Source organism: Opisthocomus hoazin, chromosome 4 (assembly GCF_030867145.1).
Source record: "Opisthocomus hoazin isolate bOpiHoa1 chromosome 4, bOpiHoa1.hap1, whole genome shotgun sequence".
Taxonomy (NCBI): Eukaryota; Metazoa; Chordata; class Aves; order Opisthocomiformes; family Opisthocomidae; genus Opisthocomus; species Opisthocomus hoazin.
The window spans coordinates 56,084,962-56,661,677 of NC_134417.1; the positions used below are offsets into that span (position 1 = coordinate 56,084,962).

Sequence of the window (576,716 nt, forward strand, 5' to 3'; positions counted from 1 at the left end):
GAAGGCGTGAAGGATCCGGCCCGGAGCCCACCCTGCGGCGGGGAGGGCCCACTGCCCCCGAGGCCTGGCCGGCCGCAGGGCGCGCAGGTGCCGCGGGCCTCTGCCTGGTCGGCGGGCAGGTGAGGGCTGGGTCTGGCGGCCTCGACTCCCCTCGGGGTTCGCCACCTCGCTCAGGGCGGGTCACTCACCCCCGCTGCGGCGGAGCGGACGGCTGCCTTAAGAACCGACTGCCGGGAGAGCCCCCCAGGAGCGGGCCCACCTTCCCGGCTCCGGCTCCGGCTCCGCTCCCCTCGCCCCGCCGGCTGCTCCCGCAGCCCCCGGCCCTGCCTGCCGAAAGGCTGAGGGGGAAAGTTAGCGGCAGGGCGCGCCCTCCTCCCCTCCCCACGCCCGCTCGGAGCCGGACGGTGGCTTCCGCCGCCCCCGCGACCAGGAGGCGCGGGTGTCCCCCGGCGGCGGGCGCGGAGGGCGGCCCCGGTGCCCTCCTCCTCCTCCCGCTGCCGCCGGGGCAGCACAGCTGTTACAGAGCCGCGCTGGTCCCTCCTCCCAGCTGCGGCTGCCTCATCTCCCCCCACCCAGCCCGTCCCTCCCCTCCGCCGCTCCCGACGCTGCCGCCGCCGCCACCTCCTCCTCCTCCCCACCCCCACCCGCGCTCGGTCTCTCGCTCCCCATCTCTCGCTCTCTCCGTCCCGTTCCCCCCGGCCCCCGCCTCTCCCCGCCCTGCCGCCGCCGGCCCTGGCAGAGCAGGCACCGCCGGGGGATCTCGATGTAAAACCATGACAGGCATCGCCGCCGCCTCCTTCTTCTCCAACGCCTGCAGGTTCGGGGGCTGCGGGCTCCACTTCCCAACCCTGGCGGAGCTCATCGAGCACATCGAGGACAACCACATCGGTGAGTGCCCCGCAGGGCCGGGGCCGCGGGCGACGGCGGGGCAGGGCGGGCGCGGGGGGCGTGGGGGCCGCGTGTGCGGCGGCGGGATGGGGGGGGGCACAAGGTGCAGCGGGGGCCGGGGCGCGGCGGCAGCCGGCGGGGGAGGGAGGGAGGGAGGTCGGCTGGGGAGGAGTGGCGGGGGGGTCCTGCGGGCGACGTGGAGGGCTCCTGGGGGAGGCGGCGTGTGGCGCGGCGGCGGCGGCATGGGTGGGTGCGGGGGAGGCGCGCAGCCCGCCGGCCCTGGCGTGGGGGAGTTAGTTTGCATTGGCAGGAGGGAGCGCAGGAGCCCGGCGGAGGAGGAGGAGGGAGGAGGACGGGCACAGCACGCCGCCTGCTGCTTCCGCCCCGGCTCTGGCTGTCAGGGCTCCGGGGAGGGAGGGAGGGAGGGAGGCAGGGAGGGAGCTGCTGCCGCCGCCGCCGCCGCGGCAGCCATTCCGCTTCCTCCTCCTCCTCCTCCTCCTCCTCCTCCTCCCGCCGCCGCCGCTGCGTCCTGTCAGCGCTGTTGCTAGGTGTGGTGGGGGAGGACGGGTCGCGCTCCGGCCGCCGCAGCGCGGCGGGCGGCCCTCGGCCGAGGGGACGGCGTGAGGGAGGCCGGGGCCGCCGGCGCGGTGGGCGTGGAGGGCGGGCCCGGCGGCTGCGGCGGCGGGCCCGCCGGTTCAGCCCCTGGGGCCGGCTGGGACCCGCTGCCGTTAGCCGCCGGAGCCCGGGCCGGGCCGCGGAGGGATCATCACCTGCGGGCTGCCCCGTCGGCCGCCGCTCCCCGCGCCCCTCGGCCGCCCGTCCCGCCAGGGCCGCGGGGGCGGGGACGCCGCCGGGCCTGCGGGGCGATGACTCGTCAGTGCCTTCCCGGCGAGGGCGCCTCGCGGGCGGGAGCGTGCGCAGGGGCCGCCGGGGCCGCCCCTCGGCAGCGCAGGCGGCGCCCGGGGGAGGAGGGGGCGGCGCGGCTCCCGGCCGGCCGCGGGCGCCAACTTTCCCTCTCCCCGCTGCGGCGGGACTGGCCTGCCCGCGCCCGGCCGGGCCCTAGGCGTGGAGGGGCCGGCCCCGGCTCCCGGCGAAGCATCGCGGCCCCGGCCGGGCGCGGCCCCGCCGCCGCCCCGCACCTCCGCTGCGCTGCCTGGGCAGGTGTGCCGCCCGGGCTGGCGGGCCGCTGCCCCCCGAAACTTCTCGACTCTCTCTTTTTGCAAATAAAATGCAGCGTTTGAACTGTCAAAAGCTGAGGCAGTTCTTTGAAGCGGACCGAGTTTGAAAATCTGGGGACACGGCAGAGGTTTTAAGCACCCAGGGGCCGGGGGCTCGCGTGTTTCATGGCAAGCGTGAGGAAACGGCGTGCTGCTACGAAACGCTGAACCCACAGTGATGAACCCACGGTGCGTCTCGGTTTGTGAAGTTCTCACAGGCCCGAGTACCTGAAAAAAGGGGCCGGAGTTTTAACTGCAAGTGTAACATTAGGTTAACGCGATGTTACAGGCCAGTGAGATGAAAGGTGTGGTTCTCATAATGATCACGATGCCTAGCGTGAGGTAGCAAAACCACATACCGCGAAACTGTGTTAATTTATGACTCGACGTGGTGCAGGCGTACTGTTGTGATATTGTTGGGGTTTTTTGTTGGTGGTTTTTTTTTAATCTCAGATTCCTAGCTTTTCCTACACCATGCGTCACGTTTTCCCCTAAGCTTTTATGGTGTGCAGTTTCCCAAAATGAGAGTTCGCAAGCCACCCTGTGCGTCCCTCAAGTGGATTATCAGCCCTGAGGTGCCGCAGCCCAGAGGGTGTCGGAAAAGATAGAGCCCAGCTCATATGGTCTGTGTGTTGCTCTTTAATCAGCCATTCTTAGACTTTACCCAGAGAAGAGAACTATATGCTGAAATACTGTCATTTTGTAATAGCTTTATATTTAATTCCATAACCAGTATTCATTACTTTTTTCCTATCTTAAAATTACAGATTCGGTGCGTACGTACCGAACGAATGTGTCATTTGTCAGCACTTGGTGGGACACAGAACTGAAACTTTGCCCGTACGATGTCACGCGCGCCGCTGACGGAGTACAAACTGGTGGAGAATGACGTGGGGTTGCTCGTGCTTCATCTTTAACGTTTCGCCTCAGCGTGATGGTGGGTTAAACTTGACCTGCTTGAGAAGGCAAGGTGCGGGCACATTGTGTTGCTCACCTCTGTCGAACACTGGAAGAGTCAGTAGGGAGTTGCACCAGTGGCACCGACTGTGGATACCAGCTCGCACGTGGAGGCTCAGCCGTACAATTTGGTGCGAGTGAGGGGCTCCTGGCGCAGCCTGGAGGGTGAGAGTCTGTGAAAGCTCGCCAGATAAGCATTCTGCTGAAAAGTGATTAACCTTTCTGAAGGCAGCTGGGAAAGAAAGGAGTAAATGCCTGAATAGCAGCTTATGTTGGAATTATTTTCCCAGTACGTCTGACGCGAACAGCGTCCAATTTTTGCTGTCACACAGGTCTAGAAATGTGCCCTGAAATTTGTTGCATTAAAAATTGACTGTAGTTTTTGGCATGTAGAGCAAAGAGTAATGTGGTGTCTGACAAATACGTTGCTTTGGGCCTTCTGTGCGTGCTGCAGGAAGAAAGAAAACTTGATTGAGTTATTTTCCATTATTAGTTTAAACTGAAGTGGGTGATTGCTGGGCAGACGGTGTTACAGCGCAGATAACAAACTTGATGCTGCAAACAGCTCTGTGTGGGGAGGGGTTTATGGCCTGGGCTCTTGGCGGGCTGGCTGCTGCAATGCTGCTGCTCTGCCACATCGCACAGGGCGGGTTAAGCATCTTTCGCATCATCAGTGGAGAGCTGGTAAGGATTTGGGCTTTTTTCAGAGCTGTATTATGTCTCTGAAGAAGTGGGAACAAATACTTATCAAGGGATCTTTTTTTGGTCAACCTTGCAAATACAGCTTGATTTAGTAGAAGGAAACAACGGTTGCGGCATTCTGGGGACAGAATGTGGTTGGTTTCCGAGGGCTTCTGTAGTAGGTTTCCTTACTCATAACACAACGTAAATGAATAATCATATGTTAATGAAACAATCATATGGTAATTAAATCATTCAGTGTACAGAGGTTTGGGTTTTTTTCTACTATGCCTTAGGGGCCACCTGATAAATGGCCAGTTACTTGAAAAAGTGCCAGTGCAGATAACCTGTGAGAGTTGTGCCAGTTGGATGAGATACTCAACTCTGAGATGGTTCCATGTGCCTGTCAGCATATCTGCTGCCTGCTGGGGTTTGCGTTTATGTATTGAAGACTCCTGAAGAGTTAGGCTAGCGCAGGAGCACTGCTCTGGGGGCTTTTGGAAGGCCCTGCCAGTGCTCCTGCAGCAAGACCACGTTTTGCAGGAGGAACTCTTAAATTTGTAGCAGTGCTATCAAACAGACCGTATTCACGTTTTCTGTGGCTCGCAGCTGAAAAACAGACATTGATTTAAAACTGCTGGTTAGTAACTGCTTCTCTGTGAGCTCTTCCTACCAGCATGGTGTCTGAGCAACCTGAAGTGCTGTTACCTTCTCTGCAAGTGTGCCGAGAAGAGGGGGCTTTTAGTCTGCCTTGTCAGGCTGTCGCCCTGCCTCTTGGTTTTGGCTGCTCTGGTCCTCTGCAGTTAGACCAGCTGACTCTTCTGATGTCCCCACTCTGGGAGCAAAAGGCGTAATTTACTGCTGTTTGCCACATTCACACTGTAGAATGGAATGTACTTAAACCACTCAATTCCCCACAGTACTGTCAAGAGGGGAGAAAATAAAAAAAACAACCCCTATCAGCTGAGTATTCAGTTGTGGCAACGTGGCAAATTTTGTTGCGTTTCTGCAGTCCTGGTAGTGTGTTTGGCTGTGATGTTGGGAATGGCACCTCTGGTTCCACAGAGCGTTTCTGAAATTACCTTGATTTCTTAACTTAGTAAAAAGTAATCTTCTGGGGCATTTTCAGCTGTTCATGGAAGTCGAGGGCCACACCCTTTGGTTTCTGGATTTTTTCTTTTTCTGCTCCCCCTCCCCTTTGATGCTTCCTCAGTCTACCCACAGCTGGACTGCATCCTTCAGAATGGGGGGGGTCAAGTAGCTCCTTAAAGCTAGCTGCTAATGTAAAGTTTATTCTGGTGCTGAAGAGGCAGTATTTCAGCTGAAGCTCTTAAATTTGGACAACTTCACTTTATTTTTTAATTTTTGCTTGGCATTTATAGTTGAAGAGTTTTTTAATCATGTGTATGGATGAGATTGTTGCTTGGGTGAGCCACTATATGTTTGCTTAGTTCATGATGAGTACCGACATGCTGTATGCACCTGTGTCGCTGTATGCATGGTCTGAGCAGTTCTGTTTCTCCTGAGACTCATCGAACATTGAGGAGACGTATGAGAGTGAAATGAGTGTCTCAACATACAGTGGTGAGCCCAAAGAGGTGGAGGGGTGAGTAGGAAGAGATACAAAAGATGAATCTCAAGACACTTTTACCTTAGTGGGAATAGAGTTTAATTGTATTGCACTGAAACTGCTAGAAGAATTTGAAGGGAAAAAATAAGAGCCATCTGTGTATATAGTAATTGCACAAACTAAGATGATCTGCTGTCACTGAACGTTTCATCACGACTTTGTAAGAAGTCCCAGTGTTGGATAGCTTCCAGGGAGGTACTTGTGTAGCATTGCTGTCGGAACTGGGAGCTACGATGCTTCTCATCAGGGTTGACCGATTCCGAACTATTAGGATGGGACCTGCAACAGAACAGTACTTGCTGTAGGAGCAGAGGCAGCTGCTTTCCTAAGTGATAGGATTAGTGGGAAAAATAAAACTTCTTCAATAAAAGAATAGTTGTAGAAGACAGACCAGAATCTTCTATGTAAAATACCGTGTATCTGGAACGTTCAGGTTTTTTGAAGGGGGATGAGGCTTATGAGAGATTCCATGTGTGGTGGTGAACTTTGGCATCTGCTACCTTCAGTGACTTCAATTCTTATTTAATAAGAGGCAGTCAAGGGAACAGATTCCACAGTAAAGAGAAGTGGCTGAATAATCCATTGGCTGAATGCATGCAGCTTACCTAAAGTTGGCCCTTGCAATATTTTCTCAGAAGTGCTGATAAAGATTGAGCTATGTCCTCACTTTCGTAGTAGAAGGTGTTGGATTACAAGTTGGCTGTGAGCATGTGCAAGGATGGCATTTGGTATCACTAAAATGTTTGCTTCGCTCTCTTCTCTTGTGTTGTCCAGACTTCCATCAGCGAATTGGGTTAAGTGCAGTGTGACATAGATGGCAGCTTCTGTGTTGGAGCTCACAGTGTATCATGTAAAACAAGCATAAAAAGATGCGACCCTTTTACATCGCTAGTGATGAGGACGAGGGGCTACACGCTTCAGCATTTATGGAAGGCCTGCCAAACTTAAGTCTGGATGAAAGATTTTGTTCGCCTAAAGCTGAGCTCTTCAGAAGAATGTGAACATCGTCTAAGTGGTTACTGCCATGTAGCTCTTTTTCAGCATTTTGCTCAATGTGTAAATTCATGTTTGGAGTTGAGACGAGCTGTTTTGAAGAGGTCGATCTTATCCTAAGGCTCTTCACACTGAGAGTGATGTGGCAACGAAATATATGGGATGTTCTGTTAATCCAAGGACAGACCTAGGCTCAGTTGCCATGCTATGTAATGCGCGTAAACCTGTAGCCTGGCAAAATAAATGAACAATTACATGCATTTACCTCAGCAGCAGTGCTAATTACTGTTCATGGAAAGGAACTAGAAAAACCTAATTGTGACTGTGTTGATTTTAAGTTCATTCTCTGCCCAGTACTTCTACAGCTGTAATTTTTGTTATTTATGGAAAATTCATTTCAGTGATGTGGAAGGGTATCTGTTCCAAGGATGTTGCTCATTTACTTTCCAAGTTGTTGTGGTGAGGAAAGCTCTCCTTCTGGAAAACTTTTCTATCAAACATAATCTCTTTTGACTAACAGGTCTGATCAGCAGTTTTTTCCCCTACTCATAATCTTGAGCAGGGCAGAGATTTGGATTATTTTCCAGTTTCAGGTCTGATTTCCTTTGCTCTTTGGGTTTGAATCTAAATAATGATAAGCGCAACTTTTGTAAAAATTTCAGGTTGTATTAACCATATGGAGGTAAATAGAATTGCCAGTAAACTTTAACTAAAACATGATTTTCGGTACTTCTGTGATGTGAAATATCTTCTTGTTCTGAGGTTGCCAAGTACACTAAGGCTAAAGCATGAGGTGTTTTAATGGTGTAAAGTTCGAATGGTGTATTTCCTAGGAAGAAAGGGCTGAAAACAAACATCCGTGAACATGCTGCAAACTGATTTTTTGTTTCTGAGATTGAAGGCCTCACTTAAAGCCAGTAGGGATCTTTCCTTTTTTCTCTGCTGGCTTGAGTGGCTTTGGGTGAGACTCATTGCAGAGCTGTGTCCCTACTGTCAGCAAGACTTGCCCCTCTTGTACCCTAGCAGACCTAAACAAATGCGAGTCAGAAAATGAAAAACTGAAGGAACATCAGGTAACTTGTAGCAGTTGTGTTATATTTCACTTGGGTAGGACATACTTACCTTCAGGGGAAAATTTATAATGATTATCACTTCTGCTCTTCAGAAAATGAGAGGATGGTTTCATAGATAACCTGCAGTCCTTACAGGAATTGTAAAATAATCAGGTGGATGCCGGTCATATTGTCGTCTTTTCACTATATCATTTTCTTGAGGAGTGTGAAGAGACTGGGATGTATGCAATAAAAAATAATTTGAGGAAGAGGTGATGCTGAAAGATGAAGAAACGTGTTTGATCTGGAGACAATCTTACCTACAATTCCTTCCTGGTATACAACAGAAAGCAAATACAAACAAGTAATCAGAAATATTTTGTGTCAAGCTGCAGAATACTTTAATGAAAAAGAAATAAGCACTGGAGGCCAGCTGCTTCCAGTGTACTTCTGATATTGCTTCTGAATGTACTTTTTTTTTTCTTTATTTATAATTCTTGAATAAGCTGTATTTCACTGAGAATTAATTTTATTTGTCTCTAGTAAGCACCAGCAATTCAAAATTTAGGTGATAAGCATCTAAGGAGCAGCTATATACACTTGAAGAAAGGCAAAGATTTTAATGTTAATTTGAAATGGCAGCTGTTAGAGAATTGATTTGATAAATCAGCTGTATTTAACAAAAAACAGTCCCTGGTTTTAAGGGACTGTCTTTATGAATAATTTCACAATTAAAATTAAACAACTGATTCCTGTTATTCAGTGTCTAATTCTAACCTGAGACTTCTGGAAATACTTTGGGGGAGTACGTGTGGTTTATTAACCTTTCCTTTAGTTACAAGAGGCTGGAGCGACATTCTGATCTGTGCAATAGAAATAGTCCAGTGTATGGTTCAATGATTTTTCTTTGCTACTAATTTTTGCATTTTTCGCCCTGAGTTCTTAGGAGGCTGCTTCTTAACTTTGTGCCGTGATAAACAAGGGGAAAGGATTTCCTCACCAGAGATGCTGGTGACACCACGGTGCTGTTTGTGTCTCTGATCAGTGCCCAGGGCGGAGTATATTAGTACTGTGCAGTTTAATTGAAGATACTGGAGTAAGCTGCAAATGTTTCTGTTTGTTCCGGAAATACATTTTTTTTCCCAGCGTATTCTGACAGGTAGTAAATATTTGTTGAATAATAATAGAACTGCTGAATATCCAAGTATGCTGTGGAAAGGAGAAATAAATGTAAAATATCCCGTATTTTTTCAGCGGTGTGTAATGTAGTCACCATCTTACTTTCTGGGAATTGTCCCAGTAGAAGCAAGTGGAGCTGTAACCCAGAAACTGGGAGGAAGTACATTTTAGACCCAGGAGGTCCAATTTCACTGCTGTATGAGATTAGCATGGGTACATGAATGTGAACTTGGCCCCTGATATGGTAGATGACTGTGGCATTCAGTGAAGACAACACCACTATGTCATTATTTCAGTCGTTTATTTTGATGTCATCCTTCTGTGTAGCTTTGTCAGACTGTATGCGTTAGCATTACGGGAGTGACCTGAAAATTCGTTGAAAGGCTTGGTGTAGACTTCAGCTGCGTGCCTGCTTGCAGGTGAGAGCTGCATACCACATTACTGACCTCTGCCCTTGCTTCCTTTGTCTTCAGGTGAAAGGGCTGACACTGATCCAAGTAAAGCTGGTGACTGACTTGCGGGGAAACCCTGGAAGTTTACGTGTTTTTCTAGCAATCTGTTGGAGAAGCGCTGCGACTTGTCTAACTTGCTGTTGAGTAGAGGGGTGTCTGCTGCCTTGTAGGCATCGTTGATGGTTGTACTGGGTTAGCTGGGTGAGGTGAGAGTTGTTAAAGTCCCAGTTTTGATGCAAAAAATAATGGTGAGCCACTTACATACTTGTCGCTCTTTTAGTTTGGGGCCAGGGAGCTTTTCTTCCTGTTTATCCTGTTAAGCTCTTGGGATGCCTGCAGAACCTTCCTTCCAAGGCGTCAGGTCTGCAGTATCTGATTGCCTTTTTTTTTTTTTTTTTTTTTTTGCATAGAATAGAGGGAGGGGAAAGATACGTGCAGTTCTAAGGAAACCCCCAAATAACTGCTTTTCCCCATGTATTTGTTTGGGCTGTATTGCAAGAGCTTCCTGACTCACTTAAGGAGTATGCTAATGCGAAAAAGGTGGATTTGTGGAACGGGAGCGAAAAACCTCTGCGGCAGTGATGGCACAGAAAGGTGAAGAGGCTCAGGCTTATGCCGCTTTGTGCGCTCAGGCTGGGGGTTATTTGTCCAAATGCAGAATACCATGGATGTGGCAGGGTGGAACAGGCAGTTGGCAGCTTCATTGACAGGAACAAATTCAATAAAAATTACTTAGTACTGCTGTGATATTTGTAGGGAGAAGGATAGCTTATAAGATGTTTAAAATAAAATCCCGTAGTTGCATAACCTTCCAGGGAGGAACTAGGATGGTCTGGGGTCCTCTAGTGTAGTTACAAGAGCTCTGTGCTCCTGGGAAGACATGGAGAAAGGTAATGGTGTAGTTGTGGAGGGTGGGAAGATAATGTTATGGGGTTTGGATTTTTTTTGTATGCACTTCATTTCACAGGCCTGCGCTAGGGAGTCTTCGTTTTCCCAGGCTCAGTGTAAGCACTTGCTATACTTTAGGGTTTCTAGCTCGGCTGTAGGACTGCTTCCACACATTCCTAGCATTGGTAATAACTGCATTTTCCTTACACCTCAGAAAATCTCTTACATTGACTAAATACTCCTGAACTATGTAAATGCTTTTTATAGATGGGAAATGCTGACACTGTAGCTGTATTGGTCCTGGTGCTTAATCTTCAGCAGCGTGCTTAACAGTGATTCCAGATCTTGATCTCTGTCCTAGGGCATCTATCGGGAGCTACCTATACGTAATGTCTTATTCTTATTTCAGCTATGCAGAGTAACCCCTTTCTCGCTGGCAAGTTTTTTGTGAGATTCTGAAGAGCTTGTCTTCAGAACAGAGCAAATACCCTGTCTTTGCTGACACTTACCTTGGGGCAATTACCCAGGGCTCGCTTCAGACCAGATTCAGTGAGGAGATAAAGTCTGTGTTGGACACCATGATCTGGAACATGGTTATATGCCAGGGAGCATTAGTGGCTTGCTTAACCTGCTTCCATAGCCGGGGTAAATATCAAGAGGTTGTTCAGGTATGCGACAATAATTGGATGTCCAGGATGGGGAAAAGGTATTTGTTGCTGTTACCTTCTGTGGATATTTTTGGTTGCATTCTTGTATTTTAATATTAAGTGGTTGGATTTTAAAAATAAAAAAAACACATTTGAACAGCCTGTACTTGATGAATTTTAGTTCTGTAGCAATTTTTGTATCTCTGAGTTAGAAATCATCATAAAAGAGATGGGTGAGAAATTCTCTATCGGTTCTTGCTATACCTGAAGTGTACTTAACGGTCTCAAATACATTTCAGATACAGAAACAGATATAATAAAACTCAGCTGCAGTTCTTTTCTCTCAATGGTGACCTGAGTTTTTCTTTTCTTCCTTTTTTAAATAAAAAGTGCAGTTCCTGTAGCAGTGTCACCTGAATTCTATGTTATTCCAGTGACCTCTGAAATGTGGTGAGTGTACAGCTTGTGACCCCTTTTTTTTTTTTGCAAACACCATAGGATTGCTTACTGCCACTAAGTATTCTGGAAACGAAGGAATGCCTCGTCTCTGACCGTGCCTGTACGGAATTCACAGCAGTTGCATTTGGAAACCAAATCCCCTTGCTCTCCTCACCCTCCTCAAACCTCAACCCCTTAATATTTGAAAGGAGTGGAGTTTTGCCTGCAATGGTTTAAGTGGCTGCTAAAGATACTTGGTATGAATTCAAGATTGAGCCCAAACACGTAATTTTGCAATTTCTTGTTCTGTAGTAGCAGGTGTGCATAAATATTGAAGGCATGTTAGTATTTGTTTATAATTTCTAGTGGTGGTGTGTGGCTTGAACCATGACATGGAATTGAGTATACAGTTTTCTAGAAAGTATTGTTATGTGGTGTGATAATTTTAAATTTATTATGTAGTCATTGTATTCCATTAGACTTGTTGTATCAATAATTAGGGATAATAATTCATGCTGATCTTTCTGCATGTGTAATTTTAAAATATTAATTATAACTGAAGACCAAGTAAACGTTTCTTGCAGAAGCCTGCAGAGAGTCAGGTGGTTAGGATAAAAAGTGAGAAATGAATAGAGGTGGTTAGGAGGAGCCCACATATTTAGTTTTCTTTTGGCAAATTGACACAAAATAGTAAACTGCAGTGCTAAGAAGAAAAAAAACCTTCCAGTACCTGTATTTTGGGAAGATAGTTGTGTGGGATTAGTCATCCTTTCATGACTGAAAAAACCAACATACATACCAAGGGATGGAATTTAAAAAAAAAAACACCTTTTTTTTTCTCATCTGTGTTGACCTGTGAAACAAAAATGGACCTTTACATCTATCTTTCTTCTGTTCTTTCCTAGCTTTGCTTCCTAAACCAGGAAGTTTCAACTTCCCTCATCCCCTGCCACTTCTTATCTGCCAAGCCCTGGCTGGTGGTGGAAGCAAGGGGATTATGAATTCCATACCTGCCTGTTACTCTCTGTGGAGGAAAGTGCTCGGGCAGTGTTTAACTTCTGATCAGCAGTTACATTGAGCAGAGCATTCTGCTACGCGTACACGCAGTCCACAGGCTTTGGTTCTGAGTGCCCCACAGTGGTTTGCCCTTTGCATAGTAAGTATCCATCTAGAAAGGCATTCCGTGTGCATTCCGTGGTAGTGTTGGTGGGTACCTGGTTTAGGGTTTTAAGCAAATCAGAAATTGCCTACTGTTCTGTTACTGCTTTCAAAAAAGAAAAAAAAAAATCTGCAACTGGTGTCTGTGCTCAGCTATAGATGATCCTTCTGACTGTTCGTTCTGTTCTCTGCTCCTGTTGCTCCACTGACGGGTGGTTTATTGGTGCCTTTATCACGGCTGCTGCTGCTGTTCCTCTGCCCTGGAACCACTGAACCACTTCATCCTGTGAAATCTCAAAGCCGCATTTTCTTGTGAATGCCGATTGTTCCAATTTATTTATCTTTGATGCTCTGTAGGGCAGGTGTGGCTCAGGAACAGGACACTTACACAGGCATAACAGTATGATACACTGTACTTGTATTGTTTAGGCCCCTGCGTTAGGACTTTAACCCAATAAACACAGAAGGTGCCTTTCTCATCTTCACCACGTGTGTGATGTCCGCCTTTCAAACTGAAGAATTAAGGCTGAAACACCAGGTTTTTGGGGTCCAGGAGACTCCAATCTGTACATACTGGCTCCATTGTTTACTGATGTCTGATATCTTTTTCCTAATTTTCACTCTTCCTTCTAGAGAAAACAAGGAAGCAGAGTATAGCAAGGAGTAAAGATGAAGAAATCTGAAGTTGAAGCAAGGAAGGAAAGGAGTTTGTGAAAGACAAAGGAGTTTGCTTTTTTAAATAATCTTTTTAACAGGAGGTTTGGTTGGGGGTTTTGAATCTCTAAAACTGAACAGAGTTACCTGCCTGAATAAAAACCATGTTCTTTTTCTTGCTAGTCAGAGACATCCCTAATTCAGGAGCAAGTGTACAGGGCACCTGCTTTCCCCTGACTCACTTTGGGGTTGGATGCTGGAGGTTGTTCATGCAGCCTGCTTGAGACTCATACTTCAGTGAGATTCAGAGCTCTTAACAGATGCCAAAAGTATCCTCAGTGTACTGCCCTCAAAGTCCTTATCTAATTTATCTTGAAAACCCCACTTGTCCATATTACTAAACACTTCCTCATATTAGATCATTTCTGCAGGTTATGCTAGCTATGTTTTCAAGCTGTCTGAATTCCTCTTAGTATTTTTAATTTCCCTCCTCTGCAGGTGACCTGTCATGGTGCTTTTTTTTTTAATTCATTCTATGTAGATCGCACTCCTTAAGAGCAACATTAATGATCTGGGCATTTATTACTCCTCTCCGTATTTTCACTTTGAAGCAGAACTTTACATACCTGAGACTTGAAATTTTCTACTTCGCTTTGCTGCTCAGGATGCTGAGCGCCAAATACTCAATCCAGAGGACAGGGTTCAAAACACTGGTTCTCAACTACTGACTGTTTATGTTATGTAGCACTCTTGGTGAAGAAATAAGCAACCTCCTTCTCAGATATGACATATCCTCTTCCTGTTCTTCCAAGAGTATGGTAGACTTTCTCTTAAGGTCAGTTTTAAAGCCATCCTGTTAGAGTACTTGGATTTGTTAAACGTTGGGCTCGTGGCCCATCCCCCCTAAGCAAACATTGTTTTGTTGCTGTCCTAGCGGAACTTCCCTTCTAGGTACCCTTTGGTTGCTTTCTACCTTGTTTTCATGGGTAGGTGGCTTAGTAGAACAGGTCTCTTAATAGTAGATTCTCTGACAGGCAGTTTGCTGCTAATTTTGAGATTATTTTTTTGTGGATCTCCTCTGCTGACCTGTACACCGATTTACTCACCATGAGCCCATTGCAGCTTCCTACCTTTGAACTGCTGGAGTTAAGCAATCGCACATCTTGTGTGGCAGCAGTTTTTAGAGTCCAGTAGGCAGGACTAATGACAAGCACTCTGGAAAGCAATTATTGGTTTTGTTGGGTTTTTTTTGACTTTTTACTAAGAGCAGAGCATAAGCACAAAGACCATTACCAGAAGGTTTCACTTTTGTGTTTGGGTAGATATGAATCTGATCTGAATTCTTTTCCAAGACAAGACTTCTATCTCACAAGCATATGAGACAGCAAATTGGCTGTCCCCCATTTTAAAACAATGCATCAAGTTGAACTGCTCTGTGTTGTGTATTTCGAGCCCCAAAGTGTCTTGCAGCGTGGCAGAGGAGATCTGTGTTCAGTGTGGGTGTCCTTGCTGCACAGTGGAGTGTCATATGTTGTTGATTGTTAGGTACACGAAGCTGAAGTCTCACAGTCCTCCTGTCTCCTTGCTCTCTACTAGTTGGTGCTGTGGTGTCATGGCTGCAGTGGAAAAGGATTCCTACAAACAAAACAGCTAGCAAGCAATCGTGTCCTAAGCAGTAGGAGTTTACCTGGGCCGAACAGCGTGCTGCCACTTCTAGTTGAGCGCATATCCATGCGAGTTCAGCAAAACAGGAGCTTGCCTGTGTGGTATCTCATAGAATGTCACGTGCTGGCTCATGCTGAGACACGTGGTCTGATGCTGCATAGGTGGTAGCTGGGCTGAGCATCTCGGAGAAGAGCACAACTGTGGTATTGCTCTGTTTGTAGCACTTTAACTGTCATATATCCATAGAAGCACTCTGAGTTTTCTTTACTTTGAGAGGGGAGAACTAATGATTTGGGGGATGACAACACGTATCCTAGTTTTTCCACGATCAGCATAAGATACTTTTGTAGAGGGGTTGATACTTAGGAAGTGCCGAGCTCCTCACCCTCTGAAAACGGATGGTCTTTTGTGGTGTATCCTTTTGGTACTGAGTGATTTTTAAAATTGACGTATATGGTTTAGTTAAACAAAGCTGATTGATTGTTACATGGAAAACCTGTGTTACTTCACTGACTAAACCGAGCTTGGCAGCTCTTCTATCTGACGGCCTGAGGGAAGAGAAGACGTAGAAGCAAGAGGTAGATCTGTGTGGAGGCAGCTCCATCCTCCCTTCGCGGGTGCTGTTTCTGGAGATGGTGCAGGGGGAGCACAGAGCAGCTTCTGTGCAATCAAATTTCTCAGTGTTCTCAAATCACCACAGATATGAGAACATTGCATTTCTAGTGGTTTGATGGACTTGTTAATATAGTAGGAACTTGTTTAGTCGTAATTTTGTTTCTGTTGCTTGGGATGTGTTGCAATATGAAAGACATGCAGTAACGATGACGTGACCTTACAAGAATGGCTCAAATAATACATTGGCTGGCTGGGGAGATGCAGACTTTTTAGCAGATATCTTGGTTGGAGGAGAACAGAGAAAAGCCTGTATGTTTGCCTGCCACAAAAATGTAGTAATAATGAGATATGTTGCTAAGTGCATGTTCGTCAGTTTTGTTCAAGTGCTCAGATAACTGCAGTGATGGTCACAGTTCAAGGAGTTAGATAAACGGCGTAGTGGCTTGCGGTATTTTAATGTTTGTTCGGGGCTTGCATTTGAGGATGGATTGTGGGCATTTCCTGAGAAGGAGCAAGTTCTTACATGTTTTGTGATCTGCGGGTCTCACGCTGCGTGAGCTCGTGTGTGTGGTTCGCTGATTTTTATCAGCTCCAGTGTCGAGGGAGCAGCTTATACAGAGGTCTTCTGATGAGGAGTAAAGATTTTTAGATAAATACAGTCTTTTCCTGCTGATCTCCACTTGTGGTGTCAACTTGATGGTACTGTTCTGAACTGGATATAGTAAAATAAACACAGTGCTCCTTGTTTCCTGAGTGTGGGCTACCAGCACTGCACTCCATAGCTAGCTGTGAATACAAGGTGTCGGGATTAAGTTTTCCTTTTCAGCATATATCTGGTGTTTCCAAAGAACTGAATGTGCCAAAGATCACTTCTAAAAATCACCAAGGCCTTGCCACTATGTAGGGATTTCTGTGTTGTTTGTGACTTTCATCATTTCTTCTCTGCCCTCAGCTTTAAAGTTAGTTGATATGGACTGAGGATGTGGAGTCCTGTATTTTTCTTTGCCATTTCTCACTGCTTGAGATGACTGTAGGTGAACACATAAAGCCTTGCCTGTAAGAGATAGCCAACGCTTTTCTGAGTCTATATGGACCACAGAGGAAATGAATGTGTTTATTAAATACAGTGTGGAAGTGGAATTTGCATGGTTTTATCTTTATGTAATGGTGAAGCAGCATTACTGGTGCAGATTCTGTCTAGTGGGGGTGAGGGAAGTTGGAAGGCGCTTTGCAAAGCAGGTTGGAATAAGATCCAAACTACTTTTGCCTACACAGTGCTAATAGGTCTGGGGTTTCATAAGATTTGCATTACTTGCTTTGCCATCTGATCTCCTCCTTCATGGCTATTCCATTTGGTGTAATAGATCTTGAACGTTCACTTCAGCAATAGTATAGTAAAAGAGAAAAGAACAAAATGCTAACTCTGTCTGGTGGTGTTGGGTGTTGTGTTTGGGGGTGTGGAGGGGTGTTTTTGGTTGGTTGGTATTTTGAAAGCTCTGCCACCTTCGCCTTTTTCGCAAAGTTTTTCAATCGATCTTAAAACTGGTGAAAATCATAATTCTCAGGTTTCCTGTGTTTGGCCATGTCACTGTAGAAGTGAAAATGTTCCAGATCTTGGTCTGATTCGTGAGTGTTCACCTTGATTTAGGTAGGAGAAGGCAGGGAGTACTTTATTATGAAAGAAAATGTTTCAGCTCCTCAGTAATAAAGTAAACATACCTTGCACTTAAGCAGGAAAAGTGTTGGTGGATAACAATGGTAGAATTACAGTTCAATTGATTGACTGTAATAATAAACGCTAATGTTTGGCAGTGTGTCTTTTCCATTTAGAAGGGACTGCAAGGATGACATGGCTCAACAAACCACGGAGGAGGAGAACCAACCCGGGGAGGTGGAACCAGTCCTGGGCTGGTGGCAGGGCTGGGTCCTCCCCTCCTTACAGGAACTGTGCGATGCAGGGGAGGTGTGTGGGCAGGAAGGATTTGTGCACTTAGGACGTAAAGAGATAATTTGCACCTCTCAAAAGCAAAACCTGTGACTGATCCCTGACACTTTTGGATTGCACATGGATGATTGCGGAAAAGATCCCTATGAGCATGTCGGGAGATGTAGACTCGTAAATAAGCTCATACATAAATATATAAAAATGAACATATACATAAATGAAGGATGTTTACACTTCCTTTGTCTAAGTGTAAATATGTTATGTGTAATAGATGCTTTGGATTTTGTTTTGGGTTTTGTTTGAAATCCAGTTTCCCTTTCAAGGAGGTGGCATCACAGAATTCAAAATGAGTTTTGCTTTAGAGAGTGTAGATAAATACTTCCTGATTGCCATATTTTTTTAAACAGATGTTTACAATAACTATACTCTTACCATTGTTTTTCTCTATTACACAAATTGTGCTGCAGAGGCTTTGATAACTATCTCCTCTCAGTTGGTTGTGAAGGAGAAAATCTTAAATGGTCCAAATATGTGAGCAGGTGAGGTGAATCATAAATATTTATCCCAGCAGTCAAGTATTTTAACTTCTAAGCTTTGTGTTGTGTCTGTGAGCTTTAATTTCAGAACAATGTCTGTGAGTGAGACCATTTCTAAATCCAAGGTTTATTAAGTGCTCCAAGGACTTACTATTTTTATTAGTTGCTGTATTTATTTCTTGTTGTCTTTTGAATTTTCCATTTTAGTGTTTCTTTTTTTGATGATTTTGTTTTTCTTTGCTTTTTGATCTTTGCCTTTTTCAAACTTTTGAAAGTTTATCTGGTTAGAGCTTTTGGTGTGGCAAATGTTGAACAACTTTACATCATCTCACTACAGTAGCCAGTGCACAGCCAGTAAAGCTGCTGAGGCTGGCGGAGTAGGCAGGGGTGCACTGGAGGCAGCAATGCACGTTTTCAAGGGGGATGGTGGGCTCTGAGGAGCACAAAAGTGGCAGTGAGCTACAAGTTGGCAAAGGGAGACTGCCTCTCTCTCTGCCTCAGTTTTTCCTTCAGTGAAGTGGTGGAGTTGCGTTTCTGTTGTGTGCTTGGACCAGAAGGCTGGCAAAAATAGCCCTGGGAAGGAGAGGGAGAGATGGAGGCCCTAGATGGGTAACAAGGTGCTGTTTCTTACTCTGTTACTGGAGTTTTAGCTGTTGGAGGAGTACTTTATCTCTTTTTTCAGTGGTCTGGGACTGTATTTGACTCTGTATTGATTAACAAAAATATGGTGCTGCTAGAGAAGGAGAAAATGAAAGAAGGAGGAATTGACGAATAAAGTGTAAGCAGTGGTTGGATTAAGACTGTAGAAGGAATGCTCTTTCCTGCAGTTAGAAAACCTTCCTCTCTTCTATTTTATTTTTCATGCCTCAGGTATCCTCTCTGTTCTTTCTAAACTTCAAGAATTCCACTAAATGGAGTCTTTGATCCTGGGGTGAAGGAGTACATTTGTTAGTAAGAACAGATTAGCTAGCTCTTTTAAAACAGCTGTATTAAAAGATTCCCTAATGATTGCTTTTTCACACAGGAGGCAGTGTTGTGAAGTCACCCAGGATCAAAGTGGGTGCTGATGAGCACCTTGTCCCCTAATGCCACATGCTTACCCTCTCTTAGCATGCTGATCCTGCATGTGCCTTTCTGAGGATGTGGTTGTTTTTCTCCAGTGTTGCTTGTGCAGTTGTGCGTAGTGCTACTGTAGTGCCAGTGACAGGGTAGCTGCAAAGGAGCATGCCTGTGACACTCGGTTAATTTAAAGATGCTTGCTGAAGCTGCCTATTCTTAAATCAGGTAGTTTATCTACTGCCCATAAAAGAAGCTATGGCAGAAGTCACAGGCTATGGACGTACCGTAGTTTCTATGAATCAAAACCATATTGTGGTTTGGCCTAAGGCTGACTTGTGGAGCCTGATGCTGCCATGAAGGCGGCTCATATTTATTTTCTCTTCCGCCTTCCCCTTGCCCCACACGCTCCCGCCTTCTGTTGGAGGCATGAATGGTGACTGTCTGAGGTCTCCTCCGTCACGAGGCACAGCAATGTTTGTAGGTCACCACGCTGTTCTCAAATCGCACATACATTCACAGGTGCATGTTTTTTGTTTTGGTTTGTTTTTTTAAAATTCTTTTAAATCTAGAGAGGTTTGCCTACAAGAGAAAAGATTAAAGTGCTTGCAAGGGTAATAAACTGTGTGTGGTTATAACCATTTTTTATATAAACTCCAGCCCTGCTTATCCTCAATCCATGTTACTTGTTCCACGTGAACGCTAATAGCTGAAGACCGGAAGAGGGTTTTCTGTTGTCTCGTGGGTCTTGTTAAAGGTAAGCATTGCCCCTGGTGTTAGAGGGCTAGACTGAGACTTGCGTTGCCTTGACCATATTTACCTCCCAGATGAGAATAGGGTTTTGGTTTGTTTCTGTTTGTTTTGTGCTTGCAAAGGAACTGTTTTCTCTTATAATTTACTTGGAGAGTTAGGAACTTGCATTAGTATTTTGCAGTCATTTGTTTTATTTTTCCTTCAGTCTGTTTTCCTCTCTCCTCTTGTGTTTGCTGCTCCCCACCCTTACCTGCTGTGGCATTGGTCTGTCCTTAATCCTTTTGTGTCTCGGATTGTGCCTTATCCTGCACAGGATGGAATGAGGTTTTCTGGATTATCAAAGTGCATGGGCAATTGTGTATCGTAATCCTGTTTGTAAGCGTTTTGGCTTCTGTTTTAAAACGCATACTGTTATGGCCTGCCATTACGAATACAAAGTGTTAAAAACTAATTTTCTGGGATGTGTACTAATCTTGTTCGTATTTCCTGTCTAAATCTGGGCTAGTTCTTCATGTCTGTCTTTTTATAGTTTACCTCTTTCCTATTTCAGCGTACAGCTTACTAAATTTTTCACTCTGTTGCATATGAAACTCAAGGAGGGACATTTAACTTCACCTGCTCTGCTCTTCAAGAGTGTGATGAGTGGTAATAAAACCTTTTTCAAATGAACTGATTTATTGTTATTGTTGAAAGTATACTGAATTGAATGCTGGCACTAAGCACATATGAGAGGCTATGGACTTCAGGTGTGGTTTATTCAGAATAAAACTCTTTTTTATTTTTGATTCTGTAAAAGTTGAGCTACTGGTTCATTTAAGGAATTTTAATTTTCTCTAAAATGGGGACCCTAGTGCATTTTGTGGAGTTTGAATAATTGTACACTCAATCTATAGGAGTCCCTGCAGCACTACACCTAAGGCTCAGCAATTCCTTTGAGGCTGTGAGACTGCTTCTTTCTATTAAGGTCTCTGTACAGAAGCAGTGGTTGGTTGTTGGTACCCTGTCTGCATTCAGTCAATTTCTGGTGATAAAAAAGTTTCAGTTGTTTAAAATCTTCATTTCTAACTTTCTTGGCAGTGATAGCCCATATGGGGTATGATAAGTTTTTGTGCATGTCTTACTTTTCTTTTGTTTACATAGTTTTGTTCTGTAGCAAATGTTTCTTATGTTATTTGTAAATGTGCCTTTTCTCTAGGAACTCCGTACGCTGCAGAAGAGTCATTTATTTTAATTCCCAACTGCAAATGTCCTGCTGGTTCAACACCTACTGCTTTATCTCTTTCAGTCACTGTCGTGGGTATGAGCTCCCGACCCGTTGTGTCATGGTCTTGAGGTGAGAGTCCAGTTAGCCACTAAGTCACACGCTAATGATCTTTCAATGCACAGCTGTCCTACCATGTTCACTGATGATATATATTTAATTGTAAATCATGCAGTCAATGATGCAGGTCTTTCAGATTTTTTTTCTTTGGGGTTCCAACTGAAAACATAGTTTAGAAAAATCTGGTTGTTAGCCATATATTGAGGCAAAGTCATAAGATCGAAGATCTTATTCCTGTGTGTTTAATTCTAGTACCATATGGTCAAATAAAGCTACTTTTTCAGTGCAGTGGATGGTTGGAACCCAGTGTGACTGTCCTTTGCTTTCAGACTGTAGAAGTCACTTGAAAAAATGTGTTAATAAGGAGAGAATAGTATTAATTTTCATGTTTATCTACCATACCATACTAAAAGGATTTCTGAAAAATTTCCAAACAAAAATAAAATTGAGTATCTCAAGATTTTCACAAAAGTCTGCATTGCTTTCCTCGTTTCTCTTTCGAGAAGCTAGATTTGGATGGAGCAGCAAATGTGCAGCATAAGGGTGGAGGATCAGTGAAGTAAGGTCTAGAGCTCCTGCTGCTTCAGGCTTTGCTGAAGAAGACCAGCTTGTATGTGGTCAGGATGCATCTCCAGACATCGGCTATATCTTTGAAACTGGGCTCTGGCTAATCCTTGTCTAGCACAGAAAAGAAGTTTGTGAGCCCGGGGGGGGGGAGCAGGCAGGAGCTGGCACAGGAGGATGAAGTATGGTTGTGTGTATCATCCTGGGTTTCTCTCCCTTCCCAGCTCCTGGTCAAGCCCAAAACTTACTTTCAGCTCTGTTCCAGACCCATGGTTTTGAAGTGGGATTGGCTTTTTGGGAAGGGGATTACTTGTGCTTAATACAAATGTAAACATTTTTACTGATTGTGCCTTCGCAGTACTCGTCTTGTTGTGCTCATCTGTTTGTTAGAAAGTCTTTGGCTTCAGCTTTTAGGATCTGACATCGCTAAAGTTTGCAGCCTAGGGCTGTGAAGGGAGGGAATTATGTCCTGTCTAAAACACTTGAAGTAGCGACTCTGATCTGGGATAGAAAAGATGATCCGCAACAGGCTTGTGATAACTATATTAAAAAACTGTGCAGTGGAGGAAGAAAGTGCTTCTCCTTTTCTTTAAAAACGTAGCACCATAAAACAATAGAAGATGATGGATGTATACTAAATTACCCACTTTGCACTGATGTAGCTGATGCCATGCAGATCCTGATCTCGTGAATGTGTTGGACTGGCACATGTGTGTCACAGTGAGCTATCAAGGTACTTGCCTGCAATCAGTATGAAAAATAAAATCTCACCCTGTTGCCGAGCACAAGTCTGCATAATGCCTGTAGATGTAAATCTGGTGGTTTAGCCTAGTGTCCTTCTTGAGAGGATTAAGAAGGAAGGGTGGTGTTTTCTACTAGAAAAGATTCTCAGCTGAAGAGGTTAATTCTGAGTACTTTGTGCTGAAGGTACAGCGCATCTATTCGCAGCTTCCTGTTGCCTTCTAAGTGTCGGTAAATCAGCGTAATGTAATGCAAATGTTGTGGAACAATGTATTTTAAGGTCCTTATTGTGGAATGCTGCAACAAGAAGAAATGTTTTAACAGCCCCTTTGAAACATCTTCTATATGTTTTATGCAGAAGTAATCTGGCCCTGAGTGAATACATACCTGGCTAAGGTGTTTGAATCCCAGAGTTGATTAACTGTGCAAAGCACAAACTGTTAGACTTCGGGAGTAATGTATATTCATTTCCTCCTGTATCTGGTGGTGTTTCTTTCATGCAGCAATTGCAGCTGAAGGAGGCAAGAAAACTTGCAAGCTGTCAATGGCTACATGGTGTTACAAGGTTTACAGTCTCCCCTGTGCTGTATGTATTTCCTATAATTACCAAGTTTTGTGACTGAGAAATAAACCAGAATTTTTCACGCCATTGTATTTGCTAACAACACAAGGTATGGCATTCAGATACAGCTCATGCGTTGCACTTCTAAACTGTTGGAATTTTACATGCAATCTAAAAGGCTTTATATTTTTGTCTTATTTTGCTCTTAAACAAAGCAGGAAGGAAGGAGACGATGGAGAAGGTGATTCTCTATCCAATTTCCATTTCCTTCTGTCTTCAGAAGGTTTGTAATAATGTTGCTGTGTACATGCAAATGATGTTAATCAGGAGATTTTCGTATCAGCTTTGTCAACGTTTACATTCACTTTACACATTGGATTTGCATTTGAAAAGGGCTGTTATAATCAACATTTAAGGGATAACATAGTCAAATTTACATTTGATTGAGTAGAAATGTTAAGTAATTTTAGCTGAGCTGTTGCTAGGAAACAAGCCAATGTTTTTGTATTTTTTTTTTTTTTCTTAATCCATACTGTCTTTCTATTTAAATGGCAATTCATCTGGTAGTACAAGAACACCAGCACTCAAACAGTATAACTAATGTCTTTGCTACATTTCTAGATGCATAGTTTTCCTACTTGTCAGAACTTAAGGTGAAGTTTTGGAGAAATATGCTTGCAAATGGTCTAATAGTCACCATGACTACTTTTTGTGTGTGATTGTGGGTAAGATCAGCTGTTTTGACTTGTTTCAATAAATTCTGGATGTTTTTATGATAAGCTATGTTTTTGGAGGTATACTAATGCATTTTCTTTTTTCGTGGTTGGCATATATAATGTTAGTCACATTCAAAGAACATCACGCAGCTGCCCAAGAATTCGGCTGAGTTTTATGTATGGCTCATCAGGGTTTGTGTAATGCACTGTTTTTGTCCTAATCCCGGGTGATCATTTTGATAATTGCGTTATTTTCATTCAAGGGGGTAAACTGCATCGTAGCTGCAAAAAGGAATCTTCTGATTTCGGGTATGCCCTGGCCGTCGGGTGTGTATCTCTTGGAACTTGCAGGAGGACTCCACAGCTTGGCACTTCGCAGCAGTGTTCATCTGGCAAAAATGCTAATTAAAGGGAAGAATAGTTCCTATTCATATCAGTCCCAAAGCATTTCAAGTGCATTATCTGTGTGGCGCATATAAATGTGGCTGTCCCCTGAAACTTGGTACAAGGCAGCTGAAGGAATGTGACTCCTTACAAGGCCAAACAGAGCCTCTCTTGCCTCCTCACCCCACCGAACCAGGCAGAATACAGTTTTGCTGTAGATGCGCTGTCCTTCTCGCTTCGTGTATCCCACAGCTTTTTACAGGGCTGTTAGTCAGAGGCTGGTGGTATGGTGAATCTGTGGGCAAAGGTAGTAGCTGCTACTCACATCGATAGCTCACGAGCATCCCTGGGCATCGGAGCTTCTGCAAGCCCAGGAAGAGGGCTGGCTCGATATTATCCCTTTTTAATCCCTTCCGAAAGCAGCGGTGGTTCTTATCTTGCCACCTTTCATGGTCAAGTGAAGTGGGCAGATGGGCTTCTACCTTGCATGGAGAACTAAAAAGATTCGAATCTCGGTGTGACGTGTAAACCTCGCATCTTTCTGGCCGGGGCTAGGAGTGCCACTGGCTTTAATCATATTTACAGTAGTTTTGGGACTACTATTATTGTAACGCTGTGTAAACAGTACAGGCATTCCAGATCCACACTGCAGGAAAGACTGCGGGAAAGACTGTGGATTCCTTATATTTTTATGGTCTCCCAACAGTATAGGCTGCATTCCTCGGATTCTGAGCAATCCGTGCATGTCCAAAATATGTATTATAAAATCTGATCTGGCAGGGCCTACCATTGCAGTGGAGCTGATGTGGGTTTCCTTCTGCTCTTAGCACCTGTTGCATTCCTTAGTGGAAAATACTGGTTAAAGTTGCTTTTCCTCACTACTCTTTTTGTCTTTAAAAAAAAAAAAAAAAAAAAATTGGCCCCTGTGGTGTAATGTGGTTGGAACGAAAGCTCAGGCAGCAAATTCTCATTTGCATGTACTTAATTTTAACGCATTGGTAGCTGTGAACATGCAGTTATTCAGCGGCTTTTGGAGTCTCTGACCCTGGGAAGAAAGGTGTACAAGCTGTGTAGCTTGAGCCCACGACAGAGCAACTGAGAGCTGCAGTTATGGAGGGAACATGGATTAACTTGGTGGAAGAAGGTGGAGAAAGAACAAAGGAGGAGTATATCTGCACATCAGCGTAACAAAGTTCTTGTTCTTCCTGTTCCTGTTGTATGAACAAAACCCCATGCTTATGTGTAGTGAATCCTAGTAACTTTAAATAGCTGGGAGAATTCAGATGCTCTACCCCGCTTTTTGAACACTTAGCCTTGTAATGTGCTCAGGCTGAGTACAGGAAACTGACAGAGCAAATTCGAACAGAGTATTGAGGACTTCAGTGTGGAGGCTGGGGTGTAGTGCGTTTGGGAGTTTGTGTGTCTCCCTCGTTCCTCCTCTCTCCTCGAGACATAATTTCATTTAGCTTTGTCAGTATGAAATCTTGGTGGAGACAGAATGCACTTACTGAGTCAACTGCGTCTATGTAACACTTCATGTAAATGGCCATCTTCATGTAGAAATTACCTTTTCTTAAGGTAACACTGAAGCGTTACAGCCTTAGGGTATGGACAGGGTCTCAGGTAGGATGTATAACAAAATACAGGAGCTGTCACTTAGCAAAGCGGTCTAGTAGTACTGTTTAAATATTGCTTTAAGTAACTTGTTTCCCAAGAAACTTTGATACCTTCCACTTCTCCCATGTTCAATGTGAAATGTTCAAATAGTGTATGTGGTTGTCTTTTGCGACACTGGCCATTGATACTACATTTGTATTACATAGTTGCAAGATCACTGTGTACTGCTAGTCTGTGCTAGCTAACTGGATGCCTACAACTCCTTTACAGCTTGTTAACCACTTTTGGGTTTTTTGCCCTGGAACAGGGACTGTGGTACAGAACAGGTGTGGGGTTTCGTTTTGTTCTTTCCTAGACGGTATTGTACTAGAGATTGAAACACTGTCTGATGTTACAGGCGTGAAGATGCACAAAAAATGTTGTTACCTGATTAATTCTGTATGCTGAACTGTTATTCTGGGTGCTGGATTGAAATTTTTGTCATGCCTGAGTTTGTCTGTTGCCCACCCCTTTTCTGGGAAAGGATAGGATAACCTAAAGATGGATGCACAAATGCAGCTTGTGTTATACTCTTCTATAGAAAGGTTTCTTGACCTAGCGGAGTGCCTTTAAGTAGGTGAACTTACTTGTTCACCTCTTAATTTTCATTATTAGTAGTAATAAAATATCCCTGTTCTATATATATATATATTTTTTTTTTTTTTTTTTTTTTTTTAAAGTTGATCTCGGTACCATCTATGAACCACTTTATAGTTCTTTTCCTGGGTCTGTAGCAGTGCATATTCACTCAGGCATTCACTGTGTTTTATCTTCATCTCCAGGAAGGAAGCCCAGGACTTGGTACGTGTTGTTAGTTGTGCTGATCTGTCAGTGGTTTACTGGCTGTATATTACTGTATGCTTGTAGAGCCATTCATTTTATTATTTACTGCTTTATTTTAGCTTCAAATAACTCTCCTTGTTATTTCCCTATCTTACCAATTAGCTTCCATTGCTGTAGTTATTACTGAGGTTGCTTACTGTCAAGTGATGCTGCTGGATTTACTTTCTCCTTGTGCTTACTGTATAGTTGGCTTCATTGTGTTAAAGTTGCAGGTGTTTCTAAGTACCTCCTTCATGAGAGTTTCCAGTGATGGTACTGCTGCTAGCTGCTGGCAGGTGGAAGTTTAGATGGTTTTAGTAAGGCTAATTTCTTCTTCTTAGGTTTCGTTCCACAGCACGAATAAAAACATAGCAGCAGTGGACAGCCAAAGGGGACTCCTAATACAATTGAAAAAATGACCTAGAGTCTTGAATGTTTACTGTAGCAGTCAGGTTTTTAAGAGTAATGAGTAATGACCTGCTGGATTTATTATAACAGTACTTTAAATGTGGGGGAAGCAAATACTTTTTTTTTTTGGGGGAGGGGAGTATGCAATCTCTGTGTCTCGTCAGTGTATTCCTTTGTGTTAGGCCTCTTCACAGGAGGTAAGCATGGTTGCGTAGCCCTAAAAGGTGATATTCATCCTTCTTGGTGATCGCTTAATTAATTTTTAACCGCAATTTAAATATATCATGGAACTGTGTACAGCTTGAGATATCCAGCATATTTTGTTTGAATGGCTGCAACATAGGGAGGTATGGTTTAATATGAAAGTAGAAGCATTTCCAACCTCCTTCCCCATAAAATATTGCCGCTTAATGGGTATAAAAGGCATAGTCTACCTGTCCGAACTCTGATGCGGCAGCATCAATATTTCTGTTTGAAATAGAAGTCTGTAAAATTCAGATCCATGGGTACTTCAGAGTGCACAGAAAGGAAAGAAAAAGCTTTGAATCTCAATAAAGCCTGTTGCTGATTCTTGGTCAGGTGTGACCTCTCCAAAGCTCTCATGTATACTATTAATACTACAGGCAGGTTGTGTTTGACCAAGGTCTGCGATTTAGGGAAGAGGAGAAGGGCTGATTGTTGAAGGCAGGTGTATTACCTCCATTATAACGATGAAATTCCACGTGTGGATGAGATGAGAAGCAAAATTGTGTCTGTTCTGGTGATGTTCAGTTGATAGTTTTTAATAATCTGCTTGGGCTGCTTGCGACTCTGCAGCTTCTTCGTCAGAAGGCAGCACAATTTCTTGAAATGGTTGATAATTTGTCAGTGGGTACTTTCTCAAAAAAGGAGGGAGAAGAGAACAGAAAGAGGACTTTTTTTGTTCTGTCATTCCTCTTTTCACGAACATCACAAAATACTGCTCGTCAGGTGTTTGCTGTATTCAAACATTGATGTATATTTGGTACTGGCTCCCTAAGGTATTATGCAAAAGTTAGTTTTTCCAGCTTCATTCAAAAGCATGTTTTTTTACCTTATGTCTCAATGCATAGACGTGTGTGTGTGTGTGTGTTATGATATAACTTTGTGCTGTCAGCATCATTATGTTTGTTTCTTTTTAGGAGCTCTAATTATAATCTGAACTCCTTTTATTAGAGCAACGAAGAGGTTGAGCTGGTTACTGAACTTGATTTTGCTGAATCATTACTTATGTCACTGTCTTGCCGTGTTGCCAAGGGAGTGATTTTGGCACCCTGATATGAAAATCATTATTTAACAGTATTTTTATATCCAGTTTCTGTATGAGGCTGTCTGAAGGCATGCTGTAAAGGTGAAACACTCTATGGTGTATGTGTCCGAGACAGAATCGTGTTTTTGTACACTTGTAGCAGAAAAGGCAGCCTTTTCAATTACCTTCTGGTTTGGGAGCTCTGGCTGCTCTCACACATGGAGGGCTGCTGCCTCCGGCCCCTCTGCCTCGGTGGAGAGGGACAGTTCCCCAGTCAAGCTCTCCAGCCTTCTGCATTGTTTTTTCTGGGCCCAGCACTAAACGATGTTACGTATATCGAACCACCTACTTGTGTTGTTTGCCTCTTGCATGAACTAGACAAGAGAGGGTAACTGAAATAGTTTGCCTTGGAGCTGACGCAGCTCTGATGTCAATGAAATTTCTGCTGCTCAGTTGGCCAGACTCCTTGCACCTCCAGCCCAGCAGGAAAACTCAAACGATCATCCCCCCTGCAGTGTAATTCTCACATATGTGAACATGTGGGAGAGCTTGATCTCAGATATGCATGTATCTTCTGAATGGGCACCATCACTTTCAGGCTCTCAATTAACCACATAAACTCCTCCCTGCTTGGGTTCGTTTTCAAATGTTTAAGCAGAGTATCAGCTAAACTGCCAGCTGTGCCATGCGTATGAACTCCCCATGAAACAGAGCTAGCTGGGGCATCAAGCTTCAAAGACAGTAACAGTCCTGTCAAAGTATCCCCTCTTGTGCTCGATGGTGTTTACTTCTGGACTAACTCTCAAAAAATTCTGCTTCAGCCCAGGAAAAAAGCCACCAGTCCATTCTAGAAGATCAGCCAGGTACCCCAAAGTGGTGCTTAGGCCACTGAGTGTCCCTGGGAAGCTGGTGGTGGAGTGTGCTAGTCTGCATCCTCTCTTCTGACCTGAGTTCCTGCACCTTCTCTGGGCCAGACCTCTGTAACCTTCGAGTCTTTGGCACAGATACCACTTCTAGCCCCTTCAAGGCTGATTGCATCCAAGGTTTCAGAGCCAGGATGACATCTCCCGAGGTTGCTCGCTGCCTCTGGGAAACAGCTTCTGGATCTTCTGAAGGCAAGAAAAGTATCTGCTAAGCTGGTATGGCTTCCCGGACTGTGCTGTGGCTGGAAAGGGACACTGAAGCCCTAAGGCACTTGGGCAGCTGGGAACCTGTGAGGATTGGCTGTATGCCCTGTTGTCTGATGCTGACGAACTACATCGGCTGCCTCTCCTTTGAGCTGTCCCCCCTCAGTTGTCATAGGTTATTAAGATTGCTCAGTCCTTCAGGTTGGAAGGGACCTTAGGAACTCATGTAATCCAGCTTCCTCAAAGTTAACACTGAGTTCAGGCGAGGTAATTATGGTAGTATCCAAACTTAAGTGGCTGTCTAGATTCGCTGAGATCTTTTTTAGTGTATTGTCTCTCTTGCCTTTGAATCTTATTCCTCAGTCCTCTCGGTGTGTGCACATGGGGCTACCTTTTGCTGCTGATTCTGAATGCAGAAGCAAAATCCCAGAGCCTAGGAGTTCCCATGCTTTGAAACCAGCTTGTCAGCTCTTGTGCTAAACAGCAGTGTTCTTCAAACTGGTGGTAGCCTGGCACAAAATGTACTGCCTGCTTGCTCAAGCAAATAAAGTTAATGTAGTACAGCAGCACCTGCAGCTCCTTAAGGATTGCTTACTTGAACAGGTTTTACAGTTGGACTGAGAGATTTCTTCCTGGCTTCATTCTGGCAGTACTCTCCCATGCCTGGTGTCTACATTTTGATTTTTTGAAGTGGATCTTAGTTTTGTCAATGTCCGCCGTACCCATAGCAGTCCCAAAAGCAGCGAGAAGTGCAGTGCCCTCTCCAGTGCCCATCGCACCTGCAGGCTGCGGGTTATGGAGGTGACATGTCATCTGTGGTGTCTCTGCTTCCTCACTCGGGCTGTTCACCTGTTGACCTGAGTTGCTCTGCTGCTGAGCAGCAAGCATTACCTGGTAGCACAGGCTTGTCAATAAAACACTGCCCTGCAATGAGGAATCCTCAGTAATTAAATGCCACAGATAGCAAAGGGAATATAGATTTTAGGTTTTTTTTATATGAATAGAGCCAAAAGACTTCACTTGTGGATTATTGCTCTGGTTCATTCAAATGTCCAGTAACACACAAAGCCAACTGGTGGGTCAGTTTTGCTGCCACTCGTGTAGAGCAGGAACGATAAGAAGAGCTGCCAGACCACGCAAGTGGGCTGGAGCGAAGTGAACTGCAGGGGATTCAGCAGTGCTCTGACTTCGTTGCTACTTTTATTCTGATCTTTCTGCACTCATCTGAGTTGTCGTTGAGAAAGGTCACTGCAGATTGCACCTAGAACATCAAAGCTCTGCTTTCCAGTGTGGCTTCCAACACCATATATGGGTTTTTTTGTTGGGGGTGATGGTAATGTTGTTTTGTTTGGTTGTGGTTTTGTGTGAGGGTTTTTTTTTTAATCAGCAGAGTATTGCCAGTAGAAATTTGTTAAAGGGAACTGTAGGAACAAGAAAAAAATTTCCTAAATTTAAAAGCTAGGAAATCCCCCTACTACTTTCTGTGGCTTGCTGGCTGCCTGGACTGTTGGTCACGTTGCAGATGCCCAGTAAAGTAAGCGTGAGGCATCCACTGTAACCCAGTTACTGAGGGAGAGCTGGCTTGGCCCTTTCCAGGGTTATGATGACACTACTGGAAAGTGAGGAACTTCTTCAAATTATGTCGGGGTCTGAAGCCTAGTCAGGCTGTTTTCTCCATTCTGTTCTTATTACTTTCCATTGTTTTCTTCTGACGCTCTGTGCCCAGTGGGTAGCATGGAAAGCCGTGAGTCCAGCTGTGCTGGAAAGAACATTTCAGTGCAGTTGTGGCATTCTTTATTCCTAGATGGGGAAAAGATGAAGGTCCCCTTCAACCTGAGGAGGTGAAGAGTCTGCCTTCCTGCGTCAGTACCCACCCTCTTTGTCAGCAAGATGTTTCAGGCAGGAAGACATGTATTTTGTGTCTTTTAAGTACGATATAACACGAACTCTTTCTTCTTTGCAGCTTATGTTATTTAGCCTGTACTGGTCATAACAGTGTTCTCTCCCTGCAGCATGTGGTGCCAAAGCTGCCATTACACTTCATTGGCAACATCTGAACTTCTTTTGGGAGGTGAGGAAGGGAATGGAGATGAAGCCTCTTGACAGCAAAACATGCTTAAAGCAGATTGCTTTATGGGGGGAGAAGCTAGCCGTCCAGTGTCTGCTTCTGACGTAAGTGGTTGACACCATGACTTGGTAGTGCACTGAACTATAATGCTGTGACAGCAAGCTGATGTTCTTCAGCCAAGGAAACCTTGTGGTTGGTGACTACTACAGACTACCTGATCAAGAGGAGCCTACTGACGGAGCCTTCTTCCTCCAGCTGCAGGTGGCTTCATGCTCGCAGGCTCTTGTCCTGCTGGGGGGCTTCAGCCACCCCAGCATCTGCTGGAAAAGTAGCATGGCGAGCTGTAGGCAATCCAGGAAACTCCTGGAGTGTGTGGAGGATAACTTCTTAAGCCAGGTAGTAGACAGCCCTACCAGAGGGGATGTGCTACTGGACCTGTTGGTCACCAACACAGGTGAGCTGATCGGTGACATCAAGGTTGGAGGCAGCCTGGGCTGCAGTGATCACGCATTGGTGGTGTTCGCAGTCCTGAGGGGTATGGGTCAGGTCAAGAGTAAAGTCAGGACCCTGAATTTTAGGAAGGCAAAATTCCAGCTCTTCAAGGAGTTAGTCAGTAGGACCCCCTGGGAAAGTGCCCTCAGGGACAAGGGAGCAAAACAGAGCTGGCACATCTGTAAGGACGCTTTCCATAAGAGCGCAAGAGCTCTCGATCCCCAGGGATGAGAAGTCAGGAAAGGAAGGTAGGAGATCGGCATGGCTGACCTGCTGGTCAAACTAAAGGGCAAGAAGGAAATGCACAGGCATGGGAAGCAGGGACACAGGTATCCTGGGAAGAGTACAGGGACACTGCCTGGTTGTGCAGGGATGGCGCCAGCAAGGCCAAGGCGTGGCTGGAGCTGAACTTGGCAAGGGATGCAAAGAATAGTAAGAAGGGCTTCTACAGGAGTGTCAGCCAGAAGAGGAAGGTCAAAGAAAGAGTACCCCCCAGGATGGGCAAGAATGGCAAACTGTTAGCAATGGATGAGGAGAAGGCAGAGGTACTCAACAACTTTTTTGCCTCAGTCTTCACTGGCAGCCTCTCTTCCCACACCTCGAGTGGATGGATCACAAGACAGGGACTGGGGGAACAAGTCCCTCTGACTGTAAGATATCAAGTTCGTGACCACCTGAGGAACCTGAACATACAGAAGTCTGTGGGACCTGGTGAGATGCATCCCAGAGGAAATTGGCTGATGTAGTTGCCAAGCCACTCTGGCCAGCTGTATCCTGGGCTGCATCAACAGTAGTGTGGCCAGCAGGTTGAGGGAGATGATTCTGCCCTTCTGCTCCGCTCTGGTGAGACCTCACCTGGAGTCCTGCATCCAGCTCTGGAGCCCTCAGCACAGGAAAGACATGGACCTCTTGGAGCGGGTCCAGAGGAGGCCACAAAAATGATCAGGGGGCTGGAACACCTCTGCTGTGAGGAAAGGCTGAGAGAGTTGGGGCTGTTCATCCTGGAGAAGAGAAGGCTCCAGGGAGACCTTACTGTGGCCTTTCAGTACTTAAAGGAAGCTTAGAAGAAAGATGGGAACAGGCTTTTTAGCAGGGCCTGTTGCAACAGGACAAGGGGTAATGGTTTTAAACTAAGAGAGGGTAGATTTAGACTGGATATGGGGAAGAAGTATTTTACAGTGAGGGTGGTGAAAGACTGGCAGGGGCTGCCTAGAGAGGTGGTAGCTGCCCCATCCCTGGAAACATTCAAGGCCAGGTTGGATGGGGCTCTGAGCAACCTGATCTAGCGGAAGGTGTCCCTGCTCATTGCAGGGGGGTTGGGCTAGATGACCTCTGAAGCGCCCTTCCCACCCAAACTATTCTTATGGTGCTGTGATTCTTGTGGACAAGATCTTCATGTTCGGTTTGCTCTGGCGCGGCATGGAGCGGTCTCCCCCCTGGACCCTGCCCGTGCCCACGTGCATCACTCTGCCCAGCTGCCCCTTACTTTCCAGAGATGAAGCTGGACAGTTTTTCATCAGAAGTACCTGGGTACGGTCTCTCTTGTTTGATTTGATGCATTACTACTTTTCAACCTAGGTTGTGGAATTCCCGCCCCCCCGCTGCCGAAGCCCAAATCTCGCAGGGTGTTTTGAGGAGAAGAGCCGCCAGCTGGCAGCGAGGGCCTCGCCGCTTGGCTTGAGCCCCGTAGGCTGTGCTGGTCCGCCACGGCCGCTTTCCTCGCCAGCAGCAGCAGCGGTGCGAGCGCTGCTCCTAACGGAACCGCGGGAACGGTCCGGCCGCGTGCCGGCCCGCCCGGTGAAACCGCCCGCCGCGGTCACCGTGCGCCCCTCCCCCGCCTGCCCGCGGGCGGCGGGCGCGCGCGGGGAGCGGCGGGCGGCGGGCGCCCCCGCGTGGCGGCGGCGGCCGGCTGCGCCGGCGGCCGCACGGCCCGGCCGCGGTCGGGCTCCCGCTCCGCGCGAGGGGGGCGGGGTGTCGGCAACCCCGCGCTTGGCTGCTGCGGGTGGTGATTCGTTTTTCTGGTTCTCTGTCTCCCGGCTTCGTGCTTCGTGGCGCGGCAGGTGGGGAAAAACGTGGCTGAGGCGCTGGGAGGTTGGTTCCCTTCGCTCTGCGAACGGAGCGGTGCCACGGAGCGAGGGCGCCTCGCTCCTTCCCTTCAGAGCGCTCGCTGCCTTCTGCCTGCGTCTGATTTATTGCGGCGCCTGTGCTAGGTATAAATATTAAAACAATTTATCATAACCGGAGTGTTGTGAAGCCAACATCTGGTTTAGATAAGGGGTTTTTCTGAGGCTAAATTTTCACTTTGTTGCGTACAGTTCATTAACTGCACACGGGTCTTAAATCCCTTGCTTTAAACCCGGGTCTTTCGTTCTGCTGTTGAGAGGACTGACGCTTGCAGTATTTATTGGAGTGTTTGTATTCTCCGTCGTGGCTTTTAATGTGCGTTTTTGGAGCGGAAATGTTGAAATTCCCCACCTGGCGGGTGCGGGGTGAGGGTGCGCTTCGCCCTGGGGCTGCTTTCCGCCTGCCGCGGCCGTGACGGGGAGCGTCGCTCGGTCGGGTTTGCCTTGGTGCTGCCGTCCCCCCCTACCCCCCAGTTCTTCAATTGCGCTGATCACATCCTACGGAGACAGGCGTTGTGCCGTTCTCCGTTTACATGTTGTGAACCTGTTCAGTACCTCAAAAAAAGAAGCGAAGGCTCTGCTTTCCCGTCTCTTCTTCACAGGAAGGACTGGGCAGCTGGATCGACAGCTCGGTGAGCTGTGATGGGCTCTTCCCCAGATCTGAGCTTCTGTAACAGAACAAGTGTTTCTGTCGTACGCCGTAAGCCTGCCCTCTCATGGGAGATCCTGAGAAACCTCAGAAATGGCAGATCAAAATGGTAAACCACAAAGCGTCAACCCCGATGCAGCCCTGGGGCAAACCTCTGTCTGCTGAACCGCGTGGCACGACGGAGATGGTAGAATAAAAGAGCGTTTTGCCTGGGAGGGGTTTTCCCTTCCTTTTTCCAAGCCAGTTGTAGTATTTACAGTATCTCTGTTCTCTGCGGATTTAATTGAGGCAATTAAGATTCTTAGGCTCAGTTCCCCCAGGTGCAGGTTAAAAGTTTCTCTGTTGGGTTTTTTTTTCCCTGCCCCCTCCTCCTTACCAGCTGCTGCTGCTTGTTCTTGCCTGGGTATAGAGGAAGCAGCTAGCTGGGGTTTTGGTGCAGTTTGAAAAGCTCCCTCGATTGCAGCAAGGTGATCTGCTGTGCGTGCAAACGTGAATAATGCCTGACTTCATTTGCCTTTGTTTCTGCTGCCTTTTCTGCCCTTGACAGCGTTTCAGTTCTTTGAGCTGTATTTTCCGAGGTTTTTTTTCTACATAGGGAACAATCTCAGTGTTTGTCATTAGTCTTGTCACCGTAAGTAGTTGCTGATTTCTTATGCCTTGGTGCAAGAACTGGCTTTGTGCCTGTGTGTGTGTCGGCCTTTCCCATACTCACTTCAGCTCCTTATTAACACCGTTACCAAAGAGCGAAGTTGGTAAATTCATGCGACTGTTGGTGACCGTTGATATTGAAGCCACAGACCTTTCTCAGGTCTGTATTTTGTAGGCCATGTCGTCCTCTTAGATACTTCTGTCCTCTGTTAGCAATGTGGCCTCTCTTGCGTCTTCCCTGGTTTCTTGCTTTGCTTTTGGGCTTACTGGAAGTACCCAGGCACACACGCTGACTGTGTTTTCTTGCGCGTTTGGGCGTGTGCCGGGCTCCTGTTGAAGTGTAGCTGTCAAAGGTTTCAGTTTAGTTACTTTGAGGATGTTTGGTTGGCATCCATGTCTTGTACATCAGATGGGATGCTACCAGTGAGCATTTTGGAAGCCCAGGGTGAGAAGTGTCGTGACTGTGGGTGCCAGGAACGTTTATACTTCAGGCACGCAAAAAAGCACTTTCTCTTCTCCAAGATCAGTCTTCTTTGTTTGGCACAAAGAACAACGTTGTTCTTGGTGTTGTACTTTGCACGTGACTTGGATTCTTGTATTTGAACAATTATTTTATACCAGTCGTGATACTTCAGATATATGTTCTCAGAACTCCATGGTCACTTGTTTGGGGAAAAAACAAATCCAGGTGTGGTTTTCAAGAAGGTAACTGCTCTAGGTATTGATTTTTATTTGGATTACCTAAACTGATTGTCGATATGCCAAATATAGCTGGCAATAATGTAACTTTAAAGGAATATTGTTGGGAGTCTGTCATGGCTTTAATCCCAAGAAGAGTGTCTTAAAGCAAAGCTTGGTGGTGGTCTTAGTTTATCCAGCAGGTCCAGGCAATAGTAAAAAGTCTGTTCTTGGAGCCTTGTTGCAGAGGCCAAGTTTTCTGTTACGCTGTCTTTGGCTAAAGTTTTGGCAACGGTTCGCTCCTAAATTTCTCACATAGGCAAGATCACCAAAGATACCTGGTAAGTTTGGCACTGAATTGGCAAGAGGAGTGGATGATAACTGTGCTCCGAACAGGAACAGGGAAAGAGCCAGTGCCCAGAAGATCCCTGGATGTGGTGGCAGTTTGTGTGAAGACTCCAGATTTGCCATGGTCTGACTTGGAGAGGTCTTCTGTACCAACGTTAGCTAGTCCTCAGACTTTGCTAGGGATTAGATGCTGCTTTGGGACTTTCCTTGTGTCTGTAATTTCCGTGGGATGGAAATCAGCGAGGTTTCCATCTCCGGCTTCTACGCTGTTGAGTAGTGTAATAAATGACAGCTGTCAAAACAAGCTAGCAAAGGTATATCTGTGGTGGACTTCTCCTGTTTAATGGTTTGGGTTTTTCACTGTGACAAAACTGAGCTGCTAGCAGTATTTTCCCCCCGCTTAAATGAAGATTGGCAAAGCTTTACAGGATATTAAAAAAAACAAAACCAAACACCCACCCGATTTTGAGCAAATGATAGGCTTGAGTGTCTTCATGTGCATATCAGGCAGCAACATCTGTTACGTTCTGTCTAGAGCTTTAATGTCTCTCAAAGGATCAAATTCGAGGGAGTGAGGTGACTTCTGAGGAAGGAAAAGAGAGGTATGAACATGATGCAGATCGCTCGTGCATTCGCACATATACCCGATCTGAAAGATAAATATTTGTGATGGGTTTTAGTCCCAGTCAGGCACTTGCTCTCTTGTGTGCAGATATTCACGTGTCATCAGTGACAGAGGAAGGGTCCAGAAGCGTGGTGAGGTTGGGTGGGTTTGGCCTGCGTGGGGTGAGGGAGGAAGAGGTTTGTGCCTGTGCGGTGTGGGTTCTTCTGACTGTTTCTGTTGTGGTCCTGTCTTGCATCAAGGCAAAAATATTGCATGTTGCAGCTGGTAGACAAGTAATATTGTGCTGTTTAGTGGGATTCCCCAGTCTGTCAGTTTGCTTTAAAATGGCAACTTCTTTATTTATTTATTTATTGGGTTTGGGTTCCTGTTGCATAAGGGAAGTCTCAGCTTTTCCAGGGCTGACCCCGTGCTCCAGAGAAATGAGTTGTGGGCTAGGAATTTCCTGGGCTTGATAGTGCGTTTGAGCAGCAGGAGTTTTAGCTCTGTTCGACGTGCTTCTGTAGATAATCCTGGCTCAGAGGCAGAGATAAAAGTGACTGTGTACAACTGTGATTTATGTTTAGGCTTTGGAGTGGAGTATCAGCCAGCTGCCTGTTCTTCTCCTGGGTGCAGCGGCTGTTTCAAGTTTGAAATTCTTATTTTGGAAAAACCCAACTGAATCCTGCTACCCAAATTGGGTTTGCCAACCAGGAAACTTGACTGTTGATCCGCTGGGACCCTCTTGCACAGTACTGATTACAGGACTTCCTTGCCCTAATGCTTTTCTGAAAGCATGTATCCTCTGATCTTGAGCTTAACATTTCTAGTATCCAGTCATCTTAAGACTTGGTAAGCTCTTCTAGTGGTTTATTTTCACTATTAAAAATGTGTACTTTATTAGGAATTTGTACTTCTGTGAATTAAAATTTGAAATTGTGCTACTACAGCCTTCCTACCTCACTGCCCAGTTGGTATCCACCTTGATTGCTTAGTCTTACCAAAACAAATGTTTCCTAGACAGACATCTCCTCTCCACCATGCCACTAATGCTGCAGGCATTCTCGAGGTGACTTCTGACACACAGGCCAGTTTTGGTTCCTTTCATCCTGTTTCCCATCAGCAATGTTCTGCATTTTCTCTCTGCCATCACAGGATTTGTATCCTCGGCAAAAGTGTTAGTAGTAACTTGCTTAATAACATAAACTTTAAGATGTTGCATAGTAAGGGTCTAAGAACTCTGTTTGAAAAATTATGCAGTACCATAGTGGGATGTTGGCTGAGTAACCAGCATCCCCAAATGTTAGGGGGGGAGAGAAGTATTAAGATTTCATGATGGGCTGTTAGAGGGGGGGGGGGCGGTCGTCGAGGGAGATGTGTGATTGAGAGAGAGGGAGAATGAAGAATGACACACTGATACCAGCACAGGTGAAGCAGGTGTTTTTAGCATCTTACTTCTGGTCAATAGAGAAATAATGTGGTTTCAGTTCCTCACCCAAGAAGGGCTCTGTTCCCCTTCCCTCCATGCTGGTGTGTGGAACAGAGCCCTCAGTGGCTGTGTCCTGCCCTGGCGGCGGCCAGGAGCTTGTGGCTGTGTTGGATGGCTGTGTCTGCTTGGCTATGATAAGTCGAGGAGGCAGGAGGCAGGTGGAGTCCTCAGCCCCTTGGCTCAGGTTGTCCATCCCTGCTTTAGCTGGCGCCAAGGAGAGCAGCCACAGTGCTTCATGCACAAGAAGGGGATCGGTGAGCCCGGTCTCATGGGCTCCCCGTACAAATGAAGTACACTCTGTCCCCCACCCCGTGGTATGGAGGGGACACACAAATTGTAGCTGTGGAAAAGAAAAAAAGGTATTTGGCATTCAGGCACTTGCCCAGCAGGGGACTGCGTTCTGGTGGTGCTAGGCTTGTGCAGGCTGTTTTGGCACTACTTGTATGGAGGAAGGCTTTATTTTGGCTGCTGTAATGCTCAGTATGTCTGGCTTGGGGCAATCGCTGTCCCACCAGATCTTCACTTCTGTTTGCCTAGGCAGAGCGCTGTGGGGGATGTGCTCCTTTCCATCTGCAGCCTTTAGGGCCAAGGCTGTGTTGAAGGATATTCTTTTGGGGTTGCTAGTTTTCTTTTTGTCCTCCCTTTCCGCTACTCTTGTGCATCTCTGCATATCAGCAGAAGAACCTGCTGTGGAGTTTCGTTTGTGGCTGAAATGCTACCGACTTCATCAACAAGGAGTTTAACTTTGTCAGACCAATGAGAACGCTGTTCAGTAGTTAGACTTGATCTCTTTCTGTAAGTCTATAGTGATTGGCATTAATTGTATTTTCTCTTCCTTTATATCTTTACATACAGAACACTGCTTTAGTCACTGTCAGTGTCAGGTTAATGCGTTAATTACATGTGTTGCCCTTCTTTAGGTGTTTTCTTTCAAATTTTCTGCAACTTTTGTCTATGTTCTTTAACTTGTTGAAAATAAGTTGCAATGGCAGTGTGAAGACTTTTTACAATTTTTTTTACATTGTTTTTTTAAAAACAGTGAAGAAGAGCTGTTAGCAGCTAAGAAGTGTTTGAAATTTTGTGAGCAGACATTGAAAAAAGGCTTGAGATGCTGCTGCAGTCTTATTCATTCCATGCTTCCAATGAATTCAGCTGCCGCATCAGCAGCAATTAGGAGTTTCCAAAAGAAGTTTCCCAAAGACTGCATTGGAGAAGAGTATATCCAAAATGAGTTTCCATAGCTTTCAGCAGGGTTTCCACCCCACCATCTCTTGCCCATACTCACACATGTTGATAGGACAGGAGAAGACTCTCAGTTGGGTCAGGGGCCGTGTGGGGTGGTCTCTCTGCTCCCTGACTTCATGTTTAATGCCTGGCGCACTGTGGCATGCTGTCTTGAACAGGAATCGGCAGCCGCTCTGCGGCCCGTGCGCTTCTGCGTGTGCTCACCGCTTTCTCTCTAACGTGAATGGAATCCCACTTCCTCACTTTGTATTGCTGATGAAGAAGACGAATGCTTCGCAATGTTTTGTGTGCAGCGTGGGGTGCCAAAGAGAACTATCATTGTGTCTGAGAGCTTTAAGAAGACACGATTTTAAAATTGGCTCATGTTTCTAAATGCAGAGTGAAGAGCAGCCATGTGTCCTGTTGGCAAAATCTTACTGTAGCTGTGGAAATTAAGCAGGTAGTCAAAAACTTTCTCCTTGACCTGACAGAGGGAGTAAAGGTTCTGTACAGTGACGTAGGTCTCTTCTGTAGCCCCAGACAGACAGGTACTAACAACTTTCTGAAAATACTTGAAGATTGTTTATTGTTCAACTAAATCAGGATGAATGTCTCTTTTTACTAACAGATGTCATGCATACGTAAGACCTGTGAAATGGCTTGGCTAGTCCTAACGTTATGTTTAAAAAAGAAACTTCAAAATACCATCCATAATGGAATTTTATTACTAATAGTAAGACTAATTTCTGTGTCACTGTTAAATGGTCTTAATCCTTAAGAAACTGACATGCATTCTTAAAAAAAAAAAAAAAACACAAAACAAACAACCAACCAAAACCCAAATAACTTTGCCCCAGAAGACCAGCAGATGCTTGGTTTTGCCTTATTGATTATAAAGATTTAAAATTTTACTGCTTTCTTTTAAAACTTATATTTGAGGGATTTATAGTTCTAATTAAAAAAAATAAATCCTGTGAACACATATGGGGAATATTCTTTTACCTCAGCAGCAAAATAAAAGAAAGGCTATGAGAGTTAAAAAATGGTGGGTTTTCTCTTTTTTCTTTTTTTTCATTCTGTCTCGCCTAGTTTCAATATGTGATTAGTTGCTGCTGTTTTGATAATGATGAAGTGTTGTGAAAGGCTTATGATGTTTTAACAGATAGAAGCTTATTTGAATTGCCACGCTACCTCTTTACCTTCTTCCCCTGTCTCTGCCTCCCCATTTTCTATGACTTCCTTGGGATATTTTTTCCCATCATTTTGCTCCTGTATACTGTCAAAGTAGGTGCTCGGCTGCAGATAAATACAAACCTGTAATGGGACTGTGACAGTACAAGTAGATCCAACTCCTGAATTTACACTTACAAGTAGAAAAAAAAATCCTGGTTTTCAGTTGGAGAGTTGAATGCAATGAAAAGCCTTTCCTTTTTCAACAGCTTCAACTGCAGTCTGATGGCTGTGGATTCCAAGTCCATCTCAATGCAATACTTAATTTTTATGCTGTAGAGCACAGAGTGCCCTGTTCTTACAGCTTAGGACATGAAGGTCAGGTAGGTCATTACAGATGTGCCTGCCCGGGGAGGAGAAGCTCTGCAGGTAGTTAAGGTGTTTCAAAGCAGGTGAAGAATCAGTGCTCTGCCTCCTCCATTTGTGTGTTTGTTTTTTAGGGCAGTGTGTGGTAAGAAAGATTTCCATTTTCCTCCTAAACACTGTAGAAAAAGTGTCTTAGATAAAATTGTACCGTGTTTAGACTTTAGAGTGCTCTCTGTATACTTCCAGTTAGTCTTCAAACAGCTTCATTGCCAAAGGCAAAACTTTTCTGTTCTGCAGGAGTGGGGGAACTACCCTGCAATATACAGTTTTTGGTGGTGAAATAAGGCGCATCTGTGTTTGGGTCCACTTGGTGTGAATTAGTGCAGTTTCAAAATGCACTGCATTTGTTTTTATATTTTTTTTAAATAAATTATTTTAAATGAAACATAATGCTGGTTTTATTTTTGCTCTTATTCCATTGCACTTAATTCTCTTTGTAGCAAAGTTAGAGCAACTTTGAGGACAGAGAGGAAAAGACCCTTGGTGGTAAAGCGTTGCAGTCCAGCCGTATGGCTGTCTTTGAATGACTTCTTCCGTGAGTTGCAGGCTGGTGTACTTAGAATTAAGAGTGAGAAACTTCTTGCGTGCTGTGGGTTTGGGGTGGTTTTTTTTGGCGGGGTGGAGTGGCGTGGATGTTGGTTTGTTTGCTTTTTTTTTAAAATTATTTATAAACTTGAGAGGACTGCTTCTAAGTTACTGCCGTCTTAAAGAAAAAGAGATAAAAAGTTAAACTCTTCCCCAAATAACTTAGCAGTAACCTCTCTGAGTAGAGTAAAAGGTGGGATAGGAAAATGCTGATGCCAAAGAACAGATAGTCATGAAAGTCCAAGTATTCGGCGGTCTTTCTGGTAGCCATCCCCTGAGCGATGGAGAATAATCAGTCAGTTCTCAGCTTTTTTATTTCAAGCTGCAGTTAGTCATGGGGATTTATTCTAATTAAATTCCTACTCTAATGGTTGTGGTTATCATAGCATTGGTTTTATTTGCTTAAACATTTAAGAACGCTGCTTGCAACTCCTACTTTGGAGATGGTTATTTTTCATGTGTAGTGTTGTACCGTCTTCATGTGTAGCTTATAGCCTCAGCTTTATGGGAAAGAAGAGAAGGAATTGTTGTGCAGGGCAGCTTTCCCACATTGATGATTCTCTGGGGAAGATGCAGAAGAATCTCTTCCTGCACTTCTTAGGAGAATGTGTTTTGGTGGAGTATGGCTACGTCTCTTCGATCATTGCCTTCCTCTCCAGGCTGTTGCTCTGCTTAGCCTGGGTTGGTGGCCCCCACCAGTAAGCTGGATGTTGGGTCTTGTTGCTTGGAAGGGGAACTTTTTGCACAGTTCTCCAAAGTGACATCTTAAAAACACGCATTTTAGTGCCTGGTGTGTTAAAATGTGTGCACTCTGCCACATAAATGATGGACTCTTGTATTTTACTAGTTTTTGTTTCTTTTCAGCGACCCACCAAAGTTAACAGCATTCTTTACAATTCATTAACGATCATTTTTGAAAGTGATCCTTTTTTGGTTGGGTTTTTTTCATTGCATTATTGAACTGTCTGGATGTTCACAGTTATAAAATTCAAATACAGTGACTGCAACTTCCCTGACATTGCTAGCAGTTTTACTGTCTGTTTTACAAAGATGCTGTCATGTTTTTGCTGTCTGGAATTCTGAAGAAACACTGAAATAATGCAATTGAAAAGAATTATTGTAAGAGGAAGAAACGTTATTTGCAAATACTGGAACATCTTTTGCTGAAGTGGAAGAGGCATTTAATGGAAGTACTTATGGTGGTAATGGAAAGACGTGTCTCATGTTTCACTAGATGCATACAGCTTAGGAAAGGAGAGGCGGTACTTTATTGTTCAGTATAGGAAGAGAACTAATATTAAGTGATAACTTAATAATTTCAGTTCAAGTTGAGCAGTTTTATTATTCCCAAAACTTTAAATACCTGTGCGTGCCACTGCTTGCAGCTTCAAGTGCATAGTTTGTGATGTGAGAATCTTTTCTCTGAAATGTCTGAAATTTAGAAATACTATTCTTTTTATTTAAATGCTTGTTCAGCGCAATAAGCTTAGCCTTCTGAAGTCACCTCTAACAACGATTAATGACTAGTGGCTAACATTTCTGCTACAGCACTGGTAGCAAAACTTGGCTCAATGTTGAAAAAAATACATGACCTTCCCATGTAGCTGCAGATAACTTGAGATATACAGGAAGAAAGCTGTATTAGGCCTTTTTTTTTTTCTGAATAGTTGCTTTGAATCTTCATAGAATCTTGGGTTGGAAAATACCTTTAAGATCATCGAGTCCAACTGTAAACCTAACATTGCCAAGTCTACCACTAAACCACATCTCTTAAGTGCCGCATCTACATGCCTTTTAGATCCCTCCAGGGATGGTGACTCCACCACTACCCTGGGCAGCCTGTTTCCGTGCTTGACAGCCCTTTCTGTGAAGAAATTCTTCCTAATATCCAATCTGAACCTCCCGTGGCACAACTTAAGACTGTTTCCTCTCATCCTATCACCTGTTACTTGGGCGAAGAGACCAACCCCCACCTCACTACAACCGCCTTTCAGGTAGTTGTAGAGAGCAATAAGGTCTCCCTTTGTTAGTGAGGGGCCCAAAATATTCTTGACATTCCCTGCTTGTTGAGGGGGGTGGAGGAGATTCCCAGTAGCAATCCTGAGCCATAACTTTGGCTGGCTAGATGTGTTGTCATGAGCATCTGGCTGAGATGGATTGTACAGCTCGGCATCCTCATGCTAGTGACAGCGTTGCCATTGACTTCAAGGGCTGAAGCACCAGTGCTGGCTGGTCCCAAGTTTGACGGTGGAGGTGCTTGCCTTAGCGTAGGCAGCCTCGCTGGCAGCGGGGCTCAACTGGTGCCTGCCTCCTGGGGAGCTGGAGGGGCTTCTGTGGGTGAAACGGGCACCTGGAGCTGCTGTGCCATGTCTGGATTTTTACCTCGAGACGTGGCGTGTGCCCGCGGAGTGAAAAGGCAAAGCGAACGGAACCGAGATCACCCCGTGGGGGGGGGGGGGGGGGAAGCAGGCGGCTTAATCGGGTCTTCCCAAACCACTCTGAAGGGCCTTCGGGAGAGGGAGCTTTGATGATGTTGTTAATTTGGAGCTAAGTGCAGTTTCTTACTGCCCCTTCGTGTCGTTTCAAAAGCATCTCTTTGCATTTGGAGAGTATCCCATTGAAAGCATCCATCTGTCTGTATTGCTCATTTAGGGTTTTTGGAAAAAAAAAAAAAAGGCAACATGACTGGCGTTGAACTAAGGCATTCCTGAATTTCTGTGGTTATGGTGGTGGGCGTTTGTTAACTCTTGGCTAGGAAGAAGGGCATTATGTTCTTTGTAGCGTCCAAAATCTAAGAGAAATACAGGATCTGGAGTATTGTGAACAGGTGGAAATACAATGCTGACCTTCCCTCGTTGTGTATGTTTATATTCTGGGATAATTTGCTGGATGCTCCTTTTTCAGGGAACAGTTGTGTCGTGGGTTCGTATTTCCTCGTGGGATTTTGTTCCAGTGACGCAGTTCAGTGCTTTTCCCACAGTTACGCTCTTTGTATTCAACATGCGCCTTTGCGTTTATGCAGAGCGTTGGCGGGAATCTGGCGGGGAGGGGGGCGGGGAGGGGTTCGACACCCGCGTTGCGTTCCCTCGCCCGCAGCCGCCGGGACGGGCAGCTCCGCTTCCGCGCCGGCACCACCAGAGGGCGCTGCGGGGCCGCGGCTCGCGCTCCCTCAGCCGCCGCCTGCGGCCGCCGGCGCTGCCGTTAGTTGGCCGTTATAACGCTGGTGGCCGCCCTCTGCCTTCAGTGCCTGAACTCCCTCCTCGAAACTGCAAGTCGGTTTCAGCGCTGGTGCGAGATTTCAAAGTTTTGTGAAGCTTCATAAAATAATTTGTACTTAGTAAAAAAAGCCACTTGTTTACAGTCCGATTTTATGTTGCCACCTCAGAATGCTGTCCTGAGGTCACTGACTGGTTGGGAAGGACAGACCGGGCAGTTATGACAGCGATGCCGTATTAAAAGCCTTGAAAACACTGTTTCCAGTTTTATTTATGAGCAGAGCAAATGTGTGGTGAGTTTGTCTGCAATCTCCCTTTCCCTAAGCATTGTAACCACTCTGGAGAGGCTTTGTAACTGGGAGCCAGGCTCCTTCCTGTGAGGGGTAAGGCAGCAGGACTGAACTGGAGATTTAGGTAATTGAGAAGGCTGTCCAGAAACTGATAGTTTTTTTTGTGTATATACATATATAATTTTAAACTTGATTTATTTTCGTGAAATTTACTTACCAAGTCTGACTGAGCAATTGGGTTTTAAAATGTGCAGAGCTCTGAGGGGAGCATTTTGGGGATCGCATGTATTTCCACTTGTGTTACCTAACTGACTTACTGAAAACTAAACACAGTTGTTTTAATATTGGATGCCATTTAAAAATAGGTCTGTTTTTGCAGATTTTGAAAATTGTTCCTATTTTACTTGTGTAGTCAGTATTAAATGAACTGTTTCTTAAACCTCTTGATTCAGTTAAGCATGTTTAAAACCAGACTGGCAACACTTTCAAATGAAGAAACCCTGAGATATTACAGATACTAAGGCTTTGTTCCTGCTGATACTCATGCAAGCAAAGGCTTTGGCATTTTTAGTGAGCTTTGGTTTAATATCCTGCTGTCTTTCTACCTACGTTTTATGATCATACTTGACTGTGTGTGTGGTACTTCACTAATCCCTTGAAAGGCGAGGCAGTTTTAGCCAAGAATGTGATTCGGAGCAGTTTTCTGTGTATTGAAATATGTGCCTGCATGCTGCCCTCCTCAGGGCACTGCTCGCCTGTGGGAAAGCCAAGCAGGTAATGTTCTGTGAGCTCCTTGCACGCTCGTATCTGTGTGCTGCACACTACGATTTAATTTTGCGTGCAGAATAATGCCTTCAAAAAAGTAAATGTATGCTGTGTTTAATTTCAGGTTATAGAGTCACAGGAATTAGTGATGGCTTTTTAAATTGGCACATAGGATTATACTTTTGTTGTGGTTTCAAAAATCAATGTGTGTGGTTTTTTTTTTTTCTGCCCCCGTAGGCTCAAATCTGTGCAGAAGCTACAGAACGAGCAGAGGTTGCAGTTAGGTTCTGGCTGCATTCTATCCGTTTCAGTGGTGCTTTCCCGCTAATGCTGGTGGACCTTCGTAGATTTCCTAAGTGAAACTTCTGACTGGGGCTGGAAGAGAGCTCAGAGTACAAATCTGTTTATTGAAGAGTCTGTTGGGCTGGACTTGGGGCATTGGGGAGGAAGAGAATGTGTCTCTACAGTCACCCACCCACGGGTGCGATGTGTTCTTGGCATGGCCGCTTTGCTGTGAGCTTCCATGCGTTAGTGGCTAGAGTCAGTCAGGCCTGAGGTCCCTGTTAAGCAGTGTTTTGGCACAGGCTTCACTGAGGATGCCTTTCTGGGCAGTAGGAACGGGGGAAGCTTGTGTTGATCCTGCTGGAGAACATTCTCCCAATCACCTGCAGATCGTGGCTCAAGGCCTTCCTGAGCCAAGGTGACATCTCTGTATGGTTTAGAAGCAGAAAACAACAATTTTCAAACGCTTCTTTGTGAGCACCTAAAAAGAATCCATGTGTCTGGTTTCCATTTTCTTGAAGTAAAGCCTCATGTGAGAGAATGACTTTATAGTGCAGTGGAGAAGCTCAGGGCTGTACAAGGCCTCAGGACTCATCTGTGGGGAACAGGACAGCTCTTCTGTCCTTGAGCTCATCAGGTCTCTGGTGGTAGCTTTGCTTTCTGAGAAGATTCTGGTGAGAAGCGTTGGAAGTTTCCTGATACCTCTGGCCGTCACAGGCTGTGTGATGCTCTCCGTGCTCGACTTCAGGCTGTGCTGGAGTAAGATTTACACATGAAAACGTGTGTGAGGGCAAGTGGGCAGGAAGGAGTACGCAAGTATGCATGTGTACACGTGCAGAAGACTCTTGCAGGCTGATTGCAGTGATGTCACTTCAGAAAGCTCCTATGACCTAAACCACAGGCATTGGCAGCACTTTGCACATGCTACATGCACTTCAATAAAAACATGGCTTTTAAAATCAGTATAAATTGTGTTAGTCAGCTTCATTTAAAAAAAAAAAAGTTTTCAGGTGATTTTAACATGTTATGGAAAGCACATTCACAGCAATCTGGACTTTGAGAGGAATGGAGAGAGGTAGGATGACATGGTTGCATTTCACTTCTTATTCTGCATTTATATAGAGATAAAGACTTTGAAAATCAACCCAGATTTTCTCTTTTCAGACAAGTTTCGCTCAAGCCCAGCTAACCCTGTGACTGAATTGAAAACTCTTTCTTCAGACTTCTGCAGTAGTTTCTTACTGTTCCTATTGTGCTGCTCTGATAAGTTGAAAAATAAATAGACATTGGGTCCTGTGAGTGAGAGTGTGTGCAAGTGTGTGTGTGGGAAATCTAAGCAGGTTATCAGTCAGTAATAGACCATGGAACAGCTGAAAACATGGAAACAATTTCCTCCCTAATTTGGGCAGATTGGAATGCATCCCCAAAATCCAAACGGAAATAGTAAAATTTAAAAACTTTTTATTAGTACCTAACCGAGCTGCACCTGGCCGGCCTAATTGCCTTCAACTTGGTCATTACTCAAAGGCATGAAGTTTAGCCACCAACAGCACTTATTAATGTATAATAGGAATTTACTTGTAAAACAGAATTATTGGAACGGTGTGATATCATAAAGACTGAGGTGCTGACATTTTAGATTGTTTTATATAGGGATGTTGAGTCATAATTTAGGAGTTGGATATTCTTTGGGTGATTAATCATTCTGAGGTATAATTTTAAATGTCTGGTGGATACACGTAGAATTAATGTTTGTAATGACCAGTTCATGAAGCATACTTATGTGAATAAGGTCGCATTTGGTTTCTGGGCAATCTACTTTTCTAGCATTTTGCGAAAGGTTGGTGCAAAACCTAAAAATGCTGAGGCAGCAGATTAATGAAATGTTTCAGCAAGACAGCCCCTCACTGATTTCTGTAAAGATGTCAAAGCCTAAGCCCATAAAAGTGCCTGCAAATTCTCCCCTTCATATCGATGGTGTGAGAAACTGAATACATTAATTCTGCTGGACCTCAAACTTAGAATCTGTCAATATGATTCCAGTGATTGATGGTTACAGACTTTTACCTACCTCATAAATATAATGTGCCTTGATTACAGAGGCACTGCTAGTGCTGCTATAGTTAGTTATGTCAGCACTTCCATTGTAAACCCTGTTTCTTTAGGGGTTTATAACTCCATCATAAAAATTCACTCTGGGATGAAATTTATACCAGAGGCTTCTAGACTGTAAGCATGTCATTTAAAATACAGATATACCAAGGAAAAAAAAAAAAAATCAGTTGAACAAAGGCAAAATCCCCAGACTTGCTATTTTTTTGTCTATACATGTTTTTTCTGTAGCTGAGAAATGGCTTTGGTTTTGAGATGAAAGGTTATTAGCTTTTGCTCCCTTGTGGAAGTTAGGCTCTGTGTGGGTGTCTGTATGTAGACACATACATAGATGTATATACTTCTGCCATAAATATTTTTAAAGCATGGTATGTGTGCAATAATTAAAAAAAAAAAAAAAATCTTATAGTGTAATACCTTGAAGTTTTTATCCGTAACATAAACCAACACTAAACACCAATTTATAGTTAAAAAATAATTGCTGCAATGGAGTGTGAAGGTCAGGGGGAAAAGCATTAAAAACATATTCAGTTAAATACAGGGATTTGGGTGTGATCCTCACCTGGGCTAAGTTAACTTCAGTAAATGTATGTAGACTTCTACTAGCAAAATATCACTGGCCCCATGTGTGGTCTTTTTTTAAAGGGTTAATTTTTTAAAGAGCTTATTTTAAACAGGCCTTAATGTATTATCTTAAAAACACATCTTAAAAAAAATTTAATACTTCATGGTTGCCTGCTGAAGGTTTTACTTTAGTAATGTTTTGTGTTTCTTTTGTGTAATGCATTAGAACAGTCCTGGAGAGGTGTGTGCTGTTGGTGGAGACAGCACTGTAAGAAGTGAATTCTCTTAAATTCTAGTAGAGTTTTAAATGCTTTTAAATGGTCTTTCTTAGTCATTAATTCAATATTAAATGGCTTTTTGTGTTTTGACTTTTTTTAAAATATGCATTTGTGATATGGGGTTGGTTGTTTTTTTTTTTTTGCTTTTACACGTTGTAAAACTAGTGTTTGGATTTCAAAGAAAACTGAAAACAGTATATGTAACATACCAGAATGGTGTTTCCATGTTCAAACCTGGTGATATGGTAAGTAGTGATTGAACTGTAGTACGTGACACGCCTTCCCAATGGGGATGTATTTACAAGCAGTGTAAAATTGGCCAATTACCATATAATTAGTTAATGTGTCTTAAGTTTTAATAATTTTTTTTTTATTGTGCATGTAACTGCTTTTCAAAGATTACTGAAAAAGAGACGGAAAACTTCATTACTCTTTCCTCCATTCTTTCCCATTGCTGGTTAAAACAAGATCAAGATGTCTAGCTAGCTATCACTTTCATGAATTACAGATACAAGTAGCTGAGGAGCAATCCATTAAAACATATTTCTTTCTCCAAGTATCTAAATACCTTTAAAAAAATCTGGGTGAGTCTGAGATGGTGGTTGTTTTCATTACTAAAAGTCCTGCTGCTTCGAAATACCACAGCTTTTGATAAAGAATTGAGCTTAGCCTTGTTACAGCTACAAGTTAACCTCAGACAAGTACCTTCCTTTCTCTTACTGACATTAGCTCTCCAGTTTGTTCGCTGTTGGGTTTTTGGCATATGATTTCTAGCATGACCATGATTTTCAGGAGTCTACAATTTTTCCATTTGTAATACGAATTGAAGCTGTGCAGCCTCTCTCTCCCTCCCTCCTCCCTCTACCCCCGCCCTATCTGCAAATAAAAAGACCAGTCCTCCCAAAAAGCAGCTTGCATATATCAAAGAAGTAACCTGGAATCTTAAATAACTTCATTTATGAAAGAAGAGGGAGTGGGTAGTGGGATGCTAGCACTAAACCTTTTGAGGGTGGGCATCCGGCTCTCCCAGTTTACTTGGCTGGTTCGGTATCTTTGAAAGCCTTAATTTAAAAGTCATCTTACAATCCTTTTAATTGGCTCCAAAGTAAGTAGTTGAACATTTGTTCTGATAAGGAGGTCTTTGGCTCTATGTGTGCCATAAAATCAGCAAAAAGAGGGATCTGTTTAATACACCAATGATGCTGGGCTTTTTTGTTTCTCGAGTTTGCCCTAAACAGGATTTACCCCTTAAGGCAGCAGTAGCACACCATAAAAAGGCCATTCTTTTACTCCACAGCACCAAGGCTTTAACTTTCTGGTTTTCAGATTTCTTTTTTTAATAGGCAGCAATAACAAGACTTCCATAGGGTGGTTGCTGTAAGTACTGTATGTGGTGTCTAAGATTAGAATGCTTTGCCTACAATGTTTTATTGTTTTTGGTTTATAAAGGCCTGGGAAAGAGCATCTAACAAACTTCAAGGTTCAGCTTGTGTTTCTGGAAACTTTTCTGGGTGGGGAAATCTTGTAGATGGAATAAAGTCAACCCGGTTTTGCTGACTTACATTATTGCTTCAGAGTTCTCAAATCTGTGTACTCCCAAACCCTGATGAATATCCTAAGTAAGTTTGCATTGTAACCAAAAAAACAAACAATGAAAGCCAGAAATTTTAATTGAATATGTGGAATTAAGTACTTCCACGCACCATTAACTCCGTTGTTATAGAAATGTCAGCCTTTCTTTGTTCCCACATCTCTGTTTATTAAGTAGAAGTGTTTTTTATCTGAAGATTTGTTCCTGCTTCCCCAGGAACTCGAAATCTAGTTTATAGCTGTGGAGAGTATTTATTTGGAGGAGCTGGTTACTTTGTACCACCCTCTCAGTTCCTTTTATCATCTGTATTTTCACAAGGTTTTAAAAGTCTCCTCCTGACTAAGCTGTCGGCGGTCTGCTTTGACAGGTAGTGTGTACAGCAGACACACAGACACATACGCACCACTGTCTAGTTCATGTGTTCAGTGTGCGTGATGTGAAATTTCATGGAAGTCCTATGGTGTTACGATTTGCTTGTTTCCATGAAAAGATTGTTTTGTGTTGCTTGTCCAGCAGGTTGGTCACGATTGTTCTTTACCTGTTCATTAAAATTCCATTGGTAAGCTTTGTCTAACATTAACATTGTGAATTGTATGGCTGTGAGAAGTCTGACTTCTCTGGAATTTCATGTTTTTCTAACACTGTTTTAGTGCAGTGAGCATCCTGTAATGTTGGTGCTAGTCAGATGAACTGCCTTCAAATGCTGCTGAAGGATGTTTGAAGGTGCAGCCATGCACCTGAGGATAGGGAAATTTTTTCCTCTCCTGCCATGTAAGCCCGTGGTCCTTAGTGCTTATGGTGCACCAGATAATGCTGATAACAAGACAGTTTCAAAGGGAGAAGGGGCATGCATTAGAAAGCAGTTCTGACCCTGCTTTTCCAGTTGCTGAGTAATTCTTAGAAATATTTCAGTTTTCTGGAATTTACCAGGAACTCCTTTTATTGAAAATTGTTCTTGGCTATCCCTGTGAAGTCAAAGCTGTATGAGCTCCTGTCTTTTGAAGCTTGTTTGCTCATTCATGCCCAGTTTCTCCTGGTTTTCATTTGTACTGATTGATTCAGAAAATGCGGCACACCTTTTCTGATGGTTTGAACTGGGTCATCTTAGTGCCATGAAGTTCTTTGGAAAGGAAAGACTAGCCAGTCAAAAGAAGAACACTCAGACTGGTACAAATGAAGCAATGCGTCTTTCACCTTCTCCAGAAAAAATGGGTCCCATGACCCTCCCTCCTGTCTCCCCTAACCCTCTTAAAAGAACTAGTGTGTCTGCTTTCTTTGCGCCTAGAGGCACAGTGGGCTTGCAAGAGGAAGTGGTTATATTCATTCTGGCAATGTGAGCTATCTTGGAGCACTATGTGGTGTGTCCTGTTTTTTGCTCGTGTGATGGGGTGTAAGCTGAGCCTGCTCCTCAGAAGACGAGATTATTCAGTGGTCATATGCCAAGGTATGCGTGGGGTCTGGGAAGATGTAGCAGTCTGCGTTCATTGAAACTGGTCGCTTTGAGAAAAGCTGCCCTGTTTGAGAACCTAAGTGGTACTTAAGACTGGGGCACAGCCCTCTAATGCAGCCCATGCTGCGTATTTTCTCCAGCTATGCCGATCTCTTTAAAGTGCCCTAGGTAACTGAGGATGGCAGGAGCCTCGAGCTGTGGCCTTCCCTTCTTCCATTAGGCTCTGTGTATATGCTGACGACTGTGCAAGATACCAGAAGTAGTGGTGTACCTGACTAGGGATTAGATGCTTTTTCTCTCAGTCCCTCACCACCAGCGTAATGTAATTCTGTTGCTGTATCTAGCAACAAAATGGCCTGTCAAAAATGTCTTCTGCTGACACTTAACTTCAAAAATTTTGATGACATTTGGCATGCAGTGTTAACAGAGAGAACGTGGAAGAACATATCCAAAAGGTCATTTTGATATATAAGAACAATGTGTCAGAATGTAATGATCTTTCAGATGATTGTGAGGGGCTCAGATAGTCCGTAGGAAGGTAATCTGGGTGCTAATGAACTTTACAAACTGTCCAGTTCTGCAGAGGTTGCTTTAGTGCCCCAGTTAACCGGCGCATTTCTGTTAATGCTGAAGTGTGGATGTCACTTCAATGCTGACAAAATACGGGGGAGAACTTTGGTGCCTTTTGAGGCTTTTCTTTATTCTTTCTGTGAAATTAGGGACCTTTTTTATAGCAGGTAACTCCTTCATTAGCTTGATGGACTAGTCTGACATTCTTAACTTGAGAATAACTGTGTCCTTTTCCCCTCTCAAAAACTGTCCATATGCATTAGATTCACCATGACTTTTCAAACTAGGTGTTGGTTTTTTTTTTGAAGGCTTTGGGATGTGGAATTCTTGAGGTGGTGAAAGAATTACATAATTACCGTCTGTCCTTTAAAAGGAGTGAGAATGTTTGTGTGTTTATGTATGTACATGTGTGCATACACCCAGTCTTCAATACAAAAACTGACTTTTGTATCATTTAGGATATGGAAAATACTTATTTGGTGACTGTAAAGTGCATATAAAAATTCTAAAGCTTCTGTTACAGAATCACAGAATGGTTAAGGTTGGAAAGGACCTCTGCAGGTCATCTGCTCCAACCCCCCTGCTCAAGCAGTGTCACCTAGAGCAGGCTGCCCAGGACCATGTCTAATGTCCAGGCTTTTGAGTATCTGCAAGAGTGGAGACTTCACAACCTCCCTGGGCAACCTGTGCCAGTGTTTGGTCACCCTCACAGTGAAAAAGTGTTCCTGAAGTTCAGACAGAGCCTCCTGTATTTCATTTTTGTGCCCATTGCCTCTTGTCATGTCACTGGGCATCACTGAAAAGAGCCTGGCTCTGTCCTCTTGGCACCCTCCCTTCAGCTATTTATACACATTGATGAGACCCTCCTGAGCTTTCACATCTCCAGGCTGAACAGTCCCAGCTCTCTGAGCCTTTCCTCGTAGGAGAGACGCTCCAATCCCTGCATCACCTTAGTGGCCTTTTCTGCACTCTCTCCGGTATGTCCATGTCTCTCTTGTACTGGGGAGCCCAGAACTGGACAGAGTACTCCAGGTGTGGCCTCACCGGTGCTGAGTAGAGGGGAAGGACCTCTACTCAGCACTGCTGGCAATACTTTATCTAATGCAGCCCAGGATACCTTTGCCTTCTTTTACCACTAGGGCACATTGCTGGTTTGTGTTCAACTTGGTGCCCACCAGGACCCTTTAGGTCCCTTTCTGCCAAGCTGCTTTTCAGCTGAGTTGCCCGCAGTCATTCTTCCCCAGGCTCAGGACTTTGCACTTCTCCTTGTTGGACTTCATGAGGTTAAGGATTCTGTGAACGTCCTATATAAGTTTCATAAGCTGAAAATAATTTCCAGGCTCGGCTATAAAGCATGCTCTGTTTGGCTTCACTTTAGTATATCCAAATGTTAAACCAGTTGAAATTCTTCATTTTATCTGGGGAGTGAAGGCATGAACTTTTTCTTTGTTAGCTAGCGCTGTTATGAAAGTTTTTAGCAATGCAGAAATGTATACTGTATTTTTTTTTTTCTCGTGAGCAGTCTATACAAAAATAAATCCCTAGGATCTGGCCATAAACAGTTGCTTTTAAACTAATACAGCTTAATACTTTCAAGCAGAGTAGACATACTGTTGTGACTGTGTTACCTTCAGGTTTCAGTGTTTTTCTAACAGCAGGTAGCTGCTGATAAATTAACCTACTATGCTTAGTCACACAGAAGTAAATGAGATATTAGTCATTCACATCTTTGAATGTTCTTCATATTGCCTTTATTTTGTACCATGGCTACTGGTGTTTTTGAAGTCTGAATTTTCTAAAAGCTGTGGCTAGTGAGAAATTTTATTCATAGGTCAGACTGTGAGGATCAGAATAGTCTTTTATTTTCTTCCCCTGCTGCTCCTCCTGAAAAAGGAGGAAGGAATTCAGTTCGATAAACTGAAAGTATTTAGAAGGCTTCTAGATGCCACAGTAAAATTTGCTGTGTGTTCCCAAATGAATAGACAGAGTTTTGCAGGGTTTGTCATACTGTGGTGTCAAAGGGGTCAATATGCCAAACAAGGAAAAAAAGTTAAAGTTGGAGAAGTTTTGTTAATACTCCTCTAGATATAAGTGCTTTACCTTTGAGGCCAGTGTTGGATTTTATCCTGTAGTCATCATTCACAGGATGATGGCAAGCATCTTGCAAGTAGCTTATGGTCCAAAGATCTGCTCAGAACTTAGGCTGAGTAGGACAAGGTGGAACTGCTGAAGCTGGAGGTGAAAATGTGGCATGCGTGCTTTTTTCCTAAAAAAGACAGATGCTTTTTAAAAATACAGAAGATGGAACACTTCTTTAAAAACGCATCAAACATGTAGGTATTATATTGCAGGAATTTGTTAATGTGTTTTTTTCAGGTACTGTGGCCCATACAAATGTTCATTGCAGTTCTGAAGCGCATTACTGTTCATGGCACTTTTAAGAGTCAAACATACTAGCTACTTTAATCGGGATAATAATTTAGAGTGTCAAAAGGGTAGTGTACCTTCTCTCAGCATTTCCATTTGGTATTATTTTACTTCTTTAATAGTACTTTACAGTTCCCAACCTTACCTCAATTAGCAGTACTGACAGATGCTAGTTCAGCATTTTACCTCTAGCCAGTAGGGCTTTCTTTAAAATAAATGTCAGTAATTTTATGTTGCTAATTTGAGGTGATATACCTACATGTAAAATTACATTTTAACTTTCTTGTTATACTTGCAGTGAGAGATGGCAGCATAAAGAAATATAAGTGAATGTGTCTGAGAGAGAGGTCAGGACTAGAAGGTTCATTATGGAACTTTTATAGCTCATTTTGAGGTGTACTGCAGTTTTTGTTAACTCCTTCTTCCACTATCCATCTATGTCTCCTGACGTGTCTTCACTCTTTCCTCATGAGATATTTTGTTTTAAAAACTGTTTATTTCATTAGAGGCTTTGGGGAAAAGTGGGGCTGGGATTTGGATTGTTAAAGATCTTTAAAGCCTGTTACATGCCTCTTCTTGATAATAATCATTGCATGTTTAATGAAAAGAAGACATTTACTAGTACACTAAAATTTTCTATCTGAAAAATATCAGTATAAGCTTTACATAAGTAAAATAAGGAAACGTGATGTTTCTTAAAGCCAGGCTGTTCCTGAGAAGTACCTTAAGGAAGCTTGTCCCAGTTAATAGGAAGCAAGCAGAAGGAAAATATTTCTGAGAAGTATGCTGCTGATCAAGCACAATAGTCATGACAATGCTAATAATCGGTATCGGCAGATGCCTGCAGGAAAAGTCTGTGCTTGGGCATTGTTCTCTAATTCACCATGCAGAATAGAGGGGAAATTGCATGAGAAGGCAGAGCTGCAGTTTAAGATTACAAGAAACTGCAGTATTAACTGTTCTGTAAGTTGCTTGGGATTCATTTTTAAAGATGGTATATTTTTCCCTGTATAGTTAGTTATGTAATTCAGTCTTTCTTGAATGAGGTCTTTTTTTTTTTTTTTTACTGGTTTAGATTGCACTGTAGATTTTCTCAGTCTCTCAGTCAGTTACTAAATTACACATTTTATCTATTTGGTAAAGCAAAACATCACATGTGTGCATGCTGATAACTTAATATAGGCAGCAAAGCTGGCCATACATACTGATTGGAAAGTAAGCCGGTAATTGCCAAGTTAGGAGGAAATAGATGCTTCTTCTGCAGTACAAAAGCCAGTATACTGATTAAATAATTTACTTTCTCTTTTTCTGTATATTCTTATAGCTAAATAGAAGTAGCCAAGGTGTAGAACTCAGGTCTGTATTATAGTATGGAATTGTTAATGTAGACTAACTTGTTTCTTGTTTTTGCAACACCCGTTTAATTCCTACTTTAGTTCCTAAATGCAGTTATCTATAAAGAATTAAATGACACTTCCTATGTCATTGCATAGTTGTGAGTTTTTCTGTAGTCTTTGGTTTACTGCGTGCATATGTATCGATTACTGTGAAGCAATGTCAGTGTTTCAATTAAAAAAAATAATAGCTTAGTGCACGGTCTAATCTTCAGTCATTCTGTACATGAGAAATCTTCTATAAATTTACGTAATGACTATAATTTTAATTTAGTTGCAGCTGCAGAAATAAACTTCGCCTAATTTTGAGTTGAACAAGAGTGTCACCTGTTCATAAAGGTTTGATTAGAAATAGCAATGGTGTTTTTCAAAGAAATTAAGAAACATTATTAAAGCCTCTTTATAATAAATTCCTCAATTACTCACTCATCTCTCACTACTGATCTGAAGATTTTATAATACTAGCCTGTGTGCATCTCCCCTTTCCCCTCCAGTTAGATTTTTAGCATTGGAGTGGGCGGAGGGTCAGAAACCAGGCAATTTAACATAAAAAGTAGAAAAATTTTCCGTTCGTATCACTTGTTATTCTGCTAAAGCTGAAATGTGCCACCACTTTTGCGTAGAATGAGTGGTACTACTTGTAGTCATCTAACATAGGATGACATTAAATATGTCATTTTTAGTAAAAGGTCAGCATTTCGTTCAAAAAGTTGTAGAGACTTTTTTTTTGCTCTTCTAAGCTAGCTACACAGATTTCTTTTCTCTGCCTTGAACTTTTGGCCTTGCCCTCAAGAATATGGGTGGTATATGTTTTTAAATTGATATATTAATGTTGAATTTTTATTGTCACCATTTCTGTTCGTGCGCCTTTCAAATCCTTCATTTGTTTGTTTCTGAACTTTGGACGTATCGTAAAAATGTCACCATTGTGGCTGAACATTAAGCACCTTCCCATTTTGCTCTGGGCCGTTGAAATAAATTTGGACCAGGTGCTCCTCTCATAACAGAAGTCCTTGATGTGCCCTGATAGCGAGCGGGAGAGCGGAAGCTGTCAGCCTTCAGCTGGGTGGAAGAATGCAATTAGAGCAGTTTTAATACTGTTGAGGGACCCCATCCAATCAAAGCTGTTTGAGTTAAGCCAAGTCTAGGATCCTAAATATGTACTTTAAACACGTCAACTTTGTCTTTTAGTCAGAGCGGATCTGTCATTCCCACACATTATGTGAGGGTGGGCTTATTGGGGTTTTTTTTTTAATATATGAGGAGAGATAATCCCATTCCTTACCAGTTCGCCATTATTTTATCTGTTGGCTTTGTCTTTATGGCATTGTTAATACTCATGGTTCAAAGCATTTATTGTCAAATTAAAGCTTAAAATGCATTTTTAAATGTCAAAAGTGCCTATGCCTTTACATAAACCCTAGATTAGGCAAATTCATAAGCCGTTCATCACTAGCTTTTCCAGATTTGGCTGGTGAAAGAAAAGGGAACATCAGTACAGATAAGAATGCTTGAAGTATGTAGAAAAAAACCTAGAGAGCAGGCAGTATTACAATAATGCACTGTTTTTACTGAAGACTTAGCTTGAGTTAATTTCAAAACTGGTTGTGATTCATTGATACTAAAAGCAAAGGGCTGGAAAACTCACAGACTCATCCTTTTTTTTTTTTTTTTTTTTTCTTTCTTTCCCTGCTCCCTTGTTTAATTAGGATTTTGAAGTTTGCTTGTTGCTTCCTCCCATTGCTCAGTGTTAGGGTTGACTTCACTGGAATTAATGCTTCCCTGGGGGCTACTCCTCAGCTGGATGTTTCATTTGTTTCCTGGCTTTTCCTTTATTGGTGAATTTGTGGCTCAGTTGCCTGTTTTGAGCCTCGCTAGTTTGCAAAGTAGATAACAAAAGTAGATAATGAAAAGAGTTTTTTGGTAAATTCTATATATTAGGGTTATTTTTTTCATTGGTTGGGTTTTGGGGTGAATGGGATGGTCTTTTGCATAGATCTATCTTTTAAGATCTATCTAGAAGAACAAAAATGTAACAACTACCTGCTCTGATGCCTCCCCAGGTAAATTACAGTTTTTCAAATGAAGATGGGGAAGAGAGTAGAAACTGAATGTGCTGCTTTGTGTTGCGATTTGATAGACCAAACTGTGTTTTGCTATATCATTGATTAAATCAATGGCATTAGTGGCTTAAAAATATATGACTGTCATCTTATGAGTTATGATTGCTTAGTATGAAAACTCTTTACTTGTGTTCATAATTTGCTGCATAAAGACATTTCCAGGTCTTGGTTCTTTATGTCGTGAGTTGGAAAATGAAGTATTTTGTGCTTTCTAAGTAACCATCATCTGTTTCAGGAATTCTTATATATGTATATGGAAACTAGAAAAAAGCCTAACTTACTGCCTACCTCTTAAAAGGCTGAAAGGAGGAATTACAGACCGGTTATCTTAATTTTGATTCCTCGGAAGATACTGGGACAAATCATTGGATAACAGAGAAAGTAACAATGAACCATTGTGTTTCTTCTTGGCTAATATCTGCTGCTTCTCTGCAGGGAGCATCTCTTCCTTCTCCCTTGTCTTGTCCATGCTAAGCCTGTTCACACAGCTTTGTATGAGAGCGCGGTGGTGTAGACAAACGTACTGTAAGAGGAATGCCAGACTAGAAGGGAATTGGCTCCAAGCAGACAGTGATGGGCAGACTGGAGAGCTTGGTTCTGGACCAAATGCTTATGCTGTGCTTTCGTTTTCAATGCTGCAGGCAATGTGATTTGGTACAGGGAGCAAATCAATACACTTCTCTCTGCCATTGGTTCCTACTGCCGCCTTTCCTACTGCTGGTGACTAATTCTGGACAATTTCCAGTGGCTTTTCCCCCTCAGTCTGAAATACAGAGCAGAGCCTGTGTTTCACTGCTGTTAGTGGTGCTGGGAAGGCCAGAACTGAAGTGGTGAAGTCCAGTTTTGAGTCAACAGAAGAAGTGGGCCAGCAGAGCCTAGTCCCAGCTCCTAGAAGAGTGCTCAGTGGGTTGGACCTGATGCTTTGTAAGACCCAGGGAGAAATTTGTGTCCTTTTGACCCCACCAAATGCATGTTTGGACAAAAAGTGACCACCTGAATTTGCAGTAAGAAAGATTTGGGTGTGACGTAAATAGTTTGAGACTGGTATCTCCATTTCTAGAGGATATTCAAGCAAATGCTGGGAATGATGTACCTGATCCTTTTGGCAGATGAGTGGACTAGTTAACCACCTGAGGTCCCCTCACATTTTGTTGCTGGTCTCATCTTTTTGCCATTTGTAACCAAGTTTATCGTTGGGATGAAGATGTCAGAGTGGTGGTGTTCCTGTTAAATTTTCTGGAGAAAGACTCCTTTTATGCCCTCAGATGATGGAAAGGCTGTGCGGTGACCTGTCGCCTTTGTCATCCGGCGTGATGGAGAGGTGAGGAGTGCTGTAAGCACGGGGGAGTATTCAGGAGGAATTAATGCAGTGTTAAGTATCAAAGACTGGACTTACCAAGCAATGTTTCTCTCCATTACTGATCCTCTGGAGTTGATTCACGTTTTCATCTCAGTCAGAATTTCTTCTGCCACTGGACATGAGTTCTTGGGAAGTTTTTGAGCCTCAGTGGATCTCATGAAGCATGGCTTATTTGCTTTTCGTTGCAGAGAGCCCGTCCTTTGCAAGAACTGTGTGTCAGGCTGTACCACAGGATTGTGTTTAACCAGTGCTGTGAGCCTAGCTTGGGCAAGACTATAAGTGAAGTCAATAGCCCATTTTTAGTTCTTCTGGATAAGGCATTGTCTGGCACAGTGCCTAACAGGGGGCTGTAGTAGCTGAAGAATTGTTGAAGCCAGCACATTGCCCACAGGCACAGTGCCTAGATCGAAAAAGTGCTATCAATCTCCCATTTAAAAAAAAAAAAAGAGAAAGAATAAAAGAGTATGTATTAAAAGTTTATTACATCTCCCTAAAGCAATTATTTTTTAAAAGTGTAGGAGTCAGACTTTTTTTTTAAGACTAATATCATTTAAACAAATATTAAATTAAAGGATTTTTAGACAAGGGTAATATTAAATCTGTTTCATTTCTGTGGAAGAAAAAAATTACTTGCTGCGTTTGACTCGACTTCCTTCACTCCAGTAATTACCGAGTATTTTGAATATTGAAGAGCGATGTCCCATCTGTAGTTACAATTATTTGCTTTCCTGATGCACTGAGAATGGTGAAGGTAATGATTCTACTGCAAATTTAAAGCAGGTTCTGCTCATAAATTATTTTGCTTCTCTGTTGCAGATCTATCCTTGCAAGCCATCTGCCATTTGAGCATATTTTTGTCATCACTTGCAAACACTTTAATAAGCCCTAAGTGCTGTTACTGTGGATTAGAATATTTGCAGTACAGGAGGGCACAAAAAGAGGAAAGGAATTGCAGCAAAAATATTTGGAAGCAGCAGAGAAGTAGAAGCAGCTTTAACATATCACGTTGTCAGTTCTTCCACACTCCAAAGCAGATAAAGTGTTGGAGCTCTGCAGAGAAATATACTTAGATGCTGCTGTTGTAACTCTCTCTCAGCAGAAACTATAGCAGAGAGGTGGTTGCCAAACTGCTGCTTGTCTGATGCAGGGATGGGATGTTTTCCTGAGTGGCAGAAAGGAGGAGGGAGTTGGAGGAGGCAGTCCTCTGTGCCTTTTATAGCAAGTTAAGACAGGGAAACAGAAAGTCCCTTCCTTGCTGAGTATAATGTATGGCTTAGGGTAGTTGTTTGCCTACTATGAGTCAGGAGGTGATGAATGCTGGTACAGGGTTTTACTCTCATACTAGGGATGGCTCCTGTCTGACAAGCATGCCTGCATGTGAAATAGTGGACTGTCCTCTCTTTAATCCCTTTGCTGAACTTGACGGCAGTTAATACGGTCTAAGCAATAGCTATATTTTATGGAGGATATATAGGGAATAGCTTTATGTAACAGTTAACATTGCCTTTTCTGCAGTAGCAGAAAATCTGACTGTGCCTTATGCTTTGTGCACAACAGTGCTCGGTAATTCTGTGCTCCTGCTGTCATATAGCTTGTGACCATCTGCACAAGCACTAGTGACTTAGCATTTGCAAGGCAGCCAGACCTTGATGAAATGCGCAAGCCCTTCTGCTTAATACTATTGTGAGTTATAGCTCTGAAGCTGGAGCATCTAATGTGTTGACCTTCCTCCACACGTGTACCTACACAGTGTTTGAACTGCAAGTTCAATTTTATGATACCTCTACAAAAGCTGGAAGTTACTGAAATACTAAAGACAGAAATCCTCAGTCTGTGTTTTTGAAGGTTCCACATTTACATTATGACCTTTGTTCAGCTCCCTGTGCCACGGGAATGCTATATCCTGATGCCTAAAATGCCATCTGAATTCATAGAATCATAGAATGCTTTGAGAGTGCCTGCAGTTCTCCTAATGGTGTCCTGAAAACATGAGGCTTATGGGGTGGTCATTTATCTATGGACAAATGTGTGCATGCATGTGTAGATGTGTGTAAATATATCTATATATCTTGTCTGTCTGTGTGTGCCTATATATACACAAATGCATTGTATGTGTGCGTATGTATGTATACATACACACAGAGCATTTGCTACCTAGTCAAGAGACAATATGATATTCAGTGTTTTATATCTACCTGTATATATGGCATACTGAGACAGAGAATACAGCCAGGGTAGGATGTAAGAATATGATTATGTGAGATCACACTAGAAGCCTTTTTTGCTTGTTGACTGCATAAACAAGGAGCTTACTTCATTCATCAATGCAAGTAGAACACAATGCCCATAGGCTTAATTCGGTGTCTCAAAAGCTCGACTAATCTCCTTCAGCTACGATATACCGTGCACAACAAACCCAAATTAAGTCTGTCGCTGTGTTCAGCAAGCTGAAGTATAGACTGTGCCTGAGTATAGGTTGTACATTGAAGGCAACTGCTGGTGTGCATAAGGGGTTTATTTCTGTGTTGGTTTTTTCTTCCCTACCTCTGATAAATGATAGTTGGCAACTTAGTAGCTGCCTGAACATGGAATGAGTCTTTAGTTCCCGGATTTCTGAAGTAACCGCTTCAGAAACCTCTTTAAATGGTAAGAATTCAGGACTCGGAGGGTTTCAACCTGTTGAAACCCTCCGAGTCTTGAATTCGTATCATTTAAACTGTGGAATCATGTCCTCTCCCTGATAATACTTTAAAATTCGCCTGACTTAAGCTTAGCAAAGATTTCTGCATAGTGTCAATGAGTGTTCACTCTTAGAATAAGTACCCTTAATTTACTGTTCAGAAGAAGCTAAGAATAAAAAATCACAACCTACTTGTGGAATAGTGGTAAGTGAATGAGATTTTTCTGTAAGAACTTGTAGCAAGGTCTGTAGTTATGTTTGGCTTAGCCGTTGCTGTTACTTTGAGACTCAGTTTTACCACAAGAGTAATCTGATCAGCTATCAAAATAAAGTTGTATAAATCGGGAGACCAGGCATGTATTCTTATCAGTAGTAAACCAGTAAGAGAATTAAATTAGGTGAATAAAAATAAATAGATAATAAAAATAAGATCAGTACAAGTCTAAGAAACAAAACAAAACCCTAAATCCAGCAGCTGTAACATTTAGCAGACTGTTAAAACATAACGTTGTGGTTCTTATTCTATTATTTAAAACACTAAATGCAGGAGTCCCACAGGGAAATACTGCCATCAGTGTTACTCTTATAAAAAAGCATAACAGGGTTATTATGCTTTATAATCTACAGATTGAGGGTTGTTGTGGTTTTTGTTGTGTGTGTTTTGTTTTTTTTGTTTTTTTTCCCAGGGTCTACCCTAGAGTGAGTGTCTTTAGTTTTAATTTTAGCAAAGATGTTAAAGAAGTCTTTCAAATTCTGGATTGATAGTGTGTTGTTGCATGCAACCTTTTCATGCTCATCTGCCTCAGGGGTAGTGTATGCATCTGTATTTGTGAAGAGACAGTCTATCAGTCATATTGACCCTTTAAGACTAATGTGGGCTTCAAAACGTAGGGGAGCATCCCTGTTTTTGTGCCTGTAGGTGGCTGCAAATACTAATCTTTATGGTAGGAAAAGTTCCTATTGGAACATGTATAGATGGTTCAGTGTGGCTTATTAAGGTCCCTCAAGCATTTCTATTTAGAGAGTTTCAATGTTTATCTTCATTTCCTCTCTGAACAGAGGAAGAGGAGGTTTGTGTTGTGTACCTTTGCCACGTGTCTTGCATGAGCACGTGGAGCTCCGCTCCACTGGATGATAGCTGACCTTTTTAGGTGTAAAATGCTCCTCTGGATTGAAAGAGAAGCAGCCTGACTGTAGGGCATGCAGAGAAGCTTGTGAGTTACAGGGGGGAGGAAGCTTGGAAGGTAGTAGTAGACATATGCTGATATTTGCAAGCAAAGACCCATATTCAAGTTAAAGACATGACCAGCTTCACAGTTACTTTGTGTAAGATGCCAGGGATCAAAACCAAGGTATCGCTGAACAGGATCAGTTAATAAACCAAGTAATAAAGCTTAAAGTCAGATAAGCTTAGGTGTATAATGTTTTCCTTTTTACCCAGCATCTCGAATTGGTAGGGAGGCTGTTAGCAAGAACATGAGATGATCTATTTTTTTATTTACTTTCTTGTCATGTTGCATGCTAGAGGAGAATTAACGCTACTATCAGTAAACTGGGCAGGATCAGACGGAATTAGGAGAAGTGGTAGTTTAGAGGATGCCTCACCGGAAACAATGTTTGATAGCTGAGATGGGTCAAAGACTTTCTGGAAAATGTTTTTCTTGGCAGCTCTTTTTAAAATTTCAAGAGGAACTCAGGTAATGATGTCAAATAATGGCTTTTCTGCAGGAAGGTACCGAAACAGTATCAATCAGTGCCTAGCAGTCTCCTATTTGAAAGACCAGAGTGTTTCAAGGTAAACTTCAAGCTAGAATAAGTAATGAAAATATTAGCAGAAATACGTACAGTAGGCAGATTAAAAAAAAGATATATTGGGATGTTGGCAATGTGTTTATGTTAAGGAGATGTGTGGTGTTGATAGATGTCACTCAAAAAGTTTAAGGCATTCATTTTGTGAAAACTGTTATGAAACCAGTTTGAAAATTAGAGTGCAGAGAAGTACATTATTCATAACAAAGTTTATTCCCGTTACCAAAGGATAGATAGACATTAATTAAAGACATGCTTCTTTGTTAGTTGTTACAAAAATCTCTCAACTGGAGTCTTCAAACTCTGGAGTTATTTCAAAATATCAGGAAGTAGCAGGCTTGCCAAGATTCATTAAAGTGATAAAGACACTTGAAAGAAATTCAGAAGGAAAGCTAACCTTCAAGGCAATAAAAAGCATGCACATTGGTGTAACTCCTAAAATAGATTGTATGGAGATAAATATGTATACGGTCTTTCACAAACGTGTGCGGGCGTGTGCTTTTGTGGAAGAGCATTGGTATGTAATCTAGAAGCGATTACTCCAGATCGGTGCGAAATACAATTTGCCCTTTGTGAGAACTTTTGGTAAACATACTAGCAGAAAATGAAATGAAAAAAGGAAAAGAAAAGAAGTACTGTAATCTCTTGTGCAGCATTTACTGGTAGCGTTTACTTTGGGAGAAAGTTCTCTGATGGAAAAGATGTTTTTAAATTACGAATCCTTCACTAAAAAGATGGGTACTTGCTGTCATAATTTGTCTGTATTATAAAAACATTTATTTATATATTAATTTGAAAAATACTCCTGGGAGGATACATAGGTCATCAGGTGCTTGGGTTTTCTTCTGTGGAGTGTGTACAGCATCCTGAACATAGCACTTCACTAAGAAAGCACCCTCCTGTTTAACTGCTTGATTGTTACTTCACTACATCATGCCTCTTTTGGACAAAAATAAACTGTGACAGCCTTTTTTTTTTTTTTTTTTAATCTTTAAATAGTAAGAGTATGTATATCAGCTGACTTTGCTTTGGAATAGCTGGCTTCTTCCTTGGTTTAATCCATTCACTTCACGTCTTCAGACAGGAAGAAAGATACAGTGGTGACTATGGATAGGAGGTTTCTGCTTCTTTTAAGAAGGTGTATTTATTGATGTGAAATTATAAGACTGCTCAGAATTTTGTATTAAATTGTGTGTGGATGCGTGTGGTGTTGGTTGATTTTAGTATTTCACAGCTGGTTAGCTCTTAAACATTGCCTACATTGTATTGCAGTATCTGAATCTATTGTTCTCTCTGGTAGTACTCCTGAAAACATTGATACTTCTAAGGAATCATCTTTTACCCTTAAACTACAATTTCAAAGCTGTGACATCGCTTTGAAGTTTCCTGTTCATATATTATCATGGGGGAAGCTGCCATGCTGTTTGACAGGGACTGTGGGGTGAAGGACTCGGGGTCGGGGGGCTGCTTTTTCTCTGGATGCAGTTTTCCACCTCAAATGAACATTCTTTTCCTGATTACTTTTGGGGCACTTCTTTGAGAGCAATTCTTAGTAGGCATAAAATTTCAACATAGGCTGTTTAAAATGCTGCTTTTATTCTTGCCTGTTAACTCTCACAATTGAAACCCTAAGGAATATACGGAAAGTGCTGGTCACAATTTTGCAGGTAATAGGATCATAAATAAACATCTGTATGCAGATAAGGACTTAACAGAAATCTGTCCCTTGAAGAAGAGCCTACTTTGCAGCTCTAAATTGCAGGATTTATCTTAGTAACATGCAAAGTACTACAAAATACATGCAACGCCGCCTAAACAGTTACAGGCATCGATCCTGTTGTGGTGGGATTTAGGACTGGAAAGCTGAGGTTAGATTGACTAGATATTATGGAGGAGGGGGTATCTTAAGAATGTGTTACACTTGGAGTGATTTTTTTTCTTTTCCTTGAGGGGACAAGTACCTGCAGTTCCCATTGAATTTCCTTGTAAGAATCCCTCTAACCAAAGTACTACTAGACTTACACAGACCCCTCCAGGAAAAAAAGAAGTTAAAGCTTTGCGTAAATTTCAACTCTGGTGTAGTTTGATCATATTAACATGTAGATAAGTGTAAACTTTCACGTACACATGTGGACAAATAGATAGCAAAAAAACTAACATTTTGTTCTAAACCATATGCTGACGACAAAGGGGAAAAAAACCTGAGTGGGCTGTGAGAAACAAGAGACAATAGAAGTTCATTTGAACCCACTGGAGAAAGATAACTAATGGGAGAAATAAATGTACAATGTTGCGGGGGTTTTTTGCCAGGTTTTGCATGGAGAAGTTGGTAAATTTTGGCTTGACTCAGCTCTGACAAAAATGAGCACCATGATTACTGATGCCTTATTTAACCAAAATATGGATCCAAAATTAATCTGACAAGCACCAATGTGCCAGTTATTTTGTGCAGAAGAAATTAATCGCTCCTAACGGGGTGGGGGGGGTGGGGAGATGATGAAGGAGGAGTTGGTCAAGGTAGCTGTGCTTCACAGTGTGGTTTATGCCTAAAGAGAAGGGGCAGTGCAGTGCGTTGGTGGTTTTTTTGCGTGAGAGTCTCAAAAAGATCATAAAAAGCTAAAGAAGGTAGAAGATGAAGGGGAGAAGGTCTTGGGTTTTTACTGTTGTTCCACTTTAAAATACTAAAATATTGTTAATTTTTATATTGCTTCTCGTCTGCTGAGAAATAAATCTGTGTTCATGATTTTTTTTTTTTTTCTTTTCCTGACAAAATCACCGTGGTAAAGACTAAATTTTAGTTACTGAGTGCATGAGTTGATAGTGATACTGGACTTACTTGTGAACTCTCATAGAGACCAGTAACGTTTTCAAAAACATGTAAATAGAATTTCAAGGCCATCCTTCTGTTACAGGTATTTCTTACTTGGTGCTTGGTATTTTGTATCTCAGCAGTGCTCGGTGGTGTAAATGCTGGGGTAATGTAACAGCCATAAAAAAAGAAGGTGCTCATTTACGGAAAATGAACCAAATACAGTTTAACAAGTGCCACTGAAAGAAAGTTGTGATTTGAATTTGTAGGGAGCAAAGTGAGGCTGCTGTAAAATCTGTCTTCGGTTGTTCACACAAAAGTAATAGCAGAAATTACTGTTGCTCAGATTTTTTGCTAAATATTTAGAAACTGTTTGCATCACTGAAATTCCAGATGTATTTTCCTTGTGTTTTTAAAAAATGCATTTTAGATAGATAGATAGTATAAAATTATACATATGTATATAAAATGTATCTATGGGTTGGTGGGGGTTTTCCTTTGTTTTCCTGCTAGCAGAAGGTGTACTTGTTCTTTTATATATAGCCAGCCAGCCCAAAGTAAATGTACTTTAAGTAGCTAAAACACACACGGATATTTGTGAACAATTATTAATTAAAAGCTTTCCTTGACTTTATTTGGTGAATGTATTTTGGGTATTTCTTTTTCTCTGTTTGTGTGTGCTTGTTTTGTATGTGTTATTTCATACACCACCTAAACTTAATCCTGTTACTATTTTATATATGAATCTCTTTCCACTTGTAGTGTACTTCCACTTGTGCTATCTTGAGAAGAGGAATTTTCGCCTCTCATTCTGTTTGCCTGAAAGCCAAAAATTTAGCAGCATTGGCACCCTTTTTGCATGAATAAAGACCTCTGTAATTTGTAGGTTGATGGTTCTTTTGCGATTTCACTTGTTTTTGAAGTATTACAGCAAAATCTTGTGTAACATGTCTAAAACAATTGTAACTTCTGTGTACATTAGATACCTAATGTTCCAACCTGTAATACTGTTGTAATCCTTAGTACTTCTGATGTTTCTCTGGAACATAAATATTTACTTGAAATATTACCTTTAATTTTAACAATGTAAGTACAAAGCGAGTTCTTGCAGGTTTCTTCCTCTGTGCAGCCACTGCACCTGAGCTATATAATACTATTTATATATAATACTATTTTTATTCTCTTGTTTTGCCGCTCTTTTGAGCAGAGACTGCCAAATAGTTCAAATTCCTCCTGTGTGTGACTGTGTCTGTCAATGCAGTGCAACTGCTCCTAGCTTACTGCACTCTAGCCCTAGAAGGAAATTCCCTCCCTTCCTGCCCTCTCCTGGATACTGTCAGTACATGGATAACTGTAATATTTGAAATACCAAGCAAATCCATCCGCTGTTACAGGCTGGAGTGATGGGAACTGTGATGGTCTTTCAAGACAGGATATCCCATGCCCTTCTTTAGTAGCTGATCTGTGTTGTAAGAGGTAAAAACAGTGATCCCTTACATGAATCCTAAGATCTGCCTTCTAACTATCATTAATTAACAGCTATTGTAAGTCTGTAGACAGTAATACCAGTGCTAACATCTCCAGTAGGGGAGGGTGTGGAACTCTGTATTACAGTAATACTTCATTAGAAGTTTCTTAGCTACACTTTGTGGCTTTCTAGTATGCAGCATTAAAGTGGGGAGACGGGAAGCATTAAACATGTCTGCACTTGTGATTTAGGGCAAGTTTTGCCCCAGATAAATAAAGCATGCATGTCTTGGGATAATTCTCCTACTCACAAGAAGGAGCATATTCCCTCCTGGTAGAACACCTCCTTTAGTCATACGATGCTATTTTCAACTGAACCCTCTGGGTTGGCTGGTTGGAATCTCTCTTCTTAATGCTTTGGAGGAAAATTAGACCTGAAATCAGAGAAAATACTCTTTAATACTTCATAATACTTCACTGTTGTGCTTATAGGTATTTAGCAAACACAACATAGTTTCTTGCTCTTCGTAGTGTAACTTAGTAACACTTACTGTTTGTGTCTGTACTAAATTTGAGCAGGATTTCCAAAATCTAATTATTGCTAGGTTTTTCAATTGTTTCAGTAACCCCTTCATGCCTGTTTGCTCAATGTCCGTATTGCTGAGATTTTCCCAACTAAGAGTTGTTCTTGCAGTCTTGCAAAATAAAGTCTCCACTACTTCTGAAGAGGAAAAAATGGAATTAGAAGTTGAATCAGTTTATTTACCTTTAAATCACAGTGTATACTAATAACATACTCTGAACATACTAAGAGTGATACTCCACATGTTTGGGTTTTATTTTATGTATGGTGGATGACCCAATGATTTAAGTACAAATAGAGTAATGTTCTGATACTTTTCTAATGTTCCGATTTTTATATACTGAGTAGTTTATTTCTTGTTCCACTGCAGTTACTGGGACTATTTTGAGGCATTGATACACTGATCAGAGGGAAGAGAAGCAATTTAAAACCTGAGCTGTCACATAAGTAGGAGAGTCCCCGCTAGAACAGCCCCTCTGTTTTTACCCAATACAGTTAACATACAAGGGGTAAATTTCTGCTGCTGCTGAAGGCAGCAGGACTTTACTAGGACAATGTTTCATTACCCAGAGAGGTAGTAGATGCCTCATCCCTAGAAACATTCAAGATCAGGTTGGATGGGGCTCTGAGCAACCTGGTCTACTTGATGATGTCATTGCAGGGGGGTTGGACGTAGATGATCCTTAAAGGTCCCTTCCAACCCAATGCATTCTATCATTCTGTGTTTCAGCCACGTTACTTAAAATAAGATTTCTTTTTTTTTAATTGCTGTTTCTGATATGCCATGTGTGATCTGAGATTAAATAAGTGTTAATTCTTTCATTTTTAAGATTTTCTTCTTTGCTCTGAAATTGTCAGCAATATTTTAATGGAGCATTAACATTTATTACTTTTTTTTAAATGGTAAGTCTATTTACATTATGTACTTTACTCATGCTATTTTCTGCATTCAAAGAAAACTGAATGTTTCTATACAATACTTTATTCTAAAAAGTATGTTTCTAACTGGTGAAATCTCCCTTTTCCCCATAGGAACTGTAAAACTCCTACACTGTGTATAATTGTCCAACACTGAGTAGTCATTGTATGTTTGACGTCAACAACTGTTGGCCATTTTCATATTATTACAGCTGCTCCGATTTCAGATGCTGTTTTTTTTTTAAATTCACTTTTTAAATAAAATTCATAATGAAATATGTTTCCTTTTGATTTCAAGGAGTGTTCTTACTGCATCCTGGTGAGGTGTGTGTGTAGAAACGTATGTTTAACTTATGTTGTATTCCTTATGTCCTCATCTCAGTTTCTTCTTTGTTTGACTCTCTGTATGTTACACAGTAACAAAATTAGACAATTACATCACAAATTGCACTAAGTTCTTGTTTGCTTGTGGTTTTTTAGTATATGGAAAGTCAAACAGTAGAAATGCTAAAGTTTTAGAACTGCTATGGCAGAAAAATACCTTTCTGCGATCAACATATTTAAGTTGGTAAGGCATTTCCATCCAATTCTATGATTTTTTTGTAATTTGCTGTCTAACCAAGCTTATTAAAAATACTTGCTAAAAAGCTGTGTTTGAATCTTTAATAGATGAACCTTTTAAATTTTTTTAAGTATCTCCAGTATTTTATGATTTGCAGTAACAGCAATCTTTTACGAACAGTGTGCAAAATATAAAAATTTTTCATCCATCATGGAATGAAAGTTTCAATTATGGCAACAACATTGGTAGCTAATTAATGCTATATTGAATTGGTGGTAATACTGTAAGTTACTATCTTTCCCAAGTTGACATTGTGATGGATGACTATTTTTGAGATATACATGGTAGCTAAATGTCAATTCCTGTTGATTTTATTGAGTCTTTGGAATTTAATTAGTTTTGTGCCCTTGAAAATGTCCATAACAAACACTCCCAGTTCTGTGCACGCTTTGCAAAGGAATGTACAGTAGCAGTTACACACAGTAAGGCAATCCCATGTATAAGAATGGGGCACGTTTAATACCGAAGTAATGATGTCTTTCTAAATTCAGCAACCTTATTCACGATACACATTTTGGCATTGTTGATACTAGAATTGGAATAATTGTCAAATGGTCCACATTTTTTACAGCACTGATAGAGGAAAGTCAATTTTTATATTAAAATACAATGTTTCTGGAGATAACAGACCAGTCTTTCTAGGATTGTGTGCCAAACAAAGCTTTTATGATTATTGTAGGTTTGTAATAAATTCAATATGTCTGTATTTGCATACATTTGTAAGAAGTCAGGGACTTCGGGGGGGGGAGGGGGGAGGATACAACTGCTGTGTTTGTTCAGCAGTGACTTCCAGCATGAAGTCTAACCAGCTAGACTCTGTATATAAATAACATCTTAGTTTTGCTGCTGGAGTTACTGCTGGGAAAACATGGTTATTTTTTGTCAGACTGAATTCCCTACACAGCTACCCATAGACCTACCTGAGCATGTAAGGCAGACATCTCCATGTGGGAGGAGGAGGTGGTATAAGATACCTACATGCTATAAATTCACAGCTAATGTAGTGCAATGGCTTGGAAAATCTCAAGACTCTTATCTTTTACTTCCATGGAAACGATCACAGATTCTCTTCTTGAATCAATTAAGACCTTAGATTTCCAGACCATAAGGAAATGCGTTATTGGTATTCTGTCGGCAGAAGCATTTATAGGACTGTTGTCTAGGGCTGAAGTGATCGTAGGTGCTATTATTTAACTTCACAGCTCCTGGTTTGTGGTTTGTTTTTTTTATTTTTTTAATGTATCAGAAGAAATAAAGAGCACAGCATTACGTAAAGTCTAAAGGTTTGATGGAACTAACTTGAATGTGAATTTGGAATAATATAAATTTCCAAGGCTTGTAATATGGGACCATTGTTAATCACGCTAGCAAGCTAGCCATCTTTCAATGGTGACATGATTTACAGTATTGGTATTAAGCTTTGCACTATACCAAAGGTAAAGGTGATTTACCAGCTTCCAGTCGGGATGTTTCTTCTGATTATGCAAGAAATATTTCATATTCTATGACAGATGAGGGTGAATCATATTTATCATTAGCAAATATTTCTTTCTTAAGAGAAAGAGAAGACCGGTAGTACCAGGAAAGAAACTCTGGCAAAACAGTGTAAGTGGAAGATGGGATATAATCCAAGATTCAAGGGAAATATTGGTAATTAAAGATTGATGTAAATCACCATATCCAAATATGGGTTCCTTATCCATAAACTGTATTGGTGCTCTGAACAAAATTAAGCGAGTCTAATAATGGAATTAGCTGTTTAGCAAGCTGTTTTTTGATATTAAACTACTCTTCCCTTTCTCATCACTTCTCCTGAAGGTAAAATTTAAAAAGGTTGAATGTTTTCGTTTATGAACAGCTAAATTACCATAGATTACTATTAAGGTTTGATATCAGGCCAAGATTCATTTTTACCTGATGTCTAGTGTTTAAGAACAAGAGATGTCTGATGGGGTACCCACTCTTTCTTGAGAGCCTGCCAAATCTTGTATGTCAGCATTCCCTCTGATCTTTTAATGGGGGTTAAAAGGAGAAAACCAAGGTTTTTATTGCAAGTGGAAAGTTTGCAATATTTAGTTTTCTTCTAGTTATTGTAGTGATGGTAGTGTATCAAATACCATTTTATTTTTATAGGAGATTTTTTTTTTCCCTTTTTTTTTTAACTCTGAAATGTGGTAGACAGTAGGAAGAGAGAAACCGCTCAGAATTTTTGTTAGATAATGAAATGCTTTCAAAATATACTTTGAAGTTCACAAATGAATGCTGGACTGAGCTTCACAGTTGTTTTGGGATATCATGAAAGGCAACAGTTTGGCCCCTTTTTAAGATACCTTTGTTAGCACTGGGGATGCGTTGTCTGGTATCTGCGCCCACCATGGCAACGGGAGCTGACACCCTCAGTGGAATGTGCTGGGAAGCAGCCAATGAATTGCAGTGCAGATCTCTGTGGCTTTTTCCTCTGTGCTTTCTGGTATGGAAAAGTCCTGGGCAAATGAACAGGGCATAAATGTACTTACTGAAAAATTATGCCATCTTTTTCTACAGTACTGAATTGAGACTATAATCCCCTCAAGGATTTAGTATCTTTTTTAATCTATTAATACTATTTTCTGTTCTATTACATTCTGCTTCTGAACAATATTGCTGTTTCATCTGAATTAAATCCTTCAGGTCTGGGTGGTTTTGGTTGGTTTCCCCCCTGCCTAATTTTGAGAATTCAGATCTGTCTTCAATTGTACGATCCTGTCTGTCTTCACTTACCTTTACAGCTGTCTCAGCTGTAGCACTAACAGTGCCACCAGGAAGAAAAGCAGACTGCAAGCCTGCAGCTCTTCCTGGGAGCTATGGAAATCCGTAATCTCTTTCTCTGACCAAATGGCCTGAAATCCGAGAGCTGAAGTGGCTTCTGCAAGTGTGTTTTTCTGTGCAGTATAATGGCTGTTCTATGTCAATTCAAAATCCACCTTTTCAGGCAAAAACATGGGTTTTTTAGACTACCAGTGAACAGTGGTTGAGAGTTCACTATGTGCTCTCAAAAAACAATTGCAGCATCAGAATTTATGTAGAGTAAGTCAAACAGCAGCAGTTGTCAAAATTGCAACTAAAAAAAAAAAACAAACCCAAAAAAACAACACAAGACTCCAAACCTATGTTTAATCTCAGGAAAATAATTTAGTTTCCCATAGGTGGGTGAATGATGGAATCACCCACACAGATTCCATCCACAATTTTTTTCGTTATTCGCTTTCTCATTTCTTTTCAGATGAGGTAGGAAAAAACCAACCTGGAAGTGCTGTGTTTCCTAAAACTGCATATGTATATTCCCCATTCTGGTCTATTTGGCCTGAGAATAAGCGTGGCAGGTTTCTGAGAATTTTCGTGAGGATTTTGCTGTACCTTATTGATTGAACTACTAATGCTGTAGAACACAGTTCAGATAACGCCATCTCTGGTTAAGCAGTTCAAACTATCCTTTCTATAAAATCTATGTATTTAAGAGGACTGTACCCTTCATAAGGAACCTGTTCGAAAATCCATTGGTAGGATCCATTAATCCTAGTGATGACTTTGGTGCATCTTGTGAGTTCATGGGGTTTTAATACCCATGCGCTAAAATAATTCTACCTAAATCTCAAGACCCTACTTATTCCCATAAATATGCAGTGTAACTTGTAATACAAAATAACATGGAATGCTGTTGGTGCTGCTGTTTGATTTCAAGGAGTAGAGGGGTTGTCAAGAAGTTGGAAGCCAACACATTGAATAAAACCTTGGAAATTCCTGTGGGGGGCAGCAGTGATTCAGTTCATTCAGGAATGGGGCTGTAACTCCCCCAAGGACTGCCTTTTTGTCTAGCCAGAGTTTGCAGAAAGCACCTTAATTTGAAGAGGGGGGGGGGAAGGCAGAATGAAGAGCCAAGCAACATTGAGATGTTTTGGCTCTTGGGAAACCTCGTCTTTTCTCTTGGGCTCCCTAGCTGCTGCTGTTGGGCTCCCTAACTGCTGCTGTGCCCTGGCCCGAGCAAGCAGGACTTGGGCATTCTTTGCATTTGCCTCCAAGAAGCTGCTGGAATAGCTGCTGTGCTGCCTTTCCTGCAGCTCTGGTGAGGAGCGAGTGATTTTATTTTCAGCAGCAGCTGGACTGCTTGAATATGTTCTGCTGTCACTGGGCTTGTATGTCTCCCTTTGTTGGTAGACAGCTAGGCAAGAGTAATTTGTGTGGATGGAGAAAAAGACAGAAGCTGTATAAAGTACACATGATGTAATGTGGGTCAAACCCCTGCAGAAAGAGGTGTCAGAGATGTAATGTTGATTTTATGTGCCATAGGTTTTTCTTCTTTGGATGCAGTTCCCATTGTACAAAGTTGGGAGGAGGAGATGCCTAATTTTTAATATGAGCAGTTTACAACCATTCACAGTTAAACAGTTTATAGGATTCTTGGTAACAAAAGGTGGTCTAATTATAGAGGAAAGGAAAACAATATAGTGAGGATATTTACAATGTGTGACCTATTTGAATTATGATCTTGTTAACTATGCAAAAATGACAAAAAACAGAACCATCCCAGTGAATTTAATGTTTAGCCTTTCATTAATGAACTTTTTTAATATAGAAGATATGGAGGAGGTTAATTTTTTTCCCTTTAACATCAAAAGAAGCTTGCACTTTGGGTGAACCTGTGCTTTCTTAAGATTCAGTGCACTAGACTTCAAACTGGAAAAAAAAATGACAATATTTTTTCTTTACAACTAGCCCACACTAGAGTGTTTAGTTTCTGCCAGTAAATCACATGCCAGGGTTTCTACTGCCCTTTTAAATCAGTTGAAGGTGTGACTCCTTTCCCTGTGATTTTTGTTTAACTTCCCTTTTGTAGTTGATCTTAATTGTTCCTATTTGCAGGCTTTAAATGTTGATGGTCTGTGTCATTTATAACCCTTTTTCATTGCACAGTGACCTTCATAGGGAAACTTCATACGTGTTTTCATTGGGCTTTGGTGGCATTTCTAGTTTACGCATGTAAGTGAAACTGGCAATAAAAATTAGTACGCAGAAGTATGGCTTTCTGAGTAAAGCAACATTATAAAAAAGATCTTGTTGTACTATAGGTAGAAACACTTCAAAATGTTTTGCAAACCTGTGCTAACACACAGATTGCCAAACGTAATGTCCCCAGTGAATGAAATTTTGGGGGTTTTCCTGGACAAAAGCAACCAACTGTGAATTTTGCGCCTAAACCAACACTTCACGTAATCTCAGTTGCAGTACTTCTACCCATTGCACCTTCTTGTTCCTGTCCTTGGTGGGAGGAGTCATACCCTGTACAAACTGAGGTGCCAAGAAACCACATGTCCTCTGTTAGAGGATTTATTGGTCACCCTGTGAAGATAAATTGAGTTTGACCCAAGATGTCCTGGCTCTGCCATGAAGCTGCTGCTGAACTAACCAGGCAGCAGGGGTGTGAAGAGGTGATGGAGAAAGAGGAATGATGTTTGCTACAGAGCAGTGATAGCAGTGTGTAATAAAGTTAAGGTAGCTTTAGATGTGCTCAGCTCAAGTGTAGTAACAACAGCGTACCCATGTCAGCGTGTGGCTGGGCATAGGCTACAGAAATGTGTAGAACAAAGAAAAGTACATTAGACTTAACCTCCAGGGTAGTCACAACCATCTTCACACTGGCTCTTAGTTTAAATTAGATGTGGAAGTCCAGAACTAATGGTTCGTTCTGATTATTTTCAGTAGCAGTGATCAAAAAGACCACTTTTGTATGTTCTTGTTTATTTGCCTTAGACAAAGTTAATCTGCCCTTTTTGAAAGGATACAAGATAGGTAAGCACGACAGTCCCGGGGGGGGCGGGGCAGGTCAGGCATCCACCCCATGAAATTTTTGAATCCCAGGCTTTCTGTCATATAAGGTGGATCACGTGAAAGCTTTAGGAGTTGGACTGGGATGTTGTAACTAGTGCAAATTTGCCTCCTTGCTGAAGGTTGATAACATCAGCAACTCCTTTCTGGGAACAAGATGACCCTCTTCCACTTTTGGAAAGATGCAGCTCAACAGTTTGAAGTTAGAAAAATATGAACTAATTTGGATTTAGCTAATTTACAGCTGTACAAGCACAGAACTTTCTCATCTTAGTCCTTCTTCACTGTACTTTTGAGAACTCTGTTCCAACCTTTTTTTCCCATTTTGGCCAGGTTGACATTAGCTGACTGTTTGTGTTCTCTTGGTTTTGTTTGTTTTCTGTTTTTTAGGAAGCAAGGCAAACCACATGCTTTATCACTCCTTTTTCTCCCTCCACTTCCAACTTTTAAATACATTGGCTGGCTTCAACCAACCCTGATCCAAGAGTAGAAACACCAGAAATGTATCATTCCCTTAAGTTCAATTCTAAAATCTACATTAAAAAAAAAAGGGGGCGGGGGGTCGAATAAAGGCAGAGATGCAGGTGTTTCTACAGAAGAGACTGTAGGAGAAAGGCAAGGCTAGTGGCATAAGCCTAATTGTATACCAGAGAATCCGAGGGGAGAAAAGCCCCTGTGATGTAAAGGAATTGAGGATTCTTCTTTTACTTCTAGTGTTCACAAAAGTCCTTGAGCTTTGCATTTGTATTTTCCTCATGGCTGCTGTTACAGCTCTAGTATGAGCAATGTCTTCTGGGTGGCAGCTCCAAATAAAATCCTCACCAGTTTCTCTTTGAGGAAGTTCTTTGCACTGCCTGAGAAGAAATCGGATTGTAAAGATTATGCTTTTGATGCTGGATTTCACGTAAGAGTATCATTGGTTGCAGAAGTCCAGTACAAAAAAGAAGAAATGGACTATTTAAGCTGCACATTACGAACAACTGTTTCTGTCTCGCTACTAAAAGGGATGGCTGGTTTCTCATGTATTAAACAGAAACTTCTGACAGTGATTTGGAAGAATATATCCAAAAGTGATAGAGATGTGTTCTTTGGCGCTATGTGAGCTGAGCGGTGAAGAGGCTGCAGTGTTTTGTGTTGGGTATGAATGCTGTCAGTAGTGCTGAGAGAGTGAGCTTTTTTTAGGTAGCAAAATACTGTTTCAGTGCCTATTACTGCACTCTGACATGCAGAAGTTAGTCTATTTTTATTGTATTAATGAACAGAGCTTTGTCCTCCTATGGCTGTTGGTGCTGCTTCTAAACTTAATCTGAAGAATATCCTTTAGGTCTAAAGGGGAAATTAAGGATATGTGTGCTGCTGATGCTTAAACTGGTATTGCATTTCCTGTTGAATAATCTCCAGGTTTATCTGTGTTTTACAGGAAAAATGCTAGCCTGCAGTTCTGTCACAGAGCAAGTTAGAGGGCAATGTGAGCAAACTTCATTTGATCTCTCTGCTCCCCAGATTCTCACTATTCAGTAGCTTTGCTGTATCCTGTTGTTCTCCCTTTTCCTGAGGGAAAATGTGAGCAAGTTATGTATGAAAATACTATGCTCTGGAGATACAGCCAGTAGTGCCAGCAGTTCAGCAAAGTTGAACTAACATGTTTGGCTTATAACAGCATTTTCTTCTATAATACGGGCTCACCACCCTCCCGTAAGTTAAGCTAGTTTTGAATGGGGTAGATGTCATTAGGACCGTTTTGATGTAGGGCAAATACAAGATGTTTGTCCTAGCTGTTTAGAACCGGCAGATTAAGGTTGAACGATGGTCTTCTAATTTCCACACCTGTCCTATCTCACTGGATGGTCTTTTTCGTATCTAACTTGTACTGTTGCACTTTCTTTCATGCTGACTTAATTGACCAGACACGGAAATGGCCATTAGTCTTTGTCCTAAACAGATTTTCCTATACCACAAGGCTGGATTTTGTTTGATAGTAACCAAAACCGTAAAGGTTTAGACTATGGGAGTCAGATTTGTTCTGAATAGTTCATTTAAAAAAAACACTTAAAACTGTAGTACACGTTGTAGATCTTGAAGTACTGAGTGTTAAAGAAACAACTGAACATAGTTCTAAGTGTTCCCTGCCTTAGGTTCTTAAATTAGAACATAAAGGAGTTTGCCTTAAGAGTTAGGTGGAAGAATTAGCCTTCCAGGTAATTTTATTTTTAATTGAATTGCCTTTGCAGCCTCATATGTGGCTGGTGGTATGATATTATGTAAAGTCCTAATGGAAAACCTTTTATGGGACTCAAATTTTTACTGTGAGGTCTTGTACTTAACCTCAGGATCTGAATTGTTGAACCATTAACACAATTGCTTTAGCAAAATGTTCATTAGGTATTAGATTTGGAAAGAAGAAGAAAGCAGTGAAACAGAGCTTAATTATAATTCACTCTGCTGCCTCTTCATATTGCAGTTTCATTGTTTCACTAGTTCTTTGTCACTGTGGTCTGCTAGAATAGGCAAGACCTGAATTTTAAAATTTGAGTCATGAACCCTATTCTCCCACACCTTTTATAATCTTTTTACGGATGTGAAAAAGTGATTGGTATTTTTTCCTTAGTGTATTGCTCCTAAAGCTGAAGTGTTAAGCAAGAGAAGCGAGATGGAAAATACCTGCTATGACTTGTAGCATAAATACCCTTTAACCTTTTACACAGTCTAGGTGTTCAGCTTCCCCCTTTCCCCAAGTCTGTTTTGAAATTGCTCTTTGTTTGGCATCTTGGTAACAATCTGGTGGCTTCCCGTGTCATTCTCTAACCTAGCATAGCTGGAAGCGTGCCAGGGCTATTGGTAATCATATCCAGCTTCATAGTCTTGGCTGTGTTTCAAGATTGTCCCCCATCAGCAGTTTCACATTCCAGCACCAAAAGGCTGAATTATTACAAATTATTTGCAACAAGTAGCAGTTTTGTCATTAGATATTTGTCATGTAATTGTAGGAAGTAGATTGAGTATTTTCATTTAGTATGGTTGAACATTCTGTTCTGTTTGCCTTTAAAAACAGGCAGGGTGATCTTCTGCATTTGTACAAAGAATGAAACGCTGCTGCGCGTGCACTCCTAGCAGTGGAGGCTTTCACTGTACAGCAAACATACTGAAAAGCATCCCCAGGATGGGCAGTCATGCCTCTGCAGAGATGCTTAGGAAATCGGAGGCTGCCACAGAATCACAGAATCACAGAATAGTGATCTGTCACTGCCAGAGCAGGCTGTTGCTGGTTTTAAGGTTTTGAGTGTTGCTTCTTTTGTCTTTATAGTTATGCTGCAATAGGTCATGGGGGAGTAGAAGAGGAGAAGCCACATCAGGGTCAAGTCACCATTGCTTCTGCATTCTTTGCAAAGCTTATGGCTAGAGGAATTAGTAAAACATGGAGGTGGTAACATGCTAAGCAATTTTTTTTTTCCTTGTATTTTTTTAAATAAAATGTATGCACACATTTGATTATAGTAGGTCTTACACAGTCCTTTCTGGAAGATGACAGCAGTTGGTTAATTTCTCACATTCACTAAGAGTGAAAGTTAAAGACCACGGTATCTCCTTCTGATAGCTTTTGAACGTGCTGGCAGGTGTATGCTGCAATTCAGCTGTGGGGTTGAAGTCTTGAAGGTAATAGGTTTCCAGAAACTTTGTGCAGACTTTGGGGGTGGGGGATATTACTGCCTCTGCAGAGTAAGTGACAGGGAGAGCTGTCGAGTTTCTGTTTATCTGGCAGTCGGTGTGCACGGAGCTCAGACAGAGCTGTTTCTGCCTGCCCATCAACAGGCACAGGGCTGCCCATTTAAAGTAGTGGGATGTCTTGAGGATCTCTGTGGAAGCTGAAGATATCACATGTGGGATTTAGAGGGCATGCGTTGGCACTGGCAGGGAAGAGTCTGAGGACAGTAGAGGTACTACTCTAGAAGGTGGAGAGGCCACTGAAGTGGAAAGAGAAGGTATAAATGGCATACAACAAATCCAGTGGAAACTGTTTTGGTTTTTCCTCATGTTCATAAAACAGTCAATGTTCTAAGCTGAGTTTTGGGATAAAGTCATGTGAATTCAGGTCAGAGAAGTTTTATTCTAGAAAGACCAGTCTAGAAGGAGCTGTGGAGGTGCTTTTGAGATGTAACGATGAGCGAATGCCTAATTTGGTCTCTGAAGCAAAAAGTGGGGGACATATTAGTGAATTTAAAGTGCTATGCGATTCTACTATTGAGGTATACAACTATGCTGCTCAGATTTGGCACAGTACTTGGAAACGAATCATGGTGCTCGAATCATGGTGCTCTTCCCATACAGTTGCTGGAGGTCTGCAAAGTGAGATTATTGGTTACAGTATTTCTTAATAGAGCTACTGCTTTTTGATTTACAGTTCCCTGGTTCAAATTCTTACAGAATTAGATATCACATCCTCTAAAACGTTCCTAGGTTACAAGTAAATTGCTAGGTTGGTGCTGTTTCAATTATTTTTGTATAAGAGAATTTGCAAAATGGTCTCTTGAGGGCTGCTAGAGTATGGTCACAGAAGAGCTGAATCGATTCAGTTTAGCCTCGGTTTATGAGAGTTCATGGGGGTGAGGAGCAGTTGTTACTATGAATGCATCTGTCAACTTCATAAAGTTTGCAATTACAACTGGCATTTCTTAGTCTGTTGATATCTGAAAAGAGATATTATTTGTGACGCTTGTAGTTGGAGAGTTCAGGGTAGGGGAATGTAAACCATTTGATTAAAACATGCTATGCTAGTTGTTTTACTTTTGGGGAAAAATACATTAATGTTTTACTCAGAAATGTTTCCTTTAAAAATGTTAACTTTCAGAGGAATGTTGGATGACTTTAAATAAATAAATAAAGCTGTGTGGTGATAATTACATCTTCTCTTTGGCTCTTGAGCGCATGTATTTCAGTTTAAAATGGCTACAGATTGAACCTGAGCAGCCTCTGGCTTTGCTTATGGTAATAACTGCATCTTATTCCTTCATAACTTTTATGCAGCTGGTTTAAATAAAATAAATGCAGGTTTTCTTTAATAGCCTCCCAGTGTATTTAATTACTATTAGACTTTTCTGAGGCTTCTTGATGTGAAGTTCCCTCGCACCATCATTAATACAATTGCAACAGAGAATTACTATATTTAGTGCTCCCTAAATTGTTTTAATAACTTTGGAGTAGGTGTTTGTTCTTCTTGAAACTCCATTTGAATTTCTGACTTCCTTGGGCACCTGAAGAGAGACTTAATAACTGTGTAAGTCTTCTCATGCAAACACTGATACAAACACGCTTGCTGACTGAGTTTCAAACCAGACTGCTGTGAGAGAGTTCATTTTTTTTAGCTGATAGTTTTGCTGGCATTTTTATGTGTGTCATGATAACAGGTATGAGATTACTTAGACTGGAAACAGAGACATTACTCATCTGTTATCATAGTTTTACTTCTGTAACAACTTATCTTGGAAATAAATGTTTTTATTATTCTATTCTATGTCACGTAATACATCAGAATAAAATATATACATTTACCTCGTAGTGTAATGGTTGTCTTGAGTCTGTTACAACTCAACCTGAAAACATGAAGTACCATAATGCTAGTGGACAAGGAGAGGGGACTGAACAAAGGGATCTGGGGGTGAAAGAAGTTTTTGTTGTTGTCTCTGTGGCTTGTACGGCAGATGTCTAATTTGATTTCTCCTTTGTCTTTCTTACCTTGTGTCCCTTTAATAATTGTCCACTCTGATCCTGTTTGGAGTCTTGAGCTCTGATGTGATTTCTTTTTGAAAGAAATGCTGGCAAGAAAGTTACAGATCTTTGTCTGAGAATGTGATTACTTTGGAAATTGAGATAATTTTAACCTTGGGCACCATATAATGTATTTATGTAACTATATTCTTTTCTCAGAGATTAGATCATAGTTCCTTTATGCACGTACTGAGAAGCATCATGTTGTGTCTGTGATGTGGCTCCTAGCTCCATTAAATTACAGCTATATGGCTTATAATGTGCATTTCTCTGTAATATGCGTAGAAGAGATTATTTGGCTCCCCCTAAGAATATCTTGTACAGATGGTGAGTTATCTTTACATCATTGTTCTTAAAAATGAAGTCTGTTGAGCATCTTAAAAGGTGTTCTTATTCCTAAGAAGGAGAGCGGATGGTCTTTGTAGAACTGGTTGTGTTTGCTCATTGCTAAATTCTCCAAACCGGGTATTTAAGGTATTCATCTTAAAAGAAACCCCACATAAAAAAGAAAAATTATTTCATGTGGTATTACCTCTAGATGACTGTGGAGAAGGGTTAATGAAGCTCTTTTGAATGTAAAATATCGTAAGTTATGAAGAACTACAGTTAAATTTTTTTTCTCAACAGTCTTTTGCATTATACTGGAATTCAGAGTTTTGACTATAATTTTGAGACTTCTCTAGGGGCTTAGCATGTGAACTGTAAAAGAAAACTAAAAGCTAGGAATATATATGGGGAAGGTAGGGGGAAGAGTGTGAAAATAAAATCCAGAAAAAAAGACTAGCTGCATAGAGTAGTATCTGACATTTTCTGTTAACACAACTCGGAATGTTGTCACTTATCCCTGAAACATTACATTTTCCTAAAGAAGATACCTTTGGGAGGTACTCTGGCATCTCTAGGTCTGTATCATTCATAGATCTGCCTTCTGAAATGTAACAAAGAAAAGTGGCTGATCACTTGAACAGTCTTCATCTCATTTTGCTCTGTTCATTAAAACATTTTTTTGCTCCAAAGCGTTAAACTCAATGTTTCAAAAGCTGATTAACAAAGCACCTAAGTGCTTATGTTGTCACAACATCATAACTAGATTCCATTGCTAATCCTGTGAAAAACTAGAAGTGCATTGTTCTGGAGCTTCGCAGCTACTCTGGTTGAAAACGCTTTGTATCAGTTGGATTCATATTGACTTAGTACTGTCCTGTTAGTATGTACTTTTAAAGGCAGTAAAAATCATTGAAATATCTCATTGCTGTCTCCCTATCTTGATGATGTATTTCTCTTCATCCTTCTTCTAAAACACTATGCAGTCATCATGTTTAACACATCTAAAACATGCTGTCACCATGAAGCTATCCTTGTTAGTGGTCTGTGAGGAGTGCTGCTGCATCAGTGCTCTCCAGTCTCCCAAACAACGTCTGGTGCAAACAGAGATTGCTGGAACATACCCATTTGCAGTATGCTCATAAAGAAAACAAGCTGAAATTAGGTATTGTTTATAGATGGTATTTTTTGGCTGTGTCATGTGGATGTGGAGCGGGACATACATAGCAAGATGTCTAATGGAAGTCAGATCAGTGCCCCTAGTAGTGAAAATTCCAGTAATGAACGTTTCTGAAAAGAACATGAGCAATCACAGTGAAAACACTTTATTCATCTAGGGTGTGTGGTCTTGTGACTTCCACAGCTGCTTGTTTTCTGAGCCACTGGTAAAGCAACGCAAAGTGGGACCACTCCGGATACATCTGTCCTCTGGTTTTACGTGAAACAGTTGCTGTCTGATTGTTTGCTGACAGCAGGTATTTCCATCTTTGCAATGATTCATGAAACCCTGCAGTTCTCTACTGAGAACACTTAAGACAAACCATTTAAACTCAAAAATGCTTTGCTGAAAGGTGTCATAATCCTGTGAGGTGTAAGGCCGTGGCAGTTTAGGCAGCTGTGGCGTGCTCTTGTGAACCACATGCAGCGGTTGAATATATGGACTTCCTTACTTCCACAGAAGGGGTTCTGTTGATCAAACCTAGGAAGTGAAAGATGGATGGAAAGTATGAAAGTGGGACAAAATCTAACAATCAGTGCAAAAATCAAGGTTGTGATAGCTGATGAGCTCACAAGATTTATGGATATACTTACATATCTCAGTGCTTGTATTAGCCCGCTGTTGCCCCTGATGATCATTTCCTTGACCTTATTTTTTGGGCTACTGATTTCCTGTACCTTAATAATGACGTGCTCTCATTTTCTTGTAAGTTCTCATCTGCATTACCTTTCTCTGTGCAATCACTTAGCACAAATGTAAGCAGACATAAAAATTTTAACTTTCATCCTCGTTGAAACTTTGAGTGAATTCTGACTCGGAAGCTTGTTCTCGGAGGTGCTGCCACACTTGTCCTCTCTTAGCCATGATGTATTATGTATCAGAGGTCTTGTTTTTGCCTCATGAACTTTTCACAGAGCAAATTGCCATTTATCTGAGGCTTTGTAGGGTACAGTTCCTGCATGCTTCATTTTATCCTGGCTGATAAACTCAGTAATGACAAATTAATTGCTTCCATTTTTGACTGCTTCGCTGGAGAGGTCTGACCCCAGAGTCCTTCTGCATGACAGCAGTTATATTTTGAAGAGTAAAATCTCTGCTGCGTTTCTGTAGCTGTGGTCCAATGCAGTCTACCTATTTTTGCACTATGGCAGCTATTTCAAGAGCTGAACTTTTATTACACCAATATGCTAGGGTGCTGCCTGGCTTGCAGTTTGTGGAAGGCGGTACCTAATTTCACAGGGCAGCCTATGTCTGTGTGCCACTGCTGCCATGATTATTTGCGAGCGTAGGAGCATCTGATAAGAGCATTCTCTAACTTCATCTTCTGTGTTCTGCTGCCAGTGCAGTCATCATGGCTTGACAGCCCAAAAGATGAATGTAATGCATCACAAGAATTCTAAAAACAAGTGTCTTCAGTCCTATTTGCACCTCGTTCTTAACCAGTTAGATTCAGTTCTTCTAATACTATTTTCACTTTGGTATCTGTTTATCTGAGTTATTTGATCCCAGGGCCTCCATTGTTTACCCTCTTATCATGGATGTTACTCCTCAAAGGCAGCGAGATTAAGCTGTGTGAAGAAAGGTTGCAGCATCAAGCCATTTGTTCCTCTAAGCTTATGCCAGAGTCTACAGCATATAAAACAAATCCACCTTAATAACTATCAAAACTACCTGCAAAATTTTCTGAGTTAATTTTGGTTTTGAATAGTATTGTTTACTCTTTCACATCCTAAGAAGGAAACAGCAACAAAGACTGAAACAGTTTTCCATGTGACATGCACAAATTTATCACTATATATATAGCATGCTGTAAATTGAATTTTCATGGGTCCTTTCTTCCCAAACTTATGACGGGGAAAGTGTCAAAGTACAAACAGTTTTTCCATAATTTGTTTTGCAATTTTCAGTTTATATGATTCATTCTGTGATTTTCAGATGTCATGGGAAATGAGGGATAAAATCTTATGCTCAGCTTCACATTACTTACTTTTATGAGTTAAATCTGGCTTTGCAAAATTATTAAATTCACAAAGTCTTTTTTTCCCTGTTTGCATTCTTATCGTAGGCTCCAGCTCTTCCACACTGTTACTGTACCTTTTGTTCCTGTGCAGCATTTTGTCTGGTTTATCTCTGAGGTCTCAAAAGACTGGTTGCTCATCTAAACAGGCAAGCTGCTCTTTGTCCTGCTAGTATTTGAGAGTTCAAATGTCTGGCTTGTCTTTTGGTGACAGCATCTGTTTATTTGGCAGGTCAAGTACAGACCTGAGTTTTAGTTTTGGAGACCATTTTTTCTTGGTCTTCAGATTTTTTTTGAAGTTAAAAAATTGCTGTATAGCTGCTGTAAGCAGGTTGGAGGGGGGTGAAAGAGAGAGAGAGCACATTAGAGTGGGTAAAATAAATAAGAGTTATAGCAGTTCTCACACAGAGCAGTATTTTCTACTTGAGCTCGGAGCCAAATGCCAGTAGCTCGTCTGGTGCATGAAGTTCCAGGCATAGCAAGACTGCAGTAACCACGCTGAACGTACCAATGCCTGAAACTGGGAGTCCTCCCAGAAACAGTTGTGAGATGTGGCGAGGGGCAGGGGGGAAGAAATGCTGCTGCTTATCCAATGGAGTGACAAGTTGCTTACGGCCCAACATTGCTGAGAACATGGGAGAACAGCTTCAGTGCTACTCACCATGATGAGTGTTGACGAATTTACCTCCACCTAGAAGATGCAACAGTCTTCTGAGACTGGTGTTTTCAGGAGTTCTGTTTCTTTTCATCAGGCTGACACTCCTAGCTTAAAATTGATGCTTTTGAGCTAGTTATAGAAGTGCTTGATGCTTTTGAGCTAGTTATTGAAGTGTATGCATTTTTAGGATTTCTTTTTTGTGTGATCAAAATATGCAAATAAATAAGCTGTTAAAATACACAACCAAAGTAACTGTTACAAGAATGCTTTTTTTAGTTGAAGCAATGATTTTTGCAAAAACAAAAACCTGTTTGCTACTGATTTCTGACTGGCTGACTTCAGTGGTGTATTGGAGTTAAGTACTTTTCTGAAGAATGTGCCATAATTTTGGAATTGCAGATACAGTCTAGTTCCTAGCTAAATCTCTAAATATAGCCAGAAACTTTTCAAAATAATCCTTCCATATTGGCCTGATTTTTATTTTCTTTCTGCGTTTTCTTTTGTTACTTTCATTTCAGTTATCCTTCTCATATATAGGTGGATGGTGGTAAATTCTGTTCCATGGCAAATTATTTGGGAAGCTTTAAAAATAGCAGGAGTTGTATTAAAAGTCGTTCAGTTGATCCTGTTATTGCAGAAGTAGTAGTGCAGCTGATTGTGATGACAAAATAAGCATCAAGTGAGATCAGAAAACACGTGTATGTAAGAACTTGCTGTCCTTTTCGTCTGAATTTATTCCCTGTGTTTACTCTGTACTTCGAAGTATGTTTTAGATTATGAGTATGGAGGTAGCTGAAATTACAGGTTTTGCAAAAAACAAACTCAGGGAGCCATCAAAGAGTTGAAGGAAATTTGGAAAAACAGAACAAGAAATAAACACTGATGGTGCCAGAGGCTGGGGAAATCTGAACTGGGAAGGGTTTAGTTTTCTCTTTCAGAGAGTGGCTTCTATTAAATAGATAAGGTGCAAAGTTATCTGGCAGGTTTTTCTCTCCACTCGTGTTTCAAAGTCAAGGAGAGACATTAAAGAAATACTTAGAAGAGCAGAAGGAAGAAAGGTTCTGCTAGATAGTATCTCCTCCTGTGTTCATGCTGTCAAGATCCTCTTGTTTTGTCAGTATGGCTATTTGTTTATTACAGTTCCTTGTTCTGTACCTGTTCAACAGAGAACTTAAAATACCGAGCCACCTGAGATCTGTAAAAAAATTGTGCTAAGACCTCTCAATGAACTTCCATTTTCCACTTCAAAAATGTTTTTAATTATATCCTTTCCACATCTATACCATTTGGCCTGACATTTCTGTGTTCCATGTTTGCTTTTGGATGTTTTTTTTGTTTGTAGTTTTTAGCAAAAAGTTTCATGTGATTTTTAAAGAAAATTAGGAAAAAATGCATTTTCCTGATGCTAAAGAAAGGGCACCTGTTTCATTCAGTGATCCTTATCTCTGTTTTGGAACAAGTTTTAGATTTTAACAGAGAGTAAAGAGGACTTTTTTAAATGAAAACTGTTCAAATTTGGCCAGGTTACGAGTCTATGAAAATTGATCGCTGTTTTAACATGGTAGGTGTTTTTTAGGGATTGTAAAGAAGCAAAAGTTTCTAAAAATTGAAGTTGTCAAAGGCTGTTTGAAGAGTCTGAAAGATGACTTCCTTTCAACTCCTCTTGTAGGCTGCTGGAAGCCTCTTGGGCTCCAAGTATTCGCAGAGGTAACAGGCGGCTTTCTCTTGTGTCTCTGTTTTCATCCGACCAAAACACACACATAAGCACAAACTACCTTAATGGGCTGCTGACAGGTGAGGACTGAAGGAGAGGAGGAAAAGTTTTTCAAGCTTTGGTTTAGAGGAGAATGGAGGTCCAAGGAAACAGGCCAAGATTTTAATTTATTACAGTGCTTTTCAAATCATCATCTTTGAGCTTCGTAAGCCAATAGCTTCCAAAGTATACAAAGTCTTGATAAGTCAAACTTGTGAAGTTGGCTTCACTGGGATAAAAATCTAGGAACCTGATTTTTCACTTGACTGATATCCAGACCTGGCAAGCTGGGGTCAATATTTATTTTTATTATTATTACCTAAATAGGACAAAGAAAGTGGTGGTTTTCATTTAAAAATGCAAAACACATAAACCAACTTTTTCTGGAGCTGTCAGATTTAGTTGTCTAGTAACTGTGAGTTTTCTTACTGAAATTAAAATTTACTCAAAAAAAGCCAAACCAAACAAAAAAAGACCAACCAACAAAACCACACAGCTGGTTCCAGATGTGTATCTTACATCACTGGGTGTCAATACCAAAACTGATTTAATCTCATAGTTGATTCTTCTGGTGCTTACAGTTTTTCCTCCTATCTTTTATTCATACAAAGGAAAATGTATAGAATGTGGTGGTATTTCTAGCTTGTGTGTGGCTCATGTAGTAACTGTGAGGTCATCAATGATGGCTTTTTTCCCCCCTGTATAGCATCAGTCACTAGAAAAACAGATCTCAGCATAAGAGGTCAGTTGGCAGAAGGAACACAAAAATGAGTTGTATATCTGTTTTGTCATGAAAACTATTCGTTTAACTGTGTGTACTCAGTGGGATACAGCTTATATTCATTGCTTATCAAAGAATAGTTCTTAAACTTCTGAGCAGTACATAAATTGATTAAAATAACAATCAGCAGTACCTTTTTTTACATTCTTCTAAATTTCATCATATTTGATTCGTCTGGTTTCACATTGAACTCATCGCTAGAAGGTATTTTTTCAGTCACACAATGTAAGAACACTTCAGGATTTTGTGGCAGACAAAGTTTAGAACATAAACCATAAATCTCTACACCCACACCCTCCAATACAAAATAAATGAAAAGTGAAGGTTAGATGCAATAACACCCATTACTTATGCAGACATATCCATAACAACTAGTACTTACCTCAGTACTTTCTGCTCAAGGATGATGAGCCCATATATACACTGGTTTTTCTCATCAAGGCGTACTGTATCCCCTGTGTTTTCATAAAGCATTTTAATTGGAAATAGTCTGACAGAAGCTTTCCAAGTCTTCATCTTGGCAATGAATCTGACTGCAAAGGGATTCTAGTTGTATCAAGCATTTGAAACTGTTTATCTCTCACTGCTGGTATTCATTGATTTGTTTGTATTTCTTCAGTGTCTCCTCTAGGCCCATAAAATTCTCTGCAGTGCTTCAGCAGACATTTTGCCAGGAACATGACAGTGAACTCAAACTGAGTGCTTCTTTTTGATTTTCATGGTGGTAGTGGTGGTTTTGGGTGCCATCATCCCCAGCCACCCTGATCACTCTGGTTTTGGTGGCTCCAAGTACTTGTAGATCATTGAATGTCCGGATGCAAGACAGTGACTAGTGTTACATAAATTGAAAGGACAGAATCTCTTTTCTCCTCAGCATTGTACCTTATGGCTTGAGTTCTTTGTGTCTTTATTTACAGTGGTACGCTGTAATGTATGATTGTCTGAATACTGCTGGTAATCGTGCAGGCAAATGGCATTTCGGTTCTGTTGGAACTGTGAAAAGAAGTGTGTTTATGGCAAGATTTTAAAGTACAGTTATGCTCGCATCTCACTGTCTGTAGATACTTAGTTGTGCCAGCAAATATCATGTAGCATAAGGAATCTCATTTTATCCACAGCAAACAATAAGAGTTGAGGCATTTGGGGGGTGAAAAAAAGTGTGAGTTGAGCAAAGAAATTTAGTTTGTCAGGACTGTTAAGCAGTCTGTGGCTGAGCTGGAAATGAAACTTGTGGCCTTTGATCCTAGCCAGTGCAGAACATTCACTCTGTTATTTAACATTTGGACCAAAATTAACTTTGGAACTTAATAATTTTCTTTAAGATAAGCTTTACCATTAGTGATGGTGGGCTAAAACAATACTTTGTGTGTAATGTTTTCCCAGTTGCCTCATGACCGTTCTTTTTCATCTTTACTCTAAACCTGGAGGAATGAAGCTGCTCCTTGTTGTATGAAGATCTTTATACCTGGACAGAAGACAAGATCTAGAATGTCTTGGTTATGCTGGAGACCAGGACTGTGTCCAGACTTGCTGTAAGAAGCAGAAGAGTATATGATACTCTGTGTTATCTCCTAATCTGTTCAACAGAGTCTATGAAACTCTCACATCTGCTTCACTTCTTAGGGGTGTTGTCTAAGAGATCTGTGGCATAGATGGTTACTGCCTCAGTGTTCACCATTCCAGACAATATGCTAGCTAGTAGGCTCCTGTCTTGGTTCATGTTGAGCATAACTAGACTTAAAGAAAAGTAACTGTGGTTCTTACGGCATCCATTCAGATTTTGTAACATGCTCTTCTCATGTTCAGAGTCCAAGCCTCAGTGAAAGCACTGAGTAGTAGTTGCAGCTATTGATCATCATTAGCCAGAGAATTCAAGGATCCTTTAATGGTCATCACAGATACCACCATGTTCCTTTCCCTTTTCACTCCAAACCTGCTCTTAAATAACCAGGTCTGGTGTACGGCAGAGATGCAGTTTGCATAGGTAACATGTGAGGGGAACTACAAATGCTGTTGAGTTGTAAAAAAAAAAAAAAAAAAAAGTCTTACTTTCCTTTTTGGTAAATTAAGTGATCAGCTGGAGATTAGGAGCCATTTGACTTCACATGAGAAAAGAAACTGATGAGCAATGACCCTTTTCATGCCTTTGTGAGGAAGAGCTAGTGCATGGATTCCCCAGACCTCTAGTTATATGCCAATCCTTTTGACAAATGCCTCAAACTGTATCCCCACTGTGAACCTGACATGCATTAATAGCAGTGGGGACATGAGATCTGGAGATGTTCTTCAGCTCAGGGTTTTTTCTTAATTCAATTCTAAAACATGAAATAGAATATAAAATGTAATCTTTTTAAGAAATAGATTTAAAACCTTTTGTTAAGAGCTGATTTTTTTTCCTCGTGAGTCTTAACTGGCTTGATCTGTTAATCTAATAGTTCATACAGGTCTTTCCCATCTCCTGTTATAGAAACTAAATTTAAAGCAGCTATTTTACAGCTGTCTAACATTCTCAGGAAAACCTCGCCACTGCCTGATGCTGTTCAAAGGTACATTGAAAAGAATTTATAATCTTGGTTCCTTTGCAGCTGGAGTGGCTTTTAATATTGCAAAACATGCTGATGTATAATCTTAGCTGGTAGCTGCAGAAAGAAGGCCATTTATTGCGTGGACATGGAGAATGGACTATTGTCTCCCCAGCAGACACTACCTCAGGCTGCATCATGGCCGTAGTGCAGTCTGCCTCCTGCCATCCACCTCTGTTCTAGTCCGCTGATGATTTAGATTGAGGGATGTTAGAGCATGTTGCACCTTCCTGTGCCTGCCTTCCACAGCCCACTCCACCAGATTTATTTCTGTTGAAGTCAGATTGCAATGGGTTGTTGGAGTACCTGGGTGTCATCCTGTATTGGAATGATATGCCAGTACATGCCTTCAGGCTTGGAAGCTGGAAAGCATTTACGCAAGTGATAAAACAATAGAAAACTCAGATTTTGACTGCTCGTACTGAAATTCTGCTTACCAAGGCAATACAGAAGGCATTTTTTTACAGCTGTTGGTCTGGCACATTTAGTTGTTACTAAACTTAGTGAAGTGTTTCCAAGTATATAAAGGAGAAAAAGGTAGATCTAATTAGGAAAAGATGTAAGCAAGGCTAATTACCGCATCAAATCGGCAAGCTTGGCTTCTGAGCTGATGCAGTGGAGAGCCTCTGGTAAGGAGTGTCTGCAGCTTTTTAGGATTCAGCCAAGTTGTAGGACTGTGTTAGCCCTTTCAAAACAAAAACAAGAAACCTTCAACCCCAGCATTTTACATTAGCACTTGGCATGGACAGATAGGAGTAAAAGCAATCATCTTTAGATACTTTTGTTTGTTTGTTTTGATTTCAACTCCCTTCTCCTCCCCAGAAAGAAGAAAAGCAAAAGAAAAGTTATTAATGTTTCTGGCTTCAGGAGTGATGCTGACATGGGAACCCTCAAACAATACGCGGCTTTTTCTTTGTTATGGGGCTTTTCTAAGCATCTTGTCTGTAGTTCTTTGGCAGACAGACAATGTCAGTCTCCCACTGAAGTTGTTTGTTTAAGGTGTTTATTTCCATACTCTAATTCATGCCACCTTCCCCACAGTTTTCTGTCATAGAAGATGTCTTCATTTTAACTAGGCTATTGGGTAGTCTACTGACTATAGTGAAAAGCTTTAGAGCTAGAATAAATTGCAGAGGAGTTACTAGGCATTTCTCTGCTGCTCACTGCAAATCAATACCATTCTGTAGAGCAAGAGGTGAGCACACCGACACTGCATTAAGGAATGAATATTAAAAGCTGCTAAAATTCAAACTGAATGGAGAGGGAGATAACTTCACTTAGCCTTAGTGGATGTATTTAGAAAGAGGAGTAGAGAAAGGGCTTGTTGGGAGGGGCGGAGAAAATGCTTTGGGGGAGGGGAGTATTCTTGCTAATGGACTTAATTTCTCTTGTAATCCAGCTAACACACTTATTTACTCCATGTTAGTCCTGAATACAAAGAGTTCAAAGCTACTTTAGCTAAATATCATGAACTAATCCCCTCAGGAATGCAGTTACATTGTCTTGATGCTGAGATGCAGGTGTCTATTGAACCTGGAGAGAGATTTTGTTGCCAGTGGGATTCTTTTATTGGTTTAGAAACAGTAAACCAAACAAGCTCTTCCTCTGAACAAGTACCCTTTTAATATGCCATACCTTTTAAAATAAGTGTTCGATGGACATGTTTTAAAGAATTTGGTTAAACTTTTAAAGCTATTTCTTGAGAAGACAGAAACAGACTAGAAATGGGAAACCATCTGCTGTTGCATGTAGTAACATACTTGGAAAAGGGATGTAATTTTTGTAATGTTGTGTGCAATTACATTTGTAAGATCATTATTGAAAAAGAATTATTATTTTGAAAGTTGAAAGTGTCTTTCTATAGACCGATAGTCTTTTTTGGCCAAACCATTTAATGCTTTTTAGGAAATTTTTAAAAATGGTGTTTGAAAATAACAGAGTAAGTAATAGCATAGCTGAGCAAACATTGAGTCAAATTCACCAGAGTTTAAATTTGGCATCAGAACCTTTGTCTACCAAGCGTCTCCATGTTATTGTATCCCTTAAATAAGTTTAATAAATGTGTGCATTTTATTTCATAATCAGCTGCTGATCAGAGGAGGAACAGCACAGAATAAAAAGAATATTTATTACTGTAATAATGGATAATGCTAGCAACTTCTAACAGTTAATTATTGTTTAGTAGAAACAATACTAGAATTTAGAAGGCACTAAACCATCACTTTAGAAAGTAATTTTTTTTTGGCAGCAATTAAATATAAAATTAGCAGCTGGATTTTTAGAGGAACGTGAATCTTTTCTTTCAGGTAACCAGGAAAGGTGTGTATATATGGCAGATATTCATGTATAATGATCTGACAAGGCCTTGCTTGAGTTTTCAACATCGCTAATGTTCTCCTTTCCCCCCCTACCTGTTTCCAAGTTCTTCTCGATTCTAATTACTTATAATACATAAGAACAGCAAAAAACCTGATGTTTTGGTGATTCTGAATAATTCCTTTTTCAAATGGCTGCAGAACTGTAAATACAATTAACAGTCTTTTGAAACAGAGCGGTACTACCTTTTGAAGGTGTACTGGGCTAGGAGTGAGGCATTGCTTGTCTGCATGCTTACAAGATATCAGAAATACACAACATAGCAAGCTCACATGCAAAAATGAGTGAACGTATTTTCTTCATACACAAGTCAGTGCAAGGAGGAATTTTACTGTTTGTAGGAAATTTTCTCTTTTGTATCTTTCCTCTTACCCTAACTTAATTAAAACAGATTTTTGACATATCAGTACATTTATTAGATTGCTTGATCCTCTTAGGTGTTCCTGAGCAGAAAATGAGCTTTCTCTGCTGAGATGCCTTCCTGAGCTTGACTTGTATGAACCTGGAGCACCACTTTCACCTGCCAAAAGTGCAGTGCCCTTCTGTTGCTTCCTATTACATCAAACATTAAGGAAGTACGGACGCTTCAGCTTACATGAATGTCAGGCAAATCTGTGGAAGCCGAATAATATAATGTAATGGTTTGTGAGCTTTTTTAGTAAAGTCTTCCTGTTGTCTTAATTGTAAATACCTTTTTTTTTATTATGGTAAGCTAACTTTTTGTTCATTGGTGTGACTATTTGATTAATATTTCTATATTCAAATTCTATGTGAGAGCAAAGAGAGTATTAGAATTTTAAAGGAATTGGCAACTTACTGCATTTCCTTTGTGTTCACACTGGGGAATTCATTTTTATTTGTTGAACACAGCATGTTTTTGAGTGAGATAGTAAAGTAAAAATAGAATGTGTAAGAACATGCCTTGGCCTTAAGACATCATTGATTATTAAGGTCATGATTTCCTTAAATCTCTACTTAATGCCAACATTTTTAGGCTTATCTGAATTTATTTTCTATTTTAAACTGATCATTCTTCTTCCCTTTCTCCCCCCTCCCTCTCCCTCCAAGTTTTGTCTTTCAGAGACACTGAGGCTTAGCTTAATTCCATCTGATTTGGGTTTTCTCTACATCACAACTGTTGGAAGCAGAACCTTTCTGTTTTGAAGAAAAGACTGAAAAGAAATAGCTAAAGAGGAGTGACACACTTACTATTTAATCAGTGGATAATATTGTTAAGTTCTAACAGGAATGTTTTGATGGCACTGAGTGGCGATACAGGCCGAGGCTGCTGCACGCCCCCCTCTTCTGTGGAGGGGAACCAGCGTTACCTGCCGCGTTTATCAGGGATGCCGTTTTGCGTGCCCCGTTTCAGAGCACAGCGGCCCGCAGTTGCGGAGCCAGGGCCTCCATGTTGCACTCGCAGTGCCCCGTGTTTCCGTGGCAGGTTGTCACGCTCGGGTTTCCTCTCCGTCACTTGCTCTGACTGACCACTCCGGCTTCCTCTGACGGGAACAGATTATTATTGTTTTATTATTATCATCATCATCATCATTATAATTGTTACTGTTACTACATAGGGTACCTCCCTACCATCTTTCCCGCCACCGCTGGGGTAGCACACCTGTGCCTGCCAGAAACGACCGGGAAAACACCGCGCCTGCCGCCGCTGCCTTGCGAGGAGGAAACTCGGTGCGTGCGAAGCGGCTGGGAAACCCCTCCCGTTGCGGGCGGTGCAGTAAGGTCCGCCGAGCCGCTCCCCTCAGCGGCGCCCAGGACGGGAAATGGCGGCGAGCGGGCGGCTCTGGCGGCCGGGGCCGCGCTCTCGGCGCCGCCACCAGGGGTCGCGGCGGGCCCGGCTCTGCCCGGGGCGGCGGCCTCCCTCGTCGGCGGAGGCCGGCGCGCCGGGGGCTCTGCTGGCCGGGCGGGCTGCGAGCGGGTCCGTGCTGGGGCTCGTCCCTGCGTGCGACCGCACGGGACGTTTGCAGAGACTGTGGTAAATCCAGCGCAAACTGACCCTCGTCTCCTTAACGACCCGCCCCCGGTGGTGTGTCTGTCCACACCAGAGCTGAACGTCTCGTTTATCTTTAATCTCCCACGAAGAACTCGTGCCAGGCGTTTCTTCGAGCTTGTGGCTCCCCGTGAAGGAGCAGCCGCCGCTGCCCGTTGTGGGGAGGGTGTTTCCTTTCCCTAGCTGGTCGGGTTAGGAGTTAAAAGTGGCTCTGTCAGTGAGTTAGGGCTCTGCTCCCCTCCTGCCCCTGCCGATGACAGGCCAGGGTCAGTCAGCCCACGGAAACTGGCACTGGGCTTCACGGTGAGGAAAAAGTCATTTTGCCGCGCTGAAAACTTGAAGTTTTCTCACCAAAGGAAGCTGGCACAGCATTCCCCAGGGCAGAAAATGTCTCCTCTCATCCCTCCACAAGCCTCAGTGGTTGGGTGAGGGTAAAACCTCAGTTCTATCTTTGTTTTGTGTCAGTTCAGAGCCACAAGGCTGAGACCACAAATCGCAGGAGCCAGTTTCAATTCTGAAGCTGTGAGACTTCGCCTCTTCCCTACTCTGCCAACTCTTGTCCTCCTGGACCGAGGTGGCCAGATGTCGCTAGGTGGAGGGCACCAAACTGCTTACCATTCTCAGCTTCCAGTGGCTGGAGGTACTGGAGCTGAGGTGGTAACTCTAGTGCGTGAAATCATCTGTTTCACCTTGCTGTTTCTCAAGAGAAGAGCATTTGAAATGCTCTTTCAAGAACAGATATCAAAGATACAAAGCGCAGAGGATCTGCTCCACTGTTAGTACTGAAGGGCAAACAAAAATAGGTTGCCTGAGGTTGATGGTTAACAGCACTTCAAAAATTTTTTCCATACCAATCCTTATTATCCCAGTGACCGAGTGTTAGGCTTTCAAAAGGTGCTGTTTGGAATACCTATTTTTATTTAAGTTTATTGTCAATTTGTTTGCAGAAAAGTAGATTTTTCATCTTATGGTAGTGCACAAATGCGAACCTGATATTTTCAGTGATTATGTCTTCCTCTTAGAGAGAGGGACACCCCACCTCCCCTGCTCCCTGCAAGAAATGTAGTGGTCTATGATATGCGCGTGTTTCTTGTTCCTGCTGGGTGGGCTTGTTGCTGGAAGTTTTATGTGTAGCACTGGTGACAAACGTGGAGTTGCTCATAGTCTTGGATAAGGTGCAATGGTGGCGAAATTATTTCCAACGAAATAAAGTAATAAAGTTGTGTAAGACACAGTATGTTCAAATGAGTTTCAGAAAAGACATTTCAGGACATAAAGGTTATCTGGATGCCTGGCATTCTTAGGCAGCTGGTTCCCGTCCTTGCTCCACCAGCCTCTGCCTCTGCCAAGCAAGGTTGCTATCTTTTGAAGGGAGCTTCTCTTGAGTAACTCTTAAGTAATGATGCCATTTCCTTCTTCCTTACAAGAAGTTGCTTAGTTTTGTGCACTCCCTGTTCCTGTCAGCAGGAAGTGAAGATGAGGGATCTAATCTGTCTCCTACAAGACTGTTCAGAGTAGTAACCCAGAAGATAAGTGTCTTACAGCAGTTTTAGTGACTCACAGGAAAAATATGTATTATTTCCTTCTAATACAACCCTCACTCAAAAAATAAACAAAAAAAAAGTGCAACCACTGCAGACAAGTGAAGACACAGTAAATAACTTACAGTAAAAAAATTTCATTTTGATTCCAGATAAAGATGAAAAGGTTTAATTTGTGAAATACTAACTGTGCTAGCTGTAGTGGTTCATTTTAGTGTTTCCAGCCCAAATTAGAAGTGGCCTGTCTTCAGTGACGCTTGAAAATTTAGTGCTATGTTGATAGTCTGAAATGGAGATCTTCTGCCATTGCAAATGGAATATGTGCCGCTGCAGTTCAGCTGTGGTTTAGCTGGCCATGGAGTTGGGATATAATCATATTATTTTAACTCCTGGAGATCATTACTACTTTGGGAAATAAAGCCCTCAAGCATCAGAACTGTCAAGATATATATTTTGAACTTTTATTTAAAGTAATACTAGGTTTTATTTATTTTGGAATGTTTAGCCAGGTTTTCATTATTAAAACTACATGAGAACAAGGGTTTGAGTATGAGTAATAATAATAAAAAGGCAAAACACAAACCTATAAATTTTCATTTTTTTTTTAAATAAGAAAACTAGCTGTTTTGAAATAAATGCTTGCTTTATGCAAAACTGTTTATCCTAGAATATGGATTTAAGCAGGTACTCACTTCACGTGCTTGATTTGAAAAAGCACAGACTTGAGGTTTTATCTTCTACTACTAGTTAGCAGGCTTTACCCAAAAAAGGCCGAACCTCCCAGTGGATTTGCCCAGGCGAGGCCTGGGTTCTCATAGAAACCCACTAAACTCAACCCTCTATCAATCCATTGCCAACTCCAAAAATTATTTCCTCGTAGTTTTGGCAAAATGCTGAACGCAAGATGAATGCTCCTAATTTTTCTTTTTTATCAGCTTCCAAATGTAATGGGTAATGATGTGTATGAACTTAGAGAGTGGAGAAATATGAGAATTTTGGAAACAGGTTTTTGACTGAACACCTAGAAAACCTGTGTGCAGGGCTGAGTCTGCGTCAGAAAGCACCCTCCCAGCCCTCTTCCTCCTGCTCTCCAGTCTGTCAGCACAGGGAACGAAAAACACTTTCCCTGACAGACATCCCCATACCAGCTCGCCTCCTGGGGGTCCACAGCTATGCAGGCAGCGAGTTTTTGTTGGCCTCGTGTGTCATCTGGGGAGGTGACACGACTATGTCAATGACAGAAGTCGTTTTGATGTGCTCTTGCTGTGTCCCCTTTAGAGCATTTTGCCAACGGAGCTGCGGGCACCCAGAGTAGTTGGGGCCTGCGAAGGTGATTAAAGAGAGCGTCATGCTGGGGTGTGCATTTGGGGAGGGTGCTCCGTGCCACGAATGTGGTTTTGTTGTTGTTTCAGAGTAGAATAATACCCCTAAATTACAGACATAATTTTTAAAATTAATTTTGGGGAGCTTCTGATTCAGTTGAATTAAAGGTGAGTGCCTTTCCACACATTATTAAAATGGAATAATTTTAGAGATTACTAGTAATATATGTTATGTCCTGTGTGCCTGACTTAAGTGTGAATGGACCTTTTATTTTAACACTCTCCAGTGGCACCTCATGAGATTATTTGACTTGAATTAAATATTGGAAAACTGTGAAAATGGTATTCTAATTTTCCTCTATTTCAGCCTCATTAAGTATATTTGCCCTTCGAAGTTGCAAGCAAGATCTTAACATTTCAAATGCTTAAAAATTCAATACATCTCACAATTTAAAAAGTAAAATAAAATAAAGTAGCAGCAGACTTTCTTTTTCTTCTCTAAGGGACCTTTCCAGCACACTGCTGATCTCCTGTTGATTTGATTAATGAATATTTTACCTATTAAAAGTAACCATTAATTATTGCATTTGGTTGCAGCAATAATTGTATGTTTTAAGTAAAAACTAATTAGCATAATAAGTGGAAAAGTGTCACAGCACATGAAGCGTGCTTGCAGTTCACTACATCTGAAAGATCACAAGACGCCTTTTTGACATTTGTCGCTCTGCAGCTAGTTACCAGCAATTACGTTCCATCTGAACAGAAATGAAGTATCTGATTTACAGCATTTATATTCTGAGACATGAGCTACAGAGAATATTATGAGGATGTCTGCAGTCACATTGCACTGTAATATTCTCTTGATGAATTATGGTCATACTGCCCTACACAGCTCCCTGCTTTGTAGTTGCTGGTGGAGCTTTGGTTGGATTTTTGGAGGAGGGGGCATATGGGAGATGGCTTAAAAGCTGGTTGATCAGGTGCCGTCCCTTCTGCCAGAGGCAGCCACAGGCAGTAGACGGGTGACTGGTGTTTAGCTGTGCCGGAGGTCTGAGGAGGCCCACGTGGACTGGGCTATACCTCTGATAGCACCGCTTCTGGTGGGACTGGGAAAGGCCACGGCTTGAATTTCTCTGTTGAGGGAGGATGCTATTTGTGCTCACCAGCTGGAGCGAGGTGGTTCAGGAAAGCGATGAGAATGCAGGATGGTACCCAGAGAGCTTGCACACCTGTAAGGATGGGAAGGGAGCTGTGGTGTTCCTCACAGGCTGCATATGACCTCCAAGCTTCCCACTGAGAACGCTTGCAGTATGTGATCCTTTTTTTCTCTTTTTTAATCTTTTGAATAAAGAATTTCACAAATTCTGCACTTGGTTTACAGTACTGCAAATCGGTGTAAAGCAAGAAAGCAAATCTTAGAGCAACCTCAGGCCAGACTGCCCCACTGAGAAACAAAGGAATGGATCAGTTGCTTGGATCTGTCCACTACCTTACGGTTATCCTAGCACGTTTGATACCATCCAACTTCAGTTAATGCAAGTTGTTTTGGGGATAGAGGAATGGAAAACTCTTAATATTTGGCAAGGGAAAAATCTTCTTAAGGCATTAGATTGTCTGTAATGAGGGCCACGCGAGTAGCAAAGTAATATATTTTCAAACAAACAGATGAAGGCATGATTAAGTTGATCAAGTGTTTGGGTTGAGAACTTCTGTGCTGTTCTTATTTGTGTGTTGTGTTATTTATATATAATATATGGCACTGTAAAGTTATGCACACTCTCATTTTTCACTTTAATTGCCTATTTTGAAGACAGCATGACAGATCCAAAGGTTGCTTTCAACAGTGGAGGAGCACTGTGGTCACTTACTAGTGTGCAATAATTAACTTAATTGTAGAAGTTAGAACGTTTTAAAGATTCAGGATCCATGGCTGGACTCCGTGCATTCTTTCTTTTTTCTGTTGTCCATATCTGAAATACCTTTTTCTTACAAGTGGTGATATCACAAATATGTTTGTTTTTTTAATGAAAGATACTTTTCAGAAGACTTTGCAATGCTATTGGATGTTTACATTAAAACTGAAAATGTCAAATGATCTATTCAATTGTGTTGCTGAGCTACCATTTTAACCTGAAATCCTTTTAGTAATTATGCATTAAGTTTGTACCTACAGTGGGAGGTAAGGGGTGGCCATTACTTCAAAGAGTTAACAGTCTCAATTAAATAGTAGCAGCTTACAAGGATGAAACAGGATTGCTCAGTAATAGTGTTACATAAAAAATGTTCTGCTCTTTTGTTTGCTTATATAAAAAAATGTTCTACTCTTCTCTTTGCTGTAAGACCAAAGCACAGATTTTCTTTGTAGGTTATCTGAAATACCATATATTACGTTATCAGCCAGCAAGATACTGTTTTCTCATACAGCAAAGCTCTGAGTTCTTATGTCTTACAGAGTTTGTGTTATAAAATGGAGTTTCACGTGTGCTGGCCTGCAGCAGTGAATGGACGCTGTCGGCTGTGGTGTTCTTGGAGGTTTTTGTGCTTTAATTTTCAGCAGGCTGCTTCTGAACTTCTGTGCCCTCCTTTTTTATATGGTCACTCTTGCAGCGATCTCCACTGACTGCTGCTTACAGGTTCTGCAGTCATAACACTCAGCGAAGGTAAAATGCTGGAGTGGTGTCCCTGGGATCAAGGTGCATATCCTATGAAGAGGCTTTTACAAATTCCCATTTTCTGCAGGAACTTCCATGAAGACTGCCTGGCTTCCTTGTGAGGGGGCACCTTTGTGAAGAGGCTAGTGCATGCTAAACCAGGGTGTTCAGTCAGCAGATGCTGATTTCCATGCCTTCCAGCTGCCTGTTTGTGTGTTCCCAGTATGTGCTTGTTGGCTTTTTTTTCCTGAGGCAGCCTGCATTTAAATAAACCTCTGTTTGATATTTATTTTTGCTAACTACTTGCCTACATGAGTAATACGTAATTTGCCGTTGTTGAGATTAATGCTAACTTTTTTGAGCTTGCACGCTGTCAGAGAAGTCCACAGTAATTTAAACTTTGGATTGTGACCTATGATGCTTTACTTTGGCTTTGGACTCCGTTATCCTTCTGCAGTGATTGCAGTCAGTCAGTTGCTGAGTGGAAAGTACACAGGCTTGATTTGAGCAGCAGCAGAATGTCAGTAGAGTCCTGTCAATGCAACAGAACTGTTTCCCAGCAGGCCAAAAAGACTGCAGTTTCATGACCTTGTTGTCATATTTATGTGGCCTGTGTCTTTCAGGGTTTTCTTCCATGGCTTTATGCACTTATGAGAAATTTGATGGGCAAAAGAAACTGTTTGCAGCTAACTGAGAAATTTTTGCAACTCTGGGATAGACCAAGCAGGGAGAATTTTGTACTAAAAAAAATATCCTGAAGCCTTTAGTGTTCACTGAAATTGTGAAAGTTGAAATAAATGCAATGTTTTCCTGTTTGTACTTGACTGAATGTAGCTTTCTTAGTCATCTATTCAACGAGAGCTTAATCTTGAGATGTGGAGGAGTTTGGTATCTAGTCTGTTTCATGCAATTTGGTAAGTCCATCTCTGTGGTATTTATCACCTTGGATATTAGAAAGAACTTAAACTTGTGTGTAAATATGAAAGGTGTTCTTGAAGTCAGGTGGGTTTAAAACTCTTGCAGAATCATGGTTTTTATCCTCCAGTGTTCTGCCTTTGAATTGTAGAGCATCATCTCCTATTTGGAGATGAGGGGAAAAAACTTTTTCTGTTAAAGATATAATTAGAGGACCATGTTAAATGTCTGTAAAATCATAGTTGTCTGAGATCTTATTCTTTAAATTTGTAAGAAGGCCTGAATAACACTGCATTTGGAATTGAAACTGTGAAATTCATAATGGCTTCCTTGTAATAGAGGTTTTGAATGGGGAATAGTTTCCAGTAACACTGAATTTATCTGTTTCTGGCTTTTGAAGCTCCATCCATGTAAGAACAATTGCGGACTTTTGAGGAAGCCAACAGAAATGTTTGCCTTGGCATCATTAGTGAAGCAAGCTAGTTTCAGGGGAAGTGTAGGTTTTAATTAACTAGCTGAGCAGACTTATATCAGCCAGTTTCAAGGCCAAGTGAAATACAAGATGCACACTTCTGCAAACCTGGTGGTGGGCGAGCGGAATGTGTGTATTCTGACAAAGCCGGTTGTGAGTCTGGGGGATCTCTGTGTTGGCAGTTCTCTCCAGTGTGATCTTGCACAAAAAAGTGAGATTATCTTAAACATCTCTGAGTGACTTGGGAGACAGATCATACTGTAAGTCCTTGATCCTTATAACTAAGAAGTCTAGTGCTTTTAAAATCCTTTGCAGGGCCATTATTTTTGTGACATGTGAGACGTTTTGTTATTCTCTTTGAGATTAAACAGAAACAGAGAAAACACCCTTGGGTTGGCAAGGGGAGTTTTGTCTTTTGTTACAGCTATTTGGCTTAAGTAGTGGCATGGCTAATAGGAGACATGTTTTTCAAACCTAAGTCTTTTTAAGATATGGACACATCCTTTACTCCCCCTGAATGTAATATCTACATCTGTGAAATCTGGTGGACGATTACAGCTATCAAAAAACCTTTAAAATCCAGTCACTTCATTTTTATGTGACGAGGGATTCATATGTCCTTCTTTAGATACCTGGACTCTTGTCAATCTTGACCTCAGCTTCTGTCTGTTAAGTGGTGGCACAGTAGGGTAAAAGCCACTTCATATTCAAGGCATTGAAGGGTAGTGTAAATTTTACCTCCTTTAAGTAATTGTTTTTTCTTCTGAGACTATCTTTACCGTTTTGCTAGTGGTAGTGACCTTTCCTAGTCCCTGTAAGAAGAAAGCTTGAGGCTGTAAAATAATGCCACTGAAATTTGTTAGCACTTTTCTCTGTGCCCTTTATAAGGTGAAAAGTGATTTTTTTTTTTTTTTCAGTCATTTAAATGCAGGGTCTTTGTGAAAGTGAAGTTCTCATGTGAAGTTGCTTATGATAACTTTCTTGTATCTTTTAGGGCAAAACTTACGGCTCCATTATGTAATAACAAAGATGTGGCATGTGTTTTTGTACAGAAACACTCATGTAGAACAAAGTTGTGTAATTGATTAAGACTGTACTTACACAGGATGGCTATCCCTTCTTTGTTATATGCTTTCTGTAAAATACTTCACCAGGTTAGGACTTTGCAGTGTTTTCAAGCTGCAAGTTATTTCTGCATAGAGTGAGGTGAAATAGTAATAGTAGCTTGGTTCGGTAGTCAGTGATTCATTTTGTTAGAACACGCTCCACAGAGGATGCCTGTCTGAGCAGTTCAAAGATGGTGCAGTGCAATTTATGGTCTTAGCCTTAATTACACACTCATACTGCTTGTCTGGTTACCCAGTATGAAACAGGTTGTGGATGTGAGAAATTGGAGGTGTCTAATCCCGTAGATGATTAGTTGAGTAACTCTCTCTCATGGGTGTTAGCACCCACACTTCAGTCTTTTAATCGTGAGGTGGTGGGACCCAGAACAAAACCCTGGGGTGGTTCGTATGAAATCAGGATTTCATTTTAATAGCATTTCATTAAAGAAAAATAGAAAAAACACAAGGTTTCCAAAATCTAACACCATAGTAAAAGAAGAGGACTTGGCTAAACGCCCCCCCCAGCGTTACAGAAAGTATATAGTGCTTTGCTGTTTCTCGCTGTGGAAAGAAATCAGTGGAACGTAACGCTTTTATGAGAAGAGACAAATAATGAAGGTAGCTAATGTACAGCGGGTGGCAATTTGTTCTACTAGATTTAAGGTGTTACAGCAAAAACTAATGAAGTACTGAGTCTTCAATAGCCCATGTTAATTCAAGAAGCAAGGGAACTAGTTAAAGTAATGCTAATCAACCAGTCCCTTCAAAATCCGTAGTTGTTTTGGAGTGTGCGCTATCTGGATATTTTTCTTGTAAGAAGGGGAGCTCGGATCAGTCCTAGGTTGTACTGCTTAAGTACTTTTCGAGAATAAGATTTGTCATCTGTTTAATCCATTATAGGTGTCTGTTTGGTAACTATTTAGGCTACTTTTGGCTGACTTTGACTAGCCTATGTGTGTTTGAAGAAACTTTGACAAAACATGTAACATTATACAGGGCCATTTTGTGAGATTTCACAATGGATTTTTGCCTCCCCTGTTCCTCATCCCTGACTCAGTTGAGAGTGTTGGCTCATACATAAGATCCTGGTCAGTGGGGTGACACGCATTCGGGGGCTGTGGCTTTGGGCAGCCTGTGCGGTGTTAGGAGACGGTGCTAATGCCTGTAGAAATGAGCTTAGGTGTGAGAGAAGCACAGCACTGCTAGTCTAGGTTTGAAGGTTCAGCATCAGGGAATACTACTACTTAATTTCACTGTAGCTGTGCTTGCTGTCTTTAAAAAAAAAAAAAAAAAAGAGGAAGGGAAAAAAGCTAATTATGTCTGGTTTTTTTGTAAGCAAGCCTGGGATGGTTGTGGTCTTTTTGTAGTTGTTAGCAATAATGTATATTCACCTTGTGCTCAGAAGCGTGCTAACTCAATCAAGAAAGTCGAGACTGTCCAAATTGGAAATAAAATACAATTGAGGGGGGAGGAGGCAAGTTAGGGGCTGCAGGGAAGAGAGCAGTACAAGGAGAGAACTGTACGAATGTTCAGTCCTGTGGTACAAGAGTGAACAAGTGGTTGTAGGCATCTCTATGTGATTTTTAACTTGTTTGTATGTTGGGGTGTTTTGAAGGGAGAGGAGCAGGCAGCATGAGGGCAGTAAGGGAGGCAGGATGAGTAGCAAGAACCAGAGTTAGGAAGGGGCAGGAGAGAAGAAAGGTGCTGGCTGAGGTCGGGCAGAGGATGACAAGGAGGGAAGGAATGGACCAGTGGCATTTTAAGACAGTGAGAGAGAAGCTGGCAGTGGCGAGCAAAGTGTGTGCACACTGTGGATAGCAAGGCCGTGCAGGTTTTAGGTGAGTGCGGTGGGGCTGCCGGCACAGCCTTCATGCCCCTCTGTCCTGGGAATGGCTGTGCTGGGACCGGTGGCTGCTGGCCCGGTCTCTGCTCTTCTCTGAGGGACACGCGGTGGCCCCAGCACAAGAATCCTTCTCTCTGGTTTCTGCGCTTTCTTTTTGTCTTCTGTTATTATAGCTGGGGAAGAGAAATAATACCCAACAGTGTTACGTATAGCTCCTGCTACAGTGCAGAAGTGAACTCAATGTTCTCATGACTGACAACCCTGCAGCCAGTTACATGAGGAAGAAAAATGTGTCAAGCATTTTGAGTGCCAAGTTAATACAAGAGTTTCTTGACCATCTCCTGGATTATTTTTTGGTGGAATTGGGATATACAACACAATCGACTTGAAATACATGTGAAGTCTGATAGGTGGAGAGGGAAGGGGTAGATAAACTGAATAGAGACTGTGCAGCGCGTTCCTTGTGTGCCAGGCAGCACCTGCTGAGAGACAGCACTCTGCTTTGTGCGGGTGCCAGCAGACGAATTTCTCTGTGGTTTGATAACATGCTCCTACAAAAGTTATGGGGCTTTTGGTTTTTGACTTTGCATTTTCATCTTCAGCTGATGTTATGGTGAGCCGCTGGCGAGTTGCGGAAGGGTGGTAGACTCTTCATTAGAGCTTTCCCTTGTCCTATCCCACGGATACTTGAAGCACTCTGATGTAAACCAGCCCCATTTTTGTCTCCTTCAGTCACAGAAACTGTTGTTTATGGATGGAGGTTAATCCCATTTAAGAACTGGATTAGCAGAGACGTAGTCATTTAACCACAGATGCCTAAACTTGGGTTGATGCAGTTCTCTCAGATAGTCCTGGGTGGGATTAATGCTCTGCAGACATTTTATATCGAGACAGTTTCATGGCAGGCAATGCACTGCCGAAGTGTAAATTAACAGTTTACCATGACAGCAGTTGTATGCTTGGCCTGCTAAATGACTACGGGTTTTGTAGAAACAAAGGCAAGTAAAAGATCTTTGTGTTGCATGAACCTAACTTCATCAGAGAAGTAAATTATAGAGATAGCACAGAAGATAGCTAATGCTTTGCTGTCTTTGGTTAGCTTAATATAGAGCGTGGTACTTCTGCTGGTAATTACTGCAGAATTTTCCCAGGCACCAGCAAGATCGGCTCCTTTTAAGGATAACAGGCCGGGGGTTGCTGGTTGGATTGGCGCTTGTGCTTTTATCCCTCTTCTCTGACCTTCCTTAAAGGCATTTATTTATTTACGGGCGTATCGATAAGGCACGTTAGCAAATCCTGGAGCCTGAGCTTTGCAGGAGCAAATGTAGGAAGAAAGATTAGAAGCAGTCTGAGCTTTGAGGGGGTGGGACAGGGGATTCCCCGCTCACTGGATAAAGACATTATCTGCTTCGGGCAGTGGTGTGACGAATGCAGCTACCTCAAGCACAGTCCCCATTCAGTTCAGTTAAAAATCTTCCTTAAGGCAGAGCAGCAGGGACAGGTTTCAAAATAATTGTATCATGTTTTTTAAAAACAAAAGAAAACCCCTGATGCTTCTCAGAAATAAAAGACAAATAGTAGCTGTGCTATGGGGAGCCATTTAGTAAAAGCAGTTTGTATTCTTTATAGTTAAACCGCAGAAGTTGCACCCAGAATTGCTTTTAAAGTAACGCATAAAATATGTCGTTAATGACTATGTATTAATCTGCACAGGCATGATGCGCATTTTCCATTGGGAACTTTTGAAGACTGTTTATGCTCCGCTCCTAAAGGTGCATTTCTACAATGTAGGGCAAGGCTGTATTTGAAACCTCAATTTAATCCTATTTTTTTGTATAAGAAAACAATGTAAACTATGAGCATACTTCTTTTGGTTTGGTTTCAGAAACTTAAAGCAAGACTGCTTCTTTGTTAGATAAAAGCAAAACTTAACTGAAAAGAACAATGAAAACAGTGATTGAAAACATATTCTTTTGTTTGAGTGAGAAAGTTAGCACTCGAGGGAACTGGATGGTGTTTGCTTCAGGGCTTTTGGTGGGCAATGCTCTGCCTGGCAAGCGTTTTGCTTCAAGTGCATTTTTGTATGATTTATCTGATTGAGAGCTTTAGAAAAGAAATTGTAGAGAAGGGAGAAAGCAAAACTCGAGATGCAGAAGAAGAGTATGAAGTCCAAACTGAAGAGATCTAATCACTCTTGAAGCATCTCAAAATGTGTCAACCATGTTTAGAAATACCGACATTAAAAAAGAAGAAAGCTTGATCCTTTTAACACCGTAAATCATGGAAAGCAATGAAAACTAATATTTATGAGGGAGATTGTGAAAACTTTTGTAACAGTTGGAAATTACATCACTGTTGATGTTTGAAATTCTTGTGTAAAGTAATGCAATACTGTGTTTATGAATGAATGAACAAAAGATTGTGCTGTGCTAAGCAGACTGTATGGATAAACTGGGTTGAGCTATTTTATATCTCATGTCTTCACTTAAGTTACTTTGCAGTATACAGTCCGATATGTTTCATTGTAAATATGGAAAACTCAATTCAGTGTATGTATTTTTTATTCTAGATACAGACCCACGTGTATTAGAGAAACAAGAACTTCAACAGCCAACCTATGTTGCTCTAAGTTACATTAACAGGTAAGCGTGATTATATTTCAGAGATAACTGATCTTGGTTTACACAATAGGTGTATATATGCATATGCCAAAATGGTATGCTTATGTTACATACTGTTTCATGTTATATGTATCTATGATAACACCTGTCTTGGAAAGATAGTTGAATTAAAATTTAACTAAATTTTTATTGCTTCTGCATAGGGCACAAGTTAGCCCTTCAGCTATACTGCTGACATACTTAGGGGATGAGGGTTTAGCCTTTTGTGTTTAAGCTAAATCTTGTGCTAAACAAGATAATCTGTCTTTACTTATTTTTGTGCTTCCTTGTACTCCATGCAAGTGGAGAAAGATGATTTTTTTTTTTTTTTTACAATCGAAGTAACTGATAATAATCCAGTATGTAACAGAATTTTTTACAGTACTTCATAAGTTTTTCGACTACAGTGTGTACCTTTAACAATCTTGCTTACCAGCCCTATATAACTTAAGACTTGAAATCAATTTAAGAAATTAAACCGATTTTTAAAGCACTTACCTAAATAACAGAGCCTTGGCTTTTCTATTATTGACTGATGGCAAAACTGAAACCTCTAGAGTACTCCAGCATGGAGGAATAGAAGGGCTGCTTATGCTTTCAGCCATTTTATGGTAAGGTACAGCCCGAGTGCAGCTCCTTATTTTCCCTCTCACCTAAGCACATTGCAGAATTCAATGGAGGTAGCTCAGATTACTTTTCGTTTTGGAGAAGAGTGACCGATGGAGCATGCTGCATTGGAAGGGAAGGATGGTGAGGTTTTGGGGAGCTGCAGTGCCCCTTTTTCAGCATGTTTGCCAAACTGTCTCCTAATCCTAAATGAACACTGTACAGGAAGTGTAATTCCTCATCTAAAACCCCCTTTCCTGTTCTAGGTGAATGAACATGCTGCTGTTCTGGGATTGTTTTGCCTTCCTTTACGTCATACTGTGTTTTTTTATCAGGTGTACTGTGGTTGAAAGTTCCAGTTAGTTGCATTTGGGAAATGCACTTCTCAGAAAGTATTCTGTATGAGATTATTGGCTTTTATACGTTGGACACCTGTTTCCTTTCATAGCTGTCTAGAGGATGAAATACAAACTCACGAGCCTGGAAGATTAACGCAAAATTTCATTCAGGATAGACTGAGTTGATTGAAACTCTTATGGGTCATACAGAAAGATTTTTCATTCTAATTCTACTTCATGTTAAAATGAAGAAAAAAACCCACTTTTTCAAACACAGAATCTACGGTTTGGCTTTGTATAATACTTGCTGTAGAGAAAGAATGCTGGGGGGAGGCAGGGGAAGAAAGCTTTGAGGTATGAAAGTAAGAAGTGGTGTTCACTTGGTGAAGTGACTAAATTTTCTGCGCGAGAGGATGATGATTAAGAATAGCTGGTATTGACATGATTTCCCACTTGGTGAGTAAATACTGTTCTTCCTGGAGACAGTCCTACCCTTCAAAGCCTATTTTGAAATTAACCATGACTCTTTTTAACTCTTATTTCTGTTGATCTTAAGTAATGTTTAAAACTTTTTTTTTTCCCCCCAATATGTAGGCTTGGTATATTGTTGTGTATGTTGGTATGTTTCCCTCTTTCCGTTATATACTTGGGCATTTTCTCTTGTTGCTTTTGTAGTTATTTTACCTAATGTGAGGGAGAGGGAATTTTTTTTTTTTTTTTTTAAATTAGGGAAAAGCTGTTTTAAGACCACAAAAAGTGCCACAGGACTTGCTTATCTGATTTGGAATCAGACTACTTTTAAAGTAGTTCGGAAGTGATACCTCATCTAGATTTCATGATTTTGGTACCCTTTTAAACAGAGTTCTGTGTGACTAAGACAGTTTTAGTTACTTATTATATATTTTGTCCAAACTTTCTTACCCTTTCAATTCTGAGAAAGAATTCCACAGAACTGAATTGAGTTGTTCTTACGGTCTGAATTGACTCTTACTCAAACCAGCTGCTATTTAATTGCTCTTTTAATTGTATTTTAATTTTTTCCAAAGTGCTGATGTCTTGCGTTGAACCACCTGCTCTGTGCAGCTAAAGCTCTTGAGGGAGCAGCAATATCCATTACACTGTGAGACATGCCTTTCTATTTCCCACTACATATGCCAGAGCTGAGTTCTGCTTTGTTGTCCCAGGCTATGAACTCAGATTTTGTAGGCTAATACATGTCATAAACATGTTGCATACTGTTAGATATCAAACACCAGATACTGCTGCACTTTTTTAAACCCATGCTTTTATGGCTTCCAAGTGGAACTGAACTTAGCTTGGTTCCTGCTGAGAGTTCCAGACCTTAAAACAATCTTCCTCTGCAGGTTTGTATATTCAGTATGTTCTGTGTGGGCCATACGCTCTCGTGGAGCCTGGGAAAATAGGGACTTGAGATCCTCAGGGACTGTCAGAATTGTATGATAAGATGTACACTTAATATATGTTGTGGTAGAAAGATTAGGTGGCTGTGCTTTATAGTCTGCCCATTGCCCTGTTGTATGGTGGCCATTATAAGCTAAAACAAAACAAAACATAAATCTAGGTTGTCTGGTTTGGTAGCTGGGAGGATAAAGTATCAGTAAAGCAGATAGTAGAGACAGAAGGGTACAGAAGTCATTTTTCCAACCTGAAACATACTCTTGTTTCCAGTTCTCTGCTACCCCTGCTTATTTTCTCAGGCATCATAATATGGCAATATTGTACATGCTCTTAAGTTCTGAAACAGCCTTCAGGTTGTGGATGTCTGAACCTATACGGCTCCGTCTCTTTCTCTGTTGGAGATTTACTGCCATTACAGCCTTCAGTAACTACACACAGATGCAGCTTCCACAGTGTGTGATCCTCATGTAGACAGATAACATTCCTTTTAAAACTGGTGGAAGAAATATAAATTATAGGTCATAATGGTTTGTTATCGCTACATCAAACGCTTGCACCAGGCACTGACTGAACTGCCACAAATCCTCTTCTCAGACGAAGTTTAGTGTAGCCTTAATGCACTCCCCAGTATTGATGATTGTTCGCTACTGACTTTTAGTTTGCTTTCTTAGAAGTCAAAATTGGAGCCAGTAAAGCAACTACTGCTAAAGCAGATGCAGATCATCTGCTTCCGTCCTATAAATACAGGAGTGGTTTGTCTGCAAGGAGCTCAGTGGCGCTACTTACAGGCATGGCATGCTGGCTGTGATCTGTCAGGAGTAGTTGCAAATGAGCACTTGGGCCAACATCCTCCAGTACTTCCTAGAGGTATTTCCTTTGTATATGGGTCAAGACACCTTTGTATTTTGTATTGCATTGAAATGCAGTGATTAGTGGCAATAATTAACATTGCTTATACTATTACTTAGATACAGTATTTATAGCTTTAATTAACATGATTATGAATTTTACTTGGTGTTTATTGGAACCTGCATAGTGCTGTTTGTTCCTCTGAGTCTGTCGGTCTGGGACTTTGGCGGCTATGGTTCTCGAGCACTACCGTAGAACGTGAAGCCCTGGTGTTGCAGCATACTGTCGAGGCTTTTAGGCTTAGTCTGATGGAGGAGAGACTCCTCAGTATTTGCATATTCTAAAATTTGTTTAATATGGATAGTGCTGGTTATCTGTTAAGAGATGAAAGCAGCTGTTGTGGGAACAGGTGGGGTCTTTGTGAAAACAAAACATCCTAGCATTATTAGTGCAAGTGAGAAGACAACAGAGGCATACAAATAATTCCTCTGGCTAAAAAGGTAATACTAAAAAAATGCTTAAAATGAAAAGCTTTGATTCCAAAACTCAGTGAATGAGAAATCCTTTACAATTAAGTTTTAAAGGAGTATTTCAACTTTGAGATGGTAGGTACCAGAAATTGGAACAAAGCATAATTTATTGGAGTAAATTCCTTTCACCTTGAAAATGGAAATTGAGAAGTGCCGTAGTTACTTGTGTTACTGGAAGCATATGCCTTAAACAGAACAACAAAATGTGCATTTAATATTGTTTCTATGAAATACATTTTCCTTAGATACAGAAATTGCTTTGACTAAAAAATTTTCATCACGGTGAGGAAAAAAGGAAACTAGAATGCACCTACAACTGAAACTAAGCTACCTTAATTATATAGTGTTTCTGATGGACATCGTGTAATAGCTATATTAGAGAGATGTTGAAAGCAAGGACTTGTAATCTTAAAATCTTTAGAAAGCTACCAAAATACTTTCAATTACAGTAATACTAGGTTCTTTTTTAATAGTGGCTTTCTATTGATAATTGAGATCATCCAGGAAAGATTATATAATAAAATAGATTTTAAGCATCGATCCTGGAAGCAGTTACAGTACATTGGGGTGAACATTTTAAGTGTTGCCCATGGGCAGTCTGTTGAGTGAGGCTGTCAAATGTCTATAAAGTTTATTCTTGTGCACAACTGGGAGCACAAATCAAGCCTGTGATCAAAACTAGATGGCGTTCTTGCATGAATAGTCCAAAATTGTGCTTGCACATCTCTGAGCCAGCCCTAACATTTTTGCTCCTCCCTCCAGATTTTAATTTTAACAAGCGAGATTTGCCTTGCTATTGCTATGATAAATTCCTGTAGGCTCCAGGCTTCTCCCACCATTTCCCTTTCCTCTCAGTGGTTATTCACTTCTCAAGAACAAATTTCCCAACTCTGCTTCCTTTTTGGTATCAGTAGAAGCAAAATCAATCATTTCTCTGAGCACATGCATTTGTGAAAGGAATTCATTGCGTGTAAAGTTCTAACCACTGTAAACTGTCCCTGTGTCTTGTCCAGCTCACTAGTTCTAGTTCTGCTGCTATTACGTACTTTTTCTGGGAGTCAAGTTAACAGCCAACACCATAGGATTTAATGATCATTTGAATGTTATTTTTAAAAGTGGTAAGTCTTTAGGTAGTGATGTATTTAGTATGTATGATGTTATTAATGTAATAACAAGAAGAATGCTTTGGATTTAATGGCGATGCCCTTTGAATACATCCGTATGGTTTCTTAGCAGAGAATCCAAGCTGCATGATACTGGTCCTTTATTTCTTTGGCCTTAACTTTTTTTTAAGGTGCTACGCTCGGTGTTGGATAGACATTTAAAGTGTTCTTACTCCTTTCTGTATAGGAGGTTCACTCTTACCGTTGGCCTCTTCCATTCATATCCATTCTTTATCAGTGAGGACCTGTTCTGTGTGTGTTTAGTGAGTTTCCTCTGACAGTTGGTTCTGTGTATGCGTTTAGTTGTAACAGTTAAACATGCCTTCAGTAAGTATAGTGATTTATTATGTTAAAGCTACCTAGCAGCATCCACAGCTTTTGCAACACACTGCAATGTTGCCTGTGGTTCTATGATAGATTTTCCAGGGGTTGAACTATCAGCAGTAGTTAAATAAGAAGCCAATGAAAGACTAGCCTCTCAGAGGTCATGCCCAATAACTGCATGTGCCACCAAAAAGCTCTGTGGAACGTTTTCTCAGCAGCGGTGCAAATCCTGTTGCTTCCTTTTTTCCAACAGTGTGAGGGTGAAGTTGTTTGTAATGTGGAAGACCAAGATGCAGTTTCCTCCTCTTGGATCCTTTACGAATGTTTTAATCATAAGACTATTGACTGGTTTGGATTAGGACATCATTTCTCCTCTTGATATTTCTTCTCTTTGCTTCTTGCTTTCTGTGTACTGTCATTGGAATATCTGTTGGGGCACAGTTTAGAATCGAAGTTATGAGGCTGCAGAGAACTGAGTTTGTTTCTCCTTGCTTGCTTGCTTAATGGATGCCTTTTCAGAAGGTGTGTGCAAAATAGAACAGTTCTGAAACAGTGCACATCATCCTCTAGAAAAAGTATTTGCTTCAGCATTTACCTGGTAAGCAGAAGGTCAGACTTCAAGTCTTTCTAATTCAGACCTGAGATTTCAACTTTGAAGTTGTATTACTGGTGATACATTATAGATTAATTGAGGCATGCTACAAAGAGTCATATAAAAACCCTTTAAAACTGATTTTTAATCTCAAAATAGTTAATTTCATTTTTTGAATGAAAAAGCAAATTTTTTTTTAAAGTAACTAAAATAAAACTACCCTAACTTTTTTTCAGTATAGCATGCACTCTTAAATTCTCATGTCATGATTCAGAAGCAAAAGGATAGTGACAAGAACGACTTTTCCATTTTAGGAATCCTGCTGGAAATCAGTTTTTCTGCACAAGAAAATCCAAGCCAGTGAATTGATAAACTATTCCTGTGGTGCCTGTTCAGACTTGCTACATTTTATAGTGCCTAGTACCACAGCTCTTTGTCTTAAAACTTACTTTTCCTTTCTGTAACATGATACTGTCTTGTTTGAATTGAATGTCACGGCTCTGTGAAAGTGCAGCGATGCCCTCAGACTATTCATTCTCATGACATTGAAGGTGCATGCCAATGCTTCCAGTAGCTGCTGGATTGAACGCGTGTGACAGAGTACAGAAACGAAGGGATCAAAGTAACATGTCAATTGCCAGATAATATTTTTCTGTCTCAGCTTATTTTTAGGTTTGCAGTGACCAAGTAGATCATGTGTTTTTATTCATGTAGCCATATCTTTATGCTCTGCTATTTGACTTGTTCTGGAGATGGAACAAGACAAACTTCAGATGATAATTCAAACAAGATGTGCAGAAATGTTAGTTAGGGTAAGGGGAATGCCTTTTGGTTTGGAAGGATTTACGTAGTTGGCTTTGTTTTCTCTTTCTCTTTTTATCAGTTTCAAGCTAAGCAAACCTGAAGATTTATGTAATGTACAGCTCATTTATTTCATGTCAGCAGTAAAGATCAAAAAGCAGATTGGCATTTTAAGGAAAAGCCCTAATGCCATGCCCTGAAATAAAAATTACATGATGAATTAAAACATATAGAACACTGGAAGAATGTGGTTTAGTTGTGGGGTTGGTCTTTTGTTTTTAATTGAGAGGTAATTAGCTTTCTTCTGGCAATGCTCATATGGAAGTCTCAGGGACAGAAAAAATTCCATCTCGTGAATCTCAAGTAAAAGAAGTGTTGCCAAGTCAGCCTCGTTCCTTGTGAGTGTGTATGTACACACCTCTGTGTGCGTGGTTTTGTTAGCAAACACTTGAGCAGTCAGTACAAATCCTCAGGACTTGCAGGATTCTTGTCTTTATCGGTGTTTCTTTGTCTTTTGTCAATGTGACATGCCAAAATTGGTGAAAAAATCATCTTGTCTTTCTGGCACTGGTTTTTGTCTTGGCCAGTCCTGTTTCAGTTCCCAGCTTTCTGTGTATATTTTCCATTTACTCTTGCCCAGGTCACTTCATTTTGGGAAGGGAGACAATTTTCAGTTTCCTTTGCTTTAAAAAGGAGGCCATTTCGTTTCTGTGGTGCTTAAATTTGATCATAAGAAGTGTTAGTGCTTTCAGAAGGACTGTGTGTCTGCTGTATGAAAAAATTGTTTGTGGATATTTCACTTTCAGCTATGTAGGGTAACGGCTCAGTATCTATTTCTGTGTATGATAGCACGATGAGGCCCTTATTCTTCTTAGACTCTGGTAATAAGACACATTCATTCTTTATGTTACAGTTATTTAACATACTCAACAAAGCTATTTGAAAAACACACTAATGTGTCAGTTTCATATCGTCTGCAGAAATAAGAATTTGTGTAAACTCCGTTATGCTTTGATTTCAGAGTGAACGATGAGCAAAAATTTTACATTTGTGCATGAAGTTTCTTTCAAGTACAGTCTGAGATAAAATGGCTGAAAACAGCGGCTGTTCTTTCTGTCTTTACCACTCACAGAAATGGCTCCTGTATACAGCTAGTTACCTCCGATGCTGATATGTTTTTTTTCTTTAAAGCTCCATCAGCAACAGCAACAAAACACTACATGCACAAGAGAAGATTACAGGCCGGGTAGGTAACTTTATAGGAAAGGGCATTGCTGTCCAGTGTTTTGCTAAAAGCTTGTTGTGACCATGTGAGCTACATGGGATGACTGACAGATTAGCAAATTTACTATCCCTGGAATCCTGAGGTGGTCCAGGCCATCTACTGGTAATATTTGTTGACTGTGGCCTGACTTTTTTTTGGAGCTAAAGGTTACTTATCACTGGTCTTTTGTAGAAGAGTAGTTGTGCTTCGTTTTCTAACTTCACTGATTTTTTAAAAAGTAACATTATTTCATAGAATCATAGAATCATAGAAAGTTTTGGGTCGGAAGGGACCCCTAGAGGTCATCTAGTCCAACCCCATGCTACCCATTTAGATTTGTTGCAAAAAACCATGCATAGGATTAATTTACAGTAAGACTAAAATGAGATTTTCAAACAAATTTAGTAGTTAAAAATGCAAATTATTGCATTACTTTTTTTCCTGTATTCCTATATTAGCTTTTAGATATGTTAGTACGTTGCATTTTCTTAGACTTCTTTCAGTAATGAATATCCCACTAATTTGTAACAGACCATTCTGGAATAATTTCTGAAGTGTCTGTGAGCACTTGACGTTTCCCTCCCTTCTCCTTCGTTCTCATTTTTGCATATAGCACTTCCAGGTAAGGGTTCTCATGCATCATTTGTAAAGTCTTGCTAGTATTGGAACAGGCTGCCCAGGGAGGTGATTGAGTCACCAACCCTGGAGGTGTTTAAAAAACGTGTAGATGTGGCACTTTGGGATATGATTTAGTAGGCATGGTGGTGTTGGGCCAATGGTTGGACTTGATGATCTTAGAGGTCTTTTCCAACCTATGATTCAATGAAGGACAGGTACTGTGAGCATGAAGGCCACGTAACATAATACAGTTGCAGCACAAAGTATGTCTTTATATCTTGCTGTAGACATTCAGAAGTAGGGCTGCAGCATGGAGGTTGCATACCAAGGCTGTCTGGGTCATGCTGTAGGATAGCCTATAGCCTAGTCTAGAGATTAAGTGCAGATGAGAAAGTATTCTTAGTACTGCAAGATTTGGCTCGTGAGAAAAGAATATTGATGTCATCTTCTGCTACAAAAAAATCTCTTCCAAGGTGTTAGTCTCGGCCTTAATTTTCATTAAAAAATTTTGTGGTTGGGTTGACCTCTCGATTTGATTTTGAGCCAGAGAGAAAGTTTGTGTCTGCAGCAAGGATGCATTCATTATCCCACCACTTCCTCTGTAGTCCTCCAGTGTCCCAAGAAATGGAGACCAGGTGGAGAGCTTGATGGAGCTGGCTGCTTCCCTTATGTTCCTAATGAGGCCGGGGGGTGCGTTCAGAAGGCTGACAAGGGAGTTTTGCTGTCTGTCAGCAGAATGATCTTGGAAGATGGTTCTCTGCAATCCATGACTAAAATAACACAGGTTATAACAGTCACCGAGCACTTCCAGTGCAGAGCTGGCAGGAACCTGTGTGGTGCACTGGCATGCTAACGAGGCTTCGTGTTGTGGAAACACAAAACAAAATTAAGGTTAAAACTGAAGTCAATTGAAAGCAACAGGTGGATACAAATCATAGACAGTAAAAGAGCAGTGATAATACATGTTATGCCAAGGAATTAGTGAAGCTTGTCTGCCTTGATTGTGAGCAGGTATTATGTAGTAAAGGAACTTTTAATATAATCAAAACAGAAGTAAGGAAAACAAGGTTCCTGCGTAACTGAATTTTACTTGGCTTTTGATTTTGCTTTGGAGCTGCTCTCATAAATTTGCAAAGCGCTGTTAGTGCTAAGAGGAGGAAGCCCTGGCACTTCATCTGTGAATTTTTTTTTTATCCAGTTACTTTGGCTAAGATAGTATGGCATCACATAATCAGAAAATAATTTTTCAACAGAGTAGAGACATATGCAAAATCATTGGGCTACCTTTTTTTGTTGTTATGAATGCAAAAGCAGAGGATAGATTGCTCTGATCTTGCCCCTGGATTTTTCTGAAACTTTTTGTCCCTACATCAGGAAGTGAAGACAATTTGCAAGGCTGTATAAGTGGTAATCTGCACAATGAAGTAGAAGTAATGCCCTGAAGCTGATGCACTTCCATGGGCTTCTTCTGTTATACAGCTGTGGAACGTGTTTGTGAATACAGGTGGACAGTTACGTACCTTTGACTTCTGAACGTCTAGCTCTAAAGTCTAATTCAATGCATTTCAGCAATAGTTGTTGTGTATGTTTGCATTACACATTGTTTAAGCGACCTATGTTGGATTAAGGTGGCCTGAAACAGTTAGTCAAAAAGCTTGCTTGGTTCGGTGAGCAAACGCTATTGAAGGGAGGCTTTATTCAATTAATTTGGTTTGGTTATAGTACAATTAGTCAGGCTGATGTAATACTTTCCGAGTGTTGGTTTCCCTGAAGCAAGAAGTTTGCAGACATTAGATTTTGTGTTCTAATTTTCCAGAGAACTGAGAAAGGTTTTCTTTCTTTGTTATCATTGGGGTTTTGTTTGTTTGTTTTTAAATCAAGCACATTTTTTTTTTCCCCAAGTGGTGTATGAGAATACCGGCAGAGATGGAAAGAATTACAATAGTAATTCCATCTACAGGTGTAGATGGTCCACAGGGGTAGATGCTCTGATTGTCCTTGATTTGCAGAGGAATTGTTGTGGGTTTGCCTGGCATGGCTGTTTAATATCTAGTCATTTCTAATCAGAATAGCTTGTGTAATGTATATGAAAGACACCGTAACAGAGAGGGAAGTAGCTGTGGATTGTGATATGTGCTCTACAGCCTTGGCACTACTGCCTGTACCAACAGAGAGTTGTTTCAGTGAGACTTAGCCTCATCATCTGGAGGTGGCACGACAGCCCACGTTAAACTGTCTCTCCTATAACAGCGTGACCTTTCTTTTTCAACATACCGTTATTTCTTTGGTGTCTGCTGCTGTGGTATACGACAGGGAATAGTGAAGACTGGAGTAATTTTCCTCTGACTTTTTTAATGCTGTTAGACTGAGATTACTATATCTTGGGGTTTTGGTGTGTTTTTTGCTGCTATTCTTCCAGCTGCTTCTCCATATAATCTTTTCCTTAGCCTTTATTAATGTGTCAGGTGTGTTAATCTGTATTTCTAATGAAATGTCATAATGAGGCCTGCAGCCTCAATGATCACTACCACTTTGTAGCTGACTTTTGCTCTAACTTTCTTCTCCGCTCTTCCTGCTGCCCCCAGCCTCCTGAGGCTTCTGGCACTGTCTCTTATGTCCCTCTCTGTTGCTGGTCAGGCGTTGCTAGCAGTGTATTGGCCTTGAGGAGAGCATATAATCTTAGTGCATACTTACAAGCTGATGAAGGGGCACTCGGGATGGAGGTGCAGAAGAGGCAGGCTGTTCCACAGTTGCATGTGAGTAACATTTCATGTTTGCGATCATCAGTGTTGGGGACTACGTGCCTTGAATCAGTGACTTTTCACAAGAACTCTTGAGCTGGGAATAGGTTGGTTTTATTATTTGCTTTTGTAGTGTAGATAACAAGACTACTGCTGTTAACACCCATTTCACCCGTAGCTCCTGTGGTGGTGGTGTGTTCCTTGACAATTTGTGGTAGTAAGTTCCCCTGCTGCTACACACAATGTAAAGTAATTTCAACAAAACCAGAGCGTTTGTTGAAAGCAGTTTCCTTCCCTGCACTAACTTCCAATGTGAAACACTCTTAACAAAGGGTTAAAGAACAAAAAAAACCCAAAACACAAAACATCCCTCTGTTCAAGGTGAGTCTATGCATTTATGTCTGACTTCCTTTTCTACTATTTATGTCATTTGCTCACATGTCATTTCTAAAAGGTCGGTATTTACCAAACTTGTTAAGCATTTTAAACCAGGTCAGTTGGGCAATGCTATTTGCAAGAGGTAGCTGAACAGTTTCTGTCCTTTATGTAGAGGATTATCAGGGTTGGTGCTGACTTTATAACCACAGAGCTTAAATAGAAGAGCCTGTTTTGAATATTTCCAGTGCTGAAACTTTGAGCTTATGCTTTTAATGTGATCTTTGGGATCTGACCAACTACAGAAATACTATCTGTTAACCTGTGTTGAGATCCTAGAAATTCCCTGAATTTGCACCCAATGCTCTATAGCAACTCTTTAATGAAAAGAAAACCAAGAGCGTTACCATATTTGGTAATGAAAAGAATACCTCTTGCTAAATGTAATTCTCATAATCTGCTACATCTACTGTAAAAATGACATTTTATGGGGGATTTCACATACATGCAGGGAAGTACTTAGGCTTCCTGTTCCCATTAATTTTGCCATGTAAAACATACCCCTTTATGTTTTATAGTTTTTCTACTGATTTCTCTTTTACAGTACTCTAGTCATTATGCACCCAGAGGTTGCCCTTTTTTAAATTGTTACTGTTAGTCTTTTAATGCAGAAAACTGGAAGAAGAAACCTGTAGTGCAGTTATATAAAACTGATGTATTCTTCTTTGTGCTAGTAGCAGAAACATACAGTCAATAGGTAACAACTCCTAATTCTTCTTTTAATGCTCAATGTAGTGCAACCTCGTTTATTCTTACTGGCACCTAAGATCCTGTGCACTAAATTGACCGTTTGCATTGTACATTTTAAGGACCTGTGAAATGTTGCTGGTAGTTTTGATTTTGTCCATCTGGTTCAGTTAAAGCAGTGTAACTCTGCATAGCTAGGCTGGAAATTGTAGGCAGTGCCACTGCTCTACTGGAAACCAGCATACTTCCCTTTCAGTCTATAGCCATTTCCTTATGGACTTAGGGCCAGTCCAGTAATCACCCTTAACTGGAATGGTACATTGACTTCAGGTGTATCCACCTCTAAACCTCCTGTCACAGTTTCTAATTGACTTCTTTTACAAATCACATTTGCATAAGTGAGGACTAACTTCAGTCATCTCGGCAGCATGTTGTTTGTGAGAGATCAGACTTCACTATCTTCCTGTATGGTTTGGTCTATTAATATTATGAAGCTTATTTTTTCTTTAACATTTTTTTTTTTGTGCAAGGATTACATCATTCCCAAAACTGAATATAAAACGGATTTAGTTTTGATTCCAAGACTACAAGATATACAAGATTTTGCTTACATGATATGCAATATAAAATAACAACCTACATCCTTTCCCGAAAGTATAGTAAGTCTAGGGATTTTTTTATTTTAATTATTGTTTTAATAGGATTGAGAAGTAAAGAAACATTACAAGCTTTACAAGAAAAGTTGTCATATGTTCAATGAGCTATGCAATTAAGTGCAATTTTGGCTTTGTATTCATGTGATCCGTAAAAGACATTCAGTTTCCTTGTTTTTCCTTTAAAGCCCTTTGCTACCTCAGTGATGGTATGTGTAGGTAGAAAATACTGCCTCAGTAAAGTTTCGGCTTAGTTATTTCACATGCCGAACATCTGAAAATCACGCTGGGGGTTTTGTGCATGTGTTGTGATGAAAAGACTTACAGTTTTAGTAAAGGGTTATGATGGGAAAATAGAAGAACTATGGCACAGAGGTACTCCATCCACATTTCATGAAAATAGTTTCTTGGCAAAAATTGTAATAAAGTCCATTAACCATCAACAATTTTTGATTTGTAACAACAGTAATTGTATGCATACTGCTTGTCAGTGCATGTTCTCACATATGGTATCAAACTAAAACATTGCTATCTGAAGAGTTCTTCGTTTTTGCTGATGTCCTCATTTTGTTTGAGACATCGTTTATTGGGACAACATATAGGGCACAGTGAAGCTTTCACGATGAAACCTGAAACTGGATGAAACAAACCTGAAGGCTGGATCAAGTTCACAAGAACATTTACTGAGGTTTGTAAGTCTGGGTTGAATCTGCAGCCAATCTGTGCTCACTTACTATGTGTTGAAAGAACCACAAGAAATGTATTGATTTCATATGGTTTCCGCCTTCAGTCACTTCACACTGCTGGTGACTTCAGTAAAAAACTGGACATTGCTTGCTCAAACTCCAGGGAAAGTAAACTGAGGCCTGTGTAAATTGATTTTAAGAGTCAGATGCGGTAAGTGGTTTGACAATATCATCAGGTAGGAAGGATGCAGAAAGCAAGAAATTTTTGTGCTCCCAAAAGCACGAAGAGGAAAGGCAGGTGTAGGCAGCATCTCCCATCGCACCTGAGAAGCTCCCACGTGGTCACTGCTGGTGTCAGGATTGGACCGTGCATGCACGGTGGGGTTTTTGTTGACAGGGAAAGGCTGATGAGCAAAAGCGACGATAGCTTCCCCTTGCGGGTACAAACATGGGAGTTTTGTGGAGGAGTTTTTCTAGTCGGGGGAAGACAAGGGAGAGATTTGAATTGTGGGAGAAGGCTGTTTGGGGGGAATAAAAGACTGGATCAGCTGATTTATAGGATGATTGAAACATGTAAAGAAAGGAGAAATCAAGGAAGGGGATACACAAACTGAGTCCAGGAGGAGTCCTTCACAGAATCACACAGAATCACAGAATAGTAGCGGTTGGAAGGGACCTCTGTGGGTCATCTAGTCCAACCCTCCTGCCGAAGCAGGGTCACCTACAGCAAGCTGCACAGGACCTTGTCCAGGCGGGTCTTGAATATCTCCAGAGAAGGAGACTCCACAACCTCCCTGCACAGCCTGTTCCAGTGCTCCGTCACCCTCAGAGGGAAGTTCTTCCTCATGTTCAAACGGAACTTCCTGTGCTTCAGTTTGTGCCCATTGCCCCTTGTCCTGTCACTGGGCACCACTGAAAAGAGCTTGGCCCCATCCTCCTGACACCCACCCTTCAGATATTTATAAGCATTTATTAGGTCCCTTCGCAGCCTTCTCTTCTTCAGGCTGAACAAGCCCAGCTCCCTCAGCCTCTCCTCGTAGGGGAGATGTTCCAGTCCCCTCACCATCCTTGTAGCCCTCCGCTGGACTTTCTCCAGTAGCTCTTCATCTTTCTTGAACTGGGGAGCCCAGAACTGGACAGAGTACTCCAGATGAGGCCTCACCAGGGCAGTGTAGAGGGGAAGGAGAACCTCCCTCCTCCTGCTGGCCACACTCTTCTTGATGCACCCCAGGATCCCATTGGCTTTCTTGGCAGCCAGGGCACACTGCTGGCTCATGGTTAACCTGTCGTCCACCAGGACACCCAGGTCCCTCTCCGCAGAGCTGCTCTCCAGCAGGTCCACCCCAAGCCTGTACTGGTGCATGGGGTTGTTCCTCCCCAGGTGCAGGACCCTGCATTTGCCTTTGTTAAATGTTAAATGTTCAGCATGATGGGTGGGGACTGGTATCTGATCTTGGCAGTTAGATGAAGGGAAGCTCTAAATTTCTCATTGAAGGATTACTTCTGGGTCCTGATGTAAAAGGAAAGCTTTCTGTTTCGAATCATCTGTAGTAAGTGTTATCTTCTCGCGCTGGGTGTCACTTAAAACATTTGTGTCCTCATTCTCAGAAGATATGTGCTGATATTTGTGCTTTCAGCTCTCCCTTGTGAGCACTGTGTCACAGGAGAAGTCATATGGACGCATGTTTGAATATCTAGGACTTGGTATCATTCTTGTTTAACATCCTTATCAATGATCTGGATGAGGGATTGGGTGCTCCCTCAGTAAATTTGCACATTACACCAAGCTGGACGGAATTGTCGATCTGCTTGAGGGTAGGAAGGCTCTGCAGAGGGATCTGGACAGGCTGGATCGATGGGCTGAGGCCAACTGTATGAGTTTCAGCAAGGCCAAATGCTGGGTCCTGCACTTCAGTCACAACCACCCCATGCAATGCTACAGGCCTGGGGAAGAGTGGCTGGAAAGCTGCCTGTCAGAAAAAGATCTTGAGGTGTTGGTCAACAGCCAGCTGAACATGAGCCAGCAGCGTGCCCAGGTGGCCAAGAAGGCCAACGGCATCCTGGCTTGTATCAGGAATAGTGTGGCCAGCAGGAGTAGGGAGGTGATCCTGCCCCTGTACTTGGCACTGGTGAGGCCGCACCTCGAGCACTGTGTTCATGGGCCCCTCACTACAAGAAAGACATTGAGTTGCTGGAGCGTGTCCAGAGAAGGACAAAGAGGCTGGTGAAGGGTCTGGAGAACAAGTCTTATGAGGGAACTGGGGCTGTTTAGCCTGGAGAAGAGGAGGCTGAGGGGATACCTTCTCGCTCTCTAGAACTACCTGAAAGGAGGGTGTAGTGAGGCAGGTGTTGGTCTGTTCTCCCAGGTAACTAGCAATAGGACCAGAGGCAATGGCCTCAAGTTGCGCCAGGGGAGGTTTAGATTGGATATTAGGAAAAATTTCTTTACTGAGAGAGTGGTCAGGCATTGGAACAGGCTGCCCAGCGAGGTGGTGGAGTCACCGTCCCTGCAGGTGTTCAAAAAACATGCAGATGTGGCACTTCAGGTTGTGGTTTAGCAGGCATGGTGGTGTTGGGTTGACACTTGGACTTGATGATCGTAGACGTCTTTTTCAACCTATGATGCTGTGATTCTGGGGTAATGCCGCTAGCAAATAGTTCCCTTTTTATTTATCTGTCCACAATGGTGAAATCAAATCAGCTAGCACTTGAAGCTGCTGAACGTTGGTTTTAGTTCCAAAGTATGTGGAAATGTATTTGGCAAAAGAAAATTCAATATTAAATAAAAAGTGATCTCCCAAAACATATGTAGGAAGCCTAGTTTCTGGGAACCCACCATTCTTCATGCCAGTCAGAGTTGTAGAACCTGCTGGCCATTTTTTACTAAGCTGAACAGTAGGGTAGAGGTCTTAAAAGTTAGATAAATTAATCTAATCTTCCTCTAATAAGTTGTTGGCTGGTCAAGAAAGACCGAAATGAATGCTCTGGATACTGAGGGAAAGGACTCAGCTGCTAAATTCTGTCTGGCAGTGCAGCCCTGGAGTAGCCTTGGCACGTAGGAGTTTTGAGAAAGCAGGTTTCTGTTATTTTTGCTGTTCGTAGGCAATTTGTTTTCTGTCCATATCATCTAATGGAAAACTCTCTACGGCCTTCTCTTTGGCACTCTAACATTTCTCGAAGTACTTCCCAGAACTACCGGTTAGTCCTCGGGGAATTCACTAAGAATCTGTGAGAAATTAAGTACCTTACTGTAATGCTGGCTTCGGATCAGAGAGTTGTAAAGAACAGTGTAAGGTAGAAGTGGTTCTAGGAGGAAATTATAAGAGTAGTCGCCAAAATATGTCTCTTTGGCACCTGTCTTCCTGAAGATACTGTGTGCTGCAGACAAAGGCAGGCAAAGTCTGTGGAACTGAAACTGGGACTGGGGATCCCACGGTAGCCATGACAGAGAACAGTATTTAAAGGGACAAATGCTATCGGTCTTGAACAGTGGGTCTTCAGATGGGTCTGTGTGCTTATTCCTTTTGTAGCCAAAAGTTTTCTACTAACTTTCAGCAACTAGTCCACAGTATCTGAGCTATAACCCCAGTTTTCAAGTGACAGATGCTAAAGATTTGGCTAGATAATTACATTAACATTTACTTTTGGGTATCGAGCCTAAAACCTGTACACACAGATAGGGGGCATACTGACAAGACTTTTGCATGAGAGCAACAGTTCAGAGAAAGTAGCATTTTTGTGATCATGTCTGTGATACAGCTTTGGGGACAAGAAAACTGGATAGTCCCTGATGAGCAGCTCAGCCAAAGAGGCTCAGAGTTGTAAGAACTGGCCACCATGAGCCTTGTAGCTCTAGCTGCATGACTGCGTGTTTGTACTCTTTTTTTATTTTTCCTTCCTGATTTCCTGTGACAATGAAATTCATGCAACTCAGACTGCACCTCTGTGGTGGTGGTTTTTTTTTCCTCTGAATACCTTCAGAGCATTTCTGGTTCTCAGTGCATTGAAGCAATAGGGACAGACCTGATGATTTAGATTTGACTTGGTGAGATGCTGTGTGACTTAAGAAGTGTCATGTAGGTTAAGAGATGGTGACAGGATGTCAAAGACTCATTGCTGTGAGGAGGAGCATGGGATCTCACTGGATGGGAAAGAAGAGTGAAAGGAGCAGAGAGTGGCATCAGCAAGGAGGCCATATTGACTCTTTAACCCTGTTCATGCACTATAACTTTGAGAAGTTGTGGGAAATGTTTTCTATGGAAATCAGAGGATGAGTATAATAAATATTCCCAGTAGCATCTGAAATACCTAAATGTATTTTTCCTCAAATACTGTATCTGTTGATGTAGCACAAGTTACAAACTGCTCTTTCCTTGCATCATTTGATTTTTGGGAAAGCTGTTAGCAAAGGTATGAAACTGTGTGTCAAGATGCAGGGACTCTGTTCCCTGTCCCGTAAATTACCTGCTTCGTGATAAGAAGCAAGTAATTTTTCTGCCCCTGCATCACTTCGTAATCTGTCTGATGCTTTGGCTGAATGTTGACAGATCCCTCCATGTCTATGATAAAAAGTACTTCAGACAGGTGGTGTTGTCAACTGCATCTCTAGTTGGTGACTGTTCCTGCAGCATATTGAGAATTACAGTTAATAAGCTAATCAAATTGAAGTATGTTAATTTAATTTCAGTGAAACAGATGTTACTTTAAATTCCATAATAAGTAACATAGAGATTAGTTTTTCAAAACTGGACAAGATGGGCAGTTTAGTGTGAATTAAATGCAGAAATGTCCACTAACATAAATGGAGACTGCTGTGGTTTATAAAGGTTTGGTTAGTTTTTCTGCCCTCAACTGTTCATTTTCCTAAAAATTTCTTCTGCTTTGGTAGTCTGGTTTAAACAGGAAACAAAACTATCAAGGTGCTCTGTCAAGGGTTGCTTTCTAGTTACAGCCTGCACAGAAACATGCAGTACTGACAGCTGTGTGAAAATGTATATGCTGGGAGACTCCTTTCAAATTTCAGATTCTTTGTGCTTGGCAGTTATATAATAGCTTAGATCTGTTGGCTCCCTGAACTTGCCATTTGTTGGCAAATGGGCATTTATGAACTTGAATATATGGTATGTATACAATACAACTAAAATTAGGCTATGTAAGCTTCAAAAATTACATTCCAAGAAAATGGCAAAATTAGTTTGTAGTCCATTCTCATATTTTAATTTCTTTTTTTTAATGGTAATTGTTAAAAAGCCCACACCTCAAAGTATCATTGTCCACACTTAATATATTGTCCCTGGTTCTGTAGAATTAGTGGGCTTGAAATCCTACTGGCAGGAGAATATTTTAGTCCAGATGGCCTCAGCTTTGTGTAATTTACCTTTTAATGTGTGGTTTGCCAGCTGGGACAACTTTGTGTTGGGTGAAATTTGCATAGCCATCAGATATTTGTTACATGCCTGGAAAGAAAAGTGGGAGCAAGTTCTGACTTACGCTAATACTTTGCTATCGCCACATGCTACCACTACAGCAGCAAAAAAGAATTACACTTTTCATTTGTTCTCAGGAGTTAAATTTTGAGTCTCTGCCTTATAAAGGTTAGATATTTTTCCATGAGCTCTTTAGTACTGATGAAGCAGGCAGTGCTTTAATCGTGAAATTGTTTCACCTTGTTAAAATACTGCCGTTCTTGTTGAACAAATAAAGTTATGAAATATTGAGTACGTGCACCAGGCATTTCCAGACTTGAAATAAATTTTCAGACGAAACAAACTAAAACATTATGAGAATTCACTTTTTAATACTGGTTTTTATTCTAGTTCTATTTTTGTTACAGTAGTTAAAAAAGATTAGACATTACTGGTTCTAAAATAGTGCCACGCTATTCTTGTAAATGTCCCAATAACAACAGTAATTAATAACCCCACATTTGCATTTTAAGCTACTCCATTTCCCTGGTCATCTATTACTTGGATGTAAAAAAATCATTTCTAGTCAAAGCTTGGCACAAAATACCTAAATTCCATACTTTTTACCAGATGTAAAAATAAAAGTGAACAAATTAATCTTTTTTTTCCCCCTAATTAAAGAGTTCAATAAAGTATGAGTTAAATTTTGTCCTTGTTTTGATAAATTGTATTCATTTTTGAAAGTTCAGAATAGCAATGATTAAAAAAAAAAAAGAAGAATAAAAAATTGAAGAGAGGCGATAGAAAGGCAGGAGGCGAGGAAGGAGGATCTGCCTCACAACTGTTAATAACATGAAAACCGCTGCCTCCTGGTGTGCCGAACAGCCTCAGCTGCCTGGTGATTTCAGAGGAGCACTTGCTTTGTACAACGGAGTGCCATAAGAAAACAGTCACTGTCTCCATTTGGCCACCATTTAGATGGGTTTGGGCATAGGCTGTGGTAGAGCGCTGATCTCATCTGTCTTGAAATACTTCCGTGTAGATGCTTCAGAATAATATGTGTCCTTGTCTTCCCTGAGAAAGTTTATAAACGTTTTTCACCTGCATCCAGTTTTGCCCAAACCAAAACTTACTACAAAAGCTTGTAGTTTCCTGTTGAACCTTCTGGAAGGAAACTTCTTGAGCCCAGGGTGAAATTTCTGGATGTTGAGAGAGACCCATTGAGTGGTGGATTTAAAGTCATACTTGATGAGATGCAAGTTTGATTCTGTTTTCACTGTTCTAATTTTAGTTTTCATTGGGGGAAAAAGTTGAGAAATTTTGAGAATCTCCAGAAAATGGCAGAAGTGTTTCCTGCTTTGGGTTAGTGGCCGCACAAAGCCCAACAGTATGCCGGCCAGAGCCCTACCCTGTGACACTGGGAGTGGGTGGGTGGTTGTTTCATGCAGAGCTGAGGGGTGGTTTTCCTGCTGGGTTGTTAAAAGTCTGTTGCAATAGTACTGGTTTTATACCAATGAATCATCTCTAGTTAGTTAGAAAAACTTTCTCTTCAGGCCTTACTTCAGTTCACGTAAATGTCCCAACTGTGTCTCCCATCAGAGGAATTGCTCAGTTGTGGCAGATTTCTGTCCAGAAGTGCTAGCTTGCCCAGGGCATAGGTGTGAAAGCTGCGCATAACTCAAGTACGTGATTTTCTCTTAATGTGCATTGCCACCACCTGAGGAGACTAGGACGAACAGTGGTATGTAATGACCAGAGCAGGTCTGAAGCCTGCTGTCAATTCCTGTTCTTTTTACCAGCATGGATTTTTGTAACATTTTGGCTTTGTTCCAAATTGAGTTGAGGTGTCAGGACTATCTTTGAAAGTGGTATCTTTTGAAAGCCATAGATGTGTGGATGCACCCTTGTGCATCTGCAGAAGAAGGAGCAGGGAGGGAAGGGAACAGTGTCAACCCGTGTCACTGGAAGCACGTTCTCTCCTTGAAGTGCAAGGCGTTCTGCCGTTCAATTCCCCACTGCCTGCCTTGACAGAGGACAAGATGCTTGGCCTCGATGGCTGGTCCACTTTATGCCTTGCTTGAAGGAGGGCACAGGTCTACTAAGGCTGTGTTACGTTGACAGTCTTGGCAAGCATAAGATACCCATTAATTTAAGTGGATGAGGAGTTAGGCTGATATCGAGCCTGAAGAAGAAGAAAAAAAAAAAACACATAAAAGCAAAACCAACCCACGGTTGCCCTAAATACGTAAATATTGGCATACAGAAATAGACATTTAAAATTTATTGCAGAAGTGAGAGTACTTTGCAAGGCGGTGCCTCGTCAGAGTGACAAAAGAACAGTCATGTTTTGTAACTTGAAACTCAGGATTCCTTCCCATTTCTGTCTCTAGTGGTTAGAGTTCTTCACTCTTGCTAGATTACAAGTCCACAGGGACTTTTAAAACTACTTATTCAGACTTTACTGTTTTGGATGTACAAGAGTTAGTTGCATTAAGCTGTAGCTTGGAAAAAAAAAACTTAAACCATTTTTATAGCATTTTTAAAATAACTTTATGGAAGGATAGCATAAAAAAATCACAGTTTCTCTATTTTTACAGCTCTGCTTTGAAAAGATAATAAAGCTACTACACAGGACATGTATTAGGCTTGGTGATTAATGTGTGTGTGTTAAAACTCTGAATACTCTGAAACGTACTTTATACTGGAATGAATGAAAATGTCACATAATGAAACTGCAGAGGAGTACAGTGCTAAGAAAATAATGTACACTAGTCTCTCAATAGGTAACATTTTACATGTAGCAGTGGGCTAAACTTTTTTTGCCTTTTACATGGGGATCTTAAAGTACTTAATATCCAAGAGGAGCCCTGTTTTGATAAAGTAATTGATAAAACCTGGGTAATGCTATTACCCAGACCTTACTAGGAAGCTGGGGCTCTTGACTTACTGAAGAATACAGTGGAAGTTCTAAAGCAGTATTTTCTAGGACTACTGTTTAATGGCAGATCTGTATTTCAGGCACTTGGTTTTAAGATGAGATCCAGCATAGCATATCTGAATAAATGTTACTGGGAGGGAGATGCTAAGGCAATCTCTTTTTCCTCTAGGGAAGGAAGGATATCTGTCCTCTTTTAGACACTGAATAATTTAGACTGGAAAGGATGCGGAGAGGTTTTATAGTCCAGCCCCTTGTTCCAAGTACGATTAACCTCAAAGTTAGACGAGGTTGATCAAGATCTTGTCTCTTTGTACACCCTTTTCCAGTGCCAAGGTTCTTTTGTGAAATCTGTTTTCTTTACATAAAATTGAATTTTTTTATATTTTGCTAAAACTTCTGTCCGTTTTCGGTCCACTTTTGTGCTTTTGATGTGCACACAGCTCTGAGGAGAGCTTGGTTCAACCTCCTAGATAGACAAAACCAGCCAGCGTGCTCAGCTTCTTCACGTCTTGCATGTTCCAGCCTCGACCATCTTAGCGCATCATAGCGAGTGCTTTGTAGAGGGGAGTAATGGCTTCACTCAGCCTGCTGGCTGCCATCGTCCTAAATGCAACGCAAGCCCTGACTAGCCTTCATTGCTGCCGTGATGCACTGCTGGCCCCTTTTCAGCTCTTTGACCACCAGAATCCTCAGCATCCTCTTCTTTCTGAAGGGCTGCTGTTCGTCCAGTTACTCCATAATCTGTACCTCAGCATAGGGTTGTTCTGTCCCGCATGCAAGACTTGCAGCGGTTGTTGCCACTAAAGACACTGGGATCAGTGGGAGGGGCAGTCTCTTTTAGAAGAAAGTACACCCTTTAGTGGAAGCCAAGGTTAGGATTGTTTGGGAGTGTTTGATACAGATTTATTAAAAGTACCCAAGCTCTGGAGCTGCTGCAGAGGGACTACACCAGCTGTGGATTTTTCCAGATCTCCAGGGAAATGCTGCAGACAGCAGAACATTGTGAAAGGAAAGCTGTGGCTTTATCAGCGGTCAGTGGGAGAAATTCAGTGCCCTCCTGCAATTCGCAAGATGATGTCCTGTACTTAAGAGCCATAAAGACCGTGTGTGAGAGCTGGAGATTACAGCTGTCGTTATTTTCTTTGAAAGGAGGAGAATGTTGTCACTTGCAGAGAGCTAAGATGCTTCTCTTCCATCCCCAGTTCTTTGCTGGGAGGTAGCATTTCCTAAGACCTCACTCGCTGCAATGATCTGTAGTGCCAGTGCTGTATCTCAAAGAAAAAAAAAAAAGAGAGAGAGAGAGCTCGGACAGGTATAAATGACTAGCTGTCAGTTGCATGTGGCTGGCTGCTGTTAAACACCAGAAGCTGGAGTATCAGTCACCAAATACTCAGTTGCCGACTAACCCAAGTTCGTGTGAGGAATTTTTCTTTGGGTAGTGTGCCTCTGAGAGTTTGCTGTAAGAACAGCTGGGGTAACCTAGTCAGCTTATGTCTTCAGTGGAATTTATCTGAGCTGCAGATATAACCACTAAGTGTTCCAAGAAGTATATCACTAATAGTTTAAAAAAACATGAAGGATTAAGGGCCATATGTTCTCCCAGGCATGCAAACTTAACAAATGCAGCGTTTTGCTATAATGTCTTTTTTTTTTTTTATGCAGCCACTCCATCCCTTGATAGAAGCATGATTCCATACAGCAGATCCACAGGCTGCAGGCAAGGGTGTGTGGTCTTACAGCAGCATGGGAGGAGTTGGGTCAAAGGCAAACTTTTATATATGCGGTGTGCTACCACGGGGAAAGGAAGCAGTAAACCAGAAGGGACTGCCTTCCTTCAGTACTGGCTTTTTTGGTTTCCCTTTGTGCAGCTGAGAAATCTCCTCCCTTCTCTGCTTCTCACGTCAGAGCACAGATGCAGTATTAGAGAGCCAGTGGAGCTGTGCTAATAGGGTTGAAGTCTAAATGAAGAGCCCATCCTGCAGAGCTGACACTGTAGATTTTGTTGCCCGAGATGCATTATGTGGAATACAAACCATGTTGGACGTATGCAGTGTATTGTATATGAAAAATAAATCAAGCAGCGACAGGAACAGCATGGTATTTTCTGGACAGATCCGCACTTCTGGATGCCAAACTTGGTTACAGTAATCTCATATTTAAGGAGTACAAATTCAAACCTGATTTGAGCATAGCCTGACATAGAAGTATTTTAATAGACGCAGCTACAGTTTGCTGCAAAAATCCTGCTCTTCTCTGTGTGTGGATGTGAATCAAGAGCATTTCCATTATTCTTCTTGACTATGTGTAAGCACAAAAGAGAACGGTGTAGTATGTTTAGTCTGATCTTTGATGCTAAATTGCCAGATTGATACACTTGCAACGATAGTTGTGAAAGATGCCTAGTTACTTGACTTTCATATTCCTTTCATACTGAATGGTTTTATACTATCTGATATTCTTGGGTCAGCTATACTGGAGTATATGGAAGTTCTGTAGTATTCTTTATTCTGTAGTATTATTTATCACACTCACTAGCTCAGTTTCCAAAGAACAAAGAGAAATTTGGTTGTTAAGTCAGAGGGCAAAATGGTGTGGATCTTCCAGTCCATATTCAGCTGCATCTGTTTGAAGTGTGATGGTTGTGCTTGCACACCTCTAAAGCTACAGAAAACACCTAGTAGATCAGCAAAGGAGACAATTAGACAAAAGACGTTAAAGAGCATACAAGAACATTTTTCTTTATAGGGAAACAAAGATTACTTTTAAAGGATTATCGCTAAAAGTTAAGTGTGGCCTGAAAGAAAATCAGGCAATGTAGAACTTGTGAAATATTTGGTTTCGATATTTGCTGTACTAATTTGACATACTATTGGCACAAAGATGAGGTCATTACACTGAACTCACTTATGAAAGGAAAAATAATGCCATTCTGAAATACCTTCTTTCAAAGCTTTTTATTTTTTTTTTTTTTTTTCAAAGTTCTTGGAGTTACTTCGTTCCATTTGCAGCTGGGATTGCAATCTCCTTGCTTCACTTCAGAGAACCATCGGTATGAACCAAATATTCCTCTCTGCTGTGGGACGGTTTCAGAAGATACGTTATTGCAAGAATGTTATGCAACTTGATACAGACATTTGAATCTGTTCCATCTTCTTGATTTATAAACTGACACAATCTTCACAAGTTTTTCATATATAGTGAGATAGACTCATTTCTCAGCATTTGGAATCATTTAGCTGAGTGGAGAACTTAACCTATAAAATAGTGTGCAAGACTGGGCGGTATTTTAGTTTGCCTTGTGGGTATGAATGTTGGTTGTCAGTCCATTATGGTGTTTAATCTTGCATTTCCTGGTACTTGTGTTTTGTAAGCTCAAAATTGAACAATGAAAGAACAGCCCAGACAGAGAACACAGTTGCATTAATGAGAACTACCTTGGACACAGTGACCATCACAAATATGGCTATGGACAAAAATGTAGCAAAAGGCTTTTTTTGTATGTCAGGCTTTTTTCTTAAGCCCAGATCTCAGTTGAAGTATTCGGTGTCCACCTTTTGGCTATCTATTTTTTCTAACGTGCTTCATAGGTTTCCTGTCTGTCATGTAAGCTTTCCTTTTCTCTTGCTTGCTTCTGTTCGTGGTAAGAAAATACATCATAGTTTACCTCTTTCTCAATTCACTTTGAAATCAGTCTAAAGAATTCATCAATCTTTCGTTTTCTTCAAGAAGATGCCAGTTTTATCCAATTCAGAGTAACAAATGCATATTGGGAATTGATTGAACTGAAATATTTTTTTTTTCCTCTTAGTTTTTTCTTCTCCATGGTGCAGACACATCTTCTGCAGGAGGTGATGACATGGGAGTGCCGGTTGTCAGAGTCACATAAGAATATCTTCCCAAAATGCAACACATCATCATAGTTTAGTTCTTTCTCATACTGTTTAAACAGCCATATCCTTGGTAACAAGACTGTAGGAGTTGTGGCTCAGTGTGTGCTCTCCAAATACCTCATTGCATGCAATGGAGAAAATCCCAAGTAATTTTAGTGGCCAAGTTGTGCTTTCAGAAATAAACTGTGTTGCACAGCAAATATGCATCGGCTTCTTAAATGAGAGGGTTTTGACTGATACCATGTCCTGCAGAGCCTGATGCTTTTATCAACTGCAGCAAGCCAGAAGGTATCTGGAATGGAGTGACTAGCGCCAAAATCAGAGCAGACTTTTTCAATTTGAAATCTCCATAGTGGAACATCTGGGGGTGTGTTGTAAACTTCATGGTTGATATTCTGGTGTAGGAGTCCCTGGAAAGCTCTGAGGCAGCAGGAAAGTTGAACTGTGCTGAACAGTTTTCAGCTTGTTTCTCTTTCTGCCTTACTTGTTAGCGTTACATGTGTATAACATTTTAATGGAGGCACTGCAAGATGTTGTGAGTTTGCAGGATGGTTCTGGAAACTGAGCCATGTTTATCTACAAAATGCCTGTATGCGCGGGCAGAAGTGTTTTGCAGAATCCTAATCCTTTCAGATAATCTTCGTGGGTGAAAGGGTTATTTGGTTTTCATGTTTCTGGTACTTGCCTGCGTTCTTTTTGTTTGCCTCAATAAGTTGCCAAGGATGGATGTCCTGGAGCCTGCATCCAGTTCTCACCTGAAAGGTTTCAGTTCTGATCAAAGTTTACAGTATGGTGAGGCAATGGGAGGGAGTTCTGTGGTGTTTTGATCTGATTGATGCTCATCTGCAAAGACTATCTCAGTTTTGTAACTTCTTGAAGCAAATAATTTTTTGCCAACGCTTAGGTTTATACGTATATATAAAAAATATTTAATCAGTCTTTTTTAAAAACAAATTAAGCGCATCCTACTGAAGAGGAAAAACAAAGATGGAAACTCTCCTCCTGTGGATCTAAATTACATTGCTGTCCCCTTCTGATGTGAAATAAACGCCTAACCCTATTGGTTCAGATGACCTGTAGGGTCCATTAGCAGGGGAAGTCAATAAAATGCATCACAATTAACAATGCCTTGTTGATCTCCCACGGACTGGAACTGTAGTGGGTAATTGTCTGGTAGTGGGAGTTTTGCCATGACTAGCTTTATCATTTTGTCAGTTTGCTAATAAAAGGTCACCAAGGGTACAGAGCATCTGAGATTTACATATGGCAGATAAGAAAACGTTCTGGGGAGCCTGCTTCGGAGAGGAGCCTGGGCATTTGTTGCAATTGACACCCATGCTGTGATTCCAGAATTGACAAGAAATGCTATTACTAAGCGGATCTGCCGAGATAATTAGGATCCAGGGTTGCATTTTTAATCTGACTTGAGTCAGATAATTTATCACAGCAGTAGCAAGCTGTCAGGGTCACACAATAAATACTGATTACAGAAGAATAAAGATTAAGTGCGGCCTTGCAAAAAAATTAGGCCAAGTAGTACTTAAGAAACAGTTTATTTCAATATTTACCATGCTAATTTCATGTAGTATTGGCAAAAAGATAATGTCTCTAAAATGAGCTTATTTATGAAAGAAGATAATGCTGTGCAGGAGTGTCTGTACTCAGTATCTGTTTAACTTTTAAATTTCACTCCTAATTGATTGCAAAGAAATATTAATTTTGAAAAGCTGATTTAGCATGACTGTTCCATTCCTATCACCACCATAATAATTTGACACATTAAAGAGAGAAATACTCTACCCTGAAGGCAGACCTAATTTGTTAGCATTAGTAAGATACTGCACTTTTAATTTAACACAGCTTCTGTTTTTGATTCACACATGGACAGTTTATAGCGCTTTAATTGAATTAAAGAAGCCCACTTATTAAAATATGCAACTTTGAAAAATGTTTTTGAAAGCCATTTACAAACCAGCATATTAAGGATTCAGCACTTCCATATTCACCTGTAGCTTTTTAAGGATGCAAAGTCAAATGAGGACATAGCATTTAGGAACATAGTATGTTTTCTTGAAAAAAGCTAGTGCAAAGGTGAGTAATTAATAGATGTGTGTTGTATTCAAACATAAATTTCCAGAGATGGTGAAATGCAGGAGCTACTTATAAAATATGGTTTCCCAATTGGGCATCTTGTACCTCGTAGCAGTACAAAGCACCTTTAGCAGCCATGTTTAGGTGATGTGTGCTGTTCATTGTATTGCTTTACTTTTCTTCTCTAAGATCTTAACTTACTCTTTGTCTCTGTAAGAACTCATTTATTTAAATAAGTAGTTTGTTATTACTGAAATGTCTACAACTTAATACTGTCAACTCTGCTCAGCTGAAAAAAAATGTATTTTGAGATTAGCAGCCTTGCATTTTAGAGTCCTTTTTGATTTGCTTTGTGGCATTGAATATTTCATGGAGAGTGGCTGGTGTTTCCACTTTTCTGTTGGCAGCATTTGTGGTTAACTCATTATTTTGGTTCTGCAAACAGAGTTTGTGGTCCTTTTTTATAATGACAGGATTCTAGTAATCATCTGGTTAAGAAGAGCACTAATTACTGTGAAATTCCCTCAGGTAGAAGTGAGAGAATGAAGCGTGAATGAATGATACTTTAAAAAGCAGTCTGTTATCAATTCATAGGAATATATACTTTTAAAGGGTAACTGTAGGAAATGTAAAATATGTTGAAGTATTATTTCAGTTCTAAAAAGTAAGTAGGTAATTTTCGATTATTGAAATTCTTTAATAATCTTTGAGGGTAGGTTGTCTTCTAAATGGGCTGTGTGACTTTTTTCAAGAGATACTCTGCCTTTGTCTTGAGAGAGAGCAAAGGGGGGGTGTTTGTGTTACTGTGTGAGAACACAGCTTTTGGATCAGGAAACTGCAAAAATCCCTCACTATTGACTCTAAGGCATAGTTAGAAAACTTTTCCCCTTAAAATTAGGAAAATGATGAATTTTGGGAGATACATCAATAATGAAGTATCTTGTTTGTGAATAAAGCACTGGAATCTCTCATTTGTCGTGCAGGTGTCTCTCATGGCAGGCACTAGAAATAAAACTTCTATGCCACTGACTCTTCTGCTATACCCAGAGAAAGCCTTAGTCTTTAATATTTTGAAATATTGGATTGTAACCAGTGAACAACTTAACCCTTTTGTGTTATTTGTATGACTTCCAGAAAGATGTTACAATAGAAATAATAATAAATTATTGTTATTATTATTAAAGATTATTTTCTTGGTAATGAAGGGACCTTCTACCCCACTTGAGTAGCAAGGAGCAGAAGTATGTATCACTATAGCATTCAGCCTTTTGCTTGTGGGAACGACACACTCTGTATGAGACTCTAATGCTTCGGCCACAGGGTATTAAAGCCAAAATCGAAACCAGTGGGTAGAGCAGAGCACTAGTGTTGACCACAGCATGTAAATAGTTTGTTACTACTGCCATCAGGCAAGAAGTACTGAGGACCACTAACCTAAGATACAGCCTTTATGGACCCAACAGTCTACCCTGCCCAAGTCTGAAGTAGAGTTTTCAAATTAACATTGTTAATGTATTGTTAATTTTCTGTTGATAATGTAAACAAATCCTGGGAAGGTGTGAGCTTAAATCCTGCACAGTGAAAGAGCTGTGTTTGTAGGCAGGATGGGAATCACATCAGCTCAGAGGGCATTATTTCAGAATTTGGTTTCAAATAGTTTCTTTCATAGTACAAGGGACAGTGGCTGGAGTTGTGCCTGGAATAAAATAGGAAAAAGAAGGGACGCCACTCCTTGGAAGCCTTGGCAGCTCTGCGCCGTGCAAAACCTCTGTTTCCTAGGTGTGTATCTGTCAAGTAAGAGTAAAGGGAGGCAGGCAGAGAGGGGTGCTGAGTGCCCAGACAATGAAGAGAGCATACTACGTCAGGCTTCCTTGGTCTAAATGCCTGTTTCTTGGGCACCTCTTTAAAGAGCCCTCTCCCCATCCCCACAACCCCTAGAGCTGTCGTCTGCTCCGTGTGGCCGGTAACTCACGTGGCAGCATGTTAAGTGTACCTACCTTGGCTGTGGTGTGGACAGATGCCCTCAGTGACTTTGCTTTCTGCATACAGCCATCTTCTTTGCAAGAGCTGTTTTGACAATGTGAGGCTGACAAGCTGAGCGACACTGATAACCTCTCCTGTACAAATATTGGCAGAATATGTGGTATCAACCTTCCTTTTCATTATGATTATCTATTAATAATACAACTATTACATTAGCAGAACACTGTGAAACCGGTTACATCATTTACATGCATGTTTGTCAGAAAGGTTGCTTGGTTTTGGTAGTGTTGTGTTAATTTACAGACAAGGAGAGAGAAAGGTCAGAGGAAGAGAGATTTGTCTGTCTTCTGTAGTGGTCTTGCACCAATTAATTGATGAAGTCGTAAACTTACCTGTTACCATATGTTATGACAAATTAATTCCTTATAAAATAATAGGAGAATAAAATAAAAAGTGACTTGAGTATGCTTGTGTTCCTCACTAGAAACAGACTTTAATCATATCACTGAACACTATTCAGTCATTCTACAGTATAGCAATTGATGTAAATGTGCCAAGTCATAAGAGACCGAATGTGATGTGTTGGAAGAGTTATTTCCAGTGGAGGTAAGGTGAGACCAGTGCTGTTGTAGTGAGCGTTGGGACTCATTTAGGGTGCGGTGTAGGATGGCAAAGTAGAGCGAAGGGAATAAAGTCATGTGTAAGAGAAGGTTAGATTTCCTTTACTGGCTACTCAAGGCTGGGAGAGAACAACTCAGAATTTTATGGAATGTTACATGAAGAGTAACCAAGCAGATGAGAGAACTGTCTGTTGTAAAGGATCATGCAGCTAGCAGAACAAATCGTTATGAATTTGTTTGTGGATCTACTGAGGCTGGAAACTGGAAGAAAGTTCTTCACTTGAAGAGTTGTACTGACCTTGATACTTTGGTTACTTTAGAAAATAGAAATTCTGCATCTAGGGGAACTTGTGTGCTCCAGATTTTCACCACCGATAACTAGGCCAGATGATTTGTCACAATAGTGTAAAATGCTTTAAAAAATTCTCTTGCCTATGATGTGTTTGAAGTACAATATCACTTAATTTCAGGGTGGAAAAATCAGGAGTATAAATGTATTTAGCAGCTGAACCCACGCCCTTTGATTCATACAGTACTGTGAGCTGTATGGAAATCTAAATGTGAATAAATACATATCAGGATTTGGCTAGCCAACACTCAAGCCATGAAGAAATACCATGCTACAATTTTATAATGCATGTTACAGCTGTATAAATACGAGTAAGGAATCTAACATCTCCGATGACTTTTTGCACTATTTTAGATGGGCCTTAGGTGGTGCTGTTGCATTTTTTTGCTTTTGACTGTTGTTGGTTTTAGAGCTTCAATCATTTTTATTCTGCTTTGCTTTCTAGATCATACTGGGAAACTAAGAATAGTTGGCTTCATCAACATTTATAAAATTTACCAAGGTGGAACACTAAAATGTAACCACTTGTAGGGTGCGTTTCGTTTCCTAATTTGAAATACTTTAGCACTTTTATATAAGAACTAAGTAATGCTGAACTGTACTCATAGCATAAGCTGTGTCTTGTTCTACGTGTGTCAAATGGTGTATAAATGTGGGTCTAAAAATAAATTAAGGACAAAGATTGAGTAAAACCTCTCAGAAATTAAGCTCAACATGTGGGATTGATGCTGTAAGTTCGCAAGTCTTTCAACTTTCCATATGGCTAATTAAAAAAAAAAAAGTGGCTGAATTTTAGAAAAGAAATGTGTATGTCACATTGGCAACTTGCAGAGTGCCTCCTCTGTTAAAGGACCTATGCACAAGTTTTACATCCAATTTCCTGCCCTTATCTTCCGTATGCCAGCTCACAGTGTGGTTCATTGGGAAACAGTTTGCCTTTTTTTTCCCTTTTCTTTTTTCACAACATAAAAAAAATTCCCATGAAGGTTTTTTCCACTACAACTGCCTACCCTTTATGTTCTGCAGTCTGCCAAGCTTGCCAAAACTCAGCAGGTAGCCCACATGGTATGCATGTCTGTGTGAGAACGCTCCCCTGATGTGGACAAGATGTTGGTTGTAAAATGAAGCCAACATCTTGTCCACAAGTGTGCAAAAAAATATCCTCAGTCTGGACAGATGTGTTTTTGTAGGCTGAATGCATTGACTGTACTAATTCAAAGACTAAACCTTTTAAAACCAGGGAAAAATAATTATATAGTTACAGTACCAATAACGCTATCAGTAGTAGTAAGCTGCAGACATTTGTTAGTATGAGACCATTTGGTTAGACTTTTACTGCCCCTGTTTTTACAGCAATTCTTTTGGCATCTGTAACTTCAGGGGGTTTATCGCTCCTATTTTAGTCTCTACAATCTGGGTAACTAATGTAACCCCAAGATTGTGGGCTAGCAGGAATTAAGAGGAGAGATGCTGTCGGTTCAGTCTGTGGTTAGCCCAGAACTATCTTCGAGGTGGATGTTTTTACTTTGTACTTACGCTGTGTGGGTTGCTTATGAGGACCGAGGGAAAGAGAAATGTATAGACAGGGAAGGATAGCAGTGACAGATAATCCTAAATCAGCCTCCCTTACTCCAAACTCTGACATAAACGCTTGAGGCAAAGTTGGTTGCATAACCAGAACAAAAAAGCCCTGCAGGGTTATTCCCTGGAACTGTGTATGCCTCATATTTTCCAAACTAAAATTGTCAAAATGTTCTGATTAGTTTAAAACTTGGAAGGATTAAAGTTAGGGTTTTTTCTGGGAGCAAACTGAAAAATTGACACAAACTTTAAGGCTACACTTTGGTGTTTTCACTTATTTAGGCTGCAGTATGGAAAAGGACAAAATTTGGTTTAGTTTTCACTCTGATCTTCTCAGTTTAGGTTTGTGGTTTAAACTTTTTTAAACGATCAGATTTTGAGTGCTTTTATAAGTTGAATGTGTTCTGAATAGCCTAGGTCTGTCTAAAACTGTAGGTTTTCTCCGATCCATGTTACGGATTTTTCTACCTTTTTTTTGTCAGAAATTGAATACATCACACTATGACGTTACACCTGAGGGTGGGTGCCCATAGTGACTAAGGAAATCCACACTTTACCTCAAGACCACAACTCCTGCTGATCCACGCAGCTCACCTGCTGCGCCCATTAGGGTGGAAAACCAGGATTCGCTCTTCGCTTTACAGGATTTCTTTCCATACGACCTGATAGTATACGATTAGCTTAACTGCTTCTGTTTCTCTCGTCTGCCCTCCCAGCGTGCGTGTTAGCACGTGGGACACCTGGACTCCAGAGGATTTCCTGCACTGGTGTGGGTGCTCTGCAGAGGTAACCTTGGAGCTGCAGTTGCTTCTTCTAGATTCCCACTTGAAGTTAGTGGAATATGGGGACACTTAGCATACCTGGACATTTCCAGTAATACAGACGCAGGGCACTTAACGGCATTTCATTTGGGTTTTTCTTTTGATGTCTTTTTTCCTTTTTTTTTGTTTTTATTTAAATAGAAATTCTTTGCTTTTTACCTGGCACAGTACATATTGCGTATTCTCCATTTGCTTGCATTATTCAGTAAAAGCCCGTGAAAGTTTAGGCTTTCTAAATGCATTTACCTAGCATGTGCACACATCTTTTTTTGTAGACATAATGTTTAACAGCTTTGAAAGAATGTTCAGCTGTTTCAAATTTGCAAATAAATATCTAGTGAATGTTCGGGCGTGTTCTTCCACACAATGCGTTTCATACCTAGATCATCAAGGTGCATGGTTGGTGTGTGCCTGGTTTAGATAGCTTCTGGTGTTGTCTTGATTTTTGTTTGAAATTTTATGTTATACAAGATTTAAAAATTGAACTTCAGCATAGCTTTCTAATGGAAAGACAAGATTAGGGGGAATTTTTATGATGAAGCCTTTTATAGGTATGGGGATTTTCTTATGAATAGTTCATGCTCTGTTTCAGGGAGGGTAATTTTTTTCATTCCTTTAAGAGATCTTTCTTGATGCACTAATATACGTGACTATCTTGAAAAATTACTGCATGCTGGTGTTCAGTATGCAGGAAAAAAACTATGGTGTGTGTAAAACTCCTTCTTGATCGTGCATGACATTGCCCAGTTTATGAGATCCTGTGACTAAAGAGTAATCTATTTTTAAACATATAATTGGTTTTGGCAGGCGGGTATTTCAAAATACACAACTTAAACTTTCTTCTGTTCTGAGTCTGCTGCAGACTGTGTGCTATGCCCATTCTTATGGTGGAAAGGACTTTTTCATTTTTCTTCATAAATGTCAATGTTGAAGTTTCATTTCGGTTTATTACAGATGAACATAGCTCATAATTTATGTCTTACACTGACAGACTACAAATAATAATGTCTCGTGGAAGAGCAAGTCAGAAAATCACCCAGCATATTAATTACAGTTGTCAAGCAATGACTGGTCATAAAATTAATATCAAAGACCCAGACTTCTTAAGAAAGCATCTTAAATGCTCCATTAAAAAATTTGCCCTTGAAATTGCACATTAGATAGTATGTATTAAAATGTAACAGCAATTTTTTATTATTATTCACACCACCACCACCCTGGAAGCATCCTTTCAAATAACAAATCAGTAGGAAAGTTGTGGGGTTTTTAATCACTCTGTTATATAACCAGTACGAGAATTCTGTACCCACACTTCAATAAGAATCCATCATTAAAGTTAGTTGCTGAGTTTGGTTATTTAATACCACTTCAGAAGCACTTGAAAAGCCTAACAAGGCAGAGAAAAGCACAGCATCCTCCATAACACCTCTGTGCCCACGTGTCTGTATTTGCAGCCTGTAAGCGGCACGTTTTTGAAGAGCGGCACATGTGCCCTGCTAGAGGGGCGGTAGATGCTCGGTTATGCAACAGATCTGTTTGGCTTCAAGGCCATACAAGGGCAGCTTCTTCAAAGAAAGTCCAGTTGGATTTTCCTGTCCAGCGTAGACCATTTGATTTTGCAAACAGTGGCAGTACGTGGTAGGGGATTCAGGCGTGGTATGTCTCAGCCACCTCACCCATGCCTTGTAGGTGCGTCACACTCAAGTTCTGCATGTGAAAGTTGCACAGGTTTAGGCTCTTCCCTCCCTGCCATGGGTTGGAAGTTGCCTGCTGCCTTACCTGCACCATTTGCTACTGGGATGAGAGCCGAGGTCTGGCTTGAGTGCAAACCCCAGCCCATCCTCAGAAGGTTTCCTGGGGGTACTGGCTGAGATGGGTGGGAGTTTGGTGCTCAATGCCAAGAGACAGGAGTTCACATGAGGATTTCTAAGTGACTAGCAGTTTCATGGACCCAACGGTAGATGCGTTTGCATGGGCCTCATTTTCAGAGAATATTGTAGCTATTGAAGTCAGTGGGATACAGTGAATATTTACAGATTTGTCTGAGGTTCCAGTTGTGGTTGAAACAGCTATAAACACTGCGAGAGAGGATCTGGGCCTGAATGTGGAGGGAAATGGGTCACAGAGGAAAATGAAGATGAGAGGAGGGAATTGCAGAAGACACAGAAAGGAGCTGGCGTTTATTGCAGTAGGAAGTTGAAGGAAGTGGTTTGCATGTCCTTAGGAAATCTAGCTTCATTAATTCTGTTCTTTACATGACTTTTTAATTTAAGCTGGGTGGGTAGTGGACTCACCATTGGGGAATGACGTCATGACAAATAGCTTTTAGGTTTTTGCACAGTTGAAGTCCTTTGCTTTTTTCCAGTGTATCACAGAAATCATTCCCATGGTGTATTTCCAGCCTGATGTCTGGATTAGTGTATGGGAACAGGCAGTGGAAAGGCTTGTCATGCAAAAAAATTTATTTGAGGAATATTTGGAGAGAGTCCGTGATGAGACAAGTCAGTCTGAAGTTGTCATCGCTTTTGTTTGGCGTAAGTTGGTGCTGCTGCGGAAAGGGATGATTGCCTCTCCCTGCTCGAGACGCCTGTTGCCTTTGTGCGCTGTCTCTGTGCATCTGATCTGGTTTTGGTTGGGTTAGCTTTCACTTGGACCAGGTCCATGTTCCAGCTTGCCCACAAGTGTGCAAACACTTCTGCTGGGAAGAGACAGCGATGAGAACAGGCAGGTTGGTGTGGAAAGAAAGGTGGAACCGTCTGCCTCGCCTGACAGCAGCAGGGAGTTACGCCAGGCAGGGGGATTGCAAAACCGTCACCTCCACAGGGGCAGTGGGAGAGTCGGAGGCTGCGTCTGGGGAGGTTTGGTAAAGAGTGATATCAGCAGTAATGTTTTTAAGGACTTCTCAGAATCATTAGAATAACATGTTGTGTCACTGAAATTATTTATTTTTCAATAATTATTTTTACATAATTATTCAGCAATTACAGTGTCACTGACTTCTGGCAATACTGAGAACATAATACTGGGCCTTTTTTTTTTCCTCTCTCTCTTTCTTTTTACTTTTTTTCTTTTTCCTCTCTCTCTTTCTTTTTACTTTTTTTCTTTTTTTACTGGGTCCCATTAGAGAACTCCTTTAAGATTTAGGACCATTGCACTTGAGGGTACAAGTCTATATTAAAAGACATTCCCTGCCCTGGGAACTGAGTGCCCCGTGTAAACCACAGTGCTGAGGGGGATGAGGGAGCTGGATAAAAGACACTTGGAACATCCGTATAGGCTTACCAGCAGGCGTTAGACGCAGACTTATTTTAGTTTTTACTGAGGTTAACTAGTTTGAAATAGGTGGTGTCCAGGAAAAATAAGTAATATCTGCAGATGTACTCTCTCACCTGGATCCAAGGCATACTTGACAACGAGGCTGACTTTTCAGAAAAGATAAACATACTAAATTCAGCATTAGCTTTGACGTGCAGGCAAGCAGACTTAGCTTCGTCATATTTGGAATCCCAAACACATTATGGAGAAGTGCTCCGTGGTTTTTAATGTCACTAACCAAAATACAAAGACGGAATTGCGGTAAAACAAGATACTAACAGAACACTTACTTCAGTTAGTGTTACCCATTCTGTATTTCCACAGCCATTCAAGATGCCTGGTCATGGTACAGACGTCTGTCTGCCACTCCAAAATACCGATTATCTCGAGGCGTTGGTCGATAACAAAGATGCTGAAAAATGAAAAAACAGTAAAACTAACACAGTTCATTAAAGTAGCTTGGTTTGATCTGTTGTTTTTTAGATTTACCCCTGAAACTGCATAAAGGCTACTTAGACTGTCTGAGAGCTGAGGGGTCATTACGTGGTTTTAAGATGCTCTTGAGAGATGAAAATGGGGAGGACAGAAACGGCCTGAGGCTTTTACCTTTCCTGTGTTGCTTCCCCATATGCACTGGCTGAGAGAGTTGTTTACGTGAGGAATGTGTAACTTGTCCTGTAAAGCTGCTTCTCCTTGTTTTCCCTAGAAGTAGCCTGGGAATTTTTACAGATAAATATTTTTTGTTTTTTTTAAATCAGATTGGTTTAGCCAGCCCAATTGCCTGGGCAGTGGTGAGAGCCCTGCCCTGCTTCTGGGTTAGTGGAGGACCATGTGAACAAGTGAAGAAGGAACTTTGGACCTGAAAATGGATATGCTGTTGCCTAGTTCCAGATGCGATTTCTAACATATGAGAATAATCAAGGCCTGAAAGGGTAAAAGTAGAACAGGAGGTCCCCTTGCATTCTTTAAAGAAATCTGTAGTTAGTGTGGTCTTTTGCGTGTAAATAGCAGAGGGGTTCTAGAGGGGAAGCTCAATACTTAAAAGCCAAATAAAATCTGTTGTAGCGGATTAGGCTAAAATGTAACAAGAGCAGCCCCTGTTAGAATTACATTTTATTTCTCATTAGAGTGTAAATTGAAAAGGATTGTCAGCAATAAATTTGGAGTTAGTTTGATAAAAGACATCTACAACTTGTGAAATCTAATAAAATTCATTAATATGCCATGATACAACATTTCTATAAAGGTTAACAAAAGTATAGCTAAACCTAAATAAAATATTAATTGTGCGTTTATTCTAGATTTAAGCCACGTTAGCAATTATATTTTCACTTCATTATTCAGCAGCTGCAAATGTACCAAAAAATATTGGCAGAAGATTGTTCCTTAAATGAAAACAGATAGCCTTAAACTTATGAAAGACCTGAAGAAAAGCTATTTAACTGTTAAATATAAAAATAATTCCATTAACATTAGGAAGAGCAATCAAGTTATTCTTTTCAGATTCTGTTAGGACCTTGCAATAAAATGCATGGTTTTAAGCACTGCAGAAACTGTTTGTACAATGCAAGTTGTGACTTGAAGGCCAAGGAATTTGCTGAAAGAGCTTGTTATTTGGGTACTAAGCTTGTTGCCATTGAAGGTATTGAGTTGTTTGGTGTCGACTTTGTCGTCTTGGCTTTTAGGAGTGAATAGCAGTGGGTTTCTAGGTAAGAAGTGCTCGACTGAGGTGCCAGAGGAAGCACAGAACTGTATAAACAAACGAGGAAAATGCAATTGGTTTTATGAAGGGAATACAAAAGTACACAAGGGTGCATGTCTGGCTAGCAGCCACGCCCAAAAATTCAACGGAACGGGTCATTACTGAAAAAAATGAATGAAATAGTGGGCAGGTCATCCCAGAAGTTGGTTGGGGCTGCGTGTTTTATTGTGGTGTTGCCTTCCCCTGCCGTGTTTCTACAGCACAGTTGGAGAGCATTCCCCAGTTGAGTTCGACAGGTAGGAAGAGAGATTTAGATGCTTTCTTGTATTGCAGTTTTGCCTGTAAGTAAATAAAATAGAAACTAATTTTGTTTGAAATATCAGCAGAGGTTTCCTCCAGCAAGCATGAAGTTAGTTGCTTCTTTCTGTGAACTGGCACCTCTCACGCTGTAAGAGGTGTACCCCTGTTTCACTGGTGTATGTGAGGAGAATTTCCTAGATTCAGCGTCACCTTTATATCAAAATTTCACACTAGTCCTTTTTTACCACCTCCCCACTTCACTCATCAGAGTCCTACATGTCGTGTTTTTAATTATTTAATGTTTTTTTTATTTTTAAAGAAGACAGTGAGATAGTATCTTATGAACCCAGAGGTGATGATTATCCCAACAAGAGAAAGCAGTTGTGGGCTCTTTCTCAGTTCCTGGAGAATGATGATAGGGGAATGGGAAAAGTACATTCCGATTCAGCTGTTTATTCCCACATGTAGTTACTAGTTTCTTAGTGATGTTCGTTTCCTTGACTAAGAATTGCAAAACCAAGAACAACAGTGGTGAAGTAGCCAGAATATTTGAAAGCACTTTATTCCAAAGTGGAAATAAGACATGTAGAGAGCTAAGTCTTTATGGTTCTACATACTGATTGTCTTGATTATCCCCAAGTTTTTGATTAAAAAAGAATAAAAGTGAAACAAAACCACCACAGAAGCAACTACTGTTCGTGTTTCTTAAAAGGCTAATTTTTGTACATCAAAACATCTCTTTTGTTTACCTGTTAGTCAGACTAAGTTCTTATGATGACAACAGACAACCACCCTGTGAAGACAACTGTAGTATTGATGTTAAACATCTTCTATGCTCTGTAATTTAGCATTTTGAAATGAAAAGTCTTACTGTATGTCTTCTGTGCTAGGGGAAGCTCTCTGAAATTTGCCCAGAGTGCAAATATGTGGCCTGCCTTGTCTTTTTACAGTTACAGAAATACTTTTTCCTAAGTATGTGGTAGCAGGAGAAGGTAATTTTTACTTGTGGCCTCACAGGATAAGCTGTATTCAAGCAACATAGTTTAGAGGCCAACTGTGTAGCCTCTTAAGAGTGGTGACAGTCACTGCTTGTCTTATGTATACTTTACCTGAAAAATCATTTGGGAGTTTCAGGTTTCTCTTTCCTACCTTACCTCTTCTGTGTAATTCCCCTGGGAAACTGACTCAGAGTTTTTAAATAAAAACTGGGGGGAAGAAACCTCTGCTAATATAATGGGTAAAATGACTGTAATATGAAAGATCACTGATCCGGTACCTTCTTGATCAGTATCTGGTAGTTGACATTGCGAAGGTGTTCACAGAATCTAGGGATTAGACTCCCCAGGGAAGACTGAACTGCCTCCCTCGTCAATCAATGGAGAAGAGAGATGCTTCTCAAGGAGATGGTTCAGACTAGACAATTTAAGCCCTTCTCACTGAAGTGGAGTAAGCGAGCAAGATGAGGTGAGTAAAGTACAGTGGACTGGAGAGGTAGCCTAGAGGTAGATTATTGCATGGAGATGAGTTGGTGGGGACTTCGAAAAATTAACTTGATCTCAGTAGCTAATGGAAGGAGGTTCTTCCTAACTACACAACAGTGGTTTCCTGCTCATCTCATGAAGGAGTAGTGAGAATGGCTCTAGAGAGATACTCACAGATGCAAGTTGTGATCAGGCCCCTGATCAATCATCTGTATCAAGGTTTACAAAGCTTTTGACAGTACAGGGTGGGTCCTTATGGTTACCTAGCTTTACTTCAGGTGTAACACCGGCAAGGAAGTTCCCTCACCACTTCTGCAAAGGAGTTGTACTCTTTTGTGGCATCAGTGAGTATAGCCCAAAAGCTGTAACTTGTGATTTGAAGTAAAACATACGTTTTAGGAAAACATCCACTATTGGTTTAAAGCCAAATGACAAACTTTGTTTCACTTGGTGAATTTTCCTTACTGTTAACTAGGTGTTGGGTTTTTTTTCAGTTTGAAGTCAGAATGTTTCCAACTCCTGTCCATTAGATAATATTATCCCTTTGTTTATTTAAATGTGAGGGCCTGTATGTATGTTTATAATCCACAGTGAACAGATCGTTAAGTTATTCTTTGAAAAGTTAAGGGCTTTTAAGATGCTCATTTAAAATGAATTTTCATACTTTGTTCTGTGGCTGTTGTGGTGTTTGTGTGCTCTGGAGAAGACTCCTTTTTTTTTAATGGGTAAAAATTATGAAGAGTTATTTTCCAATTTCTAACTTGCTCTGATAGCCAAAGGCTTAAGAAGACAAGTCAACCACTGCATCAGCTCTTGGAAAGGAAATCAGCAGAACATGTCTATCTGGTTTAGCACCAGATTTTGGCAGAGAGGCGGCATTCTCAGTAGTAAACTGATTAATATGGATAATAATGTTTAGCTTCTATAGATCGTTTTTTAGAGTTGTTTTATGACTATCAGCTAATGATAGTCATTAATCCATTGGTAAAGTGAGTCTTGAGCTTTCTGTTCTCATCTCTATTTTTGTTTTATTTACTTGAATGGATTTTTAATGTGATAATGGCCAGATTGTGTTTGATAGCCTGATGTCATTGGCTGATGGAACTGTTCTGTTTCTTCCATTAGCTCTCGTCTGCTCATCACTGCCAATATTACTGCAAGTAGCTTCCCTCCTCCCCTCCTACATCAGTCGTGTCGGCTGGGGGACAGGAGGGATAGTGTTCAGGGGATTTGGTTATTTTCTGTCAGAGCTTGCTTTAAATTTCACGCTTTTCTGTTCATGTTTCTGCCATTAAATCATGACAATACCGTGTGGTTTTCCTCTGCTATGCTGAAGATACTCAAATTTTATTTTCTCTTAATCCTCATCACATTCCTCTCCCATATTCTGAATGAGGAAAGCACTGGCCCAGAAGAGTTAAGCAGCATTAGCCCTGTGAGGATGGGGGAGCTGTCTGTAGATGGTGCTGGGACTTTAACCCCATAGACTGTGCCAGCTTTTGTGAAGCTCCCATGCTTGGCAGTCCGGTACGCCGAGGCATGTGGTGTGCTGAAGTGCTTCTCCAGTTGTGCAATGTCAGATCAGACTAAGGTGATGCTCCCCTCCAGATGGGAAGTTACTGGGAGAGTTGGATCATGATCTAGAGAGAGTTTTCTCAGTGGTTTCCTTCCACTGCGTGCAGGATTCGAGCAGAGCTAAAGCTTGCTGGTGTTTGTATTTGATTTTACAAGTTGCTGAATACCTCATGCAGGTGTTTTCAGTCCAGTGTTAGTGGCAGATAAGAATAAAAATGGTGCTGAGCAGCTCCAGCAAGTTCCTGCTGCGTCGCCCCTGAAAATAGATCAGCCTATATCACTGTGAGTTTATTACCTAAGAGGGAAGGATTACATTGGTGAGGGATAACTTCTGGTGCTGTCGAAGTTTTTACCGCAAATACACAGGTCTCAATTTTTTTTACTTTTCATTTTGGTAGACTACAGTGCTTTACAAGTATCTGTTTAGTCTTTTGATGCTGCTGGGGTAAAGAACCAGCTTAGGAATATGTTCAGCAATATCCAACTTAATTCTGATACATTTAATCTGAAAATCTCATTTATGGTTATCAAAGTAAGGTCAAGTGTTTGACAGCTTTTCACTAATTACTCCACAGCTATTGGAAAATTCACCAAATCTGTTTGGTTTTAAGGGACAAATAGGGCTTTTACACAATACCAAAATCAATCTAAGATGGGGTTTTTTGCATTTAAATTAATAACTTTGATTACTCTTATTTTCATAGTTTTCATTAAAATTCATGTTTTTATTCAATTCATATGTTGCCTTTAAAAAACCAGACCTTTATGAACCTTCCTTTTAAAAAAGGTATGGACTTCGCATGTACGATTTTGTTACTCTTTCCTCTCAATTATGCAGCACAACAGACATGATTTATTATGGGGGCAGAGAGTAGTTTAAGCATTGTAGTTGATCATATGTGAGCACTCACATACAACTCATATAGGAAAATACTATAAAGGCAGTCTCAGAATTCTTCCCTTTATAGAACGAGATCTGCCACAAGGGTCAGGTCTACCTAAGTGATCCAGAAAATCCCAGGAGCTTCGAAAGTTCTTGAGTAAAACTTGTTGCAAAGAACTGTTCCTATATTGTTCAGTCGTGCTGAGAGTTTTATTACAGAGACGTGGCAGTTCAAGTAAGAATTGGCTTCCGTGAATGAAAAACTGTTTTATAAAATTGGTTTGGACAGAAAAAAGGACACTAGCATTGAAGAAAAAAGAGAATGATTAAGGGAAGACAGTTCATCACACAACTTTTGCATTTGCAGGTGTTAAAAAAAATCCTTCTTGTTTGAAATGTTTCTTTGTCCTTCTCTACTTACAAAAGACTGATTAGAGCTGTCTTTCAGAGTTTCTAGGAAGTCAGCTCCAAGAAAAATTATGAAATATTTATTATCATGGTATTTCATAATTTCTGTAGAGAAAATCCATTCTGAATCATGATCTAAGCTCTATGTTGATCCTATTAATAGAACAGTCTTTAGAGTTTCTTTGATTGATAAATACAGAAATGGGGGGAAAAAAAAATCCATTTTAAGGAGGTGGCCTTAGAAACAGCTAAAACATTTTTGAGGACTTGGGTTAAATCATCTGAAGATTAAAAGCTCTTGCTTAAAGATTTGCAAGAAGCAAAGCGGTTTGTGTCAGTGCACTACACTAAAAGTGTTAAGGTTTTTACTGTAGATGTTGATCGATGAATGCAGAGCATTAGGGGTAGCTATTATTGACCTATTGACATCAGTCCATAGGTTGTTTTCTAGGCCTGTAGGTTATGAAATGACTCCTCTGCTGCTTGACATAGGTTTTGGGGAAAAAAAGAAAAGGACATGTATCTCTCCAGTCTCTCTGTATTTGGTGGGTAGTTTATGTGGTAGGAATATGCCAAAGCACTTGGAAGCTGGACAGAGCAGGAAGAGGAGTGGGGAGGCTTAACAGATTTTTAGCCCCAGCGAATGAATTTATATACGAAAATCAAGATCCTAAAGATGTTAAAAGAAAGTTCTCCCGTCTCCAAAGAGAGTACTGTGTTAATATGTAAAGCAAAGTTTGTGAAATACTTGTGACAAGCAAGCAACAAAGAGCTATTTCATTGTCAGCCTTTGAACTCTCTCCACATGATGTTGCTGACGTGAGAGGACTGCCCCTCACCGAGGGGCCGCCTGGCCCAGGTTGGGGATTTAGGTGCGACGAGCAGCTGGGACATGCCCTTGCGGAGGTTCATGTATGATGCTGGGGCAGAAGCGGGAGCAAACCCTGGCCCTGTGCCTTTCGACCAGTGGTTCTCCAGTGTAGCTGTTCAGCAGACCAGAGTCAGCGCTCAGTATTTCCTCAGACCATAATGCACCAGATGTTACCCTCTGGCTTCTAATGAACTGCTGTTTAATGTGATTTTGTAGACCATCAAGGAACCACTAAGCATACGCTTGTGGGAACCACTGTGCTAGCTGAGAGGGCCAGAGGTTGCAAGTCCCTGCAGTTGGTCAGGTCAGCTATTAAACATGGCTAATGTTTGCACAGAGGTTGTTGGTGTGGTTTGGGATCTACATAGGATGAGCAGAAATTTGCATTTAAAGCATTTTATTAGACTAGCTTCTTGCGGGTAGTTGAAATAAAACAGGAATGTGAATGTGCACTGGAAGATGCCATGGCGTAACAGCTTAGGCACTGACTGAAGAATGGAAATAGTGGTAGCGGTGTTTTTGAGGCTGTTCCTGAATTTTCTCTGCCACGTTCCCTCTGTTTGCCAGCCTTTCTGGAAGCAGAAAGGGATGCAGGGGAATGTTTTGCATGCATGGTATCGTGTCTTGTTATTGACAACCTCAGAAATTCAAAAATCATGTCAGACCTGATCACAGTTTATTACGGTATTTCATTATTTGGGTAATAGTGAAGTTTCTCTTTTTGTCTTTCTGGTTTGTGAGCTTTTAAGATGTTCTCAAAGTATATTTGCAGATTTCTCTAGAGTTTAAGCCACGTTAAAAAAAATCTAAAACTACAAGGGTTAGAACATTTCCCTTCTTTATATAAATGCTGTGGTCCTCTTCCCAAAACAGATTCTTTCATCAAGGCTTACCTTAGAGAACCATCAGGAATCACACAAACATAATTCTGTTGTGTGCTGAATTGTGCTAGGTATGTGCTACATGAGTAAGAGCTCTCCAAAAGCCCTTTTATCTTGGCCACAGATTTTTTAAACATCATCATTTAATTATTTTGGCCCTTAAAAGCAGTGATTTCATTTGGCTATTAAAATGAAAAAAGAATGTACATACATGTTTAATATAAATACTTACATTTAATTCATATGTATGCATATAATAGTGTGTATGCGTATACATGTATGTGTGCGTGCATGTGTATGTATATATGAACACTGTACAAGCAACGATACAGCGCTCCTTAAATTCAGGACACTGGTTCATAATCAGGCAGAAGACCTAAACCAGAGCAGAGATGTGAAACGGAGAGGGCTGAGATCAAAAGGACCCTAAGTCACAAGGAGTGGTGGAATGATATTGATAACGCATAGAGTATGCACGTCACTCGGGTGTAGCGAAGCTGTTGGAGAACAAGGCAGAAATGCAAGCATGGATTGATAACATATGTAAATACAACTGGAGTGTAAAGAAAGAAGGTAGAGCTCTGATCTTTTCCAGAGAGTGGTAAGTGGAAATGATGACGGTAAATCTACCAAAAAAGCTGTGGATATTCGTTAGAGAAAGCTCTCTGTTTAATTGTCTTCCCTTCACATATTCATACGGCATCAAAAACTGCGCAGAGATCAAGGAAGCAGATGAAGTTACACGACTTGGCACGTGAATCAACTTAAAAACGATGTAGAATGTATCAGTCCCTGGATACCGGCTGGAGTCTGAGCTGATGTAGATACCGCTTTAGGCAGCACCATGTGCGCGTGCCATGTGTGCGTCTGTATTTTATACACGGACATTGTAGGAAGACGTACTTTGTGTTGTTGAAAATAAAAAGCGAATGCCGGTGCTTTTGGATCCCTCTGGACGATGTAGGAGGTTGGACGTTTTTGCCGTTCCCTTTGTGACGGGTGCTGCCAGTGATCTTTCTGAACATAAAGTAGGTGAAGATGTTCAGTTTTGTTCCTCATTGCTGTTACTGACACAGAGTTTCACATTTATGGAGGCCAAATTATCTAAAGCATCCTTGGGGCGTCCAGCTCTCCCGTGGTTACTTTGACGGCATGCAGGCAGATCGCAGTTAGGAGCCATGGCGCGAGCGGCCTGCCGGGGATCTCCTGGGCCACCATGTCCCCTTTCCTCGCGTGGGCTGGCTTCGACGCGGCGAGACCTTCGGGGCGCCTCGAACTGGCTGAGGCGGGCTTTCCGCCTTCCCCTCGCCAGTGCTTTCCCGCCTTGCGTGGCCTGCACCCTTCTGAGGCGGGCCGGCGGCGGCGAGGCGAGGCGAGGCGGGCCGGTGACGGTGGTGAGGCGAGGCGGGGCGGCGGCCGCCTGCAGAGGGCTCTGCGAGACCGCGTTTCCCTGTCAAAGGGCAGGCGGCGGCGGGAGCGGGGGAAGGGAGCGCGGGGGTGACGCTTCCAACAGTCTGGTCTTAGTCTGGTAAACAGAGCGGGGATTGTGGGCTGAGTCCTTTTCCTCAGGCTTTGCACCGAGGCTGAGATCAGATGACTCAGTCCGGACTCATTATTTTAATAGCCTACAGCTAGTTCACATAGCAGCGGGAGTCCGCAAAAAAAGGCATTTAATTGTTGAAACTCAAACTGGTACATTGTAACTGCAGATTATAGTATTCAGATTTAAGTGATTCAAGTAATTTATAAAGCTTTTGGACAAGCAAACTGAAAGTTAAAATGCTGATATTGTAATAAAAAGTAAGTAAAACATACTTTTGTACATTAAGACCTAATTAAAGAGCATGATTTCATTTATCAAACTTAAAACAGGCAGGTGATATTTGCCAACATTACTACAGCTGTGTTTTACATTAGGAAATTAATTAAAATAGTCATTTATACTTTTTTCCACTTGCAAGTCTTAGGCCTTTCTGGATTACACCATCTATTTTCTCTTCAGTGGCTGTGTTACGGTGCATTTGTAATCTCACTTAGCCGGCTGCGTCGCAACGTCGGGGTTTTTTTCTTACCTAATGAAAAACCGGCTTTCCGCAATAACGCCGGCGAAGCAGATCAAACAGCGCTGAAGGAACTTCCCTGCTGTCTGCCTGAGAGGCAGCGCATTGTTAGTTATTCAGATGTCAGTCCTTCCCTTCCGCATCCTAGCAGGGTTTCACTGGTTTCATCAGATCACTGCGAGCTGGAGGTGGGAGGGCGGCTGCCGGCGAGGGAATGGTTTCTGTTAGGCCGGGCGAAGCTGGGGGATTTACTGCTCTCACATACGTGCCTGGGTCTGGCACAACAGCACACCCCGAGACTGACGGGGACGAAATTTCAACATGCAAATCAGTGTTCTGCTTTTATACCTCACAGCTGAATAATGGGACCTTGGGAGTTATTCTTGATTCTTAGGTACTTTTTTTTGTCCCCCACCTGAGCTACTAATACAGTGATTATGCAATGAACTGTTAACTCTGTTCCTCCAGGCAAATCAGCCTGAAGTGCAGAAAGGTGCATTTTTAAAATAGCATGTAGTTATGGAAACAGGTGCTTGTTTTTCCTTTCGTATGAGAGAGGAAAAACACATGATGGTTATCTGCTTCCTTTTCCACTTTCCCTTGTCTACCTTCGCCTGAACTTTCTTGCCTTTCAGGAGGAATCTTTTGTATCGGCTATTTTACGGATGTGTGACTCATTGCAGCGGAGTCTGAGGGATTGGGAATGTTCAGCTTCTCATTTTAGAGGGGCTGGGTTGTTTGTAAGTTGCTATCGTCCTTCCAAACAACTCATGATGCCTGAAAATTTGGTTTATTAAGACCAGACATTTCACATTCCTAATGTTAAGATTGCTGCAATTTTCCATTATAAGCTTTGCTCCACCCAATCCTCTGAATATGGATTCATAAATCAGTTTAAAAAAATGCTTCTCTATCTAAATCTTTACATATATTTTAAGCTTGGGAGAGCGTCTTTTGAGCTGAATGCTTTTTCTCAATGGGAGGATCATAGTCTGTATCAGTGTTCTCCCAAACAGATTTAGTGTCTCTTTGAAAATAAACAGTGAATGCATTGCAAGTGTCTTCGGCGTCTTTGTATTTGAAGGAAAATCAACATCTATAGGTTTTAAGAGTTAATTTATTATGTAGCTTGTTAACACAGTTTCTTTTTACCATGTTGTTGTTGAATGGGTATTCTGGATTGTTTACTGTGTCGATGCTGCTGGACAAGCCACTGCAGACGGTATGTGATGCCTTTCTGAAAGACTGAAAAATGTGTTGGTTAATGTGTTTAACTACTACTGTGTAAAATACTGAAGATTGGCTTATTTGTGCAGATTGATATTAGGCATCATTATAGCTAATAAGCAATGCTTTGTGATAATACCTATTTTTAAATGCTTGCTTGGTGAATCTGTTGTTGGGCGTTGGCTTGAATTCTCAGAAGAACTCGGTATGAAATGACACAAGAATATTCAGACATAAACGGAACATTACAGGAATAAAGTATCTGACATTTCGGCTCCCTGCTTCTTAAAGCTAAAACTCCTTGAGGCATCAATAAAACTAAACCAAGTCCAAGAGTAAAAGTGCGTGTCATGCGTACAGTGATCTATTTCTAAGTAGGGCTGACTGAAAGAAATTGTTTTTACATAAACAGTTATAATAAGCTCTTCAAGAAGGAAAGAGGGTGGACCAGTAATGGAAAAAAATGCGATATTTTAGTTTAAGCACATGTGAAAGTAAAATGTCCTACTGGAACTAGGCAATTTGACAATACTGGAGCCTGTGCAGAGAGCCAGAGCAGGGCTGGTACACTACTTAGTCCCACATAAGAACTATTTTGAGATTGGAGTTGAACTTAGGAGATACAGACCCCTTATTTTTATTCTATGAGCAGCTTAATTCCATCTTCTCCAAAGAGATTGGAAATTTATTAAAGTTTACAATTTCTACAATAAAAAGGCAAATACTGTTTAACTCCCCCACACTTTCCTGCAATTAAAAGTTAAATTTTTACTCTGCCTTCAAGAATTTTGCACTTCATTCACGTGAAAGTACAGAGTAGTCTGAGAAGTCACAAAATGAGAAATAACAGTATTTAAAATAATTAAATTGAATAACTGATACATATAAGTTAGAGTGTTACTGAAAATGTACCAGCAGTACTTTTTCATGTGAGACTGTCTTTAGTCATTATAGTAGCTTCATATTAAAAAAAATAATTTGGGCATATTGTATATGTGATACAAATTTAAAAACTGTCAGTGTGCATTTTTTAAATCACGTATTTTAAAAAATACTTTTAATATATGAATACTCCTTTGTGTTTCACATTATTGATGTGATTCTCATTTTGGTCTCTGTAACATTTTATGGCTGTGTGACGTTACATTATTCTTGTATATTAACACTGATATGAACTGAAATGTAAGTATCTGTGGAGTTATATTCAGCAATTAATTAAGCAATAATCCATAAAGTATCTGTTGTTAGCAGCAGGCGATGACTGGTTTGTTCGTTAATGGCCGTAAGCAAAGCCAAGGCTGATGAATGTCCTAATAAGCCTATTAGTGAATGCAGGGAGGATGGTTTCTGAAATGACAACTGCTACGTTATGCTAAAGGCAGGGGTTTGCTGCAGCATTCTGAAAATCTGTCCCAACTATGCACCATCCAAATGCTCCTTTTTTGCCAGTGGCAAAACTCTGGAATTAGTTTGATAAGAAATAAGCTGATGTCGAGGCAGAGCACAGCATAGTGAGCACCTCAATCGGATGTGCTTGAGAGGGTTGGCACAAATTCTTAAACTTGTATTTATTTGTAGCAGAGATGACAGTATCATGCAAAACAGCAATTGCCTTCCTGCTGGTTACCTCCTTGAAGTATCTCTCTTGCTTAACTACTGCCTCTGACTCCACGGAAATTACAGAATTTTGAAGTTGCAGATAAGTTACAGTTCCTTTCTGAAACTCACTCATTTACTTCAAAATGGAAAAAACTGGAGGAGGAGTGGGAGGGGAAAGGAAGAGAACTAACAGTATGTTTCTAAAGTTTTGGAAATTACTGTTGCTCTCTAAAGTTGATTTTGGTGAGCTCTGATTTTGTTCCTTATAAACACGAAAATGTCATTTGTTTATTTTAACAACGGCAGAAAGACGTTGTGGGCTTCTCCGCAAGTCCCCATCATCAGTCTAGGGGATAAGTAATGAGTTTTCATTATGAATGAAATACCTAAAACAAGACTGCATCTGTCCTGGTTACATTACTGTTCTAATGTTATCTATCCAGTGTGCATTTTTTCTGTCAATTAAAAAAAAAGTATATATATAAAATGCAGACCTGGATTTTGTATTTGCTGCATGACATATGCAAATTCAAAAAAGAAAAAATACTATGTTGTTTAACAACCAAACAAAAACCTGAAAAAAAATAAATCCTTTGAAAGATTCAGATTCATTTCTAAGTAAACAGCTGGTTTTGTGGTACATTACAACACTGATTTAGTTTTTTAAAATGTTTTTAGTTTCAAATTAAAGATTACTTTGGTGGACCGTGAAAAGTAGATGTAGTACAATAAGCGTAAGCATGGTACTAACAGAATAAAAGAGAAAAAAAACCCCAAAACATAGACGAACTCTTTCCGAAACAGAAAATATTAAAATAAATACATTAAATACATAAGAAATATATAAAAACTAAATGGGAAGCTAGGGCTTATGTCCCGTGTTTGGGATTTATGTTAAACTAAATGTGAAAATTAATTCATGCTGGCATTTGGTCTGTATATTCCTGAAATCAAGAGAGATACTAAATTCCTTTCCAGTACTTTTAATGCTGCTTGTATTGATCAACAGTGAATAAACACATATGTTTTACTGTAGGCAAGTATATGGTTTGGGATGGTTAAGTAATTGCTGCTTTATTCCATTTGAGTGATAATAGATTATTTGGCCTATCACCATCCATTAGCTCCATTTACATATGTTTAAACATCAAATTACTCAATCTCCTGAATCAATTTTTCATGCTAGAAGCACAAAATGTCTACCTGGTGGATATTTTTTTATGTCTTACTGTATCTTTCAAGTATGTGTGAAGAGCAGGCACTTAAAGTAAACCCACTGAACTCTCACTCATATTGAACAGATTTCCTAAGGTTGCAGCCTTGAGTCTACTGACAGCAGTATGAGTATGACTGCTTCTTGTATTCGAGTCTTTTCAATGATGAAGCAGAAATGCAATGTGAAGTCTGCTTTTGACTTTTTTTTTCAGGTACGTGTGCAATCTCTTCTACATCTGTTGAAGATGCACATATTCGGAAAAATGTATATTAGACTATAGCTGATTTTGTGATGATGATATTTTTCCATCTTGAGAAAACAGACTGAATAATGGAAATGAAAGAATTGTACCAGCAATAAATTATTCCTAGGACTAATAATAAAAAGAAATCTGATTTTGTCCTGTCTCTCTAAGATGCTCATCAGTTTGTGATAAGTATTCCTTACTGAGGACATACGGAAAGCTTTCAGTAGATGAGTCTGAGTACAACTGGTACTGAGAGTGAACACTGAATTCCTTTGTAAAACCTCAGATGAATGTGCATGTGATACAGGTTTGGGGAATAACTAGAGAGGGGATTATTGTTTTGTGCTGTTTCTTCCCCATTTTTGACATTTTCTGTGAAACCAGAAAAAAACAAAGCAAAGGGGATTTTTATATAAATCATATTCTTTCGCGCTGTGCAAATACTCTAAATAGTGTGGAGGCATGTGTGTGATTATGCACATATTTTAATGTGGATTTTTCACACGGACATTTTTTAGAATTTTGTTAAAATTGTAATGGAAGATCTCTACAGAAAAAAATGGCTGATAGCTTCTGTGAAGCAAGAGAGGTTTGTGCAGAGCTGCAGAATACTTCTGTTTCCCCCACACTACAAAGAATGGCATGTGAAAGTGCTCAAAGGTGTTCATCAAATAGTTTAATGGGCGGTGTGAAACTTGCTCGTATATTTCTTTCCTCATTATCACATAAGTGGTGTGACACGGCATTGCTGGGGACATCGCAACTGAGAAAAACCTTTCATCCTTCCCAGGAGACAAGACAGGCTACTGATGAGCTCCCGCCATTTAGATTTCACCAGATTTCTTCTTAACCCGGTAACAGTTCAAGGTAACAGTTGCCTCCTCTTCGCAGTGTTGGCTGAACTAAACCACGCTGCTTTGTCTTTGCTTGTAAAGGCAGCAGAGAGTGCGGAGGACAGACTTGTTTAAGGGGTTCACTAGTGCATTTCAGGGTCCACAGAGTCCCACCCTACTGAAATGGGTTCCTGCCTTACAAGGTGGATCCTTCTAATCCCTCTTCGAAGTAGATGTCTCCTGAAGTTTTAAAATACTGTGCAACTAGAGGTGCTTTCCAACCCAGCCCTTTTTTCCCCTGAACACTGCTAATTTGATGAGGAAGACTGGGAGCTAAAATTACCATCCCCACCTCTGTGTTTCTCTTGGTCTTTGTCTCTGACAAAAATTGCATAAACATCTTGGCATAAAAGGAGGAAAAGATTGAGGGGGAAAGCAGATATAACCAGCACTTTGCTCTGATGGGGTGTAAGGAGTAGGAGGAGAATTAAATGTGGGGTTTTCAGTATGTAGTTAAGCTAGCATGTGCCCCATCTGTCAAGTAAGTTTGACTACTTTTGATGTAAATATAATACAACCAGAAGGTAGCACAAATCTGCTATAAAGCACCATGGATGTTTTTTCTCGTTTCCAGTCAATCTTGAAGTTGACCTTGAGTTAAGGAGCAGTCTGCTGAAATACGAGAGGTGGAAGCTTATAGCAGCATGATTTCTCATGTTCTGGGAAAGGTGACAGGCTTTTCCCAGTACAGGTTAGCCAAATTACGCAGACATGAATATGAGCTGAATGTTGCTATCAATGTTTTTCCATAGTTTTCTGTGTGATAATGAAAAAAGGTCAGAACTAATTCTGTCCTGCTATCTTTTGCTGTTGTGGTTTAGTGCAGTTTGTCAGTGGGTAGGCACAGGACCAGGTATATATGTTATTGCCAGGTAGTGCTGTCATTTTTTTTAAGCTGTTGTGCAACTGAACAGTGTTGTGGAGCAGTCCTGGGCTTGAGCATCTCCACAGTGTAATCTGCTTGTTTTGCAAGCTCAGAATAATCCCCCTCCCTTCTCTAGTGTACATATGCAGTAACTGGAGAATGATAGACTTGTGATTGCATCATCTCCTCTGTTTGCGTATGCTTTAGAGACTAGATCATGAAGAAACCAAATGTAGCAAATGAATATTCAGATCCCACAAGGTATCTGTGATGCACCTTTTTCACCGTCTGTTAAATGTCTGTGGACGTAGAAAGAGATCTGGTTCAAGCAGAACTAACTTCCTGCATCAGCAAGCTGTAGCGGCGAGGAAAAGGAGGAAAGGGTGCCCCGTACCCTTTATGACCATTATGAAAAAGATATATTCTGAAGGGCAACCTGTTTGGTTTCTCCACTCTCAAGAGCTCAAGTAAAAATTTTCAGTTTACTTGCAACTTGCTTTTATAACTACCCTTACCCTCAGTCTGGGTGTATGCGTCCAGAGCTCTTAAACTATCTTAGAATTGTGGGTAGTAAGAGTTTTATGATAAACTGACTCTGACATCATCATGTGAGTCATACTGGGGCATGATCGTAAAACGGTTGGTACGTGCTAATAGCTCAAGGAAATTCTGGGAGGGTGTTCTGCTTCTGTTCATTCTTGATTACAAAGCTTTCGGGGGCAATGGTACTTAGACAAATGGCAAAAGTTTGATTTGAAAATGCTTTTTTTTAGTTTGTGTATCGCCTTTGCTTTTTTTGTGATTTTTTTTTTTTTTTTATGTTGGTAACAACAGCTAATGCTGTTTGTATTATATTGCCACCTATATGAAAGGTTGTGCAACACTTTCCATTATAAGAATGTTTCAGTTGTTTATTATGTTGCCAACATTCAGCTGTTTGGGCTGAAATTTTCCATGCTGGGTGTCTCCTTCAGGCTGAATTTCTTGGGAAAGTTTCAATAAAAATACTTGGACCATTCCAGGGAATGAGAGGAGGGGGAAATAGTATATTTTGCTCAAGTTTATTGAAGTTACTGCAAGCACTTGATTCAGAAATCATTGCACCTATGTGTTTTGGAGCAGGGAGTTGAATTATTAGGAAGGTAAAAGGGCAAGGAAAGAAAAAATCAGGGTAAAGGGATTTCTTTCAAAGCAGTGGGCTCCTCCCTGACATTATGAACGATCTGCAAGAAAGCACACAAAACCCCATGCTTGTCAAAACAGGGTCAGTGAATGGCCAAGAGATGAATGATTCTCCTTGTTCCTCTGTGACTGTGATATATTGGATTTGGAGAGAGAGGCTTGTGAGGGGTAAACACAGTCCTATGCAGCAGGGAAGATGACTAAAATCTGCATAGTGACGGAACTAGAGGGGCCGGGCCGTGGAGTTAAGAAGAAGTTGCGAGTAGCAGACGTAGATTTGCTCAGCAAGGAGATGGATCTGAAGATGGTGACAGAGACTGTTGAGCAAGGAGCTGGGATTTAACCTAAGTGGTCTTACAGCAGCCTTTGTTAGTTACAATTCATTTTCTGGTTCCTGTACATCTTTTGCATTTAAATGAGGCAAGGAAAATTGTATGCAGTTGTGCAATTTAGAGACCAGTATTCAACCTTAATTCTGGCCTGTTTCATTTCTGAGCACTTGATGTTGCAACCATAATGTACTTTCAACATGAAAATTAAAGCCTTAGCTGGAAATGTCATTCTATACCCATCATTAAAATGCTTATATTGTAAGCTTTCAAGAACATCACCATAGTTCTGCACAGGTCTAATACTGCATTTCAGTTAACATATTGAAAAATGTTTTATTTTAATCCATTTAGACAAGTTTTCTTTTCAGAATCATAGCACTGCCAGTGGGACTGTTTGGATCTGAAGAGGTTAATGCCATACTTTAGATATCAAGAACTGAACTTCTTGACAGATTCTGCCTTCCATTTCTCTTAGGTTCACAGTGTGGAAAACAAATGACGTTTTGGAATATACCCAACATGCTTAGCCCAAATGGGAGCGAGTTAACAGGACAGGGAGAAGTTTCAGCAGTAACTTCATTTTTTCCTGATTTTTATGGACTTCAACCAGACTGGTTATACCTCAATATTATTTTAATATTGTTATTTGTGGCTGAGTTTATTAAATAGCACCGTTCCTGCTGCTGCTTTTAATATCTCACACTTGAGGTTATCTTCCAAATTTTCAAGGATTTATAATGTTGCCATAATATTTTCTTAAGGAATAAGGCTTCCCATCCAGAAGCAAGCATACATCATGGTACGAATTCCAAAAAACAGTGAATTAGACGTTTCCTAGTTAGAGGAAAGCAAATGTGTACTAAATGCACGTTGTATTAAGATCCTTTTACTTCTTTTTTCCTTGAACAAAATTTATACTTCTATTTGGGGACTGTTTTGTCAATAATATCTGCACCCTTGTTTAGAGGAGAGAAATTTAAAACTGAACTGTTACTATGGATATCTGCTTTTAAAATGGTAACTTCATAAAAATGTCATAGCTAGGTTTGACATGATATATTGTCTGTTCAAAAAAGATAAGCTGTCATGTCACATACCTGTTTATTAATGTCTGCACATTATGTGTTGATGTTACGTATCATGGCAGAGATCCGATTATTAATGCCTTCATGGTATGGATGGACAGGATACATCTTTATTGCTCTAATGGTACTTAAAATTTTATGCCACAGGGTTTTGAGGTTGTGTTAAAGTACACAAACCTCTTTTGGAAAAGAGCTGGTGTTTTGATGTCTAGGCCAAATTTTTCTTTTCTGTTTGGCACAAATGCCTAAAAGACCTTTTTTTGATTTCTCCCCTGCCTTTCCTTATGCACCCCTTACTGTTCCGCACGAGCTGTTTCTTCTCAGAGGTCTCCATAAGCACAGTCAGGTCTGGACTCACAGCCAGTAGAATCTACCCAACTCCCACCCAGACAGCCCATGTGTTGTCACAAAATCTTGGGTTTCTGTGGAGCCTAAATGAATATGGGGATTCATATTAATTTAGACTGTTGGTTGAGGCACAGAGAAGAAGGTGGACTGTCCTACAGCACCATGTTGCAGATGCTGTGGCAGATACTTTGTATTGCGGTGAGACCCAGTGTGACCTGATGGCCATTGCAATTGTGGGATTGTGATCTGCAGAATCAGCTTGTCCAGCCAGCCTGTGGCCTGATCCCTCATACGATATGAGGATATAAACTGTGAACCAGATGACTGCTGCGGCAGTATTTCTGCCTCTCTCTCCTCAGGGCCTGCTGCACTTTCTCAGGACCTAAAGGTGGATTTCCCAGTCCTCTGTTGGATTCTGGACATACGTGAGGGGTTGCTTCCATGTCTTCTCGTATGATAAGGAACATCGAGTCACATGACATGGGGGAACCCCAGTCCTTTCAAGTGAGGGCTAATCCAGGTGCCAGCAGTGATGCTTTGAATGTCAGCGTAATGTGGTATCAGGTGTTCAGGTGTGACTTTGTGTAGGCACTTGGAATAAAAGTGGTCTTTTTCACTTCAGTTGTTCTGAGAAATCAGAATAAAAGTGAAAAAAGCTATTTTTTATTCCAGGTGAGAGATCCCATGCAAAAAGTTGCACTGCTGGAATTACTGCACTGTGGGTGCACACCTTGCATCATGCTGTTGGAATTCCCTCTCGGCATCCCACAGAGATGATGCTGAGTTGCATTAGACCTTCAGCAGCATGTACCAAAGCTCTGCAGAGAGACCTCATTTGTTTTTCAAGAGTTGGGAACTCTGGTTTGAGAAACTCAAATTTAATTGGACATCTTGTATGTCAGGCAACATTGTCTAAAACCTTTAGAGAAAGGATGTGTTATCCTAAGTTGGAAATGATGTATCTACACAATCTGATTCATACTATCCCTTTAACCTTCAGATTCAATACATTTGCCCCTAACATTTTTCTCCATTATAGCTATTCACCTACTTTTTCACAGAAGAATTGAGTGTAGTTATTGTAAAGGATCCGGTATAGTTATTATAATATTGTGTTCGATGCTGATCTCTGGTTGGAGTTTAAAAAAAGTGTGTGTTTGCACGATGCAAATGTCTAATGTAAGTTCTGTCAAAATCAGAAGCAAATGGCCCAGATATTGAACACTGGAATAATGTTGTTGATGGAGAAGTTTGTATACTTGAAATCTGTGTATTGCAGAGGAACTTCTCATGGCTGAGTTTGAAGCTCCATTTGGTGACTGAGGGCGAAAAATACTTACGATCTTTACTTAAAGCTTGCTTGCGGACAGTGTTTCAAGCCTCTCATCCTCATGATTGTCCTTGTTCTAGATTTATGACTGATGCAGCTCGACGTGAGCAGGAGTCTTTGAAGAAAAAGATTCAGCCAAAACTCTCTTTGACTTTGTCAAGCACAGTGTCCCGTGGGAATGTGTCTACTCCACCTCGCCACAGCAGTGGAAGCCTTACTCCTCCAGTCACCCCTCCAATCACTCCCTCCTCTTCGTTTCGCAGTAGTACTCCTACAGGTAAGCACCTACTGTTTCGTTTATCCCAAATAAACTAGCAATTTTGCTACATGGCATTTGGAGAACGGTAGATGTACTGAGGCATTGGGAAAAACCCCTAAAAATACACAAAAGCTTTGAGGTGTTTTATTTGCATTTGGTTTGCAATCTCTAAAATGTGTTTGGGTGTTTGTTTCCAAACTCTTTTGGTAAAGCAGAGAAGGACATTAACTTTAAAAATCACAGCTGAAATTATTACACAAAGAAACTGACCTTACCAGAAACAACAAATGTGCAACAGACCCCTTACGTATCAGTAGGAGAGCTCTGCACATGGTACAGTCACAGTTTAAGATACAAGTAAAAGTGGTCGGGATCTTCCACATAATGTTCAGCTGCTGTCATAATGTAGGCATGACTTTCATTAGGAAACTGTGTTCAAAGAAAGTGATGTATGAAAGAAGTGATGTGCATTTTCTTCAAAAAGAAGTATGCCAGTGGTTTTCCCAGGTGTAAAATTCCTGGGAATTTTTTTGTACTGATTAGGGAAGCTGAACATTACTTGCTGTGCTGAACCAGATCTCTTGGCCCAAGTCAGTCTGGTTTACATTAGGTAGAGATCTTGTCAGATAATTCTGGTAACGATTCAGAATGAATACCAGTATTGCCTTCTAAAAAGCTGAATGTATATAATACACCCGTTCTGTTCTGGAATAAATAGGCTTGACATACTCTTCTTAAAAGGAAATCACATGAGCATCCCTGCTTTGATAAACTGCTATGCCATGTGTTTTATATAAGCTATTTAATGGTTTAGTATTAAAGATTAAATGGAAAAGTTATAGTGGTCCTTGCAACACTCTGGGAAGTTCTGAAGTGAATTGGTTGTTCAGTGTGTCCTTGGATATGAAAAAGGGAAGGAATTTGAGAACAGCTAAATGATAAATTCCTAATGTAATACTGAAAATTTTAGAATTAAGTATTTTCTTAATTATCTCCTATTTGAAACAAACTGATACATTTCCTTGACATCCTACAGATGTAAAGGAATTTCTGCTTTCTTTTGTTTTATTTTTTGTACAGCTCCTCCTGGAAAGGCTAATTCATGGTGTGGTCAGGTAGTATGACTTTGCGTATCTGTTAGGAACACTGGTTAGCTATGTACTCTTTGAAACATGTTCCATCAAATACTAAAGAAAAAAATCCAATATCTGTCTCCTGAAATACTTATTTATATATTTTTCAAACTTTTCAAGTTACTCAGAATGTTGTTTTACCTGTAGCTAGGAGAATCAGCTTGTTTTGGCTGAGTTTCTGGGAGTCTTGCCTGCTAGGTTATAAATAATTCCAGCTTCCACTTTCTGCACCCTCTGTTCCAAGTTCCTCATTGGAGCCCCGTTCCAAGGTTAGGGTTTGTAGCAAAAAATCGTATATTCTTTCTGAAGATTTTTTTATTATTATCAGCTATCAGCTGAGTTGCATTTCAGCAGCCTCACTCCAGAATTTATGTTTTTATCATCTTAAAGGTTTTTCTGGATCCAAAATAAGCATTGAGATTTTTCTGATAACTACAGAATTTTTTCACAGTGTTTGCTTGGCACAGGATTTTGTTCTGCATTATAGGTGTAACTTTCATAGATGAGGTGCTCCGAATCCTGCCGCGGGTGAGTTTCTGTTGGTGCAGTGCCTGCAGAGGGAGCTCAGGAAGACCAGCAGACTAATTTCAGATAGGCAGCTCACATGTCTGTTACTGGCTGATGTAAATCTTTTTCCCTGAAGAGCAAGTATATATGGCAGTCAGCTAGCAAGGTGATAAAACCAAGGCTAGTTAGCCAAGATCTGTTTCAGGGAAACAATTTAGAGCATGTAAATCATCCTGCATTTCAGCCTCGCGGTGCCTACCCACCTTTCAAGCCCTACAGGCATACCCTCCACTGCATCCAGTGAGAATGAAGAATATTGCTGTGTATTCCTTCTGTGCGATCCTGTTTGATTTGTACTCCGAGCAAACTCTTGTTAACCCATCTTTGAATACAGGTAAACATGTATGTTGTGGTAACTTCAGAAAAAAAAGCAGCTGTTTTTCCTTAGGTTGTCCGAAAGGGCGTCATCTGGGTTGATGTTAAGTATTTGTTGCATCCAAATATAATCATTGTCCTCATCATCCTTTAGACCCATACTTTGCCAAAAATAAAATGGGATTTCTTTGACCCAGTTTATTAATGAAACATTCAGAATGGCAGTTTCTCTTTTATTATTTCCCATCTCACTTGTTTGATACTTTGTTAGGGTACCAGACTTCAGCAGTGTGCCTGGCATTACTGTTACTGCACAAGGTGTAACTCCAAGATGGTGCCACTTCAGATGCCAGAGAGAAAGCATGCCTTACAGGCTGGTGAGATGGCATACAAATATGCATGTCCCTCAGCAGAGACTGTCTGTCCTATATGGCTGTTTGCCATTCTTGTTTAAGGTAGAAAGCAGGAACCTCAGTAGGCTTTGAGTCCCATTTTCCATGCAATATCCTTCCTTTAGGTATGCTGCTTGTCTTGTCTTTGCTAGGTGTGATAAGTCTTATCTCGGGTGAAGCCAGCAGCTGCCTGAATCCCAGTCACCTCTCCGCATGTCCTTACAGCTAAGTCCCGCCATTTCCTGATGCTGTTAAGCTACTGTTGCCATTTTCCAGCAAACCGTAATTTCATATGATTATCTCTCATCCATGTATTGACCAGGCTGGAACCCACTTAGCTTGTGAAATTTGATAAGGAACAGTTCAAGGTGGTTTGGCTGCAGAGAATGTTTGTTAAGTTTTGCAGTAAAAATCCATGCCAAAAGACTGTGGGCCAAATTCACAGACAGAGCTGAGCAGCTTCCAAGCTGACACACATACATGCTGCAAATGTTGCATGTGTATGTATAGCACCTTCTTCTGCATAAACGAGATTATTCATGTAGAAGCAGAAATACTCAGCAAAGAAGTGTGCTCTTTAAGGCTCTTCTCAGGTAATGAGGTAGACATGTATTTATCTGCAGACTCTGTATGTGTTAGTCTTCTGAAACGGCCCATTTGTGGCTTTGGTGGGAACCAGAAATGCAGCAGTTATTTTCGGTACCTCCCCTCTGTTCCCTCAGGGTGACTGGCATGTGCTCTCTGCTTACATTTGGCTTTTTGTTCCCTCTCCTATAACGAGTTTTCTCTTCTGCTTAAGACCTGCATCCTCTAATGATTGCAGAAAGTTCACTTTAAAAATTTGTTCCAGTTTTGGTTTTAACAATAGTGTCTCCCAGGAGACTTTGTTTAGTAGGCTGAAATGCCCTTGTTAGAGTTCACAGGCAGGATTTAGCAGAAGAAATGGCTTCCATCAGCAATACAGACTCCTTAGGGTGATAGGGAAATATAGCTAAGTAGCACCAGCACATAGCTTATTTTGGAAAGATGTTAACAGTCTGCAAACATTGAAATATCTCTTTATTTAAGGAGCAGTCAATTAAGTCACAAAAACTTGTGTTGCCTTTATTTTTAAATGTCAATTTTAAACCCACAAAACTAATGAAGTCTAGTTACGGATAAAAACGGGGCTGACATTGCATCTTTAACATACGCTGTTAATTTTTTAAATGTTTTCATACATCTGTGTGGCTCACAGATGAAATTTCCACCCCTGACTTCCTGGCTTTTGAGTGTAAGTCAGAGCATTGACATTCCTTTGAAAACTATATCTCTTCATACTGAAAAGCTTTAAAAATGATTCAGTGATAGTAACATTGGTAATTCATTATTAAAATAACCTGGTCCCAATTTTAGTTTACAAAGTAATTCATATTAATAAGTCTCAGACTTCAAAAAAAGCGCGCCACTTTTGCATTGAAGGAGTGCCAAAAATCATCTGAAACCACTGTTTTGTGTGTGTTTGTTTTTTCTTCCGTATTTATGACAACTCCCCCCCCCCCCCCCCCCCTTTTTTTTTTTACCCCCTCCAAAAAATGATTCCAGGCCTGGGATAGTAGATTTCAGCCTGGAGTGAATTTTTGGCCACCTTATAAATCCTGAAGCAAGAGCTTAATACTACCAACTGGCTTTTTAATGGCTTGCCCACCCCTCTAAAAAAGCTGGAATATGTGAAAACCTCATAATTAGCATTACATTTTGCTCTGAAGAAACTGGCTCTCAGAACTCCTTTCCTGTTTATTTTGATGTTAATAGATTACAAGTTATAACATTTATGCTGTTTTAATAGGTTTATAGACCCACTTACTGCCTGATCGTGTTGGGCAGTGGATGGCAGCCAGTCCTGGCAGCAAGCATTGAGGAGGCTATGGTTGGTTGGAATAGTTGCGGCTGTCTGTCAGTCCTTCCACTTGTAAAGGAGATGAAAGAGTGAAGTTTTCATGGGTGGTCGTAGCTGACCCCATGAGGGAATTGGCAAGTCCCATTTTGATTTGCAGCTGTCATTTAAGTAGGTGACTAAGTATTGGTTTATCTTATTAATTAGAATGAATGCCTTTCTGGGGAGTCATATTTGTGCAGTCATTTTTGATTGTCTGCATTTGAAAGATTTTACCTTTCCTTAATATGACAGACTTCTTTGAAATTTCCACTAGTCCGATCTCAGTATTTACTGAAGTAACCCTATTTTCAGCCCACAGAAAATACCCAGCCTTTCAATCTCTTTTTTTTTTCTTTGTAGTAAAACATGAAAGTAATGATTAATTTGGAGTAAAAAATAATTTGTAGGATTTGCCTTAACCTTTAAGGAATCTAAGATCTAAACAGTGATGTTGTAATATAACGTGCTTAGAAATTCAGTACAGCAATATTTTAAGACTTTAAAAAAACCCTGTGACTGAGGCTTTCAAGTTAGTATTATTGATGCAGAAACCATTACATTTACCATCTGAGGACATTATTTGAATGACTATTTAGTAGATCTATAGTAGCTGAGTAGTTTTTTAGATATATGGAGCATATTCTTAAACTGAAATCAAGACCGCTTTGTAGCTGTGTCAGTAATTCTAAAACTGCGCTGTTTCAGCCAGTTAGAACATATAAAGTGAAGTGGGCCAATTTTTTTCTAATAAGTCATAATAGTGGTGAACCATGACTTTATATAATGTGATTTAAAGACAGAAAGTGAAATTCAATATATTTTCAATAAAAAAAAAAATCAGTGTTCACTTAGTGTGTATTTTCACACCCTGGTGTAATTAGAAGAACTTTTGATACCTAGCATGCCTGCATTCTTAAATATATACAATGATTTTAAATATATTTGTTTGTTGGAAGTTTACTTAAACTAAATTAAAGAGAATCTTGTCGCTTTTACATCATTAGGGAATATCTTCTAAGATTAAAATAGTGTATATATAAACATTCAATAAAATTAATAGATTCTTATAACTCAGCCTGTTAATCTCTTCTCTAATTCAGATGGATTTTGTTCAGTATTCAAATGCAACTACTGGGAAAACAGTGACCAAAAAATTGAGCTTCCTTCATGTGTTAACAAGAATTCTTGCTACTGGTGAAATAATTTTGAGCTTCATTGTTGCCTCTATGGGGACTAATTTACAGGGGAGAAAAGTATGTGTATTACAGCTAAAGATCTCCTTTCTGCTCCTGCCAAAGCAGTTGGGATTCAGAAATGAATCTGTAAGGATCCACCTTGCTTCTGGTCCATTAAGGACTTGTCTGTTGAGGGAGCTTTGGTTTTGGGAAGCAAAGCACTGTGTGGCAGTTTATGAGTTTTCCCAATAAACCTTGTTATCTCAAATAATGTTATCTTAATGACATGAGATATCGTTCCTATAATTCTGTTGTACAGCATTTGCCTCCATGGTTAACTCATAAAGGAATCCCAAGGGTCTTCTCTTGAATTTATTCCCTTTTCTTTTCCAAGAATGCAAAAGTTGAAAGAAAACCACCCATTGTTTGCTGGTAATAGCAATCAAAAACACAAATAGTAACCAGTCATTGGAAATAGGCTTTGAAATAGAGTAACAAGCGTGCCGGAAACTTAATATGGTTTAGATTCTAAATATGTGTTTAATTTTTGTTACTTTAAGTTGTTTAAAAAATGCATTGTCTTGTTGTAATGCAAAAGCTCATTCCTCTTCATAGGTATCAAAGCAGCTGACGTTTCGGTACAGTTTCCATACGTTAGGCTTTTAACAATGAAGTAATCATATGGTACAGACAGCTGTTACACAGAGTGCTAGAACAGCACATTAAACAGAATCCAGCAAGAAAAAGAGATCTGCTCAGCTAAGATGCTTCATAAATTTCAAATGGACAGTAGAAATGTAAAATAACAGGGGTCCCCCCAAATGAACTGAGGACTGAGAGGAGGAGTTAGGTGCTCACACTTCTTTTGTTTATGGATGTGCTATTAATACGTAGCCAAATGAATCTGAATTTGTAGCAGAGCTGCTGTTTCTATCAGAGTCTTTTTGGCTTTTGTTAGCAGGTGGCATTTCTGAACCCCGTGTTAGGTTGAATCAGAGTAGACTGTGAACCATTAAATCCACTACTCATTTGAGAATCTGCAACGGCCTTTTCTTTGGGCAGTGCAGATTGGCTCGATACTACTACGGCTAGAGAGAGCTTGCTCTTTTGTGGCAGGCTTCTTTTTTTTGGGATAGTGCACTGCAAAACACTCTTCGATTAAGATTTTAAAGGTGCTTGAAATTAGACTTGGGAGTTGGAACAAGTCAGTGGAAATAAGTACACGTTGATGGCTTTTTGAAAATCATGCCACAAATTCAGGCCTGACTTTCAACGCTTAAGAAGCATTCTGTCAGAATGGAATGAAGTATTCTGCACTTGTAGACTTGCAAGCTCCAGTATTTATGTATGCCCAAAAGCCTAACTTTAGCCATTCACTTGAAAAACTCTTCACCTGTGTTAGTGCGTTTTAAATGCTCAGGTTCAATTATTACACCTTATGTTAACGTAGCGTACTGTCATGCAGATGTAATTGAAATAATAATGAAAAGTAGAAATAGGAGATCAAATCCCAGGGCTTTTTTATTAAATTGTTGCTGAGAAGTGGGCTGAGTGCGGTACATTTTTGTATGTTTGCCATACAGGCTGTCTAGCGGAGTAAAGGATGAACCAACCAACTTCTTATGCAGCTTGAAAAAACACACTTTCAGATGTCTGAGGAACCATCTCATTAGTTGTTCAGATTGACAGAAGTTTCTACTTGCTTAATTGCCTGTTCAGAGACTGAAGAACTTGTATGCTATGTTTTTATTAAAAATCAGATATATAGACCCACACTTGTATAAACAGTATGGGCAAATAACTGAGCCATACTTCACAAAATGAAGACCAAATTCTGTACTCCAACATAATGAAAGTTTGTCTGAATGCATTCAGTATTTCAGGCCTACAAGGTCCGATAAAATCTATGATAAAATACCTTCAGGCAACTGTATTGTGGTCTGTAGCAGAACTTCCCTCTGAGGGATTTCACTGGTGCCAGGATTTCACATTTCTGTGCAGATGACGAAAGTGAACTTTCTTCATAATTACTGGAGCCAAAATGGTTCCATCTAATTGCAGGTTTGGGGGCCTATGTTAATCCTGCATGCTAATTAATACATACATATGTTTGCCCAGCATTTAGCAGTCTGAGGCACCTATTCTAGCAGAGCCTTGCGGGTGTTCTTGTAAAAAATAAATACATATATAATAATTAAAAAAATAATGAATGGCATTGTGCAAAACAGTTGATCAACATGTGAGTTAACTATAATATGTGTGTGCTTAGACATGGAATGAGATTTTAGCATGAGCTTTTGGCTGAGGTTGTGACTGAGCATGAATAATAAGTAAAATCTGTGGTAGTTTCTAGTTTCTGCCTTAAGGAATAAAGCTATAGTAGGGGGTTTCCAATAACAATGAAAAATGGTAAGTAGAAGTGCAATTATTTCCTATAGGGGTTTTCTTAGCACAGGTTGGATTTGATCCCAGCAACAGCTAAAAGATCTTGTTTTTTCAGAGCAAGATACATTCACCTTCTAGGGGTCCAGGCGCTAACTTCATACATATTCAGCTCTTTCTTCCAGTAATTCAGAGTGAAAAATGCTCAAGTGCTTGTCACTGTGCTTGGTTAAGTACTTCAGAAATTGATCTTTTTTTTTCTAGCAGTCATCTTCTGTCAGATTGCCATCCAGGTTCCTTAGAGAGGCAGGAGTATGTGTTATATTGGTTACTCACTGACAAAACCAAACCAAAAGAATTACATTCCCAGAACATACTGAAACTTAAGTTTGAAAGATCTTTGGAGCAAAGATGATCTTGAATTGCATGCACAGCAACAGTGCTGTTGTCATATTTCAGCCGTGACTGCATGGCAAATAATAATCACTAACTTATAGCCCCTAATCTAACAGCTTGAAATTATCATGAAGAAGTTCATTATGCATGAATTTGTGGCTCAGTGATTTCCAAGTAGATTGTATGGAAGTAACTGTATCCTGATGTCCCGAAGCAGCTGGAAGTCTCTTCTGCCGAGAGACCACCAGCAGACTGCTTGTAACTCTTGTTGCTCCTGTTTTCTTGACCAGTTTTTGTAGAATTTCGTGGAATTCTGATAAAGTGGTGGCAATAAGTAAAAGTAACTTCCAGTGACGGATTAGTTTCTCTTACTTACTGTTGGAGATAAACAGTAACGTCCTGTAGGAGTGTGGAGTGGGCTCTAGCACCAAGGTGTTCCGGAGGGTCAAGAGTCAGGAGGGGAAGTGGATTAGGTGTGCAGAAAGTAAAAGGGAGAGAGATTTTGCCGAAGAAATCTAAACAGGACAAGTGTTTATAAACAGAACTTTTCTATTGTTATTTCATTTTTATCTTTCAACTGCCAAAGCGTATCTTGATTTTTCTCCTTTGTACCATTTCGTTACATGCCATTTATTGAAATCTAGCTGCGTGATTACCTGGGTACCTGCTCTGCAGCTTGGCTGGACCCGAAGAGCAGGATGAGTTGGCCCAGGCTTGATGACTGTTTCTCTTAAAAGGGAGTCCATGGTGTCCTTTTTTGTTTCTTTTTTTGTCTCCTAGGCTAAACTGTAGTCTTTGAGGACTTTGTAACCCCCAGCTCCCCTTTGCCTTATGGGAATTGTCTGTTTTGTTTCACAGTGGGTTTGGGACTCCCTAAAGGCCACCTCTTCCAATGCGGATGGAGCGTGTGAGAGAGGAGTGTCGGTTACGTGTTTGCGAAGAGCATAGGGCCCCAGGCGCCTGACTTCGGTTCTTTCAAAGTCCTGTAGCTTGGGGGTACGGATCCTGGAGTATTTCTGCAGGGCTGTGCTAGATAAGCCAGCATAACCCATGAGCATCTCACTTCTTCAGAGGTTTGGGATTGCCATTGATCCAAGGCCATAACCTTGTAAAGATGGAGCAAAATGATGGGGATTCTCCCGTGATTAACTTCTTCTATGGTTTTCACAAGGACACATACCATGATAACCTCCCCTACGTAGTCCTTTTTTTAAGTCCATCCTAAACTAACTTGTAACCTAAGTACAAAAAGGCCTATACTGCCTTCACAAAATGAAATTATTTTAAAGTCATGCTTATAAAAATTGAAATTATTTTTAAAGTTAAAAGGCCATTTGTAAGTCTATATAGAGGACTAAGACTAAGGTAGAAATAGCTGATGGGGAAGAACAGGGCTGTGCTGTGAGGGGAAAATATGCAAAGGTGAGGTTTTTTTGGTCACAATTCTTCTCATAGCTTTCTTCTGCATTTTCTGTTTTTCTTCCTTTTCCTGCTTTATGGGTGCATTTCCCTTATAATTCTCTTTAAATTTCTCATTTGCTCTTTAACTTGGCAGTAAAAATGTGTTGAGCCCAGTTTGCTATAAAAATATGTTCTGGGAAGATTGACTCAGTTGCCAGATTTTGTGCTTTCCTGTAGAACTCTGAATCTTGCCAGAGGAGAATGTACAACAAAAATTTAGAATTGCATCTTATTTATCTCATCTCGCTCACTATAGGTAGCTTTACATGTAAACTCGTGTTTGTTGTACTTCATCTTCCCAGCCCCTGCAGCGCATTCTTGTTGCATAGAGACGTAAATTGCACCAGCAATTGTAAAGCTACTGTGCTGTAGAATTGTATTTTAGTTGCACATACCTGTAATTAATTGTATGGGAATTTTCACAGTACTCTCCCCAGGGAACAATTTCATTCAAAACTAACCAAGTTGTCTAGACTATAACAACTCATAAAATCATCACTAGTTTTGGTTTTTGAGCTACAAAGCAGCAATAGAAACATGGCTTGTAGATTTAAAGTACTTCCAAGCACAGGAACTGTTTTATAATCCCCATCGTAGTAGTCTAACCTGGCAAATTGTTTTTAACAGGATTGAGCACAGAAAATGTACAATAAGCTTAAAGTAAAGCTTATCTCTGTGTTAATTTGTGATGGGATTTTTTGGTGTAGAAGTGCACCCACTGTACATGGACCTTTCTTCCTCCGAATGTGTAAAAAATACACTTTGTGTGGAAAGCACATTGTGCCTGCCTTTTACAGCTTGTGGCATAACTGGTTTAGAGTAGGAATAGCTTGACACTCAGAAAAGGAACTTCAGTAGTCTGGGTAACAATGACGGCATTTGTGTTTGTGTGTTTATACTGCAAGGGCCAATTTGTGCAAGGATTTGGTTTTTTTTATAAGTTATCTGCTAATTACCTTGAAATTACTAACTGAAAGCACAAATGTTTTTCAGAAAGTTGAGAACTGTAGTTAGGCACATGGAACTTCTAGGTGCTTATTTAAATCATGCCTATGTATATGCACATATATATACATATATGTATAAAATATTACACTGCAAGTTGGAATGGGATTTGTTTGTACCATTGCAGTGCCTCGAGAACTGAAAAAAATAGCTCTAGCTATACTAGTGCTGTATGTCTGCATACTGAAAGCAGTTACGGTTTTCAAGGAGTTTTTACACTGCCTAGCAGGAAAAAAAGCATACTTATTTAGGGCAGCACTTCAGTGTGCTGAAGATGGTGAAACTTCAGCAAATGTTTGAGTTTGCCTTGCACTGTAGCCAAAGCAAATCGGAGGCAGAAAAAAGCAAGGACTAACATACCATTTCACACTCAATGACTTAAAACACAGACAGATTTATTTCACAGGGGAAATGGTGTATTATGAGTTGATGTTAGCCAGTATGTGATCATGAAAATGATGTAAAATTCTAGGAGAAACAGGGTGGTTTGTAGCTCTAGTGTATTACCAGCTGAGCTAAAGGCTAGGAAACATTTGATGACCCCAAAACTACTTTCTTGCCTCTTTAGCGCTTGTGACCTGGCAGGTGAAAGACACCGGCCTAATTCTTGCTGGAGATGAAGCCTGGTGCTTTGTCCATGCTAGCTTAGGCTCCTTCTTGAAGGTTTTTCCATAGATAGTCAGACAGCATCATTCATGGCAGTTTCTGAACATTTCTGCCTCTAACGCCAACAGATACAAGAAGCCAAGGAGCAATGGAAAATAACAACTTGAAAAATACTTTCATTTCAACTTCAGCCCAGTGATACATCTGAAACAACTCACGCCTGTTAACATAGGTTTTCTACACCTAATTGAAACAGTGATAGCTGTAAAGAAAGGTTTGTGGCAGCACACCAGGCATAGTGCAGATTTTATTTTATCAGAATTTTGTTTTTAAGAGAGAGGAGACATGAGTCCTCACTTAATGTGCTCTTACCAGGTGTTAAAAATGCATTTCTTTCTCAGAAACATGATGTAGGATTAATTAAAAAACATAACAGATCTTTCCTGTAGATTTTGTGCCTAGGCAGGATGACAAAAGCCTTGATTCTGGCTCAGTAATCAATAGACTTTTTAGTCCTTACTGGTAATTCTGAGTGTCGTCATTAGGGCTGTCTTTCAGGTTACACTGATGGAGTTTCTTAAATGGTCAGAGCATTTAAAAGCAGGTACAGAGAAGCGTTAAGTATATTTTCGTGCAAAATAAATCGTCCTGCCCTTCAGTGCATTGAAGTGGAGAATCTGCCATTGCCCATTGCCTCCCTCGTTGCTGGTCAGGGATTTGTAACCCTCATGGGGCTCGTAAGCATGAAATTCCCTCTGCCTGGAGCTGCTGAAAGAGCGCTGAGCTGCCCCGGGTCTCTGCAGCTCTGCCGCACCCTGGTCGTCCATGGGCAGCCTGCCGTGGGATCCCTTGGGCGTGATACAGCCCGTTCACTCATCAGGGTCCAAAGTCCGGCCCAGAAGCATCTTGGAAATCCCCAGGTAGCTGAATTCTGCTGAAATCAGCGGTGCTCCTCGTGTAGTGAGAGTGTTACCTGCACGATAGCAGCGATTCCTTGGATTGGAGCCTGGTCGTAGCTCGGTGCATCCTTGCTGGGTTTGTGCACTGATGGAGGCGAAGCGCACAGCAGTCGGGGTGGGTAAGGACTGTGTGCATTAGCAGTTTTATGGCCTGTACTGTAAGTGGCTGAATGGCTTTTGTACAGCTGTAAAGCATGTTTAACCCAATGTTATAAAACACGTCTCAAATGTATTTTCATAGCTTCATAAACTGTAGTTCATTTATGTAGGTCCTTTTTATTGTAATCCTTTATCTTAAACATGAAACTGTTTCCTGATACCGTTTCTACTTTTTTCTTCTTTTTTATGAAAAAAGGGGAAAGAAAAACTACCTTTTTGTTACATGCATCAGGAGAGTCCTTAAGTACAGTAATAGTGCCCTTTACTTGTATTTTGTATTTCTAACCTCAGAATGCAGGCCTAGCAACTAAAAAGCCAAAATAACATTAATTATGACTGTTCTTCACTGTGGTTTTTGGAGTATAAGTTTGAACAGATGTTTGGGGGGAGAGGAAGGGGGAGGAAGGATGGATTGTTGCTTAGCCCCAACTGGTTTTAATTCTTTCTTGAACATTTTGAGAATATCTTTAAACATTTGCCAGAGTTCAATTAACATCCCGTGACTAAAGGTGGAAAATGTCCTACTTTGTTTTTCTTCAAACATATACCTGCTCTTGCTGCTCATGCCAAAACCAGAGAAAGAAAGGATTCCAGCTGGCACAGGTTTTATTACTGTTACATTAATTTGCAGGGTAAGCCTCAAGTAGTTGGGAGGGGTCTGCTGGATGGATTTATTTATTTACTCTTTTTATTTTCATTATTTTAAAAAGTGCCATGTAAAACACTGCCATTTAATTACAGGAAGGTTATGCTCTTTTTTGGTGAGCTTTTAACAGCTTATTCTCATTTATATGAAGTTGTAGAAATCTAGTTTTAAAATATGTTTAAAGTAGAGATTGTGTTCTTGGCTTTGTCGTGTTTTTCCTGTACTGTGTATAAACAGAAGATTGTACATTATTGAAAGCCCTTTTTTGTGGCAAACAGGGTCGGGGAAAAAAGTTTATGTAAGAATGCAAAATAACTTCCCGAGACTATTGGCGCAGTGTGACCATAAAACCTCAACAGCACATTGTGCAGTGACATTACAACAATTTGCTTTAGCACCTCTGCAGCGTTCTCAGAAAGTCCTGTTCTACAAAACACATGCCGTGGTATCAGTTGACTGTGTTTTCCAGAATCAGTTCTTTACATGCATGTTTTTGTGATTAGTTGCCGTTTTGCAAGTAATTGGAAGCGGAGAATTTTTTTTTTCTTATTTAGCTTATTACGTATGTGTTTTATTTGCATACATTTATACATTCAATAAGCTGTAACATATCTGCTTATATGGGTGTGCAAGTTCCTTTTAGTGGATTTATAATCTCTGGAATGGAATTTTTTGTGTTTTAAGGACTATTCTTTGATAGACAGGTATCAAGATACAGCTATTTCAAGATACAAAATGGCACACAATTGCTCCTGAGGCCAGATAGAGTACAGCTGCTCCACCAAGCCTTTTATTTGCTCTGGAGGACTATTTTTTTTAACCTGGGTGTTATTAGTTCTGTTTCACTTGTAGCCCAAAATGGTGAGCAGATCTCATGTGTAATAGTTCTCAGTTTTACTGATAGTGAATAAGAATGTGTAATACTAATGTCATACTAATAATACTTTAAATAAAAACCTTTATTTTTTTACCTTTATCATTTTAGCTACAGGAATTTGGGGTTATTTCCCGTATAGGCTAGCTCAGCTGGAACCATTCTATACCAAAATACAGTATATTTGGTTCTGTGTTTTACCTGTAGGATGTTAAGTGTATGCGTGCTTTCCAAAGGGGATTCAAACCTTGTAATGGAATACGTCTTCAGTCACTTAAAATTCAGCGTGAGTTTACACTGAGCATTTAAACGAAAACTAAAGTGCTTTGAAATATTGGAATTGACTTATCTAACATTTCATTTAAAACACTGAGGTCATCTGTGGGTTGGGTGCATAACTACTTGTGGCTTCATCCTGTTTGAGGTATCACTCTCCAGAATAGCTGTGGAAAATGTCTTCAGACTGTCTCTGTGACTGTCCAGCTTACAGTTGCCGTTTCTGTGGCTGCTGTGAGAGAGGGTAGAGGATGCCCGGAAACGTCCACCTGTATCCGCTCTTCTGCTCCGCTCTGGTGAGACCCCACCGGGAGTCCTTCGTCCAGCTCTGGAGCCCTCAACACGGGAAAGACACGGACCTGTTAGAGAGGGTCCAGAGGAGGCCACAAAAATGACCAGAGGGCCGGAACACCTCTCCTGTGAGGAAAGGCTGAGAGACTTGGGGCTGTTCAGCCTGGAGAAAAGAAGGCTCCAGGGGGAGACCTTATTGCAGCCTTTCAGTACCTGAAGGGGCCTCCAAGAAAGCTGGAGAGGGACTTTGGACAAGGGCATGTAGTGATGGAACAAGGGGTGATGGCTTTGAACTGAAAGAGCATAGATTTAGATTAAATACGAAAACCAAATCATTTACTCTGAGGGTGGTGAGGCACTGGCACAGGTCACCCAGAGAAGCTGTGGATACCCCCTCCCTGGCAGTGTTCAAGGCCAGGTTGGGTAAGGCTTTGAGCGACCTGTCTAGTGGGAAGGTGTCCCTGCCACGGCAGGGGCGTTGGAACTAGGTGATCTGTAAGGTCCCTTCCAGCCCAAACCATTCTGTGATTCTGTTATATCCTTGCTTGCTTAGAGGTTCTCTCCTTCAGCAGACCCTACTGGCTGAAAGCTACTGTTTAAATAATGCAAACAAACAAAAAACCGTTTTTTTGTCTAACTTATTTTCTCTAGTACCTTGTGCATAATAATGTCAAGAACCGTGTTGCACTTTGTATTTGGATCTGTATTCACATCATTATATGAGGTACATTTTTTAAATTCTCATGGTGCTTGTTCACTAACTGAGCCTTGCTGCAGCCAGAGACAATAGAAAATTAGTTCTTCTGAGTAGCAGTCGTTCCTAAACAGCTTATTATTTAGCGCTTGACACTTGATCTGAGCTAGGAGAGAACTAGAAGGATGGGCGGTTTCTCCAGAAGACATTTTTCTGGCCAAATCCTGCTCTGACTAGTGTCATGAGGAAGAGCAGGATGCTGGCAGCGGCGACAGCTGCAGTGCGAGACGAGGGACATGCTCCTGGCGCGAGCGTGTGTGAGAGCGGCCCGGCAGCGAGCGCCGCAGACCACACAGCCTACGGGACCCGCCCGGCCCCAGGCCAACTCAGTAATAAGTTGTAATTGTTATTTTGATGGCTCTTTTGTGATCATGCAGAGGGATGGAGGTCTCTGCCAGCCTTGGCAAGTGCCCGTTTGACAAACCATAAGCATCTCAAGCAGCTCCCTCGAGTGACAGCTGAGCTGCCAAGCATGCAGTTGGCTTTGAGAACAGATTTGCCTCTCCTTTCCAGGAGCGCGGTTCAGAGAGGTTTCCTGGGATAAGAGAGAAAACTTTGAACTGTGTGTCCCTGCGTGCATTGGCTGAAGAAAGGCTCCAGCCTTCACCATCGTGAACCTAGGGCTCACTTGACGTAGATGCATAATCCAGACCCCAGGGTTGTGCTTGCAGTCGAAAATACCAGTGGCTGTAGTGCAACACAGTGCTCTGTTTAAACTACCTGGGCGGGTTCAGTTGTATCACATACACATTTACATCATCTTCATGGACGTGAATGATAGAAGTATTTTTGAAAATATGAGGAATTAATCTGAATAGACCTTTCACAGAGGTTATTAACTGTTTTGTATTTCATTGCCCCTAGCATTTATTTCCTGTGTTTTATATAAAGGAAGACTATTTAATTTCGAATGACTTGACGTGTCTTGGGATCAGCGGTGACTATCAGCTGTGGGAACGTTCTCCCTGCTGGTGATTGTGGAGGAGACTGTGCATCCGTGGGCACAGAGGGAAGAGGTTTCACAAATCCATAAATGCGCTTTAGTGGTAATCCCAAATTCACATAATATTAATAATTCACCTCTTTTATCAAGGAAGCTGTCACAGTATATGGGAATGCAAACTTCTTAACATAAGAAGTGTTCTCATAAAACTGTTTCTGTGTAATACAAACTGCAAGTCGCGCACGGGACAAGTGTGAAGCTGCATTTTTATGAGAGATCACTGAAATTACCATGAACTTTCAGTGACACTAGTGATGTTGGTTCCTGCTGCAGTGAGCTATTTGCTCGTAGTTAGTCATTGTATACTTAAACATATGCTTTCTGGTCACAAAAATAATTGGCAAGGATGTTCTGGGTTTGTTTTCTTTCATGGGAGGAGAAAGGAAGAACTCGTAATGTTCTTGATCAGAGGTCAAGATAGATCGTATTCTTTGTAATGGCACACACAGCTTGTGCTGGTTTTAATCAGCTTTGTCTTTTTTATATTTCAAGGCACAGTACAGAAGTCCTTAGAGCTAAAAAGTGAAATAATTACAAATGATGTGCACCTGCTAGAACCAAGGTCCATTTATTGTAAATCTCGTGGTGGAATGAATTTGCTCACTCAAAAGGCAGAATTTATCTTGGCTACAGTGGTGTGAATGCCAGATAAACCCCACAAAGAAAAGATAAGGCTTCAGATTTTCAGCAGTGCAGCTGGGATGTTGCCTGTTCCAGAATGTCAGATGATTAAGTCTCTGCAAAACGTTTGAGCTATTTAAATTACTGACTTCATCTGCAGTAGATGGGCATTCAAGAGGTGAGATCTTTGCAGTAGGATTAAGTGATGTTCTCGCTGACTTCAGTAACAAAACTGACTGGAAGAAGAGGTAGGGCAAGTCTTTATGATGCAGCTTTACTTCTCATCACACTACAAAGACTTCTCATCACGCGGGCAGTAGTCATGACCCCTTTTCGTGCATGTGTTTATTTTTGACAGATAAACTGCTGTGATGCAGACAGCCTTCTCTGTTGTGATGGATTTGTGTTTAAACACGGCATAAAAATTAAAAGAGAAATAACTTCCTGGAATACTTTATGACCCTGTATGTTTTCTGTCTTCTTATAACTCGCAGTTTTATGTAATACCTGGCTCTGATATGGCATACTATGCCAGCTGTGCCTACTGGTGTCCACCTCAAGTCCATGGCCACTTCAAGTCCCTCCACCAGTGGAGTCCACCTCCTCTTTGAGGAGCCCTGGCATTGTCTCAGCATGGAAAATTCCAGGAAAAAAACCCCGAAACTAGCATTCTTTCCTTGCCTTTGTTTTTGTTTTGTTTCATTTTTTAATATGCTGGGGGCAGCACAGATGAAGTGAGCCTTTTGACAGGACCACTGGCGTGAGGAGAGAAGAAATGGCTTTGTGGGCCAGGACTGAGGGAATAGTGCATGCAAGGGTGGGGGCAATATTAGGAAGATGTTTCTGAGTCATTTGGACGATAAAACATTGGTTTTAGGTTAGACTGAGGTAGAACTATGTAGGGTCTCTGAATGAAAGCCAGATGATGAAACTGGATATGGTGAAAAGCAACAAGCTAGGAAGGAGCCTCAGAAAAAGCATTGCCAGAGGAGAGAGGTGAAGACAGTTTTCTTGCTATTGTAGAACTAGTATTTAGTTACAGTAATAATGATGTGTATTTGTACATCACCTTGCTGAAGGCATGTGCTTCTCTATCACCCTTTCCCCTCCAGATATTTAGACACTTCCTCTTAAAGAAATGTGTGTTGTTGACTTTTGGGGGAGTTTTTTGCTATTCAGACATCTGAAGCCTAATTCCGATATTTTTCCTTTGAGTACTGCATGAGGAGAAATGGTAAGGGCATTAGCACGCGTGCTACAGGAACAGCGCTGCTCGGTCCCCCAGAAGGTCAGCATGCCCCAGCAGAGCGTCCTGTTTCCCATGTGCAGGGCAGCGTCCAAGCGGAGATCAGCGAGCCAGCTCTCTTGCAGCTCTCTGAAGAGTTATTGCAGACACTTGGCCAAGTCACACAGTTGTTACACCCTGGAACAGGCCACAGGTTAGATGCAAAGGTGCTTAATTTTTTTTTTCCCTTATAAAAAGTAAATATTTATAATTATTGTTGTGAAACACCAACCAACTTTTAAAAAAAAGAAAGCAAGCAAGCTATATCTTGATCAAAGTGCACTGCTGTGCTGGCGGTACCCCGGCAAGCTGCCGGCGGCTTGGCTTGCAGTTTGTACACCTGACGTGGAGCCGAGGGCCAGGGACTCCTGCTCAGCGTGGGAATGGCTTCGCAAAGCCTGGGCCTTACAGTACTTAATTAAAATACCTCATCTAGGGGCTGTTTATTATGGCAGCGCCAACCTGTGTGTTGTGCTTTTCATTTTTTTCTCCTTTTTTTTTCCTGCCCTCCTCTCTGATGTGTTGCACGCAATCAGTGAGGCACCGCATGGGTTGCTGCTCTTAGACACTGACAACTGAGGAAATTAAATTCTGAGGCAGAATCAGTTAAAAGCCTGACTAAATCAGTGTTGTTTTTCTCTAGCAACTGAAACAACAATTATTTAAAGGATAAATTTTTATTGCTAATGAATTTTTTTCAAGACAGTAAGGTTTGTGCATTTTGTTTATACCAGGAACCTCTTAAATACATTTTGGGATTTTAGGTTTGTTTTTTTTTTTTTTGAAGAGAGTACAAGCAATTGAGTTCAGTAGGACACTGTTAGATAAAAGCAGTGATAGACTGCAGTTCCAGCTTTGTATAAAGTAGTATGCCTTTCAGGTACTTGGCACCGTTAGCACTACTGCTTTGTGCAAGAAGAAATAGATATTTATATGGTTATTCATACTTGCAAAAGCTCACCATACTTGTAAAATTCATAGTGACAAGCCTGGATTTTAAAACTTAAGACAAGGGAGCATTTGCTTATACTGTTTAAACAACTCTTGACTATGCTAGACAAAATCTTGCATTTTGGTTCAGGTCAGCTAATTAAAAGAAAACCAGAAGGATGGTCTTATGGTCTTAAACCAATGCTTACACACATATTTTGGTTTTTTCCGCCTCTCTCTTTCAATGTGTCCACCTATAAGTGAAATGTAGCCAAAGTTGTTACAGAACTGGGTCTTACTGTACAAAGTTACTAGAAAAATTAAAAGGGTGCCCTGAAAGTACAGGAAAACCTATGGAAATGCATAATTGCAATGATTGCTTCTTTTCCCCCCCTGTTCTGTGTATCCTTTCCCTTATATAGCATATTGCATATTAAGTTTTGTAAGCCACTGATTGTTGTTTTATAAAAGCTTACTCCTTGTTATCATCAAAAGTAGTGATATCCTTAGTAGATGTTGTACAGTCTCGAAGGATGTTTTCTTTGGGAGGACAAAATATTATTTGGGGGGAAATCACCCACTCTTAAGGGGGCTTACAAGAGGGGTGATTGTAATGGCAAAAATTGTTGGTGTCAGTATTTAGAATTGTATATTTTCTCGTCCTGTGAGTGCATACGTGTATTTACAATAGGGTATTGTGTTGCATTTGCTTAAAAAAAATCCCCACTGAGCTAAAAAGTTTGAAAGGAACAGCTTGAGGATTTTTTTCCATCAAGATACAATCAGGGGCAGGAAATCGTAGAAGCAGAGTTGTGGTTTTGCCTCCATTTTTTTATTAGTTAATTAAACTATAACAACTCTTAACTTCATTTCAGGTTAACTGTTCCTAGAGTTCAGAAATATTTTAAGAGGTCAATAATGCTTTCTTTGGCTTTGGCTCGTTCGGTGTGGGAGAAGGAGCCACAGTCAGCAGGGCAGAGGTTTCCAGATGTGCTGCAGAGCGTGTGTGCGTGCGCTCATGTCGACGGTTGTTGGTGGTGGGAAACCGTCCGTCTTTCCTCATCTGCGCACCACCCTGTGCAGATGGAAACCACAGGAAAGAAACGTGGATAGCCTGACATCTGTAAACGGGCTTACAGTATCTGATTAAAGCCCCGGAGCCCTGAGTGCTTGCAGCTACCAGTTGACATGTGATTTTACTCAGCGATGGGGAGGTGCCGAGTCTGAGTGAGAGTCCTGGGGGAGGGGGAATCCAGAGGGAAAAGATGGAAACCATAGGTGTATGTTTAGTTTCGCCAGAAGCAAAAAAAACATCCCAAAGACCCCGTTGCAGCATGGGTTTTCTCTGGGAAGTCGGGATGTTTCTTTTTTCAAGTGCTGGGAGGCATCTGTCTGCGTTTTCTTCTCGGTGGGTAGAGCTGCTTAGGGGCGTGCACTGAAAGGGCATATGAGGGAAGCAAGCAGAGCCATGCAAGTGTCACATCACTGTCTTTAATAACGGGAGCTATTCCAGCACTCGGAGCCAAATCATCTTTCAGCACAAAGGATAAAATTTAGCAGAGCTGGGAAAGAGAAAGAAGAAAGGGGAGGTGAAACACAGCACCACCTCCTGCTGACACCACAGAAGTTTTCCCTCAGCTTTCCCTCTCTCCCTCTGTGCATATATTTTCTTTTTAATCAGCTGGGGCTCTTTCCTCCCTTCCTTTTTTTTTTTTTTAGCTGTATTTTTATAGTTGGAATTCTGCTTTCCTAATTTCTCTTGTTTCATATCTAACTTCTTCAGAGAATTTCATTAATAGTTATTGCAATTAAAAATAATAAATATACTCAGGATCAGCTGCTCAGATGGCTGTCGTAGCATATCTGGAACATAATGCGGTCTGTTCAGGGCAGCCACACAATGCAATTTATCCCCACACCTGAGGGAATGAATTTCACAACCATAATTGCTACAATATAATTCTTATTAATGTTGTGCTATAATTCCTATTAATTCCAAAGGGCTAGTAAATGCATTAGGACTTGTCAACATATTATTTTACACTGTTTATGATCTGTAGAATTACGCTCTTCAGTATTGTATTGCATAAAGAAAAGCCTTAAAATCAGCTTTAATTGCAGGGGAAGGAAAAAACCACATTTTCTATTTGGGCAGTAGGAGAGAAGGAAAGATCCTGGTGTTTGAGGAGTAATGAAACTGCATTTTAAAATCAGTCATTTAAACCTTCTGTGCCATGCAGTTAACACTTTATGAAGATATATTAATAATGCCTGTCCTGGTTATTAGAAAAAGAACCACTGGTGTCTTTATGAAGGAATAAATAACTATAAGAAAGATAGGTTTATGAAATTAAAAATAACTGTCTTCCAGCAAAGACAAAAGTAGGGAAATTACAAGTCATTGCAACTGATGTAATAAATGCAGAACGTGTTATCAGGCTGTGCTCTTATTTATTCTTGTTTTATCTCACTGCCCGGCTTTTCTAGGTAGTGAATATGATGAGGAGGAAGTAGACTATGAAGAATCAGACAGTGATGAGTCCTGGACTACAGAAAGTGCTATCAGCTCTGAAGCTATCCTTAGTTCAATGTGCATGAATGGAGGGGATGAGAAACCTTTTGCCTGTCCTGTTCCTGGATGTAAAAAAAGATACAAGGTAAGCAGTAGTGCAGACCTACCTTATTTCCCTTACTTGCGGAAGGGGCAGGGAGGAAAGCCTCTAAAATCAATTTGTACCTTTCTCATTTAATGGACTTTTCACGTTTATTTTTGTGGTATTTTAGCAGAGTGCATATTTTACTCCCTTCTCAAGCACAGCCAAGTTACTGGTTTTACAAAGGATGTAGCCTTTTGCGTCCCTGTCTGTCAAGAGAGATTACATACAGTGACTGCTGTGCTTTACACATTTTAACTAGCTTTCTATTGTTCAGACAAATTAACCACAGAATGCAGGAGGTACTACCAGCAAAATAATCTCTTGGGTCCCTTTCAGAGACACTAAATAAAAGGCTTCTGCCCATCAGTTCCAGAATGAATTCCTTCTGCTTAACTGCTAGAGATACTGCCTCTTCTTTAGTGAGACTGTGCCCAGGGTGCTTTTCCAGGTAAAGGTGATGTGTGGAAGGTGGTGGTTAAAGTTTTGCAAGTCAGAGGTCACCTCAAGAAGGCAGAAGCAGAGCCTTGCAGAAGTTCTGTCCTCGTTCTGTCCTGGGTCCGAGTTCCCATGACCCGTCTGCACAGCCGTCAGCGCGTGCAGGGCTTGCATCCCTCTGCGTGAAGTTCTGGGAAACAATTCCCCCCACACCCCTTTTTGATTAGTCTCCATCATGAAAAATATTTGTCAGTTTATGGGAGTGAAACATCTTTAACTTTGAACCTTGAGCTGGCTGGTATGGAATATGCGGTGATACTGTATGAGGACAGGAGTATTGCTTTACGTGAACCACAGCAGGGACAGATGAAATTGTATTGAACAGCTTGGACTTCAGTATGATATTCTGTACTCATTGACGTTTGGGAGCAGAAATAGCATGTTGGCATAGTTCTTCTAAATAATTTTCTGAAGTTTTTGCATGAAGTACTGGAAAGTGCAACCACTGACCTATACCCTAGAAAAAGCAGTGGTGGTTGGGTTGTTTTTATACTAGTTTTATTTTAGGGCTTCTCCTTTAAATAACTGAAAAACGGGGACTTAGAACAGAAATATGAAAGAGAAATAGGAAGAGCAGTAACATTTGAGATAAAACAGTTGTGACAAGAATGAATAAACTGTGCATGAAACAGTGTAGTGGACGAAAACGTGTCTCGGTGATGCTGCAGCTGTTCTGGACCACGACAGCTCCCACAGCAGCAAATCACAAGGCTCCGATTCGTATACAGATCCGTTAATACTGACAATTCTTACTTAAAACATGAGCAAGAAAGCAGTACGCTCGTTTCTGAGTGACATACAAGTCTGTTTTGCAGAGATTAGCCTGAACTGTGTAATGGTTACTCTCCTCTTCAGTTACAGGAAAAACTGAACACCATCTCCAGGGGCAGGGCAGAGGGAAACATGTTTTCAGACTATTTGCAAGTATTACTTTGCAGATGTACCCACGTTATGCAAGATTAATACTTTTCTCGCGTGTGGTAGAAGCTGTGCCAGATGAAGGGTATGGAACAAAAGCTAAATCCCCAGCTCAGGAAGCAAACAAGCCATGGTGATTGTTAGAAGTCACTGTGCCCACAGGGCATCTATGCATTGCAGAAAACACTCACTTAATGGCAAAGGCTAGAAGGAGAACCCTGTAATTTGCTACATCCTGTCTGTTCTCTGTTTGACTGCCAGCCCTCTGCCTTTTTATTGCCCAAATAAGCAAGCTGTTTCTGCCTGCTTCTGCTATCTTACTACCTTCATCTCAAACGCATGAGGACTGTCTAAGGGATATCTCGTACACCATTAATGTTAGAACAGTCGGACAGGGAACAAATTAACGACCCTAAGAGAGGCTGACAGACAGAGAGCAGCACCAGATAAAAATTACCATATTTTCCTAAGAGACTCACCTCTGTTTAGTCCTGATAGGAAAACACGTTTCCTTAAACTCTGCCTCACCTCGTTTCTCTTTTCTGTGGGCTCTGTTTCCTCCCTTTCTTCTTTTCAGCCTAATTCTTTTCTTTTCACGTTTTTATCTTTGTTTCCTTCCTTTTAGCTTTGTGTCAGCTGTGTTTCTTGTTTCCTCTTCATCCTCCTTCTGCTTAACCCCCTTCTCTGATGAATTATTTGCAGAGCCTGGGTAGGGAGTCCTGTGATCAAAGCACTGGGATTTTCTGGTGGGTACTGGATAATCACAGTCAGGGCTGTAAAACAATTACAGAGCTCCAAACAGGAACACGGGCATGCACATACAGTAATTGCCAGGCTCACTTTACGGCTGAGAAAGGATGCATTCCTTTAGGGACCGAGGAGGAAAGGAGGATATACACAGTTTTCTTTTGTCTGGCCTTAGGTGACGTACGTTTGAGAAGCAGAAAAGTTATTCTTAGATGTGTTATTTGTATTACCATACTGCTTAAAGGACCCGGTAGGGATGGGGCTCCTGTCTGCAAACAATGTACAAGGATAAAAGATGGCCTCTGCACTGAAAAGTCATTATGGAAAGGTAAATAAGACAAGAATGAGTACAACAAATACTTCCAAGGAATGGGCTGGGGCGGACAATGGAAACTGTAATGAGAACATGTTTATACACAAGCCCAGATGAGTATCAGAAGACCCTGCTGGACTCCTGCCCAGCTGCTATCTCTTGGCCGTTTCCTATAGGCAGTGCAAGAAGTGAGTCATAAGCATTAGTTGTTCTTCAGGAACTTTATTTTTTTTAAGAAATAAAATTGCTTGCTTGTGATATGTATTGGTACTCTATACAGCGTGGCACAGATTTTCTTAATGATAGGTAAATTTGTTTGTGGGGTAGTCAGAAACAGCTAAATGAGTCTGGAGCACACTGACTTCTAGATGCTTAAAACACAAGCCTCTGAACTAATTTCTGAAGCTTGCTTTCTTCTTCTCTAGTTATGGTTACTGACCTAGAGAATATATTGTAAGTATTCTATAGTTTACCTTTTATGGATATTTTCTTTCTTCATATGATTTTTATTTGATGCTTTAAATTTGATTTTTAGAAAATCATCTGCACGATTCAAAGGAACCTTTGGGTAACCCAAAGAGGTTAGCCTTATTTCTGTGGAGTTCACCCTCACCAGATTTTGAATTTACAGCTAGATTTAGATGCCCTGTCCAGAAGTGTGAGGGTATTGAGTAGTTAAAGTGCTTTGCAAAATACAACCTGTAGGAGCCAAAGTGTGGATTTATGAAGATGGCAATTAGTTTTCCCATTATTCAGTACCACCTGTGTGTGCCAGTTACTTGGTCTCTCGCTCTGAAGAAAGACATTAAAAATGTGTGTATGATGTAGATAAACTTATTCAGGCAACTTCCAAAGAGCAAATGAAGTTAGGTATGTAATAGATACAAAAAACCCCGCAAATAATGCATATACACTGTTACAGAGAAAACTGTGGAGTGTTTGTCATAATTCTTCTAGTTTGTGCAAATGCAATTATAAAAGAATAATAGATATCCATGCATAGAAAATGTAGGTTATATGCATGACTGCTTTTTGGCCTTGGGCAAGAGGAGAAGTGGTACCTTGCAAGAATGCCGAGGCATTGGGCTGGTCGCTCTGGCAGATAATGGGACGAGGGTCCTAGGTCTGTCAGGTGGGTCAAACCCCTGGGAAGGCTGATCTAAGAGCAGTGAGACTTGGCAGAGCTGTGGGAGGGAGAATATTGAAGTGAGAGAGGGAAAGAAGGGAGGTTACGTGAAAGAAAAGAGCAAACCAGAGCTTGCAAGTTGAGCAAAGAGGAACTGGACCCACAAAGAAAACTTCAGGAGGAACAGCCAGAAGATGCAAAAACAAACATGAATGTCTAAGTCTGAAACAAGAAATCCTCCCAAACCATCCTTGACATCTCTTTTCCTGCTTGAAGTGGGTGGTGAGCTCTCTGCAGCGTAGTGGCTGCATGAGTATGGCCGTGCAAGGGGCCCTGCCTGGCAAGTGTCCTTGTGTCCGTGCGAACCAGGTAGTGCCAGTCTGAACTTCTCTATCTCCTCCTGATCTGGTCCCAGGTTAATAATTGTCTCCTTCTGTTTAAGGTTTTAGAGTGCCCTTCTATACTGCCATCTTCTTCCTCAATCATTTGTGAGAGTAAATAACAAGCAACCTAAGTAACCAGAGCAATAAAAGTGATGAATGCGTTTGGCAGTGGGCTTTGCCATAGCGCAGCAAACTCAGCCCAGACATACAACAAAGTGTTTACATTACAGCAGTGGAAAAAGTGCTGAGCAGTCGACTGTAATTCTAACAACACTTTTCTTTTAGACAGGAGTACAGGTCAAATTTCATGTTAGACTAGCTCCTCGTACTCTGCGTGGAGTAGTACTTTTCAAGCCTTCCATGGCACAATTCATTCCACGTAGGTTTCTGCTATAGCATGTCCTTAAATTTTTCTGCCTGAAAGTACTTTCCCCCTTCATCAAAGCACGTGGTGTACCTGAGGCTGAGCGGATCCTTAAAAAATCTGGGTCGGGAGAAGAGTACCATTGGCAGGGAATAGCGAGGACATTCGTGATTGCAGATTTATGGCATCTGTAGCAATTGATAACTAGTTTAAAGGTATCTTAAAGTGATTTCTTACAAAAATGAGAAGTCTAAACAGGTTTCTGTAGTTTCTAAAATGTATATGGGGTTTGGGCATAGCTTTGTTTTTAACATTTCCCTGCAGTAGCAGCAGTTTAGCAGGTCACCCACAGATTTTCTTGTCTTCGAAGGCGCAGGTCCTTAGCGGTACTTAGGTGCTGACAGATGCCTTGCGCCAGTCCTCATCCCACCCAGTAACACTCCTGGCCCCCTCACCCCAGTGGGTGCTGGAGGTTGTAACGGTGTCCGAAACCACCTAAAAGCTGCCTCAGGATCTCCAGTAACATGCAGGGAATTCACTTGACTGCTCCTGAAGATGATCTGTAGCTTTGATGTGCTCTTGTCTGTCTTGGTGCAGCATTCTGCCGCCTCTGAATACTCGTCACCCCGAAACGACCTGCACAGAAGGCTTGTATTCGTGTACCTGGCTCAGACTGGAGACGGGCGATTCTCGTCTCCCACGTCTTAGGTGACAGCTCAGCTGGAGTTCTCCAGTGTTTTTGAGGGTGTAAAGGACAATCTGGGGGCTGGGTTTGCAACTTGAAGTGGGGATTCAGTGCCTGGATGCTCTAGGGGAGAGAAGCATGGATTTGTGGGCAGAGCAGTTGCTCGCAGTCTTGCACCATACCCTTTTTCCAGGGTGGATATTTTAGGCTAAATTTTTCTTTCGAAAGGATTGCCCCAAATCAACCTCCCCAGACGCACAGGTTGCCCTGAAATGCCACCTCAGTGGTACGGACTCCACTGGGCGTTACAAGTTCTGAGGAGAACAGCACCTCGCTCAACTTGATCGGAACTGGAGAACTGGTTTTGCTTAAAGATTAAAAATACCTTGCCATCGTGGCACAGTTCACGTGTAATGGACAAGGACCAGCATTTTGCGGTGTAAGATGAGATAACCGTAGCTGTCTGGGAGCCTGGGTGGTTTCTCCTGCCATCGCACTCCTCGCTGCTTTCCTGATGGCAGCTGTAAGTTCCTCGAACTTCTCCCACTTGCTGTTGGAGCAGGGCAGCACACAGGGGGACCGTCTGCCTCGGGAGTGGGACGTGACGCCAGAGATTCTGACTCCGAATTGGCTGGGTGAGGAGGTGAGGAAGGAGAACGGGAGATGTTGGCAGGAGAGTGGTATTGAAAGCGTTAACCTTGTGCCTTCCTAGGGTTTGCTTTCTGATGCAGAGAGTCTTCTGAAGTTTCAGGCGTTGTAGCTCTCTTCTGTTTACTGAAGGCTTTTTCTTTTTCATTTCTTTAAACAAATTGTCCAACTTGTCTAATTGCTGCGAGTTCCAAGCTGGAGCTTCCACTTAGCATAAGCTGCACGTTAGTAAAACTGAACTTGCTGCTTAAAAAGAGCCAAAGGGACGTGTAACACCAGGCAGTGGTTCAGCAGAGACAAAATCCCTGGAAGCGTTAATTTAGTGTGTTAATTAATAGCCATGCTGTTAATTGGTTTTGGTGGGTTTTTTTAATAATTGAAAAACCCCTGAGATACGTATCTGGAAACTCCAGAGCAGACACAGTAGAGCCTCGGCGCTGTATCCTGTCTTGGCATCGTTTTTCTTCCTGAGAGAAGCTTTAATAAAAGACAGTTTGCCTTTCCTTATTTATCCGAAAATCCAAGCTCTTCTACTGGAAGCAGATAAGCGAGACCCCGGTAAGGCGAATCCTACATAAAGCGGCATCGCATCCCAGTGAGACCGCAACAGCTTCTCCCACTGTGGGCAGCAAGGTGTGGCAAGGAGGAGAGTGGTACAGTTCTGACTGAAGTTCAGTAAGGTTCTTGGTTGATCTAGCAAAAGTGCTGCCTCCTTCCTGACCTCTCCAGCGTAACGGTAGCGTGGTGTGCTGCTGGCTTTTGTTGCTTCTCTCCGAACTACAGTGGAGATCAGCTCTCTTAGTTGTAGCTGTAGAATATTCCCAAACAATAGCTGTCTTGAAGGCAGCTTCTCTGGATTATTTTCTAAGTGCGTGCCCTGTGTAACTCTTGAAGTTAAGCATTCTCTGCGGTTCATTCTTCGCAGACAATGGGAAAACTGTCAGGATTTGCTGGTGCCTAAAGACACATCTAGAAACAATGACACAACACAGCATGAACACGCCATGGGGGGAGCTTCAGCTTTTTGAAGAAGTGTGACTCGAGTCTTCATGCCAATTCTTTGTTTGCTTGTAAACGAACCTCTGAATCAAATTTGTCAACGCTATACGAAAAAACGTCCGGAAGCAAAGAACATCCATGTGTGAGCCCCTTAAACGGTGGGTTTTGGAAAGTGCCCTACCTTGGGAGATAAAAATCAGGATTACTGCGGAGATTATTCTCCACCTTGTCCCACCTCGTATCGGGAAGGCACAACAGACGCGCGACACCGAGCAGCAGTTCCTAGCAGTTCGTGTGGCTTTGCCCGTAACGTTGATCAGTTTGCCACTAACGTTTTGCTTTCTCCCTGACAGAATGTGAACGGTATAAAGTACCACGCCAAGAACGGCCACAGAACGCAAATCCGTGTACGCAAACCCTTCAAGTGTCGCTGTGGAAAGAGTTACAAGACAGCTCAGGGCCTGCGGCACCACACAATCAACTTCCACCCCCCCGTGTCTGCTGAGATTATCAGGAAGATGCAGCAATAACATGCTGGTCACAAATGTGCCAAGAAACCCTCACCAGCAGTTGCTGATTTTGAGAACAGCCACCTTTTTCAGGGGAAGCATTCAGCAACCCTTTAAAAAAGTTAAATGCATGCTTTAAAATTTTCTGTAATTTTGGAATGATGTTATCTTTGTAGAGTTAATGATTTTGTACATTTGCACATGTAATCATCGTACCCATGTTCATTACTTTGAGATAAGGTGCTATAAAAGCTATAGGTTCTTCAGAACATTTTTCTCCAAAACAAAAATAACTGGGGGGGTAGGGGGGTGGGGTTGTTGCGTATTTAGTTGTACTGAAGCATTGGGACAGGAGTGAGAGGAGGAGAGCTTGGCACTGACATCCTTTTGAGATTGTAACGTGATGAAGACTTCCACTGCGTCTGTCAATGTGCGTGCAAAACCAAAACAATCCCGCCCTCGTCAAACTAGCATTAACATGCCTTACGTAACGGAGTTACCGGTGGAGTAGCAAGTCTTTTAGGTAATGGAAATATAAATAAGAAAGAATGTTTAACATAATATGCTAAAAATATTTTCATACTTAAATAACATACGTAAAAAGGTGTGCTTGCTGTATTTTATATTATCTTGCAAATCTTTCTTTTCCCCTCTTGAAATGCTGAAAATCTTGCCATTCAAACTAGTAAACAATCACTTTAGTGTTAGAAATTACTACTTTTTTTTTTGTACAAGGTGTCATATTATGTTCATGCCCATCAAACTTTTGAGGACCAATATCCCAGTCCCACTGAATATTTGCCCCTGAACTATCTGTTAGAAAGACACTTGGAAATACTTAAGTGCAAATTTATGTGTGTGTGAGAAACAATTATCTTCATCTCCGATGAAGTTTTAAAGCACTTTGTAGTTCTCTATTGCCAACAGATTTAATGTTTTATGTGTTGCCAATTCTTGCAACTACGGTACGAGCATTTGCCTGTGGTTGCAAATAAAAAGTAAAAATTCTACGCCTGGTTTAAGGAGGTCCCTTCTTCGTGCTAAGGGAGCTTCTAATGCCTCTCCCTCATGTTCGTTGTATTTTGAGGTTCTCTGTGTGCATTTTTTGCTTCTCATTGCAGGTCACCGCGTTCCGTTTGGAAGCGTCTGTTTAGCTTTACAATTAATTTTGCTGAAATGAGACATAATGAGCCTTACCGAAGATTAAGTGCTTCTTGCAGCAGGTGGTCAGAGACTGACTGACACCACGAGCCACCGCGTCTGGGCCTTGCCCGAGCGCCTGTCGCCTGCTGCCTCGCGCTTCTCCCACCAGTGAGTGCTGCTCCCGGCGTGGGGCTGGCCCCAGGGGAGGGAGGTGGCACCCCCTGCCCTGCCCCACCCGGGAGGGGCGAGGGAGGAACGCGCTGAACACAGGCATTGCCTTCGCTGAGTTCCTGGGAGGTGCAAAAGAAAGCTCAACTGAAGGAGGAACGAGCTTTCCCTCTGCTTTTTTTCCCAAAGCTTTAAAGGAAAACTTTCTAAGGCTGACACTTACCTGTTCTCCAGCAGAGTAAAGGTCTCATTAGAACACTTCGCAGTCACCCTCAGTGAATTAGCGCGTTGAAGGAAACAGGACTTTTTCAGATCCTGGAGAGGTGACGGCGCTTGCGCTGTGCAGCGCTGTTGGCTGGGTTTGAGGGTGATCCAGAGATGAGGGCTGCCAGGGCCCACCTCCCCTGGTTTGGGGAACGGCTGTGGCCCCCAGCCACCTTTTGGCTCTGCTTCTAGTGCAAGGAACTACAGGCTGGGTAAGTTCGTTCAACAGCTAAACAGTTGTAAAAGGTCATTGTTGCATGTTAAGTCCTTTCAACTATAAAAATTAAATTCCAGTTTCTATTTACCTATTCATTGTGACAGTATTATTAAACAGGTAAAGATGGGACTATTTTGTTATACTGTGTATAGTGAATGTATTGTACTGTGTCTGTGAAAAGTGTGCTTTAAATTATATTTTCATATGTTTTGTTGGGGACAAAGTACTTCAAGTTTGAAAGTGACAGAGGTTTGTTTTAGAACTGAAGGCAACTTAAAGAATTCCTGTCAAGAAAGCTGCTTATAAATGTAAATCAAATCACATTTAAAATAAACTGCCTCTGACCTAAGAAGCCTGCTCTCTCCTCGTTACTGACCCTGAAGAGTTAAGTTCCTGGGCTGTACCTACTCTTTTATTTGTGTATTTTACTTTGGCATCATCAAACTCTATTATATTCAATAAACACCTGAAGCAATTTGGGCACTACACCGTTAATGCACAAAATTACTCAGAACGCTGCAGCCCGGGGAGGGGAATGCGTATTTTGATGTCATCAGTCAAAAGGACTTCAGCTCTCCCCAGCTGTTTCCTTCCAGCACCCCCAGCAGGGCGCAGGCAGCTGGACAGAGTTTGTGCTGGTGCTGCAGGGGTAGGACCGAAGGTCTCCAGAAAGGCAGCGGCTATCGCTACAACAGGAGAAACCGGGACCATTTTAATCGGGTGAGGCTGCAGCAGAGGTGCTTGGCTTCTGTCAGCCCCTCAAGCCGCGGGGGCAGGCTGGGCCAGGCCACAGCACCGGCCCCTGCAGGCACCCAGCCACAAGGCATCTCTACCTTGGCACAGCCAGGATCTGCGGTTGCCCTGCTTGCGCAGGACACCAGTCCCTGAGATTTCCTAAATCCTTAATAATACAATAACTAGTAGTATTTTGGGTTTATAGCCAGTTCTAACTGTTTTCATATGCTGTTGAGTTACTGTAAGAAAAAGAACAGACAAAATACTCTTTCAGTACCTCCATGCCCTACCTCAGACCATCTCTTGACACGAAGTTCACACAAAATAATAATCTGAGATTTAAAAATGGAACGCAGAGGACTGCTGGAGTAGCTGCTACCCCTGACACTGCAATTCGTTCCTTCAGCGTTTCATAAATCCTGCGTCGAAGGGGATACTGCACGCATTCACAAGAGACCAGCAGACAGGAGAAGCTCCTCAAAACCTTAACCCCAAGTCTCTCTCCCAAACAACACAGAGAGCAATGGTTTTGTTGTCACACGAAGCTGAAACATCATTTACTGAAAGTATGTAAAGCCTCCATGCTGGTTTGTTTCGCAACGAGCAGCAGGAAAAAAGGACCACTGACTCCGTGAATAATTTTGCTTTTAATGTAACGAGACTACTGTACAAGTGGAAAGCCAATTGACTTAATACAGTTAAAGTAAATATAAAATGTTTAGCTATACACACTGGAAAGAAATACATAAAGTTAAAAAGCAGAAGGTTTTAAAAGCCCTACGCCAAAAGGAACACAATTCACTGTTGTGAAAATAGAACAATATTTTCTACTGACTGCAATTGCAACCTACTGGCAAGGATTTGTTTGAATGGTTACTTTTAGGCATTTAAGCACAGCAGTGTCTTTCAACTCAAAAATGCCGCCTGAAGGTGTAACGCACTGAATTTAACCTTGTCCCTCAAGGCAAACGTTCTGTACGTGAAACTGAAGTATTTGCCATTACTTTTGTCGCAAGCATGTCATCTCGCAGTACGTGCATCTACATTTCAGAAGTGTACTAGAAAACTGTATTTTCATAGGGCAAGTCATGTAACTTTCTGATTTAAGTGTTACTCAAAGAAAAAGACTCAAAGAAAAATCTGCTAGGAGAAACATCTGTCTACGACGTTTTCAGTTACCACGGTCAGGAGAAACCACAGGTGTTCTGGTGGCTTTTTTATGTAGCTGGAGAGCATCACGAAGCTGGCCTCATTTTTTTCCGAGGCCGAGTCATTCCTGTGTCCTTACAGATTCCACCGAGCAGGGGAATGAATGGCTACACACACAAGGCAGCGGGGAGCTGTGGGGTGTTCTTTAGTATAAGGTTGGGGGGGAGAGAGAGAGAAGGTAACCCAGCAGCAGTTTACAGCCACGACCCGTCATGGCTCCCGTTAGAGTACACGCGCTTTTAATCGGCAGTTTGCACTGTTAGAGAAAAGCTGCGCTCGTTTTGTTCCGCAGGCGGACTACTCAGATTTGGGCTTTTCAAGCTACACTGCAAAACAAAAGTATTTAATCAAAATTTAATACGTTCTGATCAAAGTGCGTCTGGACGTGCCTCTCAAACCCTTGCTGGTCATAGTCGGGCGGGAACTGCTCACTGCACATGGGGCACACCTTCCAGTGGCTCTCCACGTGCTCCTCAAACTTGCTCTGGTCGTAGTTGGGTGGAAACATCACGTCGCAGAGAGGGCACTTCTTGTGCACGTCAAAGCTTCGCAGGGAGGTGGAGGGAAAGAAAACAGGAAACAGTCATTTAATCTGTTTGTTAGGGCAAAATCAAAGGTAAAAGCAGGATGCTGCTGCCACCGACGCCGAGAGCTTTCCTACGAACCGCAGTTTCAGCAGACTCGGTATCTAAGCAAGTGCCGCACCGTTCATTTACACGTCTTTGCAAAAAGTGCTCGATACGGGTACAGTAGCTTTACAGAGGAGTTCCAGAATAACCTGGCATTTTAAAAGCGACAGGATTTTGACAGAATTCCAGCTACCACCGAATACAAATCGATTGTGTGTCTTTAACGGCCAGGCAGTTTCATGGGAAACCACTCTCTCCACTCATAAACGCTTGCTCCTAGCAAACGTCACACTTTATAAAAGCTCTGAACTTTGGTTCACAATTAGGTTGGAAAGAGAGGGGGAAAATACAAAAGTTATTCATTCATTTACTAAAAAAATTGTCCAAATTCCGTCCACATAAGGTACAGCACGAATAGCCCACCCAGTCTCACCGCGTGTTCCCTGACAGTTAACTGTAAACCAGATAGTCACTGAGAATGCGTAGGAGTTCTTCACCTCCACCCCTGCCTTGTGTAAAAGAGCCCAGGAGTATGGAAACCCGTCCGTGCCACTCAAGGCCAGTAAGAGGTAACATTTACCTGGAATCAAAGCAGAAACCTGTTCCACGTTCATGCAAGAGAAGACTTGGAGGATCAGGAGCAGAAGGTGCAGTGTTGTCATCATCCTGTTAAAAAAAGGAGGTGTTTTAAATAATGCCCACTAGAAACGGGGATTCTTCTCCCCTCCTCCAAATGCATTTCTGTTACCGAGCACAAACATGGATGAGCTCTACCTTTCGTTTTACAGTCCCTGCAGCACAAGCTTTTACTGCAGTGGACAAAAGGGGGAGGTGGTTCACGAACAAGGAAAGCTGCCCGCAGGCTGCCTGCTGACCCGGCACCCAGAGCAGACCCTGGTGCCTGCACTGCTAGGCTGTACGCAGCGCCGAAGGGAACAGGGCTCACCTCGGTCTTAACACCTGGGGGCTACATCACAGACCCCGTGCCACGCTCAACGCAGGGCACCGCGCCACTAACCCTAACAGCATTTTATCAAGAGCTAAAGCCCAGACAGATTCCAGCCAGCAGGGTGTCACGACTTTTAAAATGTGTCGATGTGAATTTCAGCAGGGAAGAAAGCCACTGACGCCAACCCACGCGCTTGCCTCCCCGTCCACCGGTCAGTTCCGAGTGACCGGCCTGTGCTGCTCCCGCCAGCCCCGCGTGTCCCGCCTTGGGCTGCCTCCCGGTGCCAGCCCTGCTCGCCCTTCGCGGCGACCAACAGCGCGTGCGCCGCCGCGGCAGGCTCCGATGAGGACGGACCAGCGGGTTTCCCTCGGAGCCTCTATGGGGCTGGGGAGGCCGGTCCCCACGCGCTGCTCCCCACATCCCACAGAGGACGAAAGACGCCTGCCTGCAGCGGGAAATGCTCGAGCGGAAAAAGGAAGAACCCCTACAGCGACCGCATTCTGAGAGTTCCCTTCTGCCAAGCAAGGGGTCAGAGCGCTGAGGCTTTGCAGGGGTTTGGGTGATGACATTATTACAAATTACGATTTAAATAAGCAGAGTGATGTAAGCAAACACAATTAGGGGAAGAAAACAGCACAAAAAGAAAATAAATTGAAGGGGGAGGAAGAGAATCAGAACTATGTGTGTAAACCCATTCTTTATGCAGCATCAAGTGATTTATTATACAGCATCTTGGTTCTGTTCTGCAGTTGGGTAACGCAGCACAATCCCTACTTCTTTCAAGGGGGGAATGCAGGTGAATTCAGCAAGATTTTTGAAACTCCAAGTCCTAAACCATTTTCCTTCTCATCTCAAAGATGCCCTACGTGCAAGAATGACGAATTATTTAGTTGATCTCCAGAAACAGATGCGCAAGGGGCCCCACACGACGGCACACCTGCTGACTGTTTTACACAGACAACTAATACGCATCTTCATAGTTCATTTTTAGGCTCACGTACTTTGTCCTTATGACGAGTTAACGGAAACAGGCTGGGATGGGAAGATTCCCTCAATATTTCTCTTCTCCTGACAACAGCTGCTTCATTTCAACCATTTAACACTCCCATTAAGCAGCCAGCGGGGCTTGCTGCGGCAGATGCTGGCAACAGACATACTTTCCTGTCTGACTTGCCTGCTTTGCACCTGCAGCAAAAAGGGCACATGGGTTTGAAAACCCTCTGTTGTTCCTTTTGTCACAAAAGGGGTAGGACGTATGTATTAACGAAGAACAACTATGCGAAGTACTCCTGTGCTGCAACGCCACAGCTTCTACAGCGCCAAAAACACGACAGACCTGCTGAATGCCAGACTGTGAGGAGAGCGGGGGCTCATCTGAGGGAACAATGTGCATCTGCCTTCGAAAAACCAGTTCCACTGCAAACACAGGCCTAATTAGCATCAAAGTCCTTTAGGAAAGACTTTCTTATGATTCTTTACTGTTTGTCACTCAGTTACTTCTTGAACACAGGGCGTTTTTGTCACAGCGCTTATTAATACTTGGTTACAAATGACAAGGTGGAGGCGGCAGGTACTGCTCTGGTGAAAGGGCTCAAATTCACAGAACCATAGAACCATTAAGGTTGGAAGAGACCTCTCAGATCATCGAGTCCACCTGCCAAATTCCCTCAGTAAGCTTTGTTTAGGACAGATTCGCAGACCCAGTGACAAATGCATAGGTGATTCATTATATTAAGGGTTATTAGTGTTAGTTGAGTAAGCAGTCAAGATTTACCAATGCTAAATATTAGCTTGGTATAGAAGGGCATTAACCTCAATTATGCGGCTGGCACGATACAGATCGGTCTCTTTTTCCCTTCAAAATTATTAATGCATTCCACAAAACCCCGCTTCCAGAAAGGGTCTTCACACAGACCCAAAAGACACCGCTGAGCTGAAAGCCCAGCTGTAACAGAACACAGAACTAAACACTCCTCTGGTAATCCCGCTTCCACACAAACGCGGGGATACCACAGAAATTTCAGTTTCCCTACCAGGACAGGAAACCTCTCGGTCTTGACGCACGCCTTACACAAAAGGTTAAACCGCACGGAGCAGCAAATGAAACACGTTCACGTAACACGTTGTTCACGGAGAAGCGCTCTTCCCAGTGCCCTCCATCCCTGTGTTTAGCTGTGTCAGCACAAGCAGACTGCTGCAGCACCGGCTTCCCCACACACGCACTTCTGCTCTGCTACCACAGTCCGTGGGAAACCAAAGATTTTAATTTGAATCAACAAAACGCAAACCGATTTATACGAAGGTTTGCCATTTAAAAAATTTATTTTAAAAGAATCAGCACTGTCTGCCCACCTTCTATAAAGCTTTAATAGGTTAATAGGTTGGGGGGGGGGGGGGGGTAGTTTGTTTTGGGTAGGCTTTTCACGTTATTTACTCTAGTCATTTACTTTTTCAGTATTTTGCCCCCTCCTTTTTTTTTAAAAAAAAAAAACATTTTGGTTAATGCTACTTGGTAAGATAAAATTTTCTTACTTCTTTTGTCCTTTCTTTCCGCTTCTGGCAACTGTGATACCGTCCCACGTACAAATGTAACATTCCTCCTCACTCCTTCATGAAAAATTCATTTGAAAGAGAGTGTGATGCTTTCTTCTGCGTGGCCACACGTGCACTATTCTGCACTGCGGCCTTGTAGGCACTAGCTTCAACACAAGGCAAGGGCAAGTTATTAGCAGTTCTACAAACAGGCTTTTCTGATTTCAGAGCAACGTTAAGTCTGGTATGTCCTAAGGATATAGCTTTCTCCTGGCCCAGTTCAATTACCTGTAACAATCATACCGTGTGTTCCTCATAGTAGCTTCTGACCCGTGCACCATCTACGAATGACAACACTGAACAGGTATGGATATGGCGCTGTGAAGGTATGGAAAGTCTTTCTCTTCAGTGTACTTTTGCTCTTGGCCAAGTCTATAAAGCTCACTCTGCTCTTAACCTTTTGTTATGTTTAACCCAAACAAGCAGAAAGCAAATCTATACTGAGCACACCACTCATTACAGAGATTACTGTGTAATTACGGAATGGTCAGACAGTAACGATGAGAACTTTATCTTGGTCTGAGAGTACTTCACAGCTGCTCTAATTACAGGTTATGCTAAACAGCAGACAGTCACCGATAACTAAAAGTTCTCATGCACTGCCCTGGGGTAACTTGGAACTCCTGGAAAATGTCCCATTGTATTGGACCCCGACAGCTGTCTATTTCTGTCACTTCAAATGGACAAAACTCCTGAAGTGCACCCTTTAAAGCAGAGAACTATACGCAGGGGGGACGGATCTTACTCATCTTGGTTCACCATCACTTCGCGCCCGGTTTCTTCCAGCTAGTATAACTAACAACGCACTCTTTATTCTTATAAATGATGTTACACATGCTTTTCCTCTCTCCCAGGGTAAAGCAAGCCATCCCCTGAAGACTCAAAAGCCGAAACGAGAAGGCTGCTTTAAGCTGTTTTACAGAAAGAGTTTGACGATAACTGCTGGGAGGCCAGGCCTCAATGATTCGGCCTATGCTGCATTTCAAGCGCAGGCATCAGCTCGCTTTCAAGACCCCATGGTCAAGTCCTGAAAATCATCTGGACAGAAGCCCACACTCCATATTTTGAGGAGGCGACAGCTTAATCTGCCCTTTGTGTAGCCCCAGAGCCAGCTTTCGTGCACTGCAGACTGATGACCAGGGTGGCTGCATATACTTCACCAGGACCTCCGCAGTGCCCAGCAGTGATGTAACGCCATTGGTACGTGGCCTCACACGAAAAGGGTCTGGTATCACATGAGAAGTCTGGTACCCGGTACCCACAGGCTGGCACTGTGCTTATGTAAGAGTAAGAAATGCCAGGTTTGGATAATTAGGTTAACGAATTAATAAAGGATGCCTTTAACATCATGACTTAACTATTATCACTGGACTGTAACTCTTTCAAATTGCCACAGAAGCCCCACAGATTACACGGATCAAAGATAAATGCAGCATTGCACAATAAAGCATGGTAAAACAGAGGAAGTTTGCCACTAGAAGAGGAAGAAGGGAAAGCTAGGCATTAACTCTCAGAGATAAACACAACTCACCTAGTTTTACCAAAACTAACCAGTTTCCTCTCAGGTGCTGCCTTCACGGTGACAACTGGCATCAGTTCCAAGACTGCCAAACAGGAATGAGGAACAAAGCCGCGTGACACTGTACAACACCTGCAGACTTGACCAATCCCCACCTCTGACTTCTACAGACCACATTAACACGCAGCAGTAAGCGAAGCGATTCCCATCTCAAGCTTTAAACAGCAAATGAACCCCCACACCGCCAACACATAGCACAGGTACACTGGCAAGAAGAGGACATCCATTTTCCTTCTGCGATTAAGCTCTGTTGAAGTCAAATCAAACAAAAAAAAAAAACAACCCCTTTTAAGTCTCTCCACCTCTCTGCAAGTAGTCTGGTCTCCCAAGAAGTACCCGGGCACCGACTGCTCCTTTCATGTCTGTCCTATGCAAAAGATAGGAATTGGCTGCCAGGGTAAGGTCAGGCTAACAGCGTGCGGTGGGGTTCTTTGCTAGAAGAAAGGCCATTTTTGGATTCATCTCAAAAAATACCCTGACCTGGTTGTCAGTTGTCAAAAGTGACACCCCCACCCCACCCCCCAATTTACTGTGACTAACAACATTGTTTAAGAGTCTCAGGACAGTTATTCTGGGCTTGCTGCCAACTGTAATCAGGACTACGTTTCTAAGACTCATACTTTAGTATTTTAAATATATATATATGCATTTTTTATGGCTCTCTCCTGTACATACTTGTAGGTATTTTAGAAATTATTTGCTCCAAATGATTACATTTTGGTCAATTATGGGAGCATGAGCAAATAGAAAGTTAGTGCTGAGTAGACGATGGTGGCAAGTCAACTATTCTACACAAAATCACCACTGTGCATGTGCTCATCTGGCACGATTAACACAGACCAGCTTACCCCGCTCAGAAATCACGGTTTAATTGGCCTAAGAGTTCCAAAAGCCGAATCTATGAAAGTCTTCGAGTCACATAGAACTGATGTTTTTTCACATCAACCAAATACATGTAAGTGCTCAATCCCAAGGAACAAAGTTTTGGGAGAAAGAAAAATCGAACACAATGGCAACGTTAAACCAAAATTCTGATGCATCTGCAGATGCATCCTTACTTAGTCTACAACTCAGAGTAACCGAGGCCAGTAAAAACACCTTAAGTTTCAGTACAGCAGGAGCATCACCATCACCTGCTTTTATATTGCTACTCAAGATAACGGCCAGTAACTAAAAAGTCTTCACCGAGAAGTAGAGAGGGAAGCCTCCTACACCTGGGGTAAAAGCAAACAGCGTTCTCCTTAGGAATATGGAAACCAAGTTCAGGTCACATTAGGAGTAAATGCCTCAGCAGAAGGATCATCTCAATCATGAGCTTGAGAATTTTGTAACGTACCAGCAGGAAGGCCAAAATGACTTTATAGGGGGTTACAAAGGTAGTAGCTGTACTCCACAGAACTGAAGATCAAATCATTAGCTGCAGTACAGAAGCATCCACAGGAAAATAATTCATATGCAACTTTAGCATGAAAACAATCCTCTTGGAGTGAGCTTAGGGCATCTGGGATGTCTCTCCGTCCATGACTGCGAACAGTACATACCGTAGCACCCATCCAGTACTACAGGGCTGTGGAAAAATCCTGCCTCACTCTTGTGAAGTCTACAGAACTTTTCACAGTGGAATGAGAAAGAAGCAGTGAGTGAACAGAGACCAAGCTGGCACCCTTCTTCCCCATCGCCAACCAAAAGGACAGTTACTAGCTCGTGCCACACCTCTAGTCTATTAACAGAACTGAAAGACTCACATTTCCTCCTTGGGACAGGCTGAAAGATCGACCGAGGCTGTCTCACTGACGATTTTTAAGAGGTGCATTGCTAAAAAGTACATGTGATGGCCACTGCATTAGCTCAACAGGCTGACAGTTCTTCATTGGGAAGGGAAAAGGAGGAGAATCTTTCTGTTGATGCAGAAAACTATGGCTGATCCATAATAGCAAGCAATTTACAATTCTAATGACACAGAATAGAAACATCATCTTTTTCATATACTGCAGACAAGGTACCATGAGTTGGATCTTTTTCAGTACAAGACAAAAAGCATATAAATGGATCTTTACCCAGGAACACAAGATTCCTTTAGGCAAAAGTGCACTCAGCACCTCAAACAAGTCTGTTACGAGACTGACAAAGAAGCAGGTTGCATTAAAAACAAACTAAACAAATAACGAACAAAAACACCGCATGAAGACTTTTCAAAAATAAGGAGACACCCAGGATTCCTGTACAGAAGGTTCGCATCAGTTTGGACAGGTCCAAGGTATTCCACTAAAAAGGACAATTTCAGTTCAAGGAAGAGAATCAAGTTTTACCACAAAAAAGAGAACTAAGGAGTCCTGACTGTCTCCAGATTTGTCTTGCATTCCCCCTAACACTTCTCCCCCCACACTGTCTCATGTTTTCTTCCTGTTTAGTTGGATTGGTGACCAGTTTGCAGCCATACTCAGGATTATTAGCCAGCCGTTGGCTACCTGCTAGAACAAGAATTTATTAAGGTCTCTCTTCCCCCAAGCAATTCTCAAAAAAACTGTGAGAAGTCAGTACCTAACACCTCTACCACATGTCAAACATGTTTGAAGTTAGCAGAAAAAAGCAAAAACAATATCCAGAAAGAAATAAAAAATGGGAGCAAGAAGGCAAAATGAAAGTCTGAACAAACTGGAAGAGAATTCTGTCTCGAGTAAACGTCAGAGTACAGACGACCAGAAAGCAGGTACTCCACTTACGCCAATTCACAGCACAAATACCGCTGTATGAGCTGCTGAAGTGCCGAACGGTCCAACGAAGGCAAAGCCTTTAAAACTGGAGGGCTACCAACATGCAGAGTGGAAACGTGCAAATGGACAAATGCGCAAAGACAAATTCCAGATTCTTCCCCCGGTGCAAAGGAAGACACATCACATTTGGAAATCGAGTAACTCAACATTTACAGTGAAAGAAGGTCAAGGTAGTAACAGTTGCCGAGATTTGGTCTGTAGGTTTGAAGCAATTCTACCTAATTCCTTGTCTAGAAAAACATTTCTGGGAGAAACATTCAAGTTTTCTCCTCCATCACCCAGATCGTTTATGAAGTTACTCAACTGCACAGGAATGTGAACAGCAACTACAGCAGGTAAGTTTGACTTGCTAGACCCCTCATTGTTTGCTGACCTATTCCCTAGGCTAGACTGAACACCCTAAATGAAAGGAGGTCCCATTTCTGGCTTTCCCTCTGCAGCAGTAAGTTGCAAAGTTTCTCTCACACATGCACATACACACTTCCCTACTCTCACCTTATAGACTGAAGAAAGCCTATTTTAGTCATATCTGAAAAGTCCATTTTCAGTTGTGTGTATACATCTACTTCATTCTCCTACATATCATAATATTGGCTCAAGGTCTCAAAGATCTGTCATCTTAGATAAATACTGTAGACATGTTCATCATCATAGGCAAACCGCCACCAAAACAGCCATGATGTGGTGGAAGTGACTACAACATCCTCGAGTTCTTAAACTAATACAACATGTAGTAATAGGAACATGGAGAGGAAGACGACAGAAGTCCATACAATGGTAATATTTTAAACAAAGCAGCAAGTTTACCAGTCCTTTTCTTCCAAGAGGGAATCCTCCTCCAACAAAAGGACCAGCTTAAAAATGCACAGAATTACATCCTAAACAGCTTATTTTAAATAACAGTACAACAAATGGTAATCTCTTCGTATTTACAGTTTCATATTTGCTGTTTCTTCTGCACAAATAACAGGCTCTCCTTTATAATGAATCACTTACATATATGGAAGTTTTCCCTGGTTATTTCTTTAAGTACTGCACTACAACTGTTTTATCTTTGGCATATTACTATGTCTCTCTAGAAAGATTCTTGCAACTACTCACTTCCATGTAAATTTATACACTACATACACAGTCTATTTTTGAGAAGACCAAGCAACTGATTCTCATTTGAAAGTAAAAAAATAAAGACATAAATTATTTTATTTAAGGCAACTTTTCTCAAGCTGAACTTTATTTAAGCCTATTATATTCCATCTCATTACAGAAATCCAAGCTGTGTCAGCAAATGAGCACAAGACTCTAGCACTGTTTCTCTTCGGTTTGCAAGAGGGCAAAGCACATAGATCAGAAAGAACACCCTGCTAATTAAACAGAAGCAGATGACTAAAGAAGAGAAGAGCTTGTCATCTGTAATATCTACGTCAAGAATGATCAGATTAAATATGCAAAATGTGAAGTAAAGGTGGGCAACAGCATTAAGCTCACATTCCAGATCTTGAACAGGCTGCAAAAGTTCTGACAGTTCCTCTAATTATTCACAGTAATGGACACTGGGGGCAAAAGGTAGGAGGAAGAAATACATTTTTCTCCATTATAGGTGCTGAGCACCAGGGCTAAAATCATGCCTGTCTGAACACTGCTCAGTTTCTGCAAAGGTTAATAGCAATTAAATGTGGCAAACTAGACTAAATGAGAAACAGGTCATGATACCACTGTACTTGCAAAGAGCACAATACTTTGCAGAAAGGTATTTCTTGTTTAATATTTCTGAAGGTGCAAGAGCACTTAGAATAAGAAAGAGTAGTAAGTCTGTTCCTGTTCAAGTGAAGGCATATGGCCCAGTTTATTACAGAAGCCAATTTACCAAAACCTTTTTTTATACCAGAGTGTGCAAGTTAACTGTATTAAAAAGAAAAGCTAACCAGTTTCTACTCAGAACATACAAAGCCCTAAAAAAGGAATCGGTGAGAAGCTGTCACTTTCAGTTTAATCAGCTTCAGATAACAGTCAATTAGCTCTTCCAAATATGTGTCTAACAGCATAAAACATCCAAAATGGAAATTAATAAATGCGAAAGACACAACAAGAGATTAAGTATCTAATACGATACACCTTTTCATTCAGCATTTAACTGAAAATACTAGTATCAGAATCCTTTAAATTTCTATCTGTTCTGTTACAATTTAGTACCTACATACAAATTATAAAACCAGTAAGACATGGCTACCTTTTGAGCCCTCATTCTACCACACAGGAGACAAAAAAACAAATCAGCTGAGATTGCCTGGGGTTTTCTACTTTAGTATTTAAAAAGATTCAGAAGATACAGTCCTAATACCAAAACAAGCCTCTCAGTAACTCAAGAGACTGGGGGAACAAGTACACTGGGGGAACGACTATATTATAATGAATTGATGTGCAGAGTTTTCTCCTTGAAAGCAAGCAAAACTTGCTTAAAACATTGTTCAGGGAAAAGAAAAATCAATTCCAGATTTACACAACAATAAATCAGGCTTATCAGATACTGAAAATCTACGTGCAACTCTTGCTTACTCATTAGTAGACATATCAAGGAAGAAAAAATAATAAAAAGGTAACTTGCATTGCTATCTTCAGGATCTTCTAAACCGTCAGGCCGACTAAGATTGCGTGAAGGCTGACTACACACTACATCATCTTCCAGCTCCCAAAATGAAGTTCTAACAGGCGGTCTTTGGATCTCATCAGGATTAAAAGCGCCATCTGCTCCATCTGAAGAAAAATTAATCAGAGCATCTTTGTTCAGTAGAGTTTGTATTTTGAGATTACCGATGTGCTACCTCACATTTAAATATCAAGACTTTCAAACATTTTTTGTTTAGATAAAACAAAAGAAGAGAAATCACCTTTTTCAAAAGGTGTCTCTAAAACTGTGTTTACCTTATTGATTCTCATCAGTAAAATAAAGGCACATTATTGATTCTCATCAATCAATAAAGGCTCTGTACACCAGTGTAAAGACTGCTGATACTCAACCTGCATTGAGTGAGCCACTGCTTTTCAAACAGCAAGAGAGAAGTTATATTGGGGTGGGGGAGTGGAATTTACTTACCTCTTCTCTCCTGAATTGCGTAAGGGTTTCCGTATTGCAGTACTGGTAGTCTGCTTGGCACCGCAGGAACTGGTCCATTTTCCTCTGAATATGGGTTGCGAAAATGTAATGTCTGTTGTGAAATTTGTCCTTCCATCATCCTTCCAGCTTGATTTCCTGGTGTCCTGCCAAGTCCCTAAATAATGCAAAGTTTAAAATGTGATTAACCTATGGAGTCCTAGTCCTAGCAAATTTTGACTTTTTATGAAATATTTAGATCTGTTTTTAAAATACATCTGCTAACCTTCCCACTGTCTTTTCATCTTGCTGTATTGCCAAATATATCATACATACCAAAACCAGTCAATGAAGACAAGAAAATACAAAGAAGATATTTTAAAGAAATTTTCTTTTTTTGTCATTAGTTAATTCAAATTACACAAACACAACTGCCATATTTTTCAAGAAATATCTGCATCCTTTTTAAAATGAAGACAAATCAGTTAAATAGGTAAAGAATAGGTGGATTAACAATAAAGATAACATGCAGTAAGAGAAGTTTTTTTAAATTAAAAATAATATTTTTTTTCATATCATATGATACCACTCACGAATGTACCATTTTAGTATGTGAAGTACATGTATGTACATACTTGACATAATTCACTACGAATTCGTGACTGGCAGATATTTTAAGAACTATTAAGTGCATTGCACTGGATCCTTTCTGGTATCTAACAGCAGCATGTTGACCTACACCAAGTGTAACTTCACATTCTCTAAGATGTGCTCAAGGCTGTCACTTCCAGTAGGAAATGAAGAACATCAGAACAATCTTTTGCTCAGTGTCCTTCCCATGCACACAGGGGAAGAAACCATCAGAGAATTTAGAAACCATCTCACCTGTTTTCTACAATGTAACTTCCTTAGAGTTACCCTTACTTGCAGAGCCTCATGCATGCATGTTAAGCTCTGTACATTATTTGCAGATGTGTTAGATGTAGCTGTGTTTAAAATTGGAAGAGAATTATTTTGTTCAAATGCAGGGATCCTATCCACCACATTCACCTAAAACTATACATACAGTGGCAAAGATCCATTACTTTTCCTTGTTCTCAGCTCCTTTAAAAAAATTAATTTTTAAATATGTTAAACAGGTTGGAACAGTTTTGTCCTTGTTTGTGATTCTGCTTGGTGATCATGTTCCACTTGTAATTATTATGGGGTTTCTTTAATTGTTATTATTATGTCAAAATATTTCTATTACCATTATATCAACGGTCACTAATGCAGCTGAAATTTTTGCATGCTTCTCTTCTTCGTGAACAGAAAGAAGAAAAAGGAATGCTTGGGTTTTTCCAGTTAATATACAGTATTATCTACAGGGCTGACAAGTGGTTTGTGGCTTGCAATGCCTGAAGATACAAGAACACTTTCAAGCTGCACTGTAAAGCAGACTTAATCATCCAGTTAGAACCTTTTTGTTCTTACATTCAAAAATGACAGACTGTACTCTATGAAAAAATTACAATCTAGATGTATATCAAAGGGGGAGGGGAAGAGAACAATAAAGTGATTAGACAGGTCAACATGTTAAGCAGTAGTTTCTACATCAGTAGCATGGAGTTGTCAGCTTCTTAGTGTGCATGAAGGAAAGGCTAGTTTGCAGGAGCACCCTCAAGAAAATAGTTACCCAGTGGAAATCTCTCTCAAAACATAACAAAATAGCAAGAGAAAAACAAACACAGAAGTACGCACATTAGAAAACGTAACAGAAAAATGATGAAGCATGGTCTCACAGATTAATCAATTCATGATACTGGAATAGAGACGGAAAGAAGACAGAGAATGGTAGGTCAGGAAAGACCTGGAAAGGATCCTGGAAGCATAAACAAGTAACTGCTCCTAAATGTAGCGGAGGCTGACAGTCAAAACAATTGGCTAGGAAAATGCATGCAGAAAGTGTCATAGGGTACACAGCAAGCCAGCGAGAAGAGGTTTCTCCTGTCAAGGCCAGAATGGGCTACAGCAAGTGTGACAGTTCTACTGAAATCCAGGCAAGATTTTTAACCTGATGGTGAGCTGAAGGAGACCACGTTACAGATACTTTACATCGACAGGATTTATGTAAACACTGCGACAACAAAAATTTTAAAATGGGTCAGACTGAGGACAATTCACTCTATCATTCTGGACTATAACCTAGGTATGGCGGTCACGCCGCTAGCAATCACGCAAAGGCCCCTAAACATGTATGTAAACTCAGAACTAGCTACTCAACTGATTGATTAATTCTCTATCTTTGGTAACATTCAGACAATTGATTCTAGGAAGGAATACTATTACTCAAAGTTGGTATTTTCTATTTATATTAACATATAGAAATTAGTGCTATTTTTCACAAAGGTAATCCAGACTAGGTTACCGATTTCAAAAAATACTTACACTAGAAGCATCATACAGAACAAAACTGCATTTGTACTACTGTTTAATTACAAATGAATGGGTTTTAAACCCATGAGAAGTTGTGTTTTCATACACAGATTCCAGAGTTGTTACACTTCCTGTGGAAAGTAATTCTCTGTGACCTTCATGAGCAAAGTTCTAATTCATCCTTCTTCCTCCTTCTTTATATCCTCACCTACTTTATATCTATATATGTATGTATGTATACTTACAGTTTAGCAAGGGTATGTATGTAGCTTACTTCCTAAATTCAGTGTTTGCACCCAAAATATAAAATTGCTGAATTTACTGAGGGGCTTTAATGGCCTGCTTGCTTTAATTCTGTTGTTTAAATATTTCTATCAGAAAGGCAATTAATTCTTTCAGAAAAGCTCAAATAGAACATTTGAAAAAAATTAAATATACTTAAAATTCTGGATTCTTGCATATAATCCATAGAGACATAGTAATTACTATGAACTACTAAGGGGTTTTTGTAGCTTATAAATCGCTAAAACTCTAAGCCAACACATATTAAGACAGTAATTAAAGTGACTTAAGTGTGGTCAGTGCATCAGCTGTAATTCATCCAAAGATAAGTCTTTTTCATCCTTCCATGTAATAAAATGCGTTAAGTGAAAGTGAGCATGTATGCCAACAATACCCAAAGGAATATGCCACTTGCAATTCAGAACCAAGCAAAAAAATTCCAAGATGTAAAAATGAAAATAATAATTAAAAAATAGACTTAGGACAGATACACTTTTCAATCATTTTGTTCTTTCTCGTTGGCATTTTCTTCTGGATTCTCTGGGTTCATGTTTAATACTTGCTAATGTAACGTTAACAAAAACCTCAAAGATGGAAGTGCGCATTTTTCCTATAAGACTTTAAATTGAAACTTAAACCCAAAACTTCAATTAGCGATTTAACTACATGGGAAGTAAAATGTGTCAGTTACTAAAAGGAACAACTCAGTGTATTTTTCTTAAAAACAGGCAAACTTCAGCTGAAACGCTAGAATACATAAATGCAAAATCAAGTAGCAATAACTACTCTGAAAACAAAACACTACTCAAATGAAAAAAGACTGAGATTACACATTTATTGTTCTGTAAGTACTATCAGGCTTCAGACATGAAGGGTTTGGACTCCAACAGCAACATAAAGTCATTTTCAAACAGGAAAAAAGTAGTATTTACAAATGGTAAGGCAGCTTACACAAAGTTAGCTTTTCAGAGCACTGGCCACAAAAACAGTTGTGTTTCTTTTCTTTTAGAAAAACCTTCTAATACAGGACAACACAATTTCTGCCTCACACCCTGCAAGTAAAGTATCTTCCTGTAGGTATGACACAAAACTATGCTAGCATTACTTTAGATTTATAGACTAAAGTGCATATTTGATTGAAATGGCTAGGGTGAAATGGTTAGGATTACATCTTAAAGTTTTAGTGAGCATGTAAAATCTAAATAATTAATCTTTACTCAATACAAAGCAAGAATAATTAATTATCAGTGAAATTAAGATTTTTCCTTTTTAAAATCAATTTCTTCTGCAATATGGAAGCAGTTTAGAATGAGAGGCAGTAGCACTATGCTTTAATTTTAGCATCACGTAAGACTAAAACAGAATGTAGATCAAAGTGACTGTAAAAAGGTGCTGTAAAATAGCCTTAGCCAGAAGTCGGACTGCTAGGGTAAAGACTGATCGAAAAAAAAAAAAAAATCATCAAAGGCTATATAAGTACGTAAATAAAATAGAAACTAAGTAATTTTATAGGTTTGAACAGACAGCAAATGCACATTTTTAGCATGCTATGTTTGGTGACATTTATAAACAAACACTGATAATGGAGTACAAATTGAAAAGCTGTTTACTATACTGTGCTCAACCTTTTAAATCATGGTTCCAGTCTCGCAAGGCACTTTAATTCTTCTTTGTAATGTAAATATCTATAAATTCGGCAGACAAAGTTCCAAGCTTTTATAAGCTCCATACATTATTATTACAGTTGTTCTCCTTCTTATGTGTAGTGTTTAAAATTGCTCCCTCCAGCTAAACTAGATTCCTCAAAACTCAACTTTTATTATGCTTTCTTTTGAATTAGAAAAATAAGAGAGATCTATTAAAAATTACATCTTTGGTTAAAAAAAAGGTAATTTAAATACCAGCTACTTGAGAATCTAGAACTTTACAAAACACTTGACTAGCTTAATCTGAAATTAGCTTTCTGTCAGTTTATCAGTATGCAAATTCCTGTTTTTACTAAGTATCTGTTCACAATGGATTTTTTCAGGAATGTGAACAACCCTAACTTGTCCACAGTATCACGCAATACCAGCTGAATGTAATAAAGACATTTTATTATTTCATTTTTCAGTAAAACCTAGCTTTGATTAATTGTCATATAATACCACAGAGGTACTTCCAACATAAGAACATTAGCATTAATATTTCAGAATGTCTGGTTTAATAGTAATGGTAGTGAATTTAATTAGACAGTGCACTCTTGAAAGCAGCAGTCCATTTTCTATCACATATTTAAAAAATCATTGTTTGTGTATATTTCTTTTCTGACAAAGATATTCTTCCAGTTGTAGTTTACCAAAGTCACTACCGTCACCTGTCAAGCTGCTCTTATTATTATACAAGCAGTCAGTAAGAGAATCGCAGATGTCAAAAGGATTCGGTTGTATGCACACATCAGAAAAACCTGGAGATTATACCATTGCAATGTCTACATCTCTAGTTACAGGACAACACTGGGTAAGAGCAAAAACAATCCTAACCAGTGATGGAAAAAAATAAGCTGTCAAACTAGGGATGTACCATTCATGTCTTACACCAGGATTCCAAAGAGAACAAGGTTTACGAATTGTGCCACCTGTCCCCCAGTAACTCCTGAAAGTATCAGGGAGAGAGTCTGTCTCAAAGAAATGAAATTCCTACTAGGTTTGTTAACTGATGCTCCCTGAGAAGACAGAAAGGCTGCAGCATGAGCTCATTAATAATCTTATCTATTTGGCCAAGCAGCACATGCACTAAGCTGGTATCGGCCTCTACACCGACAGGGCTGAACCTCTTTCACCAAGAGATACAGAGGAGTAAAGCAGGAAGCAGGCTGAAAGTCCACTGAAAACTTGGTAGAAAAACAGTGATGCTTCTGAGACGAGAAAGGAACATAGGACCAAGACTGGTAGGAATTCCTGTGTTCTGTGATCTGTATAGCTAGCTGCAACTACAGATTATTAATCTACACAGTAATCCCTACCTGCAAACAGAAATAATTATTTTAAATCCTGGATGGAATATCATTCTAGTCAGGAATAAAGAAATAATTTTTGACATTGTAACATTTTTGTTAGATGGTATGTACAAAATATTCTAGAATACTATTACAGAACAACAGACATCAATATTTTAAAGGCTGAGTCAGTTTTGGCAAGTTGATATAGTATGACATACATTTTTAAAAAATACATTAGTATTATTAACAGAATTTGTAGTTTAAAATGCTAATTCATTTTGGCAACATATCCAAATATGGAAAAGTATGTTTAAAGAGTAAACAAATTCTCACTTAAAAATAAATTGCAATTCCTCAAACCAAAGAACGCCACAAGTTTTAGTTTACAAAATTTAACAGGAATCACGACAATACCTTCTCACTGGTAAGGAGTTCCAACTGTGATGCCAGTTCCTTCATTCGTCTTTCTTTTTCCGCCAGCTGAACCTACATGAAGTTTAAAGTTCTTATATTGGTGAATAGAAACTACTTCCCTGCATGTTATATTGTGCAAACAAAGTTCAGTGATTAAGTTCATCTTTCAGATGGAAATCATTTTGTCTACTATAGTTACATTCCACATCTAGTACTACTACAAATTAAAACCGCCAATTCTCCCTAAGTTTATCTACTGGATAACAGGTGTACATTAGCAGCCTTTTCTTGCCAGTTTTCAGAGAACAGTTGTGGGATGGTAAAATTCTAGATTAAAAAAGCAGGAGTAGTGTCAGTAATATTAATGGCAGGAGGGACACCACTGCCCAGAAATAGTTGCAGGTTTGCAAGCGTCATTTCATAATTTCTACAGAAATTTGCTGACAAGCATTTCAGTGACCTATTTCATTCACTTCTCTCCAGCTCTTATTTCCCATCACAGAACTGAGAGAACCAAACCTCCTCTTACCTCAAAGACACTAAATTTGTTTCACTCACAAACATCTACCTAGTGTCTCTGTTGTGTGGTCTGGGAGGAGATGGAACTCACACAATTCTTCCAGGCTTCCTCCTTGTTTCAAAATGATTTATTCAACTAATCTTTCTCTACAAAGGGCTACTTTATTTGGATTCTGCTTACTTTGGAGACTGCCTCTCCACTTGTTTTTCTAGCTTATAAGTTCAATGCTCTGCACAGTTAAGTATCAGGTTTTTTAGATTCTGAAATTCCCTCTCCTAGTTCCCTACTGGGAAGAAAAGCTCACTTCCTCTCCCTCCCCTGCACCCTCCGGAATGATAACAAGTTTTGAACTGGAGTCAAAATGCTTTCAATTTTGGAACCAATTATTTATTACTCCTGCTGTTCAGAAGTTAAAGACAAACTTATTTTACATTGTGATGCATGGCAACGGACCACTGCTAAATTTAATAAATTGGAAAGAGTCATGCGTTTTATAAAATTGAAATTAAAGGTTGAAAAGTGATGAAAAAGGGCGGCAAGGCCTACAGAGTGCTGAAATGAGCTAATTCAGTATTTTATAAAGAAAAAGTGCTGTAATTTCTAACAGAAGGGGGTTCCTACTAGAACTGATACAGTCACAGTCTAATTTAAGCCCTGTTCATCGCAATGGGCAAAAATGGGCAACAGAGTATTCTATCTTGTCAACTACATTATCACTATGAGACTGAAAACAAGCATAAAAGCTGGTCTTACGGCAATATGTTCCTCTTATCTTGTCCTTGTTGACCTAGAAAACCACTTCAATATATGTATCACTATTACATAACCTCAAAGATTAAGGCCCCATGTAAGCTAAAGCTGCCCATTATGCCTGACTTTCCGGTGCATGTTACATCACTCTACTAAGACTATAGTCGAGATCCTCTGAATTAAAATAATTCTTTCACGGTGATTTTAAAAACAATATATCACTCATCTTGTATCTCTTTAGCTAATTCAGATAAAATGCACAAGACATTACTACACTGGTAATGCAGCATGCACTATGAAGATTTAGACAAATATGCCAATCGATATTCCTGCTAGTACTATAGTAAGCAACAGGAAACTAGAACTCCCTATCCCTTTTTCCCCTGTAATACAAGATTCACGTCATCTAGAGATTTGTCTAAACCCACAGCATTAAAAGACTGATAACCATCTGGCAACGTAGCAGGTCTGTCTTACTTTAAAAGAAGCATTACTAGACTGTTGTTTCTGCAAGTGCAAAGCGGATTTTCTATTTACAGCAAAAATACATACAGTGTTCCCCCCCCCATTAAAACTTTTCATTACTTGAACTATTAGCAATGATCAACTGTGTTAAGAAAAGGATACCGTTCATTGCCATAAACAAAACTTGTAACTTACTTTATACTGATCCTCCATCGCTGCTAGCTGTAATTTTATACTCTCACTGATTTTCACTTGTTCTTTCCACTTCAGCTCCAGTTTAGCTAGTTCATCAGCATAAACACTGCATTTCATCTTCTCTTCCTAAAGTAGTTTATACCATGGCATGAAATATTCACAATTTTAAGAGATCTCCCCTCCCGCCCCCAACAACGACACCATCTAACTCCATGCTTTTAGAACAAGACTATTTACAAATGGCTTCCCCAAGAACTCAAGTCTGACTCCAGACTTTGAAGAGGACAGGACCACTGAAAAACTGCATAAATGATGTTCAATAAAAATTTTTTCCTTGCCTGAGTTCAACAAGCTGATATTCCTCTTTAGCTTCACAGTTTCAAGTTTCTTTGTATCCTAATATTACACCATAATCATGATTACCCTTTCAAGTGTCTCACATGCAACTTTTACAACCTAAATATCTTTCATCCAGAAGGTCAAAGGCAAAGCTTTCCTCAGGCATCACTATAGAAGAAATAGCCAGCAGAAGCTAACGCAGGCTCTCCAAAGACAGGGTAATAACCAGAATCACATGACTGTTGTTACATCCTGGAGAGCACATTAAATTAGAATAATCTCCTTGTGACAAATAAGAGAAACAAGATGATAAACTGAGATCATGGCAGTTTGTGAACATATTATGACTATTTGAGAACAAAACATATTGAAAGACAGAAAAATGCTAAGTTTTTAACTCTGATCTTAATTCTAACTGTTCTGATTTCGTAATGTTGATTAATATTATTTTTTCAATCCCCAAATCAACAAGCAAACAAATGGACAGAGACAACACACAGAGAGCATTTTTTAAACAATTCTACATGAGTCATCTTTTCACCAGCATCACTGGCGCAATACATTGTCCTACATAAACCCAAACTGGTTAAATGAAAATCCAGTTAGGACTGACAGGTATTAATATTTGAAGGACACTAGTATTGTGGCTACAGCACTACTGGGGCCAACTTTGGTCCAGAGAAGCATATAAATGCGTTTATGTATGGCTGAGCCCAAGCTTGCAGGCAGCACCCAGTCAGACATCAAAACACCATAAAAGCCCAGGACAGTCAGATTTGGAGGGCGTTCTTCACTTGAAGAGCGTATCAGATAAACACTGCTATACTTGTTCCAGACATCAGCTGGCTTATAGAAACATGCTGTATTTGATTTATAAAAGCAATTATACTTAAAATACAATGAAAAAAAAAAAAAGTAGAAGTAGTTTTTATTCAGTTCATTTGTTTTACTGCATCTGGGTTATGCTAAGGGGTCCTTGTCTGGACTCTTTAACACCGCAGGTAATCGAGAGCTGATTTAATAAAAATGTGGTTTCTAATGTTAAGATTTCTACCATCATCACAGCGTTTCACCCAAACAAGCAAAGCAATTCAGATAGGCAGGCTCTGTGGTTCTAAGACTTAGCACCTATAGCTACTTTCTGTTCAGCTTTCCGAAGCAGCCATTTACTTACTGCCAACATTTGCTTGCATTTCTTATACTTCTCTGTTTTCTCAGAAATTTCTTTATGCATTTCACGTACTTGCTCCTTTACCATGAATTCCGTAACTACATCAGATGAAACGGGGCTAACTGTGAACATTGAAGAAAAAACAAGAATATTGATTTTTTTGTTCCATAAAGTTTGTATAAGAGAGATGACAGTCCAAATTTGACAGTGCACCAAGAATAGTGCGCTCCATGTTATCCAAACAAATAGTTAAACAGAGACAATCCGTATCACGTGGCTAGTGCTACATAGTGATCAGCAGTCATACTGGCATGTCTGTGTTCAGGTGGTTCACAACTGAAGATGAACATAAAAATACACATACATACCACAAAGGTCAATGTGAAAAAGAAAAAGAAAAAAAGAGGCATATCTCTCCCCTTAACTTCCAAGCAAGTAAACACCAGAGCATATACATTACAATATCACACTAGATATTTTATTCTTCCCATAAAAACATGAAGTGCCTCAGCAACCTACTTCATCCCATCACATACTATAACTGAGCGTGTTGGGATTTTATTTCTTTTAGGAAACACTTGTATTTACTTAAGACAGGAGGAAACTGACAGAAATTACAACCTATAATCTCTATAAACAGAAAGAATCTGTGAATTATAAAGTAACACAAAATTACTCAGTATTTACTGACATCTATCAATTTAAATTGAATCATAAACCCGGCTTAGTTTTAACCTATTATATGTATGTTTTAGAAGATCAGTTTTGTAAGAAATGAATAATTCATAAAAATTATAACCTAAATATTTTCTAATAAACCACTACTGCCTATAAATCACAAGAATAGTCTATAGACTTCACCTTGCCATCACATGATCAAAACTTTTCAGGGGATTTTTACAGTAGAATGCTACACTGGACAGTCATTACAACACATTATAACTGCAAAATTACCATGCTATTGTACACAGTTTGCAAATTTGGGGAGTATTTTTTTTAATGAATTGATTATATGCTTGGCAAAACCAGCTCTGTGTGAACTACAAAGCAGAAATTCAAGAGTTCAGTCCTACTGACATTAACAAGTATCAACTGAACAGCTTTGAAAAGATACATGACATTATGAATGTTACCACTTGAAAAAAGACACAAGATTTTCAGAGGAATTTTCATGCTTCTGATCATTGCTTTAACTAAAACATAACTATATACTAGACTTACACTATACATACTATTAGAGGCTACTTCACATAGACAACACTTTCAGGCTGAAACATATAAGACAAAATTTAAGGTGTCAATACCTGGAGATGCAGACAACTTTTTGTCTGTAACGACGGCAGTAGCTGTCTCAACATTAGATGCATCTGTCAGTTTCTGCTGATGCCCTGCAATTTTCTTTGTGAAAAAAAATTTTTTTTGGTATTCAATTAAATGAAAGCTAAAGCAAAAAGCAATGTATATCTTGCACTATCATCTCCTCCAAAATTGGACTAGTCGGAATTGCTCATCAAAACAGGCAGCAATAATAAAATGTAAACACATTTAATTCTACTAACACTGAAATTGCCTCAGACTATGATTTTTATAATCTTACATTACAAAGTTCTTTTTCCCTAGAAACAGTAATCTCTACACAAATTACGAGAAACATCTCATGTTCTAGAGAATCAGTTACACTTCAGTCCATCAACTTAAATCTAATATTCCATTAGAAAATGGGACTCTCTGTTACCAATGAGTGCTGGACTTCCTCTGTCTATGTAGTGAAATTTGGTGTTTCTTATCAGATATACAACAAAGCCAAACATGTGGAAGATTTTTAAGGAAAAGCCACAAGCATTCCGATATGACACCTCATTCACCATTGACCTTCTGGATGAGAAGACAACTTTTTAAAGTAATCTGTGGATCAAAGATGGGTAGTTGCCCCATTTATTCTGTGGATTGCACAAATACTTATATCTGTTTTTCTCAAGAATTCACATTTGTACATCTTCCATTGCTCAAACACCTTTTCCCTGTTTGAGCTCCTCTCCCACTCAGTCACTACTTTTCACAAAACTCTGAAGAACTCTGCTCTCAAATCTGTTTGAAATTCACTGACAGGTTGAGTTACTAGGTGGCGTAAGACTCACATCATCATTGCAAAAGCCTCATTTATGGAGCAAAGCTTAGAAGAGTGGTAAGAACACAAAACACATACGGAATACATCTATACACTATTTTGCAGAAACTATCTCCCTGCTTCACTTTGAAATCCTCCTCCAAGTTCTCCATTTCCCCCACTTTTGGGTTTGAATGGGGTTTTTTTTTGTGGTGGTGGTACTGAATAGAGGCAACAATTACAGATTTTTCCCTGCTTTAGTTTCAAAATTCTTCCTTGAACAATGTTATGCTTATAGGTTCATCGGAGCTCTGCCAGCTTTCTACATACACCAGTTACTATAAATACTATGCTTGGTTTCAGCAACTATCTAAAAGGAATCATAGAAGTAATTTAGCTTTATGGAAGAAAATTGTAAATTACAAGAGCCACTGCTTACTGTATGTTTTAATCCTTTTTAAAAGCACTGGTTTTTGCAGAAGGAAATTAAATAATTGCTGAAAAGTTACAAAAAGCAAGAGCAATTTCTTCCATTCTACTTACTGCCTGTTCTGTAAACTTGTTTACTTGTTTTTGAAGTTTTTGACATTCTTTGAATTTTTCCTTGTAGTGGTCAGCAGCCATTTGCAGACGAAGCTTCAGATCTTCAACTTCTCTGCGTAGTTCCTGCTCTACTGTGTTTAAAGTTTCCTTAAAAAAAAAAATTAGAAACTGTTCTCCCTTTTGTTCGAATACCACTATTTCCCAAAAAGCCTTTTTTCAATTAAAGAAAGCATAATGCTCTATGTCAGTACAGAAGAAGTTCCTATTTTCTTTGTGGGAAGGAGAGGAATAGAGTAGTAGAGCACAGATAGAGGGAGCATCTGTGCTACACTTCATTCCCAACAGGACACACTGAGGGAGTAAATAGGCACTGGTATAATACCAGAGGCAGCTAAAGAGGATTCTCATTCTATGGGCAGATTAATGTATACCAAAAGTCTGAACCTATACCTAATGTCTGAACACCGTCTAGGTGGTGTTCTAGCTATCTTATAGACAAGTATAGCCACATGGCAAAAATGACCATAACTGTATTCCATCACACTCACTATGTTTCTACTAGAAGTGGTTCAGTTGAGCTGCAACACTGATAAACGAGGCTAAGCAAACTACATTTACCAATTGGATGTACGCCGTATTCGGTTCCTTTCTGGTAACTGGAGTCATTCCGATGATCAGCAGCTACTTTCAGGATGCATTTCAAAGACATTGTATATAATTTAAATTCTTAGAAAAAACATGTAATTCTTGGATGTTTTAAATATAATAGTTCTTTTGAGGGTTGTACTATTGACTTCGTATTTGCTGCACCATATTAATGACTGTTTACCTCAATATATTTTTTCAAACTACTACATCATTACAGTAATCCCAGTAGCGAATTAATCAAATACAGCTGCAGTCACAGAAGATCCAGTACAAAGCTCACTTGAGTCAGAATGATGAAACTTATCTTAGTTCACTAGATTTTTATCCAAGACAAAGAAAGTCAAGACAGTTTCCATTACATTAATATTTTTATACTTATAAATACCAAAACAAATTAACTTTGACCACAAATATTGGAAGGACCCATAAGAATCAAGAGAGAATCCATCAATGAGGAAAGAACATTATTTTAAAAAATTTATCAATCAATTTTCCTATCTGAATCGATTTTTAATGCTACTGTGGCTCACAGAATTAAGAAACCAACAGAATTCAAAACAATATAGATAACTACTGTATTATTCTGTGAAAATAATCCGCGGGTGGAAAGGAGTTGCTGTACGCAGTAGCAGGAACGTTCTTTCTTACCAACCTTCCAAATCAGCTAACATGTACTTGATTTAAGGTAGTACCTTGAGCGTCGCAAGACAGTTTGATAATAATTTGTACTAATCATTCAGAAACATATTTTATTCCCCAACTTCAGCAAAACTAGCTCTGATAGATTTTACAAATACAGATAAACTTCAGTACTAAATACTGACAATTTACCTGTTCATTTTTCAAAGCCGTGATCTTTTTAAGTTCACCTAAAGCATCAGCAAGTTGCTTTTTCAATTTTTCATTTTCCACACGTGCACTATGAAGATCTGCCATCGTCTTATCTCGCACATTTACTGCATCACTCAGCTCTTTTGACATTAGAACAGCTTCTTGTTTGCTAGCCTGAATCTGATCTTCAGCTTTCCGAAGCTGTTCTTTTAAAATACTTGCCTCCTCCTGGGAAAGAGAAGAGAGAGAAGAGAATCCATCATTTTTTAATTCAAAACTTAAATAAAGGTTGGTATAGGGATTAAAAACATTTGAAACAAACACCAAGTTTTCCTGGTGGCTTTAGCAAAATCACTAAATCAAGAAGTCAGTAGACAAGTACCATCTTCCCCATTTGCCATCTTTGCTAACAATGGTGTTCAAATACATTTTACTATGACATAAAGGCAAAATTAAATATTATTATTTTATCTATACTGGGTTTTTGCTGTACTTTCAGCTTTAGTTTTAAACATATGCCAAGAAAAGTATTTCTGTTTTCCAGAATATCTTTGTTCTTATCACCGTAGAACTCCCAACAGGCACAAATGGCCATCCAGCTTCAAACCCAAAGTTCACCCCACAGTAAGACACTGCAGGTAACAACAGAGTAAGCGGTCTTACAATGCCTACAACTGGTTGATGTAAGACACTGTAAAGCAGCTTTGGGATGTTTTTCTCACAGCTCCATTTCCCAAGATCTTGCACAACAAGCTCTCCAGAAGGAACTGAGAACAAAGAGTAATGAAGAGCAAGCTGCAGCATGCAGCACCAAGAGTCTCAGCACTGCTGCAGCTCTTTAGGGCAGCCCAAGGACCAACTGACCAAGCTGCACTACTGGCCTCTCATTCCTCAGAGAAGCCCAGAATCACAAAAAAAAAAAAAAAAAAAAAAAAAAGATTTCAAAGCTACTGTAAGCTACTTCGCAGCCTCTGGGCTTCCTGAAGGCATAAATCATCTCATATTCTTGAGTCTAGACATAAACTCAGGCATCTCTAGTCCATTATTTCTTAATTTTTGAATAATCACTTAGCATAAACAAGTCCAGCGGAATACTAATATATTTTGTAAACATTTATGAAGATGGATGGACTAGGAAATGCCCTAAAGTCCTGTCCCTTAGCTATTGTTACAGCACGTAATGCATCAGTTGCATATTTCAGTAAACATCTGCAGTTTCACAGTGTAACACAAAATTGTTAATGATCCCACCAAAAACATCACAAGCACTTCAAAGTTAATAAATTACATAAATGTTTGGTTGCTTCAGTACTGGCACACACACACACCCTCCATGTTTTTATTTCAAGTAAAATACAGTAGTAGTTTAACACATTCAGAAACAAAAGTGCAGAGCAGTCAAAAGACGAAGAAAAGATAAGCTGAAACTTGAAGCAAGATAGCATGTTCTTTTTGTCCTTTTGCTATTTCCATTCTCAACAGTACTATTTTTCTACTTAAATTTTACATTCATAACTCACATTATTTTAAAGCAATTTCTATTCTTTCCAGATCTAGCTTGGTTTTTCCTGTGAGAAGACCGGCAAGATAAACAAGATAAAGTCACCTGCATAATCTGACTTTTCCATGCTGGCCTCAAAGGCTGTGTCTAAATTAACTCTCTGGTTTGGATCAAGAGCACCTTTGTGAAGCAAAACTCCCAGTCAATTCCACTATTACCTATCATGCTATGGATCACAGGACAGAACAGTCTCAGGGCACTGAAACCGCATTCCTTTTGGATGAAACGAAAGATGTACATCAGGAACAAACACCTAATGGGTATTCTATCCATAACACCACACTAAAACTAGGCTGAAGTAACCCCACTTGGTCCATGGACAGCACAGACACCAGTTCTTCAGCAATTTCACTATCCTACTATACCACACTGCTTACTAACCACAATGCTACCACACTGCATAGCAAAAATCACCTCTTCCTTAGAAGTCCTACTGGCACTCTTATTGCTGAGTTCTCAGGCAATTTAGTCCATACATACGGTACCTTATCCTTTCTCAGGTTTTACATCATTGTACCTTGACAATACATTCACCTAACAAGTCCTTCAGCACATCTTTCAAAGTCTCTTTTCTCCTGCATCACCCTCTGCAATCTCAACATACCTACATTCCTCACTTTCCTCTTTTCCTCAGTCTCCTTCCTTTTTCATGAAGTTAAAAGCAACTCAGAGGAGCGCGCCACTTTACTAGTGCACTTTAACTGAACTCACAAACTACTTTTTCACACATAGTTCCTCTCACAGTTCATCATCTGAGACATCTCAACAAGCTCAGAATGGGCAACACAAACTGAATTCACTCTTTTGCTCATTTCCTGCATCTACTGAGAACATCATAATCCTCTTGCCTCTCAGCCTATATATTCTGGTGATATCTTTAACTTCTTCCTTTTTCTTGTCAAACGCATACAACCTTAGATATGTTTATTTTAAACCAGGCCAATTATATTAGTAATGCTTACCTTGTTTGATGAGGAGAGCAAAAAAGCTTTCTTCATATTTTCTTTTTCAGCTATAAATAGCTGTAATCTGCCAACCTCCTCTTTATAATAGGATATCATGTTTTCTTTGTTTGCATCCAAATTCTTAAACGTCTGGATTTCTTTTACTAGTTTGGTGTTTTCTATTTCTGTATTCTTCAAGTGTATCTGTAATGATGCTAAAAAACGTCAAACTCTTCTTCCACGTTATGGAAACTACTGTTCACCTGTCCATTTAAGTGTTCACTAAATACTAACTCATCTCCGAGACAGATTAGAACACGTAAAGAGAAAAATTAAACATCCGATATCATCACTGCCCTCCAGCACAAGTTTTCTGGCTGGAATTCTTTCAGTTTGATCATCAAAGAACAGCTCCACTCTACAGCCATAAGTTAAGGTCCTGATTTCTGTCCGCATCAAATTAAGCAATCAAGAACTCACTCCTCTCTTCACAAATGCTGGACAACTAAGGACAAGCAAAAAAGAAATGACCTGAAGAAAACTAAAGAGAAAGTAAAGTTCTAGTAGCATCTACTTACAATCATCTAGCCAAACAGGACTATGTCAGAAATATTCATTTCCAAAGACAGCTAACTACTTTAACACCTCTAGAGCTGTTTTTATGATGTCATCAACTCTATCACATTATACTTAATAAAGGATAACTGTTGCACTTGGGTGTTGTCCACTCAAAAACTAGAAGATTTGTGTTGTTTATTTACAAAAGGATTCCATGCTTGTGAAAGATGTTTTGAGATTTTATGACTTTCGGTGCATACTTAATACTGTTTGCCACATAACAACATTTTCCTTTGAGCAGAGACAATCTGTTACATACACCTGATTTGTTTCATACAACCTAAGGATTTCATTATTTTAGCATGTAAGACTTGGGGAGGGGCGTGGATGGACAACACTATATTTTCTTTTAAATATGGGTGTGTCTCAATACCAGCAAAGAAATCAGCTATGCTAGTAAAAAGCAACATAATATAGATCCTACTAAAGCTTCTCAGAGTTATGTACAAGACTCAGGAACAGGGATCTAGAAAACACGGGCTGGAGAGAGAAGAGTAAAAAGTAATTTACTTACGAAAAAGTGTGTTAAAAAAAAACAGTTACAGGGTGATGCACTGTATAACTAAAGAACTTCCTCACTAGCATCTATTCTTCTTTGTTACTATGCCCGCATTTTAAGGAAGTGGTGATCCATTCTCCTCATTAGAGACGTTTTTGTATCATGGGATGAATTCAGATGCTATTTCCCCCATGCTATTTCCCCCATTCATTTGTATATGAGAACATCTATAAAGATCTGCTCACGGAAGTTATCAACGTCCTTTTTTCCTTCACAAACTCAATTTATCAGAATTGTCCATAAAACATTATTACCTTTATCTCAAACCATTTCAGTGTATACAACTACAAGGAATAAAGTTACCTTATAAAGTTCTTTTTCATCCTTTTCTGTCTTTAACACACATTCCAGTTGCTCCTTCTCAAGCATTGCTTTCTTCAGTTTGTCCTTCAGACTAAAACATTGACAAATTAATAGTAAAGAACTGTTGATACAGAAAATCGATGCATACATTAAAAATTGTTTTTAAAAAAACACTTATGGAAATAAACAGTAAAATAAGGAAATTAAATAACAAAATTACTAAATACCTGTCTAATTCAGTTTCTTTTGCAATTGCTTTTTGAGTAACAGTCATGATATCTTCTTCAAGCTGGAGAACTTTTGAAGCAGCCTCATCATGCTTCTTCTTCAAATCATCAGTTTCAGTTTTAAGAGCTTCTGATGCTTGAATATTATTCTTTAAAAAAATTGCAAATAGATGTCACTTAAGAATGCGTTATCTTCAGAACTAGAACATGCTATTTCAATTAATGCTAAAATATGGTCATTAGAGATCTTCTCTTCCTCAAAATGTATGACAAGCCCATTTCAAGTACCTACAAATATACATCTAATGCACTAAAATATATTAAACTTGCTATGTGCAGTTAATATACTAATAACGAGCCAATAAGGAGTTTGTTTTGGCACAAGCGTTCAGTTATACAGAGTCTACCAAAGATTTTCAGGGTACAGGACAAACAAAGGTATATTTCATATCTCTTCCCATCTCCTTTCTGCAAACTAACCATCAACTGTCTAGCTTAGAAAACATAAAGAACTTCTATTTTTCTTTGTATTTTTTTTAATTGAAAAGGAGAGCTTGCATTTGACCAGACAGTTACACCATTCAAGCAAGCAACAGTAAAGACAACTGCAGGCAAAAGAGAGGGGGGGGGTGGGGTGGAGGAAGAACTCCTGATGAAGAGCTAGTTACTACACTACACTCTCCTAGCTAGAACATGTGGAAAGTCTCACAAAGCTCATGGAAGCTCATGAAACAATTGTGGGATTTAGGTCTTGGATACTGGAAGCTGAGACGGCGAATGATGACAAACCCAAAACAGATTCATTCCTTTGTCAGAAAACTGACACATGCAAGATAGGAAGCCACTTTCAAGTACCACATTTATCTAACTACAGTAACGTCCATACTGTTCTAAGGCAGTGGACACCTAAACGTCATCTCCACCATGGCAAAATGGCCATTTAAAGTCTGGTAATCTTAAGTAACCCTGAAAAACATTATTTTCAATATAATACTATTTTCTTGAGAAAATAAATTAATAACACTAAAGTAGAACACACACACCGAGATAATATGTTCTTATTTCTGATATCAAAATTCAGTAAAGCTCAGCTTAGTATCACTCATGACAGTGGTAAGAACGTGTAAACAAGGTCAAGACAGACTGACCAACATGCCTGACTACAGCATGACTTTTAGTGTTTGTGCAGATACTAAGGTACAAGTTGTCTTTCTGCTCTACATTTGGAAGATTAAAGCAGTCGTTCATTTATTAATTTTTAAACAAAGCTTAATGCCCTGAAACAACAAGACTGTACTGTTACATCCAGAGAAATGCATCAGCCAGAGTTTACGAAGAACCCCTACTGGCCAGATTCCAACCCAACTAACAATGTTTTAAGTACAATAAAATATAATGAGGACTGGTTTTACTCATTAATTGTCAAAATACACTGCTCACAAGCATAATTAAGCCCTGCTTTTACAAGCAACTACACAGAAGTTTGAGCATTATGATTTGGGGGGGGGAGGGGGTAGGGGGTGTTGAATTGTGAGGGGTGGCAAATGTAACTGATGACTCAATCACTTCCTAAATGCTATACCAGCACATAAAGTAGATTTTTGTTTTTGTTATGTATGCTGTAAAAAAAGAAGAGGACTAATAAATTACAACTATTTAAACTCTAAATGGCTTTATTATAATACAGAATATCAAGGGATCACGAATGTACCATCTTCTTTGAAAACAGTATTGGAGAAGGTAACCTACATTTTCATAGTCTTTATTTTTGAAGAGCTATCAGTTTCTTGCAACCAAAAATACATGTACGTGGTGTAATGAAGGCAGGATATTTTAATTAAAGTCAGTATTCCAAGTAAAACTTGCTGCTTAACCAGCAGCAACAACAACACACATTATAACTGGTAGTCCCTCCCTAGTGCAGTGGAGACTAATTACTTGCCCCTGTTTTGAAAGTCTAGTACAGTAAAAAGTCTATTTCAATGCATATCTGTGTTTTCTCTAAACACCACTTTGCTATAACTGTAACTGTTGTAACCCAAGTGCCTTCAAAAGAATTTAATCTGATACACTGTATATACAAACTGTACAAACAGTTCAAACAGGCTGCCAAAGGTAACATATATTAAAAGGAATTAATAGCCTGAAAAAAATTTACTCCACAAACAGCATTACAATTGATGCTGCTTTGCTAGTTATTCTAAAGGGACATGGTATTAAAATGTGAAAGTTCCATACTTAACAGATTCTCACCTAATAAACTTGTTTAGATACAACTAAAGCCTACAGTTTTGAAAGAAAAAAGGATTAATTTTTAGAGACGACTTGTTATTTTACAGAATTCTTAGCAATTCAATTTAGATGCTGCAATCCTAGTCCCATGCACTCTGGTTACAGCTGTTTCAGAGTCTGTAAAATTCAAAATGAGTGCTCTTAGACTACTCTGCAGGTAAAAGTCGACTGTGTTTTAGGAGGAGGCTAAAGGGGAAGAATATAATAAATGCATCAACTACATGTAAAAACTTATTACAAAAAAATACAAATACTTTCTGTAATCATTGTTTACTTAATTTATCCAGTACATCTATAAACATCATACCTTTTCTTCCACTTTCTTAATAGAAAGAAAAGCACAGCATGAGCATGAATCATTTTAATTAACGGGTTTGAAAACACCCAACAATTTTAAGGTTATTTTTACTCTAGATTGTATTTTCAATCCAGTTACAAACGCAGCCAGAAATTACTTAAGCCAGCTTCACTGCTGCAAAACTGAAAGCTACCAAAATAAAAATTCCAATAACTACTAGGTGTCTCACTAGCGAAATGAAACAAACAAAATTTAATGTAATTGCCAAGTGAATTTATCTTCTTCAGAATTAAAATTCCACTTCGGAAATTTCAATGTACCTTCAGACAGGGAATGAGACGACAGATGGGGGCACCACAATCTTTACTGGTATTCTAAAATCGCAAAAGATTTAAGACTGATTTTTAAAATTATTTTATTGTAATCATGTGAAACACTGTCGTCCCCCTGCAAAGAACTGCTATTACAGACAACGTGATTTGTTTACAGTGTATTACAAACAGCTGTCAAAAGAACAGAATTTTTACATCAAAGTTTTAAATTACAGATCCATTGCTTTAGGTTTGTGTAACATAATTATAAATACACTGACTGAAACCTCATAAAGCTATTATAAGCTCTATCTAAAGGATACGCGAAGATCATGACAGTGCTCTTCCTTGAAACATGTTTAAAATCTATTTATTAAACTTCTGCTACAAAAGGACTAATAACCGTTCATTTGAGAATGAATAGCCATGAAGTTTCTAGAGTCTCATTTCTGTAACAGAAAACTGTGGCAAAAATCTGTATGTTCAACAATCAAGAACAACTCGCTTTCCCCAATTATTTCTTACTTCTAACGGATGTTCTGCAACACCAGTAAAACATTTCAGAGTACAGTCCTGCTAATCAAAGCAAAGCACTACAGACATCCCTTCCTGTGAATCAGCGTACATAACGCATTTTTCCAACACACTTCAGGCAGAGAGAGATCCAACAGACAGAATAAACGACTTGAAAAATACAGCCCAAGACTATTTCCAGCTGTGACATCTTGCAGAGTATGGCAACAGACAGCACGTATTTTTGTGCTTCATCTTCCCTTTTCATCACACGTAAGCCTCCCTATCCACTTTTTAAAAGCCATTCCACAACTAAAACATTCACCTTTGGTTAATGGCTAATATCTGCAATCTTTATTTTACTTTTTACAGACTGCAACCATTGTAATGAAGAAGAAGAATGAAAGGCTAAAAAATGAGCTATGCAACTCTGAAACCAAAGAAGGCAATTCACCAAATACAAGTCAATTTATTAAAAAAAAAAAAAAAAAAAAAGAAAAAAGAAAAAATCAGCATCTTTAAAGTTTCAGCTGGATTGATTTATCCGGATGTAATTTAATGTCAGGGGAACCATTATGCTTCACACCCTGTAGAGAATTTAGGGGGGTCTAGATGAATTATCCGCAGGAGCCTTTTGTTTATCCCACTGACATCAGAGCAGCTCCAACAGAATTGTGTAAAACACTTGGCTGACATCATACTCTTTTAAGGGATCTCTGAGGACAGATGATGAACACAACATAGTACCATTGTAGCCACTGCAAAATCTGGGTGTGCTCATAACACTGGGCCTGTATGCTCTGAAACGAAACCTCAGATTTTAATTTTTCTTTCTAAAACAAAATTTAAGCATTCAGTAAAGTAAAACAGTAAATCAGTTCCAAACCAACTCAATGATATTAAGCTTCTATCTTTGTGACTATGACTGGCAACAGAAATACTGCTCTAAAAAACACCAAAGTCTCTCTATTCCAAAAACTTAAGATATCACGGTGGTAGTAATTTAATTGTGTTAATCTGTTCAACTAAAATTGTTAAACATATCAAAACTCTACAAAACTAAGACCTAACTCTAAAAAGTTCCTCTAAGTAACATCAGTTACCCAATTACTGTCATGAAGCCTACAGACGTGCGAGTTTTCGCAGGAGGCAGCTGAACTATTTAGGCACACTACGATTTCGCAGCATGCATTCACATTTCAGAATGTTAATTTCTTAAGGTATTTTATCATTTCACCATAAGCTGTCGCTTTTGTGAAGAGTGATTCTCACATAATTTGAATTGACAATTTGAATGTGCAGGCAAGATACCCATCTAAAACATTAAGAATTTCTCAAATGAATCTGTTCAATCATCCAGTGAAATAAATTTCACTTCATCAGTTCAAGAAATATCCATACACAGAACAGTCATTAAAACAACGGAACAGCATTTTCTCTTCACAGGATGTTTATAGCACCCTTAGGTGCTATAATTGCTGGTGCCAACCTGAGCAATTCCGAGTGTTTAATTTGTACCTTTAATGCATTATTTACATGGAGTTTAGGAGGTTTGTGTGGTTTGGGGGGGGTTTACTTTCTGGTTTGGGGGGTGTTTTTATGGTGGTTGTTTGGTTTTTTGCTTTTTGGGTGGGTGGTTGTTCTTCTTTTTTAAAGTAACGCATCTCCCCGACCATCAGATTTTCGCACATGAAGCATACATGGTATACACAGCACAAAGAGGCACTGAAAAACCACTCGATTCACTTACTTATATATGCATGCAGTCTGAACTGGGCACTTGTACTGCTGACATATCACACTGCACAACAGAATTTTGTCACTATCTAACCAGAGAAACTCTCCTTATAAAATAGCATCAAAAGTCAACTTAAATGAATCCCCTGATCTTTGAATAAAACTCTTCAATGAATAAAGCTACTGTACAGGCAGAACCTGTCAGCAGAATGTGGATTTAGCAGCATGTGTCCTATTAAAACTTCCCATTAGATAGATGAATTAATCCACTTTTTAAAAATTAAATGGTGAACTAAACTTTCAAAAAGCATGAAAGAACAAGTTTATCAGTCAGTAAATTCACTTCTGCCTCAGTTTATGCCAATGTCTTAACAGAAACACCATTCAAATGTTCACAGGATCAAAGAATGAGCAGATAATCTGCAAATCTGTTGCTTCTGACTGAAGTTAAAACATTTACAGAAGCTACTGCCACAGCATTAAGACTTGCCACCTCTCTAACATTAATCAGTTCAGTGCTCTCTTCCCACTAGAGGGAGACAAATGATTGCGAAAGCATTATTTGCAAGCTCTGCTCTCCACAGAGGCTTAGAACATTCACAAAACAGAATGGTTGCAGAGTGTCAGAAGAGCAACTGGTGAAGACTGACACAATGACTAGTGTGTGTTTCTCTTGTTCAGCACAGTAATATTAAATCTTAAAACAGTAGGCAACTGCACTGCTGCCAGGGAGCTTACACACAGTTTAAGTACACACAAAACTTGGGAACACAGACCAAAAAGCACGTGTTCTTTTTATTTACACAGGTATGTATTTTTACATTCATAATGTGTAAGACATACATTACAAATATTTGTACTATTATTTTCTAGATAAAAACACACTCAGTTTTTGATTCAATGTTCTTAAATTTTTCCAAAAGTAATATATTCAGATAAACGCAGCTTACTAATGTGACTCAACATACTTGAGTACGAACCAGTGAAGAAGTGATCTCAGTAGGAAAGGAAAAGTTGAAATGTTAAAAGCAACCTGAAACAGTTCTGGTGACAATGTACGATGTGCCATCTTCTTAAGTAAAATAATCATAAACATTTCCAATAATTTTGCATTTACTTGGAATTCACACACATAGTAACACACATAGTAGCAGATTAAGTTAAACGTTCCCCCTCTGTAAGAGCTAATTTAATGTCGGGGGGGGGGTGGGGGTGTGTGGGGGGGGTGTGGCGGAAACATCTAGGAATGGTTCAGCTGACATCAAAAATGCTGCAGAGGAATACTGTATTTTCATGTAACTGAAAATACAGTTCTTATCAGAAGACTAAAATGAGCATGCATGTTGGGGGGCAGGAGAAGAAAGTGGAGAAGGAGAAAGTCTCAAGTATCCCCTCCCTAAACTGATCTTGTCAGAACCATCACAGACTGTGTTAAGCAGCCATTGGATAAGAGAAGAAGAAAAGATCAACCTAAAAGAAATAAAGACTGAATTCATCCCAAGTTCTACAATATCTTAAGCTTTGGCAGGGCAGGGTAGTTAACACAACTTAATGGTAATAACCATAACTTATGAAGTGCCTGCTAAGAACAGTGATGGAGAGCATGTTCCCTCTGAGCGCAAACAGGGATTAGCACAGAGCTGTGTCTCGCAAATACTCTTTTTCTGTGATGGTAGTGATGACAACCTCAGAAAACAATGTCTGCAGAACCGTTAATGTGTTGAACACAAATAAAAGATACAGATTTTTACTCCAGTGCGACAAAATAATAATTAAAAAACCCACCACCATCACTCACAAACCCAAATCTAAAAAACCAGAAGCCTTTAGAGACAAATGAGTGCCATAACATGCATTAGAAGCTATGTTTCAACAACTCTAATGGCACATTATCACTATATCAAGACATTCAATGTCTTGAATGCATTTGTTCCTCCTATCTTTGGTAGGAAATGAGACGGCTATCTTGCAAGAAGACTACAAACAACTGTGCATCTCCTGAACAGCAATGGCACTGTTAGCAAACCGAAATCTGTAGTTTGTTGTGGCCATTACAGGCTGAAGTGCTACAAACACAGGAACTCAACAGTTTTAAAAACTCAAGAAATCAGAATCTTTTCACCACTTAAACATGCACAGAGCCCAATATTCAGACTTCGTGGAACACTGACTGTGTTACACCTGAACAGATTGTTTAGCATGCTAAGTTCTTAAAAGACTGACTTTTAGCTTGTTTCTTCCTAATATTTTCCCCAAAGAGCCTATAAAGGACCACTTTCAAAGTATCCCAACCAGGCAAAATGCAGACAGAGAAGACAACAGTTCTACTGCCCAGAATTCTCTGAGAGTAACTAGGTGGGGAAGAGAGATCAAATAATCAAGGGAGGGAGGGAAACACTAATTGGGATATAGCTGTGACATTGTCTGTCGACAACTATCCTGTCTGTATTAAGAAATCAATCTTTCTACAGACATTGCAAATCCAAATCAAATCCAAACTACTCCTGAACTATTTGTGAAAACAAAGGACTGATAAAAATCAATACCAAAGAGAAAAGTAGCCTAAAGGCATAAGAATAAACATGAATAAAAAAGGGATTTTAAGAGAACTGTGTTTTAACAAAACGTTTTTGTATTATGAACTCAGAGCTTTCCATCACTAATCTACCTTCTATTTGTTACACTGTACCACTAAGATAACTTATGTGCTATGACCCCTAAACACAACGTCCACATTCTGTTCAATTATAAAAATATAACTTAATAATGTATTTGATCAAAAGACAAAGACATGAGCTCAGATACCTATATTATTTTCCAAAGAAACTGAGTAAGATTTTTAGAAATGGGGCAGACTGACGAGTATTTTGTATAAAGGGGTTCATAACTCCAGCGCCCCCTTATCACAATACAAACGGTAATAAACAAATAGTAGTTGCCAATACATTAGCAGCATGAAGAGCTCTGCACTCAATTAGAATCAAATGCACGTGTCTGTACAGATGTACCCACTTATTTTGCTCAAGCAGTTTCTGCTTTTTAAATACAGTACTCTATACTATTGTGGGTTTTTAGAGGGCTCTTCGGACAAGCAGAAATATTATTTGTGCACTTCCCGATGGAAGTATTTGCAAAAAAGAAAAAATTAGTATGCTGATAAGAAATTATACATAGGTTAAATATAGCTTAGCTTTATTTTTAACAGAAATCAAGATTTCTATCACTTATAGCTTCCTCCTAAACTACATAGGCAATGATATTTAGTGTTTACAATAATTATATTTTCCTATATGGGTTATTCTGTTTTATTAAAATTGTTTTTCTTTAGCCTAATACACGCTAAAGTATATTGAAAGAATTTTTCATAGAACTCCAAATAGTTAAACCTTTACCAGAGTCAAACATTTTAAAAAATATAAATTTTAAATTCATCAGCTCTACTTTTCATCTATTTATGTATCAAAAGGTTAAAGCACAACTAAAAATTCATGTGCATGTGACAAAAGAATAGGAATAAGACAATAAAAAACCCACCAAATTACTTCATTAAAACACCCATTATGTAACTTGAAGGCAAAAAACCCAACAAGCCAAACCAAAACAACCTAGTTCACTAAACACAGGTGAAGATTCTGCTATTACAAAAAATGCACATATATTCTGATTACATAGCATTTCAAGGTCCTTGTAGTCTTGCATAAACACCAGCCAAGTTAATTCATTGTTTAGGTTTATTGCCAGTAACAATTATTCACATCACATGAAGCTGACTAGATTAGCTGGGGGTTTTGGGGTGGAGTGGTTTTGGTGGATTTGTTTTTCATGGTTGTTTGGGTGGGGGACTGTTTTGTGGGGTTTGTTGGGTTGGTTTTTTTAAACAAACCACAAGGAACATAAAATCTACGAACTGCAGTCCAACTGGGTGCTACATAAATGCTACTCAGAAATCTTTCAATCAATCCATTAATGCACTGTGCAGTGTTCTCAGCAAAGATAAGTCATATAATCTCTTGACCCGCTGCTGTAGTTCACGTATTGGGGTAGGGAGGCAAGAAGAGCAAGAAAGGAAATCATCTTTAAGACTGGAAACTTTAGAGAAAGCCAAATATAAAGTATTGTTTATTAAACTTTCCAATAATGAAAAAAGTTAACTTATTGCATCTGATTCAGTAGATGCCTGTTTTTTTTTCAAGAGTAACACTGGATTTACATTCTGCTTATGTATATAAACAAATGAAAGATGTTTCAACCCAGCAGATTTTTTTTCTTTTTTTTAAACAAGTGAAAAACAGAGAATAGAACATAAAAGATGCAAAATAAGACAGTGCCAAAGACCTAAGAGACAAAAAATTATCGCCTGAGTTAGAAAGCTTCTATAGTATTCTAGGTAGGTGAAGAGTTGCATCAGCCTCAAATTAGACGGCTACTCACAGCTCAGCTAAATAGAAGTGAGAAGTTCTTCACATAGCATCATCATTTCAACAAAATACAAGGCAGTAACAAATCAAAAAATAAAAATGTTCCTGAAATTAAATTCTAATTGTTAAATTCTGGTTTATTAAAGGCAAAAATATTTCTGATTACAGAAATTCACAGGAAAGTGAATACAGTCTAACTGGATGCTTGCTACACAGCAGTCAAAATCCTATTTGACAAATTGTTCTAAAACAGCTTAGAACTGACAATTTACTTTCAAACATTTTTTTAAATGAGAACCTCAAATGACAATAAAAGGTATCTATGTAGCTCATTCGGATTTATCCACCAAGTTCATGATTCTGCAGATCCATGAAAGGTATACTTTTAAGTATTCAATTCTTGCCTCATGCTAGTTCTCCCGTGTAACTGAGTTTCAAATCATTCTTTTATAGGAAAAAAATTTCTAAACAAGATCTTACTCTTTCTTTTTTCCTTACCCAATATTCTAGTCCATTTCACTATGGCCGTTCAAAAGTAAACTACAAAGTCTCAACAGTTTCAAATTCCCTCAACAAATTCCTTTCTATTAAAGGTGTATCATGCAGAACTGTTGACATATACATACTAGTACTTAGAAATACCCTATTAACTGCTGTCCACAGTTGAATTATATAGGCTTCATTACTTCAAATTTGTCCATGTCACCACCTCCCTCCCACATGTTTTTAATCTTCTCCTAAAAGTTGCTCTTTAAAAAGCAGAAGCTTAAAAATAGATTAGATCCAACTTTTTTGTGCCTTTTTTTATAGTATTACATTTCCTCCTTTCCATACATAGAATTCCAAATTAAGCTTGTTCTGGTTTAGGTTAGATTTATATTTTCACTCTCAATTAATATTGTAAATTAACTTTTAGGTTTATGCTTCTTTTCCCTTTTAAAATCTTCAGACCTTTGTGAAGCCTTTTAGAGGACTAGTTACTTTTCACTCTTCATATGCCCTGGTATTGTCTGTTAAACCTTGATCATTCCTTGTAGTGCTAAAATTTTTTGCCATTTTCAATAACCTGCATTCTGCGTTGTTATTCCAATGGGTGTTTTTTTGAAAAGCCTTCCTCCATTTGAAGTTAATGTAAGCAAACTTTAGACTATCAAGTACCTTCTACTATGAATTCCAAAGTTAAATGTCAAACATCTAGTAACAGTTGTCATCGATTATCTTACCAAGCCTGGTACCAAAAGCCTTAAATTTAACCATTTTACGACATAAAAGGAATAGTGGCAGGAGGTAATAGGAAGTGACCTATTCCAGTGTAAATGCCTATCTAACTGCTGAGGGGTTTTGATAGCTGATTTTCACCGAGTTTAACTGGTTCTTGAAAAAGGAGGATTACAGACATTATGAGTCAGCTTTAATCAGTTAAACAACTAACCTTTAGCTCTGTTTGCAGTTGGTCACATCTCTGCTTTTCATGGTGAAGTTCATTTTCCAGTCTTTCAACTTGATCTCTGAGTTGTGCCGTTTCCTTTTCCAGAACCGAAGTTACCTTTAATAGCTCTTCTTTTTCTTTTATTATTTTTTCAATTTTAAACTGTAAAAACAAAAACATTCTTTTTTGGTAATTTTTCTCCTCTTCATTCCTATCAAATAAATAGATAACAAATTGCTCCAGTGTTTGAGCACAAGCACAAAATGTGTCCCCTCTGGCTTGCGTGATTTTACAGTTCTCCCCTTATTCTCAGATTTCTGAAGTTTCATTGCCTTAACTGAATAGTACTGTATTACTATTAGACAGCACACTTTGCAGTGTTTTGATTTATACACAAGTTTTCCCTTCTTAAGTGAAGTGCGTTTACTGTTCCCAAGTGACAGCAACTATGGAGGAGCTAATTACGATGACGACAGCTTGGTGAAAAAATGGCTGCTGAGTGTAGAGTCACATACACTCCAAAGCAACATTTGAGGAATTTCACCAAAAAAACGAACACACACATAGCCAACAGTAAGGACCGGTACATGAACTGCGCCCTTTCAGTACTTAAAGGAAGCTTACAAGAAAGATGGGGACAGACTTTTAGTAGGGCCTATTGCGATAGGACAAGTGGTAATGGTTTGAAACTAAAAGAGGGTAGATTTAGACTGGATCCAAGGAAGAAATTTTGAGGATAGTGAAACACTAGAACAGGTTGCCCAGAGAGGTGGTAGATGCTCCATGCCAGGAAACATTCAAGGTCAGGTTGGACAGGGCTTTGAGCAACCCGATCTAGTGGAAGATTTCTCTGCTCATTGCAAGATGGTAGGACTAGATCACCTCTACAGGTCCCTTCCAACCCTAACTACTCTATGATTCTATGAACCAAGATAATCAAAAAGGTTTGAAAAAATATTTTCGCTTCATTTTAGTATGAGTACATATCTGAAAGGCAAAAATATCCCAGATGTATCTCAGTACTAAGTCTCTTATCCCTAAATTTTGAAAACTGTAAATCGAATACATGCATGCATGTGCCTAGACGCAACTGACAAAAGGATAAAACATCTGATGGCAAGGTAAGGAAACTGAACCGAGCACTTTTCCAATAAGCAACTCCTACAATCAAGTTGTTTTGATTTTTCTTTTTGTCTGAGCTTTTGGGGGTTTTTTATTTTTTTAAACTAGTTTTCCATCTACAAAATATCAGCAAGCAAACAGAAAATTCTTGACTCTGGATGTAAGCATACAAGTCTAACCACATCCATCTAGCACAGAACGTGACATGCAGAACACAGCTTTAAACAAAACAAGAGCTATTTTAATGTATTTAGGCACCTGCAATTATTCAGCTTAGTTTCCAGGACTCCTAATGTGTGCACAAATAAAAGTACATTGGTTCCTTAATTTTTTTTTCCTCCTTACAACAAGTATCATTTGACACAAAGGGTATCTTCCTCCCTCCAGTTAGCTGGAGAGCACAGATGCGAGAAATGGGCAACCGTCTACTCTCGTATGGTTTCCCAGTCTATGTTTAGTGCTATACCATATCTGTAACCAGTTTGAAGTCTTTATGCCTTTAACCTGTAAATGTTCTGAACTCCAGTCAAACACTGGAGAACAAGTCAGAAATACATACATTACACATATGCAGGTTTTTTCCTCCTGGTTTGTTCTTCAATACTGTATCCTGTGAGTGTATTTATATGTGTACATATATAAAAGAAAAAGATGATAACATTTTAAGAACTGTTGAATCAAACCTCAAGAAGTCCAGCTTTTGTGGTCACCACTAACATATCAGAGTTTCCTTCATCTTCCATGGTGAGCAATTCTTCAACAGGGGAAGAGGTACGAAACTGGAAAGGTGTGCTCGCTCCACGGATTTCTCCTTTATGAGTCACGTAACAGAACTGGTAAAACTCTCCGTCATCATTTGGTAGATAATATCCTATCAATATAAATTCATATTTGAAGACACATTCTACACAAACTTACAATTCTGTATCTAGAAACAGATTATCAGATCATGTTTGACTTCCAAATTTCATGCTCATTACCTCAGTAAGGCACAGATAAATTATCAAAACAGCAGAAAGGAAAAGTCATCCATTTAGTAACTTCTATCCCCCACCAATTTCTCCTTGCTTTTAAGACAAGCACCAAAATAGTGTCAGGTAATAGGTGCTATATGTACACATCACCCTACATATATTAGGTAACAGCTGTTGTTTACGTATTTATGAAACACATAGAATCATTAGCAATAAGATGTCCTAAAGCTGCATCAAGACCACATTATTATGTAACTGTTGTACAATCACAGAACAAAGAGTAAGCAATTTTTTGGCCTTGGAATACCCATACGACCAAAGACAACAGGCAAAGGCAGAATAACATGTAATGACAAGACATCTGCAGCTTTACCAGTTTCAATTTTTTGTCTGTTTTTTGTGGAGTAACCACAAATTACTTTTGTGATTTTTAATTGGCAAAGCATAGGAATGCTCTGAATGGATGACACAACGTTAACAAGCTGCCGAGGGGTGGGGAGGGGAGGTGTGTTAAAGACGACCTTATCTTCCTAAATTGAAAAAAAAAATTCTTATAAACTTGGCAAGGTCAGAATAAATCATCTGCCTTCTAGCTATGTAATACTGCATGCTGCTAGCAAATTATTTCAAATGAACTTCTGTATGACTGTTCTGCTGAACTGCTGCCCACTAAAGCTTTAACATCGTCTCTTACATCACCTGGATTCACACAGTAATCTTTGTGGATATTAAACAATCACCTCCAGCCCTAATGAGATTTTTTACCTTTATTAGTAAATACAAGAAACCACGCCTTACCCAGTTTAATGGTAAGAAAACCAACTGGGTTTATTCAGGACACTTAATTATCAGATACCCTAGCCAGCTTGAGTATGATACTAGCATAATAAATCCTCAGTTAATGCTCAATCCAGCAGGTGAGGTCACCAATTTCTGTTCATATTTCACTACAATTCAATCTACTCCCTTTCTAATTTTATCATTAATTTCTATTCACCGACTTTGATTCCAGATTCCTGGAAGACTTTTCCCAGTACTCTTATCTACTTTTCCTACAAATGGTAAAACGTTACATGTGCTACAGGTATAGCACTTGTATCAAGTACTTCATGTTTCCATTAGTCTTATACTTTATTAACTGTAGCTCACGGAATAGTATCTTAATTTCAAAACCTCAGGATTCTGTGCTTTTGGATCTGACTACACTGTCCTATATAGTGCTGCAGTTCAGTTTACCTGATTCAACACTTAAATAACGTGACACTATTCAGAAACTAATTCAGAACAATCTACTCTGCAGCTCCAGCAAGTTTTAATACTGGTTCAGACAAACTGATTTTAAAACTACTTAAAGTTATTTTTCATGTATCTAACATGTACCGGAGAGAAGAGATTCCTGATTATTTTCTTCCAGCACATCTACTTGATCATCAAAAAAAGAAAAATACAATTAAAGTATGCTGGACAACATTTACTATTTCTCTCAATTAATAAGCTCCTGTAAGCTCTACTGATCTCATCTCAGCAGCACTAAAATATCTTGTCAAATACAACTGGGAGACTGTCTGAACGGAGATTAAATCTGGAAGCTCTATAAAAAGTGGTGGACTGTCAGCATGGAATGTAACAGATGGGACAGAGTTACCTGGTCTCTTCATGTGTGGTAAAACTTCTAAGTACAAAGGACTGATAACGGCACGTCCTAGGTTTCTAGGTCACTTTTAGTTTCAGTCTAACTCAATTTCATTCATTCAGTGAATTTTGGTAACTGTAAAAGAAACTAATGACTTCCTTCCAGTTCCTACAGAGCACACATACTTTTCACAGATTTCAAAGTTATAAAATAGTCAGATCACATGGATATGATCATCATCAAACGTACCAGAAAAAATGACTTGGAGTAAGAGAAAGAGCAGTGAACGCATCCAAGTTATCACTGTTTGCAGCTTTAACACGACAACAAGCTAACACAGTAGTCATTTCAGGACTTCAGTTATTAATTTTCTATATATTTAAGCAATAACACACACACACACACAAATACTAAAGCCAACTCTGGGAAGTAAAAAAGAATATAAGATGATACATAAAATTCTGCTAGTAAGCAGAAAAGCATTAAACAAATTTAATGGAGGTGTTCTTTTTTCATGCAACTTTGAATGCCTGCAGATTTTTTTATATTTGTAATGTCCTGTGGCAAAAAGTTCTCCATATTGACTGTGTTACACAAGCATAATCTCTATCTCCATTCTGAACCTGTCACTTGGTAACTAAAAATCGACGGTTCCTACTTCTTTAAATATGAACAATGGATAATCCCCTCATGCCATGGGTGGCTGATTTTAGAGACATCTGCCACCTCCCATTATTTCCCTTTCCCAGGCTGAAAAACCTGGCAGAAGGAAGTTCTGAAGGTCACCTAGTCCAAATTCCCACTCAAGAGACTGTTGTCAGCACCAGTCTGAGACTGCCATGGCTGTGTATAACCAAGTGTGTGGAATTCCCATCCTTCCAAACCAGGGATACCCGTTCAAGTGCTGCACTAGTCCTTCTTGGTAAAAAAGTTCTTCCTAATGTCAGATGTAAACCTCCCAGGCCACAATCCATGATCATTGTCCCTTTTTATATTTAACGAGAAGAGTGTGGCTCTGTCTTCTTTGTAAGTCCACACCTTTACACAGAAGCTATTTCTTAATTTTGATCTTCCTTGTTGCACTTTGTTTGTGCTACTAGATCTATTTCTGAGATTGGGAAGGGGAGAGAGAGGATCTGATCTCCACACAGTGTTGAAAATGCTATAGATTTGTTAGAAAATGCTGATGAAAATACTATAGATATGTACAGTGATGTAACATTTTCTGGTTTGTTCCTTCTTCTTTTCTTAAAAACCTGAGTAATTTTCATCAGTTCCTCACTGTCAAAAGGTTCTGTGCCACTCTGACAACTCTGAACCTTCACCAAACCATCACCTTCATTATTTACTCCTTCACAAGAAACACTTTACATTGAGAATGACCTCTCAAGTCCAGAGACTAAAGACAATGTGAAGACACAATGCGCTGAGGTGCCAAGATTAAAAGACCCTGCGATGATTAAACAGTCATTCTTTGTATCTGTTTCCAGCAGACCTTCTATCAGTCATGAATATTGTCCATTACTATGTCATTACTAAGTTACATACTTCCCTTTACAATTTCGTTGACATTTAAAATAAAATTGAACTTCACACAGTGAAGTGTCGAAAATTCTCCTCCAGTTTATATTTGTAAAGGTCTAAAACTATTATACAACCCCTCAGCATTTTAATGAACAGGTAAGTATTTTTAAAGTTGTGTAGGCTAGAAAATACAGGTAGGTACTGCTTTATATTCACCTTGAAAAGTCAGCACACAGTTAACAGTTGATCCTTCCACATAATTCTCTGGCATAGGTGACCAAAGAAATGTGTAATAATCTCTTGCAGTACTCCAACCAACCTAAAATAAAATGAACCGCAACAAAAAAGAAAGAGAAAACATTAGCAGAAGAATTTGTTATACATAGTTAAGATATCGTGGTCTGGCCTTTACAACATACTGTAATACACATATTTCTGCTTCAACATGCCATAAAAAGATACTTAACAATGTTTACAAATCAGGAATATTTTAACAAGCATGTCAAAGATTTAGCATGAATTTTATTAAGCTTGTTACCTAAAGCAATAAACAGCTCTAAGGCAATAAAAGGGCCTATATAAATTAAAACACCAGTTAGTTTTCACTATACATTCAACTAGTATTTGGCACTTAGTTTTTTTAAATAGATACACATTAGTATATTAAAGGTAAAAAAAGATTAATTCTGAAGTTTATAGTGAGATTTTCTTAGTGTAAGTTCTGCTAATGCTGACTATTTTGTGTCCACAGTCCAACAGGTTCATCAGAAAACAAAAAGGAGGAAAGAAAAGATAGCGCGCTCTTCTGCTGAAAAGGTCAAATTCGACAGGGCTGAACTAGCACTTTTTGGACAACTTCTACAATACTGAAGACCAGCATTTCTTCCACATGCTATGTCTGCAAGGAAAAAACGTTGCACGAAAACCTAACTCCGCTAAGTTGGTATAGTCTTCCCACTAACTTCAATAAATATCTGCTTTCAGACTTTTCATAAGAGTGCAGGTCTGCACAGTAAGAAATGCTATCCTCTGAAAAACATAGTCCAACAAGCTTGAAATATATGCATCTAAACCCCAAACCCAAAGAAACTACTGTAAAGCAATGGATATTAATAACAGCATAATGGTGAACAAGAAGAATAAATACATGTTTTATTCCACTGACTTAAAAAAAAAAAAAAAACAAAACCAAAAACCTTGTCACAAGCTAGGTGTAGTATGATTTATCAGTAACTGGGTATACCGTCTTGGAAGAATTAAGAAGTGAAAAGAGGATAAATTGTCTACCAATTTCTATTGGGCAAGACAGCATTTCAAGAGGGAGAAGAACAAAAAGAAGAAATTACCCACAATAAAGCCCAACAACCAAAACTAGATGAAGTTACCAATCATGATTTCTATTAGTTCAGTAGACAAGACTTCTAAGCTTCAAGTTCATACCCAATCCTCCTTTATAAAGGATATATTGAACAGTATTTTAAAAGCCTTAAGAACTGGTTTTAAGGCATTGTCAGCTTAAAAAAGAAAAAAGATATTTAGACAGACAATGAGAACAACAGAACTAAAAGTAATTCAACAGCAATTACATACATATACAGGTATACACGTCACATGCAAAAATTAGTAATTAGCATTAGTAAAAAGAATTCTGAAGATATTATTCCATAGCTCCCCATTACATTTCTTCAGCTGGTATTAAAAAGTGTGGGAATAGCTATGTTTAGGGAAAAAAAAAGAACTGGTTTGAGATGACCAGGCTTTTCTAATATTCTTAAAAAACAAGGATGAACGACAGCAAAACAAGATGAAATTTTCATTTCGCTAACTTGTTTAAGGCAACATTCATCGGAAAGAAGCAGTGCAAAATCCTGTCTTATACACCAGAATGAAATCACCTGCTACATCTTAAGCCTGTTCTTAGCCAAAACACTGAAGATTTCTGTGACACCTCCTATCAAGGAGCTTTTAAAGAGGTGAATTTCCTGGGGTTGTTATTCCCACACTGTTAAGTATCTCAGAAATAACAAGGAAAGCTCCTCCAGTTAACTTGCGGGGGGGTGGTGGGGGGTGGTGTGCTGAAAGCAATTTTTCCTCCATAAAAATTCACAGGGAAAACATTTTGCAAATTTTCACATTAGCCATGTCTTCAAATCCAACTCGGATATTCATACCCCTTTTTTGCTGAACCTGATTCTACCTCAGAAAAGGGGAGCATATACCATTACTTGCTGCCCCAAAATAAACAAAGCAGATAGCTTTTTAAATATAGTTCTCAATGAGTGAAAAGTCCCCATCTTGTTCTTTTTAATCTCAGAAGGGAAAATGCATTATTATATCCAGAAGAAATACTGCCTAGAACTGAAGCAATCTTTTCATCCTACTGTAGTGTTCATTTCCGTTTTAAAAAAAACCACTACACACACTCCAATTCTGATGCTACTTTCCTGTGTAAAATAACATCCTTGCTTTTAATAATTAACACTTTAGAAAACAGAGAGGGGGAGTAAAATCCTGTGAATATAAAACCAAAAATGGTCCCTCTAGGAGAACAACTCAACTTCTCATTCAAGTTTTCTCTGGGATTGTAATATTTTTTTTTTTTAGGTATCACATATTGATCTGTAAATTTAATAATCTACTCTGAACCCAAAAGTTATTTTTATGAATACTTTGTCTGTAACAGTAACCCACATGAAGATTATTTTTTTTTTTAAGATCATTTAAAACTTTAGTCAGACTGATAAAAACAGAAAGCATAATTATGTAGAGAACAACTAACTCTCCTGGCCTGTTTCTCAGCAGGTGCCATATTTTCAAGTGTGACACTAATCTGTGGGCTACTGGTAAAAAGAGAACTGTGACACATCAACAGCCAGTGGGTGATACGCCGGGAAGTTTACCCTGCACATATTTTCACCAGTAATTCCCCGTCTCCTGTCACCCATCATCTGCTTCCCCTACCAAAGCTCCTCATCTTACACTCGTACAATTGTGAGCATAGGACCTCAGCAGAGGACAATCTTCCCTGCTACAGGCTGCACACATCAAAACACGACAATGCAGAGAAGGAAATACAAACAAATCTCATCTTCCTCACAGAAGCATACATTTAAAAAGGGGAACTTTGTGTATTCTGCAGCAAAGCAAGTTAACTTAGTAACATTATTCAACGTTTTTCCTACTTAACAATGATTATCATTAACTTCCATAGGATTATTTCTTAGATGACAGAAACAAGGAGCAAAACCAAAGCAATAATATGCTGAGAAGAAAATAAATACAAAATGAAGTAACAGATGTTTTAGGTCTAGGATTTAGATCTTTAAAAAAAAAAAATCTATCAACAGGTTTTAATGAAACTTTTATTTTAGTACTTCATATATTTCAAGAATATTCTCTTTAATAAACCTAGTATGAAGTACACTGTGGTTCAGAAATACAAAACACTCCTACAGAGTCATAACCTTCTCTATGGCAACAGATTATATTGTCACATATATAAGACTATAAACACATACTGGATGGCTCAGCAATGGTCTAAATGTGACCTCTGACAAAGATCTTTCTTTCAGCTCAGAAACAAAACCAGTAGTTGCCTAAAAATAGGGTTACAACTATATAAAGAAATTTCAAGATTGCTTAAGGGAAATGAAATAAAAGCTGAGATAAACTAAAAATAGTGGCAAAAGCTACAGAGGAAATCAACAAAGAGTGAAAATGATGAAGAGGAAGATGGGAATACTTGTCAACAAACCCACAGTGATTTTATATTAAAACCAAAACAAAACACTGTAGCTCTGGAAGCAAAATGAACAGCATCCTCATCATCACAAGGAATACTAGCTTCGAAAAAATATTTTAATTTTAATGACAGGAACCAGAAAAGCAGGACTGTTTCTCCAACTGTTGATCAAAGCAACAAAACTTACTGCAATTAATATAGACTGTCTTCCAGGTTAGTCTCTGGAGGCAGAGAAAAGTCCAGATCCCCCACAAGAACCCAATTGTTGTGAAGACCTTACCTGGACTACACTACAGGATAAAAATTGCTATTTAAGGCAAATGTCCATGTAAGGTGGTTTTATTGTCTTTTTTGTTGGTTTTTTGTTGTTTCTCTGTTGGGTTTTTTTGTTTGTTTTTAATTAAAACCATTACAGCAACTGACCAACGCAATTCTTCTCGGGACATACTAAAAAAGGGCAAGTTAAAGCTTTTCTTGTAAATGTACGAATTTGTGCCTTGTGCATCTTCCTGGTAGTAGTGTAAGATCCAAGAAATCAGATGATTCAACAGGTAGGTGTTGTTCAATATTAGTTAGCATGGGGCAAATAGTATCAATCAGTACTGTGCACTAGAGAAGACCTGAGAACATTTTAAAAAAATAAATGTATTTACTTCTTGCATACCGATAGTTTCCTAAATGCCACTTTCTGTAAAAGCTGTAGAATCTGAAGGTAGCAATACCTGAGCACAGACTAAAAAGAGTTCCCTGGCCAGCACATGCCTTAATTACATACCCTGAAAACTCAAAAATAAGTTTTGTTAAGTTAAAAGCAGATAAATTAACCCTGGTCTTTCCTTTTCAGAAATACTTTCTCCATAGAACGATGTTCAAATAGCAGAGAAAGGATAACTTGCCACCTCACAAAACCTTTTGCACGTGATGCTCCAGTTCTTAGGGTGATGAAGCTCCTTTGAACCCACTGCACTTCCACTGAAACAGCAGGAACACCGAATCTACTCTGAAAAAAATCCAATCCTCAATCTATTTTGATTATTCATATCTCCAAGCTTATCTATGCAGAAGTCTCCAGGAAAATCCCAGAACAGTAACAGAGTAGAAGAAAAATTTCAAACACAGACTTTTATGTTAGAACAGGAAATTACTCTAACAAGTAGCGGCACAGTTCTCCAATACTTGAGAAGCCCTCAGCACGGAAATAGAAAGAAGCAGGGCTGCTTCTTTAGTTTGTGTTCAGACCCTCTCTAGTACTCCACTGGCAAATGAATGCACGTTAAAAAGTAAATGCAGACACACTTTAAATACTCGATAGAACTTTTATCACAAATCTGTATCTATTAGCCTCTCCTTCTTCACATAACTCAAATTCTAGTTGCCTCAAAGTTTGAAACATTTTAAAAACCTGAAACTTTTACACCAAAGTAGAAAATGAAGTATTAATTTACTAGCATCCTGAAGTATTACTTCTATTCAAAAAATAAGTAAATGGAAAAATAACTGCACTGGCACAATGCATCGGAAAACAAAGAGCAGTCTTTTACTGTTATCAGAGAAAAATCTTCAGGCCTGTGAGAAGAAGAGTTTAATCATTTCAACTGCCAAAACAGCTGATATGACTAACAGTGAGCAAATGTATTCATGAAAACATTACAGAAAATGTACAAATTCTTGTAAGAAAGATTCGCAAATTTCATTTCTGTATTTGAATTTCAATAACAAAAAGAACAATCATTGACAGAAATTATATCCACTACAAAAACACATTTAAAATCAAGTCTTCAATTACATAATTTCATTTTTTGCTTCCTTCATTTACTGACAAACTTCTAAAAATTTATGATCTAACTACTTAAGCTGCAAGTGTATTTATTTACATTAATAATTAAACTTAAAACCTGTTAAAAAATGGAAATGAGGGGGAAGATGTGGAAATCCACACTTCATTCCTGTTTAGGCCTCATGTGAAGTTACAGTCCTATTTTGCAATGAAGAAACCAAAGTCAAAAAAACAAAAAAGCAGCCACTACACTTTCATTAGAATGCTAACTAAAATGGCATACAAAGAACCCAAATACAAGTAATTCTATAATAAGCTTTTTCATTATTAGTTGATACTGTTAACTGGAAGAGCATTTGACAAAAAAAAAAAAAACAAAACAAGAAGTACTAAAAGTTTTTAGAATAAGACTTTCAAAATGAAAGCAACTCCAGTGAAACAGTATCTTGACAAAACAGCTACAGACTTTGTTGCTATACAGAAACCTCAGCTAGAACTCCTTTAATGAAAATACTTCACATACCAGTTGAAGAAGAAAAGAATACACAATCACCACAAAATCAAATACAACACACCAAACAAAAAGTATTGTCAACTACTAACATAAAACCATGTTCAAATCAAAGTGCTAAAGCTGCTCTTACCATCAAGAAATCTTACATAAATGAGAAATTTCAATGGGACACACTGTGGAACTTTCCGTGAGCCAGAAGGAATACAAAAGGCACAGTTTACCAGTCTTATTTAGAAACTTGGCATGGGTAATTGCAAACATTACAATACCCGTATTCAAGCACACAAACATTACAAATTACACAAGAACTCCAGCACAAAACCTTCTGAAGTTCAGAGAAGGAAAAAGGAGAACAACCTATCAGACTACACACAAGACTTGCTGTGAACTCTTGAGTTCAGGTTGATCACCTGATGCACTGACTGGCTGTACTGGTAAGTACTGACTTGCTTGCTTCTTAAGGGGGAAAAACCCTCAAAATATATTAAAGCTTTAAACTTCAAAACTCAAAAAATATTAAGGTCCTTATTTCTTAAGCAAAAGAACAAATAAGACTTAGATAATGAAACTTCCCTAAACCAACAGGAAAAAAAAATAATCCATGTTATAATCAGAAATAGAAATCTAATCTGGTATTAAACACATTCTTCTATCTTCACTGTTTCTCTACATTTAATTCTCACAAACTCCACTCAAAAATCCATTTTTAAATTAGAAAGCTGTGCATAAATTCCAACACTCTTGCTTTCTATACGTTAACATATTAATAATCCATAAACCAAATCCTATTTTCACGTTTTCATGTTTTTAAACCAAAAAAATGACTAAACATTATGTCTCCTGCAAACGTGCCACATCCAGATTATGTTATGTACAAACAATGTGTTACTCAAACAAACCTCACTTTATTTAATTCTCCCTCCATAAAACGGAAAGCTTTAATAGGCCATTACAGAGTAATCCATTCACTATATTCCTATTTCCTGCTTTTGAGCAAACAGGTTCATACCATTTTAGAACATTATAAACTACTTTTCAGCTATATAAGCCAACTCTGTAGTCACAGAGGAAATGTTGAAGTCTAGCAAAGGTTTAACATGCCTAACACTGAGTATTTTGCAATTTGGATGGGCAAGTAGGGACAACTCAGCTGTCCGCAATACTCACACCAGACAGGTTTTCCTTCTACTAATAAACAGGTATATAATCATCATGAAAGTTTGTTCTTCTCCTATGCTTCCCCACATGTACAAACCCCTTTGTTACTGAAATGCCACACAGTGCAATTAGCTTCCCCATATTTACCTTTCACCCACAGTACATTCCCACAAAATAGCTAGAGGAAAATCAGCTGACTAGAAAAATAAATAGGGGTGGGGCCGCACAATTTGTGTGCCTGTCTGTATGCCAATAAATTGAGGAAAATAATAAGCATTTTATCCCACTATGTATCTTTTAACTTTCAACTGATTCATCTTGCACGGAATGCAAGCTTTTCTAAGAAGAAAGCTCTGCCTTGCAACTGCACAGTATCTGCAGTGTAAAAATTGTTTCAAACTTCATTTTTAATTTCTTAAGCCTCAAATGAATGTGGAGAATACATACTTACCTGTTTTTCTATTTTTTCGATTTCTTGCCTTTTATAATGCCTTGGTAAAGTCAGTCAACTTAATCTTGAGAGAGAGTGCTTTTAAGAAACACCACTGTAAGGGAAGCTCACTTGGCATTTTCTTCCCTGACCTCAGAAAGCTGTCATGCAACCGTAACAGCAGCGTTCATTCAGCTGCACTGAGAGTGCCTCACCACTCTACACAGCACGTGTGCTAACCACAGCAGACCAGAGAGGCAAACCCAGGGAACGCATAGCTGAACCAATTTTGGCTAACTAACGAGCCTTTACTGTAAATACCTAATAGGACACAATTTTAAAAAATTTTAAGAAAAAATAAAAAAACCCACCACAAAACTCTTCAGAGTAAAAATTATGCCCTTTTTGTAATTCAGAATGTAAATCATACAGTTTAGAACGTAATTTGGTAAAGTACCCTAAATAATGCAAGAAGACAGTAAACTACCGCTGAAAGCAGCAAAATAACAGACAGTAGATAAGACTTTGGCCATGTTATACAGCATAATTATTACTGACCACAGTAAGTCAGCAGCCTTTACGTATTTCACAGAGTAAGAAACAGTTATTTTGACCCAAACCACAAAAACCACAAGTGTCTAAGCAAAATGCAGCTGGGCCTAGTATCCTAGGAAGTGACTTCTCCACAGCAGGCTTGGTTTGTGCCATAATCCTGAGTTCAGGTAACATGACTTGAAAGTCACAGTAATGCTAGGGCTCCTACAGCCTGTAACAGCCTACGAGAGGCATCTACAAGTAACAAGTTCTTCTACGCCAATTAACAGATGGGAAAATTAAAACATCCAGGGCTGCACAGTTCCTACCAGGCAAACTTAATGATAGTTTACAGTTAACACTGACATGCCACTGATGCGATATACTTTTGAACGCAGGCATCGTCATCATCAAATAACGATATCTGGATGCCAATTCTGAAAGAAACAAACTGTACAAAAAATTTCATGACATGGACATAAGGAAGAATACTTATTAAAGTACTAAGTCCACTTTAATAACATTAAAGCACAGACATTTCAAAATAAGTAAACAATTAAGTCAAAGCTACAACCTTGGGTTTTTTAGTATGTCTGTGATCACCTCATGCCACATGCAACTTTGACTTACCTCAGTCCAAGTCATTTAAGACTTCACTTCAGACATGACCTTGGTTGGTCACACCGAGATAAAAATTTGTTACACAGCAGGAGCCCTAAAGCTGAAATATTTTGGGATAGAAGATGGCTGCAAGGCACTATAGGCTGTTTATGAGAGGCTGTAATCTTACTACGCTCTCTCATGCCCAGACCTGAAGAAGTTCATCTCTGCTGAATGTTACGAACACGTTCAGGCAATCTTTTAACTTGGGCTATTGAGAACATATGGTATTTGTTGCAGTATCAAGGTACTTTCAGGATCCTAACCTATTATCATCTCTCTTTGGTTGTATTTCTACCTCACAGTTGAGAGGACTATGTCAAAATGACATGTGACAGAGTGCCTAGACCACAGGATCAACTTTCTCTTTTATTAGGTATAAATCAAAATAAATATAGAAACAATACGAACTCTCTGAAAGAAAACCTGGTACATCTGTAAATGACTGTCCAAGGATATGTTATGACAGATCAAAGAGTAACAAAGTTACTGTTTACTTTAAAAGATAAGCATGAAAATGTATTAAAAAAGGGTGGGTGGGGTTTAAGTGAAATATTCATTTACTATCACATTTCATGAAAACTGTAAGTTAGCACAATCTTTTACTTCAAAATTGTTACCAGCTACTGACACTGTTATGTCAGTTCTGTCTCCAACCACACAAACCTACTATAGCAAGTATTTTTAGAAAATTAATGACACTCAGAATTAGACATCAAAATTTCTTGTCAAAGGCAATCACAGGTAAACCCAGATTATCATTCTCTTCATCTGGTTTAGAATCAGTGAACAACATTGCCATGGATTTTTTCTTTAAAAAAAAAAAAAAAATTATCTCAAGTTATTTAAGACATGTGTTTCCAAAGACGGCAAATCAGAAACTAACAGAATCACTCTAATTTGTGGAAACAGCAATTCTCAAAACGCTCTGAAGTCCAGTAGTTCTGCTCCCAACTATTTTAACAAGAGGATGTACTGCCCACTACACATTCCCGTATCTATCATGTCCTGCTGTGCTGCGATGATTCCATGCCAGAAAAATTGTATCTCAATATGCATGTGGTCCATAACACATCCAGCTGCTGCACTACATAACATGATCTGTATATATGGAAGTAATTGATATCTTTAAAAAAAAAATCTATTATAAAATCAGACCATTGAAATGACTCACACAAGTTGTACTGTTGTTTGCAGTCCAAAAGAGACTAAATAACCCAGAGTACTAAACAAAAACATACATATAGCGTCTTGATCCAACACAACCACCAAGCTATTTCTTAGATGTCCATTAAATCCACTGTTAAGTTCTGCTACAGAGGTTTTTGACCACAGACAAGTTAATTGTGAGGTTTGCTATAAATCAGTACATTGAAAACACAGAAGTTAAGCTGCATGTAAATACAGGTACTGCACTGAGGCACAAACAGTAGCAGCTCAGGTGTGACCTCCTAAAACCGAGTACCCTTTCAGAGATAGCAGGCACCTCTTTTGTTCAAGTAAGTTACTAAGATCTTCCCAATGCTGGTTATGCAGCTTTTCCAATATGTTAAGTTACCAGAACATTTAAATTGTTGGTATTAAAAATGTGGACATTAAGGAAGAAAAAAATTCCTTTTCTTCTCTAGGGATACATTGAGGCAGTCCATACCAAAGTATATCTTTAACTTCAGGCAATATCCTAGAATAGTAATGTAGATTACTTAGAAAAATATACCAACTAGAACTGAGGAACAGAAAAGTTTTGATGCAATAGTTAATTAATGACACAGCAAGACCAAAACCATTAGCTTAACACACATAAGACTACCTGCTGATATTACAGGTCTGTCCAGCATGCTGGCCCCAGCAAAATTAAATCTTCAGAAACCTGGAAAGTACTATGATGTACCCCACAAACGCCCACACCTTTAACGCTACTCTCTTGAAGCAATATCTTTAGTAAGCCCATAATATTCTTTCCTTGTGCCTTTGAGAAGTATATTAAACCTGTCTCCCTTGTATACTGAACATTTGTCAGTCCTGCTTGCACTCACATGCCCTAGAAAGAGGGGTAAGCATTTCTTCCTAAAAGCCAACCAGGTTTTTCAAACACTTCTCCAAGTCTGGACATTATGCATTAATAATGCAAAAAATATCATGTGGCCATATGATTATTTCACTTTATTGTGAAATAAAGTCACAAGATGTAGACTTCCCCATCCAGAGAGATTAGGACCACCTACCAGGCAGCCCATTTTCGCAACCAGATGTAGTGCACACATCAATTATTTTTCCTCATTTCAAGGGTTTAGATTTGGATTACCCTAAGGGCCTCTCCACACTGCAATTAATCAGAGAGAAGCAGAGAAGAATAAAAAGGGGATACTGGTCTTGGATCCTTCTGGGACAACAGATCTCCTGTGAAATCTATCAAGAATGATAAGCCTTACCCCCTTTGACTCCACACTAGCAGCCATCAGGCTCTTCTGTGCAGAAAAAAAAACTGCATGCAGGGGAACTCAGGCTCCGGATGGCCATGCCAAGCACCAGACCAGTCCTTATCTGTAAAACTGCCTTGTTTTTTTCTTGGTTACAAGAAAGGACATAACTGATCAAGATCTTCTGGCACTTGAGTATAGATGACCCTCCAGGATGTCACAAAGGCAAAAACAAATAGCAGCAATGACAGACAAACAACCACAGTAAGACACACAGAAAGAAATTCTTACGAGCAACTTACAGCTCCTACCAAGGATTCCACTTTTAACGTCACTTTTTCACATAAGCTGCACAACACTAATGGCAACTACAACAATGCAAATCAAATGTACATGGAATAAAAAGAGTCTGTCAGACATGTAGTGCATACTATGGAAACATTTAAAAAACTCAAAAGCCAGAAATTAAGAGTCAGTATATGAAATCAGGTTTTGCCTCTGGAACTATGAGCTACATTTCCATTTAAAAAGGAAACAAGCTGGCAAAGAAAACCCTTAAATACTGCTTTTCAGAACAGAACTCTAAAAAGATTCGAAAAAGAAGCTTCAATTGTCATTCCACATTAAGCAGCCATGCCAATGAAGTAGGCGTAGCCCTTCTCCCACACACCTTCCTAATCTGCTTGTTCCCATCACGGTGATGCTTGTAGCTGCCCATTGCATCAGACAGTGACCAAGCTGAAGAAACAAACCAGCTGTGAAACAAGGTGCTAAAAGCCGGGGTGAGGAGGGGCTGTATTATTCTGGCAGATCACTTCCCTGATCCATTTCACTGTGCAGCTGCACAAACAGCTGAACTAGCAAAACAAACAGGATAATATAAGGATACAAATAACCAGTATCTGCTCAAGACATCAGTGCTGCTGAAGAAATGTACTTGGACTTGCAACCTAAACGAAAACCATTCCCTTAAAAAGGTACCTATAGATTTTGTTCAGTTCAATAAAAAATTCTTAGCTAACCAGTTGAGCAAACACAGGACAGAATACAGTTGAAGCCATTGCCCCCTAAAATAAACAAAAGTCAACATCAAACCAAAAACAACACAATGGTCACATGGGGGGGAATCTTATTCCATACTTGTTTTCTACACTAATCTGAAATTACCACTAGTTTTTTTTTATTGTTTTTACACTAGGTGCCTTTTCCCTCTGTCCAGTATTTACTCTTACAACACTAGTAACTTTCTGTGCAATTCCAGGCAAAGGTTAAATGACACCAGTTTAAACAGGTTTGTCTTCTCAGTGACTTATTCACCTCAGAAATACAAGGTGGACTTCTACTCCCTCTGCATGAACAGTCTGTGAATCAATACTTTGAGTTCTCTTACAGAAGCCTTGCTTTCCTTGCATATAATAGGCCAATACAGAAGGCCATTAATTATTGTTCTCATAATTCGTCAAGATTTGCTCTTTTTTTTTTTCAATGCTGAAAATCACTTCACTAAACATGCATCACTTATGAAGGATGTCCTTACCTTTAGAAAGGTAAATGATAAAACCCGTGCCTGTTTTATCAGTTTTCAAACCACCTCCAGGTGGTCTGTTGATTGTCCAGGAGCCACCAGTTCTCTAGAAATCACTCATTTTTACACTAATACTATAATTTCTGTCTATTATCTATCTCAAGCTGCCTATATTTTCACCATTTATTTTACTGTAAACATTGCTCATACACATACATTACTTGTAGACACAGATATAGTTGGACAGCCAGCTCCATTTAACTCACTGTAATAGAACAATACTAAGACAGTGTATGCATAACACTTACTCAGTATAAGCTGACATAATCACAAAAAATAAAATTTCATCCTTTTTCCCATCTCTCAGTACTCTGTTCCCTTAAGTTGATGAGCATTAGGTGAACCGGAAATTCAGCTGGGGAATTCTATTTGAAAAAATCCAATCCCAAAATGTTGGCCTCAACCTCAATCAATTCCCTGATTTGATTCATCACACAACAGCTTGTTTCACATACAGGAAAGGAAGCACAAGAAATACGCCACCCTGAGTAAAAGGAGATGTCTTTCAGCAGTACTACCTCATGCCAGCTCAACATGTTCCTCAAATGACTACCAAAACTGTATTACCTGCCACTAAGTAGAATAAAAACCCATACCTCAATACTTTATGAAATCTATCACTACAGTCAAGCTGAAATCAAAGATACCTGTACATTGTACACAGGATTTTGTGTAGTCACTGAAAAATTTTCACGTTCTCTCTTAATCTTCCTAATTAGTATTTTTAGAGTCCTGCCCGACTGCCTCCCTCACTTAGATCAGCAAAACCACAACATTCACTTTTAAAGTTACATTTAAATAATTTCAAAATGCTTGCATGTAATATGAACAGCACCCTCTTTAAAGTTTGATAAAGATTTTTTTAAAATTTCATTAATGCCATTAACTAAACATTCAAGTCTGCTTAGTTACGCTATTTGTCAAACTTTTGCAGATAATCGATATATATATACATACTTTCAAAACATTCTCACAGGGAAATGTGCCTGTTTGTAAGTTAATGCCTCCCTTGCAAAATTCAGCGACTGTACAGTCACTGCATATAGCATTAAAAATGCTTCTGTTTTGTTACAGTGCACAGTACTTCTGTTTTGCAGAAGAATAATTTATCTTGAATAAAGATGAACAATCCACTGGTGATCAGCAGATTACAGTGAAGCCAAGCATTTACCTTCTTAAACAGTGGACAGTTCTAAGGGAAAGGTCCTCCTGTACCAAGACAGGCTGTTACCTTTCTCCCTTCCTCACTGTCAGAGCATCACTACTTAACAGCCTGAATCAAACCCTCAATTAATCATTCAAGTAAGGAATTTAACCATCATTTACTAGGAGCTATACTGACAAAGAAACACAGATCAAAGTCTTAAATAGAAGCAGATGTAAGAATTAATCGATTTCCAACCCCATAAATGAAACTTAATATTAACTTTTAAAAATAACTCCAAACAAATCAAATCACTAACATGAGGCAATTTAGATGTGGCCTAACCCCTCCTTTTTTCAAGCGTCTGCTCTGAATAATTTTAGTGATCTATACTGTTCAGCCTGTTGTAGCAACAAAAATGAGTCAGGCATATAGGTCAGGATGCCTCCAGCTTAGTTTTTGTTCTTTCCACACACATTTCACACTTACTCTGTCTCACACTTTTCATATATTCCTGTTCACAACATTACTGTGTGCCCACGCATTTCTTCTCAAATCATCTCCATTTAATTCTGCACGACACCACCGCATCACACCTTCCCTTTACTTCGGCAGACTTAAAGTGTACTCATTCCTCTAGTTTTGATCTCCAGTTTGACCTTTGTTACAAAACTCGCACCCTAACAGCAGGAACCAATACATCACTTAAGTCATGTCCCACTTCGCTTTACGAGAGAGCTTCTACTGTTGTTGTTGTTGCCTTTTTTTTTTTTTTCAAACTGGTAAGAGAGAAGACGGTAAACATGAGAAATAGCAACAGAGCTTTACTTACCTTGAAAATACCAACCCAGTCTTTCTGATGAGGATGGATAAACTGGGTCAGAGTGTAGTGACATTCAAGGTGTGTGTTCGGAAGATAACTTTTCGCCACATTTTGAAAAATCACATGAGCAAAATTGGAAGTCTGCAAAGTGTTAGCTGAAGACGGAACTTCTTGAAAGGATGACATGATTGATCTGTAACAAAATTGTAGAAGTTGCTACTTCAATATAGTGGAAAAACGAGTTAAGTTAAAAAAAAATAATCTATTTGAAATATACAAGACAGAGAAACCTAACAATTAGTTCCTCTGTTCTGAAAACAGACAGCTACAGACCAAGTCCACCAAAGTGCACTGCCTCAGCATCACTCCAAAACAATCACCTCTCAGAATAAATGGGCAGTCATTTCAGCGATGACATCAAGATGGAGAGAAATCATTGCTTAGCTGAATGTCCCCAGTATTATATCTGAGATACAGCAGCGGAAAGTGGGAAATAAAAGAAGTGGTGTTAAAATTAAGCAGGGTTCTAACTTCATTAAATAATCTTAATGGTTCTGGATGTAGCAGGGAAAGAGAAACAAAGCTCCACAGTTTCCCTACTTTAAACTTTTCTCAGAATCTATACTGGTCAGTGCTTTTCACAGCATTTTTATCTGTGAAGTTTTTCCTCCCCTCTCAGTAAAAATAACAAAGTTCCATTTTAAGACACTTTTTAAAAAACAAGAAAGTGTATCTAAACAGGAGGGGTTTGTTTGGGGTTGGTTTTTTCCTTCTTCTTCAGAAGACTTCTCTTGCCTCTGTGTAGCAGTCTGCAGGCATCTTCTACTACTCTCACTGTAACACACACACTCCCAGCCCCGAATGTTTAGCTTTATTACCATAAACAATGGACTTCACTGATAGTGGGAACATTTAGGTACGCATGCAGTTTGACGGATTAACACTAACCAGTTGGACTGCAAAAGCTTTTAATCATGCTTTCCGTTCACCACCTCATTCAGGATACATAGTGCTAAAGATAACAGCAATGCAAGATACTTCATAAAGCAGCAAAAGAATGTCCCTTCCTCAGATTCGGCAATATCTGCCAAAAATAGAAGATGGGCAACTGAGAAGTTTCAAGTGTTTGATTTCAACGTACAGTCACAAGTTCGTCAAAACATTTGATATTAGGAGGATTGGGGCCTGTTGTATCTAACACATTTATAGAAAGATGAGCCATCCTATTCTTGTACTTGCTATTAAAAGTAATTTTATACTGACCAAGCAAATTCCCACCTCGAATGAGGTAATTGTCAAGCGTGTGACATAATATGTTACTTTCACTGAAGATACATGTTGAAACCAATCCCAACAAGGGATGGGCCACTGCAAGTCTCCAGACATTAAAAGATTAAAGGCCATCTGTGTAGTTCCTACAGCCTTTTAAAATTTCATTTCATCAGTTAAAAAATAAGTAGCAAAGAGCTCATGTCTTCTGAAATAAAATGCACTCTGAAGTAAACAGGTATTCATTATTCAAAACAAAGAAAAGGTAAACAGGGATTTTTTAGGTTTAAGTCCTCAATGTTTTAAGCTTATCACTCCCCAGTGTAGTGTAACACATGAAGTACATACAGGCAGCCATGACATTATTTTGATGTGTGACATGTTACATAAAAAGTAGTTTTGTACCCTGAACAACACAAGTTATAAGATAAAATGCCAAGCTTGTGAAGATTAACAGATAGAGAAGACAAAAGCAAGAACTTTAGAAGACAAAAACAAGAACTTATACAAACAAGAAACTGAGTAAATATCAAAAGACAGCTTTTGAGAAACAACAGTGTACACATAAATCCTATCTGTTATCTAGCTTCAAAGCCCAGAAGAGTGTAGCAAATTTTACAGCATAGCAAAACCCTGAAAACTCCCACCCTCTCAAAACAAAGGGTTACATTTAACACATCTCTCGAATCTACTCTGAACTATAAATGGTATGAAGCAGCCAGCTGTTTCTACAATTCTAGAAAAAGAAAATAGAGCAGCCTTAGATTTTTTTTGAGTGCAACAAACTCATTCATTTTCAGTAATTCAGCAGTACCTGAAGCCAAATAACACTGACATGAAACAGACTGTTTCAGTTTTCATTACCCATGATAAGTACAAAAAGCATTAGCATTAGTAACAAAAATAACTGAATTTAACTTCTTTTTGTATAGGTCTACTTTAAAAATTGGATAGTTTATTCTAAGCACACATTACCAAAAAAAAAAAAAAAACACTCCACAAAACACCCACCAGAAAAAAAAACACATCCATATCTGCACACTGGTTGCCAGCTACCATAGCTGAGTACTAGCCTTAGTGAAACCAGTAAAGGCAGACCTGTTTCCAAGCCCGAAGCAGAACTATTCACAAATCTGAACTTGTGCAGACCAGCAGAATCGTCTAGGATTACTGCTCCCCAGCAGGAAAATCCCCGGAGCTTAGGTGAAGCTGAGACCTATTTACAGTTCAAGGACAGTTTAGGGGATGCTGGGTGCTTGCTTACTTAGCTCACAGCTACAGGTTGGGGAAGGGGGGGGGAGGGGAGCGGAGAAGAGGAGGAAGAACTAATAAGACTTCCTTACTGACATGACAAGCGATTCCCTCAGGAGGCTGAGCGACGCGTTCGGCCGTACGCACCGACAAGGACGGAAGGAGGAGAAGCTCGCCAGGCAGGAAAAACAACAGCGGGACGAGCCGCACCGCCCCAGCCAGCGCCTCCGGGAGCCCTCCAGCCGCGGGCCCGGCGGGACGGGGCGCATCGGACAGCCCCGGCCCCGGCCCCGGCCTGGGCCCTGCCGCCTCCCACGCCTTCCCCACGCCCCTGCCCCGCCAGCGGCCGCCGCTGCCTCACCTGCCCGCCGCGGATCACCTTTCCCCCGAGCCTTCGCAAGGCGCTCGCCGCCTCCCGTAGCACGGCGGCCTGGGCCCCCCTTCTCCCCTCCCGACTACGACAGGCCCAACACAGCTGGGGGGGAGGAGCGGGGACCGGCCTCCCTGTGGCGCAGAACCGAGACCCGCGGCCTAACGGCCCCACCCGCCCCAGCGGCTTCCGGAGGCCGGCAGGAAAGGGGGTGTCAGGACCGCCCGCCCCCGCCAGCCAGGCCCGGGAGGGCCCCTTACCCAGACAGGCGCGGAGGGCACCAGTGACATCAACACGGGGCCTCCGCCATCAGCGCCTCACAGCCCCGCCCGCCTGCGTCACTTCCAGCCCCGGCCCTGCCCACGCGGGGCGGGGAGTCGGAGCCGGCGCCAGCCTAGGGGTCGGGGCAGGGCCGCCCGTCCCGGGTGAGGCCCTTGGGCCTTCGCGCCCTCCCGCAGGCACGCGCCTTCGGCGGGGAAGGAGAGGGACTGAGCAGGGCTCTGTTCCCAGCGGCTGTGGGGCCGTGCAGCTGTTACCCCATGAAGTACGCCTGCCCCCTACCACAGTTCCCCCTCTGCCATGTTCGTTTTCACCACGTTACCTCGATAATACTCACGTACCCTAATTTAATCATCTCGTCCGCAGTCCCCCTTCCAAAACCCATGCACCTCGGACTTTGGCAGATCTCTGCAGAAGTACATTGCCTCATAAATACCTGAATTTCATCCAAAGTCGAGTCATAGATCACTTACTTGAGTAACACCAAACAGTGATGAGTAGCCATCATTGGCATGCAGGACTTCTCCCAGTACGCCCAACGCTGGTTGCTACCACAAACTGTCTTCAACATCACCTTTACCTCTTTGTCTTTGCTACTACTGTTTCTTACATGTTTTCATGTGTGTTCTCCACAAACAGGTTATTTGGAAGGACATTGTTATTAGAATTAATACTATATTATAGAATATTATAGAATTAATTATTAGAATTATTGCCTTAGGTTTTTGAGAAGTTCACCAGCTTTTTCATGGTCAGTCCTCACAGAAATGTTTTTAAGCTGGAGCATAGAAACTGTCCTTTCAAGTAATTAAGGTTATTCATTGGACTTGCTTCTGTTTTGTGCTTCTTGTTTCTGAAAACAATCTTATGTCTTCAGGTATGTCACAGGTTACTAAGTAATGCTTTGATTTATATACACAGTTAACAATTTCTTTTATCATCCATATCTTCCATTTTCCCTGGAAAGCAATAAATTCCCTGCGTTGTACTAACAGATCATTTCAGAAGACACAAGAAGTGTATGTATGTGCAGCACTCCCTCCTTTAAGACCAGATCAATTTTTGTAGTGGAAACTAGAATGTTAATCAGAGAAGCAATAAATATTTCTAAGGAGGTGGGGAGAGCCATTTCTTTTTATCTCTGTCCTCTATTTCTTCTCCTCGCTGCTCATTGCTCTGTATGAACTGATAAGAGTTGTCTGAGAGTCACAAGATGCTGTTCTCATGGGCTGGGACTTGGGAAGAACTTGGGGTTTACAGTCACTCGCTGGGGAGTGTCAATGCTGGTGAGACTAAGCAGTTTTGCTTTCATTTAACACCATTATAATGCTGGTTTATGGGAATATAAGGGGGAGTTTGAAATAAAGATGTTCTTTGGCAGCTAACAAAGTTTTTACAGTGAATGCTTGGAAAAAAACTCTGTTTCCTAATTTAAAATAAAATAATTATCCCCAATTCTGAGTTTTTAAAGAAACTTGAAGTATTTCCGTGCTCAGTTCATAAATGTTCATTCAGTCAAAAGTGTTGGTTATAGTTTAGTCATAATTCAGTATTAAGTTGTTACTTCTGTTGCTAAATGTATATGTAAGAGGTAAAACAAACTACATATACTGGTTGTCACATGTACAGAAAAAATATTAGGACAAATAAATCAAGAATAATCTTGTCTTTTCTCATACTTATAACCACAATTTTCAGGAAAAAAATGTATTTCTAAACTCTGTATCTTAATCACATATATATACTATTTATAATATATATAAAATATTAAAATATTTCTTCAATTATTCAAATTAAGAACATTTCTTACTGAAATAAATGTATGATTTAATAAGTGTTCTCATATATGTATTTGTATCCTAAGTTTAGATGCCAGTTTTACCCCTCTAGAATTTATAGCTATTCTTCAGAAAGACGGTGCAGAACCCTTTCTCATTTTGTTATTGCCCCTTGGAGAAACGAAGGTCTTGCCCCAAATGGACAAGTTGTACACTGTGATCCCAGGATCCACAACCAATATACTTGTACTGGTAGAAACAAAGATTTGGATGAAGAAAAATGTGATTGGGACTGGTGAAACTTGCACTTGCTTTGAGAATTAATGGTTGAGTGCCTTAATCAGTTTGAATTTTCTGAGCAGGGGTCATGAGACACTATCTCCTGAAATTCATCCATGTGGTATAAATCTTTTGAAAAACGTGCTCTTGAGTAGAAAAAACCCCACTAGTTTTCTATCTTTGCCTACATTCTCCACAAAATATTTTAAATAGTGAAATAAAAAAGAAGTTTGATATCAGCATTTCTAATGAATCCCTAGTCTTGTGAGACTCTATAACACTAATACACCAATCCAATTAGAAAAGCTTATTACAGGTATGATGGCAATAATCCCATTTCCTTCTGACTTGATTTTCACCTTTCCAACCCCACTGATTTCAGTAACAGGAAATTGTTTTCACTCAAGCCAGTATTTTACAACAAATGGTATACTTTTCATTTATAGCAGAATTGTACTCTAAACATGTAGAATCAGTGTTCAGCCAATATTTGGGTGATTTTTAAGGAAAAAAATAGTGAATGTCAAGTATCTTTTTGATGCAATTCTCGCTGTATATGTCATAGAATCAGAACCATGGAGGTTGGATGGGAGCTCCAGAGCAGGTTGAAGGAGAGCATGTTGCTCAGGGCTTTACCAGGACATGTTTTGAATGTCTCCAAGGATGGAGATTCCACTGTCACTTAGAGGACCTCTTCCAGTTGTTGAAAACACTCATTGAAAAAAGTTTCTTTGTATCAAATTGGAATTTGCCAAATTCCAATTTTGTCTGTTGCCTCTTGTCCTTTCACTGTGCACCTCTGAGAAGAGTTTGGTTCCACCATTTCTACGCTCTCTGCTTAGCTGGTTGTAGACAGCAATAGGGTCTTCCTGTGGCCTTCTCTGGTTAAGGCTGAAAATAAATCAGTTCTCTCTTTTTTCATGTCTAGAGGTACAATTCCCCAAGAATGTATGTCTCATTTTGTTGATGAAAAACATTTCACCAGGGTATTTATTTGGAAATAAAAAGCTGGCAGAACTCTTTTCTTAGTGTTTCAATTTCTGAAGTGCATAAATATGAGGACAAATATACAATGGCAAATTAAGATTGTGGTTTTGACAGAAATATTAAATAAGGTAAAAATGTATGTGGATGCAGAAACTGGATTTCAACATTACTAGAATCGTAGAATCATTAAGGTTGTAAAAGACGTCTAAGATCATCAAGTCCAACCGTCAACCCAACACCACCATGCCTGCCAAACCATGTCCTGAAGTGCCATATCTACACGTTTTTTGAACACCTCCAGGGATGGTGACTCCATCACTTCCCTGGGCAGCCTGTTCCAATGCTTTACAACTCTTTCAGTAAAGAAATTTTTCCTAATATCCAATCTAAACCTCCCCTGATGCAACTTGAGGCTATTTCCTCTCATCCTATCACTACTTACTTGGGAGAAGAGACCGACCTCCACCTCACTACACCCTCCTTTCAGGTAGCTGTAGAGAGCCATAAGGTCTCCCTTCAGCCTCCTTTTCTCCAGACTAAACAGCCCCAGTTGCCTCAGCCGCTCCTAGTAAGACTTATTCTCCAGACCCTTCACCAGCCTCTTTGTCCTTCTCTGGACATGCTCCAGCAACTCAATGTCTTTCTTGTAGTGAAGGGCCCAAAACTGAACACAGTACTCGAGGTGCAGCCTCACCAGTGCCAAGTACAGGGGCAGGATCACCTCCCTACTCCTGCTGGCCACACTATTCCTGATACAAGCCAGGATGCCGTTGGCCTTCTTGGCCACCTGGGCACACTGCTGGCTCATGTTCAGCTGGCTGTTGACCAACACCCCCAGGTCCTTTTCTGCCGGGCAGCTTTCCAGCTACTCCTCCCCAAGCCTGTAGCATTGCATGGGGTGGTTGTGACTGAAGTGCAGGACCCAGCACTTGGCCTTGTTGAAACTCATACAGTTGGCCTCGGCCCATTGATCCAGTCTGTGATTCCAAAGAAGTTTGAAAGTCAATCTGGGATGTAAAAATACCCCTGCTTTGTAATTATACTGAGACTTTCTTTGCCAGGATGAGACTAGTCCCTCTTCAGGCATGAGACGAATGAGGAACTGGAAGCAGCTAACCAGAATTGCCAAAGGAAGTGTGGGGCAAGTGCGGACTCCCGAGGAACAGTCTTGCATATTTGGAAAACATTTACTATTTTCATAACTATACTGTCTTTTAAAACCTGTGCACTCCTTTAGCAATTTATAGCCTTGAAATTAGAGGTAGGTCCATGTCACATCTGTTTAACCTTGGACATATTTGAACTTTTATTCAAATCCAGAGCCTAACATTTTGTCTGTTTGTTTTCTGCATTATAGCCTGAGCCAAAGCCATGATGAGTTTTAGATCCAGCCCTGAATTCTGCCCCTGAGGCCCATCTTTGCTTTGTGTGAGTGACAGAAAAATTATGTATTTCTGGGTTTTATTACAAGAGAGAGGTACTTTATGTTGTGGATATTCAATCGATCGTGACATGATGATATTGATGAAGTGTGGTAAGGAAACGCTTTGGTTCTAACGATTTGATTTCATTTTGGTTTGACTCCTATTTCCACACTCCGAACTTTTAAAAGTATGGGCCATGTGAGATGTAAAATATATATATTGATGTCACTAATCGGAAGCTCTTTCTGGTCACGTTGTAAAGCACACTTAATCAACTTCTTTAAGATCATATTACAGAAAGCTATTAACTATACTCATAAAACAGTTAAATAGTAATAAATAATGTTTTATATTATGGCTGACAACACTGAATTGCCCAGTGTTTAAGGAAATCTAATCACAGGGCATGCAGACTTTGCCTTCCAGTAAGATGGTGCGGCAAAACTTTGGAACGTGTTAGAAATCACATACTATTGCTAACATTTCCTATTAAGGAGAAGGTCTCTCTCTGTGTATTTTGGATTTCTTTTCCAACACTTAATTGCAGCTGATGAAGAAAAGCTATTCAAAAGCTGCCAGAATTTTAAAATCTGTATGAGTGAGATTGATGAAATTTGTGGGTTTTCCCAAAAGAGTATAGGTGAGAGCAGACGTGAATTTTGTATGTGTCTGCATGTATGTGTGTGACTGAGAGAGGAGAGAGAAAGAGCTTACTCCTAAGGTGTGAGACTTGGCAGCGCTGCACTATACAATGGGCACAAGAAACTGCATGTCTGTAAATGACCACATTTGAATTGCTGTTATTTCACCGTTAGGGTACTGTATTGTTAAAGTGAAAAGGAATGTTTTTAATAAATGCAAATAATGAATTAAATGCTTGCACATACTGAGGCTTTACTCTCTGGTGTGTAATTAACATATGTGCACTGGAGACCCAGGTCTGGGGGAGTGTTTCATTTCTTATTTATGATGTTTGCAAAGTTGTTTTTTTCTTCTAGCATACCTCTTACTGGCATGCACAGAACTGCATGTAAATGACCACTGAGTAGGTGTCACTTAAATCTTAGCAGATATAGAGCAGGTAAATACCTTTGTTTTGTGTGCTTTGGTAGATTTACCGTTTCTCCCAGCCTTTTATCTTTGCTATCTGAAAGTAATAGGAAGCTCCCAAATGACCAACATTTTGTTTCCAAGGCAGGAAAACTGCATGTGGCAGGAAACAAACAAGCAATGAGATTTCAAAGTTCTTGTACCTCAGGGCACAGCGCTTAACCCTGCGGGTCTGAAAGTAGAAAGACACTTTCCACAGCTACCTACAGCGTGCTTCTTGTATCCCCTTCTGGGTCCCCCTCCAGCACTGGCTGCCACCACTGACAGAGCGCCGAAGTGTCTGTACGCTGTATCTGCAAGAAGCTTGGCAGCTTTCCCGTTATCTCGTAATGGTATATATTTTTCTCAAAGGATTTTAAGATGTCTGAGTCCTCATAAGCATGTTGTCTCCTGCTCCCGTATCCTGGCTCCACCAGTTCTTGTGTCTCCACCGCTTTACTAGTTTTTCTCACTCCTTGCAGCTCGGTGCTGCTAGACAACTCCCTGCCGAGGTCGGTACCACCCGACTGATGCAGGAGTTCATGCTCACCCTTGACTTGGCACTGAGGAGAAGGGCTGTCAGGTCACACAGCACACCTGTGAGACGTTGTGCCTGGGCTGGAACTTGAGACAGAGAGTGACTCACACCGCTTTTCCCCATAGCCCCACAGTCAGCTTGGAGAGGGGTCTAAACCTCTTGTGTTGCTATTTGTACAGAAAATTTCTCGGTCAACAGATCTTGCGTCGAGGTTCTCACCTCCTACTGCTGGAGTTCTGAATTTCCTACATTATGAGTTCTTAAATTCTATGCAAAAATGATAACCACATCGTTACCTACATTATGTACAAATCAATTACTGGGAAGAGCAGTGCTAAAATTAAAATTTGTCTTGAATTCATCCCCCTGATTATTTCTTAGTCTATTGTATCTATTAATATTGTACAAAGTGGAGTGTGTTGGATTTGCTGTGCAAATTTAAATACAGAAAGTAATGCAGTTTTACTGATTTTATTTGATCAGCACCACTTAGAAATGCAAACTATATTTTTGCCACACTTTTTTTTATTTCACACCTTTTATTATTTCACAAATTACTTTCCTTGTATAGGGAATATTCTTAAAAATGCAGAATAATGCAGTGCTTACATTTCTACAACTTTCTACAAGAAGAAACACTTAATAAATGGCCCTCCCTTACATTATAATGTAGCAAAATTAACAATAATGCCCAAAGTGTGGTTGTGTGCTGTTGTGTTTTGGAATGAGAGTCTTTTAATAAAGATATAATTTACATTATTAATATGGGTAACAACCCTTACTCTTAAAAACACAGTAAGGTCACAGCCATGACATGTGGCATTTGTTCACTACATGGCAAAGGATCTGTTGGGCCTGTAATAAGTGTTTTGTACACAAACACCATGGTTAAAATCTGTTTTTACAGCGTGTATTTCAGTTATCTTTACTGGGATATGTCAGTGGGCAGCATTTGGTCTGTATAGCTGCATATTTTTAATATACCATGTTTGTGCTGAAGGAGACTTTTTAAGGCTTTATGAAACTGCTTCGTTAAATGCTACCACGGAGACCTGATCGAGCTTGTCAACAGTATCTGCTAATAACACTGCCCATAAGTAGTGCAGCTTTTCCTTAAAATTGGGTGATAGAGGTGTACGAAACACCAACACTGAAAAACACCATTATCTTAATAGTTTTTGAGAACTTTACCCATAATAAACCCCACATTGATATATATGCATTTATTTTAGCATTCCCAGAATCCAAGCATTTTTCTCCCTCTTAGAAGAGATGCCAAAATCAAATTCGATCCGTAGTTTTCTCTCTCCTTCCCAGACCTTTTGTGACTTGCGGTCCCACTTCTGCTGCAGTTAGTCAACCGCCAAGGGAGAGTTCATTGGCTGAATATTCTTCCTAGTCCTCTTCTAAATTCAAACATATTTAGCCTTAGTTTTTGTTGTATTAATCACAGGGTTGTCAGGGCCAAATCAGCTCATTTGTCAATGGGAATTTGCACCAGCTTCCAAGTGGGATGAATTTTTTCCCCACAAAAGAGCAGATCTTACGAATTGCACACACAGGATGTCTAACATCATCCTGATTTGCCATTTAAACATTACTTTTTGATCATTATACACTCAATATTTCACTTAGAAATCATTTATATCACAACTGTGCTTGGTCCTCGGTATTACTAGGTAGCATGAAATATACTCAGTGATGGTATGAAAGTTATTTCCAATAGGGCTTATGAAGAACAGCTGAGCAAGTACGACCTCCTGACCTCAAAGTGTTTGTTTACTGGGAACTATATTCCAGTTCTCTACATTTAATCTGTCTTGGACCAGGCTGACATTCCCCTGCTAGATTTATTGTATCTCTAGTGGCTATTACAAACACAACATTGTCACTGCTTATCTAATAAAATGATAATAGGATTATATTACTCTAGTGATAATGACACATTTATGTTCATTTTTAATAGTAACAAACTATAGTTTGATTTCATGTTCAGTGAAGATAATGTGTTACTGGGGGAAAACAATAAACCATTCAAAAAGTATTTTTCTTTCAAAAAAATCAGTCATGGAAAATATTTGTTATTCCATCTTATTTGTAAATCAAAGCCTCAGTTTGTGTACACGAGCAGGCATACTATGTCAGTTTTACAGGAATAATAATAGTGAGGAAGTCTGACTCAGGAACTCTGGTTTTCTTAAATCAACAACTCCCGATTTGGGAAGATTGTAAGGGTTTTTCATGTGTATCTTTTCCTAGAAGTTGTCAGACATCAAAAGGCAGACACAACAGACCAGATCTGCATTTCAATTATATTTAGTTGTATTGAAGGTGTCCACAGTAAATTAATTTGTTATTAATTGTATTTATTTATTTAGTAGTAGTTGTAGGTAGTAGTAGGTTTTAGATCATAGCCAAATTTTCTTTTAGTACTGTGTGTTTTAAGGGGAGACTCTTAAATGTATTTCTCAACTAGATTTAACTGGTTATTTTTAGTGTAATCAACATCTCTGTGTGTAATGTATGCACTTCATTTATCTCCCAGCTGAGACAACAAAAATCAAGTTACTTTTTGACTTCAGTAAGTTGTACATTAACAAAAGGTTTTCCTTTTCTTATTTTAGGAAAGCAGATTATTGCATCTCTCCCTTTCTTGTTCTATTTTTTTTGGTAGAGCTCTGACACTGTAATGCTGACCTTTACCAAATGATCCTATCGATTTGGTGACCAACACCTGAGTGACTCTGCTCTAATAGAATTCATATCACAGCACAGATGAAGCATGGATCATTTTTTATGAACAAGCAGCATATTCCTTCTAAAGAGTATTGTTATGTGATAGTTTCTTCAGTAATTTTTCACTGCAGCTAACTATTACTTTTTGTAAGTACGTAAGTTACCTAAAAGTAACGCATAAAAATAGTCTGCATTAGGGAAATGCATTAATATATAACTGAAATTTAAAACAAAATGAATAATAAGCAAGCTATTCCATAGGTATGCATGCTACATGGCGAAATTATAGTGCCAGACTTAAACTAAATGTGTTGTTTGTATTTAGAACTCTCAAATGTTGTATGAAGAGTAGTCATCTCAAATTTTCAAAGATTCTGCAACCAATTGTCTCGTGTTGGTATACGTTTGTTATAAATTCCTTTCAAAAAGCTTTCAAGGGACAAGACAGTCTAGGCAATGCAGGCAGTATAGACAATATAGGGCCACAATAACGGCAGTAGTTTTATCTTTGTGTGGAAAGAGGAGATATGTTGATCCACATTGATTTGTGTGCTGTTGTTGTAAAAGTCTTCTCTGTCATTTTGCACGTAAAGTTGCATATATAGCTAAAATTCCAGAGGAATTAAATTTATTAATTGCACACACCAAACATAAAATTGAGTCCACATTGTGCAATCAAGCACAGAAAATAAAAGCTGGTTCTTTTGTATTGAATTATATTACTTAAGTAACAGTGTCTCTTTGTCGAAAGTTAATTAATTGCTCTCTTGATCTGCGGTAGGTTATGTTCCTGGCTACTGATTCTTCTAGCAAGACAGTGATAAGGAATATCCCCTAATACACCTTATTTCTCTCAGGTCCTTATATTGCTTCCTCTAAAATTGGGAAAAAAGTGCTGAGAATGTCAATAGGAGCAAGATCACCTCCCATTCTGGCAAAGCCAAGACTTTGCTCAGGAGCATGCCTCACAAAGAAAATGTTTCTGAAGCAATGTGCTTTACACTTTGGTGTAGGAAAAGCAAATGACTGAGCTAGTGCCAAGATTCCTCTTTCTACATCATAAGGAGGTTACTTCAGGATTTTATTGGAGTAATGTGAGGTTGATGCTTTTAGACTGATATACATATGTTGGCTGGAAAAAATGTAACTAGTTTTTCTATGCATGCATCTTTTCCTGGGCAACAATTACCTCATCCTCACTCGAGGCCCTTAAGTCTGAGATCAAATTATCATGTAGCTTTTCCATGTTGCTCTTTCATGTTGCCCTACCATGTTCATTTTCTTTTCTTACGTCAGTACCCCGTAACTGGCAGAAGGGAATTAAGTGACTGTTTTGTGCAATTCCCACACCAATCAGTGTGTTCTGTATGTAGTGCATTGCAGGCAGAAGTCAAAATAAAATCACCATGACTGATACCAAATATTTATCATACGTAGTGATATTTCGTTTGGAATTTGTCTCCTTCTTCAGCTTCTTTTGCAAAAGCTGTTCATCTAAATCTGAACCGAAGTCATCCTCCTCTCTGCATTTCTAGGTCATGAAATAAGCATGTAAAAATAAGGTATTGTACATAAACATCGACAGATTCTAAACCATTAAAATAATCTGAATAATTTTTTTCTGTTAAAACACAAAAATGAAACCAACCCCAAATTGCTATGGGATGCTATACAGGTCCTTACACCTTGTTTTTTTCGTGCCAGTTCTCCAAATGGAACAGCTCTGTATTGTTCATGGTACAACCTATATGCAGTCACCCACATACAACATCCTACTTATTTGTAAAAGATAGTAGTGATTGAATTTGCTCATAACCAGAACTGCAACACATTCCATTTAGCAAATGCTGTGATTAAAAGGACTTGTTCTCCACAGAATTTTCCAATGAAATTCATCTAGATAAAGTATCTCTATTGTGTTTTACTTGGGTGGGATTTTGAATGGAACTTGAAGGAGATGATTGAATTCTTCTGGGAAATAGGTACTTGAATCTTTTCAGCACTTCCAAGAAACCCAGTCAGCATAGTCTAGCCTAAACATCTTAATGCGATTTATCAAGGCTAAAAAGAAGGCAAAAACTCTAGTGCTTACCTGATATTGGTATCATTTAGTACAAATACGTATGCACTGGTACCCTGCAGTAACCTGCCCTTTTTAACATTCACCTGATGTCCCAGTGGAATGCAACAGCTTTCCAAACTGCAGTACAAATGCTTCTGGCAAAACAGACAGTAAGTGTTCATACCAAAACAAAGTTTCTATGCTCCCCCAGGGCACTAAATTCCCACAGAAGCCTGGAATTTGCTTCCCCTTACATACAATATTTGGAATATCACACATATTCAGTTCATGGTTGATTACTGAATTACACACTGCTGTGGAATATATCATACAATTCAGCAAGAAATAAAGCAGTTCAGATTACACAAGCGTTTTTTTTTTCTGTAGGCAAAAATAACCACTTGCATTGCTGCTTATACATTCCAGTTAGTTATCTGTGAAGTGCACACAGCTAGGAAATGAATGCTGCCCTGAGAATCCCCACTCGAATATTTACAACCATGAAGAATGTCGTAGTGTGTTGGAATCAAGGTCCCTCTAGCCCAGTAGTCTGTCTCCAGCAGTGACCAGTCAGAGCGGAAATACACAGGGTTATTTCTCTGGAATGCTCTCCCAGCTCCAACTATTTGCAGCTCGGGGATTCCTGAGCAGCTTCACTGCACTTTTATTGGATTTTACAAACATTATGAAGGGTCTCCAATGCAGAGAGGTAAACGCAATGAATGCAAGATGAAAGGTTAGAAGGAGGAACAAAACACTGTAGGCTTGGCTGCCAATTCATTTTGAATCAAGTCTCAAATGTGCTGTTGCATCCACTGTAGTTTCTTTTGGCTGTACTAAGTAGTGTTAATGTCAAATTTAAATATCACTCTGCAATGAAGGTTCCATTTTATAGGTGTCGTATGCCTGTAACTCTTGCTAAATTCAGTGAAAATTGTGCTTAGCTATCAACACAGACTATAAAACTCCATGTCCTGAAATCTTCCTAAAGTAATGGAAAATTTTTTAAAAACAGATCAGATGTAATTATCCTGCATCAATAAAGTCAGGGGCAGGCTCTAAAGCTGAATCATAATACAACATAGTGCATATATTTCCCCTTGCTTTCAGAGGTTCCTTATTAAGGGAAAAAAATTCCTTAAATCTAAGAAAATGCAAATTGACAAAAATGTACTATAAATATTCTGCATTTGTAGGGGGATTTTTAATTCTTTGTCTTCTTCTATGAGACCTTTAAAGCAAACTAAGATGGCCACATTTTCAGCACTTAAGAATAAAAAGAGTAGCCTTCTTTACATTATTTTCTGTTTATTTACATGTTTGTTTATGTTTCTTTACATATCCTGGAACTTAGTGGGCACAGTGTACCAACAGGTAGAAAACTACCTACCTATTGATGTAATGTAGTACATCAATAGCACTTGCTTTCTGTAATACCAGTGCTCTGACAAGTTCTGATATTTTAACATCCATGTTATAGTGTCGCAAATGTTAAGGAGCACACTTAAGGTCTACACATATTTCTTACAGTGTGAGCAAATACATCTCAGTCACTTAAACACCAAGGTTTGGATTTACAATGTCACTAAGCATTTGTTGGGTAATGATGTAAGTAAATACATACAAGGTTTTGATAATCTAACAAGCTGGGATACAGGGACACAGGACTATGCAGTATAAAGGTACTGTATCTTTTTCTCCACATTTCTCAGATCCTGCAGAAATGTGCCAGCAGCAGTCTACAAAGCAAGATGATATGCATTAATAATAGCAAGGCAATGTGGCTTTATGAACATGGTAATAATGGTAACGGGTATGACATGGTTATATGATAATGAGAGTCAAGAAAGTTGCATTTTCTTTCCCTTTTCTTCACTGACAGGTTGCATGACACTGGGAACCTCATTAGTCTTCCCATGACCAAGAATTTGGTTTTACATTTCCAATACCCAGTAGTTTAGGAGCTGATTTAAGAGCTTTCTGTCCTACTCATTGATTCCAGCTTGGTCCATTCAGTCCCTACAGAGTAAGGACCGGTGCAAGCATTAGTTGGGGCACACTGTAAAACAGATGTGGGTTAGCAACAGTTATCTCGGCACACCTGAGAGGGCTATAAATCGTAATCCAAGGATGGGGATGAGCAGCCAGGGCGAGAGCTGTGGGGATGTTTTTTTAAATCCTGCTCATTTCACAGATCCAGTATAGAAAGTTGTCAAGCAGCCACTGAACTGACTGGACTGACTGTGGAGGCCTCCCGGTATACCTAGGTTTGTGGAGCAACAATGACTTAAATGGGTTTGGCAGCTAAAAGATCAGTTCTTATAATGACATCTATACTTTTTTTATAAAGCACTATAAGATCTACCAATGAAAACAGATACGTACCAGTTTACTACTTGTCATTCTCATATACAATTTTTATGCTGTTCTTTTTGCTGTATTGTACAAAATGAACTCTTTGCTTACACTACAGCAACAAGCAGGCTAGCAAGTTTTCCTTAAGAAAATAGTTCCTTCCTGCCATAATCAGTCAGATATTTTGAGGTCCCATTTCATGCCTAAATCATAAGGTTGGCATTACTGCTTTTAAGATACAATACACCATTGATGGAACAAAACTTTAAAGCCAATTAGATGTTGGCAATCTTCCTACCACTGGCAAAGGCACACTTGTTAACAGTTCCCCTTTGTGGCATGTTTGCAGCATAATCACTGATTTCTGGAAAGCTTTTTTGGCACTTTGAGATATTTTTAAATATCTAATGAATTTATTTTTATAGACAGTTTTAGACTTTACTTTCATTACTATAAAGCATTTTACTTTAAAAAGTAGGGGTTGTATGCACTCAAATGAGATATGTATCCCCATTTTTAACACAAGGAAAAAATAATAATTTGTAGAACCAACCTATACAAATAATAGCTTATTTGCATTTTAACTAGTTAATTTCAGAAACCATCATATACAAATCTTTATGAAACACTATCTTACTGGTGTGAGTAAGGAGATACTGCTGCTTTGCTGGAAAAATCACAACATTTTTATCCTGGTTTTAATATAAGTAAAACTTTCATGGCTATTTACTTAAAATGAAAGTATTTTGAAGTTAACAAAGCATTTTTTCTTTATTTTGTGTGGAAAGAATGTGATTAGGTTGGCAAAGAAACAAGAAACACATAAACCAAAGTTAACTAGGAAGGCTTAATTTATAGTGAGATAAACTTTCATAAAAAGGCAAAATTATTTTTAACAAAATGAGCTAACTTTACTATAAGCCTACTAAAAGTTCAAACATCGCTAGAGGGCATTTTGGAGAAAATAAAAAACACAACAACACAATTAATTTCATTTTCTCCCTTCTCCTGCTAATGCTCTGCTGTATGGTAGCCCTGCACCATCTGGTCCTGCAAATGCTTCCTTTCCCTACTGGCTACCTTAGAAGTACTAAACTACTAATATCGGTTGTATCAGTGTTCATTAGGTGAGCAGAGATTCCATTTAATCAAATCTCAGGTATTTCATCTGTCTGCAAAAGCACGTTCTGTACAAAAGCAATGTAAAAACTATAGTGAGATAACAGTGGACATGTCTGGAACTATTAATAGAGTTCAATCATAGGTGTGTTGGCAAAGTAATATACGGCTAAGTCCACTACACTTTTATCGATAGGACTGTCCCTTTTCCAGTTTCTGATGCTTTGTTTGGCAGTGATTGTACTGTATTTTTATTATGCTGGTACAAAGTGAAATTCTCCTCATATAACTTTTAAACAAATAATACTTTCTTTACATCTACATAAATAAAACCCTCTTAAACATGATAAAGGTCTAGAGAAAGATGCAACTATGGAGGCAAAGCTTCATCTTGTAATGAGAGTTAAAAATCTGAATGCAAGGACCACATTGAGTGTAGCATTAGACTCTTCACTTGATCCACCTATCTATTCCCCCCCCCAAATAATTAATTTACTCAGTTCAGACTTGATAGTAGTCTACAGCCAGTTGGAAAATGTAAGGCAGTGAAGAAGCAGGCTAGAAGGCAAAAAAACCCCCCAACATTTTCAAAGTTCTGTGTGATTATGTGTAAAATTCAGGTTTTAATGACTTCCATAGACTATTTGGACTACACCTCAGTACAGATTTCTGCCAGCATAGCTGCATCAATGAGGAATCACACCTCATCCCAACAAAATTGTGCTCAAGATGGTTGTCAACCTCATCACCACTGAGGAGAAAAGTAAACATAGCTCAGTAGCTTCATTCACTTGGCACACCTCAAATGGCAGAGTGGAAGAGACAAGTGAGCTTATGAAAATATTGGTAGATATGAGTCTCTGGGGCTTCAAATGTTTTGCAAAGTGCTAGCAAATTAAAGGGTTTCTGGGTTGGTATGTCTCTTTCCATTGCCTTAGCTGCAGAGATCTTTTTTTCTTGTCAAGAGTCATACTCTTAGTGCTCAGCTGAGAGGCAGTGAGAGAAAGAAGCAACTGAGCGACAGTATGAGATCAGCCTGTTGAGTGGTGGCACTCACTCATGCCAGAGTAAAGCTACTATATAACCACAGCTGCCTTCACTGCCCGCAAAATTCCTTTACGTTGAGCTGGGTTTATTTAACTGTGTACCATCCATTGCTTTATAGGGGCAAACAGACAAAAATATAGTGTGGCGCAGATAGAAGAGCCAAGCGCATATATCGAACCTATTCTTTCTGTGCCAGCTATAACTGAGTGAATAGCTGACTTTGGGAGACCCGAGATCTACTCCTGATGACCACATTCTCCCAGAAGTCTGTAAATAATACTATGTAACAGCTACCAAAAAAGTGCTCTGACCTAGCAAGAGTAACCTAATGACTGAGGGAGTACCCAGCATTCCTCCACAACAAATTAAGGCAAGTTTTTCTGTCAGGTAATTGACGGTTTCGTTCATGAGAGAGAAACGTGGCAGTTGTGGGGCTGCAGCTGAAGCCTTGCTCTGAGGAGGCAGCGTTCGCCTGCCTCCAGCCCGCCCTCCCTCACAGCCTGGCCTGCTCCCTCACACCCCCGAAGGGCCCGAAGGTCTCCAAGCCCTGTCAGGCGTTACGCTGCAGGCGAGCAGCCCAGCTCCCAGCAGCTTGTTCAAACACGAGCCGAATCGATGCTGACGAACCCTGTCAGGCCTCCGGGAACCGCGCTCCGAGCAGGGCGAAGCCAGTCAACAGCTCACAACGCTCCTCTGACTAGGCAAGGACAGCGCAAAGCGGCCTTTTCCCTCACGCCGAGGGCGCCGTCGGCGCCGTGCTGCGGGTACCCCGGCCCTCACACGGCCGGGGCCGGCGGGGCCCTCACCACAAACCTCCTCCGCCAAATCCCCGGCGCTGCCTTCCCTCCCTCCCCTCAGCCAAGCATCCCTCCCGGCAGCGACGCAGGAAGTGGAAGGCGAAGTGGAAGGCGCAGCGAGCAGGCGCACGCAAGAAGGCAGGAAGGCAGGAAAGAAACGCCTCCCCCGAGAGAGCCGCCGGCGGCGGGATACGGTGCCCCAATAAGGTGCCCCAGCGCCTGCCCGGCCCCCGTCCCGCCCCACTCCCCACTCCGGGAGCGGGGCCGGCCCTCTCTGTCACGGGGCGGCGGGCGGGGCCGGCCGGCCGCGGGGAGGAGACTTTGCGCTCCCATTGGCTGGGTACCGCCAAGGAGCGTCTGTGGTTGGCTGCCGCAGCTGCCGCTCGCAGCGCGTGGGCGGTGGCAGGCGACGGACGGGGCGGTGCCGGGGCGGTGCCGGGGCGGGTGGCGGCGGGCCGGAGGTCACTCGGCGCGGCGGCGCAGCATGGCCGCGGCTGTGGTGCGGGGGGGACCTGCGGGCTGGTGGCGCTGGCACAGGCGGGTGCGCGCCGCCCGCGCGGCGATGGGTAAGAAGCTGCCCCCCACCACCCCCACCTTGACTCCAGCGGCTCCGCTCTGGCCGCCGGGCGGGGAAAGGCCGGGCCTTCCCAGGGGCTCGGCGGCCGCGGGCCCTCCGCGCCCGACGGGCCCGGCTCCGCGCCTGGCGGGCCCCGGAGCCGCCCCACCGTGCAGCGCCGCCGGTGAGGGACCCCCCGGGGGAGCGCTGGGGCGGGGGGCATCGCTGGTACGGCGAAGCGGCTCCCGCTGCTGCGTTATTGGAGGCCGTAGTGGAGCTTCGGAGCGGCTTAGCTCGATAAACGTTTTCCCTCGGTTGTTTAAAATAGCGTGCCTGGAAATCGTCAGAGCCGGCGGGTGCTGCGTGTGGCGCCAGTTAGCAGTACCTGTCACCTCGGTTAGGCAGCGGTTCAGCCCTCTCAATCGCTGTAACCAGTTATTTTCCTGAAACTGAAGGTGAATCCCGCGGCGCTTCGCCCTATTCTCGCTCCGCAGGCCCTCACTCGCACACGTGGCTGGTTCGTGGGCTCCTGGGTGGAAGCAGCAGACACCTGCAGACGTCCTGTCAGCACAAGCGAAGGAAGAACGCGCTTGCAGAACGGCAGCCCAAACCTTTTCCTCTTTTAAGTTGGAAATCACGCTGCTGTTTCCAAGTATTTTAGCTGCTGTCGTAGATAATTGAAAATATATCTTCAGCAGTCTTTCCAATGCCGTTTCAAGGACAGTCTGTTGCTTGTGTATCTTACTGTATAGTTAGGCTTCAAACAGACAAATAGGTGAAGACTTTTCGAGTAGTGAAGTGGAAGAAATAGATTATTTGAAATAGTATATGATTCTAAAATCTTGACACTTAACAAAGGGTTTCAGGATTTATTTAATTACTTTTAGGCAACTTCAAAACTGCAATTGCACTCTAAACCTCATTTAAACCAATTGATGAAAAGTGCTCGGCACTTAATTTTGAAATTAGGTTTCAGTGTTATTTTTGCTTGACTGTCTCTGTTCTGCTAATGCATGGATTTTTTATAGTTGTAGCTCTGGTGTTGTGCTAAGTAATAGCTCAGGTGCAGCTGGCGTATTGGTCACGTGCCAGTAAAGTTAAATACAGGAGACCTGTTTGTGTATTTAAGATCTTCTGTGATACCGCAATTGAAAACAGTAGCTTTCAGTGTATTTATGTATGGTAGCTGTCAGATATTTCTGCAAGACCTTTCAAATCCGCTGTCTTGGTCAATACTCCAATGGTCATGTTTAATGTAGAGAAGATGGAAGGGTCTCGTTTCTTGGTGTGAAAAGCAACCCAAAGCACTACACTGGCCCTTAAAGTTGAAAAATATAGTTTGTCTTTGCCTGAAGACCTGAGTGAGAAACTGTGACCAAGTCTAAGGAGAAATTGTGACTCTCCCAAGAAACTTCCATGAAACAATTTCACCTACAGCATTTAAACTCTGACTTACTTAGTCAGTAGTGACTGCGCTGAAAGCCCTGTTGACTCTGAGAAGTGGTTATGGGATGAAGGTCTGAGCATTAAGCCTTCTTAACTGCTAAGCTCTGCTGCTTAGTTATATGTTGAGGTTTCCCAATCTCTAATGCGTTTATTACATTTGCCATCCTTCTCTTAGTTTTCAGTAGTCCAATAGTTGTCCTTTGAGTAGTGATTTCATCCACTGTCATTCTGAGTGAAACGCCATCCTAGTGAAGGAGGTCTGCTTCTGTAAGCTGTCCAACACCACAGCTTGGTTAGCGAGCGGGCTGTCTTTTTTTGCTTATTGAATGCTCCTTAGTTACTTGGTCAGTTGCTCCTTGCAGCTGATGCAGACTGTGGTGGATTGTTTCTTCTGTGTGTTTATCCCAGGGAACATTTAGGAGGAAAATAGCGGAGGGCAAATTTCTGGAGGAGCATCTTGGGTATGTGTGTTTGTGTATTAGTGCGTTGGATAGAGACCGTGTAGTCGTCTGATCTGCAGCTGGCAGTCGGTGGCAAAGGTGCTTGATGAAGAGGGTGTATATGACCTTGCTTAAAAATACATTTTTTGATGGATGTGGAGAAATCCTTCCTGGGCACTGCTAGGGAGGATGGAGAGGGAGTTAGTGAGGTATCGTGGCTGAGAAAGGAAGATTTTCTGGTAAATGAAGACTCGTCAGCTGAGGGAGCTGTTCATCAAAGAAGACAGTACCCTGCTAGAGAATGAAAACGTCGTTACAAATAGTTTTGGATGAGTAGTGGAGACCCGTTCAGTTAACGGTTAAATAGTACTTCTGTTGCTGCAGGAGCTGTTTTTGAACTGTCGAATGATTCCATGCTCTGGTGCAGAGAAACATTAATTACTAAGCAAGAATTATGACAGAAAGACCTGCTGCTCTAAAGTCCAGCACATAATTAAGGGATCAAGTGTACACTGGATATTCTGTTTTGGATGAAAAGTGCATACTACATGTTTTTGTCTTTAATGTATTAGCAAATGTTTAATGAGGTACAGCTACAGATAAGAAAAATGAGGTAAGAAGACCCTGACTGTTACAAGATAGCATGTCTGTTTTTCATCAGCAGACCTTTACAGAGGCAAGGAAAAAGCAAGTGGGATGTTTTGAATGTAAAGCTGGCCAAGTTTAGAGTCTTGTAATCTTCTTAAATTATGATTTTGGTAGAGTGCAGTTCCCAAAATCATTGCATAACCTTTAAAAGCCTGTGACCCTGGGGCAATTTAAATTCCATTGGTAAAAGCTTCTAGGAGCAGAAAGACCTGATTCTGCCCGTGTATAGCTGGCCTCTCTAACTTCTATGTTTCTCCATCTAGTTCCTTCCAGGATCTAGTTCTAGGCTTTATGAGCTTCCATAGAGAAGTCTGCACCAAACACAGAAGCTCTCTCTGATCCTTTCTGTCAAAGCAGGAAGGAGAAAAGGGATGGTGTTTCTGTTGTACCAGAACCTGAAATGCTAAATCAGCGTCAAAATCCTCCATTTAGTGTCTCAAATTAAATTGTCATCATGTTTCCCTCTCCTTGTCAAGTTACATAATATGTAACTGTACTTTCTCATAAAGTCCTGAGCAAAACCAGCAACTTCAGTAGCTGAGCTTCCTCTGGGCATCTTCCCAGGCTCCTGTTAAATTTCACCTGCGGGGTTGGAAAAGAGCTCAATATTCACTGATCCAGAGAGGCTGAGAATATTAATATGACTTGTAACCACTCTGGTTAGGAAATTTATGGGGGACAGGAACATGTGCGCTGTTATCCCTTGTGCCAGATTTGTCAGTTTCATTTGACAGTGGAACTAGGGATTCCATCCCAGGAGCTAGGCATTTTGGTGAACACGGTTCAAAATAGATTTTATAAAGCCAAAAAGTAACTAATATAGTTGAGATTACAATTTGAGAGTTACTGGTTTCTCAGTCCTGTTCTTGGCCAGTTAGACTGTGCTTTCTTTCAGAACACAAGCGTATCGGACCTTTTCCAGCTCTACTGTCTGTGGTCCTATTCAGCTGTTAGTTCCTTTTTGTTTGAATACGAAGAGAGGTCATCTGCACTGCATATTATAGTGTCTGTGCAGCCTAGTATTTGCAGTGAATTCAAGGTACCACTGGAGCTAAAATTCTTTCTTGAAACTGAGAGTCATTAGTTTGGGAGATAGTGTAAAATTAAATGTAAACGTCTGAAATGATCTAAACTTGCAACTGTCATTATTCGGGTTAAAAAGAAAATTGCCTTCAGTATGCTTACATAGAAGCTTGCAAAGACAAGTTTTAGGTCACTGAAAGGCCAGGATTGCAAGCAGTGCATTTCTGAATTTACTCTCTTAATGGATGTGTTTTGTCCAAGAAGAGGTATTCAGAGATTCATAAAGTCTTGCTGATTTTTTAATTAAATTATCTTTAAGGTAAAATTCTCATGAAATTGTAGTTTAGGTCAAGTGTTTCTATTGTAGGCTTACTTTTCAAAGCAAAACATTTTTATCTGTGTTGTCCCTAAGCCCCCAATATGGCAAGAGGGTCATAAGTTGATCCTCCTCATTAATGGAATGTTCATAGGCACAAGGCTTTGTGAGCACACATTCCCTCAAGAGAATAATGAATAATCTCCTGGAAAAACCCCAAATTCTTTGGAGTCATTGTAGCTGGTTTTGCTCACAATTAACTTGATCTATAGATTAACCTATGTTGCTGGTTCTGTTCCTGGTGAAGGAGAATTAGTTGCGAGTGGTATGAGTGATTATTTTTAAAGCAGCTTCTATTGTTCCTACTTGTGATGTTGTGCCCTCTGTTAGAAGTTGAATGTGGACTGGGGATTTTTCCAGCCATGTGATTGCAGCAGGTTACTGTAGATTTTATGGTTGAAGTAAAATGGACTCAATACCACAGGGACAGTTTCTGCAAGTGCTTATACAGCTGATGGGATTAGTTAAGCGTACATGTATGTGGGTTTCCAGAATATCAGTCCTTAGATGCTTGAATTATACAGTTACTTCAAAACTGAGCCTGAGCCATGTATCAAAAGGTAAACAGTGCCTGGATATTCAAGCTGGACGTTACTTTCCCTGATAGTGCCTGTAGAGTTTCGTCTAATATGAAGATGTGAAAAACTGTGTCTTCTTAAACATCCTCTGTTTAGCGAACCCCCAGTGTCTTAACTAGTCATTAAAAAATATGCCATGGTTCTGAATCAGTTGATTCAAATGTAGTTGAAATCAGCTCTATTAGGTATGTGTGTGAGCTAATTTCATCAGTCCTTTAAAGCAGTTTTCCAGTGTTTGAGTACCTGGGGATCTGGAGGTTTTTCAAAGCTATTAATCAAATTATGTCATTTTAAAGTGGCTGATATAACACCGGACTGTGAGAAGTTCAACCAAACTAAGAAGTCAAAAACTCAGTCAAGAATTGGACTGTTTCTCTAACAGGTCCCAATTCCTGTGGATTTGAGTATGTTCTAGTTAGCACAGAACAGAAAATGGTCCATGATTCATGAACTAAGACAAGAGGAGATCAACAGAGACAGACAAAAGGGGAAATAATAGAATACAGTGACACAAAACTAATAATACCAATCAGCATGTTGCCTCGTATTCCAGCCTAACTGTTGCTATGCCTTCTAGGGGTATTGCAAAATGAAGACTTTTAAGGAAGGCCTTATAATAGAAGAATGAGTTAGTTTCATGGATATTTACATTGTGAAGAGCTGCCTTAGAGAAGTAATAAAAATGCTTGGCAGTAGGCCTGTCATTGCAGTCCAATTACCAATTGATGTCTTAGTAATAAGACGTGATGATAGCTGTGAAAACTCATCGAAGCAAAGCAGTCTTACATGACATGGTAGAGAAAACTAAGGCAGGATGCAGAGAAGGAGTGAGAGAAAGTAGCATGGGCAGAATGTCTTTCTCAATTCCCAGTATTTCCATGAAGACCAAGGCAAGATTATGTCTGTTAAGTTGAGGCAGGTGGCCAGCTGCTGAGGTAGCTGAGACTTCAGATACGATGAAGGAGGAATCAATGAGATTTAAGCAGATCATGGCTGAGTCTTCTAGGCTGTAGGTATGAGTGACAGGCATCACTGCTGGTGTCAGCACTGATATAAAAAAAGATATCGAGAAAATTTTCTGAAGATGATTAAGAGATTTCTTGATGTTTAGTTTGAGGTGCTGGTCAGATGACGATGAGATTGTGTGAGAAAGGAAGAGATCAGAATAAAAGTGAAGAGTCTGCAAGAGTGGGCCTAGACATGGTAGCCAGATTTGTGCTTCTGATTAGGTTACTTGGAACTCACAGAAACAAGGAAAACTGAGGTTTGGAAGCAGGGCTAACTGTAAAGCTAGATCAGGTTGCTCAGGGTGCTCCAAGGTTGCTCAAAGGGTGGAGGTTCCACCACTTCTCTGTGCAGCCTGTTACAGTGCAGAACCTTTCTCCTCATCAGGGATGCTTTTCTTATTTCTGACCGGAATTTCCCTTCCTGCAGCTTTTGGCCATTTACCCATGTCCTATTGTTGTGCACCTCTGTGAAGAATCTGGCTTCATTTGCTCTGTAACTTTTCTTCCCTCCCGCTCCATAGGTAGTGGAAGACTGCAATTAACCTTTGCTTCTCCAGGCTAAGCAAAGACAGTTCCCTTAGCCTCTGCTCATACGCCATATTCTCCAGCTCCTCAGTCATCTTAATTGATGTCTACTGGGCTGTCTGCAGTGTGATCACATCTCTTGTGTATTTGTGCTGCGTAGAGTGGAATCACTGATTTTTTTGACTTGTTGGCTATGCTCTTGCTAACGTAGGGCAGTATGTAATTCACCTTTTGCTGCAAGGATGCGCTACTGACTCAGGCTCAACTGTTGTCTAGGGGAATCCATAGGTCCTTTTCAGCAGAGCTGCAACCTGTCTAGCCAGCCCTCAGCCTGCATTGACGTCTCCTGCCCCAAGTACAGGACATTGTGTTTGTCTTTGTTGAACTTCTTGAGGCCCATTTCTCCGGTCTTTCTGAATGGTAGCCCTCCCCTGCAGTTTTTCTGCCATTTCCCCCAGTTTGGTATAATTAGTGACCTTGCTGAGGATGCTTAATGTCCTGTCATCACAGTCATGGATGAAATTTTTAAGCAGCAGTGGCCCCAGTATTGACCCATGAGGAACATCACACATAAGAGGCTATTGCTGGTCTTTGAACCAGTGGTCACTGTTGTTGAAGATCAACAGTCCAGACAATATTTCTTCCATCAGGCAGTCTTGCAGTCCAGTGCATATGTTGCCCTATGTCTACCAGGATACTAGAGGAGACTGTTTTGAAAGCTTTACTGAAGTCAAGGTAAATGAGATCCACTGCTGTTAAGGGGTAGAGAGAGAAAAATGCTGAAAACCAGGAGTTGAACCTCCACAGGAAGATGGAAGCTTTGGACTAGCAAAAGGAGCAGTTTTAGGTTAGTGTAAGTGATATATTGGGGAAGACTGACTCATAGAAACTATGAGAAGAAAAGACTCCAAGATGATTACTATGGCTGATGATGGTGTTTTAGGCTTTGTTAATTTGTTTCCTAGATGTGACATCTAGCACTTCTTAAAAAAGCAATATGCTCTTTTCCTGACTTATCTCAGTTTACATTAAGCGTTTTCCCAGTGCAGTTTTCTTTTAAATTGTGCCGCTTCTCTAGCTATGTCATTGCTGCAGGCGTCTGTGGAAACTGTCTCAGACCAAAGTTCTCTCAACGAACCAGATTTATTAAATGTGGCGCTTCCAAAATAGTGCTGCAGATGAAAGAGCATGACCATTGCTGGCTAAGAAGGAGCTTAGACTCAGGACGGCTTTAAAATGATTAATCAAGTGTTATTGGCCTAGAGAGGATTCTTTGCTAAGCATGGAGACCTCTTAGAGTTTGGATCTAGCTTAGGCACATTTTCTGTCTGTGCACTTCAGAGTTGCAGTAGTTCTATAGTCAGCCCTGTTTCTTGCTGCTTAGTTGCCACATGCCTTAGTATTCATTCTGCAGAACTTTTTCCTTTACTGTAAAAGAGAAATTATTTTATGCAATCAGCAAATCTTGGCACTGCCAAATTGTGCTGCCTTTGGATTAGGAGTATTTAGAGTGATGAGGCAGTGACTGTGGTAGATGGATGCCTGCAGCGCTATTTACTGTCCAGCATTTGATACTCGCTAACTACTTGTAAAAAGTAACTGACTGAAGCTGTAGTGTTTTCTGTAGGATGTAGATTATGCTTTGTAGTTCTGCCTTGGTAGCACAGCAAGTAGAATATGGTGGTTATTCCTGTAAAGACTTCACATTTCGTATTTATACTCTGGTTTTTTCTAGTTTTCAGTATTTGCTTTTAAATTATAGTGCAGGTGATTACATGACTCAAGGAACTGGCAATGATTTATTAGTGAGACTGTTAGGTTTGTGGTTGATATCTGGGTGCAGGGTCAGAATAGTCCACTAATTATCTGTGAGGGGCTGCATGAAGTAAAGTGACAGCCTCAGTCCATTTCTAGAGAACAGGTGCTAAATCCCAGGGCTGCAACCAAACTTGCGAATAAGGAGTCTGTAAAATATATGTAGAGTTTGATTTTGCATTTCCAGTTTCTTATTTAGGCACAGAGACAAGCCTGCGTATTTTAAGTCTGTGTTCGATCTCCTCTCAGACTGAAGCTCAGACCTCAGCTTTCAGGGATGTTGCTCAAGTTTGATTATTAATATACTTTTTTGAAACACTCACATTTTTCTAATTAAAATAATTTTATTTGCTATGTATAATATCATTCAGGAATGGTATTTGTGGCCCAGTGTGAGCTATAATCTAAATTATGTGGAATAGGAATCACATTTCTGCCCTTTTTCAGTTTAACTATTTAAGTTGCCTAAGTTAGTGCAAACAGATTACGTGATAGCTTTTGTTACGTCATTGTTATGCATTATTCTAAAATACAAATATATTGATTAATATTGTTTTGAAATCAGTGTGTTCTAGGACAATGGCTTCCAAAACCCCAGTTGGATTCATTGGGCTGGGTAACATGGGAAATCCAATGGCAAAAAACCTAGTAAAACACGGATATCCAGTTATTGCATATGATGTGTTCCCAGAAGCTTGCAAAGAATTTCAAGACTTGGGTGCTCAGGTATAGTAATAGACTTTCTTTATTCCAGCAATAACTGTATGTTTTGAATGGTTCTTGCATGCGATACTTTTAAATAATCTGTTTTTTTCTTGGTTAAGATCAAAATTGGAACTAAAACAGCTTAGTGAACACAACCTGAATCTGGGAGGTTTAGCTTGGAGCAAAGTCATGATTCTACCCTAAGTCACTTTCATGCTGTTAGCCAGAACTGCTGCCTTGTTGGACTTCTCTAGCTGTTTTTTTTCCCGTTTTTATGAGAGTAGGTTGATGGCCTGTTCTTTCACGTCCGTCTTTCTCCTGCTTCCCCCTCCTCCAGGTCTAGATGGCCAGTGGGCTGCTTTTCATCTGGTTCCTACTTTGACCTTTTCAGATTAGATGACCCTAGTTAAAAATTCTTGCTGGCATAGCTGTAAGGGTTATAGGGACATACAAGCTTTCCTGCTGCTTCAAGCTGCAGTCCTCAGGAGCAGGGGAAAAATCTAATCATTTAAGTGCTGTTCTCTTGGGGATGAGGAAGGTTATGGTGAGAGAAGAGGAAGGAATGAAAAGGAAAAAGGAGGGAAGGAAATTGATCACATTAAGGAGGTTTGCCTTCCTGCCACACACGTGCAAAAGCTTGGCCCCCTTCCAGTCAGTGCTATTGCTTTTGTTGATCTGTTAATACACCCAGTCTCTCAGATGGTTGGGGCTGTCTTTTTTAAGTGTCTGAAACGTATCTGAATGTTTTGACATACTTCAAAGCTACAGTAGTTGCTTACTTGAGTATATTCTTTAGTTTCTACAGTACAGTAGAAACTGTACTATACTAACGTAAGGAGAAACTAATGCAAAAATAGTAGTCTGATATGACAGTGTAGAGGATAGGAGGAAGTTTTCCAGTGGTGGCACGGAAATTGTAGGTAGATCTAGATAGAGGCATTGTATGACTTGAAAGTCTAAGCTATGCGAGCTAATTGCAGCTGTTTTAAATAATGAGGTAATGTCAAGATTCCTGAAAGATAAAATGATAAAATGTACCTGTTGATAATTAACAGCTCCTCCTGAATAATTACAGAATCTTGGCCTTAAGTGGGAAAGTAAGCTTTTTGGCTTGTTTTCCTAGCTACTGTTTTTATTTTGTTAAAGCAGCTGAGACCCTCAGGCATGAACCAGACCTGTCTTGAGTAGGAGGCTGGGCAAATGGAAAGGAAGTCTGTTTTAAACAATTAGGTGTGGTTTTAATTCATGTTCTGCAGTGGGACCTCTTTGCTGTGGCTGCCCATTTGGATAACTGATTGTCATAGTAATAGAATCCTTGGCATCCACTGCAAGACTTAACATATGATATTAAAGGTGAACTGTAATGCTTTTAAAAATAAAGCCAAAACTAAGTTTTAAGATTGTAAATCACTAGAAGAATACATGGGTAGGCTTAAATACAAATAAAACACACTTAAAGAAAATATGTGAACATAACTTCCTCTTCTTGATCTATAGGTGTAAAGCCTACCCCAGCATTTTTTTCAGGACTTAGAAACTTGTGGCTCCAGGGGGCATTGTAGAAGCTAGTGTAGAAGGAACATTGGGCTCCTAGGGCTGCTTTCGCTTTGGTCTGGCTGCTAGGGTAAAATGATCAGGAGTGTTACAGAGGTGAAAACATGCCCCCCAAGAGACAGTAAATGTTGTCAAATGTCAGTTGTTTAAAGTCAGTGTTACTACTAAGGTGTGTGGAGGATGAAGGATATTTGATCTTAAGTCTTCATATTCTGTGACTCCACTTTCTTGAGCCTGTGAAGTAAAGAGCTGGGAGGTAGTATACATCAGGAGGCAGCCACCTGCCTGCTGATGGCGAGTAGTAAGGCAAAACTGGCTGAGCAGGAGCATACGGAACCACTTGGGGTGAAACTTGGAAGAAGCTGAAAGGCTACAAACAAGGGAGAATACTGAACGGTGCTGTGAGCAAGTAGGCTGCCTCCACACCGCACTGTCTCTTTCCCCTTCCTCATAGTTACCACTTTCTTTCTCACACAGCCCAATGCACTTATGTCACAGTTGCTTTGCTTCAGTTTACATATCTTTGAAGTGTATCTCAAATTTGGAAGTTTGAGAGTGTTACTGAAGTAATCTGTTGCATAAAGCAGCATAAAAATAGAGCATTCTTCAGTGAGAATGGCATTTCAGGCAAACAGAATTGTTGATTGACTTATCATAAAGGAAAAAATAGGGAAGCATTTTGGAACAAACATAAGCAGAAGCATATATGGAAGGGCATAAACCAATGAACAGTATGAAGAAAAGTCTCCTGTATCCAGTTTCATATTGCAGAAGATTGCTTGAACTGGCATCAGAACATTTACAGAACTTGCTGGGCTGCTACTCTGAGCCAGTATGGATTATGTTAGTAATCAGCAATTAGAATTTGGTATATTTTTTAGTTACACACGTATTCTTAAGAATTCCACATGCTTAATGTTTCTTAATAGCTTTCAAATCATTCAACTTTATTTCTGAGACAGGAAGTCCCAAATAAAAAATTGTTTTGTATGCTGCTTGTTGGACCAGGTAGGTAGGTTTCCTCTGGGATTATTAATCATATTTGTTACAGTACCAAAAAGCCAAGAATAACAATTCCCACTTTAATTCCTTTTTTTTTTTTGCTACTTACTTCCTCTCTCCTCATCTAATAATACACCTTGGGACAGAACCTTACCAGAGGTACTCAGAACTAAAGACAAAGGTGTCATACTCCTATATAAAGCGCTAGACTCTCCGGTCTCCGGGGAAGTAAGTCATAATATTAACTGATTGTGTATAGAAGCTTTTCTACTTATAATTACCTCATTTGTTGGTCCTATCCTTTGTCTTAGGACTAGAGTATGTTTCCTTTTATAACTGTGTGTTATACCAGATGTTTTGTGTAGTATTAACTTACTCTTTCAAAACAAAACCTGCATGTTTCTAAGTCCTGTCTATGCCAGTTTCTTTACTTATTTTTTTTTCTGAGAGCTTTGCTCAGTGGATGTATACAGTCTTCTCTTTTCTGTTTTACAGTAAGTAGAACAGAAATCAAGAAGTTTATCATGCTACATCCCAGAAATCCTTCATGATATTATCCAGCATTTCTTACAAATGTGTATATACCTTGCTTTCTTTGATGCTGAGACCATACAAAATCATTGTATGTAAAAAATAATATATTTACATAAGTGTCTTTAGTATCCAAGCTAACAAAAATGGTAACAATTACCTGTAGTTAAAAATAGATAACGAATGGTGAAACAAGGTCACCAATTTGTTGATTTGTCTACGTTATGGAAAGGAACCAGTTTTTGAGGTAGCTGTTGAACAGCAGTTTCTTTAACCCTAAAGCCATGTGATACAGAAATTCTAATTTATTCACACTGACTAATAACTGCATATAAAATTTTGCTTAAGACATTTCTTAAAGTTTAAAAACCCAAGACATACATTGTAGCTAGCAGAATAGATCATTGTAATATTGAGGTTCCTCTTCATCATTCAGTAACAATAACTAGAAAATAAATACAATACGACAAACCCTATCCACAAACAAAATCTACTTTCTGCTCGTCTTGCTTCCTGCTTGGAACCCGGTTCCTTTCAGTAAAACTACCTGAATGAGTGAAATCAGATTTGATCCTTGTGGGCTGAAGATAACAGAATAAGCTGTAGTTTTTTGTTGCTGTTTTCCCTTAACTACGAATGTATTAACAATGCATTTTTTAAAGAAATGAATTATTTAAAAGTGGTATTGGACAAAAATATTAGTGGCAAATGCCTTCTGGGTAAAACTCTGGGTTCTTAGAGTTCATTGGCAAAACTCAGTACTTCAGCTGTCACTATTTCACTTGCAGTGTATGTATCTTAAATACCATACTGCCTGCCTCTGAGAATGAGCTGGGAAAGGTAAGTTAGGTATGCTTATTTAACAACAAATAGCGAACAATATATTTTGAAACATATTCAGCCATTTTTGGTGAAGTATGCTTGATCTGATAATGTTCTTTTTTTGAAAATGTCAGCCATAATATTGTGAGAATCATAATTTAGTTTATCTGATTTTCTTAAGAGCAGGTTCAGAGGTGCATAAAGCCTTTTTTTCTTTTTTCCTCAGTCTTCCTCTCTTCCAATGCTATATATAAGCCAAGGGAAAAAGTGAGATTTTTGTCATCCTTAGTGCTGTCTCTCCTTAGAAACAGTGTAGAGCAATATTTTGTATAGGTGCATGGTTTATAATGAACGGAAGATTCATGAATGGGTTGGTGGGATGGCAGCATCCCCATTAATGGATCTTCTGGAGAAACGTCTGTGACATGACATCCTTTTCAATTTTTTTTTTTTATTTTTCTGTTGCTGGATCCAATTAATTGACATTTCCATTAGGAGGGCAGAGTTTGTCTTGTGTTCTAATTTTTTGCCTAACTCAGTTGTGACTGGTGACCTGCAAATATTAAAAACAAACTCAGCAAACGTGTTTGACATTTCTTTTTCAGGATATGTAAGCACTTGTATTTTTTTTTTCTTTAAAAGGTAACAGATTCCCCAGCAGACGTAGCAGAAAAAGCAGACAGAATTATTACCATGCTGCCTTCTAGTCCCAATGCGATAGAAGTTTACACAGGAGCAAATGGAATTCTGAAGTAAGAATTTGCTGTAGTATGGAGAATTCCCACTCCTACTCAAGGCTGCATTACACAGTTTGTCAAACAATCGCTGTTGCTGTAACTCTTGTGGTGCCTTCAGGGCACTTAAACTGATGTTCTCCTCTGTTTTGTCACTATTGATATTTCTAATTACAGGAGTTCTCTTAAGCTGTGCTTGCTTTTGAATGGCTTATGGCTAAAGTCTTGATTTTATTTTCAGTAGAATCATAATCTATGTGAATTTGAGACAGCTTAACTGGCTATTATTTACCTTCTCAGTTGCATGTTTCTTTTACTGTAATGTATTATAGACGAGTATAACTAGAATACTTGTTGGCAACAATTATTTGCTCAAATACTTTTTTCTTTAACTTGAAATCCCATAATTGAAATGTTCTGAAGAGATGCCATTGTGTCTCATAGTATAAAATTGCATTAACATAGAATAGCTGACAAGGCTCTACTGATTTCTACTCTTATTATCTGTTTATTACACAAGAGAATATCTAAAGAGTCTGTTTAATCTGAAACCGTGTATTTTAACTTTGGCGGAGGGATTTCCACTGAGCCTAAAACCTGTAGTTTGCCGAATTGTAATACTCAGAGTTTTTGGACTTGCCAAATTAAAAAATAAATAGTATTTAAAAGGCTTTTCTTGCCACTGGTTCACTGCTCCTAGCAGGCTGACTAAGGCTACTGAATACCTTTGAGGATCATGTAGGATCTTCCTGCTATCCAGGTTAATAATGTAAAGGAGGAAATATACAGCAGGCAAAAGTACAGTAGATTGTCTAAAACTGATGATAGCTTTTTTTGATTATGGATTGTGGGCAATATTAAGGTGCAGTGATTAGAAATTAAATAGAGGAGAGGGAGTTTCTATTCTCCTTCCAATATGGAACGTAATAGTTGCTTCCTGCCCTTACTGTCCGTAGTTTAATTCCCCACAAAGTAGGACTGAGCAGATCTAAATATCCGTAGCTTAGAGTCTTCAGGGAAGAGGAGTAATTGGATCAGTCCCGCAAAGCTGGGCAGACAGCTGTGGGAGAATTGTATGGATGGCAATGCTTTGAAGACCCGACTGGCTGTGCTTACTGATGTAATACAGCCAGTTAATCTTTTGAGTACCTAGATGTGGAAATACTGCGGGGACAGAGGATGTGGAAAGCAGTTCTGTGCTGCTGCAGTTTCTCAGCCTCCATGTTCGAGAGAAGGAAGTGTAATTTGACAGTAGTGGTTAACTGTCACTCCAAGTGACCTGGTCCCTGGTGAATGGTTTAACTTTGATCATTCTCTGAAGCTTTTTAAGCTTTACTGAAGAAAACATTGATGCTGTAGGGAGTTTAAGGGTTAACTTGGTCATCTTGCTGTGCTACCAAGGAGCCTGTGCCGCTGCTCCTTGTTCTGAACATGATGGAGTACTGTATCTTCTACGCTGGTTTTCATTTGCAAACTAACTGCAGCAGCTCACCCCTTCTCTGGAAAAGGACAAATTCTGTATACATGGCACTATTTGAGTCTGGAGCTACAGTGGGGTCCACAACTGTATTTACCTTCTAGCTATCTGGATAATTTGATTCAGTGAAATTCTCTGTACTGCCAACAGCATCCAAGGGTTTTCATCTGTCGTGTAGCTTTAAATTACTCACCTTTTTATGACTGAAAAATTATGTTGTTTGATTTTGTGGTGTTGGCTGATCCAGTGGACTTTAAATCACTGTGCAATTGAATGGAAAGAAGGATAAAAATATAATCAATTTTTTGTTGTGGAGGGCATTAAAAAAATTACTTTAATTGCATTTTTTTAAACACATACACAACTTTCTGTGTTTTACAGTTTGGGATACAATTCTTCTGCCTAAATTTACTAGCTATCGGGGGAAAACATTTTTCTCTGTGTTTTGCTTTAAATCTGCAGTGAGCTTTTGTGGTGTTAGTTATGATCTTTATGTAGAAGAAATTGTAGCAATGATTAAAAATGCAATCAGGCTATTCCGGTAAGAACTTAAGATATTGGATATATAGAGGAAGAAAATTGTGTTGTTATATATGAAATTTTAGGCTGTGTAAACATTTAGTTCAGCTGCTTAGAATGAATCTTAGATGATCTGTATCTGATATATTGCTCAAGCTTGCATGATGGCAGATTTTCCTAGTGCACCATTTTTTGTCAATTTTTTCTATAATAGTGTTTAGGAAGAACATCCTTTTTTGTGTTCAGGTTTTATTGTGTTTTGAGTCATTCAAAATTGTGCAGTACGCATACTCAGGAGTACACATATTGAGCAGATATTGCTCAATAGAGTTTAAAACTTTGTGTTTATTAGTGTACCAAAAAGAGTCCATGTATTTATCATGCTGAGAAAAGCCAATGCCTTGGTAATAGTTGCAGATGTCTTGTGCAACAAATACTTAATAATTAATCTTTACTTTAGGAAAGTGAAGAAAGGCTCATTGCTAATAGATTCCAGTACTATAGACCCTGCCGTTTCAAAAGAATTAGCCAAAGCAGTTGAAAAAATGGGAGCAGTTTTCATGGATGCCCCAGTTTCTGGAGGTAAGTCTGCATTAATGATTAACCTCATACTGGACACGTCTCTTTGTTTGCAGTCTCGGCCACCAATTTGTACCCTTGTTGGTATATGTTGCTTTTCTTTGCCATATGTATGGTATTCTTCTTTTTTGTTCCATTGCATTAAAGAAATGCATGTTATTTTAGGAATATTTTTAGAATATAGGCGTATGCTTTTGTGTTAGACCTGGAGAACCTGAGCTTTCACATGATATGGTGCAGTGGTCCTTTTAACCTTTCAGAAAGTTTTATTTTTATGCAGGTAATCACATCCCTTCAGTCTCCATCTGTTTCTCTCTGTTAGGGAAAGACTCTTTGGTTACTATTAAGCAGTTCTGCTACTTTTTCATTAATTAAAAAGGAGAAAAGGGGAAAGGGTTTCATTGTCGAGAAGAAACAGAGCTTTCCTCTGCTTTTGTAACCGTCGAAGAATGTGGGTGATATTTGCCTACTCTTGAAGTTGCTAACTATTGATCTCGTCAGTGTTTAGTCTCTTGTAAGAAATAATATAGAGCAGGGAAGTCTTTCATTTTGTGGACAGAGGACAGCAGAAGTGTAAAATTAAGGTTTTGAAAACAAAACCAGAGCTAATCGTTACTATCATTGAATTCTTCTCTAAAACTTGTAGGCTTGGAAGGTGAGGAAAACCCATTTTTAATAATCCACTCTAAAAATTAATGTGAGTGGCATCACGAGAATTCTTTATTTTCCCTTCTGTAGTGAGGTAATTTAGAGAGTTATACCTGAAAGAGAATAAAAATGCAAAGGGTAGAAGAGAATTTGGCCTTATAGAGTATGTCAAAGTTATGATGTACAAGCTAGAAAGAGCTTAGCCTGAATTTCAGATTACAAAGATGGGTGTGGGTGAGGAGCGAAAACAACCACCTTTTTAATTTTTAACTGAAAACAGAGGCAGGATTTGGCTACACACTAGATGTGAAAATTTGTATCCAAATTCTAATGTGAACAGAAAGTAGGAAGACCTGGGTAGGCAATACTGAAGAATATAACAGGGAAGACAAGATTCTTGCTCCCCAGCTAAAATATCAGTCCTTGGTTTATAAAGCTAGATAACTTATCAGCCCAGGAATAAATAACCACAGAAAAAACTATTTTGTGGATGGATTACATCTCTGTCTGATCCTTTTCTAAACACAGCGTGGCCTTCTACTTATCAGTTGGGCAATTCTGACATCATCTGTGTGGTTCTCTTCAGTCCCTTTCCCCCAGATATGTTGTTTACCTGAGGGAATTACTTATCTTTTGGAAACATCTGCAATTTGTTTTTACCTGTAAGTTTTTGCTTTAAGACCGACTATGCTATAAATACAAAGAAAGAAAGAAAGAAAAGTTTGGTTCCAAAACAACCCTAGCTGATTTGGGGTTGGGTTTTTTTTTGCTAATGCTGAGGCTGGGTTAATATGATAATATACGGTTGACTAGTCTGAATATAAATGGCTTTTTTGGTGTTAGTGGTTTATCTGAATACGAATTGCTTGGTGTTTAGTGTCAGTTGTAGATTGAGTGATATTCTGAAGGAGCGGGAAAGACTTGATACTCAGCTTTCTAGTGTACAGTGTGTTTGTGAATGCCAAGGAGCGCTCTGAACAAATCAAGTTTAAAGTGAGCAGTTGCTAGAAATGTGGAGAAATGTGTTAGAAAAAGCTTTAATGTTATGCTTTGTTCTTTCCATCTTTCAAGACCTAACACGTCAAGGCTTTGGGGTATTTTTGTATGTCCTGACTGCATTGCTGGCCATTAGGTAAAACACTAAATGGAGAAGTATGCTCCGCTCTCTAGAAATTGGCAAGTATTATTCTGTTGCTGTGCAATGCAACAGATTTACTTGGCAGGAGTGTGAAGGAGAACGTTTGTGGGACACAGTGAGGAGGAAAAGAAACTGTGGTCTTTAGGCATGTTTACTGGCTGTTATTGGCAGACAATTCCACTGATGTTTTTAGGTATTTGGGTGTTGCCTGATAGACATTAATGTTCATCTGCACTGCGAACAAGTTATTTCACAAACTGAATAAGATTTTGAAAATTGCTCGGTCTCTAAACCTTATGGAGAAATAGTGATGCTTTTAATCCTCTCTTGATATTGCAAATGAAGTATCTTAAGGCCTAGCATTAGTGCCGGAGTTCAGTGGCTTGTTTGCAGCCTTACCCCTGAAACATTTTCACTTGATCTTTTTCAGATGGGCCTGTGCGCCAATATGGTAGTGCTGTCTTCTGCATATGGTTGGCCTACAGCATTGACTTGCAACTTATAGTCAGGACCCATTAGGTAGAAGTTGGTGCACCAAGTTACTATAGTGTTATTTTGTATTAACTGACTTTGGAAAATACTTCTCATCCCAGTAGTTGCATGCAGATTATGCTACTAATACTGTCTAGAGGTAGCAATCGCTTTACGCTGGGATTAGGATCTTTTGCAGGTCCACATGAGAAAGTTGTGTCACAATTCCTGGTGCTGCCCTGGTTTGTGAGCTTTGTGAGCGTTTGACAAATGAGAAAACATCTTCAAAATCCGTGTCTATTTAATAGATTTATTTTTTTTTAATTCTAGAGGAGTAAATTTATCTTTTTGTGAAGATTGGATTCTGCATCTTTGTATGTATAAAAGACTTTTAAAGCACACGTTATCACAGAAGCATATTTAAAACTGACTTCTGTTGGCACTGAAGACACTACTGACTGAGTAAGGGATCTAAATTTAGCCTTGAAGAATGGTGTCAAGTTTGTCCTCCCACTGATCTCACTGAAAGTATGATACAGATTCTCAGCTTGCAGTCCAGGGCAAACTTTACTAGTACTTTCACTGATGCTGCCATAACATTTCTCTGTTTTTAATTCAGTGTACAAAATATCCGTTGTCTAAAGTACAGTGGGTGAAATGTTTTCTTTTCTTTCTGAAGTGATGCTTTCTTCATTGTAAGCATTGTTAGTGTTCAGATATTACCTTTTCAACTTTTTTTCGCCTTACACTGACTCTTGGAATTATATCAGCTCCTCTTCTGCTCAAAATATGTTGTACTACATTCTGCTGGAACTTCACAAAAAGATATGACAGCTTGATTTGTTTTTCTGTTTTTGGAGTTATGAATGAACTGTTTAAAATTCTTTTGTAAGTATTGCTCTTGAGATCCCATAATGAAACATAGGTAGACATGGACAGTTGGATCAAGTGCACCTTTAGCAGGTTTGCCGATAACACCACACTGTGTGATGCAGTTGACCCCCTGGAGGGAAGGGATGCCATCCAGAGGGACCTTGACAGGCTTGAGAGATGGGCCCGTGCAAACCTCATGGAGTTCAACAAGGCCAAGTGCAAGGTCCTGCACATGGGCCGGGGCAATCTCAAGCACAAATACAGGCTGGGCAGAGAATGGATTGAGAGCAGCCCTGAGGAGAAGGACTTGGAGGTACTGGTGGATGGGAAGCTCAACATGACCCAGCAATGTGTGCTTGCAGCCCAGAAGGCCAACTGTATCCTGGGCTGCATCTAAAGCAGCAGGGCCAGCAGGTCGAGGGAGGGGATTCTGCGCCTCTGCTCCGCTGTGGTGAGACCCCACCTGGAGTCCTGCATCCAGCTCTGGAGCCCTCTGCACAGGAAAGACATGGACCTGTTGGAGCAGGTCCCGAGGAGGCCACGAAAATGACGAGGGCTGGAACACCTCTCCCATGAGGAAAGGCTGAGAGAGTTGGGGTTGTTGAGCCTGGAGAAGGCTCCAGGGAGACCTTGTAGCAGCCTTCCAGTACCTGAAGGGGCATACAGGAAAGATGGAGAGGCACTTTTTACAAGGACATGTAGTGACAGGACAAGGGGTAACGGCTTTAAACTGAAAGAGGGTAGATTTAGATTAGATATATAAGGAAGACATTCTTTGCTATGAGGGTGGTGGGGCACTGGAGCGGGTCACCCAGAGAAGCTGTGGATGCCCCCTCCCTGAAAGTGGTCAAAGCCAGGCTGGATGGGCTTTGAGCAACCTGGTCTAGTGGAAGGTGTCCCTGCCCATGACAGGGAGGTTGGAATGAGATGATCTATAAGGTCCCTTCTAACTGAAACCATTCTATAATTCTGTGATCTTTCCTCTCACTGTCTACTTTAGCCAAGATAGTAATCAATAAAGAAGTCAGACTGCTAATTGTTAATAAGAGCTGGCATGTAGGCATGCTAAAAAGGTAATAAAACAGTAGAATAAAACATTTGTTTTAGGAACTGTGGGCTGGAGCTGGTTAGAAAAGGTTGGAGTTTCTATTCCAGCTATCATTTCAAACTGTTTCATCTTATAGTACTACTTCCATAAACTCCAGCTAACTGTTAAGTGATGGAAAGAATATTAGTAGTAACACTGACAAACTTGAGAATTCAGCTCTCTGGTAATGGAGTAAAATGTGAGTCCTTTAAGACTGAATTACACAGTTATTCCCTGTATGGCGAAATCTCTACTTAACATGGAGCTAAGATAAAGAATGTTTAGAAATATTGCGAAGATCTTTTCTTTGATTTCCTTTCAAAGAGTGATATATTTCATGGTTAGAACTTAGAAAAAAAAAAAAAAGGGACACCTTCTCAAACCTGGAGAAGTGAATTTATTTCAAGGGCATGATGAGACTAATAGCAGAGATTAAAAAGGCAAACAGAATAATCAGTGAATGTGTTTCTCTTACTTGAACGTTAACGGTTTAGGGAAGCAGAGGAGAGAGCCTTGCAGAAGGAGTTAAGACTAAGTCTGTGCATACTAATACTTGCAAAGATGATTTGAAAGATGTTTTAAGGCTAGACTAGATAACAAAAAATGAGTTGTTCAAACATTGCATCTAGTACCCTGTAAGTTCTATTGTAATAAGAAAGCATCAACAACATGTTTGCCAGAATAAAGCTGATTAATAGACCTCTGTTCTGTTGGAAAGCCTTCACACAGCTACTTTTTAACAGGCTTTCCTAGATTGTATCTCCTTTGTTTCTTTAGCTTTGTGCCCTTTTAGAGAACTGCGATCTTACGACTTTCTGGCAGTGGAAGAGTTGGTTGGTTGATTCAACAACTCTAATTTGAGAGATTGTGTACTTTTTTAATAAACAGAAGACATGAAATAAGGACTCTCTTGTATTCAGTGGTATAGAGGTTTTGTCTGGTTTTGGCTTTTTGGCCTGCTAATGCAGTGATTGAAATATCTGTTGGAATCCTTGAAACACTGTCAGGACAAAGCAGGTTCATGAATTTAGAGCTAATAATTGTCACCTGTCCACCTCAAGGGCAGGTGTTCTTGTTGGTGAGGAAAAGATCTAAAGGCATAGCAATATTTGCTCCATTGTTATTTCTGGATGTATGCCTCTCTGCTTTATTTTTAAAGCCTGAATACTCAGGATGGCCACAATATTCTCTGCGCTCCTGGTACCAAGCATAGCATTTTCACCTCACTACTGCTCTTCCTCAGTCACTCCATGTCTTATCTAATCTTTTCTTTCCTTACGCGTTTCTTAATTTCTGTGTTCACATTTTTGCAATGCATCTGATAACATTAATTTTTTGCAAAAGTTGTGATCTAGGGATGGTAGTAGAAATTACAATGTACAATCTTAATGTTAACGGTAGTATGAAACATTACTGAGTTATTCTGAAATTTAAATGAGGTAAAAGTACTGCAGGAAGTAACTGGTAATGAAAAAAGGGAAGGATTGGGTGAACTTATTTAAGGAAACTGAAATGAAGACAAGGAAATAATTTGGAATCTGAGATGCCTAAAACTCTTCTGATTCCTAATAACTTGTTTTAAACTATTTAACAATATTTACGTTTGTCAAAGTAAAGCTAATTTAATAGACCTCTTTTTTTTGGAGAAAAGATGGAAAGGAATGAAGAACTTGAAAATGTTACATTGGCAAAATGCGTATTTTGATGCTGAGGAGGGAGGAAGTATAAACCCTGTGCAGAAATCATGATGTTGGCAGCAGCTGCTGTTGTGGAAGAGTTAGGTAGTACATTTACTGATGTGCTGACTTTGCAAGAGTGTTTTTCTTCTGTGAGTCTATTATGTTTTGTATTTTATTTTATGGAGAATGAAAAGGTAGCAGAAGGCAAGGAAGAATAAACAGATTTGTTGAGAGTATCATCTAAAAATGTTCACTGGGGTGGAGACAATTGTTCCTACAATGACTAAAAGGGTGGAATGACTGATTTTATTTAAGTATAGCATATATTTTGGCTATAAAACTGTGTGTAGTCTGGCCAACTAATGACCAATGTGTAGGGAAACATATCTGTCTCCGTTTATTTGGAGGTGTAAAGATGAGTTATATAGTCTGGCCCAATGGGATATAACCAGGAATAATAGGCTGGAAATTATTAAGGAAAGAAAAATGCATGCTGTGTCTACCAGGAAAAACTTCCTAACAACATTCTTCATACACTGTGGAATAATTTTCCAAAGGAGTTGGTTGAAGCCAAGTATCTTGACATGCTTTAAACTGTACTGGGCAAAGTGCTAGGAACTATTCTGTAGGGAAAGATCTTCAGCTGGCAGGAGCAAGGCTACGTGATCTAATAGATCTTTTCCATCTCTAATGTCTACAATTCTGTTGTGGTCTCACACATGGTGTTCAAAAACAGTTAACAGAAAACTGTCCAGATGGAGGTTAAAAGTCCCTGTGGCACTCTTTGAAAGAGTAAGGGATAACTGCAGAATTAGAGCCAACATTCCTTTTCTCAGTAAAACTGGTTCTAGTATCCATGGCTGTATGTGAGCTGTTACTGCATTCCTAATAGCTGCTCTGTTTGCTTGTGGTTACTTTAATGCTAATACCTGGCTCATCATGTCAAGTGTTCTGAGACACACAGAGTAGGAAAGATCTTCAAATTTCAGCCTGTCAGAAGTCCTAGGGAATAAAAATTAATTTAATTTCATTTTTTAAATTTTGATTGCTTCTTCTAGAGAACTTTTAAAGTTAAGGAGTTGCAGGTGGCGCTTGGAAATGTTTCTGGAATGCAGTGATGACTTCGAAGCTTTCTACAAAACTTGTTTTGGTTTTAAATGCTCGTAGGCTTCTTTTTCTCTCTTTCTGCTCTTTAAATGGAGCCTTTTGTTCAAAGTGTGTATTTTTCATTTAGTCAAAAAATCTAGCATGATTCCTGTGCTTGCAACAGTGGGGATGATGAGTACCAGACCTTAATAACCCCCTGACTACTGCTAATTCCATACTGTGCTAAATGTGGATGGCACAAGTGTCGGCACCGAGCCCAGCACCACGACACACCAGAGCAGCAAGTACAAGCTGGAAAGCACAGCACAGAGTGAACTGGGAGTACACTGTGCCTGCACAGCAGCCTTCAGTGTGGGGACAGTCCCCACCAGCTACAAGCATTGGAGGTGCCATTGGAGAAAATGCAACTTATTCTGAATCTTAATGCAGAGCAGTTGTACTTGCAATTTGGTGTTGCCTTAAACGGACATTTTCAGTCTGTGGGTGCAACTCCCGTCATTCATAAAAAGAAAGACGTCCAGAGAAACCTGACTTATTTAAGTGGATTGGGCCACTGAAGACTTTGAATTACACATTTTATTTTGTTTGTTATTCAGCGAGGGAGATCTGCAGATATCACACTAGACACAGGAGAAGAAACATTAACATCCTAAGTACCTGAACCAAAGTCTTAGGACACATTCATGCAAACTACTCTGTGTTGAAGAAGACTGCTTTGTACGCCCGTTAAACACTTACACGAGTAAATTAAAAAAGCCCAAATGGAGGAAACTTTGCAGGCAAGGACAACTGCCCTTGTCTTGTATTGCACGCCTTTGAAAGTAAATTGCATGTTGATCCCCTAAATGGCTGAATCCAAGAAGTAGGAATGAAAACTGATCTTCTGTCTAGAAGATGGATCCCCCATCTAGATTTCCAGGATTCTGGGCTACTTGTGTTTCCTTTTTAAATATGTGGTGATGAGTTGGGCAGGGATGGGATTTATGTGTGATAATATTATGTGACGATTCAGAGCCATTTCTAAGTCACTGGTTCACTGCAGAAAATTCCCTTGTAGTGGAGTGCATCTTTAGAATTTGACAAGTCTCTCAAGTTGTGCTAATAAAAAAGAGAAGAATGTTCTAGCAGAAGTATTTGCTCTGCACTTTAAACAAATATCTAAAATTACTCTGGGTTTACAGTGTTTACTGCAGTCTTGCCTGTTGTGAGGCAGTTCAATAGCCTGAGCTTTTGTCCTTAGCAGGACTGCTCCTGGGTAATCCACAGAAAGCACATAGAAATATCAAGATTTCCTAAATCTTCCTCCTCCAACCACGTTTAAAAAACCCGTGATTTATATGATTAAATAAAAGCGTAAGGGAAACAGTATGGCCTTTTACTGTTGATAAGCATTTAGAATTCCGCTGTGAGCATACCAACTATGTAAACATTCACCTTTCAGTTTGTCCAACGGTATTTTGTCCTGTTGGGTCACTGCTTTGATCTACTGAAATGCAGAGGACAGAGGAGAGTCATGCGGTTCCAGAGCTGCAAAAAAGCTTTTAACTATAGTTCTCTTCATGCCAAACACAACACAGGACCTGAATTGAAAACAAAATGACTTTCTGCACTGTATTTGACCTACAACTTTAACCCTGAAAACTTAGTTATCGTTTTCATTCCTGTAGTTTCGCTGGGACACAGTATGTGGAATTTCCTAGACCTTAGACAACTTAAACATGTATCTGTTCATAGGAAGAGTTAAAGGGTGGCCTGACAGGAGCAGAGTAACGCATGGAAATGTCACCCTAATGCTGACCCTTCAGTTTCTGTTCCTAGTTCTGTAAGCAGTTGTAACTTAATTATTCTGTACTGTGGAAGAATGTTAAATTTGGCTGCAGTAAAATGGGACGGCGGGAGTTTGAAACACTGTGTAACACTTAATTAAAACCTTTACGTATTTTAAATAAATCCACATAATGATTTGATAGTATCCCTTTATGCTGTTTAACTGTTGGTAAACTAATGAGGCTTTTTAATGTCTAATTTAGGTCATTGGCAACAATACTAATCTGTCATGTAATTATTATCCATTTGCTTTATTTGATAAAATTTGCTGCAAACTGTGTAAGTTAGTAACTATACAGTTTAACAATATGCAGTCAGAAATAACACATTTTTGCTGTCATTTCGTTTTCAATCTGTGTTTCCTTTGCCTTCTGAGAATGTATGGTGGGAATGTGTGGCTCATGACTTTTAGTATATTTGCCAGTGGGAGTACAGATAAAGTCACTTTGACTTTTAGTTCTGTCTGAGGAGCATACTACATGTGTTTCATTTGTGTTAGATTTCTTGATTGTGCTAAAAATCTAAAAGTCTAAATCATGACTTTTCAGAGATCAGTATAGAACTAACTTGTAGATAATCTGTACAGGTATACGACTATACATAGTTAGCTCTTCAGACTTCGTTGATTTCTGATGTCCAACTTTTCCAATTAAACTGTTTTCCAGAATTGCTACAATTGCTAGCAGTCCAAAAGCAGTACTGGGAGCAGCTAAATGCTTTTTGTCGTGAATAAGGCATTTTATGTCGAGTATGCTGGAAGAATAGAGATTTCCTGTCTGTTTTGAAAGTTGGAGGACAGTTGGAGAACGGAATTTTCAGTAGCGTTATCAGCATGTGAAACGTTGTCTTAATAGAGCTCTAGTTAGAGTAAACTATGAGTGTGTATAGCTTTCCTATTTCTGCAGATACTCATCTTAGAATTTATGTTAGTGGGGAGTTAGGGGTGATGCTGGGGCAGTGGGAAGGTTTTGTAGCGGAAGCGCTAAATGAGAAGCTGATGTGAATTTGGCAAGCAGGAGAGTTTCCTGAGATGGATCATCCTCTTAGCAGCCTTGGCCTGAAGCCTGGCTGCCTCAGAGGGCTCACACCCTGTCCAAGATGGAAGTTCCTGCAGAGAGCACTAATAGCATCCCTCACTGCTCAACGTATCATGCTAAGGCGCAGGCCTTGACTGCTGTGAAACAATGCAATAAATGCCTCCCAGGGCCAAAATGAACATTCTTGATCACCTAAATGCATCATTCCTGTGCTAGAACAAACTGGATTGTAGGAAGGCATTTCTGCTAGCGGTGCAACAACTGGCACACCTAATAAAGAAGAAGGTGATTAATCTGTTACTGTTTGGTCACTGGCACTTTTTCCCCACTGTATTAGTGTGCTTATCCATTCTTAACACTAAATGTGACTATGTGCACTTAGTTAGTATGTTGTTTTCCTTAGTAGACAATTATACCAATCTTGAATGGAGCACTTTTTGGTAACTGGGTTAAAGGATTCTTAGATTGAAACAGTAGGCAGCAAAGCTTGTTAAGGAGTTTTTATTTTACAAGCCCTCAAGAATTCAGAATATGGCTTGCTTACTACTTAAAAAAGTCCAAACCTCCCTTATAGACTCCATTTCAGAGCCAGCACCAAATCTATGCTATACTTGTCTAAAAATCCAAACATGCACTCTTGGCCGTAACTGTTTACTGAATCAGAACCCTACTGTTTCCACTTGCACTGTATCTAATTTATCGTAAGTGACCACAAAACCTAAAATTATTTATATGTTGGCACCTAACAGCTCCACTATAGTTAAGGGTCTGTTGGCATTGCCATTATAAACCTTCCCTTTGAGAGGTTTATAACTCGGCGGTTTTACTTTTGCTTCAGGCTCAAATGTGCTGTTTTCATCCAAGCACAAATTCTTCTACTGAATTTCATTTAAATCAGTTTGGCCATTATTTATTTTAGAGTGTGTATGTTGGGGAGTGGAAGGGAACATAGTATTTCGTTTTGGTTTCAGAAACATTTTGGTCAGACTATATAATGAAAGAAAAATGGTGCTTTTTATTTTATTTTGTAGGTACTTAACCCTTCCTTGGATGTGTCCAAGTTACTAAAACCATGCTTTTTCAGGTTGCTCCTAATGCTTACGTGGCATGCATCCACTCCCACTCACCCACCCGTCTCCCCTGCACCTACCCAATAACATGCTTTGAGGAAGCATCCCCTGGCTTCTGGCAGTGAAAGGTTTTTGGGCAGTGGATGCAGTAATGTACAGTGGATGCTCTGTTGAGAGGCCTCAAGCCAACCATTTCAACCAAGGAACAGATGGAGCTTAATTGGAAAAAGACAGGCCGAATGCAGTTGTCAGTCAAATGTAACCCTATGTGGTAAAGAGTGGCATTTCCTACGGCTCTGCCGTTTCGTGTGGGATGTGTGTAAATTACTTCTTGGGTGCAGTAATCCTTGGAGTCCAAAAGTGGTGTGAGTTGCCATTTTCCTTTGCTCCTGCGTGCTGAACCACAGAGGAATTTCAGCTCATTTTTTAGTCATAAATTCTTGCTATAGTACTGTATTATTATGCTAATTAAATTATTGCCACAAGAATAACACATACCTATAATGTTTCAATACTAATCGTAGTTTTACATTATGGTTTAAGAATATAAAGAAGGGAAGTTGTGTACAGAGAGGTAGAAACTTTTATTAGACCAAATAATAGAGCTGAAAATAGAAAACAAGTTACTGAGTTCTTTCTTCACATTGCGCAAGAAGCATTAAAGTACAATAGATTTTTTTTTTTCCTTTGCTGTTGAATTACAAGAAAAAGCTACTAGATGGAAAACAAAGTGGGGAAAGGATGTGTGGTTTGGCAGCTTCTTGGATAGTCATCATTTTAGAGTCATCTTTTTTCAGGTCGTTCATGCAGATTACTGATTGGACAAACAAGTAATGAAACTGCTTTGTTGTATTTTGTCTTCTATTTTATTAACAAGAGGAAGAAGAGAAGCACAAGTACAATTAATTATCGTGGCAGATACCAACGGCTTATTGAACCATGGGGCGTTAGATCACACTGAAGCATTTGAAAGTTCTCTCCCTCTTGCTTTTTTTTTTCCCTAATTCCAGATGTTAATGAATTCATAGGTCAGACATTCCAAATCTCAAATGTTCTGGAGGCAACTAATTTTAAATTTTATTAGTTTATTTTTAGTTTGTTGGCGTTAACATTTAAAAGCACTGAAGGCTAAAACTTCAGTACGTATTAAAACCTGCTATTTTCAGCCTTGGACTCCGGAAACAGAAGCTTACAGAAATTGCAAATGTCACAAGACACATGATTAGTTCATCACTACCAAAACTTTAATTTTAATAAAATTTTCACTGGTATCCCTTTATTGCTAAGGATCAAGAAATTCAAACTATATGGAGTCATGGGAAAGAAAATCGTTAGAAGTACCTTACTAGACCACATCTATAAAGCTCCAATTCAGCATATAACACTTAAGCATCTACTTAAGTCCATCCATTTCAATGGGAATTTAGTGCATGTTGAAGAGGTGCATCCTCAGTGTCTGTTAAGTGCTTTGATGCGGTAATCCATCTGTCTTATACTACGGAGTTACTGTCTTTGAAACTCAAGCGTTTCAAAGTACTATGTAGAGCTGACATCCTGGACATGATTTGGCTGGACTTTTCATGCAGCTATAAGCTAATTGTTTTAATTATTTGCAAATATCCTTCATCACAAACTAAACATAAAGGATTTATTATTTGATGTCACCTAAGTTCAAGGATTTCTTGTTTGTTATTTTCAGCATCTAAACTTACTGATATATAAATTAAACCTCATTGAAATATAGCTCAGCACAGTGACTTGTACTCCTTTCTGCCTTTCTTGGAAATGGGATAGTATTGGGTTAGAATATTTTATGGTGATTTTCAAAGCAGTGTCTCTTGCAAACATGATCTTGAAGCAGAACTATGTATTTCGGCTTTGCAAGTTGCTGTGTTTCATTACTGCTCTATTTATGTCTCTTCAGCACAACAATGCCCACCTCACTTTAAATGCTGTCCCTCACTTCCTAACTCTCTAACTGAAGCAGAAATAATGTCCATTTTTCCCCTCCCGTCATCCACTCTGTTAGGTATATTGCTGTTTCTCATGAGGTCACAGTGGGAAAAAGCATTCTTGAATCTCTATCACTTTATAACAACTTGAGTATCCTCTACACTGGCTGATGAAATAAAACACATTTTCTGAATTCCAGTTGTTGCCCTGGATTTCCAGTGTCAAAATAGACAAGATTTTGGGGGGAAAAGAGAACTGGAGAAGGTTTATTAGCTGAAAGATACATTCCTGTAAGTACCTGGCATAGACTGCCGTTGCAAAAGAAGCTACCAGGAGTATTTCTTTTATTGGTGCATGGCTTTAGTGTAGAGTTTCAGCCGTTCCTAGTGCCCATGTAGGTTGCTGAAACCACTAAACTTTGTCTGCAAGTTTGCCAAGTGTTATCAGAATATGTACCTGTACTGACAGCTCTTACTAGGAAAGTATCTACCTGCTCTTGGTCACCTGTGTGTGTTGCTTCAACTGGATCTAAACTTCCCAAGCTGAGGATGTGTTTTCGGAGGGCAATACAACTTGGATGCCTTAGAACGCATCATTACTTTATCTCCCTAATCTGATAGTTCCTGTGAAAGCCAACAAATTTAATTGTCACTATGAATAAGTACTATGATGAGATAGAACTCCATAGTTTTTATGTATTTAAATAAACTGCATGGAAATCAAGCTTAGGGAGGCAAAAATAAAGCTGGTGAAGTCACGGTTCAGGCATGAAGGCCCTATTTGCAAGCGTTGCACATAGGCTCTCAACGTTTTTCTTTTTCCTAAAAAACAAGCAAAATAAACAAACTAAAATGGGTAGAAAGATGTAAACGTGCTCCCAAAAAAACAGTCCACAATTTTCTTTTCTTGTGTTAGTTTTCATATATTTGTGGAAACTTCTGTAATTTTTCCCAATATTTAGAAATTGTCAATATTGGCTCACACTTACCTGTGTTATAGTGTACATGTTCACTATAGAAGGATTTTCAAAAGTGCACAAAGTGTATTACATGTAGGTGTTGCTGTTAACTCAAATGGGAGATCATATCCAAAACTAAAACCTGTGGCTTAAAGCTGAAGTTACAGGAAGGACATGGTGATGGGTTGACCCTGGCTGGACACCAGATGGCTACTAAAGCTGCTCTGTCGCTTCCCCTCCTCAACTGGACAGGGGAGAGAAAATATAAGGAAAGGCTCGTGGGTCAAGACGAGGACAGGGAGAGATCATTCACCAACTGCCATCACAGGTAAAACAGGCTTGACTTTGGGGAAATTAGTTTAATTTATTACCAATCCAATCAGAGAAAAAATCAGAAATAAAACTAAATCTTAAAACACCTTCCCCTCACCCCTCCTTTTTCCCAGGCTCAGCTTCACTCCCAATTTTCTCTACCTCGTCCTCCTGAGCAGCGCAGGGGGACGGGGAATGGGGGTTGTGGTCAGTTCGTCGCATGTTGTCTCTGCTGCTCCTTCCTCCTCAGGGTGAGGACTCACTCTCTTCCCCTTCTCCAGCATTGGGTCCCTCCCACGAGAGACAGTCTTCCACAAACTTTTCCAACGTGGATCCTTCCCATGGGCTGCAGCTCTTCATGAAGTGCTCCAGCGTCGGTCCCTTTCACGGGGTGCAGTCCTTCAGGAACAGGCTGCTCCAGTGTGGGTCCCCCAGCAGATCACAAGTCCTGCCAGCAAACCTGCTCCAGCGCAGGCTCTCCGCAGGGTCACAGCCTCCATCGGGCACATCCACCTGCTCCAGCATAGGGTCCTCTCTGGGCTGCAGGTGGATCTCTGCTCCACCATGGACCACCATGGCCTGCAGGGAGACAACCTGCCTCACCATGATCTTAACCACGGGCCACAGGGGAATCTCTGGTCCGGCACCTGGAGCACCTCCTGCCCCTCCTTCCTCACTGACCTTGGTGTCTGTGGAGTTGTTTCTCTCACATGTTCTCACTCCTCTCTTCTGATTGCTGTTGCAGAGGGTTTTTCTTCCCCCTTAAATATGTTATCACATAGGCACTACCACCATCACTGATGGGCTTGACCTTGGCCAGCAACGGGTCCATCTTGCAGCTGGCTGACATTGGCTCTGTTGGACATCGGGGAAGCTTCTACCAGCTTCTCGTGGAAGCCACCCCTGTAGTCCCCATTAGTCAACTAATATAAATAAATGCTACCCCTTCTAAAATATAAGACATTATAACAGAGTAACTTGTGTTATTACAATACAGTAAAATCATATAACTTTATATGATTCAGTGTTTTAGTTATTAACAGTTAATATTTGAATGTTTTATTTTCTCCTACCTCTACATTGACTCCATGTACAGCTGTTAGCAGCAATTTCTTAGTATAAGCTTCTTAATGAGCAGAGATGTTGCAAAACCTGTTTTATGGACTTTTTTCTTGTTTTCCCTAGTACTGTAGTGTACTTTAGACTTCTTATTCATGTAGACAAGTAAATAAGGATTTAATTGCAGTTCTCCGCTCAGTGCTAAGCCAGATACTTGGCATACAACTGTCATAAGGGTTTCTTTTCTCTGCAATGACCTTAACTTGGCCTAAAATGACTAGTTTCTGTAGGGATGCAATGGCTCAGGCTCAGGAAGGTTCTTGTCTGTCACTTGGTGGTTATTTGGTGTGTGTGTATGTGTGTGTTTTACATGACATCATAGTGTCTGTACTATCAGTTCCTAAAAAAGACAGAAAAACTAGTTCCACAGATTTTAATGCAATTTGCATTAAACTGCTTCCATATACTCAGTGGAGCAGCACAGACATCTAGACACTGTGTTTTTCTTTTTAAATAATGTATGCTGGAGATACGGTAGGTTTAAGTTATCTGTCTTTTTCATTATAAATCCATTTAAAGTGCTAATCATAATTCACGTTCATTCTTTCCTCATTTAGGAGTGTTACCTGGGTTTGGAACAGCCAGCTGTCTCAAACACTGTCCACATTTTTAAAGGAATAAGAAGTCTTGGCAGACACTGCAACAATTAATTGGCTTTTTCAGCCAAGTAAGGTTAGGAAAGTATTTTGCAGGGAGGGGGCCGGGTAGGAAGGGAATACAACCTCCTGGTTTCACATTTGAGTTCTATTAACCCTTTAGGAATGGTAGGCAGATTTTTGGCTAAGCACAGTTCTCCATCTCTTACATTTGTGAAATTTATTTCTTTAAGTGAAAAGATTCTGAACTGTGAATATATAGGACAAATTACTAGAGGAAGATGCCTGGCATGAGATGTCAAGTGCTGAACCTAAATCATGATGAATTTAAAAATCTCTGAGGTGAAATAAGCATCAGAATCTGTATGAAAGAACTCTAACTTCCTCCTAGTATGTACTTCTAGAAGAGAAGAAGGAGGAAGGTGGCATCTGAGGCACAGGATGATGCTGTCTTCCTGTTTAGTTAGGATAAAATATTTTGATGTTGAACTTGCTGACCTCATTCCACACCTCGGCTTAACCACAGATGCTTAGTTAATATTTAGTTCCCAGCTCCATAGGTTTCCTTAATTTCATTCTAAAACCAGAACATGTACTAAAAACCAATTTTTAATTACATGTATATCCTCACATTCCTGAAATATTTTGTTTGAAGTATTGGAATTGTTATGCAGTCTGCTTTTCACAATTGTGTGTACCTTTTGGTGCCAATGAATCAATTTATGGCAAAGAACTTTCAGTGCAATTGCTTTTAACAGTTGGATGCTCTTGTTCCGAAGACTGTTTGTTAGTTTCAGTTGTCCTTTATAGGGTAAACTACTAGTAGTTTAGACTGGAAACTGTAAAGTTCAACTTTTTAGAATCGTTACTGCCCCAAGTGGGAATATAAACCATATTGAACAAAATTTATTTAGCCTGTTAAAAAGTCAACCTAAAACTACATTTAATTAGTTTACACTATTACATCACTTCTAGCGGGGAGTAGAACTTACACAGAGTAAAAGGAGCTCTATCAGGTGAGCTGACTGTGGCCCATATGGAGCTTTAAGATAATGATGAGTTTAAATTTCCTCTTAGAGCTAAGTGAGAATAAAACTGGAGGCAATAAATACTCTTGGCCAAAGCCATTAAATGAAAAAGCTGGGAATTCTCCAGCTCTTGACTTAAATTGTTTGTTTATCAGCTGGCGCCTAGTCTGGAGTCAAGAGCTGGAGATTTCGATCTGTGACAGAACTTTGAAACTCTTGCAGGACACTTTCATTTTGACTTAAGGTAACTTGAGTTTATAGCTTTGGCTTTAAAGATTACTAATGATTTACTCATTTCCTTACCATTTAACCAGAGGACTTTTTCCCAGGAAGGGATCTGTGTTTATTTAGGGCCTTTGTCTGCGGAGGGATTAAAAGGCAGCCCACCAGCATTGTGAACTTGATGGTAATAAAAGGTCACCAACACACACCATAAAAACGTTCTTACTATGGAATTAATTATACAGTGTAATTTTACAAAGCATTTCAGTAACCCTTCTTTTAGACTTCGTCTGTATTTGATTTTTCTTCAAATGGGGAAAAATTCAACTTCTGGCATTAAATGTTCAAGTTAGACTCTCTGTGTATGTGTACAACTGTTTACAGTATAATATACTCATCGGCAAGTTCAACTCAGTTGAAAACAATTGTAAAATTCCAGCTGAAGTTAGATCTGGACATGTGAACTTTAAAACTTAAAATACTGCGCACTGGGAGCAACAGAATGAACAAAGACTTGTTAGCTAAGAAATGCAAATTGTTAACTTTAACATTGTTGCCATGTTCAGTATTTTTATAGAATATTGCGTATTTTCCAAGCCATTAAGCACTGTTCAAACAGAATCCTGTTATTTTTTCTAAGCCACCAGGTGGCATTACAGCCCAGCCTGCTCAAAATAGGCAATTGGTAATTTATAAAAATATTTGTACAGAAGATATTTCTCCCCTCCACCCCATTCATTTTCTCTAACTTTTAGGGCTTAATTTAGAATATCTGATAATAATGATTAATATTCCTGAAAACCAAAGTGATTTAATTCTAGATTTCGTTTACAAAAGGTAAAAAGCATTAAAATGACAGTGTCAGGGTACTGGAAAACCCTTTTTTGCTTTGGCAAGGTGATAAGAACAAAATTATGTTTCTATTTAACTTAATGAATGAGCTTAGATTCACCCACTGTGAAGGTCACATTAATTTCTTAAAAGCTGTGGAGTGGACAGGTATAGAAGAATATGTAGAGGAATTCATGTGGTTTCCTGTATTGAGTGCAAAGGTATCTTGCTATGTGCAAAATAAAGATGCAAAAGTACAATTTTGAAGGTTTTTTTTCTTCTTTCTTGAAAAGATATGCTTCCTCTTTTTCCAATTACCGTTTAATCATATCCTCCAAACTGTTTCATAAATGAACAAAAGAAAGCACATACCCATGAAAAGTAACTGGAAAATCGTATTTCACCAACTAACTAAATTATTAAATAGCCAGTACTATGTGTCATGTGGCCTATTTGACAAATTAAATACAATAGCAGTCAAAAACATGGTAAAAAATAAAAACATAGTAAATCTTCAGTTTGAGTAAGGGGGGATTTTTTCCCCCAGTTTTGAAATTTTTTCATGTGTACTTTTATGCTTTCCCATGAAATGGATAAATTTAAAGTGCTAGGGCAGTGATTTATCTGCAGTTTTACTAAGTGCCACTCCTCTTGTGCTGTTGCCCTTTTTCTTAGGCCATTTAATGGGCATAACCTGTTTTGAGAAATGTATATGTTTTCAAAGTACGTGTCTCTGACCTCCCACCTTGCTGAAGTCCAAACGTATATGTTTTGCTGTAGTCTGAGTATCTGAGATGCAACATAACCAAAATACTAAAAATTCAGATACTAAGGGAATAAGAAAAACCTGATATGATAATTTAGGTAATACTGTCAGCAAATCACACTTTAACATTGATTTCTTCACTGAGAAAAGTAATGGTAGAATAGGTAATTGAGGCTTTTGACCCTGGATATTAAACTTTTAAACTTGATACAACAGTCTGCCTCTAAGCTTTGTTGTATACTGATATTGCTACTTACTGAACATCAAAAAGCTGTGGTAGTTTGCCTTTATAGATTGCGCCTGTGTTCTGGAATTGCCTCCTGCTGTCCTTGAACTGTTTCTTAGTTTAACGTGTTAGATTTTCTCATCAAAGCTTTTAAGTGCAACGTTTAGTTAACACTTGTTCTATCAAATCTGATACAGTACACTGGTTTGGAAGAAAACTGTTCTTTTCATTAACAAACATGATAGTTTGACAGGCCTCTTTCCCAGCACATCATGGGTTTTTTGTGTAATGATATGCACATGCAGATTTTACATTGCATGTAATCTTTATGTTTGCCCAGTTTGCAGTCATTGCTCTAGGACTAGAGTAAATGACTGTTTTTTGCCAAGATTCCAAAAGTAAACTGGCCTCATTAAAAATAATGGTTGCTGAGAAAAGAATCTTTGTAAGTTGGAGCAGTTTGCTTGTAGACCTGTTTAAGCATAACACAGTTTTGATTCCCTGTCTACCAGTTCGGTTCAGCGTGACGCCACTGCTGCTGAGAGCTGCTGCGGGAGTCACAGCACAGAGGTGAAAAACAAGAACGTCTGGATAAAGGAAAAAACTAGAATAATAGTATCCATTTAAGATCTGATGCGTTGCTTGAGCTAGCTAGATAAAAACTGGGGAGTGGAGGAAGAAAGGAGAAGAACAAAGTAGTAAAATGTCATTTAATGACTTTAGAATAAACAGAATTCTTTTTGACTTTTCATTTGACGCAATGGTTGTGTATACATATTGTGTCAAAACCATGGCAATGTTGTGTATCGCTTTGCCCATTTTTAAAGTGGTTTGAGAAACAATTTTTAAAATAGAAAATTCAATAGAAGTATATAATGGGAATGTTTAATTACTGTAATCAGTTACAGCTACAGTCATTTTAGAGTGGCTGGATTTTATAGTATTTCTATACTCACTGCTTTAAACTTTACAAGAGTTATTTCCTACATAGACACTTCTGACTTTTTTTCTTCCTTCTGTTTGTAAATGGTTTTGGCTTGGGTCAGTAAAAATGGAAACGCATAATATGCAGCACGCGATGTTTAGAAAATCTGAAATGTGTTTAGCTACTTTGTTGTCAAAAGTTGGTTTTTTTGGAGATATATCTACATGTATACAAAGGATGTTGCTATGCTTATGATTTTTTGCAGTTGAAGTTCCTAGTAATGTTTTGTTTTAACCCTAGAGGAAATTTCAAAAAGTGCAGAAAGGCCATTTCTTAAGGGGAAAAAAAAGTCTCTGCATATTCCCCAAGACTCTCAGATTTGTAGCAGATGTACTGGAATCCCACTACTAAAATAAAACATATTCGAATTTTTAAATTTTATTTCATTACCAAAACACTAGTTAGTGGCAAAGTAAAGATATCACATTAATGGTAACGTGTGAAATTCTTAACCTCTGATTTACACTCCAGCTCATACTACCTTGAAAGTAAATCTAGAGGAAGAAATTAAAGCTGCTTCTGTAGAAAACACCCTCAAGCTTTTGAAATAGATGCTTAGCACTATTGGTTTCACCATTTTCTGGGACTAGAGAATTACCATTTCATAAACTGGGTGTAAAATAGATAAGTGAAGAGGTTCTAATGTAAAACTTTAGAGGCCCCAGCGAGTTTCAGAACTGAAATCTGCCGAATCTGCTTTAGAAGCAGAATTCACAGCTGCCTATGTTGGATGGTGGAGCAGGACTGAGAACAGTTGGGAGCAGTTCTTCAAGAAGTGTAGTAACTTTTCAAAGGTCAGTCCTGTTACTCATTTCAGAAGCCTTTCTCCCATAGTTACACTTTTCTGTACCTTTGCTCAGGGCTGTGGCTGACCGAATAAAGTGTGGCGAGACTGCAGAACTACTCCCTCCCAGGACACCGAGTAGCTCTAATAAGCGAAGTTGTTCTGTGGGGAAGTGGGGTGTGGGCTGGCACATTTGTGAAACAAGTGGTTGCAGTGTTGAACAGGGAGGGGAACGCAGCTGCTGGAGTAAAAACTGTTCAAGAGCAACTGGGATATAAAATCCTAATCCTTCAATGGTCTTCATGTGGCCCACTTCATTTGACAAGAAAGAAGGAAGAGAAGGTGTCGGAGAACATCTTTTATGGGCATCTTGGGTTGTCTGTTTCAGATTAGTACTCTGTTGAAAAAATAACAAAAAAATACTCATTAGAGCAACAGGCAAGGGGTTTCCTCTCTTGGAGGAATAATACGCATCCTGCTAAAGCACGCATTTCTGTCCTGTGCTGGTTTGTGAACGACGTGGCTGATATAAATACTTACGGAATTTTTTGTTTTCATGAAAACAGAACACCTATTAAACGAGGTAACAACCAGTAAGCTGAGAAAATTCGATCTTGAAATTTTAAGTACACCATTGCTCGTTCCTAATTTGACTTTTTTTAATGACTTCAGAAATAATGTTTCAAGCAAGTAATAGTGTACATAAACTGTTTAAAGTTCTCACCTGTGCACTATATACTTTCTAGGTGCTGGTAGATGGGTCATGTTAAATAGTGTGCGTGTGTGCATTTATATCCATGGTCATTTCGCTTATCTTACAGTGCCCTACCTTACATATCAGAAATGACCCAATAAAATGAACAACAAAAAGTGTAAAATTTCCTTACAACAACAAGAACCTAAAATAACCATTTCATAATGCCAATGAGGTAGCTGGCTGTGTGCATTATTGGGTAATAAGATATTCTCTGATGCATTTACTGCATTCAGCCTCCCACAGAAATATGTATTGAAGCCATAAAATGACAGTAATTGTAGTAGCATACACCTCACCTTCTTGCTGAATTGTTTCTGTTGCATTAATGATTATCTAGTGAAATAATTTTTGTTGCTACTATTAAAATTTTATAGAAAGGAAAACTGATAGATTTTCAGTTTGTCAGTAACTTAGTTATGTTGTGATCTCAAATTTTATATCTGTAGAATCATTTAATGGTTAAAAAAGTTGCAACATCAATGCCTCACAAGACTGCAATAACTGACATTATTTATATATAAATAACATATATATAATGTGTAGTACCACAGGAAACTCAGATTAATAGGATTAGACAGTGGAAAAAATGTTTGTTACTATTTTTTGCAAAACTGACGTTCTTTGTCAGTTCCTCACAGTGTGTTAATGAGGGCGGTTGTGTTTTAAACATAGTATCAACTCTTTACCTTCTTTAGTAGTGTCAGTTTTTATAACATTTTAGATAAAAATCAATTCATTTTTACTTAAAGGTTTTTAGCCGTATTGCTAGACTATAGGAAACCTGTTATCATTTTGATGGTTTTGAAGGAAAAATAACCAGCATAATACAAGGTGCATCTGTTACATTAGATGGAACTACACTTAGAATTAGTTTTTATTATTCAGTATTTAACAACCTTCCTTATGTTTTTCAAGGCTGACTGACCTGACTGTAGAATATGTCTGTGTTCATCTGTTAACTTCATTTTCCTTTTGAGTGACCCACTTTTGTCCTATATTATGAAAATAATCTGTACCTTTAAAGCCCAACAGAGTAACAGTAAGAGTAAGCAACAGTAAGAGTATCAAACAGTAGGAGTAATCAACATTTTATCCAGGGTATGCAAGGGAAGCAACTAGAAGATAGCAACTGAGAGCTGTAGATATTGAATGACGATGAACTACTGAACAGTGTGGTTTTCTTCTACTGACAGGCCAATTTGAATGACTGAGGGCATGGATGTGTATGGTGAAGGAAAGTAAGGATGTGCTTCCCAGTAAAAATGGACAGGCAATTAAGGTGTTGGAGACTGTTTTGGAGGAATAACCTTCTCTAAAGGCAAGAAGTCAAAAGACGAGGAGAAAGAAGACTATCCTAGAAGTCTTAGCTTAGTCTAAAATTTTCTCCTACAATTTCTTGCGGAGCAGGGGGTGCTTGACTTAATTTCAGGGAAATTTTTTTTAAAAGTGAGAGCAGCATGCTGAAGATGCTGCTTTGCTTCACCTGTGGTTTTTTTCACATAATCTCTGAAGCACGTAGCTCTCCTAAACAGGTGAACTCTGCAGAAGAATATCTAAGTAGAAAATGTTGTAAGGAGTATTGGAAGGAGACTGTGATGCTGCTGGACTGTGGACTGCCCAAGAAAAAGCTGAATTGTCATCCATGTAGGTAAGACAGATCCAGAGTTACCAAGTGGAACCAGAAAGGGAGCACAGGGAAGAAAGGGGATTGTATGCGTAAAGGTGCTGGCTTGGAGAATTCTGTACTGATGAACTCAGAGTGCCAGGGGTTTGTGTCTCTCTCCAAATGAAGAAAGAGGAGCTTTTATGTCTTGTTTTTGTGCGAGGAGTTTGTCTGAATGAGAATATTATACCATAAAAGAATAGCTTTGTTAACGTTAAGTTTGCTTTGGCTAATAGAAAACCCATAGACTTACTGGATGAGGAATGTGATTTCCTCAAGGATTTGTCATGGGCACAAACAACCTGAGAAAGCATTGCAAAACTAGAAAATATAGAAATCAATACTGGTTAGCACAGTCCCAGGCTAATTCTTGCACTCCAGGGCTGTTCTGAAATCTATTCTATTTAAAGGGGACATTTTATGTCACTCATTGGGAAGGAAATACCAGTGTGCTGTCCTGGTGTCTCATTTTCAGAGAAGTCCTGATTAATAGGGACTTCTGGAGGTCATCTAGGAGTCCAGCTTCCCCCTTGAAACAAGACTGTAGCCAAAATTGGATGAGGTAGGCTGTGGCTTTTTTCTGCCAAGTCTTGAAAACCTGCAAGGATGAAGATTCCACCAACCCAGCTGCTTAACCAGGTCCCGTGCCACCCTGACATCCCAGCTAAGAGGTTTTGTAGCCAGTGTGCAGAGGTCGCATACAGATGCCAGAGTCATATCCCAAAATGCTACAGAAAAGAAGTACATGGAAGAATGAAAACTCTGTTTAGGTATACTTCTCTTGTCAGTCCAGGTATTTTTGAAGTGTGACATATTTGAAACTTGTGTGTCTTGCTCGATGAATGCTGTGCCTTTGATGTGTTGTTGGAATTTTAAACATGACAGCTCGAAAAGTCTCAGAACTGGTCTTAACAGATTAAACAATACCAATGATCCAAAGACACATGTAGCTGGACTTCAGATTCTCATTATCGAAGTAGTTTCGAAAATAGGCTTTGCATGTCGAGCTGTGTTTGGGATCCAGAATCCAGACAAGTTGATACATGATCCTATAATTTCTTTGACTGTGTGGCTTTCACTGAGTGGATTCAGTCACAAATTTGGTGGCTTGTCTTTGCCTAGATTGATGGTGACAAAGCCAAAGGAAAGTAAATAGGCAATACACAGTTCTTTTTCTAAGTCTACAGCCCTCAGGAAACTGTTGACATACTTAGTCAATCATCAGATCCTTGGATACTTCTGTGAAAATGAAAAATGATGATATGATTAGGACATCTGTATCAAAGCTATGACAAAGCAGTTGTTAAGTGGGTCTTTTACTGTCTGATCATATGTAATCTTTTTCTTAGATGTGGGTCATTTTATCACAGTGATAAAAGCTTCCATTCTTCTTTGGTCAGGTTTTTTTTTTGTGCGCTAGCATTAATAAGTCCTGGGAATTCCTTAAGAGTGGAAGCCTAATAATTATCTCTTTGCTGTCAAAGAGCTAGTCTAGTTGATACTTGGTTTTTGCAACGTCTAATGTCAAGGTTCTATACCAGTAATTAGTACCAACACTTCCCACATACTGAATTTATGGCACTGTGACCACGTTTTTACATATGTTGAGGGATACTTCAGTAACCCTCTTAACATGAGGATATTAAGAAATATGCTCTTGTTATCTTTCCCTAAAAAAATTAGTTTGCTGCATTTTTGTTTTTTGCTGCCTGGCAGCAAGTGTAATGAGATCAAATTGTGTTATTCTGTAATGCTTTTCACCTCATTGTACATTACATTTAAAAGAAAGGGCTTTGCCATGCTGCCAATATAGTGTGGAAATACAAAATACCTTCCAATGAAGACCCTTTTGACTGTTAGAAGGTATTAGGTGGCCAGATAAAGCAAAAACACTGTCCTGGAATCCTGCCAGAATGCAAGTAAGCTATTGATATGGAATCTTTGACCTTACGGTATTCTAGGAATGGATGAACAAAAGAGTTACTTTTTCTCATGAACTGGTGCATGAGTCATCGATGAAAGTTGGATAAAAATAGTACTTTTTTTTAAATGCTACATGGGACCACCTCTAACAGGGTCTCAGAAATTTATTTCTGAGTGAACTAGAGTTAAAAGGTTATAAGAACCTATTTTGAAAAATGCCTGGCAGAAGCACTATCTGCAGCACACGTGTATGCGTTACCAGTCTTACCAGCAGTACCAGCGTTTTTTGCTGCAGGTCAGACAGTCAAGCCCTTTTCTGACTATGAACAATACAGAAGCCATAAATCCTTATGCCTGAATTTCAGTGTTACAGACTGTCCTCCTCAATCCATTGCCATAATAATTGAGCTGCTTCTGTTTTATTTTTAAAGCAGAAGATACATCAAATGTCTTCATTTGAAGCTCCCTTAGTTTATAAGGGTTTATTTTTATTTATAGGTGGGGAAAACAACACAATCTATTTTAGCTCAGAATGCATTGTAGCTAGTGGGTGACTCCATATTCTTTTCTTTAATTTTCTTTTCATAGGATTGAAATTCATACTCTGGGAGTAACTGACATACAGTTTCTATACCTTGCATACATACATCTGCTGTTGGTAGGTGAACATGGCAGGTGGTAATTGTTGGAGGCTGTATTTATCAATGGAAGGGAATGTCTCTTGGACTGCTAGGTCCACAATTCGGAACATCTATAGAAAAAGCGGTAAAGATGGTGAAATCAGCTTAGGTCAGTGAGGGTCTAGTGCTGTGAGGTACTGTTGGGAGAGGAATGGGCATGTTTGCTCACAGTGTCTTATGCTGCTACATAATTTTTAAACTGTATTTAGGTGTTGGTTGGAGTTTCTGCACTGTGCTATGTGGTGGGGATTTTTTCTGTGGCTCTGCTGGACCTTGTTCTTTGTTTGCCACTACCTCACTTCTGTGACATGGGAATTCTGGCCTGATTTTTATCTGCAGTGTGTTATTACAGTGTGTCCAAAGCCCAGTAGACTGACAGACTTCTGGCTAGCCACACATTATGTGTATATGTTCTGCTGCCATAGATTTGGCAGGATTTGGTAGCTCTGGTACTCTCCTTGTCTCCTCCACTGCACTCATGCCATGGAGTGCAGGTTCTTCAGATCATTTCCATATTTTGATGACTATAAATACTTGTTGCTAGTGACATTTATTTTCAGTCAGCTGTTTTTCATTTTAGCACTGATTCTGATTTGCCTCCTTTTAGCTTTGAGAAAGGTGGGTAGTTGTCAAGGGTAAATACAAAGAAAATGTAGTTCTAAGCTTCCCTTCACATATTCTTGGTGCTTCTGCCTTTACTGTTTCATTGGCTTTCCTACAGATCATAAATACTGTTTGAGAGAGAGCTTTAGAGAATGACATTTAACGTCTTGTATAAATGGTTAGTGCCTTATTTTTCACTGAAAAGGTAAGGAGTAGCAGGAGGTAAGGGTTAAACTCTTGGGCCTTTCCAACTCCAGAGTTAAAGTACAGATCATAGAGATGGTTTTTCATACCTTGTGATGAAAAGAATTGATGTCTGTCTGGTTTGATGACATCAGTACAGCTTGTTCTCGTGGGAAATAATCTCCCCAGCAGATCTGTAGGAAGGAGCCTATAGCCTCTTCAGCTTAATGTAGTCAGTGCTATGCATAGATATGGAGATTACTGTAGGAGTTTCAAGTAAAGAAAACTTTGCTTTAGGGGTTTGAAACTCTTGCTGGAGAATTACTGCCTGGGTGAATGTTGTGACTCACTGGGGTGATGAATCTTAAGAAATATTTCAATTCATTCCTCCTGACATCGCCTCCAGTTCTGGTACCTGAGGTTTAGCAGCATTTCCAGACTACCTAGAGCACAAGCACCCTCCTTCATGTAACTCATTCAGTTTTCCTGGGGGAGATGAGGTGGTTTTACCACAGTTCATCTACTCCCTTCTCTGATGGCTGGGGAGATGTTTATAGAAGTGCTTCTGTGGGTTCCATTTTTGGCAGTGGCTCTATCTTATCACCAAGACCAGCACTATTAACTTTAAGTCAATAAATATGAGAGAAATAGATTCAGTATGAGGACAGATTTGGAATGTTGCTCTCAAGAACAAAGGGAAATAAGTAACTAATAAAACGTGCATTTCAATTTCAATCTCTGTCCTTGCTAGGAGTGCAGGAGAGCATTTATTCTAATTATTATTATCCTCTTGCACTTGCTGCAATTTAATTAGAGTATCCAGTGTGGCTTTGAGGGGCCTGGCCAGAGCAGCTATTCTTTTGAATAGTTTTTTTAGCTAATACAGCTCGAGCAGTGGCTTGATCAACATAAACAGCGTGACAGAGGAACAGGACAAAAGGGAGGACATGGCTGCTCTAGTGAAAGGGCTAGTACCAGACCACCATTATGGTGGGCCTGTTGGAGTAGAGGTGTGGGGAGATTTGCAGGAGGCTGGCGCGTGGTTCATTGCATGATACTGCTAGCCCAAACCTATGACCCACAGTGTGTGTGTTCAGCAGAACCTTAAAAGAGAGTGTATTAAGCAACAAGAAATTTAATACAGTGCGTCCTGCTTTGAAGCTAAGATGAGCCTTCTGTAGGATTTAATTTTGCTTGGAAACTGATGCGGGAGGCTGTACCCCACAGCAGAGTGGAAGCAGCCAGAGCAGTTACACTGCTTGTAACGTGACAAAGCGAATTGCAAAGAAGCCATTCAAGAGGCCAGAAGGAAGCTTTATTTGTCTAGAATGATTGAAAATTGTGACTAAAAAGAACTTGCCTGCCATTCCACAGGATTAAACTTTCTGATTGACTGTCCTTTTTTTTTTCCCTACTGGGTTATCTTATCTGTGGTATAGCTATCACTTTGATGGCTTAATTGTACGTGTCTCTTGACTTCTTTAATGATAGCGCTCTGCTGGCCCACTCTTCTTTGCCTTGACCAGGTGGCCGCATGGTGTCATCTTAACTTCCTCCGGTGAAGTGTTTCAAGGGGAGGTGCTTCTGCCAGGCAAGAAAAACTTGCTAGTATAAATCTCTCTCCTTGATCTCCTTGGGTCTCCTATTGGTGACTTGGGTCTCTTGAGTCTCATTGTGAATCTGCATTTCCCTCCTCCCAGTCTCCTATTTGCAAATCTGCTTCAAGCCATCTCTGTAGTTTGCCATCATCATTTATTCCTGATATTGCAGGGTTTTTTACATGTTTGTCTCCTCACTCATAGGTTTTGTGACTTGTAACTTCTCTTCTACAGTTCATCAAAGTTCAGTAGCAGATGCTGGGAGCAGTGGAGAAACTAAGAATTTCCTTTGCCATAAAGAAGATATGGCTTGTAAGGACTGGGAAGTGTACCGATAGTGGCTTCACTTAAATCTTCCTACTTCATGCTGCCCATTAAATGATTGAAATACAAATCTCATAGAACAGCCTGTTTGCTAGAGCAACCTTGCGGGGGAAAGTGTGACTTGTAGTTTTTGCTTAAAGTACAAAAATAGATGCTAAATCCAAATTTCTTAATTTAGTTAGCATAAACATTTTTTGTTTGAGACCTCAGAGACTCTATTTGAAGGAATTGTTCCAGAGAATATTATTGAAATTGAAAAGATGTATTTATGATTGATATCAGCCTCACAACTGGATGACGTATCATTTGTCCTTTTTTCATCAAGGTAATAATGATACTTGTTGCTCCCAAGAATGCTCCCGTGTCCATGTATGTCTGTTCTTCTGCAGTTTACATCTTGATCAGAATTACATTTTTCTCAAGATACTTCTTTTCAGAAGGAAACTAAATGCGTTTTGGTTTTATTGCATTATTGGTAGTGTCTGAAGTTGTACTTATGTGTCAGACTGTGTTGTACTACATAAATACCTGAGTTAGCTGTAAAAAGGAAGCAGGAACTTTATGTTACTCTGGTTGTACATTTGGAGTATGTGAGTTAACGTGTTTTGTAGTTGACTTCTTTGTCTGACATGAAGTGTAGATTGTGCTGTTGAGATGCTCAAAGCGGAAATCTAGTGACAGTGGCACAAGGTTAAAAACGGGAAAATCATTCAGTATGATTATGGAGTTTTTATTACCCAGTCTTGGTAATATTTAAATGTAATATCGAAGGGCAGAGCAGAAAGAAATGGAAAGTCTGTGTACAGAGCAAACTTGTGTATTTCTTGCCCAGATTTGCTTTTACAAAGTAATAAAGCAGCAGTAGTGGTGCACTGTTGTCATGTCAAAATTACACAAATATAAATTTGGGACAAAAGTAAGTCAAGTTCAGAATTTCATCAGGCAGATCTGCATCAGCAGAGTGCATTTTTATTAAATATTCATTATTCTCTGTATCCTCAAAACAATTTGCAGAGATGTATGTATAGTAAATGTTCTTGTACCTCTGTGTTTTAGTCTTTTTAAACGTTCTTTTTATGTACGTGGAATGGAAGGTAAATGTAAATATCAGATTTTAAGGAGAAAAATACAGTGGAAAAAAATATTTCCCTGGATGTTCACCTAATGATGAAGGAGGCAGCAACTCCTGATTCTTTTGCGTGTTAAAGATTTACATATTTTCTGGAGGGAGCCATTGTAATGTTTGGTTTTGTTTTCTTGATTGCACTGTCCAAATAATTTTTGTCCATTGCCACCTTTTTACAGGTGCCTCTTTTAGGCCATCTGCTTGCCTATGTCTGCAATTATTTTTTTTTTCGTTCTAAAGTCTCAAGTCTACAGTTCATCTTTTGGCAAGTTCTGTGGAATGTTGGGAAGTGTTTATTATTTATACTTTTGCTTGGATCACATGTGTTACAGTCTTGCAGATTAACTATATTTGTGGGTTTTAGTGCGAGTTGGGTGGAAGCTTGCTGTATGGAAATAATGGCTCCCATCTGTTTTGGAATAAATTGCTTGTCATAGTGTCTTTACAAGGTGAACACTTGTCATAGACATCCTTCTGTTTCTGCCTTGATTATATTTCTGACTTGACCACTTCAGTTTTCAGAGAACTTGAAAATTGCTGAAGAATGACCTTACAGACTCCATTATTAATCTCACGTACATAAAGGAAGGGTTTTCACAGAAAGCATTCAACACTCTGCTCATAATGAGCTGAGGCAAAGAACATGCATGTTTCTACTTTGTTATCTTCTTCCTTTGGCTTGTATTTTGATTTTGTAAAAGCAGATGAGCTAGATTTTTGCACCCAATTAAATACTGAAAGAATTGCATTTCAGGTCCGCACATATATTCTCTTCTTCTGGAGTCATTTGATGTCTGCTCTTAATATTTGTGTATACATTGGGTCTGCTTTTAATTCCTTTATGAGAACACGCTCTAAGAAGAAGCATGGTGGCTGCTGGGAATGCGGGAGAGGTACAGCAGATACCCAGCAGCTGCTATTGAAAGGATCCCAACACCATGCAGAAGCCACCTTCAGTGCAAAGGATCTCGACTCTCTCAACAGCATTCCAGTGAGCCCAGAAAAAACCCTGGCTGCCATCAGTGACTGGATGCGACAGGCTGGGTAGCCAAAGTGAATCATTACAAAAGGAGAGGACCAAACATTCTCTGGCAACCCAGACAAATGGAAGCTCTTGCTAGACATAAAGGTTGCTCTTTTTAACCCTTTAAATTGCCCATTAATCAGTGGCAGCGGCCCTAAGTGAACTGGTTGTGATCTAATGAGAGATTTACTTCTCTGATCTCTCTGAGATCTGTCTCTGCTTTCAGAACAGGAAAACAGCAGCTGTCTTATTCTTCCCTTCTGTTCTGCACCTTTTGCTACGTGCTGCCACTCTGTGCAACTAGAAATATTATGGGTGGTGGAGTTCCCTCCCACCCCCTCAATTTCATCTCCACATTGTGACCTGGTTATCTGGAAAAAAAGAAAAAAAAAGTTCTATCTTTTACAAGTCCTTCAGAATTATTTTGGTCATTTGAGAGTAGAAAAGACTGAGATCCATTGGCTTTTTGGGGATATGATGACAAAAGTAGATTCAATTAAATTGTAAGGCAACAAATTAAGATGCGTGATCAAACAGCATGGAGTCAAATACAGTTCAGTGTTGATAAATATAAAGCAGTATTCACTAAGGAGAAAACACTTGATTAACTCCTTATTGCTGCCTGATTCTGAATTAGATGAATGCACTTAAGACTTTTTCTTTTTTTTAAGCTACTCACTGTATATCCTTGCATGCTAATTAGTGAAAGCTTCTGTTTAATATGGATCAGCATACAAGTAAGAAATTTGTTAGAACATATGAAAAGCAGGTCTGAAAAAATAATACTAAAATGTAAATCTAGTATAAAAATGAGTGATGTGCCACACAGCTTTATGGCTAACATACTCTGGTTGTACTTCTTACACAAGGACACAGCTAAAATGAGAAGACTTTCAGGCTGTTGAAATGGAACTTGAAGCAAAGGAAAAGGATGAAAATAATAATAGTTTCCTTTTTAAAATTAAATCTCCAAAAGTAAGTAGTGGTGGAAGTATACACTGGCACAGTGTAGGCTGAATAAAGAGCCCGTCCATGTTTGGCTTTTCTCAAGGTATGATGATAAAGGGACACTCAACCAAATTCTAAAGCAACAAACTAAAAACTAGCACTCAGGTTTTTTTCTGATGCAGTGCAGTATTAGTCTAGGAAATGAATGCTCTGACATAAGTTATCATTTAGCGCAGAAACTGGTTAGGATTAAATTAAAGAATTAAATCGGTATATACATCTACCAAGAACACGCACAGCTTCATTAGACACAATTAAACAAAAATCTAGGAGGTATATACATTTTCACACTTCACTGCATCAGGCACCTAGGAAATGACAGAGAGATTAAGAACAAATAATTTTAGTGTTATCCTATGTAGGAATTCAGCCTTTCAGATTAAAAAAAAAAAGCCCTTGACCCTTCTTAGCTCAAGAATTTTTGAATATATGGGGGGGGGAGACTAAGCTGTTCAACCAGTTTTAATGAGAACCTCAGACCATGTGAGCTTTAAAGCTAGTGTTTCATATGAAAAATCAGTGCAGAATCATGCATAATGCAGGAATAAAACTTGCCGTGAGAGCTGCATGAACAGACTTTCTGGTTTCTTTGGCATTTTTGGAGGAAAACCACAGTGCTTTTATAGCTTGGTGTAGAAATACCTGTGCAGTGCACATGCTCCTCTGTGGGAGGGAACAAGAGATTGGGATAAAAGAGTCAACAAAAGGAGCTATATCTCCAACGTCTACTTGCATTCATTCTCTTGGTGGGAGATAGTTATGCCCTTTTTCTTAGCAAGAAACTGAACTATTAGGAGGTTGACTGTCAGTTCTGTGACTAAGGAATACAGAAAGTGAAATTCCTAGTTGATGTAGTTAGCTTGAATCAGTACTGGATAATACCTAGTGGTGCAATCCTACCACCTTGAGGGTATTTCTCAGGTGCCTGAGTTAGCTGACACTAGATTTTCTCCATTTTATTGAAATATCTCTCTTTGTATTATCGGTCCATGTCTTTTTTTTGCCAATGGAACGTGGTCAATATTGCTTCTTTAACTCCCATTTATATAGTTGTATCTTGATTTGTAATAAATAAATGTTAATGTCACATAAATTGAGAAGAAAAGCTTGAGTCTGACAAAAATATTTGCATTATTGTTACAGACCTTTTTGTAGCAAAGTTGACTTGCTTTTGTCAGACACCAATAGCCTGAGGGTCGTGTCATCAGAGCTGTCCATGTTGTTTTGCTGGAAGGTGTCACTCAGGATGACTTCAATGAAACAACTTTCCCAGAGTGCTAATTTACCCCTGAATAAGGGATACTGTGGTTTCCATGGATAGAAATTAGAATGAAACTCATTTGAGATTTGGTATTCTCTTAGACTATCCTAGTCTCCCATTTGAAAAAAAAAAACTTTTTCATGCCACTTCTTTAAGAAGGAGAGGATGGGGAGAGGGGTGTGAGTTCCATGCACATCGCTTGGTTGATTTTCACAAGGATATATTTGGCTTCATTAGGAATGAGGCTCTTAAAGCTCCTTGAAAAGCAATGCTCCTAAATCAAAACCAGATGTGCCAATAGTGTGCATTTCCATTATATTTTTCTTTCACTCTTTTTCCCATTTATCCCTACCCAATTCAACAAAAATCATTTTCTTTGGGAATGGTAATCTTTCTGACTTCTTTGGGGTTGTTTACACCATTTGTTAGGGTTCTTCTGTAGGGCTGTTAAGTTTTTGTTTAAGTTACCTTGCTTAATTGAATTTGGGTACCTTTACAAAAATTGAAGAATAAACATGAGGCTGTTTCAAAATCACTTTCTCTGTCTGTAAGAGTTTTGTTCTGAATTTAAACATCCGTTTTCCGATGTGCTTGCAGATGTGTCTTATTTTCTTTATTGTTTGCTCTGTTTTGCAAAAACATCTTTCCATCTCCCTCCCACCGTTTTACAGTCTTAGAAAGGTTGTGCGGTTGTACAGTTTTAGTCAGCTGTCTCCCTCCTCATCACTAGTACTTTTCTCATTCACACGCCAGTCCCACTATCATATTTGACTTTTATTTCTCTTTTTCCAAGAATTTGGGTGTGTTCTAAATTTTGCAGACGTTTCTCCTAGATTTGTTTGAGAATCTTCGCATGCTATTGGTGTGACTGTGGTCCATGACCCAGTTATCTCAGGCCTTGGAAAATTGCGTATTTTAACTTCTCCTTGGCCTCTCAAGATCCTTTGTCTCCCTGCTATTACCTTTCACCTAAAGTCTTCATTTCTTCCTGTCTGCTGTAAATGTGTTCCTGGAATCCTTTTCCTGGTTTCTGATCTCTGTCTGCATCGCGTATCTTCCCCTTTCAAGATTAACACAGCAATGCCTCTCTCTCAAATATATCTTTCTTCCCATCTCCCTCACTCATGCCAAGTGTTCTGCCAGCACGGTGTGCTGTGCCATTTTTCCAGTTTCTCCCAAAGCTTGACTCATATCTTCCTTCACAACAGCTCAGGTTCCTAGGCATTAATCAACACATGGTCTTACGACTGCATCTTAATATTTTTCCCCACAGTCTTCCAACACTGAGTCTTTTAAAATTTGTTTAGCAGTCATTTTTGAAGCTAATCTTTTGAGGGTAGGTGATAAGTTTTTGAAGTAAATCTCCCCCCCAGTCCTTTTCTCTTTACCAAAACTCACTGTTGAAAGGAGTTGAAAAGATGAGTCAACACTTAGAAAGGCAACTTCGTTCCTGTGCAAGGAAGGAGAAGTAGGTTAGAGAGGCTTGGCTTGGTTTGTTGCCTTCTGCCCTGAGACCTGAATTGGTTTTAAAACACGCTGCATATTGATCTAGCTAAGTAACCATGCTGTAGCCTTGTACTCAATCTAATTGCATTCTTTGGTTTAGAAAACCTCCCCAGTGTTGTTGTTCACGGTATTTCTTTTGCTTCGTGGTAGTTCGAAATATTTTAAATTCGACTTATATGCTAGGTACAGATACTTAGACTAGTTTGTTCTAGCTAACAGTGTTTTATTTGTTAATGTTTCCTATGCCAGCTTTTGAATAACTTTTCAAAATGAAGGCATGCAATTTCGCTGTGGTGTTTTGAGTGGAAACTTTTCTACACTGAGCAAATCAACAATACGATGCTCAACTCTTCATTTCTAAACCTCTGCCAGACTTTTTTGTTAGGCATTGTTGCAGTTACATGATGAATTCTCTAAGTAAAATCTTTCTTATCTTTGCATCAGGGAGAACTGCTAATAGCTCAGACTACATCTGAATTAGATTCAGTAAATAAATATGTGAAAGAAGTAGGTGGTTATTGATGCAGCAGTCCTGCTAGTTGAACAAATCTAAACAGGAGCGTGCTAGATAAAATGAGAAATCTTGCTTTTCATTACCTGTACCCCTGCGTTAAAGCAAATACCTCAAGCAGAATTCACTGCTTTCCTGAATATTCTCTTTCATGTTTATTTGTTTGCTTTTTAAAATACTCATCGTATCAGTTAGATTTCTGCCAAAGTTTTATGATACCTGTTTCTAGTGGTAAATTATGTAGATAGTGTGGCTTTAACTCATGTTTGATTAAATGCTGTATGTTTTAAAATTAATTTCCCTCTAAGCTCTTTGCAAGGAATAGTAACCCACTGCAGAGAGGTTACAGTACTATGGACTCTGTCTGTTCTGCCTTAATGATACAAGGGAATAGTGGAGCAAGAATAAATGAGGTACTTTTGGTGGGTAAAAATGTGAGCTGACTGTCAGTGTGAGATTGGTTCTAGGAGCAGTTAGCCAGCAGTAATAGGGCACACTTGAGTAATTGAATTTGCATAACAAGGCTCGCTGAAGAGATCTGACAGGCGCAGAGATTTGTCTGGCTGGAGATCTCCAGATGGACGTGACCACACAGCAGCTGGGTGGCACGTTTCTCAGCATGGCCAGCAACACCCGGACTGTCAGCTGGCCCCTGCAATTGCAAAGCCCTGGCAGGCCAGCTGGTGGCTGCTGACAGCCAGTGGCCCCGTTAGAGAATCTTTTCATTCTGCCTGTCAGGGTACGGGACCTGCAGGGACCAGTGGTAAGATGTAACAAGTCACCAGTGAGAGTTGTTAAGATGCTTCAGAAACCTGCTTCTGTTAAATAGCTGCTGCTTTACCGCTGAGAGTGAACCTTCTGAAAGCTTTTTCCATCCTTTATCAAGGACAGGACAAACCTGTTCTCCAGCATTTTGTTTGGAAATCTATCACTTGGTGTTAGTTTCTACATGTTTAGTTTCAATACCAATATTTCTGCATCTAGCCAAGCATGCCCAGTCAGTGACAGAAATGCATTTTTTTGTGCTCAGTACATTTCTAAGACAAAATACTGAAGCTTTTCTCCCCTGTATTCCTTCCATGAGTACTAATACTGCTGTATTCTAGATTTAGCAGGTTCAGTTAAAGGGAGCAGTTTGTGGAAATACACTGTAAAGGAAAGTGTTAGTAACAATTGAGGCAACAACTATTTTACTTGGGTAATGTGTGCAAATGTTCTACATAGGTAGGAAAAGAATATGCATAATGCTAGAAATCTCTTCCTCTGTCATCCTCCGAGAAATCGTGTAAAGAATTAGGACTATCCCTCTCTTGTTTGAAGTTGCTTGGTCCTACCATTGCTAAGCCCCAGACACTAAGCATTAAGCTGTTGGATTTAAACTCTGTCCCCGCTCCTGAACTTGGGAAAGTTCATGTTCACCAGGAGTTTAGAATCCAGGTCATTCCGCTCCCAAAACAGTAATAAAACCACTAACGGGAGTTACATACTCTCACCCACTTATTATTTCTGTCCTCGTTGATGTTACTTTTCCCTGTTTACAAGGTGACATAGTCGCAACAAGTAGGTGCCTGCTGTCTAACATACAGGCTACAGATTTGGGCAGTCCCTTTTTTGATGTGCGCAAACCCCCACAAATTGAGGGAACTAAGAATATTTTTTAATTGGATGTAGTATCCCCAGACATCCTTATTTCTTAGGGATCTTCTTGCTTCACTGACTTTATTAATTTGCTTTCTTTTGGGAAGGCTGGAGGAGAGACCTGTTTTCTGCTGTTCTTTGAGCATCAGTGTCTGGATTGTTCCTATGTTGAATTATGTCAAATCAGTAGCCGTAACTTCTTTTTTCTGAAAAATTCTATGTCAAAGTTGAACATTAGTCCCTTCCTTCTTATTGCATTCTCTGTCTCTCTAACAAGTAACTTTCAGCCTTTGTAAACCTTACCAGTCAATTCTGCCGCCAGGTGTTCTGCCTTCCTCACTTCATTAGTCCTGTCACTTATGATTATGACTTATCTTATCACAACCTTTGTCTAGACCCTACCTTCCACTTCTGAAGACTTGGGTACCTTTGACAGTCAAGCCTAATTCTACTGTAGCCATGCTCTGTTACCACTCTCAAGTCAGGGCAACCTGGCTGTAGGCTCTTCCCTACCCACTTCGTAATTTTAAGGTAGCAGAGGGACCCCAGTAAGACTTCTTCTCAAATTTAATCATTAATCTCTCTGCGGATGGGATGGGATTACCTGCCTGCACTTCTGCACCCTGGCTTTAGTCAGGCTGGAGTCCTTTTTTTGATGAAGGAGGGTGTTGTACCCAACTGAGTTCAGGGAACTTGGAAGCAGCAAAGGCCTTCTTGTGCACAGAGGACTCTGTACTGGTGAGAGCAGTGTGAAACAGCCTTACGAAGAAGCAGCCCATTCATCCAGTATTTAAGTCTGCTCTAGCACACTGATTTAATGCTGGGTCCCTATTCTGTTTCTCTGTAAGCTGGGTCGAATTCTCTGCCTGAAGTGCTGCACCCTGGATTTAACAGGCTGGTGCTCTTCTGGCACTGTCTGGAATCAGCTGTATAATGTCCTATTGTAATGTATGTACTTAATCCACCTTGTTCTGTTGCAGGATTTGTGAGTTCTCTTTTGTCTCAAGAAGAGATACACCAGACTGTGAAAATAAGACCAAAAACTTCACAATTTGAAGGGATGGGTGGGTTTCTTTTTGTCAAGAGTATTTTGATACCACCTCAGAGACTGTCCAGAAAGGATTCTCTCTTTTCAAAGAACTCCATATGAATGGAGAATGAATAAGAGACGTTGTCAAAATAAAGACCACTGTGATTGTTTTATAGGCTTTAGACGTTTTTACGTGTATTTTTTCTTATTGACTGTAATAAAAGCTTAGCATGCAATAAGCAATTTACAAAAAGTTCCACTTTAAAAGAAGTGGAATAATGCCATTAAACCTTTTAATTATTTTTTATATCTATTCATCAAAGAAGGCTGAAATAACAAGTTATAAATTTTGTTGAGTCCTGTGATGCTGTAACATAAAACTCACAAGATTTGGCTTGTAGAATAGGAACCTCAAAGCATTTCTGTTCAAACACAATGATGACTGATTTGTGTTCATCAGATTAAAAAAATAGGCATGTAGAGAACATACTGGACAAAACTGTCTTCCCTGATTTTTTGTTACATATATTGTTTTGGGATGGTAAATATCTAAAGTCTCATGTCTGTATCCCTGTAAGTCTATATGGTAAATAAGCAGAAACCTTTTCAGTGCACTTTGATTCTGGAAATCTCCTTTTTAGGACATTAACCTGTTATTTAAATTTTTTTGCATGAATCTAAGTATAGTATTATTGAGAAATGTCAGTGATCGACCAGTCTCTCCTGGCACAGTAGTGCAAATCGCTAATCAAAACATTGAACAGCTACTTCAGGAAGGGAGACTTGGCAACATCTGAAGATGCTTACATAATCATTTTACTGTTTCCTATGCTGAGGTCTAGCTAACCTTGACACAAGATGGCAAATAGCCTTTTTCAAAGTAAGTGCTGCATCTTTGCTTCTTTTAGGTGATTCTGATCCACCTCCTTTCCTTTTTTTGTCTGTGTATTTTGCACAAAGAAATTGAGGAGTTGTACTTGATATAAATAGATAGAAGCTGCACAGAGACAATGAATGTAGTCTGAAAAACTGTGCTCTATGCACAGCAAAATGAATTGTTGAAATGCCAAAGTATACCTTATATGTATGGCCAAAAGTGATTAAGGGCTGGTATTTCAAATGTTTTAGCAGGTATAATTACCTTCCCTGATAAAAGCATAATGTTAGGCTGTGTTTAGCAGATCTGATTACTGTCTGTGTATAGTCTGTGCCAATTTTAGTAATTTCTGGTGTGAGTGCTTTACTTTTATGCCAGTTGCTCAGTAGCTGGTTCAGGCTTTTAATTTTTGGTGTCATTTTGAATATTCTAATTTGGAGCACTTATTTACTTGAAATTATATAGAATTAAATATGCTTTATAAGTTTCTCAATAAACAACTCTCTTCTCTCTTCCTACTTTACCCCCTCTTTCCAGAAAAAGGGGGAGCAGGTGTCATCAAAGCCTCTTTTTTGAGGTTTCTCAGTACAGAAAGCACAGATTGGCTTCCTCCTAAGACTCTGGATATGTAGCTAGAAAAGTTTATGTTAGGTACTGACCTGATGATATTTCTGTATTGTCCCTACTAAAGCCCCCACTGAACTGTAGTATGTTGATGAATAAAGGATACAGCAGGAGCCAGGGCCATACTTTGTGTACATGTTCATGTACATGTACATGAACATGTACAGGTTAATCTAAGAGATGAGGCACAATACAAAAATTAGGAAAACTTTGCTGTTTGAGAGTGTTTGTGAGAATTAAGTCTACATTCTGAAATAAATTGTTGTAGTTCATTCACTTACCCTTCCCAGTTTCCTTATCATTCTTTGTGAGTGAAAGCCCAAATCACTGATTGGGCTACATTTGGGGGCAAAAAAAAGGGTGCATCCTGATTACATATTATAAGACCAGCGTAAGCACAGAAAGGTTGCAGGGTGACCTCTTAAAAACCTTATTTTCTGTGTTTATATCAAGCAAGTGCTGTTCTTTCTTAATCTACATTCCTGTGTACTTAAAAAGTTAATTTGAAACTGTAATGTTATCTCCCTGTGAAGGCAAATGTATTTTTTTCTTTTCATTTAAGAGCTTTTAAAAGCATACTTTAAAAAATTGTTCTAGCCACTGTTTTCTCTTTTGGTAACATCTCAGAATGATCTTGGGCATTTTATAGATAGCTATAAACCAGATAGAAAATATGCCAAATTACATTGTTTATTCCAGGTTCTTGCTTCCTCGTTATTTTTTTTTGTGAGTAAGGAGGAAAAACGCATGTGAATCTATTGAACCAATTACATGCATGCCAAAATATTCTAGAGAATACTTGAAAATGGGAGGGTTTGGGCTACTCTGACTTCTTTCTTCAGTATTAACAATAATTACATCTCTTCAGTGCATATGAGTCAGTGCATTTCTAATGCAATCTGATTTTTCTAAATCAAAAATTTTGAAAATAGAAAATAAATGTGGCTCAAGGTGAGAAAATTGTTTAGCTCAAGGATGGCCATTTCTTTCCTTTCAGTGTATGAATCATGGAGATTTTACTAATTCTGAGGCTGCTTTTCTCAACAAGTGGCTTTTGAAAGGATTTGTAATTTATTTAGATTTTGCTGCTAATACTTCTCTCTTCTCTTAAGAAGGAATGTTTCTCTGCCCTTCCTTGTTGCTTTGACTGCTTTGAGCAGCAACAAGTAATTCTTGTCCACTATGAAATGTTCCATGCTTCATTTATCTGATTTTTTTGTAGCAGATTTATGTGCATAGGGTTTCTTTTCCCCTCCTCTTTACTGTTGTTAGGGTTGCTTCATGTGGGTTACAATTTTATTTCATAGTTATGGTGCTTTTTTTCCATCTGATATAAATTTGAGATCCCATACTCCAGATCGATCATCTTCCTCATCTTTATTTTCATCATCTGTGATTGTATGAATGTGCAAATGTGTGTGCAGCCATCATCAATAATTCAAACTGATTTCTCATCTGTTCTTTAAACTTTCACCATTATTTAATTTTACTTAGGAACAGGCGGTACTCTACTGAATTTCTACTTCCTTGTTGTTCCTTCCTTTCAACTATATTCCCAGACAAGGTGCAGTTCTGTCCTCAGTCCTTGCCTGTCCACCTTGCAAACTCTAGTTAACCCCTTCCTTGATGACTACACACACCTCCACTCTAGAGTTGATATCTGCAATTATAGTTAGTTTATTTACAATGCTTGAGTTACAAATAACATCTTTATGATATTTTGGTTGCTTTGTTCTTTTACGTGATGAAGAAGAGTAGAAGCCAAACAAAATGTCACAGCAGGTAAATAAAGTGAACTGAACTACACAGGGTTTGGAAAATTTGATTTATTTGGTTGTCGTCTGCCTGCTTTCAGGCAGGAGTGGCAGGTCTCTTTTTTTCTCTAAGTTCATCGATGCTGTCTTCCATGTTGCCACTGTTGTGGTAAACTACCACTAACTTCAAGATATTTCAAAGATGGTTTGGGAATCTGTCTGTCCAACATAGGAATTGTGATTAAGCTGTTACTTAATACATGTTGTATCTTCAACACCCTGCGTCTATGCAGAATCTGCCACGACGTGACTGTATTGTTTACCCAACATGGTCAGGACTGTTGAGGGTTGTTACCTTAGTCTGAATAGACTGCTCTAATGCTGCACTTTGGTTCTGTCAAGGAGCTGTTTGGGAAGGGGAAGAACAAGTCCCCTCTCCCTTGTTCCTCTTCCTCTTCAAGAGGCAAAAGTAGTGAAATGGGGTTAACTGGAACAGAAGAAAAATGACTGTGACAAACAGCATCTTTAAAAGGGCTCGTAGAGTGAGTGGACAGTGAGGAACCACAGAAGTAAAGCAGCTTTGGATAGCAGAAGAGGACTACATGGCTTTGTAAGAGCAGAAGATGCAGTCTAACTGCAAGACTCATAGGTGAACTGATCTGCCATAGGGTAAGAGGGGCATCATGATCGTGAAGGTGGTCCTCAGTTACAGACAATGGAAAGGCTTTTGGTCATCCTATCAGACAGGTGTACAGTTTGTGCTTGATGGAGACTTAAATGCAGCCTCCCTGCGTTAAAGCTGCTTATTACAAGGCCTGACGTTTCCAAGAGTGCATGCGCCATGGCTGTGCTACTGTACGGCAAACCCCTCTTTCCCTCTAAGTTCAGAGGAGGGGTGCAGAAGAGGTTTTAAACTGCTATCAGATAAAGTTACCCATTGGGGCACACTGTAGCTAGCAGTGTTTGCAACTACGTAGGACAGCCTTTGCAAAACAAGCCGACACTTACTAGTCAACTGGCATACGGGAACTGTTTCGTTTCTGAATGGAAAAGCAAAGCTTAAACATCTGTCTGTGCTGGCAGCATTAGTTACTTTCCTGAGTAAGTGTCCAGAATTCCTTTATTCCTTCTTTACATTTCCAGCAGAGCTCTGAACTGGGATTTCAGGCATCAGGGTTCGTGTTTTGTCCAAGTTTTAGTCAAGTCAGTTTGACATGTTCTTCTTTCCTTGGCTGCCGGTGGTTATAAGTCAACACTTGGAGTGATCACTCTCATCTCACCCACGGCCATTCCATTCATATGTGGGCAATTTTGGGGATTTCACTCAGTTCTTTTCCAGTCCTTTGTGCTGAAAAACCCTTAAACCTTTCAGTACTAGGTGACAATGATACGAAGCAAGAGGTGCAACAGCCATGGTTTTCATAATTGGGGTAATTTTCACCTGTTTTGCAGTACTGTGTTTTAACAATAAACCATAGTAGTCACTATGCTTGTGTAAGTTAATATAATTTTGATAGAAAAATGCCATACCATTTATGTTATAAAAGTCCTACGGGCTTCAGTCTGGATTATTTATATACTGTGATGTACATAATCCTGAAAAGCTGGCTTAAAAGTTCTACTTTTTTTTAATTAGACTGCTAGCCAGGTTAAATTAAAAAGAGGTGTGGCTAAGATACAGCAAAATTGTTCCAATATCATTGAGATTAGTAAAAGGTTTTGGAGGTTTTTATATCTTGTTTTCATGTTTATTCTCAATGGAGAATAGATAAATTTATAAAAATTGTGTTGAGTGGGGCTGTATCATGATTATGAATTACATAAGGAAAAATCTTCACTGTAAATGTAATAAAATATGGGGGGTTTCCCTTTATATTCATGAATATAACTGGCACAGATTTCTAATCTTCTTGAAGTTTATTGGTCTTACTAAGCTGAGGTAGCTTTCTTCTATGAGCTATGCAGCATCACTCATACGAACTGTTTCCTATTTACAGATCGGTATTTTTATTGCCTCATTGACCTTAGAAAAGCAAGAACAATTTCTGATCATTTCCTGATATGAATTGACACTAGCAAGTCCTACACTAGCATATTCTGATTTTTTTCTTATTTGTATCAACCTGGGGTTTGTATTTGGACAGCCATTTTGAAATGTTTCACTGTACATGAAAATAATAGATCCTAGTGGATTGCTTCCTGCTTGACTAGGCAAAAGTATTTATTTTAAAAAAATTAAAATTGTGCCATAGCAAGTTTAAAAGAAAGAGTAGAGCAAAATAAAGAAGATTTTCTCTTAATGTCTTTGCTTGATCTGGTATTTATAGTCTGTGTATGATTTTATTATATATTAAATTCTGACAATAAGGTAGCTTTTCCTCTCTGAGGTCAGTAGTGTTCAGATTAATCAGGCTGACATTTCATGCCGGTGGGTCATGAACTGTTGATAATAGCATTAAGTGGTGATTCACTTGCTGCGGGGAGCACAGCTCATTATCCAGTCACTATATTAAATCATCGCCACAAACAGCTAGAATCCTGTGTGTGTGCATGCACGCTTCTGCACACACACACATGGGAAAATCAGGGGTGGGGATCTCTGTCCTGTAGCTATCCATTTCTCTGTTTATAGCAATCGTTAAAGCTGTTTCCAGCATACAAGGATGATGGACTTCTCCCTGTTTGGGAGACTGGAATAGTTTTCTCTGAAAAATCTGTTTATGTGTGAAACGGGACTATGCAGTTTATTTTCTAGCTTCTCTCTGATAAGGGGGCATAATTTTTGTAGCCAGTTCTGTCTTAGACAAAAGCGAAGAAAAATAGATGCACATAATTTCTAAAATGTTAATGTTGGAAAAAGAACAAAATGCAAAATGAGAACAACTGTAATCTAAATTGCTTGTGTTCACTGAGTGTGGATTTTTATTTAATATTGTGTTTCAGGGGCTTCCAAATTAGTTTCAGATGTGCTACTTCCTGTTAAAAACATTCATACTTAAAAAAAACCCAACAACACTGCCCTAGTGCAAGAAAAAGCATATCTATCATAATGGAAAATTTTAAAGTAGAAGGCTGTCTAAATAGCTTAACAGTGGATTAATTATATTGAATGAGGGGAAATTCCACTCTCTAATGCTTTTGAAAGATTTTGTAGTTAAATGCAAATCTAAGTTGCATTCTTTAAAAATTAAATTTGAGTTAGGAGTATTGCAGGGCATGTGTTTAGCAATTAATATGAAATGCTGAGCTTTTTTCTCCTACCTGGAGCAGGGAATTGGGGAGTTTTGTTCCTCCCTGTCCTCTGCCCCCTCCGTCTGAGCCAGTGTAATTTGTCTTAGTGCAAAAGTGACTGTTGTTCTAAGGCAACGCTCAGAGGCACTTCACTTGGAGATACAAAGGCTTACTTGAAGTATGAGCTTCTGAAAGTCTTTGTAAGTGACACTGGAGAACTGATTTTTTTTACCATATTGTATATTTTTTCGAGAAGACGTTATGTTTAATCAGAATATAAATATTAATTAGCATGAGAACCATGTTAAACATAGTGTTAAATTTAAAACTGAGAAGTTGGGGGAGGTTTCACAAAGATGTTTATTTTTATACTTTTAAATAAATGGTTACAGAAAGGGAAACTTTTTCTGAAGCAGTTAACACACTATATGCCTTAAGAGAAGGTACAGAAAAGGAATTATGAAGGGAAACATTTTAAGTTCCTCAAACTGCCTTTTTTCCTCTATTTTTTTTTTGTTAGGTTAACTAGCAGCTAAAAGCTGCCAAGAGAAACAAGATAACACGAAAAAACTGTAGGCCACTAGAGGTCACTGTTTGGTAATCAACTTCTAATGAACCAGAACTGTCAGGAAGGCCAATAAATTACACTGTGGATTTTTCTAATTATGAATTCCTATTTAATCATTCAATGACAAGTTAACTGTGGCAGAGGTTCTATGTACTTTGCATACACAGTTATGTTAATGTACTATTATATTTCTTGGGATGGAGGTCCTCCATCATTAGAGCAGTTCATTACGAAAGACTCTCTTATCTAATCATAATTACTGATTATGAGAAATAATTAACTTTGTTACCCTCTTGATTCTGTTCATAGGCAAAATGCACTCTTTTTCTTTTTTTTTTTTTTTTTTTAATGGAAGACCAGGGCAATTATTAACTTCAGATACCTTTACATTAAAGAAAAAATGTTAATTTGATTTTATGCAAAATTGCTAAAGTTGTAGTGTTGGAATACTTACAGTTAGTGGGAGAAAAAGAAGTGAAATATTTTATAGTGGGTTTCCTTACATTGTCATTCAGTACAGTGAAATGTGAAAATATGTTTGTTTCATGAAAGTGCAGCATTTGGACCATGTAAAGATTTGTAAATTTAAACCATATGATTGCATATTTGCTCATCCTGAAACAATAAAAGTAATAACAAAAATAGTATCTCTTTTAAAAAATGTTTCCATACTAAACTTAGAATTAGTTGATACAGAAAGAAGTATGACTTTTAATGAAATTACAAGGGTTTGAACTCATTGGATAAGTGGCATCAAGTACATTTGAGAACACTGAAAAGTACATTGCATTTTAGGCTGGAGGTCGATGCTAAATCTAGTTCTCTGAAAGAGATGTACTATCTGGTTTTCAGAGGAATAAGAATAGAATTATGTGAAGAGGATCCCTGAACAGGAAATAGAACTGGGAAAGGCCTTCTAACGAGGGGAGTGCTTAAATGGAAGCTCTGTATCTTTCCAATTTAGGCTGGTTTTCTGGCAGTTGTTGTCATCTTGCGTTATTATATCGCTTTGCCTTTTCAATGCCAAAAAAAGCTTCAAGAATTAACTGTGAACATGCTGAAATTGGGCAGCAGAAAATGCTTTCTTCCGTTATGGATATAGAGTTAGGCGTGGTTAAAAATAAGCATATATTTTAAAGGAGAAGCTGAAAGATAGACTATGTGGGCTGTTTACTGTATCCGGAGGCAAGATTCAATGCCGAAGCGCTTGCAGAAGGGACAGACATATCTGAAGGAATGCACTCTGATGCTGGTTCAGATTATCAGAAAAATTCTCGGTCTCTCACCACTGGTGACTTTTTAAGGGACAAGGTTCAAAAGTTCATTCAAAAATGTTCAATCCAATTTTCAGTCCTATTTTTTAAGCATTTATTTCCGATTTCAGTTGGTAAAGCTGTATTGGTTGTCCAGTCATAGACTGTACCCGAAACAGGTAAAATTAAAACTCGCAGCTGGACAACTCTCCAGCAGAAAATATTGGAGATGGATTTATTTTAAAATTACCTGCCTGACACTTCTTTCTGGCTATGTGTTGCTGTTTTATTTTAAAATTTTGTTAGATTCCTGCTATTGAACACTAGATACGTTTTAAATATTGCAAATGTAAATATGCCCCTACTGCTTGTGGCTGGCATGTGATATTGCTATATCTTTGGCTCCTAGATAAACCATAAATGCTTAGGAATAGGTATGCTATGCTGTTCCACCCCATTGTAGTGCCTTTTGTTTTATTTTTCTATGTTTACAATGTTTTTATTGTCTTATGTAACAGGGAAGGACTAATGAACGCATCAACAGAAATTTACCCACATGACTTCAGGCATCTGCAGCTGGCTTTCTAAGAAGCAAACCTTTTATTAAGCAGAACACTTCAACCCATACCTGTTGACCAGTGCAGTTTAAATGCATAACTCAGTGATTTTTTTTTTAGCAATGTGCTTAATGCCTTCTTTATTCAGCAAAAAACCATGCTCCAGTGTTTTGTTGCTTTCAGGGCCTATGTGAGGGTAACATGGTAAAGAAAATCATAAAGGGCTAAACTGTTTCAAGTATTTTGTTTTTGTAAAAGGGATTAATATCTTGTTTTTGTACTAATACTGGAGTGTACTAATACTGGAGAGATATGTAAACAATAATATTTAAAATTCCTGTTGTATTTTTCCTTCAAAGGTTCTTGTTTTTCTGTTGTAAGAAAAGGGTTTCAGCTATTACGTATCTATTCCACAATACTGTGTAAACATACTTGCATTTTGCTGTGGAGTTCAGGTAGAATGCGCAAGTATTTTAATACTTTCCAGATCGAGAAATTCAAGTCCAACTAGCAAAATCTGCAAACATGTTGGCACATGGCTAACTGCTTTTTGTAATTTACAGGGCTCAGCAAGGTTGGCCACGCTTCTGGTTTTGTTGGTCACGAATTTGCATGTGTGTTGCTCAGTCAAAACAGATGAGATGAAAAGCTGTGATGCCAAGGTGGACTGTTGGTTCTGTTTGTGGCTTTTGCTATCCTACACAAACATTAAGCTTTTGGCGTTTTGATGTTGTTGTTAATTTTGGTATTGTCTGTGGATTCTAGTTAGAGCAGATGGAATAGCTCTTCTGGAATTTTACCTTCTCTTTTTCTAAGGGGACATTATAAATGTTTGTCCCTTTGAGCTTTTTCTCCTATAGTCCCATAACAGTCTATTTTCTGGTTGCTGATATTCTGCACAGAGTGGAAGCTTCTGAAGAAAGTGGGGTTGTGATGACCTCAGTGGATGTTAAATATGCAACTCTGTCACCTTTTAAATGCCAGACAAAAGTTATTCTTGTTTTTGCATTGTGTGATTAAGATGAAGTTTTATTTCTGGGACTTAAAGCCTCAACTGGGCAAGATAGGAATTGTGTTAGAGCCTGTCTGCGGAATGTTAGTTGCATGGATGGTTAACACTGCCTCACATAGTTGAGAAGCTATGTGCATGTTCATGTTTTCATTTTTGGACTTCTCCTAAAAGACTAGAAGTTCAAACAGTAGTGTTGGGCAAGAAGATGATGGCTTATTTTCTTTGTTTCTCTTGTATTTGATATTTCTCTTGTATTTGATGCTGTGTTTACTCAGAACCTAGCAATGGTTAACCAGATGGCGTATGGCCATGTGCTTTACATTTGGAGCGGCCTGAAGTCTGCTTTGAAACTTTGTTATCTTGAATACATGGAATATACTGCTCCCGTTCGTCACTGGCTGTCCAGCCGTCTTGCTAATACTCAGACAAAAAAATGAAGTACTTATTTTGAACTGTGCTAAGCTCTATGCAGTTAGTTTTGCTGTCCATAACTGTAGATAATTTCAACTGTTGTTGATAAGTTTTAATATTTATCTATAGGTGTGCAGCCCCAAATGAGATTTAGACCATAGATCTAAATGTTAGGAATTTGTAAAGGAGTAGCTAAATCTGGTACTCCAGCATGAACACCTAAGGGCTTTTTCTGTTGCCTAGGGCTTTTTATGATGGAGTACAGATTGTAGGGAGGGAATACAAGAGATGACTGGCGTGAGCTACTGTTTTAAAATGTTTTTAATACAATATTTAGGGTATTAAAAATAAGCAAATAATCATCCTACTTTATTTCCTTTCTTATTGCAATGCTGTTAACCTTTTTACTTGGTAACTTTTCAGGGACTTTGATATTTCTCTTTGACATTACAATGACTAGAAATAAATGTAATGCTTTTAAAAAAACTACTGCAGACAGAACGATCTCATCAGGCCTTTCAGCTTGTAGTTCTGTTGAAAAAGTTAATAGTATTTTCTGTGTGTATTTGCCTTTTGCAACTTATTTTCTTTGGCTAATCCTTTTGGAGGCATCGGTTGCTACTTAATGCCATCTCATAAAATTTTCCTGGTGCATTCCCTTCATATTAAACTGCCTTAACAACAGCTTCTACTCAGTTTTTGCATGATTTATTGAGACAGCATAGTCTTTTCTGTATTTTGGCGTCCCTCTATAATACATCTAAATCAGATTGAAGATTTTTATTCTGGCATCCATGGCCAAGTTCAAGTACTATTCCCTATAGAATTCCACTCTGGGCTTCCTTTAAAAGCATAAAGCTTCTCATTACCATTTTGCCTATTTTGTTTAATTGGTTCTTTATCTTTCCCTCTACACTACCTTCTACCTTCGGTTCCTAATGATGTTTACACAATTTTTTCTGTGTTGAAAAGGGATATCCTCTGCTACTGTAACACATGTATGTATCTATTGTTTATGTGCGTGTATCCTCATGTTTCATGTAAATCCCTAAGCGTGTTCTCCTTGAGGCCCCCGAGGATCGTTGCATGTACAGCAACACTTCCCTGGTTGCTGTGTGGGACTGGAGAGTTTGGTACTGTCTTTTGTCTTCAGACAGCACCTAGCAAAACAGGGACCCAACCATGACAGCAAGGGGAGTGCTAAAGAAAAGCTATTAAAGCATTCTCTAGCTGCATCTTCTGCCTTCATACTATTCTAGGAGGAAAAATCTGTTTAATTACACCCTCTCATGCTGGGCTATCCAGAACAGGTAGCATATTGCACACCTCTCTTGCATCTTTCTTTCAGTCTCTGCTACTGCTAGGAAAATAGCTGCATGGAGCATTAATGCTGATGCACACAGTCTGATCCACTCTTCTTCATTCTTGCCTGTGCTTGTGGGAGGCAGGGGTGGAGGAGGAGGAGGAGGGAATTATTATTCTGCTGCTGACACAGGGAGAATGAGAGTGGCTTGATGCAACAGAAGATTATGTTCCCTGAGGATAAACAAACAGAAGGAGATAAATTAGGAGAGAGGATAATCCTGTTAATATGTGCATTCCTTAATTCTGATTCAGTTTTTCAAAACGTCCGATTTCAGAGAGGTTAGAGATTTAATTAGTACCTGTAAACCATCTCTTCAAGTTTACCTTTTAGATTGTGGAGTAACGCTTTGAGTTGGCGTTTGAGATGGACAGATTTGCCCATAAACAGGAATTGTCGGTCGTGATATGAATATCGCATGAGGGAAAAATAATAAAGTGCACATCACCATCCCTTCCTCAATTAAAAAAATAAACTTTTGTTCTCCGGACTTTTTCACAATGCTGTGTGTTAGGAAGTCAGAGCAGCTTATTCTTTGCAGTCTTCTGTTGCTTTTTCAGCAGAAGCTGGACCATTGTGATATTTATCTGAATTCAAACAAGGCTAATTAAAAGAGCTGCTGACAGTTGTTGTGATCTGACTTTGACTGGAGCTTGATGGTCATTATGGGTAAATAATGAACCGGGTCTGCAAATGTAGCAGCTGCCAACTTGGGATAGAAGAACAGCTATTGCGTCCAATTTAAGGATCTATCGACCGCTTCCCTTCTCCCTGCAGATCTTCTATCTAGCAGAAAACTAATGTTTTCTACTGCTTTGTTTTGTGGTTTCAGCTATTTCTGATACAGTCTATAATTTCCTCTTAAATATTTAACCTACTCCATTATTAGCTTTCAGAGTTAACAACTTTTCCATTGGGCTTTCTTTGCATTTTTATTTTGGTTTGTTTTGTTTTGTGGGTGGGATTTTTTGCAGTTTGTTTTTACGTACAATGTAACTACTTAAATAATGATGATAATGTGTATTTAATTTGCCTGTTGCTGCAGAATAAAAATCCACTAGACTTTTTTCTTTCCATAGCCATAATTTAACAAATTGTGTAATTGGATTACGCTGTAAAAGAGATGCTTCTAATACTGCAAGCGTGCTTTTGTCTGGAGTAATATTGAGTGTTTGTTGTATAAATCTTCAAAGCACTAACCTGAACCTCCATTTCCATTTTTGTTCAAACATCACTAGTTTATGAGGTATCGTGATGCAAAGCTCTATTAATCAGAAGAGAGAAACAGCAATGACTTTCATTAAGGTGCACTTCCAAGTACATTGTCGCTTCATTGTGAGCTTTGCCTTGTCCCATTAGCAAGCGGGAACCGGTGCATTAAAGGGAAAATGGCAAATTTTAATAATAGATTAATTCAACTTTCTTCTAGAATCCCTGCCATTATAAATGCAGTACAGGCTTTTAAAAGCCACCACAGAATTTGATATACACAGGAATTTTGCGCATCTACCCAGTGCCTGCTCAGCTGCCATTAGGAAGGACAGCGTGCATTATGTAAAATGTACGGAGGCGCTTGTGCATAGTGCATAATGCGGCAGAACTAGGGATCTTGCTGGGAAGGAATGATCCCAAGCGTGCCCCTAAAAGACAAGTCTTGCTTTAAGATATAATGATGAAAAATTGCCCATTTATTTGTGTCTTTGCATTTCAGCAAAAATGAAACTTTGACTCGTTGTCTGTGGTATTGCCGCCGGGGTTTTGTGCATATATGTGTGCGTCCGCGTGCACGGGTCTTTCTGTTCTTACTCTGGAAAGGCCAGCAATACGTTAACAAGGGGTTATGTTATGCTGGTTTATGTTAAACCAGATCACCCCCTAACATGTGCGGAGCCATTCATCTGTGTCACCAAAACCCAAGAGAACATCTGACATGGACTTTGAAACAGAAACAGTGATCACTTACAAATCAAACATGGCACGCTCTAAACCGATTGTGCACGGCAATCTTTTTGAGAAAGGACAACTAATTGAACATGATAAAGTGTAAAGTTAATTAACACCCTTAAATTTGTTGATTACTTTCACGGGATTATATTGTTCGTTGAGGAGCAGCTTTCCGTCCCAGCTGTCGCCTTTTTAGCGAATGTCGCTGGTAAACAATAGAGACACCATAACAAGTCGTAAATGGTCCCTGTGACAGCAGCCCCTTGTGAGGCTGCATCTGTAGAAAATGATTAGAACAATTGCATTTTAAAGACGGCTCACATTGCAGCCCGGTCCCATCGGCCCTCTTCTTTATCTCCACTGATGGCAGACTGGTTAAAACATTTAAGTTCTTTTGAGCAAATTAAGTGATTTACTGTGTTTTAGCTATATGGCAGCAGAATAGCTTCATAGGTCTAGCTTTGATGCTGATTTTTATAATGGGGAGAAACACAGCCCTCTGAGTCGTGTTGTGTTGTAGGGTTTTTTCCTGACACTGTTCTATTCACTTGTTTCATGAAAATAGATTGAGGATGGCAGACGTTGTCTACAAAGCAAGTGGAAAAAATTGATAGCCTATTTATATTTTATAAAATAACTAGTTTCCTCATGGTTCTTTTAAATTTATAGTATAATTTTAAATATTCTGCTTTTATTTTCAGAGGGGATTTTGCCTTTACATGCCTTTTAATTGGTTTTGGATTTATATGTGTACTAAAACAATAGCAACCTTTTCAGTTAATCTTTTCTTGTGTATCTTGGTTTAACTTTTTGTGAGTTGCAAAAGACAAAGTATTTCATGCGAGCTGGCAGGTACTTGAAAAGAACTGCTTAGTCCTTAAAAACACATACACATACACAAAACACACTGATGCAGGCTCTGAAGTTCAACCGATCTGAAAGAGAGCAAACATGACAAGAAAGTGCTTGTTTGAGGCAACTACAGTCGATTAAGCTGCATTTTTGAAAAAAATACTGGAATAAAGGACCAGTGTTCCCTTGCACTTCCCAAAGCGTAACAGGCAAAGCCTGAACTCTTAAACTTGAGGGTGCAACATTGTAAAACAGGAGAGAGGATTAAAACTCTAGCACTGTTTTTTTTGTTTAAATAATAAAATTAATAATAATAATAAAAGTGGAACCAAAAGCAGATGTTTTCATGTAACATCTTTACATTAACATATTTCTTCTAGCAAATTGTATGCTTAATAATAAGCAAAACTGGTTGAAACCAAACTGCTTTTATTGATGTAGCTATAGAGGTAAGACTTTTTTTTTTTTTTTTTTTTAACTGGAAGCATCAGTGGCAAATTACAAGACTTTTCCTAAGATGTTAAATGCTGTTGTAATGAGCAACAAAAAGTGAATATGGAAGGGCAGGGTGGCTACTGAACTAGGCTGCCTGGCCTGGAGGCTAAAACATGAGGTCATATCCAAACTATCCCTGGAGGATCCAAACTATCCCAACTGGAGGATAGCTGCCTCCAGTTGCTGTTGTCATATGAGGGCTCCTAAGCCCCCATTCACGTTTTCATCTGAAATTTTGAAATCCTAACACTCTGCATCAGGTTCACTGAGCCATCATTTGGCAATCAAAGTGAGAAGCATCTGGACTGAACTAATCCTTGCCCCACAAGTAACTCAGGCAGGTGCAACAGGATGCTTTGAAGAGCAGTTCTTTATGTAGGTCTCCTGAGAAAAGAAATTAACTTTTCAGATCTTAGTCCAAAACCTTCTAGTACCCAAGTGGGAAACCCATCTCCAAGTGGGTATGCCATACTGACTCTATAACTTCTCACCATGCTTTTTCCCAGATTCTTTTTTTTGCATGCCCCCTCACTAGCTAGATCTCTTATCATATTTATCTGCAAACCTGTTCCTGTCAGCTTGTATCTCTGGGAAAAACTCTAATGGTGTTATGACCTACTGGCTTGGAGCTGAGCTACTCTGTGGGATCTGCTGATATGACCTTCTTAAAGGATTCTGCACACAGGTGGTGGTGGGGGTGTCATCCTACAGAAGCCGAGGGTAGGACAGCAGCCATGGGCTGCAGAAGTCTTGCTTTGCAGTAGAGAAAATCTTACACATGCTAATCACAAATACGGTTTCTGAGAAAAACATTCCCTGAGGATGAGAAGAGGCTTTTTGTATTTTAGGAAGAACAAATAGATTCTGAAGGACTTCGGACCCTGATCAGCAGTGGTACATAAAGCACTATCTTAGGTAGTAAGAGATCTGTAAAGAATCAAAAGATGAAAAATAATCATTAGCTTTTTAAAAGTACATTAGCTGCTCTGTTTTCTCCCTTGCTCTCTGTAGAGTTGTTAGAAGCTGATAATACTTTACTGGCCTGTGTTGTTGGTGTGGAATCTGTGATTGTGAAATAAAGCTGTGCATTCTTGTCTAATGTTTTTTTTATTTCTGTTTTTAGCTGAAGTTACAGTTCTTGTCCTAGACTCCCTGCTAAATTTTTTTTTAATTGTCAGTGCCCTGGATTTGCTGTGTTGCATGTTTAATTCTGATAAAATAGCTGATAGTTGGCAAGGACCCTAGATGATAAAATTTACCATGAAGTAAACAGTTTTTTTTGTTTTTAAAAAGATAATTTTCCAAGCCTTCTGCATTATACAATAAATTGCTCTTTTTTCCTACTTAACTAATTTATTTTTTCTACTTGAAATGTGTTTGAACAAGTGAGAGAGTGCAGCTGTCAGAAGATTAACCAGCTGAAAACTATTGTCAGCATTAATTTTCCTCTAATAAATGACTCTCTGAAGCTATTTAGCAGTCTGTAATCTAGATACAAGGCTATTGACCTGTGATGGATAGTACTGGATTTTGTTTGTAAGCTTTGACTTAAATTGTCTACTTAATTTTCTGCAGGTCAGATCACAGGATTAGTGGTAAAGGCCATTATGTGGTTTGAATAAAAATAGCTAGAGGAATGGAATGAAAATCTTTGTGTTTATTAATGTAGCAGTCTTTGTGGTCATGTACATAGTAAACTGGTAGCCAACCAGATGACAATGACCTGTCTGTGTTAGCTCCAAATCTAAGCTTTACTCTTAGCCCAGTTCCTGTGAGTTGCCCGTGGAGGAGTTGTTCAAGTGAGATTAAGGATTGGCTGCAAATAAGGTGTCTCTCAGCCTGAGCAGAAAGAGCTTTACCACTGTAGATACTTCAGTACCTCAGCAATGTTGTTCTAGGAGCCGCAGTGTTGTATATATAGACTGATTTTTTTTAAAGCTGTGGGCCTGACTTAGTTCTTCTGGATGCTCTGGTTCTGGATTCACTAGTACAAGAAAGATACGGATTTACTAGAGTGAATCCAACTACAGGCCATGAAGATGATGAAGGGACTGGAGCATCTTTCATGAGGAGAGACTGAGAGCGCCAAGACTGTTTGGCATGAAGAGAAGGTTCAGGGAGGATCTTGTCAATGTGAACGAAAACCTGGTGGGAGAGAATGAAGAAGAGGGAGCCAGACTCTTCTTAGTAGTGCCCAGTGACAGGACAGGAGGCAATGGGCACAAATTGCAACACATGAAATTCCATCTGAAACACAAGACACTTTCTTACTGCGAGGGTAGTCAAGCACTGGAAGAGGTGACCTAGAGAGTCTGTGGAGTCTCCATCCTTGGAGATACTCAAAAGCCGACTGGACACAGTCCTGGGGAGCCTGCTCCAGCTGACCCTGCTAGAGCAGGGGAGTTGAACAACATAATCTCACGAGGTCACTTCCAACCCCAACAATCCTGTGATTCTAGGCTGTAAAATAGGTTGATCAGCCACTTATCAGTGGGAGCCTCTTTCCACTGTTGCCTATTTCCATATAACTGGTAGGTATTTACTGGTTTTGAGGCCTTCATCTGTCATTCAAAAGATGGTGCAGGTTGGAAGGCAGAATGGGGGACATAAATGCTTGGCAAATACAGAAGGGGCATTTGTAGACAGACACACAGATAAAAGTGCATCGACTGAAATTTTTATGGGAAAGCAAAAATTCTTTGAATTCTTCTGTGTGAGGAACTGCAGTGTTGCCATCCTTGATGTTGGAAAGGAAGGCCAATACTGACCACTTCATTCTTTAGCTGTGGTACAGCACTCACATAGGCTTAAAGCTTTGAGAGAAGCTCTGATTAGCCTGCTGTGATTGCCCACTTTATCAGAACGTTTTGTGCACAAACTTTGCCATAATTGCCATGCTTAGTTATGGGCTTATTTTTTTCTTTCTATTGTTTTTTATTGAGCAATTTCATTTATTAATGGGGAACAAGGAGAGCAGAAATGTCCTGCTTAGGTGGTATATGCTTCTAACAGAATAACTTTTTTGCTATTTGAGGTTAGATTGGGGGGTTTGTTTGGTTGAGGGTTTTTTTTTTAAAAAAGTTCTATCTTCAACTGATAAGCTTTTTAAGAGTGCATTTTCATTTGTCGCTATACAACATCTAGCTCAGTGAAGGCAGTTCCATTTACACTCTGGAAACTATTTCAATAAAAACATTTATTAATGTTTATTATTGTAGCCAATTGATGACAAAGAACTGTGAACCATAGCTGGAGAGCAGCTGGACTTCCTGTAGCAACAGAGTGGTCTGCCACATGGAAGAACAAACTGTTTCACTTGGGTGTTCTGTTTGTAAGAACACTGTACCTAGCTGAGCATGTTTAATTTGGAAATACGTCATTATCTGCAGCTGTACATTCTAACAGGCCAAAGTCGGATGCGTAGCACATAAAATTTATAGTGGCACTTGCTGAAGTGAAAAATAGTGCGGAAGCTGATGTTTTCATCAATTTGGGCCAAATTTTTGTACTAGTTCTGCCCATTAAATGTTGGGGATGAGGACATTATGGATGCATTCTAATTCATATTAGAATGAGGCTTCTTTTAAGGAATAGACTTATTTCATGGAAGTGAGAAATATTAGGTGAAAAATTTGCTGGGTTTGTGCTTAGGAACTACATAATCAAAGAACTGCGGTGTGCGCATACTGACTTGTGGTAAAGACAGGATAGACTTACAGGAATAAAACTGGGAATAGTGTGTTTGTGTGTGAATCATTTTTACATTGGTGTTTTACATAGTTCTTTACATTGTTGTATATGTGTTAAGTTTATGTGTAGGAAACTAACTGTGAACTCAAAGTTTCTTAAATTAAGTAGAATTTTGCTCCAGATTAGAAACATAATAAACTGTGGAGATTCAGAAGGCTTGGTTTTATATGCCTGTGTATTTTAAATCTTCAGTTATGTGAAAAACAGGAAGCACTGATAAAAATTAGCCTAGGTTTGGAAAAGCTGATAAAAGCAGATTTAGCTTTGAACAATAGTTCATCAAGAGTTTGTCAACAGCCAGAAGTGAAGAGTATGTAAACCACAAAGAGTGACATTGCCAGTTTTCTAGAAGTCTTGTGAATTGTTTAACTGCCAGTATGCCTGAAAGATAAGGTGGCTTTATCGTCATCAAATGTTTGAGAATTAAGATCTCTGGTCAGGTAAGCACTGGGACTATAGGCTTACTTCTGCATAGACTTTGAGAGGTTGATCGTAAGTGAAGTATTAAGTACATGAATTTTACATCATCAGACCCTTACTGTTAAGATAAAGTTCATGAGTTTATTTTAAAATAGTGATTTTAAATCAAATATTGTCTGGATTCAGGTGTTGGAGCTGCTCGAGCTGGAAACCTTACTTTCATGGTTGGTGGAGTGGAACAAGAATTTGATGCTGCCAAAGAGTTGCTGACATGCATGGGTTCTAACGTGATCTACTGTGGAGAAGTTGGAACTGGACAGGTGATGCTTCCTGAGGGATTACTAGTTATCTCAGTCTTTGATTTTTGTTGCTTTGTTTTTATTTAATGGTACCTACTCTTTTATTCCAGAATTAAATTCATTAAAATATATCTTGTTTGCTGGTTTACTTGTTTTCAACCGCGTGTTTATAAAATAACCTCATGGCACTCTTCTCCAGCATGTTGTTGTATAGATTAGCACCAAAACTTCTGACCTGGTGCTTCTCCACATTGGTTTATTGATATTATACTTTTTAGAGGACACAGATTTTAATTTTGTTTCTTCTAAATTTAGATTTACTGAATGTTCTGAAGGACAAAGAGCCTCTACATGCCACGTACACTAACTGAGCTACTGTACTAAGGAAAGAAGCATTTCCTAATCTCTGAAGGAACCACAGGGCAGTGTTCATTGACTTTATACTACTGTAGATTTGTGCTTACTGGTGCTACCTTTAGAAGAGAGCTGCCAGAACATACTTGATCAAACTGTCCCAGACCTAGTTAAAAAAGATTGCTACATGTTATCTCTATGAAAATGCAGAAACTAATTGACAATTTAACTTATTTTCAGGCTGCAAAGATCTGCAACAACATGCTCTTGGCCATCAGTATGATTGGAACTGCTGAGGCTATGAATCTTGGAATCAGGTTGGTTTGATTTTTGTATTGGATTGAAGCATTTTTTCTGTGTTAACAGTTTTTGTGTTTTATGGTTGAGTTTTGCTGAGACAATGATGATTAGATGGCATAGATACACCCTTGCCAGAAATTCGCTTATAAAGCCATTAGCATGCTAAAGGGATTATTCAACCAAAGTAGGGTTCTTCAGAACAGGAGTATTCTCTGGTATTGGCTGTATAGATTGTTGCATTCTGCATCTGAAGTTAAGGGTTTATTTGTTCTGCTGTAGTGCAATGTGCAATGTTTGTTTTGCATTATAAACATGCAGAGGTAATATAGAGGTAACTTTTTGTTTTTATTCTAAGCTAATGTACAGGGTATTCAGAATATTATACTCCCGCATGGCTCTTGTTGGCTTTGTTTACTTTGTTAAACTGTTCCAAAATATATTGTATAGTAAAACTTCTAGTACAGTGTGTATATCAAGTTAAGATCTAAGCATAAAAAAGAACATCTAACTTCCTGTTCAACTTTACCACTGCAATCTGTCCTAATTGCCAAAACTCCTACTTTGTCAAAAAGCTGGAGTATGCTCCACTACATACTTCTCAATGTTAGAAGTACCATATCTTTTCTAGCTGGTGATGCATCAGACTTGTAAGTGGCAGCACATTCAAACAAAATTATTTTCCCTTTCCAATTGTAGCCTATTATTTTTGCTGTGGTCTTTGGTCTTTGAGATTCTGTTTTGTTTTCCAGTAGAGTGCATGCGAGTACGAGTTCAGTATCACAGTATTTGAACTTTCATAGATTTTCTTAGCCAGATATAAATCATTTGCAAGTTTATGCACAGAGAAGTCTTGTGTTTGAAGAGATTATCTTGCAATTGTGTATCCTTTAAGGGCTCTTCATGAATTATTTATCTGCACAGTTGCATCCTTAAAATTGGCCTGCTAAAACTACAGATACTGTAGATACTTATCAACTGAGCTTTAGACTGTGTGCTCGTGTGGATTTGATACACTATAAAAACAGCAAGAGGGCATCAAATGCTTAAATAAATAAAAAAGAATGCCTACATGTGCACACATGCACGAGGCAATGTAATGGATTCACATTTCCTCTTAATTACCATATCAAGATGCAGTTGTTTTATTGAATTGCCCTTGTCTCAGATGTTAGACTATCTTGACCTATTAAGTTGTCATGTTGTAATTGAGATAAAAGAGGAATTTGCTTTGCATCAGTGCTAATTGGTTTATCAATATCCTGTACCATTTACATTTTAAAATTGAGAGTCTGTAAGATACTGAAGCACGTCTGCATCAAGCCGTAATAAAACAGTAGTATTGTATACAACTGTTGTAATCCAGTATAGTGTAAAGCTTTCATCAGGTTCTGTCTTAAGTCATAGTTTGCGTAATAAAGCAGATACAATTGATTTTTCATTATATTTTTATCTACATTTGTAAGAATTATTAGAGTTAAAATTGAAGATAAAATAAAATCAAGAGGTTTGTAAGACAGATATTCTGGGCATGTAAGCCCTGTGCAGAATGAGTTGATGTCTGCAGCCACTGTAGCTTGAAGGTATTTAGAATTTTCATTTTTCATTTTATCCTTTTCCAGTTTAAATTTTGGCTGAATTTGCATTCAGCATTTGTAAGCAAAAACCCAGTGTGAAGGTGGCAATATACAAACTTTCCTAACCCTACAATCACAGTAATCAAGAAGGAACTGTACTTCTTGTAGAAGAAACCTGCTGACTGTAACCTGAATTATACAAAGAGCAGAATCTCATTTAGTCCAAAACTGCATGAGGGTTAAGACAGAGGCTGTAATTTAAAGCCTTATGAAGTAGTTTAGAACCATTGCATTGATTTTAATGTGTTGTGATTTAAATCCTGGAGAAGATGACTTCTGTGTATATCTAGAAGAAGAGCTTTCCACTTTTGGTGTGTACAAATTTCTAACATACGAATTAACAGTTGTAATTCTAATTTTACTGTATTGTTAAATTTATAAGATCTTTTTTTGAAGTCTGAGACTCAAAGGATGGTGTGGCTGCCTTTTCTGGAGAGTGTAGGAAGCTGAACTTGATGTATTAGATTGATGCATATCTGCTAAAGAAAGTCTGACTCTGACCTAATAATGGTGAAGTATACTGGAAATCTAAAAAATTCATAATAGGAATTGTGGAGCTTAGACATGTTCTTAACTTTTAGATAGATTATAAAATATCTTCATGTCATACATTGTGTCATTGTCATACAGCACCTTTCAGAAACCAATATATTCTCTCAGCTTAAGTCTTCAAAACAGCGTGATATTAAGTCTACTAAAAAACCACTTCTTCTGTAATGTTTTCATAAACGATGCAGCCTAAATTTTTATTTTCTGAAACAGTGAGTTACCATTTTATTCATTTCAGATATTAAAAGGACATCTCCTATCATCTTATTTATTTTCTATTTGAAATTATAGAATTTTTCCAAACTTCAACACAAGTAGCAAATAGAATGTGGTGAGGAGGAAGGAAAACTGACATTAATGAGCAAAAATTCCACAAGAAACTCCAGGAAAAATAGGCAATATTGCTGTGTAATTTTTGCATTTATATTCCACTTGCTTTTCTACTTTACTCTAACATCCTCTTCATTTACTAATCATCTTCATTTAATAATGAAGATGTCTGTTTTCACTGGAAGTGATTTGGTTTAGATTCCATAACTAATTAAAAAAAAATTCCATCCTGAATTCTGACCACTGAGGTGCTTGTTTTATTTTGTTTTTTCCATTAATTGCCTGATGCTTTATAAATGTTGCTACTAGAAGTTGGAAGGTGTGGCAGACATTCTGAAAATTAATTCACAGTTTGATTTGTATTCTTTTTTTCTAGCATGATAGTGCAACTTGTCAATAGAAATATCTTGAGCAGATTTTGCTATATGATTTTATGGATAATGTGCATATTGCAAAATACTGTAGTGAGTTACTGGGTCAAACCAATACACAAGAGTGCATGTAAACTTCACAAATAAGAAATAAAAACATTAAGTGATACTTTCCACAGCCATAGACTATTTCTCTTTTTGCTGATCGTCTCAGTGTCAGTAACTTTCTTTTACTAAGCCCTGAGTTCCAGTGGAACAATGTCTAATACCAGCAAAATAAAGCTCAGAAATGAAACAGTGCTGATACCTGGTTTGTGTTTAGGTCAGATGGAAGTCGCTGCCTGTCAGGCAGTTTGTGGTCCTGTTCAGAAACTGCCTGCACAGACTCAGGGCAGGGCTTATGTAGTGACACAAGCTAGGACAAGGTTGCTTAGTGTGGCTGGGATATAAGGGACCACAAGAGCAGTAAGGGCTCTATGGCAATAACCTCACTGCAAAATCACTTTTTTTACTTCTAACAGTTAAGAAAGTCATCTCTACAAGGAGGGACCGTGGTGGTACCCAGATTTACGTCAAAAGCTGCAAATGCAGCTCTTTCCTAAGCAATTTTACTGTGTATGGATTTGTGCCTGCTTGCTTTTTTAGATCTATGAAGTGGAAAGACAGTAGAAGAACTTCACCCTCAGATGCCACATCTAAGCATAGTTTCAGTCTCTAGATCTGGTTTCTGTGAGCACCCCTGGGCTGTAGATAGGAGACATTAGCAGAAAGGGGACTCAGCGTAGAGAGCAGCATGTGCTGCAGGCTGAGGGTTGATTAGTCCTTGGCACATTCCTACTGCAAATTTTAGAAACAGTGCCTTGAAAAATAATTCCTCCAAAAGCGCTGTGGCTCTGTTGTCTTCAGCATGAAGTTGTATCTAAGTCATGTGAAGGTTAGTAAAGACACTTCAAAGCACGCACTTTGTTTAAAACGTCAATGCAAAGTCATTTTTAGCTGTGGTAGAAGGGTCCTAAGGTTCTGCTTCAATATTTGCAACTTCTTATGATATTCGTCCAGAGCATCTTGAGATGGGAAACTCTGGGCAGTTTGACTACTTCAGTTGTTACACCTTAAAATGAAACCAGAACATATCTTTTTTGTGAGATGCCGTTTCCATTTTTCTGTCTGTTCCAGACTGGACTCTTCAAGGAGTGTATGCAAATTTCAGTATGTTGTTTTATCAAAGCTCAGCAAAACTTGAATTTTGAGCAGTGGCTCAAAGGGATCCGATTTTAACCATTACTGTGGCATGTGTGTCTGTTGCTGAGTTTCTGCTGTTCAGTTCATTAGGAATGTTATTGAAGAAGCATTGATTTGAGGGAAGCAATTGTTTTTGCTCTATTATAAGTACAGTTAATACATGGACTTCTTTTCTGCTTATAAAGGAGAAGAACATTTTGGTAATTGTAAATTCACACGTGCATGCACAAGCTCTTGCCACGTCCAATGGCGAGTTGTTATGGGGACTGGCAGACTGTCATCATTTTGATAGCTTGAGCAGTATATCTCCTGAACAGCAATGGAGCTCTTATGCAGAGAGTATCATATGTTCCCAGCCAATTTACAGGGAAACAGCAATAACATTTTATCATGGTTGAGAGCCCAGTAGCTGCTTCCTATTAAACTTGCCCTTTCAGATACCTGTCTTGGATTAATTTGTTGATTTCAAATGGAAACTCAGTCTTCTCCGCTGAAGCATGACTTTCTAGGATAGACTCTCGCTGAATGACAATTACTGTATATTCTAGCTGGTTTCAGACCATTACAAGCTTTGGGCACAGAGGAAGACAGAGGACTTCTTCAGTAACTGATTTTAATATATGTCTAATTTTAACTGTCAGTTATATATGCACCAGTGGATGAATCCTCAGAAAGATGAAATGCAAAGCACTTCTAACTTGCTCTTATTAATGATACACTTGCTGCAAAGGAGAAAAAAAAAATAGGTTCAGGTCTCCTAAAGAGAATCTGCATGGTGTTTAAGAGTAACAAAGTTTGAAGAAGCAGGGATTTAAACTGACACTATCTACCTTTCTCTTTTCCTAGAGTAAAAATATGCCAGATCTAGTGCAGACAATATTTTACATATCTCTGCAATACACATATATCTTTTAAAGTGTACTTTCACAGAGAGGTAGTTGGAACACTGTAAGAAGAGCATTTTTCAGGAGGGTTATATACATTTTGAAATAATAAGCTCCTTGTCTTGTGGTACACTCGCAGCTGTAATTACAGGCCTCTACAGGCAGCTAGATATGGCACAAGCAGACACTGCTTTACTAAGAATACTGATCTGGATGTAACAGTGACAAGGAAGCAAACAAGCCAAGATATTTGTTTTGTCCAGAAAATCAACCTCTGAGTATTTGAAAGCTCAGGCATTGTCTGCTCCCAGTGTGGATTTTTTAGATTACAACAATAAAAGCATTTATTCAGAGTGATTCTTGATGAAGACTTTGATGCACTATAGAAAATAAAAGTACAATTAAAATACTGTGAAAACACAGTGATGCTCGAATTTGGCAGTTGGAAGCATTCAGTTGAGTCAGAGGGTTGGAAGAAAGTAGGGAGGAGATTAAAGCTTGATCCCATTCAGGCCAGCAGGAGACTTTCCATTGAATTCCAGGGGTTGCTGCAGCAGTTCATAAAGAAGACTGCGCAGCAGTGATGCTAAAAATCTACCTTTACGGTACAGAAAGTGATCTTGCTTTGCATTAGGAGGGCAGAATTGCAGGAGACACTTGCTGTTATGGGAACAGGAACCGTGCTGTAGGGCCCACTGTCTTAAATGTAGTTTTTCAAATCCAGAATGCCTACGGGAATAAATAGATGTAAATTTTAGCAGCTGTTCCATTGGTAATGAGCTTTTCTCATCTGCAAATTAAAACCTCGAGTGCTGCAGCACCTGGAAGTGGTGTTAGAATCCCTGTGGCTATGGAGATCTGCAAAAAGTCTAAGATGTAAGAGCTAATGTAAAGAGAGTTGACTTCTGTAAAAAGCCTTTGTAGAAGGTTGTGATATATCCCTTTCAAAATGTCCTTTTCTCATCTTGGATTGTTACTGAAGATAATTCATTTGCTTTCTCTTTTTTGTTGTGAGTGCAAGTGAACATTTGTACAGGGCCAGATAAACTGCTGCTGCTCATTGTTGGTGTAAATGCAGTTGGTGTATAATTACACTCGCAACTTAATATCAGCATAAATGTAAATTCAGAAGAGGGTTACTTTCCTATAATATTGAAGTACTTTCAGGGTCTACACTGAGCAGCAGTTTATGCCATCAGCTCCATGATAGAACAAATGACGTTTCTACTTGGACAAGCTTTGTTTGATCAGGATCAGTAACCTTATCAACAGTTGACCCAGAACTATAATGTGTGTTTACGAATAGATAACATATGTCACAGTGAGAGGCAGACTTGCCTCATAAGCAAGTGTATACAATGAAGATTTAATAATAGCAAAGAAAAGAAAATACAGAAGTATATAATAGTAATATTTTTTGAGAAGTGTAGCATTTTAGTTCACTTATTATTAGAGCAGGATCATTTGCATTACCTTGCTTACATCAAAAATGCACTAGTGTTCACATATAAACACATCGCACAAGTACTTTCACACTGCCACACTTGTTTGTGAATTTTTTGCTTTGTGCAGCTTTATAGGATATAATTGTGATATGAAGAACAAGTATGTGACCTAGCAGGTAGCAGAACAAAGAATGCCTTTTGGCAGTTGAAATGTGAGGGAACTACTGTTCTCAGAGCACTTTATTTTGCTTGCACTTTCCAAATTGCTATGTGAAGGGGATTTGCTTAGTGCAAAAGGAAAAAAGCTCTGAAAACCTACTGCTTAAATGGTGGATTGATGCTCTTTAATTTAAGATACAGCATCCCTACCCCCAATATCAATACTCTGCCATTTTTCATGACTTATAATAAAGGGAGAGAAATGACGGTAGGGTCCTAAGATATAAAACAAGTCACCCATGTCTTGTGCATTTTGACATTAACACTTCTCTTCCTTGACCTTTGACAGATTAGGCCTTGACCCAAAGCTGCTGGCCAAAATCCTAAATATGAGCTCAGGTCGCTGTTGGTCAAGCGACACATACAACCCTGTTCCTGGAGTGATGGAAGGAGTACCGTCTGCTAACAATTATCAGGGTGGCTTCGGAACAACGTTAATGGCTAAGGTACATAATCCTTGCTTGTAAAGCATGTACAGTTGCTTCTCTGGGCTTGTAAGAAATGTTCTTAGTGAAAATTTTTGACTACAGGGAAGTAGGTGTACATGAACTGATTGGAACCCAGTCTTTTACTGTAGCTCTGAATTACATGTGTAGGGGACTTTTCCTCAGCCTCCAGCCTCTTTCTAGCCACTATTACTGCTGAGCCACTCAGTGAGATTATGTGCACTGTCTTTTTGAGTTCTGCCTTAATCAAGGACTCCTGATGCGTGTATGGCGAGCGTTCAGCAAGACATTTAGGTGACTTGGATGACTGCTCTAGAACTTAGGAGCCTAGCTCAAGAGAGCAATTTTGGGAAATCCAGGTGACCTAATGAGGTGCAAATAGTGGCATAAGCATCTAAGATTTTGGGCCCAGTCTCATCCGGATACCTTAAACTGTGCTACTAGACATGACCCCTAGCATCCCCTTCCTTGCTAAGCCAACTTCTTATGTGCTTGTCCTTCTGCCTAAGGCCATTTGGAATGCAGAAGGCAGACAAGGTTTCAACCCACACCCCCGCGGACTGTTTTTTTGCAGGTATCTGCACCATGCTGTAAGCTCTCCTGATTTGTCTCTGTTGGTTGCAGAAGTAGTGCTTTGTATGAGTAATAACCTAGTAATCTAAATTATTTATCTACAAAGTGGCAGATCTGGGTTTTAGGTCCTGCTTAGCGTGAGGGAGTTGTAACCTACAGCTATCCCATCCCAGGAGAGTGCACTTACTGCCAGGCTGTTGGCTGTTCTAGGAAAAGCACTGTCCTGAGTCACTCTGTGGTCAGGAAAGCAAAGCTCTTAGACGCCAGAGGAAAGTAGGCAAGGAGGTCAGGGCTCTACATCCCACTGATGAGGACACACAGTTGGAGGAAGGAGCTATAGAACTCTGACTCTTGAACTACTTCTGCATTTAGCACAGTGATTGCCTAAGGTAAGTTATAAAACCAGCCCTGGAAGAGATCTCGCATCTAAGTGTGAAACTGCTGGAAATAATTTCATATTATATTAGTTATAAATACTAGTTTCATGGGGATACTGTCCTGAGGGAGGCATTTGAGTTCAGACAGGACAGGTTTTGGGTGTACCATTTTGTGCATGCTCCCAACTGGTAAGTCATTCTGGCCATTTTCAGTTCTTCCATGTACAGTGGAAATTAAGCACTTAAAACTAAAACAACATGCTCAGACCTGTGATCAAACTCAGATATTGCCATGCACATTTCCAGTGTTGGAGTTCCTATATGTAACACCTGCCTACTGATACTGTTCCTGTCGTTTTGCAGTTGGTTTATGTCAATAGGTGCACTTGCACATTGAGTGGAATTAAACAAATTCTGGCCAGAGTGGGTCCAGAGTATTTTGTATGTGGTAGCACCAAAAAAATTTTGCTAATGCTGCATGACTCAAAACCCCTCAATGGTTGGTCTGCTGCATTTTATGTTTATGGACTAATAACCAGGAGCTTTCATTTCTTTGAGGGATGTGTTAAAATATTGGAAAGCAGCAGTTCTTACATCATGTTCACGTCATTGAACATAGGGGACAATAAAGTATTATTTGAATTACTGATTTATAAAATATTTTAGGTTATTGTTTGAGTTTGCCAGGGCTGTTGATTAAAGATAAGCAGCCTTGATCTTGGCACTGCCTCAGAGTTCTTGTTTCCATCTTGTGCACTGTTTTCAGAATCTGTTCTGCCTGTTGTGCCCTGTTTCACACCTCAGTCTCTGTTCTCACGATTCATAACTCTTACTCTTGTCCAGAATAACTTCAAAGTATAAATGTGGTGAGGCCACATATTTCCTTCCCTCCCTTTCAAATTTCTTTGTAAAAGTCTTTTTCTTTTGGTCTGCTTCTTAGCAGAACCTTCATCTCCTCTGGAGGAAGGTCTCTGTCTTGGAAGATCTTCCTTTCACTGAAGGAATAGCAGCCTTGCTTGTGCCTGTTGAATCTGCCAGCTTTTGGTTATAAAGCGGCAATGATGACTAAGAGGAGTTCCTCAAACAGGTTTGTAATCACTGTTCACCTCTTCTGACTGTGCCTCTCCTGCCAGACTGCCAGATTTAGGCTGGAATCCTCAGTGAGGAGACACTAAATTCCTCTCATGCCTCTTGAACAATGCTATGTTATTCTATATAGACGGAAGATTACTTGAATGAGTAAGTGGCCAGGACAGCTGATCATGTTCAGGGTATCATTTGGTGCAGTGGTGACCTCTTTTTAACATAATACTCCTCAGTTTGTGGAACCACTTTTGCTACTATCCATTCCATCCTGGTATGGGACATATCATATGGTTTGTGAATTATCTGAGCTGAGGACTTTTTTCCTGGGAAATACAGAGCATGCTTTTGCCACTTAAGAAAAAAGAAAAGCTCTATTCAGAGGAGAGGACGTAGGTACAACCCTGAGGTTGAGTAAACAGTTACTAAACTTCAAGTTACTACTCAAATATCATATGCAGTAGAAGTCAAAGACTTTCTTAAAACTATTTTGTCAGCAAAGGATCTCTCAAACAAAGCTAAAGGTACCTTATTTTAAGTGTTTGAGACATAAAAGTGTCAGACACCTCTGAAAAGCTCTTCAGTCTTGAAATCTGATTTTGAAACATAGAATTTAGTCAACTTAATGTGAAACCTGCTATAAAGACTTTGCATTTAAAAAATCTATTTTACTTCCCCTTGCCATATTTGTGTCCGAGGCATTGCAGGACAAAATTTCCATCTTTCATTTGCAGCACAGTTGCTAATTGAATGTCTGCTTTGAATCCTGAGAAGAGCTAGATTTATATTGTACTATGCTTGACTCATGTCAAGATAACCTTTGAGCTTTATTCTGAATGGCAGTTGCATTTACATCAACTGCAACATAAATGTAAGGAACCAGGTAGTTGCAAAGTGAGCATTGGAAGCAGATTCTGAAAGAGAATCTGTTTCCCTGTTCCAGGCTGAGAAAAAGTGGTTACAATAGCTGGTACAGTGAGACACCTGGAAGATGTTGTCACTTCCAAAGAGTATGAGAGGAGCCATAAACTGTGCTCTGATTTTTACTTTTCCAAAAAGGTCAGCAAAGGGCAAATTTCTTTCAGAGCTGTTTTGTACTATTTCACTTGAGGAATCTCCAACCTCAAGAGATAAGGTGCAAAATACTTCGTAACTTGAAGCTAAAGATAAGCTTTACTTGCAATTTGTATTATTTTTCCTTCAAAGCTCTAATATGTAGAATGGCATTTGAAACAACGAAACAGCCTTCCTGCACTTTGGAGTCAGGAGTCCTTGTCCACTTAATTACTGAGATGTTGTCTGATGTTTCAACCATCTTGGAGCCAGAGTTTCATTATTAAAGTGAACAGACCTGCTTTATGAAATTGTATTTTTGCTAGCAGTCTATTCAGAATTTTCAGGGATTGCTTCTGTGAATGCCTCCTCAGAGAGAAACAGATCACGATCACCACTACCAAAACCAAGCACCTTCACTAGTTTGGAGTTAGATGATTTTGCTGTTCTACTATTCCATGACAGGATTTACGCTTTGTTGAAAAAAATGGATAATATGGCAACAGGTTTCACAAAGAGGGTTTAGAAAAGGCTAGGAATATGTCATAGAATATCTTGTTGTAAGTGAGCTTAAAGTAACTGTTCCTAGATTTGTCAAGTCGTCAGTCTTGCAGCAGAATTGCTAGACAAGAAGGATTGATCTGCCCTGAAGCAGATGAAGAGTATTTTGGATCCTGTGACATCTGATATGTATGTTTTTCCCATTTTCCTCGATCTTGAAGTCATTCAAGGGTAATAGGAAGAGTAACTACAATTCTGATTTGTATCAGAATGACCTTTATAGAGCCGATTTACAGATTGAAGTGATATTTAGAGAGTAGAGTAAGACCTTGAATTTCCTTGTGCTAATTCAAATCCAGACACACAGAAAGTAAAGACCTGTCTTGTAAGTCATCCCTGAGAAGCCAAAGGTGCTCTCAGCAGTACTACAGTCTCTCAGTTCTTCTGTATCAAAGATTAGTTATTTAAATAAAAATAAAACCACAACAAATTCTATAAACCACCATAGTCCTGGATGGACAGATAATCCAGGCAGCTCCTAGTAACTCTTGAGAGGTTCTTCTCCAACTTTCTTGAAACGTGAACCGCAAAATTGATTTCTCTAGCAAGGCCTTATAAAGGCAACCTTGAGTGCAAGCATTACTTTCAAACCCTTGTTAACTTTTCCTTCTTTGGTTGGTTTCGTGTCTGATTCAACTTAGAATTCAAGACATCCTCCAGCCTTGCTTGTCATTTCTGTCCAGCATGCATGCAGCTGACTGTTTCTAGCTAACTGTGGTTAGTCGTAATACCTGGTACTTGCCTTTGAGTTCTGTCCTGTTTATTTCAGATTGTAGCTGTAGTTGACCAAGGACTCTTGGAGGACGGGTTTCAAAGTCATCCTCTTTGCAACCTCCCCTCCTTTTTTTTGCCTCAAATTTAGTGTCTAAAAATGCAGTAGAATTATTCTCTGTATCCCTTTATCTTCAGTCAGTAAAGAAAACTTTGAGTTGTGGCAGACCCAGGACAGTCCGCTAAGGAATTCTTTAATATATCCTTCCAGTTAGGCTGCAAACCATTCATATTCACATGCCTCTCATTTTGCTGTTAACAGGTCACTTTGCAATAAATATATGTAGGCTAAGTGGCTTCAATTTTGTTGGCATTCAGATCCCTCCTGCTTGAATTTTAACCTGGTTTTAGAAAGAAAGATGTCCTCTTGCCTGAACAAGAAAATGATGCCATTAGAACCTATGTGAAATGCTTAAGTGAATAGCCAGGGGAATTTTATTTTTGGAGATGGCATAACAAAGTGGGGGAAAAGAGTCTGAGTCTTGCTACCTGGTAATATAGTGATCTAGAATCTTAAAATTCCTCCTGTCCGGAAGGAGGTTTGCTAGCCTTGCAAAGTTTGGGGGTTTTCTGTTGAATAACACTGAGTTACTGTTTTAAAAATGAAAAACTAAACAAGGCTCTCTACTTCCAGGACTGAAATTTTAAGGCTGGAGTATTGTATTGGTTGGCAGTAGAGTTCTCTTCACAATGGAAGCCAAGTAACCTATAATATGTACATGGCTATTTACTTCCTTGTTGTTTCTCCCCTGACTTTTTTTCTTTCCATCTGTTCTTACTCTCTGCCCTCTTCCTCCCTCTTCTCCCTCCCCACAGGATCTTGGCTTGGCCCAGATTTCTGCCACCAGCACGAAGACACCAGTTCCTTTGGGATCCCAGGCACATCAGATCTACAGGTTGATGTGTGCAAGAGGCTATGCCTTGAAAGACTTCTCAGCTGTATTCCAGTTTTTACGTGAGGAGGAAACCTTGTGAGCTGTCCTTTGGAAATGGACACAATAACAAACCACAATTTTTATCCTTATAGCTTGTTTGAGAAGTATGTGGGTTTAATCAAACACTGTGCGTACTGATCCTGTACAGACTAATCATCTTTGGTTGTCTAGATCACAATGAACTCCACGTTTTTTTCATAATTCTTGAAAAAGCAAGCCAGAGGAAGGGATTGTTTGGCAATTAGCCAGACAGTGATTTCTTTTTCTTTTAAGAACATCAAAGGTTTTTTTTTCACTAGATGCAATAAATAAATATTTTTTTTATGAAACACTTAACTGCATATAAAATAACTTGCATTATGGCTACAAACTTAGTTGAATATTGAATAGTAAGATAATGTTATATAGTGATTTTAAGGTATATAGCGATCTATTAAAATTAAAAATGAATACTTTATGGAAAAAGGGAAGATTTGTTCAGTGAAGAAATATAGCTTGAGATGGATTTTTTTTTTCCTTGGACCTACTAGCCTTGAGTTGATCAGTACTGAATTTTTCCTGGGATTCAGGTTGCAGATTAAGTTTATAGGCATGCATTTCTAAGTGGAGAGCTGTTACAGTATGTTCACCTGTAGACTTAGTTAAAATAACATAGAATGTGTGTCCCTCTTGTAAAGCTCCGTTATTGTATTTTGCTAACCCGATTTTATATTTTCTTGTATTCTGTCACACATTTTCAGAACTCAAGAACAGCACTTACGAGAAGTTCTAACAAAGTGTACATTTGTTTTAGGTAATTACTGACGTATTTTAAATCTAAACAAACCCCATTATTTTGAAAATAAATAAAAATCTGTACTGGTAAATATTTGCTGTATGATTATTTGCTTTTTCTTTTGATGCACTCTTGTACACACACAATTAACCAAAAACTTTTACTAAGTGGTCTTATTTTTTAATTTTCTTGGTTTTCTACAGATTATCTTGCAAACCCAAGCTTTTCAAGAGCTCTTGTTGTGAAATGCAGGTGGTAATATGTTTGCGTATTATACATTAACCATTCACCTTCTCTTTGGTCTTGCAAAAGTACAGGCACATAGTTGGCTTTATGGATATAAATATGTTGATTTAGCTAGAAATACTCACATTCAGACTTACTTGCAGGCTCTAGGCTTAATGGTCAATTTTGTGTTTACATTCCCATTTTGGTTGTACAACAGATCCTTTTATATATGCACATTTGGGTGACAAAATTGTGTGCTTGAATTAGCTCAAGTCTGTGAAGAATTTTCTGAGAACTTGGACATTGTATTTTAACACATTAACAACGTTATACGAAGTCGTTAAACAGTACTGGTTGATCTGTTCTTTCAGTTTTCTTTGAAAACTCTTTGACATTTTAGGTTATTCAGGGTTATTAATGTTATATATGAGTGTAGGACTACTGGGAGCATTCTTATTTCTAAAAAATTGTTTGTCTCTCTTTTGATAAAACTACTATTTCTACAGAATTGCATTCATTACTTGAAATTAGACACAAAACTACGTGCACTCAAAGCCATTAAAACTGTGAAGTCAACCAGTCAAGCGCTGGAACACACAGAAACATGGAACCGTAGCTGCAGGTGTGTGGTTCGGCCTTTGATAACAATATCACATACTATAACATTTTTTCCTGTGGGACTTCTGCCTCACATAATACGAGGGATGACCTAGTCTTGTAATTAATTTGAGGTCAGGTAGCGAAGGATGTTTTTGCCAGGAGGATCCCTGTTCATTTCAAAGTTTTATAATGGATGAGGTAAGGAATTGCAGGAGAGTCCTGGTTAAGTTTGTCTCCTCTTGACTTGGAGATCTGGCTGGCACCAGCAGGACTGCTGAGAGATGCTTCCTTCTTTTGTCCACCTCAGCCTGTAGCAGCATTTGCTATGAATGTGTTTGCCGTAACACTGGGCTTACCTGTAACCCTGGGCTTGCAGGAAGCATAATCGGCTGTTTTCTGAAGACGTTATGTGCACGCGTAAATGTTGGGAGCCATGAGGAAAGAGAATATGCTCAGTGAGGCACACTCTTTGAAGCTTTTAGCTTCTGAAATCATAAAGTCTCTGTTAAGCATGTGGAAACTTCGTAGTTATGTTTCTCCCAAAGGCTTGTAGCTTAGGCTTCCTGGGGTTCATTTCTCCTCCCTCACAACCTCTGATCAAATTTTAAATTCCTACTCCAAAGCATAGGCTGCTCAAGTTGGAGTAAGGACTGCCAAAATGCTATTTTGGCAAACCAACAAAATGTTCTGTGGTCTGCTTCTTGGAGGAGGATGTTGGCTGAAATTGAAAACAAAACAAAAAAAAACCAAAAAACCCCAGCTTCAGGGCGGACAGCCAGCATATAAAATTTTAGAACAAGCAGTTAGTTTGGCAAAGTTAGAAACAACTTTTTATACAAGTCTTATTATGGAAAGTGCCATGAAACCTTTAATGATGCCCAATACCTGAAGCCAGTAATACAATTTATATTAGAATATGCATTTTTTTCCTAATTCTGCAGGGGAATATTGTGTGACCAGATACATGTAATGGTGGTGGTATTCATGCTAGCTATGGCTGTTCTGCCCATGCATATATATATATAATGTATCTTTTGCTCTGCATGGGGTATAATTCTGGTCTATGGAATTTAAGCAAGTACTTAAACTGTTGTCACTGCCAGAAACAGGTGTTGAAAACACTAATTTGTTGAGTTGAACAGAAAGATTGTAAAATTGGTTGAATTTCTGCACTAATTACCTCCTGGTACATACACACAAATTAGGTGCAATAAATTAACTGCATATTTTGTAAATGTCCCAAAGGGAAACTTGAGGTAACTTCTTTTTTAAATTAGTTTGAATGTTAAACTAGCCCTCCCATCATGCTTACTTTGGAAACTCACCTATATCAAATGCATTTATTGACTAACAGGAAAACATTGACAACCAATAAACATAGTGATGGTTTTAAAAAAAAATCCTAAGCAGTCTTCTCTCATTTATGATTCAGTATAACCTGTCTTAAGCAACTATTTTTGGTGGTCGTTTAACAGAGGAGGTCTTCTATTAAAACTGCTGAGTACTATGTTGCTTTAACTTTATTTACAGCTCTTACAAGCCTCGGGAGGAAGAGGAGGTATTCTGACCATGTAAAAGTATTATACGTGATATTCTGGCTCTGCTTTAATCAATGGGAATTTTGCCATTAAGTGCAATACTGCCAAGATTTCAGAGTGTGTGTTGAATGCCCACGTGATTCCAGTGCGGATACAGATGGCCAAGATGCGGCTCTGGTGGAGCTCAAGCGCGTCCCTCAGGCAGGGATTGTGCCGCGTTACTGGCATCGGGGTTATGAGGAATTGGGGTGGTGGTTGTGAGAGAATGGAGCCAGCAGGAGCTGCTGAAACTGGTATTGCTGGTCTCCAGTCCCAGTCTTGTCCCACAGTAGATGAGAGAGACGCTGAGGGCAATAGAGTAGCTGCTGTGTCTTCCTGCCTGAGAACAGAGCTACCTGTCTTTTCGGCTGTTCAAATCTTACTGCTCTTTGCCACAAGAAGATTTATTAAATGATTTATGGAACTGAAAGACTGGGGCTGCCCCTGGAGCAAGCAGAGAACGGCTACCATCATACAAGGGCTACTGTATTTATGCAATTTATGTCTTCCTATGCTTTTAGTCCACCAGCAAGACCAAAGCTACCCAGGCACAACTGTGAGGGTGCTAACTTAGTTGGTAGTGATACCTGTTGCTTTTGTTTTGTCGTTACATCATCACCATCTTTTCCTCCTTCGTATAAAATAGACATATTCAGCTTTTCTCAAGAGAAGCTGAGAGTATTGCCTGTCTTTACAAGGCTGTCTAATAAGTTGTGGGAACTGTGACGCAGTTTAGAAACCTCTGTTGTGTTTTCTTGGTGCACAACATGTAGAGCTAGGGTCCTCTGCTGTATTTTAAACTTAAGGCTTGAGAAGACCCCCTTAAAGTTAGGGGACTTTAAAATCGGAAGCCTTTTTGTTGACTTCAGTATCAAGTTCTTAGAACTCTTACTGCAAGCCTTGCAAAATTGAAAAATTGTATTTCAGTACTGGGAGAAGTTTAGTTCAGCATCTACAAATTAGAATAAATGGTACTTTTGAAAAGCTGAGTTTTCAATAGCAAGGATGTCTTTGCCGTTCTGTGCAGCAGCATAATGGATGTATGGCCCTTATAGGCTGCCATTATTTTTAAGATTTGTTGCTTTCTATATATGATTTGTCATAACCCATCCTGCTGGCTGGCACAGTTATACATTAATTTTTTTCCAATAAGAATAATAGCAACAGTAACAAAGTTTTCTTAAGTGGACATAGAATTAATACTTTTATGGTTGGCGTGTTCAATAGATGTGTGACACGGAACTAGGCAGTGATTTTTTTTTTGTTTCAACATTCATCGTGGATTGTGAGCACTTGGGGTAAATGGAAACAGGTGGAGAAGTCTTTCTGAAGTACTAAATGTCTCATAATAACTACCATATAATTAAAAGCTGTCTGGCTCTTCCTGCATTTACACCCAACTCTTCCTTTTGACCTTGACCCTGAGATGATGTCTGGATTTTCATTTGAGGTCAGAGATAACTCAGTCCGTTTCTTCGTTTAGTTTTACTGAGCCTCCATGAGTGATGACAGTGTTTTGTTTCTTAAAGTAAGTGCTATATATGGAGATAATAAATGTGCTAACATGTTTTATGAAGTTCACTGATTTCAAAGAAACTTGGAGTGCTGGATGAAAACAAATGAAATACAAGTGATAAGAAGATCAGTTTGCATGTACCTGAAATGCAGCTGCCCTGGAAAGAAATGCACATATTGTTATAATACATTTCAGTCCTTATAGCACCAACGACTGTAGGGAAGCAAATGATTTGGAAAGAAAGAATACTTAGAATCTCTGAGCTGCCTGGTTTGTTCCGAGTGCTTTCTTCCAAATGATTTAATGATGTTAACTGGGCTGTAATCACTGGTTGCAGACATACCTGGGCCAGCTGTAAACTGGCTTGCTTGCATATCTGCAGCTCTTTAGTCCCAGAGGCTTTCCTGGGAAGCTGGGTAGATGCTTGGGCAGCAGTGCTGTGTAGACAGGCTGTTTCCAGTACTTAAACTGGCAATAATAGGGCATTTTTGCTTTTCAGTCATGTTATTCCATGGCTACAGAGCCTGGAAGCTTTCAATGACCAATATTTAGTGGATGTTGTGGGCGTTATCTGTTTTACAGCATCACCTTGGCAGTCTGTACCCTATTTTTTCTTCCTCTGTACAAAGCCTAAGACAAGTCCGCTTGGTGCTATGTAATTGTGTCAGGCAGCCAGTCAGTCTGCAGTTCCCAAAAAAGACTATCATCAGTCACTCCCTAGTGACTGAAGCTGGAGCATCAGACACGTGGATTTAAGACGTGCTTGGATTCCTCTCCATTTCTACATGCAAGGTTTTAATACAATCTCTGCCTTGTTTGCAACTTTGTATTGTGTGGCACCAAGAGCCCACAGCATGTCAGTTGGTTATTTTTTCCTGCATTTAACTGTGTCAGCACTACGTTTGCTGTTCATGCTCAAAAAATAGCCAATTTCTGGTCCCTGCTGGAAGGAGAGAAAAACACTGCTGGTAAATGGAGATCGGTAGGTCACAGGACTTGATGGCAACATGTTACTCTCACCAGAAAGCTGTGGATCGTGTCCCCACCTCCCACTGCTATAACTCTTTTCCTCTGCTTGTCCCTGAGTAGATAACTATTAGCTTACATGGATGCAAACGGAGTCTGTGTTTAATAGAAGTAGGTGGCATCTTGTGCTGTGTGACCTGCTAGGCCCATCAGAGGAAGGTGGTTCCTTGTAAAAAAGATAAGGGACCCACAATCTGCTCCCTCCAGCACCATGATAAAGATGGAGACACCGAGCCCGCAGACACCTTTAAATACCACCACTAAAGTCACAGCCAGCAGAATGCAGTTCCTGTCCCACATAGCACCACCCAGCTCCACCATCTGAGCAATAAACATCACACCAGCCTCTCCAAACTCTCCCCGGGGCCGCATGTGGCTCTAGTTTTGGCAGCCGTGGCTGCCTTGGCCCTGGCTGCCTGGAACCTACTTCTGAGCTTCCTCCCAAAAATTCCTTTTCCCATGCTGTGCCCAAGCTGACTGTAGACCTTCAGTATGCCTGCAAATAGGATGTTAGGTCTGTCTTGCTTTCCGTGTGCTCCCAGTAGTGCCAGAAAGTACATAATGAATGTCTCTCCCTTGTTTCTTCCAGACTGAGTAAGTAAACGGAGCTGTAAACGGAGCTATAAACAGTAGGCCAAAAGGATAGGGATGGCAGGCATTTATGGGGTAATAGGAATTTGTTCATTGAACTGGTCGTTGTGCTACTTCGTGACTGCGGTATCTCAGCTTTTCTGAGAGCAGGAGCAATGTGTATTGCTTTTCATATGAAGAGGAGCCAAAACTGGCTCTGTCTGCTGACCTGTGGCTGTCATTTTGAAACAGACTCATTGTTTACATTTACAGTAAAAATGAAAAATAACCATTTTCATAAGGTTGGTTTGCTTTGTTGTTTGGGTTTTCTTAATCCATTTTCCACAAATGGATGTTCTAATCCGTTTGCTAGTATTTTACTTCCTTCTCCATCGATGTAAGAGCCTGCGTATTATAGGCTACAGATAACATCTAAAATCACGTTCAGGAATCTATGAGAAACTCGAGTCTTAGGGTAACCCTGCCAGTGCTGTTAATAACACATTGCAAAGAAGAAAGTACTAAGTGGAAATAATGCACTCATTTAGAAGTAATAAATCCTTTGATCTTTCTTTGAAGCAAGGGTATATGCTTAAACTACCAATTCAGGGACAACCAGATGCCCATAAAGAATGGTTCTTTGCTTTGATAGAAAATCGCTGAGGCCTGCCCAGCCGCTCTGGTCTGTAAACAGATTAGTTAAGTGCTCATCAGCTCTGATTTGCATAGGACAGTCTTTGCACACAAACCCTACTTCTAGCCTTAACGAGCTATTTACTTGCAGGAAGGCTACTGGATTCCTTTTAGTTAGAAATCTCAGTAGAAAATTGCTGTGTGAGAAGAGGCAGGATCCTGATTTGGAACTAGCGCCTTCCCTCTGCAAAGATGTTCACAGGCAATTGGTGACTGGCAGGCTGGCGTGTTTGCTGAGCCTCTAATGCCGGAGACTGGGAATTAGAAAGGTAGCTCGTGCTTGGAAATTTGGAGAAGAGCTACTTCTCTGTGCTTGTTGGTGGCTTTCCTCCTCGGCTAGGTAAAGAGCGTGCATGGGAGAGGGCTGGGAAGCAGACGCTTGTGTCTGCGGGAGAAGGGTCCCAGAGCTGAAGCGTTCACTGAAGAGGATTTCGCTAGGCCGTAAAATCCTCATCACCTTTGAATAAAAATAAATGCCCCGTGGATGCTTGCTGGTTTGTGTGCAGAAATTGAGTGCAGCCTGCAAATTTGGCACTTACATTTTTCTCCATTTAAACTCCTTTTGATCCATGCAATTACTTTTGTCTGATACAAAGGGAGGTCGGTCTCAGCCACAAACGTAGCAGATGGTGAGATTGACCCTGGAGTATAAGAAGAGCTGCAGTACTTCAGTGTCTTTTGCATTTTAAAGTGCACTACTTCTCAGCTGGTTTCAGCCTGACCAATAGCTTGCTTGTCTTCTGAATCAAGAAAGCAGCAAAACTGTGACTTTTTCTGACGGCGAGACAAAAATTTCAAAAGGGAGAAAAACCCACAAAGTATTGCTGAAACCAGTCTGAGCAGTTTCTGTGCAACCCTGCTGCAGCTGGAAAGGTCTTAAAAGTGATAGACTAGATTCTTTCTGTATTAATGATCCCACAAACTTTGGGGTGACAGAGGTACATAAATAAAGGTATAATGTAGGTACATGTGTTTTAAAAGAGAAAACTGATGTTAGACATGGGAAAGTTAATTGTGTAGTTCTGCCGTACCTTAGTAACAGTGAAAAATGTTTTTAATCTGTTTTTTCACTGCTTACACTATTTCCATTTTGTGTCCCCTTTTGCTTGAAAAGTAAACTTGGGTTAGTATCTTTGTGCCTGAAAACACAGGGTGGAAGGCTGGACAGAGGAAAATACATTTCATTTTCACAGACAGGTTAGATGTAGTTAGCAACTCTTCCCTGTAAATCCCTGTTTGGTCTTCATTTACTTATTTCATCAGCCAGATGTTGGTTTTTCACTTAGGCTATGATAAGAACATTACCCAAATACTTCCTTAAAAAATAAAATCTGCATTATTACAGGGCACTGCATTAGCCCATCAGCCGTCTTCCTTTGAAGGCTTGTGTTCAGCCCCTGGGTTTTATAGTGCCAAGATTCAAATATGGGATTGCTAGAGGAAATTAATTACTAGTAAATTTAGAACAAAGAAAAGAACCTGCAATTTCACAGCATGTAAAACACCTTTTGGAATTCTTTGCTCTCTTCCTGGAAGCCAGTGTGTCAAATACTTGGAATTATTTTAAAGAGCTTGGTAAATTACGTCGCTATCCAACAAGCCATAATAAAATCTTATGCTTAAGGATATAAATAGCAGGCAGAAAATTGTTTTGTCTCTAGCCACTTTAGACCACATCTATTCAATGTGCATTGCAGAGCACGGCTGGGCTTGCTTTTTGATGCTCCGGGTGCTGAGCATGGCTGCGGGCAAAGAGTGGAACCTGGTGGGACAAAGTTGCGATCCACGGTGGGACGTCCTCTGTTGCTGTGCCTGACCCCTGAGCTCTCCAGCTGCTGCCTCCTTCTCTTCCAGCCCAATTGCCGTCAACCACCAGAGTCCAACCAGGGCTGACAGTGGGCTCAGGGACCTGCGTAGCTTCACACATCAGCTTTCCCACCTGTCCAGCAGCACCCGCGTCTTTCTGAGCTTTCTGGAACCCTCTTCTGTCTTCAGCCACTTCTTAGGTGCCTGTGTCTGCTCATACTGCTTCATGTCACCTCCAAGGTGGACAAAGAATGTCTTCACTTTATTCTGTATAAATCTGACCTTTCTATTGATTCTCTTCCTTCTGGTTCCCAGTTCTCCCTCTCTTGACAGTTCTCCTTTGCTTGCTGTCTCCAGATCACAAGTCTGTCACTTGCCTCCTGCCATAGCCACTCTGTCACATGGTCTCCTCCTCACTTCTTCCATCACACCTGAATGTGCATGTCTTTCTATGTCACAAAATACCATCCACAAAGACACATCATTCTCATCCCTAAAAGCAGTATATGATTCCACCCCAGACATTGCTATAGTTTTCTTTTCCTTTCTTTTTCCTTGTTAACCAGCGTGGTTTGTCTCCCTCAGCTCTCCTGCTCCACCTGAACCACACTTTTTTTCTCTTGTACCTTTGCAACCCCTAATACTCACACAGGTGTTACACACTCTGTGTAGTCAGTTTGAAGAGTGGGAATAGACAAAATTCAAGTCATTAAGGATGTTGGATTTTATGTCACCACATTCACTCTTGTTTTCACATCTTGTACCTTGCTCCTGCTCCCTGAATTGGCTTTTTGACTAAATGAGCATCAAGTGTCCTTTCACTTCTCCTTCAAAAACAGCTGCATCGATATCAGTCTCTAAGGCTGTGTCTAAACGAGTGATGTGGTCCAGAGCAGAAAGCTGCTTTACAGCGTATTTTCTGACCGTACCCGTTTACCATACTCGGATTCACATTGCAGAGCGATCCCAGAGTACGCGAGTGGGTTTTCTTTCAGATGAAGCAATGGAGCAGGATGGTGCTCCAGGTCTGTATCAGGCACTACGACTTGCTCATGGGCCTTCTGTGCACAGGACCACGCTGCAGCTGGTCTGGAGAGAACTCCACATACAAAACACATACAGCGTGGGCACTGGCTCCTCAAAACCGATTGTGTGGCTTTCCAGATTTGCTCCTACTGTGCTGCTGATGTAGACAGATCCTGTATGTCCTTTCAGAGGAGCTGATTTTTCACTGCTGCTGTAAACCTCTGCTTGTTATTTTAACATTTGAGAACCACCTGTGCCACATCAGATCAGTGTGAGATTGCAAGCCTTCGCCTTCCAGCAGTGTGGGGCTGATTCTGTGCTTACAGACGGTGATTTTGTACCCAAGTGCATTCAAAGACTTCCATGGGGATTCTCTTTACATCACCTGAAGTGAGGTCCACACTGAAACGTATCTTCTGTTTGGTGAAATGTCATGTCTGTGACCATATTCTGCGTATTGTAAATGCTTACTCTGGGAAGTATACCGATACTGGCCTAAATATAAATTGGTGGCTTTTCTCATACAGGAGCTGCAATACTCCATTGGCTTTGTGTTCTTATGGAGATGATAACCAGGTTATTATTGTGGAAACAAGATATATTAATTTGATTTTTAAACTGTTCTCTGTGGGTGCTTGCTTTTATGACCCTGATTTTTAAAAGATTTCAAAATACATTTGCATTCATTAAAAATGTATTTTAACAACATAATGGCTGACAACCCTGCTAGTTGTAAGGAATTCCTTTGATGGTGAGCTGCAAAGCCCTCAGTAGCCCTGGCAGAGATACAAGATTTCCAACTGATTAGTCTCCCCTGTATTTTATTTATTTATTTTATTTGAAAGCTTCCCTTCCCAAAACCCACAAAGGAAGGATAGGAAGCAGTCATCAACATGGAGGTGACTTTTCCACTTCCTTCTCTCTCATGTAGTTGTTAACAGTAGTTTACAGTTGCTCAGTTAGATTGAGAAGGCTGTGATCTTTCTACCTAAAGTAATAAAAATCAGTGTGTAGGTCTTATTAATTTATTGCATGCCATAAAGGCTAACAAATTGTACTGTACTAAAAGAATATTGCCAAAGTATGTACTAAAAAGCATATGATATTGAAAATAGTTCTGCTTCCTGTGGACTTCCTCTGTGGGAAGAATTGTTACAGCATTCGGCATGTTCATCACCTGTGCTGTATGATGGACATGAGAAGTATTGTACTTTTATGAATGTGAAGGAGAAAAACTGCTGCAGATTTTTTTATGCATGTGCACATCTCTTTCCTTCTTTGACTTGAGATGTGCTGCTTGGACATGATTCTACCTTAAGCATCTCAAAAAAATCTGTGTGCTTCTGGAGTCAATGGAAATTTTTCCATTTATTTCAATAGGAAGGGACTTTTTCTCCCATGTTGCCAATTGTTTTTGTGCAATTCAAATTCGAGTGTGGCTCTTCAAGTGACAAAATGTGTCAGGTGTTTTACAGAAATCAGAGCATATCATTAAACCAAACAATTTCACAAGGAATAGTGAATATGAAGAGTATAGCTGACTTCTGAATTGTATTACAGTATGACAGGATCTCTCAAAAATGAACAGAAGGGCACATTGTCTGAACTTGGAAGTCAAGTGAAGATAAACAAATTTGTTGATGAAAGGTAGCAAAATATTAAACATCTAGAAGTCAGGAATTACAGGGTCATAATTAGGAACCTGGTCTATTTAACATTTTTCGTAGATGAAGAGACAAACAAGGACAACCCATTGTTGAAATTTGCAGACACCACTATGCGGAGTAGTCGTCTGTCCTTCCTGTAGCCTCAGGTACATGGAAGGATCACAGAATACCAGAATGGTTGAGATTGGAAGGGACCTCCAAGAGGTCATCTGATCCAACCCCCCTGCTCAGTCAGAGCCACCTAGAACCAGTTTCCCAGGACCATGTCAAGATGGCTTTTGAATATCTCCAAGAATGGACACTCCACTCTCTGGGCAACCTGTGCCTATGCTCAATAAATAAGTGTTTCTTGATGTTTAGATGGAATCTCCTGTGTTTCAGTTTATGCCCACTGCCTCTGGTCCTGTCACTGGGCACCACTGAAAAGACCCCAAAAGCTCCATCCTCTTTGCACCTTCCCTTCAGGTATTCACATACATTTATAAGATCCTTACTCAGCCCCCACTCCAGGCTGAACAGTCCCAGCTCACTCAGCCTTTCCTCACAGGAGAGGTGTTCCAGCCCCTTCATCATCTTCATGGCCTTTTGTTAGACTTTTTCCAGTATGTTTTTTGTCACGTACGAAAGCACATGTTAGTATAATTCCCAAGGGCAGAGCTTCTCTAGGGTGAAACAGGGACCTAGTGCTCTGCACATCTTCTACCAAGGTGTTTCCCACAGACAACCAAGTGTGCTCATCTGTGACGAGATGTCTTCATGCTCCTCTGCCCCATGGTGAGGTCAGAAACCTGTGTCTTTACTGTAGCATTCTGCCCACAAAGGGGCCACTTCACAACTGGAGATATCCCCAAGTCCTCAATGAAAAACTGAACTATCCTTTCTAAAATAAGACTTTCTTGTTCTATTCACTCTGTAACCAGAACCAGCAAAAACCAGGCCCTAGGTGAAAGATATGCTGGTGGCCAAACCAGGTGCATAAAAAGAGCCACAGTGAAAATCATTTGGGGTCTAAGTCAGAAATTATTCCTAGCATGCAAGGGCTGTAAGTGTTAACACCTTTTACCGTGGGAAAGAGCGTATGTCTGATGCTGTACTGGGTGCTACAAATTTGTGTATCTGTCTCCCTTTGTAGGGTGGCTCTGTGAGTCGTGACAGTTATAATCAAGGTGAAAGGCAAACTTTGCCAGGCTTCCCTGAACGTAGTGGCAAGGGTCTGTTTCAAAGCTTTTCTACTCATGGGCAGAAGAATGTGTTTAGAATTCAACTGGCAATAATTTCATTTGCTGTAACTTGATGAAGTACAACGATTTTGCATGTGGCAGCCTAAATCTTCCATTGATCTAGGCTGGACTGCTATCGCTAACTTGAGATAACAAATAGCAAGCTGATCATAAACAAATAATGAACAAAAGCAAAGTATGAATTGACTAGATAGGCTATTTGCTGGAAATATTCACTCAACTCTATAAATAACATTTGGTTTCTATTCGTAGGAGGAATGATTTACTTCACCAGACAGGTAAAATAGAATAAATAACAAGACCCTAATACACTGAATCAAATGAGAAAACAAAAACTGTGATAGATGTGACCTTTGGAGAAATGTTCAATTTTGTTTGTCACTGCTTGGAAACAATACAATGTACCTAACAGGAGGTAAGAGCCAGGCAGCAGAAATGTCACTGTTTTCTGTTATTACCTTAATGTGGATTGCAAGTTTTTGAACAGATCCAATATATTTTAATAGATTGCTTGTTTTCTTTGAGCATTCGTAGAGTTTTTGTATGTGGGATCACAAATGGGTGTATCCCCTCACCCCCTGCTTGATAGCTCGTCACTGTCACACACGTCACCAGTATTGCTGTAATGTGCGAATGTGTCTACAGTTTTATCCACAGGATTCCTGAGCCTTTAGTGTGCTGATGAGCTGGTTTTATACTTTGTTTCTTCTGATTTAGATCAAAAGGGTGACTTGCACATGGGTGAGCCCCTTACAATACATTGATGTGCTTCCAAAACAGTGCCAGGTGACAAATCTCATTTTTATTCCAGTGTTAGTCTACATGTTCAGTATGTAGGAGTTTTCCCGAGTCTTTACTCACAGACATTGCACTCCAGAAAATTAAATCTCTGTTCTCAGAAAGACCGTCCTCAAAAGACCCCCTGGCTACCTCATGTTCCCTCTTCAGCTACCATCTACCTTTAAGGAGGGAGCATGCTGTGTATTGACATGCAAAACCACACTCCAAAGAAGCAGCCTGCTGTGTCTGACAATTTCTCTACCAAGTAGCTTTTAAACTAGAGTTAACCTGAGGTTTCAGCCAGTCTGCTCATTTGCACATCAATATCCTAATGCTCCTCCTTAGCACTGGTGGTGTCCCAGTGTTACTTTTCGGATAAGGTAGCTAGCTTTGTTATTTAGATATATGCGCACATTAGAAAGCTGGATGTGATCCTGGATAAAGTTCCAGGAGTGTTTTGACCGACTGCATGTGGCTTATGTGAGTGGTACCAGTAAAAACTACAACCCAGCAAGCACTCACTGCATGCGTGCAGGCAAAGATGTGCCTTGGACAGCTATAGACAGATAACACCAGCAGAAGTGTAATTTTACTGCTGGAACACCACCGAGTCTGGGGCTTCTGCCGCTACGTTGGCCAAAGGCACCTCTTCCCCTCACCCTGCCTGGGCTAACCATGCCAGTGGGATCCTGCTGCACAAATATGGCCTTGGTGTGTGGAAAACGTACCTGAAGAGCAATGCTGAGGGAGTACGAGTCAGCTGCTTTCCCGAAGAGGAGGTGAAGAGCAGACCTGGTGAGGATGGGAGAATATGTCCAAGACTGGCCAACCCTTTAGTGCAGCAGAGATGCAAGCTCTGGTTCCCTTCCAGTGTTCGACACTGAAGCCTGAAAAATTCAAGTAAGGGAAATAAAAGTGCTGTTTGCTGGCAGCGACAATAATTAATCATCAAACAACTCACAAGGATAAGTGACAAATTCATCCTTGGGAATGCTTTTAACATATTCTAGCTCGGTCACCCAGCTACTGGGTTTCACAGTCAGGATCACTACAGGCTGCGTGACAGCATCTTTGGGTCTTTGTCATCTTCTTCGCATTCAGTATTAAACAGAGACTCTGGCCTTGTAAAGATGCAGTAATTACCGTTCAATACATCTGTCCTTTAGGATTTGGGGTGGGTTTTTTAGCTCTTTGTACTAATGCTTTGTGGTACTAATGCCCAAAGATAGCTAAATGTGACATACAGATGCATTCCTGATGGATTTTGGCACTTACTGCTATGTCATGCCAATAGAAGTTATTTCTGAGTCTGTCTTCTCTGTGGTGTCAAGAACTGAAGTTCTTATCGACATGAATGATGTTCTCAGCTGTGTGTCCAGTTCTTCTTCCTCCCTGTTTAGACTCAACAGTGCTTGTAGAATTGCTTGGAGAAGAAACCGTTCAAAATTCAAAGTCTGCACCTCATGGAAATATAGTTGTTAATAAACACCATGATTTATTTCCTACGTGAATGACTGCTCATATAATTGCAGTGAAACAACTTATGCTAAATAGTTCTCTCTGAAGAGTAGTCTTGCGTAAGAATAAAAAAGCATCTGGTCAGGTCTGACCATATAGCTCTGCATCCTGTCATAGACAGCAGTAAGTGAGGGACGTGGAGAGAAGAGGGTGACAACAAGGGAGGCATACCATGAAATTTCTCCAGTCTGCTCCCCTGAGGTCTTGCTCTTTTGTACACATTTTTGTAGTTTTCTACTGGCCTGATCCTGTGAGTTGAGGGCACTCAGCACCTTTCACAAGGTGCTTTGTATGACTTCATGAAAGATGTATTAATCTTGTCAGGTCCCTAGCATTTGAGCTGAAAGCTGCAGAGAAAGGTGGGCCTCATTGGGCTAGGATGGGCTTCCCTCAGGGACAAAAGCCACAGAAAAAGTGGTCTTGTAAATTGTAGCAGCAGGCTAACATGAGTACTACTTTTCAATTTTTGCTATCAGAGAAACTGCTTTTTCTTAATCCCACTTGTGTTACATGTACAGAAATAACCTCTTCCGATTCTGGAAACGTTAAATTTCCTTTTAAAAGCCCAGGGGGGGAACTCAAATGCACAGTCAGTGCTTGTGTTCTACTGGTCTCGATTTCTAGACTATGTTACCAACTTTTAAACAGCTTATTCTTCCATTTTCCTCCTATACCTGCTAAGCAAGGAATGATCAAAATCTGAGTGGAGAAAATGTTAACAAATTCCTCTGGTGGCCCTCTTTTGTCCAGTCTAGAATTGTGGTTGATGGGTAACATTAAAATAAATTAACCTTTTAAAAAAAAACAAAAAAACCCCCAAAAAAACCCCAAAAAAGAACCCAAACAAAATCACCCCAAAGGTTCTGAAATTCAAATAGTATCTTCATATTGCCAAAACATCGTGGAGTTGCACCTGCTTTAATGAATCCTGTTGTTGGCAGTAAAGGGCCTTACCCTTAGTCAGGAGCCATTCCCGACCATCCGACAGACGTCCTTTGAGCATAGAAATGTATGTTACAATGTTTTGCTATTTAATTGCTCAGATTTTATTTCAAGAGGAGGTTAGGGTATTAGGAAACTCCTTCAAAGCAAGTAGAAAAGATTAGTTGTGGGGTAGGTAGGAGGCTGTTTTCTCACTGGGATCTTCAAAAAGCAAAGATATGTAACGCTTTCAAGATGACTGGGACAGGATTGACTTCTTGTTAAATCAGATAGGGACCTAATTAGAGATTTATGAAAGCAACAAAGCACCCTGCAGCAGGCAGTTTCCCTGCTGGGAGAGAACTCACTGAAACATGAGGGTAAGGCTAACAGCAGCTACTAAGAAGAAAGAAAGAAAAAAAACCCATGTCCCTTTTAACTGTTTTAAACCCTCAAGCAATTTGGCATCGCTGGTTAGGGTTTAGAGGAGATGGCCTAACTTGCCTGATATGAAGACAGGAGACACAAATCTGTTGCCAAAGGCCACAGGGAAAGGTTGAAAAAAACCCACTAAGGTGGTAGCAGATGAGCAGGTATCTCCACCCCATGTAAAGGGATGAATTAGCCTTATAGTTGCTAAATTCAGGATAACAAATCTGCCTAAAGCCTTGCTTCCTCATTGGGAAAATAACATTTGAATGGATCTCTGGAGCAAGAGAAAGAGATCAAGGAAAATGTGTCAATTTGGGATAACAAAGGAAACAGAAGGGCCATAAATAAAGCAGATATGCATCCCTAGGCAGCAGCCACCTTTTTCCTTTTAGCAATTGACAGTGGCCCTCAAGGTGTTGTTACACTTGATGGCTTCTCAGACTTGATACTGCATTTCTTCTTATTGCCATTTGCATAATATATGACCCTTTGCTTTTGTGTATATGAAACAATCTTGTGATAGATGTGTGAACACACAGGGGAAAATTATCCACACTCCATCTGTTTTAGTGCATTCGGATTCGAAATAGATGTTTTTCTGAATGCATTCTTGCAAACAGAATACAAAGACTAACCTGAAATTTTGATTTTGCCTTTCCCTTTTCTATTGCAACCAAAAGAGGCCGAAGTCTGGAAACTGAGAAAGCTTCAGGGCAGAAACCTGGGCAGCTTCACCTAGAAACATTCTTTCACAGAAACAGGCATTCATAGCTCAGAAACTTTTTCTGTGTTCAGCACAAGTTGGGCAGTCTGGCATGGTGGACCTTCTTTTGCACTTTCTGAGTGCAAAAATGCTAGTCATTTTTTGCATGGGTAAAAATATCATTATGTCAATACAATGCAGCAGCACAAATGATGTCCTCAAATTTTCTTTAATGGGAAATAGTAAACAATGAAAATTACTGAAAAGTCATTTTCCACTAAGCGTGATAAGCTCTCTTACTTAGCGCTAAAGAGGTGACAGAGGTCATGCCTATAGGTGATATCATTCTAAATGAAAACAAAACTTCCACTATTTTCCCTAATAAATGTTGAATACTTTAACAATACTTGCATGCCTAAGTAATATATGCATGCTCTGCTAGTTCAATTTTCATAACCTTGATTGATTCAGATGTTGACTTTACTACCACAGCTTTTATATCCCCATCTAATCAAACCACATGTTTATTATTTCAATTTTACATATTTCAGTAATTGGATCGTGTACCTTAATGGTACAGTAAGGTTTTACATAGTTTACTAAGGAAAACTCTGACTTGATACTGTTTCTCCTATTTTATTGCGGTATTCTTAATTTTTCTGGGTTAAGCTAAACTCTTCAGAAATTACTTTACAGGAAAAGTATATGATCAAGTTAAAGGGAATTAAATGAGAGTCAGTTCATTAGCTCTTGCATCCCAGCACAACTCCTACCTATCACTTGGGACTCTTCCTCTGCAGCTGCCTTAGTCTGATATAGTGGTCATAGCTTTCCAAATTCATGCAAGTGGACCCAATTCTTGTATTATTTTTATGGCCGTCTACTTGGAAAATGAAAATGGCTGAATTCGAAACTTGCTACAAATATTCAGTTTTGTCTGCTCCTTCCACTTTCTTGTCATAGATACAATCGACAAAAATCATTAATTCTTTCTTTCCTTTAATTGCACGTTACGGATAAAGTGTTCAAATAGCATTTGCAATTTGGAGTGCCAAAGTCAAGACCTCTAGTGAAAATTAGAGGTGTATCTAGCTGGACATGTGAAAAATGAGACTTCCCAACTTGCTAGTCAGTCTTGAAAAACTTAGCCTTCCGCTTTAACAATTGCAAGCCTTGTCTTTTGAAATGTATTTTGGCCTCATTTCTAGTCTCCTTGTCCACCCAACAACTCTTTTTTCACTTTTTGCTCTTACTTCAAAGGACTTGTACGCGTATAAACAGTATAAATATTGCAAGGATTGTTTTTTATCTCTGTGTATTTTTAAAAGATTGGTAATTTCAAAAAATTAAGGATCTGAGTTTTATCAAAATGTGAAAAGACTTTTTTAAACACTTGTCATCAAAATATTCAGGTTGATTCAGAAATTTATTTTTTGCTGGTGTACTCCATGAAAATAGACAGCCTCTGTGAATTGCTGATATTATTGGATGAATCCCTAGAGGGGACTCATTTTTGAGGAGAGGGATAATCCAAGTAACATTTGAAATGTATAGTCTTTTTGTTTCATATTACCAGAGAGGATGGTATGTTTATTTTTTAAACAGATGATGTGATTAATACATGAATTAATGCAATTTGTTGATTAAAATTTACGTGTTAATAGCTTGACTTCTATGCCTCAGTGGTATGTTTTAAGCAAGTTTCTTTATGTGGTTTTTTAAACAAGTTGATAACAGAAAGTAGATCTGACGGGGTGATTGGTTTTTTTCAGGAAGACAATGTAGACTGGGTGGCAAGTATTTTTTCTCTGACATTGTTCTCCCCTTTACCACCCTTTCTTATACTTTCCAGTGTAGACGTATTGCACCTCACAGGTTGGAGTGAATCTGCAGCTGACAGGTTTGAGCAGAAGGGTTCCAAGGAATGTGTTGGCGCTGTCGTGAGTGGCATCCATGATTTAGTAGGTGGCAATCTCTCTTTGGAGTTGGAATTGAACTGCCGACCCAGTCTGGGTTTTAAGAGGCTGTGCTGATGGAGCTACTGTGTTTTGAGTGAAACTTAAAACCAAAGTCCTGTCCATTTGTGGTCATTAAAGACTTCTGGTATGCATCCTCTCCTAATCTGCTATATGGTATTGCATGAAGTATTGCATTTCAGAAGTGGATTAAGAGATCCTTTTGTATGGTTTCTAAAGCACTTTAGGATTTGGGGGATGAAAAAATGCTATATAAATGTAAGTTACTATAGTAATAAAATGAAAACACTCTCTTCTTCACCTTTCAAACGGGAGCACATCACCTTAAAAAAGAACAAAACCAGCTCAAGGCTTCTTTAGCATGCAAATTCAGATGTTGACCAGATGTGGGTCAAGATCAGCTTTAAATCAGGGTTTGGGTTTCAAGTTAAAGGATGAACCTTGGTTGAGGTTCAGATTCTGGTTTAATGGCAGAGAAAACCCATTAAGATCTTCAGCAACATTTCATCTCAATATTGTGAAAACTTCATGAAATCACCTATTCTCCTGAGATTTTCATGTTTGCCCGCATCTTCAAAGAGGATCCTTCTCCCCAAGTTGTGAAAGACAAGAGAGTGGAGGGACTGGCTTTAAGCCTTTGAATATGACTTGATGCTAAGACCTGGATGGCAGGGGTTCATGCCTAGTAGTCTCACTGGGGCTTGGTTCTAATGCCAGACATAGAAATAGGTTTGGAAGGAGAGAGAAAGTGCTATATAATATCACGTAGCTTTACTGCTCCACATTTAGCATAACTCTGCAAGTCTTCAATGGCCATTTTTAAGAGCCACTTGGTAAGTAGAACTCTGTAGGCACTTATGCAGCACTTAGGCTTAGATCTAAACTATCCACGCATCATTTACAAATATTCACAGTTAGCACTTTGGGAGCCCATGGAAACACATGCCTTCAACCCATCACTTTCTAAGTCTGCAGTAATCCTTTTTTCTGAGCACTTAACTTATCTTTGCACAGGTCAGCACATTCCTGTCATAGAGGATAGCAGTACTTGTCTGGGAAATATAGTAGTATACCGACATTATCTGTAATCATGGCATGAAACAGTCTGCATGCTTCAAGTCTGTCTTTGCCTCATCTCCTCCATTTACTGTAGGATCTGTGGCTGAGGAATTGAAGTTCTGGGACAGAACGGATGCACTTGCTAACTAGCAGTTGTAAAAGGGGCTCCATCCAGGTGGGCATGTCAAAGAAAATTTCCCTCCAGAGGTTAAAGACTACAGGGTGGAAAAGCGAATTTGGGGATAACTCAGACATTGACTACATTTGTGCTAAGCAACTGTTGGCAGAAATATTTAGCTATTTGAAAACACAGTTGACTACTAATCATGAGCTACAGGGATCAGCTCAGGAAGAAATACTGTCCAACAAAATAATGTGGTATGAAATCAGAAAGCTCATGCAGATAAAATATGATGGGGCGTCAGTTTTACTCAGGTAGGGATGGATGGAAAACAGGAATTCTGTTTTCGAAAAAAAAATTCCAGTGTTTAATGTTCACTTCTGTTTTGCGATGCAACGAGGCCTGAAGCTCAACCAGTTTTAAAAGAAAGAAAAAAATTCCAACTCAGAAGATCCAACATTTCAATAGCTGAGGCAAATCCAGGAAATGTGAATTTGACCCTGTGTGTTCACGACTTATCCTGTTCCCTCTGACCAACCATTCCATTATGGATCCCCCAAAGCTTTGTAATATTTATATAAATGATTTCTTCTCACAAAATGTTCTGATGGGTGCATCTGCATTTTTCCATTAAAAATGGTTTAAAACATTCGTTAGCTGAACTTACTTTCATTTTCATGAATAGGTAAATAGGTGTAAAGGAATATTACTGTTTGGACAGAAGGACAATATTCTCCTGGAGAAGCTGACTGTTCATTACACATGCAGCCTAATCTGTGACCGCCTGCTGACAAAATCATGAATCCACTGAAGACAGTAAAAATCTTCCTGAATGATGTATCAGGCTCTTGGTAGAGTGCTAAATAACTTCAGCTTGTGTTAAAGCTACAACTTTCAACACTGTGTCCTGTGTGTAATGGGTATAACCTCAGAATATTTGCATGACCTTTTCTGTGTCTCTGGAGCCGAGAGTGTTTGGGCTGAGAACATCACAAGGCTGGGACCAGGAACATCAAAATACACGCATGTACTTCAAGTTGTTCCAGCAAAGGAAACTCGCTTTCATTGAAGTACTGTAAGTTGATCTAAGTGAGTTTTCTGATGTAATGAACTTTATCACTTTGATCCTCATGAAGAATCTGAGTCAGAGCCAGAAAAACATGTAAATCTGACACTACAATAGCAACATTTGTTTAAAATGAGTAACACATCTCGGTAGGTTTTTTGATAGCTAAAATAAACATTATGCAGTTCAGTCTTGAAAGCTTGTTGAAAACTGAATTGATAAAACATGGTTTAGCTCAAGAGTCCGCTATTCAGTCAGATTGCTTCTTCCTTTTTGATTCAATATAATAAAAAGTTAAATCCTCTGAAGAGTCATTGCACCAAACTGACTGGGTCTGTTACGGTAGAGCACATATTATCATAAAGAACCGGTTTCATACAGATAATTGCTGTGGCAATAGAAACTGAAACAGAGACACAGATGCTTGTAGTGTTCTGCTAGTTCTGCCAATGGTTATTTGGAAGTCTGCAATCAAACAGAAAGATGAGAGTGTGTGTTATGTTGCTGCACAGAGTTCTTTCCTACCAGGCTTTATGCAAACAGTTAAAAATATAGATTACCAAATAAAGCTTATGTTGCTTCTTTCCATCTACACCTTCTATGAATATATCAGAACCAAGTCCCTGGCAACTGCAGGTTTTGATAATAAAATCTGATAGTCAGGAATATGTTTAGCATATTTATTTCAGAATATTTAAATGTCAATCAGTTTATCAGAGTTCTTCACAAAAATACAGCATTTGAAGCTTAATGCACTCAGAATGGTCATCACTACACAGCTCTCAACAAGAGACATCTGCAGCCACTTCCCTGCAGGCTGTCAGCTGATATATTGTCAATTAACCAGCAGACTGACCAAACACATCTGGACTGTTTTGCCTGAAGATTGCTGAATCGCATTGCTTGGTGCTCTAAAACAGTGGTGACTAAGTGTATTAGAAAGGGCAAGATGATGGTCAAGCAAATATAGAGAAAAGTCTGCTCCCTATTGTGGAAAAGACCAGTTTTCAAACTGCTCTGTACACAGCTACGCTTATGATCTTTTCTGTACAGCTTACATTGAAGTTCCCAGGCTGTGAATACAAGCAGTCTTCAAGCAGCAACACAAGAACGCTGCAGTCTCAATTTTTACACGAGGGCAATTTAGAGAAACCTAATATGTAAATACATTTTAGAAGGTAAAGAATTAAGGGTTGATGGTTTCTGAAATAATCTGTCTTAATCATTTGTGAAGTAACTCAGTGAACTGAGTTGGTTCAATCGCTCACATTTAATAGAAGTATGAGACTTGAATGAAACTGGCAGAAAGAAAGTGGAAAAATGTGAATTAGAAATGCCCATTTGTGCAAGAGGCTGTGAGGGAAATGATGGTAACAAAATTCTGAGTGATTATTTTGGCTCAATGGTATATGAACCTCACTACATGCCATAATTTATGATTTCTTATAGGGAATGTGATGCTGGCATAGCAAGAAACAGCAGCAGAGGTGAGTGGCTGTCTGACAAACCAATTGAAGATGATGATAAGCACAGCAATGATGAGAGGATGTGCAGGGGTGAGACTTCTTCACATCTTAACTCCAGAAACGCTGATTAATGAGTTCATTGTAAGCCCCTTGCTTTTGCAAAAGCCTTGGATGGGAGAAGTATGAGCAGATGAGTAACAGAAAAGGGCAGTGAAACAAGACAATAAAGAGACTAATCTTTCAGCTGAGATGGGAAGGCTTTGTGGAAGAACTAATTTCAGGCCAAAAATATTATGAATAATAGAGATTATTTCTGTAAAGAGAACATTAGTTTTAAGTCTACAGGGACGATTTCTAATAATAACACAGGAAGAAAACTCACAGAAAGCGTACTAAGTTATTTTTTGTTTGAAGACGTACAATCAAAACCATCAACGTGTATGGGCAAGCAGCTGATAAAACGGTATCTTCCATAATCTGAATTTACTTCTTGACTCAAAGTGAAAACAAAACTCAGGAAAATATATTTTATTGATTTCTCCATCTGTTATGTATGGTATGTAATTTAGCTGTGGCTCTATCCTTTTTGGTTTTGAGGAATTCAGATTTTTCACATCCTTGGTCAGCATCATAACCACTTCTTCAGACAGAAGCAGAGCCGGACATGGGAAGGATTAAGACCCCGGTGTGACCGTAGGGACATCACTTGGCTCATGCAGAGACTTAGGCACTGGTTTTTGTGGAACCTGTCTGCTGTCTCTGAAAAGTTTTACCGGGCAACGACTCTTGGACTGTGCATGCGTGTGTGTACATGTGCACAGCTCTGTGTGTGTCTGCATGCACGCACATGCATGTGCTTGTGGTTCTCATTTGCAAACCTGATCAAGCTGATCACAGATTCTGTCTTTTCCTTACGTTACTTTCCTGACTTGACCAACAAGAATAGTGTCCTTCCTGAGGTGGTCGAAGCCTTTCAGAGCAGAAAGGCAAATATCCCAGGTCACCACATCCAAAGCAGTGGGGGACATATGCAGATGCAGAATGTTGCCCCATCTGCTTCAGCTTGCTGTTAAAAATTGAAACACCAATAGGTTTAGATGAGAGTTTCAAGGACTTGAATGCCCGTGTCCTGCCAAGTCTTTTATGGGTCTGTAAAAGGACACACTGCTCCTTTTGCTGCGTCCACCCTGGCAGACAGACCAGGACGGCAGCAGAGGCCGGCAGTTGTCCGCGCTCTTTAATTGCCAGCATGCTCCCAAGCCCCTTCCTGGCTGTGCTGATTGCCATTCTTCCAGACAACACACAGACACGCTTCAGGGGAGAGCATGTGCCAGGGACCGTTCCCAGCAGGCAATTTCGACTCAGATACCCTGGGTTTGAGGGGGTGGGGAAGGGAAAGAAGAAACTCTGGTATGTAGAGCTGAGCCATGCTGTGCTGCCTGGCCCCAGGGCCAGAGCGTGGTCCCTGGTTATTTTACTTACTAGACATTTCCTGTGTGTCTCAACTCTCTGTCTGCTCAAGAGCAATAGCAGCACTTCGCCGCTTTGCAGAGAGTAAGTGCCTTTTTAGTGTGCTACAGGAATAGGTGCTATTTTAAGAATTCACCAGAGATGAATCCAATACTTTTTGCAGTCTGCTGGGAGAGTGGATCCATGGTAAGAAATCTTTATCCTGCAATCAAGATTTTGACTGGGTTTCAATCTGTGGTGATCTCCAGATCTGTAGTTGTTTCAATTCTCAGTTTAAGTTTGGACCACTGTGGTGATAGTGTTTGTGCAAAGTTCAAGCTTGAAATTGAACTGGAGCAGAAGGCGAGAAGGGTTCTACTTTGTTGCTCTGCCTGTTGGGTTGCTTCCTCTCTGGGCAATGTAAAAAAGTCAACTGTCTTTTTTCTCCTTTTCCATGGCCAGGGCCAAAGAATGCAGGAAAATTAGCCAAGAGTAGAAAAAAAATGGAGCTTTGCTATAGCTGCAGGGATCCAGGATACTTGCCTTTCCCATCAGAGAGAGAGCGACCAGACTGATATACTATTTTCCATCAATCAAGTCAGCAAAGCCAGGCAGAGCACTTACTTTGACATCAATGCAGTGGTGACAGTTGTAGAGTTAATGCATTCCTTCTTAATGGAATACCATAAATCTAGGTTCAATGCTGCCAAAATAATGGCTGCAGATCTCACTGGAGAAGTCAGCCCTCTCCCTGCATTCCCATGGGCCTAAAACAATTTGGTTATAGAACTAATAGTAATTATTTACTGCTATTAATAAGGATCTCTGAGACAGTTTACAGGGATGGTTCACCTGTTCAAAGTGATGCTATTGCCTCTTTGCTGAGCACACCACAGCCTTTTAATAATTCCACTATATTTAATAGCTTCAGAAGAATTATCTTTCTGGTTTGAAACTCTAGGATAAATTTAGAAAGGAACAATTTATATTTTTCCAGGAAGATGTTTGAATTTTATCAGAGACTCCCTAAAGCAACCACAGCTTCCTCAGGTTTAGTGTCTTATTCATAAGGAAATATGTAAGGCAGAATGCAAATGTGACAGTAGTGATATGGGAGGGAAAAAATTCTTTGATAATTCACTAGCTGTATTATATTTAGGTACCGGGGAGGGGGGGGGGGGGGGGAAGGTATACCTGGCCAGGAAATCACCAAATCAGATTTAGAGATGCTTTGGAGGTTCAAATGAGAGTCAGAAGACCTGTGCGGTCTCAGAGAGCTGCTTTGCAGGGGCGGGTTGTTGGTGCATAGACAGTGGCCTGCTGATGGAGGAACGATGGGCGCATGGTCTGTATCGCAGGCAAAAGGCTTGAAACCGCCAGCAGCATGGCATCTACCAAGTGTGTCCCTCACCATATCTTGATCCTCTTCCTCCTCTCCCACAAGAATTTACTCAGCCCCCAAGGGGATATTATTTGAGATTGTCTATCTTGCTGGAGTTAAACAGCTTTATAGCACTATTCAGGCTCAAGGCTTTACCTCTCACTTACAAGTTTATTTCACTCTAGAGGGATCATAAAGCACCTTTCAAATTACCATCCAGTACTGCTGGGGCACAGCAGAAACCATTGTGGTACAAAGTCCGTGGAGTGTAGGATGTACACAAGGGAATGCTTTTAACCCCTCTCTGCATGGGACTCTGGAGACAGATGGCAAATGCCCAAAGGCTGGGTGGTGCCGGGGGGAAAGGAGGTGGACCTTGAGCACAGGGTAACCTGCATTTTGGTTCAGTGCACTTCAAAAGTGCAAGAACATGGGCAGGGCTTCTCAGAGGGGACCCCCCCCTCAGTGAGAGCAACAGCACCCATGCCTTCCTACTTGCATGAGGGGACCTCACCGATATACAGGTGGTGACGAGAGCAATGCCCTAATGCTGCCCACCCTCTGAAGGAAATGAAAATTATTGCCCGTATTTTACAGTGACCTATTAAATTTGGTGTTTGATTTAAGCATCCACAAGTGATCATATGAAAATCGCAGCTTTAGTTTTGTTTGCAGACCTAGACACTCACAAAAACATGTGCAGGATGCAAATGAAACGTAAGCAGAAGGTAGCCTAGGGGGTCCAAGCCCTGAAGGCATATAATGTGTTGATTCAACTTTTGGAAGGGATTTCTTGTTTATGAAGCGAACCACTTGAATTTAATTGGGAAGTAAAGGCTTGATCTTGGCACATCTAAATCATAAATATTCCGCTTGCATTTAGTTCCTAAATAGAGCCAACAGTGAAGGTCAGACTTGGAATGGGGTAGCAGGACCTACATGCTGTGGGTCAGGTGAAAGCTGCTCATGTTGGCTCAGACCATAGGACACGAACAGACGAAGAGTGTTGCTGGGTCTAGTTGCAAACACTTTGGTCTGCATTGACATAGATCGGCCTTTGGTCCAGAGATATGAAGACATACTAGCAAGGGAGCAGCACACATTAGGTTGCTCATGGTACTGTGCTGATGTGAGTGCTTGGCTTCTGGGCCAGACAGGCTTGCATCTGTCCAACTAAGAGCATGGGCTCATCCAGGCAGGCATGCACTAAATCTGATCCCAGAGCCATTCCCTGACAGAACCGCATAATAAACACATGTGCATTCACTGCTTTCTAAAGCATACCGGATGTTAATAAGCAGAATAATTTGCAGTTGCTTGACTACTGCCTGTTTGGATTTTTTTTTTAGCTTGTGGCTAATGCTTGAAGGCGTTTCTGGTCATAATTATGCCAATGACCTATTGTCACGTCAGCCATTGCGAACTGCATTTACTCAAAAAAAAAATCGATGGTGTTCTTTTTTATTGGACTGAAAAAAACAAGTGGGCAAGCTTTCAAGAATCACAGTCAGAGTACAGTATGTCTGCATTTAATTATGGGGTTGGAGCAATTAACACTTGGGTTCTGCTTTGTTCTGTATTCCATGGCTGGTTGTTGAGAAAATACAATTCTCAAAAGCTTGCCATTTAAAATGTATTTAGCTTATTTTCAGTTAGCGTGGAGGGGTTTACATGTAACTGCTTAGGGCTCTGAAGGTTGGTCTAGGGCTCAGGAGGCCCTGGTTCAATCCAAATTGTTCTTTGTGACAGTGGAAAAGTCTTAATTTGTGCTGATATCTCACTGGCCTGCTGGAAAGTAATTCCTTGCTATAAGGCAGGGACTCCATTAGCTGTAAGGTGCCCACAATGTGGGCTGCTGAAAGTATGTCAGTTCTTTCTCAGGTTTTATTCTTAATGTATGTGACTAACATAACTTACATCAGTTTTATTCTCTGACAACCAGAGACCCTTAAACCAAAGCGTTACACAACATGTAGTGTATATAGCTTTGCCTGTCATTCATGAATTCTCTTAAACACCTAACTCTGACCTAATGCAAAACAATATTTCTCAAGCATGTACCTTAGATTAAAACATATGCTTCAGACCCATTGAAGTACAAAAAAATATGATACTAAAGACTTCCTTTTTTATTCTTTCCCCTCACAACTTCACCTCACAACACTTTCTTAATTGCAAAACAATTTTGGCTTGAACTTCTGTGTCTCAGTCTGCTGTACTGTGACCTAAAGAACAGTACATACACATGCAGAAATTAACTGGTCCCTTAGGAGCACTCTTGCACTGGAGAGTGAAGGAGGAGAAGGCATATTTGCAAATAGCTATATTTTCTTGCACCAGCTTAATTGCTTCTGTTTGGAACTTTTAAAATCTCGCCTTACCACGCAGTCATTTTCAAAGTGAGCACAGCATGACTGACCCAAAAAATCTGTTTGCTTTTTTATTACAATTTTGGTTGTGATATTTCATTAGTGGGGACTGCAACACCCCAGAGGAGTAACAGTTGGCTGGTTGTGGCACTTCTGGCATTTCCTAGCTTATACTCTGATTAAGTCTGCTATATTAATAAAGTCCTTTTAATATGCTTTCATGAGAGTAATTTCCTAGGGCTTCCAGGAAAGCACATGGAAAAACAAACTCCGTCACATGGCATCACACTGACACTCCTACGGGTCATCAGCAGAGCTGGAACTGTGGACCTCTAGTAGGTGAGCTAATGGAGTAAGTGATATCAGTACCAAGCTGTCATCGTTCTGGGAGATTAGTGCTAGAAATATTTACCATTTTTCATACTTATTTGTTGATGGAAGAATATTAATACTCAGGTTGGTGATCTGAGGTACCATTTATGGCTCTGGAGACATCTTCCTCTCCCCTTCTCAAGCACATCCCTTTGCCAGGTGTCCTACAGCCTCTCTGTCTGGATGCGGTATCCTCCTACCCCACCGCCCTTCCTCACAGAGCTGGACAGCCTCTGCTCCTCATGTTTGCCATTCAATCCTGCCTCATGTCTGGACTTTCTGTCCTGTCTCCTTGGTCAGTCAGATCCAGCCTCCTCGCTCAGTGCCTTGTGCAACCCATCTGGTCCCTTCACACGCACTTCTGTTGCACAGCCTGGTAACCTCAGTGGTGCCTCTGATGCCACCTCTCCTTTCTCCCATCCCACAGTTCCTTGTCAGTCTCCAAATCCTGCTTCCTCACCCAGCTTGTTGCCTTCTGCCTGTCTCGCCTTCGCTTCCACTTTTCCATGTTACCTTGCCAGCCTACAATGTCAAATTCTCTATGTTAAAACAATTGGCCCATCTTCCTTCATATCTCCCATCCTCCACTCTTCCTTAAAGTCAGAAAGGACAGTTTCTGTTGCTGAATTGGCCTGGCTTAGCCTTTGCCCTTAGCTTGCTACCTGACTCAGAGCAGCCCAGAGGCAGGAATTTTTCGGAAATGCAGTGACAGATAGTATATGGTTGTTGAGTTTTATGGCAGTCGCTAGGCCACTGGAAATGGACGTCTCTTACACAAAAATGTCCATTTTAACAGTCCTCCAGTATTATTTTTCTATGTATAATCCTTGACATTTCAGATTGAAACAAAGGTAAAATTATGACGATGGTGGTACAAATCAAGTTAACACTGTAAAAAGGGACTCTTTAGGTTGTTTTGCAGCCATGCTCACAGCGTTTCTTATCCAGCAGAATACATAAACTGCACACAGATTCCCACATACGTGCGGCCCTTTGCACAGTCCTTTGATCTTTGACAGGAATCTTCAGACACCCTTTGGACTGGAAGACGCTCTCAAAGACTCTTACAGTTGTGGATATATTTTTGGTCTGGAGTAAACACTTGGTCTAGTTAGGGGAGGCTTTCTTATTCTTAAAATGACATGAAGTCATCAGAAGGAGATGAAAGTACCTCATCATAGCTTTGTACTTGCAGGAATATTAGCCATTTATAATAATCTGGAATAAAATAGAAATGGAAATACAGAGAACTTGATGCATAGTAAACAATCACAGACCTGTAAGACATGTATTACTCATGAACACAGGATCAAACAGTTGCTTTTCCTGCCTTTTACAAAGTGTTCCTGACACGCTGTTCCCCTCAGTGAACAATTACTGTATTTACTACACTAGTATCTCACTGAGCCCTTGATGCTGATTCCTCACCTCTTTCCATAATTTCTTCCATTAAAATTCAAGGAATGATTAGGGCATTTTTTCCCATGATATCTTACCACAATTTTTTCATTTCTGGGGGTCTAAATCTATAGAAATTCCTACTCTTGTGTCCATACCTGCCTCCTAGTTAGTGAGGGTTTTTTTGTCTAGCTCTCAAAACCAGACTTTTCCTCCCAGACTGGGAGGCATGAGACCCTACTCAAGTTAGGAGTGTGGCATCGGCAGCCACAGTTTGCAAATAGTTGCCTGATTCCTTTCATCAAATCTCCAGAGCTTCCATGCACAAGAGCGCGACCACAGCTGCCTCCTCCTTGACCCAAAAGGGACAGGGCTACAAGAAAGCAGAGAAATGAACTTCTGTTGCCTTCTCTGATTGAAGCTGCAGAATGATTTCGAGAAATTGCTATTGAGAAATACATCAAGAGATTGTTGATCCCTTTGTCCTAGTGAGTGATGGTCTAATTTCTGTTTAATTGACCAGCAGCCAATTTATGTTTGCATCAAAGTTTGAAAAGTGGCTTATTTCTTATTAGGGTGAGCTGGTCATTATAAACATGAATCACAACAGCCCTCAGTTAGGGATTAATCCTGCAAAATGCTGAACAGTCTGTGTGAGAGGACAGATACTCTGTATACCACCTACCTTATTCTTTATGTCATCAAATCACAACATTTCTCTGAAACAGACCTGACAAATCATTCATTAAACCCTATCCTGTAAATACAGACATTCATACAGACAAAAATGTTGTATTGTTCACTGAGAAAGCAGAAATTAATTATACTCAGTGATCCTCATTCACATCTGCATTATTGCAGACTTAGGTCAATCTAAATCCATTACCAACACAAAACTGGTGGGTCTTTTGTCTATTTTACTCCCATTTCTGTCAATTAGAGGTGGCAAGAACAAACCAAATGTCTTGGTCAGTCACAAATAGATCTAACCTACTTCTCTCTAAGAAAAAAAATTCTACATTAATTTGATCAATAGTAGCATATTACATGACAGAGCTGAGAAAAGCATTGGAATCAGTTAAGATAATAAAAATACTCTGTGTCCCTCGCTGAAGGTCTTTACTAAAATTGAAAGAAACAGTTGAAAGATCAGGGTCAACAGATGGTTCATTTTTAGCTATTTTAACTCTAGTTCTCAATTATTTTAGATGCTATACTTAAGGGTTAAAGGAGAAACAGCGATGGGAAGAAGACAGAGTTCTTCAGGGGAAAATTCATCAGTTAATTCAATATACAGTGTATGAGAAAAGAACAAACAGAACAGAGTTCTCTTGGTCATAAGCTAATAATAAAGTCTCTAGCCAATGTTGAGGGTACTGTCAGGCCTTCAGCCCTTTGAATTTTGGACTGGTGACACATTGTTAGAAGTCTAACACACATGGAGAGGAGGTTGTTGTCTTCAATGGAAGTGACACTGAGAAGAGCCACTCACAGTATCCCAATAGGTCACATTTTGTCCCACATTGCCCCGAGGTTCACGGCTTCTTAGGTCAGTGCGTAGCTAAGGGACTTCAGTGAGGAGCATAACTGCTGAGGGCCCTTGTGCAATCAACAGAGGCAAAGACAGGGAAACTGCCAGAGAGTCGGTCAGGTTTTGTGGGGTAAGAGTAACTTGCTTTTTTTAGCCCATAGCCAGTGGAAGGTCATTTGACTTGCCTCAATGGACAATAAAAGAGCTTTCAGAAAAGTCAAACAACCTCTGACTTATGGCCAGCCCAAAAAGAAGAAGGGAAACTCTTCTGTCTTCTGCTTGGTTTAACTTCTGCTTTGGCTGCTGCCTGGAGCCTGAAACCTCTGGATTCAAAGATGGAAAATGGAGCATGTTAAAAAGATTCTCTTCTTTCTCTGTGGGGACTCTTCAGGCTCCCCTTCACTATGTAAAGCAGAGGAATCCAGCTACCGTTTTTTCATTACAAACTTTGCTAATAAAACCCAAAATCAGACAATAAAAGCACACTTTCTCCTGATGCTCTGTTTTCTCTTCCTTTCCCTCTCCCTGGCCCCACCTGTGCTAACACAGTCACACTTTCAGTAGCCCTTACTGGAAGCAACGCCAGCTTTCAGTTTTTATTAAGAAGGCTAAAACAGGAGTTTATAATAGTCCTTTTATACTTTTAATGTTGCCCATTTTACTGCTGCTTTAACATTCACTGCCCAGACCTGGCTTGTATTCCATGTTCCCAGATCTGAACAACAGAACACCCCTATTAATTTAACCATGTCCTTTCTATTCCTTCATTTCTTAAGTAGTACAGCTGTGATTTTGTCTTAATTTCCCTGTGGCCCCTAAACTTCTTTCGAGTCCATACATGGGATGACTGCAAAGGGGGGAAAGTCAAAGGGGAGTTTGCAGTTCCCTGTGCCTTCAAGAAATCCGCAGTCGTACATTGCCTTTGCATCGGCAGTGGGGGAAACATGCCCTGTCCCAAAGGGAATAGCTTTTGGGTGCACTCAGTGCCTTGACGTGCCCAAGACAAGGTTCACCCAGCTGTACTGGTGCTTGAAGGAGAGTCATGGGTTTTCATACTTAACTCTCACTGAGAAACAGGGTCTGACTCTTTTCCTTCCTGATTTTGGTATCTGCTTTCAAACTGCAGGCCACGCAAGGACCAGCTTTCTTCCATGCATCCATCTCTCAGGTTTGGGTATCATTCAGCTACTCATTGTTTCCTGCAGCCTGATGAAAATGTCAGAGACAGGAAGATGTGGAGGAAGAATGATACAAAATGTTGTTCATGTCGGCTGCCGGTGCTTTGGTGGTGGGCTGTAAGATGCTTCTCTGTGCAGCTGAATATGGAGCCAGATGTCCAAAATCATTTAGGCCTCTAAAAGCAGAAGTTGCTAGGATCTTTCTCAGCTACCTTGCTACTAAGCTGTAGTTGGTATTACAGCTAGTGGAGGTACCAGTATCCAAACTTCAATTCAAACAGGAATTCAGGCCAAAACTGAGATTCAGAAAGCCCCTGTTCAGATGCTGATCCCTGAGGTGCCTAAACTTCCACTGGGGCTGCACTTTGCTGACACAACCCTTTCTTGAATGTAACTCTAGCCATCTACCTGTGTTTGCTGGTGTTCACAACCTCAGATAACTTGCCTGTCTGGAATAAAAAGCCTGAAACAAATATTGATTGAGTTTGAGATGCAAGCCACTCCTTAGGCACACTGTTGCTCAAGGCAGGTCAAAGACTCATTGTGCTTATTGGAAGGTTAGAAATATCCAAGAGAAAAACATTCGCACAGCACTGTTCCTGAGTGGAGATTGCTCCTGCTCTGAGGTTACACACTGATGAACCTCTTCACCCTCAACATACTAATGAAAACAAATAGCGCAGTACAGTGTGACCTCCCTATGAGCAGAAAACAAGCACCATCGTGTACCTGAATGACAATATATTAAGATCATTATTGTATTTAGCTACCACTAATCAGAAAAACCAGCAGCGGCGTTATGTTCTCTTCAAAGTGACATGTTTGTCAATAGAATAAAAAAAGCTTTTCTAGTGAGGCATGGCAACATAAATGCAGGCATCTTAATGGAATATCAAAAATAGAAACAGGCAGAAAGGAGATGTCTTTTACCAAAAAAAAAGAAAAAAGTTCAGTTATCGACTAATTTGCTGTAAATCTGTCTTTTGCTTTCTAATCAATCGTTAAGAATCAAAGGCCACCTGCCTTAATTGAGCCTAATTTTCAGGAAGCCTGCTCTGGGATTCCGTGCACACTGCTTGGTTGAAGTGAATGTAGGAATAGGAAAACAATAGCACAAGTAAAGAAATCAAGAAAACCTGACATTAAAGTATCTTTTTAAACATCCACAAAAATGTTTTTTCTGTAGTAGACACAAAATATGACAACTGGTGGTCATTCAATAAACTAGCAAGAAAATGGTGTTTTTCTCCTCCTAAAAGCTTTTAAAGAGTGCATGCACACATACAAAGTCAAGCTGTATCTATTTTTTAAAGCTGGAAAGCAACAGGTTATAATATGACTACTTAGCTACTGAAGTGAATGGGTTTGTACAACCATGATCTTAAAGACATCCTCTGGCATGTGGCCTTAGAAAGATTTTGGAGGATTTCAGTTTAATGGGGTAAATTAATATCCTGGACAACGCACTTCCTCTCTGTTGTTGGGAAATATTTTAGTGAATGGTTAATTAGAGCCCTAGCAGCTCTCTCCCTCCTCTGCAGGAAGATCTCCTCCTGTTTGGACTCTTTATCTGGCTTCTTCTTCCTTGCAGAAGCAGAAGAGCAGCTCCAGCCCTTGCTTCTGACAGGACATGACACCATTTACAGGGGGTGAAGGTTTGGGGGGCCTGGTCCTTGGGTCATTGCAATGGTCTGACTGCATACTGTTGATGGATGAAGCCTTTATTTAACATTCCGCCTGAGTAATTGTAATAAATATTGATAGGTGTGCTCCATTATTAATTTATTATGGGCATAGCATGTCTGTGACACCGCAGAACGACCTTGACAGAGGAAGCAGTGCTTACCAGGCAGAAGTATCTCTGCTGAGGGCACGGCAAAGACCAGGAGACCCTGTCAACACAGCTGAAAGATACCGCTACTCAACAGTAGCTTCCTTGGTGCTACAGAAAGGTAAGGTATTGCTTAAAGGCAGAAATTTATAAGTATCACTCAAATATTTTTCAGGATTTCTCCCAAGTGAGGTCATCAAAAGTGGCAATAGCACTGAGGCACAGGAACTGTGAAATGAGGCATGTCGTTCCTTTCCAAGGAGAGGACGTGTCATTCCTGGCCTGGTCTTCTTCTTTGGGATTGAACCTCAGGTCTGGGTTTTCCTGCAGCCATGGCACTGATCCTGAAGCCATTCGGGGCCAGGCCATCCATGCGGGGACCATGCTGTGGTCATGTGGTATGCCACAGACAGACCCTGTCTCTGTAGGCACAGAGCACTGCTTGGTCCAGTGAGATCAAGGCTTTAATCTCAATTTCAATTTCCTCCATAAAATTTGTATGCAGATACTTTGCTACCTCACAGACCTATTATGAATGGGATTGACCTCTGGGCGGCTGCCATTCAGCTTGGCTGCCTTTACTATAGGCTTTACTGGTTGGCATCAGCATTGCTTTGCATGTATAGACCCATTTGCAGCTGTAGCAGCACTTTTTTCCCCAGCTTTGCCAGGTATTTTTGCATTTCAGAGGTGGCAACCTATTTGTAGCACTTTGTTCGTAAAAGCACTTGGAATACGTACACAGCTCATTTATTCATGGCATCACTGAGACTGAGATGAAAGGCGGAAACATTTCTTTCCTCCTTCCCTGCACCAAAGAGGAAACACGTTGTGAACAGCCTTTTCAGCCCCTGGTGGTTTCTCTGTTGGTTACTATATAGTGAGGTGCTTGATTTTTCTGCTCTGTCTTGCAAGTTCAGCCCCTCTGTCCTGAAATAAGTTACTCTTAACTCATACATCATCTACCCAAACTGACTGTTAGTTTAAATAGACAAAATGATTGTGCTTCACATTAGGATTCTATTTATGAGTAACTGATAAAGGACTAATAAAGGCTTAATAGATGTTGTAATAATTTGTTAATTGAGTATTATAGAGTCAAATGGGTTAAGTGGTTTCAAATAACCATGACTTAAAACTGTGTATTATTCTTTCTGCTGATGTCCCTAGCAGGCACATTTAATTTAAACCATAATACAAAACTCTGGTGACAGTGATACGTGTATGTATGTAGTTAGTCCTCTTAATGCCTCAAATATGAAACTTTGCAACTCCAAGTATTTTAAAACATCAACACACACAAAAAAAAATCGAACTAAAATATTATGAAGCTTGTAGAGTTTTGTGGACACCTTTCCCCCTACCTTTTAGCTCAGGTTCTTGACGGTAGTGAGGCATTTTCAAGAATGGGTGACTTATGGCTTCTCACACAAAATATAACAACTGCATTTTCGATGTAAGGCTTTGCAACTGCTAAGTGTTTTTCCAAGAGCTGTGTCACTCTTTTAGTGACAAACTTCTGAATGCCCCAGAGAATCATGCCAGCTGTGTCTTCTTTATCTGCTAGATAGCTTAGCGTAGCTTTGGCTGATAAACACAAACTATAAAAATTAATGTTAACAAATGTCCCCCTTGTCTCCATCTTTTTCTTTTCCATAGCAGCTTTGCTATAGGAATGAAGCTCTGAAAATTCTGCCTGTCTATCAAGGGAGACTGAGTTGGTGACAGGGCAGAACAATATATTTCCTGAGCAGAACTAATACCAATGGATATCTGATCAGACAAATGTCTTACATGTCCCAGCTCCAATGCACCAATAAGTCTTACTGTACCAGAGATGCTTCTGTGGCTCTGTATTTCCTATGTCTGGGTTTTTGTTGTGCTGCCCCATTTTACCCAAGCAATGCAAATGAGCCGTATGATATTGAAAAATCTCATCCCCACTTTTTCATCTATGAGAAAGAGCTGGGGCTAAATTCTGATCCTTGCTGCAAGCAGCGAGTATCTCCACTTAAGCCACTACAGTCATGGAGACGAGACTTCGAGGTGATTTTGACAGAAACAGAGCAGGAGAAAACCAAAGTTAGGCAGTAAAGGTGTCACACCTCTGTTCCGGGAAACTATTCACTGTTGATGAACTGTAAGCCACTAGTCTTCACTCACTATTGCAGATTTCCAGTAACTGAATGCTAACATTTATTCCTGTCCTGCTACTGAAAAGGTTTGTTAATAGCGACAGCGATGCTGGGACACTGGGGCAGTCAGGGTAGTGTTCTGCAAAAACATCTAGGAGCGCACCTCAGCACATGCACACACCAACATAACCGACAGAGGGTAATTTCTATGATAAAAAAGACAACTGTTCTATTTTAAGTCCAATCCTACAATTTGCTTCATTCTAATCGGAAGGAGAGAAGTTTATACTAAATAAATGCTCACTTTCCTCACTTCCCTCTTCACATCGGTCACTGTCAGGTTGATATAGAAAATATGGCTGTTAATAGCTTGCAGTGGAACAAACATTTGCATAACTGTTACCTCAGAGCCCATAACTCCGAGCTAATTGGCTGATGGTGATTAAAATGATTAAGTGACTGTAATTTATATGATTAACCAATTAAGCCATTCTCTTGTGATTGGCTCAGGGTAGGCTCTGGGATGGGAGCTTGTTTCCCAGCATGCATGCCGGCAGTGCACGGCATTAAATATTCTTTTAAATACTTGCTGTTGTTCCTGCCAACAGCACTCAAGGTGCTTTAAAGGTAGCTTAATTACTCTGTATCATTTATGTAGCACAGAGAGTCATAAGTTGAAGGCAACCCATGAATTATTAACAAAATAAATCTAGCACCAGCTAGGGTAGCACAGAATTACTGAAGGCAGCAAACAGGACAGTGAATTTGATCATCCAGAACTGATGGATGACTGACTGGTGTAAATGCAGACAGTATCACTGCCTTGAACAGAATTTACGCTGCTTTACCCCAGCATGACATCCAGGTTTTGATCCTTGAAACCTGAAAGTTCACCAACAGATCTGTAAAAAAGGTAGAGGAAAATAATTGTGGTTCCTTCTAGGGAGAAGAATCAAACTGACTTGGTTAATTTGTAACCGCTTCCATTAGGAGTGCATTTGCTAAGGGAGTGAATGTTATTTGAGTGAGCTCTGGTTCTTGAAGGAACTAGGCAGGTGGGCAGGAAGCAATAACTAAGCATATTCTTTGTTAATCTCCTGCTAGGTACACTGAAGGGAAAACTCGCTGTGGTTTCATCCCCCTCTTTCCTTCCCCCTCCCACCTTCCTGTGGGTTGCTGTTGCCGAAACAAGGGACTGCTGCGTTTCCAGCTTTTCCCCCTCTCACCTCCTACCAGCAGACAGTTTAATTCCATGCTTCCTGAGGCTAAACACATCACCTTCGTCCACATTACTTTCAATTTCAGCTGCTATGTGTCCTGAAACCTTAAATCCACTGCCAGTTATCCTGGACTATCAGTTCTGATGCTACAGTGTGGTAGTCTTTTAGGAAATGAGAGTAATAAGCTTTTCTTTTCAGAATACCTAAGGACAAACTGCAATTTTCTTTGTGTTTACTCATCTTTCTTGACTCAATATTAAATGTCAACATAGTATAGATTGCTAGAATTTTACTGTCAAGTGGGTTAACTAGTTCCATGTGCAGTTTTGTCCCAAACAATGGCCTTGGCGAACGGGCGAATATTACACTTTGTTGTTGTTGCTACTGCTGCTATGTAACTGTATTAGGCACTGTTGCGATGCTGACTGGGTATTCCCAGTGATTCAGTGGATGGTTTCTTAGGGTACAGTATTGTATAGTATTTTTAGGGAAACAAGGTTTGAAAAGTCAATTGTTTCACGAAAGTTATAAAAATCTGAGCAAAGGCTTTTGAGCTGCGTGTTTTGCTCAAAAAGTCTTTGACAGGGTAGCTCTAGCATCAGAATGTCTGTTTTACAGTATGCTGCAGCAAAGTCAAATAAATTGCCAATACTCCCATGCTGAGCCTATGGTGGTGCCAGAAATTCATCCTCCAGCTTTGTGTCTGTTGCCTGACATTGTCTTCATATTGCTCACAGAAAGTGCCTGGCAGAGCTGTAGGGATGTCTCTGAAACCCTGCATGAAGCTTCAACTCTGTGCACACGTGTGTGTTTGTGCACATGTGTATCTGTCTGACTGTCTGTCTATCCATCACATTGCTGATATGTCACAAACATTTTAGAATTGACCCTGGAAAGTGTTGTGAAAGCTTCAGCTCCCACCAAAGTAAAAAGCTGTAACTTAACCAAAAAGGAAAGCAGTAGTTAAGGCTGAGGCTGGGGCACAGGAGCTTCTGCCTCAGACTCTGTGCATGACCTTGGCCCATCACCTCACCCCTCTTTGCATCAGTTCCCTGTTGTCAGAGGGAGGAATCACACTTTCATCACTCCCAGCATAGCTTGAAGACAAGGCCATTAATATACATAATGCACTCACATAGTACCAGGATGACCTCCATGGAAAAGCTTATAAATAAACATAAATAAGGACCTGATGAATAAAAGGCTGGGTCTTGCCCAGGCTTCAGCGAGACTTAAAAAGATCACACAGAATATGCATCTTAAAATAGACTATTTGAAGGTCATAGCCTCCTACCCTTACCTGTCAAGACCTGAGTGGAGGCTTTGCCTCCGAAGTGATGGCACTGCTGATGACATCAGCACTCTCCATGCAGGTTTTGGCAGGTGTTAGCCATTCGTTTCACCTTTGCTACTGTTCACCCAGGAATTTCTTCGGAGTCATGACTCGCCATGTGCTTTCGTGGCAACTACCATTTAGGTGTATGAAAAAACGCATTTCTGCTGAAGATCTGCTGCCATGATATCAGAGCTTGAGAAAAGGCAGAGCCTCTAACTGATTTTTTTTGACAGGTTATAAAATACTAAAAGACGGTAAAGTTTTAAAACTCGTTTTTAGGTATCTATCTACAGCCAAGTCCTGTTGGCCTAAGGGATCAATCAATGAAACAACATTACATAGAAATGCTGAACTCATGTTATCCTGAATAATCTATATTTCAAAAATGAGACTGAGCTCTGAAATGACCCGCACATGGATTTGATCTGCTCCTCCCTTTTAACTTGCACTTCGGTAGCCTGGCTTTAAAAAAAATTAACTGTTTCAGTAATGTGGGAGTCCTTTCATTCCTACAGTCTTCTGATTAGTTCCAATAAAACTGGATAGTAATAAAGTTAAAATCCATTAGTGGGTACAAGACACACAACAGAACTCGTGCTGGTATTTAAAAAAAATGTAGAGCCATTATAGTCTCCTGTGCAATTTTGAATTTAGCACAAATATTTTTTGTTTTTTTCTCTTTTTGCTGTTTTTCTGGGTTTTTTTTAATTTCAAACCTCAGCAACGCAGGTCTGATTTCCCCATGTAGTGCTATAAAAACTGTTCTGGCAGAGTACTGCAGTAGTGGCTCAAAACATGACCGATGAAAACCATTAAAAAAGGACAGAGCTACCTTAAATTAGAATTAGACTGATTTTGAACATTTAAGGCTTCGTCTACACGTAACATGGTGCAACAGGAGTGGGTCTGTAGAGGGAAATGTTTGGTACTGAGGACCCAGTGTGCACAGTGTCTGTGTTAGGGCTGGGGGGCAAACTGAGGAGCTTTCAGACCAGTAGATGTCCGTGAGTGACTGGAGTGCTCTGTGCTCTCCCAGAGAAGATTTGCAGTTTGGTTTCATCCAAAACGGTCCAGATTTTGCGATGAGGTTGCACCCTGATGCAGCTTCAACAGCCCGTGCAGGAGCTCAACCTCACATCAAATGATGCTGCACAAAAAGGTGCAAAATATCTCTCTTCAGCTCCTGGTTCCCAGTGGCGCTTCCTTATTATCAAATTACAAATCTCCTTGGACACGCAGCGCGACTCTGAGGTTAGCTGTGGCCTAGCTTGGTGTTTGCACCAACTCCGTTTCCTAAGCCAAGGAGAAGGTGCGACCCGATGGGCATTTCCACACCCCTGGCACTCAGCAGCAGGGTCAGGTCCCACAAAAAATGGTTTTTTTAAAAAGATGCTACGTGGAGGAATCACCCCGTTTTTGGGCTAGTCCCCAGGAAGGAATGCCAGCCCAGCCCAAGGGGCTCAAGAATCTCGTCTCCCTCATTGCTGGGCAGCCAGCAGGATTGCAGGGGACATTTCCCTCTGCTTTTAGCACCCCCGGATGGGGAGGAAACTAGCGCTGGCTTTCTCTTTCTCTGGTTATATGCCCTAACCACTAAACACCTATACAAAAGGACAGGCACCCCCAAAACCCCCACCAGCAGCCGGGTTTTAAAAGAGAAGACAGATTAACACAGTGCATAGATGAAGTACAAACCTCTGACAAGTGCTTGGATCAGAGGGTTTCCTCACAGGAAAAACAGTAGACTTTCTCCTCCTGAGGAATAATTGGAGGCCTGGCAGGTGTGCCTGGTGCTTAAAATAAAATAAAAAATTCCATGACTGCACTTCTCAGTGAAGTCCTCTTTTCCTGGATGAAAATCAATTAACTCTTCACTGTGCCTTGAGGCTAACAGACAGGAAAGAGATTAACAACAGGAAAAGAGACTTCAGCTTTATTGTACAGCAGCGTAGGGCTCCCCGTGCTTGATCCGCTCCATGAGTCCTCTAATCCAGGGTCCCGTCTCTACCATGAAAGTCCAAAACATTTAAGCATGTGCTTAACTTCAGACATGGGAACATTTTCATCAGCCTGGTGGAAGTCTGGCATTCGCCTCTCTTCCTCCCCCCACTTTGGATGGGACTTGCACACCTAATTGTTCCCTACCTCTTTGAACATTTCCACTCAACATGCTTTCCTAAACAGAGAAGAACTGCTGAGCTGGGGCCTTCTGGAGTAATGGCTCCGTTAGGGAAGCTGCTTGTTAGCCTCTGTCGTCTAGCAGCTGGCTTTTGTCCTCGGGCATGAGGGTTTATTTGCATGCTTAGGAAAAAATCATTTTAAAATTCAGCTTAAAATGAAGCTAGCTGTTCTTTCAGGCAACAGTCTTACCTTTTTCAGTCCTGTTAAGTACTCGACTAAAATGAGGGTCTGTGTCACACGGGTTAGGCAGTGTTAAAAAAAAAGTTGCCCTTTAAATTTATTGTCTGTATTTTGTTTCTAGTTAAGACAATGGGTAACCAAAAGTTCAGTATCCCGTCTTCTTTATACTTGATAAGATGCTATATCCTATTAGCAGCTGTTAAATTCATCTTCTTCTTAATGTAAGTCTTCTCAAAATAAGAAGCATTTTCATACTCCTTATCATCCTTAGCCGTTTCCAAGCTCTCCAATTTCTGTTATGTCATCTTTGAGACAGAAAAATAAAAGAATCCTGGTAAGATTTATATCATGCCATTATAACAGCCCCTGGCTTAGTCTCCATCCTCTTATTCATTTAATCTTTTTTTTTGTGCTGTTTCAGGTGATGCTGACAACTGATTGCAGAGTAGTTATAGTGAGATCAGAACCAGACATGATTGGATGATTCAAAGAAATCTTTCCAGTATGGATAAATTTCTATTTGTCACTTAGAATTAATATCAGCATATTGTTTTTTCAACTATTTTGGATAGGACCCTACCTCAAGTTCCTAAACCATTTTGCCTTCTCTGCAGCACTGCTAATTTGCTATCCACTCTTACAAAGAGGGCTGATTATTCTCCCTCTGTACAATGCTGTCTGTAGGGAAGTGTGACCTTCTACCATCTCTTTTGTTTCTCTATTTGATAAGACCCGCTTCCTCAGATACCCACTGGGGTAGCCTGTTCCATGATGTGCCGCGTACAATGGTCCTCTTCTGATATATCGATGAACAGTGAAGACTACATGGAGCAATAAACATCATCTTAACAACCTGTTTGCATAGACTGTAGATGCTCAGCTGCTGATGCCTGCATTCCGTTCAACTGCAGCACAAATATTACTGGACAATCTGATCTTAATTTAAAAACATCAGGTTGTAGAAATCTTCTTCCTCTGTTGTCAGTCTGTTGTAAGAGCTGCCTTGCTTACCGTAAAACCTGCGTGTTTCTAGTTTCAGTTCTTCTGCTTTTGATTTCTGCTGCCTGGATCCTGTTACGCATTTGTTAATGGAGAAGCATCAGGGTTACTTACAACTTATTTCTTTGGGTGGATGTTTATAAACCAGAATTAAGTTAGCGCTTAAATTTCATCTTCTTGAGCTAAATATATAAAATTCCTTTCACAAGGCAGTATTTCCAGTCCTTAGATTATCCTTATAGACATTTTCTCAGCCAATGTTTTGATATCCTTATTAAGCAAGGACACTAAAAAAGAGACACAGCATTCTACTAGTGAGTTAACTGATACTATATTTCTAGACAATATCACCCTTTTATCCTCAGTTACATATCAAAACCTCACAGAACTTTTTGGACGCAGTTTTACATCGAGAAATCATATTTAATTGTCTGTCTGCGGTGACCTCTCAGTTCTTTCCAAAATCATTTCTTTCCCAGTGTTAATAGTGTGTATTCTCTCTACCTGATTTCTTCCTACCTATATGACCTTGTAAATGACTGTGTTAAAATGCATATTGTTTGACTGTTTCCAGTTCATCACATTACCAGGATTATAATAATACCTGACCTATCCTCATCGTTATTTAACGACTTTGTCCATCCTTATCAGACATGCTTCATAACTTTTATATTCCATATAGAATGACTAATATTTCTTTTAGCAGAGAACCAAGCTTCACAGAGCCCCACTAGAAATACTCACACGCATTCGTGGTTTTCATTTATAATTATGTTTTGAGATACAACAGTTAGGTAATTTTTAACAGTAAGATATGGGTTTTAATGACCTACTTGCATGAAATGTGTATGTTCTGCTTCTGGGCATAAAAAAATGTTAGGACAGAAAAGGGCTGGTATTAATTTGTCCTTTCAGAAGTTTGACAAACATAGGAAAAAGTGATAGTCATCAAAGTTTTCTACTGAACAGTCATCTTCTTTACAATGAAAAAAGTTCAGCAGAACAGAAAACTTGCATTTCAAAAAAAACCAATTAAACAGGAACATTGCTGTGGTGCCTTCTGGGAGTTATAGTTGAAATACTTTAATTTTTCTTCTTAACTCCCTGATTGGCCCAGGATCTTTCTCAGAGGTATGATGGTGCATTTTGAGACTCCTTGCTTCATTATATTACAGGAAAAAGTGGTGAATCAACATAGAAAGGGAGGAATTCAGGTGTGAATAGCATGTCTGCATAGACACACTTGGGGGCTGAAAGGAAAATTTACAACCTTTCTGTGTTTGGATTTTTTGACAGAAGGACTACATTTTCTGTAGAAACTCTTTGAAACCCAGATTCATATAACATACACCACTGTTCTGTGTAGAAAAGCATTTAAAGGTTGCTATTTTCTTCCCTATTCAATAAAGCACTTAAGCCCATTTACATAAAATTGAGTACCCATCTGTTTTGTGAGTAAAGCTGTCTTGCTTTGTCTAGCCCCCAAATTTCTAGTCTGGAGTGGCTGAGATGCTTTATACTAATTTGGTTTTTTTCCCACTCCTTCTTCCTTCCAGCTCAAACCTTTAAGTTTTGGTTAACTCAACAGGTTTTCCTTACTTTCACCAGATCAACTTCTTATTCCTGCTTAGCTGAAACTCTCTTGTACCTGTCCTCTGAGTAATTCTGCTTGCATGAGACTTCTCTCAGCTAGAATATGGTTGGAAGAGCAATACTGCAGGCAGGCCAGCTTCATACACACACATCTGAGCACACACACACCCCCACACACTCCCTCCTCTCCTCTTTCCCTTCTGGTTTCTCTCTGCTGCTCCACTCCTGATGCAATGCTTTAGAAACTACCATTGAATGCATTTCCCCGGAAGTTTGTCAAATGACCTAAATGTCGCAACATTTTTCTCAGCTTCTTCGTGGTATATCAGGACATAAAGCCAGAGAGATTTTATAGTGCTACAAAATCGGGTCAAAAGTACCTTCTGAAAATGCCACCCTCTGCTGAGAAGAGGATGCTTAGCCAAACACATCTGTGTTAGTCAAACCTTTTCTCACTTCTGTAAGAAATATTAGACCTCAATTTGGATGACTGCCTGTAACAACTGCAAGAGAGGACTGAGGTGGTTTCCCACTCTGTAACTGGCACTTTGTGTGGTGTTTAACAGGCAAAATATCTCATTGCAAAGGCAAATATACTTTCTTGGTATGCACAAGAAAAATCGAACCCTGATATCATCTTATGTTAAACCAGTTGAACAACCACCACTATTCAGCTTACTGCGTATCTCTTTTGTAGTTCTCTTCCTCTTAACAGAGACAGGATACTGGCTGAACTAATGAAAAAAGGTAATTTATTCAAGCAAAATAATTTCTTGTCATAAATCAAATGGACACTGGTGATAATGGAACTGTGGTGACTGCAGCAATTGGAATGGTGCTGGAGAGGGTGCATCCTCAGCTGTGCCAAAGGAGTCTGCAGGTCTGTACAAGTAACACAAGTGCCTAAGTCGTGCCCTTTCTCCTTCATCAGGACATCATCTGTCTCTTCCTTTTCACTTGCAGAGTTCATAATTTATACAAAATACTGCTTAGCTTTACAGTATTTTCTCATTTAAGAGGAAGGTTATATTCAAAACTTTGGTATGACTGCAAAGGGAAGTGCTGAGTGAATTAAAGTAAGTGGAAAGTAGCTGGGAAGAAAAACATTTGGCATATTTCATATTTTATGGAGAGACAAAGGGGCAAGGCGTAAGCTTCCAGGCAAAATAACATTAAACCTCATCAATTTTTGACCCAGAAATAGGAAAGGACAAGTCATAGAATATCCAAAATTAAAGCATTTCAATGGCACAATATGGTGGCAACTCTAGATTTAGCTCCTAATTTGATTTCACAGCTGCCTTTTGCCTGCTCAGAAAAGGCTCTTTCCTCAGGTCTTATGAAATTTCCTCCTAAATGAGTGTCTGTGTCTTACCTAATATGACATATGTGTGATTCTTTAAATTATTTTTAAGTGATCCCTGCTTCACTTTGAATTCTTAGGCCACACCACCCAGAAATACAAATCTTGTTATGAAAACTGTTATAGTCAACTTACCCTTATATGTTTATATAGCTTACTGTCTTAATTATTTTAATCCTAAAAGCCTAGAATATGGGGACAGTGTTCTCCTTTATAAATGCAGATCTTCCTGTTCTGAGATTGGAGAGCCCATCATCTTTATAGCTGCTCCCCCTGCCGTGGAAGACCTGGGTCTGAGACCAACTCAGCCAGCCTGGAATGTTCAGAGTTGACATCTATATTCAGAGCTTTTAAATGCACAGCTTAGCTTTAAGTTGACTATTCAAGAATAACGAGATGATGTTACACCTCAGCGCTTCAGTTTTTTCTGGCATCAGCTACCCAGAACAAGAGAGGTCAGAAATTACTCTCCCCCCTCCAGGTTCCTTATAACTTTTGATTGCGTGGGTTTCTCACTGTGGCAGGTGAAGATCAACTAAAATATCACAACCAAATTGTCAGAGAAGTGCTCCCTGAAGAATAATGACACAAAAAAAAGTTTCTCAGAGACTGGCAGCATCTTACAAAAACAGCAATGCCACCACTATGCCACCACTTCATTATGGTTGAGAGTCAGGATTAATATCTAAGACGCAATCTCTGTGATGTCTAGCAATTATTTGTGTATGCACACATGTAGGAAATGGAGTAGGAATAGAGGAGAAATGACACACAATGACTCTTCGCTTCCCTAGCAATGTGACACTTGAAATATGAAGCACCCTCTGAGCTGATGACTTCCTTGTGCTGCTTATACATTATCCTGCCTGGGCAACAACCAAGTTCTGTGCAACAGTATTTCATTATTCTAATTAAGCTTATTGCAAGAGTAATCATCATTGCCATCAGTATCAATCACCAGTAATATTTCCAGTGATGTCTGTAAGTGATGAAGGTCCTAACTGACAAAAAATGATAATGTTCCTGGCTTGAGTGCTGGGTTGCTCTAAATACTCCACGGCTTGCTACAAAAAGAACTATTTATCTATGACAAAAGCTGGGTCTACATCATATTTGTTTTGACTTCCCAAATGGATATGCTCATAATGTTTGCAAAATTTATCCTTTTATTATGGCAGCTACCATGTCTGAAAGACATTTTTAAAGAAATTAGAGAGATCTCACTCCTCTGCTGCAGAAGTACTTTCCCTTACATCCTTAATTATTATTAATTTGAGTAATTTCTTTATTTTCTTGGAAGAAAACAGATTATGAAGTTGTTTGGATTGTAAAAATGCTTTTGCCATTAGTAGGGAAAAGTCTGAAGGGACATCTTTCCATTCACATCTAAATTATCCCACAGTGTCAAGATCTGACTGAAACGTATTACTTAAATATTTAGTCCAAACCGTCAGTATACTTGCTCATTCTTAGAATTATACTGCTACGGTTTAAACACTCTGCCTTTTCTGGTTTGTGCTACAGATTTTCTTGGCTGGACGAAGACATTTCTGGCATTTTAGAAACAGCTTTCCTATTCCCATTTCTTTGTGTGCTTGTTAATGCTCTGAGGATGATCATCTGGAATTCAACAAGAGGAGGCACATACAGTTATTCCGGAAATATAGACCTTAAAATATCAACATAATATTTCCAAGAACTTTCAAAATATTAATATAATGGAGAATAACCCTAGATTATCTTTTTATTATCTCTCATAAAAAGCAAAATCCAGGACTATTTAAAAACAATCGTCCACCTCAGCAACGGCCAAGCTCAGCTGTAAGGTCAATAGCTGACAATCCACCCTTCCTTTTTCTCTCTGTCCTCCTTTCACCCCTCTCTCCCCTGCAAAAGGCAGCCACTGAGCAGATGTCACTGGGATCTTTGATGGGTGATAGCAGAGAGGCTTGCTTGTTGCACTGAATGTTAGAGAAGACTGACATTTTCCCAGATCCGATTTTCAGGAAATTTAAAGTTTTATAATTTGTACATGTTGATAGGTAACATGATGCAGAAATTCTCTTTACTGACAGAAAACAGCAGAGAACATAGCACATGGCAATTTGCAGAACAAGAGCCCATGTAAAGACCCACCTCAGACTGTGTGTGGGGTGTAATTATTCAATAAGCCCCAAAATAAAACTTGTTGAAGCAGACTTCCGAAGGATCGTGTTATTAAGCACTTTGAGCCAGCCCATGCAGCCATCCCCCAGAGCCCCTCTGGAGCTGTGGGACTGTCGAACAGCTCAGCTGTCCCTAACAGGGCAGAGATGGGTCCAAGGTGGGCTCCTGCCTCGTGCCCAGCACCGGCTCTCCCCAGCCAGGGACCGGAGGCAAAGGAGAGTGCAGTCAGGGCTGCAAGGCCTCTCCATTGTAATGGTATAAACATAGTTTTAATGATCTATGCTAGATGAAGCTGAAAATTTCACTGATTTTCAGTGTTTTCAGTGGAAGTAGCTCAGCCAGCATAGTTCTGAATCCAAAGCATCACAAAGAAAGCCTTCTGAAACAGTGAGCAGTAGAGAAACTGGAGGCACAGCAACTAAAAGAAAATCATACAGTTCTCCTGGATGAAGCAAATTCCTCCTTCTCCATCACATGCTGTAAAGGACACGTCTGCATGAAGCACTCACAACACTAAAGACCATTCCCACATTTCTTTCTTACCCCTGACACTTATTTCACGCATGCTGCCATTTTCTGCCTCCATTTTTTCTAATGCCAGTATTCTATACCTCATTAGTTTAGGAAGCGCCTTCCTCTGCCTGCCTGTCTGTCTATCTACCTACCTACCTGCCTGCCTACCTACCTATGTCTCTCTTCTTACTGAGTCACTCCAAAACCCAGTGTAAAAATGTAAACAGTGCTCTTTTTCATTTCCAAGGGGCTGAACAGGCAGTGTTATTACCAGGTCAGGCAATCTGGCCTGAAGGGCACAGTTGTGTCCCTCCGCGTGGCTGTCCACTGCTGGCGAGATGCAGCCTGGTCCATCCTGGGTGCTTACGAGAAAGATAACCCTCAGAGGTAAATCTCCTGTGCTGTATCAGGAGCTCGTCACACCCTCTGTTTTCTGAATACAAACACAATGCAACTTTGCTACGAGAACCAGCCTGTTCCTGGCCAATCCATCCCTCTGAGGACTGTGAACACAGAAACAGAAACATCGTTATTATTTTGAAGCTTTGTTCAGCGCATGAAGCTATCATCACTTCTCTGAATGGGAGTTGCTCTCTTTTCATCTTTTCCACTTTAGTGCTGCACCCCACCTTCACAAAGATGTCTCACTCTCCCAGTTTCTCCTCCTTACAGGTGTTAGATATGCCATATATCTCTTTCTATGTATCACATTACAGTGAGTCACGCTCCTGGTGCTTTGGGCTCTTTTTAAAATTGCATTTTACACATCAGTAAACTTGTAATGTAGGAAGTGCTTTCTTAGTGTTATTTATATCCCTGTGTAGCGAAAGAATTTGTCAGAGAGTAATATGAATGTTATTTATCTGACGCTTCAGCTTTATTGACTGCTACATTTCATATCCTTCACTACTTTTTGGCAGAGAAGTAAATAACACTGCTATTAACCTCTAGCACCAATATAAAAATAGGCAGTTATTAAGGGGTAAATGTTACTTTGATTATTATTGCCTCAGTCTGCTTTCTCTGTAAAAAATGAGATCCCTTTGTGGATCTAAAAAAACCCCAAATTTTATTTAAGTTGTAAACAATTATCTGGCCACTTGCTCTGGATAGTTTCTGGTACCTTCAGCAGCAAATAAGGAATATATATATAATGCTTCAGCCACCTGACTGGATAGGATTGAAATAAGGAGATGAAAATAGTATGAACTGGGCAAGTTAAACCACCATGCTTAGGGCTGAGCTGGCATTTGTCTGTGCTGTATTAGTGGCTGCCTTCTGTGACCCATTCTAACCTCAGACAAATGCCAGGCAGACTTATGAAGGGACCAGATCTATTACTGTTTAACCAGAAGTCCCAGACAGTAGCAATGGGAAATGAGGTAAGTCCTAAACTCTCAGCCCTTTCAGCAACAATTATAAGGCAAGCACAGCTCACATCCTCAGAAGTCTTTTTACATTGAGCTTTCTTTGGTTTTGAAAATCAGTGGGCATGATCTATGTAAATACCTTGAGAACCAGGGTCCCAGCACCTCACCAAGGGGGTTCCGCACCTTGCAGGATCAAGGCCTTTTTTGCATGCGACCTTCTAAACCCCCTCAAGTGGCAATATTTCATTACAGAGAAGGGAGAGCTGTATAAGCGGCATTTCTGTTTCTATGGCAATTGCAGCAGCAGGAAGCATTAGGGTTTGTTACTCAGAGAACTCTTATCTTCTGCTGCTGGATACAACTTTCTTCTTTAAAATCCCGTCTGCTTCACCCATAGAAAAAAATAAATGACTGGTAGCATGAAGAGATTTTCAGATATCTAGCAAATAAAGCAGATTTGTATATAAAGTATAAATGTACAATTTGGGTTACATGAAAATGATAATGAAATGAAATTAAATGAAATGAAAGAACGAGTATACCTGAAATAATGAAATAAAAGAACTTGTGTACCTGGTAACCCTCTGATGTCTAGTCTCTCTCTTTTACTGTCTCAGGTTTAACCCTTCAGGTTGACCATGAGCCAGCAGTGTGCCCTGGTTGCCAAAAAGGCCAATAGGATCCTGGGGTGCATTAGGAGGAGTGTGGCCAGTAGGTTGAGGGAGGTTCTCCTTCCCCTCTACTCTGCCCTAGTGAGTCCCCATCTGGAGTACTCAGTCCAGTTCTGGGCTCCCCTGTTCAAGAAAGATGAGGAGCTACTGGAGAAAGTCCAGCGGAGGGCTACGAGGATGATGAGGGGACTGGAACATCTCTCCTATGAGGAGAGGCTGAGGGAGCTGGGCTTGTTCAGCCTGAGGAAGAGAAGGCTGAGAGGGGACCATATAAATGCTTATAAATATCTGAAGGGTGGGTGTCAGGAGGATGGGACCAGACTCTTTTCAGTGGTGCCCAGTGACAGGACAAGGGGCAATGGGCACAAACTGAAGCATAGGAAGTTCCGTCTGAACATGAGGAAGAACTTCTTCACTCTGAGGGTGACAGAGCACTGGAACAGGTTGCCCAGGGAGGTTGTGGAGTCTCCTTCTCTGGAGATATTCAAGACCCGCCCGGACAAGGTCCTGTGCAGCCTGCTGTAGGTGACCCTGCTTCGGCAGGGGGGTTGGTCTAGACAACCCACAGAGGTCCCTTCCAACCCCTACCATTCTGTGATTCTGTGTATAAGAGATCTACACCAAGATAAAAGTGTCATTACTTCAAACTACAGAACATGCTGAATCTTGTCTTATGGTATATCTTTGCACTGGTAGGTATTTCATAAGAATCATAGAATCATAGAATGGGTTGGGTTGGAAGAAGCCTTCTCATCTCCAGGCTGAACAACCCCAACTCTCTCAACCTTTCCTCATAGCAGAGGTGTTCCAGTCCTCTCGTCGTTTTTGTGGCCTCCTCTGGACCTGCTCCAACAGGTCCGTGTCTTCCCTGTGCTGGGGGCTCCAGAGCTGGATGCAGGACTGCAGGTGGGTTCTCACCGGAGCAGACCAGAGGGACAGAATCCGCTCCCTCAACCTGCTGGCCACGCTGCTTCTGATGCAGCCCAGGATACAGATGGCCTTCCGGGCTGTGAGCGCACATTGTTGGCTCATGTCCAGCTTTTCATCCTCCAGCACCCCCAAGTCCTTCTCTGCAGGGATGCTCTCAATCCCTTCATCCCCCAACCTATATTGACACAGGGGGTTGCCCCAGCCTGTGTCCAGGACCTTGCACTTGGCCTTGTTGGACCTCATGAGGTTCACAAGTGCCCACTTCTCGAGCTTGTCCAGGTCCCTCTGGATGGCATCCTGTCCCTCAGGCGTGTTGACTGCACAACTCAACTTGGTGTCATCTGCAAACTTGCTGAGGGAGCACTCGATCCTGCTGTATAGATCATTGATGAAGACTTTAAACAGGTATTTTCAACCTCTTTATTTCATTCCTCAGGTAGCTTATGACAATTGTTTTAGTGATGGCTAAAGCCGGAATCTCTCTTGCTCTATGAATCGCCTCAGGAAAGCAATCGCTGTCCTTTCTGTAATGGGGGACAATGTGAAAGCTGTTGTGAGTCTCACAGGGGGCTTAGCAGCACCCGTGATAGTGGCAGGATGGGAGCAACCTCCATGCTCTTAACCATAGTCCTCCGCGATGGCCCAGTGAATGTATTCAAACTTTTAGGTTTGAGAATAACATCAATATTACTCATTGGGTCTTAGCCTGAAAGAAAACAGAAGAAGAGCTTGTTTGTCTAACAGACTAAACAAGGCGAGACATTTTGTCCAATCAGCCTCTGGACCCTGAAGTGCGACAGGATTCCTCTTTTTGATGTCAGCGAGAGTTGAAATTGGCTGGCAGACAGACCACAGGCTCACCCGCCGGCCACAGTGGCAGTAGTGAAAGGTCTCGTGCTCCGGTTACAGCTAGCCCTCCCATCCTGGTACCAAATACATCATGGCAGGAGCATGCTTCAAATGGCATGTAGGAAGAAAGGCTTGCTAATCCTGGCCAGAGGAGCATCAGTACACACATGACCATCAAGGTGGGATATTAATTGGGTCACAACAGTAGGAAATGCATGAGGCTGTGTGTTGAATTTCTTGACGCTTATTGTGAACAAAACTCTATTTGGTCTTCCTAAGTAGAATCATCTCTGTTTAAAAGGAGCAGTCAATGATCTCTGGAAACATTTGTTGTGTTTTTTAAGAATGGGGAACTAAAATGATTTGGTGGGCCTATTGGAGATCACAACCACTTAGAGCCAAAACTCATTCGATGTTGTGATCAGGTGGAAATAACTTCGAGCTTTAACACTCGAAATTCAGAAAAGTAATTTCGGAAGAAGAGTGGCTAAGAGAAGAGAGAAATTGGAAATGGTGATTTTGAAAGTAACAATACAGAATGGTGACATCTTCTAACGTGAGCCCTTAACACAAAGTAAGCCCAAGTTACTGTGTCTTTTCAATGGGGTGGAGAAACTTTTGCTACATGCCTTTCTTGCAACCAGTCTGATTATATTCTTTCTGATCAGATAAGAAGCAGATGGAAAACAAAATGAACTTTAAGAAAGCAACAGCTAAAACACAGTATTCTTGGTATACAAACTTGTTTAATGAGGTTATATCTGTTATGACTTTAATTGCTGAAAATCTGAAATTTCATCCATTCCAGAAAAACTAGTCACAACTAATTAAAAAAAATGCATAATTTGCAGTCTTATTGAGCAAGTCTCCAGAGAGACTTCTACAAATTTGTTGTCATCTGTTTAATTATAAGTTCACCAGTTTATTTTGAAAGGTGGTTCCAAGTTTAATTCATACATGCTGCTTTAGAATCACATGCAGAAAAAAAATTCTATACTGAAAATTTTTATTTTCTCTCTCTCCTAATAGAAAAGCAGGAAGTTAGCAAGTATTCCACAGGATTTACAATGGAGATCACAATGAAGCATGTTGTATCTTAAAATCTAATTTAACTTAGTATTTTTAACCAGACAGGGAACAATAATCCCAGAACTGTATCTGAAATAAAATCAACATCTGTTTCCCAAATATTTGGGTCGTTAACCAATTAGATTACAGCAGTGATCCAGATAACTGGATTGGGTACAAGGTGGCCCATGTGTGATATATATTATATTTATTTGTTGACAAGTGTCATAATACATTCTTTTCATTGTAAATAAGATAATGAAGTCACATTGAAAGAGGAGATTTTGAAAGCTCAGAAGGACATTTATTTTTGTAGGTTTAGAAAGACGTCTTCCTCCCTTCCTCTCTCTGCTCCTCTCTCCCTTTTTCTCTCTCATTTGCAGTGAGAATCAAAACCCAAATCCTAGAAACATGTTAAACATTTTTTCACTTGGCACTTTACCAGCCGTGGTTTTTATCTCAACCCTCCGCATGTTGACTTTTTCCAAAATAATAGCCCATGCAGGATGAGTTACTGTGCATGAGCTCAGCTGCTGCACAACAGCAGGGCACTGCAGAAGCTCATGTTCAGCTACAGACCATCTTCAGCTCAGGGGATTGCTACACCCTGACCACAGAAAGGAGCTAAATACGTTCAAAGCTCTGGAAGTCACAGTTTATCCAAAAGGTTTTTGAGCCACGTGAAACAAGTTGGGGGTTGGCAGGGGTGTCCAGTGTCTCATGGATGGATTTTGTGTACCTGCCAAGTTTTAATCCATCTGTCTTTACTCACAGAGGAAATACCATTGTTAGAAGTGCCCCCATTACCAGTTTCTGTTCTTAGACATAACTCATTTTTCTAGTAAGGTAGAGCCAAAGAGAATAAACCTCAAAACAGCTAGAGATCTAATGGTGCAGAAGCTCAGGAGGAAGGAATATCTGACCAGCTGAAAATGAAAACCCAAAAAGAAGTTACATGGAAACTTGTGCAAATGCTGCAGCTCCATTTCTAAGCATGAGAGATCTTCAGAAGAACATCAAGGTATAGTCCCATACATTTTAATAGCCCCCAATAGTAGTTGTAGTCCCCTGACACTCTAGGCTATTTATGCTTCCTTAGAACCTGATAACCATTTTCGCTCGAGACAGCTACATCCACAGAGAATGTTGCAAATGAAAGTCTGGGGCAAGGTGGCTATGGGTGTGATGGACTCCAGTCTGCAAGGGTCTGCAAGTAGAGTGCACATCTTTGTGTCTCTCTCTCTCAATTCCATATGGTCATGGCAAGAAAAAAGAGATACAGGAAAAGGAAGTTGGAAGAAAAAAGTAATAAAATGGAGAAAACACACAAATTAAGATTGATGGAAGGAATGAGAAGATAGAAGACGTTTTTCTGTGCTCTGTTACTTATTCAGTTTTGTGTGTGGGATGAAGATTGGACAGTGAAAAGGGTCATAGACTGGGTCCAGTAGAAAAAGTGAGATGAAAAGACTCACAAAGGTAAGCAGCTATGCAGAAAGAGACCACAGAATCACAGAATCACAGAATGGTAGGGGTTGGAAGGGACCTCTGTGGGTCATCTAGTCCAACCCTCCTGCCGAAGCAGGGTCACCTACAGCCTGGCTGCACAGGACCTTGTCCAGGCGGGTCTTAAATATCTCCAGAGAAGGAGACTCCACAGCCTCCCTGGGCAACCTGTTCCAGTGCTCCGTCACCCTCAGAGGGAAGAAGTTCTTTCTCATGTTCAGACGGAACTTCCTATGCCTCAATTTGTGCCCATTGCCCCTTGTCCTGTCACTGGGCACCACTGAAAAGAGTCTGGCCCCATCCTCCTGACACCCATCCTTCAGATATTTATAAGCATTTATAAGATCCCCTCTCAGCCTTCTCTTCCTCAGGCTGAACAAGCCCAGCTCCCTCAGCCTCTCCTCGTAAGGGAGATGTTCCAGTCCCCTCATCATCCTTGTAGCCCTCCGCTGGACTCTCTCCAGTAGCTCTTCATCTTTCTTGAACTGGGGAGCCCAGAACTGGACAGAGTACTCCAGATGAGGCCTCACCAGGGCAGTGTAGAGGGGAAGGAGAACCTCCCTTGTCCTGCTGGCCACACTCTTCTTGATGCACCCCAGGATCCTATTGGCCTTCTCGGCAGCCAGGGCACACTGCTGGCTCATGGTTAACCTGTCGTCCACCAGGACACCCAACTCCCTCTCCACAGAGCTGCACTCCAGCAGGTCTACCCCAAGCCTGTACTGGTGCATGAGGTTGTTCCTCCCCAGGTGCAGGACCCTGCATTTGCCCTTGTTGAACCTCATCAGGTTCCTCTCTGCCCAACTTTCCAGCCTATCCAGGTCACGCTGAATGGCAGCACAGCCTTCTGGTGTATCTACCACTCCTCCCAGTTTGGTGTCGTCAGCAAACTTGCTGAGGGTACATTCTAACTCTTCATCCAGGTTGTTGATGAAGAAGTTAAACAAGACTGGGCCCAGTACTGACCCCTGAGGGACACCACTAGTTACCAGCCTCCAACTAGACTCAGCGCTGCTGATGACAACCCTCTGAGTTCTGCCATTCAGCCAGTTCTCAATCCACTTCACCGACCACTCATCCAGCCCACACTTTACAGCTTTACCTACCAAGAATAAGGACTATTTCATTAAAATTTATCATAACAGCAAATTAGCCAGCAGAAAAGCAAATAAATTTCATAATCACCAATTTCCCTGCTGCTCACTAATATGTCAGATAAATTACTTCTTAGCTATCCTGTCTTGCAGTATGAATAATTTATCTTTTAAACTCCCAAAGCATTGGTTGTATGAAACATTCATTTTATTTATTAGAAAAAAACACCCAGCAGCTACACACTTCTCAAGTGCTAAGATCACTTTAGGGTGATCTTGTCTTTTCAGAGTGCCTTCTTTAGTAATTAACATGGTATATTGACAAAAGAAATCCATCTAATGAAGAATAATGTAGAAGAATATTGTTTAGATTGTGCACACTTATTTCCAGTCTTTACCTCTGTGTAGTTCTATCATTGCATTTTTATGGTACAGACATAGCTATACAACAAGGCCGGTCATTCAGGAAACAGTAGTGATTGTGCTGATACAGTTGACGCAATCTTCAGAACTTTGCATAACAGCATGGTCTTCCCACTGTTATACTTGTGACAAACAGACAAATTTTTTGGCAATTTGTAGTAATTTTAACTTTTGCATTTGTCTAAATTGATACAGAGAGCTAACCAGCAGTGCAATGAAAATATGTCATTTACATCTTCCTACATTTAATTGTATTATCCACACTGAAAGCTATTAAGAGCAAGTTATTTATTTCGTATTTCATACTCTGCGTTTCTGCAGTCTGCAAAATCAGCAGCATGGAAATGAGTAATTTTTGCTCATCTCACATTGTTTAATAGGTTAAACTGAGCATAAACTCAATGGCAGCATTGTGATTCACATCTAAACTAAGCTTTATTTCTGTTATGGCGTATTCTTTTATTCCTTAAGGGCCTCTCTGATTCCCACTGAAGTCAAAGAGAGTATTTCCCTTGACACAGGATTACTCTAAAAGATTCTATGTATGTGTTATGTGTGATAGCTGTTGAGGATGCACATACCACAGCCCACAGACCTTGGATGTGCTATAGTGTGCACTCATTTCAGGGACTCTATAATCTCTTAAAGCAAAATCTTCCTAGAGTAGCAAGGATGTAGTTTTATAGGAAGAATTTTTGTTATCCTAATGGCATTAAGAAATTTTACACTTTTTTTTTAATAGAAGAATATTCGTTAACTGCTTCTTTACAATAAAAGAATATTCATTAATTATTTATTTTTAGGATTTCTGAACTGTTAAGAAATTGATCACTTGAGAAAATACTGTTTTGTCATGTGAGTCATTCCTAATGTGGGGTGGTCGCTTTGTTTTTCTAAGTTACATTAATTGCTGTATTTGCTTTCCCTCTGGAATCTGTAAACACATGTATAATTACTGCAAATGGGTTTGTTTTTCAGCTAGAAAAGAATTACAGCTGGTTCTGCAAGAGGACTTAGGTGCCACTGTCACATTAAGTGCCTTTTCTGCCTCAAGCCCAAAGGGAATTGATCACGCATTGTACAAGGGCATGCTCTGTCTGTCCATTAGCTCTTATAGGGCTCTAGGGAGGGAAAGCCTTTCTTTCTCCTAATGAAGCTTAGTCACTTTGTGTTGGAGTCAAATATTCTTTACAATAAATGTTGTGGTCACCTGTAGAGACCTTGGGGTGGATAGGCCATCCAGTCAGGGAAAAAATAAAGGTCTTGGAACACCTGTACACTCTTTCTACCCCTGCTGCTGCCTACCCATCTGTAGTACATCCCTTGCCTCTCACTCCATTCCAGTGATCCCCTGGACATCCCAGTGTCAGTTATCACTCAGTGTGAGGGGCCGGAGAAGGACTTCAAGGAAGAGGAGCAGATGGTGACCTTGTGAGGAACAGGTAGCACAGGGCACTCTGGTACTTCTGCTTGTCTCTATGTGACCCCAACCAGCCACAGGCTTTCTTTCTTCTTTACCGTGAATATTTAACTATCCTACACATAGCAGAGCAGCTTCAGCAGAAGTGGCTGAATCTAACTTTCCATGTCGCCTGGGGCATTGGGGCTTTTCAAAGAAGATATGTGTGTGTGTCCCAGGAGGCAGAAGAACAAAGTGGTCTGGGGCATCTCATAGCTTGGAGGAAAGCCCTAATGGCTGGGTTCCCAAACCTTGCCAGCTGCACAAGACATGCTCAGGCACTGCAGATGTGTGCCTAAATATTAGGCATTATAATACCCACCTATTTGGAGACTACAGACAGGGCACTGAATTCACCTGCAAAATTAAATGCTCTCCAAGAACTTTTAACTAATCTTTAATTTAGGACACTTAGTAGCCTTGAGGGTACTAGGATTTTGCACTGATTCCCAGTCCTGGGCCCTAGCTGAGCTCCCCTAATTCAAGGCCCAAAAACTGATGAAGCCAACATAGTCTCACTGCATTTTATTTTCTGCTGTTCCTGAATTCAGTTAGAGAGACAGGTTGGCCTACAGAGCAAGACAGTATCAGGTCTTCTCCCACTAGTGCTGTCTGAAAGGATTATTGCAGGCAACAATGCATTGCCAAAATATTTTTGTTACAAATTTCCACTGCATGCCTTATGATTGCCACAGAGGGACACTTTGCTGGCATGACCAGTTCAATGAGACTTGATAATTCCTGGAACACTCAGAGTAAAAAGGTGTGCTGTCACCACATAGGACCTGCTTAACATGCCCATGAGCAGTGTCTTCACAGCAGCTGGAAGCCTTTGCCCACTGAGAAGTGTGGCAGGGAGATGCAACTCCCCATTGCGCTGACATTTTCTCAGCATGTTCAAGACACATGGTAGGGAGGAGGCTCAGGACACCTGGCACTGCGTTTGGCTTTCCAAATCCGTAAGGATCAGCCCTCCTCGGGAGAATGCTCCCTAGCCAGGGAGAGCCAAGTGAGATGGCTTTGCTTTGTGAACATGGTATGCATCCCTTGTAACTGCATTCATGTTAAAAATACAATCTGAATTCTTCCTTGCCATGCTGACAAAGCATTGGACGAGTAAGGAGAGCAGAGACATGCTGAATGCTTGGATTAAAACCCTGAAAAAATATATCATAGTATTACGTCTTTTTAATAGTTGCTATTCAAGTACAAGTGAGGTTTTTTTATACCCTTCTCTTCCTCCCCCAATTCAAGCAGTCTTCTGCTTCAAAGTGTCTGTATCGCTTCCACATTCTGCTTCTCTGGGAAGATAAAGCTTTCTGTCTTTAACAAATTGTCAGAGAATTTCTTCAGAGTTTACCTCTTTGTACATGAATATTTCCACCTAAATGGCTAATTTTTCCACAAAAAGGCAACAAGCCGCACGGTTCTTTAGCTGTTTGGATAATCTATTAAATTTGCATATAACAAGTGAATAATGCCAGGAGTTGTGTCTTCCCCTGCCATCTCCACTTTCTTCTTGGTGAGAGCTCAATTACAGAAAAGCTTTCTCTTCTTTACATAGGAGACATTTGCTGCATTTGATGTGCACAGTAAATCAGGTCTTTGGTACTTCTGTACTTAATATTAAGCCATGAGTTTTCAGGGAAAAGGTAACGCATGAGCAGAAGTTGCAAATCAGGATTTTTTTTTCCCCAAAATAAGCCTCTTGGGCTAGTTTCTGTCTTTCATCTTTTCTTCACTTCTTCTGTCTTATCTTTTTGACAATTGATAGTAGTACAAGCAAGGTAAAAGTCACATAACAAGAATCTGGTTTTGAGTTTATTTACTGTTTACAGAGCAGGGGTACATGGTAAGGAATTAAAAATTCTTAAAAATAAAAAAATCTCATCAAAATTCAACCTTCCCCACAGCTTTTATTTTTATTAAACAAACTAGAATCAGAACTTCTTTCTCCTTTCTCATCTACCTTGTGAAATGATGTGACAGAAAAACAGCACAGCATATCACAAAAACAACACCATCATTTTAATATGTTTTTTCACCTATGTGACTTGTTTCAGTGGCAGATTTACAATGAGGGCTGACATACAGAAAAGCATGGGATATACCAGAGAACGGGAACATGGCAAATAAAAAAGATTAACACCTGTCTGAGAGGTCATCTTTTACTCTTAACAGCTTGTGCAAAACTAAAGTAAGGTTGCTGGGTTGGAGGAGAGACTCAGAAGCCGGTCGGCCATAATCTTCAAGGTGGGTCCATGAATCTGTCTGCAGAACATACTAAATGGTATAATCCCGAGAGGTGTAAGCCTACACCACAAGACAGCTAAAAGCTGTGTCACCCCAGTTTAGTGGTAATATAGCTGTGTCTCAGAAGGGTTTAATTAGCTAGGGTGCTGTCTTCCCTATGGCTACCTGGCTGGTTGTCGGCTCAGAAGTTGGTTGTAGCGAGCTAGCAGTGGCTCATAACACAACAGAACAAACGTGTAGATGGTCCGCGTAGATGATCCAACAGCTGTTGGCCAACAGACCGGTAAAAGATAAGCATACAGGCTTTGTCTTACAGGTAGGTCCTTTTCTTCTCCTACGTGATCATCAGCAGTGAAGAACTTCCAGACCACCTTGTACTCTGTGGGGTATTTGTTCAGCCCTGATGATGTTTACACCTAAAAAGTAATGAACCCAGTTCCTGTATCTCATTTGGAGAGCATGAACAATGTGTTTTTTCTTGTGAGTAGTACAGTGTGGAATAAATGAGATGAAAATGAGCACCCAGATCCCCACCATGTTATTTTATCGAGTCATCTTGCAAGGACACAGCCATATTTGCAAGTAATGTTAGGCTCAAGACCCTGCCTCAGGCCCCACATGGTGATCCTATTTTTATAATAGTCCAAATCTGAACTTCTAAAATCTGGGAAAGTTCAAATCTAGATTCAGATTTTATGCTACAGCCATAAAAACTAAGAATAACAAGCTCGTCGGAAACAGGATGCCTTCCAAAGACCTGGCATGGTGAAAACACTAACAAAATGTAGAAGGAGTGGTTAGGAAAGACAAAAGCGTTACTAATAATCTGAATTAATCTTTTGCATTTGTGCTCTCTGTGAGTACCTCAGCGAGGTTCTTACAATAGAGCTGTTCTTTAAAGGGATGAATCTAAGGACGGTGTTCACATTTTATTGTTAATAATACAGGCTGTAGAACAACTTAGTAAATGGAACAGTAAGAAACTGCCAGAGTCAGACAATATTCACACAAGAGGTCTAAACAAATACCAGCTGAATATGAAGTAACGAAGGTGATACCAAAAGGTGATATCAAAAAGGGTTGATCATGGGAATTACAGTCTGACTTCTCTGCCATGCACCCTGGTAGAGATTATAGTACAGAAGAGAGCTAGTAGCTGTACAGATAAATGTGCCGTAGCAGGGAAGAGTCAACAAGGCTTTTGTCAACAAGTCACATCTCACGAATCTTTCAGAGCTCTTTGATTTGCCAGAGTGTGGGAGAAAGGCACATTTCTCAGTCACCTGCCAGGCATGCTCAGGACAGCAGCACGCCAGGGCAGGACACCGCTGTGGCTCGGAGGGCTGTTGGAGGGATTCCTCCCACTGCAGAGATTTGGTGCCAGAGTCTCCCTTGCTTTGCCAGTGCAACTTCACGACCACAACAACCAGGGCCACTCCAGTGGAAGAGACATAGTTTCAAGGGTTTTTTTTTTTTCTGGGAAAGAACTCTAACACACACTGGGCATGGATAAATGATTATAGGAACTCCACCTTTATGTCTCTTTTCATGGCCACCTTGTTTTGAAAATTTAGCATATCTTCTGTCATGAATACTCTAGTAATCTTCCTTTTTCTTTCCTTCAGGCTCATTTTAGAAACAAGTGAAAAGAAAGACACTTTAAAGCATGAAGAAAGGAGAAGGATGCTGAAAGATAAAAGAGGGGTGTGGATCAAGTTTCTGATAAAGCAATAATGTACTAGTGTGCACCTGATGATGGCAGAATTCAAATAAAGATGAGCGGTTAAGATGGGGAAAATTGGATTGGGAAAATGAAGAAAATTTAAACTTGAAAAAGAAATAGTCGCCTCTACAGAAAATAGTCTTTAAACAATGGATTATTAATAAAGTCTTTATTTTTTAATGAAAATCCTTATTTTTTAAGTATCACTATACATGCCCCCCCTACAGTTTTCCATTAAGATCAGCTTGCACTTCTGATCAACTGCAGTGAATATAAAGTGTTCATATAACATAGTATGAGGTATCTTGCATGGCATTTGTGGCCTATCTTTTTTGTTAAAGCTCTAATGAAGATTACATTTGCTTTATTAAGTGTAACAATAGACTGTGCATTATTTTCTTCTGAATTACAGTGACACAAAGCACGATTTTTGTACCAGTGTGGGCATCTTACCATAAGTCCTTTTCATGCACACACATCCAATGTTCTTTCTTCAGTGCCAGCCTAAATACAAGAGCCTTGAGAGTGGAAAAGGGACATCGGGGAGATGAAGGCTCTCCAACTAGATGGGAATACAACTCCACAGGTACTGTTCCAGCCCAGGAGTGCAGCGCCTGTTCGCAGCTAAAGGTTTTGGTCAATAATCACAGACTCATGTGTCCTGTCCTGGCACTAATTCCCCTGCTCACAGCAGTGCAAACAGTCCCCACAGAGGTGCACGCTGTGGTTTGAGGGGTACACTGCATGTGCTTTTCTCTCACAGTTAACTTGTCCTTCCTTGAGTCTCTTAGCTTGATCATGACATCTGCCTCTGCGTGCTCGTTCTAAAACCTTGTGCAAAATATGTGACTCTGATAAACATGCACTGGGCTTCCTCCCTTTGACGTGCTTGCTTTTCAGTAAGGAGGGAGGAGATCTGTTTATATTTACAGGTTGTCTCCTTGCCAAAAATATCACAGAAATGAAGGGCAGTTTTAACAGATATCAAGCCTGTTGATTTGGTGCATTAATACTCCCACGACTGAACTTGGTGGTTTCACACGATTCTTTTTTGACTTTAAGCTGTTCTACTGCCACTGATCGACAGCGAACACGCATACTCTGCCTGTCAGGCAGTGGCCAGATTTTTTGGCTGAGGTTAGGGAGTTGGCGGGTTACCCGCCCTGTGGCTGTACTTGCGGTGTGCACAACATACATCGCCCCCCCCATGAAACTCAAGCTGGGGCCTTTATGGTTTGTAAGCGGTAATTCTAGGAGCTGAGCAGCTATCAGCAAGCTAGCCCGAGCTGTGTTAAGCTTTCCTCAGTTGGAAGTTGTTCTATGTTATATATCACTCAACAGATCTATACACTCTGGCGCTTTAAAGAACAGAGCTCTGTCTTAACTTGTAATCATTTTCTTTGAACTCAGATACTGTGAGAAATGCCAATAAACCCAGCAGAGACTATTTCTTACCGAGAAAGTGGGACTGTACAGGAATGTGGATTTGAACAACAGGCTCACAGATCTCACAAGCAGTAGGGTTGCTGGAGGAGGTAAAGGGGCACACACAGCGTCTTGGTGAGAAACAGACTAATTGCCCATATCCAGATCACTGGCACTGTGTAAAACAAACGTGTAAAAATGGAAATGTGCAACTGCTGTGTCATTGCATTGTGCTAACCTACATTCACATTCTTGGCACAAGGGCGTCTACTTGGGAGACACAGAGCACTGTTATAGCTGTGTTGGGTCTGTGGATGCATTTCATCAACAGTGTAAGAATACAGAAGGTTACAAGAAAGCAATAGCAAAAGGGATTAGAGAAATCTAAACCAAACTAATTTGCAAATTTTCATGGAAGTGCACATGCAGGAAAAACCAGACAACTTCGAGAATGGGGAGAGAAAAAGCCTGACCCCCAGCTTAATTTGCCTTCTGTATCTCTAATGGATCCCAGCCAGAAACACTACATCTGATCCTCCTCCAATTTTGAAAGGGTTTTCTAACTGAACTCGCATCCAAATGTTGCTTCTCAGGCCTATGTTAATACACGTCTCTGTGTATTTACAGTAAGGTTGCATAGCTGTTCATATTCACATGAGCAATGTCTCATAGCTGGCTGACAATTTAATGAGACATTCTGAATTTTACCTAAGGCATTCTCACCAGTAGGAAATCCTGTTAGATTTACAAGTGTCCATCTGTTAAAATCCTCCAGAGTCATTTTAGATGCTACACTGTTTGTTGGGTTTTGACCTCCTTTGCTGTGATTGTTCAATTAGTTCTGTTGTGTTCAGAGCACATTTGTGCTGTGCATCTTGGAAAGCACAGTAGGGAAAGAACAGCCATTTTTAAAGCTCGGCTTTGATGAGATTAAAATGCCAGCCAGCATGTGGCATACATTTCTGCTTACTTATTTATCCGGGAAATGCAAACTAATGCTTCCTTATTTTTCTTTATGTGGCTACCCTTATAAGCAGAAGGGTTACAGTGCCTAAACTGAGTTTGATGCACTTGGATTAAACTTCTTTTTGTCCTGTTAATGCATCTTGAAGGAATTAAGTGGGATCAAGTGGATTAAGGTTTCAAGGGTCTTTGAATCTATTCATAGACCTTCAAGTGACATTCTGTTTACTGCTCACTTTCAGAATCAGTTAGCTTATCCTTAAAATAGGCATAATATATATGAACAGCATCAAAAACAATTGTGCACCATTTGAAAATCTTTGGGTGAAATAAATGTCAAATTCCAAAGCTGCCTCCTTTAAAAAAAAAAAAATCCTATTCTGGTTTCCCTTACATGTTAATGACATCTACTCCTGTCCTTAGCTTCCCTCCCCTCTGAAAGTGTAAGAATAAAATTCAACCGCGGCTGCCAGAGAAAGCAGAGGACAACAGATCAGAGTGACTTACACCTATGCTTCATAAACTCTTGGTAAAAACACCCAGACCCTGCCAATACTATACAGCCAAAATGGCTCCGCTTCATCCTGTGCAGAGACCTCTCTACAACTCTCTTATCTGCACAGCTCAAGCAAACACTGCAGCCATAAAATACACCCCCTCTGTATGTTCAGCATGCTCTGCCTGAAGAGTGTATTGAGCAAGGGATACAACAATTGCATCATAAGGTCATAAACTTATAATTAACTGTAACTAAATACATAGAGCTGGTTCTTCTCCTCCCCCTGACTTACTGAGGAACTCTGTATATTCCCTTTCCCCCCCTCTCCTTCCCTGTTGCTGCGTGATTGCTCAGTAACATGGGAGGACCCTTGGGCTGGCATGTAATTTTACATCTTGTGGTAGATGGCCATGGCTTTTGGGGAAGATACTCTTACATACATTTTGTATGGCTAGAGCAATGAGGTCGTTCCCAGGGTGCTAGGAGTTGTACAAACAGTAAAAAGATAGTCTTTTTTTTCTCTTAAAAGACAGGAGACACCAGGTGAATAGATGCTAATGGGGGAACAAGGGTACCCACTGTAGGCAACAGGTCCAATGGCCTTCTCGAGGGTGGCATGGCAGAGCAGAGATTCAAGACAGCATAATGAGGTCATATGATAAGGATTTAGGGATGTACCTCCCATATCAGAAGGAAAATAGGTGAGAAAGCACAAAATATTTGGGGGGAATGCATACTGATGGGAAGTGGGAGCTGGAAGGACTAGAAAGGGATGTGAAAGAAAATGAGCACATGATGTGAGGGGGTCTGAAAATGCAGACATGCCATGACACAGAAAAGCATGATGGGCACCAAGTGATGGGCTGAGAAAAACCCATGTTTTAAAAAGGGTAGAAAGGAGGACTCTTAGAACTACAGACAAGGCAGCCTGACCTCTGTGTCTGGGACGATCATGGAACAGATCCTCCTGGAAACTATGCTAAGGCACATGGAGGACAGCCAGTGTAGCTTCACCAAGGGCAAGTCCTGCCTGACCAACCTAGTGGCCTTTTATGGTGAAGTCACTACATCAGTGGACAAGGGAAGAGCTACAGATGTGATCTATGTGGACTTCTGTAAGGGCTTTGACACAGTCCCCCACAACATCCTTCTCTCTAAATTGGTGAGATATGGATATGATGGGTGGACTGTTCAGTGGATGAGGAATTGGTTGAACGGTCGTATCCAGAGGGTAGTGGTCAATGGCTCGATGCCCAGATGGACATCAGTGACAAGTGGCGTCCCGCAGGGGTCTGTACTGGGATCAGTACTGTTTAATATCATCATCAATTACATAAGCAGCGGGATCGAGTGCTCCCTCAGCAAATTTGCAGAAGACGCCAAGATGAGTGGTGCAGTCAACACGCCTGAGGGACAGGATGCCATCCAGAGGGACCTGGACAAGCTCGAGAAGTGGGCACTTGTGAACCTCATGAGGTCCAACAAGGCCAGGTGCAAGGTCCTGGACACAGGCTGGGGCAACCCCCTGTGTCAATATAGGCTGGGGGATGAAGGGATTGAGAGCATCCCTGCAGAGAAGGACTTGGGGGTGCTGGAGGATGAAAAGCTGGACATGAGCCAACAATGTGCGCTCACAGCCCGGAAGGCCATCTGTATCCTGGGCTGCATCAGAAGCAGCGTGGCCAGCAGGTTGAGGGAGCGGATTCTGTCCCTCTGGTCTGCTCCGGTGAGAACCCACCTGCAGTCCTGCATCCAGCTCTGGAGCCCCCAGCACAGGGAAGACACGGACCTGTTGGAGCAGGTCCAGAGGAGGCCACAAAAATGACGAGAGGACTGGAACACCTCTGCTATGAGGAAAGGTTGAGAGAGTTGGGGTTGTTTAGCCTGAAGAAGAGAAGGCTCCAGGGAGACCTTATTGCAGACTTTCAGTACTTCAAGGGAGCTTATAAGAAAGATGGGGACAGGCTTTTTAGCAGGGCTTGTTGCAATAGGACAAGGGGTAATGGTTTTAAACTAAGAGAGGGTAGATTTAGACTGGACATAAGGAAGGAATTTTTTACAATGAGGGTGGTGAAAGACTGGCACAGGCTGCCTAGAGAGGTGGTAGCTGCCCCATCCCTGGAAACATTCAAGGCCAGGTTGGATGGGGCTCTGAGCAACCTGATCTAGTGGAAGATGTCCCTGCTCATTGCAGGGGCATCGAACTAGATGAACTTTAAAGGTCCCTTCCAACCCAAAGTATTCTGTGATTCTATGATGCTGTAGAAAGGTACCTGAAACCAGCATTCTCAATGCCCAGCAACAAGTCACGAGTCTGCTAGCCAATGCCAGAAAACAGAACAGTCCTCCCCTGACATCCATACCAGTGCTGTGCATGGTGAGTGTTTGGGTTTGAGCCAACGCTGCTGTCGTAACAGTCACGAGAGCTGGATCAGAAAGACGGTTTCTTAGTTTTTTCTCTGCATGTGGCTAGGATGCAAGGACCCAGAGAAACGCCCAGTAAAAAAAATAGTGCCCGAGTTATGAACTAGACAGGGTGGTGACATGATTCACGGTAATTAAATAAGGAAATAGAGCGTAGAGGTTTGATTCTGGAAATATGCTGAATACTGGATGTTCTTTTCGTGTTGAGAAGAGGTTTACTTGTTGGACAGCTTGTGGAAAGCTTCATATAAGTCATCCTGATGTTATTTTGCCCATGGAATTTGTAGTACTGGAGAGCTAATACCTCTATGTTATATTATCAAGTATTGTGCAAAGGTTTCTGGAGTGTGCCGGGAGTCCACAGGCAGCTCCTAACTCTGAGTCAGCATCCTCTTTCATTGAGAGACAATTCAGGTGAGAAATTATTTGTAGTATTTAAAGGAACCTGGGAGACACAAGGTCCCACTCAAGCTAAGCTGACTGAAAGTAAATGGGGATGAGGGCAGGATTCTTATCTACCATGATCCTTTCATTCATTATGGCTCTCTCCCTAGACTTTCTCATATGTACTACTTTCAGTTCACACTACCCTGTCAGTAGTGAACTCGACATAGATCTCTGGATATCTGTTCTCTGAATTTCATCCAGTAAATTTAAAAGAGCCTAAGTAGTTACCCAGGTGCTAAAATTGAAGAGTTAAGCAATAAGAGATGTTAGTAAGTGAGCATTAATCCCAATAAGTAATAGGCTACATTTTTATTTCAGATGCAGTCCCCCAGGGAGCATGTTACCTAGCTGTGCCATTGCAGCAGGAGCCCCCCGAGGCACCGTAACTCAGCGGCACACCTTCTCCTCTCCTATTCCCTCGGGCAGTCATTTACCTCTGGCCTAAGCCAGAAATAAAATAATATTCCCCCCTTCCTCCCCCCAGCCCCCTCCAGTGCTCATGGGCTCAGTTGAGCTGGTGCGTGAGAATGGACCCCAGGCTCTACTCATTTCCCACCCTCCAATTTCTAATCCCCAGAGAGGAAATAAGCAGATGTGTGGCCCTGCTTCTTTCATGCACCTGGACAAAGCCAGGGTAATCCATGTGGGGTTGTAAGTGGGTTCTTACTCCCTCAGGCAGCAGCGTACTACACACATGTAAAGCAGAGCTTTCAGTTTTGCTTTCTTCTGGCTCCCTCACACTTAAGTTCCACCAGCATGTACCCTTTCTCCTACAGCCAAGAGACTTTTTTTGCATCTGAATTTGGGTACAGCAGCTCTTGCTTAAAAACCCTAACCCATACCTCACCTATCACAGTCGAAGAAACAGTGGCCTTTCCTCCCGCCCCCAAAATATTTTACTCTGAAGCTAAGTCTGGGGTCCAAAATGGTCGTGTGGCTGCTATGCAAAGGGTTGTCAATCTGACTGTGCAGCAGGGTCCCAGCTGGGAGGAAGGTGACATTCTTCAAGAAACAATGGAAATATTTTGAGCAAAAATAACTACCATTTTAAACAGAATTTATTGGGGAGGGCAGGTGGAAAGTGGAATTAGATGGGAGTCTCAGGGTGCCTGTAATAATAGGGAAGCTGATGGCAGTGGCCCAGAGCAGCTGGAACAAAGCTGTCCCTCTGCTTACCCTGAATTTGCTGCACTCCCTCTGGATTTGCTCCTTTACCTCTATGGTGCTTACCTTGGGTTCGATATATGACTTAGGGTAGTATGGCATGTGTTTCATCATGGCATTTCATCCTGGCAAAACACCGTCACAGAGAAGCATTAATGCCCACAATGTCCTCTGGCACGCTACCTTGTACCTCCTGGGAAACTTCTACAGACTGCACCAGCAAAATAGCTCTGCTGCTGGCGTGAGTGGTAGCTCCAGTGGAACACTCTCCAGGCATGTGTGTATGAGGAAGCATCACCACTGCTTGTCCAGAGTATAATTCTTTGCACAGTAGGCTGCTGTGGACAGCTAAAGATGAGAATGAAACAGAACATGCTGGGAGGAACCTGAATTCAAATGTACCTCCTCCTCCTCTAAAAGTGTTTGAACTCTGCTTGGTGAAAGCCACTGCCCAGAGAGATCACAGCACCCCTAATGCGGAAAAGAAAGGCACATTTTTGTCCTCTCACTGTTCCAACAGGGAGATGGAGAGTCCACATGAGCACCAAAGGGCCACGAGCATGTGCAGTAGTGCCACGGTCCCCCAAGGAAATGACAATAGCTGGGGAGGTGGATGGAAGCCCCCACTTCCATTCCTCAGGTCGCAGGAAAATGTGATCGGAGTGTACCCGGGAGGTCTGGTTTCAGGGGACAAATCTAACAACAAGCAAGTGTGATGACTTAAAAATAAAATATTATATATTTAGTTGGTCTGATTCAAGACTCATGGGTGCTTTGGAGGGCAGGGTCAATCAAGGGCTTGTATGTAATCTCAAAGCCAGACTTTCAATATCTGTGGATGGCAAAACTCCTTTAAAGCCAAAATTCATTGGCCTTACTGCAACTACCCTGAGTTACACTGGCCAGTGAGGTAGTCATAAGATTTTTTATAAGCTTGTATAAAGCTGCCAATCCCACAATATCTCAGTCTGCTTTGCACTGAATATGGATTTAACTAACATTCAAAGTTAGGCTGATCACTGAGGCAATTTCATTTTAGTTTTAAGAACAACACCAGCTGAGCCATGCCCAGAAAAGGCATTTGATTCATTCATGCTTTCAAACAAACAAATGAAAGTGTCAAAAGAATGTAATTGACTGACGAAACAAAGATGGAAACAGGTTATGTTTGTAGATATATAGCGACTTATGAACATTCACTGAAGTTCGAAAAAAATACACATGGGAAAAATCTCAGTGTGCGAAAAATTAAAAAAAAAATGCAAAATAGGAAGCTATCAAGAACATGGGAGAGTGGCTGGTCAATTAAGAACTGTGTAAAGATTTCCAATTTTCTTGTGGTAAATTATTTATTTAGCTCTTGCATGCCATCAATATATTTTACAAGCTTAATACCCAAATTATAGCTACCCACCCATTTATGGCCTTGTAAATGAGTCCTGACTTATCAATGTGAATTCTTGTTCTAGGCAATGTCAAATTTAGATTGGATTTGGATGTATTGCTTTTACCCTTATCAACAAGGTTTGCTAGTGTGGTATTTTATTGCTATATTTAAAATGGAAAGTGCTTTTAAATAGACTTGCCCGGATAGCACAACTGATCACAGCTCAGATATGTCATTTCCCAACTTAAAACCCTGCTCTAATCTAAGCGGAAGTCTTGGAGATCCAGCAAAACTCATTTATAGTGAATGCGTTTCTCTGCAAGCTCAATCCTTCGCTATGAAGTGGAAGAGCTATTGTGGCAACAATGACTTTAATCTTAAGTAAGTATGGCTGAGCTCTTAAGTAATAAAACCAAATGGTCATCTGCATGTTTCCTGATACTTTATAAGAAAAACAAGCAGTAAAGAATGCAAATGAACAAGTGTAATGACTTCCTTAAATACATTGCATTATATTTGGTTATGCTTAATGGCTCTTATTCATGTTTCACTTTTTAGTAACGGTAGGAAACTATACAATAAAGGTGAAGGAATTGTCAGCAAATGAGAATAACACGCAAGTGACCAACTAATCAAAAAGGCACATGAAAATAAGAACACTGTTGTGTAAAATGATATCAAAGCAACACGAGTCTCTGGAAAACAGAAAAGAAATGAAGCCAAAACGTTACTTGCATTTGACTACTTGAAAGCAGGATGTGGCCCAGTGTAACAGTCATTTGGAAAGTTAATATAACCAGCATTTGTATTCATGACATCAAAGCTAGCTAAGATTTGCATCTCTGCACCAAAGGGCGTATCTACTAAGAGGAAAAAACAGAGAGGGAGCAAGTAGGGGATAGGTTTGTAACAGACGAAAAGGGTGGCCATTTTACTGTTGGCTGTGGCCTGCTACTAACTTGTCTGAGCCACAATTTTTCAGAGCATTAACTGTCACTAGTAGAAGACCCTGAGGCAGAAACTGGGCTGGGCTGAAGGCTGCCAGGCAGGTAGCACAGTGTGGGAGAAAAGCGCAGAGGAAGAAAGGGAGGGCTGAAAAGAGAGATACACTCAAGAGAGATGCGGAACTGGAAACTGCCAATAGCATGTAGGGCTGTCTACCAGATTTTTGCGCTCTGATGTCCCAGTGCTTATTCTAAGTGCGCTCCTGGAGCTCAGCAAAGAAGTAAAGCTCCAGCAAAGCGTACTATGTCCCTATACGGAGCAACAAAGGCTATCTGGCAACAGCACAAACAAAGCTTTGGTAATGGACCCATCTGCTGACAGACAACCAGAGGAAGAGTAAATGAGAATTGCAGCAGAACAACACAAGTTTGGCTCAGTAGGGCGAGCATAATGGGTTGCATGCAGCAGTTAAGTGGGCATGAAGATAGCACAACTGGGAAAGCAAACAAAGCCAGGGATCTAAGCAGGCAAGGGCAGATCCAGCTCTCCAGCTATTCAGGCTCCAGTTACCCATTAACAACATATGGCTGCATCAGAGTAGGCAAGCATGCATAGCAAGGGAGAAGGGAGCATCCAGGCAGGTGTTTTGAGCCACTGATATTGGATGCACCTCGTGTACCTTAAGCAGTCCAAAACCTTGGCGTCTCTGCTGTCTAGACTCCTGCTGTTGTCTCTGGAAGGGGACGAGCTCCTCCAAAAAAGATTTCATCATACCTCTTCTCACACTTGTCTTACAAAGGGATGAAAAACCCACTTTCTCCCAAGGGCTAGCTTAGACTACGAACCTTGGTTTTTTGGGTAGGTAACTAGAGGATTTGGATCCCACCTTTACTTACATACATCTGTCCTGTCAAAGAGGTCAGGACTACTGAAATTACCAGCCTGCTGCTGGCCATTCTCCTGGACCTGTGGCTGAAATTTGTTGCATATCTCCCACCTTGCATCCCCCAGCCAACTTTCTTTGAAAGGACTTCTACTTCTGTGATGGAAGAAGTTGGGAAGACTGCTGTGCTTGTTCAGCTCCATTACATGCAATACCTTTTCCTGAACTCAAAACTGTTTCTGCTTGCTATCTATCTCAGCCCAATACTAGTGTTATCTGTTGGAAAGTGCTGATAACAGTAATCAGCACAGATGACCCCTGTATGTTGCAGTAATTTCTGGGTAGAGCCATTTGTCTGATACCTCTCACCTGGCTATGTTCTTCTGAAAGATCTGCAATACAGATGAAGGCAGGTTAAATCCCTTTTGCTGTCCCTATCTGAAGATTCACAAAGATTCATCTTCTAAAATAAATATGAAAAAGCTTCAATTTACATTTTTAGCTACTGACTTTGGTGGGAGCACAGCTGTTCCAGCATTCAGTCCTTTTAATAACTTAATCCTAAATCAAGTTGGTATATTTGCCACTTAGACTACCCCCCAGTTAATTTGTTATGGGCACTGTCCTATGTCGCACTGATGTCTCTTGTGAATTGACAAATGCATCATAGCCCTGTTATCTCAGTCATATTCCCTCTTATATAGCTATTTCCAGCCTTGTTCCTGCTCCCACTGGATTCAGTCTTAAAACTCCCATGGTGTTCAGGGGCAGAAAGATTGGGTCATTAAGTCCTATTATTAAGTTCAAATTTATTCTACAGTTTTTGTCCCACATTATTTTGTTGTGTTTTGGAACTTCTAAACAGCTTTGTCCACTTGAAGTACGCATGTTAGTTGTGAAAGTATCATACAAAGTCTTGTCGGGATCTAGTTCTCCCAAAAGACATCTATGTTGCATAAATGCAGTGTATTGTTCATAAGTTTCTAGTTAGTCCTTCGTATTTCATAATCAGCTCCTTTTTTTTAATTACTTAACATGACTGTATAATTGCTTTCACGTTAAGACTAAAATTGTGCCATTGATGCACTGTAGGGGTGGGAAGGGTGGGGGAATATCTCGTATTGAACTATAAATAGCTCTTACAAAGTGAAAACAACCTAATCCTTGTTAATCACAAATTAGTAAGGAGTGTGCCAAAAATAGCACAATGATGGAGTGTCAAATCAAACACCTCTGTACAGGTAGTTTGTACAATACCAGGTGACTAGAACTGTTGTGGGAATATCCTTGCTCAGGAAAACAGCCTAGCTTGGTGCCCCAGCCATGAATGACTGGCTTTCTCAGCGACTCTCTTTAAAGGCATCTATGCAACAAAAATGAGTGATACGCTCCATTCCTCCTGCGTTACTTGATCTCACTGGCAGTACAGTATAGTTGTTGTAATCTAAAACGAGGCAGTTGTTTGTACAGTAGTTAGTGCAATGTGAATCTAACAACGGCTGTGCCAGATAACTCTCCCACACAACTTCTGAGAGCACTGTGAATAGAAGTTTGTATTAACAATTCACCCTGCAGGGTCTGCTAAAGTGCTTCCTCTCAGCAAACTGAAGGTCTCCTGGATTTTCAGGCTTCGTGACAAAGCCTTCTCGCTCATGCAATTTGATCAATTTCTAAAGTCTTGACTACGTTCAAATATTTTATAGTAAGAAACTGCATTTTTTCCACTCCTAGACTCCCCTCAGAGTGTTTATTATATTAGATACATTACATAAGCTGGCACTTTAGGTGCTTTATGAGTTTTCCATAAACCCTTATTTACTAATGGCTAGTCTGACTTTGTGAGCCTATGGTGAGATTTGACCTTTCCTAGTAATGGGAACCTGGTTCAAATAATGTTTATAGTACCTTTAATAAGACGCATCATAGAACAGCAAAAAAAAATCTTAATAATTAAGGCAAAAATACTTCTTCTATATCATACCTTAGCCAACTTTCTTTCACAGTCTGAGTGGTGTCTTTCCAGGAACTTTTAGTAAGTACTTTTATTTTTCTCAGCTGTGAATTCCAGGCTGAGAAGTAAAACCCTTCTAGTAAAAGAAGAAATAGACTAAATCTGGTAAGATCTGCTGACAGGTGAAACTCGTTACCTTTGCTAAGAGTTCCACACCCAGTGACTGGGCTCATTAGCTGTGTCAGGCTTACTGACAGCCTATTTTTTCACAGTTTAAGAACTTTAAACATGTAAAATCTCTCACTGTCTTTAAAAGCTAGTAGTCCTGATTTCTGAAGATGCTGGCACTGGCAGACTCAGAGAAATAGATGAGATTTTATTTTGAAAGTAATCCTCTCCAGCTGGATAGGAAGCTCTGGATTGGAGATCCCATTCTGAGCCATCTTCACCCCCGCCAGAAGCTGTATCAGCCTTGCGTGGGTGAGTAAGGAATGACAGGAATAAACCGCTGCTATATGATGTACTGCCATCCCTGGATTTGACTCTTTGGAGGGAAACAGCATAAAGTCATTCTGCTGATAGCCAACTGGAAGTACTTTTATTGGTACATACACAAGAAGAATTTAGAACACTTGGGAAAAGCTTCCCACCTCACAAACAAGCATGAATATTTACTAGGCAGGCCTATGCTGTAGTACACTTGCAGCTACTTCACAAAGATGTACTACAGGGAGATCTGCTCTTAATTACCTTAAAATACAGCCACAGGAAATGGCATAAGGCTGTGATAGGCTTTGCAACCTTGAATTCCTACTTTTAATCGGCATTAGTCATTTTAAATTCAGCTTTTTAAAAGTCTTAGTAAAATTGACCTTAGGGAACAATAAAATGGCAATTACGTGTGACAAGGGTATGGAGCAAAAACGATTAGTTATTACCTCAGTAAAAGAAAAAAAGATGGGACCGTGAACCTACCAGCCAAATTCCAGGAAACAGGATAGGCTGCTTGATCTTAACAAAGAAAACCCAAATATTTGGAGAAGGTATTTTTGGTGTATCTCTCTAAAGAAATCAATGCACTTTTTTTAATTGCTCAGTTTACTACTGATACTGGTCTATGTTAATTTAATGGCGTTGATCAGTCACTCTGATAAATCGTCATTTATTTGCTTGCATTACGAGTCTCCTCATACATCATCACATCGTGCAGAACACGCTGCAATGTACCCTGGATAGTCACTAGGTGGTAACATATGCAGACTTCAGCACGCTTGGCCAAATCCTGCACATCCTGGTGACACTGGAGAAACTTGGTCCACCTTCTGATGGGACTATGTGAAGTTTCATGGTGTCTCAATGTTTGATAGAGACAAAACCTAGCAAGCTCATTAAATGACTGAAGCCAGCCCGGAGGATAGCTGGTTTTTGCTCTGAAGAGTCCTGTAGCCGTGTTCATCTCCATGTTTGTCTGCGAAGCCCCATCTGTAGGAATTCCTATGAAACTTGATAGGAGAGTTCAGAAAGGTATTTGTTTTCCATTAAACACTATCAGTCCTTCCCATAAGGATGAAGAGATTGCGGTTTGCAAGCTTCTGACTTGGTGCTTTTGATATATTTGTTGAGCGTTTCCTGCTAATACAGGGCAAGGTTGGCCCACGCACCCATGCCGGGGAACGAGGAAATGCAAGTCTCCCTGGGTGGCCCCACGCATCCCCCATCTGTGCCTGACGGGCAGAGCCGGCTGCCAGGGAGCCGGCAGAGCCCCAGCCCTCTGCTCCCCGACCCCAGCAGGAAGTAATTTACTGGTGATCTGGGCCAGGAGCAGTCTCTCTGATTAATGGGAGAACCACAGAAGAAAGCACCGCTCCCCAACTCCCGGGGCAGCGTGGCTGAGAGCAGCTCTTGGACCGTGTTTCAGGAGGAGCTTGCTGTGTAGGATCTAGATGGAGCTGTGCCACAGCTCCGAGGCTCAAAATCTGTTTGCCCCTTTTTTAGGGGCACAGGGGGCATGGCAAACTGTAGGCCATATTTGCTGGTCCTCTCTGAAAGCACATAACAGCTTTCCTGCAAAATAATAGCAAACAGGAGAAAGCGAGAGAGACGCAGGGTTAGCAAAGAAGCTACAAGATGGTCCAGATAGAGGCATCGGGAGAGACAGAGGCTGATTCCCAAATTTTCATCTGCACAGGTAGAAAGATTTCTGCTTCTAAGTGTGTAGCACTACTTTAAACTTTGGTCTCTCATTTCCGAGTTAATAAGCCCGTCCTGAGGAAGGGGAGGTGACTGAAACAGGAGCATAAGGGCTTTATTTGGATTGTCCCAGCTACTGAGTCTGCCCTGCAGCTTGCTAAATGATTGGCACATTAATAAAAAAAATCCCCAGACATTTCTAAAACAAACATGTTTTGTCCTTTCTCCCCCTTTTTTGAGGTATTTGTTACCTTTCCAACCGGCTTAGCAAGAAAAAAGAAATCAAGTGAATGAGCTGTAGAAATGGTAATTCTGAAGGCCTGTTTCCTTACCTTGATTGTGTATGCACATGTGCTAATGTAGCAATATAAAAATGGCACTTTCTTGACTGCCTGAAGCAACACATGGCACCTGGCACGCTGAAGAAGAACATGAAGATCAGTGAGGCTTTAGCCTGTATTTTATCATCTGCCAGATATATCTGTAAGAATATAGCAAACGCTCATTCACTTTTTGTCTTGGTCTACTATTGGTGTGTTTCGTCTGCAATGCAATTGGAATAATAGAAGAGCAAATCAAGAATAGCAAACAGATCCACATGGCTGTTGCATAGAACTATGACTTCATGTTGACTGAGCTGAAGGATTTTTGCCAGACTTTTTTATTCATGTTAGTTTCTTCTGGCATCCGTATGTGGCACTATAATAATGATGAGATTTTTATTGTAATCCTTTGTTGTAAGTAAGGTTATTCAGGCAGAATTATGATGATTTAAGAAAGTAAATATTGATAGCCACTTCACAACTATTGGTACAGTTTGAACGGGTAGAAAAGAAAATTGGTAGCTGAAACACTCGCATTGAAGAACTCAAATTTGGAGTAATTTTATGTAAGTTAGAAACTGTTTGACCACCTGGAACTGAAAAAAAAAGGAAATAGTATAAATGTGTGAACAGGAAGGTGAATCTTAGAATTCATCAAAAAACTGAGCTTAAACGGACGCTGAAAATTGCCTAGCTTTTCTGACAGTTTAAAAAAAACTCCAGAGATTATGTTTTCACAATTTCTCAACGTGACCAACAACAATCCCTGTGTACTGTTAGTGCTTTTTCTTGATGTCTAGTCTAAACCTCCTTTGCTGCAATTTAAACCCAGCACTGGCTGGTTCATCCCCAGTGGACACAGAAAAGCTTATTTCCTTTCTGTATGAACTGCCTTTTACATATTTGAAGACTGCTAGCATTGCTTCAGAGATTAAAAGAAGCATAGAAGAATACACCCAGAGGCACTGCAAGGTCTAATTGACTCCTTAGCAGGACAAATCCTGACATCCTTGTTCAGGATAAAGGATTCTGGGGACTACACTTTATTTTGCCTAGGTTCTGAAAGAGTCATGACACTGCCCAGAAGCAGTTGCCAGACAAGGAGATGACGATGCTATAGACTTGACTATTGCTGCACCTGGAACATACCCAGCAAAGCAGGGGGTAGGAGGAAGAACAACACGGCAGCTCTGAAGATGTCCTACCAATTCTCTTAGCATAGGAGGATCTCCCAGCTCCTGTAGTACTTGAGGGCAGGCAGAAGTGACAGGGACAAGCATCCTGCTAGCACCTGCAGGAACCCAGCTAGCCTGAGCCCTGCTTGTTTGATGGTAAAGGATAGGACACAGAGCAGAATGAAGCTAAGAAGTAGGAAGCCTCTGAAGCACTCCCTGGATTTTCAGGACCCAAAAGATCAATTAATTGAGGATGATTTAGGTAGATTTCTGTGGCTCTGCTCTAAATCTTTTATAGTTCATAACATTGCTGATTTGCAAGGGGAAGCTGGCACTCCTGAGAGAGAGCTACATGTGATTACTAAAAATACTCCATTTTAATTATAAACAAACTTCTGGTATAATTTCAATGTCTTAGTGTTTAAATTGTATCTGTGGCCTCAGAAGGAAAAGGATTCTTTTAACAAGCTTTAAACAAGAGCCAGAAAAAAATCAAAATGGTGGTCTGGTGTATTCTTGTCCACATTAAAAGGAATTAGCCTAGATATGCATTTTTAAAAATAGTTCTTAAAAAGTGATACAATGATTCTCCATCAGAATGCAAAGATAATTACACAGTATTGTTGCATTAGCTTTGTTTATTCAGTTCATGTTCCAGATGATATTAAGAGCCATTCTAATTGTGAGTGTTCACATATGCTTAAGTCTATGTGAAAAGCTCCATCATTAGAAGTGATAATCTAAGGCTAGATTCTTATGTGGCTGCTAGAAAGGAAAGCAGACTGGTTTCTTTTGCAATATGATTCCCCTCCCCGCTTCTTTTTTCCTCTTTTTTTTTAGTTTCTCAGCTCTCTTTGATTTACACTCTTGCTGGTCTACTGTTTTGAGAAGCCGATGTAGTGGAATCCTTAAGTCATCTGTGACCTAGGTCACTACAGACAGAAGCAATTTAGTAAAAGTATTAATTGAAACTCTTCTGGCAAGCCCTACTTCTGCAGATGAAGTTACACATCAAACCTACACAGACTGCAACTACACTTCCGAACAGACTAAGATTTTCAATATCTCATAAACAGGCTCCTCAATCACCAGAATCTAATAAGGCTATAATCATCATTGACACTATAATGATTAAAATGAATAAAACCCATTAAGAAAAGTCAAGTTGAGTTATTAAAAGTTTCGCTCTGTGTGATATGTAATCTTTTATCCATTTTTTATGATGAAATCTGTAACTATCTATCCACAAAAGACCATTAATTTACTGCTCTGTGGATGTTACCATGCTCTTTAGTTTAACAGCTTATCATTGATTTCTTGAGGGAGATATTATATTTGGAGAAATACACATGGAACAAAAGCCAGTATGCTGCTGTAAATTTGCCACTGACAGGATGATCAAAGTATTTTGGTCTACTCAAAGCCGAGGGCTGGTGAACCAGCTCAGTAGAGCCTATGGTCATATCCCTGCTGTTGTAAGCAGAGCCCGAGGCAAGGCAGCAGATACATGTTTTCAAGAATCACAAACTCTTGTAAGAAAAGGTCATGTGCACCACAGGGGAAAAAACAATAAAATTTCCATTAACTAGAGCCTAGTTAACCGGCTTATTGGCATCTATTAGAAACAAATTGCAAACAAAACTGATCCTATTATAAACTTCCCCTTGTTCCCTGAGTAAAATAAAGTCACTGAATGGCCCACAAAAGACAGGAGGAACACAGTTTGTAGGATGACTTGCTTTATTTTCAAGGGAAGTATTATGTTTCACCCACTGAAGGGTCTACTATCATGACTGGCAGAAAATTACACAGTTATGGGAAATGCGTAGATCAGTTCATCAAGAGTAACCTGGAGAGGGGAGGCAATGGACTCCCACTCACATTCTTTTAATAAGGACTTTTTTTTCTCCCAGGCAAACAGCAATAAAAAACATGAATGGAAAGATGTGTACACAAACTTTCTGTCTAAGTGGTTGGAGAGCACTCTTTCTGAAGTGTACTTTTTCTCGTAATAAACTTGGCTCCAGTATCTTTATTGCTCATCTCCTTTTTAATCTTATTAACAATAAAGCCTAAAAATGTTTTGAAGAAGTCAAGTAAAGGGTGCAGTCTTTCATTTCTGAGCATTCTTTCCGTTTACCTGGGATGACTAACAAACTGTCTCTCCCAGCATTTTTAATGCTGGGTCAAATCTTCAGCTGGTGTGGTCACTCAATAGCAGTGAGGAAATCACAGTTTTTACTTGTTGAGAATCTGACCAGTCTGTATTTTCCATCTTTCTTCTTTTTCCTGTTAGCACTTCAGATATAGCTATGAATCAAATACAGCTCCTCTTGGTTTATCTGAACAATGTGCCACATACCAGTACCACAGAAATATATGTCACTTTGTAAGAGGAATGAAACAAAGAATATTTTCTTTTCAAAGAAATATTGGCAAGACAATTATAAAAGTCAAATATCACCTTCCCCTTTGCAAAAGAAAGTAGGGGACAGAGGACACAGGATGTCGCTTTGACATAGAACGGAGCTGTAGGGAAACTGCTCTGATTTAGGCACTCAGGGCAGAGACAGGGCTGTGCGGAGGAATTCACAGAGAGGAGCTTGCTCTGGCCAGCCCTGCCCTTGCACATGCTCTGCCAGTGCAAGGTGCCGCTTATCTGAAAAGCCCAATCTCCCAAGCAGCCAGGCAGTGCTATTGGAAGAAATACACAAAGGTTTCTGAGTAATTGCTGTTGTAGTAGGAGTTTGGGAAACCAGCTAAAAAGGTAAGTCTCTCTCTTCAGGTTGATAACCAACTCTTACTTTGAGTGTGGTGACAAATACCTGTCAAGATCACCTCTTTATGTACAACAGCTACATGCTCTACTGCAAAAAAAAAAAAAAGAAAGAGATGCAGGGGACCACCTGCTCTGACATCAGGAGTCCTTCCTGAAGCCTGGATTTACTGAGTCATCCTTGCTGAATTCTACTGCAGCATTTCTTTGGTCCCTATGATGCAATTTTTCTTCCCTTGCAAATATAAGCAAGAGATTAAAATTCTATTGCACAGATCCCCCAGACTCAGAGAGCCTCTTGCCACAGGGGATCCTTTGCATTGTTCAACCTGACCTTTTGCAGAGCACAAGCCAGGCAGTTTAGTACAGTTGTTGACAGATCGAGTCCAATGACTTAGGTGAATCTGAAGTATTTCAGTTCGTCAGTCATACACTGATTGTATGTCATTAGTAGAAAACGGGCAGTCTGAGGTATTTATGGTGAACTCTCTAACCATCTATCCGCTGAAGAACTTTAATTTACTGCTCTGCAGATGTGACCATGCTCTTTAGTTTAACAGTTCGTCTTGCTGCAGGGCAGGGAATTTGCTAGATTCAGATTATTCTGACAGGTGACCTATACTCCATGTTGCAAAAAATGGGATTCCTGCTAGATCTTCCCTCACTCCAGCACTGGTCAACAGTTCGATTCTGAGTAAGTCGTAACACCATTTACTGGGAAACACCCGAGAAAGGAGGCTCAGGCTGCTGTGCTGTCCCGCCTAGTGTCCCAACCCTAGCTGTTGCCAGACCAAATGCCTAAACAGGAGGTAAAAAAAACAAATCCAAATTCAAATTCCAGTTGCATACCAAAGTGCCGGGTATTCTGTCCTGATCCTTGCAACTAATTCACTAAAACCCTGAAGCATGACTGGACTACAGTTACGTATTAATATAGAGATTGGGCTATTATGAAAGCAAAGATTTCTCCCCTGTCCCTGGACTAAAAATGGAAGGGAACAAATAGGAAAATTTTTGGGTTTGCATATTTTGATTCCTTAACAAATACTGCAGACTATGGTGAAGGATGTCAGCTGTCAAATGATTTAAAGGGGGAAAGTTGTTCAGTAGACAAAAGTTTGTTAAGAAGTATTCTATAGTAGTAAATGACGAAAAACAGAGGAAACTGTCTCATCCTTGAAGCAATACTCACTTTAATACATCTTAAAAAAAGGTAAACTGACTGCTAAAATACACATAATCTTTTAAGATATTAATGAATTTTATTTTATCTTCATGTTGTTGAAAGTATACATCTTTCGTTCAGCAAGGCAGTGAAGAGTTTGTTGTGTGAATGTTTCCATGGTATTAAAATCTGAGCTGTAATTAACTATAACCTTTTGGGACAACTCTTTTATAGTCCAAAAAAAGTGAGGGGGTTGGGTGGGAGAGGCAGTGCTTGCAGGAATGATGAGAAAACAAGTCACTCTGAGAGTTTTAGTGAAGCTGTTCCTTGGTAATGGATGATTATGGACTGATGAGTCAGCTGTTCCACAATTATAGGTGGAGAGAGCAATAAAATCTTGCTGAGTTTGGCTATTGAAATTATATGGTTTCATAAATAGTATAATGTTGTTCTCAGCAGGTAAATGTTATATTTTAAGGACGGCCACTTTACAACACACAGAACTATCTAGTGGCTGAAGGTCAAGAGGCCACCTGCTAAATGATAGTATAAATCCACCAAATTACTTGATAGAAAAGTAATTGCTGAAGCTTTGTTCTTGTTGTGAAATTATAGTTTACTGAATAGGCAGTATTTTCATTGTAAATATTTTCCTACAGATGTATCAAAGGATAGAGGGCAGAAGAAATTTCTGCCAATATGCACATCTCAGCAAGAAGTATCACTTTTTATGATAAACTAGTCATAATGGTTGGCCAATTTTTCCTTCCAATAGGTACAGAAAACATAGTTTTCTTTTTCCTTTCTTACTCAAACTTTACTTTTAGAAGTTTAACCTCAGCACTGTCTTTAAAATGGTGATAAGAGTATGCATCTACAGATTCCCAGATGTGACTGCATCAGGAGAGCAGGCTTTCACAGAATCACAGAATGGTAGGGGCTGGAAGGGACCTCTGTGGGTCATCTAGTCCAACCCTCCTGCCGAAGCAGGGTCACCTACAGCCTGGCTGCACAGGACCTTGTCCAGGCGGGTCTTGAATATCTCCAGAGAACGAGACTCTACAACCTCCCTGGGCAGCCTGTTCCAGTGCTCCGTCATCCTCAGAGGGAAGAAATTCTTCCTCGTGTTCAGACGGAACTTCCTGTGCTTCAGTTTGTGCCCATTGCCCCTTGTCCTGTCACTGGGCACTACTGAAAAGAGCTTGGCCCCATGCTCCTGCCACCCACCCGTCAGATATTTGTAAGCATTTATAAGGTCCCCTCACAGCCTTCTCTTCTTCAGGCTGAACAAGCCCAGCTGAATGATGCTTTCAAATTATGCTTTTTTCTTCATGAGGAATGTCTGCCCTGAACAAAACACAGCGTATGAGGAACATGAGCTAGCTTGCCGTTCTTTAGCCCCCCATCACATGTTTCGTAATTGCTCCTGACCCTTGTCTGGTGGGACAATCCTTCCTCCCTGCTCTCTGACTGTATATTCACAGGCAGAGACAGGTGAGCAGTTTCACAAACAGCCCAGTGAAGTTGGAGAAGTAGCTCAGAGAACCGGCAACACTGAATGGAGAATTTTCGTGACACACTCCTGCCTAACACAGTCAAAAGTTGATTCCCTTAGCAAAGCACTAACCAGATCTTGGGATACCTTCCCGAGTGAGAGCCCCTTAGCGCCTGATCCCCAGTCTACATCCCTTCCAGTCCAAAAATCATCTAACGTTTTCTGAGGATTGTTCCGTAAAACTGCTATTATTTCAGAGTAGTCTGAAAAGTGGTCCACACCTTTTATAAATCATCATACAAGTGACCTTCGTTCTGCAAGTCCAATGACATCTTACTGATCTTTTTTATAAAACTTTCTTTATAAGGAATATTTTTTACAAAAAGATATATAACAGATACTCTGGAGCATTTGCCAGGTAGCAAGATTATTTATACCAAACATGATGCTAAGTGTTATAGTCCTCAAATTAGAAATGTCTCATTCTCACAGGGGATGCAAGCAAGGTCCATAAACTTCTCAACTGAATCCAGACATTGCAAAATCTAGTGCAGATTACTGCCACAAAAAACTGTGCCAGTATTTAAAATGATTAAGCAGAAGGGCCTGTGATACAAAGTCATCTTTGAAAGATTATTTCCACATGTGTAAAGTGCATAGACTTTCAAATGAACTATTAGGAGTTGTCTAGGCATAATTAAAATGCCATAATTCATAAATAATAAATCACTTTTTTTCAATTAGTCTTCCATCTAATTATACATCAGGGTTTAATTAATATGTAGCAGTGGTGTGCTCTGTCAGTACCTAGGTCTTTATGTAAAAGCAGGAAAAATACTTTGGGTTGAAGTCGACTTAACCAGCATCTTACTTGCCTTCAGGTATCTTCTCACACACAATAAAATACAGACAATCTAAAATGAGAGCATAAGTTGTCTATATCACTATGTCAGCAGTGAGAAGCAGGTATGTTTGAAGGCATTGGTGGGGAAAGTTAAGCTAAGCCGCAAGGTCTAACCCAGGACTCACATTTCACAGTTTGATGTTAGGTGTGCAAAAGACCTTAAAATATGAGTCTAAAGAGTATAAGGAGAAGGAGTACCTAAGGACCGGCCATTGGTGTAGTCAAAGCCACTACATACTAGAATAATTTCCTGTACAGCTCTCTTAGAGATTAGGGTTGTTTTTATGTGGGTAAATAATCAAGAATCATTGCTTTAGGTGAAGACTCATCTTGCATGGACAACCATGCTCAGAGGCAATATTTGCCTCAGATCTCCGTGGATAATTTATAATAGCTTTTTGCTCACCAGAAGTTGTATTTCTTTCCTGTCTTTTAAAATTTGTCATTTGTTTATATTTTAGCATAATAACAATGTATCTGCTAGCATATGTATTATGATGGCTTTCTAAATGACTATTGAAATGGCTGGATTCTTCCTCAACTCTTAAAATGAAAGGTAGTTTTTCTCAGATTTGCCATAGAGTCTTGAATTTGACCTCCGAACTCTGCATGACTACTCATAGAGTCAATCAGATGGGCAAGTTACACCACTGACTGAATCTTCCATTACAGCTATTGCAAGGTCCTAACAATCTCTGCATAGACAACCCACAGGCAACCCGCATACCACTTTGGTAGCAATGCTAGAATTGTATTCATTTACAAAGCTAACACTGCATTTGCAGTGGTACTTGGTACTTAGAATCTAATTTGTTTTCATTTATCTGAGATGATCTGTCTCTGCACCTGTCTTTACTGATGTGAAGATACAGATGCTTTATATTCGCTGTATTTAACAGTAGATTCTTTCTCTTTAGTAGCTGTTTTGCCTGCTACCCAGGTTAGGAAAAGAATGACAAATACTCAGAACAATTCCGTTTTCATCTAACTTAGTCTGTACCACAATGTAATACCTATCTGTTCATATTTAAAATTTAAAGTCCCAAATCAATAAAGCTTTTTAGCATGAACGTCTTTCCATACCAATTCGGTTGTCGCATACTATGCTGTACATAATGAAGTGTGTGCCATCCCACTGAATCTCAAACACATGCTTATAATTCGAATGGGAACAGGACAAATGGTTTTACAATGACTCTAGTTCTGCAAAGACAAGTCCTCTGTGTGAAGGATGTAAGATGCCTTTTACCTCTTTTCCCATATAGTAAGGGGAAAAACATTCAGCAGCAACGCATGAAGGTTCAATATATGCACCTTTGGCTCAGTTTATCGACATTTTTAACTTTCATCTTTCAGTAAAAAATTACATAGGTTTTTAAATGAGAAACCCTAGATAATATCTTTGTAATACATTTGAGACAGATCTCTATCTGCAGTTGTTTTAACAAAATTTAATGCGAACAAACTTCAGGTTGGCTGGCCTTCAAGCATCACTTGAAAATAAACATTGAGGTAGAACCACCATTATTCATAAAAATAACAACAGCAAGATAATAGAAAGTATGTGCTTGGTGGAACTTGTGGTATCGTTATTGCATATAATTCCAAAATCAGGAGTTAGATTGTAAAAATAAGGAGATTTGTTTAGAAATCAGGGTATTTAAAAACAAAAAGTTCCAATCTTGAGCTCCACACTCCTTGTTTGCCTTTCAGTTACAATTTCAAACTTTCTTTGACAAAGAGGAGGACTGGATACTCCTTTTGTTTGAAGAAAAGCCAGAATCCTCTTGGTCCTAGAACCTGGGACTTCAAACAAAAAATAAAACATTACAGGGATTACGGTATAGTCAGGAAAGCTGGCAGTCCTGTGATGCCACAAAGCAGTTACATTGACTTGCTTAATCTATATTAATCTATAACTTGCTAGCCTGGGCTTCATGCGGCCAACAAGTTTGTTGAACACTGCTTAGCCCCAAGAAGGGACCTGGGTGTCGAGCAGAGCTACAGGCACTCACACAGCCTTGCATTAAGGCCTTCTGCTTCTTCTTGCATATGGAAAGCATTAGAGAACCCAAATGACTAAAGCAGGCAAGAGGAACAAAAAAAGAATAACAATGACTTTCACGTGTCCCATAAATATACCTTGGCAGTGAATCCATTTGCAAGCACAGCACACTAGACAATTAGGGGCAAATTTTCAAACGTGTTCTCTTAACTTTTAATGCAGTATTGCATGTCTGGTTTTCATAGGAAAATTTGTGGCCAGTGTAAAACTCACGGGTTTCAGTTGAGTTGCATGTGAAACCTGGCATGCAACCATTCCTTCTGCAATTTCAGAGGCTGCGAAGAGGGGTCTTTGAAAACTGAAGCTGCTGGTTACCATTCTAATGCAGAGATAAAATATTTTTTCTTTCCCTTCATCTCACAGGGTTTTCACAATCTTCAGATGAAAATAAGTGTTAACTCCTCGAAGTAATTTTCACAAGATGTCTCTGGTAAATTACTCAAAAGATGTAAGTACGTTCATCTGATAGCTGGAGACCTTTAAAGTGTCTATTAGAAAACTACATTGATGAAAGACTTTCTTATTGATTGCTATCATTATTAGCTCAACTGGCCTGAGACAGAGAATAAATATGCGTTATATCTCTTGAGAAAACAAATTCCACAATTATACAGATTTTATTAGACAAACAAGATAAAAAAGCATGTATGGTCAGCTCCTCTTTGGAGAAGCCTGTCCAGCTTGGAATCATTATGAGAGCTAACAGCAGCTCGCTGTGTTGTATGATTCATCTGTCCCTATAGATAGCCCCTATATATCACTGCAGAGCATGCTGATTAGAAGGGATGTTACTAGGACCCAGAGGCCTAAATTGCTGTTTGATACTGCATTAACATTTCACATTTATTAACTCAACATACAAACTATTGATCTGAAAATAAAATTAGTGGTTGCTCTGGCATAGTAGTGAAGAATAGCTCTTTGTAATGGAAGAAATTCTCATTCTTGATTGCATAACAGTAACCATTAGATTTCCTTATTATAAAGGTGTCTAATTAGCAAAGATTTTCTTTTTTTCCTGATACCACAGGGGGCCAATCACTATTCTGAGCACATATCACTTAGGTGCATAAAAATTTGCATTGTGCTTTTGGTTTTCCTGTTCAGAGAATGCCTGGGAATAGAACAGAATATATATATGGCACAAGTGTTTTCTACGTAGAATTAAAATTCAGTTCAGCAGAAAGTGTGTGGGAGGGAAATGTATTTGAAGGTTCTGTTTCCTCTCTGTCTCCTTGTTCTTCCCTACTCCCAGCTCTGAAAACTTTCTAATGGATCTTGTTACCACAAAAAGAAAATGGTTTTCCTGTTTGATATAAAATTTTCCTGCAAAACAGAGGGTTTTAATGCGGCTTTACTTGTTTTGAACATCCCCTTGCCTCACTTAGACTGCAGAGGCCATTTAAAACCATAGCTTGCGTTTCAAGGAAGCCTCCATCAGAAGGCTTGACTCTATTTGCTTCTGTTCTCTTTCTGCCATGTAAGTCCAACGCTGTGAAAGAGAAATGAAGAATTAGAAATACATTGGTATATACAAATACCAAATGAATGACTTTGACGTTTGCTTCCCAAATACTTGTGCTGTGCATGTGTTTACACTGTAACTATAAGGCTTGCCAGGCTAATCGTTACGGCAGTCTTGCTGATCCGATTCTGAGAGACCACTATCAGCGTCTCACTGCTCGGTTATGCTTAGGCCAGCAGGTTCCGTAAGCGCAGCAGATGCACTGAAATGTGTTTTGAAACATAATAACGCAGTGTTCTTTCAGAGATCCTGCACCAAATGTAGATTTATCTCAAGTGATGTTGTCAAAGTACGTGTGACATATGTAGTATGGTAGCATTACTGGTAGCATGAATCTGTGCACATGCCTAGTCTCTGTATGTGGAAGAGGGACAGGAAACATTCATTACTTGAGTGGGTTCTACACATTTTTATGTGAGTGAAAATCAGTGTCCATCCCCAGAAGAGAGTTTTTGTGACACATTGACAATGCTCATGATATAGCACTTGCAATTTAAAAGCATGGTACCATTTTGGGTGTTAGGATGGGGGTTTTGGTTTTCGCCTTGTAATATACAGCTTTCTACCTTTATAACTGTACTAAATTTGTCTATAACAAGCAAGATTAAATTTATAATGCTTATGTGAGAATAGGATATGGATTGCTGTCAGAAGAGAAGAATTTTAGCTCTGGACTCAAAGTAGCTCCACTATCTGTGTCTGCTTTATGGAATGGCTGAATGGAATGAAATGGTGTTATAAACACAAGCACAAATTCTTAATTATTTTGATGGGAGAGAAGGGGAGAGAGAAGATGGGAATCTATGATTTAGCCTGTACATTATTCTTTCAATCATGATTTGCAAAGGCTAAAATAAATACACAAAGCCACAATCCTGCCAGTTTCTCCCTGCGCCTATATTGATTTCAAGACAGAGTTCAGCACTATTTGGAAAAAAAAAAACCACACAAAAAATAAAAAAACTGGAAGTCGTCATGTTTAAATATTTCCTTTCCCAACTAGGGCTGCTATTTTGTCTACAAAATTCCCAGCTACTCAGAACAGTGTTTGAAACTCGGTTTCAGCTCCTTCCAGGCAGCCTCTGAATCACCTCTTGCTACTTGTGTTTCTTACCATCTCCAGCCTCTGTTTGGAAATCTGTGGAAATGCAAGTTTTCTCTCAGTCTTTTTATGTAGCAAACCCATACCTAAAATGAAGAAAGGGTCAATCTGGTGGTTAGATGTATTGACTTTCATTCCAGGGCTTGTTATAAAAGTGCAGCTAAGACAGCTGTGGTGGAAACAGACCGCCAAGAACGCCTTCTAACACAAGAATATACCCAACTGGTTTATATAACCTTAATTCAAGCAGCACAACTAATGATAAAGATATGCTACAGCATTATTATGCTAGGAATGTATGAAATCAAGAGAGAACATTTCATTTTAAACTTTGCTGATTTTTCACATTTGCTTAGCATTTTCTCTAATGATTTCTTGCACTGTTTTTATACCACCTCAGATAAAATGCAATCATACATGTTTGCACCATTAGGCACAAAGTAAGCGTTAGTTATGTTTAGAGGCAATGCTGTGAAGCATTAAAAAATATAAAGGAAATGGTTTTCAAGCGTATTCACAAAGGCTCTGAAGCTTGGGGGTCATTTGCTTTCACTGTGCCAGCTGGGTGATGTTCTGCATTTCGACAAAGCTGGCTACCATTTCCAGACAGATCCATACAAGATTTTCATTGTTCATATTTGAGCGAGAGGTCCAGTAAAAAATACATTCACATACACACATACAGAGCAGAAATCCAATGAGCCTATCTAGAGGGAATTAAGTGAAACAAAACATAATTACAATTAATCATCAGTGAACACGATCATAATAATATCCTTTTCAACGAAAGGAAATCATTTTCTGTCATAAGCTGCATCTTGTCAAACAACACCTCTAATATTTGTTTTTTATTAAGACTCTTGTCTTTGTGGAGCCAAACAGTGATTTAGACTTACTGCGCAGATAAGGGGTGAATAAGGTAATTAGCCTGAATTAATAAAACTCATGCTTTTGCACTAGTTGCCTGTCAGTATGGGAATTTTTCCCAGCTATTTTGTAATGCTGGAATCTAAGGAAGTACATTTCACAGGATTAAGCCTCTGCAATTGTTGTGTTCATCTTCTGGCTTGCGAAGAAGAAAAAACAAGGCTAATTTTGAGCTGTGTGAACTATTCTTCCAGCATTTGGCTAGGTCAGATAGAGTGCAATAAGTAAAACACATGGAAGAAATGCTGGAACAAGCTAAGATCAGCTGAAATCAAGTCCCTTGGTGTATATGTAGCCCAGACCTTTTCATGCTCTTGTCCCATGTAAATTATTAGAAGTTTTCTTTGGGTTTGTGTTTTCTTGATTTATTTACCCAGAAAAACTGACATAAGGTCCAGAATCCAACTTTCTGTGAGGTCGGTATTTGTAATACTACAGTGACTCAGATGATTTATTGGCGTGGATCTTGCTGCCAGCATCTACCTTGGTGTGAATGATACGCATGATTCCATCACAGTCCATGAGTATTAACCCAGCAACACACAAACATAGAAGACAAAATTATTGCTTGTGTAAAAAACTTTTAGTCCCCATATATTCCCACACTATGTGCAAGAAACATTTGCGATAGCTTTGTATTTATTCTTTAATTTTTATGTTTACTATTTTAACAGAAAAATATTAAACATCCAGTTTAGTAGGTAAAATAACTTTCAGATTAAAATGATTGGTTGTCCTCAAAATTAAGGTGATTTTGTAAGGCAGAAAAGAATTCTCGAGTTGGACCTGCATAAAAAAAGTACACCTCTGCCAAGATCTTCTCACAGAATGGCTGAGGTTGGAAGGCACCTCTGGAGTTCTTCTGGTCCAACCTCCCTGCTCAAGCAGGGCCACCTACAGCCAGTAGCCCAGGAACATGTCTGGATGGCTTTCAAATATCTCCAAGGAGGGGAATGCAACGACCTCCCCGCGCAACCTGTGCCAGTGATCAGTCACTCTCACAGTGAAAAAGTGTTTCCTGATGTCTGGACAGAACATCAGACTTCTTTCCTCTTTTTCTGTGCTTACACTGGACACGAGGAGGTGTTCATGGGAGCTGTGTCTCTCCGTGCTGCTGAGAGAAGGCAGTACGGAGACAGGTCTTCTATGTTTCCCTACAAGTGAGCTCAGCTATCCTTCTCTTTCTAACATGTGCCTTTTAATAACCTAGTTACTTCTGGGGACGTCAGAAAAAGAATGCTACAGAGTGCCAACATAGTACAGAACTTACCAGAACAATACTTGCAGCTCGCTCTTCTTTGAGTTTCCTATCTCAAAAAATAATTAAAAAAAAAAAAAGGTTTACTCTGAAAGGAAGGGGAATTTCCCTGGAATACAGCAGGGCCTAGGAGAAGGAGGAAAAATATCATCACGGGCAAAGAACAAATAGTCTGGAGCAGTTACTTACTCTCGGTAAGGCAGTATGCAGCTATATCATTCAAGGAAGGTTGCCTACTTCTGTTCACCATGAAGCTCGGATGTTGGCCTCCCTCCATCTGTGGTACTATAACTCTAGAAACGGGATGATTTTGTTATAGTTTTCAAGCAGATCTTATAATCAGTTTGTAATTGACAGTGAAGTAAACCAGCAAATACAGGAATACCTGTAGGGTATTTTTATTCTCAAAGGCCATAACAGCAGAATAGTGCAGATACTTTAAATTTCCAGTACAGTTCAAATCAATATAAATCATCAGAACAGGCTACATTTGGAGGAAACTTGTTGTTAGCAATGATTACGTCAGCTAAATGTTACCATTTCAGTAGGGGCAGTAGCATCAGGTTAACATTTCATGTAATTCTTGTGAATGTGTGCTATTAGATATCAAAATCTGTCATTCTGCTCCTTCCAGGAAGAGAGAGGTGTCTGAAAAAAGTCACTGCAATGGTGACAGTCAGTTTAATCAGTCTAGAAGGTGACAATCAGTTCAATATATCCCGGACTGAAAACACAAATCTGTCTTCCTCCTAACTTTCTTTATTCCATCATGTTACCGGTAGGAAAGGGCAGAGATGCTATTACTTAGACCTATATTTCCACATCTTTATGTGTTTGCATTGCTTTGAAGCACAATTTAACCATTGATTCCCTGGGCTTGTAATGATCAGGTTTTGGGTGATTACAGCACAACCATAACGCTCTTGTATTATCAATGCGTGTTTTTAAACATCACTGAATTCTAACATTTTTTGGCCCTGAAGGTCTGATCAGATAGGAAGTGTGGAATAAGCAGAGATGGAGACCTTTATATACATAACATATTAGCCTTTAGGCTTTTGTCCCTCCCATAGTGTATTCATTTATTTGAATCCATGTATTGTTGAATAGGATTTGAAGCTGTGATATGCTTTTGTCCTTCAATCTAGTGTATATTGGTTCTTAACAGGAAAAGCCAAAAAGCCCACGTTTTCTTTGAGTCAGACAGATCACTGATGGCAAAGGGGCACTGGTTTATCTTCAGATTGCTGGAAACACTGGCCTGTATAAAAATTCTCTAGTCATTAATGTGCTAGTCTTTCAGCAGTGGTCTACTGAGAGGAAGGAGGCTGTGGAGGCACCACCCACAGCCTTACCAAGGTAAAGATGACCCATAAACATCGAACCTGAAACAGCTACTCTGGATTTCAATGCAGATTAGGGATTAGTCAGTGGGATGCCGTTTTACATGTGAATAGGCTGAGAGCAGTACAAGAGAAAGCCAGAGAGCTTGGTGTTAGCCACTTGGTTTTGAAGCACAAATGTAACATCTATGGGGAAAATATGGACAGTTGCCAGTAGCATGGGGTTCAGCTAAGTCACATGGGGAATTTATTTTTGCAGAAACAAATTCTTACACGTTATTTTATTTGAAACACTGATACTTGAATTACTTGTAAAGTCTTGAAATTTATTTAGTTAATCTAGGTTTATCAGAATTCATTACAAGATATTTCATTTTGGCCATGGAAATGTCTTTCCTTTTTTAAGAGGGAAGATAAAAACATACCAACCCTTAGTATTCTAAACATGGAATTAGTGTCAGATAAGTGACGGTCAAAATCATCCCCTATCTAAGACTCTGGAATGAGATGTTCTTCAGGCTTGAAGAAGGCCACAGCACCCCGTGGCAAATGAATATCTGTGAGCCAATTTTTTTTTCTTCAGAAGAGCTTCGACAAAAGTTGTCATATGCAGGAGGAACAGCTGTGTCATATATCTTTCAAATCTACAAAACATTTGCATTAAATCAGAAATGAACCTCTAAGAAAGAACTTCAGAAGAGCCTGAATTCATCCCTTTCAGAATATGCAATCTAATCAGCACCCAGGGAAAGGAAGAATGGATTAGAAATAGCAGGCTCTGTTTATTTTTGTCTGGGAACTATGGAATGTACATTTATGGCTTTTCTGGAGAGCTCAGAAGTTATAAATATGGTCTATAACTCAGTATTATTGCCCCTGTACTCCCCAAATAACTTACCTCACCAAAGGATTGATTTAGAAAGAAGCTGGTCAAAGCCAAATCTTCAAACCCAATTTCATCTGTGTTTTAGGGAGCTGAGACATTTCACCTGCAAACTTTCAGATATTAATCAACTGATACTGGTCCAGTTCTAAATCATATCCTCTGGTTCAGATTTAGGTTCCTGTAATGTCCTTCAGTAAAAATGGACTATGTGAGATTTCTACTGTCTTAAGCAAAAGTCTCAGAAATACACTGTAAAACTGAAAGCCCACTTTACACTTACAATATGCTAAAGCGCAGAGCCTATTTTCAAAGTTGTCCTAATATAAAAGTTTATTTAACTGAACGATTAGTAATGTGGCTGGTTGGTAAGCAGAACTCTTTCAACACTCTGGCCTACCTGAAGAAACCAAGTATACTAAACTGTTTTCTTTTCCCTGTTGTGAAGGAGGAGAGGGAATGCATCTGTTTGCTGAGAGATCCTAGTAATTTTGGTGGCGAACTCCTAAAGAAACAGGCTGCGGTGACAATGCCATGCTGAAACAGCCAGAGAATGGGGCTGGAGGCTGGCATCATTGCCTGTCTGCACAGCCACCTGCAGAGCAACAGCTCTGTTCTTGAGCCCATATGAGAACAGAACTTCCCCATCTAAAGACATCTTTCACCATTTCACCTCCTTTTTCACCACTTTTTCCTCCTTTACTTCCATTACTTGCAGTCACGCTCCCTCTCTCTTGTTGCCTGTCCTTGCTTCTTTGCCCCTCAGTCAGTTCTCTCCATTGTTTATTTTCCTACACTATTTACTGCCACCATCTTTCTAGGTCTGTTCGTAATCCAGCCCAAAGCTTATGGTCCTTTCCCAAGGTCTCCCAGAAAATCTTGGCCATTTTACCTCAGTGTCATATGGTCCCCTGTGGCAGTGCCTTCCTCTGCCAAACAGCATCCTCTCCTCGCCCGCTCGTCCTCCGTGTGCTCCCTGCTGTTGTGGTCTGAGGGAGTGAGCAGGAGACTAGTTCACGATACCAAAGGGGAAAAAGGCAATAGGAAAATTTTGCTTGCCCTGTTTATGAGTGACTTTTCAGCTGAGTGGGGATAAATACCTTAACCACGTCTGGCTTCAGACAGTGAGAAAGCAGGCAGGGCAGCAAATAGCACTGGCCAATGCAACAGCCCTACTGCCTGCAGTTAATGTCAGCACCCGGGCTGGCTGCTGCCCCACGGGACAAGGAGTGAGACTGAGGCTCCCAGGAAACTGACAGCAACTCTGCCCCAAGGGCTTCAGAATTTTCCCTCATGCCCTCTCAGCACTCGGTCAGCCTCTGCCTCCTTCCCTCTTTTCTCTGCCAGCAGAGGCTGAGCCCTGGTCTTGGGGCTTCAGATCAGCTCCAGCCCTGCCTGACAAGCTGCTCCTACCCTGCCCAGCATGCCATGCATGGACCACATGGAGGGACAGTACCCCCAAGCATGAATGGAAAGAAGAGAAGATCACTCTTAAGGACACTTATGCACATGGAGAGTAGTGATCTGTATTTTGGTTCCGGAAAATGAGTGCACTGTGATAGTCATATGGAGGATTAGGTGAAAGAACAAATTTTAAATGGGAAAGTGTTGTAACTAGGACCAACATCACCTATCAAAGAGATCATGCTAAAATGGATGATTATTCCTGACCTCAGGACTCATTCCAGTAGCAGTGTTTCTCTTCCCACACAGCTTACCAGTGGAAAGTGTGTTATTTTAGTACATCTTATGCAAAAACCTAGCTTTTATTTTGCTTACAGAAAATCAGCTGAGACTAAAATCAGGCTTAAAATGGAACTTATCCCACAAAATTGGATTAGATATACATTTTACTGTCAAACTCTTGCATGCCTCTTCTATATTTTTTAAAATTTCTCCAAAGATAATTTTCAGTCCAAGTGTGGCTGGAACGAATGATGGGAAAAGTCTGATCAGCTGTTGCTGGCCCACAGATCTCCATGAAACATGAGTCATCTTTATCACTATAGAGAGCATTCTGGGGAGACTAAAAATTTGACATGGATGCCATTCATCCATGCGCACGGAGCCAGCACCCAGCCAATGCACTGTATGAATTCTACATAATCCCACTTCTGCAGGCTTCAGGGCTACATAGGCTTTGTCCAGACCATAGAGAACCAAGAATTTTACCCATGGGAAGTAAATTAAAAACAATTCAAGACAAACTGTGAGGAGAATGTCACTGGTAAAGGATTGTAGGAGTACGTTTGGGGAATGCCCCGAATTCATTGAGCCCTGGGGACCTGAAATGTCGGTACAGGAAAGATCCGGACAACTTAACAAATGTTGGGTCTGAGCCTTCAAACAATTACTTGTGCGAGTGATTACCCACAGAAGTAATGCCATGAAGCCCATGTATAAATATTTTTTTAAAATGCCCAAAACTGTTTTTCAGTCACCAAATAGAAGTCTGTTCCCGGCACCATCCAAGGGCAGCAGACAAAGTATAGACAGTCTGGGTAGGTATTTTTTAATTTGTTTTGTTTAAAAGATATTTTTAAAACTGATGCCTCGGCAACAGTAGAGAAAATAATAGGAGAGAAGGCAGAGTGTAGGAGAGGGTTCATGTTCAGAGAAATCTTTCATATAAATTTGCTGCTAATTGCTTCCTTCTTCCTAAGACACCAAATGATGCCATTGATCATCTGCAAGTGCTGAGGACAGCACAAGGATGGTTAAATGTATCAGTGGAGAAACATTCTTAACGAGACAGAAAGCAGGGTAAATCTTGACCAGTAAATTTCGCTACTTTGTAATTTAAAGGACTATTGACCTTATCATTAGTTTTCCTTTTTTTTTTACCTCAAAATTTGAAGGAAGAGTGAAAATCAGGTAATCATAGGGAGTTACTGTCATTCATATATTTTAGTGGTCCTTAATATAACAGTTAAAATCCCAACCAGAAAAAGGATGATCTAGTTTTTCTTGATGTTTCAGAAGATCATGCTGTGAGAGTTTAGTGAGATCGTCACACAGCCACAATTAAAAAGAATGCTTATAATAACAAAGACAGATTTACTCCAAAAGTGTTCATGCAAATATTTTAATTCATGTTTTGTCAAGCTGATATAAAGAGCCAACCCTTGTTGGAAGAATATGCTAATATGTAATTAAACTGCACTCACGTCATGCCATATGGTACATTTGAAACATAAACCACTGTTCTATTATTTGGGGAGGGTTGTTTGAAAAGGAAAGGGAAAGAAAAAGAGAGAACCCAGGGGAAAAGACAGTTTATCTGTCCTCCCACACTTTCTAAGCCAGCTTTAGCATTAGACACTGTTATTCTGGATGAGGTTAGACAGTTTGGAGGGTTAATGGATCATAATCTTTTATTAAAGAGAAAAGCATGTGCTGATATGCAACAAAGACCATAGCATGGGGTTTTTTTCTTTAAATTAGGCATAATTAAGTTTTTAGGGAAAATATTTATTTTCACATACACATGGGGGAAGTAAGCTTTAGAGCCGGGGGATTTTTGCAACGGGCTTCTGTGGGAGCAGATCCTGGTTCTCTGCCATTTTCCAATCTGACATTAACATGCAAGTCAGGATGGGTGAGAGGGAGAGATAAAGAGAGAAATGTTGGATTTAGAAAGAGAGTTTGGCAGTTAGGTGCTTAATTACATAGCGGCATGTGGACAATGTTTAAGCAGGAGTGCAGACGCAGGCAAAAATGATTAATCTCTTGTTTTAATTATACTTGATCATTTGATTGTGTGGTCATTATTGGAAATGACCTGGTATTTCATTTGGGAACTTCAGAGTAGCAGGAAGGTGAGGAGATGCTGTAGTCTAAGGCATTAGCTTCTTACTAGTAGATGTTTGTATTTTAATGTGCTTGACAGGTTACAAGTGAAATGAGTGATGGGCTCAACATAACCTTTGCCAGATGATCACCTACGTTAAAAAACCCTGCATAATTCATTAAAGTCATTCAAATACATATCTCGGTAGAGCATTCATTGTCTACTTTTCTTTCTAGTAACAAGCGGCAATGATTCTACCATCTTATGGATATTCAAAGAGATGTACAAGAAATTAGTCAGACAGCGTTTTCAGCTTAGTTCCCAGAACTGAAGGCCCAGGCCCTCAGAGGTATTTTAGTGTCTAAAACAAAAATAACTCCACCTTAGTTCTCCTCAGGATTTGTATATAGGTACCCCCAAAATCCAACCCATTTTGAATTTGGCAAATACCAGCAGAGAGGCCAAAAACTCAGCAGTGTTCTGCTCAGTAATGTGGTGAAAAACAAGAACCTCTTGAAGTGAACACTTCAAGGCAAGTTTGTGGCAAGAAACCTGAGTTGCTATATAGACAATTTCAGTTTTCAGAGTTGGCGGGCAGTAGCCTTTCAATGCAGGGTTATTGCACTCATTCTGGCCTCATGAGAAGAAACACACAGCATTAAATTCTGATGCAACATGAAAGGATTGAAAGGTTTCTTTCACATGATGTAGTGTCTCAGGAAGTCTAACCTGACAAACAAAATAAAAATACCCTCTCCTCTCCTTCATCAGCAAGAAAATAGCCATCTTGCTAACTAACCAAGATTGTCATATGTTTTACTTCAGCTCCACAAAGTACTTGCCTATCTTAAAGCACATATCAAAGCCCATTCCTATTCTCAAGTCAAGAAGAGAGGGTATGCAGCTAAAAACATTTAAAGCTGTCATGTCACTTGATAAACCAGTGCTAGTGAGAACCACGTGAAACTGTTGTTGGCCTGAGGCTGCCTTAGGACATTTTGGCATGTGGGATCCACCACAGGCCCACAAGGACCAAAGAGCAGAGGCAGGTCTGGCCATTGCCTGTCCATGGCTAGCCCTGTTTTTCATATGCACCCAGGTTTAATTCTTGACCCCACTGAAATGAAGAATATTTTTCATTTGCTTGAATGGGACCAGACCTTTGGTCATAGACTTTAAGGATAACAGTCATCTTGCCTGGTGGTCAGTTGTGGAAACTCATCCAGAAATCCCTGTGTTAAGCTCAGAACTTCTCTCTGAACTAGGCTATATATACTCTAGAAACACATCCAGTGTTGATTTAAAGGTTTAAAATAAATAAGAATTCATTGCATACCTACTAAAATTATTCCAAAGGCTCATTACTTTCACTCTTAAAATACTGAATCTTACTTCCCATCTTAATTGGTATATATGCAGCTTCTAGATGTTGAATATCACCATGTCTGATCATCTGAAGAACTCACATCTATTAAAATACCTCTACCCATTTATAGATCACAATCAAAACAGCTCTTAATATTTCCTTTAATAAATGAGACTCAAGCTTATACAACTTTCAACAAAAGAAAAAATTGATTGGCCAGCCAACACAGAAAAATATTTTAGGATAGAAAAAAAGTGAATGGCAAGTTTGGATCAGATTTGAACACAACCATGCCAAAATACTTTTATTTTAGCACGTGCATTAATATAATGGCATTATATATTTAAACAGGAACTGCTGCATTGTCCTCATAATAAGATGGCACAGTACTTTGCCGTTGTTGAAAGAATTATAGCACTGTTTTTGAAAAGTAATAAAATAAATACAGACAAAAAATTCTAGTACAGTTGCCCAGGGAAGACAGAATTTGTAAACTGCTGGCCCAGAGAAATAAATGACCCTTTACCAAAAAAAAAGGATTTGAATGAGAAGAGAGAATGAGCAGTCTGGCAGAAGGAAGAGGAAAGTGTTTCCTGCACTGGAAAATGTGTCAGAATGCTTGTGTTCCCAAAATGAGAAATATAAAGAAGTCTTGGTAAGATCCTTCTCTGCTAATGGGAACTGGAACGAAAGAAGTCAGGGGAAGAAGCGTGTGAGATGAAACAAGACTGAAGATGCAGATAGTGGCTCTGTAAGCTTGAAGTGGACTTGATCAATGAAAGGAAAACAATGGATGACAGAAGGAAGGAAGGATTTGTCTGCTGCAGGTTCCCAGAAGATAATAGTTTTCACTGCAATATTTTAGAAAGAACAGTGAAAAGCAAAAAGGAAAAGGCTAGTAAGTCTGAACACCAAATTACCCACAACAGGAGAGGGTGAAAAACAGGTAGTTTTAGGAACTATTAGGAAGAAAGGGTGATTTTAGAATAAGCAAGGGTTTAAAGACATGGAGCGGTCATAGGAGAAAGGTGAGCTTGTGAGCTTGGAGAGAGGGAACTTCTAGCATCAGAGGTCATCCACATAGACAGTTATAGCTAAAGGTTCAGGAATGGTACTGTCCCTGAGCATGCTTATGTCCTCAGCGAAAGGGAAGTGGGAAAAGAAGAATCGATCAAAGGAGATAATGAAAGCGCAATAAGAGAAAATGCAGGAAAGATGTGTGCTGTTGAAGTTAGTAAGTGGAAAAGGGAAGGGTGGCAAGAAATGCCCATTATATGGGGAATAAATACCTTGGATAAAATGACTTCCTTGCAGAAAAGTGGATTACAGGGTGGGTTGGAGGTAATTAAGAGGACAGAAAAAAGGTGTGGCATTGGGAGTCTAAGGCTTACGATATTTTTGTTGATTTTACTATTGCCAACATTTTAGCCAAAGAAACGTTTGCACAGGTAAAGGGAGTTTGGTTGTCCCATTTCTCCACCACACTCTACTGTTTCATTGTCCAAAATGGAAGTCTGTTATCAAAGATAATAACCTCTGTGGAGGTAAGGATAATAATGCTTATTTTTCTTTCAGGGTGATAAAGGGCTTTGAAAGCTTCCAAAAATAGAAATGAATGACTCCAAGCAAGAGAAAATGGATCTATTCAGTGATTAACTGGTTTAATTTTCTTATGGATTATGTTACCTTCTCAACATATGATATGACCTGCCAATGTGGTAAAGATATTCTTGATGTTTTCTATAAATGCATGATGTTTACAAATTATTAGATAGATCTATAGACAATATTCGATATGAACAATACCTTTTTTTTAATCTGGGCATAACTTGAAGTAATAAACCTCAGAGATTTGTCAGGAGGGCTGCAAGTTTGGGCTCTACTGGTTTCTTTTTAACAGATTCCCAGGCCTTTTTTCTGGTTTACCTTTGAAAAAAGTACCAGGCAGTTATCAAGTATAGCAAAATGGTTGTCAAAGAGAAGTTGCTTCTTTGCTAGAAGTATTACAATAGATCTCTTCCCTCCCTTTTTAGCTGTGAAGTGCTATTAATTCACAACAGTCTTCTGTGCATGATACAGTAGTTTTCATTTATTGTTATCCAAAACAGATTTGGAAAGAGTGAATTAAGTCATCCTGAAAGAATTGAAAAGTGACAGAAGTGCAATAGATTTTGAAGTTTCTTGCTCTACAGTTTTCTTGATTTGAAGGATATATTTCTAGCATCATATTGTTTGGAAAGTTAGGTCACAGTTTGGGATTTGGATAAACTTTTTATGAATAGTGTGCTTTTGTTTTGTTCTTTGCATCTCCATATTTCATCTTGATTTCAGCTTCATACTGAAATGCAGGTAAATGGAAAAATGTTGCTCTTAGCAGTCTGTGGAAGGCTAAGGCTGTATCTTGCTAAACATGGATGGTGAAACGTTGCCACTGGCCTCTCTCAGTGTGCTCCCTCTTCTCTAGACTTCAAAAAAAAGAAGCAATTTCAGTTCTAGAGATTCCTTATGCCAGATCTTGTTTAAGGGGAAGGCTCAGTTCCTGGTTACTCAAGCACGTCTGAAAAATGTACACAGTAAACCTATTCTTAAACACTATCAAATTATCTTCGTAAGAAGGGGGCAAAAAAGGCCAAAAAAAAGTGATTTCTGTGCACTGTAAAGTCATATTTTGTGTATCTGTATAGGTGCTTTTATTGAGACTTGCAATGACTCACCACCGGTTATTCTCCTGAGTAGCCTGTGTAGGCCTGAGAGCATGTAGGTCATCCTAAAGTCCCAACCAATGCAGGAACGTCTTCTGCAAAGGGTTAATAAATGCTTTGTCTAGTCTAGTTTTCAGTTGATTGGGCAATGACAGTCTTACTGCTTCCCCTGAGAGATCTTTTCACGTAACATCAATTCCGCAGTAAGTCATTTCTGTTTCTCATTCTGTTGCCCTATAAAACTTTCTGGGGGGCAAGGGAAAAATAATCAAAATGAATGAGTAGGGTCTGCGTCACATTTAATTAAAAATATTTTTGCCCTTGGAATGAAAAGGTATGGTGATAACTGGAGTCACTGGGGAGTCCTGACTAAAAAGGGTTGGCATCATATCACCTTGTTTCAGTACAGATACAAAATTGAACAAAATGTGCAATTATGTCTTAAAAATGTGGTGCTAGATATCAAATGCATGTAGCCGAAGCAACGTGTGAACACATGGCATCTTTGCTAAGTAATTTGCTCTTAATTGTCAGCACATTTAGTACTGGCGTTTTTAGATACATTTTTGGTTCATTCTCTAACAAATGACTCTACACTAATTGTTTCTCCCAGCAATTTATTGCACAGCTGGGAGACCAAGTTGCAGAATTGCACACACACTATCTTGTATTGAATTCATTTCTTGAAAATGTTTAAAATTCCATGAGGTAGTCAAGAATTACTTTAATTGCAGTGTCTACAATGGAAGTGTGGAATTAATTAAATGTCTTGCAGGGCAGGTAAAGTATGGCTTTCAGAACCTATTGCTTAAGAATGTTTCAACAACTGTAATAGTATAAATCAAGATATCTTTTAGTAATAGGGATAACTATGACATTTCAGAGGATCTCTTAAAAGCATATTTTTATTTAAAAGGTGAACATCTGCTAAGGTAGCAAACTCATCTGTATGCTAAAGAATTATCTTTCTGAGGATCTTTCCATTATGAAATATCTGTCATGATTCTCTTATACAAATCTGTTAGGTCTCACAAATCTTTCTTTCATGTCTCTCCTAAGGGGCACTTATCTGCTCTGAGGAGAGATAAATGTTCATAATTCAAAAAAAAATGTTTTAATCTTAAGCAGACCAAAGTCTAAAGGCTTACTAAGGAAAATTAGCTGGAACAGTATAAATGGAGATGGATCTTTAGAAAATGGGATGCCTACTATATGTTGGATTAGCTTTCAAGAAGCACCGATGTCACATTATAAGTTGGGAACAAATTGCTAAAAAGTCCTTCTCTCTTAGCTCATGAATCACACTGCTCTGATGTGTCAAATCACATCAAGTATGATCAGTCAAGTCAACTGACATCATGAAGTGCTTAGTGAATTTTTATTTTTTTATTTCCGCAGAAGAATGATATCATAGCTCTCCAACTTTACACTGGAAGCAAGACCTTGAGACATCCAGGAAAAAGTGGTTGTATGAAGTTGGAATATTTTTTAAGTCTAAAATGAGCAAACTCCTGCCAGATTCTTCGGGGCTTTTTTTAACGAATTGTTTTAGCAACCTTTTGACTTTGTAAAATCACTTTTATAGTTGAAAGTACACCACACTTTCAGTAGTCTGTGAAATGTAAGTAACATGCATTACTGCAGAGATTTAACATCATCTGTATACCTTTGGATGCAGTGAGCCCTTTGAAATATTGGTCTCATTTCAAAGACCTATCTTGCATCTGTAATTTTTCTGTAAGGATTAAGGTAAACCAAGGACTTGGTCATAAAAGGATAAATTCACCTGGTCATGTTTGATCTTGGCAGCTAAGAATATCTGAACCTGTGAGATGCTTGGACTGGCAACCCCAGGTATTGCTAGCACGAGTCAAGACTTGTTTGTCAGACCCATGGCAAGCACTAGGTCACAGGAGCTGAAGTTGGAGTTGGAAAGCTCCATATGGCTTCACAGCAATAACTGAGATGATGAATGGCGAAAAGAGGGTGGATCAGGGACTCACCCATCATTGAAGGGGCTCTGGTTGTAGGCAACGTCAGAAAACAGATCTGCAAGAAGGTTAAGTCCTATTGATACAGAGCTGTTAGTTGGGGGGGGGGTGATTTGGTTTGGGGTTTGGTTTGTTGTTTTTTTTTTCCCAGAAAATGCCATATACACACATGCACCTAAATTCTGTGTGCAGTTTCCAAGATGATACATGCATCCAAGAAGTGGATAAGCAAAAGACATAGCCAATCAATTATTTGCACATGCAGTCTCCGATTGTATGCACATTCAGAGTAAAAATGTGTGCAAATTCTGCTTTTTTTTCTATTTTATATCATGTTTCACGTATCTAAAACTGAAAAAAGTCTTGCTGTAATCAAGTACTCTATTAAGCTTTTTGCAACTCTCTGAATACACAGTTTCTTCCATTTTAACCACTTAAGTAACTGATTAGCTAGTATGTTTCTACATTTTCTTTCAGTTTGATTCTCTCCTCTATAGATTCACTTTTTTTTACACAGGACAAAAACTCCCCTTTTCATTTTATCTGTGAGGGGGAGGAGAGCATTGCAATCTAATAGAATAAATGCAGCCCAAGCTAAATTGGCATAGCTCTGTCAGTGTTACTGAGTGGTGTCTGCTTAACCTAGAGTTGAATTTCCATTGATATCAAATGAAAAAAGGCTAAGGTCCTTAATGAAAAGGAGTAGAACCAAATAGTTCTTAGCCAAACAGTTTTGGGGGTTTTGTCTCATAAATATGCAGTTTGAAATCCTAAATCATGTAGATTGCTTATCAGATTGTATTATCTGCTGATGTTCATCCTCTGCTAGCTAAACCAACACCTCTGAACAGCAAGACTGCAACTTTCTATAGATCACAGTTCAGTTAAAACAGCCTGTCTGTGACCTGCATGCTGCAGGGATGAGCATGGCACCTGAAGAAGTGGAAGGGGAAACGGAGGGGCTGGGCAGCCCACGATGATGACTGCATCATATTAAAGAGTATACGCTAATAGGGAAGGACTAAATAGCCTTCCCCTACCCAGTATTGCTGCTCTGTGCCAGCAGAGAAGCTAAAACACCTGAATAATTTTTAATTTAAGAGGTTTTTGTAAATTACTTCAGCTAACAGAACAAAGGATTTGCTGCTCTAATAAAAATTCTGGTTTTTTCCAGCCATATCAGCTGGTCCAGTAAAAGACAATCTATTACTACAAAACTTGCCTCTTTTATACTCAGGACAGCACTGCTACCTTAAATAATAAAAACAACGCTGTAGTTGGCAAGTATTGACAAGTACCTTCTTGGCTCGGTTCATTTCAGCAGGCAACAAGCGATAGCCAGCCTTGTCACCTGCAGAGTTGGCACTGGCACCAAAGACCTCCACTCTCCTAGCACCCCGTCAGGAAAAATCCCGCAATTTACATACCTGCCAGATTGAAATGGGGAATATGAGTAGCCAAGGGCTTTTGTTTGCATCCGGGAGCTGAGGGTAGGCAAAACACAGCCAATTTGTTCTCATCTGCCCCTTGGAAAAAAACACGTTAGGGTGGTTGCATGTGACTGGTCAAGTTAGGGCTGCCATGGGAGAGGACCAGCTTTTTTGGTCCCTTTGGCTATATGTTCCGGGCAACTCTGAGAGGTGCTGCCCACAGCCCCTTCACTATGAATGGGTGAGTCAAGTTTCACCCCAACAGGCGTTTGAGGTCTTACTCAAGCAGCCCTTCCTTAGGTTACCACAAAGGTTACCTCCTCTGTGGCCACAAGCAGGGGTGGTGGAGCTGGAAGCAGCTCCTGCTCACCCAGAGGGACCATGCAGCCCTTCCTCTCCTCGCCACCAAAACTGAGCCAACTCCAGCTGAGCTAATGAGGCTGCAGTTACAGTAGGGCCAGGACTTAACTCAGAGACCCTTGTTAAATGTATTTTCTTCTGGAAATTAGAGTATTGTAGCTGGTATTTTAGTTAACCTTTGCAATGACATATTTATTCTGGTGTACCCAATAATTTCTTATCATGAAGTTTTTCCACATGGAAACTTTAGACATTTCGGTTTCCAGAAACGGACTTGAAAGGATTTTGTTCCCACTTCTCTGTGGAAGTGTGATTATATTTGTAACAATTAAAAATGCAGTTTCCCTTGGGGAAATGTCAGTGGTAATTATTACACTGATGATTCAGAGAATGCTTCCTTCTACAACTGGCTCTTGATAAATTGCGGGTACTTGTTTGACACTCTCAGTTCTCCTGTTTGATTAAATAATCATCAGGAAAATATCCACATCATCACTTCATAGTCAGATGTCAGTCTGCTTTCATGCTGAAGCGCACCACTCTTGCTGTTAAAAATCACTACCACATACCTAAGTGAAAGCCAAAAAAACCTCCTGTAATTCATATGTGTTGCTCATAGTCTGTGTGTGTCAGTAGTAACTAGAAGAGCTACACACCGAAACCCACATTTAAATGAACACAACTTGGGTGGAAAGTGCAGAGATAAACTAACTTTGGCAGCAGTACATACCAACAATGAAACCTTTCGTGGAGCTGCTGGTCTTTTCTCAACTCTTTTTCATCATTGTCTGTGTTTCGTTGTGCATATGACTTGCAGCTCATACTGACCACATTTATTATACCCTACATCACTGGGACAGTGACCAGTCAATAGAAACATTTCCGCTGATTTCATTGGGTGCCGGATCAAACTTTTCACCTCTTCATGAAAAACAGATCTCACTTCTTCTCCCTGTGGTCCCAAATTCTACTTGTCTCACATCTTCATTCCTGTCCTTGAAATCCTGCTCACTCAGTCATTGCTCAGTCGATGTTCTCTGCCTTGTCTTTTATTGCAGGCACTGTGTGCAGATATTAATGCATACCAGTATCTTTTTGGCACCTCTTGCAGTGGTAAACAACTGTGAACCGTTCTGTGTCCTTCCCCTTCCTTTCATTACCAACATGATATCCAGTGTTGTCTAACTAAGACCAAAAGAGTCTCAGATCACATTCTCAATATAATGTATGTTGGAAAATAGTACTACTTTATCCCAAATTTCATTCCTTTTGTAGCTGACTGTAACTCTGATTTTACATCTCCTTCTGCCTGAGTTCCTCTGTTAATAAAGATGCAGTTCTTTCTCACAAACATGCAAGAAATTCTCACATCCCAGGCCGAAGCTTTCAGTTGTGATTCTTGGCTGTTTTTGTTTGTTTGCCACAGGCAAATTTATATACTTTGTGCAGTGAAAAGTTGGTAAGTTTCCACATATTGCAATTCATTTTCACTACCTAAGTCCCTTCTGCCAATGTCAGAACACAATACAGTGGGGGTTTTTTTACCTTTTTTTTACCTTTTTTTTTCCCCGGTCCCTCCCAGTAAACAACTGTATTATCCCTTTAACCTCTGACAAGCAATAGTCTTCCATGGAGCAATGAATGGATCAGCTTTCCAAAAGTGGTTCAGTGGCAGCAATTCTGGGTTATGGCCTTCTTTGAACTCTTGATCCATCATATCTGATGTGCTGTCTAGCCTCTTGACTGATTTTCAAATCAGTCTCCAACTGCACAGAAGTTACCTATGCGTTTGGCCAGACAAATCACATGAGCAGATGTGAGGTGACCTCAACAAGCTACATAAATGATGTGTTTGGGATCAGATTCAGTTGCCCGTTGTGCTAGAAGCCACATAGACACTAATTAAAAAGACCGTTCTCACTCCAAGAAGCTTCGGCACTGCAGCAGAGGAAGGAAACCATCACCTAGGAAGTGGGAACAATGGATAAGAAATGACCATAAAACAGTGTTTGGAAACTAAGAGAATTCAAGAATATTAAAGAAACAGCTTTGAAGTTGCCAGGGCAAAAATAAACAAAGCTAGGAAAACCCAAAAATGAGATTGGTTTCACTCTACCTTTCCTTATGTGATTATGTGCCAGTTTTTTCGGCAGAAATATTTTGTCATTCAGGTAAGAGGCTATCAACCTAAAGAGCAGGCACTTACTGTTTTGTTTTCTCTTCACTGGTCACTGTTTGCTCTCTGTGTGCACTTACTGCATGCCATTCAAACCTTTGCCGTGAAGACAGAATTATTCATGGACTTTGCCATCATATTTCTCACTGTAGGATCCACAGTGTCCATTTTCACAACACCTGCAGAGGCCCACTGTGATAACCCAGCAAAGTCTCTCACCTAGTCAGGTTCTTGGTAGCCTTCTCATAGTGCTCAGACAAGTCCCTGGCACTTGCTGAGCTGATGGTAGAAATCCATCATACATATCAGAAAGACCCTGGGGCTAATCCTGCTAACACCCAGACCAGATCCCCGGTCATGGAGCAGCTGACCTTTGACAGCCTGGCTCAGCGTACTGCTGAGGCATGGGAACATTCATGACCTTGGGAACATGTTCCTGGCACCGGCACTATAGAAGACTGTAGTCTTCCACTGAAGATGGCTTTTGTGGAAGAGTGGAGTCAGTGGCTCTGTGTCACAGAGGACTGAGCAGCAGAAAGGCGTGCAAGAGGGAAAAACCACCTGGGCAGGCAGAATCTTCAGGAAATTTGTAGTCGAATCCAAAGAAAGACTCTGGCTCTTGAGGTAAAAGTTAGGCAGAGTCTAAACATTAATTCCAAAACTGCAGTTGTAAAAGTTTTTTTGCAAAACTATCAACATCTAAACTCCATACATGCTTTTCTTTTTTATTGTAAAGCATCCCAGGTGCCAAGAGTTACATATGTTATCCCAGAACTGTCACAGGTAAGCAGCTCTGAGAAGTTCATCATGTACCTGACTTCTAAGCTAGAACAGGAACTAGAAACTCTGTCCATTCCCACATCCTCCAAGAGGCTCGATCAGGAAAGTGTTGTAGATTTATTCTGCCATCACCTATAGGATCTGGCTCCACCTAAAATGCCATACTTCATTTCAAAATCTAGCTGAAAAAGAACTGCCTACTTTCATATGTGTCTATACATATATATATGTATATAGGTGCCCGTGCTTTACTTCGCTGAATAGGATTTACACCCCCCCTCTCATACTCCTGCTAGCGTCCTCATTCCCAAGCTGTGGAATGTTCTAGGGTAGAGGGATGGTCTTGTGTCACTGCCCAGGCAAGAAGTCATGATACAAGGGGTCAAAGTCTGAGAATACAGGAGAGATGATAGCTTTGTAGCCCACTCAGGCTTAAAATACTCCTACTGAGCTCTTGAGAGCCATAATTTTTCAAGGACTTACATGATGGCAAGTTTGGGGAGCGTCTCAAAGGGATGGTAAAAGGCGCATCCTTGAGTAAAGACCACAAATAAATAAAGGCTGCCAGACTTCAAGATAGGGGAGAGATGACTTGTGTTTTTTCCAAATAAAAGGTCAGCAGAAATTTTTAGCATGGGAAGAACACCATGTTTTTCTCCATATTCCTTCCTAGAAGCAACAGTTTATTTTCTGCATAAATATACGTGTGCGTATATATATAAACTCACTATGAAGTGTACAGCCAGCATAGAGAATTTCTATGGTGTTTGGCAAAGTTGGAAGTTACTCAAAGAAGGATCATATCATGGGAAATAAAAGGCTATCACAGTAATAGGTAGGGTTATCAGCCTGGCCTATAACAAAACACATGGCTAGAGAGCATCAGGCACCGGCAGATCTGATTCACATCAGTGACCACGTAGTTCAGCAAGGAGCTAGTAAGAAAAAATAAGCTGGGGAAGGGGAAGTGTGTAGAAGATCTCTGCTCCTTAGAAAATGTATATTACTGCTACCTGTGAGTAAATTTGACCTGTGGGCCAGCAAATTGACCTCCAAGAAGAAAGGAACGTTTTCTCCTGAGCTTAAGCTGTGAGCTGGGACAAGTAACTCAGAAGTGGGGGCAAATAATGTGAAATGGTTGCGTTTGCCCATGTGGTGCCCCTTATGCCTTTCTCAACTAGTCCTACGGCACACAACTGGTTAAAGACCCCATGTAATAAGTGGGAGGGGGCAGCGAGGGCTTTAACTCAGCTGCCTGCAAGATGATGAAACCAAGCTGAAATTCCGTATAAAAGGCATGCAGAGAAACATGCCTAACCATTAAATAAAGTGCAGGCAGTTGTGAGGAGGGGCTGTGCTTGCAAGGAGAGCCACTGTTTCCACTAAGCTAGTTCAAGGAGGCAAGGTCGATCTGTCAAGGAGATGCTATAGCTGATGGTTACTTGTAAAGTCTGAAGTCAGTGAACTGCTCACAGTTCAGAAGAAAATATGTTTTAGTTTTACTGGCATATACAGAGATGGTAAGTCATTGAGTCATGAGTAATGGACACCTCTCACTCCGTTACTGTGGGCAAGTATTACGTTGCATAAGTGTCTCCAGGATGGACTGCATAATTTCCAGGTAGTACCTTACAGAGTCTCCCCAGGTGGGAGTGCCAAAGGTGAACTTAGTTACAGCAATTCTTTCCAGTTTAATTTGTCTTTTTGGGGGAGATTTTGGGAACTGCAAGTGTCCTTCCTCAACACTTGAAACATGAAAGGTCTGTTTTATTGTATCCACCAAAACTATATATTAGCTTAAAAACGGCTTTTTTGAACTTTTAAGTTCTTATGAATTCTGCTGTAAAAAAAAATCAAAGTCTCTTCTACACATAGATGATAATAGGAAAGCTACATATCTGGCATCTGCTCTCAGAAACGTGCTGTATATACTCATATGCACGCACAACAGTCTTTGAATAAGTAACATCTGTAATGTTATATCTGCTCTGATTAATGAAGAGAAAGGCATTAGATCTCCTGAGCCTTGGAATGCTGTTCCTGCAATTATGTCACAACTGATCTTTATTGTTTCAGCTGATTATTTATCTCATTTCCTCAGGACTGTCTTAAGTTGGCTCCTATATAAATTAAGTCTTGTTATTAACAACCATCATTAATTACCCTTACAGAAGGCTTGTGTCTGCAGAGGGAGATGTTGCACTTACAAGTTCAGGTTTAGCCAACTTTGGTTTAAATTGTTTGCTACTGCCATTTCTGTACAAGCTCCAGGGATGACCCAGAAACTAGTGCATTTTCAATAATACTTCGGACTTTGTTATGTGTAATGCTGAGGTTTGCAGACAGGCTATTAAAAGCAAACCATTTAAAATGCAAATGTTGTCAGAAACAAGAAGGAAGTTGCTCTAGACCCAACAATTTGGACTACAAACTCAATGCCTCTTCAAGGGAGATGAATGAACCTTTCACAGAACTGATTGATACATGGTTGTAAAGCATGTACTTCCTCTGTACAATTTTAAAAATCCTGCCTCAAGAATCTGATGGAACAGGGAGGTTTAGTATCATGTGTTTTGCTACAAATACGGTTTGCATACTAAAGCCACTGTAAAAAAAGGTAGCAGGATCTCCAGAAGTACCCCACGTCCCAGCAGCAAATCCAGAAGCTGACATTAGGCACCAGGACTCCCTTTCGAAGAGCAGAGAGGAGCAGGCAGAAGCACAGAGAGACAACCCTTCCTGTAGCAGAGTTGTCACCCTGGGATAGGGCTGCTGCGCAGTTGTACCTCCCCGCCGGGGGCCAAAGGGATCACCATATACGCTTTCTGCCTGTGTGTGAGGGTTTTCTTTAAAAAAAAAAAAAAAGTCAGTTGTGTACAGCCTGGTGTCTCAAGCTGTTTGAGATCCCTAGTTCCTAGTCCTTGCTCCCTCGATCCTCTTTTGAGTTAGTGATTGGAGTCTGGCAGCAGCCAAATAAGATGTTCCTGGGGTTAGACAATTGCTGAACAGTGCTTTTTTGGGGGATGGGTACCTTGGCTCTGCTACAATTAAGCCTGAGATACCTTTGTTGGCCTATATGCAAGCTTAATGTGAGGGGCAGAAGGGATTTTAAAATTATACCACTGGAAATACTACAACATGAGAGAGAAGTGGTAGTATGCTTTTTACCTGCAGTATTGTGTTACTGCAAAGAGGACAGCAGAAGGATGCAAAACTAATGAACAACTGGAAGTAAGGAAAAGTTTAGCATAGATTTTTGAAGTGAAGAAGATAAATGCAAACGGAATTGGATGTGTTACACAAAGCAGCAGAAAGAAGATCTATGCAAATCCATCGCTTTCAAAGAAATAAATCCTGTTTAGCAGAAACCACCTCCTTGGTGAAATAATTGGCCCATTAAGTCGTCAGTCTGTGAGCTAAAGCCAAATCACATGAATGTTACCAGACTAACAGACTAAACAAAACTATCTGTGACAAAATAAAGGATAACTAGGCCACTGCAACTTTAATGCGAGAGGCAAATTCAAAGTTGCAAAAGGTATTTGAAAAGCAGCAGAAAGCATATTTTCTTAATCCACGTGTCTAATAAGTGCTGAAAGAATGAAGCATACAATTGAAAACACATGCCTAAACTGAATGTGAGACTGCAAGGGGAAGCATGGTGTAGAGACCAGGTTTGTTTGCAGTAACCCTGGAGAGAACTGACACAAAGCAAAGGTGTTGGCACTGGTCTCTGATAGCAGAATGCAGCTGGAGGATGAAACACTATTAATGAAACAAAGGTCTTACTAAGTCTCTTAATTAAATCTGCACTGGTATATTGTATAGCAGATTGGTTCCTGACACTGGAAAGAAATGGATGAAAAGTGAATTCCAAATAGATAGTGGAGCTGAACACACCATAATCACAGCAATCACAGTGTCCAGGGTTAAAATTCAAAGCTCTGCACATTTCTAATAGCAAGATCAAAATGAGTCCATTTGGCAAAGCTGTTCTGGCCTGTCTGCTAACAGATAGAAGAGTTTGAAATAGTGGAATAAAAAGTCCCAAGTGTGCTTGATTGAAGAGCAGTCTGCAAATGCAGATGATCAAATTGAGTAGATAACCTATCTATGGAATTGAATTCTAGACTTCCTTTCAAAGAATGCCATGGGACATTGAAGAATACGGGGTGCATTAAAGGCGTGTAGCAAATCTTCTAATTCTGAGGCAATTTCAAAGAGGGTGGAAAAAAATCAGCATACCAGAGTTAAAATGAATAGTTGCTCCCAGGCAAAGCCGTAGAAAAAATAATGTAAGATGCAACCAACTAAGAATAAGAAGATGGCAACACAACTAACTGTCTAAAATGTTAAAAGTGGTTTTTTTCTTTGTCTGCTTTATTAAGGAAGAACCCTTTCAATAGAGTCTGCGGTCTGCCTTTTTTCTAATGATAATATATTTGGTTGGCAAAGATATCTGCATTTCTCTAGCAGACTCTGAAAGCCTTTTGATTTAATCCAGATTCTGACATAAAAAGTAACACTATTTGAGTGTAACAGGTATTAAACGGGTTGAAAACCAGATAACTAATAGATCAGCAGAGGAGACAGTGCTCACCTAAGGGAGAAGTATCACAGATCCTCCAGCAGTTCTCCTATGGATCACCACTGCTCATTAATTTTATCAATATTTTCAGAGTGTGGGGGGGAGATTTGCTGGAACAGTATGTGAGTTTCTTTGAACATAAGTATATTTTAAGGACGTGTCACTTTGACTAATTTGCCTGGATTACGTGGTAAATGGCCCTACCTCTGATCCCACATTTGAGTTTATCACAGGATGTGGGTGTGGGGCAGCCTATGGTTGAAAGGGTTGAAACCTCTGAAGGACTGAGAATCACTGAATGTGAATTCCCAAGGTGATGTAGTAGCTGGTAGGGGTAATTCAGATGGAGGTAGCAGCCACAGAGAGGTTTTTTTAACTGTATGTAGCATAAAGCCATCTTTAGGATACAATCTTTACTGTGGAAAGGATGCAGACAAATTGGGAAGAGATTGAGAAAAGTTCTAGAAGAACTATTCAGATTTAAAGACACTATTTAAAGTTTGGTTTAATCCACCCATGTACTTTCAGTTCTAATTTGTCATCACTGAGCATTGCACTAAAGGTCTCCAAGGCAGCACAGAATGACAAGAGATGACTGAAAGCTTTGGGGAATGTAAAAGTTGTCAGAAAAGGACTGAACTGGAATAGACTGCGATCAACAAATTCCTAAACTATTGGCTGAGGGCTGTGGGGATGTAGCAGTCATCTGCTAAACCAAATGCTTAGGGCTGTAGGCTTTCCAAAGCATGGGCTTAAACAGCATGCAGAGATTTAAAAGTCACAACTGGATACCTGCCAATTTGCAAATAGCCAAAAAGACATAGGAGTGATCAAAATGATTATGTTAAAAACCTGAGAATCAGTGCACTATATAAGCAGATATGTGTGTGAAATTGTCCTGGAAGTGTCCACTCAGATACTCAATACAACTAGTGGCAGAGAATTAAAGAAAGACTTTGGGGATTTGAGAAGCAAGCAAGAGGAAGGGGTAGATGAATATCCATACAAACCTTTTGGAGATCCTTCCACGCTTACAAGTTACAAAGAGCAGAAGAAGTGAAATGTCCTCAGGACTTTCCTTCTGGTCTGAAGCTGAACTTTTGCTTCAGTGGAAGAATGGGACATGTACTAGTAGGAGAGAGGCTGCATGAATAGTTTGTCTTGTTCGTGGATAAGGGAGCGGCTGGGAGTTACCTAGAACAGCATAAGGGTGTTAGTACAATGACTTCGGGGAAGACAGATGAAAATACAAACATGGTTCCAGCTGCAACTATGGTATAATAAACAACAAATTTTGAAGCAATGTAACACAGAATGTGAGGGAAATGTATGTTTCAGATTCTTCTACAACAGTGGTAGGGTGTGTGGATAACACAGTCAAGGAACGGGAAAGTCTTATTAGCGAGATGATATAGTCAGCATCACTAGCACCTGGTGAGATGAGTCCTGTGAATGGAGCAGCACATTCAGAATATAAAGTGGATGAGCAGATAGAGTAGGTAAAAAGAGTGAGCAGAAGGAGGGAAAATCAACTTGGTAATTATAACTCACAACCAAAAGGTCTCAAAAGAGTATGGATTGATGTACTAACTAACAAAGGCCAGGCATGCTGACAGGGGTGTGTCACAAACCGCCAACTCAAACCCGAGAATAGGCCAACCTCTTCAACATTTGTCTGTAATATCTAGGAATAAAAATAGTAGCATCTGGACAAACTCGGTTCAGCATGTGTGCTACTTTATCTCATGCAGCTAGCAGTAAACCATCACTGACAGTTTCTAAAAATCGTAGATAATCCCCCAACTTGAAAGGCACATTGTCCAGCATGGAAAAAAATATTTTTTGGACCTCATTATGATGAATTGATTTTTAGACTGGAAACTGGTGGGTGGCTAGAGACCGGAAATTACATTGCATATGAGCAATATCTACATGGAGGGCAGCTTCTTAACTTCAGAACAGTCCTGGGAAAGAGTGAAATGAAGGCAAATATCTGAAGCAAAAACCATACAATATGCAGAGGGAACTGTATTACATGGCAGTTAACATACATTAAATGTTATAAAAGGCAGGAAGTTAACAAGGGAACCTAAAGACAACATGAAAAGTCCAGGGATAATAAGCAGTAAAAGGGGTAAAAAGCAGTAAGAAAAATACAGGGGTAAAAAGCAGTAAGAAAAAGTTCTGAAGTATACTGGAAACAAAACATCTCCTCTCAACAATGTGGATCTAATACTAGCTGGAAGTGAAAAATTGGTGGTTTACTATTCATTTGGAAATCAGGATGATGTACTCTTAACAAAGCAGGAAGATTAAGTACTTATAAGAAGATCATTAACTAAAGAGGATATTAAACAATGCCGAGTGGGATAGAGAAATAATAATAATCAGTGAATTTGACAAGTCTTGTGAGAAGTGACTGAGAAGAACTCTGATGCTTTTTTGCAAAAAACATTGTAATACTGATGAAATTTCAAAAGAGATAATGTTGTGCTTCTACTCAGAAGGAAAGGTGGAGGTGACCCAGTAACTGGACTGATTAGCATGGCACCAATATAAGAGAAAATAACAGCAAAACAGACATGCGGTGAATTTAATAAAGAATTCAGGAAAGGAATGTAAGTTATGTCGATCAACATAGTTTTGTGAAAAATGAGTCATGGCATTGCACATTTGATTTATTTTGATGAGATTTTGGGTTTAGTTTATAAAAGCCTCAGCCTAGGCTTTTGTATGGAAGTTAACCCACGACATTCTTGTCTTAACGTAATATGCAGGATCCCTAGATTATACAGTACCCCTAATCCGTAGATGTCAGAGACTACTTTGAGCAAGTGAAGAATTGGCTGATTTAAAGAGCACAAGAAAGACTTGCCAGTGTAGATATCATTGTGAAAATGGGATTATGGCTAACGAGATTCCGCACAGACTGGTATGTTCAGCACTACTGGCCGTTGTAATCAGGTGGTCAGAAATACATACATACCAAATGTTGATCAAATTTGTGTCAAGGATGAATGTGCCACATTGCGTATGCAGCAGCTGCATACCTATGTAGCTGTTACCATGTCTGTGGAAGAAGACAGTGCACAGAGCAGAGCTATCAGGGGGCTATAATCTCTATTTTTTCCCTGTTAAATCTGTTCTTTTAGGTAACAGGGCAGTCCTGCAGCTAAGGCGTGTAATGTCACAGACAAATTTAACCTGACAAACAGATTCTAAATATTGCAAAACATAAAATGAGACATTTAGGAACAATGGATGCAAGTTGTGCTTACAGACTGAGGAACACATCCTAGAAGACAGAGGTGGAGAAAAGCAATGCCATAGTGGAGTTGTGTGTGAGCATGCGGTCCCATTGCAGTGCTGTAGAACTGCATTTGGGCTAGCGCCATTCTTGGTTGCCTGTACAGGAAATATTAAATAGAAATAAAAAGACAGACTGCTGCTGGAGCAAATGCTAAATAGCCTATGGCTTCCATGCTTTCAGAAAGTAGACTGTAAAATTGGACATGGTGTAGGAGAAAGCCTTGCTCAGAACTCAATAATTGAAGTGCCTCACACTGACAGGTCACAAAAATTTAGTTCACTGAGGTTGTCAGAGTGAAGACAGGGAGGTACTTTTCTACAATATGTAAACTGCTTTCATGGAAAATACTGGATAATAAAAGTTCAGTAATATAGCTGAGAAGAACAGAAGAATAAATGGCTGAACAATTATTATTAGAAGTGAAGACCACTGGAGGCTTCTTTTTTTTTCCTGGTCTGTTCTGTTTGCCTTTGCCGGTGACCATGGTTGCCGTATACTACCAAGATTCTTCACAAGCTAATATGTCAGGTCACACCAGGCACTTGCTTTGAAAGTCTTTCGCTGTCAAATGCATTATACTGGGCTCAGTAAAAAATAGCTGGGAGAAATCTAAAAGTCTGCAATGTACAGAACAAGATGTAGGTTCTTCTGGAGTTAAACTATCAATCTATAAAACAAAATTTTGACAAGTCTGGTAAATAATTTATTGGAGACTTACAGAAAAAGCATCCATACGAGGGGACAACAGCAACTCTTTGATTTCGACTGGTCTGGCAGATTACAATAAACATCAAGTAGCATCCCTTGCTGAAGGGGTGGCTATGACAAGCTGAAACGACGTGCACACAGATGCTCAATTTTACAACTGCTTTTTCAAGGAAAGGCTGTTGTGAGAATTATGCTCCTGCGTAAAAAAGTGGTTGGGGCTAACAGGATAGATGATTTTGCCCTTGATGGAGTTATATACCAATGATATGATGTTGCCGTATCACCATGAAGCTGTGCATCATGATGTGGAGAAATGTCACCCTAACTGTCTACCTGGATATTGAGAAGTTTAAAATCAGAGCTTGGAGTATTTTGCTTTTGGCTAAAGAGGGAGGCTGGCACTAAACACAGAGGGAGGACAAAATCTGTATTGGATGTAGGAATCGCATAAGATTCTGAATATGCTAAAATTGCTTGATATGGCTGACCATCACTTGCTCCACATCTCAGGTGACTGCCCCTATGTGGTGTTAAGTGCAATCTTGATTTGGCTGGGGAGTGCTGGCTAGGGGAATACCCTCTGGGGCAATGCCAGTGAGGTCAGCACTGGGAGCCAGCACAGTTACTATGAGCATCTCTGATTCCTACATCTGGATCTGGAGATCCCAGACCAAACTCCCACTGACAAATATGTCTTTTCCTCTGTGGAGCAGGGTTAGAAAATGGAGGTCGTGCTGCCCTTTTTCCTGTCTGTCTTGAGCTGTTTTTTTACAAATGCTTGGGCACAGTCCTTGAGATACAAGTGGCCAACCGGAATATGTTATAATACAAAAATCAGTGGGTATGTCAGAGACGTGGGTGTTGGCTGCCGTACTGACACCAAGAGTAAGAAAGTGTAATTAGTGATGCTGCTGCCTTTTTGCTTGGAGTATCTGGTGTAATGATCTGAAGTTAGACTAGATTAAATGGGCTAAAAAGATGCTGGAGTAACTGCCTGCTTACCAGCAACACACGATTCAGTTGCTTAGTGCTACAGTACGGCTATGTTGTAAAAACCTGCCTTTGTGACCCAAATGACGCACTGGCTTTGAGGTGGAAAGCTGTGACTGCCAAAGCAGAGGGTGAGGAGTATAGGATCATGGACCCTTTACGTTCTCTTACATCGTGAGCCAGCATTAATGCGCAGTAACACTGCTCAGGGCTGAGAATGGCTGAGACTCAGGCGTTACCTGTCGTCCAAATCCACGTTGCCGATGAACCAGGAACAGGTTAGGAACATCATTTAAAGCCAAAGCAACCCCTGTCAAGTGGCTGAGTGCTCTCCCGCCTCCAGAATAGATCCCAGTCCACATTTCAGATGGCTGCAAAGGGAGTATAAACATTGACAAAGCTAGGGTTTTCCGTCTCTTCCCCCCCCCTTCTCTTTTCTGTATGATTTTCTACTTAATTTGTGGTTATCAGATGGAGCAAGTCTGTGCTCCTTTCTAGCTGAAGGTTTAGTAAATCATACCTTTTGGGTTTGGATTAAATTTTACTTCAGGTCAGGTCATTTGTGAAAAGTGCTTTTGGAACCTATGACTCAGTATCTCTACATTAGAGAAAACTTCCCTCCCTAAAGTACACAGGCTTGAGTAAACGTTAGAATAATTGTAGGATAATTCCCAGCAGTACTTCACAGTCTATGGGAGCACAAGGCCACATATTAATCATGTGAATCTAATAATAGTAGTTGCTTTATTTGCTGTGTAATTCATCTTTGATCCTGCAGTGCAATAGCAGTAAGCAAACTTCCCCTAAGGAGGCAAAAATGCGTTTTGTGGTAAGTTAAGACCTTCAGAACCTGGTCCCAGGCAAGCAAGGTGGAAAGTGTAAAAGTTTTTTAATGAAAATTTAGCAAGGTGAAATCAAGCTACTGGGAGAACTGGCAGAACAGACAGTTAGGGTCTTTTCTCTTGGAGAAGAAACAGAGAGCACTCATCCCGGTGCAAATTAGGGTCTCTCTACAGGGCAGAGAAGCGGCATTTTTCAGGCTGTGATTTTGGTGGCCATGCTTGACATACATCTGGGTCTTAGCTTCTGGGGGTGGATGTGAAAGATGCCCCTAAAGTAATGCCGCATTGCTGCTCTGGAAGAATGCGGCAACACGACAATAACGCTGAAAACGCAAACGCGGAAGAGCAAATAAAATAGCGCAGCTTACAAATATCGATCAGAGATGCTTTCCCGTAAAAAAGTCTGGTGAGTGCGTTTGGAGGTGCGCCCTGCTCCCGGGGACCGGCGGCTCCCGAGGCTGCCTGGAGCTGCTGCCCGCCTCCCCGGGGACACCTCCGCTGACAGCCGGGTTGAGCAGTCAGCGTCGCTTTCCCTTCTGCCAAATATATTTCCGTGTTAATCAAAAAAAAAAATCTCTAATTCCTCATGCTTCAGGTGATTTTTTTTTTTCTTAAAGCGAGGAAAAAGGAAAAAAAAATAAAAAAGAAAAGAAAACCAGAATTGCGTCAAGGTGAGCTTCCAGTGACAGCTGTCTTTTTTATTCCCTTTTTCTTTTCTAGCACGTCTCTTTTGAGGGTTCTTGTCAAGTATGAACTTTTCCCCCGCCTCTGCCCCTCTCTTTCAGAGCGACTTCTGATCTCAGAAATGTATTTTACACGTTTGATGGATGAAGCGATCAATTTCTTTTTCGACCCAGCGTTTTTGGTTTGGAATAAATTGGCGGCGATTTTCCTGCTTGCCTGTTTGTGTATTTGTTTTGTTTCCTCCTCCCTCAAGGTAAATCTAGACGGCTGTAATGGCATCTATACATACCGTAAGTGTCATTTAAAACAGACGTTTTATCAAGCGTCTTTAAATCTGCAGTCAGCCCCATTTAACCTCGAAAATTACGCTTAACAGGAGACCTTCATTAGCCAAATTGCAAGGAACGTGCGGTATGTTTTAAGCAGTGCGGTTTCCACGCTGACATACGTATCCCCCGCAGCGAGAGAGGGGTTTGATCACGGAGGCTGGGGTAAACGTGGGAGCAGCTACACCCTCCCTGCCCGGGCACACGGATGTCCGTGGGCACGGAGCCCCGCAGGAGGGTTTGCAAGAGCTTGGCCTCGGGTTTGCCGAGTCGTTTCCCCCCCTCTCCTGCTCGGAGGGATTCGTTACCCCCGGGCGGATTATTTATTTGTTACCTTGCGAGCGGGCAGGGCTCGCCGGGAGAGCGTTCCCCGTCCCCGCTCCCCGGTTGCTTGTCCCAGAGGACACCAATTAACGGCACAAATTGGACAGCGATACATCAAAGTCCGCCGCTGAGACTGGCTCCTCGGAGCTCCGGGGGTCTTGTCGTCAGGGTTTTGTTTTAGGCACCGGCGTTGCTCCAGGTTCCCGTGTCGGGCGGCGAAGGGGGGAGCGAGGCCACGCACCCACGAGTGACGCACCCACACGGCTCCTCCGGTCCGGCTTGCTGCCCGAAACCTTCGCCTTCCCCCTCCCCAGCAGCGCCCGTGGGTGGGTGCATCCCATGCTCCCCTTTGGAGTGCGGGGAAACTGCGTTGGCTCGGGACTCCCGGCTCACCGGGGGGACGTGTCACCCCTGAACCCAGCACTCTCCCACTCAGGAAACCCACCTCTGCGTGGGCCGCGTGACCACCCCTCTCCGCGGCCAAACTTCGATGGCTCCTTGGGGGTCTCCGGCGGCTCCTCGGCCCCAGGAGTCCAAAGGGGCGGGCGGAGCCGCGCTGCCCACGGGTGCTCTCAGTTCCCACCCTCCGGCTCCCGTGGGCGAGGGGCGCGGAGCCGAGCCCCAGCCCCAGCACCCCGCGGGCCCTGCCTTGGGGCTGCCTTCCCTGCGCGTTGGGGCGAGCCTCTTTGGGGGCAGCAGGTCTGAGAGCGGGATCACCCCTCGAGTCGGGGCAGGAGCCTGAAACGGCCCCTCCAGGCAGAGCCCCGGGACCGGGGGGAGAGCCAGGCTCCGGGGGAGCGGGGCTCTGTTTGCAGAAGGGACGGGGACACGCTGGGACACAGAGGGGTGGCATCGCGGGTTGCTGGGTACCTGAAAGCCGCTTTTTAACGCCTCCTTTCTGCAGGCATCGCTCTGGGGAAGCGAAGCGCGGCCCCGCGGAGACGGGACTGGGCGGCCCACGCAGGAGCGGCGGCTGGCGTGGGTGGCTTCGCCGCGGAGCCCAAGAGCCGACGCGACGGGGGCTGGAGTTTGGCAATGGTCCCCTTCCCACCCCACCTGCGGCTCCGCTCCATTCCCCAGGCCGGGGAGGACGTGCCGGGGAGGGGGGGGGGGTGATCATTTACTGCCCACGGAGGCATTTGTTTTTCATTTTGCAAACGCTTCCCTGTAAGTAATTGTTCCTGTTAGGAGCGTGTACCTTTCACTGAGCTTCGCCGCGCTATAAATAATCTCGATGAAGATGCAAGGATATGACTTTCACAAGATTGGACAATTGATTAAATCTGTGACCTGCAATTGCGAATAATCTTGGAAGGCTATTTAAACAGATGAAGGCCTAAATTGTCTTGCTTGTATCTGAATTAATTTCTCATTCATCATCATTATGGAGTGATTGGTTCTTTTCAGGCTTTGCAGCCTGCTGGAACGAAACTGGATTTAAATGAGACTGTAACACAATTTAAATGCTCCCCTGCTTTAACGAGGCCAATCGAGCAGCTGCAATAAATACAAATATTTTTCTAAACGGCCTTGTTTTAAATAATTACTTAATACTTTCATGTGATGTTCTGAAGTGGCGATTTCTGTCTATGAAGTCCCAGCACTTCTTTGCAGAGAAGGCAGAAGGGAAAATTGCTTTGTGTGTTTGCTTCATGTGTACATGTGCATGCGATACACCGATGGAGATTCTTTAAAACGAAGTTTGTAAACATTAGTGTAAACCTGCGCTATGTTCTTGGTCGTAGGTACACTCAGTTTAACTGATTACAAAAAAAAGTGAACGGTGAATTGCAGGCCAGAGGTTGTGATATATTTGTTTTCTTGTTTGAAGATCCTGAACTAACTAGCTCTTCTTCCCCCCTGCTTGAAAGAGAGAGAGAGAAGAAAAACTTTCCAAAGACAGGGACCAGTTCTGTTAGGGATCTGCCCTCAGCGACCCTGATTGCATCCTCTCCCGGGTACCCGCTCTCCCCACCCGCACGGCGGGCAGCCCATCCCAGGATGCGGGTAGGGAGGAGGACACGTCACGACACATACGGGACCCTCCCGCCTTGCCAAAGGAGCAGGGAGAAGATCTGGAGGGAGCAGGCAACAGCCCAGGGGCTCTGGGGTGAAGGATGCAGCAGGAGGGCGTGGGACTGGTTTCCCTCCCCCTTCACACCCACCCAGGAACCTGATGCGCCTAAATGAAGCCATTTGTATTAACGAGACTCCAGCTCGTCCTGACGTTGGCTTTACCCCAGGGTGACACTATTGTAAGCGGCAGGGACAGCGCGCCTTGGTGTGACATATGGTGGAGGGTGTTTTCAGGGGCTAAGCTCGGTAGTAAAATAAAGTAGCCAGGCGAGCAGGAGAATAATAGAAAACAAAAGGATCCGTCGGATATACGAACCGAAAAGCTGAAGGAGCCAAGCGCCTTCCTGCAGGTGCCGGCAAACGACCTAACAACCCAGCAGAAAATGTGAAATACGGAGAGCCGGTTTTCTAATTATTCGGGCGCTGGAGTAAAAAAGAATAGTGCTGGGAAAGCAGATCCGATCCAGTTTAATCATACAGCCTTAATAAAAAAATATAGTTTGAGACGGGAAAGCAAGCGGCAGTCTCGGTGCTATCTCACTTAACGGTACGGGAGGTGACACACCAAACACAATAAAGATGGGCTGAGCAGAGCCGAAACGGGCTGAGTGATTTGATGGTAACCGAGCATTTTAATGCGCGAGTTACAGCACTGCTCCCCGGGATCGTTTAGGCTTAACCCGTTCTCTAGAGCTCATCTTCATCCTCTTCTAGTCCTTTTTTTTTTTTATTAGTATTATTATTATTCAGTTGTTTAAAATGAGCATTATCCCAAACATATGCAGCGCAATCATCTCGGTCACACTTACAAGAACACGCTTTAATAAGGCAATCAATCACACGCTAACAAGGCGGGGAAGGCCTTTCGGAGCTGAATTTGGCTGACTGGGAAGCGAAGCCTGTGCGGCACATGGGGTACCCCACGGGGGGGGGGGGGGTGTCCGCGCCCGCTGGTGAGGAGGGGCGCGTGCCCACCGCCGGCTCCCCGGGGCCAGGCCCGGGTCTCACCCGACCTCCTCGCAGGGACTCGCTCCCCGGCCGGGGCCAGGCGAGGGAAACCCGCCCACCTGGTGGCAGCGGCTGGGGGCCCCGCGTCTGCCCCCGCAGCCGGGCGATGCCCCATGCGTGCCCGGAGCCGGCGCCCCGCGGGGGGGCCACGGGCACCCCCACCGGCGGCGAAGGCGTTAACGGCACCGGCCCGAGGCAGAAAAAGGAAAATTTCATTATGAAGTAATGAGTAATTCCTCCCAGCGAGATGTATTGTTGTATCTTCCACTTCAATTTAGGAGCACAGCGGCTCAATTACCTAGAAAATACAGTCAATTAAAGGCTGCTGATTGGACACGAGGACGGATCATCGATCTCGTACTTTCCAATATCGCTCCAGACACCTCATTTTCCCTCCCCTATTAACTGAAAATACTCTCGGCATTACTGCGACCCGCAGCCTATTTACCTGTCGCAGGCAATCTCTGCCCTGTGACCGAGCCGCGGAGAAACCCGCAGCCACCCTCCGCCGCAGCATCCTCCGACAGCGGGCGGCTGGGAGCGGCCGGGGAGAGCGGGGACGGTGCCGGTCTGCGGGTCTCTGCCTCCCTGCCCCCCGCTCCTTGAGCGGGGGTGTCCCCTCGAAGGGTGGAAGCGGCACGCCGCCGGTTAAATATTCTCTCTCTAGCCCCCACCTAGATACATCAAATATATGTATTGGAAATATATATATACACCTGTATGTATTTTGCCCTGCACCCTAGCCGGTGGCATTTTGCGAACCGGGCGAAAGCAAACTGCTTCCGCGGTCTTTGCGCGGGCAACGCCGCGCTGCCCACGGCAGCATCCCCGGCCGGACCCTGCCCACCCACCGCGGCCGGCAGGTGCCTCCCCCCGGCCGGGAAGGGGGGCCGAGGGCCGCCTAGGACCCCCCGGGTTTGCTGGGCAGCCCTCAGCTGCCCTCCCCCCCCCGGCCCCTTCACCCTCCCTTCCCCCGGGGTCGCCGGGGAGGTTGCGTTAGGCACTCGCTCCTCAGCTCCCGGTTTGGCGGAGTGGTTCTCCTCCCGCCTGCTAAAAGACAAAGCGAGGAGCGGAAAGGCTTTGCGGAGCTCGGGTGTTGCTCGGCGCTGCCCTTGGACGCGGTTTACAATCGTTATTTCCGATGGGGGGGGAGAGAGGGGGACAATCTATTTGTGAATGTCCAGAAAGGGCCATCGTTTTCCACGTCCGTGAGGACATCTCATTCAGAAAGGGCGGGACAATCTGCTTTTAATGATTTAAAGATGGTGACTTTGGATCGGTTTTTAAAAAGCTCTAAGAAACAAATCTTTTTTGATTGGGGAAAAAATATACCCTGGCACGCCCGTGTCTCTTCTTTGCTCTCCGTCCGCCATAGGGAAACGCTGCGATTCAGTCCCTGTCCTAGGGACAAAAAGTCTCCCGTGTGACAATAAAGCAGAGTCTCCTCAGCAATTTAACACAAAGTAGATAGCGGAGGTGTCAACACGTCTTTGTTCTGGCCAGCGTTTATTTTCCTGCTTGTTGAACTGTAACTACTAAAAACTGTACGAAGGTGAATATCTGCTTAAGCAACACATTTTTTTTAACAAACACAATAAAAATATGGGTGGTATGTTGTTAAAATGTGTCTGTTGTTATCGTTCTTGGTGTTATTATTGTTGTTGTAACAAATTATGATGTTGTATTCTTTGGGCTGTTTTAAAATAGAATGAAATAAACGATTCCGGTTTTGGAAGAAGCTGCTACCCTGCCCGGTGTCCGTGGGCTTTTTTAAATTTTAGCTTGACAGAAAGACAAGCAAAAGCAATGGTGCTACCCCCTTCCAAAATACCTGAAAAGGGAGGCGGGGGACTTGTGAAAGCAATACTCTTCAAGTAGGAAGGGGGACCAGTGCGAAGGACACATACAAACACGAAGATTAGGGGTGGGGAAGGCTACACAAAACCCAACGCATGAATTAAATAATTAAAAAAAAAAAAAAAAAAAAAAAGAAGAAGAGGGAAAGAAGACTCAGCAAGGGAAAGTCGTTGAGACAACTGAAGGCTGAAGTACAAAGGAAGGGAAATCGCCTCTGCTCCAATTTGCAGACTGGTGATTGTCTGAAGGAGTTGTGCTCCCTGTCACCTAATCTCTTCCCTTGGCGGCTTGTTAGCGTTTGGCACGGGGTCTCTGCTCACAGAGCATTATACATTCGATATTCAAAAACCCTTCTTACATATACATCACTTGCTATTTTCGTCAGTGTGGGCACATTTCAGCGACTGATAATAGGACACTGTTATTCAAAGGACAAATAGCTCTGACCCATAAAGAGGCAGAAGCTCTCATTTTTTCCCTGCCAATTCCAGTCTGCCTCTTAAAAATAAAAGTTGGAATGAAAGAGGAGATGAAATGCTGGATTCCTGCTCGAAAAGAAGGAGGAGACAAGTGAGAGTAAAGAATGCAATTAAACCACGGAAGTAATGTACAGAATGCCAGTTTTTCTTTACGGTAAAGCATTGTTTTTCACTATAGAGATAACTGGATAATACTGTTGATTTGCAATCCAGAAACCTTTTGCTTTTTGCTTTTTGCTTGTTGTTTTTATTTTCTGAACATTCTGGTAGATTACAACTTTGCTTTCTTCATGCGCACAAGCCATTTCGTTATCAAGATAATGTTTCTTTCAAGTATTTTAGATTTTCCTTCTCCATCCTGTAGGTTTGTGCATAAGGTTTGTTGCTGCGACCCGCAGAAGCCCCAGCCCTTGGTAAGAGGTCTATCCATGGAAAAGAAAGTCCCAGCTCCTTTCAGTAGGTTAGCGGACTGTATTTCATTCGGGGTGGGTTTCTTCCTCTCCCGTGCCTAAAATCCTTCTCAGAGATAAAGGACAAGTCATTTCTTCTTCTTCTTCTTCTGCTTCTTCTGCTTCTTCTTGTTCTTTCGCCCCTTGGAATGTAAATCCTCTTAAGACTGAGATATCTTTAGACTTTTTTTTTTTTTTCCGTAGGTGTCCACTTCTGGGGAGAGAACACGATTAAATAAACATCGGCTGTAGGTACATTAACTCGAAGAGAAGCCCGGGAAAGGGGCGAGATTTTAATAACCCTGAGGCGAAGGTTTATCTCGTTAAAGGTACTTCTTCTCGCTGGTCCATGGAAACGGAGGTGGCTTTGCTCAGTACAGAGGGCGTGAAAGTGAGGAAAGAGTCAGTCCTGGTCGTGGCCGAACAGGTAAAGTCTGATCCGGAGGGTCTCTGCGCCAGCCCGTTGGACTGGCCGCTGTGGCAAGCCAGGCAGGAACAGGGGTTGCCCCCGGCGCTGCCGAGTCCATGGGTCGGGGCAGGGTAGAGAGAGGGATGCCTGAAGGCGCACAGCAGTTCTGGTCTCGGGTAGGGGTGGGAGAGGACCCTGAAGGTGTCCAGCGGCCTCAGCGGGGTGCTGAAGGGAGCGGCGGCCGAGGCCGAGGAGGCGCCGATGCCCATGTGGGAGTAGTAGGGCAGGGGCAGGTGGGAGGGGAAGGGGTAGGGCAGGTTGCCGGTGGCCGCGGCGTGGCTCATCATGTAGGTATAGAACGCCGGGTCGGCCGGGTGAGGCCAGGTCATGGCCAGGCGCTGCCGCTTGTCCTTCATCCTGCGGTTCTGGAACCAAACCTGCGGGGAGAGGGGAGGCGAGAGCCGTCACCCGCCGCCGCCCCGCTCCGCCCGGCCGCCGGCCCCGGCCCCTGCCCCCGGAGCAGTCGGCGAAGGGGGGCCGGCGCCAGCCCGCGCTCCCGGAGGGGGTTGTCATCGCGTACGGAGGGATCGGCTCAACCCCTATAAATCTACGGGGAGACCCAGGGAGGCGGCCCTGCTAGGGTGCTTGGTTTCCTTTCTTCTTGCTAGGGCTTGTCCTGCTGACAAACCCCCCCCCCCTCCCCGCCACGGCTCCGGGCAAGCCTGGCAGCTCTGCCCTTTCGCAGCCAGAACTACCTGGGATTGTCGTTACCGTTCTTCTTTTCACCCGCAAGTGTTTTTGATAAGGCAAAACGAATCGGGATCAAAACAAGAGCTGCTACCGGCTTCCTCTTCCCTCCCCCGAGAGCTGAGCCAGGTTTGGACTGGACCGGAGGGAGGATTAAAAATAATCTGCTAGGGAGAGGCCGGATTAGTGGTGCGGGCTGGGACGGCTCCGAGAGCCGTGTCCCCTCTCCCGCATTGCCGCTTGCCGCACGGTGCGGGCAGGGCCAGGAACGGGCCGGGGGGGGCGGGGGGGGAGAGAGATGGTCGTGCTGTCGAAGCCCTTTCCCGGGTTTTGCGAGGAAGTTTGGCCGTATAGATTTACATCGTGCTAATTGGAAACATGTCTGAGCTGCGTGTACCTTGATGGTGGTTTCTGGCAGATTGAGAGCAGCCGCCAGCTCGCATCTCCGGGGCCTGGACACGTAGTTCTCCCGGTAAAACTCCTTCTCCAGCCGGGCGATCTGCTCTCGGGTGAAGGCGGTGCGGTACCGGCGCATCTGGTCACTGGCGCTGCAGGCCAGAGAGCCCTGGGACCCCCCGCTGCCTCCGCTGCCCTTGGCCGGGTCCCCCCCGCCGCCGGGGCTGCCACCCACCGCCTCGGAGCACGGCCCTGCGTGGGGAGCACGGGGGCGGGGGGGGCACACGCTCGGAGGAGGGCGGGCACGGAGGGGTGCTCCCTTCCGCCCCCATCCCTCCCCGTGTGGGTCTCCCGCGCCTGCCCGCGGGTAGTGGGGATGCTGGGGAGACATCCAAGAGGGACCGGGGCGGGGGAGAGCACGGAGAAGGGGGCGCAGCACCGGTGAAGTATTTGACGGGTGCTTGCTCACTCTGACTAGAAGGCTACCTGCTCCCCCAAAACACCCACAAACGCCCACATACCGCTCTGGGAGCCTCTGCTCGATGCCCCCACCCAACCCCCCCGCTCACTTCCCTCACTGTGGAGCCGGAGGCAGCCGCCGGAGCATCCCCCGGCCCTGAGCGGCTCGGAGTGGCAGGTGTGCCCACCGCCCCAGCCGCACGGCCCCGCGGCCCCTTCCTCCAGCCCAGCGAGGGCCCAGGAGCGGAGCAGGCAGCAGGCAGGGCCTCTGCTCCCTCCGGGGGGAGGTCAGGCCTCGGGGACGCTCCGCTCAGCCTTCAAAGCCCAGGGTGGGAGATTTTCAAAGAGCCTCTGAGGGACGAAAGGCGGCAGACAGCGCTCTCCGCGCTTCCCGGCTCCTTCTCGAAGTGATGGAGAAATGGGGAGGGGGGAGAAGCGGGTTGTTGTCGGGGGCGGGGGGGGGCTCTGCCGGGCTGGGAAGGTGGGAATAAGGAGTGGGGGCAGGGGGAAAAGGGGCCTGGCCGCTGCGTTTGCTTTCAAATGCAACTCTCCCTCATTGTGCCCGAGACCAAAGGCAATTAATTCATTGGGACCATTTCCGAGTTGGCGCCACCGAGACAGAGAAGTGACAAGGTAATTTGGACCTCTCCTTTTTTTTTTTCTTTTTTTTCTTTTTTTTTTTTTTAAACCCCAACGTGCAAACAAGGACCTCGCTGCCGCACTTGGGGGAGGCAGGGGTCGGCGAGCGATTTTACGGTCTTTATGGGCGCTTCCGCACTCGCCCGGGCACATTTCACCCTGCAAAACCACAAACAGCTCTCGGCCAGAAAACCCGTTTGATCTTCCCACCACCCCCACCCCCACCACCCCCCAAGTACAAAAAACTCCTCCGGTGGGAAGGATCGGAAGGGATTTCCTGCAGCATGCACTGTCCAGGCGGTGGGGAAGAATAAAACAAATTTAAAAGATGGAGAGGAGAGAGTGGGTGGTGGTCTCAGCCAAGGGGGGGTCCTACGGGACAAGCTGCAGACCTGATGCAATCGCGGCGGGACCCCTGGCTACCCTCCAGGGACGCGGGGGCTGCCCGGTGTCCCGTCCCCCGACTCCCGAGCAAGCCTCCCGGTGGCAGGGAGCTGAGGAATCAGCCGGGAAAGGAGATTCCCCCACACACCCCCGCATACACCCCGACTTCGCTGCCCCTCGCTCAGCTGGCGAGGGAGAGACCCCCTCCGGCAGCCCCCCTCCCGCCCCCCAGGCAGCGCTGCCCCCCAGCCCGGGAGCGGGCGGGGGGCCGGAGGCACGGGAAGGAGTTGGGTACCTTTGCTGTGCTGATACTCGGCGCTCCCCGTGGCGCAGTCCGGGGTGCAGCTCACCTCGATTTCCTCATAGAAATCCGACTCGGTGTCCGAGCTGCTCTGCTGCCCTTTGCTGGAGGGGGGGTCCGGGGCGGGGGGCTGCTGTCCGGCCGAAAGCAGTGCTGCCGCCGCCGAGCGGCTCTCCGCCACCGTCCCTGTCCCTGGCAGCACCTCCACCTCCTCTTCGTCTTCTCCTCCGCCACCTCCTCCTCCTCCTCCTCCTCCTCCTCCTCCTCTCTCCCGGGACGACAAGGGGCCAGGTCTGGGGCTGAGGCAGTTCCGATGGATCATCTTCTCCTGCGGCTCCGGAGCGGGGCTCCCCACCGCTTCGGACAAATTAGGCACCCTCTTGCCAACTAGAGCGCCAAGTTGCGTCCCTTCCAGAAACATCACCATCTCCTTCCTGGTTTCCATCGTGGCTTTGCTTAAGGGAGGGGGGGGAAAAAAATAATCCAGGTCTCTTCCCCCCCCCTCCCTCCCGCTCCCGCCCCAGCCTTGTGCAAACCCGGCAACCCTCTCCCGCCAGCGGAGAGGAGCAAGCCGTGAGACAGGGTGACCTTGTGATGCGAGCGCTACGCTCCGCCGTGCTGCTCTGGGAGGGATCACCATTGCCCTCTTCTTTCTAAGCTGTCATCCTCAATGGTGCAGTCGTCATTACAGTACCACCGGTGACGCCACGCATTGATTGCCAGCGGATAAATAGAAACGTCTGCCATGGGGAAGATGAAAGGAAGAGCCGGAGCTAATGGGCTAAAGGCGTGATGCACCAGGTGTAGGAGCCCGAGATGGAGAGGAAAGTGTGAGAAAGGGATGCATATGGAGCTGAGCTGCAAAGAGGTTGTAACATGCGGAGACAGTTCCGCAGGGGGAAGCCTTGCCTGACAATTAAATAGCCTTTTGACTGCTTTAAGCCACAACCTTGATGCAGAATTGAGGCGAAGATTCCCTAGCCGCATCCTGGAAGTGAGAAGATACGTACTCAAGCCTCTTCCTTGGATGCATTATTTATTGCTGGCCACCAGCTTCCGCGGAACTGCAGATATCAGGCTTTGAGAATCCTTTGCAAACGTGAGGATAAAGAAATGCGCGGCTGACATCTGAATGCAGAAGTAGCCTTGACTTGTTCTGGTTCCGTATCGGTTCTTATTCCTGTAACTGTTACTGCTTTCTAATAACCGAGATTAAAACGTTAGTTTAAAATTTGGAAATGCGGTTACTTATTTATTGCGTTTTACAGCTGAAGAGACAACTGCTTCACTTTTCGCAGCTGTAGTTGTTCTGATGTCTGCTGTTTATCCTTTACTCTTATTTCTTCCTTCGCAGTTCCTATTTGTTCCACGCTTCTTGCGCTTTTAAGAGGGTTTTAGCTTTCCTCCCCTTTCTTCCTTTTAATTAATTGTTTTGCATATATTATTATCTGCTTTCAGGGGGAAAAACTGCGAGAAGAAGGTCTGCCAAGAACAATTCAGGCTCAAAGCAACGCGAGTTATCAAGGCCAGAGCTTATGCTAGCTAGCAGATGTTGTTAGAAGAGAAATGACAAGGGCAACCATTTGGACAGCACTTGTCTGGAAACAGGGGACCTTCTACCCCAAACGTGGCGGCACACGCAGCCTCTCTGGCGTAGGATGATATTTTCAACGAGTGCGGCCAGCATCTCGTCGCCAGTTAGTACCGACCCACACGTCGGTCAAAAAAAAAAAAAAAAAAAAGCGCCAAGTCATTTTCACCATCTGTCGTAACTAGGTGGTTCTCAATTTTTTCTCCTGGCGTTATTGGCTAGTCGGGTTACAGACAACATTCGACCAATTGCGTTCCCAACCCGGTCAGGAATTTACTGGCATATCTGAGGTGACGTCGCTTCGGTGGGGGACAGGCAGCGGATTAGGAAACACGCTAGGATTCTCCGTCCAGCCCCGCGAGCCAGAGGCGGGCAGGGCGCAGGGGGGCAAACAGACAAACCGCCAAGCAGGGGTCCCGGGCCGTTTTCAGGGGGACAGAGCGGGAATTTTTACAGGACCGTGGCCACCAAGGTCCCTTTCTCCCTGTGTAGCCACGCAGGCACGTTTCCCCGCACACACACACGCGTCGTGCGCACACCACGCTCCGGGCTGCGCTGCTGTTCGTCGCACGCCGTGATGCGCGCACTGCTCCGCGGTTCGCCTATCGCTTGGAAACTCACCGCTGCGGAATTCCCTCTCCCTCCTCTCCCTCTGGACGGGTGTGTGGGGTGGGGACCCGCCGCCCACCCCTGCCGCGGCCGGGCTCTGCTCCCCGGGCTGTGCGGGGCTGGAGGGGCAGGCGGTGGGTGGACGGATGGATGGAGGGATAGAGGGATGAATGGATGGATGGATGGATGGAGGGAGGGAGGGAGGGAGGGAGGAAGGGAGGGAGGGATGGACGGGTGGACGGAGGGAGGGAGGGATGAGGCAGCCGGGCTCTGCTGCCTGCCCGGCGGCCGCGGCGCGCCTATTCCCGCTGCTCGGGAGCGGCGGGGCCAGCGCCGATCCCGCGGCGCGGTGCGGTGCAGGGCGGTGCGGTGGGGCCCGGCAAGGAGAGGCGGGGTCTCTCGGGCAGCGCTGTGCCCCTGTGTCACCGGTGCCGCTTTCCCACAGCTGGTGGCGTCGTCGCTGCACTTTGCTGGGGGTTGGGGGGGTTGGGGCGCTGGTTTCCCTGGCACCTCCGGGGGGGGGGGGGGGAAACTCGGCCTCCCCCGAGGCCCAGGCCCCCCAGCTTCGCGGGGAAGGTCACCTCCAGGCTCCTTCCTAGCTCGGGCAGGTAGCCGTGTTGGAAGAGGCTGTCTGTTGCCTGTGGCGGACGGAGAGGATTTCCCCGTTACTACGAGTTTGGGGGCAGCAAGAAGAGGGGTGTTCGTGTCTCTTTCTATATAAAACAGCCGCCGGGAGCTGAATTCACAACACGAGGAAGCAGTCCCGGAGCGGAAGATGAAGACGATTGCGGGGCAGTTAATGGGAAATCCTGCCTCTGGCAGACTGGAGCCCTGGGGAAGGTTCCCGTGGATTCTGCTGGCCCATCCCCACGAATTTTATCGCTTTCGTTTAAGAGCCACTGCTGCCTCTTTCCTCACCCCATTCTTAATCCGTTCCCAGCAGGAAGCCACTCGTCATGTACCTCGGGTGGGAGGTTTTGTTGAGCCGCAGGCGATGGTCATTGCCACGGCCGGTTTGACTCAGCCCGCAGCAGCACGGGCTGCAGTACACCCACGCACGGACAGACGCACACCCCGCACACGTAGGCACGCAGTCATTTGCCAAGGATAAACACAGAGAGTTAAAGGCCCGAGTGGAGTCTTAGACGAAAAATAAAAAAATAAAATAAAGGCTCTGTTGGACTCGAAGTTTCGGGGTGGATTTAGATTAAATTGGTAAAGACTTGTTAAAATGTCTGGTTTTACACTCTCCAGGAAGGGCACCGCCGCGACAGCCCCTCGCAGGCCAGCAAGCCGGTGGCGCGGCGTGGCATGGCATGGCATGGCGCGGCGCGGCGTGACATGGCGTGGCGTGACATGGCGTGGCGTGGCGTGGCGGAGCGCGGAGCCCCGTCCCGCTGCCCGCCATGGCTACGGGGCTCCGCCGCGCCGGGAGCACGGGTCCGGCGCCCTGCCTTCTGCCTAGTGTTTCCCACAGGTCTGTCAAGCCCGATTTGGAAGGAGATTCCCTCATTTGGGATTAATTTCCAGGCAGATTGGAAAGTGTATCTCTAAGGGCGTTGCTTTCCTTTTTTTTTTCTTTTTTTTTTCGCTGCCTGTTCCAGACCGAGCTTTAAAACCTATTGAGTCTCTCACTCCCTTGGTCACAGCCAGGACGTCATAGCTATCCTCAAAACTTTTCAAACTGATTTATTTCCCCGAGTTTACAGCTTTCCTTGCTGATAGACGGCCCAGGCGAGACCAGAGCGACCGCGACCAAAAGGGTAACGCAGCGTTACCGCTGCTGAGAGGTGCCCCGTCTGCGGAAAGCAAACGAAACACCCTCCCTTCTCAAAAGAGGGAAATAAAAGGGGGACATTAAAACATTCCTAGAGTGATATACTCATAAATCAGGCATTTGCCCTGAAAGTGTTAAGCCTGGAGAAGGAAAGACTCATCACACACTTCTTACCCGCGGGATATTTATTTTCCTTCGCCGGTCAACGGGGTGTCAATAACTTTTGATCGATACTGTGCAGTTACGAGTGGGAACCCACGAGACGTCCTTCAGTTTCTCTAAAAAGCCAAGTCTTGTCATCTTTAATAAGGGAATAATATTTTGACATATCGCGGAACGATTTAGTGCCTCGAAAACTGATACGTGGTACAAATGGGTGACCGAACCAGAAAGTCTATTTTTAAATTTTTAATGGGTAGTGTTAACAATAATGGCGTAATTATCACTGTTTTATTAAGGCTATTTTTTACGACATGGTTAGAGGTGGAAGCTTTGGAGAGAAGAGAATAAGAGGCGCATTATTCTGGGGTGTGAAGACAAGCTGGTGCCATGACAGCATGTAACTCTTAAGTGGCGTTGAGGGGCGAGAGGACATAGCCGTGAGCGGGATGTGCCTAGGGGAGCGTGTAATGGTATTTACAGGATCCGATCCAGGACCACTTCTGCCTCCCTGTAGCTCAGAATGTCGGATCCCGGCGTCTCTACGGAGGGCATCTGCCTGTTCGTGATTTTTTTTACCTGTTGGCTGCTCGAAACAGCGCTTCCCAGCCACCGCAGGAGGCTCTGGAGATTTTTACCTTCTCAAACCAAAATGGGGGGGGGGGGGGGCAAAAGGGCCCGATTCCCGCTCGTAGGACGTTCAGGACAAGTTTGCCAGTGGAAACTAGGTCTGTTGCCTTACTGATTGCAGTGAGTAAATCGCGCAGGAATTTGGGCTTTCGATTTCAATTGCTGTCGCTTCCAGACTCGTCGAGAGCCGTAAAACTGCGGCAATCTTTTAATGCTAGAAAGAGCAGTAGAAACACGATCTGCATGGCAAATTCCCCGATTTGAAAGCAGAAGAGTATTTACGGTATGAATTTAATTCTGTGGAAGACCGGTAAATTAAAATCGACAGTATTTCAGTGGCTTCCGCGACCAGGAGCCTTTTTTTTTTCTTCTTTTTCTTTTTAGATTTGATTTAACAGCAATTGAGCTCTCAGCCCTCCACGCTGTGCATCTTCGCGGAACCCGCCCGCGGGTGACGGCATCGCCTGAGACCTGGTGCGCCGAAGCATACAGAAACCGAGAGGTTTTAGGGGGTCTTTCGGTGTCAGCAAGAAAAGCCTTAATGGGGGATGTAGCATCACCAAGAGAAAACCGCAGGAATGTCAGAGGCGAGCACGCAGCCTTTCACCGCACTTGGTATTTTGCTCCAGACGTGCAACGGCGTCTGGTGTTTCGCTGGTGCTTTCCCCCTGTACCCGAACCCGCCCCTTTTATTCCCATTGCTCTGCTACCCCTCGCCCCCAGCCATTTCACGATCTGGAAGGAAACTAGAAGGGGGGAAACCCATGTTCGCCGACTCCCGTTAGGGCTCGGTTTGCTGAAACTCCGTGTCCCGCTTTACCAAAAGCACCCCGGCGGCCCAGGAGGGGCCGAGAGGCTCGGTGCCGCCAGCCGGGGAGCTGACCCCCGCCGCCCGCCCCTGCCCCGACGGGGGCGGCACCCCGCTCTTCCCCCCTCCCCGTCCCCGCCGTCGCCAAACCCCGGGCAGGCGGCAGAGCGCCGGGAAGCCCGTTCTGCCGGCGCTTCCCGGAAGGAAATGGCCGAAACGGGGGGCGTCGGCAGCGCGCGGTGTCCTCCGCGCCCGCCGTGAACAACCGGAGCGCGGGCAGGGCTGGCGGCCGCCTGCGCCCTCCTGCCGCCCTGCGCTTCCCAGCCGTGCCGGCGGCTTCAGGCCTGCTGCTGCTCCGGCTGGGCAAAACCGCGCTGTTTTCACTGGGCTGAAGGTATCTTTAACGCGGAGCCATGTCAGCAAGCGTGGAGAGTGGCGTAGCTGCGGTGCAGAGCGCTAGAGGCTGACCCTAAGAGGTGGAAGTTGAATCACCGTCTGCTCTGCTTAGGGAAAATGGGTGCAAAAGTGCCAGCTCATGCACTGGATCCTGGGGTGAGAAATGGCTGTGGAAGGTTGCTTTGGAGATACGGGTGTCCAAGGGGTACAAGGGGTACGGGTGTCCAGGATCTGCTGAGGGACCTCTCATATTTAGGGAAACGCCAGAAGTGAGTGTCTTACTCTAGAGACCCAATGGTGCACCTCTTGTAACAAAAGGGTGATCTCCTCTTCGATTTGAAAAGGAGCAGATTTGACCCCACGGGAATAAGCTACAGACGTGTGCAAACAAAATCCATTTAGGATGACAAGGAATGGTTATATATGTTATATATGAAACAAACGAATGAAAAGGGGAAAAAGAGAGGAAAAAAAAAATAAAAGAAAAAGAAAAACCCAGCCACCTAGGACAGGGATCTCAATGGCAATTCCCTCACTCCTCACTGCCACTGAGTGTCCTGAAAAAACGCAGCTGGACTGATGTAGAAGGCTTGTTCACTTTTTGTCCATCTCTGCCTCATTCAAATTCTCCCCAGAATAAACACGTGTGGAAAATCAAATACGGACTTGGCTGGCATGTTGAAGGAAAACCTTACCTATTTTTTGCTACAAAGAGTCAGACATTGACCCCTTAACCTCCTGTCCCACCTTCAGGAAACTTCATCTACAGCTAGCCAAGCTGAAGTGACATCATTAGTTATCACGGCGCATTCTGAGAGCAAGTTTGGCTGCCTGGTTTATTTTTGACTTGACACCTCTGTGCGTGGCCCTCAGAGGTGAGGATGCGCATCCACAGGCTAGGACTGTCCCACAAAAACTTAATGTCCATCCTGACTCCCTGAGTGGGGGCCAAGTGCTTCAGCACTGCTGCCTGACTCAGAAATGCTCAGGTTCGCATTCTGGGGGCTGGATCCCCAGTGCCCGACCACTTCCTCTCTGTCCCCTGTCTGTGAAATACGTGGTCCCCTGGACAAGGACAGAAGCAACTGATATCCAAGGTGAACATGGAGCAGCAGGGAATGCACACCAAGCAAAGCCGGTGACCCCGATGAACTGTGCTGATGGGGATCCTTCTCCCATGGCCCGTTCTTGCCCTCTGAGTTCTTAGAGCTCAGCTCTGGGCATGCCATGCACGTCATGTCTCAGATGACTACTGGGCCTATGAGATAGTAACCAGGGAAAAAGCAGAGATGTAGGAAACTTTCACAGCAAGTCATGGGCTTCTGCCAGAGAGCACTGAGTTCAACCCAGGAACAAGTAGGAAATTCTGAGAGTTTGTCTAAAAAAGCTTATACCAAGGCAAATAAAACCTCTGGAAGCAGATTAATTTGTGCTCTTCCGTTTGTGGATTTTTTGGGGTTTTTTTTTCTCCTTCATTGATGCCTGTTTATAAAGTACCCAGATATTTCGCTGGAACTACTGACTGACTTCTGGTCCCATCTACGGCTATGTAGTATCAATAGTTTCTGATAAACACTGCAGCTGAGTTTTTCAGTCAGTGAGGGCCAGAAACAGTGAAAGGATGAAGCGGGCAAGGAGAAAAAACAGAGTTACCAACCACTGTAACAGAACCGCATTAACCCTTTGAGGCTCTCTTTCAGGCCTCCTGCTTCCCAAGCTGCGCTGGACGGGGAGAAATCTACCTCCCCACAGATCACGAGGTGGGCCTGACCTTGACCGTGTTGCTCCCAAACTTGGAGAGAAAGTTGCAGCCTGGGTGGGCAACCAGTGAGATGGAGTTTCTCCTCAGAGCATCGGACACCCAGCTGGTCCCATGGGATGCCCGGGATACAGGGGGTGTGCTGGCCCGCAGGAAGAGCCCCTGCAGCCACAGGGATGCTGTGAGACAGATCATCACACTTCTGCTGGAAACTGGGGGTGTATCTGCATTGCGTGGAGATGAATATCTGAACGTGTTCATGCAATTGCCTGTTCTGTTGTCTGAGAATGAGTGTGAGAAAAGGTAATGTTAGAAGCGAAGCCCAAGCGTGCGGGTGTTCACTGTTTCCAAAAGAGGAAATCAGCACTTACTGGGAAACCCCGGCAGGGAAAGGCAAGGGCTTGTTTCTCAGGCAGGGCAGCACTGCCCAAGGCACAGCTAATAACACGAAGGCTGTAGCAGGTAGCCATGGCACACAGGCAGGGTCAGCCGCTCACTCCGGGGCTTCCCTGCGCTGCCTGTCCCATGCTGGACGGCTCTGTTCCTCTGCCGGCCCGTTGCACGTGCCTTTGGACACTTCATCTCCCAGCAGCTAATCCCAAAGTCCCAGGCAGGCCACGTCGACCAAAGAGACGAGGAGGGAGCACGACCCAGCCCCCGGGTGTGTGGGGGTCCGGGAGAGGACGGGGTCACTGCTTTCCTGGGCCAGCTCAGACCTGCTCACCCCGCCCCAGCCCCCCCCTTCCTCCCGGCCGCATCACTCCTTCCCCTCAGGCCCATCGCAGCCTCCCCCCCTCCCTCCTCCCGGCCTCCCCCCTCCCCTCCCCGCCGGCCGGCGGTCCCTGGCCGCCATCACCGCGGCCCGACACTAACTGCTGTCTTCGTGCGCCCCCCACTGCTGATGGGCCGCAGAGATGAAAGGAGCCGAGACCGACCGCTCGCCCTCGCCCACCCTGGGTTGTTTCCCCCCGTCCCTCCCCGCGTTTGTTTTTTTTTTTTCCTTTTCGTGCCAGGGAAGCTTGTGGGAGAAGGAGCAGGGCGTGCGGGCAGCACCTCCGGAGGCTCCCGCCCGGGGAGGGGGGTGAAGTTCCCCCCGCCTTCCTCCCGCGGGTGGGGAAGGGGCCAGCCGGGCAGCGGCCTCCGGAGCTGGGCTGAGGAGCCGTGGCAAATTCGCTGGTTCCCTCAGAGATGACATCATCATCCTCGCCACCATCATCCTTCGAGGTCAAGGACATTTTGCCCGGTCCGACTTAAAACCGTTGGCAAACACGCCCGGGGAGGGAAATCTGCGGCTCTCCGAGAGTCGATGAAAAATCAGAGCTTCCCAAGGGCCGCCAAGGGCTTAGACGTGCGGAGCCTGAATACATCGAAATAAATGTGCCTCTGTGCTTTAATCGCCTTCGTCGGCTGCTGCTAAGACATAATACGCACTCTCCGTTTAGATCCGTGGTGTGTGCCATATACCGCCTCTCATCCCATATGTGTACATCTATATATACACGAACACGATCCTCTTTACGGCAGTTCTGCATATAGACACTTTCTTCCCGCCCTCGATCTCCCATTAAAATCCGATCTCAGAAAATCTGCTCAGCTCCGGAAAGACTACACCGATGCGCCAGCACACGCTTGCTGCTGTGGGTACACGGCAACCTGTAGCAGTTTTTCTTTTCCAGTCCACAAAACTCGTTTTGAATGCTTTTAGTCTTGCTGCCAACCAGCAGTAAAAAATTAAAAAAAAAAAAAAAAAAAGAAATAATAATCAAAGCATGTGGAACACGTCCCACGGGCTGCTCCTTTGTCGTTTGGTGCATGGAGAAGAGTTTCTAACTATTTTCCTAGCTAGTCCCGTCGGAAACACGGATGATTTTACAGGATTAGTTTCCTCCCTTGGGCATCAGGGTGCAGGGATGGTTCCGTCCAGAAAACTTTGAAACACCTTTTATATTTGAGGGTTCCCCCCCATAGCTCTTTCCCCTAGGAGAGGACCGTGGGATTCAGCCCTCACCAATTTCTGGGGGGGACCGGCCGCCAAGCCCGGCGCCCTGGGGCAGCGGGAGCGGGCGCTGGGGGCGATCCGAGGCCGGGCTGGCGGTGGGACCCGCCGCCACTCTCGCCCACCCCGCAGGCGGGAGCCAGAGCTCGGTCCCTCGGGCAGAGCTAGGCTCCGGCGAAGGCGAGCGGAGGCGGGCACGCTTTGAACACGTCTTGGGTTTCTTCTGCACGGCAGCAGGTTGACGGGCCCGTGAGATGCGTGAAGTCCGCCCAGTCTGCGCCGGTTTGCGGGGAGCCGCGCTTCGCCAAGGCATCCCGGACCCTCCTTCTGCTCCCATCTCCCCCACCGCAAACCAGCACTCTGTGAAGAAGGCGGGGGGGGGGAAATAGGTCTGATCGGATTACTTCTGCTTCCCAAATAGGTTTCATTTCAGGCACTGCCATTCTTCAGCAGACGCCCAACCCATCCTTCGGGTGAAGAAAAGAAAAAGAAAAAAAAATTTAAAAAAAAGCCCTCACAGCTCGGAGCGAAGCAGCGGAATAAAAGGTTGCGAAGAGGGAAGCGTTCGCTGGCATCCCGGCTGGGTGCGGGAGGGAGAGGCGCTGGAAATGGAAGGAAGCTGAGAGGGTGCGCTGTCCCGAACCCCCCCCGGGTGCGGGGCGGGAGCGCGCCCGCGGGCAGCAGAGCGGAGACCTTGCGGGGTGGGGGCTGGCTGCTGAACACGCGTGGGTTTTTTCGCTGGGGAGGCCAAACCCCAAACCCACCCTGACGGAGTGGCAGAGTGGGCTGAGCTCGCTGCCCTCCAGGCCCCGTGGGCACCCTGTCCCGGGCGGCGGGCAGGAAGCCACCCGGCTTTGCAGGTTATTCTTAATTACCTGGAGGTTGTTATTTCGCGTACTGCCCCAGTGGAGACAGCGAGACGGCTCGGATCCTGCCCCCGCCCCTGAAACTGGTGGAGCTGTAGGCAAGAGGGTGCAATTCAGACCCCGCCGTGTTTTTTCCCTCAGGGGGCTGGTAAGGAGCGCCCTGGGAAAGCGGCTCCTCCGGCCCCCCAACACAGCTGGGCTCGGCACCAGCTCCAGACCCCTGCCTACCCCGGCCCCAGGCACAGCGCTGTGGGGTGAGCAGTCCCCTTCTAAATCGGGGAGTTACCCTCTATACGGGGTCCTCTTGCAAGACGGCAGAGCAGACCAGCTCTGTGGTGGCCTTGGGGTGGAGAAGGGCAGGGACAAATCACTGTACTCTACATTTGTCCGCCTCCCACCGAGCTGTTGCTGGAGATATTTCCCGCACCAGTCCCCACCCTGGCAGCCAAAGGAGGATGTGGCTCGCTGCCCAGGGCCATATTTTCCGCGTTGGGACCGTGAGCACTCCCAGCATAGAAAAGATTATCACTGGTGCTTATATATAAAGAATCCTATGAAGATCCTGTTCCCCAAAAGCTGTGGGAGTATCCCTGGGCAGGCAGCCAGGGTTCAATGCCCTCCACCTCCCTTCAGCAGCCATACAGCCCGCTTTGCTGGTTGGCAGCATCCTCTCGGCCCAGGAGCACCGAGGGCGACAGGATGGGCCCAGGCCATGCAGTTGGCCCCAGTGCCAGTTTGCCCAGAGCCTGGCCTCCATGACCCTCCCTGGCTTTGGGTGCAGCAGCAGGAATGACCTCCCTCTCCGGCAAGCCCCTCCCCAAATGCCAAAGACACAGAGCCAGAACTGGTTTGCTTTATACTGCCCAAGAAAAGGCTGATGTCCAAACCGCTGGTGGGGCTGGAAAACTTTCTGCCCTCAGGTCGGCATCCCCCGGCAGAGTGCAGAGGGGAGGTACCAAAACCATGTGTCCGAGGCAGCTGCCACACACAGCACAGAGCAAAACAGCCATCCTCCCATTTCTTTTTTTTTTTTTTCCCTTTTTAATGACAACATCACCGTGTGTGCTTGTATAAATCCTCAGTGATTTCACAGCTCCCTGTGGTAATATCACCAGGCTGGCTCTTATGATTTCCTCCACGCCTGCACAGTTTTAGATTTATAGGTCTCTTACATGCTCATTCACAGAAATAAAAAGGGCGGGAGTGGAGAGGACTTGATTTCTGGCTGCTGTCTGAGGTTTCTGTGCCAGATCCGTGCAAGATCGAGGGTTTTGGAAATGTGGGTTTGTAAACCAACCCTTTAACTGATTGCACCCACTTTAGGGGGTTAAGCACTCACACGCACACACAAAGTCACTCCTAAAGAAGGGTTAAAATTTATTAAATTGCGTGCTGTAAAAGGGAAAAGGAGAAAAAAAAAAGACCCGCAACCTAAAAGAACCCGAATAGTCTTGAAAGAATCTTTGCGTGGCAGATGCATTAATCCCATATAATAACCACTCTGGTGCCTGCTAGGTCAAAACTCTCCCAGTGCTAAGAAATCCGAACTTTGTGTGGATTAGGATGAAATCAAATGGGTATATCAGCAAGAAAATCGGACAGTGGTAGAGCAGCTGCTGGAGGGGGGCAAAGGATCTGAGTTAACCAAAGGTTAGGGCCCAGTCCAGCCATCACCAGCTAAAGGGGAACAAATGCCAATGGTGAAGATGACACGGAATCAGGAAAGAAGTATCCTAAACCTGATAGCTCTTTGAGTAGGGGGGAATTCTGAGCACATCTCTCTCTACAGGGATGTTACTCCACTCTCATTACTCCTCCATAGATGTGTGTTTGCCAAGTATTTTCCTGCTGATAGCACAACATTTAGAGAGAGCCTGTGTTCACCTCCCCCACAAGAAATGTCTCTGTAACAGAGCTCCGTGAGGTAAACGCCCATAAAGGCAGCAAGTGGGTCTTCCTCAGACCTCTGACAGATAAAAGGAAATCTGCACGTGTCCCAGTGAAAGCAGTTCGGAACAGCAGTCAGTTCCTCGTTTCTGAGACGGGACCACATGTATGAGTTAAGGATGTTCCAAATGAAAATATGGTGTCTTCCAAGCCCTGCAGGGAGGCGAGAGGCACCAGTGCTACAGGAACAGCAGATGAGCTGCCCACAGACTGTATTTTCCATGGCATCAAGCCTTCACACTAGCAGGATGTACTTCTGAAGAGCAGTAATCTATCAGCACCCAAGAAATGGAGTTTCCAATGTGCAAGTACTTGCCTTTAGACGCATTTTGGGCACACTGCTTAAAGAATTAGGCTTTCTTCTCCCTCTGTCTCCTGCCTGGAAGGCACTGCACACCTTTTGAACAGTAGAAGTTAATCAAAGCAATTCTCATGGTTAGTATACCTCACAGTCACCATAGTCGCTGTGGGCGTGGGTGTTTCTCTTGGGCTAACCAACACCTTTCGGAGGGTTTGCATATGAAATAACACCAGAGTGCTGACTTTCAGGTGCCTGCCTACCACACAACAGAGAAGGCAGGTCTGACCTATGAACTAGGCAAGTTCACAGAGCAATTTGTACTTTGTCATCTGTAGAGCTAGGGTGATACAGTTCAACATACAGAGCTATTCTTGATGAAGTCTATGACTGGAGGGTAAAGACTTGTTCACACATGGAAATGCTTAAGAAAGTCCACACAGGACTTGCTGCTCCACCTCAGATCCACACCCCATCTTCAGCCCAGGTGAATTTCCTGGTTAGACAAACCCAGTTCCCAGTGGAGATAAGGAAGAACACAGGATCTTGGTCAGAACAAGAATGTTCAGGTACTCAGGGAATGCCATTGTATTTAAAACTCAGATCCTATCTTAATCTGCATGAGCTTTCAAGAGTAGATGCTCGTTAGCATAGTGCAATCCTTTCAATAACTTCCTAGTTTGGAGTGAGCGTCTTCTGTTGGTTTGCACCGAGTTAATCTGATCTAAAAGTAATCAAATTAAACTCAGCCGAGATAAAGGGCTCCCATAAGTCTCCATGTAGATTTCCAGCTCAAACCACATTCCCAACTGCTTCTGCACAGAGGTTGGATATAAAGCGTTGAAACTAATTTCTTTTGAAATCCAGGCGGCCTCAGCTGAGCAGGGAAGACCAGGTCACTCCTTGTGTGCCTGACAGGCAACTTCAGCAACAATGATGTGCTCAGCTGTAAACTACCACCCCACAGCTATGACAGTACAACTGATAGACACACCATCTCTTAGTCCGTTGCAGTGAAGTGGAAAATAGGTTTATAGAAACTGCTGTTGGAACACATTAATTAGTCTCTCTGATTCCTGAACCCTGACAGTTTTGCTGACAAGGCAGAAGAGATCTCTACCTTCAGCTGCTTCATTCACAGCTACTGTTATTAATTAACCTAACATGATTTCAGTGTAAATTAACACACCTGACACCATGGCTGAGGAACGGGCACCCCAGTTTTCTACAGCTGGAGTGGAAACAGCAGTAACCACTTCATCTGCATCAGCTAAACCCAAGATGAATCATCAATCACATCCCTCAGCGAAATGCTGTGTTATGTGGATGCTCATGCTTATGCACTCGCTCCCACTTAAGTATCTCCTTTTTGTATGAACAGATTTTTAATCAGCTGGAGGGGAATTAATATGCTGGGTCTATAATGGCTCAGGAATGGATATGTTCTCTATTGAATAGTTTAACCAGCCATTATTTGTCATTAAGCCTACGCAACTGGATGAGCAAAACCTTAGCTGAAGTGACAGGGGTTTTTGCTGTAGCTAATGTGTGAATCCTTCACAGCAAATCCGCTCTGATGTTATACGTGCTCTCGCAGCCTGGTTCTCCCACCGTTTCTGACTTGCACTGTCTCACGTTGCAGCTCTCCCATGTAGTCCTTTCTGGTTAGTTCAGAGAGTAGAGGCTGCGGCTGTATTTACAGGGCACTCACACGTTGTGTCCTGTTGTGCAAGGTGTTGCAGAGCTGCTCCAAAACATGCTAAATGACATTCCAGCAGTGCCTGATTCTGTGACACAGATTCAGGGCAGAACTTTGAGACATATTTTAACCATTTGGAGAAGGATATTTTTTATCCCAGAAAAAAACCTACTGTTTAGATGTCACTAGAGTGTGGATGATGAATTTAGGAGGAGAGTGGGAGCCAGGAAATCTGGAGTTTTCTTCCTGCTTGACTGCTGGCTCTGTGACCTTGGGCAAGCCTAATCTTTCTGACTTCACTTCCCAGCCTGTAAAATAGGGGTAATAATAGTTACTTCACGGTGATGACTGCAGTAGTGATCAGTTAACAGTTTTTCTGGGGTAAAAAAAAATTGAACATTATTGTCCATATTATTCTAAAGAGGAACAATGTCCTTGTTATTCGTATTTATAATTGAGGGTAACAAGATAAGAAAAACCCACTCCCTTACCCTGTTCATCAGGATCACTTTACAGTACTTCTCCTAGAGTCTGTCTTTGGAAAAGGGACAAATTCAGTCTGTAACCCAATTCATCTGCTTAGGGGCATCCCAGGCATTATACAGCTGCCGTGCAACATGTGAAGTGGAAAGAACCCAGTTTTCATTAGAGCAGATTTTGACTGGAAGAAAAATGCCTTTTTTTTAATGGCAAGCTTCAAGATTTTCTCTCATGCTTTTATTTAGTACCACTTTCTCTTTTTCCCCATTTTGATCATGAGGAAGCTTCTCCTTTCCTCCTCTCAGGAAATGAAGACGAAACTCCCATAATACTGTAGATCGAATGTCTTGGTTTAAGATTTTTCTCATGAAAAAAAGGCTGTTTGCCGTCAGCTCTTTTCCAAGACACCTGGCTCCTGGCTTCTCAAGCAGACACTTGTCAGGTAAGTTGCTGATGTCTTGTGTTTCCCAGTTCTCTCCAGCATTCAGCCACCATCTCTTTTCCTACATGTAGACAGAAAACTCTCCAGAACAGGGGGCAGCTCAATGTTCTCTGCTTTCTCCACACTTCGCAAACTGAGTCCTGCTTACGGTGCTAAGGAATGATGGTAATAATGATGATGAAAATACATGCTCAAGGGATCGCTAGCCCTAATGATTCCTCGCCACAGGAGCAACGCCTGGAGGCCTTCTGCTGTCAGCCTGTACAAAGCCAGTCTGGGTCTAACTGACCCACGCGGCGCATCAGGCTCATTCCAGAGCAGGGGCAGGGGCAGTGCAAGCATTCCTGGCCATCCTTGCTCCGGTATTTTGTACAGTGGGGTGGGAAGCTGAATCAACTGACCTGGCCATAGTTCCAGCTTTTTAGGGGTGGCAAATATTTTCTGTCTGCAACACCACTGCTTAGCTCTGTAAGCACTAAGTAAATCTAAAATATAGACCAAGCCCTCTATAAAAGTAACATAAGCCTCCAAGATCTATAACCAATGCTTTGCACTCTCTTATGTTCTGTTACAGATTTTATTGCAAGGCCATTTACCTACACCCACATCCTGGGTAGCACAGTGTTGTCTGACAAGTGTCTGTCTGGAGGAAACCACAGCAAAGCCATTGTAACCAACATTTTGTGGAAAACAGCCTTTCTTATTAATTCTGTAGTCTCTGGTTACTTCCATTCCATCTCCCTGATTTCAGGCCTTGCCTGTCATTGCTCCTATGGTGCCTCTGTGCACTGGCTGTGAGGCTGTAACAGAGCTTGCATCTCTCATGTAACAAGGGATTGTGTGGCAAAGAGCAATACAGCCAAAGTCTTTGCCTGCCTTTCACACAGCAGTCCTGACGCTGGTTTCGCAGTGCCACACACGCAAAAGGTCTGACACTGCAATACCCAGCCGAAAACCAGCACATTTCACACAAGTGAGTAAGCAGATCGTTGCAGAGGGACTGGTTTGGAGGACACCAAATAACTTATTTGGAAAAGCATTGCAATGCTGGGATACGACCCCCTGGTTATGTCTCCACCAGCTGGGAAAAGGAACCTATCCAGGGACACGAGGTGGGTGCGGAGCAGTGTTCAAGCCTTTGGTGCTGACCCGGATGGTGTCACAGGGCTGTGGGCAAACACGTTACTCATCACCTGAGTGGCTATAGCTGAACGGGGTTCTTGGGTTTGCGTTTTTAACAAGACACACGCATGATTTGAATAAAAAATTGAGACAGGAGGAGGGAGAAGCAGCTGCTAGGGTGGATGGCCACTGATCCATTCCATCTGAGGGGGAAACCTTTGGTAACCCTGGCTCCACGTCATTTGACAGGGCCAGGAAATAAACCCTGGGCTCTTACCAGCACTCCTGTGTGTTACACCTTTATTGCAGTGATGACAGGTTGATGGCTACACTGAAAGGTTCTTTTCCTTCAGGGAGGCCTGTCCAATGTTCGGCTTTATCCATCCATAAATGCTGGCTAAGTAGTGTAGGGTCGCTGGGAAAGGTTCCCGCTCCCCCTCCAACCCCCCCACCTAAAGACTGTGGCTGGGAAAGGGGCCCCTCACCTGCCTGTCGAAAGCCAGTAACTCACTGTCACTGCAGCCAGCTTTCTCCTCTCTGGAAGTGGAGAGAACTTACCTCCATGGAAGCCTTTCAGAAGGATCCTCCTTCCTCTCTCGCTTTCCCATCCCACCCCATTTCGTCCCAACCCAGTGTCCTAAAATACCAGACAACCCCTGTGTGCTTTTCTGGGATCTCAGGAGAGAATATGGCAAAGATAATCTAATTTTAGACAATGTCTTTGACAGACTGGAGAACACCATAGCGGTTCCTCTCCTTAACAGTTTCGCTTCTCTGTTTTCCTTTCTGACAATGACGTTATTAAGGGCTCTTGATATGCTGCAGGGTTACTCTCAATACAGGGGTATTGATATGCTGCAGGGGTACTGGAAAAAAATGAATCTGGAGTTAACTGAAGACAGAAATGAACTAGGAAGGATGCTAATCACAATTTGTGAGCTCGCAATTTTTTTTTTTTAATGCTGTTATTCTTTCTTTTATTTCACCCCCCACAATCCCTAGCTCTCTCTTAATTACCACTCGTGGGAAAGGTAAGCTGACCGGTTCGATTATTCTCAGCACCACAAGAAGTGGTAGGAACGAGTTTAAACTGGATATCCTAAAAGCTTTCTCTTTGCATGAGACGGATTTATAGCTTGGAAACTAAATATTTGTTCAAAGAACTTTTGGAGGTGTTTGAGCACACAGGAGAGATGAAATGGCAGATTAAATATTTCATTTACATGTGATAAGCATGGTATTAAGTCCTATTTTAATTCTTCACCTGTTCTCTGAAATCCTTCGACAAACATGGGACATTTCACCTCGCCGTTGTTATTTCGAGTGGCTTTCAGGCTCGTTTGGTTATTTTGTGTTCCTGTGTGGAAGTATCCTGGGAGGGGAGCAGACTCCGGTCCCTGAGGGGAGCGCCGCAGGCTGCAGGCGGGTTGGTTCCTCCTTTAGCAGACATTTCCAAGGCGTTGCTGCTGGAGAAGGATGGGGTTTCGCCCAGGAAACCAGATCTGGCTCCGGAGGGCACGCAGATGCTCCGGGGATGAGCTGCATAGGAATGGCTATAAATAGAACAAACAAGCAAACAAACAAGCAAGTGGCGCTTGCCACCATAGGAACTCGGTGAAGTTCCTCCGGTGGGAACAGGGTCCAACGATTTTGGGGTTTCTGGCTGTTCAGCGCAGGGTTTACTTTGCACAGCAAGCCGTATGACACGGGCTTTATCAGAGCCATTTCCACGTCTGGGGGCTTTTTTTCTGGTAACTCGCTGAGCTGTTATGAAAGCATGATCTATAGCTTAGTCAACCAAAGCTTTTCCGTGCTATAATTCCTACAAACCGACCCATCTCGCTATGCATAAATCTGAAATTCTGCACAACCGTGTGGCAGAGCTCCCTCCTGTACACACACTTGCGCATGCATGCACGCACGCTCTCTGCTCTTTCTACTTACTAGTAGAAGTAGTACAGAAGAATACAGAAGAGGAGAGAGCACTTCTGTGCTGACGACGATCTGATAATCTCCCGCAGGCTGCTTTCGAAACAAAATACATGTATTTATCCATACGTTCAGGGGACGATTCCAGGGTAGAAAGTACATATAAACATGCAAATTTGTACTCCAACCGTAGCTTATTAGAACAAAAGTTATTTCTTCCTTGTACTTCTAATAGAGAAGATTAAAACAGTACCAAATGTGAGCATTAGTGACTTTGGAAAGGGGTTTTATTCTTTATGCCCTAAATGCCTAAACACAACATTTTGAGGTGGCACACAAGCTGTGATCATTAAACGAGTTTTACTGGGAAGCCATGTTTAATTCTTGTTTATCAGATTTATTTTAATTCATTCTGGGTAGGTTCCAAGCTCTGTGTTAGAGATTAAAGGCAACTGAGCACCCCAATTAGCAGCCAGCCCTTTCTAAGTAAAAATATTTCAGAGGGGCGAGATGAAAGCGGAATAATTTCAGTTCATTAACAGTACAGAGCTGGGGCGGGTTATTTTTCACTAAACGGCTGCACCTTGATTTTGAACCTCTCAAGATTTAAAGCGAATGACCACGTAAAAGTGAAACCCAGTGCAAAAATTCCCCTCCAGGAATCGCTTTCGATAGAGCACAGGAGCTCTGCAGTAAAAAGCACACTGACTAGTAAAAAGTCGGGGCTGTGCAGGGCTCCAAGCTCTGCAGCAGCAAATCGAGCTCTGGGGCACTAATCTCCCCATCTTGCATGCAAAACTTTTCAACTGAAGCCGCGGTGGAGGCCGTAAAAAAGTTTTGTTTCCATTTAACCAAGGCAGCAGAAAATTCGCGCTGTTCTAGGGGGGACAGTCAGCTGCGGGGCTGAACAGCTCGCCTTCGAAATTACTTTGCCGCCTCTTTCCGAATATGACTCCTCTGTGCGAGCGCAAATCCCGCCTTGCGCACACAGCCAGCGAGAGGAGTTTTTCCCTTCGGAGTAATATGGAGTTTATCAACTGAAAACCGAGCAAATAAATCTCAAAACTTTATTTCAGGAGTGTGTTTTGCACCTGAAAGACTTGTTTTAATTTTCACGTCTTCACAGAGGCCTATAAATCTTACTCTACACCCGCTCAGCCTTCGGGGGGCAAAAGAAACACCAACCTCGGCAGGGCCCCGGGCTGCCGGCTGTGGACCGGGCGGGCGCAGTGCCTACGGGCTTCCCCGCCGCCCCCGGTCCCGCTTGCCGGGCGGCTGTCGGCAGATCCCTCCCCGGTGCCTCGGCCCCGGCACTCCTCGTCCCCCCCCTCCGCCACCCCGGGGTAAATCCCCGGCGCCTCCCGTTAACTTCCCACCCAGCGGAGAGCCGGGGGAGGCGAGTCACCCACCCGGGAACACCCCCACCCCCCCCAGCATCCCGACGGGGACCCCGATGACTGATTTCTTTACCGTCACTGTTTTACTAGACAACGCTCGCTTCCCGAGAAACTACGGGCGTCTCGGCTGCGCATTTGTTTGGAAATATCTTTGAAAATACCCCATCTGCCCCTCGCTTCGGCCAACCGTGACACCTCCTCGCTTCGGAGGGGGGAAAGCTGGGATCCCGCCTTTTATCGGAACCGGCGGAGGACCTCGGGAGGAGGGGGCGGGAGGGGAGGAGGAAAAGGGGAGGGGGAGCAGGGCTGGGGGGTCGGCATTAATCACACATCCACTCCGTCGGGCCGAGACAGCGCCGGTGCGCTCAGGGCACACGTTGCGGAGCCGGGAGCCCGCCGGGGCCGCGCCGTCGGGGCCGCGCCGCCGTCCCCGCTTCACCTGTCGCCCCGCAGCCGGGCCCTGCGCGGGGACCCGCGCCCCACCGCCGAGCCCCGCGGGATTAGGGCCTGGGACGAGCCTACGGACGAAGGTTTATCTCCGGCTCGCCGGGGCGGTTCCTCGCTCCGGCAACCGGGGGCGAGGACAGCGGTGCAGGCCGGTTTCTGGGCGGAAAGCCTTGCTGCTGGAGCTGGAACTGGAAGCGCCGCTTCGTAAAAAACATCTTTTCAAACACGCACACTCCCCGTCATCCACAAACATAGCTGTGAGCGTGTACGGGCTTACGGGCTCGTACACGTGAGAGCGAGAACGCGCACGTATCTTCCTCCTGTGAGTGACCCTTCCTGCTGCTAGATATCCCTTCTTCTGTTCGCCCTTCTTCTCGATCTGCCAGGCTCTGCCTTCAAATGTCCGCCGGGAAAGAGTCTTTCGGGGAGATCCCTGCTGGAGACGGATTTGTTCATCTGGAGTAGCCCCTGCCCTCTGCGCTGAAAATAAAATAATCGCAGGACTGTGTCTCCAGCCCAAACCCGAGCCCAGAGAGCAGCCCACATCCTGGTCCCTATTCCGGCTGCCCCGTGAATCGGGCGTTTGTGTCAGCCCGTGTGAGCGGCAGCTGCTCCGGGCCGAGAAAAAGCCTCCATGGGCTCCTGCAGGCGTGACACCCGTGGGCAGCCGTGGAAACGGTTCATTGCGGGCTCGCTGGCTGCTCGCACGAAGGGCAAGCTCTCTGCCGGAGCAAGTCGCCTTTGGCCGGGAAAGGGACGTTGCAGAGCAGCGGGAAGGGTGGGCAGGGGACACGGGGGGCGAGGGGGGGAGCAGGATCTCGCGTGGGACCCCGTGGGTGCGCGGTCGCACAGGCAGACTCACAGAAACACGCAGACACGCAGGCAGATGCTCCGCGTCGCCGCGTCCGCTCCCAGGACCGACGCGGGAGCCGTCTGCGTGGTCTGCCGGCCAGGCTGCCCATCGTCACCCCACGCCGCTGCTCAGCGGGGTGGGTGCATCCCACCGCCCACCCGGCTTCGCCCTGCCCCGCTGCCCCAGCTCAAGGATGCAGCTGGAAAAGCTCTTTAAATAGCTTTTATTATATTTATATATATATATTTATATTTTATTGTATCTTATTGTTTATTCTTTTCTGGAAGGGGGGGGGGGTGTGCAGGAGGTCCCACCACCCGGGTCATTTAGCATTGAAACTAGCCGGTACACATATATATACATTTCTCCCCGGGGTGCTGAGATGGAGGAGAAATATTTTGGCTCCGTTAGAGGCGATTTTCCGAGCTAGCTCCTTCTCCAGTACGCTGTCCGTGATGGTGTGATCCGTCCCACCCTGCTACAGAGAGAATAGTATTAACAAACAAGTTGCTTCTCTTTTCATAGCTTTTTGAGTATCTCTCCTTCTTGCAGATTAAATGGCCAGCTGCTGCAGGGGAAAAAAAAAAATCGCAAGACTGTGAAAGGAATAAAACTCTAAGTCCATAAAGATGAAATGTAACGAGTACGTTGAATACATAACGCTGCTATATAACAGTTTCAATTAGTTGAGTAAGTCCTCTGTAACGTCTTGTAAAGGTGTAAGGACACGTTTACAGTATAAGCAACATAATGTTCTCAACTGTACGAGTTAATTATTTCCAGATTTTTTTTTTTTTTTAAAGTGAGTTTCACAAGTAAAGGCTCTGTCCGGGTATAAAACAACTGATGCATTTTTCCAACATTAAACATCTTGAGTTCATAATTAGAAGCGGAGGAGAGCGGGGACAGATGAATAATTAGACTCGGGGATTTCAGAGGGGGAGGGAAATAAAAAAAAAAAAAAAAAGAACGGCCTTTTGTCTTTCGGGGAGCCGCGCTTATGGCGACGGTGCCTCCTTCGCTCGGGTTTATCTCCCCCCAGCAGCAACCGCAGGCAGCGATGTCGCCTGGCACAGCGCGGGCGGCCGCGGCGGCTGCGGGGAACCAGCGCCCGGGCGGCAGCGGGCAGCAGAGATTTTTTTCCCTCCGACGATTCGCGAAATCCCGGTAAATTATTGGCGAAGATGCTGATCTCTCCCTCGCCGCCTCCAGGTTTGGGGAAACCAGCGGGGCGAAGCCTCGGCCGTGTCGCCGGGTCCCTGCGCGTCCCCGCAGCGTCACCCCCCCCCCCCCCGCCCCACGCCCAGCGCCCCACGGAGACCCGTGGGCAGCCTGGCACCTTCGGCGGTCGGTGGGGGCTTGGGGCAGACCCCGGGAGGAAGGCGTCCATACTCTTTGCGTTTTCCCTCCGGGGTTGACTGTCCCTCCGCTCTCTTGCTTTTTATGCCGCAAAGGTTGCGGGTGCTTTGTTCCCGAGGATTTGAACTTGCCCCCGGCCCCGAGCACAGCCGAGATCTCACACTTTCCCCCGTGAGACCGCTCTGCCTACCTCGACACGGCTATTTCTAACCGCCTCCCGCAAAACGAGCTGCCCGAGCCCGCCTCCCTCCCGCCAGTCCCCCTTCAAATTAGTCTCATGTTTAATCATATTTTAATTCTATTCGGAGCGCGTGTTAACTCTCAGTGGATCAAAGAGGAGATGAAATGGAATAAAAAAGAAGGACGGGATGCTTAGGCCTTTCCGTTAACTGAGTGCAGGACCTAAAACTCTGTTTGAAAGACTTGGCTTTAGCTCCCCGCGCTCCACAGCTTCCAAGTCCAGCGTGTGCCGAGGCTGAGCAGTGATCCATTGGTAAAAATCAACGCAAAATTTAGTTGTCACTAATTTTGACTGGCAATAAAAAGGCCCGCAAATCCCTCTCTCATACGCGTTAACCCAGAATTCTCCGATTTAAAACCAGGTGCTAGCAGCGGAGCAAATAAAGAGTTCCAGATTTCTGTTAAACGTACTTACATTATTTGTCAGGTTTTTTTGTTCGTGAGGAACCAAGCTCGCTTCGGGCTCGTAGAGGGTGCTCGCACCGCTCCAGGACAGGAGAGAAAGTCTGCAGAGGATTTTTTTTCTTTTTTTTTTTTTTTTCTTTTTTTTCTTAAAACAATCAACTGCAGAGTAACTTTTCACAGGAAGGGTGTTCTCATGAAGAAACATTCGAACGTTCAGAATCGCTATCCGAGCCCGAAGGGAAACCTCGGAAATTTTAATTTTTAAAATTTTATACGGACATACACATATATGTACACACACGCACATATGTAAGAAAACTTGTCTAGATTCCTGTATGAATCGATATACACACGCATATCCCAGGAGAGGCAAAGCGGTGCTTAACAGCGAGGAACATTTTCCCAGTCTTGTGGGAAGCCTGTAGGTACCTGACAGAACTGGAATCCCGGGAGCCTTGATTTTTGGGTTCGGTTTTCTCTTTTGCTCTCCTTTTTTTGCTTGTTTGTTTTGTTTTGTTTTTTAATAAAGTAACAGGAGCGACGAGTTTCTAGTCTCTGTAGGTAAAAGCATATTTGCGCTTCTGAGGGCGAGAAGACTGGGAACGTCTCTCTGACCTGCGACTGGGACCATATATTGTTCTGAAGTAGAAATGTCAAAGTAAAGCCATTTACCACCTGTATGTCCTTGACTTGGGATGATTAAAGTTTAATCCGAGGTGTGTGCACAGCTTTACCGTGTTATTTAAACACATCAAAGGTCGTGAAAGGATTCCAACAGCATGAATTGTACACCAGAGAGCTTTCACTCCGAAGAAATACGTGTTTTATCCTAGCCTAAGCTACAGAGCGCTCTTTAAAGAAAAAGGAAACAAAGAGGGGGAAAAACGAGGATGGTAGGGGGGAAAGGGGTTTAATTTCTAGAGGGGGTAGCAGACTTCACAGGGGCCGGAGGGTCGGGCTGTCGGGGATACCCCGGGGGAAGGACAGACCCTTGGATTGTTATTAGCTGGGCAGACATCTAGTGGGAAACCCTCGCAATTGCACCCCGCACCCCTCCGCCCCGCGGCAAGGCGCTTACCCCGGCTCCACGGACGCACCGCACCGCACCGCTCCGCTCCTCCGGCCCCCGCCGAGCCCCCGCCGAGCCCCCGCCGAGGAGCGCGGAGCGGGGATGGCAGAGCCCCTCGGCCCCCCCCCCCCCCCCCCCCCCTGCTCTCCGCCATTGGAGGCTCCCGGTGCCAGTCCGGCCCGGCGCGGCCCCGCCCGTCTCCTATCCCCGGCCCCCGGCCGGCTTCACCCCCGCAACCGGCACCCCGCACCCCGCCGTGCCGCTCCGCGCGGCGCCTCGCTCCCTGCGCGGTGCGCGGAACCCAGGCAAGGATACTACACACCCCCACCCGCCTCCCGTCCCCCCCGCAGCCCCCTGGGGCTCTGTTTACCCTTCGAATACCTGATGGTTATCGCCGGCGGGGGACCGGCGTCGGCCCTGGCGCCCGGCGCAGTCGCCCGAGCGAGCCGGGACAGGCGGGGCGCGGCCACCCGCCCGCTCACGGTGCGACGGGGCGGGCACCGAGCCTGCCCGAGACCCCGCTCCTGGCTGCGCTGCGGAGCTCGGCAGCGGCCGGCGGGAAGGACGGGGGGGTGGGGGCTGGCTGGTCCCAGGCTTCCCCCGTGCCGCCGCACGGATTCACGCCGCGGGTTCTGGGGAGGGGACGGAGCACCCGGGGAAGGTGGGAGAGGGGAAGGGGAGGCGTTGACCTTGAGCTTTTGGCATCTGGAGAGACCGACCCTCTCGTGACTGGGGGTCCCAGGCTGTCCCCGCCTGACAGGTGGCTTCTCCTTGGGCACGGGAGGCGTTGCCAAGCCGCGGTGGGACCCAGTCCAATCCAAGCACTGGACCCAGTGCCAGGATTGCTCCTCTTTCGTGGGGAACTGGGGGAGATGGGTGGGTATTTTCTAAATTGGGTGGTCTCCGCCCGTCCCACCTTTCTTTTTTTCCAAGGAGTTCAGATCACTTCCAGCTCCTTAACTGGTACCTAATCACGTGGCAAGGGAGATGTGGGGAGCCCCATCACCTGCCCGAATGGCGAGGGTGCGGAGGGGGAGTCTCGGAGATCTCCACCTTGTGAAGACTCCAACCGCTGCTCTTCCAGCCTACACGTTTTCCTCCGGGTTTCTTTTCGCTAGGTCGGGGTGTTCCTGGTCGTTTTGTTCCTTCAGTGGTATCTACAGAGGCCACGTTTTGATTTCCACCTTAGGTATCAGAAATCGCTTCGCACCCTGAGGAGCCATCATCTTATTTTCTTTCCTCTTCCTCTCCCTTTTCCCTCAGGTTGCCGGTCACCTGCCGTTCCCAAAGGCTTCCCTCGCTTGTAGGGATCCCCCTCACCTCGGAAAGCAAAACCGCTCCTTTGGATACCCGGAAAGGGGAAAAAACATCTTGCTATGAACACACAGATTTGAATTATTAGGCTGTAAATTTCGTACCGTGATAAAAGCTTCAGCTGTGTTGTTCAATATTAAAGTTTTTGGCAATAGCATCGCTTGGGTTTTTATTTCCTTTAACCCCCGCCTCAGACCTGCATTCCCCTCTCACAGATTTCTAAGAAAATCTTTCATGTTTTGTTTTAATACCACATATATACGTTTCAGGTTTCTTAGCTGGTGTACAAATAAGAATGGACATATGGCAGGAACATTTGATGTCTGCGAACGGGCAGAAGATACTTGCTAACCGATTTCCGCCGTGGAGTTATATGGGATTCTCTTTTTATATATAGGCTACTTTTATGTTAGCCGGGATATTCTTGCTCACAGTTTTTAAGGTTTCAATCCTGTGGTTCTTGTTAAAAAAGTAGTGCAACCCGTCACACACACAAACCCCCGACAAACGCAACTTAATCTTAATTCTTCTGACTGGGGTGGTTTGTATATACAATATCTTCTGTATATACAGTGTCTTCTTCCCAGCTGAAGTGGATTTACTCTTTTTCTTTCGCCGTGGTCTTGCCGTCCTACCGAAGAGGAGAACTTGACTGAAAGCTAATTACGAAACGACTGTTACTTGATCATCTACGGAGCGTCCAAACGTAACCTCAGCACAAACTTCTGACCCCACTTTTAGTGACCCCCAGGGTAGCCACGGAGCCGGAACCCCCCTCCCCCCAGCCTCCCTCTGAAATTAATAGGTCAGACAAGCTCCCTCTCCTTTATTTGCCAAATATTTACATCACCCAAAGTGGTGATGACGTGTCTGTTCGTGCCTTCATCGCCTCACAGTGGAATTATTCCTTGCGGGTAAAACTTCCTGGCGGGTTCTGGGAGCGGGAGGGGAGCGTTCCCCCGGCAGCGGGTGGGCTCCGGGGCCGGGGCTGCGGGACCTGTCCCAACTCCCTTGGGGGACTCTCCCCAGCCCCCCTGGGGCAGCCGCCTTGTCGCTACACCTCTGGCCTGACCCCCTCCACCTGCCCAGCTGCTCACGGCTGCGCACACAGGTTTGAGACCGGGTCCGTGTCCAAGCGGCGTGCTGGACGGCTCCAGGTAGAGCTCCTGGGCTGAGAACCTGTTGACCTGAGAGCAGCGAGGACCAGCGGATACGGACGCTTCTGCTGAGCGAAGGCACACCAGCCTTTATGTTTCCTTCGCAACACGACCTGAGAGGCGTAGCTTTAAGTTAAACCCAGCTGGGGTTTTTTTTATTATTATTAATTATTATTTTTTCTTCTTCTTCATTTTCTTTTTAGGGGGGCGGGGTGGCAGCGGGCTGCCCCGGGAGACGACAGACGATCTGACACAGTCCCCACACTCGGCAAGAGAAACTTGAGAAGAAATATGGTCCCGTGGCAGCGGATGACAATCGGTAATTACTGGCAGGCAGCGAGGATCTTCCTCACGAGGGGAAGGAAGCGGCTCCGGGCGAGGAACCGGCTCGCTGGCAGCGGGGCAGCCACATCTGCAGGAAAGCGGCCCCGGGTTGCGTGCGAGGGAACGGGCGAATCTCATCCTTTAGGTGCCCCCGCCAGAAGCCCACGGGGGCACGCCGGAGCAGAGGCTGACCTCGACCGTCCCGTTATTTCGCGTGTCAGAGGGGCTGCTGTGGAACCACTCCCTTTCCTCCGCGCCCTTCTGGGATTAAACACGCTTTGGCTCCGGGGACTTCGCGAATTGCCTTCGGGACCCCCGGCGTGTGCCCTCGGCCCCGCTCCCACCCTTCGGCACCAGCCTGGCTCCCTCCCCCTCCCGCGCGTGGGCGTGGGGGCACAGGGTAGCAGCGCGAACGCCGTCCCCGAGCACCCCAGCCCGGTGGGCTCGGGTGGGCGAAGCCCGTGCCCCAGCCGAGAAGACCTAACCAAGGCCGGACCGGGGCAGACGGGAACTGCCGGAGCGCGCCGTGCGCGGGTTAATTAGCGACCGGCTCCGCTCCCGCCTTTCTTGACGAACCCCGGGTCTCCAGCGCAGCGCTTGAAGCTGGTTCCAGAGTAAATAACATCTTGGGAAGTAGAGTCAGCTGTCGCGTATGTAAGAACGGGATTTAGCCTTCAACAGGGCCACATATGCAACCGCTTATCTAAAGAAGACATAAAATACAATAAGCTTTGGAAAAATTCATGATTCAGCAAAAATGGAGGGAATAATATGCTTACCCAGAGACGCAAGTTATCAGCTAGTCTGCATTTGGCTGGTGTTATGTTTAAAGGAAAATACTGTATAATTCCTGTTCAGAGAATGTGTTCACGGTATGGATGGAAAGACATTAGTTCCATCTAACAGGAAGAGCAGCAAATGCCTTTTGTTATTGCAGGCAGCACGTACTGCATATACCTGAGAAATGCACTCTAGGCACTAGCAAGCATTTTCTAGACCCCGGGTTTAGCGGGTTTCTTTTACCAAATAAACTTTTTAACAGAAATGCGTGTGCTTGGTGAGTTGTAAGGCTAATTGGAGAGCGCGGGATCACATCGCGGTGTCGAGTGACTTTCTGCTGGGAGGTGGCTGGTACTGGGAGCACCCACGGCGTGGAGGGAGGGCGCTGAAGCAGCGCTGAGGGACCCAGCCGAAGCCAGCTGGCCCTCTCTGCCCCAAACTGGTCACGGATCCGTGCGGGCGGCGCGTTACCCCTGGCGGAGCGGGTCCCCAGGGCTGTCCCCGCGGGGTCCCACCCACGCGGGAAGGCGGCTCCGGCCGAGCCAAAGGTGGGACGGGCCTGGGGGCGGAGGAGGACGGAAGGGAACCCCATCCCGGGGTCAAGGGACTCCCCGCTCGCCTCCTCGCTCCCGCACCACCCTCGGCGGGGGGATGAACGCACCGTGCGGCAGGCACGCGCGCGGCCACGCACCTCCCTTCCCACCCGCCGCGGGCAACGGCACCCGCGGAGCAGGAGGCCGCGCCCGCGGGCTGGAGGGAGCCGTGGGAAGGCCCCCGGGGCGGGACCCGTGGGGAGAAGCCGGCCCGGAGGCGCAGGTGAGCCCCGAGGCGGCTGCCGGTCCGCGGCCCAGCGCCGGGCGGGTGCGGGAGGCTGCAGGCGGGCAGGGCCGCCCCGGCCCCGCAACCCCCGCCCTGCGGGAGGAGCCCGCGGGGCGAGGGATGGCACCCACGGGGCTGCTCCCGCCGCCGGCCCTGCCCCTCTCCCCACCATCTTTCACAGAGTTGCTGCCAGATGCAGCCTGGTTTGGGGTTTGTTATTTATTTTTTTCTCCTGTCCGGGGGGAAGATCTCCGCCCTTGGGTCAGGTAACTTCCAGCCAGGGTCACCCTCCCGTCAGTGTGCTGAGCCCTCGGATCCCTCGAGATATTTCTTCAGACAGCCGCGATTGGAGCCCCGGGTATGCACAGTCTCATCTCAACAAAAGGGCTGGAAAAGTGAGGGAAAAGAGCTGTTAGACAGACCCGGACATTAGAGATAAACTGCCTCCATCAAGTCAATGTTTTAATCACTAAAACCACTTCTGAAAAGGGAACCAAAAAACCCTCTTGGAGAATGTACTCAAACAGCTGTCTTCCAGTAAAGGCAATCATGTCCAATGTTTCCTGTATGATTTTTTTTTTCCCCCCCTCTATCTCGCCTTTCTTTCTCTGGATGCTGCGCACAGGCGTCTTGAGGACCGAGCGCCCTATTGTTTGCCTAGGTGAAAACACGGCTTTGGGGGGAAAAAAAAGAAAACAAAAAACAAGACCCTGCAACTTCTGGCAGAGAACACAACGTCCACCCCTACCCCTGAGCCCTCCTGCTCGGACGCTGTGTAAATGTCACGCTCTTACAGGGAAGTTACGGTGAGGAGCGCTTGGTGGAAAAGCTTTCTCTCTCATTGTAAAGGAAAGAACGACTTCGGCTTCTCTCCGACAGCTTTTCAAAGGGAAATAAAACAGCACAAAGTGGGCCTGAAGCTCAGGAAGAACTTCTTCCCCCCCCCCTCCCAATGAAAAGGTGGAGGGGATAAGTTTAATTGTAATCAGGCTGCAACAATACACCATGTGATCATGTGGTAGCAATTATACAAGCTCCCAACAGAAATAGAGAAAATATGCCATTGTAGCTCACTGTACGCTGCCTCTATTTTATTTTTTTTCCTTTTTTTTCAAAAATTGTGACCTACTGTTAGATAAGGCGAGAAATCAATTTACCCTCAAAACACTAATCCTGAAAATCGAAGCATAAACCCAACAAAATCAAGAAAGATTAATTTGAGCATCATTTTGTTATCTGCTGCTACTATACGTCCATACTAGAACACTTTTAGCTAGAAGATGTAGCCGACCTGATAAACTACTGCAGAGGACAACTACACGGTCAGTCTGGCCTCCTCGCTTATCAGAATTTACTAAGAGTAAAATACAAACCTTCTCGGCTCCCTTTGAGCGAGCGAGGGAGCAGAGGTGCCTGAGAAGAAATCCGTCTCCGTTTGCACGACAAAATAAATTGAAATTTTAGGGGTGGACTTAATCACCGCGTTGAAGCAGCCTGCGGCTGACAGGGAGCCTGCAAAGGCTTCTCTTCATCGCTGCTTTTACACGACAGTTGAAGTAAAATATTTTCTGCTGACGGGTAACGCCAGGCTTCTGTTGCTTTCAGCCGCCGAATACAAACACAAAACTATCTCCTCCGCCCCCCCACAAATATGCTTGTGAAATTATTACAGAAAAAAACGTAAAACAAATTTAAAAAAAAAAGAGAAACGAGACCTCTACCGAGAGACAGAAATTAGGATCATTCCACATGAAATCCCTCCAGCGTGTTTCCTAGAGCGGAAACAGAAAAAAAATCACACAGAGTGAAGCGCTCTTCCGAGCCCTCGCTCCGTAAAGTTCAGTCCGTGTCCCACACTTCGGGTGAAAGCAAATAGGTTATTTTCGAGCACACCTCATTTGTAGGAGGTGGCAGTTTGAAAGTCTGGGTGGACTGAAATAGGTAGGTCCGTACCTAGCGTGCGCCTGAGGATTTTTAGGGCGCCTTTGGAAATCTTCTTGGACTCTTCCCCTTCTGCGTTTTCTCTTACTAATTCTTCTTATTTTGTAATTATCTCAGGCCCCCCCTCAGCACGCAGTGGGAGGGAGAGAGTTAAGATGTCCTGCGAACCCCGCTCGTAAAGCTGCTTACTTCCATTAGAAACACATGAATATCCTGAAATACAAAGTGTCTTTAAAACAGACTCAGGAATGTTTATCTCAATCCTTGATGCTTTAGAAACTGTGGAAGAAAACAGTGGTGACTGAACTGCTCCAAATCAACCTTCCGGCAGGTAAATTTCATTTGCTCGTGAAAATCAAATTCGATTTAGGCTCTTGCTCCTGCTATCACTTTACTCCCGCATCTTCCAAGACTCCTGGGCTCTGCAGAATAGAGATTATTATTAGCAACTAAGATCACCCTCTAGATCCTCCATTATCAGACGAGATCTTTTAGAGCGTTGAGAGGGATTTAACACCGTGACAAACGTGTATTTTCAACCATCTGCCACGATTTTTTTTTTCTTCTTCATGCTTATTAATTAGCTCTGAGCAGTGGACGGACAAGTAAGAGTGGAATTCCTTGGGCGACAGTTTTTCTTCGTACGATCGTGATTATCCTACACGAAATCAGAGTGCCCCTTAGCCGGGCATTCCCGCGGCGGGGGTCCGGAGGGTGCGTGTATGTGTGTGTGTGTGTGAGTGTGTGTGTGTGTGTTATCACACAAAGGCTGCCTTGGGGAAAAAAAACCCAAAACTCTTCCAGATACTCTGCCGACAAACTCCCTATTTGCAAAAGCTGACAGTCGGCTGAAAGGACTTCTGGTTTCTCTAAGAAAAGCAAAATTTAAAGGCCTCTTTTTGAAAATGAGTGGCCATATTACTGTCACACGGGGAGATGTACAAATAACTTCTGTTTTCTCATTTAAGGCCAAAATCCTGCAGTCCTCACCGTGGCAAGACTGCCTTTGGCTTCATGGTGTCAGGCTCCTGACTTGCACCGTGACTTGGTGCAAAGCGCTTGTAAGGACCAAATCCTGCCCTTGCTTACACCTGCGGAGCGACCTAAATGCGTTTGACCGCTCTCGGTGCAGCCAAGGGAAGAAAATGTCCCTGAAGGTTCTCGTAACACCTGAGGTGGGCACGGCCGTGCGCTGCGAGGAGTCACCGCTGCCGAGCAGGAAAATCAGTTGAAAACCGCCTGGCTCTGAAAGGATTCAGCACCTTTTAAAATCCTCCTGCTCATCACGGTTGTTCATCCCCTCGGTCTCTAAGGAATTAATACTCGTTCTAGAGGAAACGTTTTAACCGACGCATTTCTCTCCGAGGCGTTTTACACGCTGTATAAATGCAAAGCAGGTCGGAGGTTTGCATCAGATCTTTCGGAAAGCACTGAGGCTCTACCACACGCTTGTATTTGCCGTATCCTAACTTAATTTTGCACGAAAAAGACAAAAAAAAATTGGAAGAAGCTTCGATTGGTTTGACGGTTACATGTACGGAAGCATTCAATTATCGACTTAATATTAAAAAATGAAGCGTTTGTAAAGCGCGGCCAAAGCAACCAGTGGCTTCGGGTAAACTCTTAATCAGTTTTGGTTAGTTTGTCCAGCGCATCCCAAGCCTCACGTTGTGAAAAATAAAAGCTTTTCCACAACTGGTAGGGAATGGTATATGTTCAAGGCCGAGGAGCAGGCTCGGGCATATTTTTATCGCTGGTGTTCATTACAGGGTCCATGATTTTCGGAGAACATCTGTTCTATTCGATGCCTTCAACCCCTCACGGTTCCTTTCTAATATTTAATGGCAGATACCCATTAAGGCAGAAATGAGTTTTAGCTGGGGAATGAAAATTGGGTATCGGGGGAGGAGGGAAATCTAAAAAAGTCGACGAGGCTTTTCTCCTCCCTCGGCGTCAATAATTTGTTAAAAGTCAAATTCAGAAAGCAAAACAAAGGCATGAAGTCCCGTGTCCGACAATAACTATTTTTTCTGGTGCTGCATACACACCCTGCAGATGCCAGTTTGCCTTTGGTGAGGAAAAGGTCCCATTCCCTGACTCCCACCCACGTCACGGCGAACAGAGGAAGGGGACAGTTGCATCACTGCTCTTATCAGCAGTGAGAAGCGCGGCCCTCTTCCCTGCTGCTTAAATGGAGCTCTGGAAAGAGGGAGAGATGCGGAGAAGGGAGAAAAGGGAGCTCTAATCTCCTCTCCCTTCTCCCTTTCGCACGCAGGGCTGGAACAGCCCCAAGTGGGTAAACAAAACAAAAAAATCAACCACCAAAACTCAGCAGACCGGATGCCCCCCCAGCTTTTACACCACCACCCCCCTCCACCACTTGCACGGTTTGCACCGAAGCCGAAAGCTACGGTTTCACACGGCTGCTCCCTTCTCGCGAAGAGGGGCTTGGAAAGCCGAGGCAGACAGGCGAGCAACTCTCCGCGGCTGAGGGAGAGGAGACTTTGGAGAGGGGGGCGGGCTGGGGGGGGGGGGGGGAGCGAGCTGGGGAGGTCCGAGTTCTCGCGGCTACCCGCTTTTTAACAAATCAGACAGACCTTCGGGCTGCGAATGACAGTTCTCGCATTGGCTAGACTGCAGCTTTCAACTTGACCTTGGCCTCTAGCCGTGTCTAACTCGTATGTAAAACAGCGCTGCCCCATAGAGCTGCCTTCCTTTTCCCCCTCTCCCCACCCCCCCCATTCCCCCCCCGACCTCGAGAGCAGCCTCCAGAAACCAGAGGGAAACAAACCGACCCAGTTCATGCCAGTCAAGCAATGTTTGGCCGGGGGAATCCTCAGGTTTCAAAACTGGAGCCTGAAAGAAAAGGCAAAATATGCGGGGAATAAATATTTGCTTTTGGCCATGAGGAAGAATGCGGAAAAGAGTATCCGAACTCAAAATGGGAGTTCTTTATTGGCTACCATGAAGGAAAAAAGCGGCCAAACCGCTGCCAAATTAGCAGGGCAATGACAGCGACTTCAGGTATCCCAACCCATCGCACGGAAAAAACACCTTGGAAAAAAAAATAAAATCCGTGGGCACCAAAGGGCCGTTTCTCACGGCTGGCAGCTCTGCGCCAAGCAAGGAAAAGCCTGCTCGGCGACAATGTACGTCCCGGGACCGCTCTGAGCTCGTAGCCATGCGGGAAAACAATACTACCACGTCAATGGGAAGCACAATAGGATAATAAATACGCCGAGCTGTCAGGCGCAAAACAAAGCAACATGCGATGGCAAAAAACAAAAAAAAGGAAAAAAAAAAAAAAAGAAAAATTCATTTTTCAGGATGGGCGTATTTGGGGCTGTTTTGTCCACCCGCGCGAGGGCTGAGAGCTGTTAACGATGCTTTAGGTCAAGTTTATTGATAGCTCGGTGGCGGAGCGTTCCGAGTTCAAGGTTGTGCCCGAACGACTGAATGCTGGGGCGAAACGCATCCGCAGCGGTGGGAGGTGCAGGGAACGTTAAAAATGGAAGTTATTTCTCCCTGCGAAAAAATCTAATATTTATCATTAAAACAGAACGCAACAGTTTTTTCTCCAGCTTTCGCTTCCGGAGAGGCACGACCTTCAAAAAAATAGATTATTCAGCCAATAAACCATTTATTCGCAGCACAGAAAAGCACCGAGGGTCCGTGCGCGCACGGTACAAGCCGCAGAGATGTTTTACAGGCGAAGAAGGTTCGCGCCGAATTGTAGGCCCCGGATTTTATTATTAGAGCAGCAAATAACACAGTGGAACCGCGTCGGAGACCCGGTCAACCGTCCCGCTCCCCGAGCCCGTCCTGAAAGATAACAACAAGAAAATCGGGGTTTCCTGGTCCGGTGACTCTTATCTGAGGCTTTGTGGCGAGAGCAGCGAGACCGGGCTCGGGTTTTCGACGGGCGGGAAGGAAGGAAGGAAGGAGGAAGACACCCGGAAAGGACCCCGTGAGGCTCCGCTCGGTGAGCCCGGTCCGGTCCGGAGTGCGGCCCGCGGCTGGCGGAGCGCTGGCCGGGTCCCGGCCGGCGGTCCCCGGGGAGAGGCGGCGGCTCAGCCCGGGGGGGGAAGGGGGGCGGGGGAGAAGGGGGTCGAGGCGGTGCGGCTCCTCGGCCGGCGGAGATGCGGGGAGGCCGCCGGCACTTCCTCGGCGCCCCGGGGCCGGGGAGAGCCCGGGGGAGCAGCCCGGTGGGGTGTCCGGCGGGGAGCCCCGCACCTCCGGGACCGCGCCGCGGCAACAACGGGGCCGAAACGCTCACGGCTCGGTGGCGAGGGGAGGGAGGGAGGGAGGGAGGAGGAAGGAGGGAGGGAGGAAGGAGGAGGGAGGGAGGGAGGGCGGGCGGCCCCCCCCGCGGCGCCCGCGCCCCGCGCGGCGGCGGGACCGCGCCGTGCCCGCGCCCGTGCCCGCGCCCCCGGGGCCGGGACCCGTCCCCGCGCGGTTATTGCGTGGTTTAATTGTCTCCACTTTATTCCTTCAGATGTTTATCAGCTGCTTTGCATATCACGTGGGGGCGGGCGGCCCAATGAGGGCCGGCCTGGCGCGACACTGGCGCGTCAGCCCCGGTCAAGTCCCGGAGATTGAGTATCTCTTTTTTCAGTCTTTGGGGCTTTTAAAAAAGAGCCACTAGTCTCAATGCGGAGCGGGCTATGACAGCCTCCGTGCTCCTCCACCCCCGCTGGATCGAGCCCGTCATGTTCCTCTACGACAACAGCCTGGATGAGATCAATAAGAACATGGACGGGTTTCACGCCGGCAGCAACTTCGCGGCGGCGGCGGCGGCGGCCAACCCCTGCCGCAACCTGATGGCTCACCCCGCTCCCCTGGCCGCCCCCAGCGCCGCCGCCTACACCTCCGCCGAGGCCCCCGCCGCCGGGATGGCCGAGCCCGCCGTCAAGCAATGCAGCCCCTGCTCGGCCGCCGTCCAGAGCTCCTCCGGCCCCGCGCTCCCCTACGGCTACTTCGGCAGCGGCTACTACCCGTGCCGCATGACCCACCACAACGCCATCAAATCCTGCGCCCAGCCCGCCTCCACCTTCGCCGACAAGTACATGGACACCTCGGTCTCCGGCGAGGAGTTCACGTCGCGGGCCAAGGAGTTCGCCTTCTACCAGGGCTACGCCGCCGGGCCCTACCAGCCGGTGCCCGGCTACCTGGATATGCCCGTGGTGCCTGCCATCGGCGGCCCCGGCGAGCCGCGCCACGACCCCCTGCTCCCCATGGACAGCTACCAGCCCTGGGCCATCACCAACGGGTGGAATGGGCAGGTCTACTGCCCCAAGGAGCAGAGCCAGCCGCCTCACCTCTGGAAGTCGACCCTCCCGGGTAATACACCTGCACGGCTCCCCCTGACAAACCGCCCCCCCCCCCAACCTCCTCTCCCCCCCGCCCCCGCCAGGTGTCTCGCCGGCAGGGCTCCGGGATCGCCCCCGGGGCTGACCCTTCCCCGGCCCCGTCCCGCCCTGGGCCGCACATGCCCCGGGCCGCCGGAGCGGGTCCCGGTGCCGCCCCCCGCCCAGCCCCGGGAGGGGAAGCAGCTGAACGGGGCCGCGGGGAGCCCCGCGGCGGGATTCTGCGCCAAACCCCGCGGCGAGCAGGGCCCGGCGCCGTCCTCGCCGGGGTCCCACGCCGGGCTCGGCGGGGGTGGGTCGCGGCCTCCCCTCCGTCTGACCGGAGCGGGCCTTCCCGCGGCCGAACGCTGCGGCGGCCGGGGGGTCCCACGGCCCGGGCCGGGCACCGGCAGCCGAGCCGGGCCGGGCCGGGCCGGGCCGGGCCGAGCGGGGCGGAGGAGCGGGCTGTGGCTGTGGCTCTGCCCCTGCCCCGCTCGAAGATGCCCCTTCGCGGTCCGAGCGGTTTCTAACGCTTGCCTGCGGGGCTGTTTTCTGTTCCAGACGTCGTGTCCCACCCCTCCGATGCCAACTCCTACAGGCGCGGGAGGAAGAAGCGGGTGCCTTACACAAAGGTCCAGTTAAAAGAACTCGAAAGGGAATACGCTACAAATAAGTTCATAACCAAAGACAAACGGAGGAGGATATCGGCGACTACGAATCTGTCAGAGAGACAGGTCACAATCTGGTTCCAAAACAGAAGGGTCAAAGAGAAAAAGGTGATCAACAAATTGAAGACTACCAGTTAATGGATTAAAAATGGAGAAGCAGCAGCTCGAAAGTTTCAGAACTTCTTTTTTTTTTCGTCTTCAGATTAAAATAATTATTAATAATAATTAAAAAGAGAAAAGACAATGAACCTCTTCTTTCAGAACAAGAGATCTGTATCTTTGGAATTATAGCGCTTTTTTTTTTAATATTTCTGTAGCAAAATGGCTAAGACTGACAGTTCTCCTGAAATCCCCAGCAGCCAGCCAGTATCACTGACAGACTGTACAGCCCACTCGCCCAGCCCCGAGAGATACACTTGCAACGGAGACACACGATTTTCTGAGAAACTTGTAAGTACTTCTGCGACCTTACTTTTTGAGAAGACTCTTCGTGGCCACAGTGCGAGAGCTGGTTAATGTGAGGAGGTCGACGCGGACACATAAGCTGGTTTCCTTCCATTGCAATCCAAACTGTATGTTGAATGACTGCTCAGGTAAACCATAGTGAAAAAAAAAAAGTACAATTACTGTATGTTTTTAAGCAATGCATTTAATGTCAAAAAGTAATAATAAACCTCGAAGGTACTGAATAAGGATTTCAGAGACACCAGTAATGAAGGAAGCTCTGTGGAGGATCTATCTTGATAGCAAATTTAAAACATCGCAAACTAGTGGGGATAGAAAGGAAAATATTTGCTTGGAGATGTCTTTCGGTTTTATTTTTTGTTTTCAGCGGATGATTTCTTGTCATCTGAACTGGGGTTTTGCTGTTGTTTATTTTTTCCTCCTGCAGACCGTACAATAAATACTTTTTAAAGGACTCTGCCTATTTTAAACCTCAGATAATCTTCAAGAATTAATATTCTAAGTCCCCACAAATTTTAAAATATTTGACTCTGGGTGGATACAAAAACCATGATCATTGGCATTTTTTTTACAGTAGGGGAAAAAAAAAACCCTAGCAAACACCTTCCTGGATAAAAAAAAATTCAAGAACGTTGAACTGAAATACATTTTTCCCCAGAAGTATTTCGATTTATATAATCTATATTTTGATCTATAAGTAATTAGTCGTTTCTCCTTGTTTATCGTCTGTTATGAGGCCGCAGTAGAACGTTTAGGGATTCTTTTTACAGCACCTTTTAATCCAATCAGTTATTTCAACCAGCACATTATTTTGTTTTTATTCACTATAAGAAGCTATCTTGTAAATAAAAAAAAAAAAAAATCAGCGCACTGTGAAAATGTACTTGTGCACCCTCATTTTTTTTTTTATATTTCTACTGAAAAATGAAAACCCAAGACGTGTAGATAGGTATAGTAGTATTAATACTGTTAATAAAATAGTCACTGTAATAAAACCTGAAAGAAATACTCTTTATTTTTCCATGCCTACGCACATTTAGTAAGAGAAGTGTGATGTATCTGTCTCGTAATTGTAACACTGTTGTCTTCCATTACGTAGCGTACGTATACAGGGTGGGTTTTTTGAGGACGGTGTTTATCCGGGGGCTGGCACGCCTGATAACCAGAGCTCCTGAACTATAAACGTTTCGGTAATGCCGAGCAGGGGTTCTGCAGAGGGGCTGGGGGCCGGGGGGAGGAAGAGCAGGACGAGACCAGCGCAGCTCTGCAGCCCCCGCCGGCAAATGGAGTCCGACCGGCCCCTGGGACGGGGGGGACGCTGCTCGGCCCGGCGATGCCTCGGCGGGAAGGCGGCGGGGGAGGTTTGGAGGGGGGGGAGGGCTGCGTGGCGATGACAGGACGGGGAAGGCCTGAAACCTTGACCTTGAGGGGGGGAAAAAGCCGATTTCTGACCTTGACTTTTGACAGCTCCGCGCGCGGCGGCATCCGCGGGCCGAGAGCGCCACCTCGTGACCGCCTCCCGCACCTGGCCGCTGCCGCCCCCCCACGCATCGCCGCCGTGCGGGATTTCAGCCGTCTAAAGCCCGGCACGGGGACCTTCCTCGGCCAGGTTTCCTCCGTCCCGCCGCGGAAATAACGGGGGAGGGGTACCCAAGCGGCAGGCCGCGCGGTCTGGGCCGTGCGTGTCTCTGCGAGGGGGCGGGAGATGAGGGACCCACCCAGTGGCAAGGACCAGGGGGACCGCGGGCAAAGACCCACGAAGTGCAACAACGCCCGAGGGGGGCAATAACCCACCCCCGGCGGGGCAGGGCCTTTGGCTGCCCAGCGGGCGAGGGACACGGGTGGGGACCCCCCCTCTCGCTGGTGGGCAGCCCGCAGACCCCGCGACCTCGGCAGCGGCCCCGCGGCCCGGGATTTTTCAGCAGAGCCGGAGCAGGCGGGAACACCCCGCGCCGGGGGTGCCGGAGCCGCGGGCACCCTGCGCGGAGGTCGGGGGCTGCGGGCTGGTGGCGGGGGCCCGTCTCCCGCCGGGGTGCCCACCGGGATGCCCACCTGGGTGCCTGCCGCGAATGCAGGCGCCGGCCGGCCGCCTTACCCCTGCTCGTTGCAACACTTCGTCCCGAAGGAGCTCAATCGCCCGGAGAGAGCCGCTCGTGACTTACACTTGTTCTCGCTCCGAGCGAAGAATTCTACTTATTCCGTTATATTTCGCAACCTGAGTAATTATTCGGTGAGGCAAGGCGCAAATTACACGTGCTGGAGGTCGGAGATGCGGGTGATAGGCAGGGTGATTCGAGTCCTCCGCACCTTAGGCAGGATCTTCGTTTTCACACCGTGCCCCGGAGCAATACAATCCATGGGCGCCTTGAAAGAAACCCACAAAGAGAGAATATGGCCTACATCAGTAAATTAACAGCGCTTTTTTTTTAAAACAAAAAAAAAAGTAACTTTTAAACGGAGGTAGCGTTTGAAGATGATCTTTCCGCAGTGAGCTACCTGCCGCTCAAATCTGCTCAGCGTTTCTAGGCTGCCCGCGGATTAGCGAATTAAATCTCCGCTACTGTTCAAATAGCTCCGCCGCGTATATATTTCACGGGGCACAAAGGGGAGCGTTTGACTCGCCGTCGCTGGCGGGAGTAGGGTGACATTTTGGATCGGACCCCTGCTAGCACGCAAGCCGCCGTCGAGGCTCTGGCAGGCTTCGGCGGGAGGAGCGGGTCGCGTTTCCCGGCCCGGCGGCGGAGCTCCCCCTCCCCGCTCCCCCTCTCCGCCGGGGGGGGTCTCGTCCGGACACCCCGGGGGTGAGGCGGCCGCGCCGGCGTCTCCGCGCCCGGTCCCGGGGATCAGGGGGCTCCTCTCGGACACGCCGCCGCCTCCTCGGGCCCTCCTCGAGTCCCCACTCGGTAAACGTCCCGCGGGGGGGGCGAATGGCTTTGCCAGGTGAGTAGAGACGCAGCTCACCAGGGCACCCCGAGGGAAGGGGCTGCGGGGGGCGGCGGTGCCCTGTGGAGCCCCCCGCGCCGCGGCCGTGCGCCGGGACCGGGGTGTCTGCGGCTTCCCGAGGCAAGGGCTCCCCGTCCTCCCCACGGCTGCACCCACGCAGCATTCCGCCGGGTGGAAGTGGCCACGGGGCGTGGGGGAGAGCGGCTGTGTAGGTGTGTGCGTTCGCGTTATTTATTGTCTTCATTTACGGTGCAAAAGCTGCGGGCACATACATTTTCAAGTACAAATTGCTGTTGTGTTACATATTCCCCTCTCGCCAATCTGCGTCCTAAAATGCATCCCTAATACGTTTTACAAGTAAATATATCAGCAACGAAAATAACTAAGGGACGTGATACATTACTTCACGACGTCCGTCCCTGCACGTCGTTCGGAGGGAATTATTATTTATACTCCCCGCGTTACAGAGAAACGTTTTAAAATCGTAGTAGGGAACTTCTCGTGCCTAGCGTGCTGTGGAGAGTTATATGTGTGAGGAGTTTTATTCGCAGACGTTTAAAAAAAAAAAACGTGCTGGAGGAAGGATTTGAAAAGACATCAAACACAAAATTAAAAAAACAAGCCTACATTAACCAAGTAGGGTCTCTATTTTCTCAGCTCCCCTAGAAATTAAAACGCGGGGCACAACATTTTAGCGGATGTGCAAAGGGACGCGAGGGATGGAGGAAGCAAGTTACTACTGTATATTTAGCGTATTTATTGAAACATGAATGTCAGGGCGGTATTTCATTCCCAGTGTAAAACGGAGAACATAACTATAGACAAAAGAGATCAGTTCAGTCTCACTTCGAGTAGTTCTTACGGGATTCATCGACATGTATTTTAATTCCCGGTGTCTGGATACGTTTACGTTTACGATCCCCTAATTTTGGGTGTCCTTGGTCCCTCAGTTTTCAAATTCCCACGGACGGAAAATGGCCTTACGTCTTTGATGTAGACGGCTGGGTACAGCAAATATTTTGTATTTTTTCCCACCGAGAGAATAATCCGGTATTTAATCTACCACCGCCTCGAGCTCTTGGCAATAGCAAAGGTGGTTTGCTATGGGAAATAAACCTTGACAGGAGCGTATTTCTGAAAAAGAATGAGAAGTAGAACTGCAAAGCTGTATCTTTTTTGGCCACCTTTTGCCCAGAAAGGCTCCCGCTGAAAAACCCTCCCTAGCCGAGACGGCCTCTGAAGAGAACGGGGAAAATATGGTGCTCAATCTCGAAATGCTCAGAAAAGAAAATCGCCCTTTGCTTCCAGAGCAGCGACTTTATTTTGTGTGAACGAACGGGTAAGCCTCTCGGCCTTCAGACTACAAATTATTTATTTAAAAAAAAAAAAAAAAAAAAAAAAAAAAAGAAAGAAAAGGCTATGTCTTAAATAAAACCAAATTCCTGGTGTATTTCAGCATTCTCCGTGGGCAGCGTTAGCAATAAAATCAAGACAGCGTTTAATACAACAAAAATATTGGCAGGCGCTAAAAGGCCGTTTGTTGCCATTCATAACTTCTAGATGCGTTTTAATGCACTTCAATGAGGGTTTGAAGAGACGGCCTATCGCCTTCTCGGCCGCTGAAGCAGTCCAGAAAGAAGAGGGGGAGACCCGGGGGGGGCTTTTCCCCGTGGGGCGGTGGGTGCGGGGCGGGGCCGATGCGCCCCGGCCGCAGGGGTCCGTCCGCGGGGTTTTTAATCATGCCGTGAGCTCTTCCCTGCCTCCCGGGCCCCCTCCCCCTTTAACGCAGTTGATTCATGAACTAGACTACGAAATGCAAATGTTCATTAAGACTTTCCTCCCTCCCTCTCCTCCCTCTGGCCTCCCCGCCGCCTCCGCACCCCCGTTCAAAAAAAAAAAAAAAATTTTTTTCCCCCTCCAGTGAATAGCTTCAACATGGCGTGCTGAAAGGCAGAAGCTTTGCCCGTTTCTAGATCTGAACTGTGATTAAACATCCCCCAAAGAGAGCATCTCTCTTCCTCCCACCGCTCCCCCCTCCCTTCCCTCCCCGTAGCGTAGAGGAAAGCGCCCTCTTCTACGTAGGAAAGGTCAAGTCCTACAGCGCACAACCCACGGTCATTACTGTACTGTGACCCGGGGTGTACTGGGGAGGAACGGTCGGGTGTCCCGTGATCAAAAACACTGGGACTTTTTTTTTTTTTCCTTTCTCCTCTCTCTCCTCCTCGTGCGATGGGAGTCAGTGGAATTAGGCAGCATTTTAACCTCCTGCAACCACCTTGTGTGCAAACCGCCACTGGAAATCCTAGGGGACAGGGAGAGACAGAGAGGGAGGAAAAAATAAATAGCAATAATAGCAGTAATCATAGCAGCAATAACCGTCATTAGCCTGTGATGTTGCTGCATTTTGCCTGAAGCTGGCAGGAAGGACGGTGTGTCCGGGTGGCTAGAGGTCTCTCCATCTAAAGGCAACAACGACAACTAGAACAACAACAACAAAATTTTCAACCCCCAAACCAACAGCAACCCGAGTCACTGAGCGATGGAGGAGGAGTGTTTTGTAGACGGAGTGCGTTTAATCTGTAAGGGAGGAAACCAGAAACTGTGCAATCCATCCTCACTGATCTGGAGGTCTACAGCCCAGCGCGGGATCCCAGCTGTCAGTCACCGCGGGGATATACTTTTGCACAGGCGGGGAGGCTTCTGGACGCTGGGGTAAGATTTTCGTGCTCTTCCTGGAAGCGGCTGAACGTCTCTCCTTGCTCGGTGGGGAATGAAGCAAACGAGCCAACAACAAACACCCACCAGGTCCCCCCGCAAAAGCCCCCTGCACGAGCGGAGCGTTTCGAAGGCCTTTGTGGAGGGTTCCTCAGGCCCCCGCTCTCCCCACCCCCCGCCCACCCATCCGCTCCTCTCCCTTTCTCCCACGCTGTGCGGGGCCGAAGTGCCGCTTCTGCTGCGGGGACCTGGGTGAAGAAAGCTGCCCGGGCTGATGCTAACAGAGCCGAAGGGCCCGTTGAGAAAAGTAAGACCGCTTCTCCTAGCTTGGGTGCTGGCTCCTCCTTTCCCGGAGATGCTGCTTCCCATCCTAGCATAGGTGGAAAGCAGAGCAGGCTCTTGGCAGGAAAGTGGGCCGGGAAAGGCTGGGGTCAGAGCCCAGGACGCGGGCGGACTCGCAAATAGAGCTGCTGGTTGCTTGGCTTTCTGCTGCGCCGGGTTGTCTTGCAGGGTTGGGTCGGGCTGCTTGGAAGAGTGGCTCATGGGTTTTATTCCCGCTTGTTTTATTGCCGTGTGTTCGCCTCTGAAATTATTTTAATCGTTCAAGAGCCGGGGAGGAGGGTGGACGGCTCTGTGTGGGAGAAAGGAGGGCAAGGATGTTGCCTTTTCGCCATTGCCTGTGTGTATCTAGAGAGAAAAATGCCAGCCCGGCGTTGTAACCTGCCAGTTTAAATTAATTTTAACTTCTTCATAATCGCCTTGGTTTGAACGCACAGAGCGAAGTGGTTTTATTTATTGCTGACGGCATAAATCGGCCTCTCTCGTCGGCTTGGGCGACGAGTAACGGAAAAGCAGGGTATTCTCAGCCTAGTTTTCGCCTTGAAGATGCCCTCGGGTAGGCGTGAAAAAAATGATGGATTTTAATGCAAAGCAGCCTTGGATGGGCTTCGTCTGCAGGTAGTGGCTGGGTTTTGTTGAAATATCTGAGGGCTTGTAAAATTAAAATACAGTGCTGTACGGACACTTGACGGGAAAATAAAACGAAAGAGAAAGGACGAGCAAGCCCACACTCTCCGCATGATCCGATCCGGGGGATTTTGCCCAAATTCCCCCGGCCCCTGCGGTGCGGACCTGTGCCGACGCGCCCCGGTCTCCGTCAGCAGTGACACCGGCACCGGTGTTTGCTGAGGAATCGGGGAGGGGAAAGCGTCGGGGCCGCGAGCAGGTTTCCAGCCCGGAGTAGGCAAGAGCAGCCATATTAGACTGGGAGGGAGAGCTCTTTCTGTGGGTGTATTTGCGTGACATGCGGGAGGAGCGGTCCTTACTGACCCCGCGGAGCTGTGCCTGGGCGTGCTGTTCCATCCCCTGCTCCATCGCGCATTCTCAGCCCGCGTCAGGCAAACACCTTCCCAGAAAGTTTGCGGGGGTACAGGTACCTACGTTATAACGCAGTGCTGAGGGTCCGTCAAAATATGAAGTTGGGGCTTTGAAGTCGTTGATTTGACAGCCCCGGCGCAGCGATACTTCCTGTACCCGCCCCCTGAAACCATCCTTGGGGAAGAAATGTCTGTACTTCGCTGGGCTGCGCGATACGTGGATAAGGCTCTCCTATAAAGTCAGCAGTGTGGCACAGTAAAATCTGGTGTGTTTCTTGGCGAGTTGGGCAAAATAAAAAAAAAAAAGGGAAATACCTTTATAAATCATTGTGAAAATTCGATGTGCGTTAGAGAGAACCTTATATCCTATAAAATTCAATTTAGCTTAGAATCCATGTCGATTACCTTGACTTGAATTTCTGTGGCAAGTTGTGGATCTTGGCATCACAGGAACAGTCTAGCTACGGCGAGCTTGTCTCGGCGTTGAGGCATTTCACTTTCTGTAGCTTTCTGCTCTTAATCTAGAGGGCACATTATATATCTCGTAACTCTGGTGTGTTGCTTGCATCCGGAATTGGTAGGCAGAAAAATGCTCGTTTGTCAGAGGCAAGGCAGTAGGATTTTTTTTTTTTCCTTTCACTGAATATATTTCCTGGATTAACAAATCTAAGGTCAAGTTCAAGGCATCAGTCGTAGCGATACTTTTAAACGTAAATAGACATGGGAATGTTTCGGCGGACTTTTTTTTTCTTTTCCCTTTTTTTTTTTTTTTTTTTTTAGTGTGCGCGTAGGGTCAAGTGGCATTCCGGGCCGCGGGTGGGCTTCTCACGGGACGATCTCAGGAGATGCGGCCGTCTGCAGGGACAACCGCGCCGCTTCCCAGCACCGCGCTTTCGCCAGATTGCTGGGAATGGTCCCTGAACCGCTCTGATAATTTCCACACAAAACACACCGGCGTGAGAAAGGACTGGGACCTGTTCACTACAAACAGCGCCCAATGACCCGGTTCTTTGTGGGTCTGAGTGGGAGCCGAAGGACAGTGCCTGATGTTCTGTAACGGCGGGTTATAACCGGGGAAATTCGCTTTCGCCCCGGTTTTCGACCCGCCGCTTGGTCCAGACATCCCTCTCCCGCACCCTGTTTTTTTGCCAGAAGTCTCTTGCACCTGTATCTGGATAGGGGTGGGGAAAATTGAACGACTGGATGTGCCTTTTCATGTGTCGGGAAAGTCTCGCAGAGCGTTCAGGGGGAGAAAAGAAGACATTTATGGTAGCATCGCCAGTCAATCAATTTCTGATACACTCGGCCGTTGGAGAAAATACTTTCTTACGCCCCCCTTGTTGCCAGATCTGCCTCCGTTTTCTTTCAGGAGCAAGCTACGAGCAGTAAATGCAAACTGAATTTTGGAGGGGGTCGGCGCCTGGGGGAAGCGGGGGACGAGGAGGCTCGGCGCTAGGAGCAGCTCCCCGCGCTTGCCAAGGCGCCGGGAGTCTGGCACAGCAACGCGTCCCTCGGCTGCGAAAAGGGCCAGAAAATAGCTGTCGAAAAAAGAGACGTGATCTGTCTGGATTAAGCTTCCTCTTTGGGGGGAAAAAAAAGCCAAGAAAACCCTCGATATTTCGGCTTGTTGGGGCTGTCGGAGTCGGGGTCTGCCTGCGGACAGAGCCCGCGGATGCTCGCCAGCGTAAAGGGATGCGAAACAGCGCGGTCGGTCGCCGACGACGGGGAGATCTCTTCAGCTCCGTAGCCGTTTAAGCCTAATGGTCAAACCAAGCGGGAGGGTTGGGAGCAGGGTAAAACCCAACCATTTCCGCGACTTAAAAAGACGGAGAGAGTAACAGAGCAAAGGAAAAGGTTTCGGTAATTGGTATTAAAAAACAATCTAAAATATTCTACGCCCAGACGAGCGCAGCCTTTTGAGGTATTCAAGCCTCTGAAACAATGTGACGCGACTAAACACAACAAAAAAAGTCAGAATAACCTTGACTTGAATCCTGTTTACATCTGCCCTTTCTCTTTACACGTATCCTGCAGTCTCCTAGCAAAATCACAACCGTACCGTTTCAGGTTTTGGACAATAAATAGTCTGTCCCACATCACTGCACGGAGCTTCCAACTCGCCGATCTAAAAAAAAAATCACCTATTATTTAAACTATCTGAAAAATCTTAGCTAACTACTGTAACACTACGTTCTACAGCATAGTCAAGGGCACATAATGGAGGGCTACGTATAGCTCCTTTCCATAACGGACAAAAAGGCGAACAGAAAAGAAGAAAGGCCAGTTAGGAACATCTGAGCCCGAAATATTTAAAATCCAAACAATAAGCACGCTTTTCCGAAGCTGCATTCCTGGCAATTTTTGCGAAGAATTATCGCCTTCTGGCTTTATTTTCATTGGGAAAGGTGGGAAGGGGTCGCGCTTTTCGTTGGCAACAACGTTGCGAATTCCCTGATATTACGTTTTTCTAACAAGCCTTTGTAGACTGTAGTCAGCCCGCAAGTTTACAAAACACTGTCCTAATTCCTGAAATTTTTTCCCTTGCTCGAGCGTGGCACCCCTCACCCTTCCTATGAGAGAGGAGCAGCAGCGATGCTAGCCAGAGATCGTGTAATATTTTAATTAGCTCCCCTTGACGCAAATTCCTTTCAGCACACGTTTCTCCTGTTAATTACAAGCACCCACCCTCCTGGCAAGGTAAACGGTCGGCTTCAAATTTTCTTCAGGCAAAACAGAGCACAAAAAGACAACAATTTAGATACTATAGAACTTGACCTTTTGGAGACGAGCAGTAGTAAGTTAAACAGTTCCCTTTGCACGCCATCTGTATATATAAAAGCTGGGCTATCGAAGCGTCCCAGCTCTGTTTATATTCCTCCAAAGAAGAGATGTAGCTTTTTTTTTTTTTTTTTTTGCCTTGCTTTGTTTAGCTTAGCTATGGGTAAATGTGCTTGCAGTCTCCCCACCTCCTGGCCACGCTTGTCCTTTGCAAAAAAACGTCCTGCAGCAAAGCTCCCAAATTCACAGCGGTTTCACCCTCTCTAATCCGGCCGAAATACACGGGAAGGCGTAACGAATGCATTTTGCTGCTCCAAACGAAATGCCTGCCTTTGTTTATGTTGTTTTGAGGGAGGTTAGCGAGAGGAAGGCTCGATTTTCCCCCCTTCCTCGACGCGGAAGTCCCAATTACTGTATTAAAAGAGCAATTCAACATTAGACCAAATAATCAACATTGATAATTGTGCTGAACACAGCAACTTAACAGCAGGCTCCCTGCAATTACCCACACATTCCGGGGCTTTAAGCGTACATTATCTCTGTTTCACTTAACAGCAAATAAAGCGGAGAACAGCCTGTGCCTTGGGTGTCTACTCGCTCGCCTCGCAGCCTCCCCATCGCCCTCCCTGCTCCTTCTCCCGGGACCCGGGAGGCGTTTTGGGGTCCCCTTGAGTGGCAAACCCGCTTGAAGAAACAGGCAGCTTGATTTGGGGGGGCGTGGGGGGGGGGAAGCTCGGGATATTCAAAAGTAGGCGTCGGGGCCCCAAGTGTGGAAGCACACATATGCCCAGACCACGCACACACACGCACCGCCCCCCCCCCCCCCCATTTCCAGTTGCCTTCTCACCCTTCTTGTCTTAATTTCCCTTTGTTTCCCAGAGGCAGCCCCGACCTCTGGCACGGCGGAGCCTCGCCCGGCGGCAGGGAGGAAGGGGAAAGAGCCCCGTACAAACCTTGTGCCAGCTCTGCTCCCCATTTCTAGCCCCAAGGTTTGAAATTTATTGAAAATGCAAGGGCGGGGGGGGGCTGCAGTGAGTCTGAGGAGGTGGCGTCCCGCGATTGAGCGTTGGGCAGCAGCTCTGTCGTGTCTGCTCTGACACAAGCTGAAGTTGACTGCCAAAGTGCTATAAAACCGCAGGTCAGTCTAGAACTGTTTTCGGTTCTCCTAGACGCGCCGTGTTCAATTATAGCCTTAAAAGCCCTAATACAAGTGCAAGAATTTGTTTGCCATCACACAGAGGCGGGGCGAGGCTCTGCAATGGTGGCGCCTTTGTTATCTCAAAGTCACTGAAATCCTTATACATTCCTTTTTCTTTGAAAGGAGGGGTGTCTGCGTGTGTGCGGGGTGCGGGGAGAGGTTTTTCATCTGCGGAATTGAAGGGGGGGGGGCACGAGGAAAATAAACAGTGCTCGGATACCGAAAAAGGGCTTCCGACACCCCCAACCCCACCCCCCCCGAAAAAGCTGAGGAGGTGGGTTAAATGCGAGCAAAATTACAGATTTATGGAAAACTCCAACCATAGCTCTTGCATTCCCCCACCTCAAGTTAAAAAAAAAAAAAAAAGAGAAGGAGAGAGAGAAAAACCCCAAACCCTTTTACAATCCCTAAACGACACTGCAGTCTTCTGCTAGTGGTTTTGACGACATGCAATCTCTTTCCATCCACTTTCTAGCAAATATGTCAAGCTGGAAGATAAATTCATTAATTTCAAGTTCAACTCGCAGACATGCAGTAGGCGTAAGAAGTTCTGCAGCAAACCAAAATAAAGAGTTCATTACAGGGATACGTCCAGAGCGTTTGATTTGTGAACGGTAACCCTTGTAAAATAAGAAAAAGGCATATAAACATTAATGCTAATAAATTAGTTTACTCCACTACAAAGTAATTACTTGATAATATTGAATTTACAGCTCGAATTCAAATGCAACAGTTAACTATAATGTAGGGAAAATACATAATGAGAATATTTTCTTTGCGCACAACATGATTAGATTTGTTATTGAGTCAGTTACGATAAGCTAAGCAATAAATAAACAAATCGATGTTGACATTTAAATACCGAAGATCTCCAGAATTTACTAGAGAACTTTCTCCGGATATATAAATACTTCTACAGCACTGCAGAGGAAGAGGGGGGGAAATCCAAATATTCTTTCCCTAACATTTTCCTTTCCCTTCCATTAGCCTCCGAAGTCCACAGGGGCACGGATCTCGAGCCACGTCTAATTTCCTAAGAGCACCGACTTCACAATAGCCTTTTTGCCGTTCTGTTTTTCTATTTTGATGAATCCAGCCGGAACCCAAATATTTCTTTGCTGAAATCGAGCATCAGAATAGCAAGAAAATATTTTTTTCCGAGAGTCGAGGGATGTCCGTGCCTCAAAAGGTGCTGTATTCTTTGGCGCACTTGGCTGTTTTCCTTGGCTCTGCTCATTCGGTGGGGTGTGCATTTTTATTGGCAGAGTAGTACTTTTTAGTCTCTGCCCTGCACAATCCGCTTTCTATATCATCCCTTTCATGCAACAATAGTAAAAATTTAACCACGTTTTTAAAATGGGTCTCCCCGGGTCTCAGCCTTCAGCGACGGTACGAAGCGAAAAGGAAAGTATCTCGGCACGGCAAGTTTGTTGCTAGGGGTTAACAGTATGTCAAATAATTTTAACTAGGCTTCTGGCAATTAAACCGGGAGTATTTGTCAAGCCGGGGCAGCCCAACATCCACTGGTTTTCCGAGTATTTAGCGGCAGCGTCGCGGCGGAGAGATCAGCGAACACCCCTTAGCTCCGTGGTCTGCAGTTTAAAGGGTTGTCTGGCGTTGCGAATAAGGCGCGGGACGGTTTGGAGGGGGGGTGGAGGGGCGAGAACCTGCGCCCTGGGAACCCGACGTCGTTAACTACCTCCAGCAAAGCCTGGCTGAAGCCGCGCGGGGTATTTGAGGTTAATACGTAAGGGAGGGAAGGAAGACACTAAGCGCTTCGGAAGTGAACATGAATGCAAGCATGTAATGTATTCACCATGAAAATCATTGCAGACTTGACCCTGGCACATTCTTCCTAGTAACGTTTCCAGAAAAACCCTGCGGGGCGAGGGCTTTTTTTTTTTCCCTTTTTTTTTTTTGTTCCTTTTTCTGGGGGTGGAAGCCCAACCCGAACCACAAGAAAGTTAAATAAATAAATAAATAAATAAATAAATAAATAAATAAATAAATAAATAAATAAGGAGAGGGAGGGGAAAAAAAAAACCCGGCCGGTTTCTTCGGGAGGGTTTCCTGCTCGGCAGCCTTTTCCCAGCAGAAACCGTGCCCGCACCTCTGCCGTGCTCTCCTCCTCGGAGCCAGCCAGCGAGCCGCCGACCCCCCCTCCCCGCCCCCGGCGAGCGCACGGACAAGCAGAAAGGTCTCACCTAACCGGGGGTGGGGGGTGGGGAGGTGGGGGGGGTGAGGGGGGGCATCGCTAAGGCTCTCTGCAGCGGAGCCCGGCGGTGCCCCTGGCCGGGGGGGTGGCACGGCGGCTTTGTGTCCTGCGCGGCTCGGCCCGCGGGCGCTGGCGACGAGCTGTTGCTTCCCCCCGCGATGGCCACAAAGGGAGCGGGGCCCGGACCCGCCGCTCGTCAATGTCAACGTCGGGGCCACGTGACCGCACCTCCCTGCCGCCGCCGGGGAGAGCTTTCCACGTCAGCTTACGTCTCCCCATCTCTTACTTCACGGATCTGCTTCAAAGAGGCAGCTGCGTTAGAGAATCATGTTAAGCTCAGCTAATGCGGAGAAGCCGAGGTAGCCCTAATGATGGATTTTGATGAGCGTGTTCCTTGTTCCTCTAACATGTACTTGCCAAGTTGTACTTACTACGTCTCGGGTCCTGATTTTTCCAGCCTCCCTTCTTTTTTGCCCCAGACCCCGTCTTCTCGCCCTATGACATACTCCTACTCCTCCAACCTACCCCAGGTCCAACCTGTGAGAGAAGTTACCTTCAGGGAATATGCCATTGATCCCTCCAGTAAATGGCACCCCAGGAACAATCTGCCCCACTGCTACTCCGCAGAGGAGATCATGCACAGAGACTGCCTGCCCGCCGCCAACACTGCCAGCGTGGGCGAGATGTTCGGCAAAAACACAGCCAACGTCTACCACCCCACCACCAACGTCTCGTCCAATTTCTATAGCACGGTGGGCAGGAACGGGGTCCTACCCCAGGCTTTCGACCAGTTTTTCGAGACGGCTTATGGCACGGCGGAAAACCTGGCCTCGGCGGACTACCCGGTAGACAAGAGCGGCGAAAAGGCTCCCGCGGCCGCCGGGGCGGCAACTTCAAGTTCGGAGGGCGGCTGCGGCAGGGCGGCGGCGGCGGAGAAGGAGAAGGAGAAGGAGAGGAGGAGGCGGCCGGAGAGCAGCAGCAGCCCCGAGTCATCTTCCGGCAACAATGAGGAGAAATCCGGCAGCTCCAGTACGTATAAAGGCAGCGCCCGAGCGCTTTTTAGGGAAGGCAGCTTGAAACCTAGCGCACCGCCGCTGTTAAATTTTTATATGCTGTTTTATAAGCATATAAGGTTTATGAAGGGCCTTTAGATTTCCCCCAACAAAACTTTGTTATAAAAGGCGAGATCACGTGTTTAGTGCTGAAATTGGCCGTGAAATACCCACCGGGCAATGGATGCCTTAAAAAAAAAAAAAAAAAATTTTCTTTCTCCTTCCTCCTTTTGCTCTTTTTTTTGTTTGTTTCCTTCTGTTAATAATAATAAAAAAGAGCTCTGTGGTCATCTCTCGAAAATATAATAACGTAAGTTCGGTGCCTGTAAATTCGGCAAAAAAAAGGAGATCCCGACTCCTTTGATATCAATGTAGTCCAGTGATTTTATAAAAGCCATGTGTTGCACCAGAAGTCTAGTTAGGGCTTGAATTCAAAGCCTTCGCTGTTTTAACTATTGCGCTAGAATAGCGTTTAACAGATAAAGTAGCCGCCTGAACTGTAGCAATATATTAAAAGAAACAAATTAACCTAAAGCTGGCCTTTTTGTCTAAAGGAAGCCATTTTACTAAGGCACTGTGGCAATTACGTGTTGCCTTCTGTCCAACAGTTTGTTACTTACAATTGTTATTCAATCTGTCAAAGCCGGATTTTTTTATGTGGGCTTTTTAAAAGGCAAAGCTAGTATACAGCTCGGGGGAAAAAAGTACCTCGACGATGAACTGTACCAGAAAAGGAAGTTTTTAAAGGAGTAGCAGCCGCGTTTAAGGTAAAGAGCTCCCGAACCCTGAAACCTTTTATATTCTGCTTAATGAACTTTAAAACCGTGATGGCTAATCGAGAGGAGAATACCTCGATGCTGTGCTTGAAAATAGCCGGCTGAGGGGCGGGGGGGAGAAGGAGGCGCCTTAACCCTGGGCTCGGGGGCTTTTCCTCTGCCGGAGACGCAGAGCCGGGGTTAGTCCGGGGACCGAGGGGGAGATCCGGGGACCGAGGGGGAGATCCGGGAACGGGAAGGGCCGGGCGCTGGGTCCCCCTGCCCCGCTGCAGGCAGCCAGGTGACGGCTGCTCCCGGGGCAGCTCCCCGCGCCTGGCGCCCGGCGGAGCAGCCTACAAAGGCTTTCCTCCAGGTCGTGAAATCCGCGGGAGCAACACACACCCTCCCCAGCCCCCGCCCGCCACCACCCCTTCCTCCGGCCGCCCTCTCCACGGAGGCAGCGAGGCCGGGTCCCGGCGTCTCGGCGGGGGTTTTGCCCTGCCCGCTCCCCGGGGCTGCGGCCCGGGGGGTTCCGGTGGGTCCCGGTCCCAGCCTGCCCGCACCCGCCAATGCTGAGGGCTGGCGCCCAGCCCCGGACCTGCCAACGCCGGCCCCGGAGCGGGCAAAATCCATCTTTTCCATATTAATGCGTTTTGCCCGAGCGTGTGTGTGTGTCCCCCCCTCCTCCTCAGCCCCCGGCGCCGGCCACCGCCGGCTCTCAAACGCTTCTGCCTTCTTTCGCTCCACAGGTGGACAACGCACCCGTAAAAAGAGATGCCCGTACACCAAATACCAGATTAGAGAGTTAGAAAGGGAATTCTTCTTCAGCGTCTACATAAACAAAGAGAAACGCCTGCAGCTCTCCCGAATGCTCAATCTGACCGACCGCCAAGTGAAAATATGGTTTCAGAACAGAAGAATGAAAGAAAAAAAAATTAACAGGGACCGGTTACAATATTACTCGGCTAATCCACTACTTTAAAACTCGTAGCGTTTTTCAAGACGAGATTAAATTCAGATTTCGCCCTTGACAAGGTCAAGCCACGGGGTTACGTGGAGGAAGGAGGTGTGTATCTGACGGGACTAGAAGAATCCGAGCTTCTCCGTACATGTAAATCTACTCTGGAACTTCAATGACGGCTTTTTTTTTATATCTATATATATTTACATATCAACTGGAATCGATTTGATTTTGACACACACGGCGTCCATTTCCAAGCGCGCACGTCACCTCTGAGTGCCGAATCCATCAGTACCCCTTCCCCCCCCCCCCCCGCAGGGGCTGCGGCTCACCCCGCACCCGCTTTCGGCAGGGCCCCGGCGGGGCCCGCACCCCTCCGCCCCCGCACCGGCTGCCGGGGGTTGCCAGGTGGAGGAGCCCACCCCACCAGGACCACCGCAAGAACGTAAACTCTGGGAGATCAGCTTTTGTCCTTCCTTAACGGAATTTGTCTAGGTCAGAGGCAGTGCTCCGTCGCCCGTGGGGCTGCAAGGGGGATTTCGGGGGGGGACGCACGCACACACACACAGAGAATTAAGGGGGGGGGGGGTGACATGGCTACACCTTTACAAGGTCAACCGCGAGGTGTTGTAACATGGATGTAGTGATGGGTATAGTTGTGTTTCCTTCGGGGTGTGGGGAGGGAGCGGGCTGCGGGGAGAAAGAGAAATGAATGAAAGACTTAAATATTTACTTTAAAAAAATCGGGTATAAATTTGCCATATGTCGTAAAGAAACAATCACTGAAAAGGAAAATTAAAAAAAAAGGTTTATCAAATTTTAATTAGCTCTTGTTTTATTTATGACAACTGACTATGCGTTGCCATCTTTTCGGAGACAAATCACATTTAAATACTACAAATACCGGCAAAAATAAGTGTGAATTTCAGCGTTTTAATAGAAACGACTCCATAAAGGAAACTAACCTTCTGGCTTCTGGCTCACAAACTTTCTTCAGGAAATACCTGTGGAGAACGACAGTTTAGCAAATACCACACAACACTTAATTGAAACTTGGAATTGTGCGGTGCACTAACATTGGATCATTAAAATAACTCGGTCGCATGGTCGTTTAAAGGTGGCTAGTGAGGAGTTTAAACAGAAGCCAAACAATGTAAATACGGTAATTTTGTTGTTGTCTACTTTAAAAGTCACGAGCTCTACTTTGTCGCCCAGTCGACATATGCAAAGAATGAAGAGTTGTTCGGAGTTATTTTAAATATCTATAAATATATATATTTCCCTGCAGGAACCAAAGCGTGAAAAAAAAAAGCAATTTAAAAAAAGAAAAGAGAAAAAAAGGAAAATATTTAAAATTCTATATCAGTTTACAAAGGTTACGGTGTTCTATCGTTAAGGTAATTTGCTGTTGAGAATATCTGAATGTATATTTCATACAGGAACAGTGTTTTACGAGACATGTAAATAGTAAAAGAAGAACCCATGACCTATTTTGTTCCTCCCTCCCCCTTTTTTTTTTCTGTTCCTTTGGGACTGAAGGGTGTGGGATTTCTTTACATGTGCAACAAAGTGGTAGTAAGAAAGTTTTTTGATTTAAAAAGTTGCCAAATGGATGTAATTTCTTTGACACAGTTCACAAAACGCAGTATCTTTATATGACATCACTGTTTTCAATATGTATCGTCTATATGTATATACAGTTTTCTTTTAATATGCGAAAGTATTTGGTTGCATGTATACGGTGGAACAGCGCACAAGGAAAATAAAAAAATGGAAACTTTATGTTTTTACTCTGGTGTTATGTTACTGCATGTTCTTTTATCCGATGTAACTCTGGGACCTGAAATTCCTCATGACCTTGTTCAGTCATTTGGGGCGAATTATTCCCCTTTTGTGAACTTCGCTGTTAAATCTTCTGCTCCGGCGTTAAGAAGTGAACCCAGGCTTGTTCTAGCATCACTTCAGCGGGTCAGGGGAAAAGAAAAATGAAGTATGACCAGAGCTCCCTACGCGTCAGGCCTTTCCCTTCTCCCGCCAACGCCGGCGGGGCAAGGTCCTCTGCTCGAGGGTTTGGTGGGACATTGCTGTTTGCTCCCCACCACGCGTGTCCAGGAGACCTGCTCGGGAGATGTTTGAGGTGTAGGTAGCGTTTGGGGCAAGTGTTATGAGCCCGGCACCAAAGGGAAGGTCCAAGCCAAGCCGATGGATGTGGCCAGGAGCCTGAGAGCTCTAAGAAAATAATTGTCTTGGGGGGGGTGTGGAAATCTCTGCATGGTAGTGTGCTGGAAATGGACTGTCTGAAATTTGTCCTTGATCTCCAAGGCGGGGAGAGGGTGGACTGAGGCGGGCGGGGGGGGCACGGCGGAGGAGGGCTGGCGAGAGAAAGTTGGGGGGGGGGGGCTGTGTGGAAAAGAAAACCCCAAACCCCAAACAATAGCTGAGATAGGAATGTGTTTCTGGAAGAGTGTTTGAATCTTTCTCGTTGACCCTAATCCTAATCAGGAGAAGAAAGTACATTCTGTTTTCGCATTGTTTACTGGCTTTGAACTTCTGTATTGCTTGGACATCACCCATAACCTTGAGGTGAAGGACTTACTGGCTTGGGGCCTTTGTTGACGACCGCCACCCAGCCAGACGACGTCTACCCAAAGAAAATGTTAAAAAGCTCGGGGGCGAAAAGGGGACTCTGTTTGTTTGTTTGTTTGTCTGGAGTGCAAGGGGGAAGGCCAGTTAAAAGGAGACGGACAGGCGGTGGGAGAGGGACAGAGGGACGGATGGAGGGCTGCATGACAATGAAGGTTAAGCCAGCAGGCTTCCTTTCCTGGTTAAAAATTAACTGGCATCCATAGCCAATCCGGGAGACAGTTCAACCAAGGAGTTTCTCTGGTCGGGGTTTTGATTTCCCAGCCCAATAAAATCGCATCCTCCGTGTCGCGGAGACAATGCGGCCATAAAAATAATAATAATAATAAAAAAAAAGAATGCTCGTGACTTGTCCCGTCGCCTGTACGAAAAGCAGGGGCTATAAATGGCCGGGGACGTTGGCTCGGAGGTTTCTGCACCGGGAAGGAGAGGGGTCTCTGCCTGCCGACCCTCCACCCGTTCACCCGCCCGCCGGGTCCCCCGCGGCAGGACGGCGGGCGGGCGAACGGGCGGAGGGTCGGTGGAGGAGGAGGAGGTTTGGGGGATTCTTTGCCACAAGATGGCGATCTTTAGATCAATGTCAAAGCCGGCCGGGGCGAGGGGAGCAGGGAAAAAAAAAAAAAGGAAAAAAAAAAAAATCTTGGCCTTTGTTCATTTGGCATCCCTGGAGCCGCACGGGTAATTATTGCCCTTCGCGGGCTCAGAGTTACAAAAAGCCGCTCGGGATGCCGGGTGGGGCTTCTCAGTGGAGTTAAAGTTTCCTAAAAATTAGGAAATGCGCGAAGGTAAGTGTTTTGATACGTGTACCCCGCGCGGAGCAGGGCGAGGAGGGTGCGGTGGTCGGAGTGGTACCCACAGAGCTGGGCTGGCCCCCGCCCCGGCCCCCGAGCACCGCGGAAAGGAGCCGGGAGGGAAGGGAAGCGACGCGAGAAAAAGTTGGTGATTACGACGTGAAATAATCTAGAAGGGGCTTTCTCGGTTACAGCTGACCTTTTATTTTCTCTTCGCGAAGTTTTGGCCAGCCGCGTGGAAAATCCACGCTATCTGGAAATATTTTTTCAGGGTAACTTGTAGCTTTCTTCCAGTTATAAAAAAATTGTAGCGCTGGAAATATTATGAAACCTGACATTTATGTGTGGAACGGTAGGTGTCTTCAATCAAACAGATCTATGGCAACGCAGACTGCAAATGACAGACGATTCTGATGGTCTTACTGGACTTGAACTGTAGTTTAGCTAGGGTCGTTTGGTAACTTTGAAGGGTAGTCTGCTTCCTCGCAGCTGGACACAGATGGTGGTAAACAAGTTTTGGCCCACTTAGGCTAAAAACTATTTGCGTGATTGCATGTTAAGTCAAAGTTCGTGCAAGACCAGATTTGGATTTCCTCTATCTATCTATCTATCTATCTATCTATCTATCTATCTATCTATCTATCTATCTATCTATCTATCCCAGCACATGTGCTGTAAACAAACAATAGTCACACATTCTCATGTGTTCAGAGCTGCTCTGGGTTGTAGCTTTGAAACTCTATCCTCGCTACAAGTATCCCTACCTCCAGGTTACTTTTCTCGCCCATAAAAGTTTCACATGTTTTTGTTATGTCTCCATTTGAGAAGGGAGGGAGGGAAGTTGGTATTATACGGGGGGGGGGATACTGGTTTGGCTACCTATTTTAATCCACATGTTTCTTAGGAGAGGGTATACAATTTTTAAATATCTGAGGGGAAGGAAAAAAAAAAAAAAAGATCATGTTATTCTTGCTTTCTTGTGTAAAGTAATGCAACTTGCCTGCAGTATTTATTAAGAAAGCTCCATTTAAAGTTGTGCTTCCAGGGAACTGTTGCAAGCGCGGTTAAAAGCACAAGCCCAGTAGTCAGAGAGCAGTTTTTAGATGATTATCGGAACCTATCGATTTCATCAAAGACGCTCCATTAAAAGCTGGGGGACTTTGGTCTCTTTTGACCTCCCCTCGGCGAGCAGCCGCGTCTCGGGAAGCAGCAAGGCGATCCGGGGGTCCCTTTGCAACGTTTCATTTTACACCAGTCAAGTTAAACTCAGCATATTTGATCAAATATTTATTTTTCCCCTCGTTGTTTCCCTGCCCCGTTCAATACCCGGCGGGATAAATCAAAGGGACCCCAGCAGCAGCTCAAGCGCCCTCTGGTTACCAATTGTTTGCTGGCGGCCGCGGTCGTAGGATAATATTTTAAAAAAACAAGCTTGTTTCTTACAATAACTGTTTATTATTTCACATGATTTGGGTTTGCATGTTTCGGAGGGAAGAGACGAAGCCAACCCAGTGTCTACACTGTGTTTAATTAATCGTGTACTCAACTTCAGCTCGCATACCGCATCCAAACCCCTGGGAGGCTTTTTCATAAGCTCTTTGGGTTTTTGTTTTGTTGCCTCTTTTTTTTTTTTTTTTTTTTGTCGCAGACTTTTCATTAAATGCTGTGAAATCGAAACTCCAGGCCAATGTGTGTGTCTGAGAGCCAAGCTACACCGCAACCAAAAAAGATACTGGTGTACGCATCCAGACCTTATTTAAAGGAAAGACAGCTACAAAAAGGGGAGAAGGGATATAGTTTCAAACGCTTAATACAGCTGTGCGGGCAGCCCGTCTCTCGCAAGAGAAGGGGCACGCTTAAAAGGCGGACTTCGGTATGTCAGATTTTCCCTACGCGTATCTAACCCGATACCGTTGTTGCTTCCGCACGGTGCTTGGGGCTCTCCGGACAATAGCAAGCACCGTTGTTCTCGCCAGTGCCGGGGGAATGGCGAGGAGATAAAGCCCCAGTGGACTGGTTTGGGTGCATTTTGTCCTGCCGCACACTAGAATTCGGAGCTCGTCAGAATTTCTTGCAAAATATGTTCCTAATCCAAACGAGTAAACCGATACACATATACTATAAAACACAGTTAGGAGAACAAGCCTCCGGATGGCTGGAATAAAATGAAATCTCGGCCTAATTTTTAACAGGCCAAAACAAGCCAACGCCCCCCCCGCCCCCTCCCCCCCCGCGAAAGAATTTCTAGTAAAGATAAAATTAGTGGGGCCGTCATTTGTCACCTAACTTGGCACAGACGTAGTTCCTAAACCTCCTGTTTGAAATCCGCCTGCTCTGGAGCGAATCCAGAAAGAAGGGGGGGAGGGAAAAAAAAAAAAAAAAGAGGAATCTGGCACACACGCACGTTCCTGACAACTGACAGTTCCAATCTTAGCTAACTGTACCCTGATTGCATTAATTTCGGGAGCTGTGTACAGTGCAATCCGCGGCTGCGTTCTCAGACAGGCGGCGCGTGCTCTCCCGCAGCAGACTGCGAGGCCATTCACGGCTTCACGAATTGCAGCTTGCCCGTGACTACAAATAAAAGCATATTTTAATTAGCTTGCAAAATGCGTCTCTGGATTAACAGTGCTGATCTTTTGGGTTATACGGGCCAATAATAAAAAGATAAATCACGGTTTAACGCGATACATTTTCAGATTTCCAGTTAGAGTTTGGTTAGGCTGAGCTGTCGGATTTTATTTATTCCCTTTTTGTTTTTAATTTTAGTCCAACCAATAAAACGGCTTAACGACGCTATTAATGCATTTATTATATTTTTCTTAGATCAATAAAGTTTTATTTTGATAGTGTTGTCTATCTGCTCCGTGAATTTAGATTCCTTGTCCTCAAAAGAACCTTCTCGCCGTTTTTGATATTTGTCAGAATTTTATTTGGTCGGTTTTATAGACCCTCGGATAGCTTTACTTACAGAAGTAGAATTAAAAAGAAAGCATTTCTCGTCCCTCGGCGTCCACAATATTCTTAAAATTTCTTTTAAACAGGGGTTAAGCTCCAAGGGACGCATTGTTAAGGGCTGGAAACGCGGTAGCTAACACCCAGCGCATGCCAAATTAGCCCCGTTTAGTCAGAATTGACCATTATCTTTTATAGTTACGAATCAAGTGAACATTATTAGTTTTACTTCACTGGGTTTGATGATGCCGGTTACTATTTGCCTTGGCCTTGTTAGCGATTAAAGAAAGCGGGGATAACGCAGCACCGAGCAGAGTTCATGATCTAGATGGAGCCGGTGCCTTGACCATCAAACCGCGATCGGCACCGCAAGGCACGGCCTTGCCGCCGGCAATACCCGCAGGACCTGGCACGGGAGGGGTGTGGGGGGCAAACCCCGGCCCCCTACCACAAAACCTGGGAGGGAAGGCGAAAGAAAACATAAAACCTTCCGAACCGGCCCTGGCCTCCGGGCCTTTTGTCTGATTTCCCCGCGCTGGCTTGCGGAGAGGGCGAAGCAGCCAAACCCTTTTTCTTCCCATGCGTTTCCCGTCGTTTTATTCCGTCTGACGAGGACTGCAACGTACTTTTATAGGCCTTTCCCCCTCTTTGATCTGATTTTTAAAAGGGACCTGCTTATTTTAAAAACAGCTTTGGAGGGAGTTCAAGTGTCGCTCCTCGGTTCTGCACGGCTTTTAGGTTTGCAATCCATTTCTATTTAATTTGGCAAATGCAAAATAAACATACCGCAAGAGCGGACTTCCCCGGAGTAATTTTTGTACCTGGCTTGTGTGGAGAAATGTATTTGGAAGGCGGCGCTGGGGCTCACGTTTCATTTTATTTAGATCTGTATTTATAAGGCTAAGCCTATTGATAATGGCCTTCCTGCACGCCGGCCAACAAACCGGTGCCTTGCGTGGTATTAATTTTGTTAGCAGTGATACGGCCCTCGTAGGAATCTGATAAGGGTTTGTCCGTCGCGCATTAACACATCGCGGGGTTACCCGGCTTGGGGAAACGCAAACAAGATTACAGGAGGCAATACGGGGGGGGTCTCGAAGGATTTCTGTAGGCGGTGGGATCCACGCGTGTCCCCGCGTCCCGCCGGCCGCTCGGAAGGCAGCCGCGCCGCGATGCTCGCCCCATCAAACCGCAAAAACCAGGCGCCTTTTCCGCAGGGGTTTTAGGGGTTTCGCGGAGCTGGGGTGGTCCCCGCCCGCCCCGGGCCTGCCTGCTGCCCTCGGAGGGGGCCTGGGCTCGGCTGCCCGCTGGAAGGGCCGCTTGGCTCCCGCCCCGGGGAGGGAGCCCTCCGCGGGAATGTCACGCCGTGGAAAAAGCATTTCCTGGTGGCAGGCGGGCGAGACCACGTGGGGCTCGACAGATCCGTGGGGCGGGGAGGGGGGGGAGGGGGGTGAGAACCGGGGATGCTCCCCGGGGCGGTTTGAACGCCAAGGGTAGGGGCCGGGGGCTGCGGGGCGTTCTGTCGGGCGCGGCTTCCCCGGGCAGCGTGCGGGAGAGAGCGGTGAGCCCCGCTCCGCGGGGGTGGGCAGCGAGAGGCGGGCAGCCCCAGACCCCCCTCGGGCTAAAAAGCCCTGAGATCCGCTGGCCAGGCGGTGAGGCGACTTCCAAATGGCATAAGCGAGAGACGATGGAAGTGAAAGCCAGCCTTCATTAAGCGATTCATTATAAAATCTATCCGTCTCTCTGTCTGCGTCCCTGTCTGTCTGCTATCTGTCTGCTACCTCCGCCACAATTACATATCGACTGGGCAGGGCTGTCTAGCATCTCAGGATTCTACTTGCTCTTCTTTCTATTATTTAGTACGTTGCTCATGAAGGAGAAGGTGCTTTTGAAGAGGCGAAAAGTGAACGGTCCAAGTGGAGCGGGGGGGGGGGGGGGGGGTATATAAAAATGATCGCCCAAATGTAAACACATCGATAAACAGGGTGCGCAGCATCCCGCGAGGATCCATTTGAACTGCTCGCGTCTGGATTCTTTCTGTGGCATACGTCCGGCTTTATATTTTAAATGGTAATCTGACCTCGGGAAGAATCCAGCGTTAACTAAAGCATTAGGAGCTGCAACCGCACAATCAGTCCTCCCAGAGTGGCACTGCTCCCTGAGAGATTCTTCAGCGCAGCGGAGAGCGTTTTATCTCCAGGAAATTTAAGCCCAGCCTGGCGTCGTGGCGCTGATGCTGGGCTGCAGGAGGCAGCCCCCGTCCTCCGCAGTTTAACGCCAGAGGCACCAGGCCCCTTTACGGTTTATCCAACGATCCGTGATAAACAATAACACCTCTTTTATTTCTTAAAAAAATACAAACAAAAACGAGACGATCAAACGAAATGAGCAGAGCCCGAGCATAAAACACCGGGCGAGCCGCGGCTGTGTTAATTTCGCCAGGCACCCAGACTGCGCGGGGAGGTGCGCGGGCGTCGTGGCCGGGAAGCCCGGCCGCGGGGAGAGGGGAGGGACAGTAAAAGCTTCATCTGGACGTGGCCTCAGCCTAGGTATCATAAACATCGGGACCGCCGGGCTGTTTTATAGCGGCGGGGGCGACCGCAGGGGAGCAGAACCCGGAGCCGGTGCCAGCGGGGCCCGCTGCGGTCCTTTTCCGGGAGCGCGGCTCCCGCCCAGGCGCGGGCACTGGCCCGTCCCGGCGCAGGGTGCGCGCCCGGCGCGCGTGGAAATCCATATCGCGCATTAATATACATCCATCTCCCAAATTCAGAGGTCGACCTGCGGAGCGGCTCGGTGCATACGAAACCAGACGGGGAGGGGTTGCTGGGGAGGCCCGGGCTTCCATTGGCTGCGGGCGCCCGCCGCGGCGCGGGGGTATCTCTAATCATATTCAGCATGTTTTGCACAAGAAATGTCAGCCAGGAAGGGCTATCCGCTCCCTTCGCCAAATTATTCCACGGCAATGTCATGCTCCGAGAGCCCGGCGGCGAACTCTTTTTTGGTGGACTCCTTGATCAGCTCGGGCAGAGGGGACGCGGCGGGAGCGGGCGGCGGAGGCGGAGGCGGCTACTACCCCAACAGCGGGATCTACCTGCCGCAGGCGCCCGACCTCTCCTACGGGCTCCCGAGCTGCGGACTTTTCCCCGTTTTGGGCAAACGCAATGAGGCCGCTCCTCCGAGCACGGCCCCCAGCTCGCACCCCTACGTCCCGGGGATGGAAGTGTGGCTAGACCCCCCCCGGTCCTGCCGCATGGAAGAGCCGGAGAGCCAGCAGGCCACCTCGTGTTCCTTCGCTCCCAGCATCAAGGAGGAGAGCTCCTACTGCCTCTACGACTCGGAGAAATGCCCGAAGGGCTCGGCCGCCGCCGACCTTGCTCCCTTCCCCCGGCCTAGCGCCGAGGTCAGCCCGGGCGGCGGCGGCGGGGTCCCGGTCCCGGGCTATTTCCGCCTCTCCCAGGCTTACGGCACCTCCAAGAGCTACGGCGCGGGGCCGGCCGGGGCTGCCCCCTTCCCCCCGCAGCCCCCCGGCCGCTTCCAGGCGCCTCCATCTTTGCCTCCCGTCCCGGACGCGGGGAGGAAGGAGGATGCGGAGGGTTCCCCCAGCCCCTCGGCCTGCGGCTCCCAGAGGGAGGACGAGACCCGGGCTTCGTCTTCCACCGCGGAGGAGCTCTCCCCGGCTCCGTCCGAGAGCAGCAAAGCCTCTCCCGAGAAAGAGCCCGTAGGTAAGCGCACGGTGACGGTGGTGATGTCGGTGGCGATGGATTTTTTTTTTTTTTTAATACAAAAAAAAAGGCGGTTGAGGAGCGTGGCAATCGCGATGCGAATGGAGGATCCCAGCCGCCCCGCGGGGCTGCCAAGAAGCGCTGCTCAGACTGACCTTCTGAACTTTGTAATATTCGGGCATGGGGTTGCCGTAAAAATTAATGTCCGTCCTATAGCTTAAAACTCTTAGAGCCTCCGCTCTGGGCGACTTTAGCCCGCATGCTGCTTAAACATATAGAAAAACATGATAAATCTTTCCCCTGTAATGTGAAGGTGCCTACCAGATAACAGAGATGTTTGTAAAGCATCCAAAATAAGCAATAGGCAGTGCCAATAAATAAACCTATTAACGCGGTAAGTTATATTTTACGATCCAGAATGCTTTTCGGAATAACAGCCGCTCTGAAATGTGCCATCTATGAACTGCTATCAAATTAGACTGATGAATGCACCGCGAATATCCTTCAGCGTCTACACTAGATAACAGGGTTGTTATTTATTCATTTGCTGGTTTATTTCCCTTTCGGGTTCCCACGGCAAAAAAAAAAAACCACGACACTCCCCTTCCCTGGGCGGCAGACTTTCCAGGCTCTTCTCTCTGGCCGCATTTCAGAAGCCCTGCTATTTCCTTCAGGCGCCCCTTTGGAAAATGATAAGATTAAAAATAAAAAAAGACGAAAAATACTAGAGAGCCAACCCCAAATCACGAACCACTCCGAGCCATCGAGGGATCGGTGTTACCCGGTCGCTTTCACTGATAGGAATAGACACCCTGCAACGGGCGATTTTTAATATCTTATTTTCTTTTTTTTTCCCCCACTCCCGAAGTGGTTGGAGAAGAGAGGGCCTGGGCGAAGCTCCCCGGGAAGTCCGGGGCTGGAGGCGGGGAGGCTCCGGCTCCCCAGCTCACCTTATTTTCTGCCTGCAGAGCACAGTTACAAAGTTCAGATCCGCAGGGTTTGGTTTTTCGGAAGCAGGTGCCCCGTAGGGGGAAAGCAGACCCCAGGCCATTCCCCGAGCCGCCCCCCAGTAACGCTGGGCTCGGAGCGGCCGAGGGGGAGCGGGTAAAAGCCTGTTTTGGGGGGTCGGAGGTGAGCTGCCTGGTGGGCCACGCTATCCCGCCGGAGCCTACCCGGAGCTTTTTGAGCAGGAGCAGATTTTCCCGGCCGACTCCAGGGCCTTTGGGAAACCGCTTTGAAGCTCCTGGTTCCCACAAGGGCACCCCACATCCCAGCTCCCCGCAGCTGGCGGAGTGAGGGCCCCCCCCCTTCCCCTCCGACACAGACGCAGATGCTCCTTCCACCCCCCCACCCCCACCCCCAGCACTTTGCCTCCTACCGGCTGGTAACGTCCCTTTTTTACTTTCTCAAAACTAGGCAATTCAAAAGGAGAAAATGCAGCAAACTGGCTCACGGCAAAAAGTGGCAGAAAGAAACGGTGCCCCTACACCAAGCATCAAACTCTCGAGCTGGAAAAGGAGTTTCTATTCAATATGTACCTGACTCGTGAGCGTCGCCTAGAGATCAGCCGCACAGTCCACCTCACAGACAGACAAGTTAAAATCTGGTTTCAGAACCGCAGAATGAAACTGAAGAAAATGAACAGAGAGAATAGGATTCGGGAACTCACAGCCAACTTTAATTTCTCTTGATGAACCTATAAACACATCTTTATGGTTTAAAGAGCCAGTATCATTTTCCTAGGCTGTAGTCATCCGCACCTGTATGGATTAACGATTTTTAGACTTTCTCAGTATGCCCTCGACCTCTCAAGAGCTACTTTGGGGTGGGGGGGCTGACCAAAGCCACGCTCATGCACAAAAAGCCGTGCGTGAAGCTCCCCGCTTCTTTCAGCTTTCCCGAGGGCCGATTTGTTCCTTTGAGCTTTGAAACACAGAAACACCGTTTCAGGAGCTGCAAATATCTTTCCTCTCATACCTCTCTCTGAAAAGTAAACAAGCTCGGTTAAAGGCGCACTCTTTTAAATTATCAGCGGTGCAACACGGACTGTACGCAGCTGCAGAATGAAGAAATTAAGACTTGCCATATTTCTCTACATTGGGACCTTCCTCCCCCCTCCGTTTTCCTTTCACCCTCCCTCCCCCCTTTTTCCTTCAAAAAGCAGGACTTAGAATAATGAAACGCAGGCATCCTTTAAAAGGGCTTCATGGGAACGGGTGTGAAGAGCGAAATTTTTTGTTTGTTTGTTTTACCTTAAAAGTCGATATTACAGCTTTAAAATTCGCCAGGAAAATGAAATCTCTTCTCTTTAAAGGTATAAAAGAGTTCGTGTTGCTCATGGACTAAATTATGACACTTACCTCTGAATTTCTCTCGCTCTTTCTGGTTGTAGATATTTACCTAATGTAGTTTTGCTTAAATAAGTGGAATTAGTGAAAATTTTTTGTCTATAAATAACGTTACCGTTGGTAACGCAGGACAAGCACACAGAAATTCCCCGTTGAGAAGAAAGTAGTCACTTTTCCTCACTAATTTCACTGAAAAGTATATATCCTGAACATCAGAAGGACTTTCTGAGCCAGAGTCCGAGATTGCGAGGGAGAATATGTTCGTCTTCCTTTATACTGTGAAGTTACATGCATTAAAGAGTCAAACATATAGGTGAAAAAAATTTTAAAAAGAGAAAAAAAAGAAAGAAGGGGAAAAACTATAAATACAGATATGTATAAATGTCTATTATTATTAAAATGCCGATACTGTTTTAAGCAAATGCATTCTATCGTTATTATAAATGTTAGTTCTAGCTATATCTAGTTCTTACCTTAAATCGGAATAAATTAATATTGTAATGCTGCTGTGCGTGAAAAAGACGATGTTTATGTTCTCATAGAAGAATAAAAAACCGTGGAATGAATCCTTTTAATTTTACCTCTTTTTGTGACTGTTTATCCTCAGGTTCTACTTTATGTCTTCGAGAACTTTTACAACAGGAATAGTTGCCTAAACCCCCTGCAATTACTTTAGGAATCTATTTAAATATTACCTAGACGGTCGTAATTTGTCTGGGCCATATAGCGATGGTGCTCTAAGGTTTGTCGGCTTTTGTTCAGTTTTATGACTTGCTAGTATATCTGGATTGTTGCTGTCTTGAACGAGTGGTTTCAGTTGACTGAGGAGCTGCATAGACTGAGGAAGCAAATTACTATTTCTGGAGGGTAGGGAAACTATTTTTTTGTTTTGTTTTGTTTTTGCTTGATCAAACACCTACATGCGTGTGGAGATCTTTTAACTCCAGAGGACGGTGGCAAAATTCTAGCTTTATATCAGGGCTGAGAAGAAATCGCAAAGGTGAGCGCATGGGGGGGGGGGGGGGGGGGCACCCACCGGCCTCGCCTCCCTGCCAGCGGGCCCCCCCAGACAAGGCTGTGACCTACCTGGCTGCATGGGGAAGAGCTTGATTTCACCCAGGCCGCTTTTTTGCATCCTCCCTTTCCTCGCTGCATGTTTAGCCGAGAGAGTCCCGCACAAAGGGAAGGCAAAAGGAGGGCTGGGAGAAGGGCGACGGCTCACGCCCCCTCGCAGGGTGCGGGTACGCCGGGAGGAGGGAGGCCAGACTTTGAACCCGGGCTTGCTGGGAGCCGTTAGCTTTTCGTAACGTAACGCTGTCGTGCACGGCCTTTTTCTTTCCCGATTGCATCTGCATGGAGAGGAGAACGCTGCCCGTGGAGGTGGGGGGGGGGTGTGTGTGTTCGTTATGATATTTCTCTCTTGTTTTTATTAACCCACCCGAGGCCGGTCGGGGGGTGAGGAGGGGCGCCGGCGCGGGAGGGGGGGGGGGCGGGCGGAGAGGGATGTTTTAGTCACGTTTCTGGTTTTATTTTCGTAGCGGGATCCTTGCGTTAAAGACCACGGCAATGGGGAAAAGTAATAATTAGCGCCTGAGAACTGCTCTGTGGTTTAGGTAGTTTCATGTTGTTGGGGCTCCACCTTTCTCTCTACAGCACGAAACTGCCTTAATTACTTCAGCTGATATCATCACCAGGTACGCTTGGTGCGAGGGTCCTTCCTGCCCGAAGAAATCTTAGCGCTGGAGGGATCTGTAGGCGTCAAGTCCCAATGCCATTGTTCTCCATCCGCAACGGAGCCTCCTTTGATTCCTCAGATAAACACGGCAGCCGAGGGGGGAAGCTTGACAAGTTCTTCAAGGTTAGCTAGCTGCTAAGCGAGTCCCTGCCTGCTTGCGGGATTTTAATATATCTCCTAGGCTGCATTCAAGGTCAGGTGCGTTTTTGCATTCTGCTCGGCGTGGGTCGAGCTTGGGGGGCGGTAGGGGGGGGGGGGGAAGAGAGGGGGGCTGTTTTGATTTTTTTCTGTCTGGATTTATTATAAAACAGAGACCAAAAGCCTTACCGGCCTTGGGGGTGGGGAGAGATCAAATCTGCCGGTCCCGCTCCGCGCCCCGTCACGAAGGCGGCCCCGGAGCGCGGGGCCGGCGCCCGGGCGGAGCCCACTCACGACGGGGGGGGGCTATGGCGGCTCTCGCCCTGCAAGGCCTTGGGGGGGGCGGCCGGTGCCCTCCGGGGCCTGTCTGGCAGGGCCCCGTCGGGCCCACTCCCCCGGGGGTGCCGCCCGCCCCGCAAGGCCTCGGTTACGATCACGATTGCGGCGCGGGCGCGCTGCGGTGCGACGGAACGGGCAACAGCGACCTCTCCGGGCCCGCCGCCGCCCCCGCCGCCCCCCCCGCCGCCTTTTGTGTCCGCAGCGCTCCCGCCGGGCCCTCGCCCGCAGCCAGAGCCCAAAGCTCACTCCTCGGGGATGTATTTCCATTTATTTTAAAAATCTTTTTAGCGGCCGTGACTAATTTTTCCTAAAAAATAATTACTTAAAAAAAAAAAGAAACCCAAACCGACAAACTTTTTTGGGGACTCCACGCCGGGCTGCGGGAGCTCGGCGGGGTTCGGATAGCGGATTTTAAGCCAGAGCCACCCGAGCCGGTTCCTTCACGGAGGAGACGTCCTCGGCTGGGGCAGAGTGCTCTGGGCCGGGTCTGCGCGGGTGCGGGGGGGGAGAGACATTTACAGAGCGGTGCCTGCGCCCGCGAGGCCTCTGTACGCAGGGTTTGCCTCTGCCCGGTATTTCCCCTTCGAACCGCATCCTCCTGAGTCTGGACTGCCGCCCCCAGAACTCTGAACCCTTTTTTTTTTCTCTCCGCTGTGCCGAAACACCTCGGTGCCATCCCCTGGGAGAGGTTCGCAGCGGCAGGAGACGAGGCGATCCTGAACTTACCGTTCAGGAGAGATCGCCCGCGTACCTTCCGCGGTGCGGGGCTGACGGAGCCGGGCTTGCAGATGCCCCTGGCTTAAAAACCGACGCGATCCTCCCGGTTGCAGCCGGGGGTGAGAGCAAGAGGGGCGGGAGCTCCGCTGTTCCGGCTGCGCCGGGGAGGAGGGCAGGGAGCCTTCTCACTCCGCCGCGACCGCTCCAGCGGTGCTCGGTTGCTGGGAATTCGGATTTCACACCGCGATTTGAAGCGGACCTCTGTTTCTCTGCCTGGTTTGGGGGGGTCTCTCGCCTCCCCTGGGGGTAAGCCACCAAAACCTCCAGTGGTTTGCGACGCGAGTGGTGCGAAGCTCACGCTGCCCCCGCTAGCCCTCGTGGCCCGTATGCTGAATGTGCTTTGGGGAAAAATGTGTCTAAAAAGGATGAAAAGGGAGGCGAACGCTCCAGCGTTACCATCAGCGGCGTGACCGTGTGAAAAAAGTCTGTGATTATTCGCTATATTTTATCTCCTGTTTTCTGCACACCCTCTGCTGCCGCTTGGACGCCGGCAGTGCAAAAACGCAGGGTTTTACAGGGAAATAAAAACTCAGGCACGTTCTTTTAAACGTTATTGTTATTGTTATTCATTTGCTATTATTTTTGGTGAAGAACCAAAAAAATTAAACCCGCTGCAAGTTGAGAATCCGAATTCGAATATAAACATCCAGGACTCCTGCAGCTAAGATTATTTTTTTCTGAATGGAAAAAGGAAGTTCTACAATCACATTTCACCACAGCTGACTCTTAATAATAAATACAAATGACGTCGAGTTCCGTCTTTCCAGGAAAGAAACACAATTATTTTTTTCTATTGCGGCGTGCCTGTACAATGGCCACAAAAAATAGCAGAGGAGAGCTTTATTTGCGTTTTTTAAATTGTTAGAAAATAACGGGCTCCTTGTTTGTGGAGATCTTGCAACTGTTCCGTAATTTTCGAACTCTAATGTGGGGTAATAGTTTCATTATGGGCCTTTGTAATCCTGAAGGGGGGAGAGAGCGCGTCATTAAAATAGGATCTCTGTGAGATTTCAGATTAAACTGTTGGGAAGACATGAAAAGAAAAAGAAAGAGAGAAGGGGAGAGGGGCAGAGGGAGGGAGAGAGAGAGCCCGCATAGCGATGTAACGCTAATTAGAACCACACATTCGCAAGCACAATATTTACACATGATTTTAATTATTACTCAGACGTCCCCACCATTCGCCGGCCTCTATATTCAATAAAAGACATCTCGGGCGAAGGGAGCCCCTCAAGGAGATTTTTTTTGCGCCCACCCCCCACCTCCCCCCCGCATCCCACTGACCGCGCTCCTTCGCCAGCCGCGGGGACGAGCAACGCCAGCGTCCGCTGGAGAGAAACCAGGGAGTCGCAGGCGAGATCGGCAAAGCGCTCGGCCCCGACTTTAATTCCTAACACTGGACTTGGATCTGGCCGCCTCTCCCTCCCCACCCCCCGCCTCGGCGCACCCTCCCCTCCTTCCGCGGCCGGCTGTAACCCTCCGCTCAGGGTCCGGTGCCGCAGCCGAAGGAGCCGCCAGCAAATAAATTCGATTTAAATTCCCCTCGGAGAGCCGCCCCGAGAAGCGGGGTGCCTTTCGGCGGCGGGGAGACGGGGCTCTTTTTCCTCCCCTTTTCCCCCCGCTGCTTCCCCCTGCGTAGCTGGGGAATTAATCGTCGCGATGAAGTCCTCCCGGCTCCTCTCCCCGTCCTGGAGAGGGCTTCCCCGGCCCCGTCCAAGGGCAGGGCCGGCGGGGAGAGAGGCCGTTTCGCTCACTGCCGGGCTCTGCCCGGCCGGACGGGGTGCGGTGGCGAAGTGCGGCTCGGTGCGGGGCAAGCGCGGGACGCCGAGCCCGGCCTGCCCCGCTCCCCCTCCGGCCCGGCGGGGAGGGAGTGTCGGAACGGGGGATACGTTGGATTTGACTTTCCGCCGGCGGCTCCGAGCCCAGCGGAACGGCGTTATTTACAGCGAGTTCCCAAACTAAACACAATAGTATAATTTAACCTTTCCGAGCACTCGTAAATTTTTACTGCTGTGAAACACAGCGATGCAAATGAGCGCGCCCGTAGTTACCGACTTAATAACAACCCCGTGGCTCCCGAAACAATAACTCCTTATAAAATATAATAAATATATATTTAAATACAGTATACCACAACCGCTATTTTGCGCTTCTTTTATTGCTTCAATTATTGTAGAATTTTATGTGAAGGTCTCCGATCACAAGGGTGGCGCTTGCTTTTTTTTTTTTTTTTTTCCCGCGGGGAACACGACCCACTGATGGGATGATTAATTATGATATAAAATAGTCCGCTTAAACGGAAGAAAAAAACAAGAGAGAGAGAAAGAGGGGAAGGGGGGTGGGCTGTAATACGGAACCTGATCTTTTAATCTCAGTTGGCCGCAATTAAAACAAACCCTGCCGTATAACTCCAATATCCCTTTGCATAAAAACATATGGCCTCGCTATAAAAATTATGGCTGGAAAACACTGACCCATTAATAGCCCGCGGACTGATTTATACTTTATTGTTCTGCTCCCCCCCCCCCCCGCCACGTGACCGGGGCAGCCAATGGGCGCCCGGGCTGCCCCCAACTTATTACTGACTCTACTTCCCCGCCAGCACCGAGTCGTTACGCGGAAACCCCGCAGCCCCGGACCGCGGCGGGTCCGCCGCCCGCGCCCGCCATGTCGGCTCCCGGGACCCTCAGCGGCTACTACGTGGACTCCTTCCTGGTGGCGGAGGGGGACGAGCTGGCGGCCCCCCGCTACCCCCCCGCCCCGCTGGGGCCTCCCCCCCCGCCGCGGCCGGCGGGGCTGGCCGAGCACCCCGAGCTGGCCCCCTGCAGCTTCCAGCCCAAGGCGCCCGTCTTCGGGCCCCCCTGGAGCCCCGCGCACCCGGCCGGAGCCGGCGGGGTCCCAGCCGTCTACCATCCCTACGCCCACCACCAGGCGCCCGACGGCAGGTACATGCGTTCGTGGCTTGAGCCTGTGCCGGGCTCCTTGTCCTTCCCCGGGTTACCGACCGGCAGGCATTACGGCATTAAACCCGAACCGCTGGCGGCCAGGAGGGCTGACTGTACCACGTTTGACACTCACACTTTGTCTCTCTCTGATTATGCTTGTGGTTCTCCTCCAGTTGATAGGGATAAGCAAAGCCACGAAGGCGCATTCTCTGAAAGCAATGGAGAAAGCGAGGCAAACGGGGAGAAACCGCAGATCGATCCAAGTAAGTGGCGCCGGGGGGGGTGGCGGGCTCCGGGCGCGGGGAGGTGGCGGGGCGCCGGGGCTCGTTGCGGGGCCGAGCACCGGCTGCCGCCGCCGTTCCAGCTCGCCGGGCTCTGCCATCTGCAAAAAAAAAAAAAGGAGGGGAAAAAAAAAAAAAAAAAAAGCCAGCGCTGCCTTTCGCAGGCTCGGACGGAATCTGGGACGGCTTGGGCTTTCCGGGCTCAAAGGAAAACAAAAGCTCACCCTACAACTGCAACTTAAGAAATTAAATTTAAAAAAAAAAAAAGGGCAAAACCCGTTCGCCCCCGCCCCAGCCAGCCCAGCAACCCCCGCGGGACACGCTCGCACCCCTCTGCCCCGGGCGAGGGCGAGCGCCGGGGAGAGGGCGCCCAGCAAGCACTGGGTGCGAAGCTGAGCGTGTTTTTGGAGGCGGCTATTGCGGGGCCGAGGGCAGAAACCTCGCCGCTGACTTGGTGGGGGGTGTGTGTGTCCCCCTCCCCACTGCGTCTCCTCGGTGGAAAACCCCGGGCTGGATGCTCCCAGGGCTGCGCGACCGGTGGCAGAGCGCCTCGGGACTGCTATCGCGATTAACGCCGCGCGAATCGGGGTCCTAAGCGGCCGAGGTTTTGATCACGGCCGCTGCAGGCCGACTCGCCAGCTCCCTAGGTCCTGGCGGCGATGACACGGGAGAAGGTCGAAAGTAAAACGTGAAACGGTTTCGATGACATGTCGGTCTGGCTGGTCGCCCCCCGGGCTGGCAGTTTGCGGGGGGGGGGTGTGCGGGGGGAGGCCAGGAAGGAGGGAGGGAGCTAGCAGAGAGAGAGAGAGAGAGAGGGAGGGAGGAGGAGAAAGAGTATTTTAAAATTGCATCCTACAAACAATAAAAAAGGCGGGGGGGGGTGGCGGGGGCGGCGGGGCTTTGCCGCGTGTGGTTGCGTGTGACCTCTCCGTGCGAGTGTATTTCGGAGTCCATTGTGCCCCCACCATCCTCTGTGCCTGGGGAAGCGAGAGCCCCGTCCTTAATGCCACCGTCGGGACACCTACGTGGCTGGTCCTGCGTGGGTCTCTCTCCTCAGCCCACTCAATAACTCCCCTCACCCCCCCGAGCCTGAGCTTCTGTTGTTTTCGTTGTAGATAATCCAGCTGCAAACTGGCTCCACGCAAGGTCCACCAGGAAAAAGCGGTGCCCTTACACCAAGCACCAGACGCTGGAACTGGAGAAGGAGTTTCTGTTCAATATGTATCTCACCAGGGACCGTAGGTACGAGGTGGCCAGACTCCTCAACCTGACCGAGAGACAAGTGAAAATCTGGTTTCAGAACAGGAGGATGAAAATGAAGAAAATCAACAAAGATCGAGCGAAGGACGAATGATGGCGACAAGCGCGTTAAACTGAAAATGCGTACAGTAAAAAAAAAAAAAAAAAAAAAAAAAGAAAAAAAGAGAATAAAGTTTAAAACAAACAAACAAAAAAATCCTCCCCTCGAGCCCTGCCATGCAATGCGTCTGGGTCCAGGCCTCATTTTTTTTCCCATGGCAAATTCTGATTATGCTTGTACCTTGATTGTCACTGTGGCCAGTTTGCCAGGAGAGGTACAGTAAGACTTTTAATTCTCTAATAGGAAAGAAAAAGGGGGCATTAGCACGAGAAAGCTGTTCAGCTGGCTTGTATAAACCTACCTGTTTCCTCACTTACGGAAAGAAAGAATTAAAAAGAAAAAAAAGAGAAAAAAACTACCTTTTCATAATGCACAACTATTTGCGGACTGTATAGTTTAGTCTATGTAGTTAATTTTATTCGCTCTTTGCGCGGCGGAGAGATCTCTGCTCTAATACTTGAACACTGTGTTTTATTGTGGTAATTATGTTTGTGACTCAATTTATGTGCTTGGGTGCTGTACCGGATGTAATGGTGTAAGCTAGAATTCAATTTGAACTCAGGTTGTTTATTATAAAAATTGCATAGAGTATAGCTCTGTAGTGTATTAAGTCTTTCCTGTATAATTAGACACTTAACCTTTGATTGTAAAATATATATTATATATATATCTCAGCGGAAAAAAAAAAAAAAAAAAGAAAAAAAAAAGGTAGGAAAAAAAGTTCGTCCGGGATGTCTGGGAATTACGGTTCTCGAAATATTGAAGCAAGTCATTTTAGTATGCACAGTTGATATATATATAGTACTGTCTTTGTCGGCTGTATATATAATCTATATATTAAAAAAAGTAAATAAACAGACTAGCCTAAATATTGTTTTTGCACCAGTGAGCAGTTATCAGATTTCGGAGCTATACGTATATGTGAAAAGGGTAACTACCTATGGTTTACGTTTTAATTTTAATCGAATGATTTGATGGTTATTGTAATGAAGGTTAATTTTATTGATAATAAATTATACACTATAAAAACCTACATTTGGTTATTGTAAACTTGTATCCGCTTAAAAAAATAAATCTGGGAAGTTATGTTGACGCTGAACATACACTGTCTATTTTTAAATAGTTACCTCATGACCTACTGACCAAATCGTTGTGTTGAGATGATATTTAACTTTTTGCCAAATAAAATATATTGATTCTTTTATGTTTTGTGATGGTTTAAGATTATTGAGGAGGGGGTCCTTCCACGGCACACCGGAGTTCGCCAGCAGACGTGGCGGGGCTGGGCCAGCAGAATTATTGCCCCCGAGCCAAGGCAAACCCATGGTTCTATGAATGCAGACCCCAGGGGATGAAAATTTGGGCGTATTTTGGTCCTCAGTGGGCAGATTTGGGTCCCAGATGCCTTTGCTTCGCTGAGAGGAGGCACGGGGGTGTCCCGTTCCCCCCCCCCGGGTAGGGTTTGGTAAGCCGGCGGGGTGGGAGCCCCTTCGGACGGCAGCGGGGGCCACTCCCGAGCCGAGGCGGTTTTAATAAATTCGCCTGGCGGGGCCAGGGGGATTTGGGACCAAACCAAAATGTCCGGCGTTCTTCAGTGCGGACAATAATGTAAATCAGCTCAGAGAGCGACATTTAAGCTGCGGTGGTTAATTGGCCTCCCCCAGAAAATGTCCAGCACCAAGCGTGCTTCGAGAAGCCCTGTGAGCAGGCTCGCCTCCCAAGCGCGTTCAGCTAAAATTCCCTGCGAGAGATAATTGCCCGTGCAAAATATGTTATTTCAAAAGTCACACTTTTTTTCCTTCCCTTGCCTTGACGTTTGAGATTTTTTTTTTCTCTCCCTTTTAAATGTCCCGTGGCAAATAACCCCTTGCATTTTACTAGCGCCTCAGATTATATATGTATGTACAGATAGATATAGATACAGATAAAATTTTACTGACACTTATAGTAGAATTTATGGTGTCAATTTTAGTCGTTGATTTAGCCGAAGGAAAGAGCTGGGCTGGCAGCAGGCTAGAGCAGGGAAGACGAAATAGGATTTATTTTCAAAAACAGAAAGAAGGTTTCTTTGCAGTGGAAGATTTCCACACCACACCCCCCACCCCCTCAATTGCACCCACCCCTCCCCCGTCGCCCCAAGCCAAACCAAGCTCAGCAACAAAAGAAAATAGCGATGTCTGTGAGCTTGCTGAATTTTACCCTTGTTTCGGGCGGACATCTTACTGCTCAGAGCAGTGGATATCATCCACAAGGCGAGCGGCAGCGCAATGCCGCGCCACGCCGGCCCCTGTTTGCAAATAATGTCGATTAATAATAAACCCCTTTTGTTTTAGGAAGGTTCGCTTGCGTCCATCTATGTATTTAAAGTAAAAGAAGACGGAACACGCTCGTGGTCTTGGCAGAAGTTGTTGTTAGGAAAATTCAGAGCCATGCAGCGCAATAAAAGAAAATGACTGCTGTAACCGTTTATGGGGTGTAAAACGCTGCGGGGCTAAAGACAAAACTTAGGGAGCCGGCAAGAAGTTTACAGATGTGCAGAGCTGCGGGAGGGGGGAAGGAAAAAAAAAAAAAAAAGGCGGCGAGCGGCTTTCGGCTTCACCTAAAACAAAAAATAAAAAAAGAAATCCGGGGTAAGATTTGATGAGTTGTAATTAGCAAAAGGGAGCTCGTTGTGGTGTGAACACAGAGAAAAAGCCCCTAATTGATCCCCGAGCCTGTATTCGGGGATGCTGGGACGCCCTCTGTTGTTGCAGACGGAGGCAACTTCAAAGAATTGGCATTAAGAGTGTGTAATAAATGACGGGTCTGCAAACTGTCTGGAATTCGGCTCTTAATGAGTTTACAACTGTCCAGCCACAATTAAGATTTTCTACAAAAGCCTTTTCATTTGTTTTGTCTGGCTGTTTTAGATAAAGCGGGCGAGCGGAAATAACAACCTTTTATTGGCCTTCCCCTGCCCAAACCCGGGCTGGGAGGTGGACATTTATCTTCCCGGGCGCTGGCGGGCAAGAGGCGCTGGCTCCGCGGGGCCGGCACGGCGGGGGGGGCGCGGGGGGGTGGCGGCGGCGGGGGCGGCGGTGGCGGCCGCGCGGCGGCAGGTGGCGCTGTGAGCCCGCGGAAAGGCGCTCGCCCGCCCGCCATCAAGCGCTCGGCCGCCGACCCCGGAGCTCCTAAAATGTCGACTGGGTGGGAACCGACGGGTCGGGTCTGGCGAAGGCCGGGAGGGTTGGGGGGGTTTATACCCCTCCTCCGTTATCCCCGGTGTGCGGTGGGGGATGCCCCACCGTCAACCCGGTCGGGGTGGCGTTCCCCCCCTCGGTGCTCCCGCGGCAGTCGCCGCCAAGCACAACCCCCTCGTCGATTATTCCCAAAACACCGAGGCGTTTCCTACCGGCTAACGGAGACGCAGGGAGTCCCGGCACGAAATGCCAGCTCCTCACTGCCCCGTGCCCCAAACCTTCGCCCTTCGGCGAAGCTCCTCAGCCTGCAAACAGAGCGACCCAGTGAGAAAGGAAATATTTGGAGAAAAGAGGGAGCTGAGGGGTTCGGGCAGCATGGAAGAGGGTCTCCCCGGCTCAACCTGGGGGGAGAGCCCCCGGAGACGGGTTTTTCCCGTGCGCTCCTCCGCCCCGCGTAGCTGGAGCCGCAGCCGTGCGGGGAAACGGCCGCGCCGCAGCCACCCCGTTCGAACACTATTTACCGGCGAGTGGAACTCCTCAACAGCTGTCTGAGACAAAAAATCCCTGCCTGTGTCCCCAGCAATTGCAGCTCTCTGGGACCCGCCGTAATTCTATGATACTGATGCGAGCAGGCTGACGCTCTGCAAACTTGACGCGTCTCCCAAAGTCATGCCTAACTTCTCCTCGCCTCTCGGTTCGATTTCCTCCCGTCCTTTTCGTATTTGGTTTTTTTTTTTCCGTTTTGCTTTTGTTGGCTGTCGCGTCTGGAGAATGAGGCTTAGTGGGGAGTTGCAGAGTGTTTTCAGATGGCGGTTGCCAAAAGAGAAGGGAGGAAAAGTAACTGGAAGGAAAATACAGGCAGGAGGAAAGGAAGCATAAAATGTGGGCTGAAGTACGGACGTTGTGTTTTTCGAGTTAAAGCCAGACAAGTAAACAAATCGCTGCATAGTACTCCGTAACAGAACTACTTTGCGTTTTATTTACGTTTCCTTAAATCAGAGCCAATGTCTTTATATCGAAATTCTGCATCTGGAAGGAACGCGCGCACTGAGAGGTTTTTTCCCCATGCTTGTTCAAAGCTTCATTTCTTTCTAGGGATAAAGAGCAACAGCCACAGCCACTCCCTGCTTTCTAACAAGAACCTTCCTATCAAATGTTTGTCTACAATGGCATTGCTAAACTTACTGTGATTAATTATTTTTTTTTCCTTGGGCTGTATAATTACATTGAAATTAAAAAGTGTTTATGCGTCGTCATACCAAGTAATGACTTGGCACAGTGTGCTCCATTATAATCGTAGATAAATTACGGCGAGAACGGATTCCAAAACAACAAAATCCTCGCTAGTATGAACCACGTCAAGACACTGCTTAATACACAAGTCATAATCATGTAGTGCTCCCAGGTCGCTTGTAACTTATGAGCACCGTTTTATCACTACCTTTTTCTTCCCGGAAAAGCTCAGAAGGCAAAGAGAGGTAGTCCAGAGCTCACACGAAAAAAAAAAAAACCACAATGAATCCCGCATAGGGGATTATTTTTAAAGCGTGCGAGAATACTGCGGTGACCGAAACCTTGCGATCTGTGCTCTTTCTCCGCTTTCCTCTCCTGGAAAAAAAATACATTAAAATGAAACGCGCATTTTCAGGCGCGGGGATCCAGCCTGGTCTTGCGTGCGACAAAACGAGATATTTCAGAGGCTGTTTCAGAGGCAGCGTTATGCCTAACACGCAAGGGGGGGGGGGAAGTAAATAAGGTGGCGGGGACCCATGTCTGGGGGTCCGTTTAAGATTTATTCAGTGAAGGCGTTTTGAGAAACCCTAGGGGTTGGCAGGGAAAAAAAAAAAAAGCCGAGAGCAAAAAAAAAAAAAAAAAGAGGTGGCGGCAGTAAACACGCGCGAAGAAAAATACATAAATGTGCAAATGGTACCGAATCAGAGAGCTCGAAATACAACCACCCGGCTAATTTATTCGGCCCTGCGCTATCCGTGTTTAAGTCTAGACATTGGTTATATTTGCTGTTTCTTTCTTCTTGCATCTTGGTATGTTGTCACCAGAGGAGCAATTTATTGGTCTAATGTCATCTGCTTCAGCCTCTTTGATCTTCTTGGTCTTCGTCTTGTTTGCTTCGCATTCGTTTAACTTCTCGGGCCTTTATTCCCTTCCTCTTCTGCCTCTTCTGCCAGCGGGTTCCCACGTCGCGAGTCGCGACCGCGGGTATATCGTCTAATATCGGCGATTTGGAAGAAATAACCAAAGGGGGCTCTTTCGCCAGCTTCTCCCTCACGCCTAGCGAATAACAACCGCGTTTGCGCGTATTTAATGCTTGGCAAATATCTGGGCGCAGCCGCCACATTGGCGCGCTCGGAAGCACCGGTATCTCCGGGACCCGGCTTTAGGGAATTTGCTGGCTTCTGTCAGTAACCTGTATTCGCGGGGCTGCAATAACCGCACAGGAAGAGTCCCGGAGAGTGCGTGTGTGCTGGAGGTGCGGGTGAGGGGGGGGGGAGAGGGTGTCCCGCGTTTACAAATAGTAAAGTTTAGGGTCCGTGCGAAATATCTCCGAGAACAATTTTAAGGGGTGAGAAAGCCTTTGTACACGGGGCACCAAACTATAATTGAAAGGAGAATTTCCGGGGCAATTCCATTGTGCTCCTTCCAGTTTATGATGTGCAATACAGGCAGGCAGTAAAAGCTGTCTTTACCCGGACTCCCCGTCCGAGGGAAGGAAACTCATTTTACGATCCGTTTAAAGGGAGGGCGCGGCGCAGCATCCTCCGCCGAGGACTGAGGATCACGGAGAGCCGTTCGCGCTGTTGGAGAGCCCCGCGCCCGGAGCAGCGGCAGCCCTCCCCGCCGTCCCGGCTGCGCATAGGGCTGCGGGGTGCGCGGGGCGGAGAGGTACGCGGGGCGCGAAGCGGGCGGCGGAAAGTCGAAGCCGTTCGGAAATGAGTTCTTCGGCTCTGGGGTGTTTAATTTATTTTGGTTCAGTTTTTAGTTTGAAGGCGTTCGGAAAGCTGAGTCCTAGCTTGGTTTTTTTTTGGTCTCTATTTTTTTTTTCTTCGGGGGGGGGTGACCTTGGTGCTTTTTTTTTTTTTTTTTTTTTTTTTTTTTCCCGAGGGGGAAAACGCCAGGGCCCGCTGCAGGGGAGCACCGTGATTTTTGGGGTCACCCCCCCCCAGCTTATTTTCCTTGCGGGAATAAACAACGCGTGGGTGGCGAACAGCTTCCATTACAGCTTATATTTTATTTTATTATATTCCCCCCCCCACGCCCCCCGGCCCGCCTAAAGGACCGCCGGGGTGCGCGTCCCTGCTGGAGGGGGGGCCGAGCACGCCCGCCGCCCCCTCCAGCCCCCTCTCCGCGGCGCCGTCGGGGGGCGGGGGGGGGCGGCGGCGGCTGGAGGGCGCTGCCGGGCCCGGCGGCGGCGGCGTCCCGGGGCCGACCACGGCCGGGCACCGTCGGGCCGCGGCCGGCACCACCTGTGAGGCGGGCGGGGATTGGCGGGCGGAGTCATATGACCGGTCACGTGCCCGAGGCAGCTCAGTCCAAAAGAAAATGGGGTTTGGTGTAAATCTGGGGGTGTAATGTTATCATATATCACGCTACCTCGTAAAACCGACACTGAAGCCTGCCGGACAACAAATCACGGGTCAAAATTATGAGCTCTTCGTATTATGTGAACGCGCTTTTTAGCAAATATACGGCGGGGGCTTCTCTTTTCCAAAATGCGGAGCCTACTTCTTGCTCCTTTGCCAGCAACTCCCAGAGAAGCGGCTATGGACCGGGCGCGGGTGCCTTCGCCTCCTCCATGCCCGGCTTGTACAATGTGAACAGTACCATATACCAGAGCCCGTTCTCTTCCGGATACAGCCTGGGCTCTGACGCCTACAACCTGCATTGTTCCTCTTTTGATCAGAACATTCCCGTCCTCTGCAATGAGCTAACCAAACCCAGCTGTGAGAAAGCGGAGGAAAGCAACCTGCACAACCAGGCTGAGCCTAATTTCCGGATATACCCCTGGATGAGGTCTTCAGGTAGGGGCAAGCGGAGAGGGGCTCCGGAGTCGTGGCAGCCGGGCGAGAGCCTGTCGCCAGGATGACTGTCAGCACAGCCTTTATGGTTTTAATTATAGCCGAGGCGCCATTGCGTAGAAAGCCCGTGGCATTGTATGTAAATGAGTACCATAAAACTTTTTATTGCCCAATTAATGGGTTCTAGCCTCGTAAATTTATTTAACTCCGTTTGCTACGGAATTTTAGCGTGGAGTTGATTTGCGCTGTTTGCCGTAGAAACGTGCGGAGAGTCGGCCGCGGGCTCCCGGAGCCCCCGCGGGTGAGCGTACCCCCTGCCCTCTGCCGAAGTTGGGCAAAAAACCGCGCTCGCTGGGGAAGGCGGAGGGGCGAGGGGCGTTCAGGAGCTGGGGACGGGCTGCCGAGGGCTTCGCCTTGCCCACGTTGCCGAGAAGTGCCACTCTCGTGTGCCGTCCACCCCCCCCCCGCCCTTTCCACGGAGATAAGGATCTATAGAAATGTACTGAACAGGAAAACGGGGCGGGGGGGGGGGGGTGTGCTGGGGGCGAGAGGCTGTGAAAAAGGAGAGCTCTCTTCTGGACCTAAATGCGATGTATTGTTTACGATCCAGGCGGCGGGAGGGGGGGGTGTGGGGGGAGCCCCCGACATTAAAATCAAATAAATACAGCCCGGCCTTCCAGATTTTTATTTCCCCTTGCAAAACGAGAAAGTCTGGAAGGTTTTAGGGAAATGCATCGCCTGGGGTGAAAGTTCCTCCTCCCAAAAGCAATTTCCTCCCCCACCTCCTCTGCTGAACGCTTTCGCTCCACTTTTTCTAGGTCTCGAGCAACTTAATTTTTGCCCTGCCTGAGCAGGGCAGGTCGTGTGGCTGAAATGTCTTTGTTAGGGCGGGGGGGGGGGGGGGGGGGGGGGCGGGTGGGAAGCGAGAAGGGGAACATTCACTCTCGCTCGGCCACTTTTAGTGTATATGTGTATTTATTTAAAAAATAATAACAAGGGGGTGGAAAAAAAAATAGAAAGATAAAACTTTCCACTTCTCTTCTTGCCTAACTCCTGGCCGTGTGTGCCTGCTTTCAGGTCCAGATAGGAAACGAGGGCGCCAGACCTACACCCGCTACCAGACCCTGGAGCTGGAGAAGGAATTCCACTTCAATCGCTATCTGACTCGGCGGCGGAGGATAGAGATCGCCCATGCCCTCTGCCTGACGGAGAGGCAGATCAAAATCTGGTTCCAAAACCGGAGGATGAAGTGGAAGAAGGAGCACAAGGAAGAGAGCTCCAGCACCCCGGCTCCCAACGAGCCCACGGCAGCAGCAGCCTCCGTCGAGAAAGTGGAAGAGGACGAAGAGGAGGAGGACTAAGGAGTCCCACTCGAGGAAACGATCTCTCCGTATGATGATGTATGCACATGACAGTTGGAAAAGCTCCCTTTAAAGAAAAAAAAAAAGATAAAGACTGGCGCTTTTTATTTAAAAAAAAAAAAGAAAAAAAAATCAGTTCCCTTTAATAATCATATTGCAAGAGAGCGTTTGCAAACATGAAAACGTTTCTTGGGGTGGTTTTCCAGCCTTCTCTCCATTCTCCCGTACTCCCCAAACCTGCCCTGTGTCGAATCTTTCGGTAATCTCTCCTAAGAGCATCCTACAATCATTTCGTTTTTCGTTCACCCGTACCTGGGTGGGTTTGTCCAGGAGACATTTCAGTGGGAGAACTGCTGCTTGCACAGATAGCAAACCGTGACCTTCCGAAGTAACTACCTGACTCGACTGTCCCAACCGTGTGTAAGGGGAAAAGTGCATTAGGCTCACATTAAGAAAAACTACCTAATTTTGAATAAGTAGCTCTGCACTTCTCTTTTTTTCTTTATTTTTTTTTTTAATTATTGTTAGTAAAGTATCATAACTAACAGCTACACTAACAAAAAAGGTTAAACAGCAAGTAAGGGGACAAAAAAAGATGTTCCACAAACCACTACAATCTACAGCAATGATTTGTACTACCTATTTTCCAGACTACCTATATATCTTGCTCCGCCTACCTATCTTCGAAAGTATACTGTATTTTAGTAGTCAAAAGAAGATAACATTACTAATGTGAATCGCATAATGCTTTTAGCAATGTAAGTGTAGTCGTTCGAAAAGCACGCATCAATAGCTTTGGTATAGAATTTGGTACCGAAAAGGCTAAATATATTTAAATTTAAAATAATATATTTATTCCAAAGCAATTATAAATGAAAACCATATGCTGCAATATATCTTTGTTCTCGATTCTTTACTATTCCGAGTGACGAAGCAAACACACGCCAATATCGTACACAGCGGTTTAATATCTTCTGTTGGCTTCTACCTTCGGCTGCCTCTGCTAAAGGCCGCTTTCTTATTCTAGGTTGATCTTAATATAGCGTAAAGTGTTATTTGAAAAGTCAATCTAAATGACCGCGTAACCACCTTTAAAAAAAATACACTGTTTGTCCTGATTATCCGAACATGTTAATATGTAATACCGTGAATTTTCCTACAATAGCAGATACTGTATATTTGAACGATTTTTTTTGTGTCATTTATATTCGTCTTGGAGCTCATTTGTAAGATCATGTCATAAATTGGGAAGTATGTAATTAATTTGGAAACTTTGTAGCATGATGTATTGTTAAGAACTCTGTATAAATCCGTCTTGAAGGTTTGGCAAAAGTTTATTCAAAAATTGTATGTTACAATGTGTTTCGATGTGTTCGTTGTGAACATTTGAATATGCCGTGTAAGTATTGGAAGTGGAAAAAAAAAATAATCTCTGTGAACTCTCTTTGGAAGTGATACCGTGTACAAGTATCTCCCACGATAAATGTGTTTCATGTTACACAGAAAATAAATATGCTTGTTGACAATGAATTATGTTTCTTTATTAGGGAAACAGTTCGAAGGAAGCATCGAAAAATAATTTACACAGACAAATAAAGAAATTAGACCTTATAAATCTCTTTTTTTTTTTTTCCCCGTGATCAGAGGGCAAAAAAAAATCCTAGGTGATGAATTGATAGGAATCAGTCAATTTCTCTATCTCGACTTAGTGATTTTTTTTCTTTTCCTCCCCTAGCGCAGTTGATTAATAAAGCGGAAAGCCTGCTTTCTGGGAGGGTTTCCTTCCACCCTGC

At 42.2% G+C, this 576,716-nt stretch overlaps 9 protein-coding genes across 13 annotated transcripts; 7 read left to right on the forward strand and 2 right to left on the reverse strand.

The window, feature by feature from the left end:
- Nucleotides 1-441: 441 nt before the first annotated feature.
- On the forward strand, nt 442-197,201 carry JAZF1 (JAZF zinc finger 1). Its single transcript, XM_075417437.1, has 5 exons — nt 442-888; nt 108,545-108,617; nt 165,900-166,096; nt 187,714-187,883; nt 194,915-197,201. The coding sequence occupies exons 1-5, from the start codon at nt 774-776 to the stop codon at nt 195,089-195,091; spliced, it is 732 nt and encodes a 243-aa protein (XP_075273552.1). The 5' UTR covers nt 442-773; the 3' UTR covers nt 195,092-197,201.
- Nucleotides 197,202-198,231: 1,030 nt separating this feature from the next.
- TAX1BP1 (Tax1 binding protein 1) lies at nt 198,232-262,564 on the reverse strand. Of its 4 annotated transcripts, none has more exons than XM_075419087.1 (18): nt 262,478-262,564; nt 259,337-259,520; nt 244,757-244,859; nt 241,093-241,280; nt 239,291-239,449; nt 228,290-228,438; nt 228,063-228,153; nt 226,601-226,786; nt 224,078-224,305; nt 222,599-222,745; nt 221,253-221,346; nt 219,952-220,070; nt 218,439-218,564; nt 216,509-216,580; nt 210,421-210,595; nt 209,932-210,080; nt 200,016-200,101; nt 198,232-199,351 (listed from the first exon to the last, which is right to left on the reverse strand). In XM_075419087.1, the coding sequence occupies exons 2-18, from the start codon at nt 259,511-259,513 to the stop codon at nt 199,150-199,152; spliced, it is 2,451 nt and encodes an 816-aa protein (XP_075275202.1). In that variant the 5' UTR covers nt 259,514-259,520; nt 262,478-262,564; the 3' UTR covers nt 198,232-199,149. The 4 variants fall into 4 exon arrangements, with proteins under 4 accessions (XP_075275202.1, XP_075275204.1, XP_075275205.1 ...); XM_075419089.1 differs by lacking the exon at nt 262,478-262,564 and adding an exon at nt 262,209-262,428; XM_075419090.1 differs by lacking the exon at nt 226,601-226,786.
- Nucleotides 262,565-279,161: 16,597 nt separating this feature from the next.
- On the forward strand, nt 279,162-366,001 carry HIBADH (3-hydroxyisobutyrate dehydrogenase). The gene is made up of 8 exons (XM_075419092.1): nt 279,162-279,273; nt 287,687-287,847; nt 292,378-292,487; nt 294,926-295,047; nt 351,894-352,027; nt 352,601-352,677; nt 359,624-359,780; nt 365,015-366,001. The coding sequence occupies exons 1-8, from the start codon at nt 279,192-279,194 to the stop codon at nt 365,171-365,173; spliced, it is 1,002 nt and encodes a 333-aa protein (XP_075275207.1). The 5' UTR covers nt 279,162-279,191; the 3' UTR covers nt 365,174-366,001.
- A 124,210-nt stretch (nt 366,002-490,211) lies between these two features.
- EVX1 (even-skipped homeobox 1) lies at nt 490,212-493,676 on the reverse strand. Its single transcript, XM_075417439.1, has 3 exons — nt 493,226-493,676; nt 491,450-491,700; nt 490,212-490,742 (listed from the first exon to the last, which is right to left on the reverse strand). The coding sequence occupies exons 1-3, from the start codon at nt 493,674-493,676 to the stop codon at nt 490,212-490,214; spliced, it is 1,233 nt and encodes a 410-aa protein (XP_075273554.1).
- Nucleotides 493,677-528,508: 34,832 nt separating this feature from the next.
- Nucleotides 528,509-529,995, forward strand: HOXA13 (homeobox A13). The gene is made up of 2 exons (XM_075417440.1): nt 528,509-529,184; nt 529,751-529,995. Exons 1-2 carry the CDS (start codon nt 528,509-528,511, stop codon nt 529,993-529,995), a joined length of 921 nt encoding a protein of 306 aa, XP_075273555.1.
- A 13,913-nt stretch (nt 529,996-543,908) lies between these two features.
- Nucleotides 543,909-546,829, forward strand: HOXA11 (homeobox A11). 2 transcript variants are annotated; one of them, XM_075417442.1, is made up of 3 exons: nt 543,909-544,576; nt 545,273-545,366; nt 546,104-546,178. In XM_075417442.1, exons 1-2 carry the CDS (start codon nt 543,916-543,918, stop codon nt 545,350-545,352), a joined length of 741 nt encoding a protein of 246 aa, XP_075273557.1. In that variant the 5' UTR covers nt 543,909-543,915; the 3' UTR covers nt 545,353-545,366; nt 546,104-546,178. The 2 variants fall into 2 exon arrangements, with proteins under 2 accessions (XP_075273557.1, XP_075273556.1); XM_075417441.1 differs by lacking the exon at nt 545,273-545,366 and having other exon boundaries at nt 546,104-546,829.
- An 8,759-nt stretch (nt 546,830-555,588) lies between these two features.
- HOXA10 (homeobox A10) lies at nt 555,589-559,318 on the forward strand. Its single transcript, XM_009941380.2, has 2 exons — nt 555,589-556,426; nt 557,843-559,318. Exons 1-2 carry the CDS (start codon nt 555,616-555,618, stop codon nt 558,115-558,117), a joined length of 1,086 nt encoding a protein of 361 aa, XP_009939682.2. The 5' UTR covers nt 555,589-555,615; the 3' UTR covers nt 558,118-559,318.
- A 5,066-nt stretch (nt 559,319-564,384) lies between these two features.
- HOXA9 (homeobox A9) lies at nt 564,385-567,553 on the forward strand. The gene is made up of 2 exons (XM_075417443.1): nt 564,385-564,971; nt 566,105-567,553. The coding sequence occupies exons 1-2, from the start codon at nt 564,431-564,433 to the stop codon at nt 566,341-566,343; spliced, it is 780 nt and encodes a 259-aa protein (XP_075273558.1). The 5' UTR covers nt 564,385-564,430; the 3' UTR covers nt 566,344-567,553.
- A 5,537-nt stretch (nt 567,554-573,090) lies between these two features.
- On the forward strand, nt 573,091-576,449 carry HOXA7 (homeobox A7). The gene is made up of 2 exons (XM_075419101.1): nt 573,091-573,565; nt 574,640-576,449. The coding sequence occupies exons 1-2, from the start codon at nt 573,190-573,192 to the stop codon at nt 574,921-574,923; spliced, it is 660 nt and encodes a 219-aa protein (XP_075275216.1). The 5' UTR covers nt 573,091-573,189; the 3' UTR covers nt 574,924-576,449.
- Nucleotides 576,450-576,716: the final 267 nt, after the last annotated feature.

Coding starts and splice junctions, on each gene's coding strand:
- EVX1 (XM_075417439.1), bottom strand. CDS start 493,676: ATGGAAACCAGGAAGGAGATGGTGATGTTTCTGGAAGGGACGCAACTT. Junction 491,701..493,225: donor CGAGTATCAGCACAGCAAAG/GTACCCAACTCC, acceptor CTCCCCACGCAG/GGCCGTGCTCCGAGGCGGTG. Junction 490,743..491,449: donor TGCCAGAAACCACCATCAAG/GTACACGCAGCT, acceptor CTCTCCCCGCAG/GTTTGGTTCCAGAACCGCAG.
- HOXA9 (XM_075417443.1), top strand. CDS start 564,431: ATGTCGGCTCCCGGGACCCTCAGCGGCTACTACGTGGACTCCTTCCTG. Junction 564,972..566,104: donor GAAACCGCAGATCGATCCAA/GTAAGTGGCGCC, acceptor TTTTCGTTGTAG/ATAATCCAGCTGCAAACTGG.
- JAZF1 (XM_075417437.1), top strand. CDS start 774: ATGACAGGCATCGCCGCCGCCTCCTTCTTCTCCAACGCCTGCAGGTTC. Junction 108,618..165,899: donor GCTCTAAGTTACATTAACAG/GTAAGCGTGATT, acceptor TCCTTGTTCTAG/ATTTATGACTGATGCAGCTC. Junction 166,097..187,713: donor TCGCAGTAGTACTCCTACAG/GTAAGCACCTAC, acceptor CGGCTTTTCTAG/GTAGTGAATATGATGAGGAG.
- TAX1BP1 (XM_075419087.1), bottom strand. CDS start 259,513: ATGTCATCCTTTCAAGAAGTTCCGTCTTCAGCTAACACTTTGCAGACT. Junction 228,439..239,290: donor AACTGCAAACAGAGCTAAAG/GTTAGTTGTTTA, acceptor ATTTTTTTAAAG/AATAATATTCAAGCATCAGA. Junction 221,347..222,598: donor ACAAGTTTACAGAACAGGCA/GTAAGTAGAATG, acceptor TTTTTCACAAAG/AAAATTGCAGGGCATCAGCA.
- HOXA13 (XM_075417440.1), top strand. CDS start 528,509: ATGACAGCCTCCGTGCTCCTCCACCCCCGCTGGATCGAGCCCGTCATG. Junction 529,185..529,750: donor CTGGAAGTCGACCCTCCCGG/GTAATACACCTG, acceptor TTTCTGTTCCAG/ACGTCGTGTCCCACCCCTCC.
- HIBADH (XM_075419092.1), top strand. CDS start 279,192: ATGGCCGCGGCTGTGGTGCGGGGGGGACCTGCGGGCTGGTGGCGCTGG. Junction 279,274..287,686: donor CGCCGCCCGCGCGGCGATGG/GTAAGAAGCTGC, acceptor TTTTGAAATCAG/TGTGTTCTAGGACAATGGCT. Junction 352,028..352,600: donor GAGAAGTTGGAACTGGACAG/GTGATGCTTCCT, acceptor ACTTATTTTCAG/GCTGCAAAGATCTGCAACAA.
- HOXA7 (XM_075419101.1), top strand. CDS start 573,190: ATGAGCTCTTCGTATTATGTGAACGCGCTTTTTAGCAAATATACGGCG. Junction 573,566..574,639: donor CCCCTGGATGAGGTCTTCAG/GTAGGGGCAAGC, acceptor GCCTGCTTTCAG/GTCCAGATAGGAAACGAGGG.
- HOXA11 (XM_075417441.1), top strand. CDS start 543,916: ATGATGGATTTTGATGAGCGTGTTCCTTGTTCCTCTAACATGTACTTG. Junction 544,577..546,103: donor GGAGAAATCCGGCAGCTCCA/GTACGTATAAAG, acceptor TTCGCTCCACAG/GTGGACAACGCACCCGTAAA.
- HOXA10 (XM_009941380.2), top strand. CDS start 555,616: ATGTCAGCCAGGAAGGGCTATCCGCTCCCTTCGCCAAATTATTCCACG. Junction 556,427..557,842: donor TCCCGAGAAAGAGCCCGTAG/GTAAGCGCACGG, acceptor TCTCAAAACTAG/GCAATTCAAAAGGAGAAAAT.